Source organism: Symphalangus syndactylus, chromosome 10 (assembly GCF_028878055.3).
Source record: "Symphalangus syndactylus isolate Jambi chromosome 10, NHGRI_mSymSyn1-v2.1_pri, whole genome shotgun sequence".
NCBI lineage: Eukaryota > Metazoa > Chordata > Mammalia > Primates > Hylobatidae > Symphalangus > Symphalangus syndactylus.
The window spans coordinates 32,533,619-33,054,346 of NC_072432.2; the positions used below are offsets into that span (position 1 = coordinate 32,533,619).

Sequence of the window (520,728 nt, forward strand, 5' to 3'; positions counted from 1 at the left end):
GTGACAGAGAAGTGGCATGCCCTACAGACTGCACATTTCACTGTCTTATTCCCTTGATGGTCATTCAGTATCACTCATTCAACAGATATTTATTAAGCACCTAGTTTGAGCCATGCTCTATGCTGGGCCAGATTTATGATGGTAAATATCAAACTAACATTTTTTGAGAAACTTCTCTCTTCACTTCGGCATAAACTCACTCAAAAAAGCCCTTTTGCTTTTTTCTTCATGGACAGGGAATATAATTGACCAGCATCCTCTTTATAAAAACTATTCAGATGACATAAGGCAGTAACTGTTACTCCTTTATGTTCTTTAGCATTTGATTTGCTCAGTCTATTTTAAGGACATTAAACAAAATAAAACAATACAAACCAAAGCAACAGAATTCCCCACATGCAAGAGATTAAAATATATTACTCATTCTGTATTTATTGAATTCCTACCATGTACCTGACACCGAATTAAGTACTGAGAGTATAATGGTGGATAAAATGGACTGCTTGGAGCTTACATTCTAGTGAGGAAGACAAAATAAATATATACACAAATATATTGTGAGGAAATAGAGAGTAACTGGGAGAGAACACTTTTGTTGGACGGAAAGGCTTCTTATTGTATGTGATAGCAACTAACACAATATCTGACTCACTGGAAATTTTCGAGACTTTTTAGATGAGTCATCCACTAAATATACTCTTCTGTTTGCTGCTGAATTTTGTTTTCTTGTTGATTTTATACTGTTGTTATTGAGATCAGATAAACTATGTCTAAAAGCAAGCAAACAAACAAAAAACCGAAAGCAAATGAACAAAACCTTGCTTTCCTATAGTGCTATGAAAAAGGAGTTTTACAAAAGCAAATAACTTTTTGTGTAAATATTGGTAGAAAATATTTTAATATTTGGCTAAGTTCTTAGTGCAGAACATTGAATTATAATGTTTTTGCTTCCTTTAGGTTAGTGATATTTAATGTTTTGGGTCATGGATCCTTTTAGGAATCTAATTAAAATTATGGTCCATCTCTTCAGGAAAATCCATACATCTGTATTTTTGAAAAACTTGGTACAATTTCAGGAGAGCTCATACCTTCTATGTATCTCAGTTCAAAAACCCTTAACATGATTACCAAACAGAAAACAGCCCGCTGGATGTAAAAATTTAATAGAAAGCTGCAATAATTGAGTGAGTGTGGTTCTGGTAGAAGAACAGACTGTGGGAAACACCAGCAAGATGGCTGAATACATACAGCTCCAGTCTGCAGCTCCCAGCGAGATCAATGCAGAAGGCAGGTAATTTCTGCATTTCCAGCTGAGGTACCCGTTCATCTCACTGGGACTGGTTAGATGGTAGGTGCAGCCCATGAAGGGCGAGCAAAAGCAGGGTGGGGTGTCACCTCACCCAGGAAGCACAAGGGGTTGGGGAACTCCCCTTGTTAAGGGAAGCTGTGAGGGACTGTGCTGTGAGGGATGGTGCATTCCAGCCCAGATATGATGATTTTCCCATGGTTTTTGCAACCCACACACCAGGAGATTCCCTCAGGTGCCTATACCACCAGTGCTCTGGGTTTCAAGCACAAAACTGGGTGGCTGTTTGGGCAGACACCGAGCTAGCTGCAGTTTTTCTTTCATGCCCCAGTGGCACCTAGAACCCCAGCAAGACAGAACCATTCACTCCCCTGGAAAGGGGACAGAAGCCAGGGAGCTGAGTGGTCTTGCTCAGTGGGTCCCATCCCCACAGAGCCAAGCAAGCTAAGATCCACTGGCTGGAAATTCTCGCTGCCAGCACAGCAGTCTGAAGTTGACCTGGAACACTCAAGCTTGGATGGGGGAGGGGCGTCCATCATTACTGAGGCCTGAGTACGTGGTTTTCCCCTCACAATGTAAACAAAGCCTCAGGGAAGGTTAGACTGAACAGAGCCCACCACAGTGCAGCAAAGCCACTGTAGCCAGACTGCTTCTCTAGATTCCTCCTCTCTGGGGAGGGCATCTCTGAAAGAAAGAGAGAAGCTCTAGTCAGGGGCTTATAGATAAAACTCCTATCTCCCTGGGACAGAGCACTTGGGGGAAGGGGCAGCTGTGGGCATAGCTTCATCAGACTTAAATGTTCCTGCCTGCTGGCTCTGAAGAGAGCAGCAGATCTCCCAGCACAGTGCTTGAGCTCTGCTAAGGGACAGACTGACTCCTCAAGTGGGTCACCAACCCTTGTGCCTCCTCACTAGGAGACACTTCCCAGCAGGGGTCAACAGACACCTTATACAGAAGAGCTTCAGCTGGCAACTGCCGGGTGCCCCTCTGGGAGGAAGCTTCCAGAGGAAGGAGCAGGGAGCAATCTTTGCTGTTCTGTAGCCTCCACTGGTGATACTCAGGCAAACAGGGTCTGGAGAGGACCTCCAGCAAACTCCAGCAGATGGTCCTAACAGTTAGAAGGAAAACTAACAAACAGAAAGCAGTAACATCAACATCAACAAAAAGGACACCCACACAAAAACCCCATCCAAAGGTCCTCAGCATCAAAGACCAAAGGTAGATAAATCCATGAAGATGAGGAAAAACCAGCATGCCTCTTCTCCTCCAAAGGATCACAACTCCTCCCAGCAAGGGAACAAAACTGGACAGAGGATGAGTTTGACGAATTAACAGAAGTAGGCTTCAGAAGGTGGGTAATAACGAACTCTTCTGAGCTAACAAAGCATGTTCTAGTCAGATGCAAGGAAGCTAAGAACCTTGAAAAAACGTTAGAGGAATTGCTAACTAGAATTACCAGTTTAGAGAAGAACATAAATGACCTGATGGAGCTGAAAAACACAGCACAAGAACTTCGTGAAGCGTACAAAAGTATCAATAGCTGAATCGATCAAGAAGAAGAAAGGATATCAGAGATTTAAGATCAACTTAATGAAATAAAATGTGAAGACAAGATTAGAGAAAAAAGAATGAAAGGAATGAACAAATCCTCTAAGACATATGGGACTATGTGAAAAGACCAAACCTACATTTGACTGGTGTACCTGAAAGTAAGGGGGAGAATGGAACCAAGTTGGAAAACACACTTCAGGATATTATCCCAGAGAACTTCCTCAACTTAGCAAGACAGGCCAACCTTCAAACTCAAGAAATACAGAGAACACCACTAAGATACTCCTCAAGAAGAGCAACCCCAAGATACATAATCATCAGATTCATGAAGGTTGAAACAAAGGGAAAAATGTTAAGGGCAGCCAGAGATAAAGGTTGGGTCACCTACAAAGGGAAGCCCATCAGACTAACAGCTGATCTCTCTGCAGAAACCCTACAAGCCAGAAGCGAGTGGGGGCCAACATTCAACATTCTTAAATAAAAGAATTTTCAATCCAGAATTTCATGTCCAGCCAAACTAAGCTTCATAAGGAGAAATAAAATCCTTTACAGACAAGCAATTGCTGAGGTATTTTATCACCACCAGGCCTACCTTAAAAGAGCTCCTGAAGGAAGCACTAAATATGGAAAGGAAAACTGGTACTAGCCACTGCAAAAACATACCAAAATATAAAGACCAATGACAATGAAGAAACTGCATCAATTAATGTGCAAACTAACCAGCTAGCATCATGATGACAGGATCAAATTCTCACATAACAATATTAACCTTTGGCCAGGAGCGGTGGCTCACGCCTGTAATCCCAGCACTTTGGGAGGCTGAGGCAGGTGGATCATGAGGTCAAGAAACTGAGATCATCCTGGCCAACGTGGTGAAACCCCATCTCTACTAAAAATACAAAAAAATTAGCTGGGCATGGTGGCACGTGCCTGTAGTCCCAGCTTCTCGGGAGGCTGAGGCAGGAGAATTGCTTGAACCTGGGAAGCAGAGGGAGTTGAGATTGTACCACTGCACTCCAGCTTTATGACAGAGTGAGAATCTGTCTCAAAAAATAAAACAAAAGAAGCAAACAAAAAAACCAGTATTAACCTTAAGTGTAAATGGGCTAAATGCCCCAATTAAAAGTCACAGACTGGCAAATTGGATAAAGAGTCAAGAACCATTGGTGTGCTGTATTCAGGAGACCCATCTCACGTGCAAAGACACACATAGGCTCAAAATAAAGGGATGGAGGTATATTTACCAAGGAAATGGAAAGCAAAAAAAAAAAAAAAAAAAAAAAAAAGCCTGGGGTGCAACCCTCGTCTCTGATAAACAGACTTTAAACCGATAAAAATTAAAAAAGACAAAGAAGGGTATTACATAACGGTAAAGGAATCAATGCAAAAGGAAGAGCTAACTATCCTAAACATATATGCACCCAATACAGATGCACCCCAGATTCATAAAGCAATCTCTAAGGAGACCTACAAAGAGACTGAGACTCCCATAATAATAGTGAGAGACACACTATATTAGACTCCCACAATAATAGTTGGAGACTTTAACACTCTGCTATCAATATTAGCCAGATCAATGAGACAGAAAATTAACAAGGATATTCAGGGCTTTAACTCAGCTCTGGACCAAGTGGTACTAATAGACATCTACAGAACCCTCTACCCCAAATCAACAGAATATACATTCTTCTCAACAACACATAGCACTTATTCTAAAATTGATCATGTAATTGGAAGGAAAATGCTTCTCAGCAAATGTAAAGGAATAGAAATCATAACAAATAGTCTCTCAGACCACAGCGCAATCAAATTAGAACTCAGGATTAAGAAACTCACTCAAAATAGCACAACTACATGGAAACTGAACAAACTGCTCCTGAATGACTACTGGGTACATAATAAAATTAAGGCTGAAATAAATAAGTTCTTTGAAACCACTGAGAACAAAGACACAATGTACTAGAATCTCTGGGACACAGCTAAAGCAGTGTGTAGAGGGAAATTTATAGCACTAAATGCCCATAAGACAAAGCGGGAAAGATCTAAAATCTAAATCTAAAAGCCTAACATCACAATTAAAAGAATTAGAGATGCAAGAGCAAACACATTCAAAAGCTAGCAGAAGACAAGAAATAACTAAGATCAGAGCAGAACTGAAGGAAATAGAGACACAAAAAACCCTTCAAAAAAATCAATGAATCCAGGAGCTGGTTTTTTAAAAAGATTAACAAAATAGATAGACTGCTAGCCAGACGAATAAAGAAGAAAAGAGAGAAGAATCAAATAGACACAATAAAAAATGATAAAGAGGATATCACCACTGATCCCACAGAAATACAAACTACCATCAGAGAATACTATAAACACCTCTATGCAAATAAACTGGAAAATCTACAAGAAATGGATAAATTCCTGAACACATACACCCTCCCCAGACTAAACCAGGAAGAATTTGAATCCTTGAATAGACCAGTAATAAGTTCTGAAATTAAGGCAGTAATTAATAGCCTACCAACCAAAAAAAGCCCAGGTCCAGGCAGATTCACAGCTGAATTCTACCAAAGGTACAAAGAGGAGCTGGTACCATTGCTTCTGAAACTATTCCAACAATAGAAAAAGAGGGACTCCTCCATAACTTATTTTATGAGGCCAGCATAATCCTGATACCAGAGCCTGGCAGAGACACAACAAAAAAAGAATATTTCAGGCCAATATCCTCGATGAACATTGATATGAAAATCCTCAATAAAATACTGGCACACCGAATCCAGCAGCACATTAAAAATTTAGCTTACCCACCATGATTAAGTCGGCTCTATCCCTGGGATGCAAGGCTGGTCCAACATACACAAATCAATAAATGTAATCCATCACATAAACAGAACCAATGACAAAAACCACATGATTATCTCAATAGATGCAGAAAAGCCCTTCAATAAAACAACACCCCTTCAGGCTAAGGACACTCAATAAACTAGGTATTGATGGAACATATATCAAAACAGTAAGGGCTATTTATGACAAACCCACAGCCAATATAATACTGAATAGGCAAAAGCTGGAAGCATTCCCTTCGAAAACTGGAACAAGACAAGGATGTCCTCTCTTGCCACTCCTATTCAACATAATATTGGAAGTTCTGGCCAGGGCAATCAGGCAAGAGAAAGAAATGTATTCAAATAGGAAGAGAGGAAGTCAAATTGTCTCTATTTGCAGATGACATCATTGTATATTTAGAAAATCCCATCGTCTCAGCCCCAAAACTCCTTAAGCAGATAAGCAACTTCAGCAAAGTAGTAGGATACAAAATCAATGTGCAGAAATCACAAGCATTCCTATACACCAATAATGGACAGAGAACCAAATCACAAGTCAATACCCACTCACAATTGCTACTAAGAGAATAAAATACCTAGGAATCCAACTTACAAGGGATGTGAAGGACCTCTTCAAGGAGAACTACAAACCACTGCTCAAGTAAATAAGAGAAGACACAAACAAATGGAAAAACATTCCATGCTCATGGATAGGAAGAATCAATATCGTGAAAATGGCCATACTGCCCAAAGTAATTTATAGATTCAGTGCTATCAACATCAAGCTACCATTGACTTTCTTCACAGAATTAGAAAAAACCACTTTAAATTTCATATGGAACCAAAAAAGAGCCTATATAGCCAAGACAATCCTAAGCAAAAAGAACAAAGCTGGAGGCATCACGCTACCTGACTTCAAAATATACTACAAGCCTACAGTAACCAAAACAGCACGGTACTGGTATCAAAACAGATATATAGACCAATGGAACAGAACAGAGGCCTCAGACATAACATCACACATCTACAACCATCTTATCTTTGACAAACCTAACAAAAGCAAGCAATGGGAAAATAATTCCCTATTTAATAAATGTTGTTGGGAAAACTGGCTAGCCATATACAGAAAACTGAAACTGGACCCCTTCCTTACATCTTATACAAAAATTAACTCAAGATGGATTAAAGATTTAAATGTAAGACCTAAAACCATAAAAACCCTAGAAGAAAACCTAGGCAATACCATTTATGACACAGGCATGGGCAAAGACTTCATGACTAAAATAGCAACACCAATGGCAACAAAAGCCAAAATTGACAAATGGGATCTAAATAAACTAAAGAGCTTCTGTACAGCAAAAGATACTATTGTCAGAGTGAACAGGGAACCTATAGAATGGGAGAAAACTTTTGCAATCTATCCATCTGACAAAGGGCTAATAGGCAGAATCTACAAGGAACTTAAACAAAGTTACAAGAAAAAAATAAACAACCTCATCAAAAAGTGGGCAAACAATATGAACAGACACTTCTCAAAAGAAGACATTTATGTGGCCAACACACATATGGAAAAAAAGCTCATCATCACTGGTCATTAGAGAAATGCAAATCAAAACCACAATGAGATACCATCTCTTGCCAGTTAGAATGGTGATCATTAAAATGTCAGGAAACAACAGATGCTGGAGAGTATGTGGAGAAATAGGAACACTTTTACACTGTTGTTGGGATTGTAAATTAGTTCAACCATTGTGGACCACAAATTACTCAAGAATCTAGAACCAGAAATACAATTTGACCCAGCAATCCCATTACTGGGTATATACCCAAAGGATTATAAATCATCCTGCTACAAAGACACATGCACATGTATGTTCACTGCAGCACTATTCACAATAGCAAAGACTTGGAACCAACCCAAAAGTCCATCAATGATAGACTGGATAAAGAAATTGGACATATATACACCATGGAATACTATGCAGCCATAAAAAAGAACGAGTTCATGTCCTTTGCAGGGACATGGATGAAGCTGGAGACCATCATTCTCAGCAAACTAACATAGGAACAGAAAACCAAACACTGCATGTTCTCACTCATAAGTGGAAGTTGAACAATGAGAACACATGGACATGAGAGGGGAACATCACACACCAGGGCCTGTTTGGCGGTTGGGGGCGAGGGGAGGGATAGCATTAGGAAAAATACCTAATGTAGATGATAGGTTGATAGGTGCAGAAAACCATCATGGCACATGTATACCTATGTAACCTGCACATTCTGCACATGTATCCTAGAACTTACAGTATTAAAATAATAATAATAATAATAATAATAAAAGAACAGAATGCAAGTGAAGAAAGTCCCTGGTGTACTTAATACATAATAAAGGCACTTCAAATCAATCTGATACAAATCTGGCATTTTTACAATGGTATTTTGAGAAGTAACTAACATCAAAAGGAATATTAGATTTCCACCTCAAACTACCAACCAGAAGAAATTATTGGTAGTTTAAAGATTTAAATGTAACAACTAAAACTATTAAAGAATTAGAATTTCAAAAATATAGATATTTTTTAATTGGGGGGGAATTTTTTCTGAGAAACCACAAGAAAGTGACATATATTTTAAACTTTACAATAGCAAAACAACACCTTCCTCCATAAAGGCCAACTCAGGAAAAGATAATGTAATAAAAAGTCTTTAATCCACACGTAAACTTTTATTAATTTATGTGAAAGATGAAAGTACCAGGTAAAAAATGAGTAAGAAACATAAATGCAATGCCTAGGCTCAAAGTTCAATAAATGTGTTGATTAAATAAATTAATTAATAATTGCCTAGAAAACTCAGATTATAAATTGTGCAAAAACATGAAAAAGTATGCAATCATATACTTTTATACAAGATAGCATTCTTTGCCCACTAAATTGGCCAATATTTAAAGAGATATCTGATAATGCCTGTATCGATGAAGGGTTTAGGGAAATAAACACTCATATATTCCTCGTAGGAGTGTAAACTTGTACCTTCTTAACGGAATATTTGGTACTATAGGTCAAATACTTTAATACATGAGTCAGAAATGGACTTTGCAAATTTGAAACTCCATTTAATGTTTCTCCAACCTTCTAAAGGTAAGTGTGAAAGTTCACAAAACAATATAGTTAATTCCCTCTCAATCATGGTTTCACTTTCCACCATTTCAGTTACCTGTGGTTTGAAAATATTAATTGGAAAATTCCAGAAATAAATAATTCGTAAGTTTTAAATTTCATGCTTCTGAGTGATGAAATCTTGTGCTGTCCCATTCCGTCCAGCCCAGGACTTGAATCACCCCTTTGTCCAGTGTATCCACACTACATAAGCTAACCATGCCACTTAGTAGCCATCTTGGTTATCAGACTGAAACACAGTATATATAGGGTTCAGTACCATTCAAGGATTCAGGCATCTATTAGAGATCTTGGAACATATCTTCTGCTGATAAGGTGGGGAAAACCATAGCTGGAAATGCCTATAGCACATGCCTTCCTTCTCTTTGATGGATTAGAGAGAATGCCCTACACCAAGTCAATGGCATGTAAGAACTCTATTTCCAAACTGGAATATACGATGGTCTTTTACTTTTGTCTTTTCCCTTCATCTCTCCTTCCCTTTCTTCCTTCAACTACATTGTGGGTGGCATGTTATATTATTATATAAAGCTATATATTCCCACCTATTAATATCAGGAGGCACTATATAACTCACTTTAGACAACAAAATAAGGGAAGTAATGTGTATCACATCTGAGCTGAATCTTCAATAACTAGCTGGTAGTTTGCCATGCCAATTTTTCCCTTGCCAGGAGACCAGCTATGTTCCCAGTAGAGGCTAACCAGTCAGGCTAAGTCATGGTTATGATGGTAATGTGAAGTAGTCATAGCAATTTGGACAGATACGTGGTATGAATGAAAAATACATCCTTCTTGGGTAAAGACACAGAGATTTTGTTATCATAGTTTATCCCAGCCAATCCTGATAGGATGGCTAAAGAGCCTGAATTTGAATATTAGTTCTACCAATTACTGGCTGAGTTCAAATCCAGGTCTGCATTTATTGTGTAAACTTAGCCTCAGTTCCTTTAAAATAGGATTACTAATGGTATCTAGCTCATAGGGTCACTACAAGGAAAAAATGACTTAAAAGACTAAATGAGTTATTTGTAAAGCGTTTAGAATAGTGCCTAGCAAATATTAAGTACTGTATGAATGTTTGTAAAATAAATCTGGGTGGGCCAGGTGAGGTGGCTAATGCCTGTAATCCTAGCACTTTGGGAGGCCAAGGTGGGAGGACTGCCTGAGCCCAGGAGTTCAAGACCAGTGTGGGCAACATGGTGAGACCCCTATCTCTATAAAATGAAAAATGAATAAAAACAAATGTGTCTATAAAAAAAAAAGTCTAGGAGGCATACAACAAAGTATTAACACCGTGAATTTAAGAATTTTCTTCTTTTTGTTTAGCCACATCTTTTCTACAACAAATATGTATTTCTTTGTAATTAAAAATGTGTATTTGGCCAGTTACGGTGGCTCATACCTGTAATCCCAGCACACTGAGAGGCTGAGGTGGGCGGATTGGTTGAGCCCAGGTGTTTGAAACCAGCCTGGGCAACATGATGAAACATCATCTCTACAAAAAAATACAAAAATTAGCTGGACGTGGTGGCATGTGCCTGTAGTCCCTGCTACTCTGGAGGCTGAGGTAGGAGGATCACTTGAGCTCAGGGAGGTGGAGGCTGCAGTGAGCCATGTTCACCTGGGTAACAGAGTGAGACCCTGTCTCACAAAGAAAAAAATGTATTAAAAACTCCAAACTGGGTGGAGCCAAGATGGCCGAATAGGAACAGCTCCAGTCTCCAGCTCCCAGCCCCAGCGACAGAGAAGACGGGTGATTTCTGCATTTCTGCTTGAGGTACCGGTTTCATCTCACTAGGGAGTGCCTAACAGTGGGTGCAGGACAGTCGGTGAAGCGCACTGAGCCGAAGCAGGGCGAGGCATTGCCTCACTCGGGAAGCGCAAGGGGTCAGGGAGTTCCCTTTCCTAGTCAAAGAAAGGGGAAACAGACGGCACCTGGAATATCTGGTCAGTCCCATCCTAATACTGCGCTTTTCCAACGGGCCTGGAAAACGGCACACTAGGAGATTGTGTCCCGCACCTGGCTCGGAGGGTCCTATGCCCACGGAGTCTCGCTGATTGCTAGCACAGCAGTCTGAGATCAAGCTGCAAGGCGGCAGCGAGGCTGGGGGAGGGGCGCCCGCCATTGCCCAGGCTTGCTTAGGTAAACAAAGCAGCCAGGAAGCTCGAACTGGGTGGAGCCCACCACAGCTCAAGGAGGCCTGCCTGCCTCTGTAGGCTCCACCTCTGGGGGCAGGGCACAGACAAACAAAAACTCAGCAAGAACCTCCACAGACTTAAATGTCCCTGTCTGACTGACAGCTTTGAAGAGAGTAGTGGTTCTCCCAGCACGCAGCTGGAGATCTGAGAACTGACAGACTGCCTCCTAAAGTGGGTCCCTCACCCCTGAGCAGCCTAACTGGGAGGCACCCCCCAAGTAGGGACAGACTGACACCTCATTCAACCGGGTACTCCTCTGAGACAAAACTTTCAGAGGAACTATCAGACAGCTGAATTTGTGGTCTCACGAAAATCCGCTGTTCTGCAGCCACCGCTGCTGACACCCAGCCAAACAGGGTCGGGAGTGGACCTCTAGTAAACTCCAACAGACCTGCAGCTGAGGGTCCTGTCTGGTAGAAAGAAAACTAACAAACAGAAAGGACATCCACACCAAAAACCCATCTGTACATCACCATCATCAAAGACAAAAAGTAGATAAAACCACAAAGATGGGGAAAAAACAGAGCAAAAAAACTGGAAACTCCAAAAAACAGAGCACCTCGCCTCCTCCAAAGGAACGCAGTTCCTCACCAGCAACGGAACAAAGCTGGATGGAGGATGACTTTGATGAGTTGAGAGAAGAAGGCTTCAGAGGATCAAACTACTCTGAGCTACGAGAGGAAATTCAAAACAATAGCAAAGAAGTTAAAAACTTTGAAAAAAAATTAGAAGAATGGATAACTAGAATAACCAATGGAGAGAAGGGCTTAAAGGAGCTGATGGAGCTGAAAGCCAAGTTTCGAGAACTACGCGAAGATTGCAGAAGCCTCAGTAGCAGATGCGATCAACTGGAAGAAAGGGTATCGCTGATAGAAGATGAAATGAATGAAGAGAGAAGGGAAGTTTACAGAAAAAAGAATAAAAAGAAATGAACAAAGCCTCCAAGAAATTTGGGACTATGTGAAAAGACCAAACCTACGTCTGATTGGTGTACCTGAAAATGATGGGGAGAATGGAACCAAGTTGAAAAACACTCTGCAAGATATTATCCAGGAGAACTTCCTCAATCTAGCAAGGCAGGCCAGCATTCAGATTCAGGAAATACAGAGAACACCACAAAGATACTCCTCGAGAAGAGCTACTCCAAGACACATAATTGTCAGATTCACTAAAGTTGAAATGAAGGAAAAAATATTAAGGGCAGCCAGAGAGAAAGGTTGGGTTACCCACAAAGGGAAGCCCATCAGACTAACAGCTGATCTCTCAGCAGAAACTCTACAAGCCAGAAGAGAGTGGGGGCTGATATCCAACATTCTTAAAGAAAAGAATTTTCAACCCAGAATTTCCTATCCCGCCAAACTAAGCTTCATAAGTGAAGGAGAAATAAAATACTTTACAGACAAGCAAATGCTGAGTGATTTTGTCACCACCAGGCCTGCCCTAAAAGAGCTCCTGAAGGATGTACTAAACATGGAAAGGAACAACCGGTACCAGCCACTGCAAAAACATGCCAAATTGTAAAGACCATCGAGGCTAGGAAGAAACTATAGCAACTAACGAGCAAAATAACCAACTAACATCATAATGACAGGATCAGATTCACACATAACAATATTAACGTTAAATGTAAATGGGCTAAATGCTCCAATCAAAAGACACAGACTGGCAAACTGGATAAGGAGTCAGGACCCATCAGTGTGCTGTATTCAGGAAACCCATCTCACGTGCAGAGACACACATAGACTCAAAATAAAGGGATGGAGGAAGATCTATCAAGCAAGTGGAAAACAAAAAAAGGCAGGGGTTGCAATCCTAGTCTCTGATAAAATAGACTTTAAACCAACAAAGATCAAAAGAGACAAAGAAGGCCATTACATAATGGTAAAGGGATCAATTCAACAAGAAGAGCTAACTATCCTAAATATATATGCACCCAATACAGGAGCGCCCAGATTCATAAAGCAAGTCCTCAGTGACCTACAAAGGGACTTGAACTCCCACACAATAATAATGGGAGATTTTAACACCCCACTGTCAACAACTGACAGATCAACGAGACAGAAAGTTAACAAGGATATTCAGGAATTGAACTCAGCTCTACATAAAGTGGACCTAATAGACATCTACAGAACTCTCCACCCCAAGTCAACAGAATATACATTTTTTTCAGCACCACACCACACCTATTCCAAAATTGACCACATAGTTGGAAGTAAAGCTCTCCTCAGCAAATGTAAAAGAACAGAAATTATAACAAACTGTCTCTCAGACCACAGTGCAATCAAACTAGAACTCAGGATTAAGAAACTCACTCAAAACCGCTCAACTACATGGAAACTGAACAACCTGCTCCTGAATGACTATTGGGTACATAATGAAATGAAGGCAGAAATAAAGATGTTCTTTGAAACCAACGAGAACAAAGACACAACATACCAGAATCTCTGGGACACATTCAAAGCAGTGTGTAGAGGGAAATTTATAGCACTAAATGCCCACAAGAGAAAGCAGGAAAGATCCAAAATTGACACCTTAACATCACAATTAAAAGAACTAGAAAAGCAAGAGCAAACACATTCAAAAGCTAGCAGAAGGCTAGAAATAACTAAAATCAGAGCAGAACTGAAGGAAATAGAGACACAAAAAATCCTTCAAAAAATTAATGAATCCAGGAGCTGGTTTTTTGAAAAGATCAACAAAATTGATGGACCACTAGCAAGACTAATAAAGAAGAAAAGAGAGAAGAATCAAATAGATGCAATAAAAAACGAAAAAGGGGATATCACCACCGATCCCACAGAAATACAATCTACCATCAGAGAATACTACAAACACTTCTATGCAAATAAACTAGAAAATCTAGAAGAAATGGATAAATTCCTCGACAAATACACCCTCCCAAGACTAAACCAAGAAGAAGTTGAATCTCTGAATAGACCAATAACAGGTTCTGAAATTGTGGCAATAATCAATAGCTCACCAACCAAAAAGAGTCCAGGACCTGATGGATTCACAGCTGAATTCTACCAGAGGTACAAGGAGGAACTGATACCATTCCTTCTGAAACTATTCCAATCGATGGAAAAAGAGGGAATCCTCCCTAACACATTTTACGAAGCCAGCATCGTCCTGATACCAAAACCTGGCAGAGACATAACCAAAAAAGAGAATTTCAGACCAATATCCTTGATGAACATTGATGCAAAAATCCTCAATAAAATACTGGCAAACCGAATCCAGCAGCACATCAAAAAGCTTATCCACCATGATCAAGTGGGCTTCATCCCTGGGATGCAAGGCTGGTTCAACATACACAAATCAATAAATGTAATCCAGCATATAAACAGAACCAAAGACAAAAACCACATGATTATCTCAATAGATGCAGAAAAGGCCTTTGACAAAATTCAACAACCCTTCATGCTAAAAACTCTCAATAAATTAGGTATTGATGGGATGTATCTCAAAATAATAAGAGCTATCTATGACAAACCCACAGCCAATATCATACTGAATGGGCAAAAACTGGAAGCATTCCCTCTGAAAACTGGCACAAGACAGGGATGCCCTCTCTCACCGCTCCTATTCAACATAGTGCTGGAAGTTCTGGCCAGAGCAATCAGGCAGGAGAAGGAAATAAAGGGTATTCAATTAGGAAAAGAGGAGGTCAAATTGTCCCTGTTTGCAGATGACATGATTGTATATCTAGAAAACCCCATTGTCTCTGCCCAAAATCTCCTTAAGCTGATTAGCAACTTCAGCAAAGTCTCAGGATACAAAATTAATGTACAAAAATCACAAGCATTCTTGTACACCAATAACAGACAAACAGAGAGCCAAATCATGAGTGAACTCCCATTCACAATTGCTTCAAAGAGAATAAAATACCTAGGAATCCAACTTACAAGGGATGTGAAGGACCTCTTCAAGGAGAACTACAAACCACTGCTCAATGAAATAAAAGAGGATACAAACAAATGGAAGAACATTCTGTGCTCATGGGTTGGAAGAATGAATATCGTGAAAATGGCCATACTGCCCAAGGTAATTTATAGATTCAATGCCATCCCCATCAAGCTACCAATGACTTTCTTCACAGAATTGGAAAAAACTACTTTCAAGTTCATATGGAACCAAAAAAGAGCCCGCATTGCCAAGTCAATCCTAAGCCAAAAGAACAAAGCTGGAGGCATAACGCTACCTGACTTTAAACTATACTACAAGGCTACAGTAACCAAAACAGCATGGTACTGGTACCACAACAGAGACATAGATCAATGGAACAGAACAGAGCCCTCAGAAATGATGCCACATATCTACAACTATCTGATCTTTGACAAACCTGACAAAAACAAGAAATGGGGAAAGGATTCCCTATTTAATAAATGGTGCTGGGAAAACTGGCTAGCCGTATGTAGAAAGCTGAAACTGGATCCCTTCCTTACACCTTATACAAAAATTAATTCAAGATGGATTAAAGACTTATATGTTAGACCTAAAACCATTAAAATCCTACAAGAAAACCTAGGCAATACCATTCAGGACATAGGCATGGGCAAGGACTTCATGTCTAAAACACCAAAAGCAATGGCAACAAAAGCCAAAATTGACAAATGGGATCTCATTAAACTAAAGAGCTTCTGCACAGCAAAAGAAACTACCATCAGAGTGAACAGGCAACCTACAGAATGGGAGAAAATTTTTGCAACCTACTCATCTGACAAAGGGCTAATATCCAGAATCTACAATGAACTCAAACAAATTTACAAGAAAAAAACAAACAACCCCATCAAAAAGTGGGCAGAGGACATGAACAGACACTTCTCAAAAGAAGACATTTATGCAGCCAAAAAACACATGAAGAAATGCTCCTCATCACTGGCCATCAGAGAAATGCAAATCAAAACCACAGTGAGATACCATCTCACACCAGTTAGAATGGCCATCATTAAAAAATCAGGAAACAACAGGTGCTGGAGAGGATGTGGAGAAATAGGAACACTTTTACACTGTTGGTGGGACTGTAAACTAGTTCAACCATTGTGGAAGTCAGTGTGGCGATTCCTCAGGGATCTAGAACTAGAAATACCATTTGACCCAGCCATCCCATTACTGGGTATATACCCAAAGGACTATAAATCATGCTGCTATAAAGACACATGCACACGTATGTTTATTGCGGCACTATTCACAATAGCAAAGACTTGGAACCAACCCAAATGTCCAACAAGGATAGACTGGATTAAGAAAATGTGGCACATATACACCATGGAATACTATGTAGCCATAAAAAATGATGAGTTCGTGTCCTTTGTAGGGACATGGATGAAACTGGAAAACATCATTCTCAGTAAACTATCGCAAGGACAAAAAACCAAACACCGCATGTTCTCACTCATAGGTGGGAATTGAACAATGAGAACGCATGGACACAGGAAGGGGAACATCACACTCCGGGGACTGTTGTGGGGTGGGGGGAGGGGGGAGGGACAGCATTAGGAGATACATCTAATGCTAAATGACGAGTTAATGGGTGCAGGAAATCAACATGGCACATGGATACATATGTAACAAACCTGCACATTGTGCACATGTACCCTAAAATCCTAAAGTATAATACAAAAAAAAAAAAACTCCAAACTACTTTTGTATTCTTTTAAAAAATTATAATTTAAAAATGTATCATTTTATTATAATTTCATTATATAACTTTACAGAAACATCTCTAATTTCATTATGAAAGTCAGTAGAAAAACAGGTTTCAGTATGTGAAAGCTCTACTAATAGCAATTTTCTTGAACCATGGAATGGGCAATTCCTGTAGCCAAAATCTATAGAATGAAACTAAATGTCTAACTGGTGTTATTTACATATTATCTTGCATGTGTGCCCTGAAAATGTTTTCATATCTAATATGACTGAAATTTTTCTCCCAAGATAAGATAAAGTAGTTTAGCCATTAATAATTATACTCCTGTTTCTGAGTCAGGCTCAAAAGTCAATGAAAGATGAGCTGTGGTTTCTAATATTATTACAACCTTGGGAGAGATAGATCAGTGAGCAGTAGCCTTGCATTTGATGGAGAAAAGTGAGGGTAAGATCAGGTCACTTGTTGGGCTTTTATCATTGCAACAATCTTCCTGCTCCCTGCATCCAACTCTTTTTATTTGCCCTGGCTGGAAAGAAGCATTGGCAAGGATTTACATAGAAAAATAATGCCCGAAGAGCAATCACAATACCCATATCTCTTACTAGCTGCAGACATCACAGCTGGAGAATGCCATGCCAAGAACAAGGGTGGGAGAGCAATGGGGTCCCCTTTCTATTTTTCTTTTTTTGAGACAGGGTCTCACTCTGTCATCCAGATTGGAGTGCAGTGGCACAATCTCAGCTCACCACAACCTCCGCCTCCCAGGCTCAAGCGATTCTTCTGCCTTAGCCTCCCTAGTAGCTGGGATTATAGGCATATGCAACCACCGCCAGGCTTATTTTTGTATTTTTAGTAGAGACAGGGTTTCACCACGTTGGTCGGGCTAGTCTCAAACTCCTGACCTCAAGTGATCCACCTGCCTTGGCACCCCATAGTGCTGAGATTACAGGTGTGAGCTACCACGCCTGGCTCCCCTTTCTATTTTTGTTCTCCATACTCATCAGATAGGCTTTTTGTTTTTGGTGGTGGTGGTGGGGGGGTGTACCTTGAGTCACCTCGGGAGGACTGAGAAGACTACTCTGGATGGTAGACATTTTATAACAGATACCTAATTCCAGGGAGGTCAAGTCTCAGAGCAGAAGGATGAATGACATTATTAAGCTAGTGGGAGGGGTAAAAGGAGGTTATTCTAAGTACAGGGAACACCATGTAAAAAGCTCAGGGTAATAACATCAAAAAAATAAAACAAATCTTCTATACAGAAAATTACAAAATGTTTCTGAGTAATTAAAGGAGACCTAAACACATGCAAAGATATCTTCATAGATTATAAGATTCAATCTTGTTAAGACATTCATTTTCCTCAAATTGATCTAAAGAGAACAGGCAATACCAAAAATCCCAGCAAGCTTTTTTGGTAAAATTTTAAAAAGAAATTGATAAGTCAATTCTACGATTTATCTGGGGATACAATGGATCCAGACAGCCAAAATAATCTAGAGAATGAAAAATAAAATTGGGAGACAAACTACCTGATTTCCAGATTTACTATAAAGCTACAGCAATCAAAACAAACAGATTAATGGAAAAGACTACAGAATTCAGAAATAGAACCATAGATATAGATCAACTGATTTTCAACTGAGGTGCCAAGGCAGTTCAGTGAAGAGAGGAAGGGATTTTTATTTAATGATGCTGAAACAACTATATATTCCTCAAAACCTACCTACCTTTATATGAGAGTTTGATTTGAGATCGATCATAGACCTAAATGTAATAAGCTAGGACCATAAAGTTTCTACAAAAAAAATCTTAGGAGAAATCTTATAACCTCAGAGTTGGTAAAATTTATTAGAAAGGACACAGAAAATATTAATCATTAAAGTAAAAGGGTAAATTAAATCTTCATCACAATTAAAACATTCATTATGAAAATAAGTAGGTAAGCCACAGACTGGAAAAAATATGCTCAATGTGTTTACCTGACAATATTTAATGGGAATATTCTATATCTGATTTCAGTGATGGTTGCATGTGTATATACAGTTGTCAAAACATCTCAAATGAATACTTAAAAATCTGTTATTGTATTGTATATAAATTAAACCTCAATTAAAAGAAGAAAGTCCAGAATAAAAGAGCATGTTGTTATCTATAGGCACAAATGACTAAAATACTCAGGGCTAATGATTAATTCTTTTTAAAAATTTTATCCCAGAAAACACGATTCCAATATGTCTCCCACCCCCACCCACACTGCTCTGTAAAATACTCCTATATTTTAATCCATAGTGATGATCAACGATAGTGCTTTCTCCTCATGATACATGTTGTACAGGGGTTGAAAACATTAAAATAAATCTCAAATGGAATAAATTGGGACATGTAAAAGTTAAAGAATTAGCAGCATTGAGAAAGGATGCATCATTTGTCTTTTAAAATGTTGGCTGGCAGAAAAAGAATTTAGGTAAGTTTCCATATTCTGCACTCCTCACACCACTAATAAGTTTTACCCAGAAATATATCAATAAAAATGATTGACATCTGAATAACAAATCCTGTGACAACACACTGTAGTATTCCATAAAGAACTTGGCCAGGTGAGGTGGCTTACGCCTGTAATCTCAGCACTGTGGGAGGCCGAGGCAGGTAGATCACCTGAGGGTCAGGAGTTCAAGACCAGCCTGGCCAACATGGAGAAACCCCATCTCTACTAAAATTACAAACAAAATTAGCCAGGCATGGTGGCAAGTGCCTATAATCCTAGCTACTTGGGAGGCTGAGGCAGGAGAATGCAGAGGTTGTGGTGAGCCAAGATCGAGCCATTGAACTGTAGCCTGGGCAACAAGAGTGAAACTCTGTCTTAAAAAAAAAAAAAAGCTTAACTAATTCTTGAATCTTTTTCTTCTAGATGATTTACTTCTATAGGCAAAACATTGTCTTTTGCAACTCATCTTTGAATTGAAAAGAATCTAGGCCAAGGTTTTGAAAATACTGGATCCTCAATAATTACTTATAAACTTAAATGTATTAATCAATGTACTTATTGTTAAAATGTATGTCCAAATTACACTTTCCCATAATAGGAAATTTATGGCAATTATTTAATAATTTGAACCAGTGATGATCTCATTTGGTAATTTATGGGAAATTTATTTGTTTATTTATTTATTAATTCATTCATTGATCTGAGTCTGGGTCTCGCTTTGTCATCCAGGCAGGAGTGCAGTGGCACTATCAAGGCTCACTGCAGCCTTGACTTCCTGGGCTCAAGTGATCCTCCCACCTCATTTTTTGGATTTTCTGTAGCGCAGGCTGGTCTCGATATCCTGAGCTCAAATGATCCTCCCACCTTGGCCTCTCAACGTGCTGGGATTATAGGCATGAGCCACCATGCCTGGCAGAAATATATTTAAAAGGAGTATATTAAATGCTATACAAGTTCAACTAACCCCAGCTTAAAAATAACTGTACTATAATTACCTGACTAGATTTTTTAAAGTGACAGAAAAAGTACAATTGTTAAAAGTATAAAAAACAAAAAACTCCACTGAGTCTACTTTCAGTCCCCATGTGAATATCTAAATTAGTATAAAATAAAGGCTGTTAAGTGTGCTGTTTTGAATTAAACATCACATTGGCAAGATCAGAGGAGCTTGTGAAGTAAGAAGGAAATTGTTATTCCTGTGATGGAACCTCCACTAATATTATTCTTTTGGCAGCTGAGACTTCAGGGGATACTCACTATGAAAACCAGCAGTCCTTTAATCACACATTGTAAGAGCATTTGTGATGCTTTGCAGGGAGCCTTTACTTCCAAGATTTCCCTGTTGCTTTCCTTCCTGAGCACAATAGGTTCAAGATGGCTAATGCTGTTTCCTAGTTATGCCAAGAACCTCCTGAATGCCACTGGGCATCCAACGTGAAGACAGATGGCAAAATATCAAATGTGAATATCTCATTTTAAATGGGGACTCCCACAATCATGTTATTTTTGGGAGAGCAGCTCTCTGGCTCCATGGATATCACTTGAACGGAGTATCCACATTCTTCTGCAGCTCTTGCTCGATCCAGATCCACCAAGCACATGCACTGTTTTCCTGAAATACAGTCAAATGGTATCATGAGACACCCTTTCACTAGCAGGACAATTTCAGTTTGTTTAAGGGAATCTATATAGTGACAAAATCTGCAAGTACTATGGAGCATTCTTTGTACCCCTAAGTTTTGTTTAGTTTCTTTCAATTTAATTCTTGATCAATGTGGAAAGACGATGGTAACAAAAACATGGCACGTCATATATTTGCCTCTGCTAATAATTTAAAGAATGTTAACCTTTTCAGATGTATTTATAAGCAAATCTCAAATTAGAGCCTCAGACTGTATTTCCTACTTTGGTTAAAAATACATTTAAAGACCTGTTCTCTGCTTTCCCTATAAAACTACATTATCTGTAATGTTGTGGAAAAAAAATTTGTCTTTAAGAATATTTAAAATAACATGCTGATTAAGTGGTGTCTGAAAGACATTAGCTTTTCCAGCTGAAGTTTTTTAGGGCTATGAAGAAGTGAGAAATGAAAAATATTTGAGAAAATTCTCAATTACATGCCTTTTATTTCAGGTGGAAATATAATGTTGAGTGTAGTATACTCTTAATTTTCTGAGCTCCTGTACCTCTATAAAATAGTGGTATCGTATTTCATTTACAATCTTTGGAAGACAAAAGAGGAAACCTGACTGGCAAGAAAAGCAGTTAATTTGTTTTCCTTTGGCAAACACAAACTTTAAAGGTAGCTTGGGAAAAATGATTTGGGGCTGAATATATTCAAAGCCATGATTTACTTTTATACTTTCAATTGCTCTAAATTCAATATATAAGCTTCTTCATCCTCCTGGAAAAAGATCACTGACTATGCAGAACTTCATTATATTTTTCCTAAACAATTATAATAATGCCTAAACATTGAATGACAGTGGAAACTGATAAACTAAAACAACTTCAGAAGTGAAGACAGATCACCAAAATAGAAAAGTTCTATGAACAACAGAATCCTCACAGAAAAAAACAGTGGAAGGTGAAATCAGTAGGTAAGAACTAGCAATGAGAGACTTACATTTAAAATGTTTATTTTGTACATTTTCCTTAAAAGGGCCCATCCCACAAAGAATAAACTGTGTTAGAAATGATATAAAAAGAGATGTCTAGAATTCCATTTAGGCAAAATCATCCCTTCTTCATTAACAGCCTTATGACTGACATTCTTTTTCTTTTCCCTTAAAATATTGTCTTTTCTTTAAGACATCTGTAAATGTTTCTCCCATCTACTTTTTAGTTTAAAATGAAACATTCTCTGTCAGAATGGGATGCTCTACATTCCTTAAGTACCCACCCAGGGTTTACATTGCAGCTCATTTACCCTTGGCTTTGATCCCAGTCCAGTTAATTTTTCCTTTTCCATTATGTAGAAGAATTTCATGTTTTCACATGTTGAAGTGTCTCTACAACTGAAATTTAGCTGCTGGTAGTCTACCTTTGTGGGCCTGGGGAGTTTCCTAAAAATGTTCGCAGAACACAAGAATGGCCTGTGTAAAGCAGAGATGTAGACGTGACAGCTTTCTCTCAATGTGATTCCCCCTGTTCTTCCCATTGCCAAATGCCCCCCCCACCCCCGCCACTCTAGCAACTTCCCTGCCAGCTACTCCCCTTTAGTTTGATACCTAAAACACACATCTACCATGTACCCATCCATCCACCATACTAATTATGTCTTCATTGGATTGCTATCATTTGAATGTGTCCTCCAGAAAGCATGTGTTGGAAACTGAATCTGCAATGCAACAGTGTTAGAAGTGGGGCCTAATGTGAGGTGATTAGGCCAAGAGGGTGAAGTGAATGAATTAATACCATTATCATGGTAGTGGGTTCATTATCTAGAGTGTGGGTTCCTTATAAAAGGACAAGTTCAGCTTTCTCTTGCTCTCTCTCTTGCCATGTGATGCCTTTCATCATGTTATGATGCAGGAAGAAGACCCTCACCAGATGCCAGCCCCTTAATCTTGGACTTCCTGGTCTCCAGAAATGTGAGCCAAATAAAAATTTGTTCATTATGAATTACCCAGTCTATGGTATTGTGTTATAGCAGTGCAAAACAGACTAAGATATGGGTCTAGTGAGTGGAGTCTCATCAAATGTGTATTTGATTAATTCAAAGTGTTGGAGATGGGAAAAGGAGGAGCAAGAAGGAAAGGCATTGAAAGAGAAAGAGGTTGCAGGCAGGAGAGGATGAGTTCTTTCCAAATGTTTATGCTGCAGAGAGTGAGAAAGAGAAGGAATCACTTACTCCTTGAGTCTCAGGTCTCAGGTCTCCAAGTGTGAGCATCTTGCTATGCTGCCTTTGATTTTAGAGATTAAAGATAAGGATTTCGCATACAACTTGGTCTCTGAATGTAAGTTAACAGCTTCATCTGGTGCTCAGCCAAAGAAACAACAATCTGTTTTCTAGTATATCATGGAGGAAAAGGGGCTACATTGTAAATTTAGAGAAAAAATATGATGGTGTCCAATGTTGGGCTTCTCTGAATAATTTTAAGATTAGTTTTGACTGAACCCACTTATCGTAAACCCTGACATGACACCAGTATGCTGGGAAGCAGTAACTAAGGTGGACAAGAACTTCATGTCCAGAATCAAATAATTTGGGTTCATAGTATAGCTCCATCATCTACCAGATGAAGGACCCCAGGCAAGCTTTTGTCTCAGTTTTCTTATCATTAAAATGTAAATAATAGTACCTACCCCATATGTATATTTGTAAGAATTTACCAAGATAACAGTCGAGAGCATTTAGCTCAGTGCTTAAATGTATAACTATTAACTGCTATTATTCTTTTAAATGTGATTTCTTTTTCTAAAGTGAAGTCTTCAATAAATCAATTACGTATTAAACTTGAAATGTTTCTGTGGTCTTCCAATTTAGGTAATATTTAATATTGTCAAACAAATTGGTCTATGATAAATAATACACAAGTATCCTTTTTCCTGAGAAAGCAAACATTATCATCCCCATGTATACATTTTATAATGCATCAATTTTAGTATATATAGTTGACTTTAATCTTTATTATTTTCTTTTATGGCTTTTGATAGATCTTGCAGTTTGTTCATAACAGTAAGAGATTTAATGTAAAAATCCTACTCAATGTACAAACATTCAAAATACATTTAAAAGTATTAAAGTTAACCAAAATAGGATAAAATGTTATAGTTACAATACCATTTTCAATATGAATTAAGTTTTTTTGGGAAGAACATAATTTAGTTTCTCATTGAAAAACAGACTTCATGTTGCTAAATTTTTCCCATATAGACTTGGTCCAATCATTCCCAGTCACACTGTGCATAATACACTCAACAGCTGCTCTGTGAAAACACATACCTATGAGCCTTCGTTGGGGTGGGAGCTGGACAGCTGTCTGGTCTGCAAATCTGCACAGAATCATGTGTTCCTAAAAGAAAAAGCAATAGAATGTGGGTTTATTTTTATCTTCTGTTTCAAAGTTATAAAAACAACCACCAAAAAAACTACCTCATTTTTCTGGAGTTCAACATTGTTTAATTGAATAAAGTACTGCATAAATAGTATTTTTGAAAAAAGTAAACTTTCAGAAGATGGTACTTAATATATTTCTTCCCTTCAAGTACACTGTTATTTTTTTGTTTTGTTTTGGACAGTCTCGCCGTCGCCCAGGCTGGAGTGCAGTGGCGCGATCTCAGCTCACTGCAACCTTGGTCTCCCAGACTCCCAGTGATTCTCATGCCTCAGCCTCCATGTAGTTGGGACTACAGGCACATGCCACCACATCTGGCTAATTTTTTGTATTTTTTCTATTTTTTTTTTTTTTTCAGTAGAAACGGGGTTTCACTATGTTGGCCAGGCTGGTCTCGAACTCCTGGCCTCAGGTGATCCGCCCACCTCAGCCTGCCAAAGTCCTGTGATTAACAGGTGTGAGCCACCATGCCCAGCTGGCCCAGATGTAGTTCTTAAGAATAGATGTACAGAAAATTCTCAGGGTCATTTTGCCCAGTTGCTTTTAGCTGAAATATAAAAATATGTTTACATTTTGCTATTATAATGTGTTAAATTAAAAGACCAAAAATTCACTTATATTTTTCTTTTATAAAATGTATTTGAAACTCTGGAATGTGGTTCCAGGCAGTCTTGCTAAGTGGCTTTTCTTTGCCTTCTTTCTTTTGAGACGGAGTTTTGCTCTGTTGCCCAGGCTCTAGTGCAGTAGCGCAATCATGGCTCACTGCAACCTCCGCCTCCTGGGTTCAAGCAATACTCCTGCCCCAGCCTCCTGAGTAGCTGGCACTACAGGCACACGCCACCATGCTGGCTAATTTTTGTATTTATTTATTTTTTTTAGTAGAGACAGGGTTTCACCATGTTGGCCAGGCGGGTTTCGAACTCCTGACCTTGTGATCTGCCCACCTTGGCCTCCCAAAGTGCTGGGATTACATGCATGAGGTACTGCGCCTGGCCTGCTAAGTGGCTTTTCATTCTATCAGAGGAAAAGGAAGCAATGCAGATCACTGTGTGGCTTCTGTAGTCTTCTGGGATATCCAGCAGGGTGGTAGCTAGTTCTTGGCTTTTCCTGACTCTTCCCTTCACTTAGTCCTTTTAGAGGAGAGAAGCCTGACCTCTTTCTCTCACTCCAAAAGGCTGCAGGAAGTGTATCCCTTTCTGTTTTAAGACAAACTGTAAAGACGGCCTGAGGTAAGGACCTGATTATTACTTCTGCTTAACAATCTTAGAAAAGAGTGCATTAATGAAAAAGAAATGAAGGCTTTAAAAGCAGAGTTGATGATTTTGCACAGTACTCTTAAATCTGCATGTAGCCAAAAGTGAGTGATTATGCAGAGTCGAAATGAAGCAATGATCCCACGACAACTGTTCATTCAGAACAGCTGTTGTTTCTAAGTGTGTACATAATCTCACCTGTCAGCTTAGCAAACAGGTTAAACTCAGATTCATCATTTGTTCCTTTAGTATTCTGTATATTAAATTTGAAGCCTCCATTTTTAATAAGTGAAATGAGTGTGGCAATGTTGGTTTTTTAAAAGGGATATCTTTGTCTCAACTTGTATGCTTTAAAAAAAACCATTTTAATGCTCACTATAAAATTTCATGACAATAGGTGAGAAACTAATAAAATGGTTTCAATTAATAACTTTAACTCCTCACAAACTAACAGGCATCAATGAAAGGAGAGAAGGATAATTTAGAATTACATGACTTGAAGAAACAGTGTGCACTTTGTCCTCATGGTGTTTGTAAATTAAGATTCATTTTATATAATGGTAATGTCAAGGCAATCGCAATCTCAGATAAGATTCAGTTCTCTTGTACTGATAATTCTCACCATATTTTATTGGAATTATTTGTGTGTATGTTCTCTTTGGTCAAAATCAAGTTCTGAAAGGGCAAGGCACATGGTAGGTACTCAGTAAATGTTCCCGTCTAAATTGAACCGTAGAGAAAAACACTTCCAAAGTGAGTCTCAAAATACTTTGGCACAAAGTTCTGAGGCCTTCAAAAGGCCAAGCAGCTTTTGGGGGTGTTGGAGAAAGAGTAGATAAAGGTCATGACTGGTGTACTGGAGAGTTTCTGCTTTCTGAAAGACTCTGTGTGCCCTGTCCCTACTGTAGAAATTTTACATTCTTTTTTAGCCAGGAGACCATGGGCAACCTATCTCTTCATCACCCTTGATTTTTTCCATACATCCTTTCATTGTTTGGTTTAACTAGCATCACTCAAGGAGGGATTAGAAACAGGGGTCTAGTTTTTGTTTTCCCAAGTTCTTTTTTCTTTTCTTTCCTTTTCCTTTCTTTTCTTGTCCTCTCTCTTTCTTCTCTCCTCTCTCTCTCTCTTTTCTTGAGACAGAGTATCACTCTCTCACCCGGGCTGGAGTGGGAATGCAATGGCACAATCTCAGCTCACTGCAACCTCTGCCTCCTGGTCTCAATCAATTCTCGTGTCTCAGCCTCCTGAGTAGTTGAGATTACAGGTGTGTGTCACCACACCCGGCTAATTTTTGTATTTTTAGTAGAGACGGGGTTTCACTGTGTTGGTCAGGCTGGTCTTGAATTCTGTTCTCAAGTGATCTGCCTGCCTTGGCCTCCCAAAGTGCTGGGTTTACAGGCATTAGCCACTGCACCTGGGCTGTTTTCCCAATTTATTTTCTACTTTATTGGCATAGCCTCGTGAAAGAAAGGTGAGATGTTTTGAATGTTATGCAAATAAAGTTTCTTGGGTCCTAATGTTTCTTCCAAAATCATACAGTTTCCTAAAATATGTAAACTTTTAATCTAGTAGGTGAAGGCCAGCAATGTTGTGGTTTTGGCTGAAAGCATGAACACTAAAAGTTCTCCCCTCTCCATATCTGTGCATATTTGTACAGGGTGCGGGGTTGGTAGGAAGAGAGGAAGGTGTGAGTAGCACATAGGGTGGTAAGAGACAGAGCTGGAAGTGGGCATTTGAGTTATAAAGCAGGAATGAAGGAGATACAGCTGCTGATGTGGTAACAATGAACATTTTTAGGTCACTATACCTCACTATATTTCAACTGTTTGATGGAAGAGAAAGTAAAAGTTCTAAAATATAGGGGCTGGTATATAAAATGAGACTATGTTTTTAGTGAGTCTGTGCAAAAAGTGGCATTAACTAAGAATCCAAATGAATTTGTCAACTTCTGATGGAATTATTTATATATTTTTCTCAAATATTATCATTTCTTAAATTGTATTATACCATGCTATTGACCAGTTATTTGGATACTGGTGATGTTTAGGAAGCTAGAAACTGTTTTGATCAGATTGGTGACTAAAAACTGTATATGTTCTGACTACTTTTGGAAGACAATTCTCTGTGGGTCTCTTGTGTTTCTTCATGTTTTACAAGCAGAGACACTGACTGTCTTTGTTCCAGACCAGTGGTCAGCAAGGTTTGGCCCACAGGCCACGTCTAGCCTATGACCAGTTTTTGTGTGGCTTGTGAGTTAAGAAAGTTTTTATATTTTTAAAGAGTTGTAAACCAACAACAAAAACAATAAGAATGTCAAAGATAATGAGAGGAATACCTGGAGATTTGTTGTGGCCAGGATAGCCTAAAATATTTACTATCTGACCTTTTACAAAATAATTTTCCTCTGTTATAGATCATCTTTTCAAGCACGTTTGCAGAGTAAACAGCCTTGGAAAATATATAGTTTCTCTCTCTGGAACAAAAGGGCAGGTGTTACCTGGCCCATTTGCTTCTGCCCTATGGGAATTGGGCCGTAGAGAGTCAGTGTGAAAACAATGGTATTGTGGCTACCACTATTGCCATGAGCAACAAACTGTCTTTTGTCTCTGACTTAGGTGTCTCATATCTTCTGCCAGCATCCACTGGGCAGGCTAACTTGTTAGACTGCAAGTAGAGTTAAAATCTCAGACCCTTCACAAATCTTGTTACCTACTTGAAGAGTTAATCTGGATTTGCAAAAGAAAGAGAAAAAGAAACCCATTATTAGACATTCATGAGTTATTCAATTACAACTATAGATTATTTACTCTACTAGAAATATGAGAGGGAAAAATATAAAGGATAAAAAGTGTATTAGGATGACATCTAGATCTTTTTAAGGTTACCTTGTATGATAAAGTTTTCTTGAATTGTTCACTGAAATAGAAAAAAAAGGAATTAGTCATCATTCTAAATATTAAGAGTAAGATAATCCTGAAGAAACTAAATTATATAAAAATATGCTTTGTATGTAAAAAGCATAAAATGCTATGGTGAAGTAAAAACTATGCCAGTTTGAAATGCTTTTATAAAAAGAAAAGCATATCATCAATATGTTATTAATTTTAAGAAATCTATTCCACAGATTGTTTACACTGTTAGAGAAGCACCTTTTTTGTCTCTATCCCTCATGGGAACACTAAGATCCAGGTGTTTCAACATGTGGGTTTTACTGTTATTCAGATGTGGCACAGCCAACAGATCAGGAGAGGACTGCCATTGAAAAGATACTTTATTACTCACAGTTCCCCAAGAAGAGGGGGCATGCCATGTGATGAAGGGCCACATGGGGAAACACCAGTATAGGTCAGGAGGCAGAGGTTTCCATGGGAAGAAAAAGGTGAGGTAAGCAGGCTTGGGAGTGGCTAGTTTGAATAATTTCAGTGAACTCAGGCATAGGGCTGTTCCTACTTGTTTGATATCTGGCCCTAGGGTAGTAGGGCAGGGGGATAGTGGCCTGGAAGTAAAAAGAGCTTGATAAAGGAGGTAGTTGTGGGGTAAGGGCTCTGGGTTGGTTGGTTTACTTATGCAAGGTATGCTTGTTGATAAGACCTTTACTATCTCTAGGAATTGGCTAGCCCTGGGAGGAACAGTCTCTCTAGGATCAGCAAATAGTAAAACATCAGAAAATTTAAAAAGGCATGATTAGTACATCAGGAAATCACTGTTGTCACAGCTAATAAAGATAAACATACATTCCATAAACATTGTCTTTTATTAATGCTATAACCTTCACTCTTAAGTCATTCAAAAACATTGACTTATACATTTGATACTAAATTTATTAGTGACAATTAGTTTGTTTGAAAAGAGTACTTCTTTCCACGTACTGTAGAAACAGTATGCTATTTATAAATTCCTCGCTGTATTTTTGGTGATTGAGATAGGTCTTATTCACAAAGAAACTTTCTAAAGATATCAGTTCAAAGGACAAGGGAGGACAAATGTCAGTAAATCTACACAGGTGTGAAAAAGACAGGAAGTGGTAGTAACATACTGTAAAGGCCACCAAAAGTTGAGGCTGAGCCCAGGCACTGTGGTGACCTGGCCAGGTGTGTGGGCACTCAAGGTGGTACTGACATGCCAGCCCCCACCCCCACCTCAGCCCCCTCTGGACTTTGGGCGCTGACGAGCATGACACGGACACCAAGGGGGGACTGAGGGCAGCCTGACATGGGCTTGCAGGCACCCCTTGGCACAAACAGCCTGGGTGCCATGGGCACCATGGATGGCAGGTTGATGGCAACAGGAGGCAGACAGGCTCCTAGGTAGAAAGGGGCAGGTCCCTGGTGAAGCCCCACCATCAACCCAGGAATGGCCCGAAGCCTGGGGTCCAGGCTGCCTGCTTCGTGGAACAAAGTGAGAACTTAGAGTGCTTTTTCCAGGCTCACCCATGGCCACCCATGGACCAATCAGCATGCACTTCCTTCCCTCTGGAGTCCATAAAAACCCCGGACTCTGCCAGACTTAGGCAGACCATGGATGACCTGCCTGCGGAAAGAAGCTACCCACTCTGGATCTCTTCTCTGCTGAGGGTTGCAGAGATGAGATGAGATGAGATGACCTGCCTGCAGAGAGCAGCTACCCACTGTGGGTCTCCTTCCATCTGAGAGCTGAGTAGACATTGTGATGACCTGCCTATGGAGAGAAGCTATCCTCTTTGGGTCTCCTCTTGGCTGAGAGCTGAGCAGACATTGGGATGACTGTCTGTGGAGAGGAGCTACCCACTTTGTATCTCCTGAGAGCTGTACTGTTGCTCAATAAAGCACCTCTTTTCCTTGCTCATCCTCCAACTGTCTGTGTATCTCATTCTTCCTGGATTTGGGACAAGAACTCAGGACCTGCCAAATGGCAGGACTAAGAGTTGTAACACAAACAGGGCTGACATGCCCCCCACCCCCAAATACACCCACTCGCCATGTTGCAAGCATGAGGAGTAGAGAAGAGATGCAGCCCTTCAGGGAGCCCAGTCATAGGAGCTCCCTGAGCCAGGGCTGACACCCTCTGAGGGGCTCTGTGGCTCCTGGCGTTTCCAAGCTTCTGGTTGCCACCATGTTCCCTAGTGCTCACAGTGGAAGCTGCTTGCAGTACACCTGGTCCAGCTGCAGCCTCGCAGGGAGCCAGCACCCATGCTGGTGCCTGGAGTTGCCTGGCTGTGTGAAGTGGCCAGACCCTGTGCTTGCTCATTCATGTACCCCTCACCACTCTGTATCTGGCTCACCCTTGGCAGGTGTGGGATCTGGGCTGGTAGTGCAAGCCAAGAGCAGCCTGCCAGGCTGAGTGAGCGGAATGAGCCCAGTGGGCCCAAGCAAAACTCAGGCAAACGCTCCACGAATCACAGAGGTTCCAGCTGGCAAAGTGACACCCCAAGGATCCTGTGACATTACTACCATTATTAGCAACAGTTCACATTTATTGAATACTTATTCTTGCCACTTCTAAAGGCTTTACACATATCATTAAATTTTCACAAAAATCTGAGGTAGTTATTATCATAACCCTCATTTTGTAGACAAGAAAACTAATGCAAAAAGAGTTTAAGTAATTTGCCTTATAAAATGATAAGGAGCTAGTATTTTCCCCCAGGCACTATACTTCCAGGTCCTAAACACTTTACTGTACTTGACTGCCTCTCATAGACATTATGTATGGTTACAGTTTTAAATTTATTCGGAAATACAGAGAGAAGTGCTAAAGCCAATAGACTTCTGGTTGCCTGTTTCCTGGATAGCCTTGCTTCTAAATTTCAGCAAAAACTGGATCCAGGGGAAAAATCAGGGACAAACATAAAGGAGTTCTTCTCTTCCTTATACAATTTATAAACAATATTTGGCATTGTGGAAAGAAGAAATGAGCCAAAAATTAAGTCATTGCAACTTTATATCAAACAAGTTTTGTGTCCTGGCTTATACCCATGTTGGTGTCTTATGTAGAACACTGAGTTTCTCACCTTTTTGGAAAATTGAACTTTGAGGTGTTCTGAATGAAACCATAACAGCAAGGGCATGTGACGAAGGAAGCCCGTGTTTTGATACAGTGCTCAATCACCATGTCTGTTGCCACTCCACAAGCATGCAACGCTACCTACAAAATAAAACCAGGCCTTAGCACTAAGTTCCCTCTTAACTCACAGTGCAATTTTCATGCCTTTTAAATAGTTCTCATTTGGCCATACCAAAGGACTACTTAGCTACACATATCAATTAATTATGAAAACTAAGCAAGTTTGAAAGGTTACAAATGGAATATTGCAAATAAAGCATAAGATTCATTCAATGGAAGATTTGATGCAATTTTAGTGTGGAAAAATTAACACAAGTGTTTATCTAAACTATAGCATCGTTCCAGGAACACTAGATTTGAAACGAGAATTTCGAGTCTATTACTCTGGTTGCCTGTGTAACCCTGAGCCACTTAAAATTTAGCTTCTTTGGGCCTTAATCTCTTCAACTATAAATGATGGTTAACAATACTGACATATCACAATGCTGTTGCAAAAATTAAATAAAAATGTATTTGAAAACACTTCCTCAAATGCCACATTAATATAATCTAGTCAGGGCGGTATTAAAACTAATTGAATCATATCATGTAGTACCTTTTAAGATGTTTTCACATAACAATCTTTAACATTGAATGATGAGTTACAGGAACTATTTTCAATGAGTTTATTGTAAAAGGATTGAATGAAATTATGAATTAGAATACTGAGTGGGGCTTCAATAACTCATAAAAATAACTCAAAATGATTTTTAAGTGTTTTTAAAACACATATCCTTAAGTATATCTATACTTAGTATATCTATACTTACTATAATCTTACTACAAATGAGATAATTATGAAAATTCTTAGGCCAAATAAAGCCTAAATAGGACTCTGAGTGAAAATCAGATGTGGGGATTCTAAAAGATGAATAACCTGTACTGGATTTTGACAAAAAACACCAAAAAAACCCTCACATCTCCATTTCATTCTGAACAGACATAAATTGTAATGAATTATAATCTTCCCTCACCAACTTCAGGGTAGGGATGGGCTCTCAGGGTAAAGAGGAGATTTTCTGTAAATTTTAGAAACTTTTTTTTTTTTTTGAGACAAGAGTTTTGCTCTTATTGTCCAGGCTGGAGTGCAATGGCATGACCTCGGCTCACCGCAACCTCCGCCTCCCGGGTTCAAGTAATTCTTCTGCCTCAGCCTCCCGAGTAGCTGGGATTACAGCATATGCCACCCCGCCCGGCTACTTTTGTATTTTTAGTAGAGATGGGGTTTCACCATGTTGGTCAGGCTGGTCTCGAACTTCCAACCTCAGGTGATCCACCCACCTCGGCCTCCCAAAGTGCTGGGATTATAGGCATGAGCCACCGTGCCCAGCGAAAGTAAAATATTATAAACCAGATGCCCCCTTTGAACTGGAAAGCTAAAAACAATACAAATAATACTCTATCGGGAAGAGGAAAGCAAGATCTCTGTTCTTAATCCTCCTCCTGAATTCTTCCTCCTCCTTCTAGATTTACATGAGCCACATAGAAGTCAACAATCTCCATGTTGCTGTCATCCCACCTTTCCTGTTTCACTCTGAAAACAGCCTAGGAAGGCTGGTATCCAGTAAAGGCAGCAACAACTACAGGGAATGGGAAAGTAAATAACCTTGATTTCTCATCTGCTCCTTTTAGTCAGCTTTTCAGAGTAAAAAACAGGCTAATCCTTATTTTCATGACTAGTTGGAGAAAATTTCATAGTAAAAATTATAGACACATCTTCCCCTGGAGGGAAAGCAAACTGACATTTACTGAGTGTTTATGTGCTGGCACTATGCTATGCTGGGTGATGGCACTCAGAACTATGCTCACAACATCCCTGAAAGACTTTATTATCTCCAATTTAGATGCAAGGAAATGAAGTCTTGGGAAATTAAGAACTTGCCCACAACAAAACAGCTACTGAGGGGCAGGATGCTGACCTCAAAGCCTGACCCCACGTATCAGGCAGCTTCTCTACAAAACCCTCTTCAGGCTCTGAGCAAAAAAGAGTTTAGAAAATTTACTTTTATAAGTCTCTCTTTACTTACGTTCACATTCCTTTCACTACATGCAAAAAAGTGAGTTTATTTCCTTCATTTAAACAAAATAAGTAACTTGAATAACTATACAATAGTTTATAGATAATGTAATAATTGTCTACTAATAATAGGTTTTCGGTCAAAAAGGTTTTACTGCATCACATACTCCTAGTTTTCACTGTTATCAGATGAAACTCAGAAATAACAGGCAAATAATGAAGACAGATATAGACCAAAAAAACCATTGGATATGGAAATTTATCATATAATAAAGGTAGTATTTCAAACCAGGGAGAAAAGATGGACTTTTTAATAAGTAATGTTTGGTTAACCAGATAGCCATATAAAAAAATAAAAATTAGATCTTTTCCTCTCATCACACATAAGAAATAAATTTTGAATGCATTAGAGATTTAAAATGCAATAAATATGAGTAAATTCCTGCACAACCAAGGGGGATGGGAAGTAATTCCTAAGCTAAAAATCTACGTGCAATAAGGGGTAAGGTTAATAAATCTGACAAAATAAAATTTTTATTTATTTATTTTTGAGATGCAGTTTCGCTCTTGTCACCCAGGCTGGAGTGCAACGGTGTGATCTCGACTCCCTGCAACCCCTGCCTCCAGAGTTCAAGCAATTCTCCTGCCTCAGCCTCCCAAGTAGCTGGGATTACAGCTGCCTGCCACCACACCCAGCTAATTTTTGTATTTTTAATAGAGACTGGCAGAAAACCAAACCATAAGTAAAAAGACAAATGACAAAGTAGGGAAAGGATTGACAACTTACAGCACAAACAAAAGGCTTATATTCTTAATATAGAACAAACTTCTAAAAAGAAAGAAAAAGCCCAATAAAGTGAGAGTAAAATGAGCAAGAGATGTGAACACACCAACAAAAACAAGCAAAGAGTTCTTAAACAAAAATTGGTCAATATTGCTCCAAGTAAGAGACATAATTGTTAATTTTTTTTTTTAACAAAGAGCCAAGATTTAAACTCAATGTGTCTGACTTCAAACCAAACTTCTTTTTTTAGTTCTCTATGCTCTATTTACTCTTTTCTTTAGATATGGAAGTAAACAGGGAGTCACTGACTGGACTTCTAGACCCAGCCCCCACATTAACTTGCTAGGTCACTCTTCCTTTCTTGTAGCCTCAAATTCTCTACCTGTAAAAGGATAAGGTTGAACTGAATGATGTCTAAACTTGTCCCAGCCCAATCATTCTCTCCGGCGTTTCTTTTCGAAGAAGGATTCTTAACTATGGATACCTTAGACAGAGAAGCAGGCTAGTCCCACCTGTGTACTCGTTTCCCCTCTTTTAAAACTTTCATACAACAATATTATAGGTAATCAGCTTTAAAATTCAAATAATGCTAAAAGGTATGCAATTATATTAAAAGTCCCTTTTTTGTACACACTGCCACACCACTGAAAGAAAATCTGTGTACCAAAGTCAATGCTGTTCAATTCATTGGTTTACTTCCTGAAAATCTGTTTTTCTATATGATGAATGTATACTGATATCTCTTGATTTGTAGATATTAGACATTTTTTATTATCTTTCTACTAGGAGAGAAGAGCTTTTGGCTTTATTTTTGCACATTTATACACTATCCTCCCTTTTTCCATCTTTTCTCATGGTTTTGTATATATTGTTTACTGCCGAGGGAAGTGTGATGGATATCAGGGTTTCTGCTTGTTTTTTTAACATCCAAGTCGTTCCCTACCCAAAAGCTCTGTAAAATGCTCTACAATATAATTTTCCACTGTTTGAAAACTTTCAGATAATTGGTCAGCTCCATAATTATAATTAAGTAGTCATCACTTACGAGTCATAAACAGTAATTAAAAATTATGTTGTGGGCAAAACAGCAAAAAGCAAATACCAATAACTAGAAAATAAAACTGTTTTGAGATTTTCATATACATATTGATGAACAGAAAGGATTCACCAATACTGTTAGAAATCAGTACCTTATCATCTGGTTGAAATGACTGTATGTTATCGTTGAAATTTTCCAAATAAACATGTTGGTGGCAGGCTGTTTAGCCTTGATACAGTTTTTGTTTTTAATGCAAAATGAGCATTTTTCCATAGTCATGGCCCTTTATGTAATACTACTTGCAAATAAATATTTGTAATATTGTTTGAGAGCATGGGTATTAATACACATATTATAAAATTTAATAATTTAAAAAGACTTAGTTGTTTCTAAGTCTTTTAAAATTCTTTCATTAAAATCTTGTTTATACTATTAATTTTTATAGCTAAAGAAAAATAGTAAATGAAAAAAATAAAGCATTTACTAAGCAAAGATAAATGCTAACTAAGCCCTTATTGAAATATCACAAAACTATGCATTTATGCAGTTTAATGCATTTCCAATATCTGGTTATTCTGCTTTCCTCTCTAGCCACAACATTTAAAAAATTTTTTTGTGTGTATTTTACTAAACAGCCACACTATTTTTACTGGAATGCATTTAATACAGGAGTTAGAACCTCTGATGCATTTAGTCTGATTTACCTAGTGACAATACCTCAATTACTCTCCTAGGCAAATTATTCTCTTCAGAGTGAATCTACTTTTAATTTAACCTTCTAAGCAATTTTAATCCATTTTCTATACACCTTGACAAGGGTAATTATGAAAGGAAAAAAAGTCATTATAGATGTATTACGATATGCAGAGAAAAATTTCACTTCCAAAGAGATACATACATTTTTAGTTGGCGTTAGTAAATTACACACTTGGAAGTTACAAGAATATGCTAGAGTGATTTAGCATCTATAAGTCATGAAGGACCAAGAGACGGATGGAACAGACATAGGCTGGAAATTCCACACTTTGTGAGGTAAATAAGTGGGTGGCAGTTCACATTTACTTGCTACCATTCTGTCTGGTGTACTGGTAATAATTGGACTGGTTTAATGGCTTGTTTCATGGGAGAAGCTCTAAACCTTACCTCAACATTTATGTAAAGTTAAAGCTGCATAGGTATATTTTTAATTTGAATTTTCTAGATTACATGTCTACATTTTCCTGAATTTCTTTATTAACAGCCAGGCTTATAAAAAGAGAAGGAAACTGTAGATTGTGTCTACAAAAGAAACAAATAGCATACGTTTTAGGTTGAAAAAAAATTACAATAAACCCCCAAATTTGCAGTAGTCAATATTTAAGAAATAAACTTCACAGGGTAAAAGTCAGAAATACTATAAAAGGTCTGAATTACTTAAGTTGATAAAAGTTCTACCTAGACAACCGCATGTTTATATGAACATATGTAATTAGAAAGGATGTCAGTTAAGAACCTTCCTGGAAAGTGGTCTGGCAAATGCATCAAAATTCTTAAAGGATGCATAAAATATCCATCATAGTAATAATTGCATTATAACAATGAGAAAAAAAGTATGATTAAAAAGTAGGTAAAAGATTTTTAACAGTATTCAGTCAATGCAGGACCTATGTAGTATGGTCTTAACAATGTTCACATATGTGTAAAATATGCATTTATATGCGTGCATAAATATATAAAAACTAAAGATTTTTGATAGTATTTATCACTTGATAGTAGGCATATAGGTTATTTCTTCTTTATATTACTATGTATTTTTCTGTATTACTATCAAAATGTATATTCCAAAATCGGAAAAAAATTATTTAAAGCAAATATAAGAAATAGCAGCAACACTAACATGTTCATAAAACTCAAATTCTACAAGAAATAATAAAACCCTGTGGTTTAATGATCAGGCAGAATTACATATCTTAGAGATTTTTCATAATATCAAATAATAACAATTTGATCCAAAGGTTTAGAAACATGGTCAATGTACTTTCTCTCTTGGAACCTGAAAATATATGTAAATATAAAATCTTAGCTAAAAAAAACACAAGGCGATGTTTGTATTTAGAGATTACTAACAAGTTATTTTTCTTTTCTTTTCTTCTTTCTTCGTTTCCCTGTCTTCTAAAAATGCAGAATAAACCAAAGCAAGTCATGTTCATCAGAATCAATTACTCAATTATTAACCAGTTTTCAGCACTTGCTACTGGGGATTCTGTAGTGAAGAAAATAAAGTTCTGGTCTGATAGAGGAGCCAATGTTATCTCTATTATGTAATGACGAAGTACTATGAATAAAATAATATTCATTAATATGCTATATTTCATAGATAATATAAGTATACAAAATTATAAATTTGTTTAGCAAAGAACACAAAATTATCTTTTTTATTTACTCTAAGGCATGTAATTTTTCTTATTTAGCTAATTAAAGAAATTGAAATTACTTGATTACTTACTCCAATATTAAACATCCCAGTAAAATATTCCATATTTGCTTGAATGAACCAAATGTTGCTTAAACCCAGTTCGTCACTTCTCTTCTTAGCACGAATTAATGATAATTCCTTGTTTTCTATTAATGTAACCTAGATTTTACCCAGAAAACAATAGTATATTTAGTAACATAATTCAGACATTAGGCAAAGCATTATTACTCTATTTCATAGCTTTAATAATGTAGAACGTATTATATTGAGCCTCTATTCTGTGGCAGGAAGTATGTCAATAATCTGGTACAGAAAGGAAAGATGAAAGGTCTTTGAACTATAGTGATATAGCTTTGAAGCATAGTGATATAAGTGAAACAAGAAATAATAATACAGTGTGGGCTGGGCGTGGTGGCTCACACCTGTAATCCCAACACTTTGGGAGGCCGAGGCAAGCGATCACTTGAGGTCAGGATCTTGAGATTAGCCTGGCCAACATGGTGAAACCCCGTCTCTACTAAAAATACAAAAATTAGCCAGGCATAGTAGTGTGCGTCTGTAGTCCCAGTTATTCGGGAGGCAGAGGCAGGAGAATCCCTTGAACCCGAGAAGCAGAGGTTACAGTGAGCTGAGATCGCACCACTGTACTCCAGCCTGGGCGTCACAGGGAGAATCTGTCTCAAAAAAAAAAAAAAAAAAAAAAACCAACCAATCAACCAACCAACCAAACAAACAAAAAAACCAAAAACAAAACATCAAAAAATAATAATAATACAGTGTGATAAGCGTTAAATGAAAGACAAACAATGTCAATGGGAGCACTCAAACTTGATGACTATTTTCATGGGGAAGTAACATATTAACTGAGGCCTAAAAAATGAATACAAATCAGTTTGTGGGGAATGCAAGAGTATTTTAGGGAGAGAAACACACATGAAGGCCCAAGATGAGAAAGAATATGGCGTGCACATGAAGGCCCACGATGAGAAAGAATATGGCATGTTTGAAGAACTGAGAAAATTGGTACACAGTTTCCAGGGCACAATGTGTGTCATGGTGATAGTGGCGATAGGGGGACAGGGTGTGAAGGTTGAAAATGAGGCTGGAGAAGTAAACCGAAACCAGATCATGCATTCATGATAAAAGAAGTTTTAGTAGTCTGTAATGTATGGTATGGATAGGTGGGAACAAGGCCAGAGGGCAGAGAAACCAGTTAGGAGCCTCCAGTGATAATCTAGGCAGAGAAGATGGTTTGAATGGAGAAAAATGAAAAGAATTAAGTCACTTTCATCACTATCATTCCTAGTTCTTATTTTGTTCTTATGCTTGTCTGTAAGAAAAAATCCGTTTGAAAAACCTGTTAGACTATACTTGGTGTGAAAGGCTTTCCTGATTTTATTCTAGACAAGATTACTCATTTTTGGTTTCAACCTTTCTAAGCTTCCAGAAGTATTAATAAGGGAAGAAAAGATATTACATCCCTGACTCTGCTTCTCGGAATTTTACTCCGTGAGCTCTCTTCCTCCTACTCAATCACAAAATTGTTGCTTTACTTAATAATAAAACAAACACCTGCCTCTTCTCCCAGGATTCCTTATTTATTTTCCTGTTTATTCTCTAAGAAAAGAAAAATAAATGAATGCTATTCCCTGTCCCCTCGTCATCATTCGGTTACATGTTATTCTGGCCAGTCTATTAGTTCTTCTACATTTTTTTTTCTTCCGGAAGTATTCACTATAATTAGTTCACACCTTCCAGAGAGCTCACAAGCAACGACTCTGTTGCAGTTGAGTTTGTATTAAAAACAAAACAAAAACAAAAACAAACAGACTTTATGCTAAAAAGTGGTCACAGTGAGGAACTGATTTAGCACGGCAGAAGACTAAAATCAGCACAAAATTCTAACAAATTGTGGCAATGATTGAATACATTATATTTACTTGAAAATATATTTTGTAGTCTCTGAAATATGATGATACGTAAAACTATTAGCAATAGGGAAAAACATTTATGATACAATATTGAGTGAAAGCAAGGGACAAATTGTGTTTGCATTTTTAAAATTTGCAACAATTAGCATCCATATGGACAATGACTTAATGAGAACAAGAAAAGCAAAGCATTTGATGGATCACTATGGTAGGTTTTGGGTTTTTTTTTTTTTTTTAGCTTTAAAAAATTTTGCTGTTGTTATAATTTTGATGCAATGGATCAAAATCAAGATACCAAAAGAACATGCTCAGCAAGTTTCAGAGGTTAATATTTCCATTTAAAATTATATTGAAAATTAAACTAGTTGAAGCAAATTATTTTATTTAGCAATAAAATAGCTATTTCTTTGAAAAATTACTTAAACCTATAAACCTCTTTTAAAAATTGATAACTGTTTTATGATCTTACTTTACTTTTTTTTCCTTAAGATTCTGAGTCTTGGAAGTTTATTTCAAAGAAAAGACAATGCCTGTGCCACATGTTTGACTTGGGTGAGTGATTAGAAACTCCAAGAGCAGGGATAAACCAAATTTGGCTAGCTGAACTGTATAATTTTAAAATATTTCCTTTTATCTCTTATTCTGGCTTTACCTGACATGATGGCAGCATGTGAGCAAGGACAATTCCAACATGGCCCTAAAAAAGTCAGTAAGACAAACAAGTTAGCTTTGGTCCCCACAGCTTTTCCTCATTCTGAAACCACAATCTTTACAAATAAAAACGTGACATTGAATGTAATATAGAAAAGTCTCATAATCTTAGAAAGACTAAAAAGGATGAAAGGAGAGATAAAATACCCCACCGCTGCAGAAATCCACAATTCTGTCACCAGGTTTGGCCTGATTTGTTACCACATAGACAAGGTTGTTCAACTGTTGCTGCTTTCTCAAAGCTCGATCACTGGACATTTTACCTGAGAAAGACAAGAGATGAAGAACATAAAACATTACATATTTTGAGGGAACAAGAAGACATGCTTAAAATAGGCTACCAGCATAGAGGAGGAGGAGGGGGAGGAGCATACACACACATACATACATATAAAAGAATAAATGATGAATTCCATATAACAGACTATGAGGACTAGAGGACTAGAACCTGAGATGAACTTTATTTTTGCTTGTTTTACTTTTATGTCTATTCAACATTTCCTTCAATAGCCATGGAAAGAAAATCTATGGGGAAAAATATGTCTTTTAAAGCGTGGAAACAATAACTGAAACACTAAGTTTAGGGTCATAAACCAAATGTCCAATTAATGTTGGCAGAATGGAAAAAATAACAGTAATTGTCTTCTCCCTTTATCTTTTTTCAGAGACATATTGTAAAGAGTACCTAATTTCAGCACATTGCTTAATCTCCTTATAGAGAGATCCATAATAAGTAAAAATATTTTTATTGGTTAACTGGCACATCCTTGAACTCTTGATTCTTCTGTGTAGGACACTGGGAAACCTTGAAACATAGGTGTTACATTGTCTGAAATATATCAATGGTTATTGTATTTAGGGAGAAATTGGATTTTCTGTTTTCTGCTTTGAAGCTTCCTTTCCTCGTGAGTCAGACAGAAATATAATGCAATTAGAGATTCAAGATAGGGCATTTCCAAGTATGAAATGCCTGGGGCCCCACAACATAAAAACATCTTAACTTTCCTTTCAAAACCACTAGTCAAATCCATGAAAATATCTTCAGACGAATGAATGAAATTATTTGTTTTTACATATTTCAAGTGCATTCTTTACAAGAGCAAAATTAAGAAAATGTGACACCAGATTTCCCTGATATAGATAAAAGGGAAAATCTCGATAATCTTTTTGGTTTGATACAAAATTAAACATACTAAGGTTTCCTTGCTCCTTTTTCCCAGAAAAATGGCATGACCTTTTTCTTATCTTCTCTTTTCTGTTTTCCTTCTCTCTTATGTTACTAAGTTAAAAAGCACAGGAAAATATTATTTTAGGAAATATTTTTAAATGTAAATAAAAAAATTTCTATAAAAAAATTTATAGCATCATAATTCAGCGATAACATTTTATGTATATGTATGGTTACTTTCAGTTATATTCATAAATTTTATGTGTTCTAGCTAGGTATAAAATATAAAATGTTATATTACAAAATATGAAATATTATAAATATCTTTCCATGTCAATGCATTTGTTTCTATCTATATATTTTAATGGCTGCATAGTATTCCATTGACTATATATACACTATAATTGAAGTACCCAATTTCCTGTTGTAATGATGTGAGCATCATATACAGCTGATTATTTTGTCACATCCTTAATTATTCAGCATGGATGAATGTAAATTTCAAATATGAAGAATATTTAAGTCAATACTCTGATGACTTCATTCGTGAAGACAGATTCATGTAGCTTTTAAAAGAACTATCTTCATTTTTCTCTGACAATATAAGTGTACAATATTTAAACACAGAATAAGTAAAAGCTGTAATCCCACCCTTCATGGGTAACCACTCCTAAGAGATTTTTGTTATGACAACTTTCAAGCATCTAGCAAAACTGAAAGAATCTTAGAGTGAATGCCTTTTTACCCTCCACCTAGATTCTACCATTAACAACTTACTATACTTGATTTATCATACTTCTATCCATCCTTCTATTCATCCAAATATGCCTCATATTTTTATGGCAATGCAGTTTTAATTTGCAGGAGAAAGAATAAGAACAAGAAGAGGGGAGGAAAGGAGGTGTCAGAAGGCAAAAAGAAAAGTACTTCGAGGCTCTTTGGAGACCTAGAGTAAAAAATACCACTATTAAATGGAGCCACCATGAAGTAAGGAATGAGCACGAGCATTTCTATCTTTGCTCTGCTTGTAGATTTCTTAACAGTTCCTAGTCAAAGAATTTTCATAAAAGAAAGTTAAAAGGAATGTTTTTGTTAAGAATAAGGAGATAGGAAAAAAATTGTTAAATGGAATATCTAATATCAAGTTCTATACCACATTTTTAATTAGAAATTTAGAATTACCTAACTTCCTTAGGTCTGTTTCAAAAGCAAATGCTGATGGAGATCTGTTTTTCTTGCTAATACTGCATCTTTGCATATAAAAAAATACATGTAGAAATGAAGGCTGAAAGCAAAGAGGTACTTTTCAGGGTTGTGTTTAAGTTGAGAGACCATACACTGCACATAATATTCACAGAGATTGAGCTAAAAATACAGCAGCATGGTGCTCAGATGCTTTATGGAAAAGCTGCCTCTAATAAAGCATTCTCTTTCCCCATTCTAGTTTTATAAATATTATGAAGCTCCAGGAAATATGAGCAGGATCTCAAATATATTCAACAAGGTAAAGAAGTGGTATTTTGGGATACAGTATTAATTTAAAAATCAAATCCTACTTTCTATTTTTATTCAGTATCCTTGTGCCTGAGACATTATTTACAAGCATAAAATTACAGTCTATTTTTAGCTTGACTAAAAATGATGGATCTCTAGTGTCACGGAAAAAGAAATCTAAGTGTAGAATGTTTTAATACAAATAATGTCATTTGTTCTGCAATGCAGTTCTTCTGCAAATGAGTTTTTTCTTTGTCTAATTCCAGTTAGGAGTTACTTGATTAGACCTTCAGTGTGGTTTGCATTGCCGGAAAAGAAAGTACAGAGGTGAAGGAGCCAATTTTTAAGCAAGGGGGAAGCCATGTTAAAACGCCAGCATTTTTGGTTCATCCAAAGCATCAAATAATGAAAAAAAAATCACTGGAAAATGTGTACATGTGCCACCAGCACACATGTTCAGTGTAGTAATTTATGTCCCAAATCAGGTAGCTCTTAATTTTTTGTTTCTTAGCTTAAAATAACAAGTATCTTACAAGTTATAACTTACTTTTAAAAGAGTGCATGGATACTTATTAGATGTCTTTACTAAATATTCTTTTGCTGGTTTGTTTTCAAAACATTTGTTTGAGATACAGCACACCAACAGTATTCTGTGATTATTTTTTTAAATACGGAGACAAGGCTAAAACTATGTTTACAGCTTTTAAAAACACACTGAAAAGGTAAAAAAATCAAGAGCAAAAGCAAATTTTTTCAACAGAGATCAATGTTGTATACATCACTCTTTTAAAGAAGGTGTAAGACAATTGAATAGACAAGGTGGCACTAATAGAACCTTGAACAGGTGAGAGGGAAGGCGACAACCACAAATGTTAATGTTTTCAAAAGAGGTCTGATTAACAGCATTAAGAAAGACAAGCTGATGAATGGTCATTTATCATGCTTTATAGGGCAATCAACAGCAAAGCTGAGGTTCTATCCCCACAGTTGCTATGGTTTTCATGCTTGGAACAATAAGGTACCTACTTATATGCCCGATACTCATCTATATGCAGAGGATGCATCTCAACAGAAATGAATAAGAAGACATAGTTTCTGTTCTTAAGAAGTTAACAGGGTATTTAAGAAGAAGGTGTGTGTTAATTATGTGCAAAAGTATGTGCATTGAAGATAAAATAGAAAAGTCTTGAGACATTAGAATGGCCTTTACAGAGACTTGGGCATTTAAGGAGGATCAGAAACTTACCAGATAGAATGGGGATGGGGAAGGCATGCCAAGAACAATATGACATATTTAGGAGAAAACTACAATTAACTCACTTGCACCTAAAAATGAGAGATGAATGGGGGAAGTAGTAGAACATCAGATTGACGTGAAAATACAGGCAGACAGGGCCAGATAGGAAATGACTATTGCTTGTTGTTTGCCTCTCTGTGTCTTACCGAAAACATGGCCTTGCTTTCATATTTAATGTGCTTAGAGCTGCTTAGGGACAAGTTCAATCTGAATAGACAGCACTGTTAATTTTACATTATTACCAACTAAGGTGTTCTTTTATAATGTTAGTCTGCATCATTTTTATTCTGGATATAGTATATCCTCAAATTAGATAGGATTATCCATAAAATTATCTGGAGCATTGAACCCCAAATGATGCTCTCTGCCATTAAGTGATTTAATTAAAAAATAAAATGGAATCAATTGAACTCATTAAATCATTTTGAACCCCGGTGTTCTGGATCAAGAAATCTTTTGAACCCCTATTAAATTCTCCTCACTCTCCTTCTCAGGCTCCTCTTCCTTTGTTATACCCCTGATGCACTATGCTCACCACATTCTGTCTCGTTGTTCCATAGCTAATCACTGAGCGTGCATTTCCTCAGTATATTACTAAAGTCCCTTCCAAATCTACCCGTTAAAGTATCTCTCCTTTGCTTAAATACCTTTACAGCCTCCTCTCTGCCTTAAGAAAAAAATATTGATGTCTTGGCAAGAAAGCAAGGCCTTTAATGATCTGGGCCCTGATTAATTTGCTAACCTCATCTGCTACATTTGATATTTGCCCATTGTTCCAGCCTCTCTACACAAGTGACATTTCTTTGAATTTATCACACCTTATGAGTTAGTTCCTTTATATAATTTGTTCCCTTTGCTTAAAACCTATCTCCTTGCTTTAAAACTTTAGGAACCCCATCACCTTTCCTTATTCCAGGATGAATTTAAAACATCTCTTACTTTTGCCAATAACAATTTTTTTAAAGACAAATGAGAAAAAAAGTTACTTTTTCAAGCTCTTTGTTACTACCCAAAATAACAAATCTTTTATACTATAAAGTCTATTATTGTTAAGCAGTGACATGATTTATTATAAAATGATACCTAAGTATAATTCATTAAAATAACTCCCCCAAAAACCGTTAGCTGAAATTGCTTCTGTCTCCCTGAAATAGATATGAATATTTTTTCCTAGAACTGCATAAACTTGGGTCCAATTAAATGAAAAGATTACCAGGGGACTGATAAGCACATAAAAGGTTCTCAATAAAAGTTTAGTGAATGAGTTTTCTCTGCAATTATGACAAACTGCATTTCAAGGCATTATGCTAATTTTTGCAGGTACTAAGTGTGAAAATACGTTAGATATCAATGCTATGCATGCATTTGGCAAAACAGTAAAAGAAGTCAACTATAAAACAGTATTTTAAGTAGGGATAGAAAAGTTTCTGAAAACTTTTGTGAGAGAATAAGAAAACAGCCATTTAAAGCTGTGTAAGTAGACTTCAAAAGCTAGAATGGAAAAACAAAATTCCTAAAGAAATTCCTGAGAAAATACATGAAATTAGGCAGCAACATAAAGTTTAGACTGTAGGTTAGGGCAACTTTGTTTAGATTTTGGCGATAACTTGTTGAAAATACTAAAAATCTAGAATAGTTATTTTACTTTTACATTTTTAAAGCCAATTAGAGGCTACTATCACTAATCCTCTTAGCTGCACAGACCTCAGTGTGACAATTTTCTTGTAACGGTGGATACTAATAATCTTATACTCTCCCCCATTCACAAACCCCACAGTTCAGTCTATGAAATCATCAACAGCTTAACAGTGTGATGGCATATTTACTCTTATAATTTTGTTATATATACTATTAGAGTATTCAATAATTAACTAAAAAGACAGCAGAATTCATTGGAATTCATAAGGTTAAAAAAGGCTAATTTATACTTCCAAATTGAGGAATAATGACCTCCTAAGTATCTTTCTCAATCATTCATTAAACACATCAAACAACTAACTTGGCCTATATAGAACTGTTCTCTAAACTGTTAGAGACATAAAGATATATAACTCTTAGTTTCTATCCTTAATGAGCATATAGTTTGTTTAATTAGTACAAAACATTATATTTGTGCTTAGAAAATGTATTTTATTAATCACATTGTACAATGTTCTTAAAAGAAATTTTAACAGCCACAACTTACAAAAATCCATATATGTTTCATTAAAGTTCCTAAAATGATGGATACTTTCTGCTTATATGATGCTTTGCAATATATTAAGCACTTGCATATTTGATACACCATCTAACCTCAAAACTCTGTCAGGTTGTTAGAGTAGATGACATTTTTCTTATTTTACAAATGAGGACACTGATCACTAAATAGGTTGCTCAAACTTCGCACTTGTTCAAAGACATGCAACTGGTAAGTGATGAAGCTGGGACTCTAAAAGTAGGATTTCTAATGTCGGGTTCAGTCTTCTTTTCAATATGATCTGTTATGTCTGTCTTAAACAGATGCTTTTAATTAATTGTGATGTCAGAATTTCAATGCTGGTGTCTTTTTCATGTGTGAGCGTTCAAGGAAATGAGGTGCTTTCTAGCAGGGAAATGAGGGATTCCCTAGTAATTATATCTTAGGGAAAAATTTAATTATTCAGAGTCAATTATAAAATGTATTTTACTTCAGTTTTTCCTCTAAATAAAATTTTCAAGAGCAGGCTTATCAATGAAAAGGATCAATTTAAGTTTCGAATGTCAGGATTTTAGAATATATTGCTAAGGCATTAGAGGTCTCCTAAGTCACACTCTGTTTAATGAACTGACCTTTGAGTCTCACCCTTTCCAGAAAGAGACCATTTCCCCACCTTGGGACTGTAGCAATCTTTTTGATTTTATTGAAAAGTGACATGGAGAGGTTGAGCAATCAATTTGTTGCAAAATCGGATTATCCAGAAGGAAAGAAATGAAAATAGGTTGGGAAGATCTTTCATGTTATAGTACTGCAGATGCTGACTAAAAATATCATGCACCTTTCACCCTTCCATATCTAATTCTAAAGCATCTTTTAAAAAGCCAATAACTAAAAACTGTTTAGGCAAGATGTTGGGTTGAGGGACAAAAGTTGAAGAAAGTATAATCACATTTCTTACCAGGTCAAAGCTTCTGCTTTGTTTATAGAAGAGCTTACATACAGTGAATAATGGAAATTGTAAAACCTTCTTATTCCTGCTATTTTTTTCTCTAAGATGAAAAAAACTTTTAATTTCTGAATACCAGAATCCACAGTTAATTGAACACATATATTTTCATTTCATCCAAATACCATTTACACCACACAAAGTAAACATTACTTTGCTCTGGCATTTTGGGTTTTTGTTGTTGTTATTTTAAGTCCAGAATATTGTCTAAGTTGCCCACAAGACCAAACTGAAATGTTTTTAAAACAAAAAAGCTAACTGTAGAAAATAGTTAGGTATTTACTTCTTTTCCCTCTTTTTCAGAGGCTTAACAACAGTAAGGTGTCTTAATAGTTTTGTTAACTTTTTGAGGCCATTCAAGTAATCCTCAGTTGGCTTCCAACTGATGTTTCACAATAATTAGGTTAAATGCCACTGTAGTAATCTGAAATGATGCCAACTTTCCCAGAGTCAAGTGATTTTTTAAAAAATACTTCTTTTGTGCACATGGTGTTCTAATTTCCACTATGATCTGACCTTATAGGTTTTCTTCTTTGATTTTTTTGTCATTTATTTTGTCTAAAAAATGAAATGCTGAATATCTAAGGTGACATGGCCCTAAATTCTTGGCAATATTAATACTACATTAAAATATGGTATTCCCATCTAGAGGTGGCATCTATATCTGTTCTTAAATCTCAGCTTCATGACTGTTTCACCTATCTAATACAGAAACAACACGGTGCTCTTTTCTGGCAGCTTCCAATTTTTGTCTTTTTAGATGGTTGCTCTTGGAACACAGCAATGTGCTTTAAGATGTCAAGCCTCCTCTGCTGATGCTGTATGGAGAACAGACAAGCTTTCCCATGAAGCCCTAACCAAACTGCAGAACTGTGAATAAAATCAATAATTGTTATGAAAAGGCACTAAGCTTTGCAGAGGTTATTTATGTGGCAATGGAGCATCAGACAGATACCATAATATTGGCTTTGTAAGAGTTAGCATCATTGAATAGTATCTATGACAATAACCAAAATAGAGAATGGTTATTAAACTTAAAAGTTAACACTCAAAGGCAGGGCTATTCATACAAGTTACATAGGGTCTGTATAAACTGCAAAGGCAGTTTTGCATTCCAGTTCTACCATTCCTTTTCCCTTTCTAAGGATCCTAACTTCACGGGCCTAACTGTAAAGAATGTTAGGATCTCAGCAGCAAGGGATGGTGGAAAGAAAAAGACTCTGGGAATGAACCCAGCTACAGGCATGGATAGGGGTGAGAACAGTGATCCAAATTAGTATTCAAAAAGGACTCAATCTGGGAAAGTACTGATATCCGTATAGGTCTAATTTGATGGGTGGTACCTAGCAGTGGTAGTATTTATTTTTTTTATTTTTATTTTTATTTATTTTTTTTGAGACAGAGTCTCACTCTGTCACCCAGGCTGGAGTGTAACGGCATGATCTCAGCTCACTGCAACCTCCGCCTCCAGGGTTCAAGCAACTGTCCTGCCTCAGCCTCCCGAGTAGCTGGGATTACAGGTGAACGCCATCACGCCTGGCTAATTTTTATATTTTTAGTAGAGACGAGGTTTCACCATGTTGGCCACGCTGGTCTCGAACTCCTGACCTCAGGTGATCCAACAGCCTCGGCCTCCCAAAGTGCTAGGATTATAGGTGTGAGCCACCACGCCTGGCCAGCAGTAGTGTTTAGCAGTGCTCCGGCCAGCAGGGTTTAGGAAAAGGGAAAGATACAAAGGGCTAGGCAGAGAAAGCTTGTACTATAGGAGACATGTGGGTGACCATATCTTATCCTAAGTAACAATGGATGTCAGATCTAAAATAGCAAGACTATACTCAAACTATACCAGTTGGGAGATCTGAGTCTACTGAAATAGGTATACTGGTTTAGGGCCTAGGTAGGGCAGGGGAAGGCATTTTTTCCGAAACTGAAATTTTGAATCTCCCTCTTTTTCTCTGGTTCTTTCATTACCACCTCAACAGACTAGTTTATTAATTTAGCAATTTTTTTTAAAGCACGTATTATATGCCTAGCCCTGATCAAGGTGCTGGAAACAATGGAGACAAGGGTGATGTTTACATTCCAGTGATGGGAATTTTATAATAAAAATTAAGTGATTATATGGAGAAAATTAAAATAGAATAATATGGTTGAAATTGACTAGGTGAATATTTTATATTAGGTAATCTTCAAGCCATCATTGAGCAGATAACTGAATTGAAATTTGAATAAAAAGAAGAAGCCAGCTATGGGAAACAAGAGAAAAAGCACTCCATATAAACGGAACTGCTGATGCAAAAGTCTTTAGGTAGAAAAGAGCTAGGGATGTTTGAGGGAGATTGTTACAATTGTGTATATTTAGATTCATGAATGTTGGTTGAGTGTCTGAAATGCTTGGGACCAGAAGTATTTTGGGTTTCAGAAATTTTTTTTCTGGATTTTGGAAAATTTGCAACTACATAATGAGATATCTTGGGGATGGGTCTCAAGTGTAAACACATAATTTATTTATGTTTCACATATACCTTATATAAATAGCCTGAAGGTAATTTTATGCAACATTTTAAATTATTTTGTGCTCAAAACAAAGTTTGTGATAAGTACTTATGCGTGGAATTTTCCACTTGTTGCATCATGTCAGCATCAAAAAGTTCCAGGTTTTGGAGCATTTTAGATTTTGGATTTTTGGATTAGTGATGCTCAACCTGTATATATGAAGTCCACTGAATGGATATTCTTATTTGCTGGTATTAGCACTACTGAATGATTACGGTGTGCTAAGCATATTTTATTTATTATATCAATCCTTTTTCATAACAGCTCAATGAGGTTGGGTACTGTTACTGCATTATTAGATGAAAAATGTAAACAAAAATAATGAAGTAGCTTGCTTTGGTCACATAGTTACTCCATGATGGAGTCAGGATTTGAATCCTGCTGGTCTCACTTCAAGGTGTGTGCTCTTATCTACCACCCCAGAAAACATAAATCCTTTATTAGTAAAATATTTTGAATAGGACACAAATATACATAGTACTAACAATTTCTCTGTTAAATAGTAGTAAAGTTTACTGTCTTTTTAAGAAAAATAAATAAATATAACTTTTTTCTACTTTAGAATGCACTATGCTGCCTCCCCTCTGTATTTATTTCATCTGTTTTTCTGACACCAGAGAAATTTTCATCACTATTAAACATTGTCCTTTTGATAATATATTTGATTTCAATCTAAAATCAGCATGACAGACATGCTAAAGTATATTTTTCAAGGAAATGTCATGTGGTGGGAGTGCTGGAGTTAAAACATATGTATATAAATGGCTTGGATTTAGTAAAAAAATATATATATATTCAAGACTTACCTTAATGGTTATTGTATATCCAGAGTAGGTGCTTCTTTTGGCCACAACCTAATTCAGTAAATACAAATTCTCCTATGTCTTCACTGTTTAGACTTTTGAATGCAAAAGTAATGGACAATAGCTGATTTAAAACATAGTATACAGCCAGGTATGGTGGCTCACATCAGTAATGCTGGCACTTTGGAGGCAGAGGCAGGAAGATTGCTTGAGGCCAGGCGTTTGAGACCAGCCTGGTCAACATAGTGGGACCCTGTCTCTACATGAAAATAAAAATAAAAATAAAAAACTATAGTGCGTAAGCATGCACAAGCACGCATACGCAAAACCAACCGACCAAATAACCAAAGTAATCACAGCACTCCTGATGTTTACTTGCTAAAGGTATACTTTCTAGATTTAGATAACATTTAAAAAAATTTTCAGAAACTCAGAACCAAAGATTCTGGATTTGAAGTAAATTAACCACAGAAAAACTCAGGTGGGATGCGTAAACATTTATCATCAGAAAGATGTCTATTATCTCTCTCTCATCCTTTTATGGTTTGAAACATCATACTGATACCCAAATCTATATATAGTTCAGTTCACAATGCTCTCTAGAACTGTAGATCAGATTTTCCAATTGCATTCTTAATAAATGCCTGTGCCGTCCAGAGACTTCAAGCCAAACATGTCCAAAAACTGAACTCTTTTACCATGAAACTTTCCTTCCTGATATTCTATTTGTTAATAATATCATCATCCACTCATCATCCTCCAACCAAAGCCACATCTTCAGTTCACAATTATTTGTCACTTGTAATAGTCTTCTAATTAAACACTCAGCCCTAAAGTCTCACCTTTTCATGCCCATTCCTTCTAAAATACAAATGTGTTCATGCTACTTCCCTTCTTAAAAGTCTTCATTGGTTCCCCTACTGCTGACAGGACAGATTTTTAACATTGAGACTTCATCATCTGGTTGAGCTCACTTCCTGCCACTCCTTTACTCCCATAATCTCATCATTCTCTGGTCAGATGAAACTACCAGTTATTCTTCAAACACACCATGTTGTATCATCTTTCTGAGGTTTTAAACATGCAGTTTACTTTCACACTTGTGGAACAGTAGTCTCTCAAGATATTAAGAGGAAAGAGATATAAAAAGATATTTAGAGAGAAATATAGTGAGTTCTACCATCAGGTAACTTTAGAAAATTAATACATTTTCTATTTTTTTGGAGAATCACAATGCCCACCAGCACAGTAAAAATGCTAAGGAGTCTTGCAGTATAGAAACTGGTTAATCCAGAATAACACAGTATTTCCCCAGATTACTTGACAACTGAATGTTTTTACTATCTAATTATCTTTAGGGACTATTTTAGGAATCTACTTCAGGAAATATTGCTTTATTTACCTCTTTGCCTAAAAATGCCTACTTGCTCTTTAAAATCCAGTTCCAGTGACAGCAGTGAGTCAACAAAGACACAGATCAGCTTCTTTAGATTATAGACCCTTCCACCTCAGGACAACTGTGTTTCCCAGGGACCTCCAGAAATTACTTAAAATGCAAAATTCAGTTATATGCTACTTCGGCTCCTGTCACTGAGAAGGTAATATTAACATAAAGGAATAAAAGGCACCAAAATAATTTTTATTCCTTGAAATTGAGAGCTATAAAAACAATGTTTAAAAGTTCAAATATATTAGTTATTATAACATTTCTTCTTGAAAATTAACATAGGAAAACAACATGACATACACAATGTAAACTTTAAAAATATCCTGAGAACATAAAGTCATAAGTAGTGTTCACCGTTAAAATCAATCATTTAATTTTATACCGAAATAGCTAATTGTGTATGAGAACTCTTGAAGATAATGCTTAAAATTTAACATTTCTGGATACCCAATAAAAAAACAGACTATAAACACCTTATTATCTTCTCTGAAATCCATCCCCTGATGTTAGAGACACAGACATGGTAGCATGAGGGCATTTATAAGTAACATTCGTGTATCTGCATACCCACAGAACAAGCAAGATAATTTCCTCACTCATTCAAACAAACCAAGAACTGCTAAAATCAGACTTGAGGTCTTATATATTTCTTCCTATTATTTAAATCCCACATATATAAGATACACAGAGAAACCAAATAAATAGAAGAAAAAAATATCAGGGAGATGTTGGTGAGTCAAAATTTTGCATTAGTTTAATCTTATAAACATGTGGCTAGTTTTACTTTTAATTCAATAATGAGAAGTTAGAACTTTCTCCCTTCATTAGTCAATATAAGACAGGTAGACTTCCTAGAGAATTATGTGGGGCAGTAAAATAAATACTTTGTATTGATGGCCTTTAAAATTCATAAATGAATGATTTAATAAAAGACTGTGCTATTATTTATAACAAAAATAAACTAGGTTAGCATCTAAGAAATTTGTTACCTTTTAAGGAATCATATCCAAATACTTAGAAAAACATACTGGGATTAGTAGTAGAAGCAGCAACACTATAAATAACCCATTAATTTATACAACCTAGAAAAACACAGTTTCTAACTGAAGTACACTTTGAGACAATGTAAACAATGTCTTAGGAGGAAAAAAGACTAGATATAAAATTAAGACTTACATTGAAAGTGGAAAAAAAAAACCTGTCTTCACTTGTCATCATTAATAGAATACTAAGAAGAATTTCAACAGTTAATTCAACAAATATTTATTAGGTGCTTAAGATGTGCTAGGCACTGTTTTAAGGGTTGGGTATATCGCAGTCCTTGCTGCCATGGAATACACATTCCAGTGCAGGTAGATAGGTGATACACACAAAACAAATAAATATACTATATTAGGAGTTAAAAAGAAAAATTAGAAAGGGGAGAAAGAGCAAGGAAGAGTAAACTTATCACAGATAGGCTGACCTGAAAGGGCCTAATAAGGTGACATTGAGATCTGAATAAAGTGAGAGAGTAAGGTATATGGATTATCTAGGGGAAGAGTTTTCCAAACAAAGAGAATAACAAGTATACAGTAGTCTCCCCTTATCCTTGGGATGCATTCTAAGACCTTCAGTGAATGACTGAAACCTTAGATAGTATTGAACCCAATTGCCATCAATCAGACCACATTTCTGCTCATGTCTTCTACCCATGAATTTAAGGACTTTTCCATCTTAACCAAACACTTACCAGACACTGAAGTGGCCATAATTTTTGCGGCTTGAGATACGGCAGCAAAACTAGAATGGATTCTTTTCCCTTCTTCATAATTTCATGGATAGATGTGTTCTTACCACAGATCTTAGCAATCTCAGCATATGAGTTTTTTCTGTCCTTATTAAGTCAATAACTTTTACTTTTTCACTTAATGCTTGCACTTTATAGCTTCTCTTCAGCATATCCAAACTGTCAGCATCATTACTTTTGTGCTTTGGAGCCATTATTAAGTAAAATTTGGACTCAAGCACTGCAATATTGCAACCGTCGATCTGATCATCAAGATAGCTACTAAGTGACCATCAGGCTAGTAGTGTACACAGGGTGGATTTGCTGGGCAAAGGAATGATTCATGTTCCAGGCAGAACGCAGTGGGATTGTGCCAGATTTCATCATGCTACTTAGAATGATGTGCAATTTAAAAGTTATAAATTGTTTATTTCTGGAATTTTTCATTTAATATTTTTGGGCCACAGTTGACTGCGGGTAACTAAACCACAAAAAGCGAAACTGCAAATAAGGGAGGACTGCTGCAGTTAGTGAATTCCAGACCGCAGAAGAGAAGATCAAAGAAGTAGCCAGGGGCTACAGTACTCAAGGCTTTTTAATCTATGTGGAAACTTTGGATTTTATTTTGAATTAGATGGATTCGGGGACATTATTTGACTTAAATAGGAAGTCTAACTAGGTCACTACTGAAATAGTCAAGGCTAGATATGATAGTTGCTTAGATTAAGATACAGCAGTGGAAGTAGCGAGAAGTAATTTGGCTTGACACATTTCAGAAACATAGCTGACAGAATTTGCTGATGGACTGATGTAGAGGGTAAAATAAAGAGACAGGGATAACTCTAGAGTTTCGAGCCTGAGCAATTAGAAAGAATCAAACTGCCATATATTGTTTTGCAGTGGAGGTATAAGAACTAAGCCCTGAGTTTTTCAATGTTTAGAGATTTGGAAGCTGAAGAACTGAAAAGGAGACTGATAAGGGGTTATTCTATTGGTTTCTCAGAGGCAAACCAAGGGGTATTTCAAGAGAAAAATGATCAACTTTGTCAAATGCAGCTGATACACCAAATAAGATAAGGACTGAGACTAGTCTATTATATTTAGTAAATAAAAGTCATTAGTAACCTTGACAACAGCAGTTTTGTTAGAATGATGGGACAGAGGTCTGATTATCATAGGATCAAGAGAGAAGAAGGAAAACTGATACATGTACAAGGCATAATAGAAATACAAAAATCACCATTTAATAATGACCGTTGTAATAACTGATTTGCATAGAAATCATCAACGGATGCTAAAACCATTGAGGAAAACTTACTGGAGAACACGATGGTTTCAAAGTAGCTCCTCAGAGACTATTATTACAAAGGGAAACCAGTATTCTGAAGAAATCTGACAGACACCATATCAACCAAGTGATCAAACCTAATATCACAAACAATGTGTCAAACTGATATCATGTGCTCCCTGCTGTGGTATACTCAAGGCATACACCATTAGCTCTATAGTATGCTGGCCAAAATGTTTAAGTCATTCTGTTGTAGTCTTGTCAATAGTTTAATTTTCATCTAATAGAGGAAATAGATAAATCCAAATTAAGAACATTCTGTAAAATACCTGGAATAGATTCTTTTTCAAAATGTTAAAGTTAAGAAAGACAAAACAAATTTTATAGGACAAGATCCTATATTAAAGGATACTTAAGATATTATGACAATTAAAAAATGCCTATCTTTGATTTGTTATTGCATATTCAAAGAGAGAGTGAGAGCACTATTGAACAATTGGGAGAATTTCAATACGGGCAGTGTATTCCATAACATTATTATATTGATGTCAAATTTCCTGTAGGTGATAATTGGCTTGTGATTATATAAGAGAATGCCCTTTTTCTTAAGAGACATACATGGAAGTATTTTGGGGTGAAATGTTATGATGTCTGCAAGGAACTCTCAAATGGTTGAAGAAAAATGTATATGTCAGATAAAGAGAGAACGTAAGACAAAATAGTAAAAACTGGTGATTCTATATGAAGGCTACATGGGTATTCATTGTACTACTTTTACAACTTTAAAAAATGGGTAATTTTAAACAAAAGACTGGAAGAAGAGAGTGGAGGAAGAGAAGATGAAGTCATGAATATCTAAGGTGTTTTGTCAAAGGGGAGCACATAAATGGCATGGTCGGGGTAGGGCTAAGTGAGGTAAGGGAGGATTTTAAATAGTGAAAGGTACCTTAGAATTTTTGCTATCTGATTGGCATAACTGATAAGAAAAACTGTTGAGGACACAAGGGGATGAAATACAGTGCACAGTGAGACATGGGCTTAAATGGGAATAAGATCGAAGGGCCTGTAGTGTATGGACATAGAAACAGATACATTCGTGTGTTTACTGATAAAATATGTAGAGCTCTTTTTAATTTTTCTATTTTCTCTTTGAATTAAGAGAGAAAGGGAGGAAGTACTGAACATTTGAAGAGAGGAAGAGATGATATGAAATACTTATATACACTAAGTTGACTTGGAAAATCTATATACGGATGGTACCCACTTCCTTAAACAAAGTTCTATGTAATTATAAAGATGAAAGAAATCCTAAAACTTACCAAGTCTAATCCAGTTATTTTATAGGTAAAAACATAGAGACTTGGATATTCTTTTTAATTGATAGGTTCAGAGTAGGGAAACAGATAATGTGGAGAAAATAAGCGTGGTTTAATGGCCAAATATAAAAACAGTGCCAATAATATAAACCATTTATTGGAATCCTCCTACATGGCAGTACTATGCTAAGAACTTTGTATACCTTATCTCCTGTACTGAAAACTAACTGTAGAAAACTATATAAAGGTCTGTATTTGTCCTGCATTTTCCATATGAATAAAAGATGTCAAAAAGTTTAGATACTCTCTCCACAGTCAGATACCTATTTTCATTTGTACTGGAAATATCTAAGTTAGTCTTATTTTGAGGGATTCTCAATGAGACTGCAAACTCTTATATTTACTCAACTCTATACCAACTGTTATAAGTCCTTGTACCTAGTAGATTTTCAGATGTGTTTATTGAATCAAACACTTCAGTAAACTTGACGCCTATTAAGGACACAGTGTTGATCATCAGACACTAAGGAAAAAGGAGATGAATGAGGAATGGACACAGGCAGAAACTGAAGTAGTAAATATAATGCAAAATCAACCTAAGTTTTTTCACCGATTAAATATACAGATGTAGCAAACTGGATTCAATGCTGATTGACATTCTAAATTTCTAACATGTAATAGGAAAATTTCTTAAAAAAAAATGTTTCGTACATGTATCAACAATAATGGCTTACATAGGGGGAGGGAAAGAAGAAGGGGCAGAAGAATGGAGCCTAAATTACTGGTAATTTATAAATTCTCATATAACAAGGGGAGCTTAAAAGGTAAAACTTTCATTGCCTCACTTTAGTGCAATGCCAGTTTTTTAATCCCTTCCTGACCCATTTTTATTCAGCACTGAAAAGGGTACATTGTTTGATTTGGGTATTAGCTTTTAAGGAGATTAGTTTCCAGGAAAAGTAAAGCATTTTGCATAAAAGAGCGATCCTGATACAAGGCATCAGAGCATACTGTGTTCCCAAACCACCTGTTAAAAAACAATAAAAACCAAACAGAATCTTACATTCTATTCCCTCCCAAAATGACAGATGAAATTAAAAATAATTGTGTATTAAAAAATTCTCAATGAAAAATACACTAGAAAACCTTTCAAAATAGACGTGCCTTCTAGAATTTTAATAAAAGGGAAGCTGAATCCTTTTATTCATAAACAAGAAATGAAAAGTAATAGATTTTTTTCTTATTCATGGATGTCAATCTGCATTAGATTATTAATTATGGGTTATAATGCAATTAAAATAAAAACACAGTGGAGAAATACATAAAGCTTCTAAATCTTCATGTAATTTTTCTTAGAGATTTCTGGCTTGATCTTAACCCTTCAGAAAAATTAGTCCATATATTCCATATGGGTTTCAGATTAGTTTTTTCTTAGCCCTATCAGTTTTAACACCCTTTTACAATAAATATTTTATAATATCCCTTTTAATTATTGAATTTAGCTTATTGACCTATGTAATCTAAATAAAAATAAATATAATAGCTATAATATGAAGGAGAAATAAAATCAGTATTTTACTATGCAGCCATAAAAAAGGAACGAGACCATGTCCTTTGCAGGGACAGGGATGGAATTGCAAGCCATCATCATCAGAAACTAACACAGGAACAGAAAACCAAACACTGCATGTTCTCACTTATAAGTGGGAGCTGAACGATGACAGCACATGGACACATGGCAGGGGAGCAACACACACAGGGGGCCTGTTGGAGGGGAGGGTGGAGAGCATCAAGAAGAACAGCTAATGGATGCTCGGTTTAACTCCTAGGTGATGGGATGATCTGTGCCACAAACCAACATGGCACATGTTCACCTATGTAGCAAACCTGCATATACTGCACATGTACCCTTGAACTTAAAATAAAGGTTGAAGAAAAAAAGAATCAGTATTTTAGAGTAGAATAAGTATTGCAATGTGTAGATGCTCAGTCATGATTACTAGAGGACAAAAAAATGTCCTCCATGAATTTCTACAACACCCTCAGGTATTTAACAGAAATTTCTACAATACTCTCAGGTAATTAATATTAAATAATCATGACATATAAATCCTCTGAATTAGGTGATGCTCTCTCTAAAATTTAACACAATGTTTTGTTACTGAAATTTACTCTTCATTAACCCAAAGCACCAGAATTTTTAGAAGACATACTATAATTTAGGGGATTTTTCTATTTTGAATAATTCCCTTTCATAAAAGCCAGCTAATAAATACTATTATCCAATACTCTATTTAATAGAAAAGTTTCTTTGTTTAAATAAACGAATATTATTTTAAAAGCGAGCTTCCTGGTATAGCCAACTGTTTATGTTTTACATTGTAATAATAACAATAATGAATCACCGATCTGATATTTTTGGAAAATTTCTGATAACTAAATACTACCAAATAACTAAAATATACTCTTAAGAACCATTTTTTTTGTTCATAAATAGAAATACATTTTAAACTACATGGGTTATAAATAATAATGGTGATGGTAAAAACTACTTAAGTATCCATTATCCAGCTTTACAAAAACAAAAAATTAGTAGTATTTTTGAAGTCCTATGTACATGTCCCTAACCAACTGTATCTCCCTCACCTTTCCCAGCCCTGAAATAACCACTATACTGAATTTTGTGTTTACCATTCTAATGGTTTTCTTTTGAGTTTTACCACATAGATATGTATTTCTAATAATATATCATTCAGATTTGAAGTTTCCTAAACTTCATATAAATGGAATTATATGTATAATTCTTGCACTTTTCATACAACATTATGTTTCCAAGTTGCATCCATGTTGACACATGGAGTTGCGTTTTATTTTCACTACTCTTAGTATTCCATTTTAGAGCTATAATATAATTTGTCCATTCTCCTGTGGATAGTCATTTGGGATATTTCAATTTTTTCTGCTATTACAAATAACCCAAAACATTTTTTACAACTTTGAAATTTCCAGTCAGTTACATGTTTCTTAGCCTTCTTTAAAAAACTTGAACATAATTTCATCTTTTCTTAATGACTGTGTCATACTTATGAGTATCAATTATAAATAATATAGCATTATAATAATGCCCTCAGGTTATAGAGATATACATTCTAATTTTTATGAGAATCAGTAAATTTAGTCTGCTTTTTATATTTTTTCTATCTCCTCTCTCACTCTTAAGCTATTGGCAAGAACTTCTTGATGCTATCAATGTTTATTTTAACATTCTCTACATTCAATATTTCCCCTGTAGAACTGGAGGGCAGCCATTTGAGAATAGTACCAAAAAGAAGGAAAAATAAATTATGACTGGAAAACCAAATGAGAGCTTTTCTCGGGGAAATGCATGTTGCCATACGAGATAAAAAATATTGTAGAAGGAACAAAGATTTTGGTATTTCATATTTGGCCCATTCATTAGCTATCTGACCTTGTCAAATACTTCTGAGTATTTGCCTTTCGTCTGTAAAATGTAAATAACAATAGTATTTGTAGGACTATTGTGAGAAATAAATAGTACTGCAGCAGAGTCCCAGCAAACCACTGGCCTTCAGTAAATGTAAGTTGCTTATCCTTCACATCTACTCACCTCACACTAGAGTGTGGTGTTTGCCCAACTACTTCAAGAGATCAGAGACCTCTTGGCTTACTCCTTATTCCAGATACATTCTACATGATCCCAGATATATGACAATCTTTATAGCAATGTGGTGTTATTATAGCATTACAAACATAGCAAACGCCTTATTATAAATGTTAAGAAGCAGATTGCTATTGCAGAAAAACTGGATTATGGCTTAAGAGGACCTCCTGAATGCAAAGAAGAGGACAGAGAGAAAAAAGAAGTTAAAGGGAAGAGAAATATGAGGAGTATGGTGACCAGATGATGAAATGTAAACTTATGGATAACCATAAGTGTTCCTGAAGAGAAGACCAGAAATATATGGAAGGAAAATTTTATTCAAAACGTAAATTGTCTTGAAGGAAGGAAATATTAATAGATAGAAAATAGTTATAAATTATATTTCAAAGAACTCACCTGGTATGGTAAAAATAACCAAAAGATTCTACTGCCTTTAAGTATCCTAAGAAAAAAAATGAATAAACAGGCAGAGGTTTTGATCAGACAGAACACTTTAAGTATTAAGGCATGAAGGAAGGATAACAGGTTATACACAAGTATAGAAAACAGGTTGGCCTCAGATCACTCTACAGTATTATATGCCACATAATGGAGCAACATTTGAAGAGACAATTGTGGCTTAAGAATACTTTACACAGCTGCATTTACATATGAAGGCAGTAGAACCATATTCAACTATTTAGAGAGATACCTTCTCTGACAAAACAAGCAAACTAAACAAACAATATCATGATGTGCCAAGCTTTAGTCTAAATAGTTTTTATGTACTGTACTATCCCATTTCATCCTCATAAACATTATCCTCATTTTACAATAAGAATAAATTATATCCTTCATTATATTCATTTTACAATTAGGGATATCCTTCATTATCTATATTTGACAACAAAGTTAAGAGTGTGCTTACAAATGTTAATAAATTTGCCCAAGTCACATAGCTAGTAAATAGAAAAGTAGAAGTCTAACCAGGTCTGTCCGGACTCATAGGTTTGGCTTCATAAGCACCCACTGAATGGCTCTTGGAAAAGAAAATTTTTAAAAGAGAAGTTATAAAATGACGCTAATTATCACATAATTTTTCTAAATCTGTCATCAAAAGTTTGGCTTTAATTTTATTTACTTTAAATTTTTGTACCCAACATAATTACCCACTTTTCTTTTCACTAAAAAAATCAGAGAACACTGCATGCTCATTACAGCAGAAGAATGAATCAAACAATATATTGATGAACTTTATACAGAAGACATGTTACCCATAATAGATACTTATTTACTTAATTTGATTTCATCAAATTAAATCAGAATTTTAACATGTCATTTTAAGTCATTTTATTACTTTAAAAAAACTTGTAAGAAGAAAACTACCCTTTATTCTTTAACACTACCACCCTAATAAAATTCATTTAACAAGGTCTTCACTCATTCCGTCTTGATCTCTCCAAGGCCTAGAGTAGAATGGATGAGATACAGTCAATTCTCATTATTTGCAGATTCTATATTTGTGCATTTGCCTACTTGCTAGAATTTATTTGTAACTCAAAAATCCATTTTTGAGTTGCATTTGTAGTCATTTGTGAATATGCACAGAGCAGTGAAATATTTGAGCCACCTGATTACATGTTCCTAGCTGAGGTTGCACTTGATTTTAGCCAAAAGGTCGAGAAGCAGTCCTAGCTGAGGTGGAACAAGATGACTATCTTTCTTGTTTCAGCTCTCATATTATAAACAAGTATCCTTCTCATGGTCTATTTGGTTGTACATTTTTCAAATTTTTGTGCCTTTTTTGGGTGATTTTGCTATTAAAATGGCTGCCAGTGCTGAAATGCTGTTTAGTGTTCCTAAGTACAAGAAGGCTGTGATGCGCCTTATAGAGAAAATTTATGTTAGATAAGGTTTGTTCGGGCATGCATTATGGTGCTGATGGCTGTGAACCCAGTGTAAATGAATCAACTATATATATTAAATGTCTTTAAATAGGAACACATATAAAATATGGCTATGTATTGATCAGCTGATCAAAATGGGACCAGAGGCTTACGAGAACCTAACCCTGTATTTCCCCAGGAGCAGTGGTTCAGTATTTGCCAACTCAGTGTTTGTAGTGACTTCATAAGACATAACTACTACAAATAATGAGAATTTACCATATTATTGGGCAACTATTATGCATCAATAGCAATTGACATCAATTTTGAATATTCTCTTCCTTGCTTTGCCTATGTGTGGGATAATTTCAAATATTTTTGCATTTTGTGTCATACACATTTATAAAATCCATCATTCTGCTTTATAGGCTTAAACATATTTTTCACTTTTTCTTCATGTTCAGACTTGGGAAAAATTTCAAACCCAAGATTCTTAAAGGTTAGAAAGCTCCCCCAAAATCAGTGACATCAGGCAAAACTGCCTAAATGGTATTGATATGGTTTGGCTGTGTCCCCACCCAAATCTCATCTAGACTTAAAACTCCCACAATTCCCACGTGTCCTGGGAGGAACCTGGTGGGAGGTGACTGAATTATGGGGGTGGGTCTTTCCTGTGCTGTTCTTGTGATAGTGAGTAAATCTCATGGGATCTGGTTGTTTTAAAAATGAGAGTTTCCTTGCACAAGCTCTCTTCTTGCCTGTCGCCATCCACATGATGTGACTTGCTCCTCCTTGCCTTCCACCATAATTGTGAGGCCTCCCCAGCCATGTATAACTGCAAGTCCATTAAACCTCTTTTCCTTGTAAATTGCCCAGTCTCGGGTATGTCTTTATCAGCAGTGTGAAAATGGACTAATACAGGTATTTGTAAATTTTTATATAAGCACAATAAAAGGATTTCATAATCTTCCATGAAAGCCATGTCAATGAAGAATTTTCACCCTCCTCTTACCCTCCATCCTTAAGTAGGCCCTGGTGTCTACTGTTCCCTTCTTTGTGTCCATGTGTACTCAATGTTTAGCTCCCACTTATAAGTAAGAACAAGCAGATATACCTCTTTCTTATTGTGCTTCAGAAATACTGTGTTTTTTACAAAATGAAGATTTTTTTTTTTTTTGCAACCCTGTGTTAAGTCTATCAGTGCTATTCTCCCAACAGCATGTGTTCACTTTATGTTTCTGTGTCACATTTTGGTAATTCTCATAATACACCAAACTTTTTCATTATTATATCTGTTATGGAGATCTGTGATAAGTGATCTTTGTTGTAACTATTGAAATTATTTTGGGGAGCCACAAACCATGCCCACTTAAGACAACAAACTTAATCAATAAATGTTGTATGTGTTCTCACTGCTCCAACAACCAGCTGTTCTCCTGTCTCTCTCCCTCTCCTTGGGCCTCCCTATTTCCTAAGACACAAAAATACTGAAATTAGGCCAACTAATAGCCCTACAATGACCCTAAGTGTTCAATGAAGAGTCACATGTCTCTCACTTTAAATCAAAGGCTAGAACTATTAAGGTTAGTGAGGAAGGCATGTTGAAGGCTGAGATAGACCTCTTGCACGAACTAGCCAAGATATGAATGCAAAGATGTTCTTGAAGGAAATCAAAAATGCTCCGTTAGTGAATACATGAATGATAAGAAAGCAAAATGCCTCATTACTGATATCGGGAAAGTGTTTGTGGTCTGAATAGATCAAACCAGACAAAACATTCTCTTATACAAAAGCCTAATCCAGAGCAAAGCCCTAACTCTCTTCAATTCTATAAATGCTGACAGAGGTGAGGAAGCTACACAAGAAAAATTGGAGCCTAGCAGAGATTGGTTTATCAGGTTTAATAAAGGAGATATCTCCATGACATAAAAGTGCAAGATGAAACAGCAAGTGCTGAAGTAGAAGATGCAGCAAGTTATCCAGAAGATCTAGATAATTGATAAGGTGGCCACACTAAAGTACAGATTTTTCAATGTAGATAAACTAGCCCTCTATCAGAAGAAGATGTCATCTAGGACTTTCATATCTAGAAAAGGAAGTCAATGCCTAGCTTCAAAGGACAGGCTGACCACTCTTGTTAGGGACTCATACAGCTGGAGACTTTATGTTGAAGCCAGTGCTCATTTACCAAATTTTGAAAATCCTAGGGCTCTTATAAATGCTGATAAATTTATTCTGCCTGTATTCTAGAAATAGAATAACAAATTCTGGGTGATTGCACACCTGCTTAGAGCATGGTTTAATAAATATTTCAAGACCATTGTTGAGACTTACTGCTCAAAAAAAGATTCTCTTTAAAATATCATGACTCATTGACAATGCATTTGGTCACTCAAGAGCTCTGATGGAGATCTAGAAGGAAATTAATGTTGTTTTTATGTCTGCTAACACAACATCCATTCTGCAGCTCATGGTTCAAGGAGTAATTTTGACTTTCAGGTCTTATTACTTAAGAACTTCATTTCATTAACACTATAGCGGCTATTGGTAGTAACATCTCTGAAAGATCTTGGCAAAGTAATTTGAAAACCTTCTGGAAAGGATTTGCCAATCTAGATACCATTCAGAACATTCATAATTCACAGGAGGAGGTCACAATAGCAATATGAACAGGAGTGTTGAAGAAGTTAATTCTAACCATCATGGATGACATTTTGAGGGGTTTAAGACTTCAGAAGAGGAAGCAACTGTGGATATAATGGAAATAGCAAGAGAACTAGGATTAGAAGTAGATCCTGAAGATGGGACTGAATTGCTGCAATCTCATGATAAATCTGTACAGATGAGGAGTGGCTTCCTATGGATGAGCAAAAAAAGTGGTTTCTTGAGATGGAATCTACTCCTGATTAAGATGCTGTGAAAATATTGTTGAAATGACAACAAAGGACTTAGAACACTATATAAACATTGTTGATAAAGTAGCAGCAGGGTTTGAGAGGACTGACTCCAATTTTAGAAGTTCTATTGTGACCTGCCTGGCCAACATGGTGAAACCCTGTCTCTACTAAAATACAAAAAGTCAGCCAGGTGTGGTGGTGCACGCCTGTAATTCCAGTTACTTGGGAGACAGGAGAATCGCTTGAGCCCAGCAGGCGGAGGTTGCAGTGAGCCAAGATCGCACCATTGCATTCCAGCCTGGGTGACAGGGCAAGACTCTGTCTCAAAAAAAAAAAAAAAAAAAAAAAAAAAAAGTTCTATTGTGTGTAAAATGTTATCAAACAGCATCAAATACTACAGAGAAACAGTCTGTGAAAGGGTCAATCCATGCAGCAAACTTCATTGTTGTCTTATTTTAATAATTTGCCACAAACTCCAACCTTGAGCAACCACCACCCTGGTCAGTCAGCAGCCATCAACATCAAGGCAAGACCCTCCACCAGCAAAAATATGACTTGCTGAAGGTTCCAATGATGCTTAGCATTTTTTTTTTTTTAGCAATAAAGTACTTTTAAACAAAATTATGTATGTTTTTTAAAGACATAATGCTATTGTACAATGGACTGCAGTATAGTGTAAACACAACTTTCATGTGCACTGGCAAACCAAAAAATTCATGTGATTCACTTTATTGCAATATTCACTTCATTGCAGTAGTATAGAACTGAACCTGCAATATCTCCAATGTATGCTGGTATATGAACACAACTATCCTTGTGTGATATTTACTCCAATTATTTATTTACACATTCCAACAGGGAAAAAAATAGGACAGGAGAAAAAAAAATGACAAGAAAAAAGTTGAGGTAGTGGGAAATAAATTAACTAACTACCTAACATGATAGGTATGAATATTAATTCCTGGTGTCTGTGAGCCTATACTGACAAACTTGGCCTCCTCTGCTGAACCCAGACACACACACATACACACACACACACACACACACACACACACATATCTCTGTCTCATCATTTCCTCTTCAACCTTTCTCCATACCCAAGTCAATCTTTTTGAGGCACTGGAGCTTTTCTTGCCTCAGAAGAAATGGAGTCAGCCTGGTAACTGCAGGAACTTCTTGGAAGCCGATCCTCTATACATAGAAGTGACTGTATGTCATATAAATATAGCCCCCAATCCAAACTAAATGCACATCCAATTCAATTTCCTCTTACCCATTTCCAAAAATTACTGATGTATAAATCTGTAGCTTTTTGAAAGTTGGCAAATAATTTAAAAAGATGTTTTAGGAGTATATGGCCTAATCAATACATATCTGTGGTTTTTTGGCCCAAGGACCATCAGTTTGTGACCTTTATACCAGAAGCCAAAAGTAAGGGGGTTGGAGAGCAAAAAAATATGATCAATTTGGCAAAATTCAGGAAAACAGAAACTAAAGACAGTAAGAAAACATGATGAATAAAGGAAAAAGATACATTGCCTAAATAAAACCAGACCTGGCAAATGTTATATTTGGCTACCAAAAGATATGAATGCTCAGATTTAATAATAATAAAAACATAAAAATCAGCTAAAATAAAAATGATATGACAAAAAATGGAAATAAGAGTGAATATCAACATTCCAGGTCAATATGGTTTGGCTGTATCCCCACCCAAATCTCATCTTGAATTGTAACTTCCACTGTTCCCACATGTCATGGGAGGAACACAGTGGGAGGTAACTGAATCATAGGGTCAATTCTTTCCTGTGCTGTTCTCACGATGGTCAACAAATCTCACAAGATCTGATGGTTTTAAAAACAGGAGTTTCCCTGCACAAGCTCGCTCTCTCTCTCTTTGCCTGCTGCTACCCATGTAAGACACGACTTGCTCCCCCTTGCCTTTCATCACTATTGTGAGGCCTCCCCAGCCACGTGGAACTATAAATCCATTAAACCTCTTTCCTGTATAAATTATCCAGTCTTGGGTATGTCTTTATCAGCAGTATGGAAACAGACTAATACACAGGTAAAGTTAACAAAAGGAAACAAAAGTTGCAATATTAATATCAGATGAAAGAATTCAAGGCTAAAATATTAAATAGCTAATGAAAGCTCGATTCTACAGGGATGCAGCAGTTGTGAATTTTTATGGACAGAACAGCAAAGTATCAAAATATGTAAAACAAATAGTGTTAGAAAAAAAGACTCTGAAAAGCCATCGTCAACGTGGGAAGCTAAAAAACATATTTTGCAATTAAATCACAATCTATAGGTCAGAGGACTGAATGTTTAAATAATTAACGAGGTGATCTATAAATGTTTACATGTATGTGTACAACTGGCTAGAACTGAGAAGGGATCAACCTCCCTAAATGTATGTGAAGGCAGGTTTCCTACTTGGATCTAGCCAATTGTTGCCAGGTGGATTACAGGCCTAATGATTTTAGATGCTTCAGAAGAATTTAAAGATGTTTTATTTATGAATAGATACACACATGCACACAGGTACGAACTTTGTGTCCAGCTTAGGCAGAATATACATTTTTAAATGCCCATGAACACTTTTAAAATTGATCATACATTGGATTAGAGATTCTGATCACAATGCAACAAAAACTGTCCTTAAACTCATCCCAACAATAAACACCTAAAAATAAAAAATACTTCATAAATACTTTAAAATATTAATCAGAACAAAACCACTACTATTAAGAAATGAAGAACAAGGAGAACATGATATATCAATACTTATGAGATACAGCCAAAGCAGGTCTCAGAAAAATGTCTACAGCTTTTATAAGATATATTCATTGGAAAACAAGAAGCATGGAAAAATAAACAACAAGCATTTGATCCAATATATCAAGTAAAACCCACAATATACAAGGAAGGGTGGCTCATGCCTGTAATCTCAGCACTTTGGGAGGCCAAGGTGGGTGGATCACCTGAGGTCAGGAGTTTGAGACCAGCCCGGCCAACATGGTGAAACCCCGACTCTACTAAAAATACAAAAAATTAGCTGGGTGTGGTGGCAGGTGCCTGTAATCCTAGCTACTCAGGAGGCTGAGGCAGGAAAATCGCTTGAACCCAGGAGGCGGAAGTTGCAGTGAGCCGAGCCTGCCACTGCACTCCAGCTTGGGCGACAGAGTGAGACTCTGTCTCATAGATAGATAGATAGATAGATAGATAGATAGATAGATAGATAGGTAGGTAGATAGACAGACAGACAGATAGATTAAAGCAGAAATAATAAAAAGAAAAAACAAATGTGGTAGAAATAAAAAGAAAAATCCAGCTCAAATTTTGGAAATGCAAAAGACTCCAGTAAGTTTATCTCATATATGAATATACTTTCTTGGTGAGGATATGTTGAATACAAGATATTTTATAGGCCACAGAGTTGTTAAACCCTTGGGCAGTTCAGGAAAAAAACACACCAAAAATATTAAGACATGTGAGTGTGTTATAGACTTTATTTTTTAGAGCAGTTTTAGGTTCATAATAAAATTAAGCAGAAGCTGTAGAAATTTGCTATATACCCACCTAAGTCTTGCTCCCCTCCCCTTGACAGCCTTTCTCATTGTCAGCATCATGAACCACAGTGGTACATACCTTTGTTAATAGTGATGAACCTACATTGACACATCATAACTCAAAGTCCAGAGTTTATATTAGGGTTCATTCTTAGTGGTATACATTCTATGGGTTTGGACAAATATATAATGACATATATCCACCATTGTAGTATCATACGGGGATGTTCATTGCCCTAAATATCCTCTGTGCTCCACCTGTTCATCTCTACCTCCTCCCAGTAGTCTGTCAACCACTGATCTTTTCACTGTCTCCATAGTTTTGCCTTTTTCAGACTTATACAGCTAAGATGTACTTTCACTGTTATATTTCAAGTACATGAATAAGAAAACATTATTATGTAAGATTAATAAGGATCAAAATGCTTCATGAGATGCTTATTTTCTGTATATGTCTCATAATCTCCGAAGTATTAAAAATAGTTTCTGGACACAGAGAGAAAAGCAGCTCATCTCTTTTCATACCAAATCAACCCACAGTTTCACAGGAATATAACATATGTTCTCAAATTATTTCATAGTAGGGATAATCCTATTAAAAACTAAAATACCAGCAGTATGTGTTCCAGAATTCAAGCTTTACAACATTATAATTTAATGGGCACGCCCTGCTTAGTGAGCCCTTAATCTAACTTGAAAAGATCACAGCATAGCTCTGTCAGGGTGGGCTTCGTGCTATACTCACATCGTTTATGCAGATTAAAAAGTAACCAGAAATTCATTAATCTTTTTTCCTGGCTTGTGGAAAAGGGACTTAGATCTTGGCTGCAGTGGGTGGGGGCAGAGAGTGAGAAGCAAGATTATGTAGTATGCAGAGATTTGAGGTAGAAACTGCACACTATAAAGAGCATTCCCTTAATAATGTATGTAAAAATATAGGTAGGGTGGTAGGGTAAATATGAAATAAAACTTGTAAGGCATATTTTTTTCAATTCAATTCAGTTAACACCAAAATAGGCATTTTTTAGAATGAACTCTGTTTTAATCTTAAAGAAAATTCCAGACAATCATATTATTTCACCTTGAAATATGTCAGTATGTATCTCTTATAAAGATTTTTTTTTTAAATAATAATGATATCACACCCCCAAAAATTAGCAATAATTTCTTATTTGTAAGCTCGAAAACAGATTGATCAGAGATAGGGCTTAGGAAATAAGGTAACAGAATACAAGAAAACCTTACAAAGGTCTTGACAAAATTGCTGAAGTCTGGTGTCAGTATATATTAAATATACTAGTGCACATCTTGCTATAGGTTGTTATAGGTCAGAGATGTTTCAACTCCATTTAATTGGTAGTGGCTGATTAGAGAGTTAAGATTTAGATAACAGTTATAAAGGCTAGCATATGGTCAAATGTAATGCAATTCAGTTAGTATTACTCTCATACTTTTATATGAGACTTTTATAAGCTTGACTATTTTTACAAATTCTAATTTAGATTTATATAAATATTAAGATTACAGATTTTATTACACAATTGAAATCAACACTAAAAAGCTTTAAGTCATAGAAACTGTAGGCTTTCCTTGTTCATTAAAAATAAGCTGTTTGAATTTCAGAATGATTGTTTCATATTTGCACATAAAAGCAATTGCTAGACTAAGCTTGATTATAACTAGAATGATGTAAAGGGAATTTAAGCAGAAAATGTCTAAGTTTCCTTCTGGCAGTAAAGACTCACAATTCTAAAAAATACTGCTCTTTTATGTAGATCATTTTACAAGAGATTTACCAGGGATCTTATAGGTCATCTGGCCCAATCTCATTTTCAATGCAGGGAAACCATACTCAACATGATATTAATACTTTATAATTAACACTAAGTTTTGATACCAAAATCAACTCATGCTAGCCTTGTCTGTTCTAATTTAAAGGTTCTTGATTTGTTTAGCAGTCTAATTCTGCTCTAGTATTTTTTAATATTTCTGGATTCTGATTTCTTAAGTATTGACTATGACTGATTTCTCCAGGTCAATGTTTCTGACCCTGATCTGCTAGTAGTGCCCTAATCCTAGGTTGCTTCTTGTAGCTCATGGCTTGTTTTTCTTCCTCCCAGCTTACAAAGAAGAGTCTGAGCCTCTTCCCTGAATATTCAGGCTTTCAATGTACCATATAAAAAAATGAAGTAAACTTAACCCATTTAAATTATGGTTCTCAGGGTGCTGTGGGATAGTTTAAATTTTCAAAGAAAATACAGCTTTGTTGAATATCTGCTGGATATCACACAGACTACTAGATGAGACAGCTCACAGTTTCAACAGTAGCTCGCACTACATTAATTTTATTGACATCAGATTTTTTGCAAAGTTGGATTTTTAGTAGTTGCTGTAATAAAAAGTATAAGAATCACTGTGGAACAGGACATGAAGAGCAGTGTCCAATCTGATCCTATTCTTTGAGAAGTTATGAAGTCCACAACAGAAGCATATATTACATTTGTAAGTAACTGGTTAAGAATGACATAAAACATTATTTTCCTTAAATTTATGTATATTTTTCCCTAAGGGCTACTAAGTTTTTTAGATATAAATGCTTATTAAGTTGTTTGGACATAATTATCTAATAAATGAAAAAGTTATATATTTCCTTTGGTCTAGTAGTGCTATGAAAAAATTACCAACATGCTAAAAGTGAAAGTTTGTAAAGCTCTGACATGTAGATTCTTCTATGTATTTGAAATACTGTATTTAATCACTCAACAAAAGTGTTAAGTACCTAGTGTGTTTCAGGAACTGTTTTAGGTTCTGGGAATCCAGTAGTGAATGAAATAGACAAAGGGTCTGTTCTCATGGTGTATATGTTCTCAAGGAGAGAAAATAGACCATTTTTAAAATGTATAATTGCTATGAAATATTACACAGAATAACCTGATAATGACAGGAATGTGGAAGCACAAAGTTTAGTTAGGATGCTGGAGGCACATTTCTCTGAAAAGGTAACTTTTGCACTGAGACACATCAATGACATTCAAAGCAATTTTAAAAAAACCAAACAAATGTGTTTTACTCATCAACAACCAAATAGCTCTACATCTTATCATTCCTTGTTCCCTCTTTTTTCTTAATAGACTTCTCAATTATATCAGAGGAATGGCTGTCTTCTATTTCTGTTCTGGATTGTTTTTTTTGGCCATGAGAAAAATCAGTTCACTTTTCCTAAATGAGAAAGTGGTTCTTAAGCAGAGGCATAACAACTCACTGTTTGCTAGATACATATTAGCTGTCCATGCTTTAGTACAGTGATAAAACAATAAGGATGAGTGGATGTTGGTTATCACTTCCTTTTCAGCTAACAACTGCTCTGAAAACATAAAATTTAAAAAAAAGGCACTGAGGGCAATTTGTGTTGCTTATATCCTTAATATCTTTCCTCAAATCACGAATTGGATGTGTTCCCTTTTCTACTTTACCTCCATTGCTCTGTAAGGTTTATTCCCAAACATTTGATGGCAATAAGCACTCCTAGATCCAAGCACAGTGCTACTGCTGCTGTTCACTTTTTCTTTTTTGTGGGAAGACAGGGTCTCCCTCTGTTGTCCAGACCAGAGTGCAATAGTGCAATCATAGCTCACTGGAGCCTCAAACTCCCAGGCTAAAGTGATCCTCCTGCCTCAGCCTCCTAAGTAGCTGGGGCTACAGGCATGACCGCTACACCTGGCTAATTGTTTTAAAATATTTTACAGACAAAAATCTTACTATGTTGCCTAGGGTGTCTCGAACTCCTGGCCTCAAGCGATCCTCCCTGGGAATACAGGCATAAGCCACCATGACCAGCCTTGCCTTTCACATTTTTAAATCATATTAATGTTAACTTGGCTTTAACCTATTTTATTTGAATCACAATGTAAATTATGTAAGGATTTGTAAGGCATACTAATGTCCATATCTATCATTTTCTTAAAAATATGAGTTTATTGTAGAAGCACCCAACTAACAAATCCAGATCAAGGTGTGTAGTTTGACGTTTTAACTGGGAGATCTCTAAGTTAGTTGCTGTCAACATTCCTAGTTCTCCTTTACAACTTTGCTTCTATACTTGGCACGGATTTCCACTGAGTAGAAAAGCAAGACTAGTAATGATATCGAACTATTCTTTTTTCTCTGCATCTTTCCCCTACTGCAATATTAAGAGTAATCTGGTAAGTTGTAGTGAATTAAAAGTAATTTATCCTCTCAAAAAGTAAGGGTTATTATGTCATTAACTTTTTTTTTTTTTTAATGACTAGAGGAAATTCAAAAGAACAATGGACTGATTGAGAATTAAGAGATCAGGAAGCTGGCCCTGCTTTGCCACTAACAAAATGTATGTATGACTGGGCATTCACTTATCTGGGTCTCTGTGGTAGGCAGCATCTAAGGTACTTCCCAATGGTCCTCCCTCCTGTATTCACACCTTTGTGTAATCCTCTCCCCTTCATTATAGGCTGAACCTAGTGACTCACTTCAAATGAGCAGAATATAGTAAATGGGATGGGATGTCACTTCCAAGTCTGTTTAAGTTGTAAACAGACTGTGAATTCCCTCTCTGGCTTGCTTTCTCCATGGCACACTCTGAGGGAAGCCAACTGTGATGCTCTCAGCTGCCCTACAGAGAGGCCTGTAGCAACTAATGCTCCCAGTGAACAGCCAGTGAGGATCTGAGACCCTCATTCCAACAGTACTTGAACAGGATCCTGCTAACAGACATGTAAATGGACTTGGAAGTGGGTCCTCTCCAAATTGAGCCTTGTGATGAGACCACAGTCCAGCCTACACACTGACTGTGTAGCCTTCTGAGAGGCTCTGAGCCAGAGGGCCCACCTAAGCCATCCCAGGATTGCTGGACCACAGAAACTGTGAGATAATAAATACTAGCTGTATAAACCACTAAGTTTTACAGTAATTTATTACGCAGCAATAGATAATCAGTACAGCCTGTGTTTCTTTTTCTGTTATATAAAGAGTTTGGTTTAAACGAGCTTTTGAGTCCCTTTCTAACTCCAACATTCAATGAGTACACTTATATTGGTTGCAAAGGCAAAAAAGAGAAAACACACATAGATACACAAACTACAATTTCATGTCTTAATAATAAAATTCACAGTTCAAAAATCTATGGCAGTTTTAAATAAGGTTCAAGATTTGGTCACTTCCCCTTGAATACACGTCGTCTCTATTAGCAGCACTGTAATTAAAAAGAAAACCTAGGAAAACAGTCTTCTTATAAATGTCTTGCTAATGGGGAGATCCAAAATTCACATTTGTCCACTATAAGAACTTGACATATTTGGGTTAAGGAATACAACATGCTTGGCAGTCTTTGCATTAAAAAAAAGTAAGGATAACATAAGAAATTTATTTAGTTATTATAAATGTCAATAATAACAAGATATCTTAATTTATACTAAACAAACAAGATATATTTTGTTAAAACTATGTGTCTGTTAGGTACCTGAACTTACTTTATTCTAAAGCTCTTTCTGAAAACAGTGTTTTTAGGTAGACTGTGATAAAGATGTATATCTTAAACCCTAAGGAAACTACTACTTTTTTTTAAGTGAGATATACTCAATAAGTCAATCATGGAGATAAGACAGAATCATAAAAAATACTCAAACTACCTCAAAGCAGGCAGAAAAAGAGGAAAAAAGAACAAAGAATAAATGAGTTAAGTAGGAAACAAAGTGGCACAAATCTAATGTTCTTTCCAGTAAATTTTAAATTATTAGAGAAAACAGCACAACATAGTGGAATAATCAGTACAACAGGAGTGAGAAAACGGGCTTTAGCTCTAACTTTGCCATTTTTTAAGTTTGTGACTTTGGGAAAACTAGTTTAACTGTTTGTAAAATGGACAAGTACAAATCATCTTTGGTAACTTCCAATTATAAAACTCTATGAATCTAATGGAAAATGTGTGAAATATAACTTCTAAATATTTAAAAATGTAAAACAAATGGCGGTACACTATAATTCAATGGGCCATCCTTATAAAGCATTTACGAAACCACAGGGAAAATATTTATGACACAATTCAGAGGAAAAAAGGAAACAAAACATCATATACACTATCATCACTAATACAAAGAAATCATGAAACCAAATAACAACAATAACACAACTCTGTACTAAAAGCAAAAACAAAAACCTGTAAAGAAATTCAGAAGTTTTATAATGATTATAAGACCAGGGGTGATTATTTTTCTTTTTTTTACTTTATCAATTTTGTAGTCAGTAAATGTATGTGAAGGTTATGATGTCCTAATGGAATAAAAGTTTTAAATGTTTAGTTTTAAAATAGTAATAATGATACCAAAAAATCGTGCTTTACATAATTTCTATATTCTTGAAAATTTGTTTGCAAACAAAAGTATAAATCTAGCTCCCAAGGGGGGGAAAAGCTTTCAAACATTTCTATTTTATTGAATGCTTCTCATTAGCTCATGTCTTTTTTTTTCCATCAGTATCCTTTAAGAGAGAATCCAAGGAGAATTTTCCTGACTCTGAATTTATTCTCAGACTCTGAGAATATTTGAAGAACAGTTTCCCAATTTTCAAAAGGGACAATGCTGCTTCTCCCTGACTGAACCCACCATTTCGTAACTCCACTCTCTAAGCTCCTAAGCAGCATTACTCAAAAAGTGATGATCCTTAGGCCCACTGAGTCAGAATCACCTGTGGTCACTGTTAATGCAAATTCTGAAGCCAATTCTTGGCCTATTGATATATAATTTCTAGAGGTGGGGCCTTAAAATATGTATTTTAACAGGCATCCTCAGTAAGCTTTAGCATAACAGGGACAACAATCTAAGTACCCAAAGCATGTCCCCTGGACCAATGCACTGGCATCATCTGGAGACTGCTTAGAAAAGCAAACTTTTAGGCTCTACCTTAGATCTACTGAACTAGACACTCTGGGATTAGGGCCTGGAAATCTTTAACAAACACATTGTTGAATCTCATGCATGGAAAGTATGAGAACTATTGCTCTAAGACAGTGGTCTCCAAACTTTATTGAACACTTATCAGTAAAAAAAAATGTTGAGTATGTTCCCCATTCTCAGCATATGTAAATTACATAAATATATTACTGTTGATTGATACATCACATATAGCACATACATGACCATTCATTGTACACGTTTTTGTTTGGGTGTATGTTTTCAATTCTCTTGGGTGTAAACATAAAGTAGACTTGCTGAGTCATATTATCATGTTTAAGCTTTAAGGGACTGTCAAAATGTTCTCCAAAGTGGCTGCAACATTTTACATTCCTAACAGCAGTATATGAGGATGCTAATTTATCCACATTCTAGCCAACATTTGTTATTATCTGGCTATTTTATTTGTAGCAATACTATCAGATGTGGAGTGGTATCTCATTATGGTTTTGATTTGCATTTCCCTAACAGCTAATGATGTTGAGCATATATTCATGTGCTTAGTATTTATCCATATCTCTTATTTGAACAAATGTCTACTCAGATACTTTGCCCATTTTAAAATCGGGTTATTTGTCTTTTGTTATGGAAATAATATTGCTTTATATTTTTCAGATACAAGCTTCTTATCAGGCATATAATTTGTCATAATAGCCTCACGTTATGTGGATTGTGGTCTTTTTTTTTTTGGATGGTGTTCTTTGAAGTACAGAAGTTATTTGTTTTTCTTCTGAGACCGAGTCTTGCTCTGTTGCCCAGGGCAGAGTGCAGTGGCGCGCAGTCTCCGGTTCACTGCAACCTTCGCCTCTGGCGTTCAAGCAATTCTCCTGCCTCAGCCTCCTTGGCACACCCGGCTAATTTTTTGTACTTTTAGTAGAGACAGGGTTTCTCCATGTTGACCAAGGTTATCTTGAACTCCAGTCCTCAAGTGATCTGCCTGCCTCAGCCTCCGAAATTGCTAGGATTATAGGCATGAGCCACCATGCTCGGCCTTAAAAGTTTTAAAATGTTGATCATGTCCAATTTATATTTTTTATTTTATTGCTTGTATTTTTAGTGTCGTTCTTAGAAGGCTTTGTGTAATCCAGTATCACAAATAATGATGTCTACGTTTTCTTCCAAGAGTTTTATAGTTTTACATTTTACTTTACATCTTCGATCCATTTAGAGTTAATTTATGAGTATGATGTGATGTAAGAGTTATTGTAATCTTTATGATAGGGTTGTAAACGGGATTATTTTCTTCCTTTCATTTTCAGATTGTTCATTGCAGGTGCAAGTTCAACTAACTTGTATATTGCTTTTATATTCTGCAATATTGGTAAACTTGTTTAGTAATTTTAATAGTTTTTCAGTGGATGTCTTAGGATTTTCTGTATAGAAGATCATGTTATCTGCAGATAGAGATAGTTTTCTCCCTTGTCTTTTTCCAATGTAGAGGCCTTTTTTTTTCCTTTTTATTCCTAGTTGTCCTCGTAAGAGAAGGCGTCTTCATCATTCCTGATTTTAGGGAGAATACATTTAGCCTTTACAATTAAGTATGATGTTAATTGTGGTTTTCGGTAGATGTCTTTTAACTGGTTGAGGATGTTCCCTTCTTTTCCTAGTTTGTTAAGTGTTTTAAGCATGAAAGTGTGCATTTTATCAAATGCCTTTTTTATGTAGGCATTAGGGAAATTGAGTGTCAAAATATTTCACAACCCATTGAACAAAATAAAAATCCATGAATCGATATTGATACAAATAAATGTGGTTGTTGCCCTGTATACTATTTATATGATGTATTATTTTAATTGACTTTTGGATGCTATATCAACCTTGCCTTTCTGGGGTAAATTGATTTGGTTATGGTGTATGATTTTTTTTAATCTGTTGCTGGATTTGGTTAACTAATACTTTTCTGAGAGTTTTCACATCTATATTCATAAGAGATGCTACTCTGTTTTCTTTTCCTGTGATGACTTTATATTAGTTTGTTTTAAAAATGTTATAAGTCAACAATTTTGAAAATACTTTCTGCGTATTCTACAAATGAGCAAATTTCTTAGGTTTCTTACTGTTCAACATGAGACGACTAAAACAAACTCTCTGCTTCTGGATTAGAATTAGAAGTATCTGAGTATCTGTTTGATCTGATTACACACAAACATATACACAAAGTGACACACATATGTCCTAGTTGTGTCCACTGAGAAGGCCTAAAAGCCAGAGCATACCAGTAGCTATTATTACACTGTACATCCAGAACTTGGAATAAAGGCTACTTTCAGCGCTAGGTCAGACAAAGGACAAGATAATCTTGGAATATTTTGTGATGTCAGAAATCAAGGAAGTGCTCCAGGAGTGATGAGAACATGTCAAAACGATGCAGGAGTTAGTTTGAAGGGGCTCTTACTGGCCAAATGTGGGAAAATTTGAGAATCAAAATAAATAATGATAATAATAGAATGTAATCCATTGAAAAAATAAGAATCCACGAATTAATCCTGATACAGATAAAGAAAACAAATGATAAGTGGGGAAGAGAAGGGAAAGCTTTTCCTTAGTTTGCCAATTAATGAATGTAGAATAAATTATGGGTGCTAGAAAGTAACAATTTTGCAAACATTATAGTAATTAATGATAATTCAGGCAACAATCATCAATGGATGCTATTTTGGGTTGTATATGTTCCCCAAAAGTTCATGTGTTGTAAGTTTAATCCAATGCAACTTTGTTGGAAGGTGAGGCCTAATAACAGGTGCTTGGGTCGTGAGGGCTCTGCCCTCATGAATGGGTTAATGTTATTATTTAGGGAATGGGTTAGTTATTGGGAGGGTGAATTGTTATAAAGCTAGTCTGGTCCCTGGTGTCTCTCTCTGTCTCATGTGCTCTCTTCAGCCTTCCACATTCTGCCATGGGATAACCCTCACCAGATGCTAGTGCCATGCTCTTGGACTTCTCCACCTCAAAAACCATGAGCCAAATAAATTTCTATTTTTATAATTTACCTAGTCTATGATATTCTGTTACAGCAACAAAAAACAAACTACGACAGATGCTAAATGAAAAGTAAGTGAGGAATAAGATATGTACATAGTCTCAAACTACCGCAAATTACTTAATTGCAAAGTAAAAAACAGTAACATTACAGTAGAGAAACTTGGCAGGTGCCATATTAACTAGGTACTTAGCATCACCATTAACAATAACAGGATAAACTAACATCACATGCCTTTTCTGTGGTGCATCACTTCTGTAGTATTCCTGCCCCAAATCCATAATAGGAATCTAATCAGACAAACTCAAATTGATGGACATTCTTCAAACTAATTTGCTTGTACTCTCCAAAAATATGAAGATCATAAATGACAAAAGAGAAGCTAATTCTGTATTAAAGGAAACTAAGGAAACTTGAAAACTACATACAATATAATCTTGAACTGAATCATGAATAAGATATAAGATAAATATAAAGGATATTGGGACAATTGATGACATTTGAATATAGGCTATGGAGATAATAATATTGTATCCATATTAAAATTCCTGATTTTGATCATTCTATTCTGGTTATATAAAAGAATTAAATGTTAAATGGGTACAATGCCTACAACTCACTTTCAACTGGTTCAAGAAAAAATATACGTACACATACACACATATACAGAGGGAGAGAGAAAGAAAAAGAACTGGAGCATGAATGATAAAATAAATTGGGCAAAATAAAAATGTAAACAGTGAATCTGGATTTTTTTTGGACTATTTTTGTAATTTTCTGTAAATTTAGATTACATTAATATAAAAAAGTTTTAAGGCATATAGGTCAACACCAACTGCAAACCACCCTGAATTTTACCAAGAATGTATCGGGAAATTTAGTTTCAGAAAGTATAATATACCAACTTGCTAAAGCAACAGAAAGCTATTTTTGTAAAATGAAAAGATCCTATGTAGCAGAATGGAAACAAAACAAGAAGCTAACACTGTCTCTAACATATTCATTTCAGAAAGCTGTTTGTTCTAAAGGGTAAACAGAAAAAGTTCAATTTCCTGAAGATATAATCTAGTATTATCCACACCAGGTGCAATATCCAATCTTATCCAGATAAATCAGCCCAAATTTATGCCTCTAGGAGGAAGAAAGGTCAAATTCGAACAAATTGTCCATCTCAGACAGAGGGAAAGAATGTGAGATGTGCTTTGTACAAATAAAATGAACTTGTGTTCCAGCATAGTTATTATCAATCGGATGACTTTGACATTACAGAAAAAAATTACTTGAGATTAGCCCAAATTGGTAGTTATTTTTAAAATATATTATATATACACAAACACAATAATTCTTTCCATAAAACTTAAAGTGAAAGTCCTGAAATAAACTATCTACATATTTATTAAGACAAAAAATCAGAAGCAATTATTAAGAATTCTCAAGTAAGCCCGTGCAACATGGTGAAACCCTGTCTCTATTATAAATACAAAAATTAGCTGGGCGTGATGGTGCGCGCCTGTAATCCCAGCTACTAGGGAACCTGAGGCATGAAAATCGCTTGAACCCAGGAGGAGGTTGCAGTGAGCCAAGATCACACCATTGTACTCCAGCCTGAGTGACAGAGCTAGACTCTGTCTCAAAAAAAAAATTCTTAAGTAATTAAAATTCCTATATATTATGAAGCCATGAATGATGTTTTATCTTTCTCCTGTTTTTATTTTGTGGTTTTTGTTTTGTTTTGTTTTTTGAGATAGGGTCTCACTCTGTTGCCCAGGCTGGATTGCAGTGGCATGAACATGGCTCACTGCAGCCACAACCTCTTGGGCTCAACAGATCCTCCTGCCTCAGCCTGCCACATAGCTGGGAGGTGCGCACACTATGCTTGGCTAATTTTTAAATTTTTTGTAGAGATGAGATTTTGCTATGTTGCCCAGGCTGGTCTTGAACTCCTGAGCTCAAGTGATCCTCCCACCTTGGCCTTCCAAAGTGCTGGGATTACAGGCATGAGCCACCACACCCGGCTGTCTTTCTCCTTTTTCCTTTTCTTTCTCTTCCCCTGTTCCTCATACTCTCTTCATTTATTTTTCTCCCAGCTACCCTGCTTGTGAAGGTTAACCAGAACATTGCTTAGTTTTGCCAGTGGCATTCAGAGTTTACAGAGGTTGCGGACCTTGTACAAGGTATGCGCAAGAAGTGGCACATTTATTCTGACAGGGCATTTAAATGAAGGAAATATCTTTCAAAGCATCTCACAGAAAAACTATTCCTGCTAGGAAAAGAGTCTCTGGGCTTCAGAATACGAACTACCCTACACAGACATGCTATGCACCTTAGAAAATAAAATAGCACTATGGCAATTCCTGACCACTGTGGGAAAAGTTCATTTTGACTTAGAAGTGCTTCACCCAAACCTGCATTATCTTTGTCAAAAAAAAAAAAAAAAAAAAAAAAAAAAGATCAGTAGTTAAATAAACTAAGAGACAGAATTATAAGTGCAAAAAAAATCCAAAAGTTTAGATTTTATTTTTAAAAATCTTATCAAAAATATATTTGTGTTTTAATTCTTCCTTCCCTTAGCAATAGATGTATTTTCACTTTTTCTTGCTTGTTCTACTTCAGTTCTGCGTAGAATACTTCTTAAGAATGCTAATAGAGTCAAGAGTCCAATTTTGTTTCTAAAGAAAGGAAAATTAGGCTGAGAAAGATGACTCATGCCTGTAATTGGGCACTTTGCGAGGCTAAGGCTAGAGGATTGCTTGAGGCCAGGAGTTCGAGACCAGCCTGGGCAATAAAACAAAGGGCTCCATCTCTACAAAAACTTAAAAAAAAAAAAAAAAAGCTGAGCATGATGGCACACGCCTGTATTCCTAACTACTTGGGAGGCTGAGGGGGAGGATCCCTTTAGCTCAGGAGTTTGAGGCTGCAGTGAGCTATAATTGTGCCACTGCATTCCAGCCTGGAAACAGAGCAAGACGCTCTCTCAAAAATTAAAAAGAAAAGGAAAATTAAATTTAGTAAGTTCAAAGAGAAACAAAATATCATGATGAAATAAAATACCAAATAATGTTAACATTTATATTCCACTGTTTATGCCTCAACAAAAATATCAAAGTACTGGGTGAGAGGAGAAAGTAAAGCTAGGCACTGTGCAAGTTATTTTATACATTATTTTACTTAAGAATGTGAGGTAAATATTATGATTCTCCAAGCTAAGAAATTTAAGGCTTGGAAATGTTAGCTAATTTGCTTGAGATTAAGTAGCTAGGATACAGCTTTAAATTCAGGCCTGCTTGAAAACTTGAGTTTTGCTTATATGTCTCTCTACTGCCTCCCTGGAATTTTTCTACTAATGCTATAGCAACATAATAATATCTTGACTTTTCAAATAAAGCAGGAGGAAAATAATTCCAGAAGTAAATGAAAATTTCTGAAATAAATTATAGGCATATAGTATATACTATACTTTCAGACTCTGCTAAATTAATCGATACTTGACTATTCAAGCAATTTCATAAATCAAATGTAAATTATAAATTAATACTTCTATTATAAAAGAATCATCTGACATGAGTTAAATGTGGGAATCACTAACAAACTAATCTCTAAAAGTTAATTTAAAAAAGTTGGGAGGTGATAACAGCACAACCTTTTCCCCTTTAGAGTCTATAATATCTTCTGCAGTGAAAGATATTCTCATAATGACATACTCAAATATTTCATCCGTTCATTCTGTTCAGTCAGTTCTTATATGGCTCAGACTTCTTGCTATCAGCTGGGGAACAAGATATAGTAAAATTTCCTATAAGCTTTATTCTATCAATCTGGTTGCTAGCCAGATACAGTAGCACACACATAAACTTAGCCAGGAAACATTTTCCAGAGCATTATAAAAAGAGGCCTTAGGGGAAACCAGTGAGCCAATGAACAAGGCAGGCGAATATTGTGAGACAGCACTTCCCTAGCCTGAAATCTCAGTTCAAATTCCCTATAGTGCCCATCAATTTCACACTTCATCATCTAGAGCAGGTTGCTGGTAATAAGTCATAGGCAACTGATGTGGTGAGGATACCATCTTTGACATACTCCTGGGTCTGTCCCTCATGAGAAATGGCAGAAACACATTTTGTGTTCCTCTTGTTAAGCAAGGTTGATTATTCATTATTATTAACACGTATTTGTTGGCAAGGAACAATACGAAACACGTAATTAGATTCAACATATGCACTGCAGGATTTGTAATCAGGCAGTAGTTTTTTCTCTCTTGAGGGGAAAATAAGAAAGACAGATCAGGCTTAAAATCTGAGTATCATATATCTTTCTACATAAAAGAGCACTGTCGATTTAAAATTAATTCTGACTTAAAAGAAAATTCCTTTTCTCAAATCTCTGAAAAAGCTAACCAATACTAAGTGAGTGTTAATAGGCAATGCTTGAATCTTTTCCCTGTTAGTGGCCTCAGATTTGGGTAGCAAAATTTGGCAAAAGTAAATCTGTCAAACCAATTACTTAGTTCAACCTCTTTATTTGTAACTGTCAAAAACATTCTTGTACAATGCTCTATTTCATATCAAACCCATGTTACTATTTAATACCACAGATAACTAAATTTCCTACTAAAGAGTGTCTTTCTATATTTACCTTCATTTAACAATAAATATACTTGACAAATTGCAAAAATTTGACAGAGAACCTTGCAGGGAAAGTGTTATTCCATACTTAATATTTTACTGATTGGCTAAAAAATGAAAAATGTTAAATATAAATAAAAGAATTGAAAAATATAAGTTTTCAAACATTCTAAAAAATTATAAAAGTGTTTCTTTTCAATTTTCCAAAATTTATGTTTTATAATTTTTGTTGTCCTCTTGACATGATGCACTGAGAAGAAAATATCACTTCTTTGCTATTCCTGCTCCAAGTGCATCACCTGATTCTAATCATCAGAAAACACTAGACAAATCCAAGTTGAGGGGCATTCTGCAAAATAACAGGTCTGTGTTCTTCAAGAATGTTAAGGTCAAGAAAGACAAAGAAAGACTGAGGATGTGTTCCAGATTAAAAGAGAACCAGAGAGATGTGACAACTACATGTAAAACATAAATATGGGGTTTTTCTGTTGTTATAAAGGATGTTATTGGGACAAATGGCAAAATCTAAATAAGGTCTGTGGAACAGATAATAATATTGCACGATCTCAATTTGATAATTGTTTTTTGGTTATTTAAGAAAATATCCTATTTTTTCTTATTTTTAAGAACCTCACTCTGGCGTATTCAGGAGTAAATGATGGGTGTCATGTCTGCAACTATCTCACATAGTTCAGAGAGAGAATGAGTATGTGTGGGTGAGAGAGAAAGGGAGAGAAATAAAGTAAAGGTGTCAAAATGTTAACATTGAGGAATCTGGATAAAAGGTATATTAGAATTATTGTACTATTCTTGTAACTTTCATATGTCTGGAAGTATATTAAAATAAAAAATTTAAAAAGAGTATGACAGAAAAAATCTTAGTTACATTATTATGGAACATATTATAATTCAAGACATGTTTAATTAAAATAAAATGACCTTGAACTTCACATAATATATATCCCTTGATTGTTTTCACATATCAAGCAATTGCAGCTGTTGTAAGCTGTCACTTACATAGATTTCTCTCATATTTAGCTATGCCAGTGGGGAAAAAAATGGCATGATAATCCTTAACAGCTGACAACTTAAAGCCATTTGCAAAGTATTGTCTCACTAATTCAAACAAACAGGAAGAATAATATATAGCTGAAATAAACAATATTTTAAAATAAATGTTTTCTTTGTACTTTTAAATGGATATTGCAAACAGAAATATTAAGGAAATGTTGCCATACAGAGATCCTTCAAGCTAGTGTGAAAGATGACATGTGCATGTGTGTGTATATACACATATATACTATAAGTATAAGTGAGTTTTTGTTATTTATTTAACATGTAGTCTATATGTGGGCTGTTAAAACACAGGCTAATATTTACCGTATTCTTACTATGCCAATGCTTTAGATGCATTTATTAAACAAACCGACCCATTGAGTAGGTGTTATTATTAATGTAAAGCTTATCTCACACTTCTCATTGAAATTGCATGTCATTGGCTTCCAATGCTTTTTTGTTGTTCATTTCTGTCAAATCATAACTCAGATGTGAAAGTTCAAATGCCAACTCCAATCAAGTCTTCCTTAATCCAACAATCAGAACTAATCATTCCCTCTTCTGAATTCATATAAGCCTTTATTCAACAACATTTGTTAAAGTTCTCCTAAATATATATATTAAACACTTGCTACATCCAAAACATTGAGTGATTTGTAAGAGTTCACAGGGTAAAAGGGATTGTTAATATATAATATAATTAAAATTATATAATAAAACAATTAAAAATGCCTTGGATTGGACACTTACCAACAAACCAAGCATGGTACTAAGTGTGTTACAAACATTGTCTTCTTTAACTCTTACTGCTATCCTATACAGAAGTCATTACTAAGATCCCCATTTTGCAGATGAGAAAACCAAGACTTAGAGAAAGCAAGTAGGCATAACCAAGACTTAGAGAAAGCACTAGGTAGGCATAACTGGTAAAGACAGAGTCTGGTCTATCTGACTCAAAAGCTTACGCTTCTAAGCTACTTCCTGCCTGCAAAAGGTAGCAGTCTCATGGAGGAGAAAATGTGAACCTAAGTAAATTATAGTTCAAGGTTAAAAAGTAATGTTCCATAGAAAAAGAAGGAAGATGTTGAGAAAGGAAGGAAGACTTGCCATCTAATATCTAAGCTGCATACTGAAAGATAAATAGAAATGTGATAAAGGGAGAAAAGTCATTCCAGATTGGCAATAACAAAGAGGTTTCGGGAATTCTGAGGACGTACATGAGAAATAGAAACTAGTTATGCCTGGAGGATCCATATTCTACGTAAGAAAATTAATATCAGAAAGATAAGCATATATACATTATATATATGTACATACATCAGCTAAGATTAAATACAAAATTATAGAATTTTAATTTCCCTACTAGTGTGATATGCATAAATTCTGAATCAATTCACTATCCTTCGGTGCCAGAATGTACCAGACATAAAAATGTATCAATATATTTTTGTTTAGTAAGTAGAATTTATTTAGTCAGCTTTTAATAAATGGTAACTCACAAAACTCCCACTGCATGAAGAAAGTTATTAACATTTTATTCTTTTCCATTCCGTAACAGATGCTCAATGTGATTAGGGTTCTATATTATGAAGATTAATCCAACAACCATCATAGATTGAGTTGGACAGATACAGAATGGAGAATGGCAGGTAGTTATAAAGTAATAGGACTCCCCCAAAGCATACTGTAGCATAGTAGAGATGGATGGCCCCACAAAGCTCATTGAACACAATTTCCTTATCCTGGAGATGAGGAAATCAAGAAAAGATAAAGTTAGAATCTTTAAGAATGTAAGGAGCATCAGGCTGGCAAGTTGGCCGAATAGGAACAGCTCTAGTCTGTAGCTCCCAGCAAGATCAACGCAGAAGGTGGATGATTTCTGCATTTCCAACTGAGGTACCCGGCTCATCTCATTGGGACTGGTTAGACAGTGGGTACAGCCCACAGAGGGTGAACCGAAGCAGGGTGGGGCATTGCCTCACCCAGGAAGTGCAAGGTGTCAGGGAACTCCCTCCCCTAGCCAATGGAAGCCTTGAGGAACTGTGCCATGAGGAAAGGTGCACTTCAGCCCAGATACTATGCTTTTCCCATGGTCTTCTCAAACCAAAGACCAGGAGATTCCCTTGGGTGCCTACATCACCAGGGCCCTGGGTTTCAAGCACAAAACTGGGCGGCTTTTTGCGTAGGCAGAGAGCTAGCTGCAGGCGTTTTTTTTCATACCCCAGTGGCACTTGGAATGCCAGCAAGACAGAACCATTCACTCCCCTGGAATGGGGGCTGAAGCTAGGGGGCCAAGTGGTCTAGCTCAGCAGATTCCACCCCCACAGAGCCTAGCAAGCTAAGATCCACTGACTTGAAATTTTCGCTGCCAGCACAGCAGTCTGAAGGCAACCTGAGACATTGGAGCTTGGTGGGGGGAGGGGTGTCTGCCATTACAGAAGCTTGAATAGGTGGTTTTCCCCTCACAGTATAAACAAAGCCACCAGGAAGTTCGAACTGGGCATAGCCCACCAAAGTGCAGCAAAGCTGCTGTAGCCAGACTGCCTCTCTAGATTCCTCCTCTCTGGACAGGGCATCTCTGAAAGAAAGGTAGCTGCCCCAGTCAGGGGCTTATGGATAAAACTCTCATGTCCCTGGGACAGAGCACCTGGGGGATGGGGCAGCTGTGGGCGCACTTTCAGCAGACTTCAATGTTCCTGCCTGCTGGCTCTGAAAAGAGCAGATCTCCCAGCACAGCACTCAAGCTCTGCTGAGGGACAGATTGCCTTCTCAAGTGGGTCCCTGACCACCGTGCCTCCTGACTGGGAGATACCTCCCAGCAGGGGTTGACAGACACCTCATACAAAAGAGCTCTGGCTGACATCTGGCAGGTGCCCCTCTGGAACAAAGCTTCCAGAGAAAGGAACAGGCAGCAATCTTTGCTGTTCTGCAGTCTCACTGGTGATACCCAGGCAAAAAGGGTGTGGAGCGGATCTCCAGCAAACTCCAGCAGACCTGCAGCAGACGGGACGGAATGTTAGAAAGAAAACTGATAAACAGAAAGGAATAGCATCAACATCAACAAAAAGGACATCCACACAGAAACCCCATCCAAAGATCACCAACATCAAAGACCAAAGGTAGATAAATCCACGAAGATGAGGAAATACCAGTGTAAAAAGCCTATAAATTCCAAAATCCAGAATGCTGCTTCTCCTCCAAAGGATCACAACTCCTCGCCAGCAACGGAAAAAAACTGGACGGAGAATGAGTTTGGCGAATTGACAGAAGTAGGCTTCAGAAGGTAATAACAAACTCCTCTGAGCTAAAAGAGCATGTTATAACCCAATGCAAAGAAGCTAAGAACCTTGAAAAAAGGTTAGAGGAATTGCTAATAGAATAACTAGTTTATAGAAGAACATAAATGACCTGCTGGAACTGAAAAACACAGCACAAGAACTTCGTGATGCATAAAAAAGTATCAATAGCCTAATCAATCAAGAAGAAAGGATATCAGAGATTGAAGATCAACGTAACGAAATAAAGCATGAAGACAAGATTAGAGTAAAAAGAATGAAAAGGAACGAACAAAGCCTCCGAGAAATCTGGGACTATGTAAAAAGACCAAACCTAAGTTTGATTGGTGTAACTGAAAGTGACAGGGAAACTGGAACCTAGTTGGAAAACACTCTTTGGGATATTATCCAGGAGAACTACCCCCAAACAATCTAGAAAGACAGGCCCAATTTCAAATTCAGGAAATACAGAGAACACCACACAGGTACTCCTCAAGAAGAGTAGCTCCAAGACACATAATCATCAGATTCACCAAGGTTGAAATGAAGGAAAAAATGTTAAGGGTGGCCAGAGAGAAAGGTCAGGTTACCCACAAAGGGAAGCCCGTCAGACTAACAGCAGATCTCTCTGAAGAAAACCTACAAGCCAGAAGAGAGTGGGGGCCAATATTCAATATTCTTAAAGAATTTTCAACCCAGAATTTCATATCCAGCCAAACTAAGCTTCATAAGCGAAGGAGAAATAAAATCCTTTATAGACAAGCAAATGCTGAGGGATTTTGTCACCACCAGACCTGCCTTATAAGAGCTCCTGAAGGAAGCACTAAATATGGAAAAGAAAAACCAGTACCAGCAACAGCAAAAACATACGAAATTGGGAAGATTATCAACACTATGAAGAAATTGTATCAACCAACAGGCAAAATAACCAGCTTGCATCATAATGACAGTTTCAAATTCACACATAACAATATTAAACTTAATGTAAATGGGCTAAATGCTCCAATTAAAAGACACAGACTGGCAAATTGAATAGAGTCAAGACCCATCAGTGTGCTGTATTCAAGAGACCCATCTCATGTGCAAAGACATACATAGGCTCAAAATAAAGGGATGGAGGAATATTTACCAAGCAAATGGAAAGCAAAAAAGCAGGGGTTGCAATCCTGGTCTCTGATAAAACAGACTTTAACTAACAAAGATCAAAAGAGACAAAGAAGGACATTACATAATGGTACGGGGATCAATGCAATAAGAAGAGCAAACTATCCTAAATATATATGCACCCAATACAGGAGCACCCAGATTCATAAAGCAAGTTCTTAGAGACCTACAAAGAGACTTAGACTCCCACACAATAATAGTGGGAGACTTTAACACCCCACTGTCAATATTAGCCAGATCAACGAGATAGAAAATTAACCAGGATATTCAGAATTTGAACTCAGCGCTGGACCAAGCGAACCTAATAGACATCTACAGAACTCTCCACCCCAAATCAACAGAATATACATTCTTCTCGGCACCACATCACACTTATTCTAAAACTGACCGCATAATTGGAAGTAAAACACTCCACAGCAAATGCAAAAGAACAGAAATCATAACAGTCTCTCAGACCACAGTGCAATCAAATTAGAACTTAGGATTAAGAAACTCACTCAAAACTGCACAACTACATGGAAACTGAACAACCTGCTCCTGAATGACTACAGGGTAAATAATGAAATAAAGGCTGAAATAAATTAGTTCTTTGAAAACAATGAGAAAAAAGACACAATGTACCAGAATCTCTGGGACACAGCTAAAGCAGTGTTAACAGGGAAATTTATAGCACTAAATGACCACAGGAGAAAGCACGAAATATCTAAAATCAACACCCTAACATCACAATTAAAAGAACTAGAGAAGCAAGAGCAAACAAATTCAGAAGCTGGTAGAAGACAAGAAATAACTAGGATCAAAGCAGAACTGAGGGAGATAGAGACACGAAAAACCCTTCAAAAAAATCAATGAATCCAGGAGCTGGATTTTTGAAAAGATTAACAAAATAGATAGATGGCTAGCCAGACTAATAAAGAAGAAAAGAGAGAAGAATCAAATAGACACAATAAAAAATGATAAAGGGGATATCACCACTGATCCCACAGAAATACAAACTACCATAAAAGAATACTATGAACACCTCTGTGCAAATAAACTAGAAAATCTACAAGAAATGGATAAATTCCTGGACACATACGCCTTCCCAGGACTAAACCAGGAAGAAGTCCAATTCCTGAATAGACCAATAACAAGTTCTGAAATTGAGGCAGTAATTAATACCCTACCAACCAAAAAAAGTCCAGGACCAGATAGATTCACAGCTGAATTCTACCACAGGTACAAAGAGAAGCTGGTACCATTCCTTCTGAAACTATTGCAAACAACAGAAAAAGAGGGACTCGTCCCTAACTCATTTTATGAGGGCAACATCATTCTGATACTAAAACCTGGCAGAAACACAACAAAAAAAGAAAATTTCAGGCTAATATCCATGATGAACTTTGATGCGAAAATCCTCAATAAAATACTGGCAAACCGAATCCAGTAGCACATCAAAAAGCTTATCCACCACGATCAAATTGGCTTCATCCCTGGGATGCAAGGCTGGTTCAACATACGCAAATCAATAAATGTAATCCAGCATATAAACAGAACCAATGACAAAAACCACATGATTATCTCCACAGATGCAGAAAAGGCCCTCAATAAAATTCCACACCCCTTCATGCTAAAAACACTCAATAAATTAGGTATTGATGGAACACATATCAAAACAATAAGAGCTTTTATGACAAACCCGCAGCCAATATAATACTGAATAGGCAAAAGCTGGAAGCATTCCCTTTGAAAACTGGCACAAGACAAGGATCCCCTCTCTCACTACTCATATTCAACATAGTATTGGAAGTTCTGGCCAGGGCAATCAGGCAAGAGAAAGAAATAAAGCGTATTCAAATAGGAAGAGAGGAAGTCAAATTGTCTCTGTTTGCAGATGACATGATTGTATATCTAGAAAACCCCATTGTCTTAGCCCCAAAACTCCTTAAGTTGATAAGCAACTTCAGCAAAGTCGTATACAAAGTCAATGTGCAAAAATCACAAGCATTCCTATGCACTAATAATGGACAAACAGAGAGCCAAATCATGAGTGAACTCCCATTCACAATTGCTACCAAGAGAATAAAATATCTAGGAATACAACTTACAATGGATGTGAAGGACCTCTTCAAGGAGAACTACAAACCACTGCTCAACAAAATAAAAGAGGGCACAAACAAATGGAAAAACATTCCATGTTCATGGATAGGAAGAATCAATATCGTGAAAATGGCCATAATGCCCAAAGTAATTTATAGATTCAGTGCTATCAACATCAAGCTACCACTGACTTTCTTCACAGAATTAGAAAAAAACTACTTTAAAGTTCATATGGAACCAAAAAAGAGCCTGTATAGCCAAGACAATCCTAAGCAAAACGAACAAAGCTGGAGGCATCACACTACCTGACTTCAAACTATACTACAAGTCTACAGTAACCAAAACAGCATGGTACTGGTACCAAAACAGATATACAGACGAATGGAACAGAACGGAGGCCTCAGAAATAACATCACACATCTACAACCATCTGATTTTTGACAAATCTGACAAAAACAAGCAAAGGGAAAAGGATTCCCTATTTAATAAGTAGTGTTGGGAAAACTGACTAGCCGTATGCAGAAAACTGAAACTGGACCCCTTCCTTACACCTTATACAATAATTAACTTAAGATGGATTAAAGACTTAAATGTTAGACCTAAAGCCATAAAAACTCTAGAAGAAAACCTAGGCAATACTATTCAGGACATAGAAATGGGCAAAGACCTCATGACTAAAACACCAAAACCAATGGCAACCAAAGCCAAAACTGACAAATGGGATTTAATTAAACTAAAGAGCTTCTGCACAGCAAAAGAAACTATTATCAGAGTGAACAGGCAACCTACAGAATGGGAGAAAATTTTTGCAATTTATCCATCTGATAAAGGGCTAATATCCAGAATTTACAAGAAACTTAAACAAATTTGCAGGAAAAAAAAACCTCATCAAAAAGTTGGCGAAGTATATGCACAGTCACTTCTCAAAAGAAGACATTTCTGTGGCCAACGAACATATGGAAAAAAAAACTCATCACTATTCGTTAGAGAAATTCAAACCAAAACCACAATGAGATACCATCTCATGGCAGTTAGAATGGTGATCATTAAAGAGTCAGGAAACAACAGATGCTGGAGAGAATATGGAGAAATAGGAACGCTTTTACACTGTTGGTGGGAGTATAAATTAGTTCAACCATTGTGGAAGACAGTGTGGCGATTCCTCAAGGATACAGAACCAGAAATACCATTTGACCCAGCAATCCCATTATTGGGTATACACCCAAAGGATTATAAATCATTCTACTGTAAAGACACATACATACATAGTTTATTGCAGCACTGTTCACAATAGCACAGACTTGGAACCAACCCAAATGGCCATCAATGATAGACTGGATAAAGAAAATGTGGCACATATACACCATGGAATACTATGCAGCCATAAAAAAGGCTGAGCTCATGTCCTTTGCAGGGACATGGATGAAGCTGGAAACCATCATTCTCAGCAAACTAACACCGGAACAGAAAACCAAACACCGCATATTCTCACTCATAAGTGGGAGTTGAATAATGAGAACACATGGACACAGGGAGGGGAATATCATACTCCAGGGCCTGTTAGAGTTTGGGGGACTAGAGGAAGGATAGCATTAGGAGAAATACCTAATGTAGATGACAGATTGATGGGTGCAGCAAACCACCATGGCACATGTATACTTATTTAACAAACCTGCATGTTCTGCACATGTATCCCAGAACTTAAAGTATTATAATAAAAAAAAGGAAAAAAAAGTATAAAGAACAGACAGTTAATTTTTGTTAAGCAAGTAATTCTCAGAAAGGTGCTATGTGGGGAAATGCTAAAATAGAAGACGCTCAGTCTAAACGCTAAGTAAAAGAAAAACATAAGAAATAAAACAGAATGAACAGCTATAAACATGCTGAACTTTTAAGATCTGAGTTTCATATTTAATTCAGTTTGCCGCTATGTGGTTAAGTCAAAACGGACTCTCAAAGCAAGCTTTTTCTTCTGCCAATCTGTCAAATCATGTTAGAATATAGATGATGTGTATAAGTAAACAAATAAAATCTGGGCCGGGTGTGCTGGTTCACACCTGTAATCCTAGCATTTTGGGAGGCTGAGGTGGGGGAGGATTGCTTAAACTCAGGAGTTGGGAGACCAGCCTGCAAAATATAACAATATTGCATCTCTATTCAAAATTTTTTTAAAAATTAGGCAGGCATGGTGGTGGGCCTGTAGTCCCACCTACTCAGAAGGCTGAGGTGAGAGGATCACTTCAGCCCAGGAGATTGAGGCTGCAGTGAGCTATAAATGTGCCATTGCATTCCAGCCTGGGTGACAGAGTGAGGCCTTGTCTCAAAAATAAATAAAATAAAATCTGTATTCTGATTGTAAAGGTAACATATACACAAAAAATCAGGGGTAAAAAATGTGGAATACCAAAAAAACAAATAAACAAATTAAATAATCTATTATAAACTATACCAGCCATAGAAAGCTATTATTACAAATTTTGCTTGCAAAATTGATACAAATTCTGGAGATTCTAAGAAGAGAAAACAGCAATTGCAAAGGTGCAGAGGAAGGAAATCATGAGACTTTCAAGAATCTAAAATTAGAAACTTGGAATAAAAACCTGGGGAGGACAGGGAAATAGTAAAAGATGAAGCTTCAGTTGATCATAAACCACATCTTCCAGTTGTAGATCCATAAAATGTGGTTACCACGGGTAGGTTAATTTGATCCATGCTTTACTAGCTGCTTCCTTTATCAGCAGCAAACCGTCACTGGTTCATGAAGACTGCCCCTCTGCAGACCCAGCCTTATGAAGGCTTTATCCTCTTGGCAGGAAAGGAAAAGTGATTGTGTGTGTGTGTGTGTGTGTGTGTGTGTACTATAGTAGATTTTTAAAAATAACTTCCTATTTTCTCTAATTAAATAGAAATGATTGAAAATAAAATATTATTTAATAAAATTTGTAAGTGGATTACTAGTCGTTATAAATTTTTGTATGTTTTTACTAAATGTAAAATAATTTTCTCATTTAAATCAAAACATTTTAGAAAATAAATGTAGTCTCATACTTTGATTCTTTGTTCTGTACTTGTTTTATTGAATGGTTTATATGAGAATAATATATTCTATATTCTATAAAATAGTGAAGAGCTTATATCACTTGTTGAATAGCTTATATCTCTTATTCCTATATTATTTCATATAATCTATTCTATAAAAATCATACTTTTATTTGTTGTTCCATATTTGTTTTATAGAATAGATTATATGAGAATAATATAAATCCTTAATAATTTTCTCAAGGGAAGAATAAATCATAAATAACACCTTATGACAGCTAGAAGTAGGAAATAAATCTTAACCACGTTAACATTTAAGTAAAAATCAACATATTTTAGCCAACTATATTATATATATTGAATGCTAATTAAATAATTATTGTGAGTTTAACTTAAAGTATGCACTCTAATGCTTTCAAAGGAAGGAAATTAAAGCATTTAAGGGAGCTAAATTAAGCTTTTTATTGTTGCAAACCTCAAATATATAAAAGATGTTTTATTTTTCTTACAAAACTAAGATAGTCTCCTGTGTTAGTGAGTATGTAAGAAAATAAAACAATAGGCCTGATTATCTCTAAGGTCCTTTCAAATTGTAAAGGAAAATTTTTAAACCCATAGACTGCTAAGAACTAATTTTCAAAACAACAAAGCTGTAATTCATACTATGTATAAAAACACATAGACACAGATTTCAGAATATAAAAATTATTGGCCAAGCGCAGTAGCTCATGCCTGTAATCCTAGCACTTTGGGAGGCTGAGGCAGGCGGATCACGAGGTCAAGAGATCGAGACCATCCTGGCCAACATGGTGAAACCCCGTCTCTACTAAAAAATACAAAAAAAATTAGCCGGGCGTGGTGGCGGGGGCCTGTAGTCCCAGCTACTCTGAGCAGGAGAATGGCGGGAACCCGGGAGGCGGAGCTTGCAGTGAGCCGAGATCGTGCCACTGCACTCCAGCCTGGGAGACAGGGAGAGTCTCCGTCTCAAACAAAACAAAACAAAACAAAACAAAACAAAATTATTACACTATTTCTTCTCAAAATATTTTTATTTGTGGAACAAAATGTTTTTAAGTTAAAAGAAAGAGGCAAAAAACTAGAATTCTTTCATGAAAAAAACATCATTTTCTCAAGATGACACTTCGAGAAATTAAGTGCTTGTTTTTTGAAAGACTGACCCTCCCTAACCCCAAACCCCAGTTCTAAGGGCACAGAGAAGAAAAAGACAAAGGAAGCTATTATTGTGAATTGTAAGGGAACCAGTCAGGCTGGTTTAGGAAATGGACTTTAGGGATCTTTCAATATAGTTCATTCTAGTCCACCACCCAGGCTACAGGGCTGAAGGAGAGACACAGGCTTATAGTTTTTGTTTTTTTTCAATATGTGAGTCCATGTTAAACTGTTCTCTGTCTTCTTAGATCCACAGTCTTAGCAAACTTGTTAGAAGAATATGCAAAAATGTAAATAAGCTATTTACAAAAGAAAAAATGCCACTAGTCAATAAATTTGTGAAAAATATACTCAATATCCTAATAATCAAAGAACCAACCATTGAAAACCAGTTACCATAACTCACCAACTAAATGAAGCAACAAGATTTTTTTAATGAAATGATTCTAATGTAGATAAAAGTCAGTAAAATTGGTTCTGTTTATATTAAGTTTAACTTTAAGTTGACTCCTTACATATTTTATGTTTGACCTAAAGGTTTCTCCATACCTAGTGAACTGTAACCTAACTGGATGTATAAATAGATTGTAACTTACTCTTCTAACAAGTAGCCAAGTCTCAGCCAATCACTGCATCCAAGTTTCAGCCAATCACAGGTGGTCAACTGTTCAAACCCTATTCAAATCAAGCAAACACCCAGCTGTAACCAATCTAGCTGTTTCTGTTCCTCACTTCCATTTTCTGCACATCACCTTTTTTATGTCCATCCATAAGCTTAACTGATCATGTGACAGCCAGGAATCACTCTCAACATACTCTGTTCTAGGGGCTACTCAATTCATGAATCATTCTTTGCTCAGTTAAACTCTGGTAATTCAATTTGTCCAAAGCTTTTCTTCTAACTTATCATATTTATATACTGGAACACTGGAAAAACGCTATAGAAAAGCAATCTGGTAAAAAAAAAAAAAAAAAAAAGCAAGAGTCAAAAACCTATTCATGCTTTTGGGACACTAATCCATCTTCTGAGTATAACTTTTAAAATAATAAAACAGTATAGGAGAAACTATCTTTCCATGAATATAGTCACGTCAGAGTAATTTATAACAGCAAAATGTCAAATGCAACCTCAATGTTCCATTAGAAGGAAATAGATAAATTAAGGCACATATATTCAATGAAAACATGAGAGAGAAAAGCATATTCTAAAAGCCTAAAACTCATATCCTATGAATCTATAAACATGAGTGTAATTTACGAGGGTGAATTTTTACGTGGGTATTATGACAAAAATAAAATTAATTAAATAAGAAAAAAAAACAGATGACTCTAAGTATCTATGCCAATCATTTGCTTAGATTAGTTGGCCTTAGATCCAATCCCTGCCTCTCCTTGGTTCTATTCTATGTAGCGGGGAACTACATTCTTCTGTTTCCCCTGGTCTCTGGGCTTCCAGTAGTTTTGACCAATGAAGGCTATTAGTAAAAGGATGGAGGGTAGGAGCAGGGGAGAAGTCAGATTATTTCTTCTCTCTTCTCTTTGTTTCCCATAGTGTCTCCAGCAGCAGCTCCATTTCATTTGTGACTAAAGCTTATCTAGACAGTCCTCCCCGTGGTTCCAGCTTTTGCCACATGACCTCAGCTCCTGGGTTTCAGTAACACTGCCTCCTGCCAGCAGCTTCCTGCTGTTACCATTCTCTGGGATGAGTCACCATTCCTGGTGTGGCTTCTACAGCTTTCGTCACCTATATAATTTAGCATCCTGTATTAAATTATCCCTGTTTGAAGTATTTAGAATGGTTCCTATTTTCTGAAAGGACCCTGAATGCTAGAGTATCTCCAATTAATGTAAAAGGGACTGCATTAATCTGTTCTCACGCTGCTATAAAGAACTGTCCAAGGCTGGGTAATTTATAAAGTATAGAGGTTTAATTGACTCACAGTTCTGCATGGCTGGGGAGGCCTCAGGAAACTTACAATCCTGGCGGAAGGGGAAGCAAACACGTCTTTCTTCACATGGTGGCAGGAGAGACAAGTGCAGAGTGAAGCAGGGAAAGCCCCTTATAAAACCATCAGATCTCATGAGAACTCATTTACTATCATGAGAACAGCATGGGGGAACCGGCCCCATGATCTAATCACCTCCCACAAGGTCCCTCCTGCAACGTGTGGGGATTACAGTTTGGATTACAATTCAAGATGAGACTTGGGTGGGGACACAGAGCCAGGCCATATCAGGGACAAAGATCATTGATGACAAATACATTCAGATACTTGTTGAATAGCTTATATCACTGTGCATATGCACTTGATTTTCATGGGAACTTGGCTTTCAAGGAGCCCAACCTCAACAATGTAGCAATCTCCTAGATCTCTTATCTGTGCTGTTTCAAGATTTGAAAGAAACTGGTGCACCTCTAAATGAAGGGTTACACTTTCCAGAGAGTTTTCTTCCAGTCATTGAGTGCTTGAGAGTGGTCAACAACAAACAGCAAAAGTCTGTGCTAAAAATATGTTTAAATGTTAAATTCTAGGGGAGTTATTAGGAATGCACATACAGCAACATTGGTACCTTGAGACAATACTGATCAAATGAGTTTTACCTAGCAAGCAGTTTTTCAAATTTTTGGTGTTAACTCATGAGTCAATTTAGTGGGTCATGACCATTATTAATTGAATTAATGGGATTAAATTTATTAAATTTAAAAATAAATGAGAACAAAATATAAGAAAAATACTAAGGTGTAATGCTTTTAAGAGGGCAAGATTCATAATATAAACTCTTGTTTCTGTTATACAGTACATGTGTATGTGTGATTGTAGGTGCATGTGAATTGAGTTGTAATGAAAAATCTATATCTATATGCAGATCAAGGTAAAAAAAAATTTTGAAAGCCATCATACTAGTACTTTGCCTAAACTTAAAGATATAAAGTGAATACAAAACACCTCAAAGTTTTCTTTAAGTGAGGTAAGTTAAAGAAAAATGTCTTTATTTGTTGCACAATGCTAGTTTATTGAACATAAAAATAAAAGAATATGATCAGCAGAACCTGGCAGATTACCCACAATCACTGATGCTAATTGTTAGGAACTCAATGTGTCCTCCAAAAATTATGTTAAAGGCCTAACCTCCAACATGACTATATTTGAAGACAGGACCTTTAGGGAGGTAATTAGGGTTACATGAGGTCATAAGCATGGGGCCTTAATTTGACAGGACTGGTGTCCTTATAAGAGAAAGAGACATAAGGAGTGTGTGCACACAGAGGAAAAGCTGTGTGAGAACACAGCAATATGGTGGCCAACTGCAAGCCAAGAGAAGCCTCGCCAGAAAGCATCCCTGCTGGCACCCTGATCATGGACTTCTAGCTTCCAGAAATGTGAAAAACTTAATTTCTATTGTTAAAACCACCCAGTCTGTGGTCTTTTGTTATGGCAGCCTGAGCAGAGTAATTATCCCACGTCTTTCTCTTAATCTGTTGCAGCCACTCATAAACCAACAAATTCTTACAGAGTTTAAAATAAGTATGGGCAACTGGAGAGATGTAGTATAAATTAGCATTTATATAAGACTACACTGAGTATATCTGAATTGGATATATAATGGTAACATAAAATACATAAAAAATCATTTAATTTCTGATAAATATTTTTTCTATAAAACTTGTCCACTTTTTTGCTAATATAAAGCATATATAACTAAATACATTATTAGGTGATCAGTTGATATTATACGTGTCATTTAGAGGTACACTGTTAAACTTTTGATGTGATTTTCTGTCCTATTTTTTTAATTGTAGCCATCCCTCTTTAATTTTTATCACTGCTAAAGAAAAAGATTAACTGCTGAAATGTTAGGAAATATGTATAAGAAAAAATACAAACAAATCCAAACAATAATTCTGAAACTAAAATTTTTTTTTGTGACCTAATAATTCTAAGATGACTTTAGAAGTGACCCTTCAAATTGATGGGTTACAACTACCTCTGGGGAAAAATCAAATTATTACTAAACATGTATTTTTTGATTCAATGTAAAAGCAACATAAAAACCTTGGAATGGTTTGACAGGAGAAATGTGTTCAGAAAACTCAAAAGAGTACAAATTTGATTCCAAATTTTAATGTAACATAACTCTGTATACCTCAGACATAATAGTTTAGATTTCTAAAAATACCAGAATAACTGTGTTATGTTTATAATTACTCCTTTGGTACTAAAATAAGATACATGCTATAGTAAAACATTAAAAAATGGTATGTAAACTGTTGCTTGTGGACACGTAAGGGCAGCATAGTGTAAGTGGTGGTTAAGACAGTCTGGCTCCAGAGACTATGCTTTTAAATCAACTCTGCATTTCACTAGTTGTGGGACCTTGTGCAAATAACCTAATTTCTCTGTACTTCAGTTCTTTACCTGTACAATGGGATGACAGCAGTTCATATATCATTGGGTTGTTAATGTGTGCTCTAGGAGTTAATATTAAGATAATGTTTTCCACACACTAAACACTTTATATAAATGTTAAAGACAGACATATATAAAGGCTGAGAAGAAAAATGCTTAACTCTTATATCCTTAAGTATAGTTATTTCCTTTGCCTTTTTACTTATTTCTGCTTTGCTTCATCCTTATAGAGATATCTTTCATGGTGGAAATATGAAATAATAAAGGGCTTCATAACAGACAAATTTCTAGGAGGATACTAATATCCTCTGCACTCTTAAATTCTGATCTACTTATGTGAAATTTCCAAGTTGATGAGCCATTTACAATAAAAAGAGAAACTGTGACAGCTTTCATATGGTACAAAAACATTTTGATGTTGGTTCCTAATGTGTGTCTTGTTTATTAGGTAAATGAGTGAGATATCATGCTAGGTATTCAATAGATACAGTTATTCTTAAGCTACTTATCTCTAAAATATATTTTTTAAGTGAGATACATTGTGCTTGTCTGGGGTGAATTAAGTCTCTTCAAATTGAAAGCAGCTGGACTAACTGACCTTTCAAAATCTAAATTTGTTTTATTCAGAAACATGTAGGAAAGAGTGAAATGAACACCATCCCCCAAAAGATATTATACTCAAGAATAAAACTATTCAGGGAAATTCAAACTACCTTATCTGAAAGAAAAGCATGAATCAATTTAAAACTGAGAATCAATTTTTAAAAGCTTATGTGGGTCTGTAAGTAAAAGAAGCAAAAAGTTCATCAATAGAAACCAGTCACTGTAAATAGCAACCTGGAGCTCTGAAATGTCAATTTCACACTGCACTAAGCATATCCCACCAAACATGACCAATCTGCTATTTGGAAAAATATCAACAGCTGCTACTACATTCCTTGAAGTAGTAATAGGTCAGACACATGAACCAGGTCAGGTACAAAACTGCATCCACTTACACCTGTCTACCCAGAATCATTTTCCATTTATTTTAAGTGTTTATCACTTTTAAATCAGATATGTTAATTAACCCAGAACAAATAATTGACTCCAAATAAACTACAGTTTGGTTTGGTATAATCAAATGCTAACAATATCCTTACAAAGCTTTGGGGAGAAACTAAATGAGTTAGAATATATTCATTTAGGATTTCAGGCTGATGGCCAAAATATATAATCTATTGTTATAATCTGCCACTCATATGCCTCCTTCAGTTAGGTGCCCACCATAGGGCTGACAGCCCCAATCTGAATCATTTATTAGGTAATAAAAATTATGCAAAGGAAGACTGACTATTTTCCATATGAGAAGTTCCTTTGGGAAAACACTTGAAATCTGGCCTGAGGGACTGAGGATTCACACACTTCCAATTTGACAACAAAGCCAAAGAATGTGTTGCTGTGTCACTCAAAACCCCTAGGGAATTTTCTCCCTTCGGGAGAGTTGAGGTGAGGAGAACCACCAATATCCAGTCCCTCCCTGAGAAGAGTAAATGAGGGATGTCAGTAATGAGCAAATAAAAAGCAGCTCTAGAAATAGAATTTTCAAATTCAAGCAGATTTTATTGAGGATGACAAGCTACACAGACACAAAAATGTGGCTTCGATTTAAAGCACAGAAGGTTAATGAGCCCTTGACAATTACAGATAATTTTCTCTGTTTTTTGTTAAGTTTCTTTCCATAGTATATCCCTACATTACTACATCCCAGAAGTAAATAGCAATACAAGCCAGTAAGTCAACTTCACGGAAATGCCAGGTTTTTATTATATTAGGAAAAAAATGATGGTCAAGGAGGAGTCAGTAAAAAATGCTGTAGTCCTTATGTGAAAGACAACAGGCAGAGTCAAATAAAGGTGTGCAGAATCAAGGGGCCAAACATTGCTTTATATTTAATAAATATAGTAAATTTAGTAAACTGAGTCACAGCCTTCTCAAGAATTATCAAGTAAGATAATTCTACTATTTTAATAGACAAACCACTGGTCTCTGACACTCATACTCTAGATGTCACTTACTAATGTCCATAGGGCCAGATAATTAATAGATTGTAACAGTATTGATGCCTCTGTTCTCTCCAAAAGCTGTTTTTAGAAAATTACATTTAAAAGCATATTGAGTCCGAGTGGTGGCTGAAGCCTGTAATCCTGGCACTTTGGGAGGCCGAGGCGGCTGGATTACTTGAGGTCAGGAGTTCGAGACCAGCCTGGCCAATATGGTGAAACTTCATATTTACTAAAAATACAAAAATTAGCCAGATATGGTGGCGGGCGCCTATAATCCCAGCTACTTGGGAGGCTGAAGCAGCAGAATTACTTGAACCCGGGAGGCTGGGGTTCCAGTGAGCCGAGACTACACCACTGCATTCCAGCCTGAGTGATAGAGCAAGACTCCATCTCAAAAAAAAAAAAAAAAAAAAAAAAAGATTAAAAAAGGATAATGAGATATACAAAATTATTAGAGGTTCTTTGTCCAGGAGTTCTGAGATCATGGAAAATGGTTTTGATATCAAAAGAAAACAATGCCCCATAACACCTCCCACTTAAAAAACACTGTAAAATTTGGCTTTAATTATTTAAAAAAATAGATTTTAACATTAAAACTTCTCAGTGAGCTGTTCTCAACTATACCAATCCATCAATAGCTGGCATTACTTCATAAACCATTTTTCTGACATTCACTTGAAATTCCCTTTCCACATTAATTCTCTCTAGTCCATTTTCATTTATGCTGTTCCCTCTCACTAAGATATTTTACATTCTTCTTTCTTTTTAATCTAAGGTTTACTTTCATTCAAGGCCAAATTCAAGACCTGGTTGGCCTGCTTGGACCATTTCCCAACCAAGGATCAATCCCCCTCCTTTCTGGCCTTTCACAGCATCTACTGCCTCAGTCTTTCCAACTTAGTAATCCCTTAACAAACAGATAAATTATGTTTTTAAAATGCAATGCAGTTGGTAAAATCTAGCTGGTAAGATCAAAGTCTCATAGAAAAGAGAGGATTAAGAGAAAAAAATTATGCTTTTAAGCATGTTTTCTTAAAAAGAAAAATTCTAAAAGGCATCTATTCCAAAACAATATAGATTATTGAAGTTACCTGCTCCCACAGGCTTCCAAATAGAAAATCCTGTGGCTGAAGCAGATTCTCCCACAGTTTAATATTAGGGGGCTTTATCTCTTGTCCTTGAGGCAGCCCTTACTGACTTGGAATTCACTGTATTTTATACTTGAATTCTCTCTTTTTTTTTTTTTGTCTATTTTTTTTTCTCAAATCTTAGCCAAATGTTCATGTCATTAACTGACCAAATTACTAAACTGCGTAAGGCACAGTTTTTTGGACTGGTCTTCTAAACATTGCGAAGGTAGAGAACACATAGGTTTCCTGTCTTTGCACTGCTTCTCAGATCCAATGAGCCAGCCTACTAAAGAGGACTGCGAAATAATTACCAATGTTTTATTGCTTTAGGTCACAATTACATAAGACTGAATTATCTTGAAACATTGGCTTTGAGGAACTAATGTACTGTATTGTATTTCACTAGCTATTCCACTAAAAAAAGAGTATCATTGTATTATATTAATCAAAAAAGTCCATTTTTTTGTTTAAGTCCACATGGATATTTACAGATATTCTAATTTTGGTAAAAAATTGTAAAAATCAGATCTTAGAGATAATTAAAAAATTTTAAATTATTTTCCTCCTTTGATGACTCATGGTGGTCACATTCAATATTATAGTTTATAACTCCAATTGCCTCCCATACTATTTTTCCCTATAATTCATTTATTATTTCATTTCAGTATTCATTAAATCTCTGCCTTCTTTGTGCTAGTGACTCAGCTAGGCATAAAAGTTACAGACATGAACAGTTGATGCCTTCAAGTAGCTCAGTCTGTTAAGGAGGATCCAGTTGGTAAGGGTGTCTCCTTTGTTGAAACTAAACACAACTAACATTTAACCCTCCAGGAGTAAGAGACAACTGGACCAACAGCCTCCTCTTAGTCCCTTGAGCTTCATCTCTCAAACTGGGTTCACTTGAACTATCATCACCACCTTCATGTTGCCTCCTAGATGTAGGTTACTCTTTTAATAATAATAATAATAATAATAATAAATATTCTTGGGAATTCTGTTAGCACAATGTAGAGAGGCTGACATTTTAAAAAGACTTTTCTAAATAGTTAAGGTAGAATAAATAGGAAATTAATAAAGATACAACAAATAACATATAGCCTAAACAAATTCTGAGATTTCTGATTGTACCATTACTGGCTGACTTATAGAGCTTAGGCCCTATGTTGTTTAACCTGAGACTGTCATACTCTTAAGAACTAACAGAAACTGCCTACTTCTGCTACAGTTGTATACAAAGTGGAACTAAAACACAAAACCTGTGAAATGTCTCAGCTTTAGGAAGAACATGTTGGTAACTGAAATTAAAAAAGCAAATTATATTCTGCAGAAATATCTTAAGCAAATAAAGATTAATATATTCGTTTTGTTAAAGAATTCATTCAAATTGACAAGAAAAATGATAAGTCAGATATTAAACAAAATACCTGCAAATATCCAACCTTGTGATGATAAAATAATACAAAATAAAACAATGAGTTTTCCCTATCAGCCTGTAAAACTTATAAAACATTGAATGAATTAATGTCACTGAAGGTGGAATGAAGCAGAGGTTCTTTAACATTGCTGATGGTAAAATAAACTAGTTAAGCCCTACTGGAAATCAGTTTAGCAATATGTAATATTAGTAGCAAAAATTTCACATCCTTTAACCCTATTATCGCCCTTCCAGAGTGTATGAGGCCATTCTTGCGCTACTATAAAGAAATATCTGAGAATGGGTAATTTATAAGAAAAGAGATTTAATTGGCTTGCAGTTCTGCAGGCTGTACAGGAAGACAGCGGCATCTGCCTCTGGGGAAGCCTCAGGAAGCTTCCATTTATGGCAGAAGGCAAAGGGGAAGCTGGCACATTACATGACGAGAACGGGAGCAAGAGAGAGCAAGTGATGGGAGAGGTGCTACACACTTTTAAACCACCATATCTCGTGAGAACTCACTAGTGTGAAGACAGCACCAAGACATGAGGGATCTGCCCCTATGACCCAAACACCTCCCACCAGGCCCCACCTCCAGCACTGGGGATTACATTTCAACATGAGATTTGGGCGGGGACAAATATTCAAAAAACTATATCATGGGGAATAACTGAAAGTATAGAAAAAGCTATGTGTAGGATGTTTTCACTGTAGTGTTATCTGCAGTAATGATAAGTTGAGGGCAATTTTATGTTCAACTGCAGTTAATTCAGCAAAATATATTAAATCTGTTTGGTGAGATATTATGGAACCATTAAAAATCAGCAGTTATATTATGGGTACTTGTATTATGTTTCAAATTTTTAAAATTAATTGTTTTAAAAGCAAACACTACAACCATGTGAAGTAGCTGAAATCTTTGATGGTTTGACATTAAATGGCAAGTTCTATCTCACTGTATAATAAAAAGATAGTATAGTAGGAACATGTCTAAAGGCCTAGTAAAAGCATTTGCAAAGCTACAATATATTTTGGCTAATTAGTTTACTGCTTTTTAGAAAGGAGGAAATGGTTCATTTATATTGAAATAGTCTTTTTTTGACTATAACCTTCATATTCTACGGCATTCAAACCTAACAATGGCTTCTTTTTAATACAGAATCAAGGGAATATATCTCCTTGTGAAATAGGTTGGGTAGAATGCAGCATTTACAATTAAATATAATAATCACAATTGTAGCAGAAAAGCTCAGCTGACATTGATGATTTCCACTTTTTGATACAGAGATATAAAAGATCTTAGCAAGAACCTATATAACACAAGCTATATGAGAAAGGATGAAGAGACCCCAGAATGCAAAAATAACATTTGTGTGAGAAATACACAAAATTTGCTATTCACAAGTAAAGTCTTTGATTTCAGAGTGAGTGTTTTGACCAACAATTTCCAGAATGTGAGCAGAGTTTGAAGAGATGCTTCATAGTCTCCACCCACAAGAACATTTAATAAGTGTAAAATTACTTGATATAATTGGCCAGATGGTATTAACAGATTAGTGAAAACAATAAGGTAGAAAAATGTTAAAAGGAAACATATTCCAATAAAATAGGTAGAATTCATTTTGAGAATGGGAAATTCTTAATATATTAAAGAGTTTTATATGCTCCTTTTAATCAAATGAATTAATCAAATTTTAAGCCTCGTAAGCAATGACTCCAATAAAGGGTTATTATAATTCTTCCCCCTGTCTAAGATAATCACCTTAAACAGCAATTTTCTATAACAGGTATGGTCACTGAAAGTAATTTTCAGAGAATTATAGTACGAACTGAAGTAAGTTTTGTGGGACAAACTACTCTTCCAAAACATTTCCTCTAATATGGCCAAACTCCAGCCCCTTAAGGTTAATAAATTTCAAATTTTATTAATTTTGTAGGCAATAGCAATGTTGATCAGTGTAACTTCACACACAACAAGCGATTTGCATAGATGCTGTAAGTGGTGACTGTGACATAATTATGAAATATAATGCATGTAGAGCTAGAGTTCTCAACTCTGCTGATTGGCGGACAGCGTGTCTTAATTGTAAATTACACAATTCATGTTACTTACTCTCACGAGGTACCTCAAATTTTCTGATTTTAGGTGATCTCTAATGTCTCTCCTGGCTCTGAATTTCCACAATTACTCTGTCAGATATCTGCAGAGTATTTGCCCCTTCAATTTAACCTGCTCTCTGCTTTGAAGGTTGATCTGCGTGGGCTACTCAACTGGCTTCCTTGCCATCTGGCATATGGATGGTTTTGGTCAGTGAAAATCAGTGAAATAATAAGATATATTATATATACATATATACACACACACATATACATATATGTACATATATGTGTGTGTGTATATATGTATATACGTGTGTGTGTGTGTATGTGTATAGGTCTCTGCTACCAGTGCCTGACACAAATTTCCTAAATTCCTTGGGATTTTCAAGGTGATAGGAGTGTCTTGCGTTCTAATGAGGCAACTCTTGGGTGGACTTCTGAACAAGGGGTAGTAACCAGAAATACCAAGACATGATTATAATCTGAGAACTTCAGACGCAGCTCCCATTCTCTGGAGAGGGGAGAGGGGATGGAAATTGAATTAATAATCCATCATGTTTATGTGGTTAACCTTCCATAAAAATCCCTGAAGTAGGGAGTTCTGAGAATTTCTGCATTGGTGAACACAGCCATGTTCCAGAAGGGTGGCACACCTCAACTCCACAGGGACAGAAACTCCTGTGCTCAGGACCTTTTCAGACCTTGCCCTGTGTATTTCTTCATCTGTTGTTCATCTGTATCCTTTATTACATCTTTTATTAATAAACCAGTAAATGTAATTCAAGTGTTTCCCTGAATTCTGTGAGCTATTTTTGAAAATTAGTTGAACCTTAGGAGGGTGTCATAGGAACCATGGCCAGTGGTGGGAACCATGTACCCATATCACATGGTGATACACCATGAGAGATGACTATAGTTTATGCATAAACTATACATACCTGCTCTGAAAGCCCTGAAGTTGATTTCCGTTTATAGTTAATGCAAAACTAGCTCTTTATTAATTCCATTTTGTACAAAAGGCATTTTCTTGAATAATTTATCTCTTGGATTACCTTTCCAGACTTCTTTTAAATATCTCACGGTAAGTAATATGGTTTTTAAGCTTAAAAATTCTCCATGTGATACACCATATGATATGGGTACATGTCACAACCTAGCCTTGTGATTGGCATCTGAAGTGGGGGGCAGTTTTGTGGAACTGAGCCCTTAACATGTGAGATCTAACACTATCTCCAGGTAGATGATGTCAGAATTGAATTGGAGGAATTTCTTATGTGTGGGGAAATCCCTTCATGCATTCAGTATCAGAAGTAATGTGTTGAGTTAGAGTATGAAAAACACTTTGGTTTTTCCTCTATCTCAAAGAAGCCACAGCAGGAGATCAGATAGTAAAGGAGATATAGGTCAGGGAATTTACTCCTCTGGCTCTTAAGCCTGAGAGTCACCTAGACCTCCCTCCCTTCCCTCCTTACCTCCCTACTTCCCTCCCTTCCTTCTTTCCTTCCTAGACAGGGTCTCACTCTGTTGCCCTCTGTCCTTCCCTCCTTCCCTCCCTCCTTCCCTCCTTCCCTCCTTCCTACCTTCCTACCCTGACAAGGTCTCACTCTGTTACCTAGGCTGTGTGCAGTGGTGTGATCATGGCCCACTGCAGCTTCAACCTCCCAAGCTCAAGCAATCCTTCTGCTCAGCCTCCCTAGTAGCAGGAACTACAGGTGCACATTACCACACCAGCTAATTTTTATTTTATTTTATTTTTTTAGAGAAATGAGGTCTCACTATGTTGCTCAGGCTGGTCTTGAACTCCTGGACACAAGTGATCCTCCTGTCTCAGCCTCCCAAAGTGCTGGGATTACAGGAATGAACCACTGCACCCAGTCAGAAAGCAACTTTCTAAGTCATTTTCTGTAATATTGCCTTTTATAGCTAAGTTTTCTCTCCTTTTCTTGTTTTGCTGAAAAATATCAAAATGTGAATTATTTCCCTAGGACATGGAAGTATTTAGTCAATAAAGTTGTTAAAAAGGGGTAGGGCATGACCCTATTTCCAGCCCCTCCAAACATTTTAATGTCTTGTTTATTAGATGTGCACACTGCCACAAAAATACTTTTGTTTTCTCATCTCAACAGACAAGTCAGAGTAAAACCGTCATATAAAATAATTTGTTTTTAAGATAAGGAGTTGTCCTGGGAATTAAGACTTTGCCCTAGTTTTAGAAAATATTTGCTGTGTAATCATATGCAAAATTTCTATTTTTTCCTAGGAAGCATATGTTTGCATTTTTGTGTACAGAATACAGTCAACTTTCAAATGTGACTATAAATTTCAACATAAAAATAAATTTAACAATTTTCCACAAATAAGCATACAAAATTTACATCTGTAAACATTATACTATTGATTACTAATATTGTATATTTATGCCATTCAAATAATGATGGTTGTCTATTTATGACTACATTTTTGCCCTATGGTTAAGGATAACTTTTTTTCCCCTTCTTCTGGTGGTTCAATCTTAGACAACTGTATTGTTTAAGTGCCTGTGAGCTATTGTTATTGCATAGCTATTAAGGAAATTTCCTTGCTTCAGGTATCTCTCCAATGTGATTTGGCCTAATTAGGTAAAAATAATGAATGGGCTTGGGTGCTAAGAGGAGCTGGTTCAAAGCATGGAATAAAATAGTTCCTTGTATAGTTGAGCTGATTTTTATCACAACTGTCTGGAATAGCACAGAGAATGCCAATTTCAATTGTAATGAACAGTACTAATTAATTCCCATTAGCAGAAAAACAGGGATCTACATCATTAGTTTTCCCTCCAACTCCTATAAGCATTTAAGATTAAAAAAAAAAATCTTTAAAGTTTAGCAATGTCGAGGATTTTTAAGCTTAAAAACAATATTACTGTGAGATATTTAAAAGAAGTCTGGAAAGGTAATCCAAGAGATAAATTATTCAAGAAAATGCCTTTTTGCAGATGTACAAAATGGAATTAATAAAGAGCTAGTTTTGCATTAGCTATAAACAGAAATCAACTTCAGGGCTTTCAGAGCAGGTACGTATAGTTTATGTATAAACTACAGTCATCCCTCAGTATCAGTGAAGGATTGATTCTATGACCTCCCACAGATACTAAAATCTACGAATGCTCAAGTCCCTGATACAAATGGCATAATAATTGTACATAATCTATGCACATCCTCCCATATACTGTCATCTCTAGATTACTTGTAATACCTAATACAATGTAAATGCTATGTAAATAGCTGTTCTACTGTATTGTTTAGGGCATCATGACAAGAAAAAAGTCTGTACATGTTCAGTACAGATGCAAATTTTTTTCAAATATTTTTAATCCTAGGTCGGTTCATGAATACATCCAACTGTATATATAATTTATATATAACTACAAATAACTCTGTGAATGTTTTCCATTGTTTATTCTTTTATCTTTATTAGAAATCATGCTGAAAGCTGGAACTAAATGCTTTATTGCAACTATCTTTGTTTTAGAGAAAATGTTCTTCTTTCCTGTCCCTCATTGCTTCTGGATGACTCTCAACAGTAAGTTTTGTTCTACTCAAAGTGGTTCCTTGCTAAAAATTTACCCATTAATAATTTATGTCAAATATTTACAAATTTTCATCTAAAGCTGCCTCATTCTAAAACATCACAGCCGTTTATTATGGTATCCAGGATTTGTGATCAATGGAAAAACTCATAAAGAAAAAAATATAAAGTGCTTAGGAAAAGTCTTATCTTGAAATGGGTACATATTTCTACCCTAAGATAATGCAGGTGCTGCTAGAAACATAGTGGAACTGGGAAGTGCTCCAGATAAATTCACCAGGAAGTCTTGCTAAATTAAAATGGCCCCAAACAACTACATTTCAATACTAATTGATGAGAGAATTGAACCCTTGGCTGGTAAAGGTTTACAGAAACAAGTATTTCATTATTCACATAAATCCTGTTTTAACCTTTGAAGCAAAATGATCTCTGAAATATATTAATACCTAAAAATAGTAAGTACTATTAATACTTAAGTATACCTTTGAATGGATAATTTGAAGTTTCTTACTAGTAAACTCATAATATTTCTAAAATAAACCATGGTAATTTTCAAACTTGCCTAGTGCTATGACAAACAACTTAGTGAAGTCAAAACCAAGCCCAAATCTCCTTGATTATTCAATAAATATTCATTGTTCATTTCCCATAGACACAAAAAAACCCAGATAATTTTTATACCCTACATATGACCTAAATAAAATAAACCTCAGATAAATCTGTATGATCACATAGATGTTTCCTCACATCAAATAATTGTATTTTGTTTTAAAAAGCAATACTTCTAGAAGATTATATATAATACACCCTTGATATTGGCCATTAAAACCTTTATTGATAATCAGTCATTATGGTCTCTGTTTGTAAAGTACTTAAAAACATGGTCTATAAATGGGGTTCTTGAAGTCTAACCCTACAGAAGAGAACAAAGCATAACATAATACTGAAAAGAATTACAGCAAATCTAACTCCAAGAAGAAAAAAGACTTTTAACCTTTCTCTTTTAATTACATGCTACAGTTAGTACAGTTTAAAAAAAGACATTGTATTTTCCTAAGAAGACAATCTGGTTTCATGGCTCACAAACAGAAAAAGAGAGAGAGAAACCCAGTAAGCCATATATTATGTGGCACTGAGGCACTAAAGCTGTGAGCCCATTTTACCAATGCCGTCCTAGCTAAAGAATTGCTGTCTCTATGTTAGATACAGGGCATGTGCTTATTTTTGTTGAGGACACTAAAGTATAAAACTTGAATTTAATCTTGCTACTCTTTCAGGCCTTGCTTACAGCAAAGTAGTTCCACGGGATTTAGGTAATAGTATAATGTTATACAACCGTGCCTTTCACATATCTAAGCTAAATTTAAAGTTCAAAACGATCTCATTCACTCAGTCATTTTTAGAGTCAAAATAAGATACTTAGTTTCACTTTTCAGTTATTTTGAATGGAGTGTATAATTGAAATTGGATACTATTAAGCTTTCAGTATGAAAGAATTTCCCCTACTTCTCCTTCTCCATGAACATAACATCTATAACACCATAACATCCTCGAGATGTCTTGAAGTTTTCAGGGAGCCTAGGATAAACTATCAGCCAGGCTTAATTATTGAGCTACTCCTAGACTGTATTAATCACTGTTCTGAAGCAATGTTGATAAAGAAACTCAAATTATGCTGTGTATACTAGTACTGCATTGCTATTAATTACAAAGAAAATATATTCAGATGTCTTTGCAGCTCTTGTCTTGTATTAAACTATCATTTGATTTATAATCCATCTCCCCAGTTTTTGTTTGAAAAAAGGTGAGCTATTTCAATATTTTAATTTCCCTGATTTTTCCAAATATTTCTGCTTAAATTATTTTTAATTTTTTTATTTTGAAACAATTTTAGACTCACAGGAAGATGCAATAATAGTATAAGATTCCCATGAACCCCTCACCCAGTTTCCCCAATGGTGACATCTTAAATAATTTTAGTACAATAGCAAAACTAGGAAATCATTATTAGTACAATACTGTTAACTACAGACCTTAGTTCTCACCAGTTTTTACATGCATGCACTTGTCAGTATATGTATCCTTTTATGCAACTTGATTCCATGTATAAAGTTGTGTAACAAACCCCTCTCCACAAGGGACACTTTGCTACTGCCATTCTTGATCCCTGTCAAATATTAATCTATTCTCAATCTTTCTAGTTTTATCATTTTGATAATGTTATATAAAGGCAAACATACAGTATAGGTAACCTTTTCAGACTATTTTTTTCATTAAGCACAATGCCCTTGAGATCTATTCAACTTGTTGCAAGTATTAATAGTCCATTCTTTTTTATTGCTGAATAGTATTCCATTGCACATATATACCAGAATTGTTCACCTATTGAAGAATATTTGAGTTATTTCCAGTTAGGGGGCCACTAAGAATAACATTGCTATAAACATTCTTGTGCAGATTTTCATGTTAATGTAAGTTGTTATTTTTCTGGAATGAATCCCCAAAAGTGCAATTACTGAGTCTTATGGTAGTTGCATGTTCAGGTTTGTAAGAAACTGACAAGCTATTTTCTAGAGTGGCTGTACCATTTTACATTCCTACCAGCAATGTATCCAGTTTCTCCGCATCTTTGTCAGCATTCAGTGTTGTTACTTTTCACAATTCTAGACATTGCGATAGGTGTGTAGTAATATCTCATTATAGTTTAAATTTACATTTCCCTGATATTAATTGCTAAAAATAGAAGAAATTTTCATATATGCATGTGCCATCTTACATGCTCTTTGGTGAAATGTCTGTTCATGTCTTTTGCCCATTTTTTAATTGGACTTTTATTTATTTAACTGTTGAGATTTGAGAACTCTATATATTCTTGATCCAAGTTCTTTGTTGAATTTGTGAATATTTGTGGTTTGCAAATATTTTCTTTCAGTCTATAGCTTGTTTGGTCATCCTCTTAATAGTCTTTGGCAGGGCAAAGGTTTTTAATTTTGATGAAGTCCCACTTATCAATTTTTACAAAATGGATCATTCTCTTGCTGTCACGTATAAGAACACATTGCCTACTCTTTGCTTAGGTCCCAAAGCATTTTGTGTATATTTTCTTCTAAAGTTTTATAGTTTAAAATTTTATATTTAATTACATGATCTATTTTGGGTTACCTTTAATATAACGTGTGCAATTTAGGTAGAGATTCTTTTTTTTTTTTTTTTTTTTTTGCCTTTGGATGTTCAACTGATAGAGCAATGGTTGCTGAAAAGACTATCCTTCTTCCATTGAGTTGCTTTATATCTTTTCTGCTTCTCTATAGCTATATAGTAAGTCTTAACTTACTATATAGAGTGATTCTGTTGCTTTTTCAAATTGTTTTTTTCCATATAAAATTTAGAATAAGCTCGTCTACAACTACAAAAAGTCTTCAGATTTTGATAAAAATTATGTTGTACTTACAGGTACATTTCAGGAGGATTTGATTAAATTATTTTATGTGTTACTTCACGTGAAAGTTTTAAAAACCTTTTAAAATTTAAATGATAAAAGTGAATTATCATACAATTATAATAAAATTGTGCATTTTACATGGTTCTTTTTTTCTAATTAAACCTTTTAATGTTTCATAAGAAGACGGTAACACTGAAAAATAAAGATACCTTTCTACTAGTTCTCTACCTCCTTGTTACATTCCTCACCAATAAAGATTATATGGTACATTACTTTTTTATTTTTAAAAATTCACCAAATTAGTTATGGTTTTCATTAAAACCTATTATAAAATATTCCTATCAACAGTAACACCTTTTGATTGCCAAGCATAATTAATTAGTATTCTATTTTTAAAAAAACATGTTAATATAAGGAATGTTTAATGTCATAATGGATAATTTTGCCCAGTAAAATTTTATCCATCTCTTTGCCAGTTTAAATTCTTTTTCCTATTACTCTGGCTGACTTCTCTAACTTTCTACCAGAAAAAGAAATAAATTTAATACACGTTTTGCTCTACATATCACTCATATATATAATATATAATACATATCGTATGTAATATATATCTATTTCAATTTCTATACTGATATACATTAATATTTTGGCACTAAATCCAAAGAGTATTATTAAGCAAATAACAAACATGTTCTTGGCAATCTTGTTATATTTTAAACCATTTAATATAAATTGTGACCATATTTATATATAGAATTGTTTAGAGGCATTTAATTTCAGATTAAAAATAAGTTTAAATAAACACTTTCAATAACATTTTGACAAAGCAACAAAATGCGTATTGAGAATTTCACTCTTAATAGAAGAGAAAATACTCAAAAATTGGTAGAGTTCTGAGTCAAATATGGGCAGGTTTTGAATTTCAAAGCTAAATATAACTTAGAGAAATGAAAAACATTTAAGTTAGGAAAATTTTTCCCAGAAAGTGAAAAAACAAAACAAAACAAAACAAAACAAAAACCAACTCTTTGATCTCATATTATCGATATGCTTTTAGAATTTTTTTTTTCTTTTTCTTGAGATGCAGTCTCACTCTGTTGCCCAGGCTAGAATACAGTGGCATGATCTTGACTCACCCCAACCTCCGCCTCCCAGGTTCAAGCAATTCTTTCACCTCAGCCTCCCAAGTAGCTGGGACCACAGGTGCGTACCACCACACACAGCTAAGTTTTGTATTTTAGGTTGACACAGGGTTTTACTTTATTGGACAGGCTGGTCTTGAACTCCTGACCTCAAGTTACCCACCTGTGTCAGCTTCCCAAAGTGCTGGGATTACATGCGTGAGCCACCATGCCTGGCCACTTTTAGTATTTTAAATGGCAAAAAGTTCAAAACATAATAGCCTTAAAATCTAAAGTTATTTAATATAAACAACAACAACAAACTGTTTACACTGTCTACCTGGAGAATTTTTTAAAAGTAAGAAAAGAAACATGCTAGTTTTGAGTCTCATCTAGTGTGGTAAAGTAGAAATAATGAGAACCCAAGATGAGTATTTTAGAAAAAATAAAATTTTCTTAAAGGAGACCATTATTTTTATTTACATTATCAGGATACTTTTACTTCCACTTATATTTGTCAGTATAATTGGTCTAAAATAGACATTCTCGTAGCTAGCAAATGGCACAAAGATATGCACAAGCTCTTATATATGACTTAGTCTTTGCTAAAAACAGAAAAAGAAGTTGTAAAGAAATATGGGGACAGGTTTGATACTGTTCATGTTATTTGGGTGGCAAAGAGTGAAATCAAGTAGCCAGTGCATGCATTATATTGGTTCCCTAGGGTAATACTTCACATGGAGTGGTTTCCAAAGCAGCAGAAGCAGTATCACAGAGATATTTCTTAGAAATGCAGTTCTAGGGCTCTACCCCAGACCTGTAAGAGAAACTGTGGGGTAGGGCCCTGCAATCTGTTTTAACAAGCCTTCCAAATGATTCTGACAGATATCCTAGTTTGAAAAGTAATGATTTAGGACAAAGCAGCATCTGTATGTCCTGCCTACCGGCCTTAGAAAAAGCTTTTGTGTTTGGATTCCCTGCAAAGGAGAGCATTACCAACATTGTGGATGAGACCATTCTTTGGTGAACTTTTAGCATCCCTTGCCTTCTGGCAAGAATAGCAATAAATAATGTGCCTACATATTTACCATATACTCAAGGGTTGGTAAGAACCTAGTTAAGAATCAATAATAGGGGAAAAGGCTGCCTTTAGCCCTTTCATTCTTCACCTTGTATCTGCCTCTTTCCAAAGACCTTGACCACACTCTTCCCTTGCTTCCCCAAATCACTTCTGCTGGGAGAAGAAAGAAGCGGTGCTGCTGTTGGTTTATAGAAACACACAACAAAGAAGTAGGGACTAGAGCACACAGACTTTTTATTGAAGCCAATTTTTATTAGTTATACATCACTACCTTGTTTTATATTTTTTCCTAATGTTAAGGGTCAGTTCATTCTTTTCAATGCCAAACATTTTACGGAAAATAAATGGGAAAAAACCAGAGTATTTATATAAATGATTCTCATAAGGATAAGCCTTTACATTTAAAACTTTAGTCAACAATAATAACTATACATTAAGGTTGATAAGAATATCTTGCTACTAAGAGGATAATCTGCCACTAGAATTAAAAAATTTCATACTTCCTAGAAACGTCAATTCAATCAGTGATCTACACAAAGAGTTAGAATATACCAGTTCAGGCCGGTTGCGGTGGCTCACGCTTGTAATCCCAGCACTTTGGGAGGCTGAGGCGGGCGGATCACGAGGTCAGGAGATCGAGACCACGGTGAAACCCCGTCTCTACTAAAAATACAAAAAATTAGCCAGGCGTGGTGGCGGGCACCTGTAGTCCCAGCTACTCAGAGAGGCTGAGGCAGGAGAATGGCGTGAACCCGGGAGGCAGAGCTTGCAGTGAGCCGAGATTGCACCACTGCACTCCAGACTGGGCGACACAGCGAGACTCCGTCTCAAAAAAAAAAAAAAAAAGAATATACCAGTTCAAAATTCTTGTTCTAAGATTTCATAAATTATTATCCCAAGCAATGTCATCTGCTAGCTTTAAAGCCTTCTAGAAAGAAGACACTATAATATCTCCTTCTGATAAAACTCTTGCATTAAATCTTTTCCTTTTATCTCAGCTGAGAAGTATATACACTTGACCCACAGGTTTGAACTGCTCTGCCACCCCCGAGACTGCAAGACCAACCCCTCCACTTCCTCCTCATCCTTAACTTACCTAAAATGAGGATGATGAGAATGTACACCTTGATGATGAGCCATTTCCACCTAATAAATAGTAAATATATTTTCTCTTCCTTATGATTTTTATCACCTTTTCTTTTCTCAAGCTTACTTTATTATAATACATATAACATATAAAATATGTGTTAATCAACTGTTTAGATTATTGGTGAGGCTTCCAGTCAACAGTAGGCTATTAAGTTTTGGGGAGTCAAAAGTTATATGCAGATTTTCAACTACATGGGGAGTCAGCGACCCTAACCCCCATGTTGTTCAAGGGTCAATTGTACTCTAAAAGTAGGTGGCAAGGGATGAGGGTGAATGGGTGGTAATGTTTAAGGTTTTTATGCACTCTCCCCATATCACTCTCCCTAGAAGATGGTACTTTCATGTAGCTTAAAAGCAAAACTAAATTCTCAGGTACATTTAATGGGGCCATATTTCTAAGACATCGTATATGTGAATAAAAGAGATTATAACTGGAACAACACCTAAGCACCTATCTTTTTGTCTTCTTTATCTTATGTAAGGTCATGCTTCTGACTATCTTCCCTCCTACATGATTTATATAGTTATCATGAGCTAGTAGCAACCTCTAATATAGGAACCACCTCCCTAAGAACTACTGGAGAACAGAGACGGCCACAGTGAAATAATGCATGGATTAAGTGGCTTAGGCCAGCTCTGTTCTAGGTCTTAAGGCAAAAGACCATAACCCTCTTTTATACTCAGAGGACAAAAATTCACAAGGCAAAAACAGAGGGTGACTCTGGACTTAACAAAAGGAGTCCTCAGGCTCAAAGAGTAGTTACCCTCGCTCATCACACAGAGAAGGAAATCACACAGGTATTTGAGGCCAAATAGTAAAAGAGTATGCAATAGCCTGGATGTTCTCAGTGAAGTAGAAGACTATTCTACTACTGAGTATTGATGATCATAGCCAAATCTCTTTTTGTTACGGAATGTGATTAATACTAACTAAAACCTTTCATTCTCTATAGAATTCATTTTGTACAGAATAGCACAAGTATCTGCATGAGAACTTTGACTATACATCCTCACTTCAAAGATGAAAATAAAGGTAAACCATCTGGAATTCAACTCAGTAGGTATATTTTTCACACAGATGTGGGTATGGTAATTCTGAAACTACTTTCCATCTATTGAGAGACTGACAAAATGAGCAAATGCAATAATGATGTTAAGGGCTATTATTTTTACTGTTGGAAAAGGCAGATACAGATACTGAATTTGGAAAAAGCAGGAAGAATCCTGTATTGTTAGATTTGAATTAGATGTATCTGTATAAACTCATGATTTTTAGTATACATATATATAGATAGATGGATAAAAGATATAGATATATCAGTAGACATTGATGTGTGTAGTTGTATATGTATGTGTATGTATACATGAATGCATGCATACATCTATTTTCTAATAGATCTATACATACAGGTCCCTACTGAGATGACCTAGAAGCTGTAACAGTTCATTAACAACGAGCACACTTAGTGATCTAATCTTAATTTCTAAATGCCCTTCTCTAGTAAAGGGAGCGAGGACTCCTAAGAGAAACAGCTGACTCTAGGGCTGGGGCAGGTAAATGATAAGATGAGCCTGTAATATGTTGTTATGCCAGAAATGAAGGAAGTCGCCATAGAACGGTTGGGGGCATTTCCAAGGGGTCAAAAGTCAGGTTGCCACTCACAACCTGGGACAACTTGAGCATTAAAACTAATAAGTGTTGAATTATAAGTCACTTAATAAAATAAAAATTTATGAGTTGATACTGATGGTAAATAAAGAAATAAAAAGAGGAGAAAAACCTTTCTTACAGAAGAGTGGCAACTAATAAATATAGAAGGATGACAGACTTGAAAATCACCATTTTGTAACTATCATAGGCAAGAAGCATCCAATGAATATAAACTAGTGAGTGCAAGGTTGAAAAGAAACAAGGTATTACACCGTCTCAAAGTATCTCTCCACAAATTACTTATTAATTCAATAAAGCTTAACCAAATAGCACTGTGTGCAAACTGACATAATGTGCCTCCTGATAGGCTGCACTGGGAAGGATAAAACATCGCATCTGTGATATTCCTGCCCAAAATGCATAACTTGAATCTACTCATGAGGAAACATCAGACAAATCCAAATTGTGAGACATTCTACAAAAATATGGCCTGAACTATTCCAAAAATGACCATGTTATGAAAGACAAAGGCTGTAAACTGTTTCACCTTAATGCAGCTAAATGTGCCAAAATCTGCCAGACTATAGGTTACATAATAATGTGTACTAAATTAAATATCCTGTTTGATAACTATACTATAACGATGTAAAAGAATGTCCTGTTTTGGCCGGGCGTGGTGGCTCACGCCTGTAATCCCAACACTTTGGGAGGCCAAGGTGGGCGGATCACGAGGTCAGGAGATCGAGACCATCCTGGCTATCATGGTGAAACCCCGTATCTACTAAAAATACAAAAAAGTTAGCCAGGCATGGTGGCGGGCACCTGTAATTCCAGCTACTCGGGAGACTGAGGCAGGAGAATGGCGTCAAACTGGGAGGCGGCGCTTGCAGTGAGCCGAGATTGCGCCACTGCACTCTAGCCTGGGCAACAGAGCAAGACTCTGTCTCAAAAAAAAAAAAAAAAGAACGAGAAATTACAAAAGGTCCACACGCACACAGTGTGACCTCCGTCTCTACAAAAAACTAAAAAATTAGCCAGGTATGGTGGCATGCACCTGTAGTCCTAGCTAACTGGGAAGATAAGGTGGGAGGATTGCTTGCACCCAATAGTTAGAGGCTGCAATGAGCTATGATTGAGCCACTGCACTTCAGCCTGGGTGACAGAGTGAGACCATATCTCTAAGAAATAAAAAAAAAAAGTAAAAACAACAACAAAAAAAGAGAGAGTACTAACAGGATATCAAGAGGCAGTAATTAATTCTGACTTCCATATGAGCAAATATTTAACATTTGCAATTTCCTAGGCACTGTGCTAATTGCTTTCCATATTAATGCACTGACTGTACCAACAATTCCATAAGGTATACACTATTATCTCCATTCCACAGATGAGGCAACCAAGGCACAGAGAAGTTAGGTATCTGGCCATGGGTTATCTAGCTAGGTAATTAACTAAATTTCAGGCAGGTTGACTCCATAGAGAAGACTTAGTGAAGGAAGCAGTGTTTGAATTGATCCTTAAAAGACAAGTATAATTTCAAACAGCAAGGGGAGTGGGAAGAAGAATATTCAAGGCTGGAAGAAAAAAGGAAAGACATGTAAATAGTAAATATAGGTTGTAAAAAAGAAACAGTAAAAAGTTCAAGGAATGGCAGATAAGATGTGGGGGGAGAAATGGGTAAGAGCAGAGGATGGCAGATTGGATAGGCCTAAAAAATAGCTTCTATCATGAGGATTAATACAGCGTTTATTAGTAAAAAGAATGGTTATTATAATATGCACCAAAATCTTGATGTAATTAAATGAATTCAGTATAAGGAGTCAGTCGTTGAGACATCCAAATGAACCAAGTACTAATAAAATCTTAATATAATACAGGTTGTATTAGAGATTACTGCTGACAGTACGGAAACATAAATCTTGAGAATGTTTTCACAGTGATCCTCCACACCCCTACATAATTTTATTTCAAAAAGATCTTATGATCATGCAATGTTTGAAATTACCAGAACTAAAAACAACAAACTTAAAATGCCACAATTCTGCCTTACTTTAACAGACTATAAACCTTTTAAGAAACAGTGAATGTAATGTGATTATACCCTGTAGCCCTGCTGTTAGAATTGCTTCTTTGTCATAATATTATGAAAACAAGATGATCCAATTATAGAGATGTAATGAGTAATATATTCCATGAACTCTGTTAGATATGAACTTCTAACCAGAAAAACAACCAGCCATGAATGTTTAATGTGAGATCTCCTTCAGTTGGTAGCTGATGTAATTGATTGCTCATACTAATAAGTGAAAATATTTTGTCTCCAAGTCAATGAATTATGGATAAAGCAAAACATGTGGCATTTAGAAAACTCTGTTTTCATTTCTTGATAAACATAAATATTAATACAAATTGGATTTTTAAATTTATTAAATTCTAAGTTTAGCTTCTTCAAAATCTATATTATAACTTAAGTGTATACAGCCAAAATTCAACTGGAAGTACCATAAAAACATTTAAATTTTTGAAATGTCAGAAAATATGTAAAATTAAAACACTAACAAATTCTTTAATATCTTTGTATACAATTAATTAAAGACCAAAAATACAATTTTATTTTTATAAAATATCTTTGGGGCAGAAATATTAATTCTCCAACATGATCTTCTTCCATACTGAGAGAATTCTAAATTATTTCCTTGATTAACAGAATAGAAATGACCCGTGAGATACAGGCAATATTAGGTAGCATCACAGAAAAAAAAAGAATACGAAAAGGGAAGGCAACTACTTCAAAGATGATTAAAAATTAAGAATTATATATGGCTAAATATAAAACTTAAGAATAAGTGAATAAATGAAGAAATTAGCTATTCTAAAGAATTGTCTATCTAAAAAACATCTAAAATGGTACTTAAAATTAAACAAGCATCCTTTACATCTCTAGATGGGTTTCTCAGAATAAGGAAAATTTATAGGGCCTTAAGAATGTGAGGGGGTAAAAAGTTGGGGGGATTGCTGAAAATTTGTGTAATAGTCTTGAACTGACACTGAATGCCCTGAGGGTATTTGCTAATAATAGGGACCCAGACTTTAACAGTAGGACAAAAAGAGGCCAGTACTTCATCCCAGCATGTTGGAGAGGTGGAACAAAAATCACTACCTGAAAGCAGAAACCTTCAAAAGCTATATTTCCTCTGAAAAGATGCATGAAAAAAGTTCTACCCAACAACAAAGGAAGATGACAAAAGGTAACTTGTCTGTTTAAATCTCAGTTTTAGATGAAAAAACATTTAAAGAATCTGTGCTTAAGAAGCCCCTAGCACTCCATATGCCCAAGCCTCCCACGCCCCCACCACAAAAACAGCCTAAACAACTAATAAATAACTACATCATAATGAAAATGACTAAAGGAGAGTGCTGGAGTACATCAAAGAAGTAACAGAAACTCAGGTGAACAAAGGAACTCAGGATAGCCGTACAGAGAACTGAAGGAAACACCTGGTCTCCACCAGCCCATTCCCCAGCAGGGATCAGATAGGCATTAGGAGGAACTTCTCCCTGTGGGGAAAGGCTAGCAAAAGGCAAGCAAAACTATAGTCCTCACTCCAGTAGTGAGGACGATAGTTGTTCAAAGTGTTGATTGGTGTACTTAAGCCCAGCTGAGGGAGCTGCTTGTAGTCCGCATAGCTGCCATCCCACAGAGAAGGAGCTGACATTATGTCTTGCACCCTGGGGCCTATGTGGCTACTGCACAATGCCATCTGCAAAATGGAACTACTGTTGGAGTGTTGCTCAGAGGTGAGTACCCACAATATCCCTTCATTTCTGAGGCTAAGCTGCTGCCAAACCACCCCTGCCCAGTGCCCTGACATCCCCAAGCCCAGCTGTGACCAGCTCTTATACCATTTCCTGTGGGCTCAAGCAGTAGTGGAGCTGCTTCATGCACTCCCCCTAGTCCCCACTTACAGCTAGAGCTGAAGCTATGCACTCATTCCTGGAGAAATGGTGTTCTGGCAGAACCATTCTGTTCCCTCAGTCATGGCTGCACCTGCTCCTAGGGGACTGAGCCGAAGCTGCACACTGCCTCTAAGGAAAATGACGCCCTGAAAAAGCTGTTCTAAAAACCTCTCCCAGTCTTTGCTACACCATGCCTCTCTGGACCAGAACTGAAGCAACACAAGACATCCCAGGTAAATGGGGCTTTGACCAACAAGAGCAGTCATACCCCTCTGTGTCTGAGCTGAAAAGGTACACAGTCTCTTGGAAAAACAGTACCTTGGCCACCAACTGCAGTCATGTCTTCCCATTGCCTATGCTGAAGCAGTGTCCTACCTCCTAGAAATAGACTAATTATGAGTAACAAGATGAAATTAGTAATAAAAAGTCTCCCATCAAAGAAAAGCTTAGGACCTGATGGCTTCACAGCTGAATTATATCAAACATTCAAAGAAGATCTAATACCAGTTCTTCTCAAACTCTTCCAGAAAATTGAAGAGGAGGGAATTCTTCAAAACTCATCTATAAGGCTAGCACTACCATGATACAAAAACTAGACAAGAATACAACAACAAAAAAAGATAAACTTATACAACAGAAAAATAGAACTATAGGCCAATATCCCTGATAAAGAGTGATGCAAAAATCCTCAACAAAATACTAGCAAACAGAAAATCCAACAGCACATTACAACACCCATTACCATGATCAAGTGGAATTTATCCCAGGAAAACAAGGATAATTCAACATATACAAACCAATAAATCAGACACATTATATCAACAGAATGAGGGACAAAACTTATGTGATGATCTCAATAGATACACAAAATGCAGTTGATAAAATTCAACATCCTTTGTGATAAAAATTCTCAATAAACTGGGTATAAAAGGAACATACCCCAGCATAATAAAGGTCATATGTCAAACCCATAGCTAACATCATACTGAATGGGGAAAACTGAAAGCTTTTCCTCTAAGTATTGGAACAAGACAAGGATGCCCATTCTCACCACTCTTATTCACCTTCCTGAATCCTACTAAGCCCTAGCCAGAGCAATTAGGCAAGAGAAATAAAGGGCATCCGAATTGGCAAGGAAGAAGTCAAATTGTCCCTATTTGCAGATGACACAATCTTACGTATAGAAAAACCTACCAAAAAGCTCTATCAAGAAACTCTTAGAACTGATAAACAATTTCAGCCAAACTGCAGGATACAAAATCAACATGCAAAATTCTGTAGCATCTGTATACAGGAACAACAAACAAGACAAACAAGAAAAAAAAAATGAATTTAACTAAAGAAGTGAAAGACTTTTAGAGAAAAACTATAAAACACTGATAAAAGAAATTGAAGAGGACACACACACAAAAATAAAGACATCCATGTTCATGCAACAGAAGAATTAATATGTTAAAAACGATCATAGTACCAAAAGTGATCTATAGATTCAGCGTAATCTCTATAAAAATACTAATGACAATCCTCACAAAAATAGAAAAAAAAAATCCTAAAATTCATGTATAACCACAGAAGCGTCTGAATAGCCAAAGCAATCCTGAGCAAAAGGAACAAAGCTGAAGGCCTCATACAACCTAATTTTCAAATATACTGCAAAGCTATAATAACCATAATAGTGTGGTACTGGCATTAAAAACAGACACACAGACCAAGGGAACAGAATAGAGAACCCAGAAATGAATCCATTTGTCTTTGTCCATTTGTATATTACTATAAAGGAATATCTGAGGCTGGGTAATTTATAAAGAAAAGAGGTTTATTTGGTTCACAATTCTGCAGGCTGTACAAGAAGCATAAAGTCAGCATCTGCTTCTGGTAAGGGTCTTTAGGAAGCTTCCACTCATGGCAGAAAGCAAAGGGGAGCAGGCATCACATAGCAATGGGGAGCAAGAGAGAGAGAGTAGAGGAGGTACCAGGCTTTTTTCAACAACCAGTTCTCATGGGAACTAAGAGTGAGAACTCACACATTACCATGAGAATGTTAAAAAGCCAATCATAAGGAATCTGCCTCCATGAACCAAACACCTGCCTTGAGATCCTACTTTCAACATTTGGGTTCAAATTTCAACTTGACATTTATAGAGGACAAATATCCAAAGTGTATCTCCACTCATTTATAGCCAACTCATGTTTTACAGAGGTATCAAGGACATTCACTGGGGAAAGGACAGTCTCTTCAATAAATGGTACTAGAAAAACTGGATATCCATATGTAGACCTTATCTTTCATCATACACCAAAATCCACTCAAAATGGATTAAAGACTTAAATGTAAGACCCAAAACTATAAAACTACTAGAAGAAAATATAAGGAGAATGCTTCTAGACATTGGACTGGGCAAGTTTTTATGAATAAGACCATAAAAGCATAGACAACAAAAGCAAAAATAGACAAATAGAATTATACTGAACTAGAAACCTATACAGCAAAGGAAACAGTCAACAAAGTGAAGAGACAACCAGCAGAAAGAGAAAAAATATTTGCAAACTATTCATCCAACAAAAGATTAATATCCTGAATACACAGGGAATTCAAATAACTAAATAGCAAAAATAAATAAGTAGTCATCAGGAAAATGCAAATCAAACCCACAATATCTTCTCATCCCAGTTAGAATGTCTATTATTAAAAAGTCAAAAAATAACATGGTGAGGATGCAAAGAAAGGGAAACTTACATACTGTTGGTAGGAATGTAAACTAGTACAGCCATTATGAAACACAGTATGGAGTTTTCTCAAAAATGAAATTAGAACTACTATAGGATCTAGCAATTCCACTGCTGGATATATATCCAAAAGAAAAGAAATCAGTATAGTGAAGAGATATCTGCACTTACATGTTTATTGCAGCACTATTCACAATAGGCAAGATATAGAATCAACCTAAGTGTCCATCAACAGAAAAAGAGATAAAGAAAATGTGGTACATATATATGATGGAGTACTATCCAGCCATAAAAATGAAATAAATCTTGTCATTCACAGCAACATGGATGAGCTTGGAGGAAATTATGTTCAATAGAATAAACCAGGCACAGAGAGACAAATATCACATGTTCTCACTTCCAAATGGAAGGTAAAAAAAGTTGGTCTCATAGAATTAGAGAGTAGAATAGTGGTTACTAGAGACTAGAAAGGGTGTATAGCCATAAGTTGGTTAATGGATATAAAATTACAGCTAGATAAGAAAAATATGTTCCTGGGTTCTACAGCACTGTTTGGTGATTATAATTAATAACAGTTCAAACAGCTGTAGGAGCAGATTTTGACTGTTCCTAACACAAAGAAATGATAAATGTTTGAGATGATGAATATGCTAATTACACTAACTTGATCATTACGTATTGCATACATGTATCAAAATATCACACTGTTCCCCCAAAATATGCAAAATTATTATGTGTCAATGAAAAAATAACAAATATAATTAAATTTAAACATTTTTTAAAGAAATCTGAAGCTGAAAAACCAATGCTAAGTGGTCTTAAGTCCTAGTAGGTATAAGCAAATATAACCCCTTTCTGTAGGAATTTACCCTTAATCCAAGCCCCACAAGATTAACACAAATTGAGGTAACCCCAAATGAATTCACAGTCTAAAATTACAAAACTCACAGGAAAATAAGGTACTAGAAATAAAGACAACAGAAAAAATAAACAGCAGAATTATACCTCTATGAACATTAAGTATTAGAAATAACAAGTACAAAATATAAAATAACTATTAACTATTAGAAATACAAAATATAAAATATAAAATAACTGTTTAAAAAATTGTAAAGAAACAAAAACAAACCAAAAATAATTTCCAGCAAAGAAAAATATAATCATTTACCTTAAAACCAAACAATAAAACAATATTTTAAACAATTGGAGAAAATGGATTATAAATTGGGCATTAGATGATCATTAAAGTTTGTTAATTTTTATTAGGTATGATAATGGCATTGTGATTAAGATATCAATATTTTTAAAATATGAGTCCTAAAGTATGACATGTTACCTGGAATTTTTTTTTTCAAAATACATCAGGGGCGGTTCCAAGATGGCCAAATAGGAACAGCTCCAGTCTACAGCTCCCAGCATGAGTGACGCAGAAGATGGGTGATTTCTGCATTTCCAACTGACGTACAGGGTTCATCTCACTGGGGCTTGTCGGACAGTGGGGGCAGGACAGTGGGTGCTGCCCACCGAGTGTGAGCCGAAGCAGGGCGAGGCATCGCCTCACGCAGGAAGCACAAGGGGTCAGGGAATTCCCTTTCCTAGCCAAGGGAAGCGGTGACACACAGCACCTGGAAAATCAGGTCACTCCCACCCTAATACTGTGCTTTTCTAATGGTCTTAGCAAACGGCACACCAGGAGATTATATCCCGTGCCTGGCTCAGAGGGTCCCACACCCACAGAGCCTCGCTCATCGCTAGCACAGCAGTCTGAGATTGAACTGCAAGGTAGCAGCAAGGCTGGGGAAGGGGCGCTCACCATTGCTGAGGCTTCAGTAGGGAAACAAAGCGGCCTGGAAGCTTGAACTGGGTGGAGTCCACTGTAGCTCAAGGAGGCCTGCCTGCCTCTGTAGACACCAACTCTGGGGGCAGGGCACAGCGGAACCCTCTGCAGAAACCTCTGCAGACTTAAATGTCCCTGTACAGCTTTGAAGAGAGTAGTGGTTCCCCCAGCACGGAGTTTCAGATCTGAGAACAGACAGACTGCCTCCTCAAGTGGGTCCCTGACCCCCCGAGTAGCCTAACTGGGAGGCACCCCCCAGTAGGGGCAAACTGACACCTAACACGGCCGGGTACCCCTCTGAGACGAAGCTTCCAGAGGAACGATCAGGCAGCATTTGCTGTTCAACAATATTCACTGTTCTGCAGCCTACACCGCTGATACCCAGGCAAACAGCATCTGGAGTGGAACTCCAGCAAACTCCGACAGACCTGCAGCTGAGGGTCCTGACTGTTAGAAGGAAAACTAACAAACAGAAAGGACATCCACACCAAAACCCCATCTGTACGTCACCATCATCAAAGACCAAAGGTAGATAAAACCACAAAGATGGGGAAAAAACAGAGCAGAAAAGCTGAAAATTCTAAAAATCAGAGCGCCTCTCCCCATCCAAAGGAACGCAGCTCCTACCCAGCAATAGAACAAAGATGGACAGAGAATGACTTTGACGAGTTGAGAGAAGGCTTCAGATGATCAAACTTCTCCGAGCTAAAGGAGGAACCCATCGCAAAGAAGCTAAAAACTTTGCAAAAAGATTAGACAAATGGCTAACTAGAAAAACCAGGGTAGAGAAGTCCTTAAATAACCTGATGGAGCTGAAAACCATGGCAAGAGAACTATATGATGAATGCACAAGCTTCAGTAGCCGATTCGATCAAATGGAAGAAAGAGAATCAGTGACTGAAGATCAAATGAATGAAATGAAGCAAGAAGAGAAGATTAGAGAAAAAAGAGTAAAAAGAAACGAACAAAGCCTCCAAGAAATATGGGACTATGTGGAAAGACCAAATCCACGTCTGATTGGTGTACCTGAAAGTGACGGGGAGAATGGAACCAAGTTGGAAAACGCTCTGCAGGATATAATCCAGGAGAACTTCCCCAACCTAGCAAGGCATGCCAACATTCAACTTCAGGAAATACAGAGAATGCCACAAAGATATTCTTCGAGAAAAGCAACTCCAAGACACATAATTGTCAGATTCACCAAAGTTGAAATGAAGGAAAAAACGTTAAGGGCAGCCAGAGAGAAAGGTCGGGGTACCCACAAAGGGAAGCCCATCAGACTAACAGCAGATCTCCCGGCAGAAATTCTACAAGCCAGAAGAGAGTGGGGGCCAATATTCAGCTTTCTTAAAGAAAAGAATTTTCAACCCAGAATTTCATATCCAGCCAAATGAAGCTTCATAAGTGAAGGAGAAATAAAATACTTTACAGACAAGCAAATGCTGAGAGATTTTGTCACCACCAGGCCTGCCCTACAAGAGCTCCTGAAGGAAGCACTAAACATGGAAAGGAACAACCGGTACCATACACTGCAAAAACATGCCAAATTGTAAAGACCACCTATGCTAGGAAGAAACTGCATCAACTAACAAGCAAAATAACCAGCTAACATCATAATGACAAGATCAAATTCACACATAACAATACTAACCTTAATGTAAATGGGCTAAATGCTCCAATTAAAAGACACAGACTGGCCGGGCGCGGTGGCTCACGCTTGTAATCCCAGCACTTTGGGAGGCCGAGGCGGGCGGATCACGAGGTCAGGAGATCGAGACACGGTGAAACCCCGTCTCTACCAAAAATACAAAAAAATTAGCCGGGCGTGGTGGCGGGCGCCTGTAGTCCCAGCTACTCGGAGAGGCTGAGGCAGGAGAATGGCGTGAACCCGGGAGGCGGAGCTTGCAGTGAGCCGAGATCGCGCCACTGCACTCCAGCCTGGGTGACAGAGCAAGACTCCGTCTCAAAAAAAAAAAAAAAAAAAAAAAAAGACACAGACTGGCAAATTGGATAAAGAGTCAACACCCATCAGTGTGCTGTATTCAGGAGACCAATCTGACGTGCAGAGACACACATAGACTCAAAATAAAGGGATGGAGGAAGATCTACCAAGCAAATGGAAAACAATAAAAGGCAGGGTTTGCAATCCTAGTCTCTGTTAAAACAGACTTTAAACCAACAAAGATCAAAAGAGACAAAGAAGGCCATTACATAATGGTAAATGGATCAATTCAACAAGAAGAGCTAACTCTCTTAAATATATATGCATCCAATACAGGAACACCCAGATTCATAAAGCAAGCCCTTAGAGACCTACAAAGAGACTTAGACTCCCACACAATAATAATGGGAGACTTTAACACCCCACTGTCAACATTAGACAGATCAATGAGACAGAAAGTTAACAAGGATATCCAGGAATTGAACTCCGCTCTGCACCAAGCGAACCTAATACACATCTACAGAACTCTCCACCCCAAATCACAGAATATACATTCTACTCAGCACCACACTGCACTTATTCCAAAATTGACCACATGGTTGGAAGTAAAGCACCGCTGGCAAGATTAATAAAAAAGAAAAGAGAGAAGAATCAAATAGATGCAATAAAAAATGATAAAGGGGATATCACCACCAATCCCACAGAAATACAAACTACTATCAGAGAATACTATAAACACCTCTATGCAAATAAACTAGAAAATCTAGAAGAAATGGATAAATTCCTTGACAAATACACCCTCCCAAGACTAAACAAGGAAGAAGTTGAATCTCTGAATAGACCAAAACAGGCTCTGAAATTGAGGCAATAATTAATAGCCTACCAACCAAAAAAAGTCCAGGACCAGACGGATTCACAGCCGAATTCTACGAGAGGTACAAGGAGGAGCTGGTACCATTCCTTCTGAAACTATTCCAATCAATAGAAAAAGAGGGAATCCTACCTAACTCATTTTATGAGGCCAGCATCATCCTGATACTAAAGCCTGCCAGAGACAAAATAAAAAAAGAATTTTAGACCAATATCCCTGATGAACATTGATGCAAAAATCCTCAATAAAATGCTGGCAAACCGAATCCAGCAGCACATCAAAAAGCTTATCCACCATGATCAAGTGGGCTTCGTCCTGGGATGCAAGGCTGGTTCAACATACGCAAATCAATAAACGTAATCCAGCATATAAACAGAACCAAAGACAAAAACCACATGATTATCTCAATAGATGCAGAAAAGGCCTTTGACAAAATTCAACAGCACTTCATGCTAAAAACTCTCAATAAATTAAGTATTGATGAGATGTATCTCAAAATAATAAGAGCTATTTATGACAAACCCACAGCCAATATCATACTAAATGGCCAAAAACTGGAAGCATTCCCTTTGAAAACTGGCACAAGACAGGGATGCCCTCTCTCACCATTCCTATTTAACATAGTGTTGGAAGTTCTAGCCAGGGCAATCAGGCAGGAGAAGGAAATAAAGGGCATTCAATTAGGAAAAGAGGAAGTCAAATTGTCTCTGTTTGCAGATGACATGATTGTATATTTAGAAAACTCCATCGTCTCAGCCCAAAATCTCCTTAAGCTGATAAGCAACTTCAGCAAAGTCTCAGGATACAAAATTAATGTGCAAAAATCATGAGCATTCCTATACACCAATAACAGACAAACAGAGAGCCAAATCATGAGTGAACTCCTATTCACAATTGCTACAAAGAGAATAAAACACCTAGGAATCCAACTTACAAGGGATGTGAAGGACCTCTTCAAGGAGAACTACAAACCACTGCTCAACAAAATAAAAGAGGACACAAACAAATGGAAGAACATTCCATGCTCATGGATAGGAAGAATCAATATCATGAAAATGGCCATACTGCCCAAGGTAATTTATAGATTCAATGCCATCCCCATCAAGCTACCAATGACTTTCTTCACAGAATTGGAAAAAACTACTTTAAAGTTCATATGGAACCAAAAAGGAGCCCGCATTGCCAAGTCAATCGTAAGCCAAAAGAACAAAGCTGGAGGCATCACACTACCTGACTTCAAACTATACTACAAGGCTACAGTAACCAAAACAGCATGGTACTGGCACCAAAACAGAGATATAGACTAATGGAACAGAACAGAGCCCTCAGAAATAATACCATACATCTACAACCATCTGATCTTTGACAAACCTGACAAAAACAAGCAACGGGGAAAGGATTTCTTATTTAATACATGGTGCTGGGAAAACTGGCTAGCCATCTGTAGAAAGCTGAAACTACATCCCTTCCTTACACCTTATACAAAAATTAATTCAAAATGGATTGAAGACTTAAATGTTAGACCTAAAACCATAAAAACCCTAGAAGAAAACCTAGGCAATACCATTCAGGACATAGGCATGGGCAAGGACTTCATGTCTAAAACACCAAAAGCAATGGCAACAAAAGCCAAAATAGACAAATGGGATCTAATTAAACTAAAGAGCTTCTGCACAGCAAAAGAAACTACCATCAGAGTGAACAGGCAACCTACAAGAATAGGAGAAAATGTTTGCAATCTACTCATCTGACAAAGGGCTAATATCCAGAATCTACAATGAACTCAAACAAATTTACAAGAAAAAAACAACCCCATCAAAAAGTGGGTGAAGGATATGAACAGACAGTTCGCTAAAGAAGACATTTATGCAGCCAAAAGACACATGAAAAAATGCTCATCATCACTGGCCATCAGAGAAATGCAAATCATAATGAGATATCATCTCACACCAGTTAGAATGGCGATCATTAAAAAGTCAGGAAACAACAGGTGCTGGACACGATGTGGAGAAATAGGAACACTTTTACACTGTTGATGGGACTGTAAACTAGTTTAACCATTGTGGAAGACAGTGTGGTGATTCCTCAAAGAGCTAGAACTAGAAATACCATTTGACTCAACCATCTCATTACTGGGTATATACCCAAAGGATTATAAATCATGCTGCTATAAAGACACATGCACATGTATGTTTATTGTGGCACTATTCACAATAGCAAAGACTTGGAACCAACCCAAATGTCCATCAATGATAGACTGGATTAAGAAAATGTGGCACATATACACCATGGAATACTATGCAGCCATTAAAAAGGATGAGTTCACGTCCTTTGTAGGGACATGGATGAAGCTGGAAACTATCATCCTCAGTAAACTATCACAAGGAGAAAAAGCAAATGCCGCATGTTCTCACTCATAGGTGGGAACTGAACAATGAGAATACTTGGACACAGGAAGGGGACCATCACACACCGGGGCCTGTTGTGGGGTAGGGGGAGTGGGGAGGGATAGTATTAGGAGATATACCTAATGTAAATGATGAGTTAAAGAGTGCAGCACACCAACATGGCACGTGTATATATATGTAACAAACCTGCACATTGTGCACATGTACCTTAGAACTTAAAGTATAATTAAAACAAAACAAAATCAAAATATGTCAGCAAAGATAAAACAGTAACAAATAAAACAAATGTAGAAAAGTGTGAGAAATATTAAATCTAAGTGGTGTGTGTATATATAATTTTCATAATAAAAATAAAATGAAAACTCAACTGATAGTGTAATCAGAATGTTAGATAAAGCCAAAGGGAGATTTAGAGAATTGGAAGACAGATCTGAAGACAGTATCCAAATTATGAAAAAAACTTAAAGAAAAAAGAAAACTCACCTTCCTTTGGGCTGACTGCTGCAGGGAGAACATTCCAATCAAGAGTCCAAGTAGGGCAAGGGTGGGGAGAAAACATCACTTCAATGCCCTTTTCCTAGAAAAGGAAATAGCCTCTTTCTAAATTAAGGAATTAATATAGTCTCATTATATTATTGAAGGCTAAAAAATTATATTTCTATATTGGTAAGGAGGAGGATAAATAGTAATAATCATCAGCTAATCCCCAAAATACAAATTTTAATTAAATAAAAATACCATGTGTTGAGTATTTTGACATCACAGTTACTGTCCTATTTTTTAATATTGAGATAAAAAGTAATGCTATTTTAAAATTATTACTAGAAAATCCATTGAAGTAATAAGCTACCTAGAAATATATTGGATATCAAAGAGAAAGTTCAGCTGAGGATAAAAATGTTATCAAAAACAAACCACATAGAACTAATAAAAAAAGAACTCTGCATATGTGCATCAAAGTCTCCCTTTACATATATGAAAACCACCACAGCCTAAAAGCTACCACTTTAACACATACCACAAAACACCACTCATACTAGTCTTTTATAAGTGCCTTTAATGTCACTAGAGAAAAATTCCTCTCGTGTAACCAAATGGTTCCCAATATTTTCAAGAATTAGGACCACTTTTCAATATATTAAAAAATTTTCAGGATCCTTCTCCATCTTAGAAGCTGTACATTTGTTTATTTGATCTATGTACAGTGGCATGGCATACACATGGATTCACAGACCCCTTCCAATCACATTCCAGGTCCACAGTCTATATCTATATCTATATCTATATCTATATCTATATCTATATCTATATCTATATCTAGATATCTCCAAGACTCTGTTATTTTTATCTTTAGGAATAACCTATTCAAATAAAAAATCTGTGAGACTCCAGCATCGAATGCTTTGTATCAGTTTATGAGATTACTTTCCATTATAAAAACTAGCTGAATTTGTATCCCAAAGGAAATAGTACAAATAATCTTTCATTAGGGCTAGAGATATGGCTATTGATCTACAAGCCGAGAGCACTGATTTGCCTCCAGAAAGACAAACACATCTCTCTGACATCATCTACCTGTCTTCTATCTTCTTCAGTCTAGCCACACTGACCTTCTTGCTATTTCTCATTTCACTAAACTCATTCTTACCTTAGGGTCTTTTAAAAAACACAACTATATTGAGATATAATATGCATATTAATACCATATAATTTATCCTTTTAAAGTATCCAATTCAGTGGTTTTTATAATATTCACGATTGTTCAATCATTGCCACTATCCATTTTAAGATATTTTCATCATTTCCAAAAGAAGTTGCATATCCACTCAAGAGGTGAACCAGAGGTCCCTTGGCAGCGTAGTCATATAATCAAGACACATCAAAATCTAGACATGCCTCAATAACTTCTAAAATCAACTATATAATCATGTTTCATTACTTAATCAATAGGCCACAGAGCTTAGCTGAAGAGTTAAGGGATTGGTATCCTTACCAAAGTCTTCCTGTCCATTTCTAAATCAATAAACCCTGTTAACTACAGAACTCAAATACTTCCTAACCCAAATAGGGAAATATAATGAATATTTTTCCAGTGTAACTTGATGGATAACTTAAATTACTTCATGAATTCTCTATTCAAATAAATCCTCACATCACCTATTAAAAGCAAAATATTTTTGCAGATCATTTCAAATGTTAGGGAAAGGAAAGCCCATTGTTGAAAACTTTACAATTAGTACTACTGAAAACAAATTATGCCCCAAGGAGAAAAAAATAAAGCATATGCATTCTTTTTTTTTTTTTTAAACAGGGTTTCACTCTGTCGCCCAGGCTTTTATGTAACAAAAACATTAAAATCAAAGGTTAAAGTAAAAATAAAATACAAAGAATTAAAAAATTGTAAATTTAAACAAAACCTTAAAGTAAATTGAGATACTAATCTTTATATTTCTTTTCTTTTTTTTTTTTTTTTCCGAGACAGAGTCTCACTTTGTTGCCCAGGCTGGAGTAGAGCGGCACAATCTCGGCTCACTGCAACCTCTACCCTCCCAAGTTCAAGCTATTCTGGTGCCTCAGCCTCCTGCATAGCTGGGACCACAGGCACGTGCCACCACACCCAGCTAATTTTTGTAATTTTAGTATAGATGGGGTTTTTGCCATGTTGCCCAGACTGGTCTCGAACTCCTGACTTCAAGTGATCCACCTGCCTCAGTCTCTCAAAGTGCTGCGATCACAGGTGTAAGCTACTACGCCCAGCCTCATCTTTATATTTCTTTAACTTGCAATCATTATCCAAACTAAAAAAGGCTGAGACCAAAACTTCACAACAGAAAAAGATTATGTTAAAATAATATACTTGACCAGGTATGATGCTACCTTGGTCAATATCCTGAATAAAAAAAAAAAAAAAAAGTTTTGAGAAAAGTGCTTATTAAAAGTATATATTGTGACTTACTTTGGCTCCAAAAATACATAATACTAAAAGTTTTCAATTTAGTATACTTCACATAAATGAAAAAAGTAGCAGAAATATTAACTGGTAAAGAGTGAAGAAAGCTACAAATAAAATTTATAACAAAAATAATATCAACAAATGATTACAAGTTGGAGTAGAATGCTCAGCAATATTATCACATAGAATTTTTCAAAGAAAATGTTAATAATTAAGTACCATTAACTTGGCCATGGTTGGTCTTGGTCCTCCTATAAATAAAGGATCGCTTTGCTCTTCTACATCTGGGACTTCACTTAAGTTTGGATGCTGTTCAGTTGAGGTTGTCAACAACTTTGGTAAATGGAGAAATTGGATCCCACACTTAGAAGCTGCTGTTTTTACTCTTGGCACTTCCTGAATCCTCTGGTACCAAGACGCTAGCAATGGAAATTCTACCAGCTTCTCAGAAAATTTCCTGCTGATAATTACCTAGGTAGGAAAATAATAAAACAGATTATTATATATATTTTGTTTATAATAGCTGTGTTGAGGTAACTTTACAAACCACAACATTCACACATTTAAGTGTATAGTTCAAACAATGAGTTGTAGTAAATGTATGCAGTTATACAACCATCTAGTTTTAGAACACTTACGTCACCTCCAAAATTTCCCTTGAAACCATTTGCATTCAGTCTCTGCTACCACAGTCAGTTGCGGACAACCACTGATCAGCTTTCTGTGTTTATAATTTTGCCTTTTCTAGAATTTCATACAAATGGAATCATAAAATGTGGTTTTCTTTTATCATTTAGTATTATGCTTTTGAAGTTAATCCATATGGTTACATTGACCAATCATTTGTTTCTTTTTATTATGACTAGTAGTCATTGTGTGGATATACTATATTTTGCTTACTCATTCACTGGTTGATAGATATTTGCATGTTTCCAGTTGTTGGTTATTATAAATAATGTTGCTATACATTATAATGTAGCAGTGTTTATGTGGAACTGTTTTTCATTTCTTTGGAAATCCAAGAGTCAAATTGCTAGGTTTTATGGTAACTGTATATTTAACTTTTAAAGAAATTAAAATCTTCTCCATGGTTGCCCTTCCATTTTACAATTCCCACTAGCAATCCATGGAGGTTCCAGTATCTCCTCACAACTTGTCAAACCTTGGTATTATCAGTCTGTTTGATTTTAGTCATTCTTGTGGGTATATAGCAGTGTCTTACTGTAATTTTAATTTGCATTTCCCTATGATTAATGATGTTGAGCAACTTTTCATGTGATTATTTGCCATTTGTATATCTTCTTTAGTGATGTGTCTTATATGTTTTTATGATTCATTTCATAGCATAAAAATTGGAGGAACTCAGCAATGAGAAAATGAACAACACAATTAAAATGAGCAAAAGATCTGAGTAGACAACCAAAAAGGATACACAGATGGCAGCTAAGTATATAAAAAAAATGCTTATCATCATATATCAGTAGAGAATTACAAGTTAAAACAAGGAAATGCCACCTATCGGAATGGCAAAAATCCAAAACACTGACAACTCCAAATGATGGTGCGCATGTGGAACAACAGGAACTCTCATTCATTGCTGGCGGGAATGAAAAATAGTACAGCCACTTTGAAAGACAGTTTGGTAGTTCCTTACAAAGGTAAATATACTCTTACCATACAATCCAGTGATTGTGCTTCAAATGAGTTGAAAATTTATGTCCACACAAAAACCTGAACACAGATAGATGTTAATAGCATCTTTATTCATAATTGCCAAAACTTGGAATTAAACAAGATGCCCTTCAGTAGATGAATGGATAAACTGTGGTACATCTATACAATGGAAAACAACCATCAATAGAAAAAGAATATAATAATTCCAAAAAGAATCAATATAAATAACAATGGCATTTGCAAATGTCTATAAATAGTACAACTGAAAATCATTTTGGAAAACTTTACATCTTATATTCAATTGTCTACATCTTTCATTGGTAGTATGTTTTTAACCCTCTCTAAGAACTCCTCTGTAATCAACTGCATTCCAATCTGGAAACCCTTTAATCTATAATTCATGGCCATGAACACATTCCTCTGTTCCTGACCCTCTATATACTTGATAAGTTCTTAACACACTGCATATAGAGAGTTAATTGGACATTATATCAAAAACCTAAAATCCTTAATATATACTTATGCAAATTAGTTTAAGTGGTTAATGGGGAAAGAATTAAAATAAGTATTAACTTCCTCAACACAAATAATGTAACACGTTTAAATTATCACAATTTAATATCTGTAGTCCACAATCACTGATGTATTTTGAGGGGTCTCACAGAAATTTGGTAGCTCACTGCAGAAGTGTAAAAATGGAGAGCTTGTACTATTAATAGTGATCTAAAGTTCCATTTTTGTGTGTGTGTGAAACTATCTTCTCTGTATGTGTGAACTATTAGGCAGAATCTAAATGATATTCCTTACCAATAATGTAAGAAGCATCTTTCAGAACCATATTTTTAAAAATTACACAATGAAGTAAGGAGAACATTTTACTAAAGAAAATAGTAAAAAGATAAAAGAGAAAATTGTAAATATTTAAAACTAAAAAAGATAACTAGCACTATTTAGATTTTTTTTATAAAGCAGCACTTAAAGTAAGACTTTTATTTTTTCAAATTAGAAAAATTTTAAATTGTTCTTCCTGATACAAACTCATATTTTTGTTTTCTCTTGGTCAGATGCTTTCTCTCTAGCACTGCCACCAAATTCTATTTTCTTTAAAATTTAGAGTGTTCTTGCTTCTTTGAGAGGCAACAAATGTTTCCGCAGAAACCATTATGATGTCACAAACACATTATGACTAATGATTATGAACAGATTATGAACAGATTATGACCTTTAAATAAAAAGGTCAAGTCACAGGAAATCTCTACAAATATATTTCACAATAATATCAGAGCATGAGACAGAAAGGACAGAAAATTAATAAAAAATTCATACATATATATTATTACTGTATTTTAAGTAGACTTTAAGATTAAATGAACACAAGTAATTGATTATACGAACAAGGACTGTAACTCTCTTTGAATACTGAAGCACTTAAAACACTGCCTTGCAAATAATACCCTGTTGAGTGAATGGAACAAATGATAAAGAATCCATTTGTTACCTTCAGAGAATAATCCCCTCATTAGTATTTTTCAAGTTGCTATTTATCACTCATTTAGGGGTTGTGAAATCAACATAGTAGGTTTTTAAAAAATGAAATAGAAAATATCAGAGTACACATCCTTTAAGTTATTTTGTAATTATTTATATATTTTTTTACATATTATTTACAGATATACATTTATTTCTATACTTATCCAACTTGTAAAATGTATTACAGTTGTCCCTCAATATCCATGGAGGATTGGTTCCAAGACCTGTATCAGATACCCAAATCCACAGATACTCATACTCATGTCCTTGATATAAAATGGTATAGTATTTCCATATAACCTATACACATCCTCTCCTATACTTTAAATCCTAGATTACTTCTAATACCTAATACAATATAAACACTGTGCAAATAATTGTTATTCTGTATTGTTTAGGGGATCATGACAAGAAAAAAGTCAGTACATGTTCAGTACAGATGCAATTTTTTTTCCAAATATTTTAAATCTGCGGTTGGTTGAATACATGAATACAGAACCAATGGATATGGGGGGCCATCTGTATTTATTGAGTTAAAGTAAAAAAAAAAGTTTGAAAAATACTCTCTAAGGTACCCTGAGAGCCAAAAAGTTTATTAATTCTCTCAAGAATTCTGAATTGCTTGCAAACAGATTAGGTGCTAACGGAATGGATCTTTAGACATGATAATCACACTAGAAATTTTCTCTTTTCCTCATCTTTCCTGTACTCTTCTTTCTAGTGACTTATTTTTATTTGTTAGATGTACGTGGCATCTTTCTTTTGAAATGAAGTTGCAATTAAATAACAATAATTCATGTTTACAAGAAATTGAGGAGGTTTACTCTGACAGGTCACTCCATTTATCAACATGCCAGGCCACTCTACTAATATCCAGATAGCTCAGAAGGTACTGAACCACATTCATTACACTCATGAAGATATATTTAAGGAAGCTGCTAACGAAAACTCTGTGAAATGAAAATTAAATTTCTTCATAAGAAATGATTACCAAATAGTTACCTGGCTCATAAGATCAAAGCCATTATAAATATCACAGAGTAAGGGCAAGAAAAAAAAGATAATTTATTTTTAAAACAAAGGTTTAAAAAAAAGTATAGCTATCAAAGCGAAAATAATATTTTAGTAAATGTAGTTAATTGTCAATAAAGGGCAGAAAAATTTGTCTGAATAAAAAGAGAAGCAAGATGTTGCATCTATTCAAAATATCTCCTCCTTTGCATTCCTTTACAATCACTTATTACATAAAACATTTTGTTCTTATTTTATATCATTTCCTTAGTCATACCTCTTTTTTTGAAAATATACTCACAGATGTTTAGGTGAGCAGTGTAAGCAGAGAAAAAACAGTAAACAACCTATCTAAATGAAAATATAATCCCAGCTCTCTGTTTTTTACTTATAAATTAGAACTAGTGAGTTAAAGCTAAAAGCTCTTGAGGACCTAATGAATAGGAGTAGACACAGAAAATACAAATTTACCACTAAATAAGTGGCATCCACCATTTTTGCAATATGCCAGCAAAAAGTGAGGTTCCCAATTTTATGCCAATGGGAACACAGGAAGAGGTATTCAGTTTTGCTAAAAAATCAATTTCTAAAAGAGGAATGATTTTACCTAAGCTAATAAAGATGTCTGTGTGTATGTGTGTGTGTGTATTTAAACTCAATTCAAAGCATTAGAAGTTAAAATGTAGAAAATTAAATCATAAGTGTTCAAATTACAAGATTTTATAAAATGATAAAATGCAACTTTCTGTCTTATAGGCATACAATAATGTTTTAAATATTTCTGTCAAAGTGTACTTGCTTACTAGTAGCAATTGAAAAATAATATACAATCTTCTAGTATTGGAACAGTAGGATTTTGCCCTAGTATAGCTATTCATTGCTATTTCTCCCATAATGTTGATATGCTATCTACTAGAAAATTCTAGCAAATAAATTGAAGAGGGGGGAAACATGAGTGTACATATTAATTTATTCCTTTTAAATCTATTTCTAAGACTTTTCAGAGGAGAGGGTATTGTCAGGCCCCTTTCCTTATGAGGTGCTGAGCCATCAGGGGTTAACTTTGTAAAGTAATAAAGTATTTTCTGAAAAGGAAGAGCCTGCAGCAGGTTTATATATAATACCTTAGCCCTTCCATGTTTGTCTCTGACAAATTAAAAAAAAAAACAAAACAAAACACCTCATCCATTCTACTTGTTATTGTTTTCCATCTTTGGTTTCATTCTGTTTAGCAGAACTGGGTATTTTCCCTAGTTCTTATAATTTTGACCCTTAGTAATTCAAACCTTGACTTAGCAAAATCGACTCTTACTTTTATGTCCTTGACTTTATTTCTGTGACTAAATATTCTGTCCCTAGATTCAGTTTTATGCTTCTGGTAACTTGACCTTGATTACGGATGTTGAACTTGATCCTGATTCTGATCATTTGGATGGCCACTCCATTCACCACAATGTATGTTAATGCAAGCAAAAAGGCTTCCCAACATAACCACTATATGAATTAAAATGACTACTTTATTGCCCAAGATGATTTAAAGAGAAAAATATAACAAATATCAAGGGTTTAACAAAGAAAGATTAATTCCTGAAAATATGAGGTGGGCGGATCACAAGGTCAGGAGTTCGAGACCAGCCTGGCCAACATAGTGAAACCCCATCTCTACTTAAAAAATACAAAAATTAGCCAGGCATGGTGGCATGCACCTGTAATCCCAGCTACTTGGGAGGCTGAGGCAGGAGAATTGCTTCAACCCAGGAAGCAGAGGTTGCAGTGAGCTGAGATTACACCACTGCACTCAGCCTGGGTGACAGAGCGAGATTCCATCTCAAAAAAAAAAAAAAAAAAAAAAATCCAGTAAAAATACAAAGGAACGAATGAAAATATTTTGAGAATCAGTTTATGTATTCAAACAATTTGAATAAATTTCTTCAATAAAGGAATGGATATGCCACTTTCATTCAATTCTGATGAAACTGGAAACAGTTATCCAAAGAAGTCAAGAAGACAGAAGACCAAGTACTTCATAATGTATCAAATGACTGCCCTAATGACTGAACTTGGTAACAGAAGAGAGGGACCATGGAGAAGAGAATCTAGAAATCATTTGACTAGGAAAAAAATTAAAAATCAATGTCTTCTTCCCACTCAACTCCATGGACTCTATGAAGACATATGACATTTGGCATTTAAAATATCAATCAACATCTAAACAATTCCTGGATCTCTCTCTTTCTATATTGTTTTGGTTGCCAAATTTGGTTCAATTTTGAGGAAAAGAGAAATGTTCTTTAAGAAAATGACAATTGATCAACACTGCCGAGTTTACTTGTGAAGCAAAGCCTTCAAATACATAGATTTTCGATAGCAGTCTCTTCTGTCCATAGAGATACCTGAATTGTTGGTGATATATAATGAGAATGAAATCTAATATCTGATTCCTTAGTAGAGAAAAGGGGGAAATGCTTCCAAGAAAAAAACCCAAACAAAAGCAAAAAGCAATGCAGCTCTTGAAAACCAACTGGAAGGCTGCAGAGAGCTAAGCTTCCTATGTTCGCTGTGGTATTATTTTCACCCTGTTCTTTTTTCCTCCACAGAGGGAATGTGTGTGTGCACATGTGTATGCATGTGCGAGTGTGTGTGTGTAAGACAGAGAGAGAGAGAGAGAGAGATCTTCCTACTCAGAAAACGTTCTATCTATTCTCCCCCAGCACATAATAACAGAGCCAGCTACTTTAATCTCAGAGAGAACAGAGAAGCACACAGGTCAGAATAAAATATTTTCAATTTGATAATACCTAACATAAGATTAATTTAAGTGACTAACAATTCATTATAAAATTTAGCTGACAAGATTTTTAGTTTTTTTTTTTAACTGGACTCTCTAATAGCAGACGTCCAATGGACTATCCATTGCACCACAGAGCCAACTTGGACCTTCTATTATTAGGAAGTAATCACAACAGAAACTTGAAATTAATAATAACAATTGTTAACATTTTAGCAACTTCACATTAAAAGTCATAGTAATTACTCTGATTGAGAGCTTACTATGTGCCAAGCACTGTTCTCCATACTTCACACAAACTTTAATTTGTTCCTTACATTTTTCCTTTTAGATAGGTACTATTATTATCTCCATTTTACAGATAAGAAAATGGAGAAAGATATTAATAACTTTCCTAGCAGCATATTGATGATAAGAAATAGAAATTCAAACCTAGGCAATTTCATAGACTGAAACTCATAGTAATGCGTACGGTCCAGATGAAACCTTACCAAGAAATGATGGATACAGGGCAAGAGCACAATATCTGCCAGAGTGAAGTAAAGCCCTTCTGCAAACACATGCTCCAGAGGTGGAAGGTCGGAGGCTTTTGCTTTTCTGATGTGAGAAGGCTCTCTGTTGGTAGTAGCTGGTTCTTCCTGTACTGTGAGCTTTGAGAATGCCACTTTCAGTTCCAGACTCTTGAATGAAGAATCCAACTCTTCAGATGTTTCCTGTGTGTGGACCTTGCTCTTTGCCTTTCCCTTAGTAAGGGGAGGCCCAACTCCATCAGCCTTCTGTTGCTTGAGCTTCTGCCTGCGGAGTTTATCATCATTATGCACTCTAACAGGCTCACTAAGCTTTTTCTCTAGCTGTAGTATTTCTATAGGTATAGTTGGGGGCTGGTCAGAAGAGTCTCTGAGAAAATTCTCAATAGCCAAAGGGATGGTGAGTTCACATAGCCTGGTCCACTGACTAACCTACAAAACAAAAACAAAACAAAAAATCAAAGGATTTTGTAATTTCAATATAACTTGAGAAAAAATAACTGTCTTATCGGGAAATAAGTTTTGAGTTCAATCATCCCTGGGCTAGGCTTTTATGTTGGATCAGGAGACACATCACAGTGCTTCAGAAGTAAAAACACTAAGCAAAGGAAGTTTAGCATTCCTGTATTCCCCTTACTAAATAAATCGTTACTTCCCAAAGCCTTTACAATATACCTCCCCTGTCCTACCCTCCTCCCAGCCCCCACAATAAGCAGGGCTTCCAAAGCATTGCTATTTGAGCTCCTATTTATATGTAAACATTCCATTTAAAAATCAACATAACTAAAATAAAGAAAAAAAAGTTATTTTATAAAAATGTCTCCAAACTTTATAAATTAAGACTTAAATTCTTATTTTTCAATACTGCACTGAAATATTGGCACACGTAAAGGGTGTATTAGCCCATTTGCATTGCTGTAAAGGAATAGGTGAGGCTGAATAATTTATAAAGGAAAGAGGTTTATTTGGCTCATGGTTCTGCAGGCTATACAAGAAGTATCTGCTTCTGATCAGGACCTCAGGAAGCTTTTAGTCATGGTAGAAGGCAAAGGGAGAGCAGGCGTGTCACATGGGGAGAGAGGGTGCAAGAGAGAGCAAGGAAGAGGTACCAGGCACTTTTCAACAGCTAGATCTCTCATGAACTAATAGAGCAAGAACTCACTCATTACCCCAGCAAGAGCACCAAGCCATTTATGAGGCATCTGCCCCCATGACCCAAACACCTCCTACCAGGTCCCACCTCCAACAACATTGGGGATCACATTTCAACATGAAATTTGGAGGGGATAAATATTGAAACTATATCAAAGGGTTATTTTATTTCATTGGTTACTGGAGTTTTTTTTAAATAAATAAACTTTTATTCCTAATAGGAAGTTAAAATATTAAATGGTCAAGTAATTACATTATCACTGTGTAGCTTCAAATAACAGAAAAGAGACATTATACTTACTTCAGCACAGGCTTTCAAGCAAGTCTTTTTAAAGCCCAGAAGTTCCAAAAGTTCCTTCTTTAAGGGGTCTGCTTCATAGGATTTCTGGATTATGTGTCTCAATACAACAGCAAGTCCTGCTCTACAAAAATTGTCTGATCGTTCTACTACTGCAGGCAAACAGCAATTCTGGACTATTGGTGGGAGCTCCTGCCTTGAAATAATCTGTATTTCAATATCCTGGATCAGATCATCTCTTAGTAGTGAACTATCTGTACTCACTTCTTTGGTGACAACTAAGCAAATTTTAAAGATTTTACAGTCACAGTAAGATAACAGAAATAAAGTTACAGATGTATGAAGAGGAAAGATGCATCCTTTTGTTTGGTGAGAAAAGTCCAGGTATAGGTATTCTTCTTCTGTAAGACTTTTCTTTATGGCTTTCATTTTCTTCTTTCATTGGGTCACCTAAAGTAAAAATTGAAGTGATTATGGTCTTAGAATATAATCATTTAGAAGCTAAAATAAAAGATGAATGTTTCAAAAGCCTGTTCTAGAAATCAGTAAAAATTTGCAGTAGATAATAATGCTATAAGGCTTGTTTCTGAAGACTGACTAAATGACTTCCAAAAGAAAAAAATGCCACCTTGTGCAGTTAACTAGCATTAGAGGAAAATTTATACCCAGCTTCTTTAAAATGAGCAAACCCCAGTGCTTTGCAATAGAGCCCTCCCAGTCAAGTACTTTCGGGTCTCACTATAGGTGAGAACAGGAGATAAATAGAAGGGGAAATAAATTAACTAAAAATACTGAGAGCTGTCTGGGGATAATATCCTTGAGAAGTTTTGACAGTGCTGGTCCTTCCATACTGCTTCTTTTTTATGACCCTACAAAATAATAGGGAGGGGATATTCGTTCTCTCAGGAGAAGTGGATTCTCCTCAAGTAAGTGATAGCTGCTGAGTGCTGAATGATAATATAAAAATATTTAAATTTCCCCATAACATGGATACTGATAGCTGAGATATCTTAAAGTTAACATGTCCAAAATCCAGTTCCTTATTCTCTCCCACCCCTCAAACCTGCTCCTTATGTGCCTTCCCATCTCAGGTTACACCATTCTGTTCCTTCACACCCCCATAACCAAACCCTCCAAGGTCTTCCCATCCCCCTTAGAAAAAAGCCAAAGTTTCTGCAACAGCCTACGAAAATCTCCTTGATCGAGTCCTCCTTTATGTCTCTGAGTTTGTCTCATTAACTGTCTTCATTGCTCACTGCCCCAGCCAAAGTAGATTGTTATTCCTCTAAAACAGCCATCTCCAACATTCTTGGCACCACGGACCAGTTTCATGAAAGATAATTCTTCCATGGGAGGTTGGTGGGGGGATGGGGATGGTTTCTGGATGAAACTGTTTCACCTCAGATCATCAGGCATTAGATTATCATAAGGAGCGTGCAACCTAGATCCCTCCTACGTGCAGTTAAGAGGGTTGGAGCTCCTATGAGAATCTGATGCCGCTGCTGATCTGACAGGAGGCGCCATTCAGGCAGTAATGCTGGCTCACCTGCCACTCACCTCCCACTTTGAGGTGGGGTTCCTAACAGGCCACAGAAGGGTACCAGTCCTGGGCCCAGGGGTTGGGGACCCTTGCTAAAACACTAGGTACATTCCCACATCAGGGCCTTTGCACTTGGTGTTTCCAGTACCTAGAACACTTCCTCACTTCCTTCAGGTATTTATTTATTCAATGGCAACTTCTTACTGAGATCCTCCCTGACTACTCAATTTAAATCACAAACCCCAATCCCCACACTCCCTGGAAAAAAACCTATCTCCATCTATGTTTTTTCTCCATAGTGCTTATTGCTATGGTGATTTATTATTTGTCTCCTCCAACTAGAATGTTCCATGAGTAAAAATTTTTTGTTCACGGCTTTATAGGCTTATTATATATATAAGCAAGCAGTATTTGACAAATGAAAGCAGAGATAAATATACACACTGGTTAAAGGTGCAAACACACACAGTCTTGAGGTCAGATTCTTCATGGCTATTTTCAAGTCATATTCCTTAAGATTTTTATCGATTGTCCTGTCTTTTTATGTTTATACATTTCCTGGGTCAAAAATTCCCAATGTTCTAATCCATAAATTACAATTCCAAAACTGACACTAGATGGCACTCTTTAAAAGCATTCACCATGGAAATGCGTACCAGAAACATGACATATTAGAAGGAAAATTACTTTAAAGGCTTTTAAAAAGTACACATGCATCTCTTGTAAGTGTATTCAAAATGTTAGTGTACACTTAATTTTAGAAAACCTTCATCATAATAAATTTTAATATTTTAAATTCCTTTTTTAAAAAAATCTGAAACAAGACCTAAACACTTTAAGCTTCTTAGTTCTTCATTTTTTAAAATTAAAGAACTTATAATCCATTATAAAAAATAAATATAGTTAGTAAAGTATTATCTTAGAAAGTTTCTTAATAATACAAATAATCACTACTGCTTTATTTTATATTTCTTCTATTAAAATATAACAGATACATACCATGATTTGTTACTTCTTAAAAGATTATCTGGGGGAAAATTATTTTATATACTGTAAAAGCAACAACTTTTTAACTTACAGATGCCATTTTCTCCCTGAGCTTATTTTTTTTAAATGAGGTTTTGTCACCGAGAGATAATTTTAAAACAAAAAGGTATTTATTAAAGATCAGAGTTCACAGGGTTTTTTTTTTTTTATAAAGCTGAACAGAGCTCTGGAAATATTTTCATTATTAATATAACACCTTTATGCTATAAGTCGTTAAAAACAGTCAAACAAAGTGAGATCTGTAACAACACTAGGGCAAAAAGAACCAACCACACTTTCCAGGAATTAACAGTCTTTTTGAGGAGTTTGCTCTGGACTCACTCTCCTGACAGTAGGAGAGTAAAAAGAAGACTGACCCCTAAGTGTTTCAAGAAAGCAGATTTGAAAGAAAACATGACTGATTTCATCATTTGCCCAACAGTCTAAAAAATAGTAATTATGAGGCTCATCCTAACACTTTTTAAAAACTGGAAACAAAACCATGCTATTTAATAGCTTTTAAGATATGTAGAAATATATTTTTTAAAAGTATGCCGATATTTGCCACGTTGCAAGGCACATAAGAATATGAAAATAGGGTTTCAGACATATTCTATAAACTCTTCTCACTGTTAGCACTTAATAAAATGCTAAATGTCAGCAAAACAGAATAGCAATAACCTGCCCATGGTGATATCTAAAAATTAATGAGATGCCTGAGAGAAAATGCAACAAAGTACTGTTGATTCTTAACGTATATTTTTTAATATAGATGTTGGTTTTTCCCCTGGGAGATTAAAAATGTTACTTAATGATCTTAGAGCAAAAAAAAAAAAAAATTACTCTCCTTGAATAATGTCTCCATATTATGTACTAATGTAATTTTTAAACTAAATATTAAATATTTAGTAAATCTGTACAAATGTGATGTTTTTGGCTTGCACTGTGGCTTTTTAGAGAGTAAAACCAGTATTTGCTCCAAGTATGCAAATATCACAGGCAAAAAAAAAAAAAAAAAATCCTTCCTCTTTTTTCTTTTCTAGCTTGAGAAGGCCTTAGTTCATTAATTTTCTGTCATGAGCTTTAAGAAGGTAGGTACTACAGAATCAACTTCTGTCTCTAGGGCTTCTGGGGCATAGCTCTTGTTACTCCATATTACATTCCTGCCAAACACAGAAATAGAGTAATTTACTCTTTCTCAGCTTTGACAGGTGCCACTCTGCAGAGAGGGAGTGAGAAAGTAGCAGACAAAACCACAAACTTTAGGATATTAAATAGAGTGTGCATCTCTTTCCTGGACGTGCCAATTTGCTTGATAATCTTGCCGAATGAATAAATAGGTAAAAAGAAAAGATTATGTCTTTGATTCTATTACTCATGAATGTTCTAATATATTTTTAAATGGTGGAACTAGTCATAGGTTTAATATTTAGGCATTCAGATCTGTTTTTTTTTTTTTGCACTTTCTTTCTAATGAATGTATCTTAGCCTTGATAAAACACAGAGAATGAGATAAACAGTAAACATATTAAAAACAAGCATACTTCTCCACAGTCCAGAAAAACCAAAGCTTGAAAACTTTGTGATCAAAATTCAAGTCAAGATCTATGGCATTATGTATAACATTATATATTAGATAAATTATATATTATATAATGAAGGCCAAAAAGTGCATAACTGCTGCAAATTATTAACCCGTGTTTTGGTTTTTGTTTTTTCAAATAAGTTATCTTTGTGACTACAATTTGATAGGAGCTCAACAAACGTTAGGCAAATAAAGTTTTAAATATTACACACATTTTATTGTCCACCTACTATGTGCTGAGCACACAGAACATGTGCATCACTTCTAATGCTCACAATCCTTAAAAGTATTTTATTTCCATTATAGAGATGAGAATTGTACATCAGTCCAAAAGTATTACTTAAATTTATAAAAGATCTTATTTAGAGACATTTAAGAATAGGTATTGTTCTAATATAATAGTACTATTTATAAATAAAATTTCATAAATTGAAGCAATTTTACCAAAGTGAAAATCGTCAGATATTATGTTATTCTAAGCAAGTATGCTGGTCTCAGTAATCCTTGATATAAACTTCCATTCCAAAGGCTGGGTTATTTGACAAGTTTCTGCACTGGATTAAATTCTTTGGCAATTCTTTTCTGATTCCTTTCATTGGCCACTCTGCAAATGTCTCAGTCACCCACAGCTCAGTGTTTTGCCCTCTTCTCAATCCACACTCCATCCTTCGAATACTGGCTTTCAAACTTTTGAGCATGCCACACAATTAGGTATATATCTTATAATGTAACACACAATACACTGAATAAAATGGAAACAAAAATGTCATGAAGCAATAGTTATCCTACTATATGGGATAAATCTGATATTTTTTACTCTGTGCTTCTTTTTTTAAATGCTGGTTGTTACTCATGACATTGATTTCCTGACTCATTAATGGGGCACAACTCACAATATGACAGCACTGTTCTGGGTGATCTCCGGTGCCATAGCTTTAAATATGATCTGACTCTTACATGTACATCCCACCCATATATCCCCCCCCTAACTCCAGACTCCTGTATTCTACTTGACATCTCCATGTGGATGTTTTTCTAAACCTGCTCCCCTTCCCTTAGCGTTCTACTTCCTAGTAAAATGGCAACACCAATCACCCAGATGCTCAGGCCAAAAACTCAAAAGTCCCACTCAACTTCTTTTTTTCTCTCTCATTCCCTGCCATCTCTACCTTCGAAGTATATGCTAAATCCAACTCCTCAGCACCTCTACCACTACCACCTTAATCTAAGTCATCGCCAGTGCTTACAAGGACTACTGCAAAAGCCTATTAACTATTTTCCTCCACTCTCCATAAAACAGTCCATTCTCCAACAACAAGGTGATCCTTAAAAACATAAATCAGATGTCTCCTGCTCAAAACCATCCAATGGCTCTTCAGCACACTCAGAATAAAATCCAAATTTCCTATTATGGCCTATAGGCCTACTGTGACCCTAGCTATCGCTTTCTGACCTCATCTCTTATCCTTCTTCACTCCCTTCCAGCCATAGTTGTCCTTGCTGTTTTTGGAAGGTGCCAGAAATGCTCCCACTTGAGAATATTGTACTTGCTATTGCTTTGCCTAGAATGCTTTTCTCCAAGAGATTCACATGGCTTGCTCCCTCATTTCATTGATTTTTCTGCATAAATATTAACTCAGAACAGCCTCTCCTGACTGCCTGAATTGAAAAAGCACTCCCTAGCCTCTTACCTAGCTTCCCTTTTTCTTCATAGCTCTTATCACCTAACACTATAATATCTCCAGTGCTTAATGAACTCAAGCTTTAGTTCAAGGAATGAATGTATATACATGAATGTCAGAAATCACTGTCTGAGAGTATTATTAATAACTTTAGTCTTGGTACAACATGAATCTCATTCTTCATGATACCATTCTTTCTTTTCCAAATTAATAACTCTATTTTAAGGACCAACTAAGCATAAATTAAAATGAAGAAATAAGATCACCTTTGTGAGGTGAACTGGGAAAAGTATAAATGGAATCTAACCAAACTCATAAATAAAGCAAGCACAGAAGTTTTTATGTATACTTATATCCAGGGCAAAGGAACTAAGAATCTTAACTAGATTCCATACATGTGCCTAGCGAGAATATTTATAAAACAAGAATTATAAAGTAATAGATTAGAGCCGAGACTGTTGAGCCAGACTACCTGGGTGCAAATATACTGGTTCTGATTCTTAGTAGCTACAAAAAACTTTTCTGCATATCTGTTTCCTCACTTATATAATAAAATGGAGACAATAATAACTGTACCTACCATGTAGTGTGCTATACAGAACAAAGCTTGTCACATATTAAGTCCTTAAATAAATACTAGCTACTATTATTTCTTTATAATTTATAACCAAATTCCTTACCAATTGGCACTATTAAAATATGCAAACCTTGATGGGCAAAACCCAAATTATGGTTTATATTTTCAAGCTTCTTTCCATGAAAGGTAAAGGATTTATATAGATTGAAAAGCTTTTCCCAACCAAATACTGAAAAAACATATTTGTTATTGAGGCTAAAAGCCAGGGAATCATGAAATGGTAAAATATAAATGTGAAACCCTTAATCCATGTGCATATTAACCTTTTGTACAAAATAAGAAGTTCAACACAGTTTATAAGTATGAAAAATCACAAATACTTTTCTTAAAGATTAAAATCTAAACCTGCTTAAATTCTCTCCTACATCATATGTTCAACATTTTGAATTTTATAACTTAGCTTGTGTTTTATGCTTTTCATAAAACACTATTTGGTTGAAAATTGTACCCTATTTTATTACAATAATATAGATTTAACCAAAACAAAACAAAACAAAAAAAACTTGCCCCTCAATAGATAGATAGCAGCCAATTACCTTAAATATTTAGGGTCAAAAAAGATAAGAAAAAAACTGAGATTTTTTCAAGCTCATTAAATATGTAATATGGGATGCAGTTAAGTCCTAGAGAACAAAAGCCAGTGATTAAAATTAGCTGTTTTCTTATCTGGTAAAGAAGTAGGAAAAGTTTTTAAGTGAAAAGCTTACCGTAACCTTAGCCACAAACGAAGTGTGTAATCTTCTCTCTGGAGAATCAGGGAATCTCTGTTGCCATGGAGTCATAATGCCTTTAGCTAAACCCGACCTCATAATTAACAGTGATTGACAGTGCAAATGGCTAACATGTTACCAACTATGAAATAAAATTACTGAATTTTCACAGCAAACAATACCTGTGCTTGTTTTAATCTAAATGGTTTAAATATCTGCATTCCAAGTATTCCAATATTCTGCATAACAGAATTCCATAAGCTACATTAAATACCCTAGAATTAAAAAAAAAAAAAACACATACTAGGGAACTGTGTATACTACAGATGTATTAGCTGGCTCTAGAATTTGTTAATTTTGAGGCCTGCTAAATTGTTGCTATTAGAAAGGCTAATTGGATATTCAGTATTTATTCTGTTAGAAAAGCTAATTGAATACCCAGTATTTATTTTTATTTAAAAGTCACAGATGATGATACAAAAGCTACAAGTAAAACAAGTTTAAAAAAACAAAAACAGGCCGGGCGCGGTGGCTCACGCCTGTAATCCCAGCACTTTGGGAGGCCGAGGCGGGCGGATCATTTGAGGTCAGGAGTTTGAGACCAGCCTGGCCAACATGGTGAAACCCCTCCTCAACTGAAAAAAAAAAAAAAAAAAAAAAGGAGCCAAGTGCGATGGTGGGCGCCTGTAATCCCAACTACTCGGGAGGCTGAGGCAGGAGAATTGCTTGAGCCCGGGAGGCGGATGTTGCCATTGCAATCCATCCCCAGGCGACTGAGCAAGACTCCGGCTCAAAAAAAAAAAAAAAACAACTTGATGGGCCCACTACTACCGAAGCTCAAGTTTAAGCTGTTTAAATTAAAGCAAAAACACGTAGAAGTGCAAAATATATAAAATAAAAAGAAATGATGATTCTCAAATCTCATTGACATTTTCAGTCTTATTTTTGAAGTGAGACCTCACAAAACGATACCTTCAGGTGTAATACAAATACAATTTTTAGTAATGAGTATGCTTAAAGCAATCCTCTCAGTGGTGTATGCTCCCCATCAGGCAGTTAAAAACAAGAAAAAAAAAAACACCCACATAGCTTAATGTTTATTAAATATGACAGCGAATCACTTAGTTGTGTTATAACAGTTTATTATCATGGATTTAAATGACCATGTTTACATGTTTAAAATTATCACATCACTATTTCTTGCTAGCTTTTGCATTTTCTCCTGTAAACACTGTTTTTACAGATAAGCTTAGATAAAATTGAAATACACCACCTTCTTTATCAATAATGTAGCACACAATATATTACTAAAGCTGGCATTTTCTTGATATTCAAGAATTTATGACAAGGAATGGGATCCTGGCATTAAGAATAAAGGGGAAAAAAACAAGTCATCTAATCCCAAAACCAGGTAGAAAGTTGGGATGGGAAGTACGTGTATTAGCAAACGTTTTTGAAGCCAAAGCAACTTTCATGCAAATTAAACTTTCTATAGAAGTTAAAAACCGAAGATACTGCTGTGATGACAAAACATAAGCAAATGACCCCAAATGAAGCAAGTCCTTTGGAGTAAATGTTAAGTAGTATTCACATAGAACTGCTTTCTGTAATCAGGAAGGGCTGGAATGGAAAACTCAATGCCAAAGAGAGAAGTTAGTGTGACCCAAGAGGTCTTGAAGTAACACTTAACACCAAACATGAAACCAGCCCAACCAACGCCTCCAACTGGAAGATGCCCCATTTCTCCATCAGCAGAGGAAGACATGAGGGACTGGCTAGGGGGAAACTGGGAAACGCGTACTACTGAGGAGCCCAGAGCCCTCAACCCGCACCTTCAGCAGGAGTGGCCAAAAAGGAGTTTGAGGCGGCCCCAGGGCTGGAGAAAAATCAGGACGACGATACCACGCCCTTGTCCTTCCCACCCTTCCCCCGCATCCTCAGCCCTGTAGACCCCCGAAAAAAAGAGCGGTTTTTAGGGGGTCGCGGAGGCTGAGAAGCCGGCGGCCCGAGCGCCCTCTTTACCTGGTCGCAGAGGCGCGGCCAGGCAGGGAGGGTGCGTGAGCGTGTCGGCGACCTGGGCCGCCTGCGCCTTCCCGCCCAGCCCGCGCTGGAATTCCAAGGCTGCCTCTGGGAGCTGCTGCCTGCAGACCACTCGCTTCCACAGAGGCCAGGAGAAAAACGACAGCCAGTTTATCTGGAAAATACTCGCGCCAGCCGTCATTCATAATCCGGCGGACCGGAAAAAGGGAAATAACGTCACTTCCCACTGTCGCACTGCCAAACGTTTCCCCCGCCCCTACTCTGGGAACCTTTGTTTTCCTCCTTTCGGAGCCGGCCAGTGCGGGGACCGTTTCCGAAGGGACCACCGGGAACAGACGGATCGGCAGGGCGGGGCGGAACGGTGAGTTATGCTGAGCGACTCTGCTCCCGGCCGCTCCTGGAGGCTCGAGACCCCCCCCACCAGGAGCGAGGTGGGAGAATAGCTACGTGGGTTATTAGTTTCCTCGCTCCTCAAGGGGAATCATCATAATTTACGGGCGGTTGCGTGCCCTAGACTGACTGCTCTCCCCTTTCAGTGAGGACTGTGCTTCCTCCGAGGGAGTTGCGGGCCGAGGCATGCGGACCGAGCATAGGGACAAGGGACTTGGAATCCTGCCTCGGACTTTGTCGGAGGGTTTTAGTGACTTCTCTACGTAGCTCCCTCATTGTCTCTCATCTTTTGGCTCCCCTGTCAAGGACCATCCCCCATTCTAGGCCTTCGATGTGTGATGCTTTGATCAAAGGATTGACATTCCTTTTCTAAGTGTGTGCTGTCAGCTTTCAGCCACTTGACTGCGATTCCAGGTGTCCCTAAGGTATCAGTGTTATCCAGAACCAAGAACTCAGTGGAGGAATGAAAAAGGCAGCATCTTTAAAAGAATGTTTATTGGAAGGAGTTGCAAGAGCTTGCGAAGTCATGAAGAACAAAGTTTTTTAGAGCCATTATGAAATGGCAATGGTAATACTGCACTCTATGTGAATAGATTCGGTTTCCTTCATCTGGGGCACATGCATATGATCAACTTTGGACTTCTTTTGAGATTGCCAGGTAGGGTGAAAAACGGATCTAGGAGAAAGCACATACTTATATTTATATATGAATGCCCAATTTAGATTGGAGAGATCACAGAAGCCTTATAAGGTGACATTTACCCAAAAAACCTAGTTCATTCATTCGATAAATATTTTTGAGCCCTTATTAAGTTTCAAGCGCTAGAGAAATAACAGTGAACAAAACAAGTTCCTGCTTTCATCAAGTTTACAGACCAGTGGGATTAATGAATTTAAGCAAGACAGGCGAAAGATTATGAGAATTTTACACATAGGACCACTGTACTACAAGTCCCCAGTCATGAAAGAGGTAATGGCTTTGCTTTTGCCTTTTTGATGTTTGGAGTTTTTTTTGTGGGGGCAAGGGTGAGTTACTTTTGTGATTTTTGCTGAAGGGACTTGGAAATGGCTACAATTGTGTAGAAGGAGAGATAAGACCACTATACTTTGATCACTTAATTCCAGTAATTCTATAGCCATTATTTTGTTGTACTTTGCAAAGTGGCAAAGAGATAGGCAAAAAGATAAATATAGACTCTGCCCTTAAAGTACTCAGAGTTTTCTAGGGGACATAACACTTGTGCCAAAAAAAAAAAAAAAAAAAATGCTTCAAGGGAGAAAGTTGCACTACTATGAAAAAGCACTATGAGATATCCTTGAAGGGAGAGACTATTAATAGGGTTTGGAATGGAGAGGGGCACAGCAGCTGTCAGTCAAGTCTTCATGAGAAGTATTTGAATAGGGTCTCGATAGGATGTAGATATATAAAAATAGGTAAAGAGCTTCCTGGACAAAAAATATAAGAGTGGCAGGGTCAGCTAGCTATAAGGCAGATCTGGGGATGATGAATGATAATTTTTGTGCCAGTTACTGAATCTTCTTAAATGCTAGGCCAAGAAATTTGGTCTTTATTTTGAAGGTGGTGGAAAGCCCTAACTTCTCAGCAAGAATTGTTTTTATTTTAATGAAAAGAAGAAAACTGGGTTTCAGGAAAATTCATATGGCAACAATGTTGAAGTCAAGGAAAATAACAAGGTAATTGCCATAGTTCAAGTAAGCTAATAAAACCTGAATTTCAGTAGTAGCAGTGGAAGTGAAAAGTATGACAAGTGTGAAAAATATTGCAGTCAGAATCCACAGGAAAGGCCTGCTGATTATTTGAATATAAGGAGTAGGGAAAGACTCAGTGAAGGAAAGACTGGTCTTAAACCTGACTAAAAGAAAGTTGTGTCATTTATTGAAAGTAAGAGCAGGACAAGGAACTTTTTGGGAAGATAATCAGAATCTCAATTTTAGTTGTAACTGAATTTGAGATGCCATTAAGGAACCAGATAGACACATACACTAAGCATTTGGAAACATGGGATTCACATTTAAGAGATTTGGCTCGCACTTGTAATCCCAGCACTTTGGGAAGCCACAACAGGAGGATTGAGACCAGACAAGAGCAATATAGCAAGACCCTGGGTCTACTTTAAAAACAACAAAATTAGCTGGGCATGGGTACGGTGGTGCATGCCTGTAGTCCTAGCTGCTTGGGAGGCTGAGGCAGGAGGATCACTTGAGCCCAGGAGTTCGAGGCTGCAGTGAGCCATGATCTCCATGCACTCCAACCTGGGTGATAGAGCAAGACCATGTTTCACAAAAAAAAAAAAAAAAAAAAAAAAAGAAAAAGAGAGAGATTGGAGTTGGGGTAACACATATTAAATCATCTACCCAGAGATGATAGTTGAAAACCTGATGTGTATAAGATTACCAAGAAGAAACTGCTAGCAGAACTAAGAAGATTGCCAAGGACAAATACTTGGACAATACCAAAAGCAACAAAGATCAGAAGATAAGCCAAAGAAAAAGTAGTCAGAGACAGAAGAGGAAAAACAGGAAAGTTGAGAAGAACTCAAGGGAGGAGAAAGTTTTATGAAATTGGAAGTAGGTAACAAGTATTTACTTGGCTAACATTTACAGTTATTTGCTGTTTTCCAGGAACTCTGCCAGACAGAGGTTACAGCAGTAGGCAAGACCAATCCACTGCCTGCCTTCATGGAACTTACATTCTAATGAGAAAGAAAGATTATTTACATAATTAACAGTGTGATTAATATTACAAATAAGTACAGAATGTTTTTGGACTAGGTAACAGTGAAACTTCTAGTTTTGTTGAGGGAATGTGCAGGAAAAACTGAAACTTGAGAGGTGACTTAAGATGGAGGTGGGGGTGGCACACTTTCTACTGAAGTGCTAAGGTAAGAAAGAGTATATTGGAGGACTTGAAATATAGCTATAACAGAGAGTGAGAATGGCCTGAGATACTAGGTAACATTTAATGAGTATGAACTATGTGCCAGGTACTGTTGTAACTGCTTTATATGTGTTAATCATGTATTATTAATCATGTAGAGCAATGGTCCCCATCCTTTTTGGCACCAGGGACCAATTTCATTGAAGACATGGTTTCAGGATGATTCAAGTGCATTATATTTATTGTGCACTTTATTTCTCTTATAACTACATTGTAATATATAATAAAATAATTAGACACCTCACCATAATGTAGAATCGGTGGGAACCTTGAGCTTGCTCTCTTGCAGCTAGACAGTTTCATCTGGGGATGATGGGGGATACTGTGACAGATCATCAGGCATTAGATTCTCATAAGGAGCACACAACCTAGATCACTCACATGCACAGTTCACATAGGATTCGCACTCTTACGAGAATCTAATTCCACCAGTGATCTGACAGGAGGCAGAGCTCAGGTAGTAATGCAAGTGATGGGAGTGGCTGTAAATACAAATGAAGCTTCCCTCACTTGCCTACTGCTCACCTCCTGCTGCATGGCCTGAAGGTTAGGGACCCCTGATGTAGAGAATTGGAGACCTTGTTAAGAATCTTATTCTTGAACCTTTGGATTGTGAGAAGTGATAAAAGGATTTTAAGCAAGTGAGTGATATGAAAAGGTTTAAAGGATAACAAGAGTGATTGTGGGAGATTGATTAAGCTTTTGCAGTGGGCCAGATAATAGATGATGCTAGGTTGGTCTAGGGTGGTAGTAGTAAATATTGAAAAGGGTGGACAGATTTGAGATATGTTTAAGAGGTTTGGTTATTGAATTGGGGGTAGGAATTAAGGAAGTGGGAAGAGTTAAAGCTGCTTCTGGGTTACTGGCTTGGGCAATAGGGTAAATATCATTTGAAAAAGGGATTACTAGAGGAATAACTGGTTAGGAGAAAAGGGAATAGTGTATGAGTGGCTCTGTTGGAGACACGTTGCATAGGAGGCACCAATGAGATATCCATGTCAAGCTGGCAGTTGGGTCTTGGGAGAGACGCATGGACTGCAGAGATGTATTAGTAATCACTGGCAAAAGACTATATAGATCAAATTATCTAGAGCAATAATTCCCAAACTTTAGAGTAGATAGACTTGCCTGGAAGGCTTAACACAGATTTCTAGACCCTACTCCCAGAGATTTTTCTTCAGTAAGCCTAGGAATGGAGACCAAGAGTTTGCATTTCTAAGTTCTGATGTAATGCCTGTGCTGCTGACTCAGAGAACACATTTTTGGAAGAAGATGTAGAGCAAGTCAAGGAGAGACCCAGAACCTAGCATTGAGGAACTCATTTTTAATTGGATAGGAGGAACCTACAAAGACGACTGACAAAGAAGTAGGAGGGAAAATTGTATGTATTAGGTTTACCTGACTGAGGCTGCGAATGACTCATGAGAGCATTTTCATGGAATAGTGGGACAAAGGCCAAATTGCAAGAATTGCTGTGTAAATAGAAGGAATGAAAAAAAAAGTACAAAAGCATACGATTTCTGAGAAAGTTTTGCTATAAAAAAGATAGAAGATGTTTGAATATATTTAATGTCAATGAAAAGATGCCAGTAGAAAGAAAAGGCTGAAAAAAAAAAAGAAGATATGGGAAATAATCCATAGGCCAAGGTTCAAGAGGGGACAAGAAGAGATAGGATCCAGATCCAGGTGACACTACATGGAGAGCCACCTTCTCCTTTTTTATCAGATGGGAAAGAGGAAAGGATGAGTGCAGGTAAGTTTGTAGATGTGCTGGAAGGAAGTGGACTTAATTCCTCTCTGACAGCCTCTCTTTGTGAAGTAGGTGAGGCCATCTACTGAAACACAGAATCAATTTTAAAAGAAAATGGAGAAAGTATAACTGATCTTTGCAGAAAGTGGGGAAGTGAGTTGACCAGAGAATGATGAGAGAATTGCCACGTTGTATTGAACGCCAAGCTGAGAATGGTGATTCTGAAGATAGAATGTATGTATATTCCTCTCAGTTGCACTTAGAGTTTGGGTGCAGGCAGAGAGAGAATGGCTAGCAGGGTGGATGTCTGTAAAGTAGGGAAACTACAGGGCTTTCGGGTGCCTAGAGTACTGAAAGAGGTATTGAAAGGTTGGACCACAGAATGTGAGCTGGATAGGAAGTAAACGGCATACTGCAATAAATCAAGGATAATAAGAGATACAGAAAAAAGACCATTGTTTAGTAATGGGGATTTTTGTGCTATATGCATTTGACATGGCTAATTCCTAGCATCACCTAAGAATTCACTCCTATCAATACTACTACTACCACTTCCCTAGGTCATGAAAGCTTTAAAGTGGTAAATATTAATTTTCTCACATTCTCCTTTTTGAAAGCAACATCTACTTTTTAAATGAAACCTACATTTAATATATTAAATTTCTTTCGTGTATACATTTTTCTTTCATACACACACGTAGGACTTTGTTTTCTAGAACTCTAATCCATAGTAAGAATGATATGGCTCTTTTACAGTCTGTTTTGGCCATGGGTTTAGGAATGAATATACAGGAAAGGAATTGTATGGAAGTAACATGATTTGGTGTAACTCCAGGAAAATATTTTTGTATGTATAGATCAACACAGTTACACCAAGTTGCTGACCTCTTTATGACTGCTGTAGAGAGTAAACTTCTTTCACTATATGGATATTTGCCAGTAAGGAAGGAATAGTAACAGAAATTAGAGAAGGCAACAGAAAAGGGGGAGTAAAGGTAAGATAGAAAACTAAAATATAAACCATATAACCATGAGTGTTTTATTTTAGGCTCAACTACTGTTTTCTGTTTGGTGAGGAAACAGTCAGGGCAAGGGGTACCAATAAGGAGAAAGCAGAAGGGACAAGAAATTGGAGGATTCTGTAACAGAACAAGTAGAATGGGAATAGAGAAATGAATAAATACAGAAGAAAGATTGACTTGGCACTTTGAAGAGGTCCCTGGATTAAGGCAGTGAAAGAGATAGAGTAATGGAAGATTGTAGTCAGAAAGGAGAATTGATTGTAATAAAAGAGGAGAATAGTTGTGGCAAGTTTCAGATTTCACTGGCTGAAGATAAAGCTCCTTGAGGTCAAAGATGAATTATATAATATACTATTATCACTCTGTATATGAATAGATTTTTTAAAAATAAATAGAAATAGAAATAAATTGGCCGGATGCAGTGGCTCACGCCTGTAATCCCAGCACTTTGGGAGGCCGAGGCAGGCGGATCACAAGGTCAGGAGATCGAGACCATCCTGGCTAACACGGTGAAACCCCATCTCTACTAAAAAATACAAAAAATTAGCTGGGTGTGGTGGTGGGCGCCCATAGTCCCAGCTACTCGGGAGGCTGAAGCAGGAGAATGGCGTGAACCCGTGAGGCAGAGCTTGCCGTGAGCTGAGATCACGCCACTGCACTCCAGCCTGGGTGACAGAACGAGACTCTGTCTAAAATAAATAAATAAATAGAAATAAATTAAAAAGTTAATATTTTTTTCTCTGTATTCCACCATGGGGACTACTGGGCCAAAGGGCCATGTTAGTAATTTAGGGGAGGGGTACAAAGCCTGTTAAGTTTTATAATGGCAAGATTGCATAAAAAGAACTGACTCCAAGGTTCTGACTGGAATGTTGGTGTTGATGACTTCCGCAGTCTTGTAATCTAGGTTCTGACTCTTGTCACCTAATCTGTAATGTAAACCTCTTACCTGTGTTTGTAGAAATACATAGCAATAAATACTTGGCTTTCATTTTTCAGCATAGAAATTTCAAGAAATGGTTTTTCTAATATATTACAAGGATTCTTTTAGGTGTCAACCGTTTGGTCAGTACCCAATAAAATAAATTGTTTTATAGCAATCTGGATAAGTAAACTGCTATTTCCTTTACCTATATGAAATAAAATCAGTAGAAAGATTAGCAAACTGTCACAGGAGTGGAATGTAAAGAAAAAAAGAGATTAGGCTGTTACCCTTGTATATGCTGGAGGAATGGCAGGTTTACCCTTTTAATCTTGGAAATTTTATTAAGGAGCTATTTTTTCCTCAGAACATGCATGGTGACCAGCCCCATGAGTAAATTTTAAAATAACTTTTCTATACCTATCATTATGTAGTGGTGATGTATATAATAATATAATTTTAAGAAGTGACAGAGGCTGCTTTTCAATTTTGTTAAATTCTTACAAATACGACAGTTTGAGATAAGGTTACTTTTTCATTATAGTACTAGCCTTTGGATTCCTTTCCATGGGTAATTCAGATGATATTTCAGTACAGTATGGAATTTGACAATAATTTTGTAGTTATCAGGTAGATAACTAATACCTTCCTAGGAACTTAAAAAAAAAAAAAGCCTAGGGATGTGTATGTGTGTTTCTTGTCAGATGTGGAGAAGGATGAGGAGTGAAGTTGGAGGGGAGGGAACAACAAAATCCGTTTTCAGATGTGCTTTCATATGCTAGGATTCAACCTACAGCAAGTTTTAATGGCGTTATAAACCCCTGAAAATGGGAGATAACTGTGGAATTGCTGACAGTTCCCTAACTATAGCAGTGCAAGTGTGTTGCATTAATATAATATTAACCTCAAGGATAGAAGATTTCAAGCCATAGTGTATTGATCAAAGGATCGAACACAAAGAATACATTTTTATTTTGATAATTTCTTGCCTGGAGAGGTCTTTGAAAAAGTGACAACCAGAAGCAGAACCACATGATAGCATTGGTATTAACTAAAAACAAAACTTTTTAGTATTGTGGAATTTCATAAGCCTTTGATGTATATCTTTATCCATCTTGGCTATTTTTTAAGCTCTTTAGGACACAAAGCATCATAGGCTCTGTGTGTGTGTGTGTGTGTGTGTGTGTGTTTTAAGTAGATATGATATTATCCCTCAGAGACCTTACTTTTAAAAATAGGTTAATGCATGAGATACCACAATCTAAATGTGATCAAATAAAGTTATCATTAATATGTTTTCTGAGACATTCAGGGTTGGGGCAGAGAACTAAAGAGGTGAGTTTAGAAAAAAAAAAAAAAAAAGAGTTGAGGTAAAAGCGGGTAGCAGTGACCGTGATAGCTAATCACTTAATGCACCCTTTCACCATTGCCCTCTTGCGATACCCCTTACACACACAAACACATGCACACTAAGTCTTCCTTTGTGTTATGGAAATAAGGTTTGAGAGGAGAAATTTTGATACAGAGTAAACTTAACGTAAACCCATCAAGTTCTATGTAGAACTATGATCTATCTGAAACTGCGAAGTGTATCTTTTAAAACACAGTTAGGAAGAAGTCCTGTGGCAGGGAGATGCCTACCTGTATTTAAAACGTTACCATCGATATGGATACGCAGAAAACTGATACTCCTACTTGTTTCAGGGGGAAGGAACTAGATAATGCCTGTCAGGAATAAGAAGGAAATTTACTTTTATTTGTAATAACTTTTTGGCGATTTTAAATTTTATATCATGTGTACAGTATTATCTATTACAAATTAAAAAACAGAAAAGTAAAACTTTAACATAGATAATTGTGCACTGTGTTCTAGATTACTTTCTCTTTCTTTCCTTCAGGCGTTTGCAATGGCTGCTGCTGTGAACTTGGAACTTGATCCCATTTTTTTGAAAGCACTAGGTTTCTTACATTCAAAGAGTAAAGATTCTGCTGAAAAGCTAAAAGCACTGCTTGACGAATCTTTGGCTCGGGGCATTGATTCCAGTTACCGTCCATCTCAAAAGGTACTTAAATGAATAAAAAGCTTGGAGAGAGTTTTGCAAGGCCTGTAGCACTGCATTGATAACATATAGACCATCTCAAAACAATCTCTGCCAAAATAATCTTTCCTTATAGCACGAAGAAATTATAGTCTTTATTTTCTTTTTTTCCTTCAAGTTTCAGAGAACTGTTACACCACATAGAAAAATCAGCTGGGGGTGCAGGATATTCTGTTCTACTACTTTATGTGTATATGAATTCACTGGTTTATGACTTACTGTAATTTCCAATTATTTATGATCAGAATTTTTTTAAGCTGCTGAATGTAACCACAGCTTACTTCTAATTATTGTCTAATATTTTAAGGATTAAAAAAATCAAGTAAAAGGACAGATTTTTCAACAAAATAAATTGAATATGGGTAGGATAATTTAAGAGAAAAGGAGGTATGGATGAATTCTGAGAACTATGTAGCTCCTGTCTTGATAATAACAAAGCAGCCAATGGCAGCTTTATGTGAAAAGAATATATGTTTTGATACCAAACATACCTCTTTTAAATCCCACTTAAATCTTATAATTGTGTGATGATAATAGACAACATATCTTGATGTCCCAGGCACTTTTTTGAGTAGTTTATGTGAATAATTAATTTTAATTATGATAATGATCCTTTAAGATAGATACTGTTTTCTTCATTTTACGTAAGGAAACTGAGGTACGTAGAAACTTCATTTCACTTAGTCTGTTTATTGGTAAAATGGGGATAAGAACTACTTTGCAGAGTTGTAAAAATTGAAGGAGATACAATAAATAAGTCACCTAGTGTAGTACCTGCCTGGTACATAATAGGCTGTCACTGAATGACAACTCTTATTATATTTCCTAATACCTACTAAGACATTCCATCAAATTCTTCTAAGCTCTGGCCCTGAAACTCCAAATCACTCACGTCTGTGGACTTAGATCCCAAACTGAGAAGGAGAAAATAGAACATGACTAGCTCAAGTCTAACCAGAATCTGAAGCTCAAGAGAGGATCTAGGCCTAGGCCTAGAGCCCAAGTAAACACTGGCATTTTGTCCCCAGCCTTCTTTCAATACTAGGTCTAGTACTCAGAAGCCTTTTTATTGTACTTGGAATAGCAGAACCATTGTGACTTCATTTCTTCTATCCATTCTCATTGCAGTAGGTTCAGTGAGTTCAGATCAACCATATCAATATGGCTCCACAAAACATACTACCAAATTCATTCCACTGTGGGTGTTGGTATTGTCCAGATAGGAAAACCTATCATTACTAAAGAAAAAAAAATTGTTTTAATGGGGTTCTAAAATGGAAGTTTATCTCTTAAAGAGCATGAAAAATTTGTTGTGATTAAAAAGCATGCTGCCCTTAGGTTTCTAGCTAGAGTTTACTTCTCTTGGTCAGTTTTCAGAAACTACTTTGTTATAGGTTTTTAAAGCCCAGGTCCATTTAGTTTTAGCCTTCAGCTGAATATTTTCATCACTAGATTTGTGTGAGAAGAGTGATTTATGCCAGTGTTTCTCAAACTTCAGCATGGATAAGAATCACCTGGAGGTAATGCTTACAAACATTACCAGGTCTCCAAGTGTATTCTAACATGAATATTGGTTGATATTCATTTACATTAATGAGGAAGGCAAATGTGAAATAATGCAGTTAAAACTTAACTCATCCGTCAACAACTAGAACAACTTTTTTGCTGAATTAGGTAATAGTTTAATACTGCATGACTTTGTCCTCAATTTTTTAGTTACACACAATACACGTTTTTGTTTTTTTGTTGTTTTTTTGTTGAGACAGGGTCTCACTCTGTTACCCAGGCTGGAGTGCAGTGGCACAATCTTGGCTCACTGCGCTCTCTCCCTCCCAGGTCCAAGCAATCCTCCCACTTCAGCCTCTTGAGCAGCTAAGACTACAGGTACATGCCACCATGCTTGGCTAATTTTTTAATATTTTGTGGAGACAGAGTTTTGCCATGTTGTCCAGGTTGGTCTCAAACTCCTGGACTCAAGTGATCTGCCCACCTTGGCTTCCCAGAGTGCTGGGATTACAGGCATGAGTCACCACACCTGGACCACCACACATTTTTAACTTTAATCTGCATTATTAACATTTCCTTCAACACTTAGTACTAAGTCTACACCAGTGGTCAACAGACTTTATAAAGAGCCAAATACTAAGAATTCTAGATTTTGTGTGCCAGATGGTCTCCATTGCAACTATTTAATTCTGCCATGGTAATGTGAAAGCAGCCATACATTATAAAATGAATGGGTGTGGCTGTGTTCTAATATAACTGTTTATAAAAAACTATCTATAGGCCTCAGTTTGCTAACCCGTTGTCTAAACAATCAGCATAATAATATATCACGCCCTGCCACCACTAGATCTGAGGACCCATTCCTCCTTCCTTTTTCTTCTCTTCCTCCTCAGAGGTAACCACTATTCTGAAATTGATGTGTATTATTCCCATTTATACTTTTGTACTTTTACATATTATCACAGTAAAATAGACTGCACTCAGCTGCCTTAGTTTTGTTTAGAATGGTGGAGGAATGCCCTCCTTTTTGGGGAGGGGGAATTCCAAGGAGCTGCGAAAGTTTATGCATACTATTAATAACAATAAATAACAAGTTATCTATATCAGCAAAGCTCTAATACACGAATAAGGAATCGAAATTAAACAGAATGAAAAGACAAGCCACAGACTGAGAGAAAATATTTGCAAATCATATATCTAATAAAGGCCTTGTGCCCCAAATCTATGAAGAACTCTTTAAACTCAATAATGAAACAAACAGATTCATTTGTTTTAAATGGGCAAAATATTTTATCAAATAGTTTACCAAAGAAGATATATGTATGCCATATGAACACTTGAAAAGCTGCTCAACATCATTAATTGTTGGGGAAATGTAAATTAAATCTAAATGAGATACCACTACATACCTATTAGAACATCTACAATTTAAAAAGAGTAGCCATACAAAGTATTGGTGAGGATGGGAAGGAACTGGAACTCTCATATATGCTTGGTGGAAATATAAAATGGTACTGCCACAATTTGGCAGTTTCTCAAGTAATTAAGCATATATTAATACTTACCATATAACCCACTCCTATTTATTCTAGAGAAATAAAAACACAGATATGTACAAATACTTGTACATGAATATTCATAACAGCTTTATTTGTAATAGTCCCAAACTGCAGACACCGCAAATATCCATCATTTGGTAAATTGATAAATAAATTGTAGTCTATTCATTCAATGGAATATTATTCAGCTTGAATTAACTATTGATACACTTAACAACATGGATGCATCTCAAAATAAATATGCTGAGTAAAAGAAGCCAGACCAAAAAAGAGTATGATTCCATTTATATAAATTTCTAGGAAATGCAAACTAATGTAGTGTTACAGAAAACAGATAAGTGATGATGATGATGGGAGACATATTTTTCTTGCTTGATGATGGGAGACATATTTTTCTATAGGGTGTATACCTGTAAGAGGGTAATTACAAAGGGCCACAAGGAAATTTGGAGAGATGATGGATATGTTCATTATGTTGACTGTAGTGATGATGTCACAGATGTATACATATGTCAAAACTTATCAAATGTTACACTTTAAGTAGGTGTAGTTTGGGCCAGGTGTGGTGGTTCACGTCTGTAATCCCAGCACTTTGGGAGGCCAAGGTGGGCGGATCATTTGAGGCCGGAGTTTGAGACCAGTGTGGCCAACGTGGTAAAACGCCATCTCTGCTAAAACTACAAAAATTAGCCGGGTGGGGTAGTGCACCTGTAGTCCCAGATAACCAGGGAGGCTGAGGCAGGAGAATCACTTGAACCCAGGAGCCAGAGGTTGCAGTGAGCCAAGACTGTGCCACAGCACTCCAATCTAGCCTGGGCAACACAGTGAGACTCCATCCCAAAAAAAAAAATAAAATAAAAAAGGTACAGTTTGTATATCAATTATTTCTCAATAAAGCTATTTATTTAAGAAAGGAATATTACATTGGTTATAATGAAATGTCTTAATTTTTAACTGAAAATTGTTTAGATTAATGATCTATATTTTTATGATGATCAGTCTGAATATTTAATTACTGATACCTTTTTTCATCTTTTAGGATGTGGAGCCACCCAAAATTTCAAGCACAAAAAATATTTCCATTAAGCAAGAGCCCAAAATATCATCCAGTCTTCCTTCTGGTAATAATAATGGCAAGGTCCTCACAACTGAAAAGGTAAAGAAGGAAGTTGAAAAGAGACCTGCTGATAAAGTAAGATTTTATTTTAATCTTGTTAAAAGAAAGTAAATTAGTTGTTCCATAAGCAGAAAGAAACAATGTTTTATGCCTATTTCTTATATATAATAATGGGTATAGATATATAATAATCATCACTCAGTGAATATATATTGATAGCTATAGACTTTGACTTTTCAAAAAATGAGTAAAATTTACAAATTTTAAAGTTAAATGGTTAAAAGTTATTGTCAATAAATATTTCAGCCCTAGGGAGTATAGTAACTTTGAGTGTAAACTTTAATCTATGCCTCAGAGATCCTAGATGGAACAGTTGTTAAGAAGAAAAGATAAGGCCGGGCGCGGTGGCTCACGCTTGTAATCCCAGCACTTTGGGAGGCCGAGGCGGGCGGATCACGAGGTCAGGAGATCGAGACTCCCAGCACTTTGGGAGGCCGAGGCGGGCGGATCACGAGGTCAGGAGATCGAGACCACGGTGAAACCCCGTCTCTACTAAAAAAATACAAAAAATTAGCCGGGCATGTTGGCGGGCGCCTGTAGTCCCAGCTACTCGGAGAGGCTGAGGCAGGAGAATGGCGTGAACCCGGGAGGCGGAGCTTGCAGTGAGCCGAGATTGCGCCACTGCACTCCAGCCTGGGCGACAGAGCAAGACTCCGTCTCAAAAAAAAAAAAAAAAAGAAGAAAAGATAGATAATAACACTTTGGGAGGCCAAGGCAGGTAGATTGCTTGAGCTCAGGAGTTCAAGATCAGCCTGGGCAACATGGTGAAACCCCATCTCTACAAAAAATACAAAAATCATCTGGGTGTGGTGGCATGCACCTGTAGTCCCAGCTATTTGTGGGCGGGTGGGGGGTGGGAGGATTGTTTGAGCCCAGGAGGCAGAGATTGCAGTGAGCAGTGATCGTGCCACTGCACTCCAGCCTGGGTGACAGAGTGAGGCGCTGTCTCAAAAAAAAGGAAAGCAAGAAAGAAAAGATGGGAAAGAGTATAGATGTAAATGACTAAACATAAACTTAATAGAATGGTCTGCACCTGAACAGGGCCAAAGATGGTTCTTGGATTGTCTATTTTCAGATGATTTCTACATATAGTAATTAAGATTTTAGTAGTTAGAAAAAAATACATTTGAAAGATATCTTCAGTAACCCTTGCCCTCAAGATGGAGTATATTATCCTGTATGTTTTCATACTTTTGCTAAATAGTGGCTATTCATAGACTACATTAGATTATTTCTCTGCTTTTAGATCTACATAAATGAAGCTGGGTGTGGTGGCTCATGCCTGTAATCCCAGCACTTGGGGAGGTCGAGGCAGGAGGATCACTTGAGGTCAGCAGGTCAGGAGTTGGCCACCCTGGCCAACATGGCAAAACCCCCTCTCTACTAAAAATACAAAAATTAGCCAGGTGTGGTGGCACACACCTGTAGTTCCAGCAACTCAGGAGGCTGAGACCTAAGAATCACTCGAACCCAGGAGGCAGAGGTTACAGTGAGCAGAGATTGTGCCACTGCACTCCAGCCTGGGCAACACTGCAAGACTCTGTCTCAAAAAAAAATTATGTAAATGATATCATACTGTGTGTGTATATCCTTTGGTAACTTTTTCTCCACTCAACTATGTGCTTTTGAAATGTATCTTTGTTAATGCATGTAGATCTAGATTTCTTTTAGCTACTACATAATACGCATTCTATAAACTAACCAGTTTATCATTCCCCTACTGATGCACAATTAGATATTTCTCCTTTGTTGCTATTACAATGGAGTCTGAGTGAGCTACTTTATACATATGTCATGTTAATAGTTTCTATAGGATATATACCTATAAGTGAATATAATAGGATATGACATCTTCAACATTACTAGGCATTGTCAAATTTCTATCAAAAGTAGATATACTAAATTTACATTGTCATCAACAAAGTATAAGAATTCCAAATTCCATGTCTTATCAGACTTTTTTGATTTTTGCCAAATCTAATGGGTATATTGATAATATTTGTATCTTAAAGAAGGGAATCCAAATTTGCTTTGAAGCAAATATGTGTTAAGTCTGTATGGTAGATACTAGTCTAAGTAAATCCATCTATCTTCCATAATTCTTTAATAGATAGAAGAGTACAAAGAGAAATACAAATATTTGTTAAACTGTTCTGATTTATTTATTTCTATCTTGCTGGTTTCATTTAATGTACTAATAAATTCGTTACAATTCTTCTACAGATCTTTAATGTGCACATCTGTCCCTAACTATGTGAATATATCTGTAAAATGGACTTGATCATTGCCAATTGTCCTTCTTACTCATCTTTCAGTGACTTAAAGTTTATTCTACCACATTACTTTATCATTTTCTGATGCCTGCTTTTTATAGATGAAATCAGACATCACTGAAGGAGTTGATATTCCAAAGAAACCTAGATTGGAGAAACCAGAAACACAGTCGTCTCCCATTACTGTCCAAAGTAGCAAGGATTTACCTATGGCTGACCTTTCCAGTTTTGAGGAGACCAGTGCTGATGATTTTGCCATGGAGATGGGATTGGCCTGCGTTGTTTGTAGGTAAGTTGTACCTTGCCACAGATTCTTTTGTTACTTTATAAAGAACACATGACCCTTTCCACTCCTCAACCCCCAAAATCAGAACAATTGTTGTGCATTTTCTATTTTGTTTTTACTATTTGGAACTGGGGTGGAGATAAGTAGGTAACTGCCCATATAACAATTTAACATATTGAAAATTGTCAACTATTTTGTCTTTCCCAACTATGGCTTTTAAATCTGTTATGTTGTAACATTTTCTGCATTTTTGGGTTCCAGAGGGAAAGTGATTATTATATTATGATATATATGCCTTTGATAATCTAAGGCTATGGTGATTGCTTTTTGTGCTGTTGAAATTTATACTTTTTTATGCACATATGGCTTCATTCTAGTAATCTGATCAGACATTTATTGAGCACCCTGTGTGTGCACAGTAATGTGCTAAGGACTGTGGATAATTAGGTCCAGTTCTCACCTTTAGGTAACTCATATTAATGAAGAACAACAACAACATATAACTAACTAATATAAGGGAATTTAATGGAGATACAAAATGTTATGAGGCTGTTGGAAGACTAATCACAGTCTACTACCTTCTGAGAGAAAGACAATTATGATGAGAAATGACGAGAAAATAGCCAGATTTAATCAAGGCATTCTATATATTTATTAATGGTTGACCATAAGCTTTAAAAGCTTATGCTTTTGTGCATACCAAGTGTTGGGGTTCGTTATTTGCTCTTTGGGTTTCTGAGATTTTTTTTCTTTTTAATATACCAAACTTTACCAGAACAACCCTGAAATAACTTTTTTTTTTTTTTTTTTGAGACAGAGTCTTACTCTGTCACCAAGGCTAGAGTGCAGTGGCATGATCTTGGCTCACTGCAGCCTCCATCTCCTGGGTTCAAGCGATTCTCCTGCCTCAGCCTCCTGAGTAGTGGGGATTATAGGTGTGCACCACCACGTCCAGCTGATTTTTGTATTTTTAGTAGAGACAGGGTTTCACCATGTTGGCCAGGCTGGTCTTGAACTCCTGACCTCAAATGATCCGCCTGCCTTGGCCTCCCAAAGTGCTGGGATTACAGGCATGAGCCAGCACACCTGGCCCCTGAAATAACTTTACATTATGGCATTTAAAAAAGTAGTATAATGTTTAATGGTATGTTTTCTTAGGCAAATGATGGTGGCATCTGGCAATCAATTAGTAGAATGTCAGGAGTGCCATAATCTCTACCACCGAGATTGCCATAAACCCCAGGTGACAGACAAGGAAGCGAATGACCCTCGCCTGGTGTGGTATTGTGCCCGATGTACCAGACAAATGAAAAGAATGGTAGGAGTCATATTTTTCTTTATTTTAAACAGTCTGTCAATGTTTTTGTTGGTATGTGCTTTCAAAACAAAGATTTGAATATTTAAGATTTTGAAAAAATAAATAATATAAGCTGATTATTTAAATATTTATATGTATAGTATGTATATGTGATTAATATTTCTATGGCTAAAGACCAGACCATGTTGTGTGCCTTTTTCTCTGTTTAGTTTTATCTAATTCTAATGTAGATAAAACAAGATTGGTGATACACAAATTATGAATATTCCTTACTAGTCTGTCAATGTATTTACAAACATTTTAAAATACCATGCAGCACTGAGAAGTGGTGAGATACAAAGCCCCACTCTTTTTTGAGGTCTGGTAAGGAAATACAGAAAATTTCTGAGTGAGCTTAAACCACCGCATGGATAAGACGTGTACAGAGGCGATATTTATATGTGCATATCTGTCTTTCCAGCTGCATTTCTCTGTTGCTTAGTCTTTCCTTCTTATCATCCTCAAGTGACCATTACCTCATTCTTCCTATGTACTTTCTCTTTTTACTGTTCACTAACATACCTGTCTTTAATATCATAGTGAAATATCTTTTCATTTGTTATATTGGATAGTTTTCTAACTTTTATTCACTTATAAAATAGATAAATGATAAATGAAATTTCATAATTTTTCTTTTAAAGAAAACAAGAAATTGCCGTAATGTCTTATTCTCCACCTCTCCCTCCCACTTCCATCTCTCTTCCCCTGCCTTAAATTAGTGATTCGCAATTGCAGAGTTCTCATGTCTGTTAATCAAATGAATTTCTATATAAATTTGTCTAACCAATATATCTTTTAAAGGTCAGAAGTACTTAGTTAAAAGTAAAAATTCGGGATACCCATTTTACTTTTTAATCAGTTAAATCAGAAATAGGAAGTGCTTTTATTTATTCCTATGAAATAAAAAGTAGTAAATGAAAAATGTGTATATCGATAGTGTGTATATTTCTTACTTGTAACAGGAAATTTCTGTGACAAGTTACAATCTGTTCTGCTCAGTTTGATTTTTATTTAATTTATTATTTAAACTAGCCCTCCAGGATCTCAAGTGAAATTATTACAGATGAGCAATGCATTCCAGAGCATTGATAAGAAACCACTAAGAATTGGAAATTGTCAAAAGAAACAAATTGTGACAATAATCTGTCTTTCTTTAGTATGTACTCAACTGTTTCATTATTATTATCACTTTAGCTCCCTTAATATCTAAAGTAAGCACTGTTCTTCCCCCAAGTTTTTTCTCCTCCATTTTTTCTGATTTATTTTATGTCAAATCTATGTTTATGGTTCTAACCCTCTTCCTGGGTGAGCTTCTATAGCTAACTAGATAGTCTATAGATACTTTAAGGTCAATATATTTAAAAGTAAAAGTTGTTCTATTATCCAGTTTTTTTTCTGCAATTGCCTGAATTAGAAAACATCTTTGATGCCTCTTTTAATTCCATATCCCGTTGTTTACCAGATTTGCTAATTCTACCTCTTATATGTCTCTGAAATCTATTCATTTCTCTTTTATTACCCTGTTCCACAAATCCATTACTTGTCTATTGCAATAGCCACTTAAGAAATCTCCTTGCTTCCTAACAATCCACTTTGCTTAGTATCATTAGAATTCTTCTAAAATATTTACCTGCTTATATATGCCCAGTGGCTCTCAATTACTTATATAATGAGGTTATACTCATTAAGATGCATATATGGACCTTCTCTTTTTGACCCGACTCTACCTTACAGCCCTCTCTCTCACTGCTTCAGCATACACATTCATATACTCTGGCCACTCTGACACAGACTAATTGTGTCATTCCCTGAATGTGTGGAGAACTTTCATGTTCCCATATGTTCTGCTTCTCAGCTTCTTCTCTTCATCTGGGATACTGTTTATTCTTTTATCTGCTTTGCAAATAATATCTAATTTATCAGTAAGAGCATGTAATTCATTGGCATAGCACTTAAGCAGAGCTCAAGACTGGACACATTCTACATTCTGTTGTTCTTAAGTTAAATAAAATGAAGTAAATATAATTTTTTTTTTTTTTTCTGAGACAGGGTCTCACTCTGTTTTCTAGGCTGGAGTGCAGTAGCGTGACCATGGCTCACTGCAGTCTCGACCTCCCAGGCTCAAGCAATCCTCCCACCTCAGCCTCCCAAGTAGCTGGGACTACAGGCATGTGCCACCAGGCCTAGCTAATTTTTTTTTATTTTTTGTAGAGATGGAGTCTCGCTACATTGCCAGGGCTGGTCTCGAACTCCTGACCTCAAGTGATCCTCCTGCCTCGGCCTCCCAAAGTGCTGGGATTATAGGCATGAGCCACCATGCCAAGCTAAATGCAGATTAGTACCAGAAATCAACAGTGAATCTGGTCTGTGTGTCCAGAAGTCAAAGTACTAAATGGGGAGTCATGGCTAATATTATAACATGACTGGAATACACCACGAGCAAATGTGGGGAAATACCAAAAGACATGATCTGAAGTGAACCTAAAGATCAGAATCCAGGAAATGTAAGGTTTAATGAGATAATTTTGGAACAGTGGGGATTCTAAATCCAGTCATTCTAACTATAATTGCTTTGAGTGAGATTCTCATATGTGCATTGGTTATTGTTCCAAGGTATCTCAAAGATATTATAAATAGCACCTGATATCCCCTTTCTCCTCACACAGATTCCTCAAACTGGGGCAAGTTCTGCAGTACACATTATTGTAGAAAGACTTAGTTAAGAATGTTGTGATCGTGTATGGCAGGGTCCAAGGTTATTCTTCAGTTCTATAGTTTTCTCTCTACCCAGTAGTGGAGTTTTTCCCCAGCTTCAGGTGAGAGACTGATATCACTTATTGCAGTGGTTCTCAGTCTAAGGTAGTAACACCCTGCTATTTTGCAGCATTTAGAAATATGTGGGGTTTTTAGTACTGCCATTCTGGCAGTTAGTGCCTTAGTGGAGAATTTTATATATTTTGCAGTGTTTGAAAGCAGTCATCCAATGAAAATTTTAATAACTTTGTTGAACAAAACTGAATCAGTAATTATATCCTAGTTCCCTAAACTAGTATTACCAGTAAAGGACAAAGGGTTGTGGGTATTTCTTACTCAGTTTCTAAGATGGCTGGATCAAACAGGGAAGGCAGAAGATTGAAACATGATCTCACAGGCAGAAGTACTTCCTGGGGCTTCATGATAATTAGTCTTTATCTGTTAAAACATACAAGTTAGGTGGGTCCTCAGAGTCTAACCTCAGGAATGCTAGATGTGGGTGGAAAGCAGTGTTAAGATTGAAAGCCATGGTTTTGGAGCCATATGTTTCTGTTTTACTGTGAGGGATACATTCTCGTAACATGGTTTTGCAGTGAAGGATAAGATGGCTCTCCTTTCCTGCTAGTACCAGTAATCAACAGTGAATTACTTTGAACATTCTTAGTATTCTTGATCTAATTGTTGCTTTATAAGTGATGTTGAAGGTAGGTGTACTTTGATGTCGAAGGTATGTAGTATAAAAAGTGATACGAATTGAGATTTAAGGACCCAAACTATATAGTATGGCAAACGATAGCCCAAGATTACACAAGAAGGCCCAAACAAGAACAAAATAGGCCAAATTCTGGCTTCCAGAAATGGTGACAAATTGTTAATAAATTCCCTGGTATAGTACTGTATGGGCTTATGAAGATTATCAAAGACTATGGAATGGCTGGCGGGAAGCATCTTTCCCCATTCAGTATGCATGGATTTTTCTGGATTCAGTTTGATTATCCTTTGTAAATAATAATGATGAATAAACAGTTAACTTTTTGTTAGCACTCAACATTTTCCAGACACTATGCTAAACTCTTACATAATCGTAATTCATCCTCATAACCCACCTTTGAAACAAATGCTATTACCATTTTACAGATGAAGAGAATGAGGCTTTTAGAGATTCACATATTTTGCATGAGGTAATGTACCTAGAAAAATAGTTGCTGTTTTTTTTCTGTTGTTGTTTTTTTGAGATGGAGTTTCGCTCTTGTTGCCCAGGCTGGAGGGCAGTGGTGCAATCTCGGCTCACTGCAACCTCCACCTAATGGGTTCAAGCAATTCTCCTGCCTTAACCTCCTGAGTAGCTGGGATTACAGGCACCCGCCACCATGCCCAGCTAATTTCTATATTTTTAGTAGAGACGGGGTTTCACCATGTGGGCCAGGCTGTTCTCAAACTCCTGACCTCAAGTGAACCACCTGCCTCAGCCTCCCAAAGTGCTGGGATTACAGCGTGAGCCACTGCACCCGGCCAGTTGCTGGGTTTTAGTCCTAACTCTGTTTGACTCCAAAAATTACTCTTAAACATAGCACATAACCATTTATAAACAGTTATAATTATCTACCTAGAAAACACTAAAAAATAAACTCGAAAATGATTAGAGTTTATAGGAAAATTTAGTCAAGTACCTGGTTATAAAATAAAGGAAAAAATCAATTATTGGTCAAAATAAAACTGAAGATGCTTATAAAGTAATAGTGGGTGAAAATTCCTTCATAACATAGAAATTTGTATTTATTAACTTTCTCTAAAAATTTAGTGTGCCTAGTTTTGCAATGTGGAAAAACCTCAAAAAATTTCATCATTTATCAATAGTTTTTTTTCTCCCTGTTCTGTATTTAAAACCATATAAATGATCTGAGCTGTGTTTTAATTTGCCCTCAGCAACTGAGGGACTTATGCCTAGACCCCAAGAAGAAAACTCCTATGTATTTGACAGACCCCAGTGAGAAATAAATGTACTTCGTCAAGAGTAAAGCTAATGGTTACATATAGTTTGTGATTTTGCTCTTTAAAAAACAATTTTATCTTGTTAAAATGGTATTTAACTAACCCTATTCTGTATTATTTCTAAAGCTTAATATTATCTTTACTGTTTAGAAACTAATACAATCTGTAAAACCATTAATATAATAATAATTTGTCAAAGAGCATATATATTCATTATCATCACAATATTTTTTAAAATATTCAACTGTATTTCATTTCAATGATGAGTCCTATGAGAGAGTATTATCTTTCTGTATATTCAGTTAAGATTTTGTATCTGGTTTAATCTACTGATTTTTGCAGGCTCAAAAAACTCAGAAACCACCACAGAAACCAGCCCCTGCAGTTGTTTCTGTAACTCCAGCTGTCAAAGATCCATTGGTTAAGAAACCAGAAACTAAACTGAAACAAGAGACAACTTTTCTAGCATTTAAGAGAACAGAAGTCAAGGTATAGTAGATTCTATTTTTATCTAAGATTATATCTTAAAGTTTAGTTGACTAAACAATAGTTGCTTGATAAAAAATTTAATGAGAAACTTTATATACTAAATGGCTATATTTTAGAAATTAAGACTTTACTACTATTAGGTAGAAAGGGAACATTTATATCATTAATTAATCTCTAACTCTGTTGTTTTTATCACAAATAGGAACAGTCTATAATCATTCCAAAATGACATTCTTTACCATTCTCATCTGGTTAGATACTTATCTTCAATCGGAAATCTGGTTTAAATTCAGGCGAGGCACCATGACTCACACCTAGAGTCCCAGCACTTTGGGAGGCCAAGGCGGGTGGATCACCTGAGGTCAGGAGTTCGAGACCAGCCTGGCCAACATGGTGAAACCCCATCTCTACTAAAAATACAAAAATTAGCCAGGCGTGGTGATGGGCACCTGTAATTCCCAGGCATGGTGGCGGGTGCCTGTGATCAGCTACTTGGGAGGCTGAGGCAGGAGAATCGCTTGAACCCCAGAGGCAAAGGTTGCAGTGAGCTGAGATAGCACCATTGCACTCCAGCCTGGGTGACAAGAGCGAAACTCTGACTCAAAAAAAGAAAAAGAAATCTGGTTTAAATTCAAAATACCTCTGCCCTCAGTAGCAACAATTTTGCCCCCCACACTACTTGAGCAGATTGGCCCTGTAATTTTTTTTCTCCCTTCTTATTGGCTGTTGAGTTTTCTTGCTTTGTCTTGTTTTGTTTCTTTATAATAAACTTTCAATGTTATCTACCTCTTATACCAAGGGACCACATTGTCTAGTGAGGGTATCACCTTTCTCATTCCTAAGTTTGCATCCTTGAAATCATACTACATTATTTCTTAATATCTTGGCCTTTTTATATCATGGAAAAAAAAATTTCCTAATCTAATTTTGTAACAAAAAGAATACTTTTACTGAGGTACACATTCCAGTATTAAGCATAGCACTAAATATGGAAGAAAAATATTAAAAAAAAATTAGCCTCAAATTCTCAAAGATTGACCTGAGAAAACTCTAAAGTTATTGCCTCATGTAAGTGACTGTAAGTAGTAAGCTTAATACCCTTGATGTGATGAAAAAGAACATGAATACGAAGTACTTTTAAAAACGTATTGATAATTATATTTGGAGATTATTTTTCATTTTAATTTGCCAGGGAAGATTTGCTATCCAAGGCATATCCATTATTGATTTGTCATATAGGAACTTGTTGAATTGGAATAGAAGTAAGAATAACCAGTTTATTGAAAGTAATTAGAGTTGCTATATTCTGCATATAATCACTTTTTAGTAGATTTTTAGACTAATCTGTTACTACTAAAGTTTATTTTTAGAAAATTCAATGTGAAATCATTTTATGGCAAACAAATTAAAGACTTTGCTGTCATATTTGTTTTGATTAAGAGGTTTTGTGTTTCTTTAATAAAAAATTCACTTTTTATAAAAGTGAATAAATTTATACTATAAAAAATTGTTCCCATTCACATATAAAAAGCAAATGTCTTTTCTAACTTGCCCATCTAGCAAATGGGCAAGAAAATATTTATAGTTAAAAACTTGAGAAATTTGTTTTCTACACTGAAATAGTAAGAAATCACTTGGTCTCCATTGTTTGTGTTATATTACTTCTGTGTGTCCTGATAGTATTATAAACCATCTGTCATCCTGTTGAAAAGCAATACTAAGCAACAGCGAGCCATTAAAATGAAATGCCAGACACATAGAACATGCTTTCTTGCTTGTACTTCCTAAGTGTTGGTCTTTTAATTACTAAAGATGGGTTTTCTTTTGTGAAGTTTTTTGAAAGATCATTTAACCATATGGCAGACAGTTTTATGTTTAATAGCAAGAAAAGGAAAAAAAAATTAGGTCTTTCATAACTGAAAAGTAAAGGTTTACTTCTTGACTAACTTTTTCTCTCATTGCTGGTATATATTCCTCTAGGAATAAATGGTTTATGTAGTTTTTCTTCTCTGGATAACTTCATAAGATAGTTAATATGTTACTGTAAGAAAACATCCTATCAATTTTCAGAGTATGTGGACAAATATCTGGCTGGATTCCTTCTCTTATAAAACAAAGATCTCAGAACTCTATTTTTGTTACTTTTCACATTGATTAAAAATGTATGCATGCAGACAATATTGAAGGCTACCTTGATTTCAAGAGCTAAAAATGTTTTATCAACTATTTCAGAGTAAAGTTCTAAATTATAACGGGATATATTTTAGGTATAATAACTACCATTTTTTAAGTAGGATGTTATTTTGTAAAATTTTATCTTTTACCTATATGTGACTGTAATGCTTTTGTGAATCTTCTTAAGAGTATAAAGGTAGAAAAGGTGTCAATAAGAAGTTCAATTCAAAATTAATTTGAACTACGTACATTTGTGCCTAATGTGAAAGTGAAAAAATATATTCTTGTGTGAACAAGAGCAATATGTATTTATATAGTGGCATTGGTATCATTGTGAGCTTCTGATTAGCCAGGGAAGTTAATCAGAGAAGTTGAAGTGTTATACCCATATGAAATATATCAGAGAGTGAGATCAGTCCTACCCAAAATGTCACTGTGCAGCCTAATGAGGCAATTGATAAAATCCTTATTAAAGGAGCAGGAGCCTCTTGTATGATAGTTTAACCAGAATCATGGGCAAAATGTGAAACTAAAATCATGAGACCTTTTTAATACATCATAAAAGTTGTACACTTCCAAGTAATTAACTTTGCATATATTTTGTACTCCTGTAACTGTTGCTCAAAATTTAGGAGAACATTTTTTTTAATGGGTTTAGAATCTATACAGCTGTCTTCTTTCTCTCACACAGTCACTCAGTAAATAAACATTGACTGAGTCTCTTCATCTTGGATATGTTCTCCTGAATATTCTGGGTATGGGCATTTTTGCCATTAGAGTGAATTAAATTTTTGAAATGATCCCTAGTTATTTGGAGCAAAGTCTAAAAGAATTAGATGTTTAACTAAGCTAGATAATACTTTGTTGGGTAAAAAGTATGTTAAAGCACTAAATCTGGTTTTCAGATATACCTTAGAATTGAATCTAAAAGCAATTCCCAAAAAGGAATTTCATATATTTTCTTTTGGAATCATTAGAACAAGAATATGGTATCGAAAATTTTCTGCTTTGCAAATGATAATACCCACTAGATACAGATAAGTTTTGTTCTGTGTGGTTTTTCAGATCAGCTTCATAAGAACCTAATTTGGTGGTGTGATTTAGATTTCCCAATTCATAACTTAGATATAAAAAGTCTAACGACTTTTTATATATTCAAGGATGTTTATATAGGTATTGATTATACTTGGCTCTAATGTAATATTTACCTTATTTTTTTAGACATCCACAGTTATTTCAGGAAATTCTTCTAGTGCCAGCGTTTCCTCGTCAGTAACTAGTGGCTTAACTGGATGGGCAGCTTTTGCAGCCAAAACTTCCTCTGCTGGTCCCTCAACAGCAAAATTGAGTTCAACAACACAAAACAATACTGGGAAACCTGCTACCTCATCAGCTAACCAGAAACCTGTGGGTTTGACTGGTCTGGCAACATCATCCAAAGGTGGAATAGGTTCCAAAATAGGTTCCAATAACAGCACTACACCCACTGTACCTTTAAAACCACCTCCACCTCTAACCTTGGGTAAAACTGGCCTTAGTCGCTCAGTTAGTTGTGACAATGTCAGCAAAGTAGGTCTTCCTAGTCCAAGTAGTTTAGTTCCAGGAAGCAGCAGCCAACTAAGTGGGAATGGAAATAGTGGAACATCAGGACCTAGTGGAAGTACTACTAGCAAAACTACTTCAGAATCCAGCAGCTCTCCCTCAGCATCCCTTAAAGGTCCAACTTCACAAGAATCACAGCTCAATGCTATGAAACGATTACAGATGGTCAAGAAGAAAGCCGCCCAAAAGAAACTCAAGAAGTAACGTGGCCAAGTAGGTTTTTATATCATATTAGCCTAATGATGAAAGGCTTATTATTAAGATATAATCTGTAATATACTGTAATTTAATAAAAGTCTTCATAATCAAATTTCTATTGTTTCTTACCTTAAAATGCTAAATATTATATAACAAAACTTGGAAACTTTTATTTTAAATCAGTCTTCAACATTTTTATTTTAATGATTTCCATAGTGTGTGAAAACAATGATTAGAATGACTGGTTCTCGATGAGCTCTTCAGAAGATTGAAAGCATCTGTGAATTTAAGGAAAAAGAAATAGTTCGTCTTCTAGCAAAGCCCCAAGAGTTGATCCTGATGAATGAGGTGCCTTATGTGGCGGCAGGGATGACCCAACATAGTTTTCTATTTTCCTCCCCGTATTCTGGGTGTTCATTTTCTGTGCTAGCCCCATTTCAACTGACTCTCCCTCTCCCTCCCAATTATTTCATCTTTTTCAAAATTATTTTTTCATTATTGATTTCTCATATCAATGGATTTTCCTAATTGATTTATCATACCTCATATGGTATCTTTACCTTTTTTATCACCTCATTTCAGTTATTTAAGGATATATCTTTTTCCAATAAATTGTGAACTCTCTTGGTGTTTAATACAATATTTTTTCTCACATTGCTCACTTTTCCTACATTGCCAATGTAATATATGCACATAGTATGTAATAAATGTTGAATTTTGATTCATCCTGGTTATGCACATTCCTGATAAGTTTTGAAGAAAAATATCATTTCCCAAGGGTCTTTGCAGATGAAAATGTATGACTTGTTCACACACTGATGGCTTCTTCCTATACCATGAAAGAAAAGGCTATCTTACTTAGTGCTCAAAATGTTACAGCATTTTACCTAATTTTAGCTAACTTTGTATACAGTAAGCTCCTATATAATGATTAATTCTTGAGATTGTTTTGTACATTGTTAACCCATTTATGCCAGAGGTTGCAAATTTTTTTGGTGAAAAATCAGACCTGGTGATGACCTTGAACAGTAGGATATAAATAACTCCTACAAGCTGAGCATTGCAATAATGGAACACTAGGCATAAGTGGGTTAAGTCAGAAAATGTGGAAGGTCTGAGTTGTTGTCTTACTTGCAAGCTAACAAATTAACCAGCAATTGTTGTACATGTATATTCTGAGAGAAGATAGGAAGCCCTCTGCATCAGAGAAACAATTTATTATTCACAGCAAAAAAACTGGATATCCAACAAATTCACACATTCACAAGACTATGAACAGCCTGTTCCATCAAACTTGATGTGTGCTACTAAATCTTCACTCTACAAATCTCTAATCTCAAACTGTCTTCCTTAATCCCTAGGTTTTTCTAACATCATTATTCTAAAGTATATTGATAGGTGATCTCTGTAAACACAAAGCTTTTAAAATTAAGCTTGGTCTTTTTTTTTAAAGGAAAGATTATTATTTTAAACTGCTTTGTTAAATAATGGTGCTAAATTATTTGTAGTAAATTAGAATCCAGGATTGAGATAATCCATTATCTCAATCATGATCTCAATGGGCAGTAAATGTCTGTTTACCCCATATGTAAATAATGAATTATCTCAATCCTACAGAGACTTTTGCTTTGAAAAACAGATTTATTTTGATAAAACATCAATTTGACATACACCCCAATTTCCCTTCAGGGTCAAAGAAACCAAAAAATACATATCCATAATTGTTTATAGTTCAAAACCAGTTTGGACTAAACAAAATTACCTGACATAAAAACTCAGCTCGGCAACTATAACAGTTAATGTAACCTCCATACCTACAAAAAATGAAAGTAGTAATGTTTATTACAGTTCACACATTGGCACTTGAAATGAAAACATTTATCCCATCACAGAAAATACGTGCTACATAGAGTTGAGAAAAGAAGCAATTATTTTAATTTCTATTGTACCTCAGAGGGGACTTTAGGAGGTAATTTATCTTTCACTGAGTATGGCTCTTTGTATAGATAATGTGTGCATACATATATTTAGGTTATGTACATATGTATAAGTACACATATCTAATACAGTATTTAGCTCAGTTTGGTATTTTATAGAGGTATATTTGGTATTAGAGTTTAAATTGTCTCAAGGAGCTTTTAGACCTTGATTTTTTTCATATCATAAAATGAGCTACAAGACCCTTTAAGTGAGCAGTAATGAAAGTAGCCAGTTTTATATAAATAGCATTTATTATTTTATGATCATTTTATTTAGTTTGTTATGTGCAGATGTTTTCCCCACTAGAATTTAAGTGGTATGAAGGGAGGGATCTTGTTTGTCTTGCGCAGCATTGTATTCCCACTAACTCTCAATAAATACTGGTTCAATGAATGAATGGACAGATAAGCAAGTGTGCTAACAAGTAAGCTATTAGGATTGTACATTTTAATCCCATTAGTAGATATGTGGTGACTATCATTTTTCTATTTTGCATATCATGCTTTTTGTAAGATTATATGACTATAGATTTTAGTGACTTAAGGAAAAGAAAAGGGAAAACACTAAAAGAAAAGGCCTTAAAGTCAGAAGACCTGGTTTTAAATCCCAGTCGCTCCATGTGAGGTCTTCAGTTTCCTCCTTTATAAAACACAGATGATAATGAGATGTCCTTCAAGTCTACAGTGGATCTGAAGGGAGGGCTATTGTTTTCTGTGAGACCAAGAAGAATGTAACTGACATGGCCATGAATCTGCACAAAACAGAATGCACTGTGTTTACATGGGGACATTGCACAGTCACAAAGAAATTACACTAAAAGGCTTCAGAGAGGTAATTATAAAGTTTTGGTGGCAACCAATGTGGCTCCTCGTGGTTTGGACATTCCTGTAGTTGACCTGGTGATTCAAAGTTCTCCTCCTCAGGATATTGAGTCCTATATCCATCTCTCTGGATGCATGGATAAAGCTGGAAAGACAGGGGTTTGTATATGTTTTTATCAACCAAGAGAAAGAGGTCAACTAAGACGTGGAACAAAAAACAGGAATTACTTTTAAATGTGTAGGTGTTCCTTCTACAATGGATTTAGTTAAATTTAAAAGCATGGATGCCATAAAATCTCTGGCTTCCATTTCTTATGCTGCTGTTGATTTTTTTCCAACCATCAGCTCAGATACTGATAGAAGAGAAAGGGATGATGGATGCATTGGCTGCAGCTTTAGCCCATGTTTCTGGTGTATCAAGCTTTGAACCATGATCTTTAATCAACCTGATAAGGGGTTTGTGATCATGACTCTGGAAAGCCTAGAGGAAATACAGGATGTCAGCCGTGCTTGGAAAGAACTTAGAAAGCTGAATAGTAATGCAGTGTCTCAGATTACCAGAGTGTGCCTCCTGAAAGGAAATAGGGGTGTTTGCTTTGATATTCCTCCAACTGAGTCAAAGGTTACAGGCAGAGTGGCATGATTCTGGCTGGATACTCTCAGTGCCAGCTAAATTACCTGAAATTAAAGAATATTATGATGGAAACATCTTCTAATTCCAGACAGAGGAATGGCTGGTCAGGCCAGTCAGGTGGTTGATCTGGCGGTTGGTCAGGTAGAGAGTCGACAAGGCAGTCGCTCAGGAAGTCAACAAGATGGTAGAAGACGAAGTGGAATAGAAATAGATCAAGAAGTGGGGGCCACAAACGGAGATTTGACTGAGTATTTGATAGTTAATTTACCAGTGTGAGCTTGCCTATTTCTACCTAATCATGTACATTATGGATCAAAAATTAGGTCATCATTGTTGAGGTATGTGTCTGCTATTTGCAAAGAAGTTGATCGTATTTTTTTAAAAAAGTATTTCACAAGAATGGTTATAAACAAACCTACTTATCCAGTTATACCTTTGAATTAAAAAACCTCCTTTCATTGTCTTTTTTTTTTTTTTTTTTTTTTTTAAAAAAAAAAAAAAAAGGAAAGAAAAAAGCCCTGGCTGAGGGAGAAGTCTATTTAGATGGTTGGAAGCCTTAGAATTTTATTTTTGGTTTACAATACCTAGGTTTAAGTCCAGACCCAGCACTTACTAGCAATGTGATTTGGATTAAATTACTTCACCTTTTTGGACCATGGTTTCTTCTTAATGTTTTGAGTATTAAACAAGTTAGTACATATAAAGCACTTAGAACAATGTCTGGCATATAGTATGCATTCAGTAATGTTACATGTTAATATCAAGTTATTCAGTTTTCTTTTAGTTCAAAACATATAAACAAAACATTAACAAAATATATTATCAAAGACTTCTAGTTGGTGGTATATTCCTCTTATGTATATTTGGTGTATATTCTGGTTTACACATATAGGTGTATAATTCATATTATCCACATATGTGTATAAAGCTACATAATATATATGGTTGATATGTATGTATATAAACATGTATGCATTTGCAAGAGAGCAATATGAAAAACAAAAACATTTGAGGCAAAATACATCATACAGTAAAAAAAAAAAGTAAATTGAAAAACCTTTGGATCCAACCTTTCTTGATGATAAAATAATATAATTACTCTTTCAAAAGATCTTCACTTTTAAGTAGTTGATAGTTGAAGCTTGAGTTATTTGCTTTGCTATTTCTGTTGGCTTAGTATTTTTTTCAACATGTATCCTTTATAATACATTCATGCAATAATCCTGTTAGGAAGTACAGTATTCCTGAAAACTCAGTACAGTATCAGTTTCTGTAGTTTGGAGGTTTCTTGCTTTCTGGTCCAAAGTTTTGTAATGTCAGTTTTATGAGGTAGTCAATCAACAACTTACTGGAAAATAAAAGTTGAAGGCTTATTTTCTTAAGCATAAGTCATCTTTCCAAGGTAGTTAGCGGGCACATATCCTTTTTGCCCTTGAGCTTCAGCTAACCACCACTCTTTATTGCCACTTAGGTCACAAAACCTAAGTATATGAACTCTCTGGTATTCCTGAAGGCTGAGTTCATGGTCACTCCGTGCTTGAAAAGCATGAACTGCATAGAAAATCTAGACAAAGAAACAAAAGACATTATTGGAATTGGAACCTGAATATTAAGAGAAACATAATAAAAGTTTCCAAGCTTTTAGAAGCAATGCTAAAGTTTTTTTGTTTTGCCAAATTCACATTGTCCAACTCCTTCTATTGGATGTATTTTGCTAAAATACAACCCAGGTGAGAATGGAGTGAAATAGGTATTCTTCTTATTCTGTTAGGAGGAGTATACATTGTCCATGCTTGAAGGCAACTTGGCAGTTTCTATTAAAAGATTTTTAATAATGTTAAAATGTTAATTCCTTGTGAATCAAAATAGCTTGAAGAATCTCTTCTACGGAAACATCGGCAGAAATTTTTGTGTAACAATGTTACTGGATTACCCATACGAATGGTGAAAAGTGGGAGAGTAGTAGGAATAACACTAGAAGTTTTATAGTTAAATTTCAGACCCTCATACTAAGGAAATTTGTAGTCATTAAAAACCGTGCAGGCCGGGCGCGGTGGCTCACGCCTGTAATTCCAGTACTTTGGGAGGCCGAGGCAGGCGGATCACGAGGTCAGGAGTATAAGACCAGCATGACTGACATGGTGAAACCCCGTCTCTACTAAAAAATACAAAAATTAGCTGGGTGTTGTGGTGTGCACCTGTAATCCCAGCTACTCAGGAGGCTGAGGCAGGAGAATAGCTTGAACCAGGGAGGCGGTGGTTGCAGTGAGCGAGATCGCGCCACTGCACTCCAGCCTGGGCGACAGAGTGAGACTCTGTCTCCAGAAAAAAAAAAAAACACAAAACAACAACAAAAACGATGCTTTCTGAGACTAATAACATGGGAAACACTTATGATAAAATAGTAAACCTTAAAAAGAACATAAAATTAGATGTACAATATAAGTCTAATATTGTTATTGTTTCTTTGAATGGTACAATTATAGCTGATTTTCATTTTTACTTCCTTGTTCCCTTCTTTATTTCCCAAACCTTTATAATGACAATGTATTAAATTTATAATTTTAAAAATTATTTTATGACCTAGAATAATACAATATTTCAGTCAAAAGAATTTTTCTCTGACCTCAAAAGAACACTTTATAAAGTGCGTAAGAAGCCCCAAAATAAGTGTTTAGTTATTCTTCCAATAAAATCATAAGATTGATAATAAAAATGTTTAGTTATGGCACAAAATTAAGCAATTGGCTTAGTTTATTCCCATTCATTTATTTAAGCAACATTTATTCTCATTCATTTATTTAATGAAAATTTTTCAAGTACCTACTAAGTGCCGGTTATTATTTTATTGGAGAACTTACAACTCAGCTAGGAAAAGAAAATGCCAGTGAACAAAACAAAACACACCAAAACAGCAACAACTCTACATACAGATGATGCATCAGCTAATGGTGAGCTGGATTTTGAAAGAAGTTATCTTTCATAAATGACAAAGCTGACAAAAGGCATGAATATGTCATATTTGAAGGTATGGAGATGAATACATGAAAACAACATATAGGAAAAGACAAGCAGATTAACTCTCAAACTTGAGGTTCAATAGATAAGGGAAACTATGAGAAATAAGATGACTTAATTACTTCATTAAGCAGGAAAAGAGAATGGATAGTGTGGAAAGGAGACTATAGCTGTAGCTGAAGTTGTTATTTAAATATTAAACTGTTATTTAACTTTTGATGAAACTTTGATTCCATTGATTGGTATATTGATTTATCAACTAATATGAGCTGCTCCCCAAGGAAAGAACCACATTGCTATGGTCTGAATGTTTGTTTCCCCTCAAAGTTTATGTGTTGAAAGCCTAATCCACAAGGTAATGCTATTAAAAGGTAGGGCCTTTGAGAGGTGATTAGCCTTCAACTTCCTGAATGGGGTTGGTTTCTTTTTAAAAGAAGCCCAAAAGAGACTCTTCACCCCTTCCACCGTGTGAGGGCCCAACGAGAAGGTGCCATCTATGAACCAGAAAGTTGCCCCTCAGCAAACACCACATAAACTGGTGCCTCGATCTTGGACTTCCAGCCTCCACAACTGTAAGAAATAAATTTCTGTGGTTTATAAGCCAACCAGTTTATGGTGTTTTGTTACAGCAGCCCAAATGTGCTAAGAGACACATTTAAACTTTTCTCCATTGACCACATTATGGTACAAAGTAGGAATTCAGATATTTATTGATTTGACCTGAAAATTAGTAGGAATATTCAAATATTTATTGAAAGGCATGGATATCATACAAGACATCATCTTGTATCATAAAAGACACATACAAGAGATTGATGAACATGGTCAAATTATTACATAATTTTTTTAAATAAAGAAGAAAATTAAAAATACTATAAATTCTTTAGCAATGGAGTGGTAGCAATAATACACATAATAAACACCTTTTACAGAGCGCATGACAGTTATATGTTAAATGTGCTTTGTCCTCAACAACCCTATGGGTTATGTCTTACAGAAGAAACATATTTTTAATTATACAGCTAATTGGTGCTGCTATGACCAATATCTTCTAACTTCAAATCCTGTGCTTGGTCCATTTCTCATAATGCTTTAGAGACCAAACTCTTGTTCTAGCAAGTATGTACAAAGTGTATTCTTGCGGAGAGGGACTGAGTTTCTAGTATATTGTAGATGGTGTTGTTTTGTTGTTTAGAAAGTGAAAACATTGAATAAATCCACAGGAACAGAATGGAAGATTTGGTTTGCAAAAGTATTAGGGAATGTAATGTACTATAATACATCTGAAACATCTGTAAGAGCCTGCATTAGTGGTTGGTAATCATCTTTTATAATTTTTATAAATAATAGGTAATGCTTCACCAATGCAACTATAGATTTTTTAGCAGGTTAGATTGCCTACTAATAGAACATTTCTAAATATTTGTGGTAGTTTTTCACTTTAGCAGAATTCTCTCAAGCGAAATATAAACTCTTCCATCTAGATCTGTTTGGTATGAAATTATAGTTTATATTCTAAATATTAAAATATATTCTCATGAAATTGTAAATTTAAAGTACAAAATTATATACTTTCAATGCTTTAGATAATCATGACCCAAAATTTATTTAGGATGAGCACTTTTTAGTTTTTATATAATTTATATTAAATGGGGGCATATATTATATACTCAAAATGGAAGTAAGCTGCTTTTAAAGAGACAGCAGTCTATTTTCAGTCTCTTTTTTAAGTCTCCTTTTTAGTATTTTTAGTCTCCTTAATGTTAGACTACAAGTTATACATTTTTGACCTGTCATGCATTTAAGAACTGAAAGATTTCTCATTATCTTCAACATTTTAATTGTTTTAGTCTTTATCTTTCTAACCTTAAATGCTAATATGTTTTGGTCCGGGCACATTAATTACAATGTTGTTAATTTGAGCCATAATCACCTAATCTTCTTCTGTTTTTCCTTGGCACTTTTAAAAATGTATTTTATTGATTGCTTCTTTCTACTCTATAAAGCTCTGACTCATTTTATGTGCAGTATTCTGTGAATACAACTCAGTTTTCTACCACATTTACTTTTTTTATAACACTGTATTATTGACTCATACCTAATTTATTACCCACTGCTTATAACCGCCAGATCTTTCCCTGTGGTAACATTCCCAGTTTGGCATTCCCTTATTCTATATTTGTGCATTTGATTTTTCCTTCCTCAGTGAGCCACATTACCTGACTTCACTAAGTATCATTTTATTTTTATCCCAATTCTCCAATTAACAGCAACAAAAGTCATAATATATGTTAATCTTCTTTTCTAAAACTAAAAGGTACAGAATCAGCATTTATGGTATATCATATGTATCTCTGGAAACCAAGATAGTTGTATTGCATGAAAAATGCTCATTATTCTCTCTCACCCTTCAGGAGCAAGCTTTCATGTTCTTCACTTAACAATTATATGTTTTAATCACATGAGCAATTTTGATGAAGAAAAAAATTTTAAGTAAAGTCAAGCAAAACAAAACAAAACAAAACCCACCCAACTGCTATTAGTATCTTCTTTTCCTTCCTCCCATCTTCCTCTCTTCCTTTCTTCCTTCTTTCCTTCCTTCCATTTTTGGTTGTTGAAAGTGGTTTCTGGCTAATTGCCAACAAGAAAAAGGAGTAAGGACTCCTTGTCCGACCAGAACAAGAAATTTAATTCTGCCAATGACCATGAGCTGGGAAGAGAACCCCCAGTTTCAGAAGCAATACAACCAGCAAACACCTAGATTGCAGCTACGTGAGATCTTAAGCAGGGCACCCAGCTAAACCGTGCTTGGACTCCCGACAACAGCCCCTGAGAAATATGTTTGTATTGTTTTAAGCCACCAAGTTTGTGGTAATTTGTTATGCAGCATGGAACACTAATGCAGAGCATGCCATTACTATTTGATGGACAAAAGGAGAGAATACATTAGAATGGGAAGGCATATTTACGTGAATGCTTTTGTTATATTCTTTGATATAGCAAAAAACAAAATGAAGAACTTAAAAACTAAGATCCTTGGTATAAATCAGTACTGCCAGGTTGTGACTATCCACTAGCTCATCCCCATTATTCAACAAAGGCTCCAGAACATAATTTGGGGGAACTTTTTCGTAGCAATCTCTCTTCTTACTTGAGGTGGAGAATGGATAAGCAAGTTAAACCTCTACACAGTGATTTCTAACATTTTAGATAAAATTTTCTTTTAAAGGTCTGTTTAAAAAGATAGACTTCTTTTACCATAGATGTGTACATATGCAAATAAGCACAATATTTCCAATGTATTTGAGGAGACTCATTAAATCCTCCCAAAACTCATTCATAGACCACTTCAGGTCTTCACGTCCAGGTTAAAAATTCAGCTCTAGTATACAAATCACGGAGCCACTAGAATCTAAGTTTGAAATTGCCTATATGTGAATGATCTTTAGGGCCCCAAAGATACCCCCTGAGTATGAGGTAGAGGCCACCAGTCCTTTTTGTCAGAGTCCACTAGACCCATCAATAAAACCAGACTACATCCTACAACACCCCTTGGAAACATGCTATAGCAATTCTGGAGGAAATAAAAAATGTGCTACCACAGTAGGAAGGGAGAGGGAAATAAATGATAACCAAAAGTGGCATCCAATTAAGCCAGTATAAGTTTCAGCTGATGTTCCTGATAATAAAATAAAATCAAGAACAAAAGTCTAAATAGTCACACAGAAAATTGCTTTGTAGGATACCGCAAATGTGAAATATTACAATATGTACTGTATTCTCACTGTTGGTAAAGAAGATATAATTTTCTTCCACTTTCAATCACATTACAGGGACCTCTATAATGTATTGACTTATACTATCACATCACAAATACAGAGGTTAATCACTTTCTTCTCCCCACAATTTCTAAAAGCCAACAGAATAGAAACATCAGCCCTGGGGCAAGGATTAGGGACATAATATACTCCTTTCTCTCTGTTTTCAATATTACGCATTATGCATTACAGGGGGAGTCTGGAAACCACTGGCCCATGTGCATCTATTGGCTGGAGTTAAGACATTAAGGGAGGTATTTCTATGCGGCCTTTTCTTCTCTTCTCCCTTGTACTGAAGTTTCCAACAGGTGCATCCTCTTCCTCATCTTGTAGTAAGTTTATTGGGACAGACTTTGTCCATGCACAGGGTTCACCTCCAGTTTGAGTTAGATAATTTCTACTCTGAGGGAAAGTATCAGGGATTCCATGTGCTACAGATCCAAGATGCATCTTCAATCCAGTTTTATTAGTAATAATGCTTATATATGCTTATATTTATTTTCCTGATGCTATGCCTATTTTGAATTGGTGCCAAATGCAAACAAAAAAGAAAGCAAATAACAATTTATGAAGATATGCCATTAATATATTTTTTGTTTTGAAATACTATCTCATTTTTTTCCTCTCTTGGTAATGGAAATCTCTAATGGATGTAATTCACATTATATACATTGATAGGATCGCTTGGAGAAAATTGCTTTGAAGTACCAGCTAGTAGGAACTAAATGCAGTCTCATACTAGAAACACCAGGCAGAAAGTCTATGTGAGGTGCTTAGTCCAAAGTCCCTGTAGAGCCAAGTAAGAACAAGAACTCAACACCAAGCCAGCTTTAGAGTGTGTTGATAAATTTGGCCCTCAGATTTCTGTCCATCTAGGTTATTGGGACAAGGCAAAGTCTGACAGGACATTTAATCAGGTACATAGATTTCACTGATAAAAATTCATTAGTTAGCATTATAATATGTCTTTTAGAAACTGAATAAACAACAGAATGAACAAGTAATAGAGAAATAGTGTTTTGAAACGTCAAGACAGAAGGGTAATAAGAACAAATAGTAATGTCCAGACAAGTTAAGAGTCAGCTATAACCAGGGAAAAATATTTGCAAATTGTATATCTGATTAAAAAACAACTTGCACTCAGGTTTATAAAGAACTCTTACAATGGGAAAATAAGAAGGAAAATGACCCAGTTTCTTTTAAATAGGCAAATATTTGAATAGACATTCACCAAAGGAAATAAAATAATGGCAAATGAGCACATGAAAAAATGTTCAATAGCATTAATCATTAGAGAAATGCAAATTAAAACCCCAAAGAGATACCACCTCATACCCACAAGATGGCTATAATTAAAAAGACAAATAATAACTAGTGTTGACAAGGATGTGAAGAAACTGCAACCCATAACCCTCATACTTTGCTGGTAGGAATCTAAAATGGTGCGCCCACCTTGGATTACAATTTGGCAGTTTCTTAAAAATTTAAACATACATTTATAAAACCAATAAGAAATTACACTTCTGGGTATCTACTCAAGAGAAATTAAATCCACAACAAAGACTTGCACACAAATATTCGTAGCAGCATAATTCATAATAGCCCCAAACTAGAAGTTACCCAAATGACCATCAACTGGTGAGTGGATTAACAAAATATACCCACAGAATGGAATATTAGTAGGCGATAAAAAGTGACAAAGTACATATACATACTACAACATGGAGGACTCTCAATAAATTTTGCTAAGTGAAAAAAAGCAGCTGTAAAACACCACATATTGTACAATTTTGTTTATACAAAAGATACAGAAAAGACAAATGTATGGAGACAGAAAGTAGGTTAGTGGTTCCCTGGGGTTAGGGGTGGGAAAGAGGAGGGACTACAAATGGGTGCAAAGGATTTTTTGGAGTGAAAGAAATGTTTTAAAATTGGATTAAAGTGATGGTTGCACAACTTTGTAAATATACTAAACTTGTACAACTTTGTAATACATGCTAACAGTCATGGATTGTACACTTAAAAATGGGTTAATTATATGACATGAATATAAGATATTGATAAGCTGCTTTTGAAAACAAAAACACCAAACCAAAAAAAATAAAAAACAGTCATGAATTGGACAGCAATCAATAACTGTTAATGAAAGAAACTGAATAGATGCCATACTTTTGAAGGTCAGTATGGCAATGTCTATAAAGACTTTAAATGTATACACCTTTGACCGTCTAATAATTTAGGAATTTGTTTTACACTTATATACTCATATAAATGCACAAAAATCAATGGACAAGGCCCTTCCTTGAAATATTGTTTGAAATTTTTTAAAATCCCAAAACATTCTATGTATCTATTATTAGGATGATAGTTACATAAATTATATACATAAAATTAAATACTGTGTAGAGCTTTTTAAGGAATAAGATAGCTATTTAGGTTTAATTGCATCTAAGATATATTGTTACATGGAAAAAAACCCTATATACCATATATGATATGTTTTCCACTGGTATAAATGTGTTTGTATATGCACAGAATATACAAAGGATATACCCAAGCATTGTCTCTGAAGCACAGGACAAGGGGAGAAGGGACAAAAAACCATTACTTTTATTATTATTATTATTATTTTTAAAGACAGGACCTCCCTCTGTTGCCCAGGCTGGAGTGCAGTTGCATGATCACGGCTCACTGCAGCCTCAACCGCCCCGGCTTGTGCAATTCTCCCACCCCAGCCTCTCCAGTAGCTGGGACTACAGATGTGGGCAACCACTCTTGGTTAATTTTTTTTATTTTTAGTAGAGATGAGGTCTTGCCATGTTACCCAGGGTGGCCTCAAACTCAGCTCAAGCAATCCTCCCACCTCAGCCTCACAAAATGCTGGGATTACAGGCATGAGCCACCAAGCCCAGCTTACTTTTAAGTTATGTATGCTTTTCTACTATTTTAACTTCTCTATCTATCATCTATCTATCTATCTATCTATCTATCTATCTATCTATCTATCTATCATCTATCTTTCTACACATATACATATACATAACCTCTATAAAAATAAATTTAAATAAATTATTAACACAACACTAAAGAAAAAGCAAGGTAAATAAATAAAGGAATTAGATGGTCACCCCTGGGGAATGAACCATTAAGTATACCGAAACTTTCTGATATTGCAAAAACAAGCCCTGCACTATAATTAACTTAACATTTTCCAAAAAGATTGTACCAGTAGCCTTTGCATTAGTGCAGTGAGGGAAATATAGCTCTTAGAAGTTTCAGTATAGACCAGTCTGACCAATATGGTGAAACCCTACTAAACTCTACTAAAAATACAAAAATTAGCCAGGCGTGGTGAGGTGTGCCTGTAGTCCCAGCTACTTGGGAGGCTGAGACAGGAGAATTGCTTGAATCCGGGAGGCAGAGGTTACAGTGAGCCGAGATCGCGCCACTGCACTCCAGCCTGGGCGACAGAGTGAGACTCCATCTCAAAAAAAAAAAAAAAAAAAAAAAAAAAAAAGAAAGAAAAAGTTTCCATATATAGTGTGTGGTATTATACATGAGATTAAAACTGGCCAATTACTAGATAGCTCAATGAAGATTATGCTCTTAGAGGAATCATGGACAATTTCCCACATACTATTGATGGCAGCAATCTGTTCAGTATTGAACTACTTTTCTTTGATGGGGGAGTATAAAAAGACACTTTGCTGTAAGTATGTAACAGCAGGGTAGTAATAGTAATAGCTCCTATTTATCGTGTGTCTACTTTGTGCTGGCTACTTTACATACACACTTTATCTCTAATCCTTTGCTTCATTTAAGGAAACAGGCTCAGGGAATTAAACTCCTTACAAAAAGATCCACTGTGCTAATAGAGCCAGGTCTCCTTGATGTCAAAGCTGGTACTTTTCCACCAAGTGTTACAGTAATATAGAGTATAGTAGAGAGGTACTGTTTCATGATTTGAACAACCACATATTTTTACATCAAATTTTTACCTGTTCGTCTACTTCTTGAAAACTGTCAACATCAGTACCATTTGTTTCAAACTTTCCACATGTGCCACTAAGAGATGAGCTGCTATCACCAATGCTGCTTTCTGAGGTGCCTGTGACACTGTCACTAGCTGGCCGTGAAGACACGAAGAGGCTGATGTTCTCAAAATCATCGTCACAGAACCTATTCACAGCATCCACTTTCTGCATTTTTGCTGGATTGTAGGGTTTTAGGAAGGAGGAATAAACATATCCTTTCACATCTGGATAGGAAATAAAAAGAAAGACAAACCAAGTTCATGGGTATACTCTTCCCAAACATGTGCTCAGAGAAGCACATGGAGGTCGCTCAGAAAATCTCAGTTTAAAGAAGAGTGGTAGTTCTGGGGAAAAACTCACTTCCTGTGTCCACAAGCCATCTGCTTGTACTCCCCAGTGGATCTTTCTGTTCTATCACAGCCACCAACTCTCCTTCCAGAAGATTGATGTCATATTCTTGTGTAGCATTGCACTTGCGCTTAGCTTGATAGACTTCCTCTGCACTATATGTGGATAGAAGTTTGGAGCGATGAATGTCAGTTTGATGTGGCATTTCTGGCTGGGAGAAATAAGGAGAAGTTTTGATTTAGACAGATACATAATAAAATCCTCATGGAGTTGGTAAATATTTTTTCCCTGGAGATTTTTAAAACGTAGGAGTCATATATTTTTAAAGGATTATTTCAAGGTGCAGGCATAGAGCAGGCTATTATTGTAAAGTACTCAGCTAAGTTATTCAGTGAAAAACGTCTCTAGTAAGCACAGGAGGGCAGTGTTGTAGAGAAGAAAAAACAAGAATAAGAAGGCAGAGGTTCTAATCCCTCCAGGATGTTGCACAGCCATTTTAAACTCTTTGCCATTCTGTAGACAACCCCTTGCATATTAAGCACTTGATAAATAATATTCAATTAAGTAAATTGTATATGTGCATGTCTTTATCTGGGAAATATCGTCAGCAAATTAGACAAGAATCAAGAGGCTTATACTCCCCCCTCAGCTCAGGCCCTAAGAGACTTTGAGAAACCCACTTATCTCTGGGGCCTGGTATGCCTTATGTAGAAAAGGAAAGGGATGGACTATATGATTTATCTTCATAAAATCTTATTCAATGAATATTTATTGAGTGCCTCCTACCTTGTGACAAGCACCATTTTGGTCATTTTAGGCACTTTGGGGATACATCATGTACAAAGTAGAAAAAAAATCCATGATCTTATGGAGCTTATGGTATATAGGATAGAAATGTACAAGAAGTTCTACACATACGTAAATTATAGGATATTAGAATGAGATAAGTGATCTGGAAAATAATATGATACTACGACTTGGATAAGGCAAAGAGGTAAAAGTTATCATTGTCGTAAATGCTGCCAAACTCACCAGAATCTGCACAGGCTTCTTCTTTTCAAAACTGAGTTTTCTCTCAATAAAGGTGGCACTGTTTTCTTTCACACAATTCAAATTTTGGATCTCTTCTAGTACTTGATTCTGAATCTCAGAAATGCTTGAAACCAACAGTGGCACCTATAGGTAGAAATAATATGGCATTGTTTCCAGACACCTAGATAATCATATCAGGTGTTAAATGTATTGAGTTGTGATGAACAGTTGAGGAGCTGCATGATAGCTCCATTGTGAAAAGTTAGGGCAACTTTAGAACTTCTAGATAAATATGGTCTAATTTATTGTCTCTAGAAACCCCACAAACATGATAGGTTTTTTTTTTTTTTTAAGTTTCAAGCCAAATAAAAGAACAGAAGAGAAAAAATAGCGATGAAGTCTTGGAAGAAAAACTCAGGAGCTCATGGCAGTAGGTACCTCCCTTGTGGTGGGGTAGGATGGTGGCAAGGGAAAGCAGCTAAAAGAAAGAGCAGTGATTAAGAGCCCGTGCTGGTTTTAAAACAAATTCTTCAACAATGCTTCCTACAAAGAAATGGAGTTTACATCCTTACCCCTCAAAAACTGGGTAAGCCTGGCATAGTGGCTCATGCCTGTAGTCACAGCCAATAGGGAGGCTGAGGTAAGAGGACTGCTTGTGCCCAAGAATTTGAGATCAGCCTGGGCAATGTAGCAAGACCCTGTATCTACAAAATTTTTAAATCTTAGCCAGGCATGGTAGTACATGCCTGTAGTTCAGCTAATCAGGAAGCTGAGGCCAGAAGATCACTTGAGCCCTGGAGTTCAAGACCAGCCTGGGCAACTAGTCACTACTAAAAAAAAATTTTTTTTTTTCAGGCTGGAGTGCAGAGGCACGATTTTGGCTCACTGCAACCTCCGACTCCCTGGTTCAAGTGATTCTCCTGCCTCAGCCTCCCGAGTAGCTGGGATTATAGCCACGCGTCACCAAGCCTGTCTAATTATTTTTTGTATTTTTAGTAGAGACGGGGTTTCACCATGTTGGCCAGGATGGTGTCCATCTCCTGACCTCATGATCCACCTGCCTCGGCCTCCCGAAGTGCTGGAATCACAGGCATAAGCCACCGCACCTGGCCTGCTACTAAAAATTACAAAATAATAATAATAATAAATAAATAAAATTAGCCGGGTGAGGTGGTGTGTGCCTGTAATCCCAGCTACTCTGGAGGCTGAGGCAGGAGGACTGCTTGGACCTGGGAAGTTGAGGCAGCAATGAGCTCTGTGATCACACCATGACACTCCAGCCTGGGTGACAGAGTGAGATCCTGTCTCAAAAACAACAACAACAACAACAACAAAACAGCTTTCTTGCTCTCTGGCTTCCAAACGGATTCGATCAATCCATCAATAAGGAGCACCTGTAGGAAATTAGAATGGGGGAAGAAAATGAGATCAGGATATTTATTTCCTAATTTTGCTTTCGGTAGTATTGACAGAAACACACAGCTCCTATCAAGTCACCCTCTCCACACACCTCTCTCTCTACACATTGCTATGACTGCTCCCTCCCCATATTTCTTTGAACCTAGATGTTGTTGTACCCCAAACCCCTATTCCTGCCCAGGGGAAGGCACTATTTCTAAAGGTTTTCCTGTGCCATACTCACATTTTTGTAAATAGTTATTAAAGTTTCCTCCAAATGCCTAACTTGAATGCATTATGTTTTTCCTACTGGAATCATGACTAATACACAAATCACATACTTTACACACTTAATGTGAACTCAACCAAATCTATGCTATAACTGTATTGAAGGGGGTATAGAAAGAGTGTGTATGACTACAGCAGATGTGGGGGTATAGAGAGAAGAGAGAGCTAAATCCTCATTTTTCACTGTGGAATGTATTATACCTAAAATGTATTAATAATGAAATGACAACACAAGAGTCTTATTTTTAAATATGAAGGTAAATGCCAAGAGAATCATCTAAAAGAGTTGGAAAGTCGTTACCACTGAGGCAGGAGAAATGGAATAAAGGGAGCGAAGGACAAATGTTTTTCGTCATCAAACCTGAATAAGTACTTGAATATTTATGTGTATGCATAACTCTAATAAAAATGAAAATTAAAAATAGAGCTTTGAATTCTTCAAAAAAATAGAATTACCATATGATTCAGCAATCCCACTGTGGGTATATATCCAAAATAATTGAGAGCAGGATCTTGAAGAGATATTTGCACACCTATGGTCATTGCAGCATTATTCACAATAGCCAAGAGATAGACACAACCCAAATGATCATTGACATATGAGTAGATAAACAAAATGTGTTTTAGGTTTGTTTTTTTTTTTTTTTTGAGACGGAGTTTCACTCTTGTTACCCAGGCTGGAGTGCAATAGTGCAATTTCGGCTCACCGCAACCTCCGCCTCCCAGGTTCAGGTGATTCTCCAGCCTCAGCCTCCAGAGTAGCTGGGATTATAGGCACGTGCCACCACACCCAGCTAGTTTTTGTATTTTTAGTAGAGATGAGGTTTTGCCATGTTGGCCAGGCTGGTCTTGAACTCTTGGCCTCAAGTGATCTGCCTGCCTCAGCCTCCCAAAGTGCTGGGATTACAGGCATGAGCCACCACATCCAGCCCAAAATGTGGTTTTTATATATAATGAAATATTCACATTTAAAAATGAAAGAAATCTTATCACATGCTATAACATGAATGAATCTTGAGGACATTATATTAAGTAAAATAAGGCAGTCACAGAGACAAACACTGTATGATTCCATTTACATGAAGTATTTAAAGTAGTCAAATTTGTAGAAACAGAAAATAGAATGATGGTTGCCAGGGACTTGGGGGAGGGGAGTATGGAGACTTGTTTAATGAGAATAGTTTCAGTTTTGCAAGATGAAAATGTTTTCGAGAGCTATTACACAACAATATAAGTATACTTAACACTACTGAAATGTATACCTAAAAATTCTTATAATGGTAAATTGTGGCTTTTTTATATAATTAAAAATTTAAACATTATATACATTATTATTCTCATTTTAATTCATATGAGAAAATTTAAACAGAAGGATACATTAATTTACACAATGTAGTACAGCAATGAGCAGGTATTAAAACAACATACTCTAGTGTTCTCTAATCACTATTCAATTCTGCCTTTCAGAAATACATATAGTTATGCAAGATGTGTTACCACTGGGTAAGCTGTGTGAGGGTTGTACAGGATCTCCGTACTACTTCTTACCACTGCATATGAATCTCTAAGTATCACAAAATAAAAAGTTTAAATATACATAGTACATATAAAATAAAGAATAAGATCATTTTAATGAGGATAACTTCTCCAAAATGCCTTTTACTTTAAGACACTAGTAATTTCTCAAAAACAAAGCATCTCTATGCTCTTGTTCGGCTATGGACTGCAACGTGAAAGATACTCAGATAATTTAAAATAGAAACTGAAAATGCCTTTAAAAATCACATGATTCAAAGTGGGGATCAAAGATACCTAAAATAACATGTCTTTTCTGACTAGTAAATTCCTGCCAAAGCTCAACTTTGTTCTGAACTTATGAACCCACCTTCTACCATGACCTCAGAATGAAATTATCGAAATAATTTGCAAATTAAATGTGTTTCATTGAGAAAGTAGTAACAAGAGATTATTTTTAATAAATAGTGTTGGAGCAACTAGAAAGTCATTTGGAAAAAGATAAAATTAAATTCATATTTTACAACATGAACCGGGATAAAATCTACATGGATTGATTATTTAAATAAAAAAATATGAAACCCTAAATATACTAGAGGAAACACTGCTGAATTTATTTGGAGCCTCAAAATATGGAAGTCCTTTATAAGATTCAAAATCTAGAAGTCACAAAATGAAATTAATAAATTTGACTGCATTTTTTAAAAACACAAACATTAGTGTGAAAAAAAATCACAAGTGAAGTCAAAGACAAAGGTAAACTTGGAAAAAGTAGTCTCAATTTTTACCTCAACAAAAGGCTCATCTCCCTAGCACATATATTACTGCTAGAAATTAAGGAGAAAAATACCAAGAACCCAAAGAAAAAGGAGTAAAACACATGAACAACCAACTCACAGGAAGATAAATAGCCCTCACATGTGAAGAGTCTCAATCTCACTAATACTTAAAGAAATGCAAATTAACATTACACTTGAAACCTGTTAGATTGGCAAAAATCCAGAGAAACCAGCTTTCTTACGTGTTACAAGTGGGAATCCAAAATGGTACATAGTTAAGTAGGGAATCTGGCAATATCTAGCAAAATTACATATGTCTTTACCCTTTGACACAGAGATCCCACTTCTATCATTTCTATAAATCTGTCCTACAGATACATCTGCCCACGTATCATGACCCCAGCATTATTTGCAATAGAAAAACGTTGGAAATAGATCAAATACTCATCAATAGGAACAGGTTAATACACAAAAGAATATATATTGTATGATTCCATTTATATGAAGTACAAAACAGGTCAAACAATCTATGGTAATACAGGTTAGAAAAATGGTTACCTTTAGGCGCCTGGGAATGGTCATGAGTGATCTTTATGGGGAACTGGAAAGGGCTTATATCTTGATCTGCGTGGTAGTTACACAGATGTATATAAGCAAATATTGATTGAGATGTGCAGTTGAGACTGGTGCAGTTTAATGTATATAAGTTATTACTTCAATTTAATAAGTTTTAAAACAGAGTGCTGATCAGGGAAATACAAATAAAAACCACAATGAGATACCACTTCACACCCATTAGGATAGCTATAATAATAATAATAATAATAATAAAGAGGTGTGGAGAAATTGAAGCTCTCAATCAATACTGCTGAGAAGGTAAAATAGTGCAGCCACTTTGGAAAACAGTCTGGTAGTTTTTCAAAAGGTTAAACATAGAGTTAACATATGATCCAGAAATTCCACTCCTAGGTATATAGAGTAATCAACAGAAATGAGAACATATATCCACTAAAAAATTGAATGTTTACAGAAGCATTATTAATAACAGCCAAAAAATGGAAATAACCCAAATGCCCATCAACTGACGAATGAATAAGTAAAGTGTGGTATATCCATACAATGGAATGTTATTTGGTGATAAAATGAATGAAATAATGAAACATGCTAGGCACGAATAAACCTTGAAATGTTATGCTAAATAGAAGAAGCCAGTCACAAAGAACCATGTACTGTATGATTTCATTTATACAAAATGTCCAGAATAGGCAAATCTGTACAGGCAGAAAGTAAATTGATAGTTGCCTAGAGCTGGGGAGGTTGGGAAAAAATGTGAATGGGTACAGGGTTCCTTTAGGGGGCTATGACAATGTTCTAAAATTGGTTGTGGCAATGGTTGCACAACTCTTGTGAATATACTAAAAATAATTAAATTGTATACTTTAAATAAGTGGAATGTATGGTATATAAATTATATCACAATAAAGTTATTTTAAAAATAGGGGACTGATTATACATTATTATACAGCCATGCAGTAAGTTACTATAAAGCTGTAAAAAGAATGAGGAAGCTCAGGCTGGGCGCAGTGTCTCATGCCTGTAATCCCAGCACTTTGGAAGGCCGAGGCGATTGGATCACCTGAGGTCAGAAGTTCGAGACCAGCCTGACCAAAATGGAGAAACCCCGTCTCTACTAAAAACACAAAAATTAGCTGGGCGTGGTGGCACATGCCTGTAATCCCAGCTACTTAGGAGGCTGAAGCAGAAGAATCGCTTGAACCCGGGAGGTGGAGGTTGCAGTGAGCCGAGACTGGGCCTTTGCACTCCAGCCTGGGTAACAAAAGTGAAACTCCATCCCCCACCCCCCCCCAAAAAAAAGAATGAGGAAGCTCTCTATGTACTATTATAGATGCATTATCAGAATATATTGTTAAAGAGCAAGTGCAGAATGGTATATATAATATGCTGTTTTTTACTTTTAAGAAATAAAAATATATATTTGCATTTATTGTTACTGGCATGAGAAAGCACTAAATGCATAAAAATAAACTAATAAAAATGGGGATGAGAGTGGGGAATGGGATGCTAGAGGAACAGGTATGAGTGAGACTGATTATACATTTACACAGTTTTGGCTTTTGAACCCTGTAAACATAGCCCTTGTTTATTCAATTTAATTTAATTCAAAGTATAAGTTAAAAGTTAATTAATGCACAATAGAAAATAAAATAGTGACAATTATTTATGCTCCAGGTGTTACCCATTTAATAGCTATCCATCTCATTCAGATGAGAACTAGTGTACTTGAAATGTAGGGCCAAGAAACCAAGCTGATTTTTAAAAAGTTGATATAAGTTGTAAATATCTTTCTTCCTCATCAGGAAAATAATTATAAAATTATATCCTAATGGGAGGCGAAGCTACACACACACACACACACACACACACAAAACCAGGCTTCTCTTTCTTGCGGAAGAATGAAATCAAAACAAAGCATGGTTTGAACGTTATCCTGTGTCTTTCATTATGCCGAGATGGTCTTCTTTTTAGAGCCACATCTTAGTCACAGTTAACATCTAAGAACTATTGATCAGAAAAAAATACAAAATATAAATTGTTGATAAGCTTCAGTGTTTCATCAGGCAGGTGGAACAAGGCTGAAAGGTGTTTGGTATTTGAAAAGGAATCTCCAAAAAAGAATTACAAATGTGTAAGCCGCAGTAAACCTGAACTAGGAAACCCTGTTTGAGTTTCCCATGGATAAGACAGATAAGGAGCAGGAGACTATCTGACTGGTTTTAGTTAAAATAAATACACACACACCACACGGCACACATGTGCACACTCTGAACAGGGCTTTCGTATGGGTGTGGTTTCTAGCAGATCCAGTAGGCCAAGGTAGCTAGCTGGGTGTTGGTGCTGTGCTTACCGGCACTAGTGTGGAGTAAGCCTGCTGTGCCATGAGCATCAGGTCCTTAAGGAGAGTAATGAAGCTGCACAGACAGTTCAACAGAATCTTCCGAGCAGCCTGGTTGAATGCCTGGAGCTCCTCCACAAGCTGGGCATTGAGGGCCTCATACTCCTTTTTGGCCAAGTCTGACTCCTCTCCTGCTGATCGCTGCAGGTAGCTGTTGCAATCCAGCAGTTTGTCATAGCGTTTCTGGATGAGCTTGTGAGGCCCTGGGAATAAGGACAGCAGGGCTGACAAGGGGGTCAGGATGAGTCTCTGTAAGTGAGATGCCTGCCAAAAGAAGAAATGAGCCCATTTCAGAGAGAGGATCAGCCCATACCTTGTCCAGTGCTGCTATCCATAGGCTTACCTTTTCCCCCACGAGAAGCACAAAAGAAAACAGGAAAGCACCTACCCAGATTAAAAGAGGATCTGATCATTTTTGTGTCTGGCTAAACCTATTCAAAGACTTAAAACAGGAGCTCTAGGTTGTAACATTGAACCTAAAAAGTGGGCAGGAAGAGGAATACAAAAGTTACAGCCTGCTCACCCAAAATATAACTCCACCTTTTTCTCTACGGTCTTTGATTTTGTCATTGTCATCTCCTTCAACACTTTTTCATTCCCCTCCTTTCTCATCCCAGAGCCAGCACTTGAGGGTAGGGGGGAATCTCTAGCCTTTGACTACCAAGACTGTGTAAAAGATTCACCATATCGCTCCCACCTTTTGCTGGCAGCAAAAGGAATATAGTTCATCCCACAGGAGACTGTACCCTATTCTTCCCATATCAGCCCCAAATCCCTGGCTACCCTGGAGGCTTATGTTTGATAGTGGAATTATATCCCCTATACAGATAGTAACCCCTTAATAAAGGTATTTTAATCTTGACACAGAAATGACCACAGAGTTGTAACTTGTTTTATTTTTAATTAATTAATTAATTAATTTTGAGACAGGGTCTCACTCTGTTGCCCAGGCTGGAGTGCAGTGGCACTTTCTCAGCTCACTGCAGCCTCTGCTCAAGCCATCCTCCCACCTCAGCCTCCCGAATAGCTAGGACTACAGGAATGTGTCACCATGCTTGGTTAATTTTTAAAATTTTTGGTAGAGATACGGTCTCACTCTATTGCCCAAGATGGTCTTGAACACTTATGCTCAAGCAATCCTCTCACCTTGGCCTACACGTTCTGTTTTAAATACATTAAAGGATTAAGCTGATGCTGTTTCTGTGTCTTAAATTGTTTACACTTTTTGGCCTGAATCATTGAAAATGAGCTTCACAGAACTGCCCAACTTCATGACGTAACCTGATCATCCTAGATTTAATTTCTTCTATTTCTCTTCTGTTTTAAATTTGCTGACTGCCCTACTTTACCCTTTATCATATATGCTTATATGATATTTTATGATAATTTGGAAGTAGGTTTCTCTTTTGTAACCCAAAAGCTATCCTAGGGAATCAGTATCTGAGCAGCAGCTTGTATAAATTAACTTAAATGGTCCCTGGTAAGTTGGTCTGAACTCATGGGAAATCTAGAGAAGAGGGAAACCAATCTGTTATTGGCACCAGCAATAGCCAACACAAATTAAATTTGATGTCTAGCTTATGAGATAATCAATATACACCTACAGACTGTTATTGAGTCCCTTGATAAACAAAGAATCTATTTACTGTATCTGGGATAAATTACTATGTTTGTGACATGACTGGATTCTACAGGTAATCTAATCACAGTAATATATATATATATATATATATATATATATATATCCAGTGACTCATAGACACAAAATGATTCACCTTTACATAGGAATTGTTGTTAGAACAAATAAGAATTAGACTTTAATATTTTGTCCTAAAAAAGTGTAGATATGTATCACTCATGGTTAGATAAGAATAACTGCTCTACCTTTAGATAGATTTTGAGTTCTTAATATTTGATTTTTAAAAAGAGTTCTATATATGTTATCCACAAAAGTTACTTTTATATTGAGCCTTCTCACAATTTTTTTAACTTAGCCTAATTAATCATCTTGTGGTTTTATGCAAGGTATGCAGGACACTTCTGTCTTCTTTCTATCAAAGTCTGGAGCATGCTTGCTGAGGGAGAAGCTACGTACCACACTTTCAGGTGATAACTCAATAAATATATATTAACTTAATGTATTGGAACTAAGCTAAAGAGCAGATCTTTAAAGACTTTTCTAGAATGCATGCTCTCTATAATTAAATGCAGAAAATACATAAAGAACTAGCCACACCTTTTCCATTAAACATATACTGTAAAAACATCTATCTATCTATCTGTCTGTCTATCTATCTATCTATCTATCTATCTATCTATCTATCTATCTATCTCATCATCACCATCATCTGTCTGTATCCATCCATCCATCCATCCATCCATTCATCTGTCATTGACCTGTTTCTCTATCATATTAGCTCAGATGTAAGCCTGACTTTCCATTCCCCAGTGCCAGAAAAGCAAAATGCTCCTGCCTGGTTTTTCTACTAGTTTGGGGGCTGTATGACTTCCTAGGGTTTGGAATTATGTGAGGCTCTTCATTGGTTTTCACAACGTCTTGATGTGAGGGTATGTTACTGAGATTTTGAGCCTGGTGGGCCAAAAATGCTAAACATCCTCCAACAAAAGGGCCACTCCATGAAGATTTGTCTTACCCAAAATGCCTATAATGCCAACACGAAAATGCCACTTTCAAGATGATCAGTCTATCTTCTATATAATTCTTGAAATACTACTATGAAATAATAATACCTATAGAAACACAAGGCACTAAATTAAAATTAATATTACCCAGAGTAAATTACTACTAAAATGTGTTATTGGCTCAAGCATGTTTTTATGATTCCCAAGATATATTTTATAGAACTCTTACAAAATAAATGTTTTACCGTGGAACAAAATAAATAACATATGACTGTTAAATAAAAGTCTTTCTCAATAGGAAGGCTTTGCCTTCCAGTGTATAGTGTGTTAATAAGTGTCATATCCTCAGTGAGTAACTTTGCTCTTTCTGTAAGGACTCAAGGCATTTCCAGAGACTTGTTTAAGAAAAGCATAGCTCACTTGACCCCAGGAGTTTGCGACCAGCCTGGGCAACATGGTGAAACCCTGCCTCTACAAAAAATGCAAAAAATCTTCTAGGTGTGGTGGTGTGCCCCTATAGTTCCAGCTACTTGAGAGGCTGAGGAGCGAGGATTGCTTAAGCCCAAGAGGCAGAGGTTTCAGTGAGCTGAGATTGTTCCACTGCACTCCAGCCTGGGCAACAGAGCCAGATCCCGTCCCAGAAAAAAGAACAAAGAAAAAGAAAAGCAAAGCTTTCTAACTTAATAAATTCTTAATATTTCACATGCAGACACAAACTAAATATTAATTTTAAAAGCTGCACTGACACTGGCTACCCCTAGAAACACAATCTGTGGTCCTCTTAAATTTCCATCATAGTAAAATACTCACTAATCCACTTTAAAAATATTAAATGATTTTAAAAATCCCCTGTTTAAATCTACTAATTTTGACATTTATATTTGCTTTAGTGCATGTTTTATTTCTGACTCGAGAAAAAAAAAAAAACGAAAAGCAGCTTTCCTTTCAACCTCACTATTTAATTTGCATTTATCTGTGAATATAAATAACTTACAAAGTCATGACACGAATTTAAGGCATTACTTAGGGTCTCAGAATAGCCCATCTCATCGTCTTTGTTGTATGAAATCTCCTGAAGGTCCATTACACCGTGCAGAGCCAGGGGCATGGCATCCTGAAACCCAAGAACAAAGTTACAAAAAAGGCAAGTTTTGAGGTCAGTATAATTAACATATCCCAAATGTGGACTTCATCAGCATAACCCTTAATTACCACTGAGCGGTTACTTAAAAAGGAAGAACGAACATTTTATAAATCCTCTGTACAATCAGGTTGTTTCTAAGAACATATTTCCTTACATTTTCCTTATGTCTCTTTCTCATAGTACTCTGTATACGACCCTCTTTGATTAAACAGTCCATCTTAAATTCCCTCATTAGCTATTCTTTAGCTTGCAATTCTTACAAATTCCTTATTTTAAAAATCACTGATCTTTGATTTAAATTCATCAGTTTTCCTTAGAAAATTTAATGCTCTCTTTAAGAGAAGATGCTTACATTTTTTGTTGAATCTATTAGTGGAAATAGAAGACTTTCCGGTAGATGTTCCCAAGAGACATTTACTCCTTGAAAGATACATAAAGGACAGGGTTCCCACTACTCTCTGGCTGTTATAACTGTTTTTGGTTTTCTTTTCACAGAAGGCAGCATTTTAGGAAGAAAATAGCAAACCGGATTGTAAAGTAGGCTTTGTATCAGATAATAAATAAGAACAGAAAGGTACATGTACATGGAAACTTGTCTCCAAATCAATCTGATATTTTATCTAAGAGTGCAAACATCTGCTTCCAGAAACAGATATCTAAGATATGCAAGAGAAAAACTTCTGGAATATACAAGGGGACCATTTCATAACTGATTTACATGTAACACTACTAACTTTCTATGTCTCATGGTCATAGCCATTGTTAAGGTGGCATGAAGGACACTGTTTCCTCTTTATGAGATCCATTAGAAGAAACCTCTGACTGGTTTTTCTACTGAGCATAATCATACTGTACTCCAATTAGCTGGTTGAAATCAGTGATTCTCAAAGGGTCAGGACAACCTCTTATGGGACTGGAAATTTCTGGGAGCATTTCTGTTCTCTAACATAATCTCATGGTAGCATTTCCATATTGTAGTTAATAGGATTTTGTAGTTCAATTTATTTTCCTTTATATTGATTTTTATACTTATTTTAGGTGCTAGAAAGAGGTGTATTAGTACAAACAAATTTTCTGTCTCTTGCAATTTTGTGTTAATGAACTCATCTCTGCTACAAAGAAAGCATGCTGATAGTCCATGAAGCAATCATCTGAGCAAAAAAGTCCCACAGTATGACTATTTGTACTGGGGAGAGAGTGGAGCAGGTAAGAGGTCAAACAGCAAAACACCTCTATATATTGGCTTCTTTTACCAGCAGTTTGCAGCCTTCCAATTTTGATCCAGTGTCATAATATAAAGGAAGGAACAGTCACATTTACTCTTCAAAATAACCATGGACATCGATGCTTTGTATCAAATGTTGCTGTAGAACACTGAAAACAGTTGTGTCTCACCTACCTGTATGTGTTGAAGACAGAGTGAAATGTTCCTCACACAAAGCCTCACAGTCTTTTCTAAAGCTCTAAACAGCTTTTCTTCTCTGTTAAAGGTATTGTCTTTAACCTACAATATATATGAAATTATTTTCATAACTCAAATGAAACAGATATTTTTTAAAATAGCACAGACCATATTGGTCCAGCACATTACAAAAGAAAATTCTTTGATGATATGAAAACATTTGATGACATGCTGTCTGTCTTAACACATACTTTCTCTGTTGGTACATAGCACAACCGATGCTCAGTTAGTGTAGTAAAGCCAAGTCCTGTAACTCAAATTGCTGTTGTTAATTTCCACATAGCTTCACCCATGTCACAGTATATTTGGTATTGTAAAACTTTCTCTGTAGTTTTTAATGGCATATATTATGTATGTACTCAAACCATATTACATTTTTGGGTTTATAAAATAGCCACATTTGATCTATTGACTAGAACTTATTGTTTTGTTCGTATGATTCTTTCCAATTTATTTAACAGTGCTTATTTAGAAAATATTCTTAGATTCATGATTAAATAAATGTGGCCTGTAATCTCAGCACTTTGGGAGGCCAAGGCAGGCGGATCATGAGGTCAGGAGTTCGAGTCCAGCCTGGCCAATATGATGAAACCCCGTATCTACTAAAAATACATAAAGTAGCCAGGCCTGGTGGTGTGCGCCTGTAGTCCCAGGTACTCGGGAGGCTGAGGCAGGAGAATCACTTGAACCCAGAAGGCGGAGGGTGCAGTGAGCCGAGATCATGCCACTGCACTCCAACCTGGGCAACAGAGCAAGACTCTGTCTCAAAAAAAAAGAAAAAGTGAAAATTCTTTATCAACTCAAACTTGAAGGATAATATATAATCTTAGCAAAAATAGTCCTTCTGTTAACATAACTCAGCAGACTTAAGATAGTGTCACATGTATTCAGTTTTTTTTGTCATCTTACATGTACATCCATTAGAATTCAGAAAGATATGCTTTTTATGCTGTGGCAATTTCTGGGAGTACACATTTATTACTGAAATTAATAGCAAGCAGTATTTCTTGGCAATCAAAATGGCTACAAAACAAGATCTGAACCAGCCTCATCCTGGCAAAATCTGTGTGAACGTGCAAATGCTTCATGGAATAGGGTATGTATTATTAAGTTTGGCACTGGGTGATAACCATAGCAGTGCTTGGTTCATATGTTTTTAAATTTAAGATGGTTGATGTTAGAACTCAATGGATCAAAAATGGTGACATTTTATTTTATTTTTAAACTTCTTAATATTGTTTATCTACAAAGCTTTTGATTAAATAGGCAGCAGAGTTCTTTGGAATCCCCACAAAATCCAACATTCTCTGCCTTAAGGTTGCTATGTTCCAACTCAGTCTAGTGTGTATAACAATATGCTGGGGCAGATTTTTTTAAAATGCAGTTTCCAAGGAGCCATCACCAGATATTTTATTTTGTGTATCATCTGGCTAAGACCCAGATGATTCCAAAGTAGAAGGTTCAAGAATCACACTGTGAGAAATATTGCCCAATTCTACTTTCCTATAAGCAAGTCTTTTCCATGCTGTTTTCTTTTGCTGGAATATACTGCTGTTCGTTTCCTGCCTTGCAAAATCCTGTTTATTTTTAAGGACTAGTTCAAATGTCACCCATTCTATAAATCCTCCCTTTTCTCCTATTCTTCCCACTGTAGAAAATTAATTGCTGTCTCCTATGTGCTCTCATAACCCTGATTAATGATTTAAGTGATTCTCTCCGCCGATGGATTTTGGTTGTTTCAGATTAACTATTGTTGTTTTAATGAAAATAATAGCGAACATTTGTTAAACACTATGTTCCAGACACTGCCAAAACCTTTCTCCCATTTTCTCATTGTAATCCTTACACATATATAATGGAATTATGATTACTCCCATTTTAGAGATAAAGAAACAGAAGCTTCAGGAGGTATGGAAGAGATTGTTAACATTCCTCCTACTGTCCCTTTACTGATAGAATCCACACCTCTATTTCAAGTTGGACACTTTGCTGCCCTGCTAGAGACTACATTTCCCAGACTCCCTTGCAGCTGGCTCTGCCCTGGTAACCAGGTTTGTGCAAATAGGATGTGGATGAAGCCTTGTTTTTCATGTCTGAGTCTTGGCCTTATAACATTTCTCTGGGACTTGAAAGAAGACATGGCAGGAATACACCTTCAACCAGGCAGATGAAAACAATATGTTTAGAAAAATCACTAAGGGAACTGGGTTCCTGAAGGATCTTACGAAGCAGAGCTCATCTGGATTCATATCTCAGGACTCTTAAAAGAGAGAGAGCTGCCAGGAGCAGTGGCACATGCTTGTAGTCTGAGCTACTTGAGAGGCTGAGGTGAAAGGATTGCTAGAGCCCAGGAGTTTGAGGCTGCAGTGAGCTATGATAATGGCACTGCACTCTAGTCCAGCTTGGGCAACAGAGCAAGACTCTGTCTCTAAAAAAATTTTAAAAAGAGAGAGAGAGAGAAATAAACAACTACCTGACTTAGCCTACGATGCCTTTGGAATCTCTCTGTGACAGATAGGTGGTCTTTACCCTAGTTAATACGGGAAGTTAAAGAAACTTACCCATGGTATAGTAGGATCAGGATTCAACCGCAAGCAATCTGAATTCAGAACCTACGCCTGTTCATCTTTGTATTCCCAATCTCTAACATGGTGCTGGGTACAAGAGAGTTCAATATATGTAGGATGAATTGAATAGAATCTTCCTCTTTGGTAATAGCTTTATACCCGAACTCTACCAATATTTCACCTGAGCTGCTGACAAGTGCAAAATTGACTGATTTGAGATTTATCTCTTTTCCCGTCCAGCCTATGCAGCTGATTTTCTGATTAACAGTAAAATGCTTCATTGCTGACAGGACATCCTCTCAAAAGATTAAGGGGAAAAATCTAATTAATATCCCTTCAGGCTACTTTAACTACAATTCACTTTTAGTTCACAATTGAGAAATATAAGAAGTTGATGATAAATATCTTAAAGAATATAACAGCTTATTCAAAAGCCTGCCCAGAATTAGAGGCCGCCTATTATTCCTTAATAGAATTGTCTTGAGTCAGAAGCAAAATCCCAAAGACTGGGGGAGAATTGTTTGCCCTATATTTACACATGCCTATCTCTATTATGGCTACAATCTCTTCTTAAATAAATTTCCAATTTGATTTTAATATGGTTGTCTTTAGTTGAAGTGTCTTCATTGTCCTTTCTTGGATATGTAAGTATATCCCATAAATGTCCCAAACTTCTTACATTATAGTTCCACATTGAGAAGAGGAACCTCTTAACATGCAATGGACCCAGTTAGCCCCTAGAAGGATATTAAGGAGTAAATACAAAAATAATTCAAGCCTTGTGTTCTAAGAATGTACATGTTGGTAAATTCGGTACAGTCACAAGAAGAAACAAGAACAAGAAGGAAGAAGTGTATTATACTCACAGGTCCCAGAGAGAGGAGTCACCACATGCCACACAGGGCTAGAGGCAAAGCACCAGGTTTTGGTGCAGTGGCAGAAGATAGGAGTAAAGAGAAAGTTTAGACCAGAACCTCTGTTGGGATTTCCTCGGGAAAGGTGAGGCAGGGGCAGAGTAAAGAGTTTAGGACTGGCTATTTTAAATAACTCCAATGGGCTTTGGGATATAGGGGTAATCTCTAGTTGCCAGTACTGGGCCCTGAAATATTTAGGGCAGGGGAGATATTGGCTTGGTGTGTAAGAATTAGATAAGGATGTGGTTAGAGCTATATACTCAAGATTGATTGGTTTGCATATGAAAGTTGTGTTCCAGCCATTTGCTATCCCTAAGAATTGGCTAGCCCTAGAAGGGCAGTCTGCTCAGCCAGAAAGGTATTTTAAAATGTCAAAACATTATAAAATACAGAAAGTAAAAAATATGATTCATACACCATGTACGAAGGACTTTACATCACATAGGAAGAAAAGTCTGCACATTCAAATGTAAATAACCATACAAGGTGATGATATAAGATAATAATGATTAAATTTATGATAATAATGACAGCCAAAGTATTTTGAGTGCTTACACACTATGTTAGGTGTTTTCTTGATGTATGCATCATCTCATTTAATCCTCACAACCATCCCATTTGTTAAGTACTAGGAAAATCCGAATTTACAGATGATTACATTGAATTTGTTATGTGCCCCCAAACAAATATTTACTAAGTGGCAGAGGTAGGGTTCAAACCCAGGCTTGGATAACTTCAAAGATGTTGTTCTTAATTTCTTCCCTGTGCTGACTCCTGCAAATATGAATAGTGTCAAGATTGAAATACAGAGTATCTTAGCCCTTTCCAGAGGATGAAGGGGCTGCTTTTACCTAAGTGGTTGGAAAGCTGCAAAGACTTAATGGAAGGAGAAAAGACCACAGAAGCTACCAAAGCCATCTGAAACCAACATGAACCACCGTACAGTTGCCTCTTGTTCAAACTAAAAATCTTAGAGATATTAATACATGAGTGATAAGAACAGGCAAATGAGAAGGAAAAAATAAGGACTACATAGTATACTAAGAACTATCTTCTCTAATTTTGGTTAGAAGTCCACTGTATTACTATCTCAGGACCATGAACTTTCTATCTTGTGATTCTCAAAGAATTGCAAGTGTGTTCTGTTGATAACTTACTTTAAAATCATTGGCTTCAAAATACCTAGAGTGTTTGCAAAAATACAGACTTCTAGATTGCACTCTTGAGGCAGGTGGAACCCTCGAATCTGTCTTTCAGCAAGCTTTTTAGATAATTCTTAATGCACATTAAAGTTTAAGAGTCTTTGCTAATCCATCTATTATTTATTAGGGATTGGGATGAAAGTGGCTCAAGCTAGGCTAAACAGCTGACACAGGACTGTTACTCACTAATATAATGTGCATCTGGGGAGTGAGGAAAGAGGAAGGGGATAAGGAGTAGAAAAAAAAATTGCACTAAGTTATGCCTCTAAACACTTTGTTTATATAGATGAAATAAAGATAAAATGAATATCAAGGGAACCCTAAAGAAAAGTACATCTTTTAAGAGCAGAAGTAAAACAGGATGGAAGAAGGGCATTGCCTTGAGGGAGAATATGTGCTAGTTGATGATGAGCGTCAGGACTCCTGGGGCAGCCTTATGTCCCATGTCCATGTCTTTCTTTTGTCTGTTTCTTGAGTAGAAGCACCACAGCTAAGACAGTGTCAATCCTATTCCCACTCCCACCCCTATTTTCTAGACACACAAAGAGAGAGAGAGAGAGAGGGAGACAAGAGATCAACATAGGGCAATTACCTTGATTCTCAGTACTCACAAAACAAAACCTCACAAAAATATCAGCATTCATGTTCACTGGGAAAAGGTGGGTGGTCCAAGAAGAAAAATTACCTGTGATTCTCCTCTGGTCAGAATCTTCAGATGATTTGTCACTCTTTTTGATTTCTTGCTAATTGAATGAATATTTAGTTTAGACAATTTGTCTTTAAGTGATTCATCCTCGTCATTCTTCTTGTATTTTAGAACTGAAAAGGAAGAATGTAATAACATAGCTGAACACATGCAGCATAGAAAGTGTGCAATTCACCCAAAGTTTTCAAGATGAGTATTTATATTCAAGATAAAGATGTATATGATTTTTGAGCCTCTGCTGCAGAGGCCATATGCTCCAGCTCCACTGCCCAACCACGTCCCAGTCAGGCACCCACCCCACTGACCTCCAGAAACAAGGACAAAAGCCCCTCAAGGCTCAAGTTTGATTTATCTACAATATTAAAGAAACCCCTGATACTAGAAAAAAGTTCTCCCTCTCGTCTCAGATAATACATTTATTGTCTGAGGCCTCTGGAATGGGGAATCAAGATCTAACTAATGAAAAGACAACTCAGTCGGGCACGGTGGCTCACGCCTGTAATCCCAGCACTTTCGGAGGCCGAGGTGGGTGGATCATGAGGTCACGAGTTTGAGATCAGCCTGGCTAACATGGCAAAACCTCTTCTCTACTAAAAATACAAAAATTAACCTGGCATGGTGGTGCGCGCCTGTAGTCCCAGGTACTTGGGAGGCTGAGGCAGGACAATCTCTTGAACCTGGGAGGCAGAGGTTGCAGTGAGCCGAGATCATGCCACTGCATTCCAGCATGGATGACAGAGCAAGACTCTGTCTCAAAAAAAAAAAAAAAAAAAAAAAGAAAAAGAAAAAGAAAAAGAAAGAAAAGAAAAGACAACTGTACCCAATGTAAGGAGACCTCAGATCCTACAGCAGCTCTTCACTGGCTGAGAGATTTGGGGCAAGCTGAATAACCTCTCTGAGCTTCACTTACTTATCTTTGCAATCATTTTCACCTTTCATAATGTTGAAAACATTAAACGCCTCTAACATTCAGTGTTGGTAAAGGTGTAGGGAGATGGACAATCTTACAGACTGCTGATGAGGATTAAACCAACACATTTTTGTAGAAAACAATTTGGCAGAAACTAACAAAAAGGAAAATATTCATAGTCTATTACCAGGAAGTTCATGCAGAGAAATCTGCTTTCCATAATCAAGTATACAAAGTTTTATTTGCTAGAGCATTTTTTTCTAACAGCAAGGTATTAGGAACATCTAAATGTTTAACCTTAGAGAAATAGTTTAATAAATAATGATATATTCATAAATAAAATGCTATGGAAACATTAAAAAGAAGGCAATATTAATTGAAAGAATGTTCATGATATACAATTAAGTTTTTAAAAAAGCAAACTGTAGTACCATATATGTTGCAAGAAGTATGGAAAGAAGGAAAAGGGAGAGAGGGAGAGGAAGAGAGAGAGAAAGAAGAAAAGAGAAAAGAAGATATAGTACGTCTGAAGAAAACAATAAAATGATAGCTATGCAAACTGGAATCATGGTGGGAAGGGAAGAATTTTACTCTACAAAACTTTGAAATAGTTTAAGCAAACAGAAAAACATAAAGAATAATGTAACAGCCATTATCCAAATCCTTGTCCAGTCTTAACATTTTGCTTTGTTTCCAGTCTTCTTATTTTTAAAACAACTCACCTAACAGTTGAGGCACCCTGATCTCCATGTATGATCCCAAAAGGGAATTGTTATCCTAAATAATGGGGCTTATAATATCTGTATCTATTTTTATGCTTTTACTGTGGATGTTTGGAATTACAAAATACATTTTGAATGTTTTAAAACTTTATAAAATAGTATCATATTGCACATATTCTTCTACCACTTGCAAATTTACTTAAAAAAAAAAAAACCCTCTGGATTGTGTTTTTGAGATTAACCCGTTGATAAGCCTACTTTTTTATTTAGTTAATTTTTATCTTCTTGTGGTATTGTAGTGTATAATATGCAGTTTATCTATCCACTATCTGGATTAATGTGTCTTTTTTATTTGCATTTATGAACAATGCTAGTTACCAGTACATCTCTCTTTGAGCACATGGGCAAGAATCTCTCTTGGGCAAATACTTAGAAATTCATTTTCTGAGTCTCTGGTGCATGCATCTTCAACTTTACTAGGCATTGTCAAGTTGTTCTCTAAACCAGTGATTCCAAGTACATTCTCACCTGTAGATTGAGATTAAACATTTAGCGTATTCATTACTTTTTCCCCCCAGTCTCTTGGACTGGAAATGGTATGTTAGTGTGATTTCAATGATTACATTTCCCTGAGTATAAAGGAAGCTTTGAATTTTAAAACTGTGAATTGCTTCTTTTTATTATTAACCTTTTTGTATTACAATGTTTTTGTATTGATTTAATATCAGTGATTATATAGTCTGGACAGTGATCCTTTGTGTACTATCTCTTCATTTTGTTCATGGAGTTTTCTTACTCCATAACATTTACTTTTTACTCTACACCTTTCTTTTTAATTTACCAATACAAATATATGACTTTCAAAATAAATATGAGAAAATAAAACAAAAATAAATAAAGTGATTAGGCCATTTAGCTCTAAAGTCCTGCTGTGGCTTTAATGTCAAACTGAGATTTAATACTAGCAGTACAACACCAACTAAGAACTTATATGAACACAAATCACACTGAGGGAGGACCCGCAGCCTAGCTCAATGCATTACTACCTCTGGGATGTATAGGAACCATGTAATTATCCCTTCTGTTTTGAAATTTTACATTAAACACTAATTTTATATTTTAGCTTACAAATAGTTAACAATAATTTGCTAATTCTAGAAAGAACTATACTTGCTCACATCAGTAGAGAAATTATTGCCACAAAACCACCATTCTCTGTGTGCCAGAACCAAATGAATCCAACAGACTAGATGGCCTCTGTCACCTGGATCTGCCCCTTTCCTGGGTGCTTTCTGCATTTGCTTCCCACTGCTGCTGCAATGTGGACATTTCTCCTTCTTACCACACATATCTCCAGTGACAGGAGGACTATATGCAATGGGTTTCGTCAGCCCACCATATGTCACCAGGATTGCAGTGGTCCAGTGAAGTTGAGCATATGGCTGCCTGACTCATTTTTTAATTTCATTTTTTGTGCCTCTTAATCTTCTCCTTAACCCAGTTGGCAAGACAAAACCACACTCTTCTCTCCAGCTTCTAATTCTGGATTTCAAATGATCAGTTCACTGCAGCTGCTATAACTACTTAAACATTCTGATTCTCAGAAACATAAAGTGAACACTCCAATAATGGAAAACAACCAATTCATCATGTCTCTTCCTACCTAAATCTTTCCTTCTTTTAAGTTCATTGATGTTAACATTAATGTCCTTCACAGCAGCAAACGCATTGTCCAGTGCTCTGTAATCTGGGTGAGAGGGAGGGGTGGAATTCCGAAGTTCACACAGTAATAGGGGGTATTTCATCACACGTTGAATTGGTTTGATCATCAAAGAGCCCATGTCCAATAAGTTTGGTTTGCCTCTACAATACAGATAAATAATATCAGTTTCACAAACATATGTTTTATTAACACATTTTCATTTTTGTGTGTTTTTATTATTACTTCTAAAACATTTTCTCTTTTTTTTCCATTTGTATATCTAAAATTTCTAAATAAAAGCAAGAGCAAAAGATGACAGAAAGAAGCAAGTCTGAAAGACCCTACTCTGAAGCAAAAACCTGAAAGCAACAAGTATATCTTTCCACCAAATGGTCCCAAAGCATGATTTTCATCCATATGCCATGTATGGTTTACAAGGATTTTTATAATCGGCTTTATAATATAATGGGAAACAATTTCAGCATGTATTTTACTATGACAACAAAGAAAAATGCATTTTTCTGATGGCATTTTTGTGATTATTATTGAGGAGAATAACCATTTAAAAATCTAAACAGAGACTTGCAAGGTGTAGTCAAAAGGAATTCTTGGCCTCTCTCTTCCACCAAATTGAGAAGTTGCATTTACCATGTTTTGGAGGCTCTACCATTGTCCCCAGAAGGGACTTCTGATAAATGTGGTCATTCTCTAGTTATTGTTATTACCATCCCTGTCACTAATCATTGCTATCACACAGTGACATTCCATGTGGAATTCTTAGTCAACAAATCTTCAAATGACTACACAAAAGCGAGACTCTTGCCTAACTTTTCCTTTAGCAGCTTCTGAGATGAGGTTGGAGCCATTCCAACTGGTTAGGCAGTTCACAGTAGGGGAAGAAGCTACAAGCTTGGTCATGCCATTGTCTAGCCCACTCTCATTGATCATTCAGACAGAAGGCAGTGATTTCTAAAAGCCTCTTTATGCAGAGACCAATAAAGATACACTGAAGATAGGAAATACAGACACTGTTTTCAAATCCCAATAGGTGGATGTTTTATACTTCAATAATTTTTTAAAGTATTACTATGGATAAATGACTGACCATATTATTAGAATAGTAAAACAGCTATAAAAATGTTAAACAAAATTAGAAAAGTTGCATCACTAGAAAGGGTCGGGGGCCAGGCACAGTGGCTCGGGCCTGTAATCCCAGCACTTTGGGAGGCCAAGGCAGGCAGATTACTTGGGCCCAGGAGTTCAAGACCAGCCTGGGCAGCATGGCAAAACCCAGTCTCTAGAAAAAAATACAGAAGTTAGCCAGGCATGGTGGCAGGCACCTGTAGTCTCAGATACTTGGGAGGCTGAGGTGGGAAGATTGCTTAAGCTGGGGAGGTCGAGGCTGCAGCAAGCTGCTGCACTCCAGCCTGGGCAACAGAGTGAGAGCCTGTCGCAAAAAAAAAAAAAAAAAAAGTAGGAAGGAATCTTAGAGACCATCTAATTCAATTCATTTGGTAAATGAGAAACAAAAGAATGTATTATCACATGTACATGCACACATGTGCAGAAATACACATGCACATACATTCACAAACATACACTAGTCACTATCACATCTCTCCACTTGATTTTATCATATCATTTATCACTATCTGGAATCATCTTGTTTCCATATTTACCAGTTTATGATCAGTTTCCCTGTTGCCACTCTATCTCCCGCATGGCATACAGTATTCTCTCAATGCATATTTGTGGACTGAGAAATCATAGAGTTCTCAGATTTTCTGTAATGTGCTTTTATCTTATACTGAAAGTTTTTTCCAAAAACATGAATAAATGACTGAGGAATTTTGTTCACATGCAGAGAAAATGATGATAGCATAAGAGAGACAAAGACTAACGCAAACCCAAAGGCAATATTTTTTTAAAAAGAAAACCAGAATAAATATGAAAGGTCTGTAAGGGAGTAAAGAGTTGCTTTAATAGGCTGTATCTTCTACTTCATACCTATTTGCACCAAATCTCTTAAGGAAGAAAAAAAGGAAGGTAAGGAGAGAAAGTGACAGAGGGGAAGGAGGCAGAAAGAAGGTAAAAGAGAGACTCGGAAAGATGGAAGGAAGGAGAGATTGTTTATTGGTTTCCCAGAGGACTGACTGAAGTAGATTTTAAAAATAAATCTATTATAAATACTGAAAACCGTTTTCAGTATTTATACTGAAAAAAAAAAACTAACAAAAAACCCAAAAGATATTTTCTAACTGATGGTGTATCAGTAGCAAAACCTTTAAATATGAAGGACATTTTCTTTTATATCGTAAGCAGAGATTCTTCAATAATACAACAGTTTAGTCACTTAAGTAGAAAGTAGAAATAATTCCCTTAAATAAGAAACAAGTCAAGGATATGAAAGGTATTAACTTGATTAGAGGAAATCATATTATCTATATGAATATAATCAGAATTTCTTCCAAGTTTTTATTATCAAATGTTAACTTATTTAATCTTTTAAAATCACTAAAAGACTATCAACATATAAATATAATCAAACATTTAAATCAATATAAACTCAACTTTAATAAAACAGTTTATTAGTTTGGTCTTTTGTTATATTTGTGCTTTTATTTTTAATTATAAAAACCAAAAACCCAGATGTGCAGCCATCTTGTAGGAATTCCCCTCCTATCATCCTGGAGATTCTCTTTGCCTCTTTCCTATGTTGGTTCTTCCTCATTTTGGTGGAGTACATCCTTCAGTAGTTTCTTCTATGCCTCACAGAATGAATGGGAAGTAAAATGTTAAGAACTTTAACTTTAAATGTTAAGAACTGCCCTCATTTCTTTCTTATCCAGATCTATCAAAAAACCATCTTAGGCTCTGTTGTGTCTAGATTGTATCATTACTTTTTTTTCATCACTCTTTGGGATCAAAGTTCTATCTCTCCCTTTTGTATTTCTTTTTTTGTTGTTGTTGTTGTTTTTATTTCTTTTAATTAATTTTTTTTTTGCACACAAAACAATAAACATTTTCTAAAAATACATACAAACAAAAAGATGCATATCAAACATATTAAGAAGGTTGCACATGGGAAGATGGGGAATAGAAATGGGGGGTGGGAATTAAAGAAAATAAATGAGAGAGGGACTTTGTATGGATCAATGATAATAACTCAATCCTCTATGTCTTTGACAAAGAAGAAGGAGAAGGAAGAGGAAGAAAAAGAAAGTGGGATAAAGAATCAGAAAGGGAGGAAAATAGAAAAAATTAGAATATGACTCCAGGGTAGACCTGTTCTGTTATTGCTGGGTTGGTTGGTTGGTTTGTCTGTTGTATTTTTCATATGTTTCGCCATGTTGGCCAGGCTGGTCTCGAACTCCTAGCCTCGAGTGATCAACCCGCCTCGGCCTCCCAGAGTGCTGGGACTACAGGCGTGAGCCACCATGTCCAGCCCCCACACTGTGTCTGGCCTCCGTGGTAGACCTCCCAGACCAGGCGGCTGGGCAGAGGCGCATTTCAAATGACAGTAATAGTAATTATAAATGATTGTTGTTTCTCCTAAAAAAGTCATAAATACAAATCTTAAAAAAGGCATTCTCAAAAATGAGAAATCTCCCAGACACTTTTGTGTCTGGAGATATACTTGAGAGAGTTGCCCAAGTGATGAGCAATGATATTCAGATATCTGCATCGCACAGACAAGCAATATGATAGAAAAGATAGAGAGAGTGTTATAAGATAATAATACTCCACGCTTTCAGTGCCACAAAATTCACCCCATCTAATCTCCCACAGTAAGATACAGTTCTGATAACCATGCAAGACAGATGAGTCCTATGTGTGATATAACCCATCTCAGCCAGGAAGTCAATTATCCCATGACTCCCCACAGTAAGTAAACAAATGTGTAACAATTGCTCATACATATTGGGCCAAAAACTAAACTACTTATTAATTTGTAATTCTATTTCATCTTCCTCTGTCTTATCATAAATCCTTTGGCAAGTATTTAGTGCCAAAAGTAGCTAAACTAATCTCATTACAAATTATTTTTGGGTCTTTACAAAGTCAAGTAAACACAGCTGGCTTTGTTTTAGCAGCATCCAGCTTTGCTGCAGAGTTTCACATCAAATACAAGAAAAAAGTACAGTGAAAATTAAAATGACTTTTAAATAATATAAAGATTATGCTGAAAAACAAAAAAAGTAGATATTCAACATGCAGCATATCTATATTTCTTAATGGGAAGGAAAAAATAAGTAAAAAAAAGAATAATTATGTAACTATTAACTGTATTACTTTGAATTTCCTTTATTTCGTGATCACAAGCATCCTAAATTTAATATTTATTTTACAGTAGCCACAAGCATTTATGCTGCTACTGAGTTTTTTTCAATTTACTCTCCTTTTAAAACACCTAAGTCAATTTTAAAGGAAACTGTATATTGTTACACAAATAAACAAACAGCATTTGTCATAAATAAAAGATAATAGTGAAAATAAATACATCATAATAATTATTAAATTAGAATACATAAAAGAGATAAATGAATAGTAACGGATGTAACAGACCAGAGAGAACCAGTGAAATGGTGAGGCAATGTTTAATCATTTTGCAAATGTTAATCAATTACAGTCACTGGTCACCCACGGAAATAGGGAATGAGGGGCTGGATACCAAAATAAAGAGGGTCCATTGAAAATCTGTTTAAGAAAGTGTCTAATTCTTACAAGTGTTGGAGATAATGTCTTGAAACTTTCCAAAGAGAAGAACAAACACACAAAATAATAGAAAATAGAAAAAAATGAGAAAATTAGATGACTGGTCTAGGAAGTTCATCATCTACTAATAAGAATCATAGAAAGGTAAAACAAAGCAAATATGAGGAGTAAATAGTGAGCGAAATAATTCAAGAAAAAGACAGGAATTTGCAGGTTGAAAGAACTCTCCCTAAGTATCCAGCACAATGGAAGAAATGGAGTCACAGCTTGGAATTCATTAACTTCAGAGTGCTAAGGACAAAAAGAAGACTCTATAATCCTTCAAAAAAAGAAATAAGCACGTAGGTATAAATGCATAATTAGGAATCAGAATGTTTCAGATTTCTAATAGCAACTCTGAAAGCTAGAAAATGATAAAGAATTACTTCTAAATTCTGAAGGTGAATGGTTTCCAATTTAGAATTCGATACCAATCAAACTATAAACCAAGTGTGAGAGTAAAAGAGAAGTATTTCAGATACAAAGTTCTTTTTTTTTATGTTGTTTCTTTTTTTTATATTATTTTTTATTTATTTATTTTTATTATTATACTTTAGGTTTTAGGGTACATGTGCACAATGTGCAGGTTTGTTACATATGTATCCATGTGCCATATTGTTTTGCTGCACCCATTAACTCGTCATTTAGCATTAGGTATATCTCCTAATGCTGTCCCTCCTCCCTCTCCCCAACCCACAACAGTCCCCAGAGTGTGATGTTCACCTTCCTGTGTCCATGAGTTCTCACTGTTCAATTCCCACATATGAGTGAGAACATGCGGTGTTTGGTTTTTTGACCTTGCGATAGTTTACTGAGAATGATGTTTTCCAGTTTCATCCAAGTCCCAACAAAGGACAGGAACTCATCATTTTTCATGGCTGCATAGTACTCCATGGTGTATATGTGCCACATTTTCTTAATCCAGTCTACTGTTGTTGGACATGTGGGTTGGTTCCAACTCTTTGTGGTTGTGAATAGTGCCACAACAAACATACGTGTGCATGTGTCTTTATAGCAGCATGATTTATAGTCCTTTGGGTATATACCCAGTAATGGGATGGCTGGGTCAAATGGTATTTCTAGTTCTAGATCCCTGAGGAATCGCCACACTGACTTCCACAATGGTTGAACTAGTTTACAGTCCCACCAACAGTCTAAAAGTGTTCCTATTTCTCCACATCCTCTCCAACACCTGTTGTTTCCTGACTTTTTAATGATGGCCATTCTAACTGGTGTGAGATGGTATCTCATTGTGGTTTTGATTTGCATTTCTCTGATGGCCAGTGATGATGAGCATTTCTTCATGTGTTTTTTGGCTGCATAAATGTCTTCTTTTGAGAAGTGTCTGTTCATGTCCTTTGCCGACTTTTTGATGGGGTTGTTTGTTCTTTTCTTGTAAATTTGTTTGAGTTCATTGTAGATTCTGGATATTAGCCCTTTGTCAGATGAGTAGGTTGCAAAAATTTTCTCCCATTCTGTAGGTTGCCTGTTCACTCTGATGGTAGTTTCTTTTGCTGTGCAGAAGCTCTTTAGTTTAATGAGATCCCATTTGTCAATTTTGGCTTTTGTTGCCATTGCTTTTGGTGTTTTAGACATGAAGTCCTTGCCCATGCCTATGTCCTGAATGGTATTGCCTAGGTTTTCTTGTAGGGTTTTAATGGTTTTAGGTCTAAGATTTAAGTCTTTAATCCATCTTGAATTAATTTTTGTATAAGGTGTAAGAAAGGGATCCAGTTTTAGCTTTCTACATATGACTAGCCAGTTTTCCCAGCACCATTTATTAAATAGGGAATCATTTCCCCATTTCTTGTTTTTGTCAGGTTTGTCAAAGATCAGATAGTTGTAGATATGTGACATTATTTCTGAGGGCTCTGTTCTGTTCCATTGATCTACGTCTCTGTTTTGGTACCAGTACCATGCTGTTTTGGTTACTGTAGCCTTGTAGTATAGTTTGAAGTCAGGTAGCGTGATGCCTCCAGCTTTGTTCTTTTGGCTTAGGATTGACTTGGTGATGCGGGCTCTTTTTTGGTTCCATATGAACTTGAAAGTAGTTTTTTCCAATTCTGTGAAGAAAGTCATTGGTAGCTTGATGGGGATGGCATTGAATCTATAAATTACCTTGGGCAGTATGGCCATTTTCACGATATTGAGTCTTCCTACCCATGAGCATGGAATATTCTTCCATTTGTTTGTATCCTCTTTTATTTCATTGAGTAGTGGTTTGTAGTTCTCCTTGAAGAGGTCCTTCACATCCCTTGTAAGTTGGATTCCTAGGTATTTTATTCTCTTTGAAGCAATTGTGAATGGGAGTTCACTCATGATTTGGCTCTCTGTCTTGACTGGTGTACAAGAATGCTTGTGATTCTTGTACATTGATTTTGTATCCTGAGACTTTGCTGAAGTTGCTAATCAGCTTAAGGAGATTTTGGGCTGAGACAGTGGGGTTTTCTAGATATACAATCATGTCATCTGCAAACAGGGACAATTTGACTTCCTCTTTTCCTAGTTGAATACCCTTTATTTCCTTCTCCTGCCTGATTGCCCTGGCCAGAACTTCCAGTACTATGTTGAATAGGAGTGGTGAGAGAGGGCATCCCTGTCTTGTGCCAGTTTTCAAAGGGAATGCTTCCAGTTTTTGCCCATTCAGTATGATATTGGCTGTGGGTTTGTCATAGATAGCTCTTATTATTTTGAGATACGTCCCATCAGTGCCTAATTTATTGAGAGTTTTTAGCATGAAGGGCTGTTGAATTTTGTCAAAGGCCTTTTCTGCATCTACTGAGATAATCATGTGGTTTTCGTCTTTGGTTCTGTTTATATGCTGGATTACATTTATTGATTTGCGTATGTTGAACCAGCCTTGCATTCCAGGGATGAAGCCCACTTTATTATGGTGTATAAGCTTTTTGATGTGCTGCTGGATTCGGTTTACCAGTACTTTATTGAGGATTTTTACATCAATGTTCATCAAGGATATTGGTCTGAAATTCTCTTTTTTGGTTATGTCTCTGCCTGGCTTTGGTATCAGGACGATGCTGGCCTCATAAAATGTGTTAGGGAGGATTCCCTCTTTTTCTGTCGATTGGAATAGTTTCAGAAGGAATGGTACCAGTTCCTCCTTGTACCTCTGGTAGAATTCGGCTGTGAATCCATCAGGTCCTGGACTCTTTTTGGTTGGTAGGCTATTGATTATTGCCACAATTTCAGAGCCTGTTATTTGTCTATTCAGAGATTCAACTTCTTCCTGGTTTAGTCTTGGGAGGGTGTATTTGTCGAGGAATTTATCCATTTCTTCTAGATTTTCTAGTTTATTTGCAGAGAGGTGTTTGTAGTATTCTCTGATGGTAGCTTGTATTTCTGTGGGATCGGTGGTGATATCCCCTTTTTCATTTTTTATTGCATCTATTTGATTCTTCTCTCTTTTCTTCTTTATTAGTCTTGCTAGTGGTCTATCAATTTTGTTGATCTTTTCAAAAAACCAGCTCCTGGATTCATTAGTTTTTTGAAGGGTTTTTTGTGTCTCTATTTCCTTCAGTTCTGCTCTGATTTTAGTTATTTCTAGTCTTCTGCTAGCTTTTGAATGTGTTTGCTCTTGCTTTTCTAGTTCTTTTAATTGTGATGTTAGGGTGTCAATTTTGGATCTTTCCTGCTTTCTCTTGTGGGCATTTAGTGCTATAAATTTCCCTCTACACACTGCTTTGAATGTGTCCCAGAGATTCTGGTATGTTGTGTCTTTGTTCTCATTGGTTTCAAAGAACATCTTTATTTCTGCCTTCATTTCATTATATACCCAATAGTCATTCAGGAGCAGGTTGTTCAGTTTCCATGTAGTTGAGCAGTTTTGAGTGATTTTCTTAATCCTGAGTTCTAGTTTGATTGCACTGTGGTCTGAGAGACAGTTTGTTATAATTTCTGTTATTTTACATTTGCTGAGGAGAGCTTTACTTCCAACTATGTGGTCAATTTTGGAATAGGTGTGGTGTGGTGCTGAAAAAAATGTATATTCTGTTGATTTGGGGTGGAGAGTTCTGTAGATGTCTATTAGGTCCACTTGGTGCAGAGCTGAGTTCAATTCCTGGATATCCTTGTTAACTTTCTGTCTTGTTGATCTGCCTAATGTTGACAGTGGGGTGTTAAAATCTCCCATTATTATTGTGTGGGAGTTTAAGTCCCTTTGTAGGTCACTCAGGACTTTCTTTATGAATCTGGGTGCTCCTGTGTTGGGTGCATGTATATTTAGGATAGTTAGCTCTTCTTGTTGAATTGATCCCTTTACCATTATATAATGGCCTTCTTTGTCTCTTTTCATCTTTGTTGGTTTAAAATCTATTTTATCCAAGACCAAGATTGCAACCCCTGCCTTTTTTTGTTTTCCATTTGCTTGACAGAGCTTTCTCCATCCCATTATTTTGAGTCTGTGTGTGTCTCTGCACGTGAGATGGGTTTCCTGAATACAGCACACTGATGGGTCTTGACTCCTTATCCAGTTTGCCAGTCTCTGTCTTTTAATTGGGGCATTTAGCCCATTTACATTTAAAGTTAATATTGTTATGTGTGAATTTGATCCTGCCATTATGATGTTAGTTGGTTATTTTGCTCGTTAGTTGATGCAGTTTCTTCCTAGCCTCGATGGTCTTTACAATTTGGCATGTTTTTGCAGTGGCTGGTACCGGTTGTTCCTTTCCATGTTTAGTGCTTCCTTCAGGAGCTCTTTTAGGGCAGGCCTGGTGGTGACAAAATCACTCAGCGTTTGCTTGTCTGTAAAGTATTTTATTTCTCCTTCACTTATGAAGCTTAGTTTGGCTGGATATGAAATTCTGGGTTGAAAATTCTTTTCTTTAAGAATGTTGAATATCGGCCCCCACTCTCTTCTGGCTTGTAGAGTGTCTGCAGAGAGATTAGCTGTTAGTCTGATGGGCTTCACTTTGTGGGTAACCCGATCTTTCTCTCTGGTTGCCCTTAACATTTTTTCCTTCATTTCAACTTTGGTGAATCTGACAATTATGTGTCTTGGAGTTGCTCTTCTCGAGGAGTATCTTTGTGGCATTCTCTGTGTTTCTTGAATCTGAATGTTGGTCTGCCTTGTTAGATTGGGGAAGTTCTCCTGGATAATATCTTGCAGAGTGTTTTCCAACTTGGTTCCATTCTCCCCGTCATTTTCAGGTACACCAATCAGACGTAGGTTTGGTCTTTTCACATAGTCTCAAATTTCTTGGTGGTTTTGTTCATTTCTTTTTATTCCTTTTTCTCTAAACTTCCCTTCTTGCTTCATTTCATTCATTTCATCTTCCATCACTGATACCCTTTCTTCCAGTTGATCTCATCGGCTGCCGAGGCTTATGCAATCTTCGTGTAGTTCTCGATACTTGGCTTTCAGCTCCATCAACCAAGCATGTTTTTAGAGTAATAAAGATAAATACCAAAATAGACAGCTAAAGATGTGAAAGTAATGTATTCTAATGAGAATTTAGGGGCTAGCAGGAGAAGAGGGGATTACTATTTTTCTTGACAAATCTTGCAGAATGATTTGGCTATCGAAACAAGGCTATATATCATTTTTAATAAAAAGTTTTTTATAGAAAGGGAATATGTAAGAATACTCAAAAAATTGAGAAAGAAAAATACTGAGCTGAGACTGATATGGAATATTAAAATATATTATAAAGCTACAAAAATAAAAGCAGTTTGGTATTGATACATTTATGGACAAATGAGTAGCATAAAATAGAAAATCAAGAAATAGATACAAATATGTATAGAAATAGAGTACATGGTAAATTTGACAATCCTATTCAGTGGGAAAAAGTGAGTTATTCAATATCAGATGTTATGAGAATTAGCTAGCCATAAATAAAATAATAAAAATGGATTTTGGCCTCATTCTTTACACTAAAATAATTTTGAGATAGATCAAATATTGAATCTAAAAATTAAACCATATAAGAATTTGAAGCAACCCTTCATGATAAAAACTCTCAATAAATTAGGTATTGATGGGACGTATCTCAAAATGATAAGAGCTATCTACAACAAACCCACAGCCAATATCATACTGAATGGGCAAAAACTGGAAGCATTCCCTCTGAAAACTGGCACAAGACAGGGATGCCCTCTCTCACCGCTCCTATTCAACATAGTGCTGGAAGTTCTGGCCAGAGCAATCAGGCAGGAGAAGGAAATAAAGGGTATTCAATTAGGAAAAGAGGAAGTCAAATTGTCCCTGTTTGCAGATGACATGATTGTATATCTAGAAAACCCCATTGTCTCAGCCCAAAATCTCCTTAAGCTGATTAGCAACTTCAGCAAAGTCTCAGGATACAAAATTAATGTACAAAAATCACAAGCATTCTTGTACACCAATAACAGACAAACAGAGAGCCAAATCATGAGTGAACTCCCATTCACAATTGCTTCAAAGAGAATAAAATACCTAGGAATCCAACTTACAAGGGATGTGAAGGACCTCTTCAAGGAGAACTACAAACCACTGCTCAATGAAATAAAAGAGGATACAAACAAATGGAAGAACATTCCATGCTCATGGGTTGGAAGAATCAATATCGTGAAAATGGCCATACTGCCCAAGGTAATTTATAGACTCAATGCCATCCCCATCAAGCTACCAATGACTTTCTTCACAGAATTGGAAAAAACTACTTTCAAGTTCATATGGAACCAAAAAAGAGCCCGCATCGCCAAGTCAATCCTAAGCCAAAAGAACAAAGCTGGAGGCATCACGCTACCTGACTTTAAACTATACTACAAGGCTACAGTAACCAAAACAGCATGGTACTGGTACCACCACAGAGACATAGATCAATGGAACAGAACAGAGCCCTCAGAAATGATGCCGCATAGCTACAACTATCTGATCTTTGACAAACCTGACAAAAACAAGAAATGGGGAAAGGATTCCCTATTTAATAAATGGTGCTGGGAAAACTGGCTAGCCATATGTAGAAAGCTGCAACTGGATCCCTTCCTTACACCTTATACAAAAATTAATTCAAGATGGATTAAAGACTTATATGTTAGACCTAAAACCATTAAAATCCTACAAGAAAACCTAGGCAATACCATCCAGGACATAGGCGTGGGCAAGGACTTCATGTCTAAAACACCAAAAGCAATGGCAACAAAAGCCAAAATCGACAAATGGGATCTCATTAAACTAAAGAGCTTCTGCACAGCAAAAGAAACTATCATCAGAGTGAACAGGCAACCTACAGAATGGGAGAAAATTTTTGCAACCTACTCATCTGACAAAGGGCTAATATCCAGAATCTACAATGAACTCAAACAAATTTACAAGAAAAAAACAAACAACCCCATCAAAAAGTGGGCAGAGGACATGAACAGACACTTCTCAAAAGAAGACATTTATGCAGCCAAAAAACACATGAAGAAATGCTCATCATCACTGGCCATCAGAGAAATGCAAATCAAAACCACAGTGAGATACCATCTCACACCAGTTAGAATGGCCATCATTAAAAAATCAGGAAACAACAGGTGCTGGAGAGGATGTGGAGAAATAGGAACACTTTTACACTGTTGGTGGGACTGTAAACTAGTTCAACCATTGTGGAAATCAGTGTGGTGATTCCTCAGGGATCTCGAACTAGAAATACCATTTGACCCAGCCATCCTATTACTGGGTATATACCCAAAGGACTATAAATCATGCTGCTATAAAGACACATGCACACGTATGTTTATTGCGGCACTATTCACAATAGCAAAGAGTTGGAACCAACCCAAATGTCCAACAACGATAGACTGGATTAAGAAAATGTGGCACATATACACCATGGAATACTGTGCAGCCATAAAAAATGATGAGCTCGTGTCCTTTGTAGGGACATGGATGAAACTGGAAAACATCATTCTCAGTAAACTATCGCAAGGACAAAAAACCAAACACCGCATGTTCTCACTCATAGGTGGGAATTGAACAATGAGAACTCATGGACACAGGAAGGGGAACATCACGCTCCGGGGACTGTTGTGGGGTGAGGGGAGGGGGGAGGGACAGCATTAGGAGATACACCTAATGCTAAATGACGAGTTAATGGGTGCAGGAAATCAACATGGCACATGGATACATATGTAACAAACCTGCACATTGTGCACATGTACCCTAAAACCCTAAAGTATAATAAAAAAAAAAATAAATAAATAAATAAAAAAAAAAAAGAATTTGAAGAAATCATAGGATCATCCTTTATAAACTAATGTCAGAATTTCTAAGGAAGACACAAAATCTGAAAGCCACAGTAGAAAAAAAGTGATGTCTATTTAAAAATTTAGCTCCGTAAAATTTTATAGATTAAAAACAGAGCCTGAAACAGGCACAAACTATGTTAAAAGTCAGATGATAAACTGGAAAAATTATATATAATACATAAGACAAAGGTTAATATGCACTGATTAAAAAGACATTACAAATGTATTAGAAAAAGATGAACATCTCAGTAAAAGTGAATAATCATTTAAAAACACCATTCATTAGAAATGAAATACAAATAGTTAAATACATAGGAAAATGCAAATTAAAATAACTGGATACTATTTGGGCCTATACATTACAAGTTATAAAGATATCAATATTATTTGTACCTAGTGTTGGCAAGTAGTGGATAAATGAACAATTCACATAAGAGTAGTTAGAATATAAATTAGCTCAGCTTTTTTTTGAAATGTTCTGACAATAAGTATCAAAAGCCCTTTGATCTAGCAATTTCACTTTCAGAAATTGATCCAAAAAATCAGATTATTGTACCAAGATCATATATAAAAATAAACTTATGACATCACTAAGACAGACACAATTCAACTGTCAGTAAGGGTTTGGTAAACTAAATTATGGCATATATATCAGAGAGAATATTATGCAAGCATAAAACTATGTGGATTTACATTTACTGACATGGAAAGATATTCACAATGTATTGATGATGAATGAGGTAGCAAGTCGACATACAAGAAATATATAGTGTTCCTATTTTAGTCAATGTATGTGTGTGAAGAAGAAAGTATGGTGAAGTGAGCGACTCACTGCAATGCTACAATAGTTAGCTTTGGAAAGTGACTGCTGATTGTCTTTACTATCCTCGTCTTTATTTTCCTTTTTTTGCAATGTTTCTTCAATAATTTTTAAAATACAAAGAAAAGAGAAAATAATTTATAATATTTTGTGATTAATAGGAACGTTGAAATCCAAGGTGAGAATAGCTAATCTGACAGGGAACACATACAGAAAAGAGTGAAAGCGTAAAGATAACAAAACACTGCATTTCTGAAGATAGCTGTGTTTAGAATAGGCTTTTTTTTCTTGCTTTTAGTGGGAAGTTCTACGATTGCTGTCACTTTGATACCGCCTGATGTTTGCGTGAGGTTATAATTCAAAGTAAACATTGTAGAAATTACAAATATTTTTCATTTTGTATTTTTAAGAAGGTAGGTTGTAAAAAAAACCTAAAAAATAGACAATTTTTGATTGCCATAAGTGAGGGATTATTGAATGCCATGTAAAAACCCACATCTTGTACTCTTAAATGCCCTTTTGGCTGCAACATTGCTGGCCTTTGCCACTAAAGAGCCCAACAATTACACAGCACTTGACATTGCCTTTTGCCCTTTCCTGTAGCAGTATGTGTGCTTCATGACCTGAATGAAAGGAACAGGAAGGAAAATAATTCATGGCAAACTTCGCTTTGATGTGCATCCAGCCACATGCTGGGATTGCTCTTCTTTTTTAGTTCTTGATGTATAGAATAGTCTAGAGGGAGCAGACACAACCTGGCTAACTCCTACACAGCAGGATTGCAGCAAGTGCTAGGGCCATTTTTAAGCAAGTGTTTCAATACAATGAACCGTTTAAATATTCTGTATGTAGAAGTCCGTGCATGCAAACTGTACTAAGAAGAGTATCTCCCTTTTCTCCTCTGAATCTCTCTCTCCTCTCTCCTTGTTTCTTGGTTCCAAAGACCTAATGTAAGTTTTAGAAAAAGAAACCTAAGGAGAATTTGTAGCACGTGAAGTTCTTCTCTAACTACTCAGTTATGCAAAGCTCCAGTTCTTGGCACAATGCCAGGGACACAGGCTGTATAATGAGGCAGAGCCATTTCCCAGCCCCCATTAACTATCTTTGAAGAGAAGCCAGGAAGCCGATGCACCTCTTCGAATTCAAATGAGCCTAGAATTGGAAACTCATAAGACAAATCTACTCATATCTGTTTATCCTGTAGGATAGTTTTTCCTTTTGAGAAAAAAAAAAAAAAAGAAAAGACTGATAAAGTGAGAGAACTGGTTGCCTGTCTGGTGTCTCAAAAATCAGCTTCTCAACTTGACTGAGATATACAGCCTTGGTCTACAGATCTGTATGATGCCTGATTCCTTCACTTCAGTTCCAGAATTCCATTCTCACTGTTGCTCTGCACCAAAATATGAATGACAGGTATTTGCGGCTTACATTAATATAATTTATATTTTGTAAACTCTTTATTTCTTGATATAAACTCTTAGGAATTTAAAGTACATACACACACACACAAGCAAACACACACTAGAAGCTCGGGACCTTAAAGAGTTGCTCACCATACGCCAAACATGTGCCTGGTAAATAAATCTGAGTTTGTATTGAAGTCAATTTCATCCTTTCAGCATTAATCAGCCTGGACACACTTTTCTTCTAGAATAATGGACCTCTTTCAGAGTGTTTGTATATGCTGTTTTTCTAAAATAATTTCTATATTGTCCTAGTAACCAACTATTTCACCTTAATATTTCATTTTCATGCTATAATGTGTGTGATTTTTTTCTCCATAAATCATACAAGACTTGAAATTAGAAGAAATCTAATATTTTCATAATCTTTTCTTATGCATTAATCTATGGAAACTTCAAATGCATTATATTAATCTGAGATTTTTTAAAGACTAATATGTTTCACAGAAAGAAGTGTTTTTGGACACATTAAGATTGCCAAACATATGTATGACGAGCAGTTCCCAAAGACTTTCTGGCATCAGCAATGTTGGGATTCTTCTTAAAGGTTTGGTAAAGTATATGTGATAATAATTTAATAAGTAAAATATGCACCAATAATGGGGTAAATGCCTTTGCAATCCTGGATTATTTATTAAAAGCAATACTCATGATTAGAAAAATCAGAAGTTCTGATTTGGACAGGAACAGTCAGCTGCATTTTCTTGTGATTTTTATATTTGATTTATATTATTTTAAAATGTACTTACTCTTGCACGTATATTTTCCTGTAAGAGAAGAAAAAGAAAGTAAATTCATGTAAATCTGTATATTTAAGGTAATATACAAACATTATAAATCCTTTTAAATTTTCTTATGTAAAATAAAATAAGTAATTTTCATGAATGCCTTATAGAAGTAGTCTCATTATTTTATAATCATGTCCCTAACAAATAAAGAAGATGAAAATTTTTATCTAAAAGCCTCAAGTGGCTATGGATAAATAAAATGATATCCTGTGTTTATTATCTGATCACTGTGGCCTTTGGTTTCCAATCATTTGGAGTACAATAAATGTTTTCAATATAAAAATTTTTAAGATTCATCCCATAATAATAGATGGTCTTTTTACATTCAGTGATTGAGGAAAAATTTAATAAGTGCCTAAGCTGCATTTTGTAAAATTTAATGGACTTAATAAGTTTTTTTCCATTAATCTCAGTACTTTGTATATGTGGAAAATGGTGGGGGACATGTGTGAAGCAATTGTTTCCTCAATCTCCAGACATGCTATATGAGTGAATTGCTAGACATCCTAACATAACTAGGTTTTGCTTAGTCTAAGACCTATTAGATGGGAATCAAGCACAGAATTACAATTTTTTTAAAATCAGCAGCTGCTATAATTTTAGGCAATTATTCACGACTGTTTAAAGAACTTTCCTATTGCAATGAAAGAAATACCATCACCACCCCCTGCCCAATATTTCCTTCCAATCATTTCCTTTAAGCTCACACGCTTCCTTCTTTCCTCTTCAAAAGGGAAATTTTATTTGTCAGGTATGCTTTGTGGATCATAGGTCAGAAAATCTGGGGAAGAAAATGAATAAAAATAAAAATGCAATTTTTCATGCAAACAAATAAGTGAATAACGTGATCATTTAGGAACCAAAACACATACATTGAAGTTGAAAGAGAAGGTTATTCTTTTAACTCCTACAGAAAACATGGGTTTTTTTTCTATTTCATTTATTTTAGCCAAGTAAAACCTAAATATCATAACATAAATTAAACATTGTGTTTATGTAGTATAACACTTTATGAAAGGGAATCTGAGAGATTTTCCAATAGGATACAACCACAATCTGTGGAGTAGCGGCACTATCTTATAACATCTTTTTATTTGTTCATCATTTAAAAAAATCTCTTTTAGGCTGAAACTTTGAAGAAGCTAATCCCAACCAGGGGCAATTCAGGAAGGAAGAATTTAAATTGTGTCCATTTACCCTTTTATAGGATAAAGTAATTTAATATATCTATCACTACACCTCCTACCCTCATGAGCACATTATACTTTGACTCACAATTAACAAGTTTTTATGTGACTATTCCTTAAGGATTATAGTCTTTGTTCAAACATGATGCCATATAACAAGGAACTGAAGGGCTTTCCAAAAGTGATTTTAATTTTTACTTGGAACGCTCCATTAGAATAATGAGTATAAAATGTGGTGAACAAATTGAAATGTATTCCTTTGGATTTTGCATTGCATGAGCTTTTAGCTTCCTCCCTGAATGGAGAAGCTCCAGGAGTAATGTGAGCAGCCAAAGTGCCCAGATGACTAGAAGTTAGAAGTTTTCCTCCTGGGGATGATAGCCTTGATGAGCAAGAAGAAAAATACAGATACATTTATAACAACTAGACATGAAGCTAGAAATGTGTCTTCCATCCATCAAAAAACTTAGAAAATCCCCTTCTTTCTCTTTCTATTACAAAATAAACAGATCTCTGGGGCCTCTGAAATGCAGCAGGGACTTTAGTGGTATTTATAAACGGAAAAGCAGAAAAAGGAGGCAGCAGACAGGCTATTCTAATTATAGCTACATTTGCATTTATAGCCACGCTATCTTTCACTTTCCTCATACAGATCAGAAACCTTAAATAACCCCAAGAAGGCTAAATAATAAGATCTTTAGCAAATAACTTCCATAACTTTGGAGACTATTTTAATACAGTATTTCACACAATCTTAGGGGTCACTAATTTGACTGTCAAAACTTCTTGTTGAATAAATAAAAACTTGCTAATTTCCAATTTGTAGGCTATAGATGCAGATGTGTATCTGCTTTTGGATAGCCTTAGAATCTTTTCTTTTTGAAGATCTCCAAACTCTGAAGTTACTGCTTAGATTGTATCTATATTGATGAAAAAACCCACCTGCTTCAGGGAAAGCAGCAAGTATGATTTCTCCCACTAATGTAGTTCTTAACTTGAGTGTGTATGGAAAATCACCTGAGGGGGCTTGTTAAAAGAGCAGACCCTGAACTGGACCGCCAGAAATAGTATTTTTTTTTGGTCTGAGGCAGAGCATAGGAATCTGTACTTTTAATACACCATCCTGGTGGATCTGGCGCAAGGGAACTCCACACAGAAAAACACTGCCCTCATGTTATGAAAGGATTCAACATTATTCTCTCTTTTGAAAGATAATTGGCTTCAAAGAATAATTGAAAGTTAGAAACTTGGGTCTTTTACAGAGCCAGGTAATATCTCTACTACTCTTTTGGGAATTAGTCTTGAACTACAGCCACCGTGAAAGCTTCTGGTGTTATTTAAATGAATTCTTGTATTGTTATTAAACTTTCCACATGGTTTTGTGTATCTCCTCAACTAGAGTTTGTGTTCCCGAGAGGCAAGAACTATGCTTACATATTTTTAAAAAATATTTTCAACATTATTTAGCACTCTTATTAAATATTTATTAGGCCCTCAATAAACATACTGTAATTTTGGTTAAAAAGCAGCCTAAATTGCTTTAAAATCCACCTTAACTTCTGAGGCGTGAAGTCACCTCTCTTGTGGATATTGCTCGAACAAAGATTTCCAATATCCCCTGGCACAGGATAAAATGGAGGCCACACCTAGTATTCATTAGAAATTGGCAACTGCGCTTGAGCTGTGTTATCTAGCCACAAGGAAAAGGCAGAGCGACAGTAATATAGCTTTGACTGATTACTTGGCCAGGGAAACCAAGCCCTTAGGGTGTTCCAGACTCTCTTTGGCCTATAAACCTCTTTGAAAACCTGTTTCTCAGAATTTAAAGTTTAGCTCGATTGAGGTCAGTATTATAGTAATGTCAATAATTCTACTGCCCTCAGCCTTCAGGCAGACCAGTACAATCCATCATTAACTTTATTTTCATGAAAAGGCAACTTTTGGGAAAATTGCTCTAACTTCACCTATTTTATTTGATTTTCTTTCCCTTAAGAAATAGTTGTGCCAATACTGCTTCTTTTGGCTTTTTTGCTTTCTAAACCTTAACACCTTCCAGTGCCTGCAACTGTTACCTAAAATCAGAATAGCTCTAAACCCAAAATTTGGGGCATGGCCAGTGGAATTACCTGAAACTTGCAGAAAAAGACCAAATAAGCCATTGGGTCTGAAAATAATTTTCAGTAACTGAGACTTCATGAGGTTCTAAAATAACCTCTGCCTTTAGCTGCTTTTTGGGGATATGATACTGGGCTATACTGCCTAGTGGAATCTTCTGGCAGGGTCTGTTTCTTTCTCTTAAAAGCTAAAAGTTTAATGAATAATAAACTGATGTTCTTTCCTCTCTGAGCAGACTGCTTCACTTCTGGTGAACAGTTAGAAGCACATGCCTAAAGTAGATGCACCACATTCTTTTCAGGCAAGGACCTCCATCCCCAGGGCTGGCATTGGGTGGGGGTGATCAAAGGTGCTAAATGTTCACTTGCTGTGACATTTCTCACTCTTAGATCTAGAACCTGAAGAAGGAAAATGGCTCCAGCTTTTGTTGGATCAGATCTTGCCACTTGTTTAAGGTAGGAAAGGTGTTCATTCAAACCCAGGATAACACCATTTCCTTTTTTTCCCAAAGAATAAAACACCTGAACATTTAGAGGACTGTGCTTCTACTATATGAATTTACTAAAATGAACACAACTTAAATTTGAATGTTTCTCTGAACTGATATGCTAACACCGAACTAAACTGAAAATAGAAATAATTAACTAGAGCTACTTGCTCATTACATCTTATATTTAAGTTTTAACTGATCATATTGAGTTCCTTAGGGCAGAGTCTAAGTCTTATTTACTTTTGTATTCTTAGCCCCCAGAACTACGCTTGACACAGCACAAACACTAAATAAATGCTTAAGATTTGGTGACTTGAATTCTTCTTTTCCATGGCATGAAGAATGGTTTAAAACCGCAGTAATTTAATGACCAGTAGAGGGCAATAAAGTTGAAATTTTATTTATTAAAAAAAAATTCCACTGGGCTCATTTCAAACTCACTTTCAGACCCAATTCCAGCCTGGAAACGCCTCCTCCAGAGTAGTATCATGATTTCAACTTAATGCAGCTAAAAACCTCTTGTACCACGTTAGGATCCCCATCCCCATTCCCGTTGGGGTTCCCTCTTTCCCCCACCACACAGAGTAAACAGGGGAGGTGTGCTACAGCATCGGACTGGTGTGCATTTACTTATACACCACAGCTCTCTGTGGTTGTTTAATTCCTGGTCTAATCAAAATTATTTGACAGTGGATACTACTTACAAGTGAGAGTCTGTAAGAGAGCCACTGGGTAAGATGTGGAATATGGTAGTGATTTTGGCTTTAAGCTTCATGTGGTAGGAAACTGCATATTCAGTAAGATACCAGTTCCATTTCAAAGAATCAATCCAAACACATACCCACATTTATACATATAAATAATATCAGAAGAAAATGATTATTAAGAAGAAAGGGGCTAATAGTGAGATAGCAAGGGGTTTTTATCTTACACATGCTTGTTATATATTTCAGATTTTCATAGTGAATAGATAGTTCCCCTAGAAAAGAAAAAGTACATTGTGTAGCACCCCCACCAATGTTTTAGAGCTGAGAAAGGAAGGCATGAGTAATTGTTCTGAAACTAACTTTAGCAAGGCCTGACTTGTCTTCACCCATCTCCCCACAGTGAGTGTGGGGAAAGAAGACGGCCACGCAGAATTGTAGGCCATTCCACTAACTCCATTAACCCATGTGCTCCAGTCGTCATGGGGCCACATGTTATCTCACATACTCCTTGAACTACGTGGGGCCAGGCAAGTTACAGTAGCTTTAAGAAGAGGCTTTTCTTCCACATTTTATATTTTGATATTGCATTTTTCAGTCTCTGCAGAGCCCTAAATCTTCTCTCATGTTATTTTTAGTCATTCTCGCAGGGGGAAAAAAAAGTCAATCAGGGCTTCTGGCATGTCAGCTTTTTATAAAGGGAATGCAAAGCAGAGCTCCTAGAAAGTCTCATAAAACATAGGATTTATGTGAGACCTTTCATCTACATCCATTTAAAATGTTCCCTGCTAGGCAACTGAGAGGAGATGGGAATCATCATTTGAAAAGGCCTTACTTTAAGGACTGGATACAGTGGCTCAAATGTTCCTTCAGCTCTTCTTCCTTTTCATAGGACTCCAGTATACTATGTGCTTCATCATGGTGATAGCAGTAGATTTTATAAATATCTTCCAGTGGCCCTTTAATCTGCAAGAATACTTCTCCTGATAAATGCAAAACAAAGGCAAAACGACATCATCAGACAAAGCTGGCACTTCACATGATTATTTTCAACAATGTCGACTCATGTCAAAAAGTTGGATGGGACCTACTTTATCCCCAGGTTATTCAGGAAGGGTGGAAAACATTGAGTGATTTTTTTTTCCTTTTCTTTCTTTTCTTTCCTTTTTCCTTCTCTCCCTGCTTTCCTTCTTTGCTCCTTCTCTTTTTCTGTCTTTTCTTTTTTTCTTTTATAAAACAAAGGATGAGCAAGTTATCAGAGATGGGCAGCAAAAGAAAGCTGGTTTTTTCAAAGATAACTTTACACACAAGGTTGATGTGCAGAATTGCAGTTAAGAGTTGCAGTGTGGCCAGGTGCAGTGGCTCATGCCTATAGTCCCAGCACTTTGGGAGGCTCAGGTGGGTGGATCACGAGGTCAGGAGTTCGAGACCAGCCTGGCCAATATGGTGAAACCCCGTCTCTACTAAAAATACAAAAATCAGCCGGGCATGGTGGCAGGCACCTGTAGCCCCAGCTACTCGGGAGGCTGAGGCAGGAGAATCGCTTGAACCCAGGAGGCAGAGGTTACAGTGAGCCGAGATTGCACCAATGCACTCCAGCCTGGGTGACAGAGCAAGACTCTATCTCCAAAAAAAAAAAAAAAAAAAAAAGTTGCAGTTTAGAGTTGGTGTGTATGGATTTGAGTCAGGCTGTGCTACAGATGGGCACTGTGACTTGAGCAAGTTATTTTTACTCTTTAAACCTGATGATACCAATAGATTCAATTTCAGAGAGCCATTGTAAAAATTAAAAGAGGTGGTATTTGTAAAGTTCATAGTATAGTAAATACATATGAAATGCTCAAAATGAAGCAATTTTTTGTTAATTTATAAGTGATACAGAAGGTGAAATTTCAAGTGCTGGGTAAGTATTTTTCAATATTTACTGCACTAATATTTCCTGAGGCTCTCTGAAAGGCAAACAATGGAGTTTAGAGAAATAAAATATTTCCTTCTATGTGATAATAAAATAGGTCATTATTTTAAAAACCAGTTTAATACCATGAACCAGGGTTATGACCGTATCTTCATAAAGCAACTTAGACTAATTGTATCTAGGAATTTAATGAATACTTTTTGATATTATGATGAAATAGGGTCTATAACTGGTGGCTAAAGTAGATATTGGACAATAGTTTGATTTGATCCACACTTCATTACTTAAAGATAAGTATTATGCATCCACTACTCAACTCAGCACTATATAAATTATTTGGCAGATATCCAAGAACTATGTGACAGGGTCAGCTCTCAAAACATTGCAAATTTGAGACTAATAATGATTTGGTGGCTGAACTAATTGGGATGGCTGAATAGACTGACAGTGATCTGGACCTATTAATCTGGACCTATTATAGTTAACAGGAGTAAGTCATTCTTTCCACAGAAATAAAACTGCCCTTAGTATTTTCAACATGTTTTTCACACATTAACTTCCTACTTGCATGAAGAGATAAGAGGTTATTTATCCATATTAATTCAGGATGAATAAATCTGAGTTTGAAACAAATAAATGATTTTCCCGAAGTCCTGTCTAGAGGTGCAAAGGCAGAATTAGAGGCCATATTCCTATTTTTCCCTTGGATTTTAGCACATACCCCACCGCAGCCACCCAATTCAGAGCTTTTCTGAGCACTATATGAGGTGATGCACTTGGAAAGAACACTAAACTTGAAATCAGAAACAATTTAGGGTTTGTGTGGGGAATTTGAGAATGGGACTTTTTAAAATTTCAGTAGCTTTTAGGGTACAAGTTGTTTTTGGTTACATGGATGAATTATACAATTGGAGAATGATTTTTTTAAATAAATTATTTGAGTCTTAGTGCCTTCATTTTATTTGTAAAATAAAAATAATAGTAGCCATTGAGATTCATTTGAGAATGAAATGGGGTGATAGATATAAAAAGTGTCTGCCAGTGACTAGTTACTCAAGAATTGTCATTTGTCTCTTAAGGTTGCTTTGCTACCTCTAGAATTAAAACACGAACACTTTTAAAGTATCACATTCTTTTCTAATTTATTTACAGCCAATAAAATATTTTTCCTTTTCATGATGTGGGATTTTCCTGTGATTATATGCTTACAGTTAGACTCTGAGGTAATGTGAGATAATGTGCACACATGTGAGTGTGTGTGTGTTTGTGTGCATGTGTGTGTGTGTTTTAAGGTTTTTGTTTGTTTTAGTAGTGCTTTTTGGGGGCCTATAAGAAAACTCAATAACTGTGAGCATCTTTGGAGCTGAAGGACACAGTATTCTTGTTTTGTTTCTGATATTCTATAGAGTTCATCCTTCAACTAGTGTAGGTCATATAGATTTGTTCTTCAACACTGATAACAACACAAACAGTAAGAGCTATCAAGTAGAGGAAAGAAAACAAAATAGAACCGTGACTGAATTTAGGGTTGGGCATAAGGTGAAGGGAACCTCCCAGTAGCAGAACCAGGTAGCAAATGGGAACTAGTGGCTTTGGCTGGGAGGGCCCAGAAGTGGGACTGGTGACAGGCTTAGATCACAGACTTAGCTGGATGCTCAGCAGCAAGTCAACAACAGTGGACCTGCATACACACAGCCTAACACAAGATGAAGCTGTAAATAAGTGTGCTCACTACAAAGAAGCTAAAAGCAGAGACCAAAAAAGGAAAGAGGTAAGGACAACCTCACGACTCCACAAGGTGATCAAATCAGAAAGTCAAAAAACAAAGAAGAGCTAAAACACTTATCTGTATACACAATGAACCCATTAATTGTAAATTCTCTTGCATTTTCTTTAACAGGAGTGGTGTAGTTTGAAAGAATTTATAGCTCTTCCTTTAACAGAAGAATCTTTTTTTTTACTCTTTTCCAAGTAAAATTCTCTTGAGGCTCTAATAATAATTATTAAAGTTAAAAGATATTTAAGTACTCTAATTGAAAGTCATTTATTCACCCAAAGGCCAAGTACAACACTGGCAGGCAGAATATTTTATTCCCCTCCCAGCCCTACCAATGTATTCTGCTTCATAATAGTGCAGATGAAGCAGTGTGTCTTGCAGCAAAAAGTGATTCTGTTTCCACGGTAACATAACTCTCGGCTGCATTTCTTTAGTGGTGAAGGACAATCGCTCTGTCTAATGTATGTGGGTTTGAGGGGATGATTAGGAGCAGAGAAGGGACTAAGCCAAGACCATTGAAGGTAATTTCACTTGTGGTTGCCTGTCACAAAGGCACCAGAATCCTGTAAAATAAATAAAACTAGTATGCTCTTCTTTTTAAAAATTCTACAGCCCAAGAATTTCTGCATTGGCATCCCCAAAAAGCAATCGTCATGCAAAGGAGAAAAAAAAAATGCACCCTTTTAAGTCTCCTTAGTTATCTTCATTAAAAACAACTTCCCAAAATATCGATATTATGTCTGGATACCATGACTCCTATGTTTCAATTTGTTCTCTTTACTGATGTGAATAAACATATGCTCCTCTTTCTATTTCCATACTCTCACGTGCAGCCCCAACATGTGCCATACCAAACCAGGTGGCCTTTATAGTATTGTGATCCTGCTCCAAGATGAATTTCTCCTGCAGGTAAGTAAACGAGGGTAAAGTCAGTGATTTTCAAGGGATCTCCTTGTCCCGGGTTTTGTTTAGGAAAATGCCATAAAAGGGAAGAAGCAGTTGTGTTCCTTAGTTCATCCTTTTTTGAAAATTACTCAATGATCATCATGCACCAAATACTTTGGTAGGTACTGTAGATACAAAGAACCAACTCTTCCTTCAAGGAAATTATACAGGACACCAAGGGAGAGAGAGAAGACTGAACTTCCATTTACCATACTATGTGAAAAGTAAATAAAATACAGAGGGTTACCTATTCAGCCCTTGGGGAGCTTTGAGCAATGCTCCTAACAGTGTACTTTTGACATAGGACCTCTGAGTGAGTGCAAAAAGCCAGGAGATAGGTGTGGAGAGTAAGATCTGTTAAGAAACTTGGAATGATCTAGTGTGGCTGGATGGGACCATGTCTGTGAGGAAGTTCCAGAAGGGACTGTAGAGGTGGGCTGGGGCCAGATCATGAAGGGCCTTGTGCAACATTAAGGAGGTGAAACTTTCACCTGAAAGTGATGGTGAAGCACCGATGGATTTTTAGGTAACTGACCAGATTGTGGTTTAGAAAAGCTATTCTGGTAGTTATTCGTATGAAAGATGGAATTTTGGGGAGGAGTTGGTGAGATTGAAGAAGATAAACAAATTGAAAGGCTTTTATAATAATAAAGTAAATAAACAATGAGGGGCTAAAACAGAAAGTTATTGCAGTTAAGAGACAGTGCACTAGAATTGACTTCCTGGGTTCAAATTCTGGTTTTACCATTTACTCGATGTGTGACAGTTGGGAAAGTTACTTATCTGTTCCCTAATTTCCTCATCTGTAAAATGGAGATAATAATAGTAGGGTTGTTTGCAGATTAAATGAGTTAAAATATGTAATATATTTGCATCAGTAGCTGGCACATGCAAATGCTCAATAGATGTTAGCTATAACTAAAGCAAAGCAAAAGCAAGGAGGATGCAGAAGAAAGGAAAAAAATGGACATTGAACATGTTCGAGAGATGATTCCAGACATATCCCAGAATTGTGGTTTAAGTGACCATGTGGGTAGACACTGATGGCATAACAGAGTTTAATGAGAAAGATGATGAGTTTAATTTCAGATGTATTGAGTTTGAGTTGCTTATTGTATATTCAAGCAGTGAAGCTCTTTAGGAAATTGGATATATTAATCTAGGATTTAAGAAAATAATATCTTGGACAGAGATGTAGGTTTGTAAAAATTGGGTAGTATAAGACATGAATTTATGTGGTCATGAGAGAGTGTTCACAGAGTGAGAAGAAAAGAGTGCCTGAGGACCAGATGGTGGCAAACACTAACACTGAGGACAGTATAGAAGAAAAAGGGACTGCAGAGAAGCCTGAGAAGGCATAGCCACAAAGAAGGATCAGCATGAGGAAGGACAAGAACAAAATAATTTGAAATACTGCCAAGATTGACTAAGTTGGTGGGGTTCTGGGTGACAGAGCTTGCTAGCTGTCTCCCCATGGTCATAATCTGCTTCTAAAGAAACAGAAGTTTTGGCTGCCCCAAATCAAAATGACATTTCCCATCCTCCCATCCAATTGGTGTGGCCATGTAATTAAAGCCCACAGTGGGATATAAATGAAAGTGTCCCATGACAATGTCCAGGAATTTTCCTCAAGAGGCAGCTGGCTCACCTTGTCTCCATCTGCTACCTAGGATTTAGATACTATTAATAGCTTTACCTTGTCCATGAAGATAACAGCCACCTCTTGGTGAGTGGAGATGTGAGCTGGAAGGGGCTTGCATCCCAGAGCACCTTGTGCAGCAGAGCTGCCACACAGCTCTAGAACACATGCCTTCAGACTTTTACACATAGAGAAATCAACATCTGCCTTATTATGCTAGTAATGTTTTGTGTTTGTTTTCTGTTTCTCCCAGCTGAATTTAATTCTAATCTACTCACTATGTTTTGTTTTGTTTTCTCTTTGACAGGAAAATATTTTGGAAGAAATCCTGATGAGTTAAGGCCCCCTCTATACTATCCATTTTTACATTTCATTTAAAAATTATATGAAAATGTGACATGAACTGTTAGTTATGGAGGATTTAAAGTTGGATGTTGCTTGTATTAACAAGAAAAACTATGCAGTAAGTTCAATTCTAAAAACCAACTAAGATAATGGTTACAAAAATAATTTTAGTTAAAATCTCATGTATAAATTATGGCCTGAGGTATGTCCCGAAAGGAAGTTATCTGTGGTTCTAAATAAAACTTGTTGTCAAGGCAGAGTATTTAGAATACAGAGAAGGGGGTGGGATGAACAGAGGGTAGAGATGGCCCACTCTCTGGAAAGAAGGTCTGAGATCTGGGTGCAACAATACAGGCCTCTGACTGTCATTTCCCTGAGTGACACACACAGCTGAGCGAAAGCTCCATGGTATGCCATCTCCAGTGAAAGAGCTTTCCTGGTAGCTTTCACCCCGAGTTCAAGGGTTGCACCCTGCGGTCTTCTTATCCTCCTTGGATGGGAGCCCAGCTGCTGTGACTAAACAAGGCAGTAGATACGCCAGCCCAAATGCCAGATCATCTGAATACTTTCTCCCCTTCTTTCCTAGCCTCATTCTGTTCTCCAAGGGAGCATAAAACGAGGAGAGGAAGTGAGAAGAAAGAAACTGAAAGAGTAAATGCTGCTTAAAGAAGCCACACTCCCTTGCCTTCAGTCTCATTTAGCTTCTACCTAGCCTAGGGGATAAAACTGCTGCTGCGGATACCCGAGAGACCCTGGCTAGGTTTATAATATTCAAACCAAATACAGGCAGCAGGTGGGACATGCAGCCATGGGATTAAAACAAGTGTATCCCTTGAGTATCAATTTTATTAAGATATTTGAAGAAAAAAACGCTGGTTTCCTAGAAGAGTAGACTGGAAAACTGACATGAATTATTACGACAAAATGAGACTTCCAAGTTATTTCATGCCTGTGGCTCTAGCTTCAGATCGTAACTCCACATTTCCTGAGGCTTATGATATTTCTCTCTTGATATCGGGAATATTTTGGTACAATTTTTTTTCAGAAGCACTAGAGTAAGATAAGTTTAGAAAAAATATGTGTCCATTGGATTTGACAATTCTGAGGTCCCTGGTGATGTGGTAATAGCATTTTTAGAGGGTTGGGTTTAGGAGGGAACGAGAGATAAGGAAGAGGGACCAATGAAGGGAGCTGGATCCTAAAGAGAGAAACAGAGAAAGGAAAAGAGCAGAGTGGAGGATGGGAACCTGTTGTGATCATCTCTGTGTCCAGTGCCAGGGAAGACGATGTCATAATTGTGGCGGGGCTCTCAAAGAAGGGGCCGTTCTGAAGCTAAGGTGGCATCCACTCAGCACATCTGGCCATGGGAGGTGGCTAGCAGCTGAGCAGGACAAACTGGGGCGTGCTAGTGGGCTGTGGAGAGGGTCAATGTTTGGAGAGGAAAAAGCTTTGGCCTATATTTGGAAGAGCTAGAGTCCCTTCTGAGAGTGTCCAGAGTTACTAATATAAATTGGGCAAATCAGCTCTTACTGTTTTTGTCTCAGTAATGGAATAGATGCTCTTTAAATATTAGTCCAGTTCTAACATTCAAAAACACAGCTGTATATTTTGATGATAGCTCATGGTGTCTTCCTGAACCTTGCTGACTTCTAGACACTTTAACTCCAGGTCAGGATTCTTTAACTACTGACATCTTGAGGCAACATTGGTTCTCTGAGAAAGTGAAAGTTTTTGCTGGCTGGATCAGGAAAAGGTACAATAACTTTTTTTTAATGTAAGGTTGATAACACTGAGGAAAACCCTGTCTTAGACCAATCCATGATTTTCCATTTATCTCATGTTAGTAAATACCTCTCTTGAGAAAGCTTGCCTCTGCTGTAGCTAGTTGCTCTATATTACCTAGCAATCTCTGGAAATGACATTGACTTTTGAAAGTGACATTTGACACTGACATTGACCACAGACAGACTCAGTGACGACAGTAACAACAATCACCTCCTGGTCCCTCTGTGTGCCAGCCAATGCACTGCACACTTACTATTATCTCTAATTTCATCCATTCAGTAAATAGTTATTAAAGACACTGTTCTGGATGCTGGTAACACAACAGTCATAAAACAGACAAGAATTCCTTCCCTCATGGAGCATACATTCTGGAGGGGTTATGCCCAGTGTTTGATATTTTCCTGCCATGGAAGTCTTGTTATCCCCATTGAAAAGATGAACAAATGCATGTGGAATCCATTGCTATTTACTTATCTGTTCTTCCTTCTTCCAAAGGCAGAGAATTTGGACTGGTAACACACCTAGTTAAAAATATTGACCTTTCCCCAAATCTCTGGTATTTAGACGGCCAAGTGTGTGTGCAAAGGTGTGTTTGTGTGTGTATGTATGTGAAATGAAATAACATGTGTGCAAAATAGAATGAGATATATGTAGAAGTCACTGGGAAAATGGTTATATTCCCCCAAAATGAAAAAAGCCTTCTGAAGAGGTGATTTTGCTTCGTTGTCTTTAGGAAGTGATGCCTGGAAATGGAGTAGCCATCTAACGGATGATATCAAAAGCCACATGCTGAGCATTGTGAAGGGAAGAACTTGAAGGAGCAGCAAGCAGTTGCACTAGTCCTGGACTCGTGAGTTACAGATTTCTTGTGACGTGAGAAAAATAAGCCCCTTTTTGGTCAAACCCTGTTGGCCAGCTTTCTATTACAGGCAGGCAAACGCAATCTCACTGGCTCAAATGACTTGCTCACAGCCATCAAACTAGTGATGACAGCCAGGATTAAGACTTGGATCTGTTTCACTTCAAAGGCCATGCTCTTTCCAGGCTATTGGGCACCTTCAAGGTTTGTTACTCTTTCTGTTGTGTACTTCTCATTTTAGCTTCCTGGAGGCTGGGAAAGTGTTCAGGAACTCACAGACTCTTACATTCCTTCCTGGGATTTAGAAATGTATTTCTACGTGTATCCTGTGCAACATGTGACTTTTCGCAGGTCCATTCAAATCTGACCTCAACTCTCCAATACTCCTTCTGGCACAGCTAAGCCACTGACTTCCACTGGCAGGCTCCATCAGCACAGCATCCTGGAACTTACCATTCTCCTCAGAAATCAGAACTGTAAGGCTTTTTACTAAGCCACCTTTATTTTATTTTTATTGTAAGAAATAAGTCCTAGCAGCACTGGGACCCATATTCACCCCGCTCAGGAGACTGGAAGTCCAACCCCCATATTACAGCCTGGTACCTGCTTCCTGCTGATTTTTTCTTTCTTGTGAAGATTGTTGTATCCTTGATCCTGAAAACACCATTTCCCCATTGTCATTTTCTCTGAAGCGGACAGCTTTCCTATTCCTTCTAACATTTGCATTCTGATCTTTCAACTGCTGCATCTGGGTGTCCCCCAAACCTCCGCACTGACCTCATACGTTCAAGTATGCAGGTCTAGGACCCTCCCAACCTGTCCCAGTTGGCCAAAATTAACCAGGTCAAGCCTATCTGTGTCCTGAGTAAAACATGCACACACTTACACACAATAATAATACTGAAAAACTCATTTAAGTGAGCTCCGCTGTAGTATCTCCCACACAGCATTATGATATGAATTGTCAGCAACTAGTACTCTTCTCACAAACTCACTGCTAAAGGCACAGAGTCCTACTTCAGGGACCTACAAGAAACATTGCTTTAGGAAAACAAAGCACTGCTATAGAACAACAGTGCATCACCTGCTACACCTTCAAAGAACAGAAAGCTCTAAATTATTTCTCTCCAAGGATAGAGTCACCCTCAGGAAAATGCATACAAGAAACTACAATTCCTTTGTCAAAAGCTTCTTTCAGTCTGATTCTCAGCACAATATGCATGAGGTAAGCAAGTAAAGTAGACTCAAGCATGTTCATGACAGTCTTGTTTTAATACTTTGAAACATTATAATATGCAAACACATATAAGAGGACAATTGCTGTCGGCTTATTTATTGCTATGTAACAAACCATCCCAAAGCTTAGTATCTTGAAACAACAGCCATTTTTATTTTCTCTCACAATTTTGTAGATTGACTGGGCTCAGCTGTGTGGTTCTTTTGCTACACTTGACATCCACTGTGGCTGAGTCATCCAAGGGCTTATCTGGGTTTTAACGTCTGAGATGACTAATTTCACAAATCTAGTGCCTTGGCAGGAACAGCTGGGAGGCTGGCCTCTGCTGGGATTCTGGGATAGCTGTTCCACTTTCTCACTCTACATAGTCTCATCTGCTGTCTCTCTCCATGATACTTCCAGTAAGGTATCTCAACTTTTTAAATGGCAGGCTTCCAAAATTATGAAAGTAGAAATTGTCAGGCTTTCCTAAGGCTTGGGCCCAGTTACTGATACAGTGTCATTTTCACCACATTGTAATAGTGAATCAGAGGGCCAGTCCAGAGTCAATATGACACTAGACTATATAACAATGTGAACTAGGAGGCATAGTCCATTGAGGGCCATCTTTGGAGACTAATTACTGCCATTGCTGTTCACTCTACCAAATGTGAAAATGACACTTGATATGTTAAATCTCCCTTCACAGAAAAAATATGTCACCATATTAGATCCATGAATCATCAAGATGCATAGATACTGGGAGCATCTAGAAATCACACATATCCAGCAAATCTGACTTGTTTGAAAAACATGATCAGAACCTCTGAGAAAAAGTCACATTTTATTCACCTGTTACATACAGAAAAAATCAGGCATTTTAAATAGATGGGTAAATCTAATATTCTTAGGATAATAATTTATAACATCATCTATTGGATATAATTAGGGATAGGCACTGGGCTATCATTCTGTACACATAATTTTGTCAAATCTTCATAAAAGCCATATGGGATAGGTACTATTGCCTCCAGTTTCCAGATAAGAAACTGAAGTTCAATTAGGTTTTGTAACTTGCCTAAGATCACACAACTAGCAACAGGATAAGCCGAGATGTAACCCAAGTCAACCTGATATTAAAACCCATGTGTTCTTAAACTCTACACTGCCATCTAAGTGGAAACAAGAGCCACATTTCATACTCCCATCTATAAAGATTGAAAACCCATTTCCTATCTAGACACTGTGCTTAAGTCAAGATTTTAAAATTCACTTTGTATCTTGGCATGACAGTACAGACAACTTCCTCAGAGCTCTCAGATCTGCAAGCATATGCCCCTGTGTTTCAACTTAAACCTTATCCAAACTCCAGTGTTATTATTGAGTAAAATTTTCTTCCTAGTTTATCTAGGTATCAGGAAAATTCCCCCTTTGGCACTACAGCTGTGAATCACAAACTCTTACTTGTGCCATCTAAGGACAAAGAAATGGGACACCCGTGCTTTTCATTTGGGATAACATAATTTTGGAAACATCTCACCAACAATCAGTTTATCTTATGGAATGTAAGTGCTTTGGTAAAAGGTTTAGTAATGGAAATCGCCAGTGAACACTTATCGGTGTGTCTACAACGTTTGGCTCAGAGAGGCCTTCTCTGCACTATGTTCCAGTCACGTAGGGCTGCTGCTGTCCTTTTTCAGAATTTCCTGTACTCTTGCTTTGAGGCCTTTACCCTATTTCTCATTTAGAAAGCCTTTTGCACCCAATCTCCACCTTTCTACATCTTTCAAGTCCAAGCTCACCTTCCAAATCAAGTTTTCCCTCACCATTTGAGTTGAAATAAGTTAATCTCTCACCTGTTAATCTGTATTAGTTAGCAATTACCACAGGAAAAAAAAGAATCACTCCAAAACTTAAAAGCTTAAGACAATAACTGTTCGTTTGCTCACAATTGTATGGGTCAACAATTGGGCAGCATTTAACTGGCATTGATGGGGTTTACTTCTATGTTTCCCGTCAGTTGGTGGACTGGCTGGGGGCCAGCTGGCCAGCTGACAAGGACCTTACTCTTAAGCCTGAGGCCTTGGCTGTGTTTCTTGGAATGGCTGGGCAGTTTGGGCCTCTCCCTTCACAAGCAGAAAGCAAAAGTGATACTGCTGTTGTAGAACATCATTTTGCCTCATTTCATTGATCAAAGCAAGTCGCAAGACCAGCCCAGATACAAAGGGAAAGGATATTAAAATGAGACTCCAACTGATTCTTTTTCAAATATGGGTTCATTGTCTTAATTTTTAAAATAAAATTTTTGGTAATTTTCCTCAAAGTCGGAATTCTATGATTAGTGAATCTGAAAGTATGAACATGTTCAATTGAGTTTTCTCTGTAAATCATGGTTTTCAATTTTTTATTTTGAACTAATTTTTGATTTACAGAAAAGTTGAAAAAAATAGTGCAGATAGTTTTCAAATACTCTTTACCCAGCTTCACCAATATTAACATCTTACATATCAAAATACGATTGTCAGAGAAGGAAAATTAACTCTAGATCTCTAGATAAAGGTGGCCCCTGGTAGGTTTCTCAATGTAAAGTTACCATCTTTCCCTTTGATGTTAATAATTACTTGGGGAGAAAGTTTGAGACTATGAAAAGTATATTTCTCCTCTAACTTTCACTCATTAAACATAATATCAACCAACAGATTTTGTCTGCAATAGTTGACTGTGGTGTTTATGTAATGTGAATGTGATTTTCCATTTTCTTCTTTTTTCCTTTTTTTTGAGACGGAGTCTTGCTCTGTCACCCAGGCTGGAGTGCAGTGGCACAATCTTGGCTCACTGGAACCTCCACCTCCTGGGTTCAAGCGATTCTCCTGCCTCAGCCCCCTGAGTAGCTGGGACTACAGGTGCATGCCACCACGCCTGGCTAATTTTTGTATTTTTAGTAGAGTAGGGTTTCACCATGTTGGTCAGGCTGGTCTCGTGATCCACCCACATCAGCCTCCCAAAGTGCTGGGATTACAGGCGTGAGCCACCATGCCCAGCCGTTCTTCTTTCTCTTTATATTTATTAATTAAAATCTGCAATGGACAGCTGTCCTTTCTCCACATTTATTTATATTAGCAAGAACTCATTGATATTTCTGTGGGTTATAATTCAATATCAGCATATTTATTTTACTACTGAACTTTGTAAACCATAATATTTAAAATTGAGAAAATACTTTATAAGCAAGGAAATATCTATTGAGCTCAGAGGAAATTATGGTAAATAGAAGCTTTTAAAATTCTCATTATCGATACACATTAAAACAAGTAAATATTTGAGCTGAAATATTTTTATAGGCATTATCTTTTTGCTTCCATTTGAATTGTTTTCTTTCGTTCTCTCTCTCTCTTTTTTTCAGAATAAAACTCACCAAGTAAGTTGTTTCTATTTGTAATTTTGGAATATTTTCCCAAATGTAGATTGTGAAATCTGGTACAGAATATTACTTTATCCTACTAAAGAGGAGCTCCATCAAAGTCTTCTCTTTATAAGTCAGATTTTCCAAAGTATGATTATGGACTTTCAAAATTGAATATTTTATACATGAGCTCTCATTGTTTATTTTTTTAATTTTATTATTATTATACTTTAAGTTATAGGGTACATGTGCACAACGTGCAGGTTTGTTACATATGTATACATGTGCCATGTTGGTGTGCTGCACCCATTAACTCATCATTTAGCATTAGGTATATCTCCTAATGCTATCCCTCCCCCTCTCCCCACCCCACAACAGTCCCCAGTGTGTGATGTTCCCTTTCCTGTGTCCATATGTTCTCATTGTTCAATTCCCACCTATGAGTGAGAACATGAGGTGTTTGGTTTTTTGTCTTTGCGATAGTTTGCTGAGAATGATGGTTTCCAGTTTCATCCATGTCCCTACAAAGGACATGAACTCATCATTTTTTATGGCTGCATAGTATTCCATGGTGTATATGTGCCACATTTTCTTAATCCAGTCTATCGTTGTTGGACATTTAGGTTAGTTCCAAGGCTTTACTATTGTGAATAGTGCTGCAGTAAACATATGTGTGCATGTGTCTTTATAGCAGCATGATTTATAATCCTTTGGGTATATACCCAGTAATGGGATGGCTGGGTCAAATGGTATTTCTAGTTCTAGATCCCTGAGGAATTGCCACACTGACTTCCACAATGGTTGAACTAGTTTACAGTCCCACCAACAGTGTAAAAGTGTTCCTATTTCTCCACATCGTGTGCAGCACCTGTTGTTTCCTGACTTTTTAATGATCACCATTCTAACTGGTGTGAGATAGTTTCTCATTGTGGTTTTGATTTGCATTTCTCTGATGGCCAGTGATGATAAGCATTTTTTCATGTGTTTTTTGGCTGTGTAAATGTCTTCTTTTTAGAAGTGTCTATTCATATCCTTTGCCCACTTTTTGATGGGGTTGTTTGTTTTTTTCTTGTAAATTTGTTTGAGTTCATTGTAGATTCTGGATATTAGCCCTTTGTCAGATGAGTAGATTACAAAAATTTTCTCCCATTTTGTAGGTTGCCTGTTCACTCTGATGGTAGTTTCTTTTGCTGTGCAGGAGCTCTTTAGTTTAATTAGATCTCATTTGTCAATGTTGGCTTTTGTTGCCATTGCTTTTGGTGTTTTAGACATCAAGTCCTTGCCCATGCTAGGTCCTGAATGGTATTGCCTAGGTTTTCTTCTAGGGTTTTTATGGTTTTAGGTCTAAGATTTAAGTCTTTAATCCATCTTGAATTAATTTTTGTATAAGGTGTAAGGAAGGGATCCAGTTTCAGCTTTCTACATATGGCTAGCCAGTTTTCCCAGCACCATTTATTAAGTAGGGAATCCTTTCCCCATTGCTTGTTTTTGTCAGGTTTGTCAAAGATCAGATAGTTGTAGATATGCAACATTATTTCTGAGGGCTCTGTTCTAAGCCAAAAGAACAAAGCTGGAGGCATCACGCTACCTGACTTGAAACTATACTACAAGGCTACAGTAACCAAAACAGCGTGGTACTGGTACCAAAACAGAGATATAGACCAATGGAACAGAACAGAGCCCTCAGAAATAATGTTTATTTTTTTAACTTACTCCTCGTTTTCATAGGGATACATTTCAATGTCTTCCTATTTGCAATTTTGTTTTTAATAATTGTTATTTGTAAAGATTAAAAATTGAAGTTATTTTCTCCATTTGATGAGTACCTTAACTAAAGACTTCCAACTGATTTTTAACAAAATGCAATTCAATTTCAGAGGCCTTGTTTACAAAAATAGTCCAATGCCATGTTAATACACTCTGGTTGATTCATAAAGTGGTGCTTCAAAGAATCAAACATTTCCAAAGACTGATTAATGACCAGCAGGAAAGAGAGTGTATAGTTTCATACATAAGATAATTTTTAATTCAATATCAACTTTATTCTTCAGATAGTGTTATTCACTCTAATTTTGTGTATATAAAAATAAATGCAAATTTTCACTACAGTTTTTACTTCAATTAATAAATTCCACAACTTCATCATATATACACCAATCATTTTCAACTACATGTCTGCTCTATAGATTTTTGTTTTAACAAAATCATTGTTTTACTATGATGCTGTGCTCCACTAATATTTGTATTCATGTTATCATTTGCAGTCACAATGTTTAATTTTTAAGTTAAAGTGACAATAGCATTTATAATAAGGTCAGACAATTCACCATTGACATGATAAACTTCTAAAGGCTTTTCTTTGGTTCTGTGAATTGGATTTTTAAAGTTTTAACTGCTATTGGAACTATTATTCAATTCATCTGCTCACACTGATATAAAACTGTCATCATTTAACTGTTTGCAGTACTCTTTTGCTAATGGTGTCAACTCATTAGTAACCATTGTTTTATATTTCTCATAGGCCTAAGGAAACTCAGAATTAAAAATGAATGTAATTAATTTTGGAAAACTGTTGTCTGACCTAAATGAAAAGTCATGCTGCATGGAGTGAAATGTAAACACACCTTAAGCAGCTGCATGCGTTTAATCACTTGCTTAGAGCACAGTCTTTTAAAAATAATGACTAAACTTTGACATAGATGTTGCTGCTGCTTCAGCAGATTTCTATCTTCTGATTGTCTATGGTCAATGATAGCATTGAGGACCCTTTGATGGATGGTATTTTGTGTGTTATAGGCTCAGCAACTTTCTTGAGACAAAGAAAATCAAAATTTTTCTAAAACATTGATATGGTTTGGCTCTGTGTCCTCCCGCCAAATCTCATCTTGAATTGTAATCCCCATGTGATGGAGGAGGGGCCTGGTGGGAGGTGATTAAATCGTGGGGGTGGACTTTCTCCTTGCTGTTCTTGTGATAGTGAGTGAGTTCTCATGAGATCTGGTTGTTTGAAAGTGCATGGAACTTCCCCCTTAGCGCACGCTCTCTCTCCCTCTCTCCTGCTACAGTGTGAAGAAGGTCCTTGCTTCCCCTTTGTCTTCTGCCACAATTGTAAGTTTCCTGAGGCCTCCCAGGCTTCCTTCCTGGGTTTGGTTATGAAACATAACCAAAAAATTTGTAAAAGAGCTGTCAATTTATAACATGCAATAGTTTACCAAATTACCATAGCAAGAGCCTCTAGACACTCTGTAGCATGATTTCTCAGGCCCTATTTTCCATACATACTTTATTTACATCTATTCTGTAATAACGTGTCCCATTAACCCCATTGACTGGCATCCCGATGGCTTCATGCCTCTCATAGGTCATGACATGGGCCACCCAGTGCGGGTCATGACACAACTAGCTGCTACACCCAGTAGATGGCAGGGTCTGCAGCATCCAACACATCCACAACCACCAGAACAGAAAGGAATTAGCAGTTTCTAGCTGTTCATATCCAAATAGCATCATTTAATCAGCCACTTCCCTGCATGTGGCAATTCAAAGAAAGATACAACTTTCCTTGAGACTAGAAAAGGTTGGCATAGGAGAGATGGACTATGTTTCAGAGCTTACCATGTGTTACAGTGAGAACCGTTAACTGCACATGCCTCTTACACTCTACTAAAAGAGATTGTGTCAGACGTTGAAGTATGATGTAAAGGTCTTATAAAACCTCTTCTGATGCAACTAATAATAATAATAATTTTTAAAAAGGAAAAGTCCATGACAAATGCTAAACTGGACAGAATGCTTACATAATACACTAAAATCAGTATGCTCTAGACAAACCACAATACATGGTCACCTTAAATCTGGAATTGTTTTTGACTTCAGCACATGAATCAACAACTTGTTTATGTTTTCTTCTACATTTCTCTTGAAATGACCTTATTTTTTAAAATTTTCACTGTATCTCCCTTAGTCTCAATGCTTATTACCACATGCCTATATTACTTATAACAACCTATTTACTAGTCTAGGACTCAGTTCCTCCTCTGCATTCTGTTCAGACCTACCATATTTTTCTCTCTCCAGAAACTTTTGTGTCTCATCACACCCTTGCCAGAAATCTTTCAATGGCTCTTTATTACCTGTACAGTAAATTCCAAACTTCATTTCCAAGTGCTGCCAGTCCCTACTCTGCACTTTCAGGCCCATTTCTCATTTCTTGCTTACATCAGTCCTTCACTCCAGCTTGATCACTCTTCATTTCCTAAACATGCTTGGCATTTGGCATTTGCTTCACACTTGTTTTTCATGCTGTCATTTCCATTTGGAATCTTCTCCTCAACATGGACCCTATTGTTGAAATAGAACCTACACTTTAAGCCCAAGTAACATCTTCAAGAATCCTTGGAGTCTCCATCTAGAAATGTTCTCTTTATCCTCCAAGGTTTGCAGTAGTGTAGAAACTGCTTTGATGGTATATTATACCCACACCTTCAATTCAAGGAGCTGTTTGATTGAATGTTTTTGAAAGACAGAAATGAGCCCTTTCACCTTTTGATACCAAGCAATGTCATACAATACCAAATCTTGTGAATATGCTGTTACTTCACAACTATTCACTGATTGAATTAATAAATGAATGGCCAGGGAATTCACACTAATGAATTAGTGTGGTAATGAGTAGAGTTCTTCTTTTAGGAAATATTTTTACAATTTGTTGGGGACATTTCATCACAAAGAACAATTGAATTTAAACCTGTCTGTGGAAGAAATCTTTCTGAGTGGGCTGCCTTATTGCCCAGTCATTTCTTTCACTAGATTTCATCTCTTTGATCAGCTTTGCTCATTAAACTTTGGTTCTCTATAAATATTAAACAAGACCAGTTTCATGACATTTTTATAACTCTAACAAATAAAAGGTAACAAAGACACAATCAGTAAAGACATAAAGTGTTTGTGTGTAGTCTTTGTGTGTGTATCTCAAAGTAAAGATCTACATCAAACAAGTGGTTACTTGTGGGGAAGGCAGTGACATTGGAGGGATATATGAAAAGAAATTTTACCGTTACTCTATGTGCTCCTGAATTGTTTTAGTATTTTTGTAATGAGGAGTTATTGTATATTAAGTGTGAAATAGAGAAACGATAATTTTAAAAAACTCTTAGCCTACATGGCACTGTTTGTATGATGTCTCGAAGTGCAAACTGCCTTTAAGGAGTTCATAGCACATATTCCCTTGGAAATTCCCAAGAAATGGAGAGCATAAAAATTTGGCTCAATACTTTTCAAATTATATTTTCTGTTGTTATTTTTGAAAATCCTACCAGAGTAAGAAAATAAACATATCTGATTGAGAGTAAAAACATATTTGGAAGGTAAATAATATAGAAAAAAGAGAGCATGAAAAAAGTAGAACTTGTATAAATTTTTAATAACTTACATTCCTCTAATAGTTTTACATTCCTCATGTAAGAAGTTTATAATCTAAAAGAATTGACTGATGGGCATAAGATCTAAAAAACATTGTAATGAAAAATCAGTAAAGCTATTAGAATATTTAAATAATTAATTCTTTAAGGATCAAGTAAGTGTTAGCCATTAAAAAAATTACAGAACATCTGGAAAGCAAAGAGATTGAAAGATTGGAAATTAAAAAGCAAATGGTGTGTTTTGTGCTACTGAGGGACTTCAGCAAATGGATATAAACCCATTTGAAAATAAATACAGAGTCTGTATAATTACAATGAGCCCGAAGATGGGTTTAGCATTTATGTATCTGCTGGGAAGCATGGTGAGTCAGGAACAAAAAACCAAAGCAAAAGGAGGTTATTAAAAAATTATTTCCTGTTGTATTGTAGAACTCGAGAAGAGAATAAACATACCAATTACTTGCATGGCCGGTTCCACGTCTGTTGTGGCCTCTTCCAACAATGACAGCAGCTTGGCTGATATCTGATGCACGGACTCAATGTTGCTAAACAAGCTATCCACATCCAGCCTATCAATCTGAAGAAACAAAAAACATTGAGCTGATGGAGAAGCACTGTATTTAGGATGTTTTCTCCTGCTAAACAGTAAGCATTTTAAATGTCAGCCCATGCTGTCTCCATTAACCATTTCTGTTAACATTCTTATTTAGGAATTCTAGAGTGCAGTTTTGTTTTGTTTTGTTTTGTTTTGTTTTTTTCCAAGAAATTGGGATGATGCGTCTGTTACTTCTGTCTTTTAAAAACATTTTGAATATGTTTTGTGTTGAACATACATCTATATATTCCTATAAGAACCAGAAAGGGAAGATTTGGGCCTAATTGGTATTAACTGCCGTCTATGAGGATATGTACTAGCGTGTAAGGATTTAGAATATTTTACTGCTTATACAGCAGAAGTCAGACCTTACCCGAGGCAAGTAACTATTTTCAAAGCTGTTTTTTAAACCACAGATGTTTGAAAAGTGATGACAAGTAGATGTGCTGGGTTGCTTTTCCCTTTTTTTTCTTGATACAAATGTAAATGGAAATCATTAAATATATTATACCTATTAAGGATTCATTATATTTTGTTATTTCATGCACATCCTTAACAACCAGTGTAATTATTCTTAGATCTTATAGCTAATGTTTATAATAATTTATTTATTCATTTATCCATCCTTTCATCAAATAATTTCTGAGAAGCTTCTATGTACCAAGAATTACAAAAGAAGCCAGACTGTGTCATAGATAGTGATTGGTTAGTAGAGGGATGGACGACTATCCTCAGCTATCTGAATATGGTGAGATATGTGCTCTGATTTTGATGAATCTTATTCAAAATAATTCCCTTTAGTTTAAGTTGGATCTCCTTCCATAATCATATAGTGACTGGTCAGGCCACAGCCGTATTGGTGCAGGCTCTACTGGGCTACATCAGGGAACAGGAGTAGGTGCCTTTTACTCATGACTTATTGTGAATGAGGTCATAGGTGCATAATTAATTCATCAATAATCAATTCATGGAGGAGTAGCACAAGTGAAAAGCAGAGTTGCTGGCTTAAAACCAGCTCAGCAAAGTTAGGGATATGAAAGAGACAGAGAATCCAATTAAAGAAAATGTGCCAAGAAATTAGGGGAATTGGGAACAAAGGATATAAGAGGGAGACATGGAGGAATTCTGCAGACGAAGGCCAACAACTACAGCTTTTTTCCATGATTTCAGATTCAGTTTCTTTAGGTGTGTGTGGGGTCTATTTAAGGGGGAAGGAAGAAAGCAACGTGCTCATCTTTTTATCCCATCCCTTTTTGACATTGTCCCATCCACTGTTCTCCATATTGGACACCAATATTATTTTGGTAAGGATATTCTCTCATTGAACGTGGAAGCATGACTTCACATTGCACCTTTTCAAAATGTGGCGACTATGTCAGTTATTTCTTATGCACTATGGTCTTGCTGTATACAAGTCTTTCAAACATCTTGGGAAATTTTTCACTTTCCCATCATTCATCCTGTCCTCAAGATAACTCACAGCCTCATTTGTAATCAAATTCATATGATTATATGCAGTGGTTTATTTCAATATAGGATTAGAGAACTTTTAAAAAACTAGTTTTATGTATTCTGAAATTGTCTATAATTCCATACTAATTATTACATTGTAATCACTATTAGATCTTAGGGTCTTTATTCCAGTGTCACAAAATGTTCCTTAATTGATCATTCACTTTAATAGGAGATGGCACGTGGTTTTTTGCTTGTAATCTAGAGAGGTTCAAGACTTTCAATTTCTGTATTAGAAAGTATATTTAATATTACAGAAAATATTTAAAAGGCATATAACAGTTATATGGATTTTTGTTAATTATTATTTAATAATAAATTATTATTAAGTAGTTAACATGAAATTGTCATTTAATAATACTTGATTATTATCAATGGCTCAAATGTAATATATCTCTAAGTACCACTGATTTAACACATTACTCATCCTAAAGAATTGCCTTATGTGTTGGGTATTAATTAAATCCACAAAGGTATAACTTTGAATAATGCAAGATGTTTTCCAAAAGTTGTGTATGAATCAAAGTTTTATAGATTGGTTTAGTTCAAATTCACTGATTGTATTATTTCTTAAAATCATTTTTGAAATAAATCCTTCTAATATATAAAATTTCAGCCCCTAATTTACTTGCTTTATAAGATAAACTATCAGCAGTAAATCATACAGTGTATCCCTGTTATTATTTCATTTTGCTGTGGAAACTTTATTCTGAGAAACTTGAAGTGTTTCATGTTTATTATTTCATACATGACTCCAACTTCTTTGTAAAGGATGAACCATCTTGAAGATACAGAAAATAATGCAGGGTGAAGAGAGGAGCCATGCTGAAACTTATGCAAGAAGTTCAGGGGAGAACTGGATTCAGAAATTGACCTTTTTATTCTATGCCTTCGTTCTTTACCAGCAAATATTAACAATAGAGTACTTTACTATCTCTGTTTAGATTTTTTGGTTTGTTCCTGAGTTTTTCACCAAGTTGTCACTCCTACAATTTATTTCCCAAGGTCAGTTTCCTGTATATCTGTTTAATTTAGATTATGAATTCATTTAGCAAGGATCTAATTCTACATTTTGTCTGTAATCTTAGCTTAGTGCAACAAATACTAAATAACAAAAACATAGATTTTAATTCCACTTCTTCCTGAAGGACAGAAAGGATTAAAACATCAGTTGGCCTGATTTCAAATGCCCATATCACCATGAGCCCATGGGGATTCTGTGAATCATAAAATGAATTCATATCCAATCATTGCTATGCTAAGGAACAAACAAATGCCTGGTACACATAGGCTTTTAAAACTGATAGACTATTTTATGATTACTGATATAAATTCAAGGAAGCATGTATTTATGTTTATTAATCATTCACTGGAAACAGGTAATGCTCTAAAAGCTTAAGTTGAATTACATTTTAAATGGATTAAAATTCATTTTTTTAAAAAAAGACATCTGAGTACACACTATTCTAAGTCAAGTCAATATATAATAATTCAGACTTACAAAACATAAAAATTAAAGGCCAATTTTTCTTTTTTAAAATTTTCTTCTTAAAAAAATGAGATACATGTGCAGAACATGCAAGTTTGTCACATAGGTATACATGTGTCATGGTGGTTTGCTGCACCTATTAACCCATCCTCTAAGTTCCCTCCTCTCCCCACCCACCCCCTAATCGGCCCTAGTGTGTTGTTCCCCTCTCTGTGTCCATGTGTTCTCATTGTTCAGCTTCCACTTATGAGTGAGAACATGCCGTATTTGGTTTTCTGTTTCTTTGTTAGTTTGCAGAGGATGACAGCTTCCAGCTTTATCTATGTCCCTGCAAAGGACATGATCCAATTCCTTTTTATGGCTGCATAGTATTCCATGGTGTATATGTACCACATTTTCTTTATCCAGTCTATCATGGATGGGCATTTGGGTTGGTTCTATGTCTTTGCTATTGTAAATAGTGCTGCAGTAAACATACGTGTGCATGTGTCTTTACAGTAGAATGATTAATATTCCTTTGAGTATATACCCAGTAATTGGATTGCTGGGTCAAATGGTATTTCTGGTTCTAGATTAAAGGCCAATGTTTCAATTGGCAATTTAATTTGTTGCTTTACAAAAGTACTTATCGCAAGATATACTTCAAATAGCTAGTTCCCATTACATTTAAATAATTACTAGGTTTTAAAATCACTTAATGTGATACCTCCAGCTTTGTTCATTTTGCTCAGGGTTGCTTTGGCTCTTCAGGGTCTTGTGTGGTTGCATATAAATTTTAAGGTTGTTTTTCTATTTCTATGAAACATGTCATTGGAATTTTAATAGGAATTGCATTTAGTCTACAGATTGCTTTAGGTGTAATGGATATTTTAACAATATTCATTCTTCCAATCCATTAACACCAGATATTTTTCCATTTATCCATGTCTTCTTCAAATTCTTTTATCAATGTGACTTCAAAATCTACTACAAAGCTATAGCAATCAAAACAGCATGGTACCAACATAATAACACACACATACACCAATGGAACAGAATAGAGAGCCCAGAAATAAATCCACACTTTTACAGTGGATTGATTTTCAGCAAAGGTGTCAAGAACACACAATGGGAAAGGACAGTCTTTTCAATACATGGTTCTAGAAAAACTGGCTATTCACATGCAGAAAAATGAAACTAGACCCTTACCTCACACTAAATCAACTCAAAATGAAGACTTAAACATAAGACCTGAAATTGTAAAGTTACCGGAAGAAAACACAGGCAAAAAGCTCCATGACACTGGTCTGGGCAATTATTTTTTGGATATAACCTCAAATCACAGGAAACAAAAGCAAAAATAGACAAATGGTATTACATCAAACTTAAAAGCTTCTGCACAGCACAAGAAACAATAATCAGAGTTGAGAGACAACTTGTGAAATAAGAGAATACATTTGCAAACCACACATCCGATAAGGGGTATTAATATGCAAAATACATAGGGAGCTCTACTCAGTAAGAAAACAAATAATCCCATTAAAACATGGGCAAAACTAATGGATACTAGGCTTAATACCTGAGTGATGAAATAATGTGTACAACAAACCCCCATGACCCACGTTTACCTACATAACAAACCTGTACATTCTGCACACGTACCCATGAACTTAAAATAAAAGTTAAAAAAAAAGAAAGAAAGAAGATACAGGGTGACTATAGTTAATAATTTATTGTTAAGTTTCAAAATAGCTAGAAGAAAAGATTTAGAATGTCCCAACACAAACAAAATATAAATGTTCTGAAACCCATCCTTGAAAATAAATTTTAAAAAGAAATGATAAATGTTTGAGGGGATGAATATCCCAATTACTAAGATTTGATCATTACACATTGTATACTTGTATCAAAATATTACATGTACCCTGCATATATGTACAAGTTTTATGTATTTATAAAAATTAAAAATAAGTAAATAAAAATAAATTAAATTACAAAAATGGGCAAAGGATCTAAATAGACATTTCTCAAAAGGAGACATAAAAGTGGCGGATAGGTATTTAATGCTCAATATCACTATCATCAGACAAATGCAAATTAAAATCACGATGAGATATGACCACATACTTGTTAGAAAGACTACTGTTAAAAAGATGAAGGAAAACAAGTATTGGTGAGGATGTGGAGAATAGTGAACTCTTGTACACCGTTGGTAGGAATGTAAATTAGTACAGCCATTATGGAAAATAGTATGGCGGTTACTCAACAAGTTAAAAAGGTTACAGCTAAAAGATGGCTGTCTAGAAAGTGGGCCCTCATCAGATACTGAATCTGCTGGCATCTTGATCTGGGACTTCCCAGCTTCCAGAACTGTGAGAAATAAATTTCCGTTGCCTATGTTACCCAGTTTACAGCATTTTTTTTTTTTTAAATAGAAGCCTAACTGGGCAAAAATAGTATGTAAGTTTCTATCTTTGGCAGTCATGTTTGTGGAGAACTTGCCTGTGAAAAAGTCACAAACAGGAAAGCTAAGCCTGGTGGCAAAGTCTTATTAACCCTTGGATCTAGCCTTGCCTAAACAAGAAATCCTTATTCCATAAGCCGACAAACTGTCTTTCTTATTTAAGCTAGTTTGAACTTTATTTCTGTTATCTATGACCCAAAGAAGATTAATATACTTTTAATTGTAGCCAAAATGTTACTTTCTCTAGGAAACATTTCCTGTTCCTTGGTTAGAATTAACCTCTCTTTCTCCCTTACTTCCATGACTCTTGCTTTATATTACTCACTGCTTATATGGAAGCCCATTCTATTCTATTTGTCAGAAATATTTATTAATTTATCTGTCTCTATGACAAAACTGTGAGTTCCTCTAAGACATTTGCCTTTATGAGTACTCTACCGTGTCTAACACGGTTCTGGGTATGTGCATAGTTACTCAGTAAAAGTTTAATTGAACTGAATTGAATCTGTACAACGCACATGATCTATTTACTCTTGAAGGAGCCAAAAATGAATATTCTTTGTGATCACTTCACTAGGCTCTGAATAACAAGCATGCAAAGATCAAAAGTGGTTTAAAGGGAAAAAATTACCAATTTAGTTGTTCAAAACTATTACATGGATATTTTATAATTTTATCCTTAATTTTATCTGCAAAGGCACACTGGGGTGCTTAGTTTGGCCACTGGTATAACTGGCTAATTTGCTGACAGAAGCCAATCTTCCTCTAGTTTACACCTGGGACATGCCTGTTTATAGGCTTCTGTTTAATGAGCACTGGATGAATTGGCCTAAACCCCATCACAGGGAAGAAAAACCAAACTTTCTTAGGTGTCCTGCAGACCCCCAACCACTAAAAATAACACTGTAAAGAAGTCTAGGAACAAACATTCTTTGAAAAAATAAATTAGGCTATTATTATAAAAGTAGTTCATGTCATTGTAGAAAATTAAGGATGAGTAGACAAAAGAAAGTAAAAGAAAGGAAATAACAATCACCTGTAATTCTACCACACAGAAATAGCCACTGATAATGTTTTCAGGTATGTTTTTCCAGATTTTTTTTCTCTGTGTGTCTGTGTGTACATCCATACAAAAAATTGTATACTTCAAATAGAGTTTAAATTTTTTTTGCCTTAACGACATAACATGAACATTTTTTCATGTCAGTAATTTTCCTCAATTACACCATTTTTAACATTTTGTGGAAATATTGTAATGTACTTAACCATTCATAAATTTTTGAAATCTAGATAGATCACCCTTTTCATTATTATAACCAGCTCTTAGCTAAAGTCTTATTCATACTCATGGTTATCACTGAGCTAAAGTTATTAATTTTTTAAAGGATTTTAAAAAGTATTAACAAATAAACATTGTTTTTTTCTTCTGACAACCAATGGATTTAAAATTGTCAATTGGATATTGCTGTCCTGACCTCAATTTGGAACTATATTTTTGGGCTCCTAATTTGATGATCAAAATCACACAACTTAAAAATTCCATATATATGTGCATGACATATATATTTAATACAACAATTGTAGAAGAAGGGAGAAAATAAACAGCACTGCTTTCACGGGCCATGGTGATTGCCACCAACCAAATCATCCTCTGGAAATTATTTCTAGAAAAGTCTTCAGTGTTTGGATTTGGTGTAGTTTCGCAGTAAATCCAGGTTCAAATAGGGTCCCAATTCTGGGCTCTGAGCTTATGTAGTATTTACATTAGAATTAATATAGGGCAAATTCTCCTTGGCCATCATCTGATTTGGTCTAATAGAACCTTGGTGCCATCTACTCCTTCTGTAGGACAGTTCCACACACAACATTTTGGTGAGGCCTGGATGCATCCTCTAAATTATATTGATCCATTATTAATGCTGAAGCCATCAAAACCCAATGATATTAAGACTCTAGTAAGGTGGAAGTGGAAGAAAGCTGCATGTGTTACAAAATATTTGAGAAGTGGAGACTCACTGGGGACATTCTGAGAGATAAAGTAGGTTTTGTTTTATTTTTTTAGTGAGGAAGTTGAGAAGAAGAATGCTTGTGAGACAGAAATTGCAGCAAGTGGAAAAAAAGGATGTTGGCAGAAAGCCCCAGCAACCACTGGGCTAGGATAATTAACTCATTACTATGGCATTTACTGAGACAGTTGGCTTCTAGATTACAAAGCTTTTCAGGGTAAACTAGCCATTATTTCATGAGGCTTCTCAAAACTGCTGATTTGTATGTGTGAAATTTCCTGCTGTGAAACTGGATTTGAAACTGGCTAATTGAGTCAAACTATGAGTTGAATCAATATCACAGCTATACAGCAAGTCTTTTAACTAATCTTGCAGATAAATGCCTAAGTTACCTGATAACTGCCAGAAAACATTCCAGGCCAGAAGATACTAATGTGGAGGACCTACATTAGCACAGAGATGTTAGTCTCTTTGCAGAAAGGAGAGTGGGAGCTCTGGAACAGAAATCTCAGCACGTGTGCGAGGAAGGGCAGAGGCAACAGTCAAAGCCAGAGAAAGAGGCTGGGTTCAAACTTGAGAAGTCCCTGAGTTAAGAAGTCCAACAGCCCTGGAACTTAAAATTAAAATTAAAATTAAAAAAAAGTCCAAAAGAAAATTCGTTTTGACTAGTAATACAAAAGCAAAGTTATTATATTGGTATCCTTGGGTAAAAGGTAAGCAGTTGACTAAAGGTCTCTGCCTTTGTTTCTCTTCTCTGCCTTGACATAGGGACAGGCAGAAAAGAAGTTACTTGGCAGAGGTTTGGGGTGGTCTTGCCTTCCTTTTCCTACTTTGAATTTTATATGAAATGTTCCAAAGACAAACAGTCATGCTAAAAATAGGTCTTTTGAGCTGGAGGGCTAGTATATTTTGTAATCTTTTCAGAAATTCTTTAGAAAGCGTAGACTAAACACTATGATTTATATTGTTGAAATATAGAGAAAGTAATTTGGAAACTCTTTGGAACAATCAGTGAGATTATAGGAAAAATTCATAATTTTTTAATGTATCTATGTCAGCCAAAAAAATACATTTAAAGGCTTGTGGCTGGGCATGATGAATGGGGTAAACATTTTATGCTTTGATCACTTGAGTACTCACTGTGTGAGGGTGTGTGTGAATCTGTGTACATGTGTGTTTATTTCTTCTTCCTGTACATACTCAAACTGAGAGCTTATAGCAATACTCATAACTTTTTCAACAAGCATCCATATCCTTTAGGCCTAATATCTGAAAGAAACTACTGCTATCAGGGATGACTTAGCATAACACCCATTTTTTTTTTTCCGATTTAATGACACAATTGCAAAGTCCTACGCTTCAATAATACAACAAAAACTAGAACTCACTGAAAATAATTTGAAAAATGAGGAAATGCTTTTGCAAAAGAAAGGAAAAGAAAAATTTGCTAGAGATGATAAATGAAAGGAAAAAAGAAGGGTGAAACAGAGGGCTCAAAAAGATGTGGTGGGCAGATGTGTGACAGTAGACTTGAATAGTAACAAAGGAATTAGGGACAAAACTGGTACAACATCAAACAAATATCCATGAAGTCCATCTGCGTTGTAAATTCTGGTGTTTCTAGGATTTAATCACTTGACCACTGTAATTCCCACATTTTTTCCCTTGGAGAATGTCACTTGATCATGACATCTAAGTTAAGCATTACTGTTTACATTTCCAATGGTTTCCCTTCCCCACACACATGAAGTCAGTTCTTCTGGCATGGGGCTTTTTGTGGCCTTGCCTCTGCACCTCTTTTCTGCTTTGCCTCCTGCAGCATGGCACTCCAGGAGCTGTTTGATTTCATGGCACATACTATGCTAGTCTATATCATGTTTTCTTCCCCAGGATGTCTCCATGGAATCCCATGAAGATAGTAAACATACAAAAGAAGGTTAAAAAACAAACACCTCCTGCCTGAATTTCAATTGAGGCATCAATTTCTTAGCTATCAGATACCAAAGTGAGCGGGAGATGGTTTGCCATATGCAGAACTTGCAAAGGAAAGTTCAGTGAACTGTTTCAAAGTCACCTCTGTTGACCTCATACCTGAGAAACCTAAAGGAGCTGTGGCAGTGGGAAAGTGATGGCTATGTTGGGATGAACCTGTACTCCCACAAGTCTTGGGGGTCAGGGATGCTTGAATGCTTCCTGTGGACCAGCTGTGGACCCTGTGAGGTGGGGAAGCTAGTATAAACATATCTATGATTCTGCCTGCAAGGCTGAAGGGCAGAATACGAAGGTATACTCTGGATGCCTTGGGGCTCAGGAAAGAGTTGCAAATCACCGACTGGGACAGATGCAACTGGATCGAGTGGCTTTCAGGAGAGAATCTCCCCAACACCACCATCATGGGAATAGCCTGAAAAAGTCCAGGAAAGTACCTGTAAGAGTGCCACATTATTATATCTAGAAAATCCAAAGAATGTAAAGCTAGTCTATGATGGTACCAGTTAAAGTACACCTTCCCCCTCCCTTACCTCTCCTCACCCATCCTCCCAAGGGTCAGGAGCTGGCTGATGAGCAGGTGTCAAGGAGGAGCCACGTTCCAGCTGTGTGACTTTGGATAAGTTACTTAGCCTCTTTTTTGCTTGGTTTCCTCATTAGTCAAGTAGGAACACTTAAACCTACTTCATAAGTTGCTGGGAGGATTATATTAACTAATATAAACAAGTTGTTTAGAATAATGCTTGGCTTCTAATAAGTACTCAGTATATTGTAGCTATTATTGTTATTTTTAGGAAAACTGTGGAATGAATTTTGACCAAACTGCTAGCTGCTAAAGGCAGTTCCCAAACTAGATGAGTGCTTCAGATGTTCATTGATCTGTGAAATGATGGGGCTGCCAGAGTCCTCATCTGGAGACAGGGCGGGATCTTTGCACTACTAAGTAGACTGATGCTCCCCACAGCATTAAGTTGCAGTACGAATCCCAAGAACCATAGACAACAAGGATAAGGAAGGGAGCAGGAGTGAGTGCTGATTTTAGGAAGCAGAGCCAGTTCTGGAAACATTTTTAAATTGCTAATAACTTCTCACTTGTTTCTTTTTTTTAAGCAACTACCTTTGTCAAAAATCCAAAGTGCCCAAACCAATGTTAAGTCACCTGAGTTCCAGAAGATTCTCAAAACTCTGTCAAGTTTGGATTTTGCTGGGTATGCCCAGGATGATGGAAACAAGCATGAGCCCTGGAGTGGGGACTGGTCTTTGGGTGCACCATCTATTAGCTGTACCACTAAATTCCAGACTGTAGTCCTTAGGGTCACTGCAGGCTCTCCCCTCTGTCATCCCTAACTCTGATCTTGATAGCGTAACCACACTATCTCCAACATTCAATTAGCCTTTCCTTAATCACTTTGTAAAACTCTATCAGGCCCCAGTTTCTGCCTCTGAAAAAGCTTCTAAATTCATTTTTATTTCCTATTTCCCCAAATCAGCTTACTAATAACTTCAGATTAGTCTTCCTAAAACATGTTTAATTGGGTTTACAACACAGTTTAAATTCCTCTGTTTTAAAACATTTGTTTCTTCCCAGTTGCCTACAGAAAAGACCTCAAATTCCTCAGTCTGACAGTTTGCCTGGACGAGACCTATCTCATCTTACTCCGGTTGTTTTTATTTTTGTAAGAACCATCTGCTACTATCAAAAGGAATTAACTCATTTTTAAACTTACCCTATGTTAGCTCAGCTACTCTTGCTCCTGTGGTTCTCCACTGCTGGGCTGCTCTCCTGACCCTGCCTCCGCCTAACCAATGTTTACTCAGTGCAAATCCCATCCCTTCTCTAAGACTTCCTGGATCACTTACCCATCCTGAAGTTGTTCATCCACTCATTTTTTTTTTAATCTATAAATATTTACTGCTGCTCATGTATAAAGCACTGTATTAGGTGCTGGGGATATAGCAGTGAACAAATGAGACAAAATTCATGACTCATAAAGGAGAAAAGTAAACAAGATAAGTAAGGAAAATGTATTAAATATAGGGTTAAATATTATAGGGTTAAAACAAAAACAGCAAAAGAAAGACAAGGAATTTGGGGGAGGCTGCAGCACTGGCAATGCCTTACTTGTATCTCCTTGATTCTGAATATTCTTGGACATGTGAAGGGCCTTCTGGTGTAAGCATCTCTGATTTTCTACCTAAAGGCTTTCTCTGACCGCTGACGCCTGCTCTGCCTACATACAGGCAAGGTTAGAAGTGCCAGGAATTAACACTCCCAGGAGCATCCTTTAGCCAATGTCTAACAGGAATTGAGGAGGGTAAATACTCCTCCCATGGGACAGTGTGTTCTGTACAGCCTCCCCAAGCTCCCAGTGGGAAATGAGCCCCATTTGGCCACAGAGTTAACCCACTCATTAATATACCCTATATTGTCTTCTTTCTCTGTCTCATTTCCCCGTTCCCTTACTGCTATTTCAGAGTATCATCTCCCAAATCAATACCATCTAAAATCCTTTTATCAGGCTCTGCTTCTGAGGAATCCAGTCTAAGATAGATTGAGGTGGTGAAGGAAGGATTTACTGAGTAAAGTCTTGAAGGACATGAGGGAGCAAGCTATGAAGTTATTTTGGGGAAGAGCATTCAAGGCAAAGAAAACAGCAAGAACAAAGAGCTTGAAACAGTAGTGCCCCTGGTTTGTTCAATAAAGAGTGAAGAGGCCAGAAGGTAAAAATAGATGACATCAGTGAGAATGAGGGCCAGCTCCTGTAGGATCTTGTAGGTCATCATGAGTATATTAGGTTTTAATCAGAGTGAGAGGGGAAGTCATTGGAGGGTTTTGAGTAGAAGAGTGGCATAATTTGACTGATATTTTAAAAGGATCACTCTGGCTGCTTGGTTGAAACAGGGTAGAGGAAGAGAGATGGGTCACAAGACAGTTGTAAAAATCCAGGGGGTTATTGATAGGTTCTTGAACCAGAGTGGAAGCAAGAGAGGAGATGAGACATGGTCTAATTCTGGATAAATTTTGAAGGCAGAACTAAAGAATTTGCTGATCGATCTGATACAGGAATTAAGAGAAAGAAAAAGTTAAGGATGACTCCAGGGATTTTTGCCCGAGCAACTGGAAGGTAGAGCTGCCATTTTCTGAGATGAGATAGAATACAAGGGAGAAAGTTTTAAAGAAGAAATTAGGAACTCAGTTTTGAACATGTTAAATTGGAGATGGCTTGTAGACAATCAAGTAGAGATTTGAGTGGGGAATTGAAGAAACAAAGGAGGACTTAAGGGAAAATGTCTAGGCTGGAGATAAAAATTTGCCAATCACCAGCATGTAGATGGGATTTAAAGCCATGAACCACATCAGGTTTGCAACAGAGCTAATGTGGACAAAAGAGAGAAGAGGACCACAGACGGAGCCCTCAATTACTTTAGTGTTTATAGATGAGGATTAACCAGCATAGGAGACTGGGAAGCAGCAGCCAGAGTGACAGGGGGAAAACAAAGAGTGTGCAGAGTCCTGGAAGACAGAAGGCACTGTTTTTGTCAAATGCTGCCAACAGGTCAGGGAAGTGAGTGCCTCCTTTTGCTAATGTCTAAAGCAATTAATTGTTTGCATAACTAATTAGCACAACTAATCATGACTGCCTTCTGTCATGATCACTTCTAGCGTTGCCTTGAAATAGATCTTTGATTGTTATTTGTGTTTTATATGTTTATGAGTCATTTTCTTGGCCACATTATAGACTTTACTAGGGCAAGGCTGTGACATAAATTTCCTTGATACCCATGCAGAGCTCAGGAGCAGGCACTGCATGCAATAGGCACTTGACAAACATTTAATCTTTTAATTTGCATATTCAACTAAAATATCACATTCTTCATGAAACATAGCTCAGTTAATCTGTCTGGAAATGATCTGTCCCTTCTCTGAACTCCAATTGCACTTATTGTCTACACTTATCAATTATCACTTTGCATTACAAGTTATCTTCTCAGAGCTATAAGAGGCCTCTCACTAGGGATTCTTAGTTTTTTGATGACACAAAAATGTGTTTCATATGTCCTTACATACTCTAAATGACCTAAAATTAATTAATTAATTAACTCATGTAATCATCTACCTTGCCTGTGTCTAAAGTGCTTTACATAAGTGCATATTAATAAAATAATGGTTTCCTTAATATCTGCTTCCTTTCTGGCCCAGTGTTATTGTTTGGAGTCCAGGATTTACGGCCTTGTACTGATATGCATGGCTATTTTGATCTATGCCTGAATAAAGCTGTCTCAACATTGCTGGCATTTCATTAGAGAGGTTTATGGCAATATTATAATAATCACAGCCACTGAAATTTTGTTGCTTATTCTACACACACACACACAAAAGCAAATTAAAATTGTAGTTTATGCATCATCTCCATTCTGGGAAGTAAAGTAATGAGCACAAGATCATCTTGCACAGGCTGAGGGATGACTTTTCTGGATATTAAAACAGATCTGCTTAACACATCTATGTTTTTCAATTCTGGGCATCCCAAATCCTGTACTGAATTGGGAAATGCATTCATTTTTCTCCTCACTTGGTCCAGCAGATTCTGATCTGGACTATAGATTATAAAAATTAGAGTACACTGAAGCTGTCCTAAAATGGAGCTTAGGAGGTGCTTATAAATGTAACAACAAGGAGGACAGTTTCCATCATAAAACTATAGTACAAGGATAAAAATGAATGCCTCATTTTTTTGAGTTGAGACTTTCTGAACAAGCAAAGATAAGAGATTTCCTTCCCATAAAAAGAAAATTCACATACTAGAATATTGATGTATTACTTTCATACCCAACTAAATCTGAATCCAATATGACAGCAAACTATGTGTTTTCCAGGTTGACAAAACAGAAATGTCCCTCCAGGGGAAAATGGGAAAGTAAGTAAAGTGTGATGACTCGGTGTCAGTACTTGAGAAAGAGGCCAGTTAGATATTATGTATTAACATAGACACATTGTGGCTGGCAACACTGTGACTTTTATTTTTAAATTTAACATTTCACATCTATAACCTCCAACACATAGGAACTGCCCTTATTAACACACTTACGGAAAATCAAGAAAAATTTTATTGAGTTTTTTTTTTTCTGACTTTATGAGACTTCAGGTATCTGGCCTTATTATGGAGGAACAATGGCCCAGACTATATAATAAATGCTAGGATTCCACAGAAAGTGTGAAAATCAAGTCTTTGATTTAAAAAAATATGGAGTTCTAACCTGGACATACAGATTACAGGATTTTTTGTTGTGATGTATCTTATTCTTCATGAAAATCGGTATTTGTAAAGGATTGAAGAATATTTGTATCGACAGTTAAAGCAGACTTCCAGCAAGAGTATAACGTTTTCAAGTCAGCACCTTAGTTCAGGAAGTCCAATACAAAGTAGAATGACAAAGGCAGGTATATTTCTTTTGAGTCATTTCTCCCAGCATCTTAATTATACTTGGCAGGAATTGCTCTGGTTTTCTCAAATTTTTATTTAATGTAGTGAACAAAATCCCTGTTTTTCTTTGGCTTTTAGGGCATCTTTTACTTTGGAATTACCAGCCTGGTTTGGATATCTGTACTCATTAAAGTCTGTGAGGTCTTGTGACTGAGGAGTTTGACCTCAGAAACTGCCTTACTCTACAGAGGGTGGGGCTGGATCGAATAGGAGATGGAAGTGGAGAAAGGGACTTGGCTTTTTCATCAGTTTGTTTTATAGTTTACATGGATTTCTGGTGTTTCAAGCATAGCATGAGAAACAGCCAAGATACATAGGAGATTGTTTTACACATTATAAAATTTCTTCCAAACAACAGAATGTGTACCCTTATTCTTAAATGTAGTCTCTACCCCTCTGAAAACACAATATATTTAAAAAAATTGGAAAGTTTGGGAGAGTAAACAAGGTAAAGGATCAGAGGAAAAGTTTTTCCTTACATGTAAGATTTTACATGTGTATTTAAAAGGATAATTTAAAGAGAGAAAGGGAGGAAGATAGAGAAAATAAGGGCATTGTGTATTTAATTAAAGTTCTTATTTTGAATTAATTGTAGATTCACATGCAGTTGTAAAAAAAAAATGAAACAGAGAGATCCATGTACCCTTTACCAAGTTTCCCCCAAGGCTAACAGCTTACAAAACAATAGAATGTGTGCCTCGGATTTTGATGCTGTAGGGTAGAACATACTCTAAATGGCATAAGGCAATTGTTTGCATAAATAAGACACGTCTGTGAGAAATCAATACCTTAACTCCACTTAGTTCAGGGCAATTTCATGGAAGAGACTGAGTTTTAGAGAGTAGCCAACTTTAAGAAAGTCGTGGTCAGTGAGCCAAGATGAAATGTGTTTTCAGGCCCAGACTACAATCAGAAAATTCTGGAAGTGAACAGAGATGGGAAGAGTAGCTGGGTGATGTAAAAAGAAAGAGAGAGAGAATTCCATGGTTGCCTATTAAGCAAAAATGAAAGACCATTCTTTCTGGAAACAGTAAATGTCTTTTAGTGAAGGTGACAGCTGGAGAAAACAATTTTGACAAGAGTCCTCTGTGACCATTGAAAACTCATGCCCAAAGATATTTGCTTACATCTGGTTTCTTCTATTTGTTGTGTGGACAAAATTTTAGCAAATAACTTAGATAAGCTTCATTTATCTATCTATCCACCTATCTATCTAGGAAAACTGGCTATGTTTTGATAATTACTAGATAAAATATTTTTGCCTTGGTCCTTTTATCTTGTATTTCAGTGAGCTACTGTAACAGTAATTCTGTCCTTTGCTCAATGAAAGTAGCAAAATTTCATTACATTTCATTGTCTGAATTCTTGTTATGGACAAGTGGGGGGTCTGAGGAGCTGGGCTGGGAGAGAAGGGTGGTGAGAGTATTCAGATAGAACTGAGGGTCATCTCAGAGAGTGCATCTAGGGAGTGACACTAAAATTTAGAGCCAAGTAAGCAGTGCATCAGGGCTGCTGCAGAGCCTCTGTGCACTGTATAATTTCTGGGAGTGCTGTTCCACAGCAAGGCAGCCAGGGGCTGGATATAGAGGTACAATCTAGCTTTGAGGTGTCATGACAGACACCAGGGATGCCCAACCAGCTAGAAATCGTCAGAAGAGAGGGCAGGATATGGAACTCTGGAAGATTCCTATGACATGTGCTGAAGGTGTAGTTCCTGTTGTATAGGACGGCAATGGGCTCACTCTGGTGAAGGAGGAGCCATGAAAAACACAGCAAAGGGATATACAAGTTTCACTGAATACTTATCAGTAAATATAGCTTAAAATGCATAAGAAGTCAATGGGACTTTGGCTATCTCTTTATTATATATAAATTTTCATTGTATTATGGTCTTTGAACAGTATTTTTATTATTATAGTACAACTATATCCCCCTCCTCCCTGTCTCCTTTCAGGAATACTTGGACATACACTGCCTTCTCAGGGAGTTGGTGAGCCCTCCTCACACGCAGCCTTCTCTGTCAGGGTTGGTATGATGGCTGACGCTACAGCAACTTGGTTTGGGGTGGTGGGCACAAGCAGGAAGCTGAATGTCTGAGCCCTGGAGTGCCTTCCCTCCCTTGCTCCTTTGAAGAAGCGGCCAGTTAAGAATTTTCCCTCCCTAACTCCCTCTCTTTTGTGTTTCCCTATCCCAGGGCTTTCCTCACCCACTTTGGACCCTGAGGGAGAGATTTTGTAGGATGTCACACAGAACAATTGCTCGATACACTCCCCACCATCCTGACATTGAAACAGCCCACTGCTAACCTAGGTATGACTGATAACACCAGTAATGGGCACCATTTTACATTCAAGGACTCTGAATTCAGAGAGAGCATGAACATCAAATTTATGGTCCCTTATTTTAATAATTTTTTTAATTTTCTATTTAATATTTGTTATTTGTGGTTGAAAATAAAATGTGTAAATATATTGTTGTCTTCAGGGGAAAATATTCCATAATGGCATACAGTCTACCCTCTGAATCCTTGAGTTCTATGTCTATGGAATCAGTCCTCTGTGGATCAAGAATATTTTTTAAAATGCAACTGTATTGAACAGACTCTCTTTCTTATCATTATTCCCTAAACAATATAGTATAACAACTATTTAGATGGCATTTACATTGTATTAGGTATCGTAAATAATCTAGAGATGATTTAAAGTATACAGGAGGATGTGTGTAGGTTATATGCAAATGTAACCATTGCATTTTATATCAGACACTTAAGCTTCCGTGTATTTTGGTATCCTTGGTGGATCCTGGAACCAATGCCCCATAGATACCGAGGGACAACTGTGTATGGTATAATTCCTATTCCAGAAAATATTTCAGTATGTTTGTATAAACAATAAGCCAAAATAATTATTGTGCTTCTTTCTAAGTGGCAAGACTACAGGTGATTATTTTCCTCTATATATGTTTTCTAGTGAAAATTATTTATATAATGTTGCCATATAGTATATCAAAATTTTAACAGAAAATTCCAATTGAATTCCTGTCAATACAAAATTATACATATTTTAAACCATTTTTTAGAAAACACAAATTTTTGAGCATAAGGCACACGACTAAACCAAATATGAGTAAATTCAAAATAAATACACATAACTTTCTTGTTATAGAAATAAAATCTACCAAGTGTGCATTCAAACACATACACTTAAAATATCATTGGATGGGTAAAAAGATGCTGGTAATGGAGTTTGCCTCTAGGGGAGGAAACCGAGTAGCTGAGGAATTCTATAGCCCCCTTGAGATCTTTGGTAGATTTGCACTATGTGAATTTTAGCAACTGAAAATAATTAAAAAACAAAGAAAAATAAAAATAAGTACAGTACTCAAATTCCTCCAGCTATTCCTTTCAATCACTTTTTGTCCTTTCCATTGTTAGATTAGTCTACTCTAGTTTGATTTATTTTGACTTATAGCCAAAAACATAGAGTAACTCTCACTGCCCTGTTTGGATAATAAATAACTAGAACCTGTTTTCCCACTAAATGTTTCAACACTAACTGCTGTGAATAACATTTGCCTTCTTTGCAAAACCTCTCACAATGCTGCTATTAAAGAAGATGTGTAACTGCTGAGTTTGATATATTATCAGTTCGGTAAAGGTCTGACATAGAAAAGCCTTGAAGTTAAGATTAAAGTTTACAGCACGATTGTCACAGAACAGTTGTCAGTCAAGGGCTGGGTCTAATCACTCATTTGCACACTGATTCATTCATACAAGGTCACTCAGGTAAGCCAGGTACTTCCAGTACTTTCCTCAGTTTTCAACTTCCTTCATCCAATTTTCACTTACATAAAATGACTTGTTTTGTTTTGTTTTTACTGGGAGTGGTCTGAGTTTGATTTTGTGTAGAGAAAAGATGATGAATCTAATGATACCCAAATTCTCTCCTAGCTTAACCTGTAGTTGTAAAATATTTATGTTGCCCCATGTTTAGCTAAGCATGGTTTACGGATTGTTGCTATAGTTATCTGAAAACTGTATGTGTTAATTTACAAATTTTGACAGTGATGACAGGTGGTTTGTGCTCAAAGACACTGGTAGTTAAATGTCCAGAACGGAAGTGAGAACAGGAAAGAACTAACGAACATTGAAAAGGTGGTGAACTGAATGAACTGGTGGTGTCAAATAACTACCTCAGCACCCACATAAACACTTACAAGGGTCATATGAGTACCCGAACATTTATTTACTTAATCAAAGGTTAAAAGTTTTGAGAAGTGGGAAAAAGGCAGATGTGACATGAGAATTCGGAGAACCTTAAGAGAATTGCTATTACCTTAGTGGAAAGAACTATTAGAATGAAATTAAAGTCCACAATGAGGAAGGCAGAGAGCAGACAGCACTGAAAGATACCTAAATAAATGGATGCATATGTAACAAACCTGCACATTGTGCACATGTACCCTAAAACCTAAAGTATAATAATAAAAAAAAAAAAACAAGGTCAAAGTGTGAAAAATCAACAACCTATAAACAATTCAAATAAAACAACCTAGAAAATGTGAGTCAGAATTTTGAGAATTGTAATTCACAGTATTGAAAGCAAAAGCCAAATGTGCCAAATAAATGGCCATAAATGTTACCATAATGGAAAAGTTTTACTTGGCATGGTCTAAGACACCAATTCTGAGAACTGCTTATAAGAGTTTCATACGAAGCCAAAAACAACTAAAGTAACAAAAAGCAAAAGCGCAAACAAGAATTGGAGAAAATATATAAGAATACAGCTCAGCAATGACATTCATTTTTGTGGGGCTAGTTTGACTCACCAATGTAGCAGATTATTTAAATTGGCAACATTTTCATACAGAATAAACTTAGTCCATTTGATACAAATGTGGACTAAGAATTCAAAGAAGGACTTTTCTTGTATATTTGGTGTTTTTGTCTGTCTGTTTGTTTGTTTCTTCTGGAGACAGGGTCTTGCTCTGTCTCCCAGGCTGCAGTACAGTGGCGTGATCATGGCTCACTGCAGCCTCAATCTCCTGGGCTCAAGTGATCCTCCCACCTCAGCCTCCTGAGTAGCCTGGACTACAGAAGCAAGCCACTGCCCTTGGCTATTTTTTTTTAATAGGGATGAGGTCTCCCTATGCTGCCCAGGCTCGTCTCGAACTCCTGGCCTCAAGCAATCCTCCTGGTTGTGCTGATCTTTCCAAAGTGCTGGGATTACAGGTATGAGCCACTGCAACTGGGCGTGTTTTTTACTGTTTTTTATATTGATCATTAGCCAATCACAGGGACAGATTTTTAATAAATTGTGCTTATTTTGAAACATGTTTTAGTTACAAGTGCTCTTATATCTAGTAAATATTTTATATTTAATTTTAAAATAGACAGTGAATATAGATGACTCCTTTAGGATTGAGGAAAATGATTTTTTTGGTTTGTTTGTGTTTGATTTTGGTTTTTAAGATAGTAGATAATAGTGCTATGAATGATTCAATCAGGAGGGCAAACTATTCAGGAGAGAGAAAGGACACAGATCGGAGTAAAACCCTTAAGTCTGAGGGGATAGAATCCACTGCACTAGCAGAGAGAGGTCATCCTTCATTAGAAGCGGGGACCACTGCTTCTGGTAATAGGAGGAAGCCAACTTATACAGGTAGAGATGCAGTAAGTTGGTAGATTTGGTGTTGGGAGTGTGCACATCTTATTGTTTTTGGTTTCTCTGTGAAATGATGGAAAAGGGCATAAGCTGAGAGAAGAAAAAGGAGTGTTCGACATGTGAGGGAAAGGATGTGAGAGAATCTCCTCAGAAACATTACTGCGGGCCCCAGTAGAAAGTGGTCATAAATTTTATAAGAGATTAATTCTGCTGCACAGGTAAAGGTGTGAAGTAGATGAAAAATTGAACTTCACCCGAGTAAGTTGTTGCAGGGAAGTAAATGGAAAGAAAGAGAGAAAAAGGAATTGAAGTCATGTGCAAGGAGCAATTATAATGAAGGACCCATAGAAATTAAAGCATCTTTGGGCCCAATGAAGAGTGAAATGAAGACTTTTCCAGTGGAGGACATTGAGCAGAGAACTGAAGGGGGTAACAGAATGGTCTAGGCAAAGTGGAATACAAGGGCAAAGACTCTAAGGAGTGATAACTCATCGTCAGGGTTGTAAATACACAATTCAAACAATATAGAAAAACAGAAGCTAGAAAGTGAAAATGATCAGAAATTCCACAAAGAAAATTACCATTAACACGATCAGACATATCACCTCAGACATCGATTTGAACACTTACATATACATACACAAGCACATATATTTTTACATAAATGTGATCAAAACTACAAATAATATCTTGTAACATACGTGTTTCATCAAGACATCTGTTATATGTATCTTTTTATGAGTACTAATATTTTTCAATATCTGTCTACTATTACAGTGGCTGAGATGTTTTGGGTGTTTGTTTCCTTATATCCTGAGAATAAATTCCTAGAAATTGAACTGTTAGGTCAAAGGGTATCCATAGCTTGGAGGTCTCGGTGCCATCAGAAGGTTGTCAGAAATGGTACCAGCAGGAGTAGGCTTGGGCATCAGAGAATAGTAAGCTTGAAATTCTGATTTTGAGGGGATGAAATTGTTGGTAATGATAAGTTCTAGGTTATGACCCTGGCGTGAGTGGCTGAATGGGATTGAGGAAAGATTGTTGGATATGAAAAAGTGAAAGAACTGAGAGGCCTGAATGTTGCATGGGTTATTTGCATGAATATTGAAATTACCTAAAAAAGATGTCAGAATTAAGGAGGAGAGAGAGAGAGTGAGAATACATAGATACAGTGGGCTAGGTTCCAAATTTTTCAAAGAATAAGAGTTGACAGGTAGGACTGTACCATAAGGAAAGATAGATAGTGACAGAGTCTGATGCCATGTGCATTTAAAATCAACTTTTTAATAAGTATGTAAATGGACATGCTAGTAACCATTGATATCTGCCAGAATAGCAGTTATATCAAATACATCTGGTTTATATGTTAATAAAATGAAATAAAACACAGCAGAAAACATTTATATACTTAGCAATGACACTAAAGAGCAAATTTTTATCATGACCATCAATATTACTTCTATTCTTACATCATGAATAAGAAATTTCCAGGTTTTCAGAAAGTGTCTGGTAATTCTGGCGTGGGAACTGTGGAGGATTAAATGAGAATGCTAATAAAGTGCTTGGAGCAAGATCTGACATATAGTAAGTACTAAATAAGTCATGAGGCAGTCAAACTGAAGATGACTTCCTGTGTAAGAAAAGGCTTCCACGCCTTCTTTGCTACTCCTCTTTATACATTGTCTTAGATCAAAAAACAATTTTTGTATCAGAAGTGCCTTGACCTATACTGGTTTTCCCTAATTTGTAGGCCAGATGGTTTTTTAAAAAATATTTTTGAGGCCGGGTGCCGTGGCTCATGCTTGTAATCCCAGCGCTTTGGGAAGCCAAGGCGGGCAGATCACAAGGTCAGGAGATCGAGACCACCCTGGCTAACACAGTGAAACCCCGTCTCTACTAAAAATACAGAAAAATTAGCCGGGTGTGGTGGCGGGTGCCTGTAGTCCCAGCTACTCGGGAGGCTGAGGCAGGAGAATGGCGTGAACCCGGGAGGCAGAGCTTGCAGTGAGCAGAGACAGCGCCACTGCACTCCAGCCTGGGTGACAGAGCAAGACTCTGTCTCAAAAAAAAAAAAAAAAAATCTGAGAAGAATGCTGTGTTAAGAAATATAAAATCTGCTCCTGAATGTTATAAATAGTTGGGGGCACGACAGGCTAGCAATGCTTTTATAATCATGGGTAACATTAAAATATGTCTCAGAATCAATAAAGTTGGATATATTTGACTAAACATGGCAAAAATAAAATAAACATACATCTTAAACAAGGTTAGAAACCAAAAGACTTACTAGAAAAATTATTTGCAGCATGTGGGATGGAAAAAGAATAACTCTAATATACAGAAAGTTTTTATAAAATAAGAAAAATATTAAACCATCATTTTTTAAAAGAGCAAAAAACATGGATATGAATAACAGAAAAGGCCAATGAATATATGAGAAGATATTTATCAGAAGGAATCAAAAGAACATTTATGAAATCAACAAGTCTCAGCACTAAAGAGGATGAAGAGAAAATGCTCTCTGAATCATTATTAATAGGAATGAATATTAAAATCATATTGACTTTCTGTTTGGCAGTTGTCCGTTTTATTCAAAATCTTAAATATGCATACCCTTTGACCTAACAGTTCAATTTCTAGGAATTTATTCTCAGGATATAAGGAAACAAACACCCAAAACATCTCAGCCACTGTAATAGTAGACAGATATTGAAAAATATTAGTACTCATAAAAAGATACGTATAACAGATTTCTTGATGAAACACGCATGTTACAAGATATTATTTGTAGTTTTGATCACATTTATGTAAAAATATATGTGCTTGTGTATGTATATGTAAGTGTTCAAATCGATGTCTGAGGTGATATGTCTGATCGTGTTAATGGTAATTTTCTTTGACTGTGGAATTTCTGATCATTTTCACTTTCTAGCTTCTGTTTTTCTATATTGTTTGAATTGTGTATTTACAACCCTGACGATGAGTTATCACTCCTTAGAGTCTTTGCCCTTGTATTCCACTTTGCCTAGACCATTCTGTTACCCCCTTCAGTTCTCTGCTCAATGTCCTCCACTGGAAAAGTCTTCATTTGCCACTCTATTTGAAATAGAACAACCACCCCTTTGTCCCCATATTTCTTTCTTTCTTTCTTTCTCTCTTTCTTTCTTTCTTTCCTTTTTTGAGACAGCGTCTCACTCTGTTGCCCAGGCTGCAGTGCAATGGTGCGATTTCGGCTCATTGCAACCTCCATCTCCCGGGTTCAAGCAATTCTCCTGCCTCAGCTTCCCAAGTAGCTGGGATTACAGGCATGTGCCACCACGCCCAGTTAATTTTTTGTATTTTGTAATTTTGTAGAGATGAGGTTTCACCATGTTGGCCAGGCTGGTCTTGAACCCTGAACCTCAGGTGATCCACCCACCTCGGCCTCCCAAAGTGCTGGGTTACAGGTGTGAGCCACAGCGCCTGGCCTTGTCCCCTTATTTCATTCCTTTTCCCTGCTTTAGTTTTCTCAGCCATACTTCACACCATATAACATATCTTAATTTTGTTTGCTTATTTATTTATTGTGTATTGTCTGACTCCTCCTTTTCTGCACTAGAAAGTGAACTCCACAAGGGCAGGACTTTGTTTTGTACTAAACTGTAACCCCAGAGCTGAGAACAGTGCTGCTTTGGGGAGAAAGGCACATCATCCCACTGATACACCTGAGTGCTTCAATTTCATAGTGCTGGTGATCCTATTTAGGATACGGGAGAGAAAAAAATTGAAAAAATTAAAATCTCAAATATGAATTTACCTTTTTATTTCTCAGGGGCTGAACCACTTCCCTAATACACAGCTCTAGATCATTGAGATAATCCTTTTCCGTCTGTATCAGCTCCTTAATGATCTTTTCCCGCTTTGTCATCATCCTCTTCATTTGATGCTCTTCCTCTGGGGTTAAGGTCTCAGCTACAGAACACTCACTCTGTGGAGTCATCTTTTCTGTTAAATGAAAACATATACAGGTGAGGCATTCTGCTGAGGTTTCTTTTTCCTTCATTACAAACAAACAACACCTTCGCAGGACTTTGTTAACAAGGAAAAAGGCTGAAGGTATCCTCATGATGTTTTCTTAGGAAGTGATATATGGACATTTCCCTACAAAACATGAGCAAGAGGAAAAGTGGGAGCGAACTTCTTCTAACAAGTGAGTTAAATGATACTCAATTATCGTGGCTTCTTTAAAATATCCCATTGCTAGTAGCTTAGCCTATAAAGCCAGTATTCAGCCTGGAGGTCAAATGTATAGAAAAAAAAAAAACAGTTCAGAACTTCCGTTCACATTTGCTTTTAAATCAAGGGAAGAATTGTAATTCGTAAATGAAATGCCTTTAATTAGTAGATGAAAATGAATCTTGTTTGTCACTGTTATTAAAAACAATTACCTCTCATTCTCAGTGGGTAATATCCAAATCTCAGTGAAATGGAAAACAATTGCATGATTGGAGTTTTTCTTTTCATTTCACTATCAGAATCCATGAGGAGTGAAGAAGTGGTGGATTAAAGAAATTTCAACTGAAATTTTTCATGGTTCATCTTTTATACCAAGCATATCTTGTTATTTCAAAATTCTTGAACTGTCAAACAGAAAGTTTTAATTTAAAAAGTCACAGTACTGGGGAGATAATGAGATAAATGGGAAGCCTCACACATAGTGAAAGTTTATATGAAGTATTCAAGTAAGAAAGCTAAATATCTTCAAGGACGAGCTCCCCACAGCAATGTAAAATTTTGGAAGCCACAAACCAGACCACAGACCATGAAATCAAAGTGGCGATAAACATCAGGGCAGCGTGTGAGTCTGTGTATGTAAGAGTGTGTGTAAATGGATTTGCTTCAAGCTTGAAGCTTAATTTTCATCTTAGTCTCTGCAGTTGCAGAAGTAATTATATTTCATTTAAAGTTAATATGATTCTAGTAACTGGTATATGAGACATCTTCAATGTTGACACCACTCCCTGAGAATGTGGAACTTTACAAATGGGCCTATAAAGAGTCTATACAGTAAAAAATAAATGTACAGGTCACAATGTATGAAGGTGAAAACAAAGAGTGTTTTCTTGGCTGACTCCGGGAACAAAGCTAAGACAACTGGAGAAACAATATAGCAGAGGAGTTAATGGCGTGATGTCAAGAGACTGCCCCAGGAATGTGAACAGACACTTTAAAAAGCAATGAGCTCTCTCTCTGGCCCACTAACTTCAGCATTTCAGGCAGAGAGGCTCAATATTCAAACATCTGTGGAGAGTAATTCCAACATCAGTTTGGAAGCTATACTGGGTTGATCTTTGGACAATCCAGACCCGCAGGTGAGTATGTTTCGGAATAATTTGCCTCCTACCAATCCTTCCTTCATCAGGAAAGCAGGAAGTTTTGACAAATAGCATCCAAAACCATATGGTTTTATGAGATTTGGGCTATTTAGTGCTAAAGAAATAATCCGCATGAGGCCGGGCGCAGTGGCTCACGCCTGTAATCCCAGCCCTTTGGGAGGCCGAGGCAGGCGGATCACAAGGTCAGCAGATCGAGACCATCCTGGCTAACACAGTGAAACCTCGTCTCTACTAAAAATACAAAAAATGAGCTGGGCGTGGTAGTGGGCTCCTGTAGTCCCAGCTACTTTGGAGGCTGAGGCAGGAGAATGTCATGAACCCAGGAGGCGGAGCTTGCAGTGAACCGAGATCATGCCACTGAACTCCAGCCTGGGCGAGAGAATGAGACTCTGTCTCAAAATAATAATAATAATAATAATAATAATCCACATGAGCTATATAAGAACAGATAATCTATTCAAGGAGAGAGAATGAATGCGTGAGATATCCTGTAGCCCTCAAATCTTGATCTATATTATGAGAATTTGGGGGTGCTTACTAATTTGTTTTTTTGTTTTTTGTTTTCAGAAACAGGTTCTCACTTTGTCACCCAGGCTGGAATGCAGTGGTGCAATTGCAGCTCACTGCAGCCTCAAACTCCTGGGCTCAAGCAATCCTCCCACCTGAGCTTCCCGAAGCACTGGGATTACAATTGTGAGCCACTGCACCAGCCTAATTTGTAATATTTGTATTGGAAAGTAGAAGCAGCCTTCCTCTCAGTGCCCCAAATTTGAAAAAGCAAGTTACAATCAGGTGTCATTACAATGAATTACTTTGGATATGAAAGAGGAAGACAGGACACCTTATGAGGGTAGCTGCAGTGAGGAGGCTGCATTGTGGCCTTTTCTTTTTAAAAATGTATATATTCAAGATGTACAACATAATATTTTGATGTATTATGACATTTACAAACCTTGAGCTAGATACAGAATGCCGATTGGTGTATTTACAATCCTTGAGCTAAGACATAAAGGTTCTCCAAGGCCCCACTAGAGCAGCTAGATACAGAGTCGATTGGTGCATTCACAAACCCTGAGCTAGACACAGAGTGCCGATTGGTGTATTTACAGTCCCTGAGCTAGACATAAAGATTCTCCACGTCTCCACCAGACTCAGGAGCCCAGCTGGCTTCACCCAGTGGATCCCGCACCTGGGCTGCAGGTGGAGCTGCCTGCCAGTCCCGCGCCCTGCGCTCGCTCGCACTCCTCAGCCCTTGGGTGGTTGATGGGACTGGGCGCCGTGGAGCAGCGGGTGGCGCTCGTCGGGGAGGCTCCCGCCACACAGGAGCCCATGGAGGGGGTGGGAGGCTCGGGCATGGCGGGTTGCAGTCCCAAGGTCTGCCCCGCGGGAAGGCAGCTAAAGCCTGGCGAGAAACTGAGCACAGCGCCGGTGGGCTGGCATTACTGGGGGACCCAGTACACCCTCTGCAGCCGCTGGCCCGGGTGCTAAGTCCCTCTTTGCCCCCGGCCGGCAGGGCCGGCCGGCTGCTCCGAGTGCGGGGCCCGCCAAGCCCACACCCACCTGGAACGCCAGCTGGCCCACAAGCACCGCGCGCAGCCCCGGTTCCGGCTCACGCCTCTGCCTCCACACCTCCCTGCAAGCTGAGGGAGCCGGCTCCGGCCTTGACCAGCCCAGGAAGGGGCTTACCACAGTGCAGCGGTGGGTTAAAGGGCTCCTCAAGTGCCGCCAAAGTGGGAGCCTCTCCCTCCACACCTCCCTGCAAGCTGAGGGAGCCGGCTCCGGCCTTGACCAGCCCAGGAAGGGGCTCACCACAGTGCAGCGGTGGGTTAAAGGGCTCCTCAAGTGCCGCCAAAGTGGGAGCCTCTCCCTCCACACCTCCCTGCAAGCTGAGGGAGCCGGCTCCGGCCTTGACCAGCCCAGGAAGGGGCTCACCACAGTGCAGCGGTGGGTTAAAGGGCTCCTCAAGTGCCGCCAAAGTGGGAGCCTCTCCCTCCACACCTCCCTGCAAGCTGAGGGAGCCGGCTCCGGCCTTGACCAGCCCAGGAAGGGGCTCACCACAGTGCAGCGGTGGGTTAAAGGGCTCCTCAAGTGCCGCCAAAGTGGGAGCCCAGGCAGAGGAGGCTCCGAGAACAAGTGAAGGCTGTGAGGACTGCTAGCACGCTGTCACCTCTCAGTCGGGACGTGGAGAACCTTTATGTCTAGCTCAGGAATGGTAAATGCACCAATCAGAGCCTTGTCAAAACAGACCGCTCGGTTCTACCAATCAGCAGGACGTGGGTGGGGCCAGATAAGAGAATAAAAGCAGGCTGCCCGAACCCGCAGTGGCAACCTGCTCTGGTTCCCTTCCACGGTGTGGAAGCTTTGTTTTTTTTTTTTTGCTCTTTGCAACAATTCTTGCTACTGCTCATTCTTTCGGTCCACACTGCTTTTATGAGCTGTAACACTCACCGGGAAGGTCTACAGCTTCACTGCTGAGCTAGTGAGACCAAGAGCCCACTGGGAGGAACGAGCAACTCCGGACGCGTTGCATTAAGAGCTGTAACACGCACCGCGAAGGTCTGCAGCTTCACTCCTGAGCCAGCAAGACCACGAACCCACCAGAAGGAAGAAACTCCGAACACGTCCGAACATCAGAAGGAACAAATTCCAGACGCGCCACCTTAAGAGCTGTAACACTCACCACGAGCGTCCATGGCTTCATTCTTGAAGTCAGTGAGACCAAGAACCCACCAATTCTGGACACAAAACCAGTATGGACACTGCTCAATTATCACTTAAAATATATTCTTTGAAAATAAAAATGATTCTGATAAAAAACTGCTCTGACATTTGCTTTTCCAGGTTCTAAACTTTTTGTGCCTTATAAAATTAATCTGTGAATTATTTGGGATCCTAGCAAGGAGAAGGAAGTTTTTCTGATCGTCGTCAAAGGAATATCCCTAAAACGTGCATTTGGGTTCCTTTTAGTTCTAAATTCTAGGACTCAATCACGATGTTAACCTGCTTCACAGACGTTTCAGTTGCTGCACTTTAAAATGTACCACATCAGATTTTGTCAATTAAAAACTGCTTAGATTTTCCAATACTGCTCAACAACTTGTTGAGAACAAATTTGTGGGGGCAAGGTAGGTGAAATAAAGTGTCAGTGAAAATACTCAACTTCTCCCTCAGGTATAAAAATCTCTCAGGGAATTTACAGTTGAGCAACCTTATGAGATATCTTTGTTTGGTCTTTTGACTCAAGTTTATTGTAGGAACAAAAACTTCACTTGCATCATTTTATGGTCAGGTTTCTAAACACTTTCTATGTTTGCATTTCTTAAACCAACAAACTCTCTGCAATGCGTTGTGGACACATTCTGTTTTTGTAAGATCTTTCTCTGCATTTAAACATTTTATCTTTTAGTTGTACTTAACTTTTATATATAAAAGTATTTGTAACTCAACAATATTGCCAACACATATCACCCAAATCAGCAGTCAGCTATAGCCTTTTATTTCTGGATGAAGCAACAGAGGAAGCCTGGCAGGGTGGCTCACATCTGTAATCCCAACACTTTGGGAGGCCGAGGCGGGCGGATCACCTGAGGTCAGGAGTTTCATACCAGCCTGACCAACATGGAGAAATGCCATCTCTACTAAAATGCAACATTAGCCGGGTGTGGTGGCACATGCCTGTAATCCCAGCCACTTGGGAGGCTGAGGCAGGAGAATCGCTTGAACCCACGAGGCAGAGATTGCAGTGAGCCGAGATTGCGCCATTGCACTTCAGCCTGGGTGACAGAGAGAGACTCTGTCTCAAAAAAAAAAAAAAAAAAAAAAGCAACAGGGGCTATTTAGGAAAGAAGGAAAAATAGTTTTAGGAATAAATGTTTTCCAATAGTTTGCATATAATGAAATACAATGTCAAAGCCAAGGTGAAACTAAGGTTAAAAGTTTATTCAGATTGCTATAACAGAAATACGCAGCTGTATATTAAAGCAGTACCATGTAATTGACTTCACTCTGTATTTCTTTCACACTCAAGCTTTATTTTTCCAGCGGTAATGTGAATTTTTACTATTCTAGCCACAAAATTCATTAATAATATATGTGGAGATTCCTGGCCAAGGAAGTTTATATAAAAAGAGGCTGTTGCAGTTTGGGAAAAGGATAATCTGACTTGTGATCAGCTCTGCCACTCAGCCGTGAGAACACAGTAGACTAATAACTAATAGTTATCCTCACAGAGCCTTGGTTTCCTTACCTGTAAACTATGCATGAAAACCACCACAGTGTGATCATGAAGATTGAATTAAATGAGCAGCTCCATGTGGAAGCTGGATGAGATCTTTAAAACAATACAAATGTTAACTATTTCTGTGGGAATGGGAACAATAGGGTTACTTTCTCTGCAGTCTCAAACTTTTCCACCATCTAGAGCAAACAATTATCCCATTATTCTGTGGTTACCAACTTGTCAAGAAAAATGCATGACTCGAAAGTGGGTAGACAGCTAGTTCAGTTGGAAGAGGAAGAGGAAAAAAAATAGGGATGCTGCTTTCAGAGGAAAGTCAGAACAAAGCTGAGGTTTAGAATCCTGAGCAGTTTATCTGGCTTGGGTATATGCATGGGGAGAACCTTGATCTCTTAGCGAAGTGCAACAGCACCCAAGGCAAAGGGGTGTTGGGGGAGGACTGAAGACAATCTTCACTGATAGGCAGATTCTGCTTAGAATTTATCCTATCCTCTTTTTCCTTTCTTCTTGTTTTTGCTACTACTACTGCCATTTTGGGGTGGATTTAAGGAGAGGTAATTTCTTTCTTTCTTTGTAAATTATAAAATAATACATAATTGTGATATCTATCTAGATAGATTATATATAGAGATAGAAATAGCTATAGCTATAGATAGATAGATATAGATGCAGACAGAGAGAGAGAGAGAGAGAGAGAGATGTAGATATAGTAGGGGTTTAGGTGCATAGCCTTGGGAGCCAGACTGCCTGGGTTCAAACTCCATCACTACCATTTATTAGATCCATTACCTCAGACAAGTTACTTAGCTCATCCTGTATCAGTTTTCTCATCTGTAAGTTAAGGATAAGGTTAGTAAAGCCTTATAAAGTGATTTTGAAGATTAAATTAGTTAATGTCTGTAAAACACTTGTAACAGTGCCTGGTATTATAGTGGATATCTTGTAAATGTTTTATTATTAGATGCAATCCCTATTCATTAATTGTAATATTATTTTTACTGTATTATTGGTTGTATTCTAGTTTAGCGTATAGCCTTCTCAAAATATCTCCATGCACATACAAATACACGTATTTACAGAAGTTCAGTTTTTTGTTTATTTTTTAACAGTAACAAGCTCATATACATATTCTTCTGCAACTTGCTTTTGCAACTATAACAGTATACAGTGGAGATTTTTTTTGTAACAACAGCAAAATTGTGTCAGACACTGCTGTTGCCTTCACAATATCTATTCTCCCATTTGTTTTTCATGAAATGAACCATAAATAGATAAAAATATTTAATTTTTGGGCAATTTTTAAATCAAGAGTGGGAAAAGGGAACGTACTCAGGAAACATATCCAGCTAAAGTATCAGAAAAGGAAACATACTAAGTAAAAATAATACTCCAAAGAAAGAGACATCAATAAAATGATTTGTCTCAGCCTTGGTGGTGATCAATAGAAAAAAAAATAGCATCCCTTAACGATTCAAGGACACTAACTGGCTCTCATATGGATTTGAGATCTGAAATTATTGAATGCTTAACAAATAAATACTAAGGGCTTACTGTGAGCCCAAAATCATCTTAGGTTCTTGGGATACAGCAATTTAAAAAAAAATCAACAAACAAATTCCTTTCCTTATGGAACTTAACTTCTAGTTGGGGAAGAAGAACATAAATAATTTAAACAAGTTATTTAGTAGACTAAAAAGTGATAAGTGATACAGAGAAAAATAATGCTGTGAGAGCTGCTAGGAAGAGCTTAAAACGTGTGCAATTTTAAATAAGATGACAGGAGAGGCCTGAAATTGAGTTGAAAGGTGAGAGAGTCATGCAGATATCTGGGGGAGGTGGTTTTTAGCAGATGAATTGGTCAGTGGAAAACCTTAAGGTGAGCATGTGCATGGCCTATTTAAGGATCAGGAAGCAGACCAATGTGTGGCCAGGTAGGAGAACGCCGGGGAGAGGATAAGGGATTTGGTGGACGGGACAGGTTGGGAGAGATTGTGGAGACTTGTAAGTATTTTAAATGTTTAAACATTTTTGTGATATTGCAGAAAAGCTAAAGTCATTAATGAACTTTAGATGTTTTTAAATTAAGGATGTATGTTAAAATTTCAAGGCCAACCATTAAAATAATAAAATAGCATGTAAAATATCAAAACCAGTAGAGGAAAGAAAGCAGTTCAAATAAAGAAAGGAGCAAACCGAAAGAGAAAAACAAATACAAGGCAGTCGATCCAAATCTATGTGTAATCATAATAACTCAAATGACCATATTATCAAATTGTATTCAAAAAACAACAACTATATGCCATGAGGTCAGTTGAGAACATAAGCACACAAGAAGATGAAAGTACAAAAATATATACTGAGCAAATACTAATTAAAGGAAGGGTGGGATATAGCTATTTTACAGATAAGATAGACTTTAAGGCAAAAATAAAAGTGGGCACTATATAGTGATGAAGTGTTCCATTCATTAGGAAGATATGAAAATTCTAATTCTGTATGTACTGAATAACCTAATTTCAAAATATGTGAAGCAAAAAGTGAAAGAGTTGAAAGTAGAATTTGACAAATCAGTCTTAATAGTGATATTTTAAACATAACTCTCAGTAACTGATAGACTGTTAGGAGAGAAAATATTTACTCCAATAATTAGAGATTACATATTATTTTTAAGGACACTTTATGAAATACATCATAAATTAAGTTATAACATTTCAAAGAATTAGTAAATTGAGAACCACAACTACCATGAAATTAAGGTAGAAATAAATAACAAAAATAAAATGTTAGGACTCATTTGTTTTGAAATTAAAACAAAAACAAAACCTACAAAATAACTGATGGGTCACAGAAGAAATGACTAAAGTAAATAGAAGATATCTGTTATAAGGATAAGAAAAATATTACAAATTAAAACATGTGGAATGTAGGTAAAGCACTGCTTACAGAAAATTTATAGACTTAAGTTCATATACAAGAAAAAAGCAAAAGTGAAAATGATTTGACTCTTAACTAAATAAGTAAAAAAAAAATACAATAAGCCAAAAGAAAATATAATTAAGGAAATTAAGAACAAAGCTTAATGAAATTGAATAGAAACTCAAGTCAGGCTTCAACTGTTCCTCGCAGCTACATTTTAAGGAATACGAGATTTTTTTTTTTTTTTTTGAGATGGAGTCTAGCTCTGTCACCCAGGCTAGAGTGCAGTGGCATCATTTTGGCTCACTATAACCTCCGCCTCCTTGATTCAAGTGATTCTCCCACCGCAGCCTCCTGAGTAGCTGGGATTACAGGCATTCGCCACCACACCCAGCCAATTTTTTGTATTTTTAGTAGAGACGGGGTTTCATTGGGTTGGCCAGGCTGATCTTGAACTCCTGACCTCATGATCTACCCACCTCGGCCTCCCAAAGTGCTGAGATTACAAGCATGAGCCACTGCACCTGGCCATAGGAATACGAGATTTTAAAAAATTCTAAAACACACATGGAAACATGATACCATGAGTCAGATACAGAAAATAAAATTGATAGCATAATTATATCCACAAAGTCTTAAGATACTAAAATTATTAGAGATATTAAAAGGGTATTTAATAGGTCTAAAAAACAAGTAACAGTTTGAAATTATAAGCAAGAAACAAGAGACTATAAAAATAATCAAGTGGATTTAAAAAGATAATACAGAATCTTAAAATAAAAGCTCATAATAATTAAAATGTAATTATTTTGTTTAATAAATAAATAAGTTGAATAAATAGTTGAGTTGTATAATGAACTAAATAGTAAATTATACAAAGTTAAAGGGATTAATGAACAAGCCAAGAAAATTTTATAGACTGCAATAGACATGTAAAATATCTGAGAGAGGTTAGGAGATGTTGAGGATTGAATAAGAAGGTTCAACTAATGTTTACTTGGAGGTCTAGAGGGTATAATAGAGAATGTAAGGAAGAGCATTATTTGAAGTCCTAAAAGCTGGGAGCTTTTCAGAATTTTTGAACGATGCTAACCCTGAGTTCATTCCAAGATGGCCAACTACATGCAAGCAGGAGGAACGTCTTCCACCAAGTGAACAAAACACTGGGAAGACTGGTGCACTCCTAGTAAATCTTCAAAGAAAAGGCATTGAGAGGGGACAGAAGGAAGCCACAGATGCTGGGCCCAAGGCAGAGAAAGCTGGGAATCCTGTATGGGACTACGGTGCACTGGGACTTGTTCTTGGCCCCCAGCTACTCCTGCAGGAGGGATGAGTTAAACAGACAAGGAGTACTTCAAATAATGTTTCCTCCTTACAGTCTCAATTATACCCTCTAGACCACTGCAGAACTCTCCACTAGAAAACAAATAGAATAGGCCAGGCTTGGTGGCTCATGCCTGTAATCCCAGCAGTTTGGGATGCCGAGGTTGGTGGATCATTTGAGGTCGGAGTTTGAGACCAGCCTGGCCAACATGGTGAAACCCCACCTCTACTAAAAATACAAAAACTAGCTGGGCGTGGTGGTGGTCACCTGTAGTCCCAGATACTTGGGAGGCTGAGGCAGGAGAATCGCTTGAACCAGGGAGGTGGAGGTTGTAGTGAACTGAAGTAGTGCCACTGCACTCCAGCCTAGGCAACAGAGCAAGACTCTGTCTCAAACAAACAAACAAAAAAAACCAGAATATACATTCTTCTCATTGCCAAACAGCACATACTCAGAAATCAGCCACACAATCAGACATATAATTATGCTCAGCAAAAATGTACAAAAACCCTTGAAATTATACCAATCACTCTCTCAGACCATAGTACAATAAAATTAGAATTAACAACCAAGAAAATTGCCCAGAACCACACAATTACATGGAAATGAAACAACCTGTTCATGAATGACTTTCGGGTAAATAATGAAATTAAGAGAGAAATCAAGAAGTTTGTTGAAACCTATGAAAACAAAGACACAACATACCAGAATCTCTGGGACACAGCTAAGGCAGCGTTAAGAGGGAAATATATAGCACTAAATGCCCACGTCGAAAAGTTAGAAAGATCTCAATTTAACAACTTAACATCACAAATAAAAGAGCTAAAGAAGGAAGAGCAAATCAACCTCAAAGTTAGCAGAAGACACAAACTAATCAAAATCAGAGCTGAATAGAAGATCGAGACATGAAAACCATTCAAAAGATCAATGAATCCAAGATTCATTTTTTTGAAAAAATTAGTAAGATAGACTGCTAGCTAGACTAATAAAGAAGAAAAGAGAAAAGATCCAAATGAACACAATTGGCAATGGCAAAAGAGGTAATACCACTGACCTCACAGAAATACAATCATCAGAGACTATTCTGAACACACTATGCACACAAACTAGAAAACCTAGAAGAAATGGATAAATTCCTGGACATATACATCCTCCCAAAACTGAACCAGGAAGAAATTCAATTTCTGAACAGTCCAATAATGAGCTCCAAAACTGAAAAAGTAGTAAATAGTCTACCAACCAAAAGATGCTCAGTAACAGAGGGATTCACAGCCAAATTCAAACACATGTACAAATAAAAGCTGATATCATTCCTACTGAAGCTATTCCAAAAAATTGAGGAGGAGGAACTCCTCCCCAACTCCTTCTATGAGGCCAGCATCATCCTGATACCAAAGACTGGCAGAGACACAACAAATAAAGAAAACTTCAGGCCAATATCCTTGGTGAACATTGATGCAAAAATCCTCAACAAAATACTGGCAAATCAAATCCAGCAGCACATCAAAAAGCTAATTCACCACAATCAAGTAGGCTTCATCCCTGGGATGCAAGGATGGTTCAACATATGCAAATCAGTAAATGTGATTCATCTCATAAATGGAACTAAAGACAAAAACCACATGATCATCTCAATAGATGCAGAAAAGGCTTTTGATACAGTTCAATATCCCTTCATGTTAAAAACTGCCAATGAACTAGGTATTGAAGGAACATATATTAAAATAATAAGAGCCATCTATGACAAACCCACAGCCAACAAGATACTAAATGGGCAAAAGCTGAAAGCATCCCCCTTAAAAACTGGCACAAGACAAGAATGCCTGCTCTCACCACTCTTACTCAACATAGTATTGGTAATCCTGGCCAGAACAGTCAGGCAACAGAAAGAAATAAAAGGGATCCAAATAGTTAAAGTATTCCTGTTTGCTGATGACATGATTCCATATCTAGGAAACCCCATAGTCCTGGCCCAAATACTCCTTCAGCTAATGAACAAATTCAGCAAAGTTTCAGGATACAAAATCAACATACCAAAAAAACCCCACTAGCATTCCTATACACCAAGAACAGCCAGGCTTGATATGCACCAAAATAGAACTTTTTGACAGCATAAAATCCACAGGGCCTATAAAATAGTAACACAATGAGAAAAACTGAAACTATCTAGGTAACAATGACATGATAAATGAAACTATACCTTACATCTCAATGTTAAATGTAAGTGGCTAAATGCTCCACTTGAAATATACAGATTGGCATAATGGATTAAAAAAATCACAAACCAAATATCAACTGTCTTCAAGAGACTTACCTAAAATGTAAAGATTCATATAAATTCATGGTAAAAAAGTGGAAAAAGATATTCTATGCAAATGGAAACCAAAGCGACCAGGAATAGTTATTCTTAGATCACACAGACTTTAAAGCAACAACAGTAAAAGACAAAAAGGTCACTTTATAATGATAAAAGGAAAATTTCAACAGGAAGATATTATAATCCTAAATTCATATGTACCTTACACGGGAGCTCCCATTTTCATAAAACAATTACTACTAGACCTAAGACAGCAACACAATAATAGTGGGAAAATTCAATACTCCACTGACAGTACTACACAGATAATCACAACAGAAATCAAAAAAGAAACAACAGACTTAACCTATATTCTATAACAAATGGATAGAACATTCTACCCAAGAACTGCAGAATATACATTCTTCTCATCAGCACATGGAACATCCTCCAAGACAGACCACACGATAGGCCACAAAACAAGTCTCAATAAATTTTGAGAAGTCAAAATAATATCAACTATCTTTCAGACCACATTGGAATAAAACTAGAAATTAACTCCACAAGGAACCCCCATAGCTATACAAACACATGGAAATTAAACGATCTGCTCCTGAATGATTTTGAGGTTAATGATGAAATCAAGATAGAAATTTAAATATTCTTTGAAATAAATGATAATAATGACACAAGTTATCAAAACCCTGGGATACAGCAAAAGGAATGCTAAAAGGAAAGTTTATAGTGCTAAATACCCCATTAAAAAGTCTAAAAGATCACAAATTGACAATCTAATGTTACACCTTAAGGAACTAGAGAAAAAAGAACAAACTAAATCCAAAGCTAGCAGAAGAGGAATAACAAAGATCAGAGCAGAACCAAAAGAAATTAAAACAAAAAAATACAAAAGATCAATGAAACAAAAAGCTGGTTCTTTGAAAAGATAAACAAAATTGATAGGCCATTAGCAAGATTAACCAAGAAAAGAGAGAAGATTCATATATGCTCAATTAGAAATGAAACTTGAGACATTACAACTGACACCACAGAAATAAAAAAAGATCATTTGAGATTACTATGAGCATTTCTAGGCACACAAACTAGAAAACCTATAGGAAATGGATAAATTCCTGGAAACATACAACCCTCTTAGATTAAGTCAGGAAGAAATAGGAACCCTGATTAGACCGATAACAAGCAGCGAGATGGGAGAAGTAACTAGAAACTTGCCAACAACAACAACAACAAAACCCAGGACCAGATGGATTCACAGCTGAATTCTGTCAGACATTCAAAGGAAAATTGGCATCAATCCTACTGAAACCATTACAAAAGATAGAGGAAGAGGGAATCCTACCTAAATCATTCTATGAAGCCAGCATCACTCTGATACAAAAATCAGGAAGGGATATAATAAAAAAAGAAAGCTACAGACCAATATTTCTTTTGAACATAGATGCAAAATTCTCAACAAAATACTAGCTAGCTGAATCTAACAGCAAATCAAAAAGATAATACACCATGACCAAGTGCGTTTCATCCCCAGGTTGCTGAGGTGGTTAAACATATACAAGTCAATATATGTGATACATCACATAAACAGAATTAAAAACACAAATCATATGATCATCTCAATAGATGCAGAAAAAAGCACTCAATAAAATTCAGCATCCCTTTATGATAAAAACTTTCAACAAACCCCAACATCATACTGAAGGAAGAAAAGTTGAAAGAATTCCTCCTGTGAACTGGAAAAAGTCAAGGATGCCCACTTTTACCATTCCTATTCAACATAGTACTGGAAGTCCTAGCCAGAACAAACAGGTAAGAGAAGGAAATAAGGGGATCCATTTTGGAAAAGAGAAAGTCAAACTTCACTGCTTGCTGGTGACATGACTCTATATCTAGGAAACCCTAAATTTTCCTTCAAAAGACTCTTAGATTCGATAAACAAATTCAGTAAAGTCTCAGGTTACAAAATCAATGTACGCAAATCAGCAGTGCTGCTTGCTACACACCAACAGTGAGCAAGCTGAGAATCAAATAAAGAACTCAATCCCCTTTACAATGGCTGAAAAAAAACAGAAAAAAGAAAATTGAATAACTAGGAATAAACTTTACAAAGGAGGTGGAAAATCTCTATAAGGAGAACTACAAAACACTGCTGAAATAAATCACAGATGACACAAACAAACAGAAACACATTCCATGCTAATGGATTAGAAGAATCAATACTGTGAAAATGATCATACTGCCCAAGGCAATCTACAGATTCAATGCAATTCCCATCAAAATACCAACATCGTTTTTCACAGAATTAGCAAAAACAATCCTAAAATTCATATGGAACCAAAAAAGCCCCCCAATAGCTAAAGTGATCCTAAACAAAAAGAACAAATCTGGAGACATCACATTACTGGACTTTAAGTTATACTACAAGGCTGTAGTTACCAAAACAACACGGTACTCACAAAAGGAGGCAGATAAACTAAGGGAACAGAATACAGAACCCAGAAATAAAGTCAAATGCTTATAAACAGCTGATCTTCAACAAAGCATACAAAAATATAAATTGGGAAAAGGAAACTCTATTTAATAAATGATGCTGGGAAAACTAGATATCCACATGTAGAAGAATGAAATTGGATCCTTATCTCTCACCTTATACAAAAATAAACTCAAGATGGATCAAAGACTTAAACCTAGGACTGAAAGCATAAAAAGTCTAGAAGATAACTTTGAAAAAACTCTTCTGGACATTGGCGTAGGCGAAGTATTTATGACTAAAACCCTAAAAGCAAATGGAAAAAAAGCAAAAATAAATAAATGAGACCTGATTAAACTAAAAAGCTTCTGCACAGCAAAAGAAATAATCATCAGAATAAACAGACAATCCAGAGTGGAGAAAATATTTTTAAACTATGTCTCTGAAAAAGGACTAATATCCAGAATCTACAAGGAAGTCAAACAAATTAACGAAAAAACAAATAACCCCATCAAAAAGTGGGCAAAGGACATAAATAGACGTTTCTCAGAAGAAAATATACAAATGACCCACAAACATGAAAAAATGCTCAGCATCACTAATTGTCAGGGAAATGCAAATTAAAGCCACAATGGGATACCATCTTACTCCAGTAAGAATGGCCATTATCAAAAAGTCAACAATTGATAGATGTTGATGTAGATGTGATGAAAGGAGAATGCTTCTACTCTGCTGGTGGGAATGTAAATAAGTACAACCTCTGTGAAAAATAGTATGGAGATTCCTCAAAGAACTAGAAGTAGATCTACCATTCAATCCAGCCATCCCACTACTGGCTATCTACCCAAAGGAAAGAAGTCATTATATGAAAAAGACACATGTACATGTATGTTTATTGCAGCACAATTCACAATTGCAAAGATATGAAGCCAACCTAAGTGCCCACTGACCAATGAGTGGATACAGAAAATATGGTGTGTGTGTGTGTATATATATATGTGTGTGTGTGTGTATATATATATATATGCGTATATATATGTGTATATATGCATATATATATATATATATATATATGCTATGGAATATAGCTGTAAAAAAGAATGAAATAATGTCTTTTGCAGCAACCTGGATGGAGCTGGATGCCATTATTCTATATGGGATACAAAACTACATAATGGGTACAACATACATTACTCAGGTGATAGGTGCACTAAAATGTCAGAATTCACTACTATATAATCAATCTATGTAACCAAAAATGACTTGTACCCCAAAAACTATTGAAATAAAAAAATTTTTTTAATCCAACAAATAAGGGATAGAAAGAAACTGCCTTACCATAATAAAAGCCATATATGAAACATTAACAGCAAACATCATACCCAATGGTGAAAGACTGAAGGCTTCTCTTCTAAGATCAGAAACAAGACAAGGATGCCTGCTCTTGCCACTTCTTTTTTTTTTTTTTCTTTTTTTTTTTTTGAGATGGAGGCTTGCCCTGTCACCCAGGCGGGAGTGCAATGGCACCATCTCCATTCACTACAACCTCTGCCACCTGGGGTCAAGCGATTTTCCTGCCTTAGCCTCCGAGTAGCTGGGATTACAGGTGCCTCCCACCATGCCTGGCTAATTTTTTTTTTTTTATCTTTAGTAGAAATGGGGTTTCACTATGTTGATCAGGCTGGTCTTGAACTCCTGACCCCAGGATCCACCCACATTAGCCTCCCAAAGTGCTGGGATTACAGGCGTGAGCCACCGCACCTGGCCTTTGCCACTTCTTTTCAACATAATACTGAAAATTCTAGCTGGAGCAATTAGGCAAGAAAAAGAGATAAATGCATCCAAAGTGGAAAAAAGAGTAAAATTCTCTCTGTTCTAAAATTATATGATCTCATGTGTAGAAAACTAAATGTTCGCTCCAAAAACTGTTGGAACTAATAAATTCAGTAAAGTAGCAGAATATGAAGTCAACACACAAAAATCAGTTGCGTTTTTTCTATACAGTAGCAATGAACAATCTGAAAAAATATTAAGAAAGCGTTTCCATTCACAATAGCATCAAAAAGAATGAAATACTTATGAATTAACATAACCAAAGAGGAGAAAGATTTGCACAATGAAAGCTGTAAAATATTATTAAAAGAAATTAAAGATATAAATAAATGAGAAGATATGTTCATGGACGGAAAGACTTAATATTGTTAAGACGTCAATACTACCCAAAGTGATTTACAGATTCTATGCAATCTTTTTTTATCAAAATTCCAAATTTTTTTGCAGAAATAAAAAAAACCCATCCTAAAACTTATATGGCATCTCAAGGGACAACAATAGGCCAAAATAATCTTGAAAAAAGAATAAAGCTGGAGAAACTCATGCTTTCTGATTTCAAAACTTACTACAAAGTTACAGTAAGTCAACATATTGTGGTACTGGCATAAATACAGACTAATGAAACAGAATAAAGAACCAGAAATAAATCCTTGCATATATGGTCAAATGATATTTTACAAGGGTGCCAAGACTATTTTATGGGGAAAAGACAACTTTTCAACAAATGGTGCTTGGAAAATTGGATATTTGCATGTAAAAGAATGAAGTTAGACCCTTATCTAACACCATATACAAAATTGAACTCAAAATGGATCAGAAATCTAAAAATATAAAACTCGTAAAGGAAAACATAGGGCAAAAATTTCATATTGAATTTGGCAGTAATTTCTTGGATATGACAAAGGCTCAGGCCTTTTTCTTCTTTTCTGAAGAAACAGAAAAGTTGGCCTTATGAAAATTTTAAAGTTTATGCATCAGAAGTCACTATCAACAAAATAAAAGAGCAATTTACAGCATAATAGAAAATATTTGTATATCTGATAAAAGATTAATATTCAGAATGTAGAAAGAGCTCCAAAACTCAGCAACAACAACAACAACAAAATAAACAACCTGAATAAAAAATGAGCAAAGCACTTGAATGGACTTTTCTCCAAAGAAAATATACAAAGGGCCCATCAGCATATGAAAAGATGCTCAGCATCACTGATCATGAGGGAAAAGCAAATCATAACTACAGTGAGATACCACTTTGCACCCATTAGGATGGCTAATATATTTAAAAAAATAAGCCAGGAGTGTTGGCAAGGATGTGGAGAAATTGGAATTGGAATTCTCGAGTATTGTTGGTAGACTGCATTATTCTCAATAGCTAAAGCACGGAAGCAACCCAAGTATCCATTAATGGATAAATAGATGAGCAAAATGTGGAATATTCAGAAAACGGAATATTATTCAGCCTTAAAAAGAAAGGGAATTATGACATATGTTATAACCTGGATGAAACTTGAGGACATTATGGCAAGTAAAATAAGCCAGGCACAAAGGGCAAATACATATGATCCCACTTGTATGAGGTACTTAGAATAGTCGAAATCATAGAAACAGAAAATGGAGATGGTTGCCAAGGGCTGAGGATGGGGGAGAAGAGACAGTTATTGTTTAATAGTTATAGAGTTTCATTTTTACAAGATGAAAAGAGTGCTGGAGGTGGTGGTGAGGTTTGCAGAACATTACAAATGTATTTAATGCCACGGAACTGTGCACTTTAAAGTGGCTAAGATGGTAAATGTTGTTATGTGCATTTTACCACAAATGAAAAATTAGGGGGAAAATGAACCTAATGAGACTATGAAACAAATGCAAATAGAATAGACATAGCAAGGCTTCCTGGGCATACTAAAATATTTTTCCAAAATTTTAACAGTTATATAGTAATTGGAAAAAAAAGTTTCAATGTCAGAAGAAGTCATGTTTTCAAATTCATAATAGTTTTGATTTGAATTTGGAGTGCAAGGCAATTTAAACAAAACAGATCTTCTCTCCTTAAAAAAAAAGTCTTCTGGGAGTTTTAAAAATCACATAGAAAGATAGGTTTATAAAGATGAGGAGTTGAAGTATAAATAGAGTATACAGCATAACTGAATACATCTTTGTTCCAAACATTATACTGATGATGGAATGACCTTCATAGTTAATGATACCCTTCTATCTCACAGGCTGTTTGACTATATATCATGTTCAACACACAGGACTAATGTACTTTCACCTGGCTTCTTTCTATCAGGCACCATATGTATGCTGCATCAAATTTCCTGGCAAAAATGTTATTCCAAGGTAATGTGTATAATAAAAATGTTCCCTTGGTGTCACAACAATATCATTTCTCTTCTGACAGTATTGTTAGAATCTACATTGATGAATACTCATCTGCCAATTCGAATAGGAACATATGTGTGGGTAAGAATAGTCATGCACTCCTTCTCACTATTATGAAATATAAAGACTGAAATGACTTCTTGGAGGAATTCAATGCAAAATATCAAAAATCTTCCTAAAGAGGCATGAGCAGGCAGGGCACGGTGGCTCACGCCTGTAATCCCAGCACTTTGGGAGGCTGAGGTGGGTGGATCACCTGAGGTCAGGAGTTTGAGACCAGCCTAGTCAACACAGTGAAACTCGTCTCTACTAAAAATACAAAATATTAGCTGGGCATGGTGGTGGGCGCCTGTAATCCCAGCTACTTGGGAGGCTGAGGTGGGAGAATCACTTGAACCCATGAGGCGGAGATTGCAGTGAGCCAAGATCGTGCCATTGCACTCCCAGCCTGGGTGACAGAGTGAGACTCCGTCTCACAAAAAAAAAAAAAAAAAAAAAAAAGAAGAGGCATGAGTTCATTTTAGGACTGCAATTGTCATTTCAATAATTTTAATAACAAATTTTTCCTCCTATAGATGGATATATTCTTTTTTCTCCAACTTTTTCATTGTAGTAAAATAGACATGACATAAAAGGTACGATGTTAACTATTTTTAAGTGTGCAGTTCAGCGGCATTAAATGCATTCACATTGTTGGACAACCACTACCACCAAACATCTCCAGAATGTTTTCATCTTTCTAAACAAATTTTATGCCTATTAAACAATACTTATGCATTGCTTCCTCCCTCCAGCCTCTGGCAACCATCATTCTGCTTTTTTGTCTCTATGAATTTGACTACTATGTACTTCATATAAGTAGAGTCATACAGTATTTGTTCTTTTGTGTCTGGCTTATTTCAGTTAGCAGAATGTACTCAAGGTTCATCTGTGTTGTATCATGTTTCCTCAAGGTTCATTGACGTTATATCATGTTATCAGAATTTCCTTTCCTTTTAAGGCTGATGATACTCCATTGTGTATATATACTATGATATGGATTGGCTGTGTCCCCACCCAAATCTCATCTTGAATTGTAGATCCCATAATCCCTACGTGTCGTGGGAGGGACCTGGTGGGAGGTAATTGAATCATAAGGATGGTTACAAGGATGGTTACCCCTAGGCTGCTGTTTTTGGACAGTGAGTGAGTTCTCACAAGATCTGACAGTTTTACAAGGGCCTTTCCCCCGCTCTTCACTCATAGTTCCCCTTTCTGTTGCCATGAGAAGGATGTGTTTGCTTCCTCTTCTGCCATGATTGTAAGTTTCCTGAGGCCTCCCCAGCCATGTGGAACTGAGTTAATTAAATCTCTTTCCTTTATAAATTACCCAGTCTCAGGTATGTCTTTATCAGCAGCATGAGAACAGACTAATACATACTGCATTTTGTTTATAAACGTGTATATTCCCCCAAATTATTTTTGATATTAAAGCATTATACACTATTACTGCAATTATATTTGATTATAATGCATTGTGATAAACCTATAATAAGAGCAACCAGTTTCAAGAACTTTTTATTTACCAGTTTTTAAAATATGCATTATTTATTATCTTTCTCACAACTCTAAAAATGGGATATTATGCTAATTTTAGAGATGAAACTGAATACAGTGAATGTATGTAAATATATCCAGTGATTCATAGAATATGCAGAAGAGCTGGGATTCAAACTTTATGTGCTTAGCTCCGAAGCCTGGGCTCTCTCCCTTCACTCCCTGCCTGGAACTGTTGTGATCATGGTACATTATGTTCTATGTAGTGGAATTTTGCTGGACAGGGAGGCATAGAGTTCAGTTCTGGCAATGACACCCACTTCCTGTGTGACCTGGACCAAGTCATTTGGCTTCACTAAATTGATTCACCATAGAAGGAGAAAAAGAATAATAGTAATATTAAATGATAATAAAAGCTAACATTTTTTAGTGCAAACACTGAGTTCGTTTTGCATTTGCTCTTCAATCTTCACAAAAACGCAGAAAGATGTATATATATTCCCTTCCTTTTACACATGCAGAAGCTGACACACACAGAGGTTAAGTAGTTTGCCCAAGGTCACACCACTGAAAGTGGCGGGCCAAGATTCAAACCTGAGCCAGTCTGGCTCCTGAACCTGCATGTTAACCACTGCTCACTGCTAGGAGGTTGTGAGAATTGAGATAAAGCATGAAAATTGCTTAATTCAATGTCTGACACACCAGAAACCTCTCAAAAAATGTCAGTCATTGTTTTTATGACCATGATTTATTTGCCATTATTCTGTATCTGGTTCTGAATGGCTGCACCTGCTTTCCCTCTTTTTCTTTTCCTTGAAAATGTTCCAAGGGCAAGAGGGGAGATTGACCATCTATCAGGAAATTGCCCTCCTTGGCTGGAAAAAGCAAAAACAGCAAAGACTGCTACAAAGTCGGTTCAACACCAGGCCTAATGTGCACTGCTATTATTCAGGCTAAATTCAAATGAGCTAGGGACATAGCCCTTGCATGTTGTTTAGCATAATATAATAACATCTGAATTTTAAAAATCTGAATCATTTACCCCAAAGCTAAATTACCAATGCAAATAAGTTTCTGAGCATTCACTGAAAATGTGCTTCTCAAACAAGTTTAATGGGCAAGGAGATGATTAAATAGCTGTGTCCTGCTAAAGTACACAGCTTATTATTACTTATAAAATTCTAAGTCATTATTTATTTAGATTAAGGTTCCCCTCTGATATTATTTTTCAATAGCTACCAATAAATAATCCTAAATTTAGATTTTCTTAATTGTATTGAAATCTTACTGATCTCTTAGTAAAGAATAGTTGTAGTGAATAATTTCATATACCAAGCTTAAGGTTTTGTTTAATGCCTTACTTAACAACACTTGCCCTCACCCTAAAAATAATTTTCAGGAATATGCACTTTTATAAACAAAATGCGGTATGTATTAGTTTGTTCTCATGCTGCTAATAAAGACATACTTCAAGAATGCTGGAACATTCTCATACTCCCAACAACCAACCAGGCAGGCACACATACACCATTTGATACATACTTATTGAGCGACTTTCACAGTCATTTGACTGTGGAGAACACAAAGATAATACAACACAAGAATCTGGCCATTAATATATAATTTCATCACAACACAAATATGTTTATAATTACATACAAATCAAAGAATATTAGAATTTGAAGGTAAGTTAACAATTTTACAAATTCCATAGTCTTTGGAGTTAAAAAACCTTATATCTAATTTAATATTAATTTTTTAAATTACATATTGGATATTGAGTTGATATTGTGCTCTGTGTTGTGTATATTATAATGAATAAACAACAGCTCTTATCATCAAGATATGTATAATCTAGAAGTAAAGACAGGGTATTAAAGTCATGAGCTAAATCAACATTTTCCATTATCTCCCTAAAATGCACAAACTGATGTCTATGTACTTCTCCACTTAACAATCAAGGGGCATATTTTTCAAGACTTAATTGTGTTCAACAGCTGACCTCATTATGTCAGTTGTACTTCTTTGTAATTATATTACTTTAACTTAACTTACATAAATTAATGAAATATAAGGGTAAAATACCACGTGTATGTTTCTGTGAAAACTGCTTTAATGTTTTGAAATAATTTTTTAAAGTCAAGTTGCCAGAGCACTGCTGTTATATTAGGAGTTGAATGAGACAAATTTAAAAGATTAAGAATTATTCCAGAAAGATTTTGCAGACAAATCACTTTGCATTTTAAAATATTGGTCAGTATTTAAAAACTGGTGTAAATGGAGTACTTACTATTCAGCCATAAAAAGAATAATATCCCATCATCTGCAACAACATGGATGGAACTGGAGGCCATTATGTTAAGTGAAAAAAGTCAGGCACAGAAAGACAAACTTTGCATGTTCTCACTTATCTGTGGGTGCTAAAAATTAAAACAATTGAACTCATGAAGATAGATAGTAAAAGGATGGCAGGCCAGGTGTGTAATCTCAGCACTTTCAGAGGCCAAGGCAGGAGGATCACCTAAGATCAGGAGTTCAAGACTAGCCTGACCAACATGGAGAAATCTTGTCTCCACTAAAAATACAAAATTAGCTGGGCGTGGTGGTGCATGCCTGTAATCCCAGCTACTCGGGAGGCTGAGGCAGGAGAATCAATTGAACCCGGGAGGTAGAGGTTGTGGTGAGCCAAGATCGTGCCATTGCACTCCAGCCTGGGCAACAAGAGCAAAACTCCGTCTCTAAAAAAACAAAAAAAAAAAAAAAAAAAAAGATGGCTGCCAGATGCTGGGAAGAGTAGTCTGGGGGACGTAGCGGAGGAAAGGGGGATGATTAACGGGTACAAAAAAATAGTTAGAAAGAATAAGTAAGGCCCGGTATTTGCTAACACAATAGGGTGACTATAATAAAAAAAATTTAATTGTACATTTCAAAATATCTAAGAGAGTATAACTTGGTTATTTGTAACCCAAAGGATAAATGCTTGAGGTGATCGATACCCTATTTTTCCTGATGGAATTACTATGCATTGCATGCCTGTATCAGAATATCTCACGTAACCCATAAATATATGCATCTATTATATACCCACAAAAATTAAAAATAAAAAAATTGAAACTGTAGTTAGTACAAATATAATTATGATAACCTGTGACCCATGCAAGCATAGCACAGCCTGGACATCAGTCCTATGGAGAAGTGACACAGTTGAAATCTGAAACAGGTAGCACAAGGTGAAGAGAAATGCAAAAGTGTCATGAGCAAAAGAAATAGTATATTTAAAGGCTTGGTGGCAAAAAAAGATGCAAAAACAACTTAGTGCAGCTGACGTACAAGTGATAGAGGTTGTGAAAAGGGGACAAGTCTGGAGAAATTCTCAGGAGACAGACATCGACAATGAGGAATTTTTTAATAAATGAGGGGCATGATTTGATTCTCTTAGCAAGATCACTTTGGCCTCCCCAGAACTAGATTTGAGAGGGGAGAGTGAGGAGGAAGCCTATGGTTAGTGAAGTGGCTCTTCCCCTAATCACTAGGGGGAAGAAGGAGAGAGTTAAGCTTAGTCTAATTGCCAAGAAGATAGAAAGAGCAGATCAAGAGAAATTCAAGAGGTGAAATTAGCATGAACTGGTGAGTAATCAATGCAGAGGGTAAAGGAGAAGTCAAAGCTGACTCTCAGATTTCTGACTTGTTAACTGGCTCATGGTGCCATTTAAAGAAATAGGGAACAACGGGAAAAGAGCAGGTAGAGGAGATAAGGTGATAAGTTCTGCTCAGCTCTATCTCATTATATAAAAAAAGGAAGCTAATTTCTAGAGAGAGTAAGTCTTCTACCTTAAGTAACAAAGCCAGAAATTGAGTTCAGAACTTCTGACCAACACTCCCTCCCTGCCTCTATCAGTCCAATTCCCTTTCTACCCGTATAGTGCAAACACCCACCCATAATTCAATCTACGGTTTTATTCCTGACAGATCATTACAAAACCCCCAGATATGATTATAAATGTTCTTTCATCCCTCTCCATGCTGCCAATTTCATATCTGCCCCCATAAACCCAAAAAAACCTTGGCTTAGCATTGCGTTGAACCCTACCAACAGAAGTTTCACACAGTAAAATCTTTTATCTTTTAAAATCAGTTTCAATGGAAATCTGACCCACAGAAAGATGAATGGAGCAGCCTTCTGTGAAATAGGTTGAAAATAATTGCATGTCAGACAGGGTTTGGAGGGGAGCCAGTGGGGTATTAAGTGAAAATGTGGAGGAACAGACCCTCTGAGACTCTGAATTTGAAACCTCAAATACTAGGGCTGGGAATATTTTATCTTCATTGGTAGGGCATGTGATTTATTTCCTCTGACTGCTAATTGGCACAGAAAGTAGATTAGTGGATTTCAAAAAGGAATTAAACAAAGCTTACCTGGCTTGAAAAATACTTAAGTGGTATTGGTTTGAATTTACAGGCTCCAACAGTGATCAGCATAGCACAGACAGAGCAATGAGGAGTTAAATAAATGGGTACTTCTGAAAATGTTTTTATTTAAAGTCTTTAGCAGAAGATGAGTGAAAAGGGGAAGATTCTAAGCCCTGAATAGAATGGGAACTTGACTTGGTAAAGGCCTCCCTGTATTCAATTATTCTCTTGTGATTGTTCTATTATTGAGAATGCAAAATTTTGGCTGGATAAGAAATATTGCTTTTATCCATTTGTTCTTTCATTCAACTAATATTTATTGAGTGTTCATTGTGCCATGCATTGTTCTAGACCTGTGGTTCTTAATCTGGCAACTGTACATCTCCCCCACCCCCAGGGGATATTTGGCAAAGTTTGGAGTCGTTTTTGGTTCTCACAGCTGAAGTCAGGGGTGGCTACCAGCAGTGATGGATGCTTCTGTTAATATCCTACAATGCACAGGACCACTCCCCACAACAAAGAATCAGTAGTATAAATATTGAGAAATCCTGTTCTAGATGCTAGCAATAGAGCAATGAAAAAAAAAAACAAAACGAGAAAAACCTCAGCCCTTATGAAACTTATATTTTAATGATAAAAGAGAAACAAAAAACCAGTTAATAAGGAAACATATAGCTACCAGATAGTGACAAGGTACTGTGAAGAAAAATAAAGCAGGTGCTGCTGGTGGTTACTATTGTATAGGAAGAGGTCAGGAAGACCTCAGTAATAAGGTGATTTTTGAGCAGAAACTTAAAGAGAAACAAGTCATGGTACAGTAGTGAAGGTTGATCCCATCCCATTGTTTTGTTTTATTTTGCTTTTTCTTCCAGTACTGCATGAATTCAAGGTAAAGGTAAGTTTAAAATAATTTCTGGGAAAATTATCAGAGCATTCTTGCTTCCCCACACCTCTTTTTATCACTAAAATTGTATACAGGTTTAGACGTAGAGGTATACCATTCTTCATTTTTTACTCATTTTAGAAAAATGAGAAACAGGGTTAGTTTTCCTCTCAACCAATTGAAACAGAGTCCTTTAGTTCAACTTAGTCGATTATTGCAGGTCACAGGTTTGAAACACCAGATATAAAACAGTGATTGATGCATCAGTGTATGTATATGCACACATATATTCTTCATAAGTATGCAGTATATATGCACATAGTATACACAGTGAGTATATTAACATACTCTTTACTACACATGAGGTAATATGAGGGCAGAAAAGGTCATCAGGGTTTGAACATAAACATAAATGTGGAAAAGGATATTTTGAAAATAAGATGAAATTATGATTTGAATGGGTGTTTTTTTGTTTTTAGTTTGTACACACTTATAAGAACGCATAGCAAAAAAGATATAGAATTTGAGCTTTTCTTATAGATTTAACCCAATCCAAAATCTTATTTGATTTATGATTCAGTGAAAGAAAAATCTAACTACAATTGTATGATTCTAATACTCTATATATGAAAAATCAAACACTTAAAAATTTTTGCTCACAACTGCAATTTAATGAAGCTTTAAGTTACTCAGAGTTGTTCTGCCTTTTTTCCCAAGGATTCCTTTATTAAAAGCAATATAATTTTATATCTCAAGTTAATATTTTACTTCTATGCAGAAATGCTGATAATAAAGAAGCAAAAGCACACTATGAGATTATAATTGCAGTATTTTAAAAATATTTAGTAAAGTTTTCAATATTTTAAAAACAGTAGCACCATTGTAACATAATGACAATCCTAAATGTCTGATTGGTGTGGCATTAACAAGCAATTCAAATGCTGAGTATTTCAAATATGTTATTTATATTTTTAGATTTATAGATCTGGTCAACAAAAAAAAAAAGGAAATGAGAAAATCACTCTACTTAGAATGTTTGATTATCTCAGAACAAAAATATTTTAATTTCTGTTTCTATATCTGGTTATGAAAATGTGATATTATGTTCAGAGGAATAACTTATCAGTTCTCCAGTACATGGTAGATGTGATTTTTTTTATGCCCTTGCTAATGATGGCAGAATTTTAAAGGATGATTCAACAGAATATAGTATAGAGAAGAGAAATGTGAGACATGAGAAAAATTGATAAATAATTACTTCAGCTGAGTCAGATGCATACCTAGGTGCTGTAACCCTGAAGCCAGAGAAGAGGTAATCAAGAGCTGGCTGAGATGGAATGAGCCATGGAGAAGGACCTCCTTTATTCACCAGGACTTTCACTGCACAATTTTTTCTAGGCACTGTAGATATAAATATGCCTGTCTTCAAGAAGTTCAACTGAGTGAGAGAGACACGGACATGTAAATATCAACTATGTGACATATAGAGAGGGCGTGAGAGATGAATATACTTTAGGTGTAATGACTGGGAAGGAGAGACATAAAAAGATGAGTAAGGGTTTATAAAGCAACTGGGATGGGGGTCAGCCCTCCTAATCAAGGCATACCAGTCCAAAGTAGAACTATCCTGCATGATGTAAACCAAAAATAAAATTCTAAGCTCCCCAACCATCTGAATGAACCCCTCCTCTTGGCCAAGGGCATTGCAAAGTTAAACTGGAAAACTAGTTCAGGCCATGATGAGAAAGGGGAGTTGGATATGCCTCATTATTCCCTCATCCCTGTTCGAATTCAGACACAGCTAACCAGCATTAACACTAAAACAGATCCTAAGACCGATAGAACAGATTGTTTAAGTCTGGTAAGAAACATGTACAATCTACTCTCTCTGAAGCCTGCTACCTGGGGTCTTCATCTGTATGAAAACCTTGGTCTCCACAACCCCTTATCTTAACCCTTACATTCCTTTCTATTGATTCTAGGTCTTTAGATAATAACTCAACCAATTGCCAATCAGAAAATCTTTGACTCTACCTATGAGCTGGAAGCCCCCAGTTGTCCCACCTTTCCTGACCCAAGCTTAAAATGTATAAAACCAAGTTGTAGGTTGACCACCTTGGGCACATGTTCTCAGGATCTCGAGGGCTGTGTCACAGGCCATTGGCCACTCATATTTGGCTCAGAATATACATCTTCAAGTATTTCACAGAGTTTGACTCTTTTCATTGACAGAAGTAACACTGTCCTCCAGGCCAGAGATGAGATAGAGTCAAATTGGGAAAAGCCTTACATTCCATTTTAATGTTGTAAACCAAGGGCCACCAAACTTTTTTATTATTTTTTATTGTGGTAAAATATTCAGGACATAAAATTTACCATGTTAACTACTTTTAAGTAAACAGTTCAGTATCATTAAATACATTCACATTACTGTGCAATCATTAGAACTTTTTCATCTTCCCAAATTGAAACTCTACCCATTAAACAATAATTCCCCATTTCCTCATTCCCCCAGCCCCTGGAAACCACCATTCTACTTTTTGTCCCTATGAATTTGACTACTCTATGTACCTCATATAAGTAGAATCATATAGCGTTTGTCCTTTTGTGACTAGCTTATTTTAGTTAGCACAATATCTTTGATGATCATCCATGTAGTAGCATGTCAGAATTTTATTGCAAATGTTTTTATTGTGTCAGTTAAACTGTTCTGTGTATATACCTTTAATATATGTATAGTATTAACGTATCATACACATTATGAAGCATACACAACAATAAATATTTTCAAAAAGCAATACTGAAAAACAAACCTGTTTTTTTCTTCACACAATAGATTGTCTATAAAATCTCCAGGGGTTTACATATTCCCCTCTTTAGGTACTGCTGCTAGCTATAGAAAAATGAAAAGTAATGAGGAATGTTAAGCAAAGAAGCCATGTAGTTTGACACTCTGATTCAGTTTTTCACCAAGTACCCTAATCCAGGTAAGTACTCTGTAGTTAGTGATGAAAAGGAGTTTTCAAAGACTAGATAATTCAGATAATCAGTTTTGTATTTTTAGAGTAGAATATTCTAGTGATTCTGTGAAGTATGGACTTATTCAATGCAAGTACATATCTTTCTAATTTCCAAGCACATAGAACATTTTGTTGAGAGGCATAAAATAACACAGCTACTGAAAAATACTTGTTGGTCACTGTTCACTTCAAGATTGCCGATGAATGTATCGGCAGAACTTACGGTTCTCTTGATGCTTGTGAGTATTGTTCAAAAGTTTATTAAAATCAGTTGATTTCTTAAAAGCAAACAACAAAACAGGTACTACTACTAAAAACTAAGGTTAGAACAGGAAAACTGCATGATGGTTGAAAAAGCAATGACTTCGGAGCCAACCAAACCTCAGGAAAACTGACTTCACCAGTTGCTATCAATAGCTATGTGACCACTGGGAGAATGCTTATACCTCTCTTAACCTCTGTTTTATCATCTATAAATATATGGCAATAACTTATTTGCAAAGTTGCTAAGAGCATGAAATGATGTACTGCACCTAAGTGCCTACTACAGATGTTCAGTTGGTGTTTGTACCTGCTCTTCTATGTAGAAATCCCCAAATACAAAAAACTAGTATTATTACCTTGTTCCATGTATGAGGACCAGCATAATCCCTCTGCCTGGAATGCCTTCTGCCCCTAAAAGTTCTAATTGGATTTCAAGATTCAGATTTCAGTGTATTTTCTTTTGGCATTTCAGAGGTGCAATTAAGCTCTTTCTTATCATAGCTCCTATATTGCTTTATTTGTGTCTCTAATAGTAATAACCACTTAATATGTGATGGATGCCATGTTAGCACCAGTTCCCCTTAAAGGAAGGGATAAGTTATTATTTCAGCTGCTGGGAGTGCAACCAGCAGATACGCCCTCTTTAGGAATTATCTCAGATGAAAGCACCTCTCAGGCCATGCCCTTTCCCAAGATAGCCACATCCCCAAACGTAAAGTGTGATACAAGGGCCCACGTCCTTCACAACACTGGGGACAACTTCAAAAAATCATCCGTCTTCAGAACTCCCCTCAGAGTTGGCTAAAGCTTCCAATGAGACCACATCACAGCTCGGCCTCTCCCTCTGCCCAGGCTTATGTCCTTCCCTTTTCTTCCCCAGGTAGTGGTCACAAAAATGTTGCCTCGTAACTCCCCTCCACCCTAATATCTATTTCAGAATTTGCAAGTTGGAAACCCAATTTGCAGTATACTTCAGGCCCTTGTTACATTACTACAATAATTTGTTCACAACCTGTCTCATTCAATGGGCTGGGTGTGCTTCTGATATTTTAAAAAATATTCTTAGGACCTAGTCATACCTGGCACATATGAATACCTAGCAAATATTTATTGAATCAATTCATTTAGAAATAGATCCTATTTTTCTTGGCCAGGAAATTCTTTCCATTCTCTTCTTTAATTAAATTTATTTATTTATAATCTTTCTTTACAGAAAAAGAATGTAAAGAAGTTAACTGAAAGTTAACTACCATTACATAGTGGGAAAGTGAGAATGACAGAATTGTAAAATCAAGTATGTCATAAGGATCAATATAGTTGTAATTATTCATTGGATATTTTAAAGTCATTCAGTAAATAGTCATTGAGCAGAATAACTGTATACCAGGCATTGCTTAAATGCTAAGTCTTTTTCCCCAAGGAGAACTATATTCAAATGACAGCGAAAGCCAAAAATAGAATAAAGTAGTATAATTTCAGGGTAATAGGTGGTATGAAAGCCACTGAGGGGGATCAGAACACACCATCCCTAAATATGCCACTTTGGGATATTGATTATTTTGAACTGGAGATGCTCAGTAGCAGATGCAGGAAGGGCTCTCTGCCTTTTCCTTTTTTACTTAAAAGTAGAGTGTAAATTTACCATGAGAAAAGAGCCCTCCCTATATCACCAAGAAGGGAATATTCTCATCATCAGAGAGAGGGAGTTGATACAGAGATGAATCTACACAAACAAATCTTACAAAAATAACCCTTGTCTTCCATTAGCTTCTCCCAAGTATTTCCTAGTCACTTTTCCACAATTTCTTTCCCCAATCCTAAACTCTTTTATTTTGGCTTTGTCATATCTCCACAATTTATGACCTTTGTTAAAATGTTATATAAACCCCTAGGTCTAACTTCTTCTTTGAGGTTTTTACTTCTTTCTTCCTACAAAGCCCCCCATGACACATAAAAATAGTAACCTCAAGTAAAAATTGTATGCTTTTTCTTTTGTTAGTACGTCTTTTGTCTGTACAATTCACAGGTCCTAGTCACAGAATTTAAGAGGGTAGAGGAAAAGTATTTCCTCACCTACATCACTTTAGGTCGGATGGTCAGGGAGGGACTCCCAAAAAAGGTCATAAAAAGGCTTCAGTGATAAAAATCCACACTTGCAGAGATTTGGGGAAAGAAACTTTTATTTTATTTTATTTTATTCTATTTTATTTTAGTTTATTTTAGTTTTGTTTAGTAGTTTAGTTTAGTTTAGTTTAGTTTAGAGACTCCAGGCTGGAGTGCAGTGGCATGATCTGAGCTCACTGTAACTTCTGCCTCCCAGGTTCTAGTGATTCTTGTACCTCAGCCTCCCAAGTAGCTGGGATTACAGGCATGCACCACCAACCAGCTAATGTTTTTGTTTGTTTGTTTTTTCTTAGTAGAGACAGCGTCTCACCATGTTGCACAGACTGGTCTCAAACTCCTGGGCTCAAGCGATAAACCCACCTTGGCCACCCAAAGTGCTGGGATTACAGGCCTAAGCCACCACACCCTGCCTATATGGGCAAGAAACTTTTAGACAGACAAAATAGTTAATATAAAGGCCAGGGAACAAAAACAAATTTGACCCTAAGCTCCTAGCAGCTAAATATAGTAAATTGCTTGTTTTTATCTGGGAGGGGATGTGTTTTTATTCTTAAGGAGAGTCAACTTTCCATTGAATAAAATCTAGATGGCACTGAGAGAGGTAAACGATGTCTTCATCAACCATTTCACAACAAACACAGAAGGAGAAATCTGTGATGGCTTTCTGTAGTGACACTGGAGACCTAACATTAAGAAGCATTCAGGAAAGACAGTTTATGTGAGGTGCTATAATGACTCACAATACTTAGAGTAGTAGCTAGATGACATGACCTTTAAGTTTTCTTCTTTAAGTAAGAATTGTATGTCAGTCTAAGATTGCATTCTCTATCGAGGGCTTCCGTGCAGGTATCTTAGACTATTCATTTATTCTCTGGTTCATTAATCAAGAAAAAAATTGTTCAGAAAACCTTGGACAAAGTCTTTAATCACAGCACTCTGTGTTTCTGCTGCATTTAAGTTATGACTCACAATTTAGGCTGACTTCATAGAATTCTACTGAAATATCACCTATCCAGATAAAAAGTTGCTTGTTTCCCACATACAATTCAATTCTTTTTATTTGCAAATGTATTCCCTCCTCTCATTGCTGTAGAATAGGACTCTCAGTTATTCTGATATATATTAAGTTTTATTGAGATGCAAATAAATGACAACAGGCATAAAATTAAAGAAAGATGAGTTTCAGTGTCAAGATGCTCAATGAAGCAGGAAATGGAGATCATTAAGCTATTACTATAAGACAGGTTTGCTTAACCTACCTTTGTAATTTTGTTCCCTGACAACTAAACAAAAAAAGTGTTTATTAAACAGTAACACTCTGGCAGGGACATGCCACTATAAGTCAAAAGAAAGAAAATATATTCCAAAGTGAAAAACGGCAAGTTAAGCTTTATTATGGTAGCAGAGAAATGTCATCACATTACAAAACGTGCTGCAACCATCAAATGTCTTTGACTTCTTAGTAAATCATGTGTAAAATACCTACTCAGTCAACTAGTTAAATTCATTCCATTTTGCAAATATTTCAAGCATGCGATATCTCAAACCCAAGGTCTACCACCTATTTTTCTCAATGATAAAATCAGAACTGAAGAGAAGAGATGTTGGGATTCAGTAACAGTGTATGTGACAGCATCTGGCTAGTATAGTTCCTAGTAGATAACGTAACACAAATACTCAATCTCTCCCTTCCCTCCCCTTCCCTCTTACTTTCACAATCTAGTGTAGAAGAAGGGTTATATTCTGAAATAGATTACAGCCAAAAACCACACATAGCTGCCTCCTTTGTGGGACCTAGATCAAGGATACGGATGGAGGCCAGCATACCAGATCTACATATTTAAAAGTTATAAATGAAGCTGGCAAACTATTAAATAAAATGTGATATTTCCTTCTGTCTTGATAAATATATTTTATAACAATCTGAAAGGCCAACTTCTAATTTAGATTTCTCATATCCCTCAGAGTTTTATGCCAAAATTTGGCAGGGGGCCATGGGACACACGCACTCCTACCTAGTCTTGAGGCTTGAATCCCTATTCTTCTCTCTACCAGCTTTCCCACCCAGAGGAACCTGGTAAGCATGATCTGAACACTCCAGCATGATCAAGCTCCAGAAACACCCCCATCATCAATTATCCTTTAGGCCTAAGAGCATGCACACCAGCAACCACGGTCTGCTCTTGAAAGCGTGGGATAAGAAGCGGTCCAAGCAAATGTTGGAGCCAGGACTGAGGCCTGTTGAACAGAAAATTCCAGTCTCAGATACAGTCTAGAAGTGAAGATAGGACTCCCAAATAAGCCGTAACTTTGAGTCTTGACTGGTTCTAAGAATGATACTGCTTACAAATTTGGCAACTCTTGCAATAATTCTACTTTTATCAGGAAATCAATATTCATAAAGCTACTGATGCTAATATGATTATGGCATCAAGAAAAAGTAATTCTATAAACAGAGGTTTTTTTTTTTCTCTTCCTGTGTCAACAGAAACAAGATGAATGTGGCTTGGGTGCTTTTCTCTCTCCCATCTTTTCTCCAACTATATTACCATTTTAAGGTATATTTCTATTCATTCTTGCTGCTTGCTTGGTTTCTATCTGTCTCTCCCCTCCCCTTCTCTCTCTCCTTCCTTTCTTTCATTCCTTCTTCCTCTTGATGTCTCATTTTGATAAACCCATAATTTTTATAAACACAAAAAAAGCACAACTAGAAATTGTGTTTGCTACTTTTAAGAAAGTTACACCTAAAGTCATATCGGCCAAACACAGGAATAAATTTGCCCATCACAATGTGGTGGTAGTAGAATAGCTCGAACAGTCTGAATTTCTGTGACTCGCACATTATTTGACACAAATGGTCCTTCTAAAAACTGCAAGATGTCTCTACCGAAAAAAATAGGAAAGTAAAATACCGTGCTTTACACTGGTTTCTATACATGCAGTAAGACAAAAGTTACTGCGTTTTTAAAGCGTCTTGCCTTTTAGAAAGATTTGCCCTTCAAAGTATGACACACACCTGTTTGTACTGGTGTCACATTACTGATTCAAATACTTCCCATTTCACTGTGGAGTGTATGAAGGCAGATAAAGGGGAAGGAGCTACTCACTAATCAAAGAACAGGCACGAACAAAAAGGGTTTGTAGCACTGGGATAGAAACATGCACAGGAGGCTGGACAATTTGTTTTACTCCATTCTTCATTTGGCCTTGAACAAAACTCACCAAGTCTTCCAGTGTTAATTTCTGCTCCCTGACAGACTGTCTATATACTTAAAAAACATTTTAAATTAAATGCCCTCATAGTCTTACCAAGTCTAATTTATTATTTGAGCCACTTGTACCCACATGGCACAATATGTTATTTTGTTTAAGTTCATACAGTAGGGTGGTTCATCTTTAGCACCATATTAAGACAACTTTGGGTCTCATAAAGATAACTTTTCTTAATGAGAATGATACAATAGCCTTTGCAAAAATAGCAGGTACCACAGACCCACTATGAAATGGAGACGTAATTTTTGCCTTGTGTTACCGGCAGTGGTAATGGGTAATAGCATTTTACCCATGTATTCTCACCTTTTCACCTGGTGTTGGATAAACAAAAATATGCATTGGCCAGAAAATTAACCAGAAGTTTAGTGTGGCCATAGAGGATAAAGGTAACTGACCCATCTCGGTTGGTTTGGGCTGCTATAACAAATATATTAGAGTCTAGGTGGCTTAAGTTTACCAAAAATTTATTTTTCACAGTTCTGGAGGCTGAAAAATCCAGAATCAAGTTGGTCTTATTCCTAATGCGGAAGATCTTATTCCTGCTGAGAGCCCACTTCCTGGTTTGCACATGGCCACCTTCTTGTATCCTGACATGGCTGAGAGTAGAGAGAAGCAAGCTCTCTCTTGTCTTTTTTTTTTTTAAGGGACACTAATCCCATTCACGAAAGCTTCACCCTTAATACCTAATTACCTCCCAAAGACTCCACCTCCTAATACTGTCACACTGGGGATTAGGTTTCACATAGGAATTTTAGAGGAACACAAACATTCAGTCCATAGTACCCATACTGAGAGGAAACCTATAATGTCAGTGATATAATTCATATATGGTTTTCAGAAAAGACTCCTGAATGTTAGTAAACTTTTGTTCTTTTTGTTCTTTAAATTTTACAGTAACTTTCAATAAAAAGTCTAATCATTGCAAAAAAGCGTCTCAAGTACACATACAAACACATACACGTACATACATGTATATCTATATCTACATACTGGAGATATATATATACACACATATATATACACATATATATATCTGCATATGCACAGACAGACTTCTGTATAACTATTTAAATTAGGCATATTTCAAATGTAGAGATCATGTATATAAGTATTTATGAAACCCTTTCTGAGTTTTTACAACTCAACCCTAAATTTCTTGTATTTAGGTAATTTCTATGGCTCCCAGTAGAATGGAAATGAGGAATTGAGCTAGTGGAAGTTAAGATGGCTCTTGTTACAAACAGAAGAGGAATTCTTGAAATATGGTTGTTGTGTGCTCTGAAAGGTCGAGTTGGGAATGAAACAGGCTTCCACTAAGAATTACTTATTATATAAATTCTGTACCTTTTAATCTCTGATGTTCATTTAACTGAAAAATCATCTTTCTGATAGAAACATGTGTCCTCACATATTTAGATAAATACAATGGCTCTTATTTCAGGCCTTGGTGTCTTTCTTCACACCAGTTTCCTGCTTGGGCCTGGTCATTCAAGTCGTTCACTCTATTTAACAGTTGCTGAGTGTTTACTGTATTCTGGGCTGCTGAGATGAAACAGTTAACAAGACAGATAGGGTTTCTTTCATGGTGTATGAGAGGGGAGGGAGAGAAAAGGGAGGGGAACGACAGTCAATAACAGGTGATAAACAAGGAAACAAAAACAATTTCAGACAGAGCTAAATAGAGTGAAGAGGTTAAAATGCCCTTCTCTTACGTGTACCTTCCCTCATCCCTACCCTTATCATTTCTTAGAGACACCATTTTCTGACAACCTCCGTCATGCAGTCCCGAATAGACTGTTTCCTCCTTTTGTGGACCCACTGATCCTACCTCCACTTCTAGCATGCCACTTTATTGTATTTATTTGTTTACCTGTCTTATCTTTCCCAACCAGACTTTGAGCCTCTTTGGAGTAAAGGTCAGACATGTTTTCTTAATGATTTTGTAGTTGTAATTCCTGGCACATATTCTGTTTTTGCTCTTCATTGTAACCCTCAAGACACAGCATCTAAAACATTCAATAAATGTCAATTTGCCAAATGTGTATGATTTTACAATTTGTATTCTTTCCAGTGTATCAAGGGCCTTGAGAAAAATTAATTTCAAAGAACAAGGCATAACATATTGAATAAATGCTAGTCAACTGAATTAATCTGTTCAAGGAGTAAGGGAGCCTAAGGGTAGCCTTTCTATTATTGTACAACTCAAGGCTTAGTAGGAATGACTATGTTGATGTGATCACAATCTTCTGCAAAGGTTTTAGGATGTCCTCGTTAGAGCCATGTTCTATCATTTTAATTCAGCCAGTGTACCATTTTAAAAATTGTTATTACGACTTAAGTTTCATGCTACTAAAGTGATGTGAGAAATTGAATTGAACAGATAGACTATGTATTATGAGTTAAAAGACAAGCTCGAGAGCGCCAGAGAAAGAGCCTAGGTTTTCCAGAACCCAGAGAACTTGCTTCCCCAGAGAGTTAGAGCAGTGAATTTTACTCAAGTAATATAGCATTGAAGGACAACCAATTAAATAACTAATTAAATAACCAGCTAAATAATTTGAGGAATGTGGTGTTGCCAGAAATTCCAGTATTTGAAAGCACTCTTTGACCTCACAAGAGCTTTAGGCCATCTGTCTGAGGGCTCTAACCAGTCCCGGTGTTTATTCAGTGCCTCCCAGGGACTACCAGTTCCAAGAAAGGGAGAGGAAAAGCTCTCGGCATTTGAATAATAAAGAGCTTCTTAAGGTGATTTAGGACTCATCTGCATAATAATGGGTATTGTACAGGCCAGAGAACAAACGCACAGAACTGATTGCTTTGAACATTAATGAGAAAATGCCTTCCCTTCTTGCCAAAGCTGTTCTAGTTGAACCATGCAAAAAGCTCTATTAGGCATTCGATAATCAGACTTGGATTCTTTTAAGGGTTACGTTTTTAAAATGTTACTTCTCAGGAGGCCAGCCTATCTTTATGGCTTATGTGCTCCTCTATACTTCTTGGTGATTTTTCTCAAGCACAGACTAGAAGCATGTGTTAGCTTCTGAGTTTTGCCTTCCACCTTCAAAGAATCCAACAAAGCACAGGAAAGCCACAAATCAAATGAAGTGTGTAAAAAGCCTGAGGTCTTCTGCAAAGTAACCAACCCATGTCTGCTCTATTGTGTGGTCATAGACTTATTTTTTTAGAAAATTTAGTAAGCAAAAATTTGTGAGTAGCAAAAATTATTTTCTATTTTTATTTTGCTAATAGAGACTCTTATAGATGCTGAATTAGTGAAACTCAGACAGAAAAAACATGTCATTAGGCATGTTTTTATAAAGCAATGGGCTTTTCCTGAATTTCTAGATGTGGTCTCTTCATCAAAGGACAAAAAAGAATTGAAAAAGAGAAATAAGGTATACAAACTTCGATTAATATTGGGCAAGTTCTGTTTTATCATTATGGTACCCATTATTCCTAAAATTTGTCAGCCAGTATACTAGATGTTTTATGTAATTATCTAATTTCAATCTCCCAACAACACTATGTGGCAAGTATCATTAGGCCCACTTTCACAGACAGGAAAATTGAGGCTCAGATATTTAAAGTAATTTGCTCAAGTTCTAATTGGTAGTAAGTTGAAGAACCAGGATTAGAAACTAAATGTGTATGCTTTTAAATTCTCGTGGTACATATTCATCATGGAATACTACACAGCCAGAAGAAAGAACAAAATCACGTCCTTTGCAGCAACATGGATACAACCGGAGGCCATTATCCTAAGCAAATTAATGCTGGAACAGAAAACCAAATACTGCATGTTCTCACTTATGAGTGAGAGCTAAACATTAGACACACATGGACATAAACGTGGCAACAATAGATACTGGGGACTACTGGAGTGGGGAGAAAGGGACAGAGGCAAGGGCTGGAAAACTACCTACTGGGTACTATGCTCAGTACCCCGGTGACGAGATCATTTGTACCCCAAATCGCAGCATCACACAAAATACCCATGTAACAAACACACACATATACCCCCTGAATCTAAAATAAAAGTTGAAATTTTAAGACATCCATTCTTTCCGATGTATCCATTGCCTTGAGAAAAATTAATTTCAAAGATTAAACAATGCCCTCCTTCATTTAAAAAAAAAAAAAAGCATTTGAGGATAAGATTGATGCTGTGCTTTAGTGCTGAACTACCAGTAATTTTTTTTTTATTTTTACACATTAACTTATAGTAATAATTTTTAGATTTAATTTAAATGCATTTAATTTAACTTATTTAACTTAATTAATTTGCATAACTAAATCTAAGCTCATATTTGTGGAAAGAGATTTGTTAAATATAAGCATGTCCTATTGGTCTTTCTGACCTCATCATAGTTTTTAAATCCAAAACGACAGCTCACAGTGGGATGATGAGAATTCAAACACACCTTGTGCTAAAAGCAGGAGAGGCAAGTTCTGGAGGACCACCTAACAAGTACTGAAGAGAAGACTTAAAATGCTGCCCAATATCAACATCAAAATGAAGTTTTACTAGAACAAATGACCTTCAGGAAACAGAGGACAGAAAGAAAGGATAGTTAGGACAGGATATAGATTAAGGCCCTGAAACAAATGATGTGCTATCATAACTGTGCCAAATTATCTTTGTACCATCACAAAATAAACAAGTTATTTCCTCAAATGTCATTCAAAATAAGCATGCTAAACATTTCTTACCATATTTGAGTATTATTCAATTTACTCAAAGGAAATGATCACCTAAGTGAATTTCAGCAAATCTTGTTATACCGTCTCTCTGACTATAACATTCCTTCTTTGTCATAGACAAGATTATAGTTTCATGCCCCTATTTAAGATGACCACAATCACAGTTCAGTACAATTACCTAAATAAATCTCATGGTGTAATATCACATCTGTACCCATTGAGATAAACAATCTTTTGTAGGTTTCTAAATCATTTGCTTTCTAGTGTTTCCCACTTCTTAAGTTGGGTAAAGAAGGGAGAAGAAAAGAGGAAGGTAGAAAAAAATGATTACCCTCACCAGGAAAAAAAAAAAAAAAAAAAAAGAAAAACCCAGCAATATTAAGAGTAATTCAGAATTGACTCTTTAACATTGAATTACATAACAAATTTTTTTCCTATAATTTACAGGTCACATTTACTTTCATCTTCTTATTTTGTGGGAAGGAGAGGTGGTATTCAATTTTCTCCTCTGCCTTGTGTGTTTTCTTTGCAATTGGAAACATAGCAGAAATGGAGCTGGGAGTGCAGTAACTGGGACAATTGATTTCTTTTTGGTTACCTTGTAATTTCTGGTTGTATTCAGTCCTGTCAGATTGGCTCCTCCTCAAGGTGCCAGAGTGGTCCCCAGAAACACTGTTCTCAACCACAGTGTCAGTCTTCCTTCTCTCCAGCATATAGAGTCTGGACCTCAAGAAGGCCAGATTCTTTTTCTTGGTGACCATGTTTTCTTTCCCAGTGGCTTCTTTGGGCTCCATATTAGGCAAAGATAAGCTTTGGAGGCTTGCAGGGAATGGCTGGTTGCTAAGGTGCCTCAGGGTGAGGGTTAAAGCTACTAGAGTGACGAGTTTATCTGTCCCCTTCTAACTAAACCGCTTCACTCCAGGGTTACCTGGCTGTGACTGCCACCACCTCTACGAAGTCCCAGAGCTCCACCCACATGAGGTCATTCTTTTTTAAACCTAGAATCCAACAGGGGAAGCTGCCACCTGTTACCTGAGAGACTTGCAGCACAGAGCTAGGCAAAGCAGGGACTGTGCTGTCACATGCTACTGAAGCAAACAAAAATCCCATTGTGTGGAGTGAGGGGTGGGGAAAAAGGAAAGTGAACAAGGTGAGGCAGTGAGGAAGGAAGTACACGTTAGCATAACCTGCTGTTTATGGGTTTAATGTGTGCCCATGGGTGTGTGCAGGTGCACTCAGGACACTGTGTTGTGGTCTGCTGCCTGGAGGCAGACTGGGGCTTGTGTGTGGCTTTTGGCTAGAGTTACTCACAGGTGACCCATGGAGTCAGTGCAGGGGCTATGAGAATTTGCATTTGCGTCAAAACAGTGAGTACAGAATCATTTTCAGTGATTACTGTGCACACTCGAAGTTATGCTTCTGCCTTTAAACGTTGAACATTCAGCAATTATTTACTGAAAACATACTTGCCAAACCCTGATCCGCATTCCTGAGGAAATAAGGATTCACACGTGAGAGTCAACTGGCAGCAGGCAAAAGAAGTGGAGGGGAATGCCCATAGAGGCCTAGAGCCTTTTCAGATTTCTCACTCTCCACAGGCTGCCCTTGCCTGAAACTAATCCTCCCATGGTCCCACCCTGTTCTTCTATGTTCTGGTCCTTAGGAAAATAAGCTCCGTGTCAGGGTTCAATTTCTATAAGATCTTTTCCCTGTCCCTTTCATAGATGTAGTGCCAGAAAAGGGCATCCCACCTTGGGAATTTAAGAAGAGGAAAAGTGTTTGAAACTGAAGAGGCACTACACTTCTAGAAAGTAGAAAGGATAGGGCAGGGATTGAAAGAGAGAAAGGCGAACAGTGATAGGCCTTTCATTAATTTTTTTGAAGTTGTTTTTCCTCATATTTCCTGAGATCTCTCAAGGGGGAAATTCTAAGAAGCTCTGGGAATGTGCTGAGTGCTCTGTATGCCTTCGTTAAAGAAAAGAAAGACCCTAAGGAGGAAAATGGATTCTCTCCTATTATAAAGGGACCACCAAAATCCAGCTCTGTGTTGACCAGTCTGAATCTTGCATAACTTCTGTTAGAAAAGATTTATAAATGAGGAGAAAGATGTAAAAGTCATTTCCCAGCTCAGGATGTGTGAGCGGAATATAGTTTGCCTAATTATCTTAAAAGATAAATGACACATCTTCACCCACTATGGAGACATCCATATATAGCTTGGTGTATTGAATGGCTTTTATTTAATATAATTGATAGTCTTTTTTGAATAAGTCCTCCCAAGTACATTTAATAAATACTTTTAAAGGCATATTTACCTCTAAAATATAAAAGGAATTTTTTTGATTTATGTCAAAATACCTCAATTGTGTTCTAATATTATATATGTATGAATGTATGTATGCATATACACACTTATTTATATTCGCCTGGTAACTACCAGGGATTTATTTAGATACAGTACCACTGAAAAAAAAAAGTGCAATTAAAACTACAGGATTTAATGGGTAACATGAGGTTTAGGACACAGCACTCAGAAACTTTGTCAATGGACCATAAAAATCAGATCAAGACCTAACAAAAATGGTAGCATGAATTTACACATGATAAATGCTTAAGAAATGTATAAATACTATAGCGAATATAACCCTTTATCTTGCAAAAGACGTGACATTTGCTTGTGGAAATGGGCCTCAGAAAAGTCACAGCTTATGGGTTGTGAAATGGCAGAAGAAGCATTATTTGAAATCAGAGGGAAATTTATTACACCAGATGTGGATGGGTGTGGCTCATAACTCAGGCAGTGAACTGAGGTCACTGGTAATGTTTGAGGAGTGTACCTGTGTGAGTTTTGTGTATTCTTATGTGGCTCAGGTTATCCGGGTAGTTTTCTGCATTCGACTAGTGTTTCAAGTAGACAAAATCACACACAAACAAATGAGAAATTGTGTTGTGTTCAAACACTTCCCTAACATGTCAATTTTGTTGGAACAAATTTGTATTTTCAAAACAAGTGTTATAGCAGAACTTATTGTAATAGCTTCATTATACAACCCTGTATTGTTTAACAACAAGCATACATTCTGAGAAAAGCATCATTAGACAATTTTGTCACTGTGTGAACATTATGGAATATATTTTCTTTAAAAGTAGCTTCATTATACCATCCTGTATTGTTTAACAACAAGGTACATTCTGAGGAAAGCATTATTAGGCAATTTTGTCATTGTGCGAACATCATGGAATGTATTTAGGCACACCTAAATGGTATAGCCTACTACACATCTAGGCTATATGGTACTGCCTATTGCTCCTGGGCTATAAACCTGTTATTGTACTGAGTACCAGAGGCTATTGTAATGCAATGGTAAGTATTTGTATCTGTAAACATATTTAAACACAGAAAAGTACAGTAAAAGTAAAGTACTATAATATTATGAGACCACTATTATATATGCAGTCCATCATTGACTGAAACATCATTATGCAGCACCTGACTATGGTTTTTAATTTCACCAGTTATGAAGATACATAACAGAGCTACTATGAGTTTAGTGGTAAATATATATTTTATTTATTCACATTAATTTGAATGTAAAATTTAAGGATGATAGATAAATTCTCTCAAAACAATCTTTTATTCAATCAGGGAATCAGGCAGACACTGTTGGTTGCTTACTTAGTCTTCATTTTTACCACCTCCTACCCCCATGCTATTCTTTGCCAACAGAACCCTTCTCTTGTTCAAGGCAGCATTAGTCTTGGCCAATCAATGATAATCTTTTTTCTTATTTTTTTTTCAATCTCCCTTTCTGTTAGGGTTGGCCGTGTAACCCTGGTCCTGGCAAATAGGACTTTTATAATAGTCTGATAGAATAAGGGGTGGATTATTGATCCTGGGAAAGCTTTTGGTTCTCCAATAAAAGGGGCAGTCTCATCTGGCTTCAGTCTTCCCCCTTCCTCTAGACTGATCATAGGTGTAACGCATGGAGCAGTCACAGCCCTCCTGTGTCCATGAGAAAAGACCAAGAGATCCATGGGCTCTGATACCATTGACCTATGGAACCAACATCAGTAGCCACTCACCTTTAGACTTGTTATGAGGGTCAAATAAATCTCCCCCCTCAAGCTATTGTTAATTGGAGTTCTTGTTGCGAATACATTTCCAGTGGATTTAACAGATGGTGCTTAATTTACATACAGATTCGCAGCTCTCTTGCTTATCTCCTTGGCATTTCTTAAGCCAGTGTGTTTAGAATCCCTAGCATAAAACATGACTTAGTTTTGCTAGAAATGAGAACAGCCAGGTCAGAGAGATTTTGAGTGCTTTAACACTGGGGCATCTTGCTAGAGCATCAATGACACTGGAGGAGCAAGGCCTCTAAGCTTCATATTTTTAGCAAAGGTATAAAAATGTTTTAATATAGGAGGTTGATATTAAACAAATTATTGATATTAAGACATTTAAATATATTTTATTTGAATAAGGAACAAACAATTCCCAGTTCATTATTAGGAAAAGCACTGGACAGTGAGTTCAAGACTCAGTTTTAGTCTTGACTGTGATGTAAATCAGCTTCTTGATCTTACAGTTGACATAGTCTCTCTAGGTCCCAATTTCTTCATTTGTAAAATATAAGGGAGAATTCATCATCAGTGCTATTCACTGAATATTTTCAGTTCTCCATTTAGGCACATGGAGGTACTTCACTTCCCTACACCCTTTTGATTTAGACATAGCCAAGCAACTTGCCTTGGCCAAAGAAATTGATAGAATGTGATGGATGTCACTTTCAGCGAATGTTTTAATAACACAGTGGGTGTTTTTGCTATACCATTTTTTCTGTCATTCTTGGTACTGGCAAGATTCCAGGCAGTGGCTGCTCCATCAGGATGAGTCCTGGAATGTAGATGACTCAGAACAAAACCCCCAGACACCCCATGATGATTGTACAGTTTGATCATGAAAGAATCCTTTGTTGCCTTAGTCTACTGAGATTTGGGGCTTTTTTATTACCTAGACTTAGCATAACTTAAACTATTCTTATTAATGTTGGATGTGGATTCCTTGATACATATATCTTTTCAGGTCTAGCATTATGTGATCTCAGGATTCCGAAATAATCCAAAGTGATTCTAGATTGTAAAACTCATAATGCCAAAACAGAAGTTACATCTCTTGAATGATGTCGTGAATAAACTAAATTGGAGGAAGGAAAGAGAAAAAGTTAGGAGCTTATTGTAGCAGTCTAGGCAGGAATAAATGCTTGGACTACAATAGTAGCAGTAGGAATGAAGAAAAGTTGATGAATTCAAAATACCCTTTATGAGTTGAACTGACACAACCTGTAGATGATTTGATTGAAGTGGGTGAGTAAAAAGATAAATGAAAGATGAATTCTAGGTTTTAAGACTGAATAACTGGGAAGATATTTTGTGCTGTGCACTAATATAGGAGGGAAAAAGCACAGAGGAGGAGTAAGTTTGGTGAGATTATCAAGAATTCGATTTAGGATACATTAGTGTTAAGATGCCTATAAGAGATAAAAGAGAAATGTCAAGTAGGCTTCAGATTTATGAATTTAGAGTCACTATTTAGATTTAAGATAAAAACTGGAGTCATCAAAATATACATGTTATTTTAAATCATAGATTGATGAAGTCATTTAAGAAGAAAATATGTCAAGAGGAGAAGGATCAAAATCAAACCCTGAAGGACTCTGAGTTTAGAGATGGTTTTGGAGGAAAATGCATCAAAGAAAGTAGGAGAGCAACCATTGAGGTAGGAGAAAAACAGTGGAATGTGGCATCATAGAAGTCTAGAAGCAAGTTTTTCCAAAATGAAAGGACAGCCTGCCAGGAAACCAAATAAAATGAAAATAATTCCTTTTAATTTGACACAATGTTGATCATTTATAAGTTTTTCCAAAGGAGTTTTGGTAATGTGTAGAGGAGAAAGCAGGAATAGAAGGAATTTTGCTAAAGGAGATAAGAACATTGAAATGTGGGAATAACACTGCTGAGAACATTTGCAATCATTTATTATTATTTTTTCTCTTATTTTAGTTTCAGGGGGTATATGAGCAGGTTTGTTTTACAGGTAAATTGCATGTTGTGTGGGTTTGATGTACAGATTATTTCATCACCCAGGTAATAAGCATAGTACCCTAGAGGTAGTTTTTCAATCCTCGCCCTCCTGCCATCCAAAACACTCAACTAGGCCCCAGTGCCTATTGTTCCCTTCTTTGCGTCCATGTGTACTCAGTGTTTAGCTCTCACTTATAAGTAAGAACATGCAGTATTTGTTTTTCTGTTTTCTGTGTTAGTTCACTTAGGATTATGGCCTCCAGCTGCATCCATATTGCTACAAAGGACATAATCTCATTCTTTTTTTGTGGCTGAATAGTATTCCATGGTGCATATGTACCACATTTACTTTCTCCAATCTACCATTGGTGGGCATCTAGGTTGATTCTATGTCTTTGCTATTGCAAATAGTGCTGCAATGACCATATGTGTGCATGTGTTTTTATGCAGTTATTTATTATTATTGGGCAATTACTATATGTAAGGATTATACCTAAGTAAAAGAGTGAGAAAGGTAGGATAATATTGATATTTTTAAAATATGGTAACAGGTTCAGGGAAGTTAAATAACTTTCCCAAGATCAAATAGCTAGTAAATGATGGAGTAACTCAAATTCAGGCCCCTCTTATAGGAAAGCCTGTGATCTTAGGCACTCTGCTGTATACCAAGTGCCTATCAAACTGCCTGACATACAGCAAGTATACAACAAATGTACTTTTCCCCACTAAAGGTATCTAGAAACAATTCCTCATTACCTATCCTTTACTTTTGGGGATGAGTTCAAGGAATGTGAAATTTTATGACACCTCAAGTGATTTTTATGCACAGTCCAACTTTGAGAATTCCTGCAAGCATTCTCCTTGTCTCCAGTGTCTCTCTACTCCTGTTCATCTTGCCTAATGTCTCTTGAGTGTCCTTTTAAACTATAAATTGGATCATGTCATTCTTCAGATTAAAAAAGCTTGTTGGATTGTTTCCCATTCATGTAGGAGAAAATCCAAATATTATGTAGGCCTCAATTATACTGTCTAGTTTCATTTCCAATTGCTTACTGTTCTAGTTTTAATTGCTGAATAACAAATCACTTCCAGCACTTAGTTACTTAAAACAATTTTTATCATTGTATTAGCTCTCACAGTTTCTGTGGGCCAGGAATTTGGGAAAGGCTCAGCTAAGTAGTTCTGACTCAGATCTTTCACGTGGTTGTTGGCAGATATTGGCTGAAGCTAAAATGGCCAGTAGCTAGGACAGCTGTGGGTTGATCAGGCATCATCCTCTCTTGAAAGTTTCAGGGCCTTTCCTTTTGATCTCTTCATGGGACCTAGTCTGCGTTTCTTTTCCAGCATAGCAGCTTGAGGGAAGTCACACATTTAAATGGTAGCTCAAGGTTCCAAATGGTTTTCCTATGAGAGCCAGGCAGAAAATGTATCATCTTTATGACCTATTCTATGAAGTCACATAGCATTACTTCCACTGTTGTCACAAAGCCTACTTTCTCAGTGAGCACAGAGTCTCTCTTCTCAATGAGAGGAGTATCAAAGTCACATTATAAGAAGAGCATATAGAATGGGAGAAATTGCTGTGGCTATTCGGAAAAATGCAATCTGACTCACTATGATGGTTAATACTGAATGTCAACTTGATTGGATTGAGGATACAAAGGTATTGATCCTGGGTGTGTCTGTGAGGGTGTGGCCAAAGGAGATTAACATTTTAATCTGGGGGCTGGGAAAGGTAGACCCACACTTAATCTGGGTGGGCACCACCTGACCAGCTGCTAGCGCAGCTAAAATATAAAGCAGGCAGAAAAATGTGAAAAGGCAAGACTGGCCTAGCTCCCAGCCTACATCTTTCTCCCATGCTGGGTACTTCCTGCCCTTGAACATTGAACTCCAAGCTCTTCAGTTTTGGGATTCAGACTGGCTCTCCTTGCTCCTCAGCCTGCAGATGGTCTATATATATATATCTCTCCTATTAGTTCTGTCCCTCTAGAGAACCCTGATTAATACACTCACATACTCATTACATACCATGTATTCTATTTTCTTTTGGGATTGATTTTGTTTAAGCTGTTTATTATACATGAAATTGCCTTCTCTATCCTCATGAAATATGACACACCTTTCATGATACAACTTAATGTCCCCTCCTCTGTGACCTTTCCCTCCTGCTCCTTGAACACAATCACTCCCTCCCTCCTCTGAAATCACAAATCAGCACACCTCCATCATAGTAGAGGGAGCTCTGTACATTACGTGACTCTAGTAACATTATGAGCTCTTCAAGGTATTTGCCTGTGAAACTCTTATGACTAGCAATATGAGATCAATAAATGTTTGCTGTTGTTGGGAGTCAGGCATAGCAGCTTAAGATCATGTGCAGCCTACCGATGTATGGGGAGAGGCTTAGATGCAAGCTGCTAATTTTTTTCCCCCTCTCTGATCAGTACCCTCTCTCCTGGAAAGAAAAAATATAGATTTGGAAACAAAGAGAAATTCAGAGAATATTATTTCCTCAAAGATGAGATCATTAATGTATTTGTGAGATGACCATAAAGCCAGCTTTGAGAGCTCTCTATTCAACGATAAATTGTTCATAGTGGCCCTGCTATCTTGTAGCTCTGTTTTTATATTCACTGCTGTGCTTCCTGAAAGCAACAATTTCTGCTAATGCACTGACCAAACAGCAGCATAATAATCCTGTCAGCCAACAATGGATGGGAGCTGAGGATTGAAAGGAGGTAAACCTTCTAATGTTTTCACCCTCTTGACTGAAGTAATTTTACAATGACATATGATAGTACTTGGGCCTTTGTCTCAGCTGTAATGAATCATCCATTACAAGATTTTCAAGGTTGTTAGGGGGAAATTTATCTCGGGAAGGGGAAGAATCTTTGCAAGTGCATGAGGTGGCCTGGCTATGATCAAAACCAGCTACATAAGCAAGAAAAGATACCACTGGACTCTTAGAAAACTGCTTATATAATGTTGCCAGGGTCTAAGTCAGATCACTGGATTCAATTTCCAATAGTTTATGATCTTAGAGAATCCGTTTAAGAGTTACTCAGCAGAACAGCAACTTGTATCAAAGCAACCAATACAAGAGATGAACTATTCTTATTTTCCAGGGAGAATTCAGAATTAATTCTTTTGCTCCTTATGTATAATTTCTCTCATCTTTATGTCCTAAAATTTGCACCTACTTGATTTTAGAACACTTCTGAGATAGAACTACAGGTAGTTTTTATTTTAATTATAAGCAGCCAGCTTCCTGTTTCTTTTATTCTAAGTATTTGAATTCTGAAAGATTTATTTAAAAGAAAATCTTAATATTATGGTTGAATATTTAAATGTACATGTTATAGTAATATCATGTTTTATGTGCAGGATTATATGTTGCAGACTCATAAAATATGGCCATCAAATGATCCTAGAAGCTGAAGTTAAAACAAATGATCCTTTGTTCCTCCACTTCCCAGGCATTTTCACTTTTATTTCACTTGGTTTTCATTTGTGCGGAAACCTGTTTGTCATGACAGCTTGGTATATTGACTCCAAATATATATATCTGTGCTTTTTTAACTTCAAGTAGAAAAACAGTAGTTATGGATGATTAGGAGAAAAAGTGTATTTTTAATAAGTGCAGCAAAGTCTCATGTAAATCACTTAAGCTAAGAAGCATTTTTTATGGCTTGAGTGACTTTGAAAAGTACATTGGCTACTGAACTAATCATAGAACTTAGCTTCATTAAATCTGAGATTTTTCTGTGAATCTTCCAATTTCTCTCTTGATATAGGATAAACCACTTACTCTCCCTGACTCAGTTTCTTCACCTTTTAAGGCTGAGCTTCAGATTGATCTCAGTGTTTCATAGAGCTGTATTGCTACTCCTTTTCAGAATATGATTTAATTCAAAATTATAGTATCCATGGTAACCATAACTAGGTCAGTTTGCACTTGGAGTAACAAATAACAGCAGAGAATCTGTATCCTTTTCCAACCATCCTCTGTGTTTGCAAAACCTCCTTAGGCTGCTGCAAGTAAGTAGCTTTGCAGAAAAAGATCTAGCAGCATCCAGGAGAGCGTTATGTTCTTTCTCATTTGTGATCTACACACCCATCAAACTTCATGCAAATTAGGCAATGTATATGTGATTTTTACTTCACCCGACCAACATGAATATTTAAGTAATGATTTTACTAGTAAAGCTTTAATTAATTATTTTAAAATATTGTGATTAATGTCTAATAAAATTAACACCTAGAGAATTTCTGTAAAAAGAATTGCAGTGGCGTGCAGATGCCTTCTTTCCACTTTGGTCACAGCTAATTTTTTTCCTTCAGACCTAATATTTTCTTATTGAACCTAGAAATATTTATTGTTCCTTTCCACTTACCACCCAAATATTTTTATCTAACAGCATATATAACATGAACTCTTTTTGATAAAATCAATTATATTTGTGTACTTTTATTTCACATATAGAAAAAATTTGAACAGATGTGTACATGGACACTGGAACTGGAAGGAAGGTGAGGGGAACTTTCCATTTTCCCCTTAAACACTCTGTGTTTGACATTTTAAAATAATCTAGCAGGTACTAAATTTTTTATAGCACTGGATCCTCCTTCAAGTCAAAATACTGTCCCCTCTTTAAATCAATAAGTAGAACAACAGCTTTAGGAATAACTACCATTTATTTGAGCACCTACTGTGTCATGCCATTTGCATATTCTTAGGATTGTTCAGGCAATCCTCGGAACAATTCTGTGAAGCAAATATTATTATTACTGTCTTACAGATGCAGAATCAAGACTGAAAGAAGTTGAGTAACTTCACTCTAGATCATCTGGTAGAGGGTATAAAGGAGATCTAGCCCTGGGAAGTTAGGCTCTAAAACCTATGCCCTTCCCATGAAAACACATTTTCTTCATAAAAAGGGTAACTTATATCTTGTCTTTTCTGTAGTCTCTAAGTGGTTGATTCCATAAGAAAGTAGTCAAAGCCAGTGACGGCTGAACTCAGTTTTAGCATTTTTGGAAACTGAGATCCAAAAAGTGTAAATGATTGTGAAACGGGCTTCAGTGGCTTCGTTGCAAATCCAGAACTAAACATCTTTTTCTTTTGCTATAAAACGTTGTAAATACTGAAAACAATTTCTCATCTAATTCACTACTGCAAGCTGTCAAATAATTTGACTATACTCTTGAAGCCAAATGGCTCATTTTGCAGGCATTATTTGCACAGCCATTTCCTTTCTTTTTTTGTGGCAATATATGTGTGGATTAGGAGTAACTCACAGCAACCAAAGGTAAACTAAAAACAAATACGTAATTTGGTTTTAAATGTGCTAAATTTTGTCCTGATGTTAGTATAAATAGTGTATCAACAAGATGTGCACACTACTTGGGGTGGGCTTATAAGGTTATGAATCCTTAATTGTAAAGAAGCCAAAACGTTCTTAGAAAAACAGTAGGTGGAGAAAAGAGAAGATTATTGAACAGGCAATAATAAGAGAGATTTAGTGAGAGACTATAAAAGGCAAAAAAGAGAAACATCTCAGAGACTCTGAACTGAGACTATGTCCACCCCAAAAGAAGACTTTATGCAGTGGAATTCTAGAAGCAGACTTTTTAATAGGCTAATACGTAATCAAGTCTTGGGCAGACTATAGGGTAGCAAGTTTAACCTATTACTGGGAAAAGGAGCTGGATATAAAAAAAGGAATCTTGACCCCTCTGTGACCAAAGTTTAAGAAAGATTTTAAGAAAGAAACATTTAGCATATAATTAGGGTGAGATATATGACTGTGTGTGTCTTGAGTGCAGAGAAAGGAGGCAGGGATACTCAAGGGTTGACAGAAAAATTGGTGTAGCAACATGTATGATGGGCTAGAAAGTCACAGGTAAGCCTTATGCGATTGCAACCTTGAGATAAGGTGAGTAAACCCACATGTGTCTGTACTTATGTCTTACCGCTTTTACTGATACTCATTTTCATTTCAGTTTCAAGAAATCATTTAAATCTTTTTTTTCTGAAAGTAAATCAAAGTTAAAGAAGTCATTAAGTCACATAACAAATACTTATCAAGTGCTGTTATTTGCTGGACATAGCAGGAGTGCCCCCAGGCAAGCAATAGATACCTGTTTTTCGGAATTCTGATCTCTTTGGGGATTGCCAAAAGGACCTCAAGTAGTGATGATATAGTGGAATAATCTGTATTTCTGCTGACCTTGATGACGTTTGGTGAGTGTTGTGACCTTGGTGGCATTGGTCACATTTTTTTCAAAGATGTATAATCTGTCAAAAGCAAATTGGATCAGGACCATAACAAGGCTTTGCTGTTCATCATTTTCCATAAATTAAGCCTTGTATGGGGGCAAAAAGTATGCATGGGAAACATTCAATTTACTAGTATTATTGCCTTACCTAGTCTCTTACCTCCTTGTTTCCTACTGTTCTTCATGCATCAGGAAGCAAAGACGACTGAAGTGCCTCTTGGTAGCTGATTAATTCAGCGTTTCCTCCATCGATAAGCACCAATTTCCCATAAAATATAACAGAGTGCTAATACAGAAAAGAAGGGCAATCTCCCTCAAATTATAACATGTAAGGCCTACTGCACAGTTTCCCCCAGAGTTATTTAGGTACAGTCCAAGGTGATTTGAAATACTCACGCTAAATTGTCTCTTTCTAGGTCCCTGTGGCCTACCTCCACTATAGGTCTGAAGGTTTCCTGAAATGCCATTCTCTCTGTAATATTTTCTATATGGGGTTTTATTAATAGTATTTTACATTTGTCTAGTGCTTTTTGCTAAAGTTTATGTCTTGATTTGAATTTTAGCGTTTCTCAATTAATAAACCACCCATTTATTTAGTATTGCTTAGGGTGAATTTACTTATATAACTATCAGATTTCATCCATTGTATGTTGAATGTCCACAATTTTATTTTTAAACAATAACTAATCTCGGTGTTTTAAGTGGACTTTGTACATTCTTCATAGACTAACCATAGCCTTAGAAATACAAGGTGTAGTTTAAGCAGAGAAGTTACATGCTTTAAAAATCACTATTACAAATTGTCTTCAAAAAGTTTATGGAAAAATGCATATTATAAAAAAAGTATGCATGAATTTCAAAAATGTTTTTGCACCAAAATACACTTGTGCTAACTTTTTGTAACATGTCTGAACAGGATCTCATTTGAGGTACTAAGAAGAATAAGCCATTGGTTTGAAAAAAGCCCTTTTAAGAGCAAAATGAATTCTGCTAAAATTGAAGCAGGAACAAATATCAAATTTATGGTGAAGCTCAGGTGGAAGAATGATGAAATCACTGATGCTTTACAAGAAGTTTATGGGGACAATGCCTTAAAGAAATCAGCAGTTTACAAATGAATAACTTGTTTTAGAAGGGACGAGATGCTGAAGATAAATCCTGCAGTGGGCAAATTCATCCACATCAATTTGCAAGGAAAAAATTTATCTTGTTCATGCCCTAACTAACCAACATTTAACAGTTTGAACAATAGCCAACACCACAGACATCTCAATTAGTTCAGCTTACACAATCCTGGCTAAAAAATCAAAGTCGAGCGTCTTCCACTCAATTGGTTCCCAAACCGTGGCACCCAGATCAACTGCAGACAAGAGTGGAGCTTCCCATGAATATTTTAAACAACTGGGATCAAGATCCTATAGCATTTCTCAAAAAATAGTAACAGGAGATGAAACATAGCTTTACCAGTATGATCCTGAAGACAAAGCACAGGCAAAGCAATGGCTACCAAGAGGTAGAGTGGTCCAGTCAAAGCAAAAGCAGACCAGTCAAAAGCAAGGGCCATGGCAATAGTGTTTTGGGATGCTCAAGGCACTTTGTTTGCTGACTTGCTGGAGGGCCAAAAAACGATAACATCTGCTTATTATGAGAGTGTTCTGAGAAAGTTAGCCAGAGCTTTAGCAGACAAATGCCTGGGAAAGCTTCACCAAAGAGTTCTTCTCTACCATGACAATGCTCCTGCTCATTTCTCTCATCAAACAAGAGGAAATTTGTGAGAGTTTCAGTGGGAAATCATTAGGCATCCACCTTATAGTCCTGGTTTGGCTCTTTTTAACCTATTTTTGTTTCTTAGTCTTTTTTTAAAAAAATCTTTAAAGGGCAATCATTTTTCTTCAGTAAATAATGTAGAGTGCATTGACATGGTTAAAAAGACTGCATTGACATGGTTAAATTACCAGGACTCTCAGTACATTAGGTATGGATTAAATGGCTGATATATCACTTTCTCATCAATTTCAAGACATTTTTGTTTTCTCATATGATGCATCATGAAGCAAAGATGACTGAAGTGCCTCTTTGTACCTGATAGTTTCCTGATGTAGTTTTATAATTTTAGGTTCTAAGCTTATTTTTAATGTGTATGTGTTTCTCCTATAGAAAATCTTGGTTGATAATTTGTCCTTTTGCTACTTCTAGGCTTCCCAGGATATTCCAATTTCAGAGTACTTTTTATGTTAATTTCTCACTTAGAGGTTGGCAAACCTCACATATATTACCTATTTCAATTATAAGCCCCCAAATTTATGTGAGGGAAGGCATGGTTACAAACTCATAGGGAAGACATTTTCCTCTTTACTTAGAGCCCAAGCCAAGACATTAATTTATTCAATAAAAGTTTACTAAGTTACATGCTAAAGACTAGGGATATGATAAGAAACAGGCAAAGTCTCTGCTCTTGTGAAAGTTATATTTTGGAAGAATATCCTTGTGCTGATGGGGAAATTTTCTAGTCCTCCAGCAGGAATCTCAGTTTTCACTCCCTGGCTCCATTAGGCTCATGGCCTCATTTCACATTCTGTTATGGTTATTATAACCCATTTCCATGATTACCAAGGCTGGCAATATTCTTTCCTCCACCGCCTTCAAATTGACCTTAGCATTTCATTTTGCCTTCTTCATTTTTGGCAAGTAGGAGCTTGGCTTACTTTATTGTAAGCTCAGCTATACATTTAAAAGTAAATATACAATTTCTTTTCATCATTTCTATGGGTTTGGTGGCAGACGGAGTTACAATATCTGGTCTACCACATTGCAGGAACTAGATTTCCCCAGATGACTAATGCTTCAGTCAAAAGTCTCCTTTTTTCCCCCCTCAAACACATTAGATTTACTTATGCCACTGTGGAAAATTATTTCCACTGTCCTTGAAGTCCCCTTTCCCAGGTTTTCCTTCTGCTATTTTTTTCTAATCTTTCAGGGTGTGCTCAAATGTTACCTCTTCAAAGAGACTTTCCTGGAAAACCTCACCTTGAACACTCTATCTCACTCACTAATTTCTTTGTTTTTTCTTATTTATAACTTTATCAGTATTTTGAATTATTATACTTATTTATTTACTTGTTGATCATGCCTCTATCCCACTGTAATGCAACTTCCATGACAGCATAATCTTTTTTGTCTTGTTTACCATTATTTCTCTAGGGTCAGTCTATCACCACTCTTATTGTCTTAGCAGAATTAGGTGTCTCCTGATGTGATGCAAAAAGAAAACACATTATCAATGATGGCTTCTAACCAAGGATTCAAGGCTTCTAATTTAAATTATGTATTATAGACATCACAGGGGGGAAGGCACAAAGTAAATGACACCAGAAAGAGGATTTAACACAAAATCTGGAAGTTGGGATATTTCACAGGATAAATTGCTGAGCCTCTTCAGCAAATAAATGTCTAGCAAATCCTGTATTAGTATCTTTAGTGATCATACCTGAATTTGCTCTCCAAAGGCACCATATCTATACATTCTTAGTATTCTATCTGTTTTAAGCAGATAATAAAGTCAACTGAAGCTTCCCTTACTGTTACACACTGAGTAAGTGCAATTTGGATGGTTTGAAGATATTAAATCTTTCAGCCCAGATTTAAGAATACCTGTTTGAGAGAAATTACAAGAGCTTTTAATGCTTGCTACAGGAAGGTAATGTCTTATCTTTTATATTTAGTATTTTGCGTTCCAAAGAATGAGAAAAGCTATTCCATAAGTAGATAATTGAATAAGAGAATCAAAACATACATGGAGGTTTTTAAATGTTTCATTTTAAATTTGATGGCAGAGATGCTATGAAAACGTATTAATAGCTAACATTTATTGAACAGAAGGCACTCCAAATGGGGCTCATAGATTATGGCACTTAATCCTCACAAGAACTTTATGAGATATGTATTGTATTAGTCTGTTCTTGCATTGTTATAAAGGAATACCTGAGACTGGGTAATTAATAAAGAGATTTAAATGTCTCATAATTCTGCAGGTTGTCCAAGAAACATGGTGCTGGCATCTGCTCAGCTTCTGGGGAGGCCTCAGGAAACTTACAATCATGGTGGAAGGCAAAGGGAGAGCTGACACTTCACATGGCCAGAGCAGGAGGAAGAGAGTGGTGAGAAGGTGCTACACACTTTTAAACCACCACGTCTCATGAGAACGAACTCACTGTCATGAGAACAGCACTGAGTGGAATGGTGTTAAACCATTCATGAGAAACCACCTCCATGATCCAATCACCACCCACCAGGCTCCACCTCCAACATTGGGGATTACAATTCAACATGAGATTTGGATAGGGACACAGATCCAAACAATATCAGGTACAATGCTTCTTTTGTTTTATAGATGGGGATGACTAAGTCAGGGAGTTTGAATAATTTGTCCAACATCATAAATACTAGGTGATGATGTCACAATTCGTACACAGGTATAAAAATTCCTAATTATTATGCCACATATATCATTGATAAAACACTTATCTTTTTAAAGAAACTACTTTCTAATTGTTTTGGTCTAATTATCTTTTCATTATTAGGACACCTCTCTCAGGACCAGCGTGAGACTGACACATAGTAAACAATGAGTAAGTATAGTTATTATTCTTGTGATTTTCAACAGATAAATAAGTCACATCCTCACTGACCACATATTTCTCACTGTGAAAAAAGAGAATAACTTTCTAAATTGCTAGAACTTTATTTTATAAGTCAGAACAGGCACTGGCACTAACAATGACAAATTTTAATAGCCTATCTCTAAGCAATATCATTGACAGAACAAAATTCATCTTTATTGATAAATGCTAATCTGTATCTGGCTGCTAAGCTATAGTAGAAAAAAATTGTCCTTAGACCAATAATAACTCAGTCTCAATTATCCAATGGATAAATCTCCTAACATTCATCCAAAGATGAATATAACTCACAATATGTGTTATTTTTCTAAAGTTGTTCACTCAAGGTCGAGGGCAGAAAAATATTTGAAATTTTTAGTGCAAGCACAAGTATTCAAATCGGTATTACAGGTCTCACTTTTTTTTTCAAATATTTATCTAATTGATTAAAATACAAAGACTTGATTCTCCTTTAAGAAACAAGCAGGCAGCATTTCTTATATTTACATTTGACCTATAGTTTACAAACCAAAGACTAAAGTTAAAATATTGTAAGTCCATTAAACTCCTAATGGATATGTTTATTCCCCAAACCCTGCCACTAAAATTTGTTGCGATTTGTCTTATGATTATAAAGTGAGATGTGTTCATTATAGACAGTATTGAAAACATGTAAGAAGTAATTCCAAAACCTAGAAGGAATACTACTTTTTCATATATAGGACATCTTTTCAGTGTTTTCTCTATATGTCTCTCTATGTACATTTCTATGCAAATATAAAATTATGCCTTGTATATTTTTTAACTATTTTTAATGGAGAATATGTAGTGATCATATCCTTATGTCATATATTAGTAGGCATAATTTATATAACTACTTGTCTCGAGTTAGAATTAGGTATTCTCATTTTTTTTCTTTATTACAGATAATGACATTGAACATCCTTGCACATAAATCTTTGTGTACAAGATCTTCTCTCACCTTTCCACAGACAAGAGAGATGTCTTTTAGAAAACTAAAATATAATTCCAGAAACATTAATTTGTTGGCTTAGTGATATTTTATAAATTACTTGTTCATATTTACAGTTATAGAACATTTTTCCTCTGAACATTCTGAGTAGTTTTATATTAAAACTTACTTGTTATTTTTTAATGGAACCATTTATTTTAGTGACAGGAATAAAGAATGTGGCAGGAAAGGATCTGGAATGAGAGGACAGAGAAAGAAAAACGGAAAACTCTTTTGTGCCTCATTCTTTTGCTCTTGCTATTCCCTTTTTCCAGAATACTTGTCCCTGCCTTGTCTACCTAAATAGCTTTTATTCCGTCTCCTAAATTTATATTCAGCTATAACGTCATTTCTCCATGTGTGTGTAGTGGTTCTAAATGGGCGCTTTCTTAGCTTTTTTTTTTTTTTTTTTTTTTTTTTAGAAAAAAGAACTTTCTTTTACGTATAGTAGAATACATATGAATCATCCTGGCAAATTTATGAAGGTTTTAAACATAGGTAAAAAGTTGTTTACCTGGGTCCTTTGGACAAATTTCTCTTCTTCTTTTATCCTTTTGCAAAGAGAACAAAGATCAGCAAATACTAGCAGCCTAAAGCTACACTATATGTGGCTTTGCATGCCTACCAATCTTTAGTGTTCCCTTGACTCCTGAAAACAATGGATTCGATCATATTGTGGACATTAGAGGCACATTAACGCTTTCTTGTGGAAACAGATGTTTGGTGGGCTTGTGTTTGTAGATGAGACATATTAAATACATCTATGTTAATACAGCCTTCCCTTATAATGTCTTATTATTTTGCTATTTGTTTTTTGTTTGTTTGTTTGTTTTTTAAGACGGAATCTCACTCTGTCACCCAGGCTGGAGTGCAGTGGTGCAATTTGAGCTCACTGCAAGCTCCGCCTCCCGGGTTCACACAATTTTCCTGCCTCAGCCTCCCGACTAGCTGGGACTACAGGCGCCCACTACCATGCCCGGCTTTTTGTATTTTTTTAGTAGAGACGGGGTTTCACCGTGTTAGCCAGGATGGTCTCGATCTCCTGACCTCATGATCTGCCCACCTCGGCCTCCCAAAGTGCTGGGATTACAGGGGTGAGCCACCGCGCCTGGCCCTGCTATTTGTTTTTATAGATGACCTAACAAATCATGTCTGAAACTAAGAGTTTGTTCAAATTGTTTCTTCAGTTGCTAAAATATTTAGCCCTACTCACCATGGAAGTTCCAGAAAAATCACTTGTGATCAGTAATACTTCCTCTCAGATCGTTGAGTACAAGGAATACTAGGGATTCAACTGAGATAACAGTCCCCCTCCCTCTTCTTTAAATCTAAAACACCATGCCATCCTAGAGAAATGGAAATCTCCAGTGAAAACACATGGACATATACAGAATCTTAAACAACAGTACACAAAACTAAGAAGGCATAAAAAAGCAGGATAGTTTAAATACACGATGATTTTTATACTGTGTTATCCTACCCTTTGCTTTTGCTTTTTAGTTTATGAATGTCTGTATTGTTTGTTATAAGCAATGTGTATTACATTCATCATGAAGACATACAAAGAAAAAAGGCCCAAAGATACAACTAAAACCATAAGACAAATATTAAACTGAGAGAAACATTCATCACACATATGAAAAAGAATTATTATCTTTAATAATACCTTGATGGAAAGAGTTCAGGGAAACTGATAAGAAAGGTAACAAACACCTCAATAATAAAATATGGGCAAAGGTCAAAAGGAGACAGATTTCACAGGAAGGGAAATGGCAAATGGTCATTCTGCTACCACTATGCTTTTTTTTTTTCTAAAACAAAATCATATTTATTCTTTTGTTGAAAACATTTGTGTTTCTTTCTCCATTTTCTATGAGGTTAAGAAGAAGGAAATTGGTATTACATGCTGAAAGAATGTTAGAAAACCGTAGAATAATTGAGTCAAATTAGTATTATATATAAGTATTAATAATACTCTTTGATACTTTTATTACTACCTTTTAATAAAATTATCAAAGAGTATTATTAATACTCTTTGACTTAGTTATTCTACTTCTACAAAACTATCCTAAAGATAAAGTCTGATAGTTCCAAGTTTGAGTTGTTTAACATGTGGTTTAACAAAAGTTAAAAATTACTATCCCAAGGTATACATCTGGAAAATGATTAGATAAATAACAGCATAATGTCATTCCAAAAATTTTTGTAAAATAATTTATGATATTATCCTCAGTAAACTAGCGCACGAACAAAAAACCAAACACCGAGTGTTTTCACTTATAAGTGGGAGCTGAAGAATGAGAACTCATGGACACAGGGAGGGGAACAACACACATTGGGGCCTGTCAAGGGGTGGGGTAGGGGGAGGAAGAGCATTAGGAAAAATAGTTAATGTATGCTGAGTTTAATATCTAGGTGATAGGTTGATAGGTGGAGCAAATCACCACGGCACATGTTTACCTATGTAACAAACTTGCACATCCTGCTTATGTACCCTGAAACTTAAAATAAAAATGAGTATTAATAGTTTAATTGTTTATTGCATATTGTAAAGCTACTTCCCAGAGAGGTCAAATTATTTTTCTACTTCAAGTTTATTACTTATCTCATCTTCTTTTATTCCCCTCAATATCTTCCTACTTTCAGAACCCCCTCTCTGGTTCTTCATGCTCTGTGTATTCTTTTTCCAACTAAAAGGTCAGTCACCAGTTTCTTTGTCCCAATCAATATATATCATGAGGGAGCTGATATCATGCCTTTGTCTCCTCTATTTCTTCTAATGTAGGAAATAATTATGTACTTTTTAAAAAAATCACACCTTAATTTAGACCTTTTTTTTTCATGACATGAGAACATTTCAAACTGCTATCTTATGTATTCATAGATCTCCACCTTAAAAGTGTAACATTTCAAGCTTTTTAGTCAGGATACAATTACTCCTTTTTTACATTCACCATTTTTATGCCTCCACCAGGAGCTTTTTCAGCATTTGCTTTGACTTCAGTCATCAGTGTATTTCTTACTACTTTTGCACAGATCTGGGCATTTTTGACATAGCTGAGCCTAGCCTGTTTCCAATACATCCACATGATGTCATGACAGCAGATAAAGATTTGTTATTGGTTCAGATCTTGAAGCTATTTGAATGGTGGGCTGGGTGCAGTGGCTCATACCTGTAATCTTAGCATTTTGGGAGGCCGAGGCAGGAGGATCACTTGAGGCCAGGAGTTAAAGACCAGTGTGGGCAACGTAGGGAGACTCCTCTCTACAAAAAAATTAAAAATTAAAAAAAAAATTGAATGGCAGTTCAGGTATCTCTGCAGCTAACCTGTTGGAAGGTCACAGGCTGCTCAAAACAACAGTAACAACAGCAATTCTTTTGCTGAAAATAATAGAATGATAAATTATAAATGCTTCAGTGAAATGTAATAAAATGACTGATCTGTATTTGTGTCCTTAGTATGTAAAAATTTGATAGTAAGAAAACATTAAAAATTTACACATTGCACATCAATGTCTGCTAACATCACAAAAAGAATGATGAACAGGAACTATGTCTTCCTGATGGAAAAAAACAATTTGCCACACATAAAAAAATTGAACATAAATCTGGTTTAATTTGTAGGAAATATAGGTGACAGAGAAACATGTTAAATTATATTAGCAATCAGGAAAATAAGAACCTGATTTACAAGAATTATAAAAAAACACCAGTTAGAGGAAAAATCTAATGACTTAAAGAAATATAGAAGATACATTAACTAGTGCAATGTTGTTATAATCTTATTTGGATCTTGATTCAAAAGAACTGTTAAAATAATGATATATATATATGAGATCATTGAAAACTTTAACATTGATTAAGAAATTCATGATTGTATTTGTTTTTGTTTTTCTGTGATAGTATCATGGTTGTGCTAAATAAATAGTCCTAAGTTTGTCCTAAAATTTTTAAAATAATTTTTAGTGTTACATACTAACATATTTATTGATAAAATACATGATGTTAGGACTCTGAGTTAGATTTTTCAAAGTTTCTTTTGAGAAATTGAAGTCTCAGTTTGCCTTGGGATTAAAATTTACTCCCAAACTGAGAAATTAACATGAAAAGTAGACTCGGGTGACAAAACACTTGAATCACCAACAGGAGCAAATATAAGACCACTTCGGAATTTCTAAACTTTTTTTTTAGTTTTGAGACGAGTTTTACTCTTGTCACCCAGGCTGGAGTGCAATGGCACGATCTCTGCTCACTGCAACCTCTGCCTCCCGGGTTCAATTGATTCTCCTGCCTCAGCCTCCCGAGTAGCTGGGATTACAGGCATGTGCCACCACATGTGGCTAATTTTATATTTTTAGTAGAGATGGGGTTTCACCATGTTGGCCAGGCTGGTCTCAAACTCCTGACCTGAGTGATCCCCTCACCTCGTCCTCCCAAATTGCTGGGATTACAAGTGTAAGCCACCATGCCTGACCAGGAGTTTCTTAAGAGCAGTTCTCTCCACATGGATTGGCAGAGAATTACCTACTTAAAATCAACTCTATCTTTTCACTTATCTTTCCAGTTTAACTCTCTCTAGAGCCCGAACACAACAATACTTCAACTCCACCAGAATCTCTAATTTATTGATCCTATCACCTTTTCTTGATCCTGCACTTTCTAGATATTCTTATTCCTCTCCTTACCCTGCTTTAATTCCATGATCTGGCTTTACAATTAGTATATACTGTCAACTCCATTGCATCTCTGCCTTTATGGTATTCACTTGGTAGAACTGCAACCTTGGTTAAATCCACCTGTCCTCACTGCCCTGGCATGCTGCAGCTGAATATGGCTGGGAAAAACACTGAAACACTGACCGGTCCCACTTTAAATTCATGACCTTAAACCTCAAATGGCCCCTTAGTGCTGCCAAGGAATTTAACTACACATCCCGAATCCATTTCCTTTTCTCCTCTCCTACATCAGTGTTCTGTGCGTTCTCTGCTGTCAAATCCTGGGCACCTTCCCTCTCATCCTCTCAGATGACGAGTTTGCTTCCTACTTCTCTGAGAGAGTAGTAGAAGTCAGAAAAAAAAATTCTACAAAACTTGCATTCTACGAACTTGCATTACCATATCTGCTCACACTAGTCAGCTTGCCAGCCTTTATTCTCTGACTATAGATGAACGATTCACGCTTTGACCCCATACTAGCCTTTCAAATTGTGTACAGGACACCATCCCCTCCTGATTACTTGACGACTTCAACAATTCTCTTTTCCCTCTCCTACACCATCAACTTATCCTCTCTTCTGGGATACTTTGAGTAGTAAATGTGCTGCTATAATTCCATCTTAAAATATTTATGCATGCATGCACACCCAAACACATGCATAACCAGGAGAAAAATGTCTCTTGATTCCACTTCCACCTCCAGATCCTTCCTCATTTTTCTGAACTCTATTGTAATTAAACTCTTAGAAAAAGTTGTCTATATTTATTGACTACAATTTCCCTCTTGCCATCAGGCTTTTGGTCCAACCACTTCATCCTAACTGATCTCCCTATACAAATCCAAGGGTCGGTTTTCAGTCCTCATGTTACTTTACCTAACAACATCATTTGACACAACCGGTCATTCCCACCTCCTGGAAACACTATCCACTTGACTTCAGAATTCCAGTCTCTCTTGTTTCTTCTCTTATATCTCTGGATACTTCTCTAAGCCTCTCTTGCTAATTCATCCTCTTTACAGTGAATCTTTTTTTTTTTTTGAAATGGAGTCTTGCTCTGTCGCCCAGGCTGGAGTGCAGTGGCTCGATCTCGGCTCACTGCAAGCTCCGCCACCCGGGTTCACACCATTCTCCTGCCTCAGCTTCCCCAGTAGCTGGGACTACAGGCGCCCACAGCCACGCCCAGCTAATTTTTTTTATTTTTACTAGAGATGGGGTTTCACTGTGTTGGCCAGGATGGTCTAGCTCTCCCGACCTCGTGATCCGCCCACCTCAGCCTCCCAAAGTGCTGGGATTACAGGCGTGAGCCACCGCGCCTGGCGGAATCTCTTAACATTAGAGTGCCCCAGGGCTCAATCTCTGGACTTCTCTTCTCTATTTATACATACACCTGTGGTGATGACATCCAATCTATGACTTAGTATCATCTATGTGTCTTGATTGCCAATTTTAATTCTCTAGCTTGGACCTCTCCTGTGAATTCCATATTTATGTAGCAAATTGCCTATTTGAAATCTCCAGTTGGGTGTATAATAGATATCTCAAATTTAAGATGTCCAATGCTGAACGCCTTTATTTTCCCACCCTCAAATCATGCTTTATGTAGTTACTAAATGGAAATTACATTTTTTTTAAGTTGCTAGGCCCCAAACTTAAAGGCATTATTGACACATTTTCTTCTGTCACCGCCCCCGCCGCCCCCCCACCCCGCCCGCATATCCAGTACTTTAGGGAATCTTATTGGCTCTACCTTCAATGTAACATTGGTTTGATCAATTATTATCATTTCTACTATTTCCACTTTGGTTCAAGCCACCATCATCCCTCACCTAGATAACTATAGTAGTTTCCTAAGTGTTCTCCATGCTTCTACCCTTGACTCCTTTAATCTATATTCAAATAATATTCAAATTCATTTGCTACTTATTACGACTTACAAGACCCTATGCAATCTGCCTACCCACTGTATGCACTACACTCTCCTGCTACTTTCCCCAAATTCTATTTTCTACAGCCATACTGGCCTACTTGCTGTTCCTTGAAGATGCCAGTCACTCTCCCTCTTTAGGAATTGAAAAGATCTTCTCCTGGAGAGCTCACTTTCTCACCTCTTTCAAGTCTTTGCTCATATAGTATTTTTCAGTGAAGCCAAACATGGATATTTCATTTATTCTGCAATCACTCCCACTGTCACTGTAAAACCACCATACACTTGACCTGCTCTATATTTTTTTCATATGACCTATCATCTTATAATATGTAATAAAATGTGCTTATTTATTATGCTACTTGTGTATCTCCGATCACTACAGTGTGGAATCCATTGTGAAGAGAGAATTAATCTGTTTGCCACTTAAGCATTCTCAGCGCTGACAAAAGGAGCTGGCACTTATAAGAACTCAATTAATATTTGTCAATAGAATAAACACATCTAGAATTACAAAACATTTGTGGATTTTTTTGTTATAAAATAATTGGGTAAAGACTAAAAATATGCATGTTTAAACTGATTAAAGACAAAATAAGGGAAAAACAAATGTGAAGAATAAGAAAAGTGACATAGGCTTATCAACATCAGAATGCCAAAAATAGCATTTTAACATGTAAAATATAAATAGAGGGAAAATGCTACATAAAAATAAAAGAAATAGTCCAATAAGAAAATGACACTACATGAACTGTATACACCAACGGGATAGTTTTGAACTATTAAAAGCAAAAATGTACAGAATTATAGAAATTAACAGATGATCACAGAAAGATCTTTTCTTCTTTTAAAAATTATTTTATTATTATTTTTTTAAATTTTATTATTATTATACTTTAAGTTTTAGGGTACATGTGCACAAAGTGAAGGTTTGTTACATATTATACATGTGCCATGTTGGTGTGCTGCACCCAACTCATTTAGCATTTAACTAATTTAATTAATTAATTAATTGACTAATTTAACGAGCATTTAACTTGTCATTTAGCATTAGGTATATCTCCTAATGCTATCCCTCCCCCTTGCCCCACCCCACAACAGTCCCTAGTGTGTGATGTTCCCCTTCCTGTGTGCATGGGGAATGCATTCTTCAATTCCCACCTATGAATGAGAACATGCAGTGTTTGGTCTTTTGTCCTTGAAATAGTTGGCTGAGAATGATGGTTTCCAGCTTCATCCATGTCCTCACAAACGACATGAACTCATCATTTTTTATGGCTGCATAGTATTCCATGGTGTATATGTGCCACATTTTCTTAATCCAGTCTATCATTGTTGGACATTTGGCTTGGTTCCAAGTCTTTGCTATTGTGAATAGTGCCGCAATAAACATATGAGTGCATGTGTCTTTATAGCAGCATGATTTATAATCCTTTGAGTATATACCCAGTAATGGGATGGGTGGGTCAAATGGTATTTCTTGTTCTAGATCCCTGAGGAATTGCCACACCAACTTCCACAATGGTTGAACTAGTTTACAGTCCCACCAACAGTGTAAAAGTGTTCCTATTTCTCCACATCCTCTCCAGCACCTGCTGTTCCCTGACTTTTGAATGATCACCATTCTAACTGGTGTGAGATGGTATCTCATTGTGGTTTTGATTTGCATTTCTCTGATGGCCAGTGATGATGAGCATTTTTTCATGTGTTTTTTGGCTGCATAAATGTCTTCTTTTGAGAAGTGTCTGTTCATGTCCTCTGCCCACTTTTTGATGGGGTTGTTTGTTTTTTTCTTGTAAATTTGTTTGAGTTCATTGTAGATTCTGGATATTAGCCCTTTGTCAGATGAGTAGGTTGCAAAAATTTTCTCCCATTCTGTAGGTTGCCTGTTTGCTCTGATGGTAGTTTCTTTTGCTGTGCAGAAGCTCTTTAGTTTAATTAGATCCCATTTGTCAATTTTGGCTTTTGTTGCCATTGCTTTTGGTGTTTTAGACATGAAGTCCTTGCCCATGCCTATGTCCTGAATGGTATTGCCTAGGTTTTCTTCTAGGGTTTTTATGGTTTTAGGTCTAACATGTAAGTCTTTAATCCATCTTGAATTAATTTTTGTATAAGGTGCAAGAAAGGGATCCAATTTCAGCTTTCCACATATGGCTAGCCAGTTTTTCCAGCACCATTTATTAAATAGGGAATCCTTTCCCCATTGCTTGTTTTTGTCAGGTTTGTCAAAGATCAGATAGTTGTAGATATGTGGCATCATTTCTGAGGGCTCTGTTCTGTTCCATTGGTCTACATCTCTGTTTTGGTACCAGTACCATGCTGTTTTGGTTACTGTAGCCTTGTAGTATAGTTTGAAGTCAGGTAGCGTGATGTCTCCAGCTTTGTTCTTTTGGCTTAGGATTGACTTGGCGATGCGGGCTCTTTTTTGGTTCCATATGAAGTTTAAAGTAGTTTTTTCCAATTCTGTGAAGAAAGTCATTGGTAGCTTGATGGGGATGGCATTGAATCTGTAAATTACCTTGGCCAGTATGGCCATTTTCATAATATTGATTCTTCCTATCCATGAGCATGGAATATTCTTCTATTTGTTTGTATCCTCTTTTATTTCATTGAGCAGTGGTTTGTAGTTCTCCTTGAAGAGATCCTTCACATCCCTTGTAAGTTGGATTCCTAGGTATTTTATTCTCTTTGAAGCAATTGTGAATGGGAGTTCAGTCATGATTTGGCTCTCTGTTTGTCTGTTATTGGTGTATAAGAATGTTTGTGATTTTTGCACACTGATTTTGTATCCTGAGACTTTGCTGAAGTTGCTTATCGGCTTAAGGAGATTTTGGGCTGAGACGATGGGGTTTTCTAAATATGCAATCATGTCATCTGCAAACAGGGACAATTTGACTTCCTCTTTTCCTAATTGAATGCCTTTTATTTCCTTCTCCTGCCTGATTGCCCTGGCCAGAACTTCCAACCCTATGTTGAATAGGAGTGGTGAGAGAGGGCATCCCTGTCTTGTGCCAGTTTTCAGAGGGAATGCTTCCAGTTTTTGCCCATTCTGTATGATGTTGGCTGTGGGTTTGTCATAGATAGCTCTTATTATTTTGAGATATGTCCCATCAATACCTAATTTATTGAGAGTTTTTGGCATGAAGGGCTGTTGAATTTTGTCAAAGGCCTTTTCTGCATCTATTGAGATAATTATGTCATGTTTGTCATTGATTCTGTTTATATGCTGGATTACGTTTATTGATTTGCGTATGTTGAACCAGCCTTGCATCCCAGGGATGAAGCCCACTTAATCATGATGGATAAGCTTTTTGATGTGCTGCTGGATTCGATTTGCCAGTATTTTATCGAGGATTTTTGCATTGATATTCATCAGGGATATTGGTCTAAACTTCTCTTTTTTGGTTGTGTCTCTGCAGGCTTTGGTATCAGGATGATGCTGGCCTCATAAAATGAGTTAGGGAGGATTCCCTCTTTTTCTATTGACTGGAATAGTTTCAGAAGGAATGGTACCAGCTCCTCCTTGTACCTCTGGTAGAATTCAGCTGTGAATCCATCTGGTCCTGGACTTTTTTTGGTTTGTAAGCTATTAATTATTGCTTCAATTTCAGAGCCTGTTATTGGTCTATTCAGAGATTCAACTTCTTCCTGGTTTAGTCTTGGGAGGGTTTATGTGTCCAGGAATTTATCTATTTCTTCCAGATTTTCTAGCTTATTTGCATAGAGGTGTTTATAGTATTCTCTGATGATAGTTTGTATTTCTGTGGGATTGGTGGTGATATCCCCTTTGTCATTTTTTATTGCATCTATTTGATTCTTCTCTCTTTTCTTCTTTATTAGTCTTGCTAGCTGTCTATCAATTTTGTTGATCTTTTTAAAAAACCAGTTCCTGGATTCATTGATTTTTTTGAAGGGTTTTTTGTGTCTCTATTTCCTTGAGTTCTGCTCTGATCTTAGTTATTTCTTGCCTTCTGCTAGCTTTTGAATGTGTTTGCTCTTGTTTCTCTAGTTCTTTTAGTTGTGATGTTAGGGTGTCAATTTTAGATCTTGATCAGAGAAAGATCTTAATAAATTTCTACCAAAAGAAGATTGGCAAAGGAGAAGAGAAAGATCAATTAAGATGTAGGAGTCAAACAATAAAATTATCAGATTTTATCTAATTTTTATGTATTCGATATGCATTATATAATATTTATATTATATAGTACTCTCATTTATTTATGATATTTAAATATTAAGTATATCAATATATTTACCCCCATAAAGAAAACCAGATGATTCTTTTTTCTATTTTTTATTTTTATTTATTTGTTTATTTTTGCCAGCCGGAGTTTTCATCGTTTTTTAAAATAACCACATAAAAGGCCATAAAAATTTCTTGAAAAATTAATGTGATGCATGCCATATTCTCTAATTTTGATTCAATTAAATATTTTTAAAGTAACAAACCCTGCTTAAATTTTGGAAACTGATATTTTAAAAACTTAATAATGTGCACAATTTTTTTCTGTGGGTTAAAGGCATAAAAACAATTAAAACTACAAAATAGAATTAATAATTATCTGTCAAGTCTTATGGAGTACAGCTAAACTATAACTAAGGATGAAATTCATAGCCTTAAGTACATTTCTTTAAAAAATGAGAAACACGATGTGTTTGGGCTCGGGTGGGCGTTGGTGGTGTCAGGGTGTAGTGGGCGGAGAAGACTTTTGGCCAGGCAGATGGCTTTCTGGTGGCGGGGATTGGGGGCCTCTGTGCGCGGGAAATCTCTACAGCACCAGCAGCAGCTGGAGGACAGCAAGGAGCTGCAGCCTTTGGCCAGCCATCAGGAGACCCACACCAGGGCCCTGAGTTCCCAAGGCAGACAGTTCCAAAGGAGGCTGCCCCTGAGAGCTGTCAATCTCAGCCTCTAGGCAGGCCCCTTCTGGAAACGCCTGGAAAAACCAGAGCCAGGGCTGCAGGGCCTCCAGGCGGCAGCTCCCTCAGCTAAGGGTGCCTTGGGTGCCCCAAGTCCCAGAGAAGCCAGAAGTCCTGCCAAAGCGGCACCAAATGGCTGGTGGAGACCCAGGTGAAGGCCGGGAGGAGGAAGAGGGGGGCACAGAGGGCAGTGGATCACCAACTCACAGCCTGAGCCACGAGAGCACCGGGTTGTCTGGAGCCGCCCCTGTCCACTCAGCCGCAGACCCCTGGGGGAAGGAGCATCACCGCCTCTCTGCCCCATAGGCTCACGTGCCCGCCCAGTAAGGCTGTCGAGGCAGGAGGCTGCCTTCCGGAGCCCCTACTACTCAACAGAGCCCCTCTGCTCTCCCAGTGAGTCTGACAGTGACCGAGGCCCTGCGGGGGCGGGAACTCAGCATCTCCAGAAGCTCTCCCGAGAGCTCGACGAAGCTATTATGGCGGAAGAGAGTGGTGACGTGACCGTCTCTCTCATTCATGACGGAGGAAGTGCCCCGCAGTTCTGTCCTGCAGGAAATAAGACCTGTCTGACCACCGAGGCTTCATACCCAAGGATGTCTGTGCTTCCAGTGAGCTTCCTGGAGGAAACCCCCAGGAGCCATCAGTACCCCTGGGCCATGCTAACAACGACCTGATTGACAAGGAGCCCTGTGCCCCCCTGCTCCAGCCACATCTGGACCCATCAGTGACCGCCTGCTACAGCCTGGGAGTGCCTTGTGGAGATCTTGCAGAGGTGGGGACAATTGTTCCTTCTAGTTTTCCAGGGCTCTTGGGCTTAGAAACTCATAGTATACTTGACCTTGAGTCTTGTATTTGCTTCGTCAGTAATGTGAAGTGCCAGCATCAGATGTTTGAGAGCTCTGAGCTGTGTACCTGGGTGTCTGGTTTTTGGGGAGTCATCCGCAGAATCACTCACCCACTGTGTTTATGGTGCCAAGGATCTTGGGAGGTCCCACTCTCATCCCTGCTTTTCCTACTAGGGACTCAAAGGAAGGCATAGGAGATATTTCCAGGCTTAAGACCATGGGCTCACGGGTACCTATTTATATGCCCAAAGCAGAGTACTGTGGGTGTGCTGGGAGGGGTAGCCCTGTTCAAGAGCAATTTCTGCCCTTCGTAAATTTAAGAAACCTCCTTTGTCATTTTATTAGAAAGAAACATAGATAACATTGCATTCTCATAATAAAGACTGTTTGCGTTTGGACAAAAAAGAGAAACACTTAAAATAAATCAGTTAGGCATTCAAATCAAGAAGGTGCACAAATAATAGTGAGAAAACTTGGAAAGAAATTATTTTTCAAGAGATATGAACAGAAATTAATGACTAGTAGACCAACTTAAAAACAGGTGATTAATAAAATCAATCTATTTATTAAAAGATAAATAAAAATACATTATCAAATAAAACTAATCAAAAGAATAAAGAAGCCACAAATAAATAATTTTAAGAAAAATGAAAAGAATGAATGTTTTAAAAGTCACAAGACAGCAGCTTGAACAACTTTGTGTCAATAAACTTGAAAATGTTTAAATTTCATTTTTTCTAGAAAATATAAATTATCAAAATTGATTCAAGAAAAAATATAAGATATAAATAAGCCAATAACCATTAAAAATTACATCAGTAGTCAAAAATTTCTCCCTTAAAAATGAAACCATACAAAATTAGTTTTATAAGTGATTTTTCAACCACGTCTATGAGAAAAAAGATATTCTAGATCTTCTTTTTAAAACTTTCCAAAAAGAGTAGACAAAGAAAGAAAATTATCTGCTTACAAAATCTAAGGACAGAACCAGAAAAGTACTGAGCAATTTCACTTATGAACATAAATGAAAAAGTCTCAAATAAAATATTAGAAAATAAATGTCACCAGTATATAACACAACACATCTTAACCAAGTAGTGTTTTCTGAGGAATAAAGTGATATTTCATCATCAAGAAATTATCAATATAGTCCACCTCATTAACACACAAAAAGGAGAAAAAGCAAAAAAAAATGTTAATCAATGTAGAAAAAGTATTTATTGCACTAGATACTCATTTATGGTAAATTATTATTATTTATTTTACTTATTTATTTTTTTGAGACAGAGTCTCGCTCTATCGCCCAGGCTGGAGTGTGGTGGTGCGATCTCTGCTCACTGCAAGCTCCGCCTCCCGGGTTCACGCCATTCTCCTGCCTCAGCCTCCCAAGTAGCTGGGACTACAGGCACCCGCCACCACGCCCGGCTAATTTTTTGTGCTAAACTATTTTTTAGAAACCAGAATTAGAAAAGAACTTCTTTAACTTACTTGAAAAGGTATTTACCAAAAACTCCACAAACACCTTAATTAGTGGTGAAATTTTATAAGCATTTTCTTTAATATAAAAAACATCAGAAAAATTATCCAAAACTTAGAATTGGGCAAAAAAGAATACCAGGTGTTCTTTCGGCACAGTTCTGGGTTTGCACCTTTAGTTAATTTTTCTATTGACCGTGCTGTTTTACAGTCTGTAAATACAGAGATTAACTTGCAGATATTTGTCTAGTACAGATGAAAATAATTTCTCTTTAGTGAAAGATACAACCTCAAAGTAAGGTTTATTGCTCTGTAGGATATTAACCAGTTTTGTATTTAACCTAGCAATCTTATCCTAAAGTTCCTTTATTAAATTGCCTATAAATACCTTAGCTTTAAAGGATTTGTGTGTGTGTGTGTGTTTTTTTTTTTTTTTTTTTTTTTTTTTTTTTTGAGACAGGGTCTGGTTGTGTCGCCCAGGCTGGAGTGCAGTGGCACCCTCACGACTCACTGCAGCCTCAACCTGCCAGGCTCAAGTGATCCTCCCACCTCAGCTTTCCTAGTAGCTGGGACCACAGGCGCACACTACCACATCCGGCTAATTTTTGTATTTTTTGTAGAGACGAGTTTTTACCATGTTGCCCAGGCTGGTCTCAAATTCTAGGACTCAATTCAGGATCCGCCTGCCTTGGCCTCCTAAAGTGTTGAGATTATAGACATGAGCCACTGCGACCGGCCTGAAGTATTTTTTGAACTCATTTTAACAGGTCCTTGGTTCTCCCATTAATTAATCAATTGAACAAAATCCTTGACACATACCCATTTTATATTTGCATGAGTCATGATTTTACCTTTTGACAAGTACACTTAAACAAGAACAAGTGAAAGATATCTGTTAACACTGCTTCAATTCATCATATAATAGAAGACCTAAATAAAGTAAAATAAATAAGATGTGTGTGTAAGGATTAGAACAGAAGAGAAATAAAGTTGTGACCATCAGATGACATGGTTGTCTATATAGAAAATCTAAGAATTTGAAGGACAACTCTTAAAGCAATTAAGATAATTTAGCTAACTTGCTGAATACAAGACCAATATAAAAAAATTGATAGCTTGCCTAATAACTTAGCAACGATGGTCATAAAAAGTAACTTGAAAAGATATAATTTACAAAACCAACAACCAAAAATGTACCTAGGAATAAATCTAATTAATAGAAGGTGTTCACAATCTTTTTGGAAAAAAGTACAAAATTTTATTAAAAGATATGACAGAAGGCCTCACTAAATTACAAGACATATTATACCCATAAGTAGGAATGTTTAATACCAGAAAAGTGTCTATTTTCTGAACTAATCTGTAAATTAAATGAAATTTCATTAAAATCCCAGCAATATATTTTTATGGAAATTGAGTGTTTTAAAAAAGTTATATGGGAGAGCAAAGTATTGTGAATAGTTAGGACCATTTTAAAGACTTGTCTTACCACATATCAACAGGATACCATAATATTTACAGGACAATGTGATATTGGTTCATAGACAAATTGATAAGTGGAATAGAATAGGAAGCCCAGAGACAGATGGAAGTGTACAAGAAATTTGGTGTATCGTAGAGAAAGCTTTACAAATTAACAGAGGAAAGGGTGGGCGCGGTGGCTGCTGTACTACAGCCTGGGAGACAGAGCAAGACCCTGCCTCAAAAACAAACAAACAAACAAAAAACAAATTAACAGAGAAAAGTGTTGGTGTGATTGATTTATTATATGAAAAATTTCCCTGATTTACACCTTAAGCAAAATAAATTTCATACGGATTAAAGATTTAAATGTGAAAAATGAAACAAAATTTTTAGATTAAAAAATGAGAATATGTTTATTATATTGGGGTAGGGAAGGATGTTTTAACTAAGCCCCCCCAAAAAGAAAAGACTACTTTATAGTGAACTTCTAATAGTAAAAGTTTAAGGCATCATAAACGTAACTGTAAGATAATTGTCAGACAGGGAAAAGTACTTCACAACATAAAAAAGAGATTTATATCAAATATATGATGACTTATTACAGACAAAGTAGAAAAATGATTTAAAAGTCAACCACACCCCCTCCACCCCAAATACGCAATGGAGATGAGCAGGCAAATCACAAAAATAGAAAGCATAATGATGAGTAAATACATAACAGGATAATAATGTCACTAGTAATCTGGGCAAAAAAAATGAAAATGAAGACTTATTTCATACCTATCAGATTAGTGAGATGTAAAAATTAATAATACCAAGTATTAAGCAGTGATGTGGACCAGTGATTACTTTTTTAGATTGTGGTGGAAGTATAAATTGGTGCAACCACTTTGGAAAGCAATTTTGTAATACACAAACATTTCAAAATTTGCAGCCATTTTTTGAAACAAGAGTTTGGCAATATCCAGTATATTTGATAATGTGCATATCCTATGACCATCAGTTTCTTGCTTACTCCTATTATTGTAGAAAAGATATCATCAGAGACATAAAGATTTCCATTTGACGCATTGTTTATAATAGTGAAAACTAGAACCAATGCAAATCTCCACCAACAGGTAAATGAAAACATAAGATGTGATATCTTCCTATGATGCAAAACGACACAGCATTTAAAATGAATAAGAGCCGGGCGCGGTGGCTCACGCTTGTAATCCCAGCACTTTGGGAGGCCGAGGCGGGTGGATCACGAGGTCAGGAGATCGAGACCACGGTGAAACCCCGTCTCTACTAAAAATACAAAAAATTAGCCGGGCGTGGTGGCGGGCTATTAGTAGTCCCAGCTATTAGGAGAGGCTGAGGCAGGAGAATGGCGTGAACCCGGGAGGCGGAGCTTGCAGTGAGCCGAGATCGCGCCACTGCACTCCAGCCTGGGCGACAGAGCAAGACTCCATCTCAAAAAAAAAATAAATTAAATAAAATAAAATGAATAAGCAAAAGCCATACGAATTTACATTGATAAATGTCAGGACCACATAGGTTGACTGTATAAAATAGGTTTCCAAGTATTAAGTAGAGTATAATTCCTTTTGCACATATTTTGGAAACCAGACAAAACAATATTATTTTAAAAATCTAGCCAGCCTATATGGCAGATAATGATAATATTTGGTTTTGGATTCAAAGAGAGGGAAATAGGATTGGGGTGTTCAACTTGATATGCAGTGTAAACATTTATTCATTGTTGGCATTTCGTGCATGCTTCTATGTGCTTTTCTGTATTTATAGTTTTAAAAGAAAACAAATGAATTAAGGAAAATAGTGCATAATAAACAGAAGTTAAGAAATCAAATACACAGCCACCAAAAAAAGAACAAAATCATGTCCTTTGCAGCAACATGAATGCAGCTGGAAGCCATTATTCTAAGCAAATTTATTCAGAAACAAAATTAAATACTGCATGTTCTCACTTATAAGTGAGAGCTAAACATTGGGTATACATGGACACAAATATGGAAACAATAGATACTGGGGACTCCAAAAGTCAGGAGGGAGCCGGGTAAGGGTTGAAAAACCTTGGATACTATGTTCCATGCTTGTGTGATGGGATCATTAGAAGCCCAAACCTCAAAGCATTGTGCAATATACCCATGTAACAAACTTGCACATGTACCTCCTAAATCTACAAAAACAAAAACAAAAAACAGTAACAATTCTATCATATAGTAACATTACAAAAAAGAAATCAAATAGCATAAGGCTTCTTGATGGCATAGTTTCTTCTCACACTTTTGGCAAATAGCTAAGGTATCTAGATTCCATTGGACATTGTATTGAGTGTATGGATTGTCTACAAGATAGATACAATTCTGGCTGAAATTCTGAAGAGAACACAGACGAATTAAATGATAATCACAATAGCATAAAAAGAAAAACTGTCAACATATAGAAGTATATAACATTAATGCAGTTATATAAGAGAACCACTGTATTGAGTAGAATGCCTCCGGATGTAACAGAAACTAGCTTAAACAATTATAGGAATTTATTGGTTTGAATAACTGGCAAGTTTAAAGGTAGATCAGGATAGGTTTGATTCAACAGCTAAAAATCATCATCCACTAGCAAATTTCTTTCCCCTTCTAAATTCTTCAATCCATGGGGGTCAGCTCAGTAAGGATCTACTGTTGGCTCCGCCTTGTGGTGTCGGGTGATTACCAAATTATCACAGTTACATGTTTTTCCTGTGCATGACCAGGGAGAGAGACGAGAGAGGCTGTTTGGGAAGAAATAAGTACAATTCTTTCTTTAGCAGCCTCCAGCAGATTTTTTCCCCAAAGCCTTGATACTGCTGTATTCCCAACACTGGGCAAAGTGAAGACTCTTAATTAAGATCTGCTCAATTGACCTGCATCTGCACCTATAATCAGCTCATAAAACACTCAGCGGAATATCAAAAAGCCCAATGTTTGTAAGGAACAAAATGCTTTTGTCTTTATAAATATTACCAAATATTTATTAATATTTAATTCACCTGTTTTTGAAATTTGCAGCATTTTTCTTCTGAAAGTATTGTCTTGAGTTCTCAGATGTCGTTTTCTAATACAGTCAGCCCTTTGTATCTGCGTGTTCCATGTCCACGAATTCAACTAACCATGAATAAAAACTATTGGAAAAAAATACAATAAAAAATTAAAAAAGATTTTCAAAACCAATTTAGAATAACAACTATTTACAGAATATTTACATTGTACTAGGTATTATAAGTAATCTAGAGATGATTTAATGTATACAGATGGATATGTTCAGATTACTTGCAAATACTATGTCATTTTATACCAGGGACTTGAGCATGCATAGATTTTGGCATCTACGCTGTTTCTGGAAGGAATCCTCTGTGGATCTTGAGGGACAACTCTTTTTCTCTATTCTGAAAGTTATAATCACAAATTATAGAATACGCAACTATGTTACTTAGAAATGTATAATGATGTGCTGGGCGTGGTGGCTCACGCCTGTAATCCCAGCACTTGGGAAGCCAAGGCGGGCGGATCTCCTGAAGTCGGGAGTTTGAGACCAGCCTGACCAATATGGAGAAACCCTGCCTCCACTAAAAATACAAAAATTAGCTGGGCATGGTGGCACGTGCCTGTAATCCCAGCTACTTGGGAGGCTGAGGAAGGAGAATTGCTTGAACCTGGGAGGCAGAGGTTGCAGTGAGCCGAGATCATGCCACTGCAGTCCAGCCTGGGCCATAGAGCAAGATTCTGTCTCAAAACAAAAACAAAAACAAAAACAAAAACAAAAAAAAAACACAAAAAAACAAAACAAAATTAGCCGGGTGTGGTGGCACATGCCTGTAATCCCAGCTACTCGGGAGGCTGAGGCAGGGGAATCACTTGAACCCGGGAGGCGGAGGTTGCGGTGAGTGAGATCGCTGCACACCAACCTGGGCAACAAGAGCCAAACTCCGTCTCAAAAGAAAAAAAGAAAAAGAAATGTATAATGATGTAATAGGAAATAAATGTGTAAGAATGATTATTTTTATCTTGAATATAAAATCATAACTAAGGAACAAAAAAGAGTAAAAAGTAGGGGTAAATATGGATAAATAATTCATAAGTTGATAAAATTCGACATAGCCTTGATATAAAAACCAGAAACTATAAAAAAAGATAAATTCAAGTACTTCCGAAATTAAGAGTACATAAAACTATACTCTAAAGAAGGTGGATATAGAAACAATGAACTAGGAATTAATACTCATAATACACGTGATTTATGGGTTAATTGCTGTAAATTATATGAAATATTACAATATAAAATAACTACAGGAAATAAAAATGGCAAGAGTCATAAAGCATAATCCACAGAAAAATGCAAATAACTAAAAAATATATGAAAAGATGCCACATCTGACTACTAATGAAAGAAATATAAATCCAACCAGTGAGATATTTTTCTTAGAAAATATTAAAACGATGAGCCTAGTGATGAAAACATTCCATGCTAGTGTAAACATTACATTCTACAATGCAAGTTAGCATAACTTTATGGAAAGCAGTTTGGAAATATCTATTTAAAATAAAATTACATTCAAAATTAAAATATTGATGATTTTTAAGTCAAAAATTCTAAGAATTTTTCCTGAGAAAAAGTTACACAAATGCAGAAAGATTTATCTATGTAGGTAGTCATTGCAACTCTGTTTTCATAGTAAAAATCAGAAACCACTTAATTGTTCATCAATTGTGAGCCAATTAAAAAATATACCTATCTATGGAAATTATACAATTATTAAAACAATAAGTTATATCTATACATGCTGACAAAGAAAGATAACTACCGAAATGATAAAAATTGCCAACCTATATACTACCTGATCACATTTTTGTAAAACACATGATCTAGGTATTTGAACGTGTATTTTAAAAATTCAGAAGAATGTACATCATAGGAAAATTTGTAATTATCTCTTGGGAGTGGGATTATGAAAAAGTAACACTTTTTATGTAAACTTTCTACCTTGTTTAAATATTTTACAATGGGCATGTAACACTTTTGTTACCAGAAGGATATCTAATTTTACATATTTAAATGTATAATTTTTATATTATAATATGTTTTCTACTATATTATAAATATAATTTTTACAACTTCTAAATGAAGGGGTAAAAGCAATAAAAATGGAATATTGAAGTATGATGATTATTTTGAGATGGTGAATGGCAGGAGACTATGACATTCTAGGGAGCTTATAACATCAGCACTTGGTACAGCACATTTTGCTTTGTAGGTACAAAAATGCTTACCGATGATTCTCAAAATGTATAAAAGATCATCACCAATCAGCTTCTGAGGTTTTCTCTGATTATTAACAGTGATACATTTTGCTTTTATAAAGTCAAATGTTCTATCTAATGATAGTTATAGCAGACAGCCAAAACTATCTGGCTATGAAAAAAAATCTCCCTTCTCTTTGTCCTATTTTATCATTTATTTACTAAGTATTTAAGGCTAAGGATCTAAAGATAAATAATAGTGAATATGCCTTTAAGGAACTTGAATTCTAATGAGAAGCCAAACAAATAATAAAGAAACAGAAGATAGGTATTAATACATTGAAATAAAATGATAGTTAAGTCAGAGTTGAAATAGGATTCTGTGCTTAGAAATTAAGCTGGTCTCCCTGTATTCAATGGTAGATATTACATTTTACTTTTAGATAGGTTTTTACTCTGTAATAAAATACCTAATTTTAATTGTCTCTTAGTTATATAAGTTAGGGTGAATATAGTTTGGGAAATTGGCGTTTGGGATGTTTCATGGAGAGCCCAGAGATAATATTGTACAGCAACAGTCCCGAAACATTTTACAGTCCCCAACCTTTTTGGTACCAAGGACTGGTTTCACAGAAGACAGTTTTTCCATGGACCAGGACAGAGAGATGGTTTTGAGTTATTCAAGTGCACTTGGTTTTCTAGTGCATTATATTTGTAGTGTACTTTATTTCTATTATTATTACATTGTAATATATAATGAAATAATTATACAACTCACCATCTTGTGGAATCAGTGGGATCCCTGAACTTGTTTTCTTGCAACTAGATGGTCCCATCTATGGGTGTGGGAGATAGTGGCAGATCATCAGGCATTAGATTATCATAAAGAACATGCAACCTAGATCCTTTGCATGCACAGTTTATAATAGGGTCTGTGCTCCTATGAGAGGCTAATGCCACCACTGATCTTACAGGTGGTGGAGTTCAGGCCCTAATGTGAGCAATGAGGAGTGGTTGCAAATACAGATGAAGTTACTCACCCACCACTCACCTCCTGTTGTGTGGCCTGGTTCTAATTAGGCTACAGAACAGTACACGGGGATGGGGCCGGTACTGTTGCCTGGGGGTTGGGGACCCCTGTTGTAAAGAGTGCAACAATTAAGAGGCCCAATTACAGGATTAGCAGAGGGAATCACCCTGAGTGGCAAATATCCAAATCACCATGAGGTGGCCCAGTACATAACATGGCCACAGAGTGTGGTTGATGCTGTAAACTTCCATGGACCCAGCTATTCTGACACAGCAGTATTTTTAAGGAAAATATATCTGAGCCTAGATATAAGCTAAAAAGTAGTAAGCTGGGTGCCCAATATTGACCCCATGAAGCCTTGCCATCAGTGTATGTCAAATTGACAGAAAAAGTCTTCAAATGATGGCATCATGAGCTAATAAGAAACAGCATGAGTGCATGAGATGTAGATTAAATAAATCTCTAGAGTATCTGGACAATGAGGGATAAGAGAGGATAATAGACATATTCTCAAATAGGTGAGGTGACTCATGTCTGTAATCTCAGTACTTTGGGAGGCTGAGGTATGAAGATCACTTTAAGCCAGGAGTTTGAAACCAGCCTGGGCAACATAGCAAGACCCTGTATCTACCAAAAAAGTTTTTAAAAAATTAGCTGGGCGCCCAGGCATGGTGGCTTATGCCTGTAATCCCAGCACTTTGGGTGGCCGAGGTAGGTGGATCACTTGAGGTCAGGAGTTCAAGACCAGCCTGGCCAACATGGTGAAAACTCATCTCTACTAAAAATACAAAAATTAGCCAGGTGTGGTGGTGCTCACCTGTAATCCCAGCTAGTCAGGAGGCTGAGACACAAGAGTCGCTTGAACCTGGGAGGTGGAGTTTGCAGTGAGCTGAGATTGTGCCACTGCACTCCAGCCTGAGCAACAGAGCAAGACTCCATCACACACACACACACACACACACACACACACACGCAAATTTGCTGGACATGGTGGCACGTACCTGTAGTCCCAGCTACTCAGGAGAGTGAGGCAAGAGGATTGCTTAAGCCCAGTCATTCAAGGCTGCAGTGGGCTATGACCATACCACTTCATTCCAGCCTGGGTGACAGCAAGACTCTGCCTCTAAAAAAATTAAAAGAGAATAAAAATAAAAATAAAAGGCAGCAAATGGATACTTGGGGAATAAGAAGATAGCAGTGGAGTGAAATAGTTTTGGATTAGATTTGGGAAATTTAAGACTCTAAATATTGCTTTCTTCATTATCATTATGCCAATTTTAAAAGACAAAGGAATAAAGCAGAAGAAAGAATTTCAGAGCTTGAAGACAAGGTTTTCAAATTAACCCAATCCAACAAAGACCAAGAAAAAAGAATAAGAAAAAAAATGAACAAAGCCTCCAAGAAATTTGGGATAATGTTAAACAACCAAACCTAAGAATAATCAGAGTTTCTGAGAAGGAAGAGAAATCTACAAGTCTGGAAAACATATTTGGGGGAATAATCGAGGAAAACTTCCCCAGCCTTGTTAGAGACTAGACATCCAAATACAAGAAGCTCAAAGAACACCTGGGAAATGTATTGTAAAAAGATCATCACCTAGGCACATTGTCATCAGGTTATCCAAAGTCAAAATGAAGAAAAGAATCTTAAGAGGTGTAAGGCAAAAGCATCAGGCAACCTATAAAGGAAAACCTATCAGATTAACAACAGATTTCTCAGCAGAAATCCACCAAGCTAGAAGAGATTGGGGCCCTATCTTCAGCTGCCTTAAACAAAACACTTATCAGCCAAGAATTTTGTATCCAATGAAACTAAGCTTCATAAATGAAGGAAAGATACAGTCTTCTTCAGACAAACAAATGCTGAGAGAATTCACCACTACCAAGCCACCACTACAAGAACTGCTAAAAGGAGCACTAAATCTTGAAACAAGTCATGGAAACACATTGAAAGCATAAGTCTCACAGGACCTATAAAACAAAAATACACTAAAAAAAAAAACAAGTTATACAGGCAACAAATAGCATGATGAATGGGTTAGTACCTTACATCTCAATACTAATGTTGAATATAAATGGCCTAAATGCTCCACTTAAAAGATACAGAATTGCAGAATGGGTAAGAATTTGCCAACGCAACTATCTGCTGCCTTCAAGAGACTCACCTAATACAAAGGACTCATATAAACTTTAAGTGTGGAAAAAAAGACATTCCATACAAATGGACACCAAAAGTGAGCAGAAGTAGCTATTCTTATATCAGACAAAACAAACTTTAAAGAAACAACAATTAAAAAAGACAAATAAGGACATTATACAACGATAAAAGACTTGTCCAACAGAAAAATGTCAGAATCCTAAATATATATGCACCTAACACTGGAGCTCCCAAGTTTATAAAACAATTACTACTGGACCTAAGTAATGGACCTAAGAATTACTTATAAGTAGTTCCATATAATTCCTTATAAGAATTACTTATAAGCGAATTCCCTATAAGAATTCACTTATAAGTAACAATTACTATTGGACCTAAGATAATAACATAATAATAGTGAGGGACTAAAATATTCCACTGACAGCACTAGACAGGTCATCAAGAAAGAAAGTCAACAAAGAAACAATGGACTTAAACTATACCCTGGAATAAATGGACTTAACAGATATTTAACGGAACATTCTACCGAACAAACACAGAATATACATTCTATTCTTGAGTGTATGGAACTTTCTTCAAGATAGACCATATGATAGGCCACAAAACAAGTCTCAATAAATTTAAGAAGATTGAAATTATGCCAAGTACTCTCTCAAACAACAGTGGACTAAAACTGGAAATCAACTCCAAAAAGAACTCCCAAAACCATGCAAAGACATGGAAATTAAATAACCTGCTCCTGAATGATCATTGGGTAAAAAATGAAATTAAGATGGAAATTAAAAAATTCTTTGAAGTGAACAATAATAGTGACATAACCTATCAAAACTTCAGGGATACAGCAAAGATTGTGCTAAGAGGAAAGTTCATAGCCTTAAATGCCTACATCAAAAAGTCTGAAAGAGCACAAATACACAATCTAAGGTCACACCTGAAGAAACTAGAGAAAGAAGAACAAACCCAAACCCAGCAGAAAAAGGAAATAACAAAAATCAAAGTAGAACTAAATGAAATTGACACACAAAAAAATACAAAAGATAAATGAAACAAAAAGCTGTTTCTTTGAAAAGATAAAAAAAAAATGATAGGCCATTAGCAAGAACAACCAAGAAAAGAAGAGAGAAAATCTAAATAAGCTCAATTAGAAATAAAATGGGAGATATTACAACCAACACCACTGAAATACAAAAGATCATTCAAGGCTACTATGAACATCTTTACACACATAAACTAGGAAACCTAGAGGAGGTGGATAAATTGCTGGAAAGATACAACCCTCCTAGCTTAAATCAGGAAGAATTAGATACCCTGAACAGACCAATAACAAGCAGCAAGATTGAAATGGTAATAAAAAAGTTACCAAAAAAAACTTCAGGACCAGACAGATTCACAGCTGAATTCTACCAGACATTCAAAGAAGAATTGGTACTGATCCTATTGACACTATTCCACAAGATGAGGAAAGAGGGAATCCTCCCTAAATCATTCTATGAAGCCAGTATCACCCTAATACCAAAACCGGAAAAGGACATAACCAAAAAACAAAAATACAGACCAATATCCCTGATGAACATAGATGCAAAAGTCCTTAACAAAATACTAGCTAACTGAATCCAACAACATATCAAAAAGATAATCCACCATGATCAAGTGGGTTTCATACCAGGGATACAGGGATTGTTTGACATATGCAAGTCAATAAATATGGGGCTTGTTTAACATATGCAAGTCAATAAATGTGATACACCACATAAACAGAATTAAAAGCAAAAATCACATGATCATCTCAATAGATGTAGAAAAAGCATTTGACAAAATCCAGCATCCCTTTTTGATTAAAACCCTTAACAAAATTGGCATGCAAGGGACATATCTTAGTGTAATAAAAGCCATCTATGACAAACCCACAGCCAACATAATATTTAAAGGGAAAAAGTTGAAAGCATTCCCTCTGAGAACAGGAGCAAGACAAGGATGCCCACTTTCACCACTTCTCTTCAACATAGCACTGGAAGTCCTAGCCAGAGCAATCAGACAAGAAAAACAAATAAAGGGCATCCAAATAGGTAAAGAGGAAGTCAAACTGTTGCTGTTTGCTGAGAACTCTAAAGACTCCTCCAAAAAGCTACTAGAACTTATAAATGAATGCAGCAAAGTTTCAGGATACAAAATTAATGTACACAAATCAGTAGCTCTGCTATACACCAACAGTGACTAAGCTGAGAATCAAATCAAGAACTCAACCACTTTTACAATAACTGCAAAAAAAAAAAATACTTAGGAACACACCTAACCAAGGAGGTGAAAGACTTCAACAAGGAAAATTACAAAACACTGCTGAAAGAAATCATAGATGACACAAACAAATGGAAGCATATCCCATGCTCATGGAAGGGTAGAATCAATATTGTGAAAATGACCATACTGCCAAAAGCAATCTACAAATTCAGTGCAATTCCTATCAAAATACCACCATCATTCTTCACAGAACTAGAAAAAACAATCCTATAATTCATACAGAACCAAAAAAGAGCCCCCATAGTCAAGGCAAGACTAAGCAAAAAAACAAATCTGGAGCCATCACATTATCTAATTTCAACCTATACTATAAGGCTATAGTCACCCAAACAGCATGGCACTAGTATAAAAATAGGCACACAGGCCAATGGAACAGAATAGAGAACCCAGAAATAAACCCAAATACTTAGAGTCAGCTGATCCTTGACAAAGCAAACAAACACATAAAGTGGGGAAAGGACCCTATTCAACAAATGGTGCTGGGATAATTGGCTAGCCACATGTAGGGGAATGAAACTGGATCCCCATTTCTCACCTTATACAAAAATCAATTCAAGATGGATCAAGGACTTAAATCTAAGACCTGAAACTATGAAAATTCTAGAAGATAACCTCAGAAAAACCCTCCTAGACATTGGCTTAGGCAGGGATTTCATGACCAAGAACCCGAAAGCAAATGCAATAAAAACGAAGATAATTATCTGGGACTTAGTTAAACTAAAGAGCTTTTGCATGGCAAAAGGAACAGCCAGCAGAGTAAACAGACACCTCACAGAGTGGGAGAAAATCTTTACAACCTATCCATCTGACAAAGGACTAATATCCAGAATTGATAACCAACTCAACTAAAAAAAACAAGAAAAAAACAAACAATCCCATCAAAAAGTGGGCTAAGGACATGAATAGACAATTCTCAAAAGAAGATATACAATGACCAATAAACATATGAAAAAATGCTCAACATTGCTAATGATCAGGGAAATGCAAATCAAAACCACAATGCAATACCACCTTACTCCTGCAAAAATGGGCCATATTAAAAAACTCAAAAAATAACAGATGTTGGCATGGATGCGGTGAAAAGGGAACACTTCTACACTATGGAAAACAATGTGGAGATCCCTTAAAGAACTAAAAGTAGAACTACCATTTGATCCAGCAATCCCACAACTGGGTATCTACCCAGAGGAAAAGAAGTCATTATATGAAAAAGCTACTTGCACATGCATGTTTATAGCAGCACAATTCACAATTGCAAAAATGTAGAACCAACCTAAATGCCCATAAATCAACAAGTGGATAAAGAAACTGTGGTATATACATATACAATGGAATACTATTCAGCCATAAAAGGAATGAATTAATAGCATCAGCAGCAACCTGGATGGGATTCGAGACTGTTATTCTAAGTTAAATAACTCAGGAATGGAAAGCCAAACATCATATGTTCTCACTCATAAGTAGGAGCTAAGCTATGAGGATTCAAAGGCCTAAGAATGACACAATGGACTTTGGGGACTCAGGGGGCAAGGGTGGGAAGTGGGTGAGGGATAAAAGACTACAAATTGGGTTCAATGTATACTGCTCAAGTGATGCTCAAAATCTCACAAATCACCACTAAAGAACTTACTCATGTATCCAAATACCACCTGTTCCCCAAAAACCTATGAAAATAAAAAATTTAAATAAATGAATAAATAAATAAAAGATAAGGGAATAGAAGCTCAGGAAGTCAACAAAATCAACCAAAGAAACCCACCTTCTAAGCAGCAGGAATGGGAATGAAACCCAGAGTGCCGAGTAACACAGCTGATGTGTCTCATCATGTTTACCCGACTACTTTCTTGGTGTATCCCTTTGAAGTCTAATAGGCACCTCAAACTGGAATGGACAAAATAGGACTCTTGATTTTTCTCTTTGCTCTCCAAATTCACTTCCCCACAGGTTTTCCCAATTTCAGGTATGACCTTATCCATCCAGGTGCTGAGGCTCCCAACTTGAGAGCCTCCTTAATTTCTTTTTGCCATACAACTTCCTCCAGTTAATCAGTAGATTCTACAGGCTCTATCTCTAAAATATACTGCCATTAATACTGCTCATCTATCATTTTTGCTCTGATGATGGCAATAGCCTCTAAGATGGTCATCTAGTAGAATAAGCCTTAAAATAGTTACATCATATGCTGCTGAGAACTCATGTCTTCTTAATAATTTATCCTCCACACAGAAGCCAAAGTGAGCCTCCCCTTTAAACATTTGTTGGAATTGAGTGAGGTGTCAGCCTCCATGGCCTTTGGCTGTAGCTTATGGGGGAGCACCCTGTTCTGTTCCCCAAGCAGAGGAAAGGAGAAATGTCCTAACACTCTATCAACTGTGGAAATAAATGAAGGACACCCAAATGAGAAGTGAGATTATTTACTTAGAGTTTTGCTATAGCAGATGTGTCAGCCACCATCATTTACATTTGGCAGAGACTCAAAGCAGACAGGCAGCAGAGTGGGAAACCTTTCAAGTATGCTGATTGAAACTGTTGGCCCAAGGAAACTAGAGGAAGGCAAACTAGAAGCGCAGCATTTTATGTGATTGGTTTGAGGAGTATATTTGGCTTTCTCTGGCTGGTCCTGAGTTGAAAAAGGGGCAAGAAGTAGAGAAGTGGCTGGGCGCCATGACTCACACCTGTAATCCCAGCAATGTGGGAGGCCAAGGTGGACAGATCACTGCAGTGCAGGAGTTCTGGACCAGCCTGGACAACATGGCAAAACCCCATCTCTACTAAAAAATTAATTAATTAATTAATTAATTAACCAGGCTTGAAGGGGCTAAAAATTAACCTCCAGATACTCAGGAGTCTGGGGTAGGAGGATCACTTGATCCTGGGAGATTGAGGCTGCAGTGAGCCAAGATCATGCCACTACCCTCACAGCCTGGGCAACAGACTGAGACCTGAGACCCTGTCTCAACAACAACAACAACAACAAATAGAGAAGCTGGCAGTCATTGATCAAGTCTTGACTGTTCTGACCAATTGCTACAGAGGTTGTGGTTTGGCTTTTCTGGCTAATTGTTGCAGATGTGGGTTAGAGTTCTTTTGACATATAATCTGGCCATTATTTGTTTGCATATTCAGCCTTTATGATTCTTCCTGTAAAAAAGTCCTTTTTTGTCTTTATGAATCTTTACGTCTCCCCTCATCAAGGTAGGCTGGGGAAAAATCACCTGATTAATTTTTAGGCTGCCTCTTTTGAGTCACTCTTTAGTTATGGAGAGTATGATATGTCTTTTTATAATTTGTGGATAATAAAACATTTTGTTCTCAAGTTTAGAGCCTCACTCAGAAACTGATAAAATAGTAAAAGTCTTATCATAACATCCTATTACATAAGTATCAGTAAAGAGGACTCATTTGAGACGTTTGGCAGCAAAAAGAGGAAGAGAAATTAAATAGTTATTAGCATGAGCAATCAGGCAAACAAGAGTCCCTCCCCTCCCTTCCCCTCCTCTCTCCTCCCTTTCCCTCCTCTCCTTTCCCCTCCCCTCCCTTTCCCTCTCTTCCTCTCCCTTTCCTTCCCCTCCCTTTTCTTCCCCTCTCTCTCCTCCCCCTCCCTTCCCCTTCCCTCCCCTTCTTTTCTCCTTTTTATCCCCTAAAGCATAAGCCTTCACAATAAAATCCACACTCCTTAGCATGGCTAGATCCCTCAGGACTAGGTCCAACTTGGTCCTGCTCATCTCATTTGCTATGACTCCCAGACACAATTATATATTTCCAATACTAGTAGCTGCTGTGAAAAGCAGTGTAATATAGATGACAGAGAGACCGACATGTACCCAGATTAAAGGACTGCCTCAAAAATCTAGGATTGGTGGCCGGGCATGGTGGCTCACACCTATAATCCTGGCACTTTGGGAGGCCAAGGTGGGCCACTTGGGGTCAGGAGTTCAAAAGCAGCCTGGACAACATGGTGAAACCCCATTTCTACTAAAAATACAAAATTTAGCCAGGCGTGATGGTGGGTGCCTGTAATCCCAGCTACTTGGGAGGCTGAGGCAGGAGATTGCTTGACTCCACCTGGGAGGTGGAGGCTGCAGTGAGCTGAGATCATGCCACTGCACTCCAGCCTGGGCGATAGAGCAAGACTCTGTATCAAAAAAAAAAAAAAAAAGTCTAAGGTGGGCTGTTAAGAATATGAGCTAGCTTTATTCACAACAGCAACAATCTCCATTTTTTTCCATACAATAAAATATAAAATTTTCCATTTCTTGTTCAGCCTAACCTCTTATGAGAATGAAGTGAGAGAAAAAAATAACGTCTTTAGTAAATTGTTGTAAATACTATACAGAAACAGAGCACTTCACTTGGAATTTCAAATAATAATTTCATGAATTGTCAGTGTTAGTGTTCTGAGTACTGACCTTGAAATGAAAGGGGAGGCTGGATAAGAGGACCTGTGATGGCTGAGGAAAAAAGGCAAGGCTATAATGAGACAATTTGGTAGGGCAAGGATGTATGCGTGTATCACATGGGCCAAGTGTGGACCACTTTGGCTGTCTTGCAAGGAACCGCTCAAGAAGACTTTCTGGAAATGTGAGATGACACAAACAGAGGGTCTCCTAAGAACTCACAAAACTATCCAATGAGAAAAAGTATCAGTTTTTTTTTTGTTTTGTTTTGTTTTTGTGGGCCAAGTGGCAAAACTATACAAGCTAAATGGCAATGTTTCTACTTTCCGTTTCTGTTCACTTCTACCATACCATCACTGCAAAAGTCACAAGTAGCATAGTGAGTAGGAGAGAAATGAACTAAATTTTCTTTTCCCGTCAAATTCAGATTTTTTTATTTCTTTGTGTCAACCTTTATTTTTTGCCAAGACTTCTGAAATAATTGCTAAGAAAATTACCCTGCCTCTCCTCTGACATAGATGATGACATTCTTGGTTAAATTATGAGTAAAGAAACCATCTATAAAATGTTAAATGATTAATATTATTGATAAATTAAACAAGTACTAGCCCTCCCATTGAGTTGTAGTTCTAATGAAGCACTTCTCTTAAACTGTTATTCCACTTTGAGAAAACCACAAATTAACTTGAAATTTTGAACAAAGGCCTGTGATTGCTCACTGGACCATGGCTATCCCAGCAATTGGCCTCTACTGATACTAGAAAGGAAACAAAACAAAACAAACAAACACAAAGGAACACTATTCCAGAGTTCCATATGGAACCTTGGATCAGGTAGCCCACCAGTCTTCTCATCTCTCTTACCTTCCACCATTTCCTGAATAGCAGGGCTCTCTGCTGCACTTCCTTCTGAATTCATTACCCATTTTTGTCTTTGCGAACCACTCTTCCCATTCTGTCCCTGGAACTTCTATCTCCATTTAAACACATCCTCTTACAACTTCAGATGTTCTGAAAAAAAAAATCTATCTGCTTGCCTTAACTGATCCTGGACATTTCTCATAGTTTCCATCTTCCTTCTGGCTTTTTCATATTGAAAACTCTTCATTCCCTGAATTGCCACATGCTCCAGAGCTTGCTGGAATATTAGAACTTTTTCTTTCCTCTCTTGCAATTTTTCAGCATTATAGCTATTCTGTGCACTGACCAATACAGTAGCCATTTGATACATGTGACTATTAGGCACTAGGAGTGTGACTAATCCAAACTGAGATCTGTTCTATGTGTAAAACACACCCCAAAGTCTGAAGACCTAGTATGAAAAACAGAATGTAAAATATATCACGAACACTTTTATATTGATTATATGTTGATAATGATTTGGACATATTGAGTTAAATCAAATAGAAACTCAATTTCTTGTTTCTTTTTACTTTTTTAAAATGTCAGAATTAGAAAAGTTTAAATTATATATGTAGCTCACATTATATTTCTATTATAAAGTGATAGGGATTACATAATTTTACAAAAAGAATAGAAACTTATGTGATTATTTTTTTCATGTACTTTGTGCCTATTGTGTACCAGGCATTAATGTTGAGGCAATGAATAACATTCTTGTGGTTTATGGAGCTTACATTATAATGAGGGAAGAGATCATATATAAACTACCACTACATGCAAAGTAAGTAGGATGTTGATATATGCTATGGAAAGTAGGGTAAAGAGAATAGGAAATGTTGGAGATGAGGACATGGGCTTCTATAATTAGGGATGGTCTCACTGGAAAGGTGGTAACTGAACAGAGAACTTCAAGAATTCAAAGAATAAGCCATGTGGGTGTTGGGGAAGAAATGTTTAGGTCAGAGAAAGTGCAAAGGACTTGAGAAGGACATAGGTGTGATGAGTGTAGCAACAGATGGGACAAACATCACTGGAATGGAGTAAGTGAGACAGGAATTATGAAGTAAGAGAGGTGGTATGTGAAACAGTGAGGACACGGAGGATCATATTATATTAGGCAGGGCCTGGTAGGCTATCGGAAGGCCTCTAGCTTTTGTTCTGGATGAGATGAGAAACCAGTGGAGGATGCTGAGCAGAGGTGTGACATGCTCTCACTTAGATTTTAAAAGAATGGCTCTTGCTGTCATGCTGATAAGAGAGTAGTAGTAGGTGAGGGCTGATGAGAAAGCAACTATTGCAATAACACAGCAAGAACTGGAAGGTGGTTGGCTAGGATAGGTAGTAATGGGGTTGAATTCAGGATATATGTTGAAGATATAGGAACTTGGATTTGCTGTATATGGGAAGTGGGAAGAAAAACACAGGCAAGGATGACTCCAAAGTGGTAGCTTAGGAGACTGACAGGATGAAGGGGCCATTTACTGAGAAGGAGCATGTTGTGGAAAGTACAGGAGGGAATCTGTATTTGGCCATCAATTTGAGGGGTAGAAACAAAGTGCTAACATTCAAAAGAAGGAAGGGGAAAACCTATCTCAGGGTGTCAGGAAGTGTTCTTAGAGTGCATGACACTTTGAGCTATGCCTTAAAATATAGGTGAGGTTTTTCAAGGCAAGAAAGTAAAAAAGCAGTGTCCTGCCCTTTGAGCTAAGAAGAACACAGGCAAAAGAAATGGGAAAGCCCAGGCTGTGTTTGGAATGGTGATTCTTACGATTTGGTTGCAGCATATGATACATATAGGAAACTGCAGAGAAATCAGTTTGGAAAAGCAGACTGGAACAAGATGGTGATAGCCTTATGTACTCAGTTAAAGGGTTTGGACTTGATTTGTTAGACTAGTAGTATACCCTGAAGAATTTTTAGCAAAGGAGGAAAATGATAATGTTGGTTTCTACTTCAAGAAGATAATAGTAAAATGTGGGTGGATTTTGGGGGGGTATGTGGAGGGGGATGGAGAGCTTGAAAGCAGGAAGGCAATTAGGCAATTGTGCTGAACATTTTCTATTTGTTTCTCTAGATTCGCTTTCTATCCTTCTCTACCCTGCCTGGTGCTTCTAATAGCTAACTTTTATGGACTATTTAAAGAGGCTAATTTTACCCTGTAATTTATTATTGATTTTGGCCATAGGAAACACAGCAGGAGAAATGAGAGCAGGTAGAGAACCAGGCCAGAGTGATTATTATCCTGAGTCCTTCCCTGCCAGGAGTGTTACCTTGAAGGCCATAAGGAACTCCTATCAGGAACCTGGGGTCTGCTCTCTCTCTCTCTTTTGGCCTGGGGGCAAACAGGCTTCCTTGCTGTAACTAAAGCAGGATGCTTCACTGTCCCTTGTTAATTTGCCTTAACCCTGCTCATACCCCTGCAGAGTCCCTTCATTAAACTGTCCTCAGTGACCCTGTTTGAGCCTGCCATCCATTTGCCACTATAACTCCATAGTTTACTTTTATTTCAAGTAAAAGAAATCAGAGAAGTCAGCAGTGGGACTAGCCAGTATGATAGATTCATGGCCATCTGGTGTCTAGAATTCTTTCATCACACTAGTGCTGGCTTCCAAGATGGCTATTGGCACACTGACCATTACTACCACTCTATATGCAGCAGGAAGGAGGATGGAGGAGGGCAAAATGGGCTCAATTCCCAGCAGATTTCAAGAAGTCTTCCAGAAAGTCTTCTGTAACGCTTTTGTTTCCGTCTTCACTGGAGTTCATGAGAGTTAAGTTCATTAGCAAAAACTTCATCACATGGATATGCCTAGCTACAAGAGAGGCTAGGGAATGATTTTACTAGCTGGGTACCTTGCCACTCAAGATAAATTTGGGGTTCTATTATTAAGAAAGAACTGGAAAATAGTAGGTAGTTACAAGCCTTTGCCACAGAAAGCTAGTTAAAATATCCAGAAAAAATAGTACATGTAACAAGGGCCTGAGAATGGGGAAAGGAGAAAAAGTTGATGATAGATATTACGAGTTACGGACAAGACTAGATCTTAATGATGAAAGGGGCCTTCTTAGCATTTGGCAGTATTTCACTTAAGCCTCTTCTAATCTAATAAAATATTTGTTTTACTGAATATACAACTTCCTAAAAGCTACCTGTTGAGGCAAAAGAAGTATATTTAAGCAAGTCTGAAGAGAAGTGGCCAGGAAACAAAAGATACTAGAAATTTTAATTTTAACAACTTTGGTAATGTTGAGTAAGTCTGGAGCCAAAGCAAAGGACAAAATTTGAGAGTTTTTCATTGACCTAAATAAGCTCACCAAAATGGAGTGGTCACCATTCTTACAGGTATTGAATTGATTTTATGGATCCCTTTCAGCAAAACTCACTAGCTCCAAAAAAGGCAAAGTTCAGTGATACTGATAAGAATTAACAATACCTGATGTGTCGAAGGTCTGAACCTATGAGAAACAAGTTTCCTTGGTGAGCTGAGTATTAGGAAAAATAAAACCTTAATTTAGTCTCTTAAATTTTAATTGATACGTAGCATTTTTCAAGATTTTTATGTTTGTTGATTGTACAAAATATGAAAATAGTATGTCTTCTCCCTGTGAGATTTTATATTCTTTGAGATACAAAACTGTATCGCTGAAAGCTAAGTTTGATATACAATATGTACAATGTGCTTGTACATCTTTGAAACATATTTTCTTTTCAAAGTCTTTTCAAAGTGGTTGAGTTAATAATCAACAGAACACTGCTCTAAAGGTCATTATATAGGAAAAAAGAATCGAACCTTTAAATACATTGTGATCTATATTTGTTCCTGGCTTCTAAAATAAGAACCAAATGTAGAAGTATACGAAAAAATGTAGCCAGCTCAGTTTTTCATTGCAATATATATTTTAACACAGTCATGGTGACTGGCTTTTTTATGTAGTGGTAGAATGTATATTCTAATCTAGTTTACCAAGTACTAGATTTGGCATTAGTATTCTTTTCTTTCCAAAGAAAACTACTGTCTCTAAATTTTTTATTACATTTGACTTGTAATTTGCCAAATATAAGTTAGTCAAATTGTCCTTTATTCTTTTTTAAAAGAGAACATTCTAGGTTAGCTTCTTTTTGCTATCCATCATGCTTCTGTGTTGCTATTAGAAAATACGTATTTATCCAGTGCTAGGGTAAAGACTACTAAAAAAGAAAAAAGAAAAAAAAATACACAGTTGTAAGACCTGTCACGGCTTATATACCCAGAACTCTATAATTAATTTCCTTTGCTACAGTTTATCTTGTAATATTCATTTAACAAATGTGTGTCAAATTCTTACTAACCTCAGGCTCTGTGCTAGGAGGTAGGTATTTAGCTTTGAGCTGAATGTATTGGCTAGCTCTATATATTTGTAGTCGATTATGTATGTCTTTTTTTGTGTAAGGGTTTTTTGATGTATGGAGAGGAACAATCAAAAGTATTTGTACTTTGTTTAATTTTTAGCTTATTAAATTCGTATATTAGTTTGCTTACTAAACTCACATATTTACATCAGTGGTAAATTTGGTTAACTAAATTTACTTTAAAAAGATAGACAGTAATTCCACATTTAATATGACTAAATATCTTAAATAGCAGAGAAAATATACACAAATACAAGGACTAAAAAACTTATTATTCTGCATACCTTTAAATTTATTCTAAAATAATATTATGAGTTTGATTAATAGTCTCAATATTTCTTTTGTTGTTGTAAAATGTTTTCACTATACTTAATTTTGTATCTTTCTAAAGTTTTACTAATACTATGCTCAATTAATATTTCTTTTTTTTTTTTTTTTTTTTTTTTTTGAGACGGAGTCTCGCTCTGTCACCCAGGCTGGAGTGCAGTGGCGCGATCTCGGCTCACTGCAAGCTCCGCCTCCCGGGTTCACGCCATTCTCCTGCCTCAGCCTCTCCAAGTAGCTGGGACTACAGGCGCCCGCCACCACGCCCGGCTAATTTTTTGTACTTTTAGTAGAGACGGGGTTTCACCGTGGTCTCGATCTCCTGACCTCGTGATCCGCCCGCCTTGGCCTCCCAAAGTGCTGGGATTACAAGTGTGAGCCACCGCGCCCGGCCTAATATTTCTAGAAGTGGTAATCTTTCTTGCTAAAAACCAAAAAAATGGACAGAAAAACAAACAAACAAATGACTTTTTTCAAACCAAGGTCATAGGATCTGGGTTAGCAATCAGTTGATTATGGGCTGGAGACTAGAACTTAGTTGTTTCTCCGAAGTAGATTAAAAATCAAAATAATGGCTATTTTTTGTGGTTAAATTTTGCAACCAGTTGTCTCTCCTAAAATGATGCATTTCTAAAGTATTAATTGGTTAGTGGTGTCATCTATGTCTTCTCATCATAATGCATTGACCTGGTCTGTTAGCATTATTACAACTTACAAATTTTTTTATTAGTATTTTAATTTGTAAAGCCTCATAACAGTTTGATTTCTTGAAGGGCAAGAATGAGACCACACATTTTTCTTTAAGACATTTGACTAACTCAAATTTTTTTTTTTTTTTTTAGACAGAGTCTTGCTCTGTCGCCCAGGCTGGAGTGCCGTGGTGCAATCTTGGCTCACTGCAACCTCCACATCCTGGATTCAAGCAATTCTCCTGCCTCAGCCTCCTGAGTAGCTGGGATTACAGGCACGTGCCACCACACCCGGCTAATTTTTGTATTTTTAGTAGAGACGAGGTTTCACCATGTTGGTCAGGCTGGTCTCAAACTCCTGACCTCATGATCCACCTGCCTCGGCCTCCCAAAGTGCTGGGATTACAGGTGTGAGCCACCACACTCAGCCGCTCAAATACTTTTGAGCATGCCTTCTTCTTGGTTATTGTGTGCTCATCTTCTGTTATAGCTACTTTCCACTTGATACTATATGTGACTATGGGACTAATTAGTTCTCTTTGTTATTAATATAATTTGTACCTTTTATAGACTATATAAAAATTTGACAAACTCTTTATCACAGTGATTATACCATTTTTCATTTCTTCCAGCAATGTATGATAATTTTAATTACTTGTATCTTTTCAATAATTGACATTGTTAGATTTAAAAATTTTAGCCACTTTACTGGATATGCAGTGATACCTCACTGTGGTTATAATTTGTATTTTCCTGATGACTAACAATATTAAACATCTCTTCATGTGCTCATAAGCTATTTGTATCTTCTTTGGTAAAGTATTTATTTGTATTGGTTTGTTCATATTATTAAATTATAAAAGTAATTTTATAAATTATAAAAGTAACTTATTTATAATTATACAATTTATAAAACTATAAACTTAATTATAAAATTATACAATATAACAATAAAATAATATAACAATTATATGTAATTAAATATTATATAATAATTATAAAATTATAAAAATTATAAATTTAATTATAAAATAAATAATTATAAAATAAATTATAAAATTATAAATTATAAAAGCTATCTATTTCAAATTCAGATTTTTTGTCAAATATATGTAATGTGAATACATTCTCCATTCTGTGGCTTGCCTGTTCATTTTCTTCACAATGTCTGTTAAAGAGTCAATTTTTTTAAAAATTTCAATAAACACTGATTTATCATTTCTTTTTATGACTCCTGCTTTTTGTTCCTTTTGTCCATCCTGAATTCAAAAACATTTATTTCTATGTTTCCTTAAAACATTTTTGGAGTTTTATTTCTTTCATTTATATCCATGATTGATTTCTAATTAATTTTGATATGTGGTACGAAGTAAAGGTCCAGGTTAATTTTTTGTCCTATGTGTGTCCAATTGTTCTGGTACTATTTTTAAAAAGACTGTCCTCTCCATTGGATTGCTTTCTACCATTCTTGAAAATCAACTGACCATAGATATGTGGGGCTATTTCTCAACTCTCCATTATGTTCCATATATTTATTTATTTATTTATTCTTTCATCAACAGCTCACTCGTGATTTATCTATCTTTATAATAAATCTTAGAGTCGAGTGTATATGTTCTCTAACTTGGTTCTTCTTCAGAATTGCTTTGTCCTTTGCATTTCCATATAAATTTTATAATCAGCTTGTCAATTGCTCACAAAAAACATTTCGGGATTTGATATGGATTAGTTTCAATCTATAGATCAATTTGGGAAGAACTGTCAACAGCAGTGGCTCTTCAAACTCATGGATACGGCATATTTCTCTATTTATTCGGGTCTTTAAAAATATGTCTCTGTGATGTTTGTTGGTTTTCAGAAGCAGATGTTGCACATACTTTGTTATATTTATCTCTTAAAATGTCATGTTGTTGATACTATTGTAATTGGAATGTTTTGTAACATACTTCCAATTGTTTGTTGCCAATACATAGAAATGCAATTGATTTTTGTATGCTAACTTTCATTTGGGGACCTTACTAAAGCCACTCATTAGCAAATAATATTTTGTATATATTTGAGGATTTTCTATGCACATGATCATTTTGTCTGCAAATAGCATTTTTTAAATTTCCTTCTTTGCAGCCTCTATGCCTTTTATTTCTTTTTCATGCTTAATGTACAGGCTAGTAACTCCAGTAAATGTTGACAAAAAATGGAGAGAGCACACATTCTTGTCATGTTCCTGATCTTAGGTGCATGAGGAAATGTTCCATCTTCGTAGATTCCCTTTATCATGTGAGGAAGTTTTCTCAGCTCCAAGAGACCACTGTGCTTTACTTGGGTCCCCCTACCAGTACCATCATGTGGAATATGTCTTTAGGCAGAAAGCCTAAGTTGTAGGGCTCATTTTATTTGTTTCCCTTCTCTCAGGGATAATAGTTCTGCTTTTCCTGTTATCCCGATCTTGAAATACCTTTCTTACATTTAATCCAGTTTTTAGTTTTTCGTCATGGGCTCAGTTACTTCACTGTAGCCTTACATTCAGAGTAGATAGATAAGTATCTATACATCAATATTCTCTATTTAAATCAATAAAATTTAGCTCATTATATTCACAATATTTTTGTATTATGACTGCTTTTATACACTTCAATTAATTTTTAACCTTTTTTTTTTTTTTTTGAGACAGAATCTCACTCTTTTGCCCAGGCCAGAGTGCAGTGGCGCTATCTCGGCTCACTGCAAGCTCCGCCTCCAGGGCTTACGCCATTTTCCTGCCTCAGCCTCCCGAGTAGCTGGTACTACAGGCGCCCGCCACCGCGCCCGGCTAATTTTTTGTATTTTTTTAGTAGAGACGGGGTTTCACCGTGTTAGCCAGGATGGTCTCGATCTCCTGACTTCGTGATCCACCTGCCTCGGCCTCCCAAAGTGCTGGGATTACAGGCGTGAGCCACCGCGCCCGGCCTTAAACTTTGATTATTATTAAGTCAAGGTTTTTCAGAAACTCAATCTCTTCAGTAACCACAGTAATGCTACTAATTATATTTTGGTTTTCAAATTATAAAAACTTGACTAGTAGAATTCCCTTAAAATTCTCAACTGGGAGCAATTTTGCCCCCCCCAACGGGGAGAAATTTAGCAAAGTGTAGAGACATTTCCATTTGTCACAACTGGGGGTACTACTGACATCTAGTGGGTAGAGGCCAGGGTTGCTGCTAAACATCCTACAGTGCACAGGATGCTCCCCATAGCCCTCCTCCAAAAGAACCAAATCTCAGAAAGTTTTGAATCTATTCTACTAGTGAGCTGGATAAGCTTCAGAGGCACTTGAAAAAGCATTCAGGAAAAAAAATAAATAAATAAAGCCAAGAGACCAGATGCTTGAGGTAGAAATCTGTCAGCTTGTTAGAAAAATGTCCAGTACAGTTGGTAAACTCAATGGTTCTGCTAAATTTCATGAAACTTAGGACTGTGTCTTATTCATATCTGGATTCTAAGAGTTCCAAGCACAATGCTTTTCACATTGTTGTGCTCAGTACTATTTACTGCATAGAATTGCAAGCATTTATAATGCATAACAAAACGTCATATTGACAAGAAAACTAATTTCAAATAAATGGCATAATCAAATCCATGATTATCACTCATCCCTTCTGATGATTTATTTCACTAAAGTTTACTAATGTTTTTATTGTCATCCATCTGAGTTGGATACTTCAGATATTGGCTACTTCCTATAGGAGAACAACTATTTGTTCATTACAGTAGAAACTGCTTCAAAGTATATATTCTCCCCCTTCTTTTTCGTAATAGAACCCCATAATTTTTGCTTAGTGCTTTACTACCCAGCGAAAGACCATATTTCACAGCCTCTTTGCATCTTGGTATAGTACTTAGACTAAGTTCTGGCCAATAAAATTCAGTGCGGACTCTGTGGAATGTTCAGGAAGCCTCCTTAAAAGGAAGAGAATGCATCATTGCTTGCTTGCTTTCTCCTTTATTCTTACTGAATCTTGGATAGGATTGCAGTTCTACTAGCAATCACGGGCCATTAAGGGAAGGCCATATCCTGGGGATGGTAGAACCATGCACTGGAAATTGCCTACTCTCCTCCTAGATCACTAAACTGTATCTGAATTGCCTAACCCTAGACTTTTTTCTAAGACAGTAGTAAAGTTCAATTTTGACTAGCCACTATTGTTTGAGTTTTTCCGTTATATGCAAGTAAACCAAATTGCAGTCAATCCAACCATTTGAAAAAAGTGTTAGAATATTTTATCATTGCTAATTTTATGAGACACGATTAGTCAGCTTTTTCACTGTGTTACTATTGCATAGAATAGCTCCTGAAATCTCCGGAGATTAAAAGAGAAAATTCTTTTCTTCTTTGGGTCTGCATGTTGCCTGTTACTCTTCTGATCTTGGACATGATAATGCTTTTGGCTGGGCTTGCCTGGACTCCAGACTCCAGGTTCAGATTAGGTCTGCTCCGCATGTTCTTATCGGTACTTTTTGGAGTAGATATGAGTTATCATCATTAACTTTTCAGTCCAGAAGCTACATGAAATATCTTCTTCTCAAGGTTGAAGAGCAAAAGTGCAAGAGGCTAAACCAAATCATGCAAGCACACTTGAAGTCTCTACTAATATTTTACTGGCCAGAGCAGGTCACATGGCCAAGCCCAACAACAATATGATGAGAAAATATACCTACTCTATTGAGAGGAATTGCAATGACACATGGTGAATAGTGTGAATGAATAATTTTTGAATGGAGAAAGAGTAAATAATCTGTTATGGAGATCTTGGACAAGTTATAGAGATCTTAGAAAGGTTACATTTACCTTTGCGTCTCTGTTTTTTAAATTTATGAAGCTATAGTGTCAGGATAGATTACTCTACCTTTAGCTTTAAACTTGTGTTCCTATTATTCCATATCATTTTGTGTTTCCTTCTTGGTTCGCAGAAAACAGGGTTATCAAAGCATAATGCTAGAAAAGTTTTTTTTAATGCTGATTAGGGAGATTGAATTTTAATTTAAATGAGGAAGGGTAAAACCAATGCCAGTGGGCTTACAAGGGATTTTCCTCTACAAAATATTTTATCTTACCTTTAAAAAAACAAATAAAAAAGAATCGCAGAGTGACAGATCATGCAAATGTTCAGATTCAGATGATAAAATCTTGTTAAAAGGGAGTCATTAATGTCACCAATCTTGACAGCCATATCCAGCCTGAGGGTGTGGATATGGTAAAACTCTTCTCTTTTTTAAAAAAATTTATATATATATATATATAGATAGATAGATAGATTTTTTTTTTTTTTTTTTTTTTTTTTGAGATGGAGTCTCGCCCTGTGGCCCAGTCTGGAGTGCAATGGCTTGATCTTGGCTCACTGCAACCTCCACCTCCCAGGTTCAAGCGATTCTCATGCCTCAGCCTCCTGAGTAGCTGGGATTACAGGCACGTGCCACCATGCCCGGCTAATTTTTTGTATCTTTAGTAGAGATGGGGTTTCACCATATTGGCCAGGCTGGTCTCGAACTCCTGACCTCGTGATCCGCCCACCTCAGCCTCCCAAAGTGCTGGAATTACAGACGCGAGCCACCATGTCTGGCAGGATATGGTAAGAATCTTCTAACTTGGGATAAAGAGTGGAACTTCGTAGGAGGAAGAAGTAATATTCTTTTCCATGTTTTTTGTTTGTTTGTTTTGTTTTGTTTTGCTAACCACCGAATACATGAGGCCCTTTTCCTTTTTTTTAAATTGTTTTAAAGAATGCTTAATTCATTTAAATCATGACAGTAGGCTAGGGAGAATTGATGAGGTGTGTGAACAGAAATTAGCCCCAAAATTCACTTCCCAATACTTACGAATATTTTTCTGTATTATTTAATATTCTGCTTCAATAGAAATTTGTAACCTAAAATTCAACATCCCCTCATGTTCAAAACTCTCAGTAAACTAGATATTGAAGGAACATACCTCAAAATAATAAGAGCTACATATGACAAACCCACAGCCAATATCATACTGAATGGGCAAAAGCTGGAAGCATTGCCCTTGAAAACTCACACAAGACAAGGATGCCCTCTTTCACCACTCCTATTCAACATAGTATTGGAAGTTCTGGCCAGGGAAATCAGGCAAGAAAAAGAAATAAAGGTATTCAAATATGAAGAGAGGAAGTCAAATATTTTTGTTTGCAGATGACATGATCCTATATCTAGAAAATCCCATCCTCTCAGGCCAAAAGCTTCTTAAGCTGATAAGCCACTTAATCAAGTCTTAGGATACCAAATGAATGTGCAAAAGTCCCTAGGATTCCTATATACCAACAACAGTCAAGCAGAGAGCCAAACCATCAGTGAACTTCCATTCACAATTGCCACAAAGAAGATAATACCTAGGAATACAGATAACAAAGTAAGGGAAGGAGCTCTTCAAGGAGAACTACAAATGACTCCTGAAAGAAATCAGAGATGACATAAACAAATGGAAAAACATTCCATGATCACAGATAGGAAGAATCAACATTGTGAAAATGGCCATATCGCCCAAAGCAATTTATAGATTAAATGCTATTCCCACTAAACTACCACTGACATTCTTCACAGAATTAGAAAAAATTATTTTAAAATTCATATGGAACCAAAAAGAGCTTGAATAGCTAAGACAATTCTAAGCAAAAAGAACAAAGCTGGAGGCATCATGCTACCCAACTTCAAACTATACTACAAGGCTATAACAACCAAAACAGCATGGTACTGGTACAAGAACAGACACATAGAACAATGGAACAGAATAGAGAGCGCATAAATAAGACTGCACACCTACAACAATCTCATCTTCAACAAACCTAGCCAAAACAAGCAATGGGGAAAGATTCCTTATATAGTAAATGATGCTGGGAGAACTGGCTAGCCATATGCAGAAAATTGAAACCAGACTCCTTCCTCACATCATATACAAAAATCAACTGAAGATGGATTAAGGACTTAAATGTAAAACCCAAAACTATAAAGAAAAAACCTAGAAGACAACCTAGGCATACTATTAAGGACATAGGCACGGGCAAATATTTCATGACAAAGATGCCAAAAGCAGTTGCAACAAAAGCAAACATTTGCAAATGGGATCCAATTAAACTAAAGAGCTCTGCACAGGGAAAGAAACTATCATCAGAATAAACAGACAACGTATGGAAAGGGAGAAAATTTTTGCAATCTATCCATCTGACAAAAGTCTAACATCCAGCATCTATAAGGTACTTAAACAAATTTACAAGTAAAAAACAAACAGCCCATTAAAAAGTAGGCAAAGGACATGAACAGACACTTCTCAAAAGAAGATATACATATGGCCAACAAACATATGAAAAAAAAGCTCAACATCACTGATCATTAGAGAAATGCAAATCAAAGCCACAATGAAATACCATCTCACACCAGTCAGAATGGCTATTACTAAAAAATCAAAAAACAATAGATGCTGGCAAGGCTGCAGAGAAAAAGACACACATTTACACTGCTGGTGGTAGTGTAAATTAGTTCAACCATTGTGGAAGACAGCGTGGCAATTCCTCAAAGATCTAGGGGCAGAAATACCATTTGACCTAGCAATCCTATTACTGGGTATATACCCAAAGTAATATAAATCATTCTGCTATAAAGACACATGCATGTGTATGTTCATTGCAGTGCTATTCACAATAACAAAGACATAGAATTAACCTAAATACCCATCAATTATAGACTAGATAAAGAAAATATGGTACATACACACCATTGAATACTATGCAGCCATAAAAAGGAACAAGATCATGTCCTTTGTAGGGACATGGATGGAAATGGAAGCCATTATCCTCAGCAAACTAACACAGGAACAGAAAACCAAACACCACACGTTCTCACTTATAAGTGGGAGCTGAAAGATGAGAACACATGGACACATGGGGGGAAACAACACACACTGGGGCCTGTCAGAGGGTGGAGTTGAGAGGAGGGAGACCATCAGGAAAAAACAGCTGATAAATGCTGGGCATAATACCCAGGTGATGGGATGATCTGTGCAGCAAACCACCATGGTACACGTTTACCTATGTAACAAAGCTGCACATCCTGCCCATGTACCCATAAACTTAAAATAAATGTTGGAGGGAAAAAAAAGGAAATTTATAACCTAAAACCTACAGATTCTTAGGCCAATGGACCTCCTAAAATTATAAGCAAACTTTGTACGTATTGTGCACTTTCTGGGAGAAAATGTCTGCCCCTTTCCTCCGATTCTGAAATGGGTCTATGGCCCCAAAAACACTAAGTCCCACTCACTTTAAAATAAGTCTTGGCTGAGTGCAGTGGCTCACACCTGTAATCCCAGCATTTTGCAAGTCTGAGGCAAAAGGATTGCTTGAGCCTAGGAGTTCTAGACCAGCGTGAGAAACATGGCAAATTCCCATATCTACAAAACATACAAAAAGTTAGCCAGGCATGTTGGCATGCGCCTGAATTCCCAGCTACCTGGGAGGCTGAGGTGGGAGGATCACCTGAGCCCAGGAGGTTGAAGCCGCAGTGAGCCATGATCATGCCACTGTACTCTAGCCTGGGCAACAGAGTGAGACCATGTCTCAAAAAAATAAAAATAATAGTAAAATAAAATATGCCTGAAGCAGCCATACCTCCTTTCTGTGGGTCTCTTTCTGGCATTCATTATGGTCTCAAAACATTAAATTCACTCCTTGCTAAATTTTTATTGAGTCTCTTCTGTGTCTAGTACCATTGAGACACTGAGAACCTGGTGCCTAAATGCCTCCATCTCTGTGGTTAGAACACCTTACAGCAGTCAAAGGGGGTGGTTTTTAATAATATGGGGAGATGCTGAAAGTTGCCTGAAAAGGATTCAATTACATGTCAACAGAAAAAGGAGAAAACAAACATGAGAGTTGAGAGAGCTCTGCAGTGAAATATAAGACAAGATTCTATGCGGCGTGGTTTGGGAAAATCAGGCTCCTTAGCAGTGAGTCACTAATTACGCCTGAAGGTAATTAGCCCAAAGTAGCCAGAATGAACAGATCTAATCTTCATAAATATTGGCATATTTCTGTGCCCCCCTCTCTCTTCTCATCTTTAAACCTTAGAGGTCACCTTAACCTATGAGGTTAATTCTATAGACATTGCCAAGTGAGATTACATTAGTGGATTCCAGATTACAAGACCAAACAGCAGGGTTGTGATGGAAGGCACCAGTTCATATTTCGGAAATTACAGTTGATGAAGATATAAATCTATCCCTATCTCTGTCTATTCCCTGCTACCAACTAACTCAAAACCCCAACAAGCAGAGTTCTCTTATCCTTGGTTAGTGGGTTCCTCAGATAGGTTTCAGGCTTTCGAAAGAGAATATAACTATTTGTTTTCTTCCCACAGACACTCTTGACAGAAAAAACAAAATCAAAAGATTGCTCAGGTATCTGAGGAGAAAGTGCTTATCCATTAGTTTTGGTTTCGGTAATGATTGTTAACTTGTGGAACAACGCATGCCATACTGAGAACTCCTCTAAAAAGCTGAAGTCACTAAAAGAGAAAACAATGAAAGAACTGAAAATTAGGAATGATTTCAGTGCTACTAGGGGGAAAAAAAAAACAGTAAACAATCATTCTCCTCTTCCAAAATAAGGAGCTCATTATAGACAGGAGCCTTAGGATTCATGTTAGTTTTCACTGCAAAATCGGGGGAGCAATTTCTGGCACTAAATGTGGCAGGGACAAAGGCTGGAGCTCTGATGACTCTGGACCCTCACACTGCTTGTTTGAATCCAAGATGGCTATTCATTTTCTAAGAAGTTAGAATACTTTGTTGTGAGTGAAAGAAATCCAACCAAAATTGTGCAATAAAAAGAGTGTTTCGGAAGGGTGCTGGTGAAGCCCCCAGACTCAATGCGAGATTAAACAACTCCCTTTTGGAAAGGCAGGGCTTAGGATAGTTCCAGAAATTTCAATAACTGGAACCAAGGACTTGAATGCTGTTAGGACTTGCTCTGTGCCTCTTGCTGTTTCTGCTTTTCTTTGTTGCACAGGTTTCCTCATATTGTGGAGGGCAGGGAATCGCTGCTGGTACTTCTGGACTCACATCTTTATTACTTACTACTCCAGTTTTAGCAATCCCAGGAAGGACACTGATTGGTCTAGTATCTTAGTCCATTTGGGCTGCTATAACAGAGTACCATAAACTGGTTGGCTTATGAACAGCAGAAATGTGTTTCTCACAGCTCTGGATTCTGGGAAGTCCAAGATCAAAATGCCAGCATATTCAGTGTCTGGTGAGGGCTTGCTTCCTGGCTCACAGATGGTATCTTCTGGCTGTGTCCTCACATGGTAAAAGGAATGAACAAGCTCACTTGGCCCTATTTTATAAGGGCACTAATCCCATTCACGAAGGCTCTGCCCTCGTGGCCTAATCACCTCTCAAAAGGCCTTAACTCCTAATACCATCACCTTGGGAGTTAGGATTTCAATACAAGAATTTTGGGAAGACACAAATACTCAGACCATAGCACCTAGCTTGAGTTATGAGCCCATGTTCATCCTCCCCCAGCCCTGGAGACAAGAGCATACAGTTCCCATTGGACCATACGCTAGAATGGAAATGGGGGTAGAAGAATCAGTAACCCCTTTCCAAGATAAGATAAGGAGCACCAGAGACTGATGACTGGGGAATCACTGTGATCCAGGCAATCACACCAATTAATGTCTACCATATCAATTTCCCTAAGAATCTCCACAAGCTTTTTTCGACTGGAGAACCCTTCCCTGACCAGGCCGAGGTCATTCTAATACTCAGGAGGGAAGGATAGAAAACTCTTTCTGGATTCTAAATAAGCAGAGCTGAATCTGTGACTATCCTGAAGTGGGTGCTCACAGGAAAATCCCATCTAACTCATAGTGAAAGGGGAAGGGCAGAAAGTTGAATCCTGAGTCACTGGAGGCTTGACTACCACATTATCCTCTCTCCAATTACCTCTTACAGAGAACTAGCCAGAGTGACAAATATTTTCTCAGGAGATGGTGATATTTAAAAACTGTTTGTTATTTATAACATCTGCTTTTTAAAGAGGGGGGTTGGGGTGAGAGTGGGGTCTGATAGCTTGGGGGCCTTTTGTTTACTTGCTATTTTGATGATTGAGAGTATAGAAGCATAGAAGTTTATCACTTGGGAATTTCCCCTGCAACTTTTAAGTAAAAGAAAAAGTAAGTTTCTTTTATTTTTTTAAGTACATGTACATGGGAAGATAGATCTTAAATTACAGTGTTCCATTTTATTGCAATATGTATAATTTACCCTCTGAGGTAGGTGTCCAGGGATCTTAGTGTGATTTACTTAAGTACAATTGTTAAAAGGTATCATTTGTTTCCATGATAAAAGGGGTTTTAGGCCAACAAAGGGGATTTTGACCAAAGGTATCTCAGAAAACTAGGAAAAATCCCAAGGTTTCACTGACTTGTCCAAATCATGTATCAACAAGAACAGTCTGTTAGTGTGCTGTGTGACACTTGTGCTTAAGGTGGTAGAAACTAATATCAGATTGCTTTGCAATAACGGGTTGTAAATTACTCATGTGGGTATTAGATAATGTACTCAGTGATGATTACCAACAATTTTGAATCAGCCAACAGATGTCAATAGTCAAAGGGCTATCAAGTATACTATGAGGAACTGCAAATACACATTGGAAAGGGCAGAAATATAGGGAGCAATAAAAAATTGGGGTAATTAATACATTCTACCACATGGACAGTTATCACAAATATTTTGGAATTTTCTTAGTGATAGTGTTCTGTCAACTGTTGCTGTAGATTAGGAACTCAGAAGAGATCCACCTGGAAAGTTCAGGCTCAGGGTTTCTCAAGCAGTTGCTGTCAGATGAGGGTGGGGTTTGGAACAGAGGAGACATTGACATAGATGGGGATTGGCTGTGTATCTTGCTCCCACGGTCTTACCATGTGGTATTTCCCCACGGGTTAATTTGGGCTTCTTTGCAACATGGCAGCCTCAGAGCATGAAAACTGCTTACTTTGAGAGCAATGCTTTAAGGTTTTAAGAGCAAGTATTCTAGTTCATAAGGCAGACCTCAGAAGTTATATTACTTCACTGTCACTGCATTCTCTTAATTACAAGCAAGTCACAGCCTGTTTAGGTTTAAAGGGGGAAGAATTTAAGCTTCACCTTTTTTTTTTTTTAACTCTTGCTCAGGCTGGAGTTCAGTGGCACAATCTCAGCTCACTGCAAACTTTGCCTCCTGGGTTCAAGCGATTCTCCCACCTCAGCCTCCTGAGTAGCTGGGACCACAGGCACGCGCCACCATGCCTGGCTAAATTTTGTATTTTTAGTGGAGACGAGGTTTCACCATGTTGGCCAGGCTGGTCTCAAACTCCTGACCTCAGGTGATCCACCCGCCTCGGCCTCCCAAAGTGCTGGGATTACCGGCGTGAGCCACCACATCTGGCCTACATATTGAGAGAGGAGTGGCAAACTTCTAGAGCATGTCGAATGAGAAATATTGGTGGCCGCTTTTATCTTTTGGAATATATAATCTGCTATAGGCAGTATGATAGAGCAAAAAATTGGACCTGCATTCTGGTCTTGGTTTACCAGTTACTAGCTATGTAACTTTGGACATATCTGATCTGCCAGTGTTGGCCCCCAGCAGGCATTACATAAATATTCATCAAATGAATGAATAAATGAATAACATCAGGCTTCAGTTTCTTCCCCTGCATGAGACTAATAATACCTAAGAAAGGTCTTGAAGAATAAATGAGATGAGAGAATTGAAGATATTTTGAACATTTGAAAGGGCAAACATCTATGGGTACTTGTATTTTTTTCCAGAGCCTAAGGCATTCTTTTTGGAATATGCTCAATGATGACAAATTTTTGTCTTCTAAACAATTTGGTTTTTGGAAAAAGCTGAAAGTCATTTAGAGATATGAGCAGGGAAAAGACATATGATTACAGTGGGTATTAAGATTTTGGGGTCTAAAATGAAATAGCATTATGAGATGATAAGACTGACATTTTTTAAGTGGCTGATAACCTAGTCTGGAAGACATTTTCAAGAAAAGACTAGCTAAAATGTTTTAAGCAAAGGTAGAAGTAATTGATATAAATGTACGATTGCTGCAAATGAAGAGATAAATGCTCATTTAAATATCTGTTTAAAAATGGGATTGAATGTTTTATCATAATCTCTCTTATCTAGTGTCTGAGGAAAGAGTTAAGCTTCATTTCTGGATGGAGAAATTGAAATATTACTAGTGTTCAGTTAATAGTAGTAATTTTAAAAGCGAGGAATTAGGTAAAATAATTATAATTGCAGCTAAGGACTAGCTATAGTTTTCCAGAAGTTATAAGCAAAGCATCTTAGTTTAGTCACCTCTATATTCTTTTTTTTAGATTAAGTTTTCTTCATATTATTTTTTACTTATACATATACAAATACATATTTTTTAAATCTTGGAGATGGTGAATGGGAAGTTATTTTAAAGTTATTTTGAACTCTTACTTACAAAAACTAACTTATTTCTTAGTCACTAAAACAAAAAATAAGAAGCAGCAAAGTGCCTCTAACAAAGAACATGCTGATAACTGAAAAATTAATCCCAAGAGACTAATCAGTTAAAGGCATATGCTAGTATAGTCATGCACCATATAAGGACTTTTCTGTCAGTGACAGAACCCATATACAACAGTGATCCCATAATATAATATGGTATTTTTTAATTTTATTATTATTATATTTTAAGTTTTAGGGTACATGTGCACAATGTGCAGGTTTGTTACATATGTATACATGTGCCATGTTGGTGCGCTGCACCCATTAACCCGTCATTCAGCATTAGGTATATCTCCCAATGCCATCCCTCCCCGCTTCCCCCACCCCACAACAGTCCCCAGAGAGTGATGTTCCCCTTCCTGTGTCCATGTGTTCTCATTGTTCAATTCCCACCTATGAGTGAGAACATGCGGTGTTTGGTTTTTTGTCCTTGCGATAGTTATACTGAGAATGATGATTTCCAGTTTCATCCATGTCCCTACAAAGGACATGAACTCATCATTTTTTATGGCTGCATAGTATTCCATGGTGTATATGTGCCACATTTTCTTAATCCAGTCTATCGTTGCTGGACATTTGGGTTGGTTCCAACTCTTTCCTATTGTGAATAGTGCCACAATAAACATACGTGTGCATGTGTCTTTATAGCAGCATGATTTATAGTCCTTTGGGTATATACCCAGTAATGGGATACTTTTATTGTAACTTTTTGTATATTTAGATGTGTTTAGATACACAAATACTTACCATTGTGTTACATTTGCCTACAGTATTCAGTACAGTAACATGCTATAAAGCTTTGTAGCCTAGGAACAATAGGCTATACCATATAGCCTAGGTGTGTAGTATGTTATACCATCTGTGTTTGTGTGAGTACATTCACACAATGACAAAACCGTCTAATGATGCATTTCTCAGAACATATCCCCATTGTTAAGCAATGCATGACTGTAGCTTGTTTTCTCTAGGGAAGTCTCATCTGTCTGTTTGTAGATGACACTGTGACATCAAAGCCAGCCAAAATGAGTCTGAGCAGACTGGTTAGGTAATTTTGATATTATTTATACTTGGGGTAAAGTTAAAAAAAAACTAAAGAGAAAATGTAAAAATAAAATAATGCACAATAAATAATATTCTACATACATTATATATGGCATAACAGGGTAGATATATTTTATAAGTATACATACTAGGATTAAGTCAGAGCTTTTATAAGTATATATACTTGGATTATGCATTGGATTAACATTCTAGCTGATTTCATACTGTCCTAAAAGGATCACTGAAGACCATTGGATACCCACCCATTTCTTCTAAAACTGAAAGGTAGTGACAGCTACTAGAGATCCTTGAGTGGCTTGACTTTTTGAGCAAGGCTTCCATCTAATTTCAGTTACCCACTCTCCTGTGCCCTCCTTCACATGGAGCCAAACTTAGTCCTAGGCAGTGCAAGACCACAGCTATTGCTAACTGAGCTGTTGGCTTCTCTGATAGCTAAGGAGAATCTATTGATGGCATTCACCTCACAGCTGGTTAGGGCTGGCTAACGTGACAGCCAGAAACCTCCCAGATAAAGGAAGCTAACTTCTATAGCACGAATAAAAGGTACTGAGAAGTGCAGATCCCATACTCTGGGAGACCTCTCCTTGGGCAGCTTCTAACCTAAGACCAGGAATGGGGCTAAGGGAAGTCAGTTTTCTTTTCATAAAATTTAAACTCCAATATGGTTACTGCCATGAAAGTCCTTTAATTCAAAGTATGTTAATTAAGGCTTACTTCTTTGTTTAGAAGTATTGCTATTTATCTCATGTGCAAGAGGAAAATCTCTTATCATAGAGAACACAATATTATGTGTCTCTATGAAAAAATTTTGTTTTATAGTTAAGTAGCGTAGAAACTAAGTCAATAGAGGCACAACAGACTGGTTTCAGAAGTGTCTTTCTCAGCTACAAAGTCTGCTGCATCTCACCAGACATCACTGAGTAGATGAGTTATATAATTTTGATGTTTTACAACAAAAGTGAAATTCTTCAATAAGAGGGAAATAACCTGTTTAAACTAGAGACAAACATTAGTTTTTCTAATAAAAAGTTTTAAAAAGATAAAACTTAATTTTTTTAAAAAAAGTACACAAACATTTCAGTTTTTTTCTTAATTGGTGCTCAAAGATATAAACCACTACTGTTTTAAGGCCTCCAAATTACAGTTCCACCCATCTCTCTAACTTTATTTCCATTTTCCCTTTAACTCATTCTTTCTCAGCTTCACAGTTCTTCTTAATTCCTTTCATCATCTCCATGTCCAGTCCTCTTTGTCCTTCTTCCTGTTAGAGTCTTCTATCTTCCTCTGTGCTGAATTTATTCTTTCTGTTCCACCCTGGGAATCTCAGCTTCTGTATCTTTCCCACTGACTTTATGACTGCAGAAGTGCAGTCTGTTTCTACCACCTCTGCTGCCACTCCCAATACCCTTCTTGTGTCTTGTTTGGATTATTCTAATGGCCTCCTAAACAGGCCCCTAGATTCCACACTTGCACCCTTTCAATTGATTAGCCACACTCCAACCAGGGAGGGAACCCTGGCTGAATCATGGCTCTACCTGCTTAAAACCCCTTACTGGATTATCCATAAGATATAGGATATCTTCCAACATGCTTAAATAAGCCCCATAAGTCTCCAAATTATTTGTCTACTACTTTCCTTCATTACTCACTAGGATACATCCAACTGCACTGTTTTTCTTTTTCTTTCTTTCTTTCTCTCTCTCTCTCTTTCTTTCTTTCTGTCTTCTCCCTCTTGCTTTTGCTCTAAATGTTTTTTAGGGGGATGGGTGGTCAAGGAGGTGGTGATTCTTAAAGAACATATTAAGCTGATAAAAAAAGAGGTTGTTCACATGGGGCTATTGGAAGACAGTTATATTGGAAGGCATCACTTTTGCTGGAAGATCTACAGACCATCTAAAGGTTTTTTTTTGTTTTGTTTTCTTTTGTTTTCAGTTGCAAGATTTAATAGAGTGAAAACAGAGCTCCCATACAAAGGGAGGGGACCCAAAGAGGGTAGCCGTTGCTGGCTTGAATGCCTGGGTTTATATCCCGATCATTGTCCCTCCCCCTGTGCTCTCAGGCAATAATGATTGGCTATTTCTTTACCTCCTGTTTTTGCTCAATTAGCATTTTAGTGAGCTCTCTTTACTACCTGATTGGTTGGGTGTGAACTAAGTTGCAAGCCCCGTGTTCAAAGGTGGGTGCGCTCACCTTCCCAGTTAGGCTTAGGGATTCTTAGTTGGCCTAGAAATCCAGCTAGTCCTGTCTCTTGGTGCCCCCTCTCAACAGGAAAACCCAGGTGCTGTTGGGGAGGTTAACCAACGACCGCTTTAACTGCTTCCTGCTGAATTGGTGCATAGTAGGTGTTGTGCAGTTGAGATTTCCTCGGGAGTGGTGGCTTTGATGTCATCAACATCGGAGCATGGGCTAGCAGGATGGTCCAGGGGTCCGCGGTAGATTTTAGTCATGGACTGCATCTGGGGCTCCATTTGAAGAATATTTGTAGTTTTACAGTTTCGATTCTGGAAGAGACAAACTTAAGAAGGAGGTTAAAGATACAGGGATTGAAATGTATGGCCTGAAGTGCAGGGGATTATTTCTTCAGCACACTTCACAGGCCCTGACTATCTGCTTGATAGTTTTGAAAAGGCCTGGTCCAGTAAGTAATAATTTGGCCATCTGACGGGTGCTATCAATGGCTAAGTGAAAGGTCTGGTGAAGGGTTTTAAGTAATTTTCATTGATTAGCTGCAGGCAGAAGTATTTTTCCTTCTTCAGTGGCTAGCCATCCTGAGGGGAGGAAACTATGTCCTCATGAGGTTCCCCATTAGATTTCTCCTGCTGAGTACTGGGGCTTGGTTTCCCGGAGGGGATTACCCCATACTAGGGGTCCTTCTATAAGCATTTCTAATGGAGGGTCCTTCCTTGCTGCTCTTTTGGCTTCAGTATCCGCTTGGATACTGAAGTATCCCTTTTATTTCCCTTTCCTTTCCTTTCTGATGACCTCGGCACTGTAAGACGGCCACCTCGTATAGCCAATAATAATCTCCTAATGGCTTCCTGATGTTTGATAGGTGTTCCCTCGGAAGTTAGGAGTTCTCTTTCTCTCCATATTGCTGTGTGGGCATGGAGGACTAGGTAAGCATACTTAGAGTCTGTGTATATATTTACCCTTTTTTCTTCTCCCAATTTTAGTGCCCAAGTGAGGGCTATTAGTTCTGCCAGCTGAGCACCTAGTTCCTGGAGTGAGGGGATAACTTTCAAGTATTCCATTATCACTGACCACTGCATACCCCACCTTTTGAAGTCCTTTTTCTACAAAGGAACTTCCATCAGTATACAAGTTGAGGTCGGGATCAGTCAAGGAAACTTCTAGAAGGTCCCTTCGAGCAGCGTAGGTTTGAGCAATCACCTGTTGACAGTTATGTTCTATCTTTTCTTCATTGTCTGGAAGAAATGTGGCTGGGTTAGAGTTGCACAGGTGCGCAGTCGCAGCACTGGCCCTTCAATTAATAGAGTCTGGTATTTAAGCAAATGGTTGTCTGAGAGCCACAAGTCTCCTTTAGCAGTGAGTATGCTGTTTACATCATGAGATGTCCACACAGTAAGATCCCTTCCTTGTATTATTTTAACTGCCCCCATAGGGCTGGTGCCTGCACATTTGCATATTGAACATAGAGTTTTATTTCATACATACAGTTTTATTACAAATTTTTTATACCTTCTGTAATAGTTAGGCATTATGTTGATTTTTTGAAGATTTTGAGTGTAGTAGGTTTTATTACCTATCGGTTTCATTTTGGAAGAATAAAAAAGCTGTTACAAAAGATTTTCTATTAAAATGGAAGTTTTATTTATCCATTCATTTGCTGATAGACACTTAGGTTGTTTCCTTCTTTTGGGTATTAGGAATAATGCTGCTATAACAATTGATATATATAAGTTTCTGTGTGGATATATGTTGTATGTTTTCATTTCTCTGTAGTCTATACCTGGAAGAGGAATTGCTGGGTCATGTGACGATTCTATGTTCAGCTTTTTCAGGAACCACCAAACCGTTTTCCACAGCAGCTGCACCATTTTATATCCCCACCAGCAATGCATGAGAGTTTCTGTTTCTCCATGCCTATTTTTTATTTGTTTTTAATTATTGTAGCCATCCTAGTGGCCATGCAGTTGTATCTCATTAGTTGTTGTTGCTGTTTTGTTTTGGTATCTTTTATGATTTGTATTTCCTTAATGACCAATGAAATTAAATATCCGTTTATGTGTTTGTTGATCATTTGTATATTTTCTTTGGAGAAATGTCTATTTAAATCCATTGTTCATTTAAAAATTTATATTGTCTTTTTTTGTTTTTTTTTTTTTTTTTACTTTAAGTTCTGGAATACACGTGCAGAATGTGCAGGTTTGTTACATAGGTATACACGTGCCATGGTTGTTTGCTGCACCCATCAACCCATCATCTATATTAGGTATTTCTGCTAATGCTATCTCTCCCCTAGAACCCCCACCCCTGACAGGCCCCTGTGTGTGATATTCCCCTCCCTATGTCCAAGTGTTCTCATTGTTCAACTCCCACTTATGAGTGAGAACATGTGGTGTTTGGTTTTCTGTTCCTGTGTTAGTTTGCTGAGAATGATGGTTTCCAGCTTCATCCAGGTCCCTGCAAAGGTTATAAACTCATCCTTTTTTACAGCTGCATAGTATTCCATAGTGTATATGTGCCACATTTTCTTTATCGAGTCTATCATTGATGGGCATTTGGGTTGGTTCCAAGTCTTTGCTATTGTGAACAGTGCTGCAATAAACATACATGTGCATGTGTCTTTATTGTAGAATGATTTATAATCCTTTGGGTATATACCCAGTAATGGGATTGCTGGGTCAAATGGTATTTCTGGTTCTAGACCCTTGAGAAACCACCACACTGTCTTCCACAATGGTTGAACTAATTTATAATCCCACCAATGGTGTGAAAGCATTCCTATTTCTCCACATCCTCTCCAGCATCTGTCATTTCCTAACTTTTTATTTTTTTATTTTTTTCATTAAACTTTTTTAATGGGTCTCAAAATTCTGTGACAAATTTTTGGTCAAGTTGTTTCCATTAAAAAGTACTGATTTTAAAAACTAATAACTTAAAACTGCCACACGCAAAAAAAGAAAACCAAAGTGGTCCACAAAACATTCTCCTTTCCTTCTGAAGGTTTTATGATGCATTGTTGTAATTAACCAGTCTTTTACTACTAAACTTAAATGGCTAATTGAAACAAAGAGTTCTGAGACCGTTCTTCCACCACTGATTAACAGTGGGGTGGCAGGTAGTAGGGATAATATTTATTTAGCCTTCTGAGCTTTCTGGGCAGACTTGGTGACCTTGCCAGCTCCAGCAGCCTTCTTGTCCACTGCTTTGATGACACCCACCACAACTGTCTGTCTGATATCATGAACAGCAAAGCGACCCAAAGGTGGATAGTCTGAGAAGCTCTCAACACACACAGGCTTGCCAGGAACCATATCAACAATGGCAGCATCACTAGACGTCAAGAATTTAGGGCCATCTTCCAGCTTTTTACCAGAACGGCGATCAGTCTTTTCCTTCAGTTCAGCAAACTTGCATGCAATGTGAGCCGTGTGGCAATCCAATACAAGGGCATAGCTAGGCTTATTTGGCCTGTATGGTTCAGGATAATCACCTGAGCAGTGAAGCCAGCTGCTTCCACTGGTGGGTCATTTTTGCTGTCACCAGCAAAGTTGCCATGACGAACATCCTTGACAGACACGGTCTTGACATTGAAGCCCACACTGTCCCCAGGAAGAGCTTCACTCAAAGCTTCATGGTGCATTTCGACAGATTTTACTTCCATTGTAACATTGACTGGAGCAAAGGTGACCACCATACTGGGTTTGAGAACACCAGTCTCCAATCGGCCAACAGGAACAGTACCAATACCACCAATTTTGTAGACATCCTGGAGAGGCAGGTGCAAGGGCTTGTCAGTTGGACGAGTTGGTGGTAGGATGCAGTCCAGAGCCTCAAGCAGTGTGGTTTCACTGGCATTGCCATCCTTACAGGTGACTTTCCATCCCTTGAACCAAGGCATGTTAGCACTTGGCTCCAGCATGTTGTCACCATTCCAACCAGAAATTGGCACAAATGCTACTGTGTCGGGGTTGTAGCCAATTTTCTTACTGTAAATGCTGACTTCCTTAACAATTGCCTCATATCTCTTCTGGCTGTAGGGTGGCTCAGTGGAATCCATTTTGTTAACACCAACAATTAGTTGTTTCACACCCAGTGTGTAAGCCAGAAGGGCATGCTCTCGGGTCTGCCCATTCTTGGAGATACCAGCTTCAAATTAACCAACACCAGCAGCAACAATCAGGACAGCACAGTCAGCCTGAGATGTCCCTGTAATCATGTTTTTGATGAGATCTTTGTGTCCTGGGGCATCAATGATAGTCACATAGTACTTGCTGGTCTCAAATTTCCTCAAGGAGGTATCAATGGTGATACCACGTTCATGCTCAGCTTTCAGTTTATCCAAGACCCAGGCATACTTGAAGGAGCGCTTTCCCATCTCAGCAGCCTCCTTCTCAAAATTTTCAATGGTTCTTTTGTCGATGCCACTGCATTTGTAGATCAGATGGCCAGTAGTGGTGGACTTGCCCGAATCTATGTGTCCAATGACAACAATGTTGATATAAGTCTTTTCCTTTCTCATTTTGGCTTTTAGGGGTAGTTTTCATGACACCTGTGTTCTGGTGGCAAACCCATTGTGAAAAAAAAATAAAGTTTCCTGAGTTTTTAATGATCACAATTCTAACTGGCGTGAAGTGGTATCTCATTGTGGTTTTGACTTGCATTTCTCTAATGACCAGTGATGATGAGCTTTTTTAAATGTTTTTTGCCAGCATAAATATCTTCTTTTGAGAAGTGTCTGTTCTCATATGTTTGTTGGCTGCACAAGTGTCTTCTTTTGAGAAGTGTCTGTTCATATCCTTCACCGACGTTTTGATGGGGTTGTTTGTTTTTTTCTTGTAAATTCATTTAAGTTCTTTGTAGATTCGGGATATTAACTCTTTGTCAGATGGCTAGATTGCAAAAATTTTCTCCCATTCTGTATGTTGCCTTTTTATTGTTGAGTATGATAAGCAAATTGTAATGTACAATGATATACAATGAAATATTATTCAGCCATAAAAAGGAATGAAGGTTTGATATATTCTAGAATGTGGGTAGACACCAAAAGCATTATGCTAAGTGAAAGACACCAGACACAAAAAGCCACATGTTGTATGATCCCTTTTATGTGAAATATCCAAAATAGGCAAATCCATAGAGATAGAAAGCTGATTAATGGATGTCAGCAGGTGGCAGGGGGGAACAGGAAGTGATTACTTAAAGGATATGAGGTATTCTTCTGGGATGATGAAAATGTTTTGAAACTAGAAGGAAGTGGCAGTTGTAAAATATTGTGACTATGCTAAATGCCACTAAATAGTACACTCTAAAATAGTTGATTGTATATGATGTGAATTTCACCTCAATTTTTTAAAGAGGAGAAAGTTAGGTCTAATAAGGTTGAAAATAACTGCTTTATGGTTCTTGATGGCTTTTGTTTCATGCATCCCATGGGCAGCCTTATTAGGCCTATGAAACCCTTCTCAAAATACCATTTGTAAATCCATAAAATATATAAGGAAGAAACTCGTGATATTGAATTATATTTACAAAAATATTTTAGAAAATAATTTTGTGATCTAATAACATGCTTCTTCACTGAGGACCTAAATGGCTAGATCTAGCAGCAGGTATAACTACCATAATTTTGAAGTAGTGATGGGTGTAAATGATAGAGTCATCTGCAACATCTGGGAAGTGATATAACAATTATATGCCATTTCTGTTGGAGGCACAAATCATAGGCACTATAATATTAACACTGCTACAGGGTTTGCTGCCTACATTCATAAATGCTGCATTTTAGTTAGAAGTTAGTGAAAATAAAAATGTAATCTTTTAAATAAAATCCAGGTTCACTGACCCCCTAAACTCTGCCTCAGAATCACAAACACCTAGCAAACAGAAGGGGCATACATTCTTTCTCCTTTGCCCTTAGGAATACCTTGGCAGAAGTGGTTAAGCAGACCTAAATAGGAGAATAATGCAGGGTGATGCAAACGAAACAAAACAAAAAGCAACCATGTTGGTGCATTGGATTCCTCTTTAAGACTATCATGATTAAAGAGATCTATCCTTTACTTCTTTCTAATTTTAGTATATGCTGCCAAAGCGAGCACTATCCTTTACTTCTTATCTAATAACGTTTTTCCTCCTTATTTTAAAATAAATTTTGATCCAAATTTCAATGAAACAAATGGTCCAAGAAACAGACTGACCTAGAGAATAGAAACTTAATTGGTTGAAAAATGAGAAATTAATTTTATTCCCCCTTGTCTGAAAAATAAAAGGAGTGGTTGCCATGTAGGATTTTCTTTTCTGATTGATTTTTTTCTATGTGAAAATAGGCTCATGTCCTGAGGCCCATATACTCCTTGGAAATAGGAAAGAATACAATTAAGTTGATTTTAACTAAGTCCAAATGACATGAAGAATATATTTGGTCTTAAGCTTTTTGTCTTTCTAGATATTGACGAAATTAGACATAAAATTTATCTGTCATAGAAGAATCACATGTGATTTACTATGCATTGTTAAATGGCATGAAAAAAACAGAATGTTTTCCTTGATTAAGTAGTATTACTGCTTCTAGGCTAAAATAATTATGAGAAATTTCAGCTCCAAATGATACCTTTAAATACCTTGTAATATTATAAATACAGTACTTCAATTCAAGGGTTGGGCTACTAAATTGGTAATAATAGGTCCTGAACAAAATCTAATGATACAACCCAGTTTCTCTGCCCATTTTCTAGATTTCCCCTTTAGGCTTTCAGCAGTGGGAATTAATTTTGTTTTTAAATGGTTTAACTGTAGAACTATTTTTTTCTCTTTTATACATATTCTAAGTACATGGAATAATGGATCTCAAATTGGATTCAAAAGAACCCTGGGTCCCAAAGGCAATTCCTTAAAATAAATCTTATGTAATTCATTGCAAGAAAATATGAAAAGGTTTCATTTATATTAGACCTCATGCCCACACCAAAAAAGAATTTCAGGGCCCCCAAAAATAATGTAGAATGGTTCATAATTTTGGTTGATGATGCATGTGATGAGAAGGGTTAGGAGCTCAGCAGCTGAGAAGATTTTCTTTTCCTTTTCCTTTTCTTTTTTTTTTTTTTGAGACATAGTCTCACTCTGTCACCCAGGGTGGTGTGCAATGGTATGATCTCAGCTCACTGCAATCTCTGCCTGCTGGGTTCAAGTGATTCTCCCACCTCAGCCTCCTACGTAGCTGGGACTACAGGCAAGCACCACCAAGACAGCTAATCCCAAAGTGCTAGGATTACAGGCGTGAGCCACTGCACCTGGCTGAGAAGTCTTTTCTGTTTGAAAATTATGTTTTTAGGGCTGGGCGCAGTGGCTTATGCCTGTAACCCCAGCACTTTGGGAGGCCGAGGCGGGCGGATCACGAGGTCAGGAGATCGAGACCATCCTGGTTAACACGATGAAACCCCGTATCTACTAAAAATACAAAAAATTAGCCAGGCGCGGTGGCAGGCGCCTGTAGTCCCAGCTACTTGGGAGGCTGAGGCAGGAGAATGGCGTGAACCCAGGAGGTGGAGCTTGCAGTGAGCAGAGATCCTGCCGCTCTACTCCATCCAGCCTGGGAGACAGAGCGACACTCTATCTCAAGAAAAAAAAAAAGAATTATGTTTTTAGAAAGAAGATTCTTGTTTTCCCTCCCTCTTTTACTCAACCCTTCATTCATTTGACTAATCGTCACTAAGTATGTACTGTGTCGGGAGAATGATAGTGACTGATATAGAATGATGATAAAAAGAAATGGCAAACTTATCTGCCCTTCTGGTGATTAGAATCTAGTAAAGGATTCAGACATTAAACAATCACATAAATCTATTGATAGGATTAAAAACTGAAATAGTACTGTTACAAAAATTATAAGAAGGTATGATGGAGAGTAATAGACATATAAAGACGTATAAAGCAATCTTACATTTGCATCTCAATGTACAACCACCAAGAACTGAGAGCTATAAATGCAGATCGATAGTGTGTAGTATGAGTGACTCAAATAGCATGCACATATAAAAACAATGCAAAAAACAACTTGGTGTTTATTTGCAAAATGACAGTTTTTAGGCTGAGATACATTTTTTTAAAAAGCAGGCTTTTTTCACCTACACAAATTTCTGATGTGACATCTAAGAGCAATGTGCACACACAACTCTTTCCTGGGTAGAGCTGTCTTTTGAGTATTACAGGATGTGCTGCATGCCTGATCCCTACATACGAAATAGAAATAATGCTCCTCAATTTTTGTGACACCAGAAACACCCCGACAATTTCCAAAAATGCTTCTTTGGGGGCAGTACTGACCCCTTGAGAACCTCTGACCCAATGACTCCTTGAATCTTAAATTTCTCTGAAGATTTATGCTTATTTCTTAAAATTAAGTGCAAGTTCTATATTTGCCCATACAGTTTATGGGTGATTGTTTAAACGTGCATGTAACCCTCATGTATCTGAACCACATGGAGGCCAGTCTCAGTATATTACATCTTCCTGGAAACAGAAGACTAACTCCAAAAGCACTAATGAGTAATATTGAAGGCTCTGTAGGCTTCAAAGAAAGTGTTAGAAAAGAGCTACATTTTACCATATACAGTAAAACTTCCCTAAAATCCATTGTAAGCTTTTCTGTTCCTTTCTCAAAGTCTCTCTCACTCCCCAAATACCTATCATTCAGCTCCACCAGACAAGCTGGCTTCAAATCAAAATAAAATGCTGTGACAAGGTTTTTTGTTCCCTGCCTCCAGATGTACACAAACTCTTCAAAGAATTATCTTGATATTTGTCCTCTTGTCACTTTTTGGTGAGCGAAATGGTAGAATAAGAAATTTGTCACCTGAGTCTTAGTTTTTAAGGCTTCCGGGTTTAGGAACAGACGTACAGGAACACATCAGCTCTCCAATTTGCTTTCTCCAGCCTTGTTCCTGGCCTCATCCTAGGTCCTGGCTTCTTCTGACTGTCGAAGGAATTATAGAGTTGGCAGCTCACAGCATCTTCCTCTAAGCAGCTAATTAAGAATTGCTTTAAAACAAATGAATTTGTTCTCAGGGACTCTTCTAATAGTGGAAAGTCAGGAAAATAACTTGAAACAATGTCACTTCCAAAAATAAAACAAAATTCACTGTTTGCTGTTAGGCATTTTTAAGCCTGAACCACCAAAATTGAGTTTGAGACCCACCATTTGCTCTCTTTCAGGTGGTTAGAGGCATCAGGCCCATTAGAAATCTCTTTTTCACTATACCAAATATGTATTTTCTTCATTTAAGGTACTTAGAACTATGTTCCAATATTTGAGTTGAGCAGTCTTTTAAAGAGCTTTCACCAAAGACATCCTGCTAAATTATCATACAGGTATGGATCTGTCAGAAATATATGAGATCTAAGAAACATGAGAAAATGATTACTAGTGAACCATTGCCTCATTCAGAAACTCAGCCTATTTATATTAAGTGGCCATGAAATTGGGAGCTAAAATTAGTTGCTATTTAATAGTTGCCTATGTTGAAAAAAGAATTTTGATATTTCAAATTAGGTGTTCAGAAACTTTTCATAAAAAGACCTCTGAGGTTTTAAGCTTTGTTCATTAAGTTAGTAGAGGTGGGGATGGTGAAGGAGACAGGTTAAAGTCTACAAAATGAAAATTAGAAAGGACATTTTCTTAAAAATAAAATTGTACAAAATTTTTGCAATAATAATAAAGAAAGGTATATTAGAATCTTTGAAAGAGTAAAACCATCCATAGAAGGCCCTCAGGGAAGCCTAGTTCCATTTAACATAAAATGATTAATGATTTTTCAGACGACTGCAGAAAAGGCAGTGTGTACTGATGCTCAAGCAATGCCAATTCAGGTTAAGAATAGATGCATGTTATAAATGGGGCATGTAAAGGTACTAATGCCACTCTGACAGCCAGATAGGAAGTTAAAATAGAACAATGATTTTCATTAGATGAGAAGAAAATATGTTTATGGAAAATACAGTTAATGCAAGAGAAAAGAAATAGAAAACTTTTCTCTATCAAATTATCAATACTACATATTGGTTCATAGTTTCTGAATGCAAGTCATTTCCTATAATAGTTTGTTTTTATTATTGTTGTTTTTAAATAGGCTTTACTTTTTAGAGCAGTTTTAGGTTCACAATAAAATTGCACAGAAGGCACAGAGATTTCCTTTATTCTCCCTACCCTACACAAACCTCCTCACCATCCCCTACTATCAACATCCTCCACCAGAGCAGTACATTTATTACAATCAAACCAACATTGACAACTCATTATTACTCAAATTCCTTAGTTTACATTAGGTTTCATTTTTGGTGTTCTGCAGTCTGTGGATTTGGACAAATGTATAACACATATCCACAAGCAGAATATCATACAGAGCAGTTTCACTACACTAAAAATTCCCTGAGTTCCATCTATCCATCTCTCACTCTTCTCTAACCCCTGGAAGCCATTGATGCTTCTACAGTCTCCACACTTAAACCTTTTTCAGAATGTCATACAGCTGGAGTCATACAGTATGTAGCCTTTTAGGTTGGTTTTCTTCACTTAGTAATATAAATTTAAGATTTATTCATGTCTTTTCATGGTTTAATAGCTCACTTCTTTTTAGTGCTGAATAATATTTCATTGTCTGAATGTACCATAGTTTATCCATTCACCTACTGAAGGACACCCTGGTTGCACCAAATTTTGGCAGTCACAATTTAAGACTGTGTGTGTGTGTGTGTGTGTGTGTGTGTGATGGGGATTTGTGTACAGATTATTTCATCACCCAGGAAATAGGGCCTGATAGGTAGTTTATGGACCTCACCCTCCCACCTACTCTCCACTCTCAAAGAGGCGCTGATGTCTGTTATTCCCTTCTTTGTGTCCATGTGTACTCAATGTTTAGCTGTCACTCATGAGAACATGCAGTAGTTTTTTTGTTGTTCCTGCATTAATTCATTTAGGATAATGGCTTCCATCTGTGTTGCTGCAAAGGACATGATTTCCTTCTTTTTTTATGGCTGCACAGTATTCCATGGTGTAGCTGTACTATATTTTCCTTGTCCAGTCCGCTGTTGACGGCTTTCTTTCTTTTTTTTTTTGTTTTGAGACGGAGTCTCGCTCTGTCGCCCAGGCTGGAGTGCAGTGGCGCGATCTCGGCTCACTGCAAGCTCCGCCTCCCGGATTCACGCCATTCTCCTGCCTCAGCCTCTCCGAGTAGCTGGGACTACAGGCGCCCGCCACCACGCCCGGCTAATTTTTTTGTATTTTTAGTAGAGACAGGGTTTCACCGTGGTCTCGATCTCCTGACCTTGTGATCCGCCCGCCTCGGCCTCCCAAAGTGCTGGGATTACAAGCGTGAGCCACCGCGCATGGCCTGTTGACGGCTTTCTGCCCATTTTTTAAACTGGGTAGTTTTCTTTTTCTTGAGTTTTAACAGTTCTTTGTATATTTTGATAACAGTCCTTTATCAGACAAAGATTTTGCAAATATTTTCTTTCAGTCTATGGCATGTTTTCTCATCTTGAAGCATCATTGTTTTACTAAGAAAAATAAATTAACTACAGCAATAAAAATACACACACACACACACACACACACACACCCCTGTATACATTTTAAGGCCTGAAGTTAGTCAAGCTTTTGTAGTTTCATTGTATTGTGAAAATAATTTTATCAATATATAATTGCCAGTATTTAAATGAGAAATGATATAGAACTGTGACATGTATTTATCAGAAAAAAAAAATGTGGTTGATGAATATCGGATGAACATGAACTTTAGGTAACATTCTGAAATATTTTTGAAATCTTGTAATTTGACAAATATTTTAAATGTTTGGTAATGTGAAAATTATTTTTAAAGTCTCCCTTGTGGTTAAAGTCTTCCAAAGGCTAGTGAAATAACAGTCTGTGTGTCTCTGAACTGATTAATTAGAAAATATTCAAAATTGTTTTAAAATTCTCATTACTTTTATTGCATACTGCTCTATTTCTTTCCCCCCACAAGCTAGCTATTGTGAGCAAAGATGAGCAATTAGCAAATTTCTTAATTTGCTTATTTATCATGTTGTAGGTAATAATAATAATTTGTTTTAGGGACATTTACTGCTTTTATAAAAGTAAACACATAAATGAGTACTCCACAATTTCAAAATCATTTTATTTTCTGTTAGGATGATCTAGCATTGCAAAACCAATAACCATAACCACGGTAGATTTTGTGTTATGCTTACCAATGCTAAAAGCAGAAACAGAACTGGAATTCACTAATTATGTAATTTTTCTCTAGTTCCAACTATTATCTTTACTGTAGTTTCACAGTTGTGGTAGTCACTGTGATGTGCCATGGCTTAATGAATTTTTGCTGAACTGTTGGGAGTACGGGCAGCAAATGGCATTTATCTGTCAGCTTCTTCAGGAATGGCCATAGCTGCCTTGTCCAAATCATGTCCTTTCCCAGGTCAGCTTACATCCATCCAATCATTGAGGTTATAAAGGTCCATCAATTTGTGCTCTCCATTGGACAACTGTTAGCCTTTTAGACTCCAGAGTATTCTATGAGGTTGATCGAGGCTATTGGGCTTGCACCACAGCTCGACTTCTCTCTCAGCTCTCTCTTGCTTTCTTACCTTCCTCTTCACATACTGATCCCAAGTGTACAACCTAATAAACACTACACATACATACTAAATTCAATCTCGGAGTGTGCTTCTCAGAGAATTCCAGTGGCGAAAATAGTTTCGTCTCCAGCAGGAACTCTGCATTGTTTCAAACTTAACATGTCCCAAGCTACGTTTATTATCTTAGTGTCAAAATTTCTCTCTCATTTTTATTAACATATATCTGAAAATAACACCACATATATCTTGTTTATTTATTATGTATAATTTTTTTAACTCTTCCATCCTCATTTCACAACTTCCAGCGAGATATCAAATTTGGTCACTTCTTCCAAATTCAACATTCCTTTCTATTTCTATTACCAGAACTACTGTCTGGGTCCTTGTCACTTGGTACCTGAGATACTGTCAATACCTGGACACCATATCTCTTATTTTATATTCTGGTCCTTCCTACATATTAGTTATAGTTTTCCTGAGCCACCAGTTTCAATTCTCTGTTGATGAATCTCTGGTGGTTTGGTATTTCATAAACTCTGGAAATGTTATTTCATGATTTTATGTGTATTTATCTTTACTCTCTAACTTGTAAACTCCTGGGGCTAAGACTTTTACTTGCTACATGATGACAATGGGAGATGTCAATAATGGAAATCCAATGTGTTAGACTCCAAACGTCTAAATTTGAATAAGTACATAATTAAACATTATGTAATAAACATTACCCTCAGAGTATTTTAAAAAAGTTTTAAAAGCTAACTTGATACCTATTATTATTTCCTATCATTTATATTATGCATTTTTAATTTTGATTCTCAAATATTCCAGTAAAGTGTAGAGAATGAAAGATGGAAATTTAAGTGATTAAAAATAAATGTAAACCTACTTAACAAAAGTCAGCGTTTTCTTTTCTGAATGCATGATAACTTGGTAACATTTTACAATGTAATTCACAAAATAACAAGTTAGTGTCAAGATTTCATTTTAAGTAAACATTTATATTCAGAAACGTTTAGTATCTTTGTTGGTTTCTTCAAATCAGGATGCATATAACTTGTTGTCAGTTACTAATAAAATATGTTGCCAGAGTTAAGAAAAGCTATTAGCAAGAGGGACCTCAGAACTTTATGCTGGATTATCTCAATAGATAACTTTTTTTTTTTTTTTAAACAGGGTGTGGCTCTGTTGCGGAAGCTGGAGTGCAATGGCATGATTTTGGCTTCACTGCAACCTCCGCCTCTTAGGCTCAAACCATCCTCCTATCTCAGCCTCCCGAGTAGGTGGAACTACAGGCGTGTGCCACCTTGCCTGGCCAATTTTTGTATTTTTTGTGGAGATGGGTTTTACCATGTTGCCCAGGCTGCTGGTCTCAAACTCCTGGGATCAAGTGATGCTCCCACCTCGGCCTCCCAAAGTGCTACGATTACAGGCATGAGCCACCATGCCCAGCCTGGATACTTTAAATATCCATAGATCATTAGAAATTAGCCCACAACCCTGCCTCCATAGGAATTTGTCTTATTTAAATATCTAATCTTCAAAAGTTAATAGAAAAATTAAGCTCTTTTTCCAACATAAAGAAACAAAATATTATACAACTCTGTGATATATGCACAAAAGAGATTTTCTTTCCTTTTTATGGGAGCATTTGCCTTATAGTTATGCCTATTCAAGTTGACACATTACAAAGCTACCACTGTTGACAAAAACATTTTAGGATCTATAATCTTAGTAGAGTGTCTCTAAGTAGCTAGTCACAATATCTCCTAGGAATCCTTTCTGGAACTTGGGTAGACCAGTATCTCAATTTTAATGATCACACGATAATTGGAGATGCTGAAAGAACCTGGGTGCCCAGTAGGAAAGTAGCCAAGATGGTGATAGTCCCAAAGAAGATGGACTAGAAAAAAATAAAATGACACTTGTGGCAGACTACTGGTTGTTCAACAATATCCATTCTCCCAGATATTGGCTCAAACCATCCTCCTACCTCAGCCTCCCAAGTAGCTGGAACTACAGGCGCATGCCACCCCGCATGGCTGATGCACGGTGGCTCACACCTGTAATCCCAGCACTTTGGGAGGCCAACGCAGGTGGATCACTGGAGGTCAGGAGTTCGAGACCAGTCTGACCAACATGGGGAAACCCCGTCTCTACTAAAAATACAAAAATTAGCCGGGCGTCGTGACGCATGCCTGTAATCCCAGTTACTCAGGAGGCTAAGGCAGGAGAATCGCTTGAACGCAGGAGGCGGAGGTTGCAGTGAGCCGAGATTGCGCCATTGCATTCTAGCCCAGGCAACAGTGTGAGACTCCGTTTCAAAAACAAAACAACAACAAAAAATAAAATAAAAGAAAGAATAAATCTCCACTGGGTTAGGAAATGGCCTCACGGAGAAGATGGCATTTGAGTAAGCTATTTAGGGTTTTTTGCTCTGTAAGTCGGTGTCAACGTCACGTTTTCATGTGGCGGCCTGATCATTTTGTCTTGTAGCGATGTCTTTGCGTGCATGTGCGCTTATCTCCTATATTGGACAGGGTCTAGAGCAGTTCCTGGCACAGGGTAATCACTCAATATTACATCACTATAATAAAAAATCATGATAGTAAATCTTGACCGGATAAATTAAGGCAGGAATAAATGTATGAATTAACCAGTGGCAGTGAGCGCTTCAGGGGTGGTGGATCTTGTCTTACTCGTCTTTGAGCTGCGGCCTCGCTGAGGGCATAGTGCGCACAACTGGCTGGTGGCCCAGATTCCACTGGCAGGGACCAGGATCGCAGCCCAAGCTCCGGGGCGGGACGGATGACTCCGGACGGTAGGGGGCACCGGCGTGCGGCCGGGCCGGGTCCCCCGGTAGCTCCGCGCGCACAGCCGGACGGTCATTGACGCCATGAGCGCGCTGCTGCGGATGCTGCGCACGGGTGCCCCCGCTGCTGCGTGCCTGCGGTTGGGGACCAGTGCAGGGACCAGGCCGCGCCGTGCTATGTCCCTGTACCACACTGAGGAGCGCGGCCAGCCCTGCTCGCAGAATTACCGCCTCTTCTTTAGTAAGTAGCTCCCGGAGGTTCGCCGAGCGGCGCACCGATAAACCTGGGTGGGGGATGGAATGGGGGACTCTTGGGACGCCCCGCGCGGTCTCCCCTTTCTCGTTTTGGGGACCTCGGCGGTAGCTGCGCGGTCCAGGCCACCTTCCTTCCCGCGGGAGCGCGCATCGAGTCACGAGAACTGCCAGCGAGGAGGTGGTGGATCAAGACCCCAAAGCGGAGCGCAGAGGCGCAGGGCTGCCGGCTGGGGGGTAGATAGCGCCCTGTGCCCTGCCAGCCGCCCTCCCCGAGGGGTAGGCAGAGTGCGAGCGGCCACCCCGCGGCGGCCCGCAGCCATTAGCCCGCCCGGCCACCGTTCCCGGTTCACACAACTCAGTGAGGAAGGTAAGGCAGAGCCCGCCCACACGGTGGCCTGCCTAGAGGCGTAAGAAACCTCTTACTGCGGGAGCTCCCTGACGTCGGAGAGGCAGGCGGAACTTTGCAGATGCCTAATCCAGTGCGTCTTCTTTTTTTGGAGGGACTCTGATGAAGGTTCTTTCCCAGAAGCTTGACTTGGTACGCACAAGTTTACACCCTGAGTGTGATCCACCATCGAAAGCCTCGTTGGCTCCGGAGCAGCCCGTTTTCCTCCCCAAGTTGAACAAGCCCAGAGGGCTAAGCGACTTGGAGGGTCCCTGAGTTGCCCAGCTCAGAGAAAGGACCCAGGTCTTCGTGACTCATTGTTCCGTGTACCCCATTGTTTCACTGTGTACGTTAACCGTAACTGAAAATAGCGATCTTGGTCGCTTGCCTTCACGCCCCACTGACGCAGAGCCTTGGAGTTGTAGTATCAAAGTGAGCCTTGCATTATCGCTCCCCTTTTCGGAGCGCTGGCTCTGGAGGCTTTCAGTTCTAAGCAGGCCCTTGAGTTCTTCACGTCTTAACTCTGTGACCCCGAACGAGTTTAAGTTGCTAAGGCTTGTTTTTTCTCATCCGTACAATAGGTCTGCAAGAATTACATGACATTATATGTGTAAAGTGATTAGTCACAGGGCCTAAAATATAAATTACTATTATTAATACCTATAATCATTATAGATACTTATAATTTATGAGAGATTTGCAGTTATGCTACATGAGTTTAGGGTCGAGGATTATTTTGTGGGAAAGAAGAGTTTGCCTAAAGTCGTGTGATTATAATGCAACTAGTACTAGAATTTCTATTTTCTTCAAAATTGGTTGCAGTTTTCACCCTATGCCGCATATTTTCTTCTATCTTTGGTTAAGACTAATCAGGTGATTAGTCTCAAATTTCTGAATGGATTGTGTTCTATAAGGTTACCATGTGATGATTAATGGGTATACTCATAGAAAAAATCATAAAGTGGCAGTTCGCTTTTTAAGCAGATTAAAAAAGGCCTGTCTACTGCAAGTATTCTAGATTTGCAATAAATACAGTAATTAATAGATTCCCAAATAATAAATATTTATGAAGTGTGGTAGACACTGTTAGGCATAGTACAGAGATTCACAATATTACTGTAATTAATTATGGAAAAATAAATACACTGTTTGAGCAAAAACAAAGCCTGGAGCGCACAGAGTAGTTGACCCAGTACGGGATTTGAAATGGGGAGTCCTAGGCCATAATCTTGGCTCTGCCATTAACTCGATGTGTGCTGTTGGATGGGTGGTTACTTCAGTTCTTTCTCACAGAGCCAGTTTCTTCGGCTGTAAAATGAAGCATTTGATCTTGAAGTGATGATCCTCAAGGTCCTTCTCAGCACTGGTATTCCCTGAAGGTATTGGATGAATAATGGAGATTCTAACAGTCTCTATTAAGACAGGATGTCGAATGGGGGTATTTTTGGGAGTATGTTGGCCTCTTATTGTTGGTTTGTTTCTTTAGCTGCAAATGTACTTAGGACTCATGATTTTTCTGTAACTAGAGTGCCACAAATAAAATACGTTTTTCATTCAGTTGGATAAACAGGGCAGGAAAGAAGAAAAGCCGATTTTACTAAGGTAAATGGGCAAAAATTGGAAGAAAGGGGAATGTGGTTTTGGAGAGGGTCCCGATGGTTAGATCCTGATTTGGAAGGTGTGTTGGTTAAACAATTTCTGAACTAACCGCCAGATGGCACCACTGGCCAGGACTGTTTACTACCTGCTAGAAGGGGTAGGGCAAAGTGAAAGGAAGCCACTCTAGGGCGAATGGGGTAGGGGGAAAGCAACGAATAAATTGCCCTTTATAAAGATGATCACAGATTGGATATTTTTTACACAGTGTGTCTGTATGCAGTACTAGGGTGGACTAATGTTTCACTTCAAAGAAAAATACGAGTGCAGTACTACTTGGCCTAAAATTGTTACTCAGTGTTACTAAAGTGTAATCGCTTTCCACATTTCCAAATATATTCCAAGTCTCTGAAATACTAGTGCATTGGGAGGTAGAACATTTTCGAGCTTCATGGCTGTAAATGGTTTCTCTTTACTGTCATCCAGTAAAATTAGAATAAATGATTGATGTAATACTTAAAAAAAAATTGGTGTTAAACTTTGTAGAAACATTGAGACAGGATGATTAGGGGAAAGAGTATCCTGGTGGGAATCATCAGGCCTCCTTGGTGCCAGCCCTGACCCTGTTAGTATCTTGCTGTCACTTCATCTCCCTGCATCTCATGTTTTTAAACCGTGGAATGAGGAGATTGGACCAGACGATCATTTTCTGGACTGCTTAGTTGAACACAAGCATCCCATGGTATATTATTAGATTTTCTTTAAAACAGAGGGTTTCATGGTTTAATAAGTTAGAACACTTGCCATTTTATTGCTTTTTTGAAGAGTAATTTGCCTATTTAAGTTCTGGAAGATTCGGATATAACTTCTCCAAAACCTGAACCACAGAGTACTTATTTCTCAGAACATTTGTTAACATCTTAGTGACATCAGGGTTATGATTTCTGCAACTTCCAGAAGCAACTGTGCTGTAACAGTTCTAAACTAATAGTCAAACCACTTAAATTGTAGTCCTGACTATACTATCTTGGACAAGTCACTCGACTGAATTAACCAGAGGCATCCCTTACCTTCAGATGACATCCAATAGCTCAGTTTCTCCATAAATAAAATGGGGATAGCACTAGTAATTTTATGGAATTGCTGTGGCAGTTAAATGAGACTGTGTGTGTAATTATCAGTGTCTCACACATGATAGGTATTTAATAAATGTTATTTATTTTTCCCTTTTGACTTTAAGACATCAGACTAAAATCCTTATTATTACATTCTGTGAAGGGAGAAAATAAGGTGATGTGGATACAATTGATTATTTTGAAGTGTTCTGTTAATTTATAGGTTTCAGAAGGTTTTTTGTTGTTGTTGTTTGTTCATTTTATTTTTATTTTTTTGGTTTGTTTGTTTAGAGATGGGGTCTCACGCTTTTGCCCAAGCTGGAGCACAGTGTGCAATCACGACTCACAGCAGCCTTGACCTCCCCAGCAATCCTCTCACCTCTGTCTCCTGGGTAGCTGGGACTATAGGCATGCACCACTGTGCCTGGCTTCCGAGGTCTTAAAGTTTTAATGGGTACTTGCAGTCTTTTAAATTAACTGTGAAATCATAATGAAGTTAGACTCACTTATATTGAGCCAAAGACCTAATGCTGCATGGCCGTATTCCTTTGATATCTTGCGTGTTTTTGTTTTGTTTTGTTAATAACTTGAAATTTTATTTTAGATTTCATACTTTTCTCAAAGGATAGGAAAAAGCTATGCTTTCCATAATTAGGAATGTTGTTATTATGGGATAGGCAACTGGTTTGCTTAGAGAAATAGTGGTGTGGATAATTCAAGTTGCTTTTATTTACTCTGGAAATGAACCAAGTAGTTCTTTAAAATAAATTTGCTTTGTCACTTATAGTAAGCATGTGCTTGTGTTGAAATTACCGTAGGTTTTCTTTACGTCGTTTGGGTAGTAGGGGGGATCTGCCATTGAAAGTGCTGTATCTTTGGACTTAAAAGAGAACTTCCCGTGAATAATCCACAAAATATGTTTGAGTCTTAAATATGAGTTTCTGTAACTTTTTAAAGTTGGCCTATATCATAGAACTTCAACTGATATAATGGAACACAATGGGTTTTGTGTGAATGTAGAAAAAGTATTTTATTTGATTTTTCAGTCCTTAAAACCTTAAACGTTTTCTATATCAATGCTGTGAAATAGGAATTGTGTGATCTATGTGGAACAGAGGAAGCATTTTTATTGAAGTTTTTAGGCTTCTTTACATTTCTTAATCTTTTTATCAGAAAATAAAACAAAGCTAGCTTTAGTCATTGCTGAAGCTTCCAGTAAGAATCTCTATAAGTGGTTTTGTAGTAGTGTGTAATCGTATGTTGGTATATGGCATACATTTAGCTGTCTAGTATAGATACATAAAATTAGGCATGGTTTTCACATTCCATTCAATTTTCTCACTTGCTCTAGTGTAAGTAATAAACTTTGAGGATACAACTTGCTCTTGTGAGGGAAAGAATCACATAGATAACTTAGAAAATGCTAGAATAAAATCTAATTTCAGACCACTGTTTGGCAATATCATGTAGATTGATGGGCCTGATAGAAGTTAGCAATTAATGCCTAAGCACACAATCTGATTTTTGACGATAGTGGAATACCAAGGCAAAAATGACACAGTGACTACAATCATTTATCTCTTTTCCCCTATAATAAATATCCTATTAAAGTGATAGTAAGTGAGGGTAAGAAAGGGTAACCCTAAAACAACAGATAAGAAGGAGCCACCAAAGCTTGAGATTTTGAAATATGTATAAAATATTAAAAAACCAATGGAGATATGGTTATTAATGAAGCAGTGTGGAAGAAGTCCCAGCTTAAGTATCCGTGTTCAGGGGACGTAGTTTAGGGAAAAGCCGAGCTGCTGCAGAACCTCAGAGAGGTTGTGGGTGTGTTGATATAAGATAGGATAGAGAGTTAGATGGATGTAGAACTTAACACAGGGGGATTAGTTTAAGTTGTATTACAAATAGTACACAAATGTTTCCCATGCGGGTCTAATGCATGCGGGTTGTGCTAGTTCCAACTGTAAAAGTTGAATGAAGAGCTGCGAGGGAAGTAGGACCTCTGATGGTGTTGGTGCCCCAGCAGTACTCTGCATGCTGGTATTTGGGGACCCCAGCATAACAGCCAGCCTCCTATCCATTCATCTCTGTGGGAACACAGAGTTCTCAGTCATTTTTTTCTAGTCTTTTTAATATAAACCAAATAGCCAAGGATCACCTAACTTAGGCTTTCATCACTACTGTTCTACCAAACTGCTTTTTGTCAGGGCTATCTGTCACGTCCATGCTGTGACCTTAATGGTCAGTTTGAAGTCCTCATATGACCGATCAGCAGTACTTTTTACAGTTTATCACTTTCTTTCACAGAAACACTTTTTTTGTCTTTCCCAGAGGAAACTGCTTTCCTCTGGGAATGCACTTTGTCTTAGTTTTGATGCTTCTCCTTCACATTCTCCCTTGCTGAACCTTTGTCATATTTCTGAACTCTAGCCTTTGAAATGCCCAGGGCTCAATCGTCAGCCCACTTCTCTGTCTATACTGCCTCTCTAGGGCAGGGGTTGGCAGAGTTTTCTGTAAAGGGCCGGATACGGAATACTTTAGGTTTTGCAAACCATTCAGTCTCTGTTACAACTACTCAGCTCTGCCATTGTAATATACAGCCATGGACAGTAAAAGTATGGCTGTGGTTATGTTCCAATAAAACTGCATTTACAAAAATAAAACCAGGCCATATGACAGATTTGGCCCATAAGCCAGAGTTTGTGGACCATTGCTGTTGCTCTGGGTGATCCCATCAGGTCCCATAGTGTTAGATGCTGTTTATGATTCCCCAGTTTATAACATTAGCCCCAGTCTCTTCTTGAACTCAGAATTTACACATCCAGCTTTCTACTCTGTATTTCTACCTAAATGTTTAAGATACAACTCAAGATTAACAGTACAAAACAGAACTCCTGACCCCCCACCCCCACTGAACTTGTTTCTTTCTTTAGTTGCTAACCCATAACTTGGGAATCATTCTTGTCACCTTTTACTCTTATCTCACAGCTAACTCATCAGCATATTTTTTTGAAATGTACCAAAAGACAATTCCTTCTCTCCACTTCCACCCTTCTCACTTTCTGTTTCACCATCATCTTTCCCTTGATCAGTTGTAGTAACCTCCTGATTCTTCACCCTGCTCCCACCCTTAGCCCCGTATAGTCTACTTTCCATACAGCAATCACCTTCATCCTTTTAAAAGGTAAGTCAGATAATGTCCAAGATCTGCTGAAAGTGCCAGTGGCTTTCCATTTCACTCAAAAAATTTTTTGAAATATGTACCATAGCATGTAAGGTCCTACTGCATCTAATACTGGGCTCCTCTCTGAATTCATTGCTTGCCACTTTTCCTTTTGATCAGTGTCCTCCTGCCATCCTGGCCTCCTTGCTGTTTCTCAGACATGCCATGTATGTTCTTTCCTCTGCACACCTGTGCTTTTTATGCCTTCAGTGCTCCTCCCTAGAGGTCTGCTTGATCTCTTCCCTCACTTCATTCAGATCTGTGCTGAACTGTTACCCACCAGAGAGATCTTCCCTGACCATTCAATATCAAATATTACTCTTTCCATTACAGTAGGTAGCTAGTCAGGCATGAGCAGGGCAGAAGAGGGCTCTCCTCCCTCAACACACACCAGGAATGACAGGCAAACATCAGGTGATGGTCAGGCAGTTGTTAACTGTTTCTCTAAAGTATTAATTGATTGCAGCCTGCACCAGGGAAAGGCAGTCTCCAAATAAACAGAAGCACCTGAAGCTGGTGATCAGCAGCTTCCCATGAGATCTCAGGAACTGGGTGAGTGGGCTCAAGTATTTGCACTAAGAGGCAAAATGGCAGAGTTTGGTATGTGACCTCCTAGGGATATTCGACTGGTAAGGGAAGAACACCTCAAGGGAACACACGTGCAACTCCAGTAAACACGTTGCACATGGTCCCCTTCCCAAGTGCTAGGAGGCTACTGTGTGTGCAGGCAGCCTGTCCCAAGGGAAGAATCAGGGGAGATGGGACACAAGATCCCGGAAGTATGCTAACATATAAAACCCCAAGTTGAAAGGTCAAACCGTGCATTTGTCTTTTCAAGTTGCCCACTTTGCCCTCTTCCAAGTGTACCTTCCTTCCCTTTGTTCCTGCTCTAAAGCCTTTTATTATAATAAACTCATTCCATCTCTAAAATTGCCTCGGCCTCTCCTTCTGCCTTCTGCCCCTCAGTTGAATTGTTTCTTCTGAGGAGGCAAGAATTGAGATTGTTGCAGAGCCATAGGGATTTGCCATTGGTAACGCTTCCATTATTCATTCTTCACTTTCCCTAATTTGTTTTCCTTTATCTTTATAGTGCTTATGATATGTGATAGAATAAATACAATCATTGCTTCTGCACCCCAACTAGCATGTGGTTTCCATAAGAACGGGGAATCGGAATTTGTATCTAGTATCTAGAACCATGCTTAATACAGTACATATGTTCAAGAAATATTTACTGAATGAATTTAAGGAAAACTTAAAAATTAAATGGGAAAAACAAGAAACTTCAATTTTAGAAGGTCAAATGGGTGTTCTCTGTTACATCTGTTATAAAAGAAAGGAAGAGTGGGCTGTGAAGAAATGGCAATCAAGACCAAGACCTCTTTAACAAATAACTTGTTAAAACAAGTAACTCAGTAGAAGGTGTAGTGGGTTGAATGGTGTTCTGTTTTAAGACACGAAGTTTGTGGTAGTTTGTTACAGCAGTCCTAAAAAAATTAATATAGATGAATTAGAAGATAAGGTAAAGAAATCTATCAGAAAATAGAACAAAATGTCAGAGACAGAAAAAGGAGGCAAGAAGAAGTGACATAGAGATTGAATCCAGAAAGTCCAACATTTGACTCATATGGGTTTCCGAAGGAAAGAACAGACAAAATGGAGAAGAAATTGTAAAAGGGATAATAGAAAAAAATCTAGGAATTGGAGGACCCAAGTATTCTGACCCCCCAGTCACATTATTATACAGCTATTGAGAGGATCCCACATGTCTTGCTGGGGGCTGGGGCTCGGAGGTGGTCAGATAACAGGCCTGCAACACTGAATGCTCGAAGACTGGAGTAATGCCTTTGAAATTCTGAGAGAAAAGAGTTTTCCTTCTAGAATTCTGTACCCAGCCAGCTGTCAATCTGGAGTGAGAACTGAGTAAAGACATTTTAGACATTTAACAACTTGAGAAATTGGCCTCATATGCAGTCCTTCTTACAGAACACTTATTAGGGATATGCTTCTGCAAGACAAGTAAACCAAAAAACATGAATGCATGGGATCCAGAAAATGATAGATCTACACTGGAGAGCAAAGAAGCAGTCTTAGGATGCCCAGAAAGCATCCAGTTCATATTGCAGCCTGAGGATAGAGGGTTCCTGAAGGAGCTGTTTGGGTAAAGAGAGGATTCCATAATTTTGATGATATCCATGAGGCATTGGAATAGATTATAGATGTGATTATGACAATGTAAGAAAGATAATTAGAAGCACGAAGAAAAATAGAAGCTGAACCAAAAAAGGAAATTTAATTATAGCATCCTCCTCACCAAAAATAAACACATAGACAATACTTTTCACACACCTGAGTGTAAGAATTATTTGGGATGTTTACCAAAAATACAGATATTCATTTCTCCCTCCTTGAGATTTTGATTCACTAGATGTAGGATGGTGGTTCAGGGATCTGCATTTTAATGAGCATTCCAGATTTTTCTTATCTAAGAGAAATTTTTGATATATATAATAGGAAATGCATAGAAAATTCAGTATGATTACAGAACATTCTGTCAGCCTTGATATGAAAAAATAAATATGCAGAAGACAAAAATTAGAAGAATGAGGAAAGGGAGGTAAAAGGCAGGTTATTGATGTTAAGAAATACTATATATTTGTATTAGTTTGTTTTCACACCACTGATAAAGACATACCTGAGACTGGGCGATTTACAAAAGAAAGAGGTTTATTGGACTTACAGTTCCACATGGCTGGGGAGGCCTCACAATCATGGCAGAAGGTGAAAGGCATGTATCATATGGTGGCAGACAAGAGAGCTACTGCAGGGAAACTCCCCCTTATATAATCATCAGATCTCATGAGACTTACTCACTGTCACAAGAACAAGACTTGCCCCCAGAATTCAATTACCTCCCACCAGGATCCCTCCCACAACACGTGGGAATTCAAGATGAGATTTGGGTGGGGACACAGCCAAACCATATCATTCTGCCCCTGGCCCCTCTCAAATCTCATGTCCTCACATTTCAAAACCAACATGCCTTCCCAACAGTCCCCCAAAGTCTTAACTCATTTCAACATTAACTCAGAAGTCCGCAGTCCACAATCTCATCTGAGACAAGGCAAGTCCCTTCTACCTATGAGCCTGTAAAATCAAAAGCAAGTTAGTTACTTCCTAGTTACAATGGGGGCACAGGTATTGGGTAAGTAAACCATTCCAAATGGGAGAAATTGGCCAAAACAAAGGGGCTACAGGCCCCATACAAGTCCAAAATCCAGCAAAGCAGTCAAATATTAAAGCTCCAAATGATCTCTTTTGATTCCATGTCTCACATCCAGGTCACACCGATGCAAGAGGTGGGTTCCTGTGGTCTTGGGCAGCTCCGTCCCTGTGGCTTTATAGGGTATAGTCCCCTCCTTGCTGCTTTCATGGGCTGGTATTGAATGTCTGCAGCTTTTCTGGGTGCATGGTGGAAGCTGTTGGTGGATCTACCATTTTGGGGTCTGGAGGACAGTGGCCCTCTTCTCACAGCTCCACTAGGCAGTGCTCCAGTAGGGACTCTGTGTGGGGGCTCCGACCTCATATTTCCCTTCCACAGTGCTCTAGCAGAGGTTCTCCATGAGGGCCCTGCCACTGCAGCAAACTTTTGCCTGGGCATCCAGGCGTTTTCATACACCTTCTGAAGTCTAGGCAGAGGTCCCAAACCTCAATTCTTGACTTCCGTGCACCCGCAGGCTCAACACCACTTGGAAACTGCCAAGGCTTGGGGCTTCCACCCCCTGAAGCAAAAACCCAAGCTGTACCTTGGCTGCTTTTAGCCATGGCTGGACCACCTGGGACGCAGGGCACCAACTCCCTAGGCTGCACACAGCAGAGGGACCCTGAGCCCGGCAAAACCACCTTTTCCTCCTAGGCCTCAGGGCCTGTGATGGGAAGGGCTGCTGTGAAGACCTCTGACATGCGCTGGAGACATTTTCATCATTGTCTTGGGGGTGAACATTTGGCCCCTCGTTACTTATGCAAATTTCTGTAGCTGGCTTGAATTTCTTCTCAAAAAATGGGATTTTCTTTCCTGTCACATTGTCAGGCCACAAATTTTCCAAACTTTTATGCTCTGAATGCTTTTAACAGCACCCAAGTCACCTGTTGAATGCTTTGCTTCTTAGAAATTTCTTCCTCCACTAGTACCCTAAATCATCTCTCTCAAATTCAAAGTTCCACAGATCTCTAGGGCAGGGGCATAATGCCGCCAGTCCCTTCGCTAAAACTGTCAAGAATCACCTTTGCTCCAGTTCCCAACAATTTCCTCATCTCCATCTGAAACCACCTCAGCCTGGGTTTCATTGTCCATATCATTATCAACATTTGGGTCAAAGCCACTTAACAAGTCTCTCGGGAGTTCCAGACTTTCCCACATTTTCTTGTCTTCTTCAGAGCCCTCCAAACTGTTCCAAACTCTGCCTGTTACCCAGTTCCAAAGTTGCTTCCATGTTTTCAGTTATCTTTTCAGCAGCACCACACTCTACTGGTACCAATTTACTGTATTAGTTTATTTTCATGCTGCTGACAAAGGCATACCCAAGACTGCGGAATTTACAAATGAAACAGGTTTATTGGACTTGCAGTTTTACATGACTGGGGAGGCCTCACAATCATGGCAGAAGGTGAGAGCCACATCTCATATGGTGGCAGACAAGAGAGCTTGTGCAGGGACACCACCCCTTCTGTAATCATCAGATCTCGTGAGACTTACTGTCATGAGAACAGCACAGGAAAGACTTACCCCTATGATTCAGTTACCTCCCACCAAGTCCCACCCACAACACGTGGGAATTCAAGGTGAGATTTGGGTGGGGACACAGCCAAACCATATCAATATATTTGGTGGAATAAAAAAGTGTAAAGTATTAACATTAGCCAATTAAGAAATTATGTGGAATAGATTGAACTAAACTATCTCTCAGAATTGGAATCAGTACATAATTTCTACAATTGATAAACAAAAACTACTAAATATGCTATTTAGAAAGATGAAGGTAACCACTAGGCCTAATACAAAGAGTTGAAAATGGGTTGCTCTCAGGAGTGGAACTAGACTGGGGAGAGGTAGAAACTATTACTTTTTCAGTCATGGACCTGCATTGCTTTGGCTTAACAACAGCAAAATAGGTGTTTTAAAAAGCAAATTGGCAATAGCTTGTTTTCAACTGTTAAGAAACAAGCAGCCTGAGCTTCAGATAAGAAAGTTCTAACCTAAGATGTATCACTAATGTATTTTGTGGTTCTGAGGAAGGGCTGTCTGATGTGTGCTTCAGTTCTACCACCTTTTTTTTTTTTTAACCTAGTGCTAGATAAGTTCTACTGTCTTTAAAAATAACGGCATGTGTTGCCACAGCGCTTGTTCCATATACCATATCCCTCTGTCTGTAGTGCATATGTACCATATAGATTATCTCATTCATTTTGTAGAGGATCAGGACAGATACTACATATCTTTAAATCCACCTTTAGAGAATTTTAATGCCCTTTAAATGGAACATAATAGCATACCAACATGATTGGCCCTGGAAAACTTTTAATGAGTTCTTATCCTTTTGCACTTTAGGGAAATGTTTAGTTTTCTAATAGTGCTGAGAGGATGCCTTTGTGTTTAAACTTACTAGGTGATGATGATGATGACAGTGATGTACTGTGTCTTGTCTTAGCTATGGGCATGGATCACTGTCTAGCACTTTTGTATTCCAAAATCTAGTACATTTCCTTTTCATGTGAAACACTCTATAAATATATATTGCTTAATGCAAGAAACTATTGAGAAAATAAAGCTTCAGAGAAATTGAGTGACTGTTGAGAAATAAACTAAAATTCTGAGCCCCTCAGTTGACTGAATGGGTCTCCTTTTGGCCAAGGGGACCCTAGAGAAAGCTTGAAAACTGAGTTTTTGGCCACGACTGGAATGGGGAGGTCAACTATGCCTGCTTATACCCTTTCCCTCACTAACTGCCATTAAGTTTTCTTCCCTAAGGGCTAAATAGAAACCAGCCCTTTCGAAAGACTCCACAGATGATGATACCGACCAAAAGTCTGACTGCTGCCCCTCCCTTTTGTGGTTTCCACAAAACAACTGACCAGCATTCCCTCCTGATAAGAGTGGTTCTGGCAAATCTATGCAGAACGTGCAGTGAGGATTTTCATGTTTTCCACTTCACCTTTTGACATCAGAGAGCTGAAAACTCCACCCTCAGATCATGCTAACACCACTGTTTGTTTTTTTTTTTGTTTTGTTTTTTTTTTTTTTTTTGAGACAGAGTCTCGCTCTGTCAGCCCGCCCGCCTTGGCCTCCCAAAGTGCTGGAATTACAAGCGTGAGCCACCGCGCCCGGCCAACACCACTGTTTTTTGAACATGGGTCCCGTGGAGAAACATGAAGCTCAATTGAGCATGCTTGCAGGTTGCAGCCCTTTATGAGAAATAAAGCTCTGCTTTCCAAATTTATGAACCCATCATTCTTCAGTTGCCACTTTTATGAAGCTGAGTAACTAGAAGTCAGGCTTTTGGCCTTTCTACTTGTTGCTCCTGTGCAAATTTATAGATATATTGCCCATTAAAACATTATCATTATCTGAGATCTAAGGCCATATTTGTTTTCTAGAAATAGTTATATTTTTATTCTTTTTCTTTATTATTACATTTTTATTTATTAATACTATTTCATGAAATAGCTGCTAGTAGGTATGGTTATGTTAAGTCAGTAAATACAGACCATTCACTCATTTGTAATCTTTTTACCTTCCAAATGACAATTAGAAAACTATATATATATATGATGTTACATCTTAGTAAGTATTGGGCTTGTCCACAGTTAGCAAGAGCATTGGATCTTTAGGGAAATTTAACACCAAATCAGTGTCCTAGACTTATTTACTCTTAATTACAAAGACAGCCTAGCTTTTCTGTCAAGTTTCTTTTACCCCCATGATAACAAACTTCCCTTGTTTGTGTAACTTCCTGGATTCTTAGAGCTGAAATTATTGTTCATTTCTATCACAATGATAGGTCCCAAATGAACAATTGAAGTAATCTGTTAAAGGATTGTATTTTTTTCTTTTCAGAATTCTACTTTTTTTACTTTAGTGATTTGAAGAGAGGACAATCACAGATTGATGATTGCTCTTGGAATAAGAGCTTCCATTTATACATCATAGTTGTCCCTCTGTATTTGAAGGGGATTGGTTCTAGAACCCCCATGGATACCAAAATTTGCAGATGTTCCAGTCTCTGATGTAAAATGGCGTAGTATTTACATATGACCTATGCACTCCTCCTATTTTTTTTTCCTTATGGATGGGGGAGGGTGGAAAGAAACCAAGAGAAAGGAACCCTCTTGTCTACTTTTAATCCTCTTTGGATTACTTACAATATCTGATGCCTTGTAATGCTATGTAAATAGTTGTTATACTGTATTGTTTTATCTGTATTATGTTTATTGCTGTATTTTTATTTTTTAAAAATTCGCAGAATATTTTTGATCTGCGATTGTTTGAATCTGCAGATGCAAAGGGCTTACTGTGTATGTCTTCTTAACCTCCTCCTAGTTGTCTTTCAGCTCCATGTTTACTTATTTTTAAAATTACATACAGTAAAATTTACTTTTTTTGTGGACACTTCTGAGTTTTGACAGAACATAGATTTGTGTAAACAGCATCACAAAGTACAGAACAGGTCTGTCCCTCCCCAAAACATTTTTTGTGGACCCCTTTAGAGTCAACCCTACTCTCTTACCATCAGCCCCTGGCAACCAACCAATGATCTGCACTTTATCCTATAGTTTTGCCTTTTCCAGAATGTTATGTAAATGAAATTGAGTCGAGCTTCTTTCACTTGATATAATGTATTTAGATGCATCCATTTTATTGTGTGTATCAATAGTGCATTCCTTTTTATTGTGGAATAATTAATAAACCATTGATTAAAAGACCACTATATGAGTGTAACATAGTTTTTCTCCATTTACCCGTTGTACATTTGCATTGTTTATACAGTTTTTGGTGATTCCGAATAAAGCTGCTATAAACATTTAGAGATTTTTGGGTGAACATGTTTTTATTTCTCAGTTAAATACTTAGTGGGATTTCTGGGTCACATGCTAATTGTATGTTTAACTTTACAAGAAACAGCCAAACTGTTTTCCAGAGCAAGTGCACCATTTTCAGTTCCCATCACCATATTTTATTTTAATCGAAAACATGTAAATATGGCCCACTTTAGTATCTATTACTTTTAGAAAAGTAAATAATCATGTAAAAATTGGTAATTTTGTTTTTTGTGTTCTTGTGTTACTCATAGATAACTTTGAAAATCAGGCAGAGAATTTGAAATCTGATGTAATATATGAAAGAGAAGTTTTTTTTTTAAGTGCGTCCCTTTAACTGATGAAAAGAGCTTTATAGACCATAGCCAAAGTTTTATGTACTTGCCATTTGTGTGCCCTTTCTCATTTTTATCTCTACCTTGTGCACACATCCTTCAGGAATTACCTTGTTGCTAAGGTGGGGAAATAAAAATTATGTTAACAGTTTAAAGGGAAAAATAAAATAGTAATAGAGACATTTACCTAACAGATATTTCCTCAGCAATCATATATTGGATGCCTATTAAGTGCTAGGTACTTTTCCAGATGCTAGAGATCCAGTAGAAAGCATAACAGAACAAACAAAAATGAACAACTACAAAAACTCCAGAACTTAATTCTAGTGATAAGTGCTAATGTAAAGCACAAAGCATGGTAGGGGGAAATAAAATATTGGTGGGAATTAACAACCTCATTGTTAAGTTATATGCCTTTTTTTTTTTTTTTTTTTTTTTTTTTTGAGACAGAGCCTCACTCTGTCGCCAGGCTGGGGTGCAGTGTTGCCATCTCGGTTCACTGCAACCTCCGCCTCCTGGGTTGAAGCGATTCTCCTGCCTCAGCTTCCTGAGTAGCTGAGATTACAGGCATGCACCACCATGCCCAGCTAATTTTTGTATTTTTAGTACAGACAGGGTTTCGCCATGTTGGTCAGGCTGGTCTGAAACTTCTGACCTCAGGTGATCCTCCTGCCTCAGCCTCCCAAAGTGCTGGGATTAGCGTGAGCCACCGTACCCGGCCACGCCTCTGTTTTTATTGGGCAGAATCCAAGGCTTATTTGTTGTTGTTGTTGTTTAATAAACTTCATTTTGGAATAATTTTAGATTGGGTTAAGCTGCAAAGTTAGTACAGGATTCCAGCATACCCCACACCCCAGTTTTTCCCTAATATTATCATCTTAACATCATTTACCATTGCCATTGTACATTTTTCAAAACTAAGAAACTAACATTGGCACATGCCCTTAACTAAACTCCAGATTTTATTTAGATTTCACTAGTTTTTCCACTAATGTCATTTTTCTGTTTCAGGATCTAGTTCAGCATACCAGACTGCATTTAGTCATCATATTTCCTTACTGTCTAACAATCTGTTACAGTTTCTCAATCTTGGATTTGTTTCTTCTCTCTCATTTATTTTATCATTTGTTTGTATTAGTGTGGATTCATGTATATTTGTTTTATATTTTGTTGCTCAAATTGTTCCAGCTTTGGCCTTTGGGTACTCTTTCAGATTGGTTCACATTTTCCTTTACCATACCTCCAGTCTTTTGATTTTTGAGCACTTGGTTGCCTTCTGACCCTACAAGATGCTCCAGGCCCATCTTGGGTATTCTTTGCTCCAGCATTAGAATCAAGCCTTTCTCCAAGGAGGCCTAGTTCCTTTCATTGGAGAATGGCATTTTGAAACCAAAATCTGGGCCAGGTGCGGTGGCTCACACCTGTAATCCCTATACTTTGGGAGGCCCAAAGTAGGTGGATTGCTTGAGCTCAGGAGTTCGAGATAAGCCTGGGGAACATAGCAAGACCCTGTCTGTACAAAAAACTTTAAACTTAGCTGGGTGTGGTGGTGCATGCCTGTAGTCCCAGCTACTCTGGAGGCTTGAGGTGAGAGGCTGGCTTGAGACCAGGAGATGGAGGCTGCAGTGAGCCATGATCATGCCACTGCATTCCAGACCCTGTCTCAAAAAAAAAAGAAGAAAGAAACCAGGATGTAGTTGCTAGTGTGCTCATTGCTATTGGGATTTAGCCAGTCTTTGTTTTATTTTGTTAAATATTCTTGAAATCTAAATTTGAAAATTATGCCAAACAGGTAGCAGGTCAGAAGTAAAACAGCCTGCTTTAGGAAATTACAAAGTGAAAATTTTGTAGGGCTCTATTAAGCTTAGCTTTTGGAAACAGATGTATTCCAGTAAAAGTGCATTGTATTTATTTAAAAGGCATCGTGTTTATTTAAATAATACATACTTTTGAAAGTATTGAAAATACACATTTTAGTATACAACTTTTAAGGTAAGATAGTTTCTGTTATTGAAGTTTGTTTTTGTTCTAATCTTACCTTAGTATTAGCATCCTTACCACATTGAATGGAAACAATATTTCTTTTCTTTTAATTGAATAGGAACTTTGGACTTTTTTCCTATGGATAGTAGGTGGAAATTGGGAATACTATTGTTATATTTCCCCAAGGGAAATTGACATCAGTTTTAATAGAATTCACTTAGTAGTGAGTCTCTTTTTCAAAAGTGATGGTTTTTTTTAAATATATATTTTGGGTTTTAGTCTATTGTAGATATTTTCTGTTTTGGATATTTTAAGCCACAGGGATAAGTAAATTATTTCAGCAACCCAAATATGGTTTAGCTGGTATATATTTGTTCTCGGTCCTTAGATTGTGGCAAGTTTTAAAAGTTGAATTAACTTTAAGTTGGGAGTTAAAGTTAGCTTTGAAAAAAATGGGTAAGTTTAAAAGTGGATAAGGATATTTATTATTGCTGTATAGAACAATGTGTCTGTTGCTTTAATTCTGTTTTGTTTTGTTTGTTTGTTTCTTTGCAGAGAATGTCACTGGTCACTACATTTCCCCCTTTCATGATATTCCTCTGAAGGTGAACTCTAAAGAGGTATTGTTTTGACTTGTTTTGGGAATGAAAACGTGTACTGCCAGTATCACCATAAGATGCTTTTTGGAAGCACCTTGAAAGGAAAAAGTGTTGTTGGAAGTCAGGAGGACAAACAGGAGTTACTATAACAGGGTCATAAGCCTCCTATATGAATTAAAATTTGTATGAGAATAGGATTCTTCCATGAGGAATTGGAAGAAAGGGGTGTTACTGGTACATAAAACTTAGAATTCGGTAGGAAATAAAGATTTAAGGGTAGTAATTTAGGAAATTAACAAGAAGTTTATTTACAATAATCAGCTAACGTTTGTGGATTGTTTTTTATTTGCTAGCCACTATGTGAACATAATGTTATTTAATTGTTATGAGTTGCTATTGTTCTTTCCAAGGACACTGAGGCTCAAGGCATTTTTATTGACTTGTCTAAGATCTGGTAAGTGCCAGAGCTAGTTTTGGAATTAGCATTTCTGACCACAAAGCTCATGCTCTTTAACCACTCTATGAAACAGGTGCTAGAGAAATAAAGCAGGGGTAAAAATGATGGTGTTCGAATAGCTGTTCTCTTAGAACTGAAAATCACTTGACAGTTGTCAGGGTGTGAAAGATGCCAGGAGAACTGATGCTATCAAATCAAAATCATTGATTTGGGGCCTCAAAATCATTGGGGTATTTTGAGATCTCTCCTGATTAGTTAGTTGGTAAGGTGGCATATTTGGTAGTATTCATGATCATCATTAAGTTTTAAGTTATTAAAATCCAAGTAGTGAATTACCAAATTTTTTAAGGGGGTACAACTATTAAGTAAATAACCAGGACCACATTCCAGGTTGAAATTATATGGAAATTAATGGGGTTGGGTGTTCTAGGATATGGGGTGGTCAGTATAGGGGCAGAGGCCAGTGAAGAAGTGAGGAGGCTCCTTCAGATGCAAGGGTTGTTTGACCGTGGTGTTACCTCAGAGGCTGAATGTTATGCATCATAGTGAGGTTATGGGATGTGAAGTAGGATTTGTGTTGCTTCCCAGCTCTTCAGAATAAGGAACTGGCAGTAGAATAAATCAGTAATTTATCAAGTGCTTGTGGTGCTTAGCCAGCACTGTGTTCCTTGCTTGACACGGATTATCTCAATCCTTCTGGCCCTACATTTATTACCCTTATTTTGTTAACGAGGCTAAGTACCTTGTCCATCATCACAAATCTTGTGTGTTTTGGAGGTGGGATTGAATTTAGGTGCTCTGACTCCAGAGTTTGTACTCCTCACTTCTCTTGTGTAATGCCTCCAGCTCATTACTTTTAAGTGTGCAGCTCCAGGACAATAGAAGGAAACCAGAGGCAAAAGGAACTCTATGTTACTGTGTGTGTCCGTGCGAGTGTGTGAGAGTGTGTGTGTATATGTGTTCCCGTGTTTTGTTTTGGCCACTGAACTTTCAAACCTAAATATCTCATGTCTCCCAACACCTTTCTTTGCTTTTGGCCAAAAGTGCATGCATTCACTTATTCATTAATTTATTCATTCAATCAATAGTCATTGAATGCTTATTATGAGCCAGGCACTGTTCTACGCACTGTGGGTGTCGTAGTGAATAAGATAGGTATAGTTTCCACTCAGTTGGAGGAGTCAACCATAAAACAAGTCAGTCAGATAATGTTAAGTGCTATAAAAATACAACAGGGAAATGAAAGATAAAATGTGACTGGTGGGTAGTGTTGTCAGGGGTATGCTATAGCAAAATCTGTATACCTCATTATAACAACAATAATAATAAAGCTGTACTTTTGAGAATCGTGTAGTAGATAGAGGTGGAGGTGGAAAAGAGAGTACGCTAGAAACATGTCAGAATAACATTTTGTCTAAGGAGGATGGGTTTTGGGAAATATGAAATTTGGTATTAGGCAAAATTGATGACAGGGCCGGCAAATACAACAGGATATGCCAGTGAATTCTGGAGATACGGAAATGGGTACGCACGGTGGTTGTATAAATAGGTTTCCCTAGATCTCAGCCAGTAATGATTAAAGCTCTTGCTTTGTACTTTGGGATGTGGTATATTAAGAATAAAAATAATGGCTGGGTGCGGTGGCTCTTGGCTGTAATCCCAGCACTTTTGGAGGCCAAGGTGGGCGGATCACGAGGTCAGGAGATTGAGACCATCCTGGCTAACATGGTGAAACCCTGTCTCTACTAAAAATTAAAAAAAAAAATTAGCCAGGTATAGTGGCGGGCGCCTGTAGTCCCAGCTACTTGGGAGGCTGAGGCAGGAGAATAGTGTGAACCCAGGAGGCGGAGCTTGCAGTGAGCCAAGATTGCACCACTGCACTCCACCAGCCTGGGTGACAGAGCGAGACTCTGTCTCAAAAACAACAACAACAGCAAAAACAAAAATAATGTTTCAGAGCAGATTTGGAATAATGATTTTCTGTTTGTTTTGTTTTCTTCATTAGCAGTCATTTTGTTGTATAAACGTTACATATGCTGGTTGAGCATTTGTGAATGGCATAATTTTTCTTCCCAGCCCACCACGAAGTCAGTTTTACTTTAAAAGTGCTTGGTTTAATGGGAAAAGAAAAAAGAAAAAAAGTGCTTGGTGGAGGCGTAGTAATCACACCTTGGTAGAATTCACAGGCAGGAGGTGCAGCTGGGTACTTTCATGGCTTGTTAGTCATGCTCCCTGGAGCTTCATTTCAATAATGAAATGACTGTTTTAAGCGTAATCACTGGAAACTACCAGTCTTTTCTTAAAGACTGAACAGAGCCTTTGCTTATTTTATAAAAACTGAGAAAATATACTTGAAAGAGATTTAGCTTTTCTGATCATTTATTTTATGAAACACTTCAATGCTCTATTCTGGGGATACAAATGCTCAGGGGAAAACAGAGTGGGCATTTGGTAGGTTCTCTGTTGACTCAGATTTCTGAACAGTCTTTGTGTAGAATGTCTATACAATAGTCATATTTTTATTCCTATGCAGTGCCACCATATACTTTCATGAAATATTGCAGTCATAAACACCGTCTTTTCTTTTATAGGAAAATGGCATTCCTACGAAGAAAGCACGAAATGATGAATATGAGGTATATCCAAAGGTTTTTATTTTTGTGAATCACTTTTATATTGTCTGTTAAATACCTTGATGACAGTTTGCATTTGTAAAATAATTCTAAGGTTTTTACCCCTGCAAGACTTTCATGTGCATTCTGATGTTTTTCTTTAAGGCAGCTAGAGTAGCTATTGCCATTTAACTTCTTTTATTGTGGTAAAATATTCATAACATAAGGTGTACCATTTTAACTTTTTTAAAGTACAATTTAGCGGCATTAAGTTCTTTCACATTGTTGTGGAATCCTCATCACCATCCATCTCCAGAACTTTTTCATCATCCCAAGCTGAAACTCTACACATTGAAAAACTCCTCATTTCCTCCCTCCCCCGAGGCCCTGGGAACCACTATTCTACTTTCTGTCTTATGAATTTGACTGTTGTAGGTATTTCATTTCCACTTCATTTTACAACGGGAAAACCTGAGAGAATTAGCACAGGAACCCAGATTTTGGTAGTAAGTAAATTATTATGGTAGATGGTCTAAAGTAAATGTACTTCATTATAAATGAAATATTTCACTTTAAATTATAAGAGAGAAGATGGTTTGAGAGGCTGTTTTAGAACCCAGGAACAATAATCTTTTGGGAGTAGAGGAGAGGAAAAACACTTATACCAACTATATGCTAAAATGAATATATTCTAAATATATGTATTCTAAATATATCTATATAAATATATGTGGCTGTCAAACCTTTAATAGTTCTTGACTTAGGACCAGAACATTTGATTGATGTCTGTCATTCCATCTCCTGCTACAAGTGTCCTTTTATCCCTCTGATTCTGATGCCAGGCAGCTTTTCCTGCTGCCTTCCTGTCTTCTTTTACCTTTCCAGCTTCATTTCCATTTATGCTCTACCCCAACTGAAACTTACAGCTCCAGCATTTGAATCTACTTCCAAACATACCTGTGGGGGCCTTTAAATTCCTACAACCTTTGCCTGCTATCTATCTTCTATTTTTCTAGACTGGTGTGGTTCTTGAACCATCTACACTGGAACCACTTAGAGTGCTTGTTAAAAATTCAGATTCCGTGCCCCATCTCCTATTTACTAAGTCAGATTCTCTGCTTGGTAGGGCCTGGTTAATCTAGGTATTTCACAAGTGTTCTAGGTGCATCCTAAACATGAAGTTTAAGAGCCACTGCCCTAGATGTTGAGTGAACAAGGGTTTCTAGATCCCAGGGACTTAGTGTATTAACCTGAAACAGTTATTTCAGGTTAATGAAATACATTAGTGGGAAAAACATATTCTGAGCCCAGACATTCAAATTAAAATTTAATTCTTAGAACACAGTTTTTATGTTAGAGACTATCTGATTTGGGTTTATTTGAAATTTTCAAGATTAGAGAGGAAAGAAGAGTGATTTATTCCTGTCTTTTCCCCATGTATATAAAATGTACTGACTGCTTTTTCATACATCTTACTAGTTTTTCTATTTTGACTTCTGCAACAAAAATACAAGGAAAAAAGTAGAGAGAAAGAAAAGGACTGAAGGAGTAGTTCACAGTCCTTGCCACAAACACAGCTTTCTGATTTGACTTATGCTCCTTTTATCTTTTTTATTTTCAAATAAAATTTGGCAGACCATTGTTGGTTTATAATTAACATGAATCTTAGGAAAATCAGGCTAGCATTGGCTTTAAAAAATTAATTACAGGATAAATGCATTTTAGCTGGAGAGAAGAAAGGCAGGTTGGAAATAAGCTCTTAGTGATTAGGAGCAAATGAAGAGGGAGAATGTGGTTTGCAGGCTTAAAATTCAAACCTCATTTATTGTTCATTTGGCCTAATTCAAGTATCTGTGAGTGGTTTTGGTAGGTGTCATTGTGTAAGATGATTGTCACCAGCTTGGTCTTCTTGGTCACCTCTGAGTATTCATCTGCAAGCATTTGTTCTCCTATAGCCAAGCTTTCATGGATGAATAAATTATGTGAACATCTGCCATTTACTTTGGTTTTTCTTTTTAACAGCTACTTCAGACATATTTAAACAGGTGCAGGGGTACCTCATGAAAGAGCATAGAAAATGAAACATAACAGCAGGACTGTATGTAAGGTCGCTAAGATAGGTATGAGACATACTTCTAAGGAGCAGTTATTGAGAATTTATTCTCAGCTTTGTTGTTTATCTCATTATGGGCTTGCAGCTTTGCCATTTGTAACCTTTAGTCTTATAGAGAAAAACTTAATATAAATCATCATTACTTTTATGGCTCAATATATATCTACATTTAATTGTGTAAATAGCATTCTTTGAAATAACAGCATTCCACATTACACTAGAAAACCTCCATGATACTGTTCAGCAATGCTTTAGTCCAGCTTTGGCTGCATGTTAAAATTGCTTGGAGAGCCTATAGAAATAAGCAGTGCCCTGGCTCCACCCAGAGCAATTTAATTCAGATAGATGAGAGACGGGGCTCTGGGAAACTTTTTTTTTTTTTTTTTTAATTGGTTGAAGCTGGTGAGGTGGTATTGATGTGTGGCATGATCGAAAATAAGTATGTTAAATCACTTCTCAAATGATTTGGGATGAAGAACTAGTTTTTTGGCTGGTTTATTTCTAATTGGTTGTAAACGGATACTTTAAAAAAATGCAATCAACATGAATCGTTAGAAAAGTGTTGGCAGGGTGCGGTGGCTCACGCCTGTAATCCCAGCACTTTGGGAGGCCAAGGCAGGCGGATCACGAGGTCAGGAGATCGAGACCATCCTGGCTAACACAGTGAAACCCCGTCTCTACTAAAAATACAAAAAATTAGCCGGGCGTGGTAGCGGGTGCCTGTAGTCCCGGCTACTCCGGAGGCTGAGGCAGGAGAATGGCGTGAACCCGGGAGGCGGAGCTTGCAGCGAGCCGAGATCGCGCTACTGCTCTCCAGCCTGGGCAACAAAGTGAGACTCTGTCTCAAAAAGAAAAAAAAAAAAAAAAAGAGTTCCAGACCAGCCTGGCCAGCATAGTGAAACCCTGTCTCTACTAAGAATACAAAAATTAGCGGGCGTGCTGGCGGGCACCTGTAATCCCAGCTACTCGGGAGGCTGAGGCAGGAGAATTGCTTGAACCCGGGAGGTGGAGGTTGCAGTGAGCCGAGATCGTGCTGCTGCACTCCAGCCTGGGTGACAGAGGAACACGTCATCTTGGGAGAAAAAAAAGGAAAGTGTAATTCAGGTTCCAATTTTTTATTATTAGATTCAACAGATAGAGAAATTTCTCTTTTAAATTGCTACAAATGTTTGTAAATGAGCCAGTAACAATCAGTTTGCAGACTGGCCCTGGTCCTTGGCTACGCTTGGAGTACAGTGTTTTAAACCATCGTTGTTTCCCTGATAAATTGTTAGTTACTGATGTCAAAATGTATGCAAATCAACTTTAACCTTAAGACTTTCTCTTTGTAAGGCAAACTGTAGGGAATTATTTTTACTCATCATTGACCTAGGGTCTCCTTTGGTTTATGCACTCTACAAAGTTCAGAAATTAAAAAAAAAAAGTGAAGCCATAGTCAGTGTGTAACTTTAGGGAGTCTGAACTCACTAGATATGCAAGCTAAGTCTAGAATATTTAGTGTAGCTCTTTGTGAACTCTGTTTAATAGCTGTACTTATGTCCTTAATTTTATACTGTGATTATAACTTGGATTTAATTATTGTTTTATCATTTTAAAATATATTTTACTGCATAATTTTCCGTATATTGTCATTGATCTTCGTAACAATCTTGTGTGGTGAGTGGGACAGAGATTATCACACTTACTTTACAGATTGGAAAAGTGAGACTGAATTCTTACATGAGGGACTGCTTCTCTCACTTCTATTTTAGTTGGAAAATAAAAATTGAAACACATTTCTTGACTCCATTCTAGTTTGTCACTACACATCAAAGATATTCTCAGACTTGTAACCTCTGACACTGTGTATAAGTGCTCAAGTGACATGGTGGCCTAAATTCGGCTATGTTTTAGACAACTCTAATTTCTAGAAAAAATTTAAGGCATAGGTAGATGTATGATGGAGACTCTAAACATTTTTTTTTGTGGGGGAAAAACATCTAAAGCATTCTTATAAGGGAGGTAACAGAAAAAATAAAAGGTAAAATTGTTAATGTTCTCTCTGTTTTGTTTTTAACTGCAGAATCTGTTTAATATGATTGTAGAAATACCTCGGTGGACAAATGCTAAAATGGAGGTACTGATATACTTTATTAATATAAAACCGAAATGATTATAATGATATAAAACTTTGTTGCAAGTTGTTTGGCATAATATTTTGAATTTGGGATAGTTGAGAAAAATACTCAAAGCTAAGTATATACTTTGTGGTTTTATAGAGAATTTTTTTTTCAATTTTGCCTCTCAGTTTGTTATATACATATTGGTTTTCTTTTTTTCTCCTTTGAAAATGGCAAATGCTTTTAAAGGTTATTCAAGTAGATTCTGAGATATATTTTGTTCATAGATGGCACTGAAACTTTTATTTGGGGCTGATGGCAATTTTAATTTCTTAGGACTCAATTCTCCTTTAGATTTTATTCTACCAGAAAATAAATCATTTCCTGGTTAACTCAATTTATGACTATCACAGAGCATCTGCTATTTTTCTGGTTAGTTTTTTTTTTTTAAATTTTTTCTGGGAAATGAACCTGTAAGAACTTCCCTTTTGCTTTTCAGAATTTTCTTCTTTCTTCAGTTAGCTATAGAAGCTTATATGTAAGCTTCCTTATAGTTCTAAGTGAAATTTAATTTATGTAACTTTGTTTAGTTATATAAACCTTCTATAACTTTGGGTGTGATAGCAAATATTATTTTAAGTATTTAAATTAGGCATTATTATGTAGGTGTATATTTTTCAGAATTTATATTTGGAAGAGAATTGTCAGTACTATCACCAGGTCCTGGCGTATTTTTTGTTAACACTTTACTAGGAAAAGGTAAAGATATTAGATTATTCTTTTGGTGTTGTTTCATGTATAATGTTTCATCATTCTTGTTACTCTACCTCAGTTAGGTGTAGGATCCAAGGGTCTGTGAGAATCTACCTAACTTTAGCAGTGTTTCTTCATTCAACATGGCTTATTTTTTTGTTTCCTATATACATAGGTTTTAAAGATAGCAATGTGAATATACTTGATAGAAAACTAACTTTGAGGCCGAGTGCAGTGGCTCACACCTGTAATCCCAGCCCTTTGGGAAGCTGAGGCGGGCAGATCACTTGAGGCCGGGAGTTTGAGACCAGCCTGGCCAACATGGCAAAACCCCATCTCTACTAAACATACAAAAATTAGCTGGGCACAAATTTTTGCATGGTGGTGCATGTCTGTAATCCCAGCTCCTCAGGAGACTGAGGCATGAGATTTGCTTGAACCCAGGTGGCAGAGGTTGCAGTGAGCTGAGATCGCACCACTGCACTACAGCCTGGGTGACAGAATGAAACTCTGTTTCAAAAAAAAAAAGAAAACTAACTTTGAAATAAAATCAGTTGGTGAGAATCTCTTTTTTGGTGATTTTTTGACTTTATTGTATATTGACAATTTTTAATCGTATATATTTATAGGGTACAAAAGACATTATGACATGAATACAGTATGGGATAACTAAATCAAGCTAAATAATATATCTGTCACATAAAATACTTATCATTTTTTGTGGTGAGAACATCCTGAAATTTACTCAGCAATTTTGAAATGTACATTAACTATATTCATCAAGTTGTGTTGTTGTCTCAACAACAAAAAATCTTATTCTTCCTGTCTGAGATTTTGTATCCTTTGACTATCATTTCCCTATTCCCCCTACCCTTACCCTCTGTAACCATAATTCTACTCTCTGCTTTTATGAGTTCAATTTTTTAGATTCCACATATAGGTGAGAACCTGAGATATTTGTCTTTCTGGGCCTGGCTTATTTCACTTGCCATAATGTTCTCCAGTTTCATCCATTTTGCCACAAATGACAGAATATTCTACTTTTTTTAAGGCCAAGTGCTATTTTGTTATGTATATATACCACATTTTCTTTATCCATTCATGTGTTGATGGACGCTCAGGTTGATTATATATTATTTCCAATGTTTTTTGATGGAGTCTCTAGAGTTGTCTATATATAAGATCATATCATCAGCAAACATGACAGTTTCACTTCTTTCTTTCCTACTTTGGATGCCTTTTATTGTTTTCTCTTGCCTAACTGCTCTGGCTAGGACGTCCAATACTATGTTGAATAAAAGTGGCAAAAGTGGGCATCGTTTTCTTTTTCCAAATCTTAGAGGAAAGGCTTTCAGCATTTCACTATTGAATATATGGTAGGAATCTTTGAGTTAGCTTTATTATCATAATATTGATGGTAATAAAGCCTGAGATTAGTAACAAAAGGCAAGTTGATTAAACTTTATCCTCTTGCCATCTCAATCATTTTATTATTTGTATTAGAAATAATGGAGTACATAAATAATAGAGTGACTAAATATATAATCTGGTGTTTCCTTTCCAAACAGTTTTTCTCATATAGTGCTATAAATTAGTAATAAGAGCTGGCTTAATTTCTTTTAAAGCACCTTTGATCATTAAGTTGGAATATGAATGTTTAGTCTGAAAATAGCAGAGTTTTAAAAGTACTATTTGGACATAGAATTAATTATTTCTTATCCTGTCCCTTTTTTTCCTTCTGTGATTTGTTTAGATTGCCACCAAGGAGCCAATGAATCCCATTAAGCAATATGTAAAGGATGGAAGGCTACGCTTTGTGGCGAATATCTTCCCTTACAAGGGTTATATATGGAATTACGGTACCCTCCCTCAGGTAACATTTTTGTTACAATGGTAAAACGTTCCTGTCTTCTGAAAAAATTGCCTTATAAATCCTGTGAACTACTTGAATTTAAATTGGTTCTGAGGACATGTCATTTGGAGAGGTTTGTAAATTTGGAATTTATTAATGTGGATGGAGTTTTAGTATATCAATAAATTTTTGTTTTAAACCATATATATGTCTGTACGCAAGTTCTTGGAGTCAGGCATATGGAATGTTCACATTTGACATTTTGAATACATTTTTTTTTCTGGTCTTGGCTATTAAGTGTCAGTGAAAAACTTTTAAGCGAGGCTTTATCTACAGTCATTCCTTTGAACATGACAAGTTATGCTTTTATACACATTCATATATGATAGCATGAATTTTACATTTTAAACTTTAACAGATGAATGTGTTGAATTATTAACTTTTTTCCTGGAACTCATTGTAAATTGAATTGCACAACTTATATTATTTGCTGTTATGAGTTAATAATTTTTAAGTAGAAAGCAGAGAAAACAAGAGCTAAATAATGATAAGGTAGCATTCCTGTTGGAGAATAACAACTATTTGCTTTTCTTCCTTTCTTTACCTCTTTTGGTTTTCTCCACCTCTTTTGGTTTTCTCCCATGTTTCCTCATTCCCAGGAAGAGGTAACTCTTCCAGATTATTTAGTGAGTAAAACTCAGAATATGCTGAATCAAAATTCTAGGTTTTGGGGACACAGAGAACCATCTGCCTTTATGTTTATAAAAACCATAGACCATCTGTCTGGAAATTTAATTTTTATATTTTTATTTATTTTAATATTTTGCATGAAATTTCAAGATGGTATTGGGGAAATATCTGAGAAGAGAGGTCTTGTTTTATCCAACATGAAAAAGCAACTGCCTGTGTAGAATAAACATTCACAGGAAAATTTTAAAAAAATTGTTTTCTAAAGAGTCAGGCTGTCTCTGATTCAGTTAGACCACCCAAATGGATACATTCTTGGTTAAAATGGGCACTTCTAAAGTGATGTGCTAAGAATGAGAATGCCTGTGGAAACCATGAAAGCAGGTTTTCTAACTCTCCAGGTACCTAAATAGATACGCTGTTTGACCCAACAGCAAAAGGCTGAAAAAGTTCTATAAAGCTTAGGGGGTGCAGCCTGTAGGAAATGTGTGGATGAGGGTAATGCTGAAGAAGCCAATGAATTAGAGACAGACAAAAACAGAGAAGTAAGTAGAGGAGCTAGAGAATAAACTAAAGTGCATGTATTTATTTCTTTAAACATTTATTAAGGATTTATGTGCTAGGCAGGATATTAGGTGTTGGGTATATAAAGACAGATGAGATACAGATGTAATATCAAGGCCTCATAATAAGTGACTGGAAAATGTGGGTTTGGGAGTGAGATTGTCACTTTCTAGTAATGTGACCTTGGGAAAGATACTTTTCCTCATTTTCTTCATCTGTAAAATGGAGAACATAAAATATCTACTGATCTTTGTGTTGAGATTAAATGAGTTACTGCATTTGAATAGTGTGTAACATGTAGTAATCAATTATTGTTATAATTAAGACTGGTACTTTTATTATCATATGGTTCTTTCCCTAAAGTTATTTATAGTCTGATTGGGCAATCAACAACTAAACTGCTGGTTATGATGTGGTATAACAGGCACTACTAATTCATCTACTAATTTAAAATTATGAAAAAAATAAAAAAGCAAACCTATTGACAGGAAGGAGAGAAGGGGAGGAATGGAGGTAAAAACAAAAGAAGCTTCTGTAGTTTTCTATTTAAAGTCCTGCCAAATTTCTGTGCTCCTCTGGATGTGTTTGGATTTCAAGATGTTCTGCAGTGGTATTAACCTGGCAGGTACGGTAGTTCTTCTACTAATAAAACAGAATTAGACTGTGGTAGTCCCTTAATTCATTATTCACCCTGCATTCACCATTGCCTACCTAAGTTTCATACTTCATCCAACATCCAAATTGATATTTTTAAAACACAAATTTGCAGAGGCTTTTCTTGTACAAGAACGCTTTAATGGTCTCCTGTTGCTTAAAAGATAAAATACAAAATTCTTAACATTGCTACTCAACCCTGCATGATCTAGCCTCCGCTTCTCTATCTTCATTTTGCAGCATTCCTCCTTTCTCACGTCTATCCACCACCAAGTCTTCTTCAGTGTTTCTAACTTACCTCATTGTGTCCTCACCAGGCCTTCACCAAACTGTTTATTCATTCAATACATATTTATTAAAGGCCTATATATTTGCAAGGTGTTCTTGTAAGTACTGCAGGTAAAGCAGTGATAAAAAGTGACAAATATTTCTCTGGAGCTTTTATTTTAGTCAGATAAACAGACAGTAAACAAAATAAACCCCAAGTAAAATGTCAGGTGGTGGTATGTCAAAGAAAAGTACGTCAAAGAAAAGTATGTCGAAGTATGTATGTCAAAGAAAAGTATGTCAAAGAAAAGTTAAGCAGGGAATGGGGCTAGGGGATGTTAGGATTGTTACAATTTAGACAGGGAGACAATCTCAGTGAGAAGGTGTTATTTGAGTAAAGAGCTAAAGGAAGTGAGGGAACAGGTAGTGTGGACATCTAGAAGAAGAACAGTCCAACAAGAAACAGCAAGTATAAAGGTCCTGAGGTGGAAATAGGCCTAGCATGTGTGAGTATCAAAAAGGAAGCCAGTGTGGCTAGAATGGAAGTGAAAGAGGAAATAGACCTGCATTCTCTCTGCCATTTTCAACTAGAGATCTGTACTACTTTTTTAAACCTGACTGATCTTGGAGAGAGAGAGAGAGAGAGAAAGAGAGAGAGAGAGTGTGTGTGTGTGTGTGTGTGTGTGTGTGTGTGTGTATGAATACATCATAAATTGCATATAAGTTATTTATCAAAGAAAATAACTAAATCGAATGATGTTTTTAAGAATGGTGAAATCATGCCAGTTGCTTATGGGATAGCTTATGGGATAGCTATACTTCATTTTTTTTTTTTTTTCTGCTTGATTGTTGATGTTCAGACATGACCCTGTTAAAATGAAAGCCAGCCCCGGTCCCGTTTACCTTTTTAATCTCATGTCCAACTCCCCTTCTGCCTTCTGCTTCTTCGCTTCCACACTGGCACTGTGGTGCTCAAAGCACACTCATGTCTCAAGCCCTCACCTTCACTGTGTCCTATCCCTGGAACACTCCTTTCCAGGTATGCACATGGCTTCCTTAAATTGCCCTTAAGTCATCTTCTTCATAGTGTCTGCCAACCATCCTTTAAAACTTTTTTTTTTTATTATTATACTTTAGGTTTTAGGGTACATGTGCACAATGTGCAGGTTTGTTACATATGTATACATGTGCCACGTTGATTTCCTGCACCCATTAACTCGTCATTTAGCATTAGGTATATCTCCTAATGCTGTCCCTCCCCCCTCCCCCAACCCCACAACAGTCCCCAGAGTGTGATGTTCCCCTTCCTGTGTCCATGAGTTCTCATTGTTCAATTCCCACCTATGAGTGAGAACATGCGGTGTTTGGTTTTTTGTCCTTGCGATAGTTTACTGAGAATAATGTTTTCCAGTTTCATCCATGTCCTTTAAAACTTTTAACCCTACTCCCATTCCCCCTCTCATACTTTATTTCCCTTTTCTATAACACCTACCAAATTGTAACCTGCTGTATAATTTACTTATTATGTTTATTGTTAATTTCTCCCAGCTAGAATGCAGACTTCATGAGGGCAGGAATTCTGTCTCTTTTGTTCACTGATACATTCTGACTACCCAGCTTAGTGCCTGCCATGGAGTAGGTGATCAATAACTGTGAAATGAATAAATTAATGCATTGTGTATGTGTGTCACATTTGTTTCATAGGCGTGTGTGGCTACTTTTGCTGTTCTATGATTCGTCTTGTAACAGCAAGAAACTTGTTCAGAGCAGTTACCGAGCCAACTGTGTGTTTAGAAGAACATTTAAGCAGCAGAATACTGTTTAAGTAGTAGTCTATCCACTTAGCTTGTGATTCATCAGTATGCCATCATTATTCACACCTTCAGCTATCTAGACCGTTAGCCTGAATAGCATCTCCCACACTCCTAATAATGCCTTCCTCAAAGTTTGAGCTTCCCTGGGCAAAAATTCATCTTTATCTTCCCACCAGTTTATTCATATTGCCCACATATAATGGGTTATTTCAGTGTTACATCTCATTGAGTGAATATTTAGAATACCTGTCTGGAAAATATTAAAAGACTAGATTCAGTTTAAATTCAAAATTTCTTCAGTCTTAATGTAGTATTGATATGTTTATTTTGTGCTTAATTATAAATTTGGTTCATTGACCTCCCCAATCAAATATATAGTACTACTTACTAGCTTTATAACCTGAGACAAGTGACTAAATCTCTCTAGGCCTGTTTGTTTATCTGGATGAACATACTACCTACCCCACAAGGTTATTGTGAGTATTGAATGAGTTGATCAGAGGTGTTTAGCCCCATAGTGAGTTCTTAATAATATTAACTCAATGATGATGATTGCTACTGATGTTAGCTACTAGTAGTAAAAACACTGGTAGAGGCTTTTGCTCCAAATTGAAGCTGGGAAAGCATAGGTAATGGCTCATCCCTATAATTCCAGTTCTTTGGGAGGCCAAGACAAGAGGATCAGTTGAGGCCAGGAGTTTAAGGTTGCAGTGAGCTATGGTCACAGCACTGTTCTTCAGCCTGGATGGCAGAGTGAAACCCTCTCTTAAAAAAAAAAAAAAAGGCGAAGGTAGTGGGAAAGTCAAAGGTCTTCCTTCGACTTGTGATAGGAATGCTGGTTAATCCAGAAGATATTCTTAAGAACCACCTGTATATATATATGGCTTTGTATGATTCAGGGATTTTTTAAGAGACCTAAGGACCAGAGTGTGGTGATTAGAAATGTATTGGCCAGTACTTATAGAATGTAAGGTAATAATCACAAACACGTGCATGGAAATGAGAAGGATTTGTTTTAGGGTATAACAATAATATGTGTATTTTGATTTATTCATTTTTATAGCTTTATAATCATTTTTTCTATAATACTGTTTTCCTGTTGATAGGTTGTTTGTAGCTTTCTTGGGTCCATGCTAAAGTTTTCCTGTATAGATAGTATATATACTTACATACCTGTTAGTCAAATTTTGAGTTGTATAACTATTTTATAGATAGTATATATACTTATATACCTGTTAGTCAAATTATGAGTTGTATAACTATTTACTAAGTATTTCCAGATTGTTTATAAAAGAAGTTGTGACAATTTGTACTCCTGCCAGCAGTATATAGGGCTCCAGTACCCTACATCCTAATATTTTAGATTATAAGATTTTTAGGTTTTTGAAATAGTATCTTATTGTGATTTTTACTAGTATTTCTCTGATCAGACTAGGTAATTTTTCTTAATTTATAAGTCATTCATGTTTCCCCTTCTTTTAATTACCTGTTCATATCTTCAGCCCATTTTAGTTGGGTTGCCCTTTTTCTTATTTAGTTGCCAAAACTATTTCTAAAGTCTGGAAGCTAATCTTTTGTCATTTTTGTGAAACCAGTATTAAGATTTTGAACTTCTGCTTCTTGATATTTCTTCTCCAATGTTTGTTCTTTTCTCGTTATTTGTCTGTTAATAGTTACACACATAAGACTCCATAAGAGGGCATACCCAAAGCTTAAATTTGTCAAGATTTCCTTTCCTGTTGAAGTTATACTGTATTTTCAAGTTAAATTAGAGGTGATTTAGTGTGTATCTCTTTTTGTAGTAAAAACTAAGGCCTGTGGATGCAGAGTATTAAAGGTTGGAAATAAAGAGAACCAGTCTGGTATTTTTGCTGGTAAGGAAAATCATGAAGAATTGGCCCTAAACATAACAAGATTGTAGAGTTTAAGAATTTTCCACTTGGGTACTTAATTTCTCAACATATGGAACCATATTGCTAGGTAATGTTGAAATCGGAGTTCTGAGGACCAACCAACCAACAGAAATATTCACCACAACCAAGTTAATGTCAAGACAGTCTTTGTCTCTGTGTGAGGAAGGACTTAAAAAAAATTAATGCTCATCAAAATTGTCATAAGTAGGTCATAAGTATGTGGGCTTCCTGTTCACTGGTAGCATTCATGCAGATTGTAAATGAGCACTAACAATCCCCAGCATTTTAGGGCTAGGATGTGTCTAAAGATCCTCTTATTGGCCGGTGCAGTGGCTCACGCCTGTAATCCCAGCACTGTGGGAGGCCGAGGCAGGTGGATCACGAGGTCAGGAAACCGAGACCATCCTGGCTGACACAGTGAAACCCCGTCTATACTAAAAATACAAAAACATTAGCCAGGCGCCTGTAGTTCCAGCCACTTGGGAGGCTGAGGCAGGAGAATCGCTTGAACCTAGGAGGCGGAGCTTGCAGTGAGCCGAGATCATGCCACTGCACTCCAGCCTGGGAGACAGAGGGAGACTCTGTCTGAAAAAAAAAAAAAAAAATAGATCCTCTTTTTAAGCCTTTCTTAATAGCTTAAGAAACAGATCTGGATGGTTTAGTCAGATAGTTTGTGGTAGAATCTAGATGTTTTCCTTTAGGCCAGTGGGACTTCTAGCTTGTCACATTTGTTCTCTTGGGAGTGGGAGTAGGGGTAAGCAAAATTATGAGGTGGGATTTCTACATTAGCAAGGAGGAACCTCTCAGATATTTTCTGATTCTGCAGTAGGTTGTTTGATTCTGATTATACCTGGGTGTCCCATCCTGGTTTCCCCAGCACGTTAAGATTACCTTTATTGGCCGGGCGCGGTGGCTCACGCTTGTAATCCCAGCACTTTGGGAGGCCGAGGCGGGCGGATCACGAGGTCAGGAGATCGAGACCACGGTGAAACCCCGTCTCTACTAAAAAACACACAAAAAAATTAGCCGGGCGTGGTGGCGGGCGCCTGTAGTCCCAGCTACTCGGAGAGGCTGAGGCAGGAGAATGGCGTGAACCCGGGAGGCGGAGCTAGCAGTGAGCCGAGATTGCGCCACTGCACTCCAGCCCGGGTGACAGAGCAAGACTCCGTCGCAAAAAAAAAAAAAAAAAAAAAAAAAAAAAAAAAAAAAAAAAGATTACCTTTATTGCATTTGTCACAAATGCCATACCATTTATTAACATGACACTCTCCACGGTATTGACTGTTTCCTATACATCTCTGTTACTGGCCCAAAGTAGGTACTCAATAAATATTTTACTATATGAATGAATGCCTGTTAATAGAAAAAAAGAAGCAGTAACGGGAAGACTGGGAAAGAACAGAACCTCTATAGGAAAGTTACTTAGGTCTCAGAGTAAGAGAAGGTATTTGAAAGAAGAAAACCGTGAAGTAGATGGAGTTATATTTGAAAATAAATGCCATTCAATTGTTATCATAATTTGCACATAAAAAATAATGATTAGTAGCATGAGTTCTAATACAATCTTTACCATATAGAAACCATGAGTTTGTGCAAGTTTAAACTCTGTTTCAATTTACTTATCTATAAAATGGAATTCGTTATGGTACATTATTCATGCGGTATGTATGTATATATGTATATGTTGTGTGTGTATGTATTGGCTAGAAAGTGTTTGTCACCTATGACCAGTATGTAAGATTAACAATTGTGGTTATTCTTACATTTTCTTAGTAGTATTAGTATTTGGGGCAGTGAAATGTTGGACTTCATTTATTGATTTTTTTTTTTAAGATAAAGTTAGGCCAGGTTATTTCTGAATAAACTAATTAGTGCTAGATAGAAAGAAAATATTGGAATTTCTCTAATGCTTAGCTGTAAATAAGTTTATTTGTGATTATCTAGATAAAATTAAAGGAAATAAGCTTAGATAACCTGAAATCTTAGATAATAATGACAATCTGATTCTTGGGATGACAGTCTCTATATCCCTCTTAGTTTGAATTCAAAGCAAATAATTTTAGGGAACTTCTACAGTTCCATTTAGAATCAGGCAATTCTGAGGCTTTTTGGGAGAGGTAGTGCCTAAGAGATCTTGAATCTTACTAGCAAATTTCTTTTACGGTCTTCATTTATAAAAATTCCTATGTGTATATTTTGTAACCAACAGGGTATAATCTTGCCAGTAAACTAAAGAATTGATGTCTTTTCATGTTTTTATCAAGGTCCTTGAGTTTTGACAGGTAGAGGATTTTTTAATGGAATGAATAAGACAAAATAGGTTTTTATTTTCTTTAGTGGTGTTGTGTCCTTTCATTTCTAAAGGGAAAACTGGGTTCCTTTTAGTAATTTAGATCCGTGTGCTGTTACCATGTCAAAGGAAGCAGTGAATGACGGAAGCCACAGTTGAGGCAGTCAGCGGAAACACAGAAACAAGGGCACAGACAGTGGGAACATCCACTGAAACTCTAAAAGTGAATGTGAATTTATTCCCTGACTGAACTTGGAAGATGAGTATGTCTGGATATACCATCCACTTGCAGATGCAATTTTACCAACAATTGAGAGACAGAGGGAGGAAATACTATAAATCTGTTTTAAATATTATGATCCTTAGGGACATACTGGCCTGTTGGCCTTGGGCCTATGTAATTTCTGATAATGTTTTCTTTGGATTATTGTTATCTATAAACCTTTGTGATTATGTGGAAAGATTAAAGTACATTATAGTATTAACTTACATTTCTGCTTTTTTTTTTAAAAAAAAATTTTAGACTTGGGAAGATCCCCATGAAAAAGATAAGAGCACGAACTGCTTTGGAGATAATGATCCTATTGATGTTTGCGAAATAGGCTCAAAGGTTTGTTTTATAGACTGTATTAATTCTAACATGAGTTTTGGTTTATTCATGCCATAAAATTTCATTTTAGCCTCTAGTTCTTCAGCTCTTCAGAGTTCAAGCCTATTGATTTCTCTGTTATCAGTCCCTCCTTTTATCTTCACTTTCTTGTCTTAAACCAGGGGTTGGTAAATTGTAGCCCTGTAACAAGTCAAAGCCAGCCTAACACCTGTTTTTATAAATAATGCAGGTATGCCCATTCATGTACATACTGTCTGTGACTGCTTTTACACTGTGACGGTAGAGTTTAGGACTTGTGGCAGAGATTATATAGTCTACAAAGCCTTTTATTATTATTTTATTATTTTATATCTACCATCTGACCCTTTATGGAAAAATTTGCCAAGTCCTGTCTTTACCTTCCTTGCCTATTATTTAGATAAAAACTTCAATTCTCCTGAAAGTCATCTGATACTTTTTTATTTTTTGTGTGCCTGCTTCCAGGTTGCCACATCCTACTGAATAAAAACAAAATCCACAATTGCAGAGATTGATGCTACCCATCAATTCTTCTATATGTCTTTGGTCAGTTCTTTCTTCTATTTTCTACTACGTTTATTGTTACTATTTCTTGTTCTCTGCAGACATTCATCTCTTCTCCCTTTTTTCTCACTCCTAGAAGAACATCTTACCTTTAATTGTATAGAGCTCAGAAACCAGCACATAAAAACTCTTGATGTGGTTTAAATTTGTGTCTCTCTGATGATTAGTGATGTAGAGCATTTTTCATGTGTTTCTTGGCCACTTGTATTTCTTTTTTTGAGAAATGTCAGTTCATGGCCTTTGCCCACTTTTTAATGTTTTTCTTGTTGAGTTGTTTGAGTTGTCTTAGTCCTTTGTTGGAGGCATAATTTGCAGATTTTTTTCTCCCATTCTGTAGGCTGTTTATTTTGTTGATTATTTCTTTTGCTATGTAGAAGCTTTTTAGTTTAATTAAGTCCCATTTGTCTATTTTTGTTTTCATTGCATTTGCTTTTGGGGTCTTCATCATAAATTCTTTGCCTAGGCGATATCCAGAGAGTTTCTCCTAGATTTTCTTTGGGAATTTTTATAGTTTCAGATCTTAACATTTAGGTCTTTAATCCATCTTGAGTTAATTTTTGTATGTGCTGAGAGATAGGGGTCCAGTTTCATTCTTCAGCCTATGGCTAGCCAGTTTTCCCAGTACCATTTATTGAATAGAGTCTCCTTTCCCCATTATTTTTTTGTTATTTGTTGAAGATCAGTTGGTTATAGGTATATGACTTCATTTGTTTGTTCTCTGTTTTGTTCCATTGATCTATGTGTTTATTTTTGTACCAGTACCATGTTTATTTTTATACCAGTACTATAGCTATGTGGTATAATTTGTTGCTGAGTAATGTGATGCCTCCAGATTTGTTCTTTTTGCTTAGGATTGCTTTGACTATTCTGGCTTTTGTTTGGTTCCATATAAACATTAGGATTGTTCTTCCTAATGCTGTGAAAAAATGACATTGGTAATTTGATAGGAATTACACTGAATCTCCAGATTGCTTTGAGCAATATTGGCATTTTAACAATATTGATTCTTCCAATCCATGAGCGTGGTATGTTTTTCCTGCTGATTGTGTCATCTATGATTCCTTTCATCAGTGTTTTGTAGTTCTTGCAGAAATCTTTTACCCACTTGATTAAATGTATTCCTGTGGTATGTGTGTGTGTGTGTGTGTGTGTGTGTGTGTGTGTGTGTGTGTTTGTGGCTGTTGCAAATGAGATTTTTTTATTTGTTTCTCAGCTTGAACATTATTGGTATGTAGAAATACTATTAATTTTTATATATAGATTTTGTATCCTTAAACTTTATTGAAGTTGTTTATCAAGTCTAGGAGTCTTTTGGAGGAGCCTTTAGGGTTTCCTAGGTACACTGTCATGTCATTAGTGAACAGAGATAATTTGACTTCCTCTTTTCCAATTTAGATACCTTTTATTTCCTTCTCTTGGGTGATTGGTCTGGCTAGGACTTGCAGTACTATGTTGAATGGGAGTGGTGAGACTGGACATCCTTGTCTTATTCTGGTTCTTAGGGGAAATGCTTTCAACTTTTTCACGTTCAGTATGATGTTGGTTATGGGTTTGTCATAGATGGCTCTTACTGTTTTGAGGTATGTTCCTTCAGTGCCTAGTTCGTCGAAGGTTTTTATCATGAAGGAATGTTGGATTTTATCACGTGCTTTTTCTGTATCTATTGAGATGATCATATGGTTTTTATTCTTAATTTTCTTTATGTGGTAAATCCCATTTATTGATTTGTATATGTTCAACCATCCTTGCATTTCTGGAATAAACCGTACCTGATCATGATGAATTATCTTTTTAATGTGCTTTTAAAGGACACAAGAACACCAGTGGAGTGTTGAAGCCTCCCACTATTGTATTGCTCAGGTTCTTAGGTTTAGTAGTAGTTGTTTTATGAATCTGGGTGCTCTGATGTTGTGTGCATGTATATTTAGGATAGACCTTGATGACCTTATGCCTTGGTGATATTCATCTTGCCTAGTATCTCTCAAGTGTTCTCTGAATTTCTTGTATCTGGGTAAAAAATATGGAACACTTCATGAATTCGCATATCATCCTTACATCTTATAGCTAGAGCAGTTTATTCCTTAAGTTAATAAGACCTGAAATAATACTTAGTAAATATGAAATAAATATATGATCACCATCTAAAAAATAGTTCTTGGTTAGGGGTATGCTCCTTTCTTTCATGCCTGGCTATGAGATGAGTGGTTGAAACAGCTGTAAGAAACATAGTGGTAGGAAGTCACTTTTAACACCACATTGTTAATGGGCAGAGGGAAAGAAGCAGTGTCCTGGAAGTTGGTAACAGACTTAGAACCACAGATATAGAAAACTTTAATGTTCTAAGTCCCTTGAGGGATTTTGTATTGTTCATTTGGTGTCTAAGAAAACTAAATGTTATACTTTCAGCATAGATTTATTGAATTGATTTAGATTGAATTGAAGTGTGGTGGTTTTGTAAGAATTCTACCATTTATTCCTAAGCATCTAGTTTTTGGTTTGATTGAGTTTTCCCTTCCAGTTTTTAATGGTGTTACAGCAAAACACTGCTTTGTTTGAAATAAAACTGTGCCTTTCTGCTGCATGTGAAGTCAAAGGGTGTGTCTCATTCTGAGGCAACTTGGTAATCTGCTGGGCATGCTTCCTTGCTTGCTTTATAACCCATACATGTCTTATCTGTTCTTATGTTGTTTGAAATTTTAAAATAAATTTTGTGAATAAAAATACATAAAACAATTTAGAATGTGCTTTTTAAAAGCTATATGTGATTTCCAGGAATTCTTATACCCTGCCGCCAGAGTCATCTACAGGATTTCTCAACTTTGACACTATTGATATTACAGATGGATAATTCTTTACGAGAGAGGACTGTCTTCTGCAGCATCCCTTGCCTTTTTCTACTAGATGCTAGTAATACCTCCTCCTCAGTTGTGACAACCCAAAATGCCTTAGGATATTGCCAAATATCCCCTAGAGGGCAAAATTGCCTTTGGTTGAGAAACTCTCATTTAGTGTATCTAGTGTGAGTTAACCAGTATAGCCAACTTTAAACTGGCAATTATGTGATAACTTCAAATTTGAACATTTTTGTTTTATAAAGGATCTTACACATCTTTTGGTCCAATGTACCACACTCTCCTGAAGACTTCTGTTCTCAAGGCTTCTTATTCTAGTTATTCCTTATCTGACAGAGTTTCTAGATTATTTTCCACTCTGGTTCCTTTTCACTAGATCATCTCTGTTAATGCCTCTGTTAGAATGGAGCAGTCTGGGTGCAGTGGCTCATGCCTGTAATCCCAGCACTTTGGGAGGTGAGCTAAGAGGATCTCCTGAACCCAAGAGTTCAAGACCAGCCTGGGCAACATGGTAAGACTGAGTCTCAAAAAAATAATAATAAATAAATAGAATAGCATACTACCACAGCTAAACACCCTTCTCTAAATATGATACAGCCTGTATAAGTTAGCAATTACATATGCAGTTGTAAAATTTTTCTATGGAGTACTTTAGTTTTGATGTATATTCAGAGCTGCAAATATCATCCATATCTTTATAATCACTTGTCCTATGTTCCTTTTGGACTTGAGCATCTAGAATTTAAGCAACCAGAGTCCAAACTTGAGGACATGTATCAGAAATACTTTGTGATTGCAGCTGGTGGTAAGAAGCATGCTGGAGGGCAGGGACTGGGAAAGGAACAGACAGTATTTCAGACAATTGAGACCTCAACTGTAGAGGGAAATTCTTTGTTTATGATGTCTCTTCCTGTGGACAGTGTTGTCATTATATTTCCTTCACAGATGTAGCTTTAGCTATTAACCCCTGGAGGCATGCAAAAAGAGCAGCTGAGCTAACCACACAGTGGCTTCTGTGAGTTGGTGCCAATATCAGTTCAGAGGATCCCATATAAATCTGCACATCTCCCGTTTTCCATCTCCAGAGCCATCTTTCCGTAATTTTTCAAATGAGAGTCTAATTTTGGAGTGGAAGCAGCTTAGTTGTTTACCTGTAATTTGCAGACTAAGGAAGATGAAACTTCTTTTTCTATTAAGAAATAGAAAAGCAGGTTAAGAAACCAGAGGTTTGGTGTTTTTTTAAGAATGCTGTAAACAATGGTTACATGCCCTTTTATAGAATTAGATCACTGTAGGAAATAACATATAAAGTGTCCCTCAGAAAATCTGATTCCTTGTCTTTGATCCTTTAGAATATACTTCATGAGGCATATACTTTTCAAAAAAAATTTCTCCTAGTCTTTTTGTTTACTGAGAATGGTAAGGGGAAAAATGAATGATTTCCTTTAGGAACCCAAACCTTAATACTGATGCTTATAGTAAAGTACTAGTCTGTAAACCATTATTTGAGTTGCTTTATATGAATTATCTCATTTATTCTTAAAACTGCTACCCTGTGAAACAGGTACTTTTATTTTCAAATTTTACATAAAATCATATTCCAAGGAAGTTAAGTAATTTCCCCAAACTTACATTGCTAGTAAGTTGGCAGAAGTGGGATTGAATCCCAGGTATCTTGTTCTAGAGCTGGTGTTCCCACTCTTTACACCAGGGATGTCCAATCTTTTGGCTTCCCTGGGCCACATTGGAAAAATAATTGTCTTGGGCCACACATAAAATACACCAACACTAACAATAACTGATGAGCTAAAAAATAAATAAATAAAATCTCATAATATTTTACAAAAGTTTATGAATCTTTGTTGGGCCACATTGAAAGCCATCCTGGGCCACATGCTGCCCGTAGGGCATGCGGGTTGGACAAGCTTGCTCTATCCCCTTCTGTCTCTACTGCTAATACTTGTGAGAATTGATCCACATATTTATATCCATCCTATTTATATTCTTTACAATTTGCAGGTTATAGCCATATGATTTCAACTTTTATTATTTAAAATGACAGAATTCTAATTTTTGAGATTTACTTTATTGAGTTACGTTTGGTTAAATTCAAGTCTTGATTTAAATCAGCTGCATTGCAACAAGTTTTTCTGCAAAAAGTTTGTGTTCTTTTGCTTTAATTTGATAAATGTTTGTATTTTTTGATTGACATTTTTAAGAAATTATCTGATCAATTTTGTAGTTAAACACAAAAAAGTAAGTATTTTGTTCATTATAGAATAAACTTGAAGGTAGGTATTGGAAAGAAGTGAACCATTCACTTAATGATAACAGAGTTTTGGGAGAGAGGACTTAAGGGATAGGAGCTGTTTTATTATGGTTCATTTTGACATGTATATAACAACCTCCACCATCATCAAAAATAATTTGTGATTAATTTTTTAAATTGAGGTACAATTCACATAAAATTAACCATTTTAAAGTATACATTAAAATTAGTGGCAGTTAATACATTCACAGTGTTGTACAACCATCACCTGTATCTAGTCCCAAACATTTTATGACCTCAAAAGGAAACCCCATCCCCATTAGCAGTCACTCCCCATTTCATTCTCTAACTGGTCCCTGGCAACCACTAATTTACTGTCTCTATACTACAGGTTTACCTATTCTGGATATTTCATGTAAATGGTCTCACATAATATGTAACCTTTTGTGTCTGGCCCCTTTCACTTAGTGTGCTTTTGAGATTCATCCATGTTGTAGCATGTATCGGTACTTCATTCCTTTTTATGGCTGAATAATATTCCACTGATGGATAATATTACCTTTTACTTATCCATTCATTAGTTGATGGGCATTTGGCTTGTTTCTACCATTTGGCTATTATGAATAGTGCTGCTATGAACATTCATGTATGAGTTTTTGTTTGAATACTCTTATCCATTTTTTTCACCTAGGAGTGGAATTACTGGGTCATATGGTAATTCTGAATTTAACTCTTTGAGGAACCACCAAACTGTTTTCCCCCGCATGTTAACTCCCACGAACAATATTCAAGGATTCCAGTTTCTCCAGATCCTCACCAATACTCATTATTTTCCCTTTTTGTTTTTTAACAATCATCCTAGTGGTTGTGAAATGGTATTGTGATTTTTTTAATTAAAACAAGCTTACGTCTGATTTCATCTTAAACAAATGTGGATAATTATTTTATCCAAGAAAGTAATGCATTTAAAAAATAGTTTTAGCCATAAATGTGAAGTAGATTTTTTTCTAGCTTTATTGTGTTATAATTGACATATAATAAACTCTACCTATTTAAAGTGTATACAAATTGATGATTTTTGATATAATTACATGCAAAATTATTATCAAAAATAAGAAAATGAACATATTTATCACCCCCAAATGTTTTCTTATACTTCTTTGCAATCTCTTCCTTTGATACTCCCAACCCTCTGTCCTCAGGCAAGGACTGATCTGCTTTCTTAGTAGTTTGGCAAGAGAAGAAGCTTTGGCTCAGTTTGGGGTATGAATCCCAGGTCTTCCATTCACTAGTTTTGTGATCTCAGGCAAAAATTATTTAACTGTCGTGAGTCCTAGTATCTTTATTTCCAAGACAGGGATAATATCTACACTGTACACTAGTTTTTGTAAGTGAAGAATTAAATGATGCCCATAGAAGACATACTCTAGTGCCCATCACACAGTGTGTGTTTGGTAAATCATTTTCTTTTCTCCTTGTGCACTATTTGTTTTTCCTTTTAAATATTTCACTACCCTTATCTAGACTATCCACTTTCATGTCCCTAATCTAGATCCAAATTACCTCCTATCTATGGTGTTATAGTCTTCTGATTTGTTAGCCTCTATCTTGTCCTTTTATCATATTAGAGAACCTACCTTGACACTCTGTTGCCTAGATCAGGGCAGTGGCATTGGAAATGAAGAAGGCACAGCTATGAGAAATGATGCACATAGTGTTGATATTACATGTTTAAACTCACATGTGTTCGGTCTTATATGCTGTTCTGCTCTGGGGTGTCTAAGTCACCCAAATAAGATTGTAAATCCTTGAGAACAATTCATTCTTTCTTTTAATACACAGTGCCTAATATAGAGCCGAGTACTTAATAGAGGCTAGACATGCGAATGTCTAATATAATTGTGTATATTCCCTTGGAATTCAGATTTCAGTTTAGTTTATACAATCATGTTAGTTGTGTTAACTAATTACAATTCCATATAGATTTATGTTAAGATTTTATAACCAACTTCCAAATATTCTGACAGGATTTATTTGACTTTATGACTTAAAATTCTAGTATTTTTTCCCTCAAAATAAATAATTTCAGGACACAGAAGTGACATTTTTCTACATACCTTGTTTTCTAAATGTAAAACTGCATTTTGAATTATGAGAAATTTGTTCTGAAGCATGTGTTCAAATTCCAGTTTTACAGTGAAAATCTATAGCCAACTAAACCTTTAAAAATAAAAAGATATATAGAAAGAATGCATGCATATAAACTTGACGTTGGCAGCTTGAAGGAAACTCACTGGAATAACTTTCTTAAGCACATGGAACATCTGCTTAAGTCATGCTATTTCTGGGTTTCTCTTAAAATATTTTTGAAATATTTTATGAAACCTGTTTTGTCAATATCATTTATTATTTTCTTGAGGCTTTACTCCATTATGTTTTACTTTTCACCAGTAACCGATAAATGTGGTTTGTTAAAAAGGTACTATGAAGCAATGTAAAAGGATTCTCAGGTATCTTTTCCCCTCAAGCAGCAGGAATCAAGTTTATATTATGTAATGGTACATACAGGTTTATTTTCTATTTAGTGTGAGTGTCTAGGCCTAGTAGATATCTTAAATTTCAAGATATGTAAATAACTTCAGTTTCAGCACAAATTGCAATAGGTTGAAACTGTAAACAGGGCCACTTTCTTGGTGCCTAATTTTTTAAATATATGGATTGCTTTTACTTACATAATGTGATGAGATTTTGATTTGTTAATTAAAAAATTATCCTTAGACCTTAAAGTGACTTTTTTCTTAACTTTTAAATTTTGGAATATTGACCATTATATGAAACTTTGCAGGTAGGCATAAGGGAATAAGTTATACTGAAAATCTCAGACTCACTGATGATAGCTGCCAGTGACAGGAGTAGTATTGCCACTGTAAGATGCGCCAGCTTAGTTAGTTACTCTCATCTCCTCATTTCTTGTATTCTGCATCTTGGTCATCTTGGATTATCATTTATCTGTAAATTTTCTTGGTAATAAAATAATGCACTTCTAGCAACACTTGCCCATGCTGTCTTATGTCCATAATTTTGGGGCTTGTTTTGGCAGTAGAATGAAGTTAAAGGTTTTGTTTCAACTTCTGATTCTTCTAGATAGAAGAAAAAAAATGATCCCCTTGGTAGATTTAGAGCTGGCAGCCAGAGAAATTCCCTCCAGAATAGAGAAAGCAAAATATAGACGAGAAGGTCAAGATGACAGGCAACTACCTATTGTGTGAGAATTCTGCAAACACTAAGCAGGGATATTAATTTAAACCACAAGGTAGTTATATTATGAATGAGCTTGAACATCTTTTTATACCCCTAAAGGCTGTTTTCATTTCTTCTGTGAATTGCCTGTTGTTCATGGTTTCTTCCATTTCAATTGAGTTTTTTCAGTTTATTTATATATTTTTTATTATACTTTAAGTTCTGGGTTACATGTGCAGAACATGCAGTTTTGTTACATAGGTATATATGTGCCATGGTGGTTTGCTGCACTCATCAACCCATCACCTACATTAGGTATTTCTCCTAATGCTATCCCTCCCCTAGCCCCCTACACCCAACAGGCCTTGGTGTATGATGTTCCCCTCCCTCTGTCCACGTGTTCTCATTGTTCAGCTCCCACTTATGAGGGAGAACATGAGTTCTGGTTAAAGTCTGTTTTATCAGAGACCAGGATTGAAACCCCTGCTTCTTTTTTTTGCTTTCCATTTGCTTGGTAGATCTTCCTCCATCCCTTTATTTTAAGCGTATGTGTGTCTCTGCACGTGAGATGGGTCTTCTGAATACAGCATACTGATGGGTCTTGACTCTTTATCCAGTTTGCCACTCCGTGTCTTTTAATTGGGGCATTTAGCCCATTTACATTTAAGATTAATATTGTTATGTATGAATTTGATCCTGTCATTAGGATGCTAGCTGGTTATTTTGCGCATTAATTGATGCAGTTTCTTCATAGCGTCGATTGTCTTTACAATTTGGCTTGTTTTGGCAGTGGCTGGTACCAGTTGTTCCCTTCCATGTTTAGTGCTTCCTTCAGGAGCTCTTGTAAGGCAGGCCTGGTGGTGACAAAATCTCTCAGCATTTGCTTGTCTGTAAAGGATTTTATTTCTCCTTCACTTAGGAAACTTAGTTTGGCTGGATATGAAATTCTGGGTTGAAAATTCTTTTCTTTAAGAATGTTGAATATTGGCCGCCACTCTCTTCTGGCTTGTAGGGTTTCTGCCGAGAGATCCACTGTTAGTCTGATGCACTTCCCTTTGTGGGTAACCCGACCTTTCTCTCTGGCTGCCCTTAACATTTTTTCCTTCATTTCAACCTTGGTGAATCTGACAATTATGTGTGTTGAGGTTGCTCTTCTCAAGGAGTATCTTTGTGGTATTCTCTGTATTTCCTGAATTTGAATGTTGGCCTGCCTTGCTAGGTTGGGGAAGTTCTGGATAATTTCCTGAAGAGTGATTTCTAACTTGGTTCCATTCTCCCCATCACTTTTAGGTACACCAATCAAATGTAGTTTTGGTCTTTTCACATAGTCCCATATTTCTTGGAGGCTTTGTTCCTTTCTTTTCACTCTTTTTTCTCTAATCTTGTCTTCTTGCTTTATTTCATTAATTTGATTGTCTTCCGCTTGATTGAATTGGCTATTGAAGCTTGTATATGCTTCACGAAGTTCTCGTGCTGTGGTTTTCAGCTCCATCAGGTCATTTAAGCTCTTCTCTACACTGTTGATTCTAGTTAGCCATTCGTCTAACTTTTCTTCAAAGTTTTTAGCTTCCTTGCGAAGGGTTAGAACATGCTCCTTTAGCTCGGAGAAGTTTATTACTATCGACTTTCTGAAGCCTACTTCTGTCAACTCATCAAAGTCATTCTTCATGCGGTTTTGTTCTGTTGCTGGCGAGGAGCTGCAATCCTTTGAGAAGAGGCATTGTGGTTTTTGGAATTTTCAGCCTTTCTGCTCTGGTTTCTCCCCATTTTGTGGCTTTATCTACCTTTGGTCTTTGATGTTGGTGACCTATGGATGGGGTTTTGGCATGGATGTCCTTTTTGTTGATGTTGGTGCTATTCCTTTCTGTTTGTTAGTTTTCCTTCTAACAGACAGGCCCCTCAGCTGCAGGTCTGTTGGAGTTTGCTGGAGGTCCACTCCAGACCCTGTTTGCCTGGATATCACCAGCAGAGGCTGCAGAACAGCAAATATTGCTGCCTGAAGCTTCGTCCCAGAGGGGCACCCACCTATATGAGGTGTCTGTCGGCCTCTACTGGGAGGTGTCTCGCTGTCAGGCTACACAGGACTCAGGGACCCACTTGAGGAGGCAGTCTGTCTATTATTGGAGACAGACTCAAATGCCATGCTGGAAGAACTACTGCTCTCTTCAGAGCTGTCAGGCAGGGATGTCTAAGTCTGGAGAAGCTGTCTGCTCCCTTTTGTTCAGATATGCCCTGCCCCCAGAGGTGCAATCTACAGAGGGAGTAGGCCTGCTGAGCTGTGGTGGGCTCTGCCCAGTTCACGCTTCCCTGCAGCTTTGTTTACACTGTAAGCATAGAACCGCCCACTGAAGTCTCAGTAACGGCGGACAGCTCTCTCCCTACCAAGCTCCCACGTCCCAGGTCAATCTCAGACTGCTGCGCTAGCAGCGAGCAAGGCTCCATGGGCATGGGACCTGCCAAGCCAGGCACGGGAGGGGATCTTCTCCTCTGTTGGTTGTGAAGACCGTGGGAAAAGCACAGTATTTTGGGCAGGCATGCACCACTCCTCCAGGTACAGTCACTCATGGCTTCCCTTGGCTAGAAAAGGGAATTCCCCTGACCTCTGGCACTTCCCGGGTGAGGCAACATCCTGCCCTTCTTTGGCTTGCCCTCCGAGGGCTGCACCCACTGTCCAACCAGTCCCAATGAGATGAACCAGGTACCTCAGTTGGAAATACAGAAATCACCTGTCTTCTGCGTCGATCTCGCTGGGAACTGCGGACGGGAGCTGTTCCTATTTGGCCATCTTGGGGACAACCTCGTATTTTTTTAACTATTAAAATAAACTTTAAGTCATTATGTATACATATAAAACATATATTACAATAGAGTATACTCATTTTAACCATATAGTGAGTTTTGACATACGTCTACACACACATAACCTCCTCCTTCAATTAAAATGTGAAGCATTTCCATCATCCCAGAAAGTTCCCCCTTTCCCCTTTGCAAAGTCTTTCTGACTCCCGGCATTCTAGGTTGGTAGTGTTTTTAAGAATTTTAAAGATTTCATTTCTTTGTCTTTTGGCTCACATTGCTTCTAAAGAGAAATCAGCTGTCGTTCTTATCATCGTACCCTTATGTAATCTTTTTTTCCCCTCTGTCTGCTTTTAAGATTTACTCTCTGTCACTATCACTGGTTTTCAGCACTTTATGATGTGCTTCACTTTGGATTTTGTTTGTTTGTTTATTCTGATGGGTGTGTGTGTGTGTGTGTGTGTGCACGTGTGCTTTCTCAGTCTGTGGGTTTTATAGTTTTCATCAAATTTGGAAATTTTTTGGACGTTATTTATTCAAATATTTTTCTGCCTCTTGTTTCCCATTCTGGAAATCCATTTATACATGAGATAGAATGCTGGATGTTGTCCCAGAGGACACTGGGATTGTTAATTTTTTCTTATCCTTTTTGTTTCTGTGCTTCACTTTGGAAAGTTTCTGTTACAGTGTCTTCAGGTTCACTAATTTTCTCTTTGGCAATGTCTATTTTGTTGTTAAGCTCATTGAGAGAATTTTTCTTTTCAGATCATATATGTCTTAGCTCTTAAAGTTCTATTTGGTTCTTTTTATGTTTTCTATTTCTCTCTTCCATATTGTCATGTTTTTCTTTAAATCTTTGAGCATATTTACAGTAGTTGTTTTGAGGTTCCTATCTGTTAATTCCGTCATCTAACATTTCTGGAAATGTTTCTGTTGAATGATTTTTAATTTTTTTCCCCATTTAGGGCTTACATTTTCTTGCATATTGACAGGATCTTGGATGTTGTGTTATGTTGAGTGCCTGGATGTTGTTGTCTTCCTTTAAAGAATATTTGTTTTTACAGGTAGTTACTTGTGAGTCAGTTTGGTTGTATCCAGGCACTTTTAGAACTTTGTTAGGACAGGTCTAGGGTAACCTTTATTTGAGAGCCAGTTTAGTCCTACCATTAAGGCATGCCTATTATAGGCTCACTAATGAATGCCCCTTGTGGTAAATGAGGTTTTCCTGGGTGGTTGGAACTCATTTTATAGGTCTCTGGCTGTTATTCTTTGCCTTGACTTATAGAGTCTCATCCCATGTGTGCACAGGTTAGTGTTTAATCCGTGTCTCAAAGGAACCCCTATGTATATTGCTGTAGTTATTTCTAGTACCATGCCCTAGAAATTCCAGCTGCCTCATCCTCCATTTTTTTTTAACCTCAGTGAGGTCCCTGTCCTCTTACTGGGTTCCTTTCTCTCTGCCGTGGTTTGGAATGTGTATTGAGCAGAAAGCCAGGGCAATCACATGTCTCTTCTCATTTGTTTACTTCTCTCTGGGATCACAGTCCTGTACTGCCTGTTGTTTAATGTCTGAAACGAGTGATTTCATATATTTTGTCCAGTTTTTTAGTTGTTTGCAATGGGAGGGCAAGTTGTTTGTTTATCTGTAAAATAATTCAATCATTGGTGAAAGTGGAAATTTTGAGAAAGTTAACTCTAAAGGGACATTGCAAGGCAGACTGGCTATTTTCGTATTATTTTTAAATATTGAGGCTTTATTACATTTCAGTCTGTAGTTCTTTTAATCTTTTATATGGATTTTGTGATATGTGAGTAAACTCTCGAAAGCCTTGCAAATAGTGAATTTCTTTTCTCTTTAAAGATTCTTTCTTGTGGAGAAGTTATTCATGTGAAGATCCTTGGAATTTTGGCTCTTATTGATGAAGGTGAAACAGATTGGAAATTAATTGCTATCAATGCGAATGATCCTGAAGCCTCAAAGTTTCATGGTAAGACTGTTACTTTCCAGAAAGTGAAAGCAAATTAGTGTGTCATTGGAATTCTTAGAACTTAAAAGAAGTTCACATAGGGGAGTTAAATGTACTTTTTAAAAAAGAGAGAGGAAAAGATGTAGATAGACAAATTATATTTTAAATGAAGAAAGTACATTCTACTGGCTTCCCTCTATTCCCTTTTTCTTCCCTCTCCTGTCACCTCTTTTTCACTCTCTTCCTCTCCCTTTCACTCCTTCCTTCCCTCCTTTCTTCTTTCCTTACTTCCATGGTTTTGATGGCCCAACTGCTGTTGGGGATTGTTTTGAAAGCACCGTTTGATTAGGAATAAAAGCATATGATGCTGGCATTTTTACCCTGAAATCTCTTTTGTTCATATGACTAACAAGAAGAAACTAAGGAAGGAGTGTTCATCGATGACAAAAGCTATTTCTGCACCTAGTTTTTGTCTCTTCTTGTACAAATGAAGGGAAAATAACTGCCCTCTAATGAAATTTTGATGTCCTAGAAATTTTAAGTTCTGGAAATAGCTTGGCATGATTTAATTTTGTTTGGAGTCAGACAGACTTCAGTTTAAGTTCTGGCTGTGCTACTTCCTGGCTGAGTGACTTTGGGTAGATCATTCCAGAATTTCAGTTGCTCTTCTCTAAAGGGAGATGATTATACCTACTTGTAAAGTTGTTGGCAATATAAGAAATGATTTATTTAAAGCATCTGGCTTTCACATACCAGTGTTGAATATATGACAACTATTATTATTGTTTGACCAATTTTTCCTCCATTTTTCTCTCCTGTTTTATTCTTGCTCAGGATCCTCTTTCCTTGCAAGCCTCAATTCTCAACTGGAAGATATTACCATTTCTAAGATGACTGAACCTCATTAACAATGTATTAATCTTAGTTTATGTACCTTTTCTTGCACTTGAAACAGGAAGAGATTTCTTTTTTGTCATTCTGGTATATAATTGAGAAAGGGAGAGGTCTGGCAGGGTGAAGTGCATGTAACCTCAGGATCAAAATTAAAATGTGAAAACTACAATTAAAATATGAGCCTCAAGTCTATAAACCATATATATTCCTTATCTCATTATTTTACCCTGATTTTTTCTATTTTTATACTTTTCATATGCATATATATGAGAATAGTAAATAACTTTTATTTAGTTAAAAACATTTTTTAGCACCTTAACTGCTCCTCAAATGAGAATTGATAAGGTAATAGTGCCACAGGCAGCGGAAACAATTCATTCACCTAATTCATTTGTGATCTGCCACACTAAAGTCATGAAACTGTACTAAGGGATGCCCCTTTAAACTGAAAAAGCTAAGCACCTGAATGAAAATGAAAATCTTATTTAGAGAGTAGTAGTTCAGTACTGTTGGAGATGTGATTTAACATTTTAAACTGTCTAGCATATAACAAGCACTGGTGCCTGTTATAGTAGATACTATTGTTCTTAACTCAGAAGATGCTCAGAGAATGTAAGTGACTTGCCAAAGTTTGCAAACATGTAAATAGTATACACTTTGAACTCATTTCTGTCTGATTCTAAAGTGTGAATTGCTCAGTACTGTATTGAGCAATATGTAGCCCATCTATAGTATTATACCAAGCAATTCATCCTTGATTCTAGTAATTTACATATTTGTAACTAGAGGTATTGAAACTAGATCACATAAGCCTAGCATGACTCCTTGAGTTTCCTAAGTGTTCGAATAAAAAGTTTTAACTCTATTCATTTTATTTCTATTGTGTACTCAGAATGGAGATGACTTTGCACTTTGGACATCTTTCTAAATTCCTTTCATATTTGCTTTTATGAAGAGATATGCAGAAACACTAAAGCCAGTTGCTGATTTGGGTTGAGAAGAAATTATTGAACTTGAATAGTTAAAACAAGATGTTATTGTTTTAGAAAACCAGTACATTTATCATTGTATTAAAAGTGAACACGTGTTATTTTCATCATGAAAAATATAACAATTCTTATTCATAATATGTTTTTGAAATCCTACAAGAATGAGTAAAGTATATGGGGAAAATGAAAATTGTTTATTTTAAGGATATTTGTATATTAATCACATTAGTTAGTACTTAAAGTACTCTGCTCCTATATCTAGATTTTATAAAATAAGTTTGGTAGTTTTTTTTTGAGACAGAGTCTCTCTCTGCCTTCCATGATGGAGTGCAGTGGCACGATCTCGGCTCACTGCAACCACCACCTCCTAGGTTCGAGTGATTCTTGTGCCTCAGCCTCCTGACTAGCTGGGAGTACAGGTGTGTGCCACCACACCTGGCTAATTTTTTGTATTTTAGAAGAGATGGGGTTTCACCATGTTGACCAGGCTGGTCTTGGACTCCTGGCTTAAAGGGATCTACCTGTCTCAGTCTCCCAAAGTTCTGGGATTACAGGTTTGAGCCACCATGCCCAGCAAGTTTGGTAGTTGTAAGAATACATATTTTTTTCTCATTCCTTTTACCTTCACATTATCGTTAATATATTCTGCATACCTTTGTTGAATTTTTTTCTTTCTCCTCTGTTACTTTACAGAGAGACCCAGGAAAAAAATTGATGTATGCACAAATTGAAAGGAAGAAGAGATTGTAGTATAAATGTTTTTTATTTTTGAAAAATTATTTTTAGTCAACAGTATTTCATCCTAAATCAAGCAACTTTTAAAATGTTTTGGTATTTATGTCTTTCATATTTACCATCTAAAATCACAAACACAGGATTTTAAATGGCATTTTTAAAATTATAAAATTAATTTTATACATGGAAATAAAAACTCAGAAGTATAAAAAAAGTATATAAAATGAAAAGTAAAGTTTTTCTTCCTGCCTCCCACCTCATCTTCTCATATCTTACCGCAGATATTTTTTGTTCTTTTGAATGGTTGCTTCTATTCTGTAAATGATTTGCTTATATTTCTTAATTTATGCATTTTCCCTGTTGACTCAAATTATTTCTTTGGAAGACAGGGAACTTAAATTCTTAAACATTTATCAGCTGTGTTACCATATTTCTACTATTATCCTAATAACTCTAAGTTGTATATTTGGAGCTGGATTTATTGCCTCATTGACTTTGAACAATAACTCTTACCTACCCAGTGTGGAACTTAGAGCATTCGGGTTCTATATTTTTATCCTTTTCTGTCCCTTACAACGTAACTTCTCTCAGCTACACTATCAATTCTACAGTGTCAAAATTTATAATGTTTAAATTATGTTAAGTATAATTGTTTTTCCTATTTTGCTTCATGGTTGAATCTGAAAATTAAAACTAAGTAGCATTTACAGTATTATTATGTAAATATCCATTTAATTTATCATTTATTAAGTGATCATCTTTGGACAGGCTGTTCTCTGAACCTCCTGCATAGCTATCACCTGCGGGTTTCTTTTCAATGCTTGGTTAGTTCTACTTACTTAAATTCTACCACTCCCTCTTTAGTTTTCCCTTTTCATTGTTGGCTGGTGTCCATTTTCCAAAAGTATCTAATGCAGTAACTTTAAATATAAATTACTGTATATAAATTGAAATTTCTATTACAAAGGAATAATTGATTTTATATTTTATGACTGTTTGAACATTTGTCATCTATACTTCTTGGCATATTTGTCAGTCAGATAAACGAGAAACATTTAAAAACACTTAGGGGAGGGCAGCTATCAGGAATTTTCTTTTTAATTGTGTAGTTTTCTGGGTATGTGTGTAATACAGGAGTAGATAGAGATTTTTTAAATTTCCTATACGTTTTTATTGTTATTAGGCATTTAAAAAGTAAATCCTTGGCCGGCATGGTGGCTCACACCAGTAATCCCAGCACTTTGGGAAGCTGAGACAGGAGGGTCACTTGAGTGCAGGGATGTGAGACCAGCCTGAGCAACATAGTGTAACTTTGTTTCTATAAATAAATAAATAATAAAAATTATATCCATCCTATTAGTTTCTACTGTCTTTAGAAAAAGAGGCCAAGGCAGGCGGATCACCTGAGGTCAGAAGTTCAAGACCAGCCTGACCCACGTAGAGAAACCCCATCTCTTCTAAAAATACAAAATTAGCTGGGTGTGGTGGCACATGCCTGTAATCCCAGCTATATGGGAGGCTGAGGCAAGAGAATCGCTTGAACCCAGGAGGCGGAGGTTGTGGTGAACCAAGAACACGCCATTGCACTCCAGCCTAGGCAACAAGAGCAAAACTCCATCTCAAAAAAACAAAACAAAACAAAAACAAAAACAAAAAAACAAGAAAGAAAAAGAAGCTGTTATTTGGCATGGTTTGTCAAAGTTTTTCTTTTTTGAAAATGAAGCTCGTTTTAGTTCATAGTATGTCCTTATGTATGTGTAGTTTCTTTTTACTCTATTCATATAGACACATTTAAGTTGTGATTCTTCAAAGACATTTTGGGGTTGTTTTAATTTGTGAACAAATACAATAACTTATCTTTTTGTGATATAAATAAAATGAAATAACTTTTTTGATGCTAATTAACATATGTACAGACTTTGGTAGACTATATATCCCTGTTTTAATACTTATAGTTTTTACCTATGATGACTGAACTTAAACTAGCCATTGCATCAGAGAACATTTTTCAATTAGTAAAAAACGTTTTTCTTGTTATAGTTCTGTAATTTTAACATTACTGTTTTAAGTCTTCTAGTTTTACCTTCTAAAAATGGAGTAGCCACTGTAAAAGTCTAAAAAATGGCCAAATAACATTTGAAATGAAACTCCTTGTATTCCCTGATACAAAATTGGTCACTTCAGCAGGCTGATTAACAAAAAGCCAAACACCGTATGTTCTCACTCATAGATGGGAGTTGAACAATGAGAACACATGGACACAGGAAGGGGAACATCACACACCAGGGCCTGTTGTGGGGTGGGGGGTGGGGGGAGAGAGAGCATTAGGAGATATACCTAATGTTAAATGACGAGTTAATGAGTGCAGCACACCAAATGGCACATGGATACATATGTAACAAACCTGCACGTTGTGCACAGGTACCCTAAAACCTAAAGTATACATAAAAAAAAAAAAAAGAGCACGAAGACCATTTTATGCCCTGTAATTAGGTTTCAGGCCCTAATACTCTTTTTTTTTTTTTTTTTTTTTTTTTTTTTTTTTGAGACGGAGTCTCGCTCTGTCGCCCGGGGTGGAGTGCAGTGGCGCAATCTCGGCTCACTGCAAGCTCCGCCTCCCGGGTTCACGCCATTCTCCTGCCTCAGCCTCTCCGAGTAGCTGGGACTACAGGCGCCCGCCACCACGCCCGGCTAATTTTTTGTATTTTTTAGTAGAGACGGGGTTTCACCGTGGTCTCGATCTCCTGACCTTGTGATCCACCCGCCTCGGCCTCCCAAAGTGCTGGGATTACAAGCGTGAGCCACCGCGCCCGGCCAACCCTAATACTCTTATTGGTACCCTAAGGGCCTGAAAGAGTTAATAAGACTCCCAGGCACCTAAATTGTTACTAGAAAATAACCTTGGCCAGTGCAAATAATAGCTTTGGTTATGAAATAACCAAGTTTAGAGCTTTTTAAGAAGACTGAAATGCTAGGGCATGTGTAATTTTTCTCATGGTTAAATTAACCACCTTCTATAATGTACAGCTTCAGATACTCACCAAACAGATGTTTGTGCCTCTTCAGAACTGCCACTGATGCCTAAGGACCTTATGTCAGGAGAACTAATGTCACGAGGAGCTAATTTAGGCCTAGATGCTATTTCAATTTGCAGAGCAATGAAGATTTCTTTTGTTTGGTCTTTAAATAAATGAAAACTATTGTCTGTTGTGCTGCAATAACTGTTTACCTGTGCAGCGATTTTATAGTTTTAAAAAATGAAAGATTTAAAACAATTGAAATAAGAATAGTTATATTGATATAGATACATTGTGGATGAATAAATTATATGAGCGATTATTTAAAATGAGACAGTTCTGACATTTTCATAGGCCGGCATCACACTTGTCCTAAAATTATTAAGGTATGTCTTTTATATATGTAGAGTTTCAGCTTATATTTAGAGAAATTTAAAAATAAAAACTACTTACTCTCTTTAAGGCAAAAATAAATATGTTGAGACACAATCTATTTGGCTTAAATGTTCATTTGCTAAGTAAACACTTCTAGTGCTTCTGTAATTATTATTTAAAAATAAGCAAATTAATGTAGTGTTTGATTTCCTTTCTTCCTAAAACACAACTTAATACTGTCATTTAGGGGAATAAAAAGAATAGCATAGTGATCTTAAGGGAAAATATTCATGTTTTGTAACCAGAAAGAATAGAGTTCAATTTCTGTGTGTTAGAAGACAGCAGGATGTACTGGAAGGGGCTTGCATATCAGCATCATCAACCTAAGAGCTCTAACGTTTGTCGAACAATTGCAATATGCCTAAGAAGAAACTATGCTAAGTGCCTCTTTTGAGATATGTTTAATCTTCACACAGCTTCAATGAAGATACGTTATTCTCTTTTTTTAAGGATAGAGAAGCTGAGGCACCGGGTGGAAGGGGCATGGGGCATAGTTAGTAACTAGCTTAAATCATATGGCCAGTCATTCCACTCCAGTCTGGCTCCAGAGCCCATGTCCTTCATTGCTGCATCACATCGCTCTTCTGAAAAGTGCCGGGTTAGTCAGCTGTATTTGTGGCCTTGGACTTTGTTGCTTTCTAAGAGTGCTGACCATTTGCTCTTAAGTAATTAAGGCATCAGTGGGACAATGATAGAGATTCCAGTGAAAAGATAGCTGTTTTGATCCTATTCCTCTTATTTCATTAATAGGTGTAGATATGTAGGGATGGGTTGTAGGAGGAGGCAGTTGAGGAACAAGGACAAATCGAGTTAAAAAATTATAATTAAGGTGGAATTAAATTACCGAGAACCTGCTGTCTCTTTTTTGAAACTTGACCTCTTACAGTTTTTTTTTTTTTTTTAGGTTTCAGTCATTCCCATGATATGGTTAAGTATGGGTGAGGCCTAAATTCTAAAATCCTTTTTGTTTATTAATTATCTGACCTTGGAAAAGTCATAACCTCTCAAAGCCTTTGTTTCTTTATTTCTTTTTTTTTTATTTTTTTTTTATTTTTTTTTTAAATTTTTTTTTTTTTTTATTATACTTTAGGGTTTTAGGGTACATGTGCACAATGTGCAGTTTTGTTACATATGTATCCATGTGCCATGTTGATTTCCTGCACCCATTAACTCGTCATTTAGCATTAGGTGTATCTCCTAATGCTGTCCCTCCCCCCTCCCCCCACCCCACAACAGACCCTGGAGTGTGATGTTCCCCTTCCTGTGTCCATGAGTTCTCATTGTTCAATTCCCACCTATGAGTGAGAACATGTGGTGTTTGGTTTTTTGTCCTTGCAATAATTTGCTGAGAATGATGTTTTCCAGTTTCATCCATGTCCCTACAAAGGACACGAACTCATCATTTTTTATGGCTGCATAGTATTCCATGGTGTATATGTGCCACATTTTCTTAATCCAGTCTATCGTTGTTGGACATTTGGGTTGGTTCCAACTCTTTGCTATTGTGAATAGTGCCGCAATAAACATACGTGTGCATGTGTCTTTATAGCAGCATGATTTATAGTCCTTTGGGTATATACCCAGTAATGGGATGGCTGGGTCAAATGGTATTTCTAGTTCGAGATCCCTGAGGAATCACCACACTGACTTCCACAATGGTTGAACTAGTTTACAGTCCCACCAACAGTGTAAAAGTGTTCCTATTTCTCCACATCCTCTCCAGCACCTGTTGTTTCCTGATTTTTTAATGATGGCCATTCTAACTGGTGTGAGATGGTATCTCACTGTGGTTTTGATTTGCATTTCTCTGATGGCCAGTGATGAGGAGCATTTCTTCATGTGTTTTTTGGCTGCATAAATGTCTTCTTTTGAGAAGTGTCTGTTCATGTCCTCTGCCCACTTTTTGATGGGGTTGTTTGTTTTTTTCTTGTAAATTTGTTTGAGTTCATTGTAGATTCTGGATATTAGCCCTTTGTCAGATGAGTAGGTTGCAAAAATTTTCTCCCATTGTGTAGGTTGCCTGTTCACTCTGATGATAGTTTCTTTTGCTGTGCAGAAGCTCTTTAGTTTAATGAGATCCCATTTGTCGATTTTGGCTTTTGTTGCCATTGCTTTTGGTGTTTTAGACATGAAGTCCTTGCCCACGCCTATGACCTGAATGGTATTGCCTAGGTTTTCTTGTAGGATTTTAATGGTTTTAGGTCTAACATATAAATCTTTAATCCATCTTGAATTAATTTTTGTATAAGGTGTAAGGAAGGGATCCAGTTGCAGCTTTCTACATATGGCTAGCCAGTTTTCCCAGCACCATTTATTAAATAGAGAATCCTTTCCCCATTTCTTGTTTTTGTCAGGTTTGTCAAAGATCAGATAGTTGTAGCTATGCGGCTTCTTTATTTCTTAAAATTGTAGAGTGGATCTTCTGATCAGTAAAAGATCCCTAGGGTTTTTCCCATCTCTAAATTTTTGTTATAAGAAATATTTTTAATCTATTATTTTTAGCTTGTTGTCTTCTGTTAGTAGAAAGACCTAAATTATCTTCAGAGTTAGTGCTACGGGAAACCCAGTTTAAATTAAAGGATTAGACGATTTCTTGGGGACATTGGCACATTTTTAAGTGCTTTGGGGTAACTGTTAAGTGATGAAGCTGGAAGTTCAATGGAGGTCAGTCTGACCCAAGACCTGTGCATTTAGCCACTTTGTTATATGCTTCAAATCAAAATTAGATTAGAAATATTTGAATTCCTTCCATATACAAGGCAGCTGTATGGTTTTCATTTTACTGGTCATGTGAAATTACTTGTAAACTGGTAATGAATGTTTATATTTTGAGAAAAATCTAAGTCTTTTCCAAGAGGTTTTTCTCCTACGGTGCATATAGTCTCTATGTAGAATTACCTTGTTTGGTAATACTCACTTTGACATGTGTGAATTCCATTATTTTTTCATGATGTTAATACACATTTTTAGTACAGATTTTGTCTTGGTAAGAGTACAGTTTATGAAAAGGAGAATGGAGAAGAAAAGGGCAAGAACAATGAAAGATACTCTTCATTAGCCCATGAATGTTAAACGTAGATATGCAGACGGTTTGGAAAACATGAGAATCTTTTAGAGATTCTGAGTAAGCATAAATTATTAAGAAAATCAGTTCTCTTTGCAGGGACCTCTATTTGTGATACAGAAACTACAATGAATGTTATTGTATGAAACTTGTTTCTTGTGAATGTTTATAAGTCATTAAAAACACATGTTCTTGCTTCCCACAGAGTTTCTTTAGAGGGTACTAGTTGTGCACATGTTTAGTTCTGTGGAGCAACATTTATAGTACTGGGATGAGAGTGTTGTGCAAATGAATCAACATCACTTCCTTTAGTAAAATGGAAACTCCTTTTTCATTTTTCTTTTTTCCTCCCCTTTGGACAAAATTTTAGCATAAGGCCATATCCTGGTGTCTTTTTTCCCCTTTTATATAATAAGGGCAAAGAGATAGGGTATGACTTTTATGTCACTGGTTTTTATCTAAAATAAAAAATTCTCAGCCGATTGTATGCTTTCTTCACTTTGTGTTATGGTTTGGTGGAGACAATCCAGGTAAAGCAGCATTTTAATGTTGTTTACTCCTAATATTTGTGGAAGTATAAGTAGCTCTCAATTTGTGAAAGCGGATAGAAAGGCTAGAGATGTGAATTTATATAGTTTGATAAAGCTCCCTGGGTGATTCTGATAGATTTCCTTCAAATTGAGAACCATTCCTTTAATCAATTCTTTTCTGCTGGTTGGACATTCTAGTCCTGGATATAGAATAATTGGTAACAATTTTGATATTTATTCAGTTAGAAGGTCTTAAGATGTAATTACCTAATTAAATTTGATATTTGCCTCACACACACCTGTCACTCCATTTTTAAAGCTAATATATTGATTCCCTTTGAGATCTTGAGCAAGTTACTTAACCTTTTAGAGTCCCAGTTTCCTAATTTGCAATAAAGAGATAAATAATACCTAATTTACAAGTTGTGAAGTTTAAATGACATACTATTGTTGGCAGCTGCGGCCTGTCTGGAGCAGCCGCTGCAAAGACTCTGGCTGCAGCCGGGGAGGCACAGCCAGGACTGCACACTCCACCGAGCTACGGGAGCCAGGAACAGGTGGGAGCCCCACCCCCTTCTGAGGTGGCAGGGTGGGATCACCACCCTCTGGGACACAGCTGCAGCCACCCAGCCACAGCTGTGGACCTGGGCATCCTTGCACTCTCGGGCCTGAGAAGCCCCCACCCACCTCTGCAGGCTTGGAAGTGCCTGCTCCTGCTGCCTTGCCTCTCCCCAGTCTGATTTTGGAGTGAAGTCGAGGCCGAGCCTAGATGCTGTTGCAACCCAGCCAGGTGTGCCCTCACTCATAGTGGCACTGACACACCAGCCCCCTGCCACCTCGGCCGCCTCTGGACGTTTGGCGCTGACGAGCATGGGAGGGAGGCCAAAGGGGTGCTGAGGGTGGCTTGGTGCAGGCCTGTAGGTGCCCCTTGGCACAAACAGCCTGGGTACAGTGGATGATGTATAGATAGCGAGAGGCAGACAGGCTCCTGGGCAGAAAGAGGTGGGTCCACAGTGAAGCCCCACCTTAAAGCCAGGGATGGCCTGAAGCCTGGGGACCAGGCTGTCTGTTCTGGGTGAAATCTGTGGCCTGGAGTGAGAACCTGTGGTGTGTTTTCTGGGCCTAACCGTGGCTGCCCATGGGCCAATCAGCACACACTTCCTCCCTCCTGAGCCCATAAAAACCTTGGATTTAACCAGACTCAGGAAGACGGGACAACCTGCCTGCGATAGGAGCGACCCACTCTGTGTCTCCTCTCTGCTGAGGGCTGCAGTCTCAGTGGGCCTCAGGCTCAATGGGATGACCTACCTGTGGATAGGAGCTACCCACTTCTGATCTTCTGAGAGCTGTACTGTCAGTAAAGCACCTTGCCTTGCTCACCCTCTATTTGCCCAGGTACCTCATTCTTCCTCTGTACGGGAGAAGCACTCAGAAACTCCCAAATGGCGAAACTGAAAGAACCCTAAGGCAAACAAGGCTGAAACACGCCACCTCCCGATCCTGCTCACCGCATTGCAGGCAACAAGGAGAAGAGAAGAGCTGGGCCCCTTCAGGGATCCCAGACCTAATGGCTCCCTGAGCCAGGGCTGTGACACCCTCTTTGGGGCTCTGCACTTCTTGGTGCCTCCAAGCTTCTAAGTGCCACCGTGTTTCCCGAACCTCCAGTGGAAGCCACTTGCTGGGTTTGCCTGGTCCAGCTGCAGCCTCGCAGGCAGCCGGTGCCTGTGCCGGTGCCCGGAGTTGCCTGCCCCTTGCCACTCCGTGCCTGGCTTGCCCTTGACGTGCGTGGGATCCAGGCTTAGCACGAGCGGAGCGCAGCCTGCCAGGACGAGTGGGTGGAAGGAGTCCAGCGGGCCGAGCAAAACTCGGGAAAAGGCGCCACTGGCCACAGAGGTTTCCAGCTGGAAAAGCGACAGCTGAAGAATCCTGTGGCACTATTATTGAGCCATAGGTTTAAAGTATTTCAAAATTTTACTAGATATTATCAAATTGCCTTTTGCAGTGATTGTATCATCGGTGTATGAGAGTAAATGCTTCCTAAATAATAGTTTATTTTTTTTTGCCAATCTGATACATAAAAGATGATTATCTTGTTTTAATTCTTTATTTTTCTGCTTACTACTGGGTTGGAGCATCTTTCTTGTATTTCTATTGGCTTATTTGTATCTTCCCGTCTGTGAATTGAGTATGTAAATTGTTTGCCCTTTTTCTATTGGGGTTGACATTCTTTTGGTATACCAGAGTTTTTGGATATTAGTCCTTTATTATTAGGTTGCAAATATTCTCTTTCTATTTGCAGAGATGCTATATTGGCTTTTGGCTTACAGAGGTTTTAAATTTTGATGTATTCCATTTTATCAGTCTTTTTTATACATCACTTTAGTGTTTCGATTCTTGTTTAAAGATTTCTTACCTCTTGGTCAGAAAGATGTTTTTATTTTCTTTTCACTCTTTTGTATTTTATTATCTTTACAATTGAGTCTTGAATTTATGTGGAATTTATTTTGTCTATGTATACAATTTTTCTAACACTGCTGAACAGAAAAAGTCATTTTCTTCCTCCTGTTTTGGAATGTCTTTCTTACACATTTCATTATACAGGAGTCTGTTTCTGGATTCTGTATGGTGTCAGTGATAGAATCCTGTGCCAGCGTCATGTTATTTTAATTATGAAGCCTTGTAATAAGGGATATATGAGACTAATCTTCCACCTTTTGTTGTACTTTTTCAAACTTGATGTTTCTTATGCCTTTATTCTTTTTTTTTCTTTTTATACTTTAAGTTCTAGGGTACATGTGCACAAAGTGCAGGTTTGTTACATAGGTATACATGTGCCATGTTGGTTTGCTGCACCCATCAACTTGTCATTTACATTAGGTATTTCTCCTAATACTATCCCCCAGCCCCCCACTCCCCAACAGGCCCTGGTGTGTGATGCTCCCCACCCTGTGTCCATGTGTTCTCATTGTTCAACTCCCACCTATGAGTGGTGTTTGATTTTCTGTCCTTGTGATAGTTTGCTCAGAATGATGGTTTCCAGCTTCATCCATGACCCTGCAAAGGACATGAACTCACCCTTTTTTATGGCTGCATAGTATTCCATAGTGTATATATGCCACATCTTCTTAATCCAGTCTATCATAGATGGACATTTGGGTTAATTCCAAGTCTTTGCTATTGTGAATAGTACCGCAATAAACACACGTGTGCATGTGTCTTTATAGTAGCATGATTTATAATCCTTTGGGTATATACCCAGTAATGGGATCGCTGGGTCAAATGGTATTTCTGGTTCTAGATCCTTGAGGAATTGCCACACTGTCTTCTACAAAGGTTGAACTAATTTACACTCCCATCAACGGTGTAAAAGCGTTCCTATTTCTCCACATCCTCTCCAGCATCTGTCGTTTCCTGCCTTTTTAATGATTGCCATTCTAACTGGCATGAGATGATATTGAATTGCATTTCTCTGATAACCAGTGATGATGAGCATGTTTTCATGTGTCTGTTGGCTGCATACATGTCTTCTTTTGAGAAGCATCTGTTCATATCCTTTGCCTACTTTTTGATGGAGTTTTTTTTTCTTGTAAATTTATTTAAGTTCTTTGTAGATTCTGGATATTAGCCCTTTGTCAGATGAGTAGATTGCAAAAATTTTCTCCCATTCTGTAGGTTGCCTGTTCACTCTGATGGTAGTTTCTTTTGCTGAGCAGAAGCTCTTTAGTTTAATTAGATCCCATTTGTCAATTTTGGCTTTCGTTGCCATTGCTTTTGGTGTTTTAGTCGTGAAGTCTTTTCCCATGCCTATGTCCTGAATGGTATTGCCTAGGTTTTCTTTTAGGGTTTTTATGGCTTTAGGTCTTACATTTAAGTCTTTAATCCATCTTGAGTTAATTTTTGTATAAGGTGTAAGAAAGGGATCCAGTTTCAGCTTTCTACATAAGGCTAGCCAGTTTTCCCAGCACCATTTATTAAATAGGGAATCCTTTCCCCATTGCTTGTTTTTGTCAGGTTTGTCAAAGGTCAGATAGTTGTAGATGTGTGGTGTTATTTCTGTGGCCTCTGTTCTGTTCCATTGGTCTATATCTGTTTTGGTACCAGTGCCATGCTGTTTTGGTTACTGTAGCCTTGTAGGATAGCTTGAAGTCAGGTAGCATGATGCCTCCAGCTTTGTTCTTTTTGCTTAGGATTGTCTTGGCAATGTGGGCTCTTTTTGGTTCCATGTGAACTTTAAAGTAGTTTTTTTTCCAATTCTGTGAAGAAAGTCATTGGTAGCTTGATGGGGATGTCACTCAATCTATAAATTACCTTGGGCAGTATGGCCATTTTCACAATACTGATTCTTCCCATCCATGAGTATGGAATGTTTTTCCATTTGTTTGTGGCTTCTTTTATTTTGTTGAGCAGTGGTTTATAGTTCTCCTTGAAGAGGTCCTTCACATCCCTTGTAAGTTGGATTCCTAGGTATTTTATTCTCTTTGTAGCAATTGTGAATGGGAGTTCACTCATGATTTGGCTCTGTTTGTCTGTTATTGGTGTATAGGAATGCTCATGATTTTTGCACATTGATTTTGTATCCTGAGACTTTGCTGAAGTTACTTATCAGCTTAGGGAGATTTTGGGCTGAGACGAGGGGGTTTTCTAAATATACAGTCATGTCATCTGCAAACAGGGACAATTTGGCTTCCTCTTTTCCTTATTGAATACCATTTATTTCTTTGTCTTGCCTGATTGTCCTGGCCGGAACTTCCAACACTATTTTGAATAGGAGTGGTGAGAGAGGGCATCCTGTCTTGTGCCGATTTTGAAGGGGAATGCTTCCAGTTTTTGCCCATTTAGTATGATATTGGCTGTGGGTTTGTCATAAATAGCTCTTATTATTTTGAGACCTCTTTTTCAGTCTCTAAGTACTTGCTTTATGAATCTGGATGCTCCTGTACTGGGTACATATATATTTAGGATAGTTAGCTCTTCTTGTTGAATTGATTCCTTTACCGCTGTGTAATGGCCTTCTTTGTCTCTTTTGATCTGTGTTGGTTTAAGGTCTGTTTTATCAGAGACTAGGATTACAACCCTTGCTTTTTTTTGCTTTCTATTTGCTTGATAGATCTTGCTCCATTCTTTGTTTTGGGCAAAGTGTGTCTCTGCACATGAGATGCATCTCCTGAATACAGCACACTGATGGGTCTTGACTCTTTGTCCAGTTTGCCAGTCTGTCTTTTAATTGGGGCATTTAACCCATTTACATTTAAGGTTAATATTGTTATGTGTGAATTTAGTCCTGTCATTATGATGTTAGCTGGTTATTTTGCCCATTAATTTATGCAGTTTCTTCATAGTGTTGATGGTCTTTACCATTTGGCATGTTTTTGCAGTGGCTGGTACCGGTTGTTTCTATCCATTTTTAGTGCTTCCTTCAGGAGCTCTTGTAAGGCATGCCTGGTGGTGACAAAATCTCTCAGCATTTGCTTGTCTGTAAAGGATTTTGTTTCTTCTTCACTTATGAAGCTTAGTTTGGCTGTATATGAAATTCTGGGTTGAAAATTCTTTCCTTCAAGAATGTTGAATATTGGCCCCCACTCTCTTCTGGCTTGTAGGGTTTCCGCAGAGTGATCAGCTGTTAGTCTGATGGGCTTCCCTTTGTGGGTAACCTGACCTTTCTCTCTGGCTGCCCTTAACATTTTTTCCTTCACTTCAACCTTGGTGAATCTGACAATTGTGTGGGTTGGGGTTACTCTTCTGAAGAAGTATCTTTGTGGTGTTCTCTGTATTTCCTGAATTTGAATGTTGGCCTGCCTTGCTAGGTTGGGGAAGTTCTTCTGGATAATATCCTGTACAGTGTTTTCTAATTTGGTTCCATTCTCCCTGTCACTTTCAGGTACACCAGTCACACGTAGATTTGGTCTTTTCACGTAGTCCCATATTTCTTGGAGGCTTTGTTCATTTCTTTTCATTCTTTTTTCTCTAATCTTGTCTTCTCGCTTTATTTCATCAATTTGATCTTCAGTCACTGATATCCTTTCTTCTGCTTCATCAAATCGGCTGTTGAAGCTTGTGCATGCATCATGAAGTTCTTGTGCTGTGGTTTTCAGCTCCATCAGGTCATTTAAGGTGTTCTCTACACTGTTTATTCTAGTTAGCCATTTTTCTAACCTTTTTCAAGGTTTTTAGCTTCTTTGCGATGGGTTAGAACATGTTCCTTAAGCTTGGAGAAGTTTGTTATTACCAACCTTCTGAAGCCTACTTCTGTCCACTCATCAAACTCATTCTCCATCCAGCTTTGTTCCATTGCTGGCGAGGAGCTGCGATTCTTTGGAGAAGAGGCACTCTGGTTTTTTGATTTTTCAGCTTTTCTGTTCTGGTTTCTCCCCATCTTTGTGGTTTTATCTACCTTTGGTCTTTGATGTTGGTGAGCTACAGATGGGGTTTTGGTGTGTATGTCCTTTTTTGTTGATGTTGATGCTATTCCTTTCTGTTTGCTAGTTTTCCTTCTAACAGGCCCCTCAGCTGCATGTTTGTTGGAATTTGCTGGAGGTCCATTCCAGATGCTGTTCACCTGGGTATCACCAGCGGAGGCTGCAGAACAGCAAATATTGCAGAACAGCAAATACTGCTGCCTGATCCTTCCTCTGGAAGCTTTGTCTAAGAGGGGCACCCGCCTGTATGAGGTGTCTCTCGGCCCCTACTGGGAGCTGTCTCCCAGTCCGGCTACATGGGGGTCAGGGACCCACTTGAGAAAGCAGTCTGTCTGTTCTCAGAGCTTGAACACTGTGCTGGGTGAACCATTGCCTTCTTCAGAGCTATCAGACAGGGACGTTTAAGTCTGCAGAAGTTTCTGCTGCCTTTTGTTCAGCTATGCCCTTCCCACAGAGGTGGAGTCTATAGAGGCTGTAGGCCTTGCTGAGCTGCGCTGAGCTCCACCCAGTTTGAGCTTCCCAGCCACTTTGTTTACCTACTCAAGCCTCAGCAATGGTGGATGCCTCTCCCCCCACCAGGCTGCAGTCTCGCAGGTCGATCTCAGACTGCTGTGCTAGCAGTGAACAAGGCTCCGTGGGCATGGGACCCACTGAGCCAGACACGGGAGGGAATCCCCTGGTCTGCTGATTGTGAAGACTATGGGAAAAACGCAGTATTTGGGCAGTAGTGTGCCATTCCTCCAGGTACAGTCTGTCATGGCTTCCCTTGCCTAGAAAAGGGAAATCCCTGATCCCTTGCGCTTCCCGGGTGAGGTGACGCCCCGCCCTGCTTCTCCTCGCCCTCCATGGGCTGCACCCACTGTCCAACCAGTCTTAATGAGATGAACCACATACCTCAGTTTGAAATACAGATATCACCGTCTTTTGCGTCGATCTCTCTGGGAGCTGCAGACCAGATCTGTTCCTATTCGGCCATCTTGGAAGTGACTGCCTTTATTTTTGTGTACAGATTTTAGAATCCTAATTGTCAAGGATTTTTGGTATCTTTAAAACATCAATTTTTACATCAGTTGTTGATATATGTTTCCCATTTATTCAGGTATTCTTGTATATCTTTTATAACTTGTATATCTTTTAGCACAGTCTGAAAATATCTTAAATAGGTATGTTTTAACTTATTTTAAAGGGAGAAAGCATTCATTTGTACTTGGAATTTTGCCATTTTTAACTATTGCAGTTGTGTTTTAGTCATATATACATTGTAAACTTTGTCATCTTGTTCTTCAGTGATCTTTCTTATTAAGTTGGTACCACAGTTTGTCACCAGATTCCCTCAATTTGACCTCAAATATCTTTCAGTCCATTCCCTCCTTATTCCTATTGTCTTAAACTATCATATCTTACTTTTCCATTAAATCAGTGTTAATATTTCTCCAGTTAGCCTCCTGACACAAAAATTTATCTCCCACACTGTTTACCAGACTTATTTTAAAGAAAACATATTTAAAAAAACGTTTTGACTCCTCAGAGCTTACGAAAAATCCAGATTCTCTAACTTAGTAAAATACTTTTTTTCCTAGCCATTCACACTATTTATCCAAAGTTCTTAACACACTGAGCTTTTCACCCTTTCTTGTATATACCAGGTAGTTTTACACCTTAGTGGTTTTATCTTTTGAGAACCAGTTTAAATATCATCTCTCAGTGAATTCTCTTTGACTCTGCAAGGCAAAGGCAGTTGGTTAATTGCCACTTTTTTCACTCCCACACTATTTTGTTTGATTCTGTGAAATGTCTTTGATTTCACAGATTTATAATTTGTTTGTTTCCTTATCTACCTGCCTGTCTAGATTATGAACTCTTTCAGGGTGGGGACTCTCTCTCTCTTTTATATTTTTTAGCTCACTTTGAGGTATAAGTTACATCCAGTCAAATTCACCCCATTTTAAATATCCAATTCAGTGAGTTTTGATAACTATATAGTCTTCCAGCAACTATCACATTCATAATACAAAACATTTCCATCACCCCCAAATTCCCGCATACCCCTGTGCAGTCAATCCCTTTCTCCTACCATAGGCCATTAGCAAACACTGATTTAATTTCTGTCACAATAGTTTGCGTTTTCTAGAATTACCTATCAATGGACTCTGGCATCAATGATTATTCACATGGCTGGGTATATGACTTCTTTCTCTTGCCTAATGTTTTGGAGATTCATGCATATTGTTGCATGTGTCAGGTTAGTTCTTCCTAATTTATTACTGAATGGTCTTCCATTTTTTAGATATACCACAGTTTATCCATTCACATGTTGTTGGAAATTTGGGTTTTCAGTTTTGGGCTAATGTGAATAAAGTTGCTATGAACAGTGAATTACAAGTCTTCATGTGAACATGTTTTCATTTCCTGTGGGGAAATACTCAGGAATAGTTTTGCTGAGTAAGATGGTAATTATATGTTTAACATTGTAAGAAACTGTCAAATTGTTTACCAGAGTGGCTCTACCATTTTGTATTTCTACTAGCAATGTATCCAGTTGCTATCAGAAGATGTATTCATTCTTTCTTTATACTTTGTTACAGATTGTCTTAAATAACAAAATTTTTTTAAAGAAAGTAAGAGAAATACATTTGTCTGTGTACATGTGTCTTTTACATTTGCCCACATATTTGCCATTTTCATACCCATGTATTTTGTTTCTTCCTGAAGATCTGTAGATCTCAGTTTCCACCTGTTGTCATTCTCTTTCAGTTAAAGGACTTTCACATATGCTTGTAGTGCAGTCCTGCTGGTGGCGAATTTTCCCCTTTTTTTTTTTTAGTGTGGAACGCTTCACGAATTTGCGTGTCATCCTTGCGCAGGGGCCACGCTAATCTTCTCTGGATTGTTCCAATTTTAGTATATGTGCCTTTTATCTAAAATAATCTTTTTTTGCCTTTGTTTTAGAAATACAATTTTGCTTGATGTTGAATTTAAAGTTATAGGGTTTTTTTAAGCTTTGTATTGATGTTCCATTTTCTATCAGCCCCCATTGCTTCTAATGAAAGGCGAACAGCCATTTGTATTGTTACCTCATATACAGTTGACCCCTGAACAACATGGGTTTCAACTGTACAGGTCCATTTATACATGGATTTCTTTCAACCAAATGTGGATTGAAAATAACAATATTCTCAGGTTGCAAAACCCAGTATAATGAGGGTCTACTTTTCATATAGCTGGTTTCTGCAGGACTACTGTGAGACTTTCGTATGCATGGATTTTGGGGGAGCAGGTGGTGGTCCTGGAACTAATCCTTCATGTAAACCTTGTTACTAGTGTATAATGTATTATTTTTTCTCAGACTGCTTTAAAGGCTTTCTCCTTATCTTTGGATTTCAGAAATTTTTTTTTTCTTTGATGAGCTAAGGTTTGTTTGTATTTATTCTGCTTAGGATATACTGAGCTTTGTGGATCTGTAAGTTTATATATTTTCATCATATTTGGGAAATTGACATTATTATTTCACTTTTGGGGGGGCTCTGTTTTCTCACCTGCATTCTGAGACTAAATACACATATTTTGGACTACTTTTTATGGTCTTACAAATCACTAACACCCTTCCTGTCTATTTCATCTTTTTTTCATTACTGTTATTTAGACTGGATAATTTCTGTTAATCTATCTTCTACTTCCCTGTTTTTTTTTGTTTGTTTTTTTTCCTGCCATATCCACATTCTGCTAAGCCTACCTGATTTTTCATTTCAGATCCTCCTTTTGGTTCTTTTTTTGTTTTTTTTGAAGTTTTATAGTTTCTGTTCCTCATCTTGGATTTCCATATGTTTGTGCATTGTGACCATGTTTCCTGAAAGTCCTGAACATATTCATAATAACTACTTTAAAATTCTTGTTTGCATAGGTCACGTAAGGATTGATTTCTGTTAACTGCTTTTTCTCTTGATACAGGTCTCAGAAATATTCCAGTATATACAATAAATCGCATAGCCATCCTGCCTTTACTTGACAGGAGCCAAGCTGCCAGCCTGTCCTACCTGCCTGCACATCAGGATTCCTGTGTGCCCCTGGATGCAGCCCTACATGTTGTTTTGTATTTTTGTTTCCTCTTGGGTCTACAAAGTTACTTATCTTGTTTTTGAGTCTTTTTGATGTTAATCTTTTTATAAGGTATCTATTTTACATAGGTTAGCCTGAGGGAGTACATTGAAACACGAATTTAGTGCTCCTCCTGTCAAAAGGTCTCTGTTTTTTTCCAAAGCAGAACACTTTGGAAACTTGAGGAGTGTTTTTATTTGCTGATAATTTGGTTAATATACTTGAACTCAGTGAAAGCCTCATTTCAGAAATAAATATTTATAGGTACTTCACTCAAGTAATTCTATTTATATATTCCCTCTCCATTCCAAATGTTTAAAAAAGGGGTTAAATTAACTTCAACACGGTGGAAAAAAATAAATTTATAAGAACTAAATGGTAATAATATTAGAGATAAAAGTAAATGTGTCTGTTGTTAAATAAGAAATTAATTACAAATTCATTTAGAGTCTTTACTATAAGTGAAAAACTATATGTGTATAGCAAAAAGTTATTAATAAGTATGCATGTGTATGTGTATATATGTATGCCCAAATACTTTTTATATATGTTGTTTTTAGTCTTTTTTACTTTTTTACTTTTACTCTGTTTATAACTATGCCTACCTGCATTGATTTTTCAGGAGCATTATACAAATTAAAGTAACTGTCAATATTAATGAAAATCTGTTCAGTATCTTTCTAAAAAATTAACTCATGTTTGTGCATTTATTTATTTTTTTTTTTTGAGGTGGAGTCTCTGTCTCCCAGGCTGGAGTGCAGTGGCACAATCTCGGCTCACTGCAAGCTCTGCCTCCCGGGTTCATGCCATTCTCCTGCCTCAGCCTCTCCAAGTAGCTGGGACTACAGGCGCCCGCCACCACGCCCGGCTAATTTTTTGTATTTTTTTAGTAGAGACGGGGTTTCACCGTGTTAGCCAGGATGGTCTCAATCTCCTGACCTGATTATCCGCCTGCCTTAGCCTCCCAAAGTGCTGGCATTACAGGCGTGAGCCACCATGCCCTGCCTGTGTATTTATTTTTGAAAGATAAAAGCTTGTAAGGCTATTAATTTGCCTGTAATTATAACTTTGGCTGTGTTCATGGACAAAGTTTTGGGGAATTGGAGAGATAATGATTGATAATTGTTAAGAATTATTCCCTTTTATTAGGTGATTTTCACCCATTATTTAATCCCCATGACAACCTTGATTTCTTCTTCCCCATTCTGGATTTGAAGAAACAAGGTAGTACATTTTTTCCCAAGGTGGTACAATATGTAAGTACCAGAAATGGAATTTAAACTTAGTGCTGTCTGATTCCAAACATGTTTTGTTTTCCTTTAGTTCTTCTTAGAAACTTCCTGAGTGTTCTCATTGTCATTATTTTCTGAATATTTTTAGAGTTTTGGTTTTCTTTTGGACCCCAAAGTTATTTATTTAGTAAGACTTTTTCTTCTTTATTTGCTTTTAATATTTATGTTTTAATTATATTTAAAAAATCAGGGCAGCCGGGCGCGGTGGCTCATGCCTGTAATCCCAGCACTTTGGGAGGCCGAGGTGGGCGGATCACGAGGTCAGGAGATCGAGACCATCCTGGCTAACACGGTGAAACCCCGTCTCTACTAAAAATACAAAAAAAAAAAAATTAGCCGGGCACGGTGGCAGGTGCCTGTAGTTCCAGCTACTCGGGAGGCTGAGGCAGGAGAATGGCGTGAACCCGGGAGGCGGAGCTTGCAGTGAGCCAAGATCGTGCCACTGCACTCTGGCCTGGGAGAAAGAGCAAGACTCCGTCTCAAAAAAAAAAAAAAAAAAAAAAAAAAAATCAGGGCATTGGGGGTGGTTCTTTTTCTGTAGGCAAGAGTTTTTAAATTTGTTTATTGTTGATCTTTAAATTTATTATATTGTACTTATAGAATGTGTTGTCTTAATTTCCTTATGTTTAAAATTTCTTAACATTTTCTTTGTTTTTGGTATATAATTATTTTTAAAGCTTATTGTTTTAATATGTCTCTAGATTAAATAGGTCTCATACTTTCTCTAGATTTTTCTCTCATATATACTGTTCGTGGTCTTTGTATATAAAATATACCTTATCAATTTGGCTTTTGAAGTCATATCATTACTATTAACTTACTTCCAAAGTATGTTTAATTCTGAAGTGTGGGTAATATTGAAGTCTTGGCAAACATATGTGATTAGAAACCCCCCTGGTGCAACAGAGTGTGTTTTTGGATTAAAAAAAAAAAAAAAAGAGTAGAAAGAATTTTCTAATTAGATTTTAGAAACAAGTGAATTGGTTTATATGGAAAGGAAATTTGGTTATATGAAAGATATACAGTATCCCCAGTGAAGGAAAAAAATAAGTCATAAACGTTTCTCTTAGAAAGTATTGTGTTAGATTTATGTCATGTCTCCAGAGATAAAATGGTAGGTTTTCATTAAGTTATTTTAGGTTTTCTTTTATAGAAACATAAACCAAAGTTAGTTAAGAAAAACTAAATTAAAATGAGAACTTTGGACTTGGAAAAACCCAATGGAACCTTAAGATTTGTCTGTTATATTGCTTCATTATTACCTGTTTTTCAACTGGGATTTTAGAGAGAAATTTACAATATTTTCAATGTATTTATATAGAACTATGATTATTTATAAAATATATTTTTATAGTTTTAATATAAAAATTCCCTTAAGGAGATTCTATATAATCTTTGTTAATTAAACTTTCAAATTTCAAAGTAAATCTTGGCTGCACACTATTCGTCTGAAGTTATGACACTCCTTATAAAGCCTTTTTTAAAAATCTGGGGTGATAGACTGGGCACGGTGGCTCACACTTGTAATCCCAACATTTTGGGAGGCCAAGGCAGGAGGAACACTGGAGCCCAGGAGTTCAAGACCAACCTGGGCAACAAAGCAACTATAACAAAACAAAGCAATTCTACTGGAAAAAAAAAAAAAAAAGATTAGCCAAGCGTGGTGGTGCACACTTGTAGTCCTAGCTTCTTGGAAATCGAAAGTGGATGAATTGATTGAGCCCTGGAAGTCAAGGTTGCAGTGAGCTGTGATTGCACACTGCACTCCAGCCTATGTGACAGAGCAAGACACTGTGTCAAAAAAGAAAGAAAGAAAAAGGAGAGAGAGAGAGAAGAAAGAAAGAAAGAAGAAAGAAAGAAAGAAAGAAAGAAAGAAAGAAAGAAAGAAAGAAAGGAAGGAAGAAAGGAAGAAAAAGAAAGAAAGAAGAAAGAAAGAAAGAAAGAAGAAAGAAAGAAAGAAAGAAAGAAAGAAAGAAAGAAAGAAAGAAAGAAAGAAAGAAAAGAAAGAAAGAAGGAAGAAAAAATTTTGAGGACTGCTTTTAGTTTTACTGTAATTTAGGTTATTAATGTTACAGGCTTGTCCTTTTCTGTTCTTTGAATCTCATGTAAGTCTCATCTTTATTGGTTTATTATTGTTAATTTTTTTCCATTGGTAATTCCTCTCAGTTTTACTTTCTAAAAAATATCCAAAATCTTACCATTCATCACTACCTCCATACAACTATGTTTGTCTAGGCCCTCATCATAGTTCACCTAAGTGAACTTATTGGACTTAGCAGCCCCTTATTGGACTTCCAGCTTCCATTTTTTCCTCTATGTAGTCTTTTCTTTACACAGCAGATAGAAAGATCTTAAAACATTTACTCCTCTGCCCAAAACCGTCCCAAAGTTAAAGCTATAGTTCTTAGTATGGCCCTTAGAGTCCTTTGTGACTGGCCTGTGGCTGTTTCTCTAATCTTATCTCCTAATACTTTGTTTTTTCACGGTGCTCTAGCCATAGGACTTTCTTACTCTCTCCCTGAAATGTTAAAAGCACACCGTTACTTCAGAATGTTTGCATTTACTGTCTTCCTCCCAGACTGCACTCCTTTCAGATACCTGTGAGTTGCCCCCACAGTTCATCCAAGACTCTACTAAAGTGATTTCACCAGAGGATATCCCTGAACTCTCATATCTAAAATTCTCTTCTTACCTTACTTGCAAAGCAGCCTATATGCATAACTGTAGATTTTTATGGTTTTTTTCCTCCTAATATTTAACTGTTTTCTTACCCAGGCCTAATTTTTTTGTTTTTCTTTTTTGTTTTTATTTTTAGATAGGGTCTCACTGTGTTGCCTATAATGGTCTCGAACTCCTAGGCTCAAGCAATCCTCCCACCTCAGCTTCCCAAGTAGCTGGGATTAGGGGCATGCCATGGCACCTAGCTCCAGGCTTAATTTGACAACAGATATTTTAGCAGTGTTTTATTGAATTCTTTCAGAACATTCAAATTAACTTCATAAAGACAAGAACTTTTTTGTATTCATAAATTCACTGGTGTATGTAATATTTAATTAAATCTCATAATTATAATAAAAGATACAGTTAGCATAAATGGTTTGGGAATAAACACACCTGATGCTTGGTAAAGCTAAAACTTAACTGATGGAAATAGAAGTGTGGCTTCATTCTAGAGTACTCTGCCAGAGTCAGCATACATAATATGTGAACATTAATCAGAATGTTCTACAGAAGTAGAGTCTTTACTAATCAGTCCAGTAAGTTGATCAAGTAGAGTTCGATTAAAAGAGCTTAATTTGTAATCAAAATTAGAAACTGAAATAGATTTAGCTTGATTACATATATAGCTTTTCCAGATTATCCTAACTTTATTGGATTAGTTCATCTTTAAAATTCGTATAAAATTCTACAAGTGGGAATAAATGACTTCTAGAGAATTGCCACTTTTCTTAAAATAACATAGATTGTAAAAAATATATCTAATCAAAGATGTCCTACAAATGGATAGTGTTGATGGTTGCACAAAATTGTAGACATACTTAATGTCACTGAATTATACACTTAAAAATGCTTAACATGGCAAATTTTATATTATGGATATTTTATCACAATAAAAGAAAACTGAAAAAATACATCTTTACTTACTTTTTTTAATGTAAATAAAACTTCTGGGCAATGTTACTATAGAAGAAAAAGCAGAAGTCATGGAATTAGAAGTCTTGTATTTATGTAATGCTAGTTCTGTCGTGAGTGAGTTGGATAGATTTTGGCAAACTTTTTAAACTATCTTAGCTGTAGTTTTCTTATGTTGAGTATAAACATACTTGTTCTTAACTCTCAGGAATTTCATGAGGAACAAGTTTAAGTTTTATATATATCTATGTATGCTTTTCATAAACCACAAATAAGTTTATACACTTTAGCTGGAACTTTTATAATTTCAGAGGGGTTATTGAACTGACTGTTGGCATTGGATATAAGAATTTGGCTTCAGGCATTTGCTATTGAGGTTTTAAAAATGTTTAAATATCTTACTGTAATTTTTTTTGTTTTGTTATTTGGGACAATGCAGCTGTTTTCTCCTAGGGTATAATTAGTTGAGAATGGAAAAGTTTAGCTTATATTTGGAGAGTTATACTTCCTATTTCCGTTATAAAATTTTCCATTTTTTTCCTAATTTGTGTCTTTGCTTATTGGGTCCTCTTTATGACTTTTAGGGAGAAAGCCTCCTAGACTGCGGTAGATATTAGATAATTAGCTTTCTCTTTCTCCTTGGAAGTCAGTGAGTTAAGTAACAAAAATCATATAAAAGTTATATGATTTGTGTAAGTTATATACAATGGAACAGAAAATGATAGTTTGAGTAAGGTACAATGATGAAGTCATAAATCAGAATTAAGCAATAGAAAATTATTTATTGCTTTGTTGCCCAGGCTGGAGTGCAGTGGCATGATATTGGCTGACTACAGCCTCCACCTCCTGGACTAAAGCATTTCTCCTGCCTCAGAACTTTGTTGTATCCATCCATTTATTCCCTATACATAGCACATTGTCTGAAGATGCTTTGTAAATGTTTGTAGAGTGCAGGAATAGTATTATACATGTGAAAATACAAAAGTCTGAAGGTGATATACATATCAATGGTGATGCTGCTGTAGGTATCATAATCAGTTGTGCTGCTGGTTAGACTGGGCCCCATGTTTCCTGGCTCCCTTAGTCGAAGGCTCTGCCACTAAATGGAATGCATTTTGGTTCTTAACGAAACATCTTTTTGTTTTTTTCTTTACAGATATTGATGATGTTAAGAAGTTCAAACCGGGTTACCTGGAAGCTACTCTTAATTGGTTTAGATTATATAAGGTACCAGATGGAAGACCAGAAAACCAGTTTGCTTTTAATGGAGAATTCAAAAACAAGGTGAAGATGAGAATCTTTATTTTAAAATGTACCTCCTGATACCTGTACAATATTCGTTTCACTTGGGAAGTTTCTTATGTGAATATGTATATATAGCATGGTAAAAAAAAAAGTGCTTTTTACTAACTTACATATTTAAACACATTATTTTATTACTTAAATTTTGTTTCAGAAGATCTCTCTAAGTGAATCAATAAGGCTGAAAAATACCTATTTCCATCTATGTGTCTATAGCTCCTACATCTTGGAAAATGAAGGAATTTCATGATCAGACTAATTTTGCAAATTGTGTACATAGAAAAACTTTCTATTTACTATTTTGTGGAGGAAAAAGTTACTCACCCTTAATGTAAATCCATAGGGGCCTCCCTCGTAAGTGTTCATTCTACCACGACGGAACTAAGCTGCTTAACAATTGAAAGGACACCTGAATTATCTTACTGTCATAGGATTTTTCTATTAGAATACCACAGAGTTACCACAAAGTATCTCTAATATGACACAAATGAAGAGAATAGGCCAAAGAGTTAAAGTCTAAAGCATGGAATATTTTTTTAGAGTTATTACCACTAGGTAAATTGAATATTTGAAGCCAACTTTTAAGTGGATACCAGTAAGTATGCTTTATAAGTGAAATAAGTCATGTTAATGAAAACTTAAAATTTATAATGGGTATTTTGCTGTAAAAGAATTGATTGCTGGACTCAGTGTTTTTTTGAAAGCACATTAAAAGAATCCTTCAAATCTTTAGGGCTTTGTCCGGGATTATTAAATGTAAATATAAAATTATTATTTTAGATTAAATTATCTTAAAGGATTGAAAATTTATACATTATTTTTCTTTTAAAAATTTGCATTTTATTATTGAGATAATTGAAATTTTAAACCTATATGGTATTTTTGCCTCAGGGCAAGTCTGCCAAGTCATGAATTTGTAAAGAGTGAGGTAGTTTTTGGTTTGTGTTTGTTTTTGACAAATAGTAATTCTTTTCTGTATAAAGATGAGGTCATTTATACAACTTCTCCAGAAAATAATTGTTTTATGCATTGCTGTTTACTACTGCTATTTAAAATATAGAGCCTTAGTGCCCTTAGTATTGCTATGAAAGAACTGCTGAGGCTGGGTAATTTATAAAGAAAAGGTTTATTTAGCTCACAGTCCTACAGCCTATACCAGAAGCATGGTGCTGGCATCTGCTTCTGGTAAGGACCTCAGAAAGCTTCCAATCATGCCAAAAGACAAAGGGGGAGCAGGCATGCCACAGGGTGAGAGAGAAAGCAAGTGAGAGAGGTGGAAGGTGCCCAGGCTCTTTTTAACAATCAGTTCTTGTGGGAACTAACAGAGCAAGAATTCACTCATTACTCTGAGGAGGCACCAAGCCATTCATGAGGGATCCACCCCCATGATCCATACATCTCCCATTAGGCCTCACTTCCAACACTGGGGATCCAATTTGAACATGAGATTTGAGAGGACAAATCTCCTCAAACCATAGCAGGGCACAACTCAAGAATTAATTTGTGCCTCTTTAACATGGTTGGAAAGATGGCTCCTTTCTTTTATTCTGGGTTTTTCTTGCCACTCCTTTAAACAAGTATTGAAATTGGTTCTAAATAATCACACTTATCCAAATAATTTGATTAAAAATCTATCCTTACATAATCAGATAATGTATTAGATTTCTTGTCCTGTATCTGAAGTGAGATTCCCGCCCAACACTATCTCATTAAGATATAAGTCGTCCTCCATCACAGGCAATAGTAGACCTGAGAGAAATTCTCTTTTCAGAGGATAAATTTCCCATTATTACTGTATCTCAGTTCCCAAGATTCTTTAGTTTCTTTATTATCATAATGAGTTTAGTTATCATTGAAGAAGAAAGGAGCTAGTTTGAACTAACCAGTAAGGACTCTCCTTAAGGAAAACAAACAACATTTTTTGGGAAAAAACTCTAAAGAACTTTCTGCTTTGGAATTATAAAGCAAGTTTTCCTTAGATGTTCTTACTGGATGTATATCCAACAAGAGGCATATCTACTGTTGCTTATGCATTTTTAGATAATGTCATAAATGTCAAGGAGATGTACTACCTTCAGACAGTGGATAGTCTAAAATTACTTCCATTGAAAAAACCACATTTAGACTGCCTGCAGTTTTGATGATGCTAAAATTAATGGGTGCATGCTTACTGACAAGCCGGGTACTGGGTTAAGCACTTTACATATGTCATCTTACTTACCCTTTCAACAACTCTGTGACTTAGATCAGGGGTTGGCAAACTTTTTTCTGTAATGGGTCATATAGAAAATATTTTAGGCTTTGCAGATCGTATGATTTCTGTCACAGCTGCTCAACTCTGCTATTGTAGCACTAGAGCAGCCATAGGCCAAACACAAACAAATGTGACTGTTCAGTAAAACTTTACAGGGGGCAGGCTGGATTTTACCCATAGTTCCTAGTTTGCCAACCCCTGATATAGATTATCCCTATTTTATTCTACTTCATAGATGAAGAAATTGAGACTTAGCGAGCTTAAGTAACCTGTCCAAAGTCACACAGCTGACAAATAAGGAAGCCAGAATTTATACCAAGCTTTGCCTGACTCTGGAGCTCATACTCTTAACAATTAATTGTCATCACAAGATTAGTTTTGTGTTAGTGTAACAATGTGACTGACATTAAATACGTCTTTTTTTTATTTGTTTGTTTGGAGCTAGGCTTTTGCTCTTGAAGTTATTAAATCCACTCATCAACGTTGGAAAGCATTGCTTATGAAGAAGTGTAATGGAGGAGCTATAAATTGGTAAGAATTTGTCTTTTCTATGTAAGCAATGTTATGTTATTATTAATTTGTATTAAACAGCCACATAATAATCAGATTTCAGATTTTTGCATTTTTTTAAATTTAAACAATACAGATTATCTACCTATTCATTGGGCATTACTAAGTGTTGGGCACTATTAAACTAGGAATTGACGTGATCTTTTTTCTCAAGGAATTTATAATTTAGTGGGAATACTGACAAATAAATGGACGTTTAATTGAAATACATTGTGCAAAGATGAAAAACGCAATTTTTCAGCATGTAAATCTATACGGTTTCTTTAAAATCTAATAACTACCATATAATTTCTTAGAAAGTAAAAGCCTTCTAACTCATCATGATCACTAGTTGATTGATTAAGAGGAATTAAGTAATAGTAACATAAACATTTAACTTAAAACATTTAAATGTATATTCACCCATTTTTGGATATAGGGCTGAGCCCCTTTTAATATAGATTCCATATAGATTTTATATATACTCTAACATAACATAGGATAGACAATAAAGATTCTGTAATCCTTAGCTCCTTATAACTTAAAATGCCTGACAGATTTTTAGGGTTCTTTTAAAAAAATCATTCAAATTATGTTATCTACACCAAATTTGACACCAAATTTTTGCAGTGATTCACCTTTATTGAGGCTTTTTAGGGCCTCAGTATTGTTTAAAGCCTCGTTAGTTTTATAACCTACTTAATGTTCATAGAAACAGTTCTTCTACGCTCTTTTACAGTTCATCTGTGAACATAATTAATACTTAAATTTTGAAATTATAGTAACGAGTACAATTGACAAACACATTTAAGAACTAAAACAACTGGCTCTTGGTAAGTCTAAGTAAAGGAGGCAAAAGCAGTCCTGTGGGGGTACTAAAGATAACACTATGAATACAATAGAGTCCCTGTGCTCCCTGAGCACAGTCTGGGAATCAAGAGGGTCATTAAAGCAATTATTAGACTAAGGTAATCAGATGGAGTAAAGAATTATTTAAGATCAAGGAATATTTTACCTAAGTTATCAAGAAGGCCCACTTTGCCTACAACATAAATGCTTGGCATTCAAGATACTGACTTTGTGTCTCTTGCTTAATAAAGAAACACTGTCAACTCCTTGGCCTTCTCCCTTTTTTCTTACCTTATATGCAGAGCACTCTTTTTTTTTTTTAAGCATAATCTTAAAATGTAGGTAATTGTTTCTAATATAAATAATATAATTTATTAACAGCAAAGCTGGATATGATTGAATGTCCTCTAGTCTTGTCTATCCTAGTAAATGGTAGACTGAGCTATTCTTTGTGGTCTAAAATTAAGACTCCAGTGTAATGAGTCCCTCCAGTATGAAGGAGGGAGGGATCTGTGATTGTCTGAGGAAATATTTGCTTGCTCTTTGCTGTCTTATCTCCTTCCTAATCACTTTCTAAAAGGCTTATGCAGTCTTTGATGAGACTTGAGTGTTTCCCCAGGTTTCCTCAGCTACACAGCCAGAGACCCTTTGTTTGGTTAGTATATCTATAGCTTGAATTCTTTCCTTCTGTGCTGAGTCTAATTCTCCTTACTGTGAAGTTAACTTTATTTCTAAGCTCTGGAATCATTTTGCTGTAGCCTCCTGAGTGATGATAAGGATTACATTAAGAGTAAGAGTTAACATTTATTAACTCTATACTACGTTCCACGTTCTGAGTGATTTATATATGTTATGTAATTAATAAGAATCCTATAAAAATGTATTGTTATCTCCATTTTACACATGAAGAAATTGAGTCCACATAAAGATTTAGGTAACTTACCTAAGGTCACACAATGCATTGTGGAGCCAGGATTTAAATCTTACTCTCTTTTTTTTTCTTTCTTTTTTTTTTTTTTTTTTCTTTTTTTGAGATGGAATCTTGCTCTGTTGCCCAAGCTGGAGTGCAGTGGTGTGATCTTGGCCCACTGCAACCTCCGCCTCCCAGGTTCAAGTAATTTGCAATTCTCCTGCCTCAGCCTCTCAAGTAGCTGGGACTACATAAGCCTGAAACCACGCCTGGCTAATTTTTGTATTTTTAGTAGAGACCGAGTTTCGCCATGTTAACCAGGGTGGTCTTGAATTCCTGGCCTCAAGTGATCCGCCCACCTCGGCCTCCCAAAGTGCTGGAATTACAGGCATGAGCCACCACACCTGGCCTAAACCTTACTCTGTTAATAGCTATGTTCTTTTACCTCCTCTACATTTTTTATAACAAAATAACTTTTTTTAGTTTAAGAATTTTCAGAATATAAGTTTCAATATATATATCATATGCATCTAGAAAATTTAAAGTCAAGATCTTCAGAATTTTAACTCATTTTAATCCATTTTTCTCTTTTTTATCATAACTTAATTTGGAAATATATTCAGAGTTGTTAGTTTTTATTTCTTTTGCCTTTCTGTAATGAATTGCCTATCTTTCTTAATTCCTTAAACTATACCATTATAGATTGGCAAGCTTCCTCTGCCTTCCTTTTTGAAACCCATTTTTCTCACTCAGTTCAGTTTAGGTCCGTACTATCATAGACATTCTCTCAATGTATATGTAATGCACAGAATTAACTAGGGGAATTGTTAGAGAACTCAGATACATTGTCCGCTTCTTTAAACCTAGTGTATTAGTATATTTAGGAAGTAGAGTCTAAATGTGTATGTTTTTAAAGCCCCCTATGTGATTCTGATGAGCCTCTCTGCTTAAGAACCATATTATTATTATTATCACTATTATTATTATTATTATTATCACTATTTTGAGACAGTGTCTTGCTCTGTTGCCCAGGCTGGAGTGCAGGGGCTCGAACATGACTCATGGCATCCTCGACCTCCCAGAGTTAAGCGATCCTCCCACCTCAGCCTCCCAAGTACAGGCACGCACCACCACACCTGGCTACTTTTTAAATTTTTTGTACGGACAGGGTCTCGCTGTGTTGCTAGGGATAGTCACGAACTCCTGGGCTCAAGCAATCCACCCACCTCAGCCTCCCAAAGTGCTGGGATTACAGGTGTGAGCCACTGCACCCGGCCTTAAGAATCATAAAATCCAAACTTGTTCTCATGGAAAAACAAACAAGGCCTTCCAAGATTTAGATAACCTTTCTTGCCTCATTTTCCATCACTTCTTGTCTCCTATTTCATGTTACAGCAACTGAAGGCCACTTGTCACTGTGCTTGTAGTAATCTCTAGACCTTTACTCATTTTGTTTTCTTTGCCATGATTGTCTTCTCATTTCTTGAACTGGCCATGTTACTCATCCTTTAAGATTTAATTTTTACTTTGTCTTCTCTAGGAAACATTCCCTCATATGCTAGTTGAAATGCCAGTACTCTCTGTATTTCTTGTCTTCTGTGGATTTTTGTCATTACATCTGTCACAGTTATTAAATACTTGGTTCATGAATTTATCTTCTCTAGAATATAAGTTCCTCAAGAGCAGATGAATAAAGATACCTTATTCATCTTTATACTCCTAATGCCTGGCATGTAGTAGCCACTCAATAAATATCTGTTGGAGTAAATTGTTGAATAATATTTTAAAGCCAACAATTTTTTTTTTTTTTTTTTTTTTTTTTTTGAGACGGAGTCTGACTCTGTCACCTAGGCTGGAGTGCAGTGGTGCAATCTCGGCTCACCGCAACCTCCGCCTCCCGGGCTGAAGCAATTCTCCTGCCTCAGCCTCCCAAGTAGCTGGGATTACAGGCACCCGCCACTATGCCTGGCCAATTTTTGTATTTTTAGTAGAGACGAGGTTTCACCATGTTGGCCAGGCTGGTCTCAAACTCCTGACCACAGGTGATCCATGCACCTCAGCCTCCCAAAGTGCTGGGATTACAGGCGTAAGCCACCACTCCCAGCCTTGTTTTTGTTTTTTTTAATCCAGGTAGTGACCTCTCTTTTCAGGAGCACTGCATTTATCAAGTTCTTTTTATTGATACCTTGAAAATTCTCTTTCTCCGAATAAGTTTTTGTTGTTGTTGTTGTTTATTCTTTTTTTTCCACTGCTGGATGTTTACTCTGAAAGCTAAATATTATTTTAACAGAGAGAATTTTATTTCTAGTCTTACCTAAGAAAACTTTCAACTCGATTCTGGGAGAAATCATTTTTTGACATTTGAGTTTACTCTTCAGTCCTCTCCCACTTTCTCTTCAACCAGTTGATATACCTTATTAAGAAATCAGAAATGTACTATTCTGTTTACTACTTCATTTTATTAACCATTATTTATTTTGATCCATTGGTCTTACATATTTTTCAAGTTTTGATTGATTCTTGAGTGCCTTCTAGTTATAAAACTGCACTAATTCAGTTACTTAGCATTTCTTTACTCATAATGTAATGCTTTATTTCTTTGCTCATACTCTTTTTTTATTAACAATCATTCTCCTGTTTAATATATTCTATACAGTACTGCCAGAATTATCTTTCAAAAGTATGAATATACCTCATTTTTAGGCCTAAAAATGTCTTATGATTCCCTTCAAAAATGGGATTTCATCCAACCCTTCTATTCTTAAACAATGTGTCCAAACCTGCCTTTCCAGCCTCATGGGCTCTTCCTTCCTATCCCCTTGTCTTTCTTTGGTGGACATCTTCATTTTTTCAAGAAGCAGTTTAGATGTCACCTCTGCACAGTTTCATTTCTGTTGGGCTGCTGTATCACTGCTGTACATACCTCTGTGTAGAACTGGAGGTGGATTTTTTTTAATACTTTGTATTGAGTTTTTACCTCAGCACTCGATAGCAGGACTTGACACAGTAGGTAGTCTAAAGATGCTTACTGAATAAATAAATAAATATATTCAATTCATCTAAATTCTTTAGGTCTTGAAGTTGTTTCTTTTTACATTCCTAGAGAAAGGTATATTTAATCTGGTACTTCTTCTTCCTCTTTTTTTTTTTTTTTTTTTTTTTACTTTAAGTTCCGGGATACATGTGCAGAACATGCAGGTTTGTTACACAGGTGTACATGTGCCTTGGTAGTTTGATGCACCCATCAACCCATCACCTAGGTATTAAGCCCTGCCTGCATCAGCCATTTGTCCTGATAATCTCCCTCCCCTCCCCCCACCAATAGGCCCCAGTGTGTGTTGTTCTCTTCCCTGTGTCCATGTGTTCTGATTGTTCAGCCCCCACTTGTAAGTGAGAACATGTGGTGTTTGGTTTTCTGCTCTTGCATTAGTTTGCTGAGGATGGTGGCTTCCAGCTTCATCCATGTCCCTGCAAAGGACATAATCTCATTCCTTTTTATGGCTGCATAGTATCCTATGATGTATATGTACCACATCTTCTTTATCCAGTCCATCACTGATGGGCATTTGGGTTGGTTCTGCGTCTTTGCTGTTGTGAATAGTGCTGCAATAAACATATGTGTGCGTGAGTCTGAATAGTAGAATGATTTCTTTACCTTTGGGTATATACCCAGTAATAAGATTGCTGGGTCAAATGGTATTTCTGGTTCTAGGTCCTTGAGGAATCGCCACACTGTTTTCCACAATGGTTGAACTAATTTACATTCCCACCAACAGTGTGAAAGCATTCCTATTTCTCCACAGCCTCAGTATCATCTATTGTTTCTTGACTTTTTAATAATTGCCATTCTGATAATAATTGCCATTTTAATGATTGCCATTCGTGGCACGAGATGGTATCTCATTGTGGTTTTGATTTGTATTTCTCTAATGATCAGTGATGACGAGCTTTTTTTCATGTTCGTTGGCTGCATAAATGTCTTCTTTCAAGAAATGTCTATTCATATCCTTTGCACACTTTTTGATGGGTTGTTTTTTTCTTGTAAATTTGTTTAAGTTCCTTGTAGATTCTGGTTACTAGACCTTTGTCAGGTAAGTAGATTGCAAACATTTTCTCCCATTTTGTAGGTTGTCTGTTCCCTCTGATGCTAATTTCTTTTGCTGTGTAGAAGCTCTTTAGTTTGATTAGATCCCACTTACCAATTTTGGCTTTTGTTGCAATTGTTTTTGGTGTTTTAGTCGTGAAGTCTTTGCCCATGCCTATGTCCTGAATGGTATTGTCTAGGTTTTCTTCTAGGTTTGTATGGTTTTGGGTTTTACATTTAAGTCTTTAATCCATCGTGAGCTAGTTTCTTGTATAAGGTGTAAGGAAGGGGTCCAGTTTCACTTTTCTGCATATGGCTAGCCAGTTTACCCAGCACCATTTATAAAACAGGGAATCATTTCCCCATTGCTTGTTTTCATCAGGTTTGTTGAAGCTCAGATGGTTGTAGATGTGTAGTGTTATTTCTGGGGTTCCACTGGTCTATATGTCTGTTTTGGCACCAGTAATCTGGTACTTTTTTATGTATTGATAGCCTCAGTTGTTTTGGCTTTGTCTACATTTGTCCCAAGGTCACTTCCTTCTATAAACTCTGGAGGTTATCGTCTAAAATTATTGTCATTTTGATCTCTTTAAATTTTCTCTCTGCCTTTTTCTTGACTACTTGGCTTTACAATGAAAAGCCTTGACAAATCTTTATCCTGGACACTGTCTTTGAGGATTCTCCTAAGTGTGGGCCATTGTTTGATTTGAAATTTACTTGAAGAAAATGGTTTTCCCTTCACTAAAGCACTATTATCTGTCTACTAATATACTTTATTATTTTTATATGTAATTTGGGTTTGTTGTACACAGCATTTTTGGTTTTACTGATTTTTTGCTCTAATGTCATCTGCTTGTTTTGGTCAACAAGGTTGTATATAGGTCATGTAACATTTATACATTTAGAATATAATATTTAGTATCTTAGTATAAAAAGGAAAGCAGTGCATTCTTTTTAGTTTTTTTTTTTTTTAAGTTTCATTTATAGTGGGCACTAACAGCTTAGTCATTCCTCCTTTAAATGATTATACTGCCTTTCCCCTGGCAGGTCGTAGTCATAGTTTGAGAACTAAAAAGAATCTTAAAGATTAAAAGCTCCTTGGGGGCTCCATGATTCAATATTGTGTCTCCAGCGTCTAGAAAAGTCCCTGACACATAGTGTAATTTTTTGATTTGGCAAATAAATATGAATCAATGTTAAACAACTATTTTTACATGAAGGCCAGTTCAGAAAAAATGAAAATATTTCTTGGTATCATGCCTTTTATTACACTTTTAAACATTCAAAGTACAAATAACTTTATTAAATCCAAGAGGGGATAAAGTACATATAGGTATGTACACACACATATTTACATACATATATGTTCTTACAACCTAGATTACATATATTATTGACTAAAAGGACATCAGTGAGGATGTTGGCACTGTTTTTAGCTGATAGAAGAGCCTATTTGATAAATAGAAGGAACTTTGTAATCTTTCATCCTATGTATCGGTTTATCTTACAAGAATCTCCTAAGTTCATTTATATATGCTTGCCATTTAATTCTTAAAACAGCTAATTTTTTTTTTTTGTTTTTGAAACGTTGCCTCGCTCTGTCACCCAAGCTGGAGTGCAGTGGCGCCATCTTGGCTCACTGCAACCTCCACCACCCAGGTTCAAGTGATTCCCCTGCCTCGGCCTCCCAAGGAGCTGGGATTACAAGTGTGTGCCACCATGCTCGACTAATTTTTGTATTTATAATAGAGATGGGGTTTCACCATGCTAGCCAGACTGGTCTCAAACTCCTGACCTCAGGTAATCTGCCCACCTTGTCCTCCCAAAGTGCTGGGATTACTGGCGTGAGCCACTGCACCCAACCACTCATACATTTTTTAAGGCGAAAAAATAGCAGAGTCAGTTTACTTTCCCAAGATATCCACTACTGGTTACTTGTCAAGACATTTTATCAGAGATATTTTTAAAATTTTTCAATTTTTAAAATTAAAATAAAATTTTAAATATTTTTAAATTTTACCATGCTGGCTTAAATATTGTCATTCTTTTCTAATATTCCTATTCCTAGTTTCATTTTGTTTTAAGAGTAGAGGATTACTTTAGAAGTAGGGTTATCAGCTTTAACAGATTAAAAATACAGGACACCAGTTAAATCACTTTTTCTTCTATTTAAATATTTCAGAATAACAAATATTATTCCATGTAAGTGTGTGTGTCTCTTTCAATATTTGGGACATGTTTATACTAACAAATAGTTTGTTGCTTATTTGAAATTCAAATGTAATTGGTTGTTTTGTATTTTATATGGCAACTATATCTAGAAAAGACCTCCCCCCCACTCCGCTCTCTCACCATCATTTTCCCAGAATTTCCAAGGAATGTTTTACTTTGGTTTAGTTATAATGTTAAAAGCATTGTATGTATTGTAATTAGTACTTTGTATATCATACTTTCTTCACAGGACTGGCACTTTTTTGCAGTGTTTAATTTTTTTGGCTGGTTCTTTTTAAATTCATTTTTGACAGTCATCAAGGAAACATCTGACTTACAAGGCTCTGCCTTTTTCAGTTTTCAGCTTGTTTAAACGTGAGCTGTAGAAAAGAGAACACAAAAAACTTTGTCTTTTTTTTTCCCCTCAACTTTTATTTTAAGTTCTGGGGAACATGCAGGATGTGGAGTTTTGTTATGTAGGTAAACGTGTGCTATGGTGGCAAAAAAACTTAGTCTTAAAGATGTTACTGCTATCTTTCATCAAATTCTATTCATGCCAAGAATGAAAATGAATCCCACATTATGAGTCTGGATAGAAACCAAAATGACCACTTATTATAATCGCTGTATACTCAGTGTCAATTACAGACAGATATAGACAGATGTTTTTATCACCGATATCTTAACATATTTCACAAAGCTATTGTAAAAATAAATTTGATAATGTATATCCTTAGGTCCACTTGAGGGGGAATATGTTTACGTGTGTTTTACCTATTATTTTATCTTTTAGGGATCTGCTAATCACTTTTTCTTCTATTTAAAAAAGTTAATTTGGCTTTAACTCCCTTCTCCACCACCTCTTTCTTTATCCATTTTAATCTGCCTATTCCTTTGATGAAATTTTTAAAAATCAGCCTTAATATGTTTCAGAGGAATGATGCTTTTGCTTTCGTCTAGAGAGTGGCAATATGTAATGAGTAGCATGCATTTAGAGGTATAGGAAAGGCTTTTGACTCTATGGAGCCTTCCCTAGTTAGGGAAGGAGCTACTATTCCTATGCCTGGCTGAACTTCCCTACATAAAAGAAAACAAACTTTACATTCATGTAGTTTCCTCTTTAATCTCCTTATCTGTGCAAGAGATTCCGCAAAAACTTTCAGTAGCTAATTACAATGTTTGTCACCTCACTTAGAGGAAAATTTATCCTAGGTCCCATTCTGTGGGTCAAATTTGCTTCCTCTTTTCTTCAATAAAGGTGAAGTGCAATTGTGGTATAGCTTTTTATATATACCTGGAAATTATTAGGATTTGTGTAATATAATTTTTAAAAATCTTTTATCATTCTGGAGAGGGCTTCGCTGTGGACTACTCTATACTTAGAACCTTGCCTGAAAGAATATACAATAATTTTCATTGTCTTAATTTTTATTCATTCAGTTTCTATTCATTGGTTGAAAGTATACAACTGACGTGGAGTATTTGGAGTTAGTTTTTGGGGTTTTTTTGGTAATTGTTTCTTTTTATCCTGTTTAATAATAACATTCTCTTTTCCTCTCCAGCACAAATGTGCAGATATCTGATAGCCCTTTCCGTTGCACTCAAGAGGAAGCAAGATCATTAGTTCAATCGGTAAGGGGCAAACCTCCAAGACATCCTTTAATCTTATAAATGTCATAGGAAGTCTAGTAGAAATTCTGAAATCTCTAGCAATGAAATGTGTCAAGTCCTTTTGAGAAGCATAAAGTTTACAAATCACCTAAATCTATTTCTGTAATTCAAGGAATTTAAATGAAAAATTTTAAAACCTTCTAGTTGAGTTTTTAAATTTTGTACTTGAAAGTACATTAACCATTTAGCTAACTTCATATGATGCTGTTTTTCTTATTATCAGTTTATTATTGTTTATATAAATATGCTCTCCTCTGTACTGTTGTATCTCCATGAATTATCCCCTGTCTAGTGTCTACATTGGAACTGGCTATTGGCACAGTTCCAGCTTAAGAAAAATAAAATTGGCCCAGCATGGGAGCTCCTTCCCGTAATCCTAGCACTTTGGGAGGCCAAGGCGAGTGGATTACTTAAGGCCGGGAGTTTGAGACTAGCCTGGCCAACATAAGGAAACCCCATCTCTACTAAAAATACAAAAAATTAGCTGAGCCTGGTGGTGCATGCTTGTAATCCCAGCTACTCGGCAGGCTGAGGCACAAGAATCACTTGAACCTGGGAGACAAAGGTTGCAGTGAACTAAGATTATGCCACTGCACTCCAGCCTGGGCGACAGAGTGAGACTGTCTCAAAAAAAAAAAAAAAAAAAAAATTGAAAATAAAGTTATGTTTTTCAGCTTAAGAAAAATAAAGTTGGTAAGACTCTGCTTTTTTATTCCCCTTTGGTTTGGCTGTCTCACATGCTTTCCTTCTGTAAGCTGAGATGATATCCTTGGATTTTTATATGTCTTAGTGATAATGGTGCATAGAGGCAACTGAATTTATTAGTAAATTAATGACTGATTTGGAGATCACTAAATTAGAAAATTTGTATTCAGATAATCAAGTAATATGACTTGTATAAAGTATATTTAGGAGTGATCTTAGGCTACAAATCTCATTTATAAATTAAGGGTTTTTAAGAACGATGAGATTTAAAAACTAGTGAATTTAGATCTTTACACTAAGAACAACTAAAATGTTCCTAAATGTTAGTTGATCATTGTGGCTGCTTTTAATTTATTGTTTTTTTTTTTTTCTTCACTAATGGATCGGCTATCTAATTAATGCCTGTTATGTGGTAAGATATAGGTTCTGGGAATGCAGTAATAAAGAAAAGACACAAAAACCTCTGCCCTTGTGTACCTCGCATTTTATCTGGAGAGATGGATAAGAAGGAAATATGCAAGTAAAATAATGAACGTTTCAGAGAGCAATAAATGCCTTCTGAAAAAATGACAAAAATGAGCAGGGACAAGGGGATAAAATGCCAGAAGTGGGATGGGAGTTGTAGTTATTAAAAAGGCAGTCAGCCACAGCCTCACTAAGAAGAGGGCTGACATATGTGCCAAGAATTGTAGAAGGTAAGGTCAAGTGAAGGACGAGCATTCAAGGCCACACTCCCAAAGGCCCTGAGGCAAGAGGATGTCTGAGGTATTCAAGAAACACCCAAAGTGACCACAGTGACTGGTAGAGTAGAGAAAGTATGGAGGCGAGAGGAGGAGATGAGATTGGAAGTGTTTGGATCTGGGTTTGAAAATGGGGGTCGATTATGAAAGACTCTGTGCAGGCTGTGTAAGGATTGCGTTTCTTATTCTGAATGAGGTAGGGAACCGTTAAAATGTTTTCAGCAAAGGAGTGGTCTAATCTGACTTTGATTTTAACAAGATCATTCTGGCTGCGTTGGTGAGAATGGGCTGTAGGCCATAATTAGATTAGAGAAGATACACGGAAGCTGTCACAATAATGCAGGCCACATTATTTTCTCCAAGTTATCAGTTTTGTATGTATGTAGATTATATTCAGAATTTGGTTTTCATTACTTCTTTAAGGATAAAAATGAAGGAAAACAAAAACTTTTCATCTTTGTACAAGCAATCTGTCTCACTAATCTCAGATTAAGTCTAGTCCATGTATTTCAGTTTTAGATTCATAAATAATACAGTAGATACTTGTCTTAAAATTAGCCACAGGCTCAAAGTTTCTATATTAGATCCTGTTTTTTCATTGCTTTCTGTCACATTAGTGGCAAAACAAAAAAATAATTGGAGGGCATATATATGATCTAGTTAGATTAGAGGAATAAGATTAGAATTCAGAAAGGTTAACATACAGCTTTAATTACCTGGCTTGGTAACCTGGTTGAGCTTTATAATAATGAAGAAGATACTCTACTGAATAATTTTTCACTGAGAATACTGCATCAGAAATTCACCAATTAGAGAAACCAGTGCCTCTTCACTAGCTCAGTGGAACTTCATGTATGCCAGTTTTCATCATTCAATATTTGTAAGTCAAAGAATTACCCCATTAACACCCTCATGAATGATTTGGGATTCTTAGAGCACAGATTAGTTAACACCCTTTCATATAGAGTTTAATTTGTAATAATGAAATTCTTTGTCATAGCAGCATTTTGTCTCATTTCCTCTCTTCAGAATCACATTGAAGTATTTGAATCAGAATTACTTAGGTGTATATTTCCATGTCTCTTCATTTTGCTGTATACTGAATATTGTACAGTCTTCAAAGTGCTGTCAGTTTTTTTTTTGTCCTTTAATTGCTTAGAATAATTGAAGACACAGAAGTGATTCATCATACTTGGTCAGATTCAGACCATATCAAGTCCTGAGTTTGTATGAAACAAATTAGAAGACCCAAAATTTGTTAGTAGCTTAGAATGAGTGAATTAACGAGTCTAATATGTACCTAAGTAATATTATTTTGAGACTTATCTGTAGATGTTAAATGAGTCCAAAGTATGGTCATTACAAGGCCAGACAGTAATGGAAGTTTTCACTTTTGAGATGCATATTGCTAGAATACTCAGGATGTGTTGACTGAGATTTTAGAATATGGTTAACTGCTTTGTACTTTTAAAATAGACAAAGAAAAGAAAAGAAATGGACTAAACTTTTGAGTGGTTAATAGAACTATTGTAGGAAGTATATGCTGGATGAACATATATTGATCAAAACACAATTAAGTGTAACATTGAGACGAAACAAATTGTTAGTCACCCAACAATATGTACAAATCAGTTAGGAAAAATATTGTCAGAATATCCAAGAAAAATAAAATATAAACTAACAAATGGATGATTATTATTAAGAACTATTTTAGAAACAAAATAGAAAATATCTACAGAAGTAATTTATCATACTTAGGTTAGAGATCTTTAGAAGGATAGATCTGAAAGATCTGAAAAGATTTCAGAAGGAGAATTTAAATGATCAAAATGATTATTGGGCTTTGTTTACAAATACAGATGTTTGAACTATACATGATCACAAAAAGCATGACTGTGTCATAAACAAGTTGTTCATTTGATCCCAACACACTAGGGAACCATAAAAGGCAGAGAGAGTGCTCTGAGTGGGCTACAGCATGTGGACCCTGGCAACAGGACCCTGCATGTAATAGTTCAACTGCAGGACCACTCAATTATTATTTTTTTTTTTTTGAGACACAGTGTCTTGCTCTGCCGCCCAGGCTAGAGTGCAGTGGCATGATCATACAGTTCACCGCAGCCTTGACTTCCTGAGCTCAATTGATCCTCCCACCTCATCCTCCCAAGTTGCTGGGACTACAGGTGTGTGCCACCACACCTGGCGAAGTTTTTCTAGTTTTTGGTAGAGTGGGGGTTCTCGCTATATTGCCCAGGCTGGCCTCAGACTTCTGGCCTCAAGCAGTCCTCCCACCTCAGCTTCCCAAAGCACTGAGATTACAGGTGTAAGCCATCACACCCAGCCTGCATTTCTTTTTGTAAAGTTTTTTATTTTTTTAAACTTCACCTGATTTTATAGCCAAAAGATATGAGATTCTTCCCTAATACTTGAGAATTTTGTGACTAACAGTTGGATCTTTATTTCAGGGAGCAAGGCTTAGAGCATTTATAGAGAACAAAGAATGTGTGTGTGTGTGTGCACGTGTGTATGTGTATGCAAAGACATGATTTGCCTTTCAGATAATATTAGTTGATAGTCTTTAAAGATTTGATTTGACTGTTGGGGGTTAAGATGCTACTTTTAGGACCCTTTAGTTAAATATTATTTTGAGAATGTTGAGAAGATTCAAACAAAATGTACAAGATTAATCTAATGCACATACATAATTAGTGAATACATAATTTTTTCAAGTATATGTACACATTTCCAAAAATTGAGTAGATATTAGGCCACAAATAGAGTTGCAAAAGACTGGCTGTCATGCAGACCACATTCTTTGTCTACAGTATAATCAATTATGAAAATATTAAAAGAAAAAAGCACAAGTTCATGTGTTTGGAAATTTAAAAGTACTTATAAATAAATCAGGCCTCAAAAAATATAAATAATTTATATTTAAAACTAAAATATTTAAAATTGGAAGACAACTGAGTCAGTGTATGTTAAAACTTATGTAATGCAGCAAAAATAGTTCTTGAGAAATTAAATGTATACAATATAGCAGAAATGAAAGAAAATTGTAGAAGTTCAACTTAACAATTACTTGTACATTTTGTTTGAATCTTCTCAACAACTTCTCAAATTGCAACTTAATTACTCTGTTCGTTTTTCTGACTTTTTATATTAGAAGAAAATTATAAAGAGTAGAGTAAATATTTAATGAAACTGAAAACAAATAATGACAGGATCAACTAAAACAAAAGCTGGGTTTTCTTTCTTTTAAGACTAATTATACAGACCTGTGGCAAGAAAGATGATGAAATAGAATAGGCACAAATAAAAATAGCAAGAATTAAAATGAAGACATAACTACAGGCATAAGACATATTTAAATAATCAGAAGAGAATACTGAGAAGCTTTTTGCAACAACTTTCTAAACACAGATGAATTGATAATTTTGTTTAAAATATAAATTGCCAATATTAAATCAAGAATAAATAGAAAACCCAAATAAACTTGTAAAACAATATTTAATCATGAAGATGGCAATTTTTCCCATGTTAATTAATGAAGTCAGTCTATTTTTTTCATCAGAATCCCAATGAGGTTTTCACTGAACCTCACAGGGTGATTCTAAAATGTATATGAAATAGTAAAGGGCCAAGAATAACCTAGAAAGGATTAATAAATTTAAGTAACGGGGAAAAAAACTGTAAACAACAAAAGAAACCTTTAACTTACAAGATAAGCCATTGATTGGAAGGAGATATTTTCATGTAAATGATAAAAGGACTGGCATCTAAAATAATAACTTATTCAAACCCACAAAAAAAAGATAACCCAGTAGAAAAAAATTGTGTAAACAACATGAATAGACAGCTGACAAAAGAGGAAACATACAATGACCACTAAACATCATAATTTGCTTTATCTTACTTGTAATCAGTGGGATCAAAATAAAACACAATACAATTTTACAGTTGTAGATTACCAAAAGTTTAAAAGTCTGTTAATACCAAGAATTTTTAGGCAAGTGAAGAAAGGGAAGCTTTCATACTTGATGGTATGAGAGGAGTGTAGATGGCTACAACTACTTTGAAGAACATTAAGTAATTTCTAGTAAACTTGATGCCTATAATTCACTACTCAGAAATTATCCTTCTAGGTACACATCTTACAGAGACACTATACATGTGTTTATGATCAGAAATGGAAAAATTAGAAACTGAATTACATGTCTATTGATAAGAGACTGGGTGAAAAAAGCAGGACACATATGGTATGTACCATTTATGTATTTTTTAAAAGCAATAGCACATATTTTTTATGAATACAAACATATATGGTATTACATTTTTGAAACAAATAAGAAAAGTAAACGTCAATTTCAGCACGGTGGCCAGAAGTTACCTCTGAGAAGGGAGGGGAGTGAATAAGATTTTTATTTTTAATAAATAGGGAGAAAGACTTCAGTTATAAAGATCTGAAATAACAATATTAACTTCTAAATCTAGAGAGTAGGTATGTGTTGTAATGGTCTCTGCATACAGAATATGTTTGAAGTATTTCATGATTTAAAAAATTTATACTCTCAGAAAAACAATTAAAAAAAATTAATGAAGCCAAAAGCTAATTCTTTGAGAAGACGGTAAAACTGATAAGTCTTTAGGCAGAATGATCAGGAAAGAAAAGAAGACACATTTTCACAGTAAGGCACGAAACAAGTAATATCGCTGCTAATTCTACAGATATTAAGAGAAAAATAAGACAATGTGAACATATATCAATAAATTTGACAGCTTGCATGAAATTGACAGATGCTTTGAAATATATAAACTACCAAAGCTCACTGAAGAAGAAATAGGCATAAACAAATTCAATTTGTACTTAAAAACCTTTCTATAAACATGACTCTAAGCCCAGCTGGCTTCTACTACTATTGTTCAGCATTGTACTGAAGGTTCTAGCCAGTGCATAAGGCAATAAAAAGAAGTAAAAGGCATTCAGATTGTGAGGGAAGGGGCATGAATGTCTCCATAGCAAGTTCAGCAAATTCTACCTAAAAACGACTGGAATAAGTGAGCTTAGCAAGATTGTAGGACGTGCGATTAATATAGCAAACAATTGCAGACCGGGCACAGTGGCTCACGCCTGTAATCCCAGCACTTTGGGAGGCCAAGACAGGTGGATTGCCTGAGGTCAAGAGTTCAAGACCATTCTAGCCAACATGGTGAAACCCCATCTTTACTAAAAATACAAAAATAAGGCGGGCATGATGACGCACACCTGTAATCCCAGCAACTCAGGAGGCCGAAGCAGGATAATCGCTTGAACCCAGGAGGCGAAGGTTGCAGTGAGCCAAGATCGTGCCACTGCACTCTAGCCTGGGCAACAGAGTGAGACTCTGTCTCAAATAATAATAATAAAAAAAAATTAGCCAGGCGTGGTGGCGGGTGCCTGAAATCCCAGCTACTGGGGAGGCTGAGGCAGGAGAATCGCTTGCACCTGAGAGGCAGAAGTTGCAGTGAGGATCATGCCATTGCACTCCAGCCTGGGCAACAAGAGCCAGTATACAAAAATAGTTGCTTGAGATATCTATCTATCTATCTATCTATCTACACGTATAGATATATATATACACACACACATATAGATAGATATATACATACATAGATATTATACACACATCTATATGTATATATATATATACATCTGTATATATAGAGAGATATATCTCAAGCAACTATTTTTGTATACTGGCTACAATTAGAAAATAATATTAAAAATACATTGTTTATAATGGTATCAGAAATACAAAAGAAACACTTAGGAATAACTCTGGCAAAAGTATGCAAAGAACCTGCACCCTGAAAAGTATAAAATATTGCCAACAGAAATCACAGAACTAAGTAAATGAAGAGATATATAATGTTCATGCCTTCAATATTGCATGTAATATAGTATTTCAGTATTTTGATATCAGTTCTGCTAAAGTTGATATATAGATTCAGTCCAATGTCCATCAAATTCCAATATACTTTTTTGTAGAAATTAACAAGCTGATATAAATAAATACTAAGGACCTAGAATAGTCTAACCTTGGTAAAGGACAAAGTTAGAATCACAACTTTTCCTGATTTCAAGGCTTTTTAAAAAACACTGCAATAATCAAGAGAATATAGTAATGGCATAAAGATAGATTAGTGTAACCAAATCTAGACATAGACCTACATATATATGGACAACTGATTTTCAAAATGATATTTTTTTCAACAAATAGTGCTTAAATAATTGGTTATTCGTATTTTAAAAAACACATTTCAGTTTTGCACTGTATATAATTGTCTAAAATGGATCCTAGACCTAAATTTAAGGCACAAAACTTAAACCTATTTTGACTTTGGGTTAGACCGTATTTCTTAGATATGACACCAAAGGCACAATCTGTTCTTTAAAATGATAAATAGGACTTCATCAAAATAAAAAATTTTTGTTCTACAAAAGACATTCTTAGGAGAATGAAAAGAAGCTACGTACTACAAGAAAATATTTGAAAATTATATATCTGATAAAGGGACTTGTATTCAGAATATATAAAGAACTTTCACAACTCAAGAAAACAAAACATTCAGTTTTTAAAAATGCACAAAATATGGCTCTATAAATGGATGGATGACCCAAAAATAGAATTTTTTTAAAAGTACGAAATATATGAATGAGCACATCACCAAATCTATAAAGAAGGCAAAGAAACACATGAAGTGATGCTCAACTTTAGTTATTAAATGCAGATTTAAAACCACAGTACATGCTAATACACACTTTTAGGATGTCTAAAAGTAAAAGGACCAGGCATACCAACTGTTAGCAAGGATGTGGAGGAACTACAATTCTCATTTACTGCTGGTTAGAATGCAAAATGGTACAACCATCTGGAAAACATTTTGGTATTTTCTTGAAAAGTTAAACATATACATACCATGTGATCCATGTGATCAAGTCATTCCACTCATATATATTTACCCAAGACAAAAGGAAGCGTATGTCCATACAAAGACTTGTACACAAATGCTTGCAGCAGCTTTCTTTGTGATAGACAGAAACTGAAAACAACCCAAATGTTCATCAGTAGATGAATGGATAAACAACTTGTAGTATATTTATGAGGAATACTACTCAGTAATAAAAAGGAATAGATTATTGACACATGCCACAACGTGGCTGAATCTTAAAAAAATATATTGAGTGAAAACAGATATATCATACACATTTTATCATACCATTTATATAAAATTTTAGGAAATGCAAGCTAATGTATAATGATGCAAACCAGATCAGAGAGAGCCAGGAAGGAGGATTTTACAGTCTCTTTTATAAGAACATGGAGAAACTTTTAGGAATAGTGGTGAATATGTTTATTATCTTGATTATATTGATGGCTTCATGAGTGTATATATGTCAAAACTTATCAAATTACAGACTTTACATGTAGTTTATTTCAAGTCAATGTTAGTCTAATGACACATCTTTTGAAAAAAAAAATTTTTTTCTGAAGTCAGATTATCTGGGTCCAAGTCTCAGTTCTTTAATTTATAACCTGAGACAAATTTTAATTTATTTACGTCTTTGACTTCTTATTTATAAAATGGGGCTTATAATAATTGTATCTTATCAGGCTGTTGTGGAGAACTGAATGAGCTAATCCAGGTAAAAATGTCCGGGAGATAAGGTATTCAATAAACGTTGGGTTTTATTGTCATTACTGCTATAAGTGTAGTTTAGTTAAATTGATCAAAGAGAGAAATCCCTTCTATTCCAGCCTCTTCTTTCCAATACTTCTAATGATGAGGATATCACTCCTTTATGAGTTGACCCATTCCATTGTTGGGTATTGGAAAAGTCAGCCTTAATAATTTTTCTAGACATATGAGAATTAGTCCTACTTTCAGGGACTTTAATAGGAAGAAAGGGAGGAAGAAGAGGTGGAACAAGTGGAGGGGAAAAGTACTTGGTTTAACTACTCTTCCCATCTGGGAATACTTTTCCCCAAAATTCTCCCATGTGCTTTGTTTAAGCACTTTCCTCTTTGAGGGAATAGAACACTCTAGGCATTATGCAAGGTTGGGAAAATATGAATTAAACAATGTGTGAGGTTCTCTAATACTTGGTACTGTAGTCATTTTACTGGAAAAATGATTGAACTTTATGAGGCTCCACACACAAACTTGTGGCATATAGAACTGAGGAGAGAGCCACATTCACTGCTGAAGGATTCCCCGACTTGCCTTGGACATGTGCACAGCCTAACTCCCGGGATTTAAAACTCTTACAATCTAGAATTCAGGCCAAGAAGAGTAAGTAGCTATACACTTGCTCTGTTCTAGGGAACCAGACCCAGGCCACTGTGAACCTCTAGCTCATAGTAGTGATGGCAGAAGTTCAAAAGGTTAAAGACTTCTAAAACTGGACAGATAGAATGCCTCCCAGAGAGGTCTCAGCACCCTCAGTCTGACTTTGTTTTTGCCTATTCATGGACAGATTTCCACTAAAACTAGTCTCGGATAAACCTGGAGCACACAAGACTCAGAGATGATAGTGATGATGGTACACAGGATGCTAAATGGATAGTGTTTTGAAGTAAAAAAGTCAAGGGGGAGTTGGAACTTCAATATAAATGTATTATTTCTTGCTACATTTGGTAGATCTTATTTCTTCAGTAAAGCAACAATATCCATAGTGTTGTATAAAATTTGGATGGTTGTCTTGTAGTTGATGCAAGACTTCTTAGCTGAATTGTAAAAAGCAGTGCATTCAGGAGGCCAAGGCCATAAGGTGAATCCCAGTGGCAGTTAACATCAGCATGTAGCGTGACCATCTATTTTATCCCAAAACGTTATCAGTCGTCCCATAAATGCATACTGGCATTGATGTAGAGACTCAGCGATGAATCCTGGTGAAGGACTTTAGGTGAATCCATCAATACAAGCATCTCGTGAGTCTGAAGCATTGTTATCATTTGGAATAATAGCACTTAAAAAAAATCACACCAAAGCCATGTTTTATTTTTCCTAAGGATCACAACAAGATGGATTAATAAAGCAGTCAGCTTAGAAGCACACTCTTAGGGGTTCTGCATTCTAATAAGAAAATAACCAATTAATTAATATTTTAAATAGTTATAAGTAAGAGAAGTAATGACCAGCAGAAGAATGGTGAAGTTCATTATCGAGTTCTTGGATAGGACTTGTAACAGCATGTTCCTCATATGGTTCCTTTGGGCATAGCCTTTATCTCTATTTAGGGCTTTCCTGGTAACATGACAATAACAGCTTCCTTGCATGGTCCACAATGAGAAGGCATTCCTTGGCTTCTGGTTATTAAAACTGAGCCAGCTCAGAACTAATCTCTGAGGTTAATCTGGCTGGGATACCCTCTTATCACCAGGGTTGCTTTGACCCCTCAGACTACCTAGGCAAGAAATACTTCCCTGTATTGGCACGCACTTTAATCAAAGCTGTGTATCTCCGTCAAAGAGGACTGTATTTTCTTTTAGAGTAGAACTGATCTTAGGATGTAATTTTCTAGTAAAATCACACTACAATATTTGTTTCATACAGATTTGTTTTATTTATGACCCTGAGAATGAACATCTTTATGGGAATTCATTTAAAAATGTTTTAAATAATGCCTTTTCTTCATAACTCAGGGTCTGATTAGAACCAGACCCTGATTTATGAAGAAAGGGCATTATTTTAGTCTTATTTCTCCCTCTTCTTTCTCTTTTTGCCCCTAAACAGCTTTGCTGTGCATTACCACCGGATGGTAGACAAAGTTAGTGAAAGTAAAACCAATCATTTACTTAGCTACTAGCCATTTAAATGCATTCTTGAAGAGGAAGTATTAATAGATTAAACTTACATGAACTTAAAATATTTTTATGTCTTCTTTATGAATAACTAAGAATTGGATCTGTTTTGTTGATTCTAAAGCGAAAAATCAGAAAAGGATTGTGTGACAAGTAAAATGAATGTAGCATAACTGCTTTATGAAGTGTGGAAATACAATGCAGAAAGACAATGTCCGGCTGGGCATGGTGGCTCACACCTGTAATCCCAGCACTTAAGGAGACCAAGGCAGGTAGATCACTTGAGTTCAGGAGTTCCAGACGAGCCTGGCCAACATGGTAAAACCCCGTCTCTAAAAAAAGAAAAAAAAAAAAAAAAGAAAAAAGACAATGTCCAAGGCACTTTAATTCAACTAAAACCTTGCATCACCTGAATGAAAAATTGGGAACCTATTTTTTTCCCTTTAATTTTGAACTCTTTTAGTAAAATGACAGAATGTCAATCTCTTTGTTATATATAGTAAAGCAGGATACTTTATATCGGTTCAGTGTGTCATGTTTGTTCATTTGAACAAATGTAACTTGCAGGTGAAAATGCTTGTAGGGACCTGGTAGAGTTATTTGAAAGAGAGACATTAAGTACAGAGCAGTTGTATTAACAGTTTATATTCGTTTAAAATACAGTTTATATATAAACAGAAAAGAAAGGAATAGTTTGGCAATGAAACCGTTAGATTTGTTTGAAAGCAATTAAAGATATAAAGATAATGAGAAGGATTTTTTGGATGAGGAAGAGGAGTAGATAGCATTTTAATTAATTAATTAATTAATTAATTAATAAAAGACACGGTCTCACTATGTTGCCCAGGCTGGTCTCAAACTCCTGAGCTCAAGTAGATCTACCTGCCTTGGCTTCCCAAAGTGCTAAGATTACAGGCATAAGCCACCACACCCAGCCACGGAAGTAGCATTTTTAGAATGAGACTATAAAACAATACTCATTGTTGGTGGAGAATTTATCTTGGGTGAGTAGAGGATGTCCACATTCTTTTCCTACTAAGAAATTAGATGAGGTAAGTAATTACATTAAAATAAATTAGAATTAAGTAACTAAAAGTTATTTTTTTAGTTTCTTACAATGAAAATGTAATCATAGTATTCCCTGAGAGTGAAGAGTTGAGATTAGTGATTTTTTGGGTACTGCTCCATACATTTCTTTGTTCCATTTTCTATAAGTAAATGTTATATTTGTCAGTATGTTTAAGCACCAGGAAATCATTGACTGTAGATAAAGAGTCAAATAGCTGTTTATCATGAATCCATTATTATTGATGTTTTCAAATTTAAATGATAGTTTCTCTTCTAATATGGTAATTTTTTTAATTACCTTCAAACTTTATCATTATCTCTGAGTGTCAAACTTACCTATGATGGTGTGTGTGTGTGTGTGTGTGTGTGTGTGTATTTAAATATGTATCATATGGCTTTGTATATTCTGAATATATTCTATCAATTGAGCAATGTATTTTAAGAATGAAGAAATAAAACCATTCTGGAAATTATTTTAAAATAAAATGTAATGATAAATGTTTTAGAGTAGCTTGCCCATTTCTTTTCTGTAATACTTTTTAGGTTAACAAGAAGCTGCTCAATTATTCTATTTTTATACACTATACATTTTATTCCTCTGAAATGTTTGGCAGCTCCAACAAGAAGCAGCTGCTAATTTTAAGCAGGAAATCTAAACAGCTAATTTAAGAAAAAAAAATTGTATTGTTATACTCTCCCTAAATTGTGCAGGACACAAATAGGCATCCTGCACAATTTAAGGAGTATATAGCAATTTCATAGAATAAGCAGGTTATCCCGTTTTATGGTCTGTTTAGAAAAATAGAGCCGTCAAATCCCAAATGCCTAATCTCAAGGAGTACAATTTTTATGTTGTGTTACTGTCATACCCAGATTTAAACCCTACCATCCTCAAAACCATCGATGGTTTTTTCTTTGTGCACAAGCTGAGTAGAGATTTTATTCTTTTTGAAGTACTTGGAAAAACTAAAGGATGTTTTTAAAAATTGTAATTTTAGGCCAGGCACATTGGCTCATGCCTGTAATCCTAACACTTTGGGAGACCAAGGTGGGAGGAAAGTTTGAGCCCAGAAGTTCAAGACCAGCCTGGGCAACTTAGTGAGACTCCATCTCTAAAACAAACAAACAAAAAAGATAAAAATTGTGGTTTTATTTACATGGTTACACTATCCTTTTCTTTGATATAAAGAAAATAAAACAAAGTCTGTTCAGCTTTTTTCTTAAAACAGAGTAGAAAGAGTAATAACTTTAAACTATTTATGATTTGGGGGAATTTATTAGGATTCTCCAGAGAATCAGAACCAATTGGACGTGCATATACAGAAAGAGATTTATTACAAGGAATTGGTTTACATGGTTATAGTGGCTTGGCAAGTCCAAAATCTGCAGTTGGGCTGGTGGGCTGGAGATTCAGGAAAGCAGATGATGCAGTTCCAGTGTGAAGGCCAGCAGCCTGGAGACCCAGAAGAGCCAGTTGCACAGATGAAATCTGATGGCTGTCTGCTGGAGAATTCCCTTTTGCTTGGGACAGACTAGTCTTTTTGTTCTATTAAAGCCTTCAACTGATCAGATGGGGCCCACCAACATTATGGAGGGCAATCTGCATTATTCAGAGTTCACTGATTTAAATGTTAATCTCATCTAAAAACACCCTCCAAATTGACACATAAAATTAGCTATCATAGGGAATATTTTAATATTGCTGAAATATAAATGTTTCTTCTGGTGGAGTGGTAGCTATTCAGTACTGCCCTTAGATTTAAGCATGGAGAGCCTTCCTTAGATCCTGCTTTTTGGAGGGTCATATTTGGCCGTTATTCAATCACATACCTCACCATAGAGCAAGAAGACCAAGGGGCCAAAGTTATAGACTCACCAGGAGGCATGCCCCCATTCTAGACCACATCCCCACAAGGGGCCAAAGTTAGACTCACTAGGAGGCATGCCCCCATTCTAGACCACATCCTGGCTACCCAGGACCCTGGAATCCTCTGCCCAGACAGGTTTAAGCCTGTTTCCGGGACCTGTGTAGAAACCAGGCTACACATCTCCCCAGGTCCACACTCCTGACTCTATGGACTTTGTACCCACCGTTACTTCTGCGGGGCCAGTGGGTGGCTTTTTGGAGGTAAAAGGTGCCTAGATATGTGGGCTACTAAATTTCCACCTATGTGCAGATGAGGCCCTTGAAATGCAGAAAGGAGCCTGGAATAGGGAGAGAAGTGGAGCAGGATGAGGGCCTCTTTTCCTTCCTCTGCCACATCCAGACACATGTCTCTAAGGTGTCTGGAATCCTAAATGAGAGCTTCTAGGTCATTACAAAGGTATTTGTATCAAGATAGTGAGATGGAACACATTTCATATATATATTCATCAGTTGTTAGCCTGAGTTATTGTAACTTTTAAATATTTAGATGTATATTTGTACATTTGTACCTCTGCCTTAGACTCAACAAATGCTAGAGGCAGGTATTTCCTATCTATTGAAGGTCAGAAAATTCAGAGAATTAGAAGTTAATTATTAAATTTGCAATCTGAAAAGTGTGTTATAAAATCAGGGTAGGGTAGGGTAGGGTTATCGCTAGGAAGGAAGGGGTCATAGTTGGGGAGGGGCCTGGCATGTGTCATTTCTCTACTTGGATGGTGTTCACATAGATGTAAATTCTAATGATTCTTTAAATCTTTGTGGCTTCTTCTTTATGGAAAATAGATCTTCCAGTGGAATGTTAAAAAGTATTATTCTTAATTATGGGAAAAAAAACTACTGCATAAAAATGTTTCTTCAAACTTGTCTGTTCTAATAATCTTGGCCCAGCCATCAGAATAAAAACAATAATTTAAAGTTCTAGAAGACAGATAAATTTTATAGCAAGTGTGTGTTTTATAGCAAGCACGAACAAACATATATTTAAATATGTGTGTGTGCACTTGATTTTAACTTTCAAGACGTCAGCTGCGGAAGCAATTGAAAGAAAACCTCTCTTCTCATTCCCAGCTGCAAGACCTTCAGTGGATTCTATGGGTTAAGATAAAATATATTTTCAAGTATTTTTATTTTACTCTAAGTCTGTGGCTTGTTTATCTGAAAGAATGAACAATGATAATGAAAAGCAAAGGGGAATATTTACCTTTTTCGGTTTAGAGATCCATCGTGTGTAAACTTTGTTCTGGAATTTCGTGAAAAAACTTTTCTGGATGCGCTTTCCACGAATAAACATTTATTGTAACAGAGATTCTTTCTTTGTTTTTATTTTCAGGTATCATCTTCACCAAATAAAGAAAGTAATGAAGAAGGTATAGTATATTTTGATTCATTAAAAGTGACGTGTATACATTTATTTGTTTACAGTAGTGGAAGCCAAAAAATAAAAATAAAAATAAAATAGATAAATTGAAAAGCCGTATAAGCTAAGTGAAATATTTTTAAAATAGTCGCTAAAATTTCAGATGAAATATTTTCTAATTCAGAAAATAAAGAGAATGCATTTAACTACTTTTCTAGGCTAGAAAATGATTTGATTGTACAGTGACTTTTTTTTGGTGAAGTACTGATATATTCCAGCCAGTTCTGATACCTTTAATTTTAAAAGATTGAATTTAAAAAAAACTCTTACATTCAGATATTTATCTTATTTTAATGAATCACTTATTTTAGCTGACGATCTTAAAACCTATACTGTTGTAGAATTAAAAATAAATACAATATTTTTATTACCATTATTTGAAGCTGTTTTAATAAACAAGTAAAAATGCTCTGTGGTGAAATTTTCAAAATCTAAGCATGTGCACACATCATTTGTCTCTCAAAATATTGCGAGGCTTTTGGCTTTTTGTTTTAATATAAAATATTAGAAGAATATTCAACTTGCAGATTTGGAAGAAATATGAGAACTGTTTACTGTGAGTCAAGTATGACATGTTTAGAAAGGAGTAAATCCATAGACATGATTTCATGCGAAAGCAAACTGTATTCCTTATATGGTAAGCTAACAAATTGTTTCTTTGCGATACTATCCCATTTGGGGTATTTTTTGTGTAGTCAAATTTTACAATACAAGCTTTATCCAAACCGTTCATGTTGTAGCACTTCTGTGTTGTCTGCTAGAGACTAAAATAACCCAGAAAGATACAAGAAATAAAGTAGGAAGGCTCTAGAATTTTTAATGTAGCTTTATAATAAGGCTTGGGCCAGATGAGAGAACTTGGGACAAAAGTTTGAAGGAAATAGCTTTAAATAGACAAATGCAACTTTAGATAGCTTATGACTATTTGTATCTGCCTAAATATTTCCTAAAAGTCTAAATTAAATTTGATTAATCACTCCCTTCTCCCTCCTTCTTTTATCTCTTCCCTAATACCCTCTTTCCCCATTTTAAATGCAGAGCAAGTGTGGCACTTCCTTGGCAAGTGATTGAAACATCTGAAATTCTGCTGTCAAGATTCCCGTCTCTAAGGACTCCAAGACTCTTTTTCCCCAAGTGCTAGAGACAAGGGGATCTATGAGCATTTACTGACTTCCTGTTAAAACTTCATTTTTTCAAACATTTTGAGCTATGCAATTTATAAATAAATAGAAAGAATTTTAAATTACTCTCCTTTGGACATTTATTGATATAAAAAGAAGATTTTGGCCAGGCGCGGTGGCTCATGCCTGTAATTTCAGCACTTTGGGAGGCCGAGGTGGACAGATCACGAGGTCAGGAGTTCAAGACCAGCCCGGCCAATATGTTGAAATCCCATCTCTATTAAAAATACAAAAATTAGCCAGGCATGGTGTTGCATGCCTGTAGTCCCAGCTACTCAGGAGGCTGAGGCAGAAGAATTGCTTGAGTCCAGGAGGCAGAGGTTGCAGTGAGCAGAGATTGCGCCACTGCACTCCAGCCTGGGTGACAGAGAGAGACTCTGTCTGGAAAAAAAAAAGATTTTGTTTCATTTCATAGCTCAAATTTAGAGGCATTGAGTTGACCAATTCTAGTTTCTATACCTAAAGGAACCCATTGATTTTACTAGTTTTTATTTCTGTAGATTGGCTGTAAAAATCACAGATTCAATAAATTAATAAACTTTGTGTAGACAACTGTTACTTTCATTTTCATACTATATTATTCCTTTTCAAGTCCATTGCTGGTAGAGGCTTTAAATATTTGGCCAACCTCTACTCTCTTACTAGTGCCTGTGTAAATGTGTTACATTTATTAAGGCTCCTTCCTGTGATTTATTGTTTTGGAAATCCTAATCTCTTTTTGATTCTCATTCATTCCCCTTATGATGATGACTCTGGGGATAACTCTCATCATTGCTATGGGATGACACTCTGTAGTGACGACTCCCTCTATGATGGTGACCTCTATAGCAATGACTCCCAAATCTCCATAAGCAGCCCAGGTCTCTTTCTGGTGTCTACCTATTGGTTATCAGTTTAAATGCCTTTGACTTCTCTTGTCCAAACCTGAATTCATCTTCACTTGCACATATGCTCCTTTCTCCCTGTTCTTGAACAATGGAGTTGACTTTCTCAAAATCTTCCACTTGAAGCCTTGAAATCATATGGAACTTCTCTTTACTCATGAAGATGATCTAAATGGTTATTTGTTGTCCTCCACCCTTACTCTGTTGATTTTTCCCTTACTTCACTAGACTCTTGTTAACAGGCTCCTATCTCTTCTCCGTGACTCTGAGATCCAGCCCCTCTGCCTCATCCCCATTGCTATAGATCAGTATCATGCACTGTTACCTCCTAACCAAATGGTTGTCTTGCCTCCAGTTTTTCTCCCTTTATACCATCTTCCACATTTCTAAACAGTGATTTTCTTACAGCATAGATCCTATTTTGTTATATTTTTCTCAAAATGCCCTCTATGCATAGTTTTCTATATTCTTGACAATAAAAATCAGACTGTCTCTTTTTGTCAGGAAACCCATCCTGCAGCCATGCAATGCTACTCACTCCTCAAACACATCTTATACTCACATTCCGAATACTACACTTCTCTCTTACCAGTTTTGTTCACTACTTTTTCTCCCTTTTCTATATATCATCATTAACAAATTGCATTTAAAGTGCTTTGTGGTTTACAGAAGACAATTATGATAACAGTTATTGTTTATTGAGCACCCATTGTATATCAAGCACTGTTTTGGATACTATGTGTGTACATATACCCTATATGCCTCTACTTGAGAAGTGCTATAACTTGCCCAACGTCACACAGCTAGGTCAGTTTCAGAGCCAGGATTAGATAGAACCCATTACTCTGTGGCTCTAAATCCTACGGTTTTTCCATCCTTCTATGCATGCAGCTTCTCACATACAACCGCCTTGTAATGTAGGCCAAACTCAGAGCACTCCTCTATTTTATAGATAAGAAAACAGGCACAGAGAGTTTAAATGATTATACGAGGAGTAAATATTCTCTTGAAGTGTCTTTGGTAATGTATGAACCTCTTTGAGGGACAATAAAGAGTGTAAGAGAAGAATGAATTTTTTTTACTTTTATTGATATATTGAGTGTTTAAATTGTGAAAGTAAAACTTATAGAAAGATAGAAAATAGAGTACTATTATTGCAATAGTTGTAAAAAGTTAGCTGGAATTATCAAGAGATAGATAGTGGATTTATGGCATGTGACATGTTAGTCTCTTGAAAGTTGGAAGACGTAAGCTGTGTCTGGTGGTCCTCTTGTGGGGCAAGGCACACCTAGTATTTTTCCCCTTCTTCTTCTAGCAGCCAGTAGTATTCAGATGCTACCTAGTTAGTGAGCCTTGCTAGCAAGGTAAATCCATTTGATATGGTTTAGATGTTTTGTCCACTCCAAATCTCATGGTGAAATGTAATCTCTATGATAATGAGTAAGTTCTCACTGTATTAGTCCATTTTCATGCTGCTGTAAAGAACTGCCTGAGACTGGGTAATTTATAAAGGAAAGAGGTTTAATTGACTCAGTTCCACATAGCTGGGGAGACCTCAGGAAACTTACAATTACGGAAGAAAGGGAAACAAACATGTCCTTCACATGGTGGCAGGAGAGACAATTGCAGAGCAAAAGGGGGGAAGCCCTTTATAAAAATCATCAGCTCTCATGAGAACTCGCTCACTATCACAAGAACAGCATAGGGGAACTGCTACCATGATCTAATCACCTCCCATGAGGTCCCTTCTCGAATACTTTTGGATTACAATTCAGATTACAATTCAAGATGAGATTTAGGTGGGGACTCAGAGCCAGACCATATCATTCTGTCCCTTGCTCCTCCCAAAACTCATCTTTCTCACATTTCAAAACACAGTTATGCCTTCCCAACAGTCCCCCAAAGTCTTAACTCATTCCAGCATTAACCCAAAAGTCCAAGTCCAAAGTCTCATCTGAGACAAGGCAAGTCCCTTCTGCCTATAAGCCTGTAAAATAAAAAACAAGTTAGTTACTTCCTAGATACAATGGGGGTACAGGCATTGGGTAAATACAGCCATTTCAAGTGGGAGAAATTGTCCAAAATAAAGTTACTACAGGCCCCATACAAGTCCGAAATCCAGTAGGGCAGTCATTGAGCCTTTAAGTTCCAAAATGATCTCCTTAGACCCCATGTCTCACATCCAGGCCATGCTGATGGAAGAGGCGGGCTCCCATGGCTTTGGGCAGTTCCACCTCTGTGGCTTTGCAGGGTACAGCCCCCCTCATGGCTGCTTTCATAGGCTGGCATTGAGTGTGGCTTTTCCAGGCACATGGTTGCAAGCTGTCAGTGGATCTACCATTCTGGGGTCTGGAGGATGGTGGCCCTCTTCTCACAGCTCCACTAGGCAGTGCCCTAGTGAGGCCTCTGTGTGGGGGCTGCAACCCCACATTTCCCTTCTGTACTGCCCTAACAGAGGTTCTCCATGATGGCTCTGCCCCTGCAGCAAACTTCTGCCTGGACATCCAGGGATTTCCATACATCCTCTGAAATCTGACTTTTGTACACCCCCAGGCTCAACACCACATGGAAGCCATTAGGGCTTGGGGCTTGCACCCTCTGAAGCCATGGCCTAAGCTGGACCTTGGCCCCTTTTAGCCACGGCTAGAGCAGCCAGGACTCAGGGCACCATGTCCCAAGGCTGCACAGTGCAAGGGGGCCTGGGCCCAACCCACAAAACCATTTTTTCTTCCAAGCCTCCAGGCCTGTGATGGGAGGGGCTGCTATGAAGCTCTCTGACATGTCCTGGAGAGACTTTCCCCCATTGTCTTGGTGATTAACATTCGTCTCTTTGTTACTTAAGCAAATTTCTGCAGCAGTATTGAATTTCTCCCCAGAAAATGGGTTTTTCTTTGTGCATCATTAGCCTACAAATTTTCCAAACTTTTATGTTCTACCTCCTCTTGAATGCTTTGCCACTTAGAAATTTCTTCTGCCAGATACCCTAAATAATCTCTCTCAAGTTCAGAGTTCTACAGATCTCTAGGGCAGGGGCACAATGCCACCAGTCTCTTTGCAAAGGCATAGCAAGAGTCACCTTTGCTCCAGTTCCCAAGAAGTTACTCATCTCCATCTGAAACCAACTCAGCGTGGAGTTCATTGTCCTTATCACTACCAGCATTTTGGTCAAAACCATTCAACAAGTCTCTAGGAAGTTCCAAACTTTCCCACACCTTCCTGTCTTCTTCTGAGCCCTTCAAACTTTCAACCTCTGCTTGTTACCCAGTTCCAAAGTTGCTTCTACATTTTTGGGTAACTTTATAGCAGCACTCCACTTAATGTACTGTATTAGTCCATTTTCATGCTGCTATAAAAAACTGCCTGAACCTGGGTAACTTATAAATGAAAGACATTTAGTTGACTCACAGTTCCACATGGCTAGGGAGGCCTCAGGAAACTTACAGTTGTGACAGAAGGGGAAGCAAACACATCCTTCTTTACATGGTGGCAGGAGAGAAAAGTGCAGAGCAAAAGTGAGAAAAGCCCCTTATAAAATCAACAGATCTCATGAGAACTCACTCACTACCAGGAGAACAGCACGGGGAAACCACCTCCATGATCAAATTACCTCCCACAAGCCCCCTCCCTCAACACACGGGGATTACAACTTGGATTACAAATCATTATGAGATTTGGGTGGGGACACAGAGCCAGGCCATATCACTTACTTTGGTAGCTCACATGAGAGCTCACATGAGACAGCCTGACAACTCCCATTCTTGCGCTCTTGCACCCACCCTCTCTTGCATGCTCTCTTGCCATGTGACACACCTGCTCCCCTTTTGCCTTCTACCATGATGTAAGCTTCCTGAGGCCCTCACCAGAAGCTGAGCAGATGTTGGTACTGTGCTTATACAGCCTGCGGAACTGTGAGCCAAAATAAACCTCTTTTCTTTATAAATGACCCAGCCTCAGGTATTTCTTTATAGCAACACAAAAACAAACTAATATACCATCTGTCTACATTACTCCAGTTAATGATTGTCTTCATAGTGTGTGATGTTATGTAATTATAATCTTAGTACATACTTTTGAAATTTTTAAAATTATAAGCATCTTTCTATGTTGCTACATAGTCATCACTATTATGATGACAATGTGGCCCTTTCATGATTGTTTCAGAATACTAGCTAATTTAATTTTTGCCAGTCCAATCCCATGAAACAAATTAAATAGACATTATACTAAATACTTATAAAGAAAACTACTGGGAAAATACAGAACAAATTATTGTTAAAACTGCCTAAAACAAATTAGGAAACTAAAATTGATCCATAGATGCAATTTTAGGTAATACCCACAGCCAGTTCCCATGGATGTGAAAAAGTAAAGGGTGTGGACTATCCAAGAATCATTCTCAAACTTGCCATAATTACAAATATCTGAAATTTTTATGAGCTTTCATTTATTTTTCACATAAGACAAACATTTCATCTATGATATATTTAGTAGCATTGAAGTCTACAGAGGAGCACTTAAAGTCTGTTCCTCCATCAATGACTACATGTATTTTTAGCAGCTTATACGCTTATTAATAATATGATGATTTAGTTTCAGAAGGGGCATCATTGTCTTGCCATAGGTCAAGGTATGTCTTGCCACTACTAGTTTATGTTTACTTATTATACTGTCTTATAATGTCTTACATGGTGAATCAAATCTTTAAATTCCAGTTGGCTTCTATTATTTTCATCCTTCTTTCCATATTCTGTTTTGCCAGTGGGCTCTATGAAACACCAGCATCAAAATCACCAAGAATGCTTCTTAAAGTACAAATTCCTGGCATTCCCTAAAGATCTATTCATCAGAATTTCTGGGGTAGAGCCACAATCATTTTTCATTTCCTCCATGAGTCTTAGATTAGACTTAGATATTCACAGGATGGATCATATTGGGAATTTTTCAGTGTTAATGTTCTGTTTGAGTTTATCTCCCCACCAAGAAGAGGAGAAAGAAAATGAGGTGTCTGCTTGTGTAGTGGATTCGTACATAGAATATTATTATTACCTCCTGTTAGAAAAAAAAAAGGTGGAGGGAGTAAAAGTTACACTAAGTTTAGTATTAAACATTAAATGTGGTTTGGGTTAAAACTTAAAAATGTACTTGATGAGAATAACTTGTTTTCTAAGTTAGCAAACTGTGTTAGATAAAGTAAGCACATAATAATTGGGATCCCTATCAGTCCCACACATAGACTTATGTCTTCCTAGGACACAATGAGAGATAAGCCTCTGCTTCTGATGTGACCGCTTTGGAGGAGTTAGAATAATGAAGAAGTAGCTCTGCTCTAACGGGTGGGAGGGGACAGTGGTGGCCACAGAAGATAGAAGAGCTTCATAAAATGTGCGAGCTCTAGCCACAGATCAAGGTTTCTGTGGTTGACATGACATTTACCCTGTTCTGATGACCTGTTAAGACCAGACTCCACTTCTCAAATTCTGCCCCGCTATAATATGACTAGTAAACAAGACTCTAAAAGGATCCTTGTTCACCCTGAGAGGAAAAATATCAATGTTGCTTCTCCATTCAGGAATACCCAATACATAGACAATTGGGGCTCCTTCTCTTTTGAGTACCTGGCTGCAAAAGATTGAATCAGGCAGAAAGATAACAGGGATCCATCCAGAAGCCATGCCACTACAATGATTTTAATTAGCAAACTGCTGTTTTTAGACATGATTTCTCATTTACGTTTTTCTAAAATTCAGTCAACCATTACTTATTGACTGCCTATGTGTATGTGCCAGGTGCTATTATTTTAAGTTTTTAGCATGCATGAGTACAAAACAGACAAAATCCCTGCTGTTGTAAAACTTGCATTTTGTGTGGGGAAGACATATCATAAACATAATAAATAATTTGCCTAATATGTAAAAGGAGGAACAGAGTAAGGAGAAATTGAGAATCCGGGTTGAGTTCAGGGGTAAGAGTAGCGAATTGAAATTCTGAATTGAGTAGGTCAAGGCAGGCCTCACTGGGAAGATACAACTGAGCAAAGTGGTGAGGAGAAGCAGGAGCAAGCCCATGTGGGTCTAGAGCATTGAAGTAGCAATGCCAAGAGCAAAAGTCCTAAGGCAGGAGTCCGGCTGGCTTGTTCCAAGAACAGCAAGGAGGCTTGTGTGGCTGTAGTGTAGGGAGCAGGGAAGAGAAGCAGAGATGAGGCCCCAGAGGGAGCAGCGAAATCACATGGGGCCTATGGGTCATCTAAGGACTTGCCCTTTTACCCTGGTAAAATGAGAAGCCACTGGAGGGTCTTGAACAAAGAAGCAGATAATTCCCACTGTGGTTTTGAAAACTGATTGTGCTGGGGGCAGGAGCAGGGATGGAAACCAGAAGATTATGAGATTTCTATAAATTTCCTAAGGTGGAAATAGAAAGAGAACATTTTATAGCCAAATAGATTTTTATAAGGCTTATTCCAAGGTATATTGCC

The 520,728-nt window shown here is 36.7% G+C and overlaps 4 protein-coding genes, 2 long non-coding RNA genes, 1 other non-coding gene and 3 pseudogenes across 21 annotated transcripts; 6 read left to right on the forward strand and 4 right to left on the reverse strand.

Moving 5' to 3' along the window:
* Nucleotides 1–18,531: 18,531 nt before the first annotated feature.
* GSTCD (glutathione S-transferase C-terminal domain containing) lies at nt 18,532–153,472 on the reverse strand. Of its 4 annotated transcripts, none has more exons than XM_055296824.2 (12): nt 153,219–153,472; nt 144,020–144,466; nt 142,531–142,998; nt 135,256–135,507; nt 132,567–132,660; nt 40,674–40,789; nt 40,468–40,512; nt 37,915–38,043; nt 31,498–31,631; nt 28,394–28,424; nt 24,141–24,210; nt 18,532–20,804 (listed from the first exon to the last, which is right to left on the reverse strand). In XM_055296824.2, exons 2-12 carry the CDS (start codon nt 144,443–144,445, stop codon nt 20,668–20,670), a joined length of 1,902 nt encoding a protein of 633 aa, XP_055152799.1. In that variant the 5' UTR covers nt 144,446–144,466; nt 153,219–153,472; the 3' UTR covers nt 18,532–20,667. The 4 variants fall into 4 exon arrangements, with proteins under 4 accessions (XP_055152799.1, XP_055152804.1, XP_063467195.1 ...); XM_055296829.2 differs by having other exon boundaries at nt 144,281–144,466; nt 153,219–153,451; XM_063611125.1 differs by lacking the exon at nt 40,468–40,512 and having other exon boundaries at nt 153,219–153,456.
* On the forward strand, nt 36,522–48,576 carry LOC129492033 (uncharacterized). Of its 2 annotated transcripts, none has more exons than XR_010114052.1 (5): nt 36,522–36,604; nt 40,305–40,367; nt 42,559–42,681; nt 43,139–43,198; nt 48,406–48,576. It is a non-coding gene; the product is annotated as an uncharacterized lncRNA (long non-coding RNA). The 2 variants fall into 2 exon arrangements; XR_008660704.2 differs by having other exon boundaries at nt 48,428–48,576.
* On the forward strand, nt 72,885–73,793 carry LOC134731624 (uncharacterized). Its single transcript, XR_010114055.1, has 2 exons — nt 72,885–73,230; nt 73,351–73,793. It is a non-coding gene; the product is annotated as an uncharacterized lncRNA (long non-coding RNA).
* A 12-nt stretch (nt 153,473–153,484) lies between the features above and the next one.
* Nucleotides 153,485–179,858, forward strand: INTS12 (integrator complex subunit 12). Of its 7 annotated transcripts, XM_063611128.1 has the most exons (9): nt 153,569–154,284; nt 155,206–155,321; nt 156,007–156,215; nt 162,178–162,342; nt 166,483–166,635; nt 168,995–169,182; nt 170,338–170,497; nt 175,625–175,771; nt 179,168–179,858. In XM_063611128.1, the coding sequence occupies exons 3-9, from the start codon at nt 156,204–156,206 to the stop codon at nt 179,750–179,752; spliced, it is 1,410 nt and encodes a 469-aa protein (XP_063467198.1). In that variant the 5' UTR covers nt 153,569–154,284; nt 155,206–155,321; nt 156,007–156,203; the 3' UTR covers nt 179,753–179,858. The 7 variants fall into 7 exon arrangements, with proteins under 7 accessions (XP_055152809.2, XP_063467198.1, XP_063467197.1 ...); XM_063611127.1 differs by lacking the exon at nt 155,206–155,321 and having other exon boundaries at nt 153,575–154,284; XM_063611129.1 differs by lacking the exons at nt 155,206–155,321; nt 156,007–156,215 and adding an exon at nt 158,408–158,569 and having other exon boundaries at nt 153,606–154,596.
* An 858-nt stretch (nt 179,859–180,716) lies between these two features.
* On the forward strand, nt 180,717–183,541 carry LOC129491590 (ATP-dependent RNA helicase DDX50-like; annotated as a pseudogene).
* On the reverse strand, nt 181,368–321,388 carry ARHGEF38 (Rho guanine nucleotide exchange factor 38). The gene is made up of 15 exons (XM_055296836.2): nt 321,047–321,388; nt 281,189–281,376; nt 256,663–256,786; nt 237,741–237,888; nt 232,371–232,388; nt 216,319–216,518; nt 213,003–213,136; nt 207,572–207,676; nt 206,023–206,142; nt 202,338–202,649; nt 195,432–195,575; nt 194,412–194,610; nt 194,016–194,275; nt 184,531–184,745; nt 181,368–182,692 (listed from the first exon to the last, which is right to left on the reverse strand). Exons 1-14 carry the CDS (start codon nt 321,240–321,242, stop codon nt 184,560–184,562), a joined length of 2,334 nt encoding a protein of 777 aa, XP_055152811.1. The 5' UTR covers nt 321,243–321,388; the 3' UTR covers nt 181,368–182,692; nt 184,531–184,559.
* A 28,459-nt stretch (nt 321,389–349,847) lies between these two features.
* On the forward strand, nt 349,848–351,082 carry LOC129491591 (protein PIMREG-like; annotated as a pseudogene).
* Nucleotides 351,083–394,957: 43,875 nt separating this feature from the next.
* Nucleotides 394,958–396,700, reverse strand: LOC129492036 (elongation factor 1-alpha 1-like; annotated as a pseudogene).
* A 10,821-nt stretch (nt 396,701–407,521) lies between these two features.
* Nucleotides 407,522–513,437, forward strand: PPA2 (inorganic pyrophosphatase 2). 5 transcript variants are annotated; one of them, XM_055296849.2, is made up of 12 exons: nt 407,522–407,818; nt 425,125–425,189; nt 428,217–428,261; nt 432,413–432,466; nt 434,956–435,075; nt 443,767–443,853; nt 457,454–457,580; nt 483,816–483,943; nt 486,661–486,746; nt 496,381–496,450; nt 512,105–512,141; nt 513,230–513,437. In XM_055296849.2, exons 1-12 carry the CDS (start codon nt 407,662–407,664, stop codon nt 513,256–513,258), a joined length of 1,005 nt encoding a protein of 334 aa, XP_055152824.1. In that variant the 5' UTR covers nt 407,522–407,661; the 3' UTR covers nt 513,259–513,437. The 5 variants fall into 5 exon arrangements, with proteins under 5 accessions (XP_055152824.1, XP_055152825.1, XP_063467201.1 ...); XM_055296850.2 differs by lacking the exon at nt 443,767–443,853 and having other exon boundaries at nt 407,609–407,818; XM_063611131.1 differs by lacking the exons at nt 483,816–483,943; nt 486,661–486,746; nt 496,381–496,450; nt 512,105–512,141; nt 513,230–513,437 and adding an exon at nt 477,588–478,392 and having other exon boundaries at nt 407,609–407,818.
* Nucleotides 476,459–476,566, reverse strand: LOC129492360 (U6 spliceosomal RNA). The gene has a single exon (XR_008660822.2). It is a non-coding gene; the product is annotated as a U6 spliceosomal RNA (small nuclear RNA).
* Nucleotides 513,438–520,728: the final 7,291 nt, after the last annotated feature.

Coding starts and splice junctions, on each gene's coding strand:
- INTS12 (XM_063611128.1), top strand. Junction 162,343..166,482: donor GTTACCGTCCATCTCAAAAG/GTACTTAAATGA, acceptor TTCATCTTTTAG/GATGTGGAGCCACCCAAAAT. Junction 166,636..168,994: donor AAAAGAGACCTGCTGATAAA/GTAAGATTTTAT, acceptor TGCTTTTTATAG/ATGAAATCAGACATCACTGA.
- PPA2 (XM_055296849.2), top strand. CDS start 407,662: ATGAGCGCGCTGCTGCGGATGCTGCGCACGGGTGCCCCCGCTGCTGCG. Junction 432,467..434,955: donor GGACAAATGCTAAAATGGAG/GTACTGATATAC, acceptor TGATTTGTTTAG/ATTGCCACCAAGGAGCCAAT. Junction 457,581..483,815: donor TGAAGCCTCAAAGTTTCATG/GTAAGACTGTTA, acceptor TTTTCTTTACAG/ATATTGATGATGTTAAGAAG.
- GSTCD (XM_055296824.2), bottom strand. CDS start 144,445: ATGAAAGCCATAAAGAAAAGTCTTACAGAAGAAGAATACCTATACCTG. Junction 135,508..142,530: donor CCTGTATCCATCATTTCTTG/GTAAGGTTTCAT, acceptor TTTCCTACCTAG/GTAATTATCAGCAGGAAATT. Junction 40,513..40,673: donor TGGATTTCTGCAGCGGTGGG/GTATTTTATCTC, acceptor TGACTTTTTTAG/GGCCATGTTGGAATTGTCCT.
- ARHGEF38 (XM_055296836.2), bottom strand. CDS start 321,242: ATGGAGCCCAAAGAAGCCACTGGGAAAGAAAACATGGTCACCAAGAAA. Junction 213,137..216,318: donor TAAAAGAAGGAAAGATTTAG/GTAGGAAGAGAC, acceptor CTTCCTTTTCAG/TTCTAAAATACAAGAAGAAT. Junction 206,143..207,571: donor TCTGTCTTCAACACATACAG/GTAGGTGAGACA, acceptor CTTGGGTTTCAG/GATGCCATGCCCCTGGCTCT.